The sequence below is a fragment of the Pongo abelii genome, chromosome 13 (genome assembly GCF_028885655.2).
Source record: "Pongo abelii isolate AG06213 chromosome 13, NHGRI_mPonAbe1-v2.0_pri, whole genome shotgun sequence".
Taxonomy (NCBI): Eukaryota; Metazoa; Chordata; class Mammalia; order Primates; family Hominidae; genus Pongo; species Pongo abelii.
The window spans coordinates 19724272-20259631 of record NC_071998.2 but is presented as its reverse complement, the minus strand read 5'-3'; the positions used below and the strand labels follow the sequence as shown (position 1 = coordinate 20259631).

The 535360-nt window shown below is 45.1% G+C and overlaps 7 protein-coding genes, 1 long non-coding RNA gene, 1 other non-coding gene and 2 pseudogenes across 18 annotated transcripts; 4 read left to right on the top strand and 7 right to left on the bottom strand.

The window, feature by feature from the left end:
• Positions 1-11750: 11750 nt before the first annotated feature.
• Positions 11751-15926, bottom strand: TOMM5 (translocase of outer mitochondrial membrane 5). Its single transcript, NM_001134825.1, has 2 exons — positions 15760-15926; positions 11751-12276 (listed from the first exon to the last, which is right to left on the bottom strand). The coding sequence occupies exons 1-2, from the start codon at positions 15878-15880 to the stop codon at positions 12242-12244; spliced, it is 156 nt and encodes a 51-aa protein (NP_001128297.1). The 5' UTR covers positions 15881-15926; the 3' UTR covers positions 11751-12241.
• Positions 15927-61038: 45112 nt separating this feature from the next.
• Positions 61039-62067, bottom strand: LOC100456620 (ras-related protein Rab-1B-like; annotated as a pseudogene).
• A 13502-nt stretch (positions 62068-75569) lies between these two features.
• On the top strand, positions 75570-175814 carry FRMPD1 (FERM and PDZ domain containing 1). Its single transcript, XM_002819604.4, has 16 exons — positions 75570-75710; positions 121792-121896; positions 136524-136681; positions 137508-137610; positions 140445-140490; positions 148247-148354; positions 153262-153357; positions 158673-158798; positions 159928-160047; positions 161247-161383; positions 162422-162548; positions 162678-162773; positions 164498-164680; positions 166037-166184; positions 169017-169823; positions 173308-175814. Exons 2-16 carry the CDS (start codon positions 121796-121798, stop codon positions 175677-175679), a joined length of 4728 nt encoding a protein of 1575 aa, XP_002819650.4. The 5' UTR covers positions 75570-75710; positions 121792-121795; the 3' UTR covers positions 175680-175814.
• A 6726-nt stretch (positions 175815-182540) lies between these two features.
• TRMT10B (tRNA methyltransferase 10B) lies at positions 182541-207645 on the top strand. Of its 2 annotated transcripts, XM_024251850.3 has the most exons (9): positions 182541-182637; positions 190578-190792; positions 191256-191364; positions 192293-192417; positions 196745-196897; positions 198598-198676; positions 199327-199394; positions 204946-205069; positions 206271-207347. In XM_024251850.3, the coding sequence occupies exons 2-9, from the start codon at positions 190607-190609 to the stop codon at positions 206375-206377; spliced, it is 951 nt and encodes a 316-aa protein (XP_024107618.3). In that variant the 5' UTR covers positions 182541-182637; positions 190578-190606; the 3' UTR covers positions 206378-207347. The 2 variants fall into 2 exon arrangements, with proteins under 2 accessions (XP_024107618.3, XP_009242528.3); XM_009244253.4 differs by lacking the exons at positions 191256-191364; positions 192293-192417 and having other exon boundaries at positions 206271-207645.
• Positions 207646-209159: 1514 nt separating this feature from the next.
• Positions 209160-214896, bottom strand: EXOSC3 (exosome component 3). 2 transcript variants are annotated; one of them, XM_024251851.3, is made up of 4 exons: positions 213696-214896; positions 212885-213034; positions 210956-211107; positions 209160-209594 (listed from the first exon to the last, which is right to left on the bottom strand). In XM_024251851.3, the coding sequence occupies exons 1-4, from the start codon at positions 214017-214019 to the stop codon at positions 209393-209395; spliced, it is 828 nt and encodes a 275-aa protein (XP_024107619.2). In that variant the 5' UTR covers positions 214020-214896; the 3' UTR covers positions 209160-209392. The 2 variants fall into 2 exon arrangements, with proteins under 2 accessions (XP_024107619.2, XP_009242527.2); XM_009244252.4 differs by lacking the exon at positions 210956-211107 and having other exon boundaries at positions 213696-214675.
• A 3152-nt stretch (positions 214897-218048) lies between these two features.
• Positions 218049-229005, bottom strand: LOC112134873 (uncharacterized). Of its 2 annotated transcripts, none has more exons than XR_010136490.1 (3): positions 228025-229005; positions 227397-227524; positions 218049-220250 (listed from the first exon to the last, which is right to left on the bottom strand). It is a non-coding gene; the product is annotated as an uncharacterized LOC112134873 (long non-coding RNA). The 2 variants fall into 2 exon arrangements; XR_010136489.1 differs by having other exon boundaries at positions 228655-229005.
• Positions 229006-229413: 408 nt separating this feature from the next.
• On the top strand, positions 229414-291651 carry DCAF10 (DDB1 and CUL4 associated factor 10). Of its 4 annotated transcripts, XM_002819600.6 has the most exons (7): positions 229414-230067; positions 247247-247360; positions 270353-270550; positions 284401-284603; positions 286876-286986; positions 289690-289835; positions 290783-291651. In XM_002819600.6, the coding sequence occupies exons 1-7, from the start codon at positions 229529-229531 to the stop codon at positions 291149-291151; spliced, it is 1680 nt and encodes a 559-aa protein (XP_002819646.5). In that variant the 5' UTR covers positions 229414-229528; the 3' UTR covers positions 291152-291651. The 4 variants fall into 4 exon arrangements, with proteins under 4 accessions (XP_002819646.5, XP_054375661.2, XP_024107617.3 ...); XM_054519686.2 differs by lacking the exon at positions 270353-270550 and having other exon boundaries at positions 229422-230067; XM_024251849.3 differs by lacking the exon at positions 286876-286986 and having other exon boundaries at positions 229440-230067.
• SLC25A51 (solute carrier family 25 member 51) lies at positions 287386-330941 on the bottom strand. Of its 4 annotated transcripts, XM_024251847.3 has the most exons (4): positions 330640-330939; positions 330103-330129; positions 326415-326539; positions 311708-316324 (listed from the first exon to the last, which is right to left on the bottom strand). In XM_024251847.3, the coding sequence occupies exon 4, from the start codon at positions 316280-316282 to the stop codon at positions 315389-315391; it is 894 nt and encodes a 297-aa protein (XP_024107615.1). In that variant the 5' UTR covers positions 316283-316324; positions 326415-326539; positions 330103-330129; positions 330640-330939; the 3' UTR covers positions 311708-315388. The 4 variants fall into 4 exon arrangements, with proteins under 4 accessions (XP_063570211.1, XP_024107615.1, XP_002819644.1 ...); XM_063714141.1 differs by lacking the exons at positions 311708-316324; positions 330640-330939 and adding an exon at positions 287386-290133 and having other exon boundaries at positions 330103-330631; XM_002819598.5 differs by lacking the exon at positions 330103-330129 and having other exon boundaries at positions 330640-330941.
• Positions 307253-309677, top strand: LOC100451735 (bifunctional phosphoribosylaminoimidazole carboxylase/phosphoribosylaminoimidazole succinocarboxamide synthetase-like; annotated as a pseudogene).
• An 11448-nt stretch (positions 330942-342389) lies between the features above and the next one.
• SHB (SH2 domain containing adaptor protein B) lies at positions 342390-495825 on the bottom strand. Its single transcript, XM_002819599.6, has 6 exons — positions 495109-495825; positions 443424-443544; positions 401924-402139; positions 382845-383016; positions 375495-375614; positions 342390-346889 (listed from the first exon to the last, which is right to left on the bottom strand). The coding sequence occupies exons 1-6, from the start codon at positions 495823-495825 to the stop codon at positions 346706-346708; spliced, it is 1530 nt and encodes a 509-aa protein (XP_002819645.4). The 3' UTR covers positions 342390-346705.
• On the bottom strand, positions 363560-363621 carry LOC112135022 (U7 small nuclear RNA). Its single transcript, XR_002916342.1, has one exon. It is a non-coding gene; the product is annotated as a U7 small nuclear RNA (small nuclear RNA).
• Positions 495826-535360: the final 39535 nt, after the last annotated feature.

The following is a 535360-nucleotide window of genomic DNA, read 5'->3' as shown; positions in this document are numbered from 1 at the left end:
GTTTGTTGCTGCTGGTGCCGTTACTATTATGGGCACAAAAGTGAACAAAGCAGATATGGTTCCTAGTCTCCTGAAGTTAATTCTGTAGTGGAGAAGGTAGACGGTAATCAAGTGTCATTTAAACCAGTATGTGTTTAAAATTGTAGAAAATACACGGAAGGAGCTGTAATTTAAAAATAGGGGCCAGGTGTGGTGGTTCATGCCTGTAATCCCCAGCGCTTTTGGAGGCCGAGGCTGGAGGAAAGATCACTTGAGCTCAGGAGTTCGAGGTTAACAGTGAGCCATGATTGTGCCACTGCACTCCAGCCTGGGTGACAGGGCGAGACTCTTGTTTCAAAAATAAAACTAAATAAATTAGGGACCAAGGAAGGGTAGTCAAGGAAGACCTCTCAGAGTAAGATAAAGAGTTAGCCAAATGGAAGAGAGGCAGGGTAAGCCCTGTGAAAACTCTTGGGCCGGGTGGGTTGGGTTGGAGGAGAAAAAATTGCTGTTTGTGGAAATGGAAAACGTCTAGCTTGTCTAAGCTTTTTAACGGAAAGAACAGTATAAGTGAGGTCAGAAAGGTAGGTAGGGGCCAGATCATGCAGCGCTTAGTAGGCCAGGACAAGGATTTTAAAATTGTATGTAACAGGAAGCCATTGAGGGGATGGAGGATTTGATACCTTTTAAAACAGTATGTCAGCTACTATGTGAAGACAGGAGTTAAGAGTGGAAGCAGAGATTGGTAGCTGAACCTATTAACTGGGCCCAGGGAGGTGCTATTTATTGAAATGGGAACTATTGTAAGGGGAATATATTTGGACGTGGGGGGAGATCAAGAACTCCCATTTGAACTTGTTAAATTTGACACTGCCAGTTAGAATGGCTATTAACAAAAAGACAAAAAAATAACAAATGCTGGTGAGGACATGGAGAAAAGGGAAATCTCAACACTGAATTATACAGCCAGTATAGAAAAATGCATGGAGGTTTCTCAAAAAAGTAAAACTAGAACTGCCATATGATCCAGCAGTCCCACTGCTGGCTATTTATCCAGGAATGGAAATTAGTATATATCAAAGGTATGCCTGGATCCCCATGTTTATTGCAGCATTATTCACAATAGCCAAGATATGGAAGCAACCTAAGTCTTCATCAACAGATGAATGGATAAAAAGAATGTGGCATATATACACAACAGAATACTATTCAGCCTGTCATTTGCAGCAACACAGATGGAACTGGAGGTCATTATGTAAAGTGAAATAAGCCACGCATAGAAAGACAAATATTGCATGTTCTCACTCATACGTGGAAGCTAAAAAGTTGATCTCATGGAGTTGGCAAGTAGAATGACAGTTACCAGAGGCTGGGAGGGGAAGGGGATAGAGAGAGGTTGGTTAATGGGTACAAACATGGATAGAAGGAATAAATTTTAGTGTTCGATAGCACACTATAGTTAACAATAATTTATTATATATTTCAAAATAGCTAGAAGATTTAAATGCTCCCAATACAAATAAATGATAAATTTTTGAGATGGATATCCTAAATACCCTGATTTGATCATTACGCATTGTATGCATAAGTCAAATATCACCTGTACCCCATAAATATGTACAATTATCTATCAATTAAAAATAATTAATTTTGAGATGCCTGTGTGTCATCCAAGTGGAGTGATTAAAAAAGCAGTTCACGGCTGGGCGTGGTGGCTCACCCCTGTAATCCCAGCACTTTGGGAGGTCGAACCGACGAATCACGAGGTCAGGAGTTTGAGACCAGACTGACCAACATGGTGAAACCCTGTCTCTATTAAAAACACAAAAATTAGCTGGGTGTGGTGGCGCGCACCTGTAATTCCAGCTATCAGGAGGCTGAGGCAGGAGAATCGCTTGAACCTAGGAGGTGGTGGTTGCAGTGAGCAGAGATCGTGCGCCACTGCACTCCAGCCTAGGCAGCAGAGTGAGACTCTGTCTCAAAAAAAAAAAAAAGCAGTTCACTTGTAATCCCAGCTACTCAGGAGGCTGAGGCAGGAGGATCGCTTGAACCCAGGAGTTTGAGACCAACCTGGGCAATGAACCAAGACCCTGTCTCTAAAAAAAAAAAAGGAGTTGGATACAGACCTCCGGAATTTACGAGAGAATATCATCTATAGAAACATAATTTACCAAGAATACTGTGAAAAAGAAATTATTACATGAAACTGTGGCCTGAAATAATTGACCCCGTGGTCCTACTGACCTTTTTCAGTCCCTGGTTCTATAGAATATGTTCCATAAAAATGTATTCCATCTATTATTACCATATGATGAATGTGGTATGATTCTGGGTGAGGTCTAAGTTACCATGTAGCTGGTCTCTTTTATAAACAGGAAAACCAAACACTAAAACCTAAAGCCAACAATTTATTTTAAGACACAAAGTTGTACAGTAGCTAGGTATAGTAGAAAGACCACAGGGGTAGTCTCACACTGCAATGAGCCTGATGATTTACCTTGCTGACTGACAAAACTATGCCATATTTAATCCTTTGAAAAGTATCCTACTCCATGAAACTGGCAGTCCAGATATGACTGTCAATAAACAATCAAAAGCTTGAGTTTCTGGATTTGTGCCAGCTAACATTATCATGTTGGTGTTTCTATAAAACAGCTGACTTTCAAAGTGCTACAGCAGTGTCCTACAAGAGCAAGCTGTCTTCCCTATTAGTGGTGCAAGCATCACATGCCACATGGGAATTTTTGTTTGTTTGTTTTGAGATGGGGTTTTGCTCTTGTCACCCAGACTGGAGTGCAATGGCACGATCTTGGCTCACCGCAACCTCCACCTCCCGGGTTCAAGTGATTCTCCTGCTTCAGCCTCCCCAGTAGCTGGTATTACAAGTACCAGCCACTAGGCCCAGCTAATTTTTGTATTTTAGTAGAGACGGAGTTTCACCATGTTGGCCAGGCTGGTCTCGAACTCCTGACCTCAGGTGATTCACCCGCCTCAGCCTCCCAAAGCTCTGGGATTACAGGCGTGAGCCACCACACCTGGCCAGGGATTTTTTTTTTTTTTTTTTTTTGAGACAGAGTCTCGCTCTGTTGCCCAGGCTGGAGTGCAGTGACTCAGTCTCAGCTCACTGCAACCTCCACCTCCTGGGTTCAAGCGATTCTTCTGTCTCAGCCTCCCGAGTAGCTGGGACTATAGGCTTTCGCATTTTTAGTAGAGACAGGGTTTCACCATATTGATTAGGCTGGTCTCAAACTCCTGACCTCAGGTAATCCACCTGCCTCGGCCTCCCAAAGTGCTGGGATTACAGGTGTAAGCCAATGCACCCGGCCAAAAATATAACTATTTAAATATAAGAACATCATTCACAAACTACAGTTGAGCCCTCTCTTCTTTCTGCCCTCATCTCAGTTCTGCATGCCTCTCTCCTACCATTAGACTCGAGAGGAAACTTACTCATCTTTATACCCTGGCACCTGGTTGGTGTTTACTGGCAAATGTGTAAGTGAACACACACAATCTCCTCAGCCATGGGAGCTTTATTTACTTTGCTTTCCAGAAAAAGTAGGCTCACACAGAGTGGTGTCCCAGGTCAACATAGTGGACATGCCATGCTTTTTGGCTGCCCGGGATCTGAGGTCCCTTCCTACATTTGGGAATTCCTTTTTTATGAGTTTGCTGGGAAGCAGAACATGCCTTTCACTATAGAAGTGGAAATTCCGGGTATTGTCTCTGCTTCTCCTTGTGATTCTATAATGCTACAAATTACTCTTGATTTTGAATTAAGAACCAGAGACACAATAAAGTCTCTGGAATAATTTTCTCTGGGACCATGGCAAGTGTGGCAAGTTCTTAGAGCAACACTGGCTGCCATGATCCAGGGTTCTGTGCCTGTGGCTTTGGCAAAGTAAGTGGTGGCACCTAATATTCAGCAGAAATGGTGTCCTCACTGCCCCAGCTCTGTGGAGTATGACCAAGGAACAAAGGGTGATGTTCCAGTTGCCTACTCTCCAAGCCTAATTCTCTAGGCCTCCTGGTGATACTGAACTCCCTATTATCCTTTTAATAAAATACTTTTCTTTTTCTGTCAAAATTGGATTTTGGTGTTTGCAACTAAAAAATCTGACTCACATAGTCACATGATAAATAGCAGAGCTGAAACTATAATCTAGGACATTGAAATCCTAATTCTAGTGTTCTTTCCATGTAGACAGATCTCTACTTTCCAACAACCCACAATTTTTACATTACATATTGCTGCCCCTAAATCATTTTGTTCACCGAATTTATACTTGAATATGTAAGCTGATTAGTGAACATTTCAAGTGACTGTATTTCAAATGCAGTAGTATCTTTGTACATCTGTTTATGTAATAGTTTCTTTCTTTTTTGCATTTTTGGCCTCTATAGACTTAAGTGGAAATGAAAATACCCCGCACTTGAGCAAACGTGGGAGTTAGGGGCCCCAACACCTGCACAGTCACAAATCTGCATGTAACTTTGACTCCCCAAAAACTTAACTACTAATAGCCTACTGTTGCACAGAAACCTTACTGATAACATAAAAAATAGATTAATACATATTTTGTATCATTATCTATTATATACTGTATTCTTACAACACAGTAAGCTAGAGAAAATGTTAAGAAAATCACAGAGAGAAAAAGCATTGACAATACTACACTGTATTTATTTAGATTCTAAGTTTAGGTTGTCTGTTTACAAGATTAGTCATGTCTGAAATCAGCAACTACAGCTGCAGACCTCAATCGATAGTACATATCAAGAATTCAACTTTTTCCTTTAATGTCATGACTTTTCTCTGCTTCCTGGGAGCACTTCCAGCATCACTAGTGGCACTCTGTATAGATCCCATGGAGTTATTCAAAGTTTTGTGGTATGGCATTAAACACAAAAAATACTTGAGACAGAGAGGGATCGCTTTTACTTTGATTCGCAATTTACTGGAGAGAGGAACTGCTCATGCAGAGATGAGTGTCACATGGCATTTTAAGTGGATACCTATAACACTTGAGCTCCCTGCAGTGGCAACAAGAGGTGGCTATGGACTTACTGTATTACACTATTACAAAAGATAATTTTATGCAGTTATGATTTAATACTGCATCTTTCTCTTGACCTCAAATTATGCTATCTATGGTCTGTTTGTGTACATAAGTTTTGATAAATCTTAATTTTTTATAATAGATGTGTGCATTTTATGGCACTAATAGATTACAATCTACATATATTTTATGCATTCATGACATCCTTTTTCTTAAATTTTTTCAACATTTCTAGACTACATATGTGTCCTTTTTTCAAATTGTTGCAAATCTCCAATTTTTCAATGCATTTTTTGAAAAAAATCTGCACGTAAGTGGACCTGTGCACTTCAAATCTGTGTTGTTCAAGGGTCAACTCTACTATTGCTAATGTGACTGAGAAAAAGATGAAAAACTATTAGACATGCTTAAAATAGATCTTTTTAGCCTTATAATGACTGTTGGACTAAAACCAGCTGTGTTTTATTTCTGAAGGAAAGAAACAATTTAAGAACATATTTCATAACTCTGAAAATATTTCGTATGTTTAAAAGACAAAGTGCATAAATGATTTTGTAATGTTTTACATCTCAGTAACAAGTATATTCAACTTTTATATATGTGATATCTATGTTTTGTGTACTTATGCTAAAGTAGGCAACCGACACCACATATGCATATCTGTAATACTGAGTATACACAAGTAGCATGTAAGTAGCAACTGTTCACTGTCTCCTGGGTGATGTCCATAACACAGAGTAAGGAAAAGGTCTTGTGTTTTATCTCAAATTTATTTTGACAAATTTCAAAAAATACGTTATTAAAGGTTGTTCTTGTGTAGTGGAATTTGGAACTGCAGTATACACAATAGCCAGCAGATGTCAGAATGGAATCTCTTAAGACTCAAGTATGAAAACAATAAATAACAGGAGTTTCTGGAAGGACTGAGGCTTTCTTGCTCTTCTGTGCACAACACACTTCAGTCACACTGGTCTTTCTTCCTCAAATACATCTGCTTTCACACTTTTTCAAAGATGCCCCGCTCTATCTGGCCAATTCCTATTCACCCAAACCTTACTTTGTGTGTCTCCTCCTAAGGGAGTCCTCCCTAATGCCTCCCAGGCTCAAAATCGAACCCATTCTTTTCCCCTTGAAACTTGTTCCTTACTTCAGCAAATGGCACCGTCAACCCTGCACTTAAACCAGAAATCAGGGAGTCTTCTTTGATGCCTTTCTTTCCTCATTACACATATCTAAACAAATGCTGAGCTGCTCATATACCCCTCTGACCTCTCCTTCAAATGCAGTACCCATATTGCATCCAATATTGTTTTAAGTGGACAATTCTGAACTCCCCACCTTGATCAACACAATCTTTGCCTGACCCTCCCTTTACCTATTCCCCGTAGATAACCTGGACCTAACCCTTCAGGTTCCTTTAAATGTCATGTTTTTCAGGTAAGTTTTCTCTGAGCCTCCAGCAAGGTTTTCAGGTCTTTGAGACATTTACTCACATGGCATCTTATGGCAGATTATAGACCTCAAAAAGGCAGTCCCCCTGCCCATCCATATCCTCAACTCCTAGCACAGTGCCTGGCACATAGCAGGAACTCAGTAATGCTGATGAATGAATTTGTAATCTCAGGGCTTTGATCTATGATAGAATGAACATCTTTAAAGTAATAAAAGTGATTTGGTGACCATTTCACACTTAGCCAAATTTTGCTCTTTACTTTAGAAGGTGTCCTGTAGGACAAATCCGGCCAGCCATCTTTTCTGTAAATAAAGTTTTATTGGGACACAGCCACACCCACTCATTTACATACTGTCCCTGGCTGCTTTCATACTACCAACTGCAGTTGGCAGAGTTGAGAGATCGTAAGAGCCCACAAAGCCTAAAATATTTACCATTTGCCCCAACAGAAAGCTTGCCAACCCCTGCTTTAGTGGCTTGACGACTGAGCTACATGCAGAATTTATGACATGATCAAGCTATAAAAGCAAAATCGAGTACAAAGACTGGTGCCTGGATATTATAAGAGACATGCTTAGCTCAAACAAAGAGGGGGAAGAGAACAAGAAGTCCTGATTCCTGTACTTATTCTTCATTCCAAATGTAGGCCCAAATTTTCCAGCCTGTGAACTGCTGAACACGTTGTTAACTGTAATACTAACTTACTCCACAGAAGAACTATAAAGAGCAATGATAAAGCAGTTTTTTTTTTTTTTTAATGTTGCACTGACAGCAGGAAGAACACTACCTTAATTTAGGAGCAACATTCCTACTCAACTGGTAACCTGTTTGTGGAGAATAAACATTTTTCACTATCCCCATTTCTTTCAACGTACCCCTTTCAAGAGTTTACCAAACTCAAATTTGCTATGGTTCTTTCTTATTTCACGTTACATATTCAAACAAACTGTATATATCTCTCCAACTGTTTCTTAATGTACTATTTCACAACTGCTTATTCCAAGTATTGAACCCCTCTGTGGCGTTTATGGCCTGAAAGTTAAAAAGCTGGTCACAAAAACCGAACCATCACATTTTCTCTTACTCCAGCCTGAACATACACTAGAATCAAGGGTAACAATTACACTATTTTCCTCCAAGAAAAGCATGTAAGGATGGGGTACAAGGAATAAATAAACACTAAAAGTCCCCTGGATAAGCACAGACTGACTAGAAATAATGTTTTTAAATGAAAAAAAAAAAGGTCCCCTAGGCCTTGGCCAGCTGCTATTCATTGGCCGCTGAAACTTGCAGTCTCAACCTCTCCACCTGTAAAATGGCATTATTATTGATTGGTTAAGGCTATTTTTAGATAATGAACTTAAGTGTTTGGTAAGTTTGAAGTTTGTACACAATTAGAGGATGAGTATGCTATCTCAGAGCATCTGGAAATAGGAATGAGATCTATCTATGCCGTGAATGCCAGCACAAATCACTTCTAAATGCCTTATACCAAAGACTAGCCATTAATAACATTTACCAAATGTCAAGCAATTGTGCCAACTGCTCTACTTGCATTTTTTCACTTAATCCTTACGACACTTTGAAGTAGAGAGATGTTTCTATTATCCTAATTTTATAGTTAAAGAAAATGAGATTCAGAGCTCACTTGCTGAAAATCACCATCTCGTAAGTATTGGAGCCAACACTCAAAATCAAGTCTGCCTGTCTTTAGAGCCAGTATTCATATGACCACAGTGCCATACACTACACTTTCTTAATTTAAGAAATAAATACAAAACCACAGAATTAAAATACATGCTTTCCAGGTAAAGATGGTAGACGAAGCATGTATATCCACCTCCACTCCCTCCCACAAATCCCATTAAATGACAGTAAAGGTTTTTGTTCTAAGATATAAACCTAAAAGGATGGAAGAAAAGAGGAAACAGGAATAAAATGTTAGAAGCTGGAAAATAGGTAGATCAACAGTAAATTAGTAGACTGAAAAACTGAATTTTGAGCCAGCAGTAGGAAAAGAAAAAAACCCACAAGAACCCCCAAACAACAACAAAAACTCACAACCTAATTTATATCATGGAATCCCTAAAAGGCTCAGAAACTAGTGGCTTCAGGTGCCTCTAGCAATAAGGGGTAGAAGGGTAGACATTAAAATAAGAATTGGTGCAAGGTTTAAGTAATCAGATGCTCTCTGCAACTCTATGCAGCAAAACACCCTCCATTACACAGTACCCTCTCAAAATGATAAGTTTTTTTTTCTAGGCCAGGTGCAGTGGCTCACACCTGTAATCTCAGCACTTTGGGAAGCTGAGATGGGCGGATCACCTGAGGCCAGCAGTTCGAGACCAGCCTGGCCAACATGATGAAACACCATCTCTACTAAAACTACGAAAATTAGCCAGGCATGGTGGTGTGCGCCTCTAATCCCAGCTACTCAGGTGGCTAAGGCACAAGAATCGTTTGAGTCAGGGAGGCAGAGGTTGCAGTGAGCCAAGATCGTGCACTACACTCCAGCCTGGAGCAAAACGCTGTCTCCAAAAAATAAAAAGTTTATTTTCTGAAAAGGGTAAAATAGAAGGTCTCTAGATTATGGAATGCCAGGCAGTTTGGGCAGAGGTACTATACTCAAAACAGAGACACAGTGAGCAAATGCGTACTGGATATTGAAACACACACACACACACACACACACACAACACACACACACACACACACACACACACACACACACACACACACACACACACACACACACACACACACACACACACACACACACACACACACACACACACACACACACACACACACACACACACACACACACACACACACACACACACACACACACACCTCTCTGTCCTGAGCCTCACCACAGCCCTATTCCTTTGAATCCCAGAACGTTGGCAGGGCCTCATTCAGCACTTGGGAGATTGGAAGAGTCTTTGTTCTCTGAGGAATGACCAGCTCAATAGGGAATAACTAAAGATACAGACACAAAAAGTTTTCTCAACAAAAATGGCCCGATAGATGGCCCTTTGGCAAAGTTCAACATCAACAAGCTCCACTCCAGGACTTTAATCCATGTTAGTTCTCAATTTTTAAGTGTGAGCAGACAACCAAGGAAAGCATCTAACATGAAACAAAAAAAGAGAAAAGCAATTATAGATAAAATAGACTATAAAGGAAAAAGAAAACATTAAAAGTACCATCGTTCTAAAAAGAGAACAGAAGGAAAAAGAAGGGGAGGAAATCAATAAAAACCTATAAGCATTCATTGGTGGGAGCTACAAATTAATACGACTGAACTCATGGAGACAGAGTAGAATGATGGTTACCAGAGGCTAGGAAAGGTTAGGGGAGGAATGCAGGGATGGCTAATGGGTACAAAAACATAGTTAGATGTAATGAATAAGTTCTAGTATTTGATAGCATAATGGGTGATTACAGTCAATAATAATTTACTGTACATCTAAAAATAACTAAAAGTATAACTGGAATGTTTGTAACATAAAGAAATTATAAATGAGGTGACAGATAATCCCGTTATCCTGATGTGATTATTAGGCACTGTATGCCTGTATCAAAATATCTCATGCACCCCATAAATATATACACTTACATACCAATAAAAAATAATAAAATTATTTTAAAACCTACAAAATTTGAGAAATAAAGTTAAAAGTTTCAAGTTTAAATAGGTTCACCAAGTGCCCACCACAGTGTATTAAAATAAACACACACTAAATGATGTCATCATGGAATATAAGCATACTAGGAACAAAGATCCTTGTTTCTCAGGAAGAAATATTTAGTCCCACAAAAAAATCAGGAATCAGAATGATTTCAGATTTCTCAGCAGCAACACTGAAAGCTAGAGGCTTTGCTTTAAAATTCTGAAGGAAAATGATTGCTAATCTAGAACCCTATATTCAGCAAACTATAGAATAAAGACATTTTTAAGGCCAGGCATGGTGGCTCACGCCTATAATCCCAGCACTTTGGGAGGCTGAGGTGGGCAGATTACCTGAGGTCAGGAGTTCGAGACCAGCCTGGCCAACATGGCAAAACCCTGTCTCTACTAAAAATACAAAAATTAGCCAGGCGTGGTGGCGTGTGCCTGTAATCCCAGCTACTTGGGAGGCTAAGGCAGGAAAATCACTTGAACTGGGAGGTGGAGGTTGCAGTGAGCCAAGATCATGCCACTGCACCCTAGCCTGGTTGACAGAGCAAGACTCCATGTAAAAAAAAAAAAAAAAAAGACATTTTTAGACCAGCAAGGTCATTCACCTCCTATGCTACCTTTCTCAGGAGGACACTGCTGGAGAAAATAGGCTCCATCAAATGAGGGAGTAAACCAAGACACTAGGTAACAAAAAACAAGAGATATAATAAGAGAGAAGAAAAGGAATTCCCAGACAATAGTGAAGGGAGTTCCCAGAATATAGCCACACATCCAGCATAGAGAAGGGAGTTCCCAGAATATAGCCACCCATCAGGCATAGAGAAGGCAGTTCCCAGAATATAGCCACACATCAGGCATAGAAGGCTATCAGTCCAGTCAGGGGCAGGTCAGAAGACTCCAGGAAAGGCTTACTCAGGAAAATGAAACAGAGTACCTAATAAAGCTGATTGCTGTGAATGATTTAGATAAATGGCAAAAAGTTTAGTTGATTTAGTGGAAATTCCATAGAAAAACCAAGCCTAGAAAAAAACAAAAAGATATACAGCAAAAGAAAACCAGGTACTATACTCAGAATCTTAATGATACTAACTTACTCAAGATCACACTACGTTCTCCTTTGGAAGGAAGAGATGACAAGATACGTGTGAGTGATGGCACTAAGGAGAGGACAGAGACCTAAATCCCAATCACGACCATCACATTATTTAGAGACAAAAAGGTAAATACCAATAAAATCAGCTAAAAAGAGGTGTATGTAGTTGCTCCTGGGGAGAAGGTTAAGGACTATCCCCCCTCCACTCAACAAACTTGGAGAACTATTTGGCTTAAAAATATAGTACTTTTTTCCTTTGGTAGTATTAATATTTCATATACTCAGCATCAAGCAGTAATGCTACCTTTCATTAAGACTGCCTGGCAATAAAACACAATGACACTTCATCAGGATTGGCAAATTCTCTAGTCCAAAACAAGATGAACTTACTGAAGCTTGCAATAATCTCAATATAATACAAGTCTCACTAGTGATTGTTGGTTTGCAGCAAAAAGCAGGATAAGAAAAATAGAAACCCAATTTTTCTTAATTGATATGTTTATTAAAAACATAGACTAATAATGATCCTGTGCTTAAATGTCATTGTGACTGTGTGCTGATTTCCACAAAACATAACAAATTATAAGAGACTCTTCACAAATACACTCTGGGCAGAAGAAAAAGGTAAACAGAAATGACTGACAAGACAGTGCCATTTCAGACACAGCTCCCTTAATACTTGCTAGAAAACGGAGTTTGACATTATTTACAATTATACCAGTATTGTCAGAGGCCAAACGTCACAGGGATAAGGGTACACCAGATCACGAGACATCGTTTCATACTTCCCAAATAGTTTTATATTTTAGCTTTGAAGGTCAGTTACCAGAGCCAAACTTGTTCTTAACAAGCAGAATTTTATGTCCATTCAAAGAGTCTCTTACACCTTTCTGGGCCTATTCACTTGCAGAGAGGGGTCGAAACTGTAACCAGGCTCTTCATATCATGCATTCATATGTGATGTCCTGTCTTCATATGCTGTCCAATTTCTTTAAGATAAATGGAGCTGAAAGAAAAACAAATCTAAAATTAGTTTTCAAATCTATTAGCCCATAGGCTACATTATAGAATTATCAGGTTTATTCAACATGTTTTTGAAAATAACTCCAAGTGATGGTCAAGCATGTGCCTGTACAGCTCAGCAAAATGGACTAGTTGCCTTCCAAAGCAGCCCATTCCACTGTCATTCAGCTATTATTGTCAATTTCATTCTTATACTACATAAAACCTTTTCTCCACATAGTTTGCCCCTTAGGGCCATAAAGTATAAATCCAATTCTCTTTCAAATGACAATCCTTTACTCTGGCGATTTATTTTAACTGTAAAAGGAATAAAACTCTAGAGGAAACAAATGGGCATTTTTCACCTTTAAAAACTCATTTGAAAGGCAGAGGATATGGGAAAACACTGAACTAGAGAACCGGAAGAGCTGGACACCTATTTTGGGTCTCTTACTGATTAGCTATATATCACTTAACATACTCTAGATCACATCTGATACGGTCCTACCTCAGTCATTAAGAGGGTCTAGTAAGATCATGTACATAGAAATGTCTAGAAAACTAAGTGTCGACATATAGATCTAAAGAAGTGATACTACTGTCCTGTGTAAAAGTGTTGTGACCAAAAAAAAGCTACCCAAATCACCTTCTTTCTCAATACTCATACTAATAGAATTTTGTTAACATTATTTTATTTATTTTTTTCAGCCTCCTGAATAGTTGGGACTATAGGCACATGCCACCATGCCTGGCTAATTTTTGTATTTTTTTAAAAGATGAGGTATCGCTATGTTGCCAAGGCTGGTCTTGAACTCCTGAGCTCGAGCAATCTGCCCGCCTCAGCCCCGCAAAGTGCTGGAATTACAGGCATGAGCCACTGCGCCCAGCTCAATTTGTTAATATTAAACTGAAGACACTGAGATCTGTCAGAAGCTGATAAAGTCAGCAGTATATCCAATTTTTCCTACTAATTCTTAACGACAGAAAAAAATCCATGAAATGATCAATGGATAAGCAAAATGTGATACATCCTTCCAATGGAAACTTATTTAGCCATCAAAATGAAGTTCTGACACATGCTACAACATGGATGAATCTTGAAAATGTTATGCTAAGTGAAATAAGCCAGACACAAAAGGCCATGCATTTGATGATTTCATTTAAATGAAATACCCAGGGCCAAGTGTGGTGGACCACAGCTGTAATCCCAACACGTTGGGAGGAGGAAATGAGAAGGATTGATCGAGCCCAGTAGTTTGAGACCAACCTGGGCAGCATAATGAAACCTCATGTCTACAAAAACTAAAAAATTAGCAGGGCGTGGTGGTGTGTGCCTGCAGTCTCAATTACTCAGGAGGCTGAAGTAGGAGGATCACTTGAGCCTGGGAGGTCGAGGTTGCTGTGAGCCATGATCACCGCAGCCTCCACCTCTGCACACTAGCTTGGGCAACAGAGCAAGACCCTGTCTCAAAAAAAAAAAAAAAAAAAAAAAAATCCAGACTAGACAAATCCATAGAGAAAAAGTAGATTAGTCGTTGTGAAAGGCTGGAGAAAAGGGGAAATGGGGTAACAATGAATTCGTATGGTGTTTCTTCTAGGGGGAAAGAAAATATTGTCAAATTGTGATGGCTGCACAACTGACTGCTAAAAACCACTGAATTGTACACCTTAAATGGGTATATTGTATAATATACAAATTATATTTCAACTTAAAAGTGAAAATAAACAATTCATATCAAATACAAAGGTCACTAAGAAGCAGCAAATATTTCACTGGCAGCTAGATCAATGAAAAAGGCAGAAGGCAGGAAATAAGTAAATTTGGAAGTTGCAAGAAGCTGTTGAATTAGGATGATATGGGTGTTTCTGTTCCCCAAGACTCGCTCTTCTGTGAAAGCAGAGTAATACCATAGACAGTGAAAGAGACACAGAATAAGGGAGATCTCGGTATCAGTGAGCTCTGGCCTAAGCCCAACATGAGCCTTCAATAGGATGACTTTGGTATGGCCTTCATTTATTTGAACCATCGCTGCCGCTCCATCCAGACTGGCTGGCCAATAATATACAGCAAGGAACAATGGAAAGGATACTGAATTGAGAACGAGAAGGCAGGGCATTTGAGAACTGATCATAAAGCTGCTTCCAGTTCTTATATTCAGTGTTCCTATAACTCTGATACCTTTCTTCCTTGCTAAGTCCCCTGTGAAAATCAAGTTCTCATTTGTAAAATGATATAAAGAATCTTAGGCCCTGCCTCCCTCAAAGGTCCACTGTCAAGACTATATAATGGGAGTAACTTCCTGTCAATTGTAAAATATAGAAAAAAAAAAACCTCAAATATTTGCATTAATCCTATAGACCCATATTCTTTTTTCCCATTTTTTCCAAAAAAGTAATGACTCACTTCACCTTCTATACAAAGAAACAGAAATGAAGCAAAACTTTCTGGATTTCAAAGGTCAGTACTTTTGAAAGGGAAGGAACCCGGCCGCTGGTTCACGCCTGTAATCCCAGCACTTTGGGAGGCTGAGGCAGGTGGATCACCTGAGGTCAGGAGTTCGAGACCGGCCTGGCCAACATGGTTAAACATCCATCTCTACTAAAAATACAAAAATTAGCCGGGCGTGGTGGCGTGCGCCTGTAATCTCAGCTACTCGGGAGGCTGAGGTGGGAGAATGGCTTGAACTCGGGAGGCAGACGTTGCAGTGAGCCAAGACTGCGCCACTGCACTCCAGCCTGGGCAACAGGGCGTGACTCTGACTCGAGGAAAAAAAAAAAAAAGAAAAGAAAAGAAAGGGAAGGAACCTGGTACTGAGTTAAGAGTTCTGGATTTTAGGTCAAGATCATTCACTGAATCGCTGAGTGACCTTGGGCCAGCCTTCCCAAGAAGGCTGTTTCTTCCCAAGAAACAGAACTCTGGTTCTCTTCCTCTGTTTCTCTGTCTGCAAAAACGAGGAGGTTCCTCTAGGGATCATTACTTGAGCTCTTTCAGCTAAAACATTCTTTTTTTTGAGACAGAGTCTTGCTCTGTCACTCAAGCTGGACTGCAGTGTCGCGATCTGGGCTCACTGCAACCTCCGCCTCCTGGATTCAAGCAATCCTCCCACCTTAGCCTCCCGAGGAGCTGGGATTATAGGCGCCCGCCACCACGAACTCCTGACCCCAAATGATCCGCCCGCCGCGGCTTCACAAAGTGCTGGGTGGGATTACAGGCGTGAGCCAACGCGCCCGGCAGCTCAAACATTCTTAAAGCTGGGAGAACCAGGATGATTAACCACGCGCGCCGGCCACCACGTGCACTTCAGTGCCCGGACCCTGACCCGCAGACCTCAAACCGCGCATATGCCCGTCGCCTTCAACGCGCACCCTCCTTGCTCCCCGCTACCGTTCAGCTCAGTTCAAAGGCCCCGATGACCCCTTAGAGTTAAAGGGTGCCCGTCGGTGAGCTCCCCGCTGGTCTCACAGCCACAGCCCGGGAGACACTCACTGACTCGCAGCAGGGCCACGTAGATGAGAAAGTTCCGTATGGAGGAGATCACATCCTCGCGCATCTTCCGTTTCATCTCCTCCGGGTCCAGCTTCGGCGCGAGGCCCTCAATCCGGAACATCGCGGGTCTGTCTTAGCTGCTTCCAGCCGCCGCGCTCCGCTCTCCACAGTGGCAGCCTCGCGCCCGGAACTCGGCCTGTCCTCATTTCCTGTTCCCGCCCCCTCGTTACCACACTCGACGATGGATGCCCGCAAGGGACAATCCACGTCCTGAGCCGGCGGATCTGAAGTGCGGTGTGAAGTGGGCGGCCGCAATCTCAGCAACGCAGGCTCTGGTTTCTCCACGCTGTCTTTAATAACATCTGTCATACAAAAATCAGCCCGGCTCGGTGGCGCGTGCTTATAATCCCAGCTACTTGAAAGGCTGAGGCAGGAAAATCGCTTGAACCCAGGAGGCGGATGTTGCAGTTAGCCGAGATCGCGCCAGTGCGCTCCAGCCTGGGCGACAGAGCGAGCGAGACTCCGTCTCAAAATAATAATAATAATAATAACAACAACAACAACAATAACATCTGTCTTGAGCCTGGAGCGCTGCGCTGTAAAGTGCTTTTACGCGCTGGAGGGGGCTGTGCACATAGGTACCACTGTAAACAGTGATAACTAACATCTATTGAATATTCAATATAATTGTCCCCCGTGAATTCGATATTATAATCATCATTTCCTAGATTAGAAAATTGAAGCACAGAGATCTTTAAAACATCTGGCCCAAATGTGCTTTAATTTTTATTTATTTTTTATTGCTAATTGTGGTTGAGACTGTTCTGGAACTCCTGGGTTCCAGGATCCAAGCGATCCTCCCGCCTCAGCCTCCCAAAGTGCTGGGATTACAGGCGTGAGCTATCGCGCCTGGCCCCTAAATGTGCTTAAAAATACCTCAGAGCGGAAAAAAGTATTGAGAGTGATAAGTGATGTAAGCAAAATATTAAAAACTGCTGGTGACTAGTACTTCATTTTAGTTAATTATTCTAGTCTTTCTTGAGTATGTTTGAAACTTTACGTAAGTTAAAACAAAGAGACAAAGATGAAACTTTTTTTTTTTTTTTTGAGACAGAGTCTCGCTCTGCCGCCCAGGCTGGAGTGCAGTGGCGTGATTTCAGCTCACTGCAACCTCTGCTTCCCAGGTTCAAGTGATTCTCCTGCCTCAGCCTCCTGAGTAGCTGGGATTACAGGTGCGCAGCACCACGCCTGGCTAAATTTTGTATTTTTTGTAGAGACTGGGTTTCACCATGTTGGCCAGGCTGGTCTTAAACTCCTGACTTCAGGTGATCTGCCCACCTCGGCCCCCAAAAGTGCTGTGATTACAGGCATGAGCCACCGCACCTGGCCTTTTTACAGATTATTGAAGCACAGAGGTCTTTAAAATACTGTTAGCCAAGTAACACAATATGTATAAAGCAAGTTCAAATCTGATCAGCATTTTACAGACGAATAGAAGGAGGCTCAGAAACCAAGTCCAGCTTTGGTGTGAGGCCCTTTATCTGGAACATCGCGGCTGAAGTCTAAAGTGCACTAAAGTCTAAAGTCATTCTGCTGGTGATGCACGGGCAGGGTTCTAATGCAGATAATTATCATGTCAAGTTGAATTATCTTTCCCCTGCACCCTACTGCTCATCTGTTAGTCTTTAACAGTTAGTGCCCACATGGATGGACATCGCTAGAGTCAGGAGTTTGATGCAACCAGATTTCCTGTCACAGAAGCATCCAAACAGAGTTAGTAGGCTGCTGCCCCAAGTTACGCGTGCCAACTAGCCATATCTACTTCTTACACACAAGCCAGATGACTGAATTGCTCACATAATTCAAAACCAGAATGTTCCTTCTTGACTGCATATTGCATAGCAACAATGGACTTTGGATAAATTAGGACAATAATTTACTATGAGAGCAACTAATAACTATAAGCGCGGTCAACTTTCTGGTTGACAGAATGTAAGACACTGGGGCAAGAAAGGGAACTCATCTGCTTATTCTAGCTTTAGCAACCTTTTGCATCTGTAATTCATGCAATGGAATAGCAGAGGCAGCTCTGGAATGGGAGGGACTGACTCCCAAGGAATAGCCTCCAGCCAACCCTTTGTGAGTGTTTAGAAAGCCTGCAGTGATGTTGAAAGCAGCAAGAACTGCGGAAAGAACATGAACAGGAACACTGGAGACATGGACTCTAGATCTGGCACTGCTGCCAACTAGTGGTGTGATGAGGGACGAGTATCTGATTTCACTGCAACTCCATTTCTTTCTTATTTATTTATTTATTTATTTATTTTAGACTGAGTCTTGCTCTGTCGCCCAGGCTGGAGTGCAGTGGCGTGATCTTGGCTCACTGCAACCTCTGCCTCCCGGGTTCAAGCGATTCTCCTGCCTCAGCCTCCCAAGTAGTTGGGACTACAGGCGTGTACCACCACACTCGGCTAATTTTCTTTTTTATTTTTTAAGAGATGAAGTTTTGCTCTGTCGCCCAGGTTGGAGTGCAGTGGTGTGATCATAGCGCACTGCAGCCTCACACTCCTGGGCTCAAGCAGTCCTCCTCCTGCCTTAGCTTCCTGAGTAGCTGGGACTACGGGCACGTGCCACTACACCTGGTTATTTTTTTCTATTTTGTTAGAAATAGAATATTGCTGTGTTGTCCAGGCTGGTCTCAAACTCCTGGGCTCAAGTAATCCTCTTGCCTCAGTCTCCTGACTGAGGCATGAGCCACTGTACCCAGTTCTTCCATTTGTTTAGTTGGAAAGGGAAGGCATATACTGAGATGCTTTTGAAAGTTTCTTCCAGTTCTAACAGTCTATGCATTTTTTAAAACAACTTATGCATCTTGAATTTTAATTGTGTCATCTAGAACTTTCTGGTATGGAGCGTATGACTGAAAATATCATCAAATATGATCAGACATCAAAATGGTCAGTGTGTGTGTGTTCCACGATAGGATAGATGTAAAAATAAGGCAAATCTCATCCATCCGAATAGTGAGGCAAAGTGATTGGGAAGGGGTGAGTTCTTGTTACGTGGTTCCAGTAACTTCAAACCCTAATGCTGATCAAGTTTAGAAAAACAGCTCACATATGAAACTATCAATTAATTTATTTTCTCTGCAGAGATGCTTTTGAGTAACTTTCATAGGAAATGAAAGCTGGGATAAATTAGCCAAAAATCATGTTTCTTGGTGAAAAGAACAGATTTTAAGCATTTGAATTTTATTCCCTAAATTAAAGCAGTACTTTCTTAAGTTAATTTTTTGAGACAGGGTCTCGCTATGTTGCCCAGGCTAGTCTCAAACTCCTGGGCTCGAGGGATCCTCCTGCCTCAGCCTCCCAAGTAGCTGGGATACAGGCAAGCGCCACCATGCCCAGCTAAAGCAGCACCTTTACACCTGGTAGGTGATATGGTAGCAAATGGCTAGCCTGTTAAAGGGCAATATTATTTTCATAACAATTTTCTTAGGTCTGGTGCTTGCGTACCTGTAGACAGAAGTAGGTAGTGGATAGAAATATGGGGTAGCTAGATCTTGGAGTGAAGAATTGTGTTGGATACAGGCTAGGAGGATGACCCATTCCTGTCTCAGATACGTTCCTCCTGGTGAATTCAGTTTTCCCCTTGCATGGTTCATCTAGTTGTAATGAAGGAAACTCATGAAAAGAGATTCGCTTCTCTTTTTTGGCTTTTTCAAAAAGTGCTTATTTATTTGGCACGTGGGTGGCGGTGTTGTCCAATGACAGTGGGTTTAGGTGAGGCAAATTGAGAAAATACGCTTCAGGAAGTCAACACTGGATAGAGCTATTTCACGTCTTGGACCCCTCATTCTTCCTCAATGATGGGATGATTAGAGGTTGGGTCTAATCTTTAAAGTTGCCGGCATTTCTAAAAATGCCGTAATTCTGTGTTCATCTTTCCTGTTCTTCCTACGTAACCTTGAACTAAAAGCTAAGAGCAAAGGATTCACTGTGATTTGCCGTGGAAGGCAAAAATAAAAAGTGTGCACGCATAATTTAATATTGATATTTGTATTATTTAGTCTGATCACAGAGGAAATGGGAGCTGATGTCACAGCCTGTCTTGTTTTCCATTTAGATCCCAGGAGGGATTAAAGAGCCATTTCCTTTGCCTCGACTTCCCAGACAGTACAGTACACATCATTCAGAGTGTACAACCTACTCATAAGAGAATTAAGTGCTTTAATTTCCATCACTGGTGAGGAATTTGTATTTGCAAGGTCAGAGATTGACTGATGACTCATGATTGGGGAATAAATCCAACATAAAATCACAGGAAGTTTGTGATTCCTAATTTATAGGTATCTATATAGGCTTTGAGTATTGAACAGTTCCACCCCTTCATTTGGCAGATGGGGAAACTGAGGCCCAAAGGGAAGCTAGTTAGAACTGGCTTGGACTAGGATAGATCTCTGGGCTCCCAGTTTAGCACCTTTCCCCATCGTACCTTGTTGGTTTCGATACTTTAACTGTGAATATTCTCCTTGACAATCCTCCCCTCAGAGGTAAAGATGAAAAGAATGGAGTGTTATTAAACCCCAGCTTGGGAGGGACAGGATAAGGGGTGGCTGTTACTCATCAACAGACTAAAGGCAGCCCTTCTTTCCACATTGCCTCGCCCATCACCAGTTGTTAATCTGGACTGTGTTATTATCCAGCCCCACACCTCTCCTTCCTCATTCCTTCAGGAGGTGAACATGGCCTGGAATTCCTAAAATAAACTTGACTTTAAAGTCCACTCAGGACCCAAGATGAATGAAATAAGGGTCAGGACAAAGAAAGGACCCTTGGGCTCTCAGTAAGGATTGTTCCATGATAGATGCTAACCAGAGTCCTCAGCTAGCAGAGAGGATAATTTACTTCTGAAAAATTACTGCTCACTAAGGGACAGATGCCTCTTTAGGAAGAGGGGACCTTTGAACCTTAAAGGAGACGTAGAATGTTGATAACCTTCACCTCACTGGCATTTGCTTTCTATGACACCCTGTTCTCAGTTCTAACCTTTAGGGCTTTGTTGTCTGGATAATTCATGAATATTTGATCTCTTGCCATGTAGACTGCAAGCACCTCAAGGACAAGGAACATGTCATCGCTCATTCTTTCATCCTCCAAGCAACTGAGGACAGGTATTTACATGGTAGAAACTCAGTAAGTACCCCCAAGTGAATGAGTGAATGAATTCATTCCATATCTACCAGTGTTTAGAATTTAAAAATTGGTGGCTTTGTATATTAGATTGAAAGGAAATTATCCCCAAAAGAAATTTCCCCCAAATCCTACATAGTATTATTATTATTATTATTTTGACACAGAGTCTTGTTCTGTTGCCCAGGTTGGAGTGCAGTGGCATAATCTCGGCTCACTGCAACCTCTGCCTTCTGAGTTCAAGCAATTCTCCTGCCTCAGCCTCCTGAGTAGCTGGGATTACAAATGTGCACCACCACGCCTGGCTAATTTTTGTATTTTTAGGAGAGATGGGGTTTCACCATGTTGGCCAGGCTGGTCTCGAACACCTGACCTCAAGTGATCCACCTACCTTGGCCTCCCAAAGTGCTGGGATTACAGGCATGAGCCTCCACACCCGACCCTACATATTATTCTTATATAGTTACTTATTGCTCACTCTTTTAGAACAGGTTGTTTTTTGTTTGGCTAAATAAAAATCAATTAAGTAATTTTAGTCTATCATAGGCAGAGTTATAGAATGAACTTTAAAATGTATTTGCTTGTATTTATTTACAGCAATATAATTATATAAAACCCATGTCATACTTTAAATAACTTTCTTTTATAAGAAAGTATGTTTACTATAATAAAATTTAGACAATACAAAAGTAAAGAAAAAAAAGTAATTCCCCATAATACTACAACCACTCATATTGATGGTAATTCTTTTGGCCTTTCTTCTATCATATACATGTACAGCTCTTGCTCTTTCTTGTGTGTGTGTGTGTGTGTGTGTGTGTGTGTGTGTGGGCATATATATATATATATATATATCTCCACACGCATTTATATCTGTGTATTTTTACAAAAATAGAACATTTAGTATATGCTGTTTTTACTTGCATTTTTCATTAAGTGATATTGACTGTCTTCCTATATCTTTAAATATTCCTCTAAACATCATTAATGATGGCTGTATGGCATTCCAGTATATGGATTTACCATAATTTATTTACTAAATCTCTTCCTTTGGGTATTCAGTTGCTTCCATATTTTCTCTATAAATAATACTTCAGTGAACATCCTTGTAGCACTAATTTTGTGCACACTTAAAAATTTCCCTGATCATTAGAATTACTACCTTAAATTCAGAGTTCTCAGTTTTTCCTAGTGACCCTCTTTTTTCTGAGAAATAGAGCACACTCTGGCCAAGGGTGTAGATGTCAGGTCTCCAGGCCTTTAGAACTATAAACAAGGAAATGGGAGATTCTGTTTTTAGAAGAGGTTTGCTTTCTTGTGCTAGAAGTGATTTTGCAGCAGGAAAAGTAAAATATACTGAGGGCTTAGTTTGCATTGACATCATTTAGAGCACATACTAACTTCTAGCCATCTCCCTGCAGAGGTTAGAGCTGATTTTGCCATCATTCCCATCCCATCCCCATTACACAAAAGATACATGCATATGTTATGAAAATGTGCTTAGGCCAGGTGCGGTGGCTCACGCCTGTAATCCCAGCACCTTGGGAGGCCGAGGCAGGCGGATCACGAGGTCAGGAGATCGAGACCATCCTGGCTAACACGATGAAACCCCATCTCTACTAAAAATACAAAAAATTAGCCGGGCATGGTGGCGGGCGCCTGTAGTCCCAGCTCCTGGGGAGGCTGAGGCAGGAGAATGGCATGAACCCAGGAAAAGGAGCTTGCAGTGAGCTGAGATTGTGCCACTGCACTCCAGCCTGTGCGACAGAGTAAGACTCCATCTCAAAAAAAAAAAAAAAAAAAAAGAAAATGTGCTTATACAGCTGGGTATAGTTTCTTGCCTTTCAACAAAAATGTAGTGCCTGTAATATAGTGGGTACTCACTTAATATTTATCAAGTGAAAGAAAAGAAAGAATCTTTTATTGATTTAGTGATTATAGATCTTTCTCTTATTCTGTTGGGCTTGCTGTAACCCCCTGTCAAGAGCCCTTTGAGAAAGTGGGAAATGAACTCCTTATTTCTAATCTCCACGAGAAACAAGGGTAAGGCTACCAGTATCCATTCTCCACACTCTGTCCTTGACATTATCAGGATGACAAGGTCATCTACCAGCTAAAAATACCAGTAGATAACCACTCGTCTCATCTTAGAAAAGACACAGAGCTTCCTAAAGGTAGGAAGACATTTTTTCTTTCTTATCAAAGTTAAATTGCTATACATTGTTTGTACAGATTGTGAATAAAGGAACATGCCAATCTTCCCATTACATAATATTTAGAATTCATTTGGGGAGAATAAAGGCCAGGCCTTCATATGCGAAACCTTGTCTTAACCATTTTCTTCAGAGGGTGTCTCAAAATCTCAGACCCAGGATAGTCTAAAATGCCATCCAAGCCTCCTTTAATGCTTGGCCTCTAACTTCCACACCCCTGCTTCGATTTGACGTCTCTAGTCACAGGAAACATCGCTTTGTGGCGCAGTTCTGTCCATCCTTGGATGGACAACTCTTCTTATTAGATGGGCAACTCCTTATTAGAGTCAAACCTGCCTTTCCATACCACGTCCCCACTGGCCCCAGTTATGTCCTCCAGAGTTTCAAATGCAAGGCTTATCATTCTTCCTCATGGCAGCTTGGGTCTTCCTTGACACTTGTTTTTTTCAGGTGAAAAACAATTTTTGCAAAATTCTCATAAAATTTTGCAATTTTCCCATACTCACAACCTCCACTTTTCTAGTTAACAATGATTGATTTACTCTGATCTCTTTGTCCCTACCTCCTCTCATGTACATGCGCAAGCACACACACACACACACACACACACACACACACACACACACACACACACACACCCCAAAGGGACATATTGGGTCTTCCACAAGGAGCTCTGGGATTCAAAGCCAGAGACTGTTTATTCCTTACTCAGAGATTGTCCTTGAACAAGAAATGTGTGTCTGGGTTATCCATCTCTTCCCTCAGGTCTCTCGCAGTGGTGGGTGGAATTCCCTGGCCACTGCTTTAGTGCTTGTCTTTTGCACTGTGAAAGGAAGGCCAGCCGTAGGAAGTATTTAGGAGAGGTAATGCAGTTGCAGTAGAAAAAGCATGGGCTTTGGAGTGAAGGTTAGGTTTAAGTTCCACCTCCTCTATGAGGTTGTTTTGAGACCTTGTGCTAGACGCTTAACTTTTCCGGGCTTTAGTTTCTTCAACTGCAACAGAAGGATATAGTAGCTACTTCAAAGTGTTATTTAAAGAGTGAAATAAAATAATGTGCATAATGTGCCTGGCTTATGATAGACACTTTATAAATGGTAGCTACTACTAATAACAAGACATATTTTTTCAGTAGAAAAATTATGAATTGAGCATACTCCAAATGGAGCAAGTAATTTTATTTATTTATTTATTTATTTTTAATTTTCATTTATTTATTTATTTTTACCACAACAGTATCTAAAAGGCCGGGCATGGTGGCTCATGCCTGTAATCCCAGCACTTTGGGAGGCTGAGGCGGGAGGATCACTTGAGCTCAGGAGTTTGAGACCAGCCTGAGCAACAAAGTGAGACCCCATCTCTAAAAATTAGTCATGGTGGTGGCGCACACCTGTGGTTCCAGCTACTCCAGAGGCTGAGGTGGGAGGATCGTTTGAGCCTGGGAGATACAGGCTGCAGTCAGCCGTGGTCATGCCACCACATGCCAGCCTGAGTGACAAAGCAAGACCCTGTCAAACCCAAACCAAAAAACTCCCAGTACCTACTATCATTTGTCAGTCCCATTTGAATTATCCCTGGCCTCTGATTCACAGTAAATCTTTTTTAAAAAGTGGCAGAGCACGCACAGTGCTCTTTTCTTCACCTCTTATTTATTCTTTTTTTTTCTTTGAAATGGGGACTCTCTCTGTTGCCCAGGCTGGAGTGCAGTGGCGCGATCTCAGCTCACTGCAGCCTCCACCTCCTGGGTTCAGGCAATTCTCCTGCCTCAGCCTCCTGAGTAGCTAGGACTACAGGTGTGTGCCACCATGCCTGGCTAATTTTTGTTTTTGTTTTTTTGTTTTTGTTTCTGTTTTTGTTTTTAGTAGAGATGGGGTTTCATCATGTTGGCTAGGCTGGTTTCAAACTCCTGACCTCAAGTAATCCACCCACCTCGGCCTCTCAAAGTGCTGGGATTACAGACGTGAGCCACTATGCCTGGTCACCTCCTATTTATTCTGCAGCCTAAGGACAGGTTGGGCTTTTGGCCCCATCTGTTCTCTGAAACTCCTCCTTTGAGAGAAGTCCTTATTGCCAAATCCAGGAGATTCCTGTGGGCCTCAAACCCTCTGCAGCATTTGACACTATTCACCACATGGCCTTTTCAGGAAAGCTCTCCCCTCTTAGCCTCAGGGATACCACATTCTCTAGCTTTCTTTTCACCTCACTAGATGCTCCATAGCCTCCTTCCACACTCTTCCTTGGGTCACACTTAAATGGCAGCATTCTTTAAGGACCTCTCCTGGATCCCCTTCTCTTCTGTACCCATGGGTAATCTTGCCTGGCCTCAAATGCCATCTTTAGGCTAGTGATTTACCACATATGTCTCCAGCTCATTTCTCTCCAGAAACACAGAGGTGTATATCCAACCGACCTCCTAACTTCACTGTCTTCTCAGATGTCCCATGGGTACACACTTCACCTGTTCAAGGCAGAACCAATCCTCTTCCCATCTGTCTTAATCCATTTGGGGCTGCTATTACAGAATATCTGAGATTGGGTAATTTATGAAGAATGGAAGTTTATTTTCTCTCAGTTATAGAGACTGGGAAATCCAGGATCAAGGTGCTGGCATCTGGTCCAGTGAGGGCCTTCTTGCTGTATCCTCACATGACAGAAGGTGGGAGGGCAAGAGAATGCCCACTCCTGAAAGCCCTTTCATAAGAGCATTAATCCATTCAAGAGAGTGGAGCCCTCATGACCTAAATCTCCCATTAGACTCCACCTCCTAATACTGTTGCATTGGGGATTAAATTTTCAGCACATGAATTTTTGGTCACACATTCAAACCATAGCACTCTTCTAATCGATCTTAACTCTTATGCTGACTAGCCCAATGACTGGTACTACCATCCAGTCATCCCTCTGGTTGTTAAAGCCAGAAATCTGGGAGTCAACTTGACTCTTGCCCCACCCATAGGCCCTACCTTGAATTAACCACTAAGTTTTGTTGATTCTATCTCCTTAATATCTCCAAAAGTCATAATATTCTTTCTGTTCCCACTACTACCACTTTTGCTCAGGCCACCCATTAATTGTTCTTCTTTATTCTGTCTTATCCTCGCTAGTGCATTTTCTACCTTGCAGCCTGAGTGATCTTTCTAAATATACATTTTATAGTGCAAAGACCCAAAGCAAAGAGTTTGGTGAGTTCAGGGAACATCCAGCAGATCAGTATATGGAGATAGAGGTGGGAGATTGAGTGGGAAAAGAGAAGAACAGAGTAAGAGTGAAGAAGAGGCAACAGGTTGAGGAAGAGAGTAAAAAGGGATGATGTTGGTGAGAAGATTGGTCTTTGCACATGAATTCTTTCTGATTAAAATTCCTTTTCCTGGCCAGGTGTGGTGGCTCACGCCTGTGATCCCGGCACTTTGGGAGGCCAAAGCGGGTGGATCACGAGGTCAGGAGATTGAGATCATCCTGGCTAACACGGTGAAACCCCATCTCTACTAAAAACACACACACACACACAAAATCCCTTTTTCTATCTCTTCATCTGGCTAATTCCTAATGTCATTCAGAGATAGCTGGGTGCAGTGGCTTATGCCTGTAATCCCAGCACTTTGGGAAGCCAAGGCAGGCGGATCACCTGAGGTCAGGAGTTCAACACCAGCCTGGCCAACAGTGAAACCCTGTCTCTACTAGAAATAGAAAAAATTAGCCTGGAGTCATAGCAGAAGCCTGTAATCCCAGCTATTGGGAGGCTGAGGCAGGAGAATTGCTTGAATCCGGGAGGCGGAAGTTGCAGTGAGCCAAGATTTCGCCACTGCACTCCAGCCTGGGCAACAAGAGCGAAACTCCGTCTCAAAAATAAATAAATAAATAAAAGAAATTACCTTAGATATCACCTTTTCCAAAAAGTCTTTACTAGTTTAGTTGATGGTTACTTGCCAGTGCTGGTTCCTTAGTTGTAACCGTGGTACCACTGTAATACAAGATGTTAATACTGGGGAGACCAGGGTGAGAAGTATGTGGAATTCTCTGCACTATCTTTGCAACTTTGCTATAAATCTTAAACTATTCTAAATAAAAAGGTCATGAAAAAAATTCCACTAGCCCTCCTGTGCTGGCTCAGCTGCTGCTTCTGTGTGCCTATGAGACCTGTGCCTACTCTTGTCCAAGCATCAAAACACTAAGCATAATATCATACCATTGTCTATGTGTTTTTCTCTTCCACCAAAATAAGGGTGGGAATCACATCTTGTCATTTTTGTATCTCTCATGCCAACACAGTGCCTAGCAAATGAGAACTGTTTGGTTATCTGCTAAGTAAATGTTTATTGTAAATAAATTTTAGGGGGCACTACCAAAGCTCTTATTACAGAGTAACCTGAAATTATAGGAAAAAAGAACCTAACAGTCTCAGATATTAGAAATGACTTGTAAGCTCTGTTTGCTTCTCAGCATGGAGGACTTGGCAGACCTGTAGTGATGGATATACTTGAACATCCTGTGCATCCCCACACACGATGTTTATGTTTCCGGGAGAGCCACGTGATCCGTGTTCCTCTGCAGGTAAAGAGTCCCTGGCCAGCTGAGCTGGGTTAGTTCACTCCAGGTGAGCCTCACAGGCTGCTGCCAAATCCCAGGAGGGTGTGGACTGTGTGCGAGTGCAGGAAAGCCAACTAGGGCAGAGGGCAAAAGAACCAGTTGGAAGAAGAATGACACCACAGGGAGATGAATCTCCAGTTAAGCAATTCTAGTCCCAGCTCTTGCATTAATGAGCTGCATGACCCTGGCCAAGTGTCTATCTCTTAGTAGGCTCCAGAGTCCATATCTGTAAAATGAGGGCTTGGATTGGCTGGTCTCTACAGTCTCTTCCAGGATTGATGCTGGGATTTGGTGATCAGTGTGAAGACTGTGGACACTGGTGGAAGGAAGGAGGTAAGTGTGTGTTAGGAGCATACGGCAACTGAACCATTGGTTCAGGTTAGCAGGCATCGTGAGCAAAAAAACAAACAAAACCAAAAAAACGAGTTAGGTCAGAGATGTGTTTAAGTCATCCTGGAAGCAGAGACTTCTGGGACACAATAGTTCGACCGCTGTGTCTTAAGGATTTAACTCAGATCCATCAGAAGGAACCATTCCTAAGTATTGGAGTAGGGGAGGTGGGTGGCAGAGCAGTGGTGATTTATACTTAATAGAATGATCACATTTGGGGAGGTTTTCGTGTTTATTGGCTAATAGGTTTTTCGTTTTGTTTTGTTTTTGAGATGGAGTTTTGCTCTTGTTGTCCAGGCTGGAGTGCAATGGTGCAATCTCAGCTCACTGCAACCTCTGCCTCCTGGGTTCGAATGTCTCTCCTGCCTCAGCCTCCCAAGTAGCTGGGCTTACAGGTGTGTGCCACCACGCCCGGCTAATTTTTTGTATTTTTAGTAGAGATGGGGTTTCTCCATTTTGGCCAGGTTGGTCTTGAACTCCTGACCTCAGGTGATCCACCCACCTCAGCCTCCCAAAGTGCTGGGATTACAGGAGTGAGCCACTGCACCTGGCCTGATAGTTTTGATTATTTGCTTTTCACTGAAATTATCTGTAATTTAAGTGTTGGAGATCATGCAAAGAGTACCACCTGGAACTTGGCTGGGGCAGGCATGGCAGCAATGCAGTGTTTTTGAATGCAACTGTTAAGTGTGTGAATTAAAATTATTTGGAGTTTGAGGCTATATACTATAAAATCATAAAAATTCAGAATTTTCTTAATCTAAGTGAAAAAAATCCAGTTTATTTCAAAGTTTACCTTTCTTGACTAGGTAGTACTGGCTTTGGTGATTATATTAAAGAAAAGTGTCTATTTGCCTAATTGAATAAATATATTGTAACCAATCATTACCAGTTAAGAAGATCTAGTACCTGGTAGAGAACTTAGGGTGAGTAGAGAAGAAAATAACAGCGTGATTGTTAAAAATCCTAAGAAGATTCTTTTTGTTCACTGGTATCAGAATTTCTGAGAGGTGGGTGGAAACACCCACTTTTGTCCCTGAAAGAACTGGAAATATGTAGTCACAAGGTATGCTTAGAAACAGGGGCTTCTGGCTCAGAGCAACTCCTTCCAAATCTGGTCCTCCTTCTGTGTGGACCAAGTTTTCTTTCCTTCTTAGAAAAATAGTTATGTAATGATTCACTTGTGTTCAGTGATGGTAGAAAATTGCTTAGCCTCATAAAGATTTTGGATTTAAATCCTGATGGACAAGGCACCAGCCAAATGTTAGCGTGAAGATGTGTGTCCTTGGTCCTCAGCATTGAAGTGGGCCAAGAGCAAAGAAAAGACCCTCCTGAAAAATGAGGCAGCCAGCCAGAACCAGGGAGAATGAAGGGAAGTAGGCCAAGCATTAGGGCTGCAGGAAGAGGAGCCAAAACCCCAAAACAGTAATAGTTAGCATTATTGAGCATTTCTGCTGTGCCAAGCATGGTTCTAAATCATTGAATGTAATTCTCACATCAACCCTCTGAGGCAGGCTCTATTATTTCCACTTTACAAATGGAAAAGTCAGGCATAGAGAGGTTAAATATTCACCCAAGGATAATCAGATAGTACATTGTGGAGCTGGAATACAAACCCAGGCAGTTCCATTGTGGAGTTGTTGCTGTTAGTCACCGTGCTTCGGTGCATATATAACCTTTCGATGTTGTATATGACTTTCAGTCTGTGCTTCCAGTACCCAGCGTGGGGCTGGGAAGGTAATGGACTTTGCTGGATGTTCCTGAACTGAATGGAACCCAGCAGACTCAGCCTGTGCCCAAACCTGGTACCTGGAGTCTGTGGGAGGCTCTGTTTGGCTCAGCCCAATCCTTGGGAGAAGCAGAATGCTAGCCAGTCCCTGAGGGCTGGCAACAAAGCCCAACCCAGCCAGCTGACAGATCATGGCAGGACTCTCCGTTACTGCATTGAAAGGGGTAGGAAAAGCATGGGCACTCAAGAACCCAGAGCTGACAGAGATGAGAAAGCAGCCTGGTCATTCCATAGCACATACTGAGAACTCACTCTACACCAGCCCCTGCTCTGGGCACTAGCCACTGTCAATATAGAATTAGATTGTGCGTATTCTGTGCCCTAGAGGAGCCCTCTGCTAATGGTGAGAAAGGCCACCTATCTGATAGGACTTTGGAAATTGCCTTAGGACCTCTGTCCTGGTTTGTACAGCAGATAAGACTAATTCTAAATCATATTGTCATTCTGGTAGAATTTTATTTATTTATTTATTTATTTATTTATTTACTGACTGAGACAAGGTCTCACTCTGTCACCCAGGCTGGAGTGCAGTGGCATGATCATAGCTCATCACAACCTCAAATTCTTGGGCTGAAGGGATCCTCCCACCTCAGCCTCCTGAGTAGCTGGGACTACAGGTGCATGCCTGGCTAGTTTTTAAATTTTATGTAGAAGCAGGGTCTCACTTTGTTGCCCAGGCTGGTCTTGAACTCCTGGGCTCAAATGATCCTTCCACCTCAGCCTCCCACATAGCTGGGATTACAGGCATGAAGCGCTACACTCAGCCTTACAGAATTTTAAATATTCAGCTCACTGCCCACTAACCGAAATCAGGAGATGGGTTGTATAATCTGTAGACCCCTGGATGAACTTTTTGGAGCAAAGATGTAGGGCTAAGTTTATGGCAGGTCTAGGTAGACAGAATCTGCAACAGGACTCTGTAATTAAAATGGCAGTAGAGATGGTTGGATAAGAGAGGGGAGAAGGAAAGAAACCTGCTCTCGTATTCATAAAACAGTAGGGCATATTTATCCCGGTGGAAGAGGGCATTTATTCGGTGTGCTACCCATGGAACCATCTATTGGATCAAGCCTCTTGAGTGACGAAAAAATTGTTGTAGACTAGGGACTTATTTGGTGATGAAAGTGATGTCTGATTTGCTTGTTGTACTGGTGGCATTCTTTGTATTGCCTTGTTTCACTCTCAGAAGTATTCTGGGTTGGATGACAAACTTTATGGTCACACTGCCCGTGGACAAAAAGACATCTGTATTTTTCTGGTGGCCCTGAGTTCTAAATTTTAAAGCCAAAGAGAGGTTGGTGTATAAAGCACCTCTTGCTAAATAGCATTTTCTTCTGTCACCACCATGCTGTATATGCACAAAACTCTTTCCTTTTCCCTCTTAGCTTGGCTGGAAATATAAAACTAAAATTTACTTTAAAATTAATAGAAAACAAAAATGATTCCCTTTAAACCAGAAAAGCAGATACAGGATAGAAATTTCTTAAGTTCTTGCCACAGATCAGCTTGACTGGCTCAGTTCAGAATGATCAGTTCCTGGATTGTTTAGCTCTCCTCCACCTGGAGTTCTGGGACACACAGCCAGAGAGAGGCTGGAGTAGGGGTGTCCGCGGGGAACCATAGATGTAAGGGAGTCCTTGGCCCTTCACATGTCCTTCTGGGCTATGAGACCCTGAGGGGTTAGTCCTTGACTCCTGGGAGAAGGGAGAAGGGTTTTGCTTTTATTATTTTTTCACACGAAGCCACCGCTTGAAGCGTAGTGACAGTGAATGTAGAAATCATTAGAAACATGGTTGAGCACAGTGGCTCACACCTATAATCCCAGCACTTTGGGAGGCCGAGGCAGGTGGATCACTTGAGGTCAGGATTTCGAGACCAGCCTGGCCAACATGGAGAAATGCCGTCTCTAATAATAATACAAAAATTAGCCAAGCATGGTGGCTCATGCCTGTAATCCCAGCTACTTGGGAGGCTGAAGCAGGGAGAATCACTTGAACCCGAGAGGTGGAGGTTGCAGGGAGCCGGGATCACACCATTGCACTCAGGCCTGGGTGACAAACTGAGACTCCATCTCAAAAAAAAAAAAAAAAAAAAAAAAATCATTAGAAACAAAAGAATCCGGGGAAAGGAATGAAAGTGGTGTTTCATGAAGTTTAATTGAGCAATGACCTCCTCATTAGCAGCAGTCAGTTCAGTTTATGGGACCTCATTTAAGGAGAAAAAACAAGGATTAGGGGAAAAAGCACCTCCTTTGTGTTACTGTTCCTTCTCTCTCTCACTGGTACATCCATCTGTATCCTTGTGGTTGTGCTGCCATTGCTAAATTCATCAAACAAGGTCTGTGATTGTATGTGACCTTAGTCATCTATTTGTTACACAAGCATTTTTGGATTGTTTGAACCATTCAACACCTCTTTCCTTTGCATATAAATGGAGATTAGGAGGATTCTTCATAGGTAGTTATTGAGCATCAAGCCTGTCATAGGTATTAAGGAGAATTACAGGTTCAGGGATTTATAGTCAAAATTCAAAGAGATGTGAAAATAACGAGAAACCTCATGGTTTAGGTTTTGATGTTAGAAGCTCGCTGCTTCAAAGATCTAGAAATGTGTAATAAAACCATACCAGCTCTCGTTTCTACTTCCCCAACATAAAACAGCTAAAGATCACTGAATAAATTAATAGATGATAGCAAGAGTGTGTTTCTTCAAGGGAAGTTCCTCTGAGAAGCTTGCTATTTCAGGAAGACATGGGTCGTGGCTTTTGTGAATCAGTTTTAAAAGGAGCCAGATAAACTTGTGGCCAGCGATAACATCTATAGCTATTGAAGGCGAGACGGGGTAGTCAGTTCTCATGCTTCATTCCATTTAAACCCTGTGTCACGAAGGCTACGTGAACAGGCTGGGAATGTCTTCCCCACAGAGTCCTTGCTGGTATTCAATTTCTCCTGATAAACTGCCTCATTCTCCATGTCAAACCCTTTTCAAAGCTTGACATAAATTCTGGGTTGATGAAGTAACATACTGATTATTTAAGAAACATGGCATAACTTATAAGGACTAGGATGCATGCCCAACTCTTCAAAGTTTTGAACTCTGGGGCCTAGAAACCAATTCCAAAGGCACTGCCTACTTTCTTTCTTTCTCTTCTTTCTCTCTCTCTCTTTCTTTTTTTTTCTTTCTTTCTCTCTTTCTTTCTTTCCTTCCTTTACATTCTTCCTTCTTTTCTTTTCCTTCCTTCCTTCCTTCCTTCCACTTTCTTCCTTCCTGAGATGGGGGGAGGGTAGTTGGTCTCACTATGTTGCCCAGGCTGGACTTGAACTCCTGGGCTCAAGTGATCCTCCTATCTCAGCCTCCCAAGTAGCTGGAACTATAGGCACTTGCCACTGTGCCTGGCAAGACTTAGTTTTCTTTCGCAAATCATTCCTGGGAATTGACACAGAAACAACTTATTAATCTTAAAAGCAACCATATTCATAACTTCATAGTAATGATAAAAATACTGAGAGTATTTAAATTTCAATAAGAATAATAGCTGAAATGTATTGGGGGCATATTATGTGCTAGGCCCTGTGTACACTGAAAGTTTTACATGGATTGTCTTGTTTAATCCTCCCAATAATAAGCATTATTATGTAGGTGTTATTATATTATCCCAGTTTTATAGATGAATATTATTACAGTCCAACCGTGCTCCTGAATTCCTGACCAAACATCCAACTGTCCACTCAACATCTCTGTTTGGATGTTTAATAGGCATCTCAGGCCGGGCATGGTGGCTCACGCCTGTAATCCCAGCACTTTGGGAGGCCGAGGCGGGCGGATCACCTGAGATCAGGAATTCGAGACCAGCCTGACCAACATGGAGAAACCCCGTCTCTACTAAAAATCCAAAAAATTAGCTGGGCATGGTGGCACATGCCTGTAATCCCAGCTACTTGGGAGGCTGAGGCAGGAGAATCACTTGAACCTGGGAGGCAGAGTTTGCGGTGAACCCAGATCACGCCATTGCACTCCAGCCTGGGCAACAAGAGTGAAACTGTGTCTAAAAAAAAAAAAAAAAAGCATCTCAAGTTTAAAACGTCTAAAACTTGGCTCCTAATATTCCCTTCTCATTTCTCTGCCCCCAAGAAACTTCCTCCCCTTCAGTTTTCCTCATCTCAGGTAGTGGCAAGTCCAGCCTTCAGGTTGCTGAGGCCCAAAACCTTGGAGTCATCTTTGACTCATCTCTTTCTCTCAAACCCTGCGTCCAATCTGGTCAGCAAATCCTGTTGCTGCACCTTCATAAAGCATATCCAGAATCAGAGTACTTCTCACTCCTCCACTGTTACTTCCCTGCTTCAAACCACCATCCTCTTTCACCCGGATGATTGCAGTAACCTTCCGCCCTCACCCCCTTCAATTCTGTTCTCATCATGGTAGCTAAAGTGCTCTTATTAAAATGCAAGTTCAAAACCTTTCAGCGGCTTCCCATCTGACTCAGAGTGGAAATCAAAGGCCTTACAATGGCTACAAAGGCTCCACAGGGGCCCGTGTCTTCTCTCACTGGCTGTCCTTCCGTCAGCCTTCCTCACTAGCTTCCACGGCTCCGGCCTCCTCGCTCTTCCTCAGGAAAGCCAAGCCCATGCAGGGCCCCAAAGTCTTGGCCCTGATTCTTCCCTCTGCCTCGACTGCTTTCCCCAACACCCTATCCACAGGCTTTGGAGCTGCCTCTCTTTCAAGTCCAATGTCACTTTCCCAGAAAGCCCTGCCCTGAAGCCCCATTTAGTTTTTACAACTCCCCCCAGCCAGCAGTCCTCATGTTTCTTCCCAACTTTAGTTTCTTCCCAGCACTTGCCACCATTGAACATACTACATAGTTTTCTTAATTTGTTGTCTCTTTCCCCACGATAGAATGTCAGCTCCATGAATGTGGAGATTTTTTTGAATTTTGAATCATTATGGATACATAATAGTTGTACATAGTTACGGGATGCATGTGATATTTTGATGCAAGCATACAGTATATAATGATCAAATCAGAGTCATTGGGATATCCATCACCTCAAGCAAGGGCAGAGATTTTTGTCTCTTTTTTTTACTGCAGTATCCTTAGTGGCCAGAACAGTGTCTAGCACATAAGAGACACTCCATTTGTTGAATAACTGAAAATGAGGAAAGTGAGGTTTAGGACTTGCTTGACTTTATTTTATTTTATTTTTTTAGAGATGGAGTCTCGCTCTGTCAAAGAAACAACAACAACAAAAAACAAATGGTATACTGTTTACACTGTCCTATATCTCTCTTTTTTCATTTATCATATCATATAGGTTAGAGATTATGTTATATCAGTACAAGAATAACTTTCACATTCTTTTTTTTTTTAAGACAGCATTTCTCTCTTGTTGCCCAGGCTGGAGTGCAATGGTGTGATCTCGGCTCACTGCAACCTCCGCCTCCTGGGTTCAAGAGATTCTCCTGCCTCAGCCTCCTGAGTAGCTGGGATTACAGGCATGCGCCATCACACCAGGCTAATTTTGTGGATTTTTTTTTTTTTAGCAGAGTTGGGGTGTCTCCATGTTGGTCAGACTGGTCTCGAACTCCCAACCTCAGGTGATCTGCCCGCCTCAGTTTCCTAAAGTGCTGGGATTACAGGCGTGAGCCACCAATCCTGGCCTCACATTCTTTTTTTAAACAAAGATACATTGTATTTTATGTATGGACATACTAAAATTTATTTAACCAGTCCCCTATTGATGGACATTTAGGTTGTTTCCAATCTTTTTCTGTAACAAATAATGCTGCAGTTAATACCTTTGTGCAAGCATCATTTCACCCATGTAAAAATACGTTTGTAGGATAACTTCCTAGAAGAGGAGATACTAGGCCAAAGGGTATGTGCATTTGTAATTTTTTTTTTTAACAAAGTCCAGCCCTCCAATCTAGCATTTGTAATTTTGATAGATATTGCCAAATTTCCCTTCTTGACCTTTGTACAAATTTGCATTCTCATCAGCAATGTATGTGAGAAGTTAGAAGCTCTTAACCTTGAGTTCACAGACCTTGAAATTGTATAAGCAATTTTTTTTGTGCTTATGCAAATCTACGTGTGCTTCTGGGGACAGCTACGGGGCTGTCACCAGATTCTCAAAGGACTAGAAATCTCCCAACAGGTTAAGAATCATTGCTTGCAGGAAGCCTTACTCTTGAAGATCTAATATAAAGAAGGGATTTCTTCAAATTACAAAATGATTTTGAAAGGATTCTGATTTTCAAAGGGAATCACTAAAAATGTTTTGTGCATTTACAATACAATGAAATTGATGAAATTAAATACATGCACTTATTTTATTTGGTAGACTCTTTTTTTGCCCAAGTGTATATTGGTTCTAAGAGGATTTGGAGCAAGTCCCACTACAATAAAAGCTATGTGTAACAAAAAGATATTTGAGCCTCCAGGTAATACACCCTTTATTTCAAATAATATTAAACCTGTATGCATAGCTTTGGGTTTATATGTTTAAGATGCTGTATTTGGAAACATTTTTGACATACCTTAGTGCACAGAGCTTAATGCAGAGCTTGGCACACGGTAAGCCTTCAATGTCTATTTTCTGTATTCTTTTTTCCCTTTACTCTTTATCTTAGAATGTGCAGCATTTCACAGATCTGGTTATAATGACATTGGACCTAAAGTGATTCTCTCAGCCTAGGAGAGAGGCCAGTGGCGATTCCCAATGGATCAGCCTGGATATAGGCTCTTGATTTCCTGAGCCCTCAGCTCAGTGGTTCTTTCCTCCACTCAGGCCCCAGCACATATGCAAAATACACTTAAGCCCTTGTCTTCTGCTTCATTTCCTCGACCATTTATAGGCCTAGAAACCCTGACCTATATCCCAGGGGTGTGATGTGGATTGACCAGTAAACCATTATTAATTGTGAAGTAAACATTCATTATTGTTAGCAGTGTTTCCGGTCTGGGTTCCTGACCTGGAGAGAGAACCTGCTTGCACAGTGGCTCTCTGTGGGAGTTCATAACACCCACAAACCTATGAGGGGTGTGTCCTCCTTTGAAGTATGCTAGGAGTACTTCAAAGTTTTTTTGTTTTTGTTTTTGAGACGGAGTCTCGCTCTATCGCCCAGGCTGGAGTGCAGTGGTGTGATCTCAGCTCACTGCAACCTCCGCTTCTCGGGTTCCAGCGATTCTCCTGCCTCAGCCTCCCAAGTAACTGGGATTACAGGCATGCACCACCATGCCCAGCTAATTTTTTTTTTTTTTTTTGAGACGGAGTCTTGCTCTGTTGCCAGGCTGGAGTGCAAGGGCACAATCTCAGCTCACTGCAACCTCTGCCTCCCGGGCTCAAGCGATTCCCCTGCCTCAGCCTCCCAAGTAGCTGGGATAATTTTTGTATTTTTGGTAGAGACAAGGTTTCACCACATTGGCCAGGCTGGTCTCGAACTCCTGACCTCAGGTGATCTGACCGCCTTGGCCTCCCAAAGTGTTGGGATTACAGGCATGAGCCACCGTGTCCAGCCTACTTCAAAGTATTTTAAAGGATTTGAGTTCACACTGGAGAGATATCCTGTTTTTAAGTGACTACGAGAACCTGGTCACTGTTCCCAATATCAGAAGGACTGCCATGGGGCAGAGGATGAGGAGTTGTCCTTCATGGGTCCAGAGGGCAGAACTAGGACCAGTTAGGGAGGTAGATGTTAACCTGAGAATGGGAAGAACTTTAATAGCTAGAGCAGTTCAACTACCACCAACTGCCTGAAAAAGCAAGAAGTTTTTTCCAGTTATGAAAACATTCAAGCAAAGGCAAGGTGATTTTTCATTTTCAAAAATAATTTATTGATTAATTACCTACCATGTGCAGGACATTGTCCTAAGTGCTAGAGGAGCCCAAATGTGAACTAGGCAAGTAATGTGCTCCTAGAGAGCTCCTGGTGTAAGAGGGAAGATAAAATTCATCTATCCATGCATCCATTCACTCAGTGAATATATACTGAGCACCTACTATGTATGTGACAGGCATCATAGCACTGCAGATAAACAGATAACGAAACAAAGATTTTTGTACCTTACAGGTGGTAGATGAGATTGACAGTAAGATTCCCTAAAGCAAGAAGTTAATGTTACCCTTTGAGAATGAAATTAGGAAAAGTTAATGTGAAATAAACCAACAAAATCAATTGGCTAACGGGAATGTAATTATAACTAAGAGAGCTTAAATACAACAAATCATATGATACTTTGCTGGCTCTTAGTGTAAAGGGGTTAGTCTGCCTGGAGCTCGAAAACAGAGAGGCAGCGGAAAAATATTTTAAAATTTGTTCCTAGCGTTATGTGAAGACAGGATAGTCAACCATGGACTGAAAACATCAGGCTGCCACAGCTCAGTGACACTGGCCACTGAGATCATTCAACTCACACTCTTTCAAGCACCTTTTCTTCTTCTCTTGGCTCCTATGTACCTTCAGGTTTAACTTAAATATAACTTTTCTGGAAAGCCTCTTCTGTACTCTCAGAGTACTATGTACCATGTACTGCTTCATGGCACTTATTACAGCCATAATTTATTAACTGTTTATTTATTTAGTGTCTGTCATCTCTCACTAGACTGGAAGCTGCATGAGGGCAGAAGCCCTGTCAGTCTTATCCACCCTTGCCTCCTACTGCCTGGCACATAGAGGCACTCAGGAAATATTTGTCAAATGACTGAATAAATAAATGAAAGACTGAATGAATCTGACTTCCCAGGAAGATTTTCTTATAAGGGAAGAATGCTGCCAGCAGAGAGGGGACTTTATTTCTGAGATTCTTGGAGACCTCTCTTATGACATCACTCTAACATAGGTAGAAAATGAACAAGAATGATCTATGGGACTTCAGAGATGGGGTAGCAATTATGGAAGTGGTTGTTGAAGAGTGGACACCTAGCCCAAGTCTTGAATCAAAAATGGGATTAGGCATGTGGGACTAAGGGGTAGAGGGAAAAGATTATTCTAGGCAGAAATGGACAACACAGGCAAAGATACCAAGTCTGGAATGCAGAGTGCATATAGGGAAGAAATGGGAAATAACATGGGGAAGGCAGGCTGGGATCCCAATGAGACAGGCAGGATGAAGAATATGGATTTATTCATATTCATCTGTTGGTAGGCTTTGCCATAGAGGGAATCCCTGCATTGCACGGGGGAGTCAGTTCCTTCTGTAGTGTTTCAAAAGGCATGGTGTGGACAATGAAATTGACTGAATGACTCCAGGGAAAGGCCAGCTGAAATGTTTCCCAAAAAACCTTCACAGTGGGGCATTACCTTAATGAAGTTACAGGGTCCAGGTTCTGGCCCTTTGCCCCTGAGGTTCAGAAGTCTAATTTGTCAGCAGTCAAGGGTGTCTAGGCTCACAAGGCTAATGTACATAACCAGGATGCTAGCTTATTTACAAGGAAAACTAGAATTGCTGAAGGTTTCAAATGTTCAAGGCCTATGACTAGAGCATTCTAGCCCAGTAAGTAGGCCACATGAGAAGTCATATAATCAGGTGTCAGTTTATTAACTCATGGTAAGAAATACAATTGCCAAAGGATGCCTAAGGCCAATGGCTAATGGATTTATTTCTTGTAGGTGGAGCTACATGAAGCTAAACTATAATTAGATTGCTTAATAAGTGTGGAATTAAAACAAGGAGAAGAAATTAAAAGAATGTTTAGAGGCATCTGGCCTAGACCTCTATAATAGGGAGATACCTGTCATCAGAATTACCCAAATCTCCTTCTTAACCAGAGCCCCTTTGCCAAGACTTGCTTGTCTGACCTTGCAGGGTTGCTACCTTTTCTAGTCTTTTCTTTCTTTTTTTTTTTTTGGTGACACAGGGGTCTCACTCTGTCACCCAGGTTGGAATGCAGTGGCGTGATCTCAGCTCTCTGCAACCTCCGCTTCCCAGGCTCAAGTGATCCTCCTATCTCAGCCTCCTGAGTAGCTGGGACCACAGGCATACCATGCCTGGCTAATTTTTTTGTATTTTTTGGTAGAGATGGGGTTTAGCTGTGTTGCCTAGGCTGGTCTCGAACTCCTGAGCTCAGGTGATCTACCCACCTCGGCCTCTCAAAGTGCTGGGATTACAGGCATGAGCCACTGCACCGGTCTCTAGCATTTTCTTAGCTCGTCAACCTCGCTTCTGATTGAGCTTTTCTTCTTTACCTGTATTAATATTTTCAATGAGATTTCATCAAGTTTTCCTGGTCTGAGAACCATTCTGTTTCTTTAAGGTGACTCAGCAAATCTCTACTCTAATACATTATGTGTTGATGTCCTATTTTAACTCTCAAGGACAATCTCATTTCTAATTCTTTCGGGATCACTCACTGTTGCCCTTAGTACTGACAACACTTTACAGCCTCAAGATTTTAGGGCACCCCAAGCCCAGATGGCTTAGAGCAATCTTATTTAACATTGTCGGGATTTCCCAAACTAGATAAAACCTCAGTGATAATAACTCCTTCCATTCCATTCATGTGTTTCTTTGTAATCAAAACACATGATCACATCTGTTCTTTTTTTTTTTTTTTTTTTTTTTTGAGACAGAGTCTACCTCTGTCACCCAGGCTGGAGTGCAATGGCACGATCTCAGCTCACTGCAACCTCCGTCTCCTGGATTCAAGCGATTCTTATGCCTCAGCCTCCCAAGTAGCTGAGATTACAGGCACCCACCATCATGCCCAGCTAGTTTTTTAGTGTATTTTTAGTAGAGACAGGGTTTCATCATGTTGGTCAGGCTGGTCTCGAACTCCTGACCTCAAGTGATCCACCCGCCTCGGCCTCCCAAAGTGCTGGGATTACAGGCATAAGCCACTGTGCCCAGCCCTTTTTTTTTTTTTTTTTGACAGAGTCTTACTCTGTCGCCCAGGCTGGAGTACAGTGATATAATCTCGGCTCACTGCAACCTCTGCCTCTGAGTTCTAGCTATTCTCCTGCTTCACCCTCTCGCGTAACTGGGATTTCAGGTGTGCACCACCACACCTGGCTAATTTTGTATTTTTAGTAAAGACGGGGTTTCACCATGTTGGCCAGGCTGGTCTCAAACTCCTAACCTCAAGTGATCCATCCACCTTGGCCTCCCAAAGTGCTGGGATTACAGGCATGAGCCACTGCTCCCGGCCCATGTCTGTTGTTTTATTCCATCATCCTAAGAACTCTTGAGGGAAAGGGCAGGGATTGGAGTCGCTCATGGTCACACAGTTAATAAGAGGTAGAGACAGAGCTCAGAGCCCAGGGCACTTTCTGTTGCATCGTGCTGTTGCACCATGAAAAAGAACAGAGTTTTCTTGTAAATTCCACCTGCACTGAGAAGAAATATCACATAATACTATTGTTAGATTTACCTACTTGAAGGTCAAGCACAGAAGTTAGATGTTGAGGCTTAGCACGAAACCATGATTGAAAAATCTAGTATCAGAAGTAGGGCTTGATTTGCAGTACTGTAGATGGGTCTAGTCCCTCTGTATCTCTAGGAGATAGAACAACAGGATTAGACAGACCCCTCAGGGCAGAGTTGGCAGGAGCAAAGACCAAATCATAGATTGGAAAGCACAACAGTGATCCCAGAGTTAGAATAAAGGGGGCTGGTGTTCCTGGGGTATATTACCACCAAGCTACAGGAAACATAGGGTTGAACGACCCCTCTTAGACTCAGAAGTCTTTTCCTCTGAACACTGCTGGATGTACAAGGACCCATTCTTATGCACTGCTTGCTTTCCGCAGACTGCACACAGACCATGATAAGAGTCATTATTGAGCACCCACACCATTCCAGGCTCTGGCCTAGGTATGTGATTTTGCTCTTAATCTCTATCCTACGCCCAAGAAACTGTAACCTTTAGAGGCTAAGTAACTTGCCCAAGATCACTAATATGATGGAATTGGGTTTCTAAGCAGGTCTGTTAGGCTGCAGAACTAAGCTTTTCCCTTTACACCATGACGACAAACCTTCATATCTCAGAATGAGATGTTACAATTCAGGCCTCTTCTGTCCTCCAGTTCTGCTGGCTGGAGTGATGAGAACAAGAGACACTCTGACCTCAGAAAGGTGGGAGAGTGTTGCATTCAGTACATGCCAGAGCCAGACTGCCTGGTTTCAAATTCAGGCTCTACCACTCGCCCACTGGGATAAGTCTTACTGGCTCTGTGCCTGTTTCCTAACATGTAAAATGGAGAAATGATAGCACTCACTTTATAGAATTATTGTGAGGATTAAATATGCCAATGTAGGTACAGTGCTTAGAAAAGTATCTGGCACATAGTAAATGCTCAGTAAAATTAGCCATTATTATCTTTTGATTAAATTGAGATCATGATCCCAATCCAATCTGACCACTTGACCGGATTCGGGAGACACTGTGTCCTCATTAATTCCCTAATTCTAAGCCATCTCTTGAGGTGAATTACTTTCTAAATGGATCATCTTAACCATTTTTAAAGATCCCTACTGATGTAATTATCAAACCTCATCTGGAATTCTTGTGTCACACTCTGGGTGGTCCCTACAGTTTGCCCCTGTTGTACTTTCCTTCCTACTTTCCTAAAAACGCCTGCCTAAAGTGACTCTGAGTTCACTGGACAGCTGCCCTTTTGTGGGTCCCAGCAGCCCTCTGGTCTTTAGAACTCTCCATGTGAGCCCATTCTTTGCATGCTTTGGAGCTCAGCAGCCTTCCTGAGTCTTCTCAGCTAGTGATGTTCAGATGACTGAGCTTGTAGAAAAGGGTGGGGCAGCCCCAGCTGACTCCAGAAAGGAAATGAAGTCTGTCCACACAGACAATCACAGACCAATTAAAATGGTGCATGAGGTAATTAAGGACTGCAAATCAGGTGCCACTGTTCTGAGGTGCCACATAACTGCCAGATAATGATAGCCTTCGGCAGGGACAATACTGTGACTTGGAATCGAATGACTTTTATGACAGGATTAAAACAAAAAGGACAAGACATCTGCAAGACATAAATTCATACTTTCAAATTGAATCTTTAATACAGTTCAATCTCACAAATATTTATGAAACGGGGGGAACAGTGCTGGCTGTTACAGGGGACAAATGAATAGGTGACACTCAGCCCCTGACCCAAGAGTGGCAGTTCTCCCTCTCCACTGCTACTTCTCATCAGCCACAACAGCCTCTTTTACCTGGAATACTACGCTCATCCCGAATTGGTCTCCTTGTCTCTTTTCTCATCCACAATCCATACAAAACAACTTTGGGCACATAAATTTCCCAGCCAAAAATGCTTCCCCAAAATGAGAAGCATTTTTGAGTGGGAAATAGCCTACATATTGTCAATATCTTACAAGTACTGAAAGCCCCCACAGATTGGTCCAAATTAACCTTTCCAGGTTTTTTTCTTCCAATCATACACCTCTCCCTGACCATATACCCTATATGCCAGCCTCATTGGTTTACTGCAGTTCCCTCAAACACACTGTCTCATTCTTTCCCCCTCTTCTTGCCTTCTCTGAATCTGTTACAAAGCATCGTCTCTCTTTCGGTCTCTGACTAGAGAAATCTTGCTCACCTTTCAAAGCTCCTCTCAAATGCCACTTCTTCCCTAAAGCACTCCATGGCATTTGCCTCCTTTAGTGGGAGGAGGCAAATCTGTGTCCATGTCATCCTCTGTTGCACTTGGTTTATCCTTCTGTTGCGTAGCTTTCCTCCTGTGAGCTCCCTGCTGAGCCAGTCCTGGGACTGACTTTATCATTTTCCTCACCCACAGCACAGCCTAGCACAGGATTTATGTGGAGTGAATTATACTGAATGGAATGGCGGAGATAAACCCAGCCCCAGGTGACTAATGTAAACCGACATGCCATAAGGTTCTATGACAGAGCTCTAAAGTGGAATAGAATTCTGGTTGGAGTGGGGATGAAATTTTTTCCAAACAGGGAAAACTTGGGAATGTTTCCTTTTTTTTTTTCCATGTAAACCTTTCCTGACATCTCCTCTGTGACATGCGTCCCACCTGTAACTGTCCCCCTTTGTGATATTCACAACCCAGGACTATAACTGGAAAATCCTTGAGGTCAGAGATCTTTGTTATTTCCTTATAATTACTTCAGGGCTTGGCACATAGCAAGGGCCCAACAAATGTTTGTGGGAGAAGGGTAAAGAGGGTAAGAGGAAGAAAAGAGAGCTGTATTAATGTAGAAATGGAGGAGGGCAAAAGCTGCAGAGAAATTGAATCAAGGCCAGTGCAGTGGCTCACGCCTGAAATCCCAGCACTTTGGGAGGCCAAGGTGGGTGGATCACCTGAGGTCAGGAGTTGGAGACCCGCCTGGCCAACATAGCAAAACCCCATCTCTACTAAAAGTACAAAAATTAGACAGGTGTGGTGGTAGGTGCCTATAATCCCAGCTACTTGGGAGGCTGCGGCAGGAGAATCAGTTGAACCCGGGAATTGGAGGTTGTGGGGAGCCAAGATTGTGCCACTGCACTCTAGCCTGGGCGACACAGCAAGACTCCATCTCAGAAAAAAAAAAAAAGAAATTGAATCGAAAAAGGTTTAGTCACATATTATGTGGGGACCCCGCCGTATAGTCTTGGTGGATTAGCTTGATATAGTGAAGGTACTTACTAGCTATATACTGCTTTTTGTAGGTGCCAATTGACACTGAGTAGACAGGGGGGAAAAAAAAACCTGTATTCCCAGCTTCATTTGTCCCCATCCTCCCCCACATCCTGGAGTTGGTGCTGTGATATATTCCCCAGTAGGAGATTACTGGGAGGCAGTTGGCAGCTGCGTTCCATCCTTACCCTGTAACAGAGGTTCACTGTGATCGCTAGAAGTTTCACTAACACAAAGACCAGTCCGATGCCCACTTAAGTCAAGGTGTCTCTTAAAAACACAAAAACCAAAGGCTTCCAGATGAGAACAGAATTCCATTTTACCCTTCACTTCTACACAAATAGGCAAAATTAGAAGTGGAACACTAGTGCTCATCTGCCTCCAGGTCAGAGCATCATAGCAGAGTAGAAGGAGCAGTGGCTTGGCATTGCTGAGAACCAAAAATAATGAGCAGTTTCGCCACTGACAAGGCACACAACTTGAGGCAGGTGCCTTAATTACCAGGACTCATTTTCCTCATCTATAAAATAGGAATAAATAGCATATTCTTCACAGGGCTGCTGTGAGAATTAAATAACATGTACCATAAATCACTTAGTCCAGCACCGGGCATAGAGAAGGCCCTAAGTAAATGGTTGCTATTGATCATCATGATTTTTTTTTTTTAAAATACTATCTGGGGTAATGTTCGAGGGCTTAGCATAGCAGACAGCTGTTATATTGATATTTCAGAAAGCCTGTTTGATGTTCCAGCTGTCTGGTGGAGCAGTCTTAGAGCACTGGGTTTTCCTTTCAACTCCTGTTTTTATTGTATCCTTTTCATGTGTCTGTATTTATATGCTATAGAAAGTATGGCACAGTTTTTTTTAAGCAATAATGAAATATCTTCTGGCCCTTGTTTATTTTCATCTTGTTTCCTGCTATTCCAGGCACTGTGTACTAGGAAGAGATGATAAAGCACCTTCTTTACTATAATATTTTAGTGGTGTGTATTTGCAATAGCATTTTGAAGAACCTAATTCCCAAGAGTCAGCCTTCAATGCTTTCTGTTAAAAAAAGTGCTAGGCTCATAAGATGATGTGACATCCAATATTTTCATTATTTATTGTAGTTTTAATTCTTTTCAGTTTGCATGTTACCTATTTTTGTATAGAAAATAAAAACATTTTCTCACATGTATCCAAAATGATAGCCAGAAATTGATGGAGAGGCAAGAAGGAAATAAGACAGAAGTAGTGACTGACTGATTCTTCATCACAATATTTCATATCAGGAAGGCAAAGAATGAGTAACTGTGGAGGATAAAGGAGGCAGGGGACAGGAAAGGCCTACACTAGGGTAGACCTTCATTAATTGTTTACTGAATAGATGAGTGAATTGTAACAGGGTGTTAGATTAGAAGTTTCCACAGAGAATTCAGACACAATAGCTATCAGATACCCAAAGTAATGGGACAGACCACCCAGAGGAACTTAAAACAGGATTTAGCAGAAAGTGGTTACGTGACTCTTGCACCGTCATCCTCAGCAAGGGTGGAAGGATAGAATGACTGGAAGCTTTTGAAGAGGATTTCTTTGGAGGAAGCAGCTGGTGTGCTAAGTGCCGCTGGTGGCCCCAGGGGATAAGGAAGGGGTGTGTGGGTGCCTATCTCACCTCACTTCAGCAGGACCACTCAGAGCTTGAGCTGTGTCTCCTGCAGTTGGGGCCCCAGGGGACTGGGTCTGACTCCCGCCCTGGAAATTTACAGGAAAAGAGCAGGGCTGGCTAATGCTTTGGCTGTGGAACAAGGAGGAGTAGCTGCTGCTTCGGGATTGGCCAACACTCCCAGAATTTGTTCAGGCAAAGAATGCTTCAGGGAGCAGATATGGGCCCCTATAGGGGAGAGCCAGTGTGGGAAGCACCTTAGATGCATTTACGTGGGAGTGAATAGGCCCCAGCAGATGAGAAGCTGGGTGAGGGCTGCTGGGATTTCTAGGGCCTGGGGAGAAACCTCCTGCCTGAACAGGATGCTTTTGCTCAGGTTAAGGGGTCCTCAAGCGAGGGCTCACAATAGTACCACGTAAGAGGAAGTCAGTTTGACACAACTGCTCAAATTCTCAGTCAGCTGTTCTGCTGAGAATGCATTCACACTCAGGTGTAAATCAGTTGCAGAGTTGGCTATACGATTGCTTCTGGGGACGTTTTTGCTTTAACAGTAAAAGTGCCTGAGTTCAAAGAAGTAATACTTTCATAGTGGATTATGGGCATCTGAAGCAGGCAAATGCCATGGGAGATTTCCTTAGAAGGAGCTCCCCAGCTCTCTGGGAGCCATATTGGATATGCCCCTGAGCTCTGGGCACATGGGTGGTGGCTGCTTATTTTGCCTGAGACGGTGAATGTGAATGCATGTTATAAACTATAAGGTGCTGTGCAAATGTAAGCCAGCATTGTTATCATTTTGCTTTAATAGCCGCAAAGAATTACCAATAGACATGTAAACTCTTAAAATGTTCGTTACACACACAGATGCTTCTGCCATCCTTATCAAATTATCTCATTAGAATTGGAATTTCTTGAGCATCCCAGAGGGTCAGAAGCAACCCTCACACATCAGAGAGACAAAGTTCTAAAAATCAAATATTTAGTCCCTCACAGGGCATTTCTTCTTTTTCCCTGTCTACTGCCACCTGTCCAGAAGCATTTCTGCTTTAGATCCTATCAGTCCCACCTTGCAACTGAGGCAGAAACTCCAGCCTGGCCTGAGCTTTTTTTATGTTAGAAATGATAAGAAACAGCTGTCCTCGGATTAATGCCATCATCTCTGTTATGATTCAGCCATTCAGCTTGTGGCAGCAATTGCGTGTTAGATGAATGTCTTTCTAAATTCAATCACCCCAAAATAAATACATTGCAGTAGTCTCATTAAACAAAATTGGATGTAAGGAGAGGATGGGACTGACTGATAGGAAATGAGAAAAAAGTAGGATATTTCAAAGCTGCATGCAGCCAATTGCCCTTCAGAAACCTCTTCTAGGCCCTTGTTCAGCTTTAGCACATTTAGTTAGAAAAGAAAAAAAAAAAAAGAGAGATGCTTATTTTTGTGGTAATACTTTCTCCAAAGAGGGATCTTTTTAAAAATGACATATGATAAAATAATATATATTCATATGAAGGGATGATCATACAAAATAGGCAAATATGCAGATCTCATATGTGACATTTAGTATAGATTATCCTGCTGTTCAGTAGATCATTGGAATGTTTTAAAGTCTGACCACATGGTAGACACTGTGTTAGGTGCTGAGGGGATGCTACATTCATTGATGCATTCATTCGTGGAAGCTGTGTGTGCTGAGACCACTCTATGCTATGTCCTGTTCTCATTGTTAGGGGTACCACCATGAACGAGACAGCCTTGGGTTGGGAAAGGTGCCTGGAATGGGATATGGAAGAGGACGGACAAAGATAACTGTATGTACTGAGAAGTTCAATGTGCCAAGTACCATAAGAAAGAAACACAAAGAGACTCATGAGACTGTAGAAGAAAAAGCAGTTGTTTATCTCTTAAGGAAACAGACAGTCTTCAGGCAGGGGGCAGCCTTTTCGCTGAACCTTGAAGTCTGTGAAGAGTTTCAAAGTAAAGGCCCCTCTAGGCTAAGGAAACTGTGTGAACAAAAATGAAGATTATACATTTTGGCAAGGGGCTGGGGACTAGAGATTACAGAAGACATAGGAGAGTCGTAGATATGGCTGGACACACTGGTGAGAGCCCTGCATGCCGGGCCAAGGAGTTTGAACCCTATCCCTTACACACTCGAGAGTCATTGCAGAAATGATATGATTAGAATTGTGCACCAAGAAGCTTAATCCTGTAGCAGGCTATAGATAGAATTGATTGAAGGTAGGAGGCTTTAGAGACGGGAGTCTACTAAGACCATCACAAAAGTTCAGGCCAGGGATAAACAAGGGCCCAAGGTAGGATTATGACAGATAAGCACTGGAGAAACAAACATTAATTATTAAAAGGGAAAAAAATCAATGAATTTATGACTGTGGACATTTTAGGCTCACTATGTTCCTCAGAGTATTAGATTTATTTTTGCAGATTAGGGTGATGTGGGAGACGTGCATATGGTTTGGGGCCCCAGCGGGAAGACAGGATCTAGCTGAGGTGGTTCAAGAGACAGTAATGAGGGCACTACTTGCAGAGGTGTGGGCCAGGTCAAGGGAACCAAGAGTAGGAAGCTGTTAACATCGGTAAGGGGAAAGGCAAGGAAGGAGTAGTACCAGTTTCTAGTGAGAGCTGGATCCATAGAGCAAGGGCCACCCAGCAGGTGCTATAGTCTAGGGAGGACAAATAAGGGAGCAGGAAAATAACTAGCCCTATGTCTCTTAGTTACTGTCCTTTATTCTCCTGCTGGTTCCTTTCACTGGTCAAACTCACCTGAAACGTGACTGCATAATGCAATTACAGAGGTGGACCTCTCAGGGCACACGGCAGGAGACAGGAGACAATGGGCAGAAATACACATGAGGGAAAGGGGAACGGGAAGCAAATGGAGACTAACCAACATAGAGTGCTACATTCTGCCATATTCTTGCTTTTATATTTCATGTCTTGGAGCTTCTTAAATCCTAAGGATTTCAAACAAAGGGGTTTCCCTCAAAACCTTATTCCAATTCACATTCTTGATAATAAAAGCTAGTAATAAAATCTAAATAATGAAGGGTGAGGGGACATAATTTAACTTTAGAATCTCAGTTTATCTGTAGAATGATGATATTAATTCCTGCTATGCCTACTCTCTATGATTATTATGAAAAGAAAATGAGATACAGGAATAAAACTTTTTAAAATTAATTTTTGGTGTGAATCACTGAAAGGATGTGAGGGATTGTTATCATCATCTGGGATCATTCCATATTTTGCTTTGGTACTTTCCACCCTACCAGCACAGTGCCTACCCAGAGGGCTGCTCAATCAATGGTTATGGCATTGAATTAACTTGAAATGAATTCTGAACACATACACCCTTTCTCTTATAATCCAGGCATGATGTCTTTCAATTGGTTTTCTTACTGTGAGATTTTTACCTCCCTTAACATACTATACCCTCTAACAATATGTCAGAAAAAATTAAGACCACTCAGGGTTAAAGTAGTTGAGAAATATTTAACTTCTTTCATCAAAGAAAAATGTCTTCAGATATTCTTGGAGTGAGACATCATTAGTAGCTTTGACTAAGTATCCCAAGTCTGAACATGGGATTTCTCATCTGAATGCACTAGTTTCCTTTCACAGCTTCCAACAGCTGCACACACTGTGATTTGGAGGAGGTAGCAGTTTGAAAGATAAAAAACCCTTCAAAGCTGTTTGAAATAGCTAAATCCCATGTGTGAAAAGACTCAGTTCTTGCACTGTAATTGCTTTTCTTGGTCTGATCCTCAGGGATAGGCCCTAAATGAGATATTAGGGTTGTTCCATCTCTAATACTGATGATTTTGCCTCAGAATTCAGGTCCTTGATTTTCTGAAGTCCGTTAGATGAAATGCAGGCAGAGAGCTCCCTGCCAGGAAGTCATCTGAGGGAAGTCTTCTGTGTTGCTTACTTCCTCAAGCATAGGTGGACGCGCAGGAGTGTTCCCCGTTTGCTGGTCCCAGACATCAGCACAAACAAATGAAGCCAACCAAATGACTCTGGGACCCTGGACAGTTCCTCAGTGCTTAGAGGGTCATCTGGTCATGGACCTGTCCCAGGGTCCTGTTGATATAATTGCTTTAAATTGCTTCCAAAGCCAAAGGACCTGGAAAAAATAGGTAAGGAGCTGAAGGAACTACAGGTGAAGAGCATGGAGAAGAGAGAACTGGGGTGGATGTGGGGCAGGATGCAGTTTTCACCCTGCAGCTATTTCAGGGGCTGGAGTGGTGCATCTCCTCCAAAGAGGAGCCCTCCTCGTGTCCACAGCTTTGCCCCTCCAGGCTCAGAGCGCTCCTTCCAACCTGGGTGGCTGTCTGCAGTGCCTCTCAAGGAGAGGTTTGCAGATCAGCAGCAGCTATATTACCAGGAAGCTTGTTAAAAATGTAAATGAGGGCCGGGAGCGGTGGCTCACGCCTGTAATCCCAGCACTTTGGGAGGCCATGAGACTAACCTGGCCAACGTGGTGAAACCCCGTATCTATTAAAAATACAAAAATGGCTGGGCGCAGTGGCTCATGCCTGTAATCCCAGCACTTTAAAAGCCCGAGGCAGGCGAATCACCTGAGGTTAGGAGTTCAAGATCAGCCTGGCCAACATGGTGAAACCCCGTCTCTACTAAAAAATACAAAAATTAGCTAGGCATGGTGGCACGTGCCTGTAATCCCAGCTACTTGGGAGGCTGAGGCAGTGAGAATTGCTTGAACCCCAGAGGCGGAGGTTGCAGTGAGCCAAGATTGTGCCACTGCACTCCAGCCTGTGTGACAGAGCGAGACTCTGTCTCAAAAAAATAAAAATAAAAATACAAAAATTAGCTGGGCATGGTGGCACGCATCTGTAGTCCCAGCTACTTGGGAGGCTGAGGCATGAGAATTGCTTTAACCTGGGAAGCAGAGGTTGCAGTGAGCTGAGATTGTGCCACTGCACTCCAGCCTGGATGACAGAGACTTAGTCTCAAAAAAAAAAAAAAAAAATTAAATGAAGGGCTGGGCAGTTTGAGAGGCCAAGGCAGGCAGATCGCTTGAGCTCAGGAGTTTGAGACCAGCCTGGGCAACACAGCCAGACCCAGTACCTGAAAAAAAAAAAAAAAAGCTGGAGGTGGTGGCTTTCATCTGTAGTCGTAGCTACTTGGGATGCTGAGGTGAGAGGATCACCTGAGCCCGGGTGATAGAGGTTGCACTGAGCTGTGATCGGGCCACTGCATTCCAGTCTGGGCAACAGAGCGAGCCCTGTCTCAGAGAGAGAGAGAGAGAGAGAAAAAAGTAAATTATGGGCTTTACCACATACCTACTGAATCAGAATCTTTGGGGTGTGGGGCCATGAAATATCTTTTTTAGCAGGCCCCTAGGGGATTTGTGAGCACTTTGAAGTTCGAGCAGCACTGGTTTAGAGTACACCTGCTTTGCAAATGATTGTAAGTGTGTCTTCATTCCCTTTAATGTAACAGAGCTCCACACATAATTGGGCTTTTGTAGTCATTGCCAGTTACTCCACCTTCCAGGCGATCTTTGCTGACTCAGGTTTTCCTGCATTTCCCCACAGCCGTTTCTTTCGGCTCCCATGGTCCTGCAGAGGCATAATCTTTTCATGCTCCACTCTTTCAGCTCCAGTTTAAAGTCCTCTGCCTTCCATCTTTAGCCCCTAACCTCAGTTTCCCAAGTTGCAGAATTTCCCTCATCTTCCATGTTAAATCCCCAAGGCACCTACCTCTTTGCTTCCCCGTAAGTTTCATGTTTACTTTTTAATCCTCTACCTTCTTCAATTTCTGAAATAATAGCTCTCCTGACAAAATGTTATTTCTTGCTCTTTATATCTCTGGCACCTTCCTGCATCACTGTGCAAGTGAGTCTTAAGAGTTAGAGTCCTCTCCTTTCATCTCCAGTCATTGTTGGGATTATTTTATTATTTTACTTTATTTATTTTTGAGACAGGTTCTTGCTCTGTCACCCAGGCTAGAGTGTAGTGGCACAATCAGCTCACTGTAACCTCCAACTACTGGGCTCAAGGGATCCTCCTGCCACAGCCTGCTGAGTAGCTGGGCTACAGGCCCATGCCACACCATGCCCAGCTAATTTTTATTTTATTTTTTTATAGAGACAAGGTCTCACTTTGTTGCCCAGGCTATAGTTTTCATTTTAAACAGCTCAATTTTATTTTATTATGCCTTCCCCCAAGTGGGTTACACTTAATCCCTTTAGTTTTGGGATACTTGGTGGTGGAGGGTTCTTACTTAGGTGCTGTGATAAAGTTGCCAGACTTTGGTTGGGAAAATATATAGCCTATTCAGGCTACCAAGTAATGGGGAAAATGGGAGGTCCTTAATAATTGTCAGCGGGGCCTACCCAGGTTTAAATTCAACTCAATTCAACAAACATTTATTGAGCTCCTAAACAATGCAAAGGACATGTATTAGGTGCTCAGGAATAGGACCGTGACTTAAAATGGCACATTTAAAAGCAGAATAAGGCTCAGACAAAAAGGAAAACCTAGTACTGGCAGACCCCAGTTACTAGTGAGGCATGCTGTTTTGCACGTAATAGACATTTAAGAAAATCTGTGTTAAATGATAAAATTAATTTTCAGACTAACAAGTCTTTACTTGGGTATGCCTTTTCACCTAATTGCTGTGAATTTGGAATTCTGCAGAAGGCTTTCTGTAGTGCTTTATGTTGTAAGGCTGTGTGCACCAATACTTCCAGCCCTAGGTGTCTTTCTTCTGCTCCTGTGATAATGGATGAGGCAGTAGCAGGATGGAGTTTTACCGGAAAATGTGAAGGAAACACTTGGACTCAGGACAAAAGAGAACTTGTAAACATATTAGTCTTTGGGGAAATCTTACTGCAAATAGCTCTGAAGAATGTAGACAGAGAGAAAAAAGAAAAACAGAGAAAAAGAAAGGAGGAGGAGGAGGAAAGAGAAGTCAAGTTTTAAAAGCAAACAGAAATAATAGTTTTGATGGGATGGATTTGTTTTCTTAATAAGCCTAATGATCCCAGGAGTCTCATTTGATTATTAGCAACTGTATGTAAAATTTAAATATAAAACAAATTTTGTAGCTGCAAAGTGCTTATCAGACCCTAACCATGCCTCTCTGGGTTGGCAGCTAAGGGAATCTGCCTACCTGAGAGATGGCCACTTGATGTAGCATAATGAGGAGAAGGGACTTAGGCCTGACTTTACCAAAATCTTAGCGTGTGATCTTTCTCAAGCTCCTTCCTCCTTCCCTTCCTGGTGCTCCAGCGTCTTCCCTATAAAATGAATAAAGGAGATCAGGTCAGTGATTCTAAGTGTGTGGTCCCTGAAGCAGCAACATCAGCATTATCTAGGAACTTGTTAGAAATTCTACTATATCAGGCCAGGCGTGGTGGCTCACGCCTGTAATCCCAGCACTTTGGGAGGCCAAGGCAGATGGATCACCTCAGGTCAGGAGTTCAAGACCAGCCTGGTCAGTATGGTGAAACCCTGTCTCTACTAAAAATACAAAAATTAGCTGGGCGTGGTGGCACATGCCTGTGGTCCCAACTACTCAGGAGGCTGAGGCAGGAGAATAGCTTGAACTCGGGAGGTGAAGGTTGCAGTGAGCCAAGGTTGTGTCATTGCACTCCAGCCTGGGCGATAGAGTGAGACTCTGTCTCCAAAAAAAAAAAAAAAAAATTTCTACTACATCAGAAACTCTGGGGTAGGGCCCAGCAATCTGACTTTTAACAAACTCTGCTGATAATTCTGATGCACACTCAAGTTTGAGACCCACTGGACAAGTCAGTCTATGTTTCTATAAATGAAGTAATTGAAGCTCACACAAAGCAGATGTAGGCAATTGAGGCAGATGTTGGTGCTGGAGGCCACTCATTCACAGCTGCTTGGTCATGGAGTGGAGTGGGGGCTGCTCTATATGGAGTGGACTGAGTTGCAGCCCCCAACCTTCCCTTCCTCCAGTACTAGATGACCCATTGTAGGCACACCGATTGCATGCTCAAGGCAGTAGCAACGCAGGGCCACCCACTAACATCATTTTGTCTGGAAAACTTTTGATACCTGACACTTTCCTAAAAACATTTGATACCTGATGCTTTCCTAAAAACATTAAAGTAATCCTCACAGGAAATATCAGAACTTTATTGGACCTCTTTATACTTAGTTTATAGTTCAGTGCTTTTTAAAAAAATGTTGAAATTCTCTGGGAAGGAATGGGGACCTGGTGGGCCTGTATAACCTTTTCAGAGTTTAGAGTATTTAGAATTCCCTAGCCTGCTCTGCCTTCCTCCTGGCTTCTCTTTGAGGCATGCATTAAGCAACTTACTGTCTTAGTTTTTTGGGGCTGCTATAACAAAACACTGTAGACTGAGTGGCTTATCAACAATGGAAATATATTCCTGACAGCTCGGGAAGCTGGAAGTTCAATATCAGGGTGTCATCATGGTTGGGTTCTGGTGAGGACCTTTTTCTGGGATGCAGACTGCTGACATCTTGCTGTATCCTCATGGAGTGGAAGGTGCTAACTCCAGTCTCCTCAGCCCCTTCGTAAGGGCACTAAGCCTATTTGTGAGGGCTTCACCCTCATTACCTAATCATCTGTCCTTCTAAATCCCCATCACATTGGAGTTTAGATTTCAACATGTGAATTTTGGGGGGACACCATCGTTTGGTCCATAGCACTTGCCATACCTTATTGACTCTCTAAGAAGCACACCTTTTTAACCACTGAGATTGGAATATGTCTTACAATTGATAGCGCCTTAGGTCCAGTGAAATGTTGGCACTGTTGATGTTCCCTAGAAGCTATTCTATGTCAGGCTTTCTTTCTTTTTTTCTTTTTCTTTTCCTTTCTTGTTTGTTTGTTTATTTATTTATTTATTTATTTATTTATTTATGAGACAGGGTTTCGCTCTGTCACCCAAGTTGGAGTGCAGTGGCCTAATCTCAGCTCACTGCAACCTCCGCCTACTGGTTCAATTGATTCTCCTGCCTCAGCCTCCAGAGTAGCTGGGATTACAGGCATGGGCCACCAGTCCTGGCTATTTTTTGTTATTTTTAGTAGAGACAGAGTTTCACCATGTTGATTAGGCTTGTCTTCAACTCCTGACCTCAAGTGATCCACCCACCTCGGCCTCCCAATGTGCTGAGGTGGTCAGATTACTTGAGGCCAGACTTTCACCCATAGCTTTTTCAGAAGTCTAAAACTTTCTTATGACCCCTGTGTCTGGAATTAGAGTTCACCATGGACAGTGTGCATCCTGGTTTAGGCATTCTGACAAACTCATCCGGAAGGTATTTAGTTGGTTCTTTGTAGAGCTCCCATGATTTTGGTGTTCCCTGTTATTCAGTGCAGGGATGAATAGCTTCCTTTAGATAACTTGACTTTTTCTGGGCAATGATTAATATTCTGGACAGTGTCGTGGATAGAAAAGGCCTTAGACTCATACCTTGACCTCAAGGAGCTCACATTCTAGTGACACAAATGTCAACAATTATAATGTAATGTGCTAAGTGCTGTAATAGAGGTAAATAGAAAGTCCTACAGAGGAAGGGAAAAATGAAGTCTGTCTGCACTTGTTGGGTGTCACTTCACAGAGGAGGTGATGTCGCCTGGGTCTTGAAGAACAGGAGATCACTGCATGGAAAAGGAAGGGAAGAACAGCATGTTAAAAAGCACTTTGATGTTGAAAAAATGGTTAAAAGCAAGAAAATTAAAAACAAAATAACAAACTAAAAAATAATAAAGAAGCAAAAAAGCACTTACAGTATCCCTACAATGGGTGAATGGCATGGTACATAAATACAGATCTGGAAACCAGCAGGATAGGCTGTGAAGCCATGGGATTTGTTGTTATCAGTGAAACACTTGCCATCACTTAGCATTAAAAGTAACTCTGATTTTCTTGGCAGCCTGGGCAAAAAGAAATGTGTGATGAGTTAGATAGCTTTTATTAACTGATTAAGGGAAGCATGGAGGTTTGTCGAAAGAGACAAATACTTTTCTTAGCAGTAAACTCTAAAGCATTTCCAAAGTGCATCTTGATACTGGAGTCACTGAACAATACAGTTTAGAATAATAAATTCACAAATTCTATATTTCTTTCTTCTTTTCTTTTTTCAGAGATAAGGCCTTGCTCTGTCACCCAGACTAGTGTGCAGTGGCATGATCATAGCTCACTGCAGCCTCGACCTCCTGGGCTCAAGCAATCCTCCTGCCTTAGCCTCCTGAGCAGCTGGGACTGCAGGTGCATGCCACCACACCCAACTAATATTTAAATTATTTGCAGAAATAGGGTCTTGCTATGTTGCCCAGGCTGGTCTCAAATTCCTGGCCTCAAGTGATCGTTCCACCTTAACCTCTCAAAAGTGTTGGGATTATAGACATGAGCCACTGTGCCTGGCCTCCTTGTTTCATTACACTAACTTGAGTAAAAGTTAAGATAATAATTTTAATGATTTTTTTCCTGATAATAGAAGTAATACATGTTCATTACAATACATATACTGGTCATAAAAAGAAGAAAAATTACTGGTCCTGCCAGTATCTAATGTTTTTATATACATAGATGGGCTATACGGCATGTACAATAATGGGATTATTTAACACATCTATTTAAACCTACATTTTTTTACTCAAAAATATATTGGGGATGTTTTTCCATGTCATTAGTTATTCTTCTACAATAAGGCATTTATTGTGCCACTTAATGGATATACCATAATTTAACAGTATCCTATTGTTGAACCTGTATTCAATTTCCTAATATTCTGTTCAATATGTTGATGAACATTCTTGTTAACAAATCACTAGGCCTATTCATGGTGTTTTCTGTATTAGCGCTCTTTAGGCTGTTAGTATCAGAAAACCAAGTCAAACTATTTTAAACAAAAATGGAATTTACTGTGGTAATACCTGAAAAATTCAGGAATACATTGGCTTCAGACATGGCTGGATTCAAGTGCTCAAGCAATGCCATCAAGTGCTATAGCTTTCTCTTTCTCTATCTCAGTTTTCCTCTCTTCTGTGTAGGCTTTATTCGCAGGCAGGCTCTCTCTCCACAAAGTGGTAAAGGTCGTCACTGGCAGCTGCAAGCTTATGTAGTCTTCATAACTCACGATTCTAGAGAAAAAACACTTTTTGTGACAGCTCCTGCGAAAGTCTGGGGGAAACACTGATTGGCCCAGCCTGGGTCACATGCCATCCTTGAACCAATCATTATAGCCACGGCTGCAGTACTCTGATTAGCCAAGACTGAGTCCTTAGTGCACCTTGTGGGTGGGGTCAGTTGCCCTCAAATCACATAGATAAACAAGATTAGTATTGAATAAGAAAGGGATGAGTTCTCAAAGGGATGGATGCTAGACAGGTTAAAAAAATCTCCACAAATTTCCTGAAGATAAATTTCTGTATATATATAATTTTTTTTTCTTTTATATATATATAAATATATACATATATTTCTTTCTACATATATTATATATAAATATATACATATATTTCTTTCTACTTTTTTTTATATATATATATATTTTTTTCTTTTCTTTTTTTCTTAGATGGAGTTCTCGCTCTGTCACCCAGGCAGGAGTGCAGTGGCATGATTATGATCTTTGCCCACTGCAACCTGTGCTCCCGGGTTCAAGCGATTCTCCTGCCTCAGCCTCCCAAGTAGCTGGGATTACAGGCACCTGCCACCACGCCTGGCTAATTTTCATATTTTTAGTAGAGACAGTGGTTTCACCATGTTGGTCAGGCTGGTCTGGAATTCTTGACCTCAAGTGATCCACCCGCCTCGGCCTTCCAAAGTGCTGGGATTACAAGCATGAGCCACTGCTCCTGGCCTATTTTTAAAATGCTTCTAATGCCTGTAGTTAAATTTCTTTCTAGAAATGTGTAACAATTTTCACTTTCACTTGCAGTGTATGAGAAAGTTCTTTTTCTTAAGCCCTCATAAAAACTGGGCAATACCATCCTATTTTTTAAGTAGTTTTATTTGTATCAAAGTAATACTTCTATAAAAGAAACCAGTGAGAACCAGTGGTGTGCTGTAAACTAGGTCTCTGGGAAAGAAAAAAAGCAGCCTGGTGCAGTGGCTCACACCTAGTATTCCCAGCACTGTGGGAGGCCAAGGCAAGAGGATTGCTTGAGCCCAGGAGTTCAAGACCAGCCTGGGTAACATAGCAGGACCTTGTCTCTACAAACAAACAAACAAACAAACAAAAAAATTAGCTGGGCATGGTGGCATGCACCTGTAGTCCCAGCTGCTTGGGAGGCTGAGGTGGAAGGATCATTTGAGCTTGGGAGGTTGAGGCTGCAGTGAGTCATAATCACATCACTGTACTCCAGCCTGAGTGACAGAGTGAGACCCTGTCTCTAAATACAGAAATAAATAAAAGAAAAAGCCCTGATTTGGAGTTTATTTCTGTGGTATAAATGTTCCCACCATAATAGAGGTGTTTAACAACAGTGTTTAAAAAGAAACAGCAGTCTCCTGCCCCATCTCTCTCTAACACTTTGTTCTTCTCCCCGGAGGGAACCACACTTAATTATTCTCTTTTCTATTTTATTTGCCTCCACATTTCTAAATCATATGTTTATACTATTATATATTAATTTATCAATTTTAAACATTACCTATAGAAATAATAGAAATATATTTCCTGCTATGGTAGGATGAGGTCTTAGTTCTTATACTGTCTCCCCACTCTCCACCTTCATCAATCGCCAGATTTAACTGCTTTTGTTGTTGTTGTTGTTCAGTTGATAGCCAGTGTTTACTTATTATGACTTTGCAAATTTCCTTCACTGCTATGCCAAGAAGTACATATCTTATACAACCCTTAGCTTTTCTTTTACAATCCTTAGCTTTTCTTGGTGTAATTTCTCTAGCGTTTTTTTCTCATTTGTTTAATTTTCTCTGTATTTATTACTAGTTTTCCTGAAGTGTTCCAAAATATATGTGATGTACCTATCAACATTTGGATTTCCGCTTAAACACACCAGTGGTTCTTTTCTCCCATGCAAACTTCCTTCTCATAATCCTTGTCCTTCCTCTGCTAATCTGGAATGGTTGTTTTCCAGCCCTGCTGCCATGCACAGCTCTTGTCCTGCCGCTTCCCACTTCCCTTCAACTCTCCTCTATTTTGCACTTCTGTTTTCTGAAACCCATATCTTTTTTCCTTCTTGGTTTACTCTCAATTTTTTACAGAAGCTCTTGCAGTTGTTTCCTAAGACAAGATACATGGAATGTAAAATTTTGGAGATTTTTCTTCTTCTTTTTTTTTTTTTTTTTAAAAAAAGTGATCCATGTGCAGAACATGCAGGTGTGTTACACAGGTATACGTGTGCCATGGTGGTTTGCTGCACCTATTAACCCACCCTCTAAGTTCCCTCCCCTCACCCCCAAGCCCCCAACAGACCGTGGTGTGTGTTGTTCCCCTCTCTGTGTCCATGTGTTCTTATTGTTCTGGAGATTTTTAAAGTATGAAAATATCTTGATTATGTCCTCCACTTGACCAATTGTTTGGCTGGCTATGAAATTTTAGGTGGAAAACAATTCCCTCAGAATTTTGAAGACATTGATCCATTGTCTTTTGACTCATTCTTACTCTTCAGATACTATTGAAATTGCCATTATGGCAGTGGAGAAATGAGAATTCATTTTAATTTGCATTTAAAATGAACTGCATTGTCCATGTATTGGCTGTCCTCTATGGGTAGCCTCTCTTTTAACCTTGCACCAACCTTGAAGAAAGCACTCAAAATTTCTTTATAAGTCCTCTCTAAAGAGAGCCATTTTATATACCATTAATGTTCAATCGAATTTATTTGATATTTTCCAGCGGAAACAGAGGTGGAGATTAGTATTGCCCAGAAGTTGGCATTCAATTTAATTCCTCATTAGACTTCTGACTCCCCCTTTTTTGAACTGGTTTGATGTTTTTTCTTTTTTTTTTGTTTTCCTTGCAAAAACCCTCAGCTCACCCGAGGGCCAATGGAAATTTATTAATTTTTTTTCCTTTTCCATCTTTCCTCAAGTGGCTTTTCCTTGAAAATTCCTGACATGACACCAGAGGGGAACCTGGGAGCGGGGGGCACCCCAAGGGGCAGCCCAGGGACTTAAATACAAGCTGGAGGGCAGGGCACAGGTGGGACAGGCAAGAGACAGCACGAGGGACATGGCTTCTCAGGGAGACCAAAGACTTGCTTTCCTGCAGGAAGCAGCTGTGCCAGAGGGCAGGGGACTAGGATCCTGGGTGCAGAGTGGGTGGGCAGAGAGGCCTCCAACCCTGGATGGAACCCACATTCCCCAGAGAAGTAGCGGCAGGGGATGAGGGCCTTCCCTGGTGGGCTCCAGAGACCGAGGGGAGAGTGAGCCAAGTGTGCTGCCTCGGGTAAAGGGAGGAGGTGTTAGCAGAACGAGGGTTAAGGCTGGTGCCCAGCCTCTGGCACGGTGGGCCTTCCGCCTCCGCCTGACATGGGGACTGAGGGGCACGGTGGGCAGGCAGCGCATGGGTCTGTCTCTGGCAGGGCAGAGGGCGGCAGCAGCAGACTCCCTCCAGGCTCAAGACACAGGCCCAGGGCCGATATCCGCCCACCGGCCCTCCTGCCCTAGATAGACTCAGACCCCACTGCAGCTGGACGGCTGGAGCTGGGAGTGTGTGAGGGGAGAGGAGGCGGTGGGGAGAGGAAAGGGTGGGCTGCTGGGCCCCTGTGGCCTCCATGGCTGTCCTGAGGTCCAGCTCAGGGCCCTGGATCCCCTGGTCACACTCCTGGCCCTGGGCACTGACTGCAGCCAGGGCAGTAGAGGCTGGGGAGACCCTCAGCTCTTGGACAGAAGGACAGCAGGAAGAAGGGGAAGGAGAGAAACCCAGTGCAGCATACATGGGGGCGGGAGGGAGACAGACAGAAGAGTCCTTGTTCCAAAGAAAGGTGTGTAGGGGGGCATCTTGGAAAGTCACCTAGAGGCCTCAGCAGAGCAGGCCCCCGCCCTGCCTGGCCACAGGGCCTGAGTGTCCTCCCTTAGGGACCCTGACAGAATAGCAGCTCAGGGCAGCAGGCAGATGGGCCAGAGGGAGATGGGGAGCCCAGGACACCCCAAAGCCACAGACTCATATGCCCCAGGAGAGGAAGAGGGAGGCACCTCCTGCCCCCTCCAGGGACATCATCTGGAGAAGGTGCCCCCTCCTGTCCCACTCCATGTGCCCCTCCTAGCAACAACCACCTCCAGCCGGCTTTACAGGGGTGCTGTCGATCTTGAGATTGGGCCGCTGGCCCCAGAGGCTGCTCCGGGCCCCATCTGCTTTTTGATCTCAGCGGCCATGGTCACGAACGCCTGCTCGACATTGGTGGCGTTCTTGGCACTCGTCTCCAAGAAGGGGATGCCCAAAAAGTCTGCAAACTCCTTGGCTGTGGTGTTGTCCACCACCTTCTTGGTGGTGAGGTCGCTCTTCTTGCCCACCAGGAGCTTATTGACGTTCTCGCTGGCATAGCGGTCAATCTCCTGCAGCCACTGCTTCACGCTGGCCTAGGATTCCTGGTCACTGACGTCACATACCACGAGGATGCCATGAGCCCCCCGGTAGTAGCTGGAAGTGATGGTCCAGAACCGTTCCTGGCCCGCCGTGTCCCAGATCTGAAGTTTGATAGTTTTGCCATCCAGCTCGATGGTTTGGATCTTGAAGTCCACCCCGATGGTGCCGATGTAGCTCTCTGTGTACGTGTCATCAGCAAACCGCAGGAGCAGGCGTGACTTGCCCACGCCTGAGTCGCCAATCAAAAGCAGCTTAAACAGGTAGTCATATCCGGGGTTCGTGGCGGCGGCGGAGGCCCGCTCCGTCGCTCCCAGTCGGCTCTGCTCCGCCTCCCGTTCCGAGATGGTGGCCGCCGATGTTTTTTCAATTTTAGAAATTGAAGTAAAATTGCATTTAATAAAATTCACCCTTTTTAGTATACAGTTCTGTGAGTTTTGATAAACATATACAGTTGTGTAACTACCACCACCACAGAGATACGGAATAGTTCCATCAGTCCCCCAAATTCCCCCTTGCTTCTTCGTGGTCAACCCTTCCCCTAACCTCTACACTCTGGCAAGCAAGCACTAATCTGTTTTCTGTCCCTATTGTTTTGCCTTTGTTAAATAAATGGCATCATAGAGTATGTAGCTTTTGAGTCTGGCTTCTTTCGCTTAGCATAAGCATAGACTAGAAAAGTTCCAGGGCCATCACTTAATCGCTCCAGTCCCAGGACTGCTCTTCTGTAAGACAGGAGCTATATCATCTGTCCTCTCTGCCTTTCAGAATGATTGTGAGGGTAAAAGGACATGCTAGGTGGGAAGGTGCATTGAGAAGTGTAAAGTGTTACACAAGGACAAATGGTTGCATGGATAGTGAGTGAAAAAAGTGTGCAAGAGAGAAAAGAGATCACTGAGTATTAGCTTTTGAATAACACACAACAACGGTGGGATTTTAATTCTGATTTCAAAGGAAAATGGTGTATGCTTTTCTTTCTTTCTTTTTTTTGAGATGGAGTCTTGCCCTGTCGCCCAGCCTGGAGTGCACTGGCGCTATCTCGGCTCGCTGCAACCTCTGCCTCCTAGGTTCAAGTGATTCTTCTGCCTCAGCCTCCCAAGTAGCTGGGATTACAGGCATGCACCACCACGCCTGGATAATTTTTGTATTTTTAGTAGAGACAGGTTTCACCATGTTGGCCAGGCTGGTCTCGAACTCCTGACCTCAGGTGATCTGCCCGCTTCGGCCTCCCAAAGTGCTGGGAATACAGGTGTGAGCCACTGCGTCCAGCCTGGTTTATGGTTTTTAATGAAAGGACTTGCGTTATGGGTAGTCCATGTCTCTGTGGCCCGGAGAGCAGCCTGATAATGCCAGGGAGGTGGCTGCCCACCTGTCTGATTATAAAACTCTGCCCACAGATTTTCAGGAACTGATCCCATTTTAGTAAATCTTTGATGTATTAAACAACTTTTGTTTATGTATCATCCCAGAGAGAGGGGATCTTATCTTGGGACCATGGTGCAGAAAGTCGAGGATGTCTCCTGCTTGCAACCTCATGGGAGATATTTTCTAAATTCTTTACTCTTCAAAGTTGATAAGAAAAGGAGGCCTTTTCAACTGGTGGGCTTACTAAAAATTCTGCAAGCTCCCCACTTAGTAAGATCTTGGGTGCTCCCAGGGAAGAGCCATTACAAACTGTTATAATGTGTTCTAGCACCCCTACTTTGGTAAAGCACCTGCTTCAAATGTTGGCTTTACTTCCTCCTCAGAGTGTATCCTGATCTTTACAGTTCCAGCTCTCTCCTCTCGAAGTGACTTCCTGTTATGAAATCCCTGAGAGCAGAGGTTCCCCAACTTTCTCATTTCATGGTACCCACAGTAATTTTTCGTAGCACCCCCAGGTAAAAATAAATGTGTAACAGTTCCATAGATTAAGTAGTTAGAGCCAAACAACTTAATAAGCATTGAAGTCCTAATAATTTAGTAGTTGTTTGAAAAAAGTGCACATACATTTTAAATATTATATTTTTATTTAATTTTAAAATAACCACGGTAAGTTACTAATGGGATGTGTGTGCCTCTTGGATGCTGTACAACTTCTCAAACCTTGGATCAGGTTGGACACATTTCCTGTTCCGTGTTGGGTTTTGTGCAAAAGAAGTGCTTGCTTTTTATCACAGCAACTAACAAAAACTCAGCTTTGCAAAGGTATGATGTCATAGGAATGCAACATGATCTGAGAACTGCGTGGAGCTAGCAGTTTGCACATGTCCAGTCGATTCTGGGTGTCGCCACGTTTCCCTTGAAAAATTAAATATCCCATTGTAACCCTGTGAATTTGCTGTGGCTCTGCAGGACACCTCAACCCATAGTTTGGCCCTAAAAGTTTTCTGTACCTCTGATGATAAAAAGCACATTCTACTTTCTATCACAGTTATTTGAAGACATACATTATGTCTCCTAGTAGAGCTTTTGGAAGGTCAGGACCATGTCTGATTCATCTCTGTATCCTCTGTAACACCTCTCAGTAAAAGTAACTAGCATTTTATGAGCACTTACTAAGGCCAGGATGGCCATACATCCATGGGCTGGGTGACTCCAGTGTCTATGCACTTCCCAGGACACTATTCCACCTCACTTAGCACAGTGCCTTACCCATAAGCTGGGAGCTTATGGGCTCAAGCCATCCTCCCGCCTCAGCCACCCAAGTAACTGGGACTGCGGGCATGCACCACCAGGCCTAGCTTGCTTTTGTATTTTTTGTAGGGACTGTGTTTTGCCATGTTACCCAGGCTGGTCCTGGACTCCTGAGCTCAAGTAAAAAATAAAATTTTACTTGAATGAGTGAATAGAATTGCATATACTTAATCTAGGCCACACCTTGCAAAACAATTCATAGAACTCAGTCAGGCCAAGCAGATGCCTCTATACAGCCAGCATGAGTTTGGGGCATAGCACTGGGACTAAGCATAGCTCTGTCACTTACCTCTGGCCTCAAGCAAATGGTTTAACTGCTGGGTGTTCCTGTTTTCCTCAACTGTGAAATTGGATAACGATACCTCACTCAGGAGTATTATTATGAAGGTCAAATGAGATATTGTCTGCATAAGGGCTCCAAAGGACATCAAGGTGGTGAGTGTTAAGGGATTATGGTTCAGTGTAGGTAACACAGATACCACTAATGGCATACCCCTATTCTATGCCTGTTCCTGGTAGGGCTGAAGGAGGAGGGGGTGGCTGAACCGAGGACAGAGTTATGGGGGAAGAAGGGGTTATAAGTAGCTATTTCTGTTCCCGAAGTGACCATTCTCTAGGCACAGACTGAAATTCCCTCTGGAGCTGCACTAATGGACACATTAGTATCAATTGACAAAGTACCATATGCTCTGAAATGTTCTCCCATTAGGCTTCATAGGAGGTGGCAGGAATTCATGATCCATTGTAGGAAATCTGCCATGATTTTAGTCTTCAGTAAAGTATACTCCTAGGCTTCCTACACTCTGGAAGGTCGGGCTAGGCCTCCAACTACATAATGATGCACAAGACATTACTTATTTTAAGACAGGAAGTCTGTGAAGTAAGGTTATCTTTGTCTGTCAATAGTAGACTCATAAAATCATCCTTTATTTTTGAAAAAAAATTATGTTTTAACAATGAATTATTTTGTGAGTATTTGCTCTTTGGTTTCAGGTTAATCAGCATGTGTACTGGTCATTAATAAGGATCCAGATTATGAAAATAACACATAATGTCTTCAGTGGCATTAATAAGTACATGGTTTTTCATAAGTCACCATGTTATTTATTTATTTATTTATTTAGAGACAGGGTCTCGCTCTGTTACCCGGGGTGGAGTGCAGTGGAGCCCAGTAAAATCTAGGCTCACTGCAGCCTTGACCTCCTGGGCTCAAGCCATCCTCCTGCCTCAGCTACCCAAGTAACTGGGACTGCAGACATGCACCACCAGGCCTAGCTTGCTTTTGTATTTTTTGTAGAGACTGCATTTTGCCATGTTACCCAGGCAGGTCCTGGACTCCTGAGCTCAAGTGATCTGCCCACCGCAGCCTCCCAAAGTGCTAGGATTACAGACCATGTTATTTTTATGGAAACTTCCTTTGCAAGAAGTATCATCTTTCTTAATACCAGTCAATTTGCCTAAAAAAGAATGAAGGGAAAAAAGGAAGCAAGAAAGACCCAAACTCCACCAATTTCAAAAGAAAAGGCAGACTTAAAGTGTCAAGATCTGGGAGTTTCAAAATGTATAACAATAGCTGCCATTTATTGAATGCCTGCAACACCCCAGAGCCTGTGCTAGGTGCTTTATCCTTACTAGTCAATTTAATTCTCACAACACCCTTCAAGGTCAGTATTATCTGTGTGTTAAGATGAGAAAACTGAGGGGTTACATTAGTTGTCCAAGGTCAGAAAGCTAACGAGAGCTGGCATTCAAGCTACCTCTAGCTCCACAGCCCAGATCCTTTCCAGAACATCCCCCTCTGATTCAAAGAACAGGCTGAAACAGTGTTGCAGTACACAGTACCTAGTAACAAAACATGAATAAAGCCTTGTTTTTAAGAAAATCTAGATCATCCCTCCCTCTCCTTATCCTACACTGAAGATACAAGAGAAACCTTCCAAGACTTTCCCCTGCGTCTGGAGATTGTCCATGCACTGTTTCCAGAATTTAGGGAATGTTTTAGCTGGAGGGAGTCCAGGCTAGTCTAGTGCCTCCCCGACATCCCCCAGTTACTTTCATTCAGATTTACTCTGCTTATACCTGTCCTCTACAAGGGGCTTCTGTTTAGTAGGATTTGAGTTGAATATAGATTCCTACCAAAGTTGGAAAAACACTGATACAGTCCAATTCTATGTTTTATAGGTGAAGATCTCTCAGACCCAGATCAGTCTTGACCAAAATAACCTAGAAAGGTAGGACAGGCCCTTTGCTCTTTAAAATTTTAATTTCTGGATAACTACAGCAAAACTATTGAGGTAAGAAAGACAATCACCATGGGAAATATGCTCCAAAAGCTGTTTTCACCTGTTGACAGAACAGAGGAGGGTAGCAGAACTCCCAGATTTAAATTCTGGTTCCATCACCAACACCAGCTATCTGGATGATCTTGAGCAGGTTACTTAACCATGCAGAGTCTCTTCATCTGCAAAAAAGACACATGATACTTGCTTGTTGGAGTTTTTGTATTAGTATATTAAAAATACATAGCATCTAATAGGTGTTCCTTTCCATCCTTAGAGCCTTCCCATAGGCTGTTCTCTCTGCCTGGAAGCTCTATCATCCCTCTCCCCTTCAGTAGCTGACTTGGACTTATTATTTAGTTTCTTTCACTAGATTTCTTGGATTTGAATCCAAGCTCTTACTAGTTGAGTGACCAGGGGAACATTTGGCCTTGGTTTTCTCATTTATAAAGTGGGGATATTAATATATAATTCATAGGGTTATTAAAATGAGATAAACCACTTAGAACAGTGCCTAACAAATATTAGGTCTCAATAAAATTTGGCAAGGACGATTTGTGGGATCCGTAATTCCAGAGGGTTCTTTTTCCTCCTTCGGTAAGCTATTCACATTGCCTGGAAGCTCATGACATTTACTCTTTATTCTTGGAGTTCAGAAATTTCACCAGGATATATTTTTAAATATCCATTCTGCCAATCTTTGTCTTTTAATTGGTGTATTTAGATTATTTACATTTAATATAATTATTAAAATGTTAGCACTTAACTCTGCTATGTTGTTATTTCTTTTCTTTCTGCACAGGGGAAAGTCTTGGAAGCTTTCTCTCCCATCTGTTTGTTCCCCATTTCTCACTCCTCTTTTTTCTTTTTCCTGCCTCCCTGTGGAGTACTTGGGCTTTTTAAAGAATTCTACTTTGATTTATCTAAAGTATTTTTGAGTGTATCTCTCTGTATAGTTTTTAAAGTTGTTGCTCAAGTATTAAATCATACATAAATAACTTATTACAATCTACTGCTCCTGACATTTTACCCTTTTCAGTGAAATGCCCAGGACTGGAAGTTCTAGGTGTGTGTTTTAAAATTAATACAGTGTAGAAATTAGAGTCTTTTTTACTTGATAACTCAAGTCCATACATTTTAATGTATAGGTAATTCCAGTGCATAAATTTTATCTGATAATTCAAGACTATGAGCTTAGTCATTTTTTCTATTATTTTTTGGTTATTGCTTTGCTCCTTTGTTATTTTTTTGCTCCATTTGGTACTATTATTTGCATATCTTCTAGATATTTCATCAATGTTTTAAAATCCTCTGACTCATAATTTCTATTTCTTTTTATTTTTGGCTTGGTACTGTGGGGTAGTTCTCCTTTTTCATCTTTCAGATCATTAAATCAGTTTTCAGTGGTGTTCATTATATTTTTCATTTCCACAATTGCAAATTTAAAAAATTGTGTATTTAACTTTCAAAAACAATTTTTCCTCATTTTGATCGTTTCTTTCTAGTCTCTGCTTGAATCTCCTTACATTTTTGATTTTAAAAAGTTAGTTTTTCTTCTATTAAATTGATCTCAATGTGATTCCTCTCTTTTAGTTATTTGTCTTGATTGTGCTCCTTCAAACTATTGACTCCCTTTAAATAATCTCTGATCTGCTTTGGCTTCTTATATCCACAAGTGGGCAAGTTGGGCTTTTGTGGCCTCTTGGGTACAATAGCTCAGCGATCATGAAAGGAAGGAAGGATGCTTCTCCAGTGGCCTGGTGGTGAACAAAGCTACCTGGCTGGGTCCACCAGGCTGAGGTGAGGTGGAAGAGGCTTTTAGGATCTTTGGACACTCCCAGAATTAATAGGGTGGGGTTGGGCTGCTGTGTGCCATTGTGTAGTTTGTTTATTGCAAGGGCATCTGGTAGAGAGGATTAATAGGAGCTAACATCCACTTGCTGAGCTGTGTACCCTGGTGTGGAGCTACATCGGCCCAAAGGAAGGAAGCATATTTTCTCATTTTCACAAAGGTATCTGAGAGGGTAAGCTTTTTTCTAACCCACATAAAGATGCTGTGTGGGCTAGGTGTGACCCTCAAGGGATAGTTTGGCCCACCTGTGACATTCCGTTCTATAGAGGCAGGTCGTGACAGAGTCAGGGGTCTTCCCACAGAGCTATGTGCAGGAAGTGGGCAGGGACAGTTCTTCCTCACCTGTTGAGGGGTCCTGCTCAGTTGGGGTCAGCTGGGCCCCTCAGGTAGCCCAGGATTGAAAGCCTTCATTGCAGACTCACTAGAGAGGCTGACTACTTCTCAGGCTCCTGGGCCTTTGTCCTTCTTGCAATTGTGGACGGTGTGGCAGCAACACCGCCCTTTGCCAATCCTGCACTGGGATTGTCTGTGTGGGATTGGGCTCCAGCTATAGGCAACAGTGTCCTATGCCCCATTCACTGTATGGCTCACATTTTGGGTCCCCTCAGCAGGGAGCTGGGTAAGAGAAGGGCTTGGAAGGCGGCCCCCCATCTTCAGAGAAGCCTCCTGGGTAGGCACGCTAAGGTGATTTAGGAAGTTTCTCTATAACACAGTTCTAATACAGCCATCTTTGCTCCCCCACAATAGAGCTCTGTTTCCCAAATAAACCTGAATCTGAATCCCATTTACCAGCTCTGTGATCTCATACCAGTCGCTTGAATTCTCTGAGCTTGCCTCAGTTTCATCTGTAAAGTAGGGATTGTCATGTGTGTCTTGCGGAACTCAAGCAGCTGTTGAGAGAATAAGATGAGATGATTTCTCTGTTTGGTGTTTTACAAACTGAAAAGTCTACGCAAAAGTAAAGAGATGAAGAAAATAGTGCTAGAGAGGGTGGCATCTGCCCCCGGGGGCTGTGGGGAGCACGGTGGTGGTGGGGAGTTGCAGTCACCCAGCAGATGCAAAGCAGAATGAAGCCTATGGGAAGTGGCCAGATGTAGTTGTCAAGACCAGGGTAGGGCCACACTTGATGCTGGCCACAACCTCAAAACATGCCTTCTTCTGGGGAGCTGGTCTCCCGGGAGCTGAGCCAGCAGGAAAAAAAATAAATAAATAAGAGAGAGAGAGTTTTAAAAGGAGATAAAAAGGCAAGAGTAATAGATGCTGAACCCAGTCCTATCTTTTCAAAGCTGCCTCTCAAAACACTGAAAGATTTATCACTTAAGGAATGAGATAAAAATTCATCTGACAAGAGACATAAAGAGCTTGAATATTTTTTAAAACTTGTGATAATCATTCCCAGTTCTATACAAATATCTTATTGCCTTCCTCTGTTTCTAACTGAGTCATTATGTCTGTTACATTAGCAATAGATTCGAACACCAGTTTTATCAAGGAGCAGAGAATGCGATTACGAACAGGAAAAGAAATATAAGCAGACAAGGTTTAGATGAGAGCTAAGGAAGCAATCCAGAAATGAGACATGTTTTCCATCCTCCTGCCCTACCACTAAAGAAAAAGGTAAAAATAGATCATCTTTGGGAGAACGACTATGATAAGCAGTCAAGCAAGGTTTGGAGGGTGTTGGGAGACTGATCTCTCTTCACCAGTACACAGATAATGAACTTTCTAGCTCAACTCCCTATTCTTAGTATTACACAGTGAGTTGGACAATTCATTTTTAAGAAGTGAGCAGTGAATGTCTGCTTCTGTGTCCTAGAATCTTGGGAGTAAGAACATATTGTTTTTCTGTCAAATTTTCTCTCTGTAGAGCAACAATCTAATTGTCCCTAAGAGGTAATATAATCCTCATGATAGTCACCCAATTTCTTTTGCCAACAGCAGTACTTCTCTTCATGACTGATAACATTTTATCTTCCTTAATCTCAAAGAATCATTTGGTTTAGAGCTCAGGGAACATTGGTTGTCATCAGGTAACATTGCCTCTTCTTATAGAGGAGTAAAGTGTAGCTCAGAGAGGTGATGCGACTTTCCCATAGCCACATAGCAAGAGAGGGACAGAACTAGGGTCTAGAACTCTAGGGCACTGCTTTTCTACAAGTAGCTCAGCAGAAGTGCTGACATAGATATCAGATAGGGCTATTTTTAATAACCCTCTTGCAGTACTCCAGTAGTCCCTGAGTCTTGGCTCACCGAAGCCTTGATGTAACTGTCTCATTATATTTCTGCATAAGACCTTGAATATTAAGAACATACAATCAGTTTATGTGGTGTAATAACACTCTCTTAACCAAACCATTTCATCCCCTATCCAATGTGGATTCACTTCAGAAGGCTTAAGTCTGTAGTAGGCACTCAACAATGTTGACTGAATGAATGAATAACCACTTAGAGGCCCATTAAGGAATCATGTCGTTTTAGATCTGAAAGAGACCTGGAAGGTCATTCTGGTCCCATTCTTCCATTCTGCTGAGACTTGAAGAGTGAGGGGACTTGGTGGCAGAGCACTCCTAGAGCTCCTTTCCCCTCTGCTTCCCCTACAGTGTTCTTTCTTTCACCCATACTGCTTCTCATTAATTTGATCTGGAGGCATTAAAATTGCCAATTTACTTGTGTTCAGGTAAACAAAATAAATATTTCTAACATCGAAAACACTTAAAAACATTTAAAAACACTACTCCATAGAAAATGACAGGGTCGAGGTTTTTTTAACCATAAGGAATTTGATCATTCTGAAGAAGAACAGAAACTTGTCCTAAATCACTGCAGACAGTAAAGCTGAAATTTGAAGCAGTAAATGATTCTATTTTGGGAACAATAGATATGAAGTCAGGAAGAGTTAGGCATTCTAAGAAGGAAATTGTATAGAAAAGCTAACTATTAAGTCAGCTCTCAGAAGTATTTGAGTGCAAAGGAGATTAATACAGGTAAGGGGAAGGTATGGGCACTTAGCAGATGACAAATGGCATACTCATTGCCATAGAGAAAGCAAACTTTTAGCTGAAATGGTACTTATGGGAAATAAATTCGAATCTCAGATGTTTGAGTCAGGAAGTCTCATTAGGATGCAACACAGCTTGTCATTATGGGCTATTACATAGTGTCACTAAAAAAAGGAGAGACTCAGAGAGGGACAAGACACAACCACATAGCAATATGAGAAATTTCATTCTTGCTATATCTTGTTCTATATTAATATTAGATCACTTGATGCTACCCTCTCACCAAAAATGACTCTTCATAGTGACAAAAACAGAGATTAAAAGTAATCTAGGCCGGGCGCGGTGGCTCACGCCTGTAATCCCAGCACTTTGGGAGGTCGAGACGGGCGGATCACAAGGTCAGGAGATCAAGACCATCCTGGCTAACATGGTGAAACCCCGTCTCTACTAAAAATACAAAAAAAATTAGCCGGGCATGGTGGCGGGCGCCTGTAGTCCCAGCTACTCTGGAGGCTGAGGCAGGAGAATGGAGTGAACCCAGGAGGAAGAGCTTGCAGTGAGCCGAGATCGCACCACTGCACTCCAGCCTGGGCAAAGAGCGAGACTCCGTTTCAAAAAAAAAAAAAAAAAAAAAAAAAGTAATCTATATCCAAATGACAGCTGTTAGGGTAAAACTTGAAAAACATATATATTTTATTTGTTGATTTATTCATTCATTCAATAAATATTTATGGGATTATAGGAAGGCAAAAATAAATAAGACATTGTCTTTCTCAAGAAGGTCTCAAGAAGACAGACGTGTAAACAAATCATTGTAATGGGTGTGCTGGGTGCTTTATTTGCTGTATGCTGTACATAAGTATAGCAGAGGCTCAAAGCAAGGACTGGGAAGAGTTCATGGAGGACAAGATATTTTTGACCAGGATTTAAAGGAAGAAGAAAAGTTTGTCCAACAGGTTGGGTTAAAGGTTAGAAAAACAAGGAAGCAATAATAACTTCTGTAAAGTATTTAGCAGTATAGGATTTAGAATTTCATATGAATCCCAGTGCAGCTATTTTAAAGCTGTGGAATCTTGGGTAAGCGACTTTACTTCTTGGAGCCTCAGTTTCCTTCTCTGTAAAATAAGTAGGGTAATCCTCACTGCATATAATGATTAGAACCATTCCTAATAGTGCTGGCTAGCAAGTAATGAATGCTGTTTCATCTCCGGGAACTCTTATTTTTTAGAACACTCCTAGGTTGTGGGTATTCTTATTATGCTTCCTTTGCAAAGGAAAAAAACCGAGAACTGAGAGGTTATGGAACTTTTCCAAAATTACATAGGTTAAAAAGCAGCAGCATTGGGATTTGAACCTAGGCAGTTTGGCTCAAGAGTACATTTTTTTTTAACACTATGTTATGTGTCTCTTACTACATAAGGTACCCTGAGAACATAAGGTGTTTGGTGTGCAGGTGTGGGGTGAGGTAGAGATGGGGCCTCAGGGGTGATAGGATAACTGTGGATTCACGTGATGCTAAGGAGTTAAGACTTTGCTGCACGATCAAGAAGGAACAATGGAGGTGTCTTCAGCAGGAGAGTCACTGGTCAGGTCTGTGGTTGAAAAAGATCACTGGCAGTATGTGAAGGATGAAAATAGGAAAGACTGGAGGCGGTTACTACAGCCTTGGCAAGAAATGGTGACGCTCCAACGAAAGCAACGGCAGCAGGATGAGGGGGAGGAGACATGTGTAAGAGAAGTTAAGGAGACAGAGTTGATTGGACTTAGTGGCCAGTAAAGTATGAAGGCCAGGAAGAAGGAAGAGTCTAGACTGTCCCTTTGGTTTCTAGTTTAGGTGCCCAGAGGAAGGAGGTGCCACTACCAGTTGAGATAGGGAAGCAATGCAAAAGGGGTAATTTGGGGGTAAGATGTGGGTTTGGTTTTGGCTGTGTTTAGACTGGGGCACCTGAGGGACATTTAGGCAATGTCCAGCAGGCAGTCGTGTCTCTGGGTTTGGAAGACAGAAGGTTTGGCTGAAACCATGCAGCTGATAGAATTGCGCGGTGAGAGTGAAGGGAGAAAAGAGGCCGAGGAGGGACATGAAGGCAATGGCAAAGGAGGCTGAGGGGCAAGAGGGACCAGAATGAGAATCTGAGGAGAGCGGGGTCAGGGGCTGGGTCCGGCACCTAGAGAGGCTGACACTGACGCAGGTAGCTAGGCAATGGAGGGGGACAGGGCAAAATTCCATGGGGAACATTTGTACTCACTGGACAAGAGAATAGTTCTTATCTTACTTTCTGACAAGTGCTATGCTTTTTGGTGTTTAACTGCCTTGGAGAGAGTAATTTGATGATTAATCTTTATCTACAAAATAATTTTTAAAAGTAAACTTTATTTTGAGAAAATTGTAGATTCACATGCAATTGTAAGAAATAATTCAGAGAAACAGAATACTTGATTTTTAAAAAGCTTTCATTATTTCCACTATGGCTTCAGAATCTTCCACCCTTACGGTGCTTCTGTCTCCTGGGGCAGAACTTTGTATACTACAAAGACGGGTGAGGAAAGCAAAAGGCTCACTCAGCCCGTGGATCTGGGTGGCAGAGGGCTGGGGCACTGAGAGAAAAGGGAGCTTTGGGTGCAATTACGTAGGAGGTCTTTCAGCGATGGAGCCACTCAGGAGTTTCTGGACGGACTCCTGGATTTGGAAATGAAGGTCACAAAGGAGGAGCACCTGCCTTCATCCAGACGATGTTGGCTCCAAAGTGCTGCTAGTCTCCCCCCACCGCCCTTGGATGAAGGATGCACTTGTTAACATCTGCCTGTGCACCATCCCAGAATGATCTAACATCCCAATCTGATGGTGCCTCATCCCTACTCAGAACTCCTCCCATGAACCTGCCAGTGCACTGGGAACACGGTGCAAACTCCTTGACCAGGAATTGGCCCCTGCTGACTCCCCTGCTTTATGTCTCAACTCCTGCCACTCCCTCTGTGGGATCTCTCTCATCTTGGGGTCTTTGTTCCTGTGGTCTCAACCTGAAAGGCTCTCTCCACACTCCTCCCTTTCACTGGCCAATTCCACTGGCCTTTCAGGTTTCCATTTAGAGCATGCCCTCTCCAGGAGGCCTTCACTCAGTCAGTGCAGGCCTGAGTGGTGCCCTCGGCCCCGTGGGATTGGGTTATCGTTACAGGAACTGGACTGTATTTTAATAGTCCTAGACTGTACATTCCATGAGGACAGGGACTGCTTTATTAAAGGTGTATTGTATCTCCAGTGTCTAATGCACGATATGGACCTCGTAGGTGTTCAGTAGAGTTCGGCACGGAAAATAGTGCATAGACACATGCATTTGGGTATCATGGTCAGAGACGCGGTAGGACCAGAACCAGCGGAGTGGGTGAGACGGCTCAGGGGGTTAGAAAACGGCTGACTGCAGAGTCCCAGGGCGCTCCAGCATTTTAGAGTTTCTGGTTTGAGGAACCCTCAAGGAGACCGAGGGAGTAGCTGGAGAGGGCCGAGGAAAGCTAGGAGAACACAGTTTCCCAGTGCGGAAGGAGTTTGCAGAGACAGGGGAGGTGGTCCACAGGGCCTAATGTGGGCCCACGCTTTCCCTCTCCCTTCAGCCGAACACCTGCGGGGCGTGGGGGTCAGGGGGCGAGTCCCCCAGGGCTCCCCATAGCTGGGGCTCTTCCTGGGGAAAAGGAGGCGTGAGAAGGGGGTCGTTTTGGGAACTCTTCTGGGTTCCAGTTTTGGCCCAACCACCGCCGGTCTGGGTGACCTTGGGGAGTCCCTTTCCTCTCCCAGCCTCAGTCTCCCCCCTGGGTACTCAGCGGACGCTGCGTGCCCCGGCGGTGAGCTGAGGCAGGCGGCGGAGGCAGGGCCCGGGTGGGAGCGGGACCGCCCACTGCGGCGGGCCGGGACCTCGGAGCCAGCGGAGGCGGCGCGCGGGGCTCCTCCCCCGGGGCGGGGGTCGCGGCGCCGGCAGCTGGCGGCCGCGCAGCTGCAGCCTCAGCACCTGCCGCCGCCAGACGGCGCGGGCGCGGCCCGGCCCGGCCACCCCCTCCGGCTGCAGCCTCGGCGCGGGAGGCGGAGCCCGAGCCGAGCCGGAGCAGCGCTGCTTCCCCAGCCTTGGCCGCGACCGTGCCCGCCGCTGGGCGGGGCCGCCCCTCTCCGAGAGCGTCAGCCCGCTAGGTCCTTGTCCGCGCGGGCGGCACCTCCTCTGCAGGTAAGGGAGGGGTCCCGGCACCGCAAAGTTTTGGGGAGACTGCCCGTCCCCACATCCCGGGCCTGCGCCTCGGCTTCCTCCGCGCCGCCCTCCGCCTGCACCACCAGTCCCGGGTGACCCGCGCCCGCCTCCGGTCCTCGTGTCCCCAAGCCCGGCTCGGGGGCGCGTCCGTGGGCTAGCTCAGGACCTGCCATCGTGAACTGTTTGCACAGTAGCGATGTGTGCTTAAGTTTCCGAGATCTGCATGGTGTAGTGAGTGGAAAGAGCGGTAACGCGGGAGGGGGAGAGACCTGGGTTCAGGTGCGGCCGCGGCCGGCGCCAACTTTCTGAGTGACCTCAGACCAACCCTCTCTGTCGGTCCTCGATGGCCACACCTGAACCAGAAGGGGTTCGCCAGGGACGATCAGCTGCAGCGCCAATGCCTGTGTTGTCATCTTTTGAGTAGAGGGGCATCCCTGAGTGTCTCAGCTCCAGAACTCATTGCGGGTGGAGAGGAATGAGCCGCAGAAGTCAGTCTCCGGGGTCGCGTCGCTAACTTGCAGCAGCTTTGGCTGAGCTTTAGGAGGGGCGTTGAGTCAGCCTCGGGGAGCAGGGGATGCCCCTAGGGTTAGGAGTCAGGACTCTGGCTTCTGGTGGCTCCTCTGCCATACACCCACTGTCTGTGTGACCTTGGGCAAGTGCCCCCTGCTTTTGCCAGCACCTATAAAATAGGGTGGAAGTCGTGTTCACTAGTTGTTCGCTGTCTCTTTCAGCTGTAAACTCTGGAGAAGCGGAACCTCCGGATCTCTGCATTTAGTCAGTTTGGGTGGAGGCAATATTTCACCAAGAATCCATCTAGCACTTGCAAATGAGCGTTTAGAAAATAAAGGAGGCATTTGCAGTTTGCTTTGGAAATCCCAAAATAGACACGGGGAGGACTGGTGAACGCTCAGCTCGCCTTCTTCAGTGCTTTGGACCGTCATGAAATATTCAACGACATAATGATTTGTTTTCAAAGTGGCTTATAGATCAGGAAGCGTTTCTGTTTGTGAGTCGGTTATTTTTGTAAAAACCTCAGAATGGTTGTTTGGGAAAAAAAAATAATGCACTGTTCTAGGGGTCCTGACCTAGAGGCCAGCATCTACTTGTTTCTAGTCTAAGATGATGGTTGAGATGATTTCCAATCAAGGCAATTTCGGGCATCCTTTGGTCGGTGTTGAGTATGGTTACGGTTAAGGAACCAAGTTCATCTTTTCCAGGACTGGTGCATTCTCGCGCAGTCACAGCAAAACAAGCGCGAGGTAGTTAACTGTGACATGCTAGAAAGCGAACTTTATTTTTTTGCCCAATATCTTGTTCCCCTTGTGCTGCAATTAGTGGCTCCCCAGTGTGTGGGTGAAACGCATTACCATGAAAGGATTCTCACAGAAGTGATTTTATGATTTTATTTCCTTCCTCGACATCCTGGTTTTAAGTTTCAAGCATTATGAAATCAGAGAGCTGGTGAGGGTGTGCTTGGTGACCAGAGCAGAGTTGTGGTACCTAAGTTTGTCTTTCCTGAATGAGACCCCATCCTTGAAGCTAATTTGTCCAGAGCCTTTTATCTCTCTGATGCATTCAAATGCCACCAGTCTTTTCCCTCTTCATTTTCTATTGGTTCATCAAGCACTTTCTCACTACTCATTTGGGAGGACACAAACATGAAAATTACCAACAGGCCCTACCCTCAAGGAGCTTAGGTTCTGATGGGGAATAAAGAGGCTTCTGCCACAGGATCTTCATTGTGGGCTTTATCGCCTGGGATTCCTGTGAACACTAAGGAGGGTGAATTCCAAGTGGAGATACTGGAGAAGGCTTTACAATGGAAGGTGGAGGAAGAAGAGGATTTCAACAGGTGGTGAGGAATAGAAAGGCCATGTGTAGGTCAAGAAGCTGGTACGAGCAAGGAACTGGTGAGAACTGGGAGAGCATGAGACAGATGAGAACAGTGAGCCTGGTGGAAGCACAGAGAAGGCAGAGCACACAGAGAAAGGGCAGCGGGAAGAGGCTCTGGAGGCTCTGAACCTGGGCTGGAATCCTTGCTGGCTGTGGAGTATTGGGCCTCCGAGCCTCACTTTTTTTATTCGTAAAACGGGAATAATAACAATTCCAAACTCACAAGATTAAATGAGATCATGTATAACAGTGTCTAATAGGATGTTTGCGTGTAATAGGTGTTGGATAAAAGTCAATTCTTTTTATCAGAGGGTTCATGGGCAAGCTGAATAAGTGTTTGAAGGCACCATTGGAGTAAATAGTGCTTTTGGTTTAAGCATGTGCATTGATTTAGAACCTCACCACCAGCATAGAGTTCTTGTGACAATGTGATGTGTACTCGAGGTGCCTCTTGATTCAAGGGGCAGGGGCTTTTTGTTATTTGGAGGGTGTTCAGATCAGATACTAACATCAACAACAGGCAATGCCCTGTAAATACTGTTAGGTGGTGGGAGGTCACAGAAGACTAATCAGAAGGCTCAATCCCTGCATCACACAAGCTTATCACTATGTACTCAAGGACCCAGATTGGTGGGGGAGGGGGGCAGATTTGACAGTCAGACACAGCTCTAAATGTATCAGCTTTGTCCATATAGCTGGGAGCGGGGTACTGGCTCCCTTCTGTCTTAGATTTGCAGTGGTCAAAGAATAGGACACAACCTGGGTAGCATAGTGAGACCCCATCTCTACAAAAAATTTACAGATTAGCTGGGTGTAGTAGGTGTGCACCTGTGGTCCCAGCTACTTGGGAGGCAGAGGTGCTGAGGTGGGAGGATCACTTGGGTCTCACTCGAGACTGCAGTGAGCTATGATCATGCCACTGCACTCCAGCCTGGTCAAAAGAGTGAGACTTCATCTCTAAAAAAAAGAATACGGAGGGTGAAGAATAACATTGCAATACCTTATGACCCTGTGTAGCACTATGTAGCATCTATGGTACTGTCCTTCATTTTTTCAATCAATGGTTATTCATAGAACACCTGCTCTCTGCCAGAAAATTGTTCTAGGTGCCTCGAGAATACATCGGAACAAAAGGCAAGGTCTCTACCTTCCTGGAGTTTATATTCTAGTTGGAGAAAACAATGAACGAGTCATTACATAAATAAGGTAATTACAAGTTGTGCCAAAGGCTGGGAAGAAAATAAGTGGGGAAATGTGAGAGAAAGTAGTAGGAGTGGGACTCCATTGGAGGGTGGTCAGGGCAGGCCTGTCTGAGCCAGTGAGAGCCAGAGGAGAGAGGGAGTCAGTCTTGCCTGGAGCTGGGTGAGGGTCAGTGCAGCAGCTCTGTATCTGTAAGAGGTAGGGTAGTTTTGTGTATGAGATGCAGACTCTGGGGCCACACCACCTGGATTTGAATACTTGCCCCTTGGCTAACTAAATATACTCCACTATCAGGTTATTTAATCTTCTGAGCTTCAGTTTTTTCATCTGTAAACTAGGGATAATAACAGTACCTCCTTGAGAGGGTTGTTGGAGAACTGAATGAGTCGATACATGTAAAGTACTTAGAATAGTGCCAGTTATATAGTAAGCACCAAATAAAAGTTCAATTGAGGGTGAGAGAAGGAGGAAACTGTTCTAGGCAGAAGGAACAGCAAATGCTAAGGCCTGGAGGCCTGAAGGGGCTTGGTGCATGTACGACTAGACAGTCTGTGTGCACAGGTATTATCCTCACAGTTATCGGGGAGACTTCTGAGCAGGCTATCTGCCCCTTCAATACAGAATTATATATTTTAGGAATTTTGAAGAAATGACCACCCACAGCACTTTTCACTTGCAGGATCAGGCCGAGTGGTGTGGTGAGCTGCTGCTGCTGCTGCTGCTGCTGCTACTGTTTCGGGGACATTGCACAGTAGACCCTTTTTTAGGATCTCTTTCCCTCCCTCCTTCCCTGCCCCCAGAGGTGCTCATTGATGCATAAAGGGAAAGCAGGAGTGGAGCTGAGCCCCTGGTGCCACCAGCCCTGGTACCAAAGTACTGGCTGTGCCCGCTTGCTGTGGGGTACCCTTCAGCCATCATCCCCTCCTCCTCCCAAGCTGGAAACTACAGCAGGGGAGGCTAATTGTCTGTGCCTTCTCCCTTGTTCCCTCCTTACTGAAATCTACTCAGTAAGGACCAAGTGACCTTGCCCTGTAAAGTAACAGTGACCAAGCCCTATTATTTTTACTTCCAAAATCTCTCTAATATGCCCCCATCTTTCCATTCTCTCTGAGCATCAGGCTTCGGTGCTCTGTACTGTAAAGTGTGGCTCTGATCTCATCATGCTCCTCCTCAGAGCCTTTCAGTGGGTCTTCCCTGTATGGATACCGAAGTCCCGAGTCCTCAGCCCAGCAGGCATGATGGGCTACCTCCATCCTTTCTCTCACATCCCCTCCTCTGCACCATGTCCCCACTCTTTTTTTTTTTTTTTTTTTTGAGATGGAGTCTTGCTCTGTTACCCAGGCTGGAGTGCAGTGGTGCGATCTCGGCTCACTGCAACCTCCGCCTCCCGGGTTCAAGCAATTGCCCTGCCTCAGCCTCATGAGTAGCTGGGACTACAGGCACCTGCCACCATGCCCAGCTAATTTTTGTATTTTTTCGTAGAGACGGGGTTTCACCATATTGACCAGGCTGGTCTCGAACTCTTGACCTTGTGATCCACCCACCTCGGCCTCCCAAAGTGCTGAGATTACAGGCATGAGTCCCCGTGCCCAGCCTCCCAACTCTTAATCCCCCTAGCCTCAGGTCTCTAGGCCTTTGCTCCCCCGTCTAGCCCCTCTGTCTAGCATGTGCTTTAGCCTTCGTGGTCCTGCCTATGCCTGAAGGCTAAGCTCAAATCCTGCCACCCCTAGGAAGCTGTCTTCCAGATCCCCTCATCCCAGGGATTTCACTATTCCCTGATACTTGGTACCTCTCATGGAGAAGTCATTACTGTCAGCCTTGAAGGATTTTGTGTGCGGTCACTTGTGTATGTGGCCACAGCTCACAGAAAGCCCTTGGGAGGGCCGGCACAATGTCCTTCTTCTTTCTACCCCACAGCGCTTTTCACAGAGCCTAGCCCTAATGCAGGCTTGATAATGGTCTGTATTGGATTGACAAAAGCCTGTGATTTTCCTGATATCTGAAATGATTTGAGTCAAGCCAGAAATATGAGGCTGACGCTTAGGGGTTGCATATGGTTCTCAGCTGAACTCACTCGTGGCATTCTGATCCCTCAAGATGTAGCTCCTTCATTTGATGATGGGTTGATGCAACCTCTAAGATGAGTCTGAGTTTTGAATTTAGCTTTTCAGTGTGCCTATTTTAAAGGAATATACTATGTAAAATTTGAACCTTGAAGCTTTTGACATTGTTTATATTATAAAAGTGTTCCTTACTGTAAAAAAGATCAGTATAGAAAACTTTCAAATGCCAAATATACCTACGCACTGAACACCAATCAATGTATAAAATTTTGGTTTATCCACAGCTATTGTAGTTGTACTTTTACTGTATCCTGAGATATACACTAAACTTAATATATGTTCATGGAAGCAGTACTAACAGTGGCTTAAATTTGTTTTGGTAATTACAGATTACATTATACAGGTTTGCAAATCTGAGACTTTTTTTTTAGTTAACTATCTGCCTGAAGGACAGTGGGAAGCCGGACTTGGTGCTTGGCAGATTGATATGAGGGCAGAAGCCATTATTTTCATTAAGTGACACAGTGTTTTCAGGAACTCACCTGATGTTTAGAGACCTTTTTTCCAGCAGTTAGAAGTGGTTTGGGCCACCAATCATTTCCCAAGCTGGCTGCTAAATGGTATGTGGCCTTAATATTAGTTGTTTTGGTGAAAAAGAAGAAAAAAACACTAATTACAAGTTGGAAAAGGTAAGATGGTAAATTTAAAAGTTCTTTTGACCTCTTTCAAGGAATGATCTGAGAATCTCAGCTGCTTCAGTAAAAGGGTGATATGGCAAAATTTCAAAATCCTGAATGGAAAGAGCTTCAGAGGAATTCATCTGGATGCAACAGTGCATCATTCTCTGAGATTTTTCACTTACGAGAAGACAGATGTGCAGGCAGCTGAGAAATGCTGTGCTTCCTGTTCTTTGAGTATCTAGAATATAGGGTGTAGGCTACAGCTTGTATTAAAACCAATGATAACAATCCCACCTCCCCTGCCAATTGAAACCCCTGTCTGATGCTGACTTGTAACTATTCACATGTGAAGCTTCTGAGTTACTGCTTTGTTGTTTTCTTTGCTCCAGTGTAGAATTCGGAAGGATGCAAAAGGAAAAACAATTATTAAAGACGAGGATGGCATTTATTTGTTCTTATAAAAATAATTTATTTGGTAGCTGCAGTCTCTGTTCTCTCTGGCTTTCCCTGGAAAAAGACACCAGTCCAGACTGTCCAGGGCTCCCCTGGTACCTGTGAATGTGCTGTTAGTTCCTGGTCTGGTTAGAAGATGATGTCTTTGTGGAGATACATACTTGGCCTCTTTCTTTCTCCCTGAGGTGAGGGACATTTTGTGTATAGGCGATGGAAGAATAGATGGTCTCTTTCTCAAGCTCATTCCTGGTTATTTTCAGTACTTAGCTCTTTGCAAAAGCTGCGTAATAAGTGTCTTAGTGAGAGTGTGCCTTGTTTATGTGCTGAAAACCTAGATTCACACATGTGTTTCCAGATATTTTAGCTACCAGTCATAGACCCTCAAACAAGACTGCCAGCTCCGGAGATGATCAAGTACAGCCTTTGTGTGGTGCAGGAATTCCCCTAGCATACCCAGCCTCCCTCTGCTTGGACCTGCCAACCCCCACCACCTTCCTATTCCATCCTCAGTTGGCTCTGGATATTACAAAGTTCTTCATTATTCCAAGCCAAAAATCTTCCTCTCGGCAATGGTTGCCCCATTGGCCCGATCCTGCCCTTTGAAGCCCCACACACAAAAAAATCCATTTCTTCTTCCCTATGACAGCTAGTTAGGCCACTTGGACCTTCAAAGACAGGGATCAGGCCCCCACATCTTCACTTCTTCAGGCAGAATGCCCACTTTATCTGGCCCCCTGAAAAGCTAAGAATGGGACACTGCTGTGCAGGTGGGGGTCTGATCAGCCCAGACAGGAGCAAGCCCACTGCAGCCTCACTTCAGAATCTATATTTGCGTTAGCACGGCCTGAGGCCAGTTAGCTCCCAGTGGGTCCCCCTTCTGGGCTGTGCACTGGGCCGTGCACTGGGCCACTATGGAACTGCATGCACTTTGGCGTCAGAGAGACCCGAGTGTCCTGGCCCAGTGGTTGATGTGGGGTGGCCCCGGGTGAGTTAGCCCCCTCTCTGGGACTCATATCCCTCATCTGTCTGACTACTTCTTAGGTGCTGTGTTTTTTCCTGTCAATGTAATGAATCAGCACAATCTTGGCTTAAAACAGCAGAGCTGTGTCCTTTAACAGTTCTGGAGGCCAGAAGTACAAAATCGAGATGGTAGTGCCGCTGTCCCACTGGAGTCTCCAAGGGGAATCCTTCCTTTGTCACTTCCAGCTTCTGGTGGCCGCTGGCATTTCTTGACTTGTGGCGGCATCACTCCAGTCTCTGCCTCCCTGGTCACATTGCCTCCTCCTGTCTGTTTCAAATCTTTGTTTCACTCTTATAAGGACACTTGTCATGAGACTTAGGGTCCACCTGGATAATCCAAGGATAAGCACCTCATCTAAAGATCATTAATTTAATTATATGTGTAAAAATCCTTTTTCCAAATAAGATCACATTTACAGGTTCCTGGGATTGGGACTTGGAATTTTTTATTTATTTATTTATTTATTTATTGAGACTGGGTTTGGCTGTGTCACCCAGGCTGGAGTGCAGTGGCATGATCAAGCTCACTGCAGTGCTGATCTCCTGGGCTCAAGTGATCCTCCCACCTCAGCCTTCTAAATTGCTGGGACTATAGGCGCACACCAGCTGGCTAATTTTTAAATTTTATTTTTAGTAGAGATGAGGCCTTGCTATGTTGCTCAGACTGATCTGGAACTCCTGAGCGTAAGCAATCCTCCTGCCCCAGCCTCCCAAAGTGCTGGGCTGACAGGTGTGAGCTACTACATCCAGCCAAGACTTGGATATCTTTTTAGGGTGGCCGCCATTCAGCCATTGGCTCTCTACTTTCTCTACTTTTGCAACTCCCTTTTGTTTCGATTGTATTTGAACCCAGCTCTCTAGGGTCACTGGCCTCAGATCCTCAGGCCGCATGTCTTCTGTCTCCTCCTTCCTTCAGCATCCTGGCTGCTGCTCTGAAGGGTGCCGGGGCTGTTCTGATCACTCCTGTTGTACAGATGTGGGTGGGGCCCTCAGGGATTAGGCTGCCTAGGAGAAAGCTCAGGTCTTTCTGGTGTATACCCTCATTTCCACCAGCATGCTGTGGCGAGTCAGTGGAGGTTTTATCAGTGGGAAGGAGAAGCTGTGGCTATTAAAATATTCATTTCCGGTTCTCAGACGTAGGGAAGATCCCACAGTGAAGGTGCTCTGGACAAAGAAGGGACACATAGTGGAAGACTTATGTCCTGACATTTTCCCCCTAATTTAGACTGAGATTGGCTCACTGAATTTCAGGGAAATTATATTCTTAGTGCCCAAATACTCTGTAAAAAATCATGAAATGCTCCTTGGCAACCCTGTAAGAGCATAGTAATATCATCTTCTTGCCCTACAACTAGCCTGTTTCAGAAGTTCCATGGTCCTTTAAGTGTGATCTCCAGTCTGATGCTGGCTTCTGGGCTCTCCAAATGCAACTCCCACTAAAATGTGCTTTTCTCCACAAAGAGAGTGCGCTGCTTTGTTTGTAGTTGACTTTTCAAGCACTGAAAAAAAAAAAAAAAAGCTGAGGGGCAAGCAGAAGAGCTGCATCTGGTGAAGCTGGTAGTGGAGCTGAGAGAAAGCAGGGGGAGGGTAGTGGCCTGGGAGGGTCTGGACACTGAGCAGCTCCAGACTCTCCGCTCGTTGCTGCCCCCAGGATTCCTGTCCGACAGCATCCTCTTAGATGGCTGCTCCACTCATTTCAATGTGCTTTGCTAAGAAAGGCCTGTGTGGGGATGGGGGCTGGGGAAGAGAGGCGGGGAGGGAGGAGAGAGATGGATCAGACAGTCCCTGCCCCGCCTGTGGCTGGAAGTAAGTCAGTGCTGGGCAGGGTGCTTCACTTTGCAGAGACCCTTGGGAGCCTAGCAAGGGCTGGCCATGCCTTGCAGGGAGATCTAGGAGGGCTTCTGGGAGGGACTGGCATTTGAACTGAGCCCTAATGGGTGACTAGGAGATAAAGAAGAGAAAGATGGATAGAACAGTATATCCAAAGTTGACCTCAGGTGGCCCCCTTCCTGGTCATCATCCGATGGAGCTGCACTGGAAGAAGCTCAGGTCTTACAGGGACGTTAAGGACCATCTAGTAAGGAAGATATTCAGACTGCACTGCTTAGAGATCTCCACTTCTCATTTCTCTTAAAGAACAATGATTTTAAAGTGGGTTTAAATAGTGGGTTTAAAGAACAGTGATTTTCCATTTTGACAAGGCTTGTTTGGTGTAGCCACTTCAAAATATCCCCACATCAAAATATGATGCTTTATCTGGGATATCTTTTCCAGACTTCGGGAGCCTTCCCTCCTGCCCCCTCATTTCTGCAAGGCAATACTCCCCAGACTGTGTGGTCATGGGATGTTGCTGTGTAACCTTCCCCACTTGACTGTGAGCTTCCTGGGCAGGGACTGAGCCTTGCTGCTCATTCAGTACAGAGCCCAGAAGGAGGCCTGGGGGGTACAGTGTTGACCGATGAATGAATGCATGACTGTGACTACTTCCTTAGCTGCATCTGGCTCCCAGCTGCCTTCATTGGTCTCTACAGTCATCAGTAGTATCCTGGCTAAGTCAAGAACATATGTGGGCCTCTGTGTTTCTCCATCTTATATTCTCTCCCGGAGTTGGTTTGCTATATCACCCAAGTTAGTAGGGACTTGAAGGGTGGTGCCCCCTCTCTACACTTTCAGAGGATGGGGAGGCGGTGGACCTAATGTCCAGCCCCTGGAACTGCTGCCTGTTGTTCTGCGACATGGCCAGACTGACCTGGGAACTTGCTTACTCGGTCCAACTGGCTCTTCTTGGTGCCTTGTAGTCTTACTACTACAGTCACAGAGGCAGGAGGGTGCAGGGGGTAGTGCCCAGGCCTTTGACTCCATCAGGCCTGAGTTTACCAGTTGCATGATCTGAGACCCATTGTTTACTTGCTCTCTTAATTGATTATCTGTGCATGTTAAGCTTACAGAAAGAAGATACAGGGAGGATATAATGACCCCTGTTTTCTACCTACACATGGTAAATATTCAATAAATGTTAATATTCTTTTTATATTATCTGAAGGGCTGTCATGGAGAAGAGAGATAAGATTGGTTCTGTGTGTTAGAGGCTATCCAGAACAAAGTTTAGTTTTGCCTCAAGTTCTCATCCTTTCCAAATTTCATAAAGCCCCTCAGTGTCCTAATTCCTCAAGCTTACGGCATTCCTGACATCTTTGTTTCTCATTCTCTTCCACCTGCAAACTACCACCACCTCTCTGTGTGAATTTGAAGGTTGCTTCCCCTTGTCTGAGCCTCATTTTCCTATCTGTGGGCTAGGTTATAGCCAAGGTCCTCTACAGCTTTGACACTACATTTAATTTCACAACATAGATAGATAATCCATGTCTTAGACTATTTTGTGTTGCCCTAACAGCTTGTTTGGAGGTTCCAGCAGGGGAGCACAGCTACTCGTATACCCTTGACCAAAGACCAGTCCTCCTCTGTCGGGGATGGCTGTCCTCTTTGACCAAGCAGGCAGCTTTGGGAGGGATGCACATGGAGTGGTGAGGGAGGAAGGGGACACCTGCCTAGCCAGCCAGATCAGCTGAATCAACCCTGGTGACCAGTGGGGTGACAGATGTCACAGCCAGATCGCCCTCACATCCATGTTGCTATAACAGAATACCACAGACTGGGTATTTATAATAAGTAAAGTTGTATTGGTTGTGGCTCTGGAGGCAGGGAAGTCCAAATCAAGAGGCTGGTATCTTTCGTGAGCCTTCTTGCTGTGTCATCCCATGACACAAGGGCAAAGAGAGGGCAAGAGGAGTGAACCCAATCCCGCAATAATAAACCCACTCCTGCAATAACAGCATTAGTCTGTTCGTGAGGGTGGTGCTCCCATGTTCCAAACATCCCCTATTAGGCCCCACCTCCCATCACTGCCATATTGGGGATCACAGTTTCAGCACATGAACTTTGGGGGATACATTCAAACCATGGCCATTCATTATTTGGAAAGTGATGTTCTAGGCCCCAGAGCAAATACAGTTGGAGTTACAGTCCTTGGCCTTACAGAGGTCACAGCCTAGCATGGGGACAAATAAGAAGTCAGCATCATGAATGCTGTGGTAGGGAATACAGGGCTGAGGGATCCGAACCAGAACAGGGAGAGACTAGCCACTTGGTCAATGTATGGGCCCATTGCCCTCCGGGAGGAGCCATCTAGAAATGTTTGTTACTACATAAAAACATGAATGATGGAGACCAGGTCTTCCCGGGTGGCACTAGGATTTTTTGCTTTGAATTGGAATTATCAGTATGGAAAATCCCAGCAGAGATGACCTATGTGAGGGACCTTCTTTCCTCTCTTATTCTCCTGCCTTCTTGGAAAGAAAAAAAAAAAATCCAAGTCTTCAGAATAGATTGACCTTTATGTACAGAAGCTCTTGGGACACACAGCTCAGTTTAACAAGTACTGTTTGTGTGCCTGAGAAATGTCTGGGAAGATGCAGAATTACATGCATAAAGAGAATTAATCTACCTTTTGCCATGATTGTGTTCAGAAGCTGATTTTCAAAGACAGTTTCAATTTTCCTAGCTATCTGGGTGACAGTTAGATGCATACAACCTGTGCACACTCATCCCTCTCTTGTATTTCGTCTGCCCAATTTAATTTGTTTAGATTCCGTAGGCTTTTATTGATTGCCCCTTAGAAGTTTAGCCTAGTGTTGACAGCCTAGGGGTATGAGAGACATCAATAGCCAGAAATTTCTTTTGTAGCTGGACTAGTAAGTCTTATACCCAAGAGTCAGTGAACAGAATGATCTGTTCACTGGGGATTGCTGAGTAAATTGGTGTGAGTGCCAGGATTTCTGCCCCAGGCTGAGAGATCTGGATAGATGGATGCTGAAGATGGTTCTTCAGGAAGTCTTTTGGAGGAGTCTGCATTGGAGATGGGCCAGGTGGGGATTGCATGCCAGAGTGGAGATGCAGGGGGAGGGGGCCGATCAGCAGGTGGACTCAGGATGGGAATTAGGCTTGAGCTAACTTTTCAGTCTCATCCTCAGCCCGTTGTTCTCATGCCTTGATAATGAAAACATTTCTTCAATGCACAAGACTAGCAGGCCTCTGGATTTTTGTTCGTGCTATTTCCTTTGCTTACCCTCTCCACTGCCCCACTCCATCTACCAGTAAAACTAGTTATCTTTCAATTCTAGTGTTCTTCTGCTGTTCTAACCTCATGACTTTGCCTCTCCTGGTTTCTCGTAGTGTTTTGTCTATGTAGTCATCCTGCAGTATCCCATAGGGGATTGGTTCCAGGACCCCACTGCAAATAACAAAATCCATGGGTGCTCAAGTCCTTTATATAAAATGGTGTAATGTTTGCATATAACCTATGCATATCCTCTTGTATACTTCAAATTATCTCCAGGTTACTTATAATACCTAATAGAGTGTAAATGCTATGTAAATAGTTGTTATACTGTATTGTTTAGGGAATAATGACAAGAAAAAGTCTGTACATGTTCAGTATAGACACAACCATACATCTTTTCCCCAAATATTTTCAGTTCAAGGTTCATTGAATCCACGGATGCGGAAGCCACAGATATGAAGGGCTGATTGTACTTCTGTTTCAGTGTGGTACCTGGAGCATGACAGACGCCCAAGAGCTATCACCTGAATAAATGAATAACTGAATAAATGACTGATTATTAGGTTCTGTGTCTGACTCACCTGCTGGAACTGTGAAATGTTTCCTGAGAGATGAGTGGAGGGCACCGAGATAAAAATGTGGGTGACAGATTCAGAGCAGGGAGACCACTGGGCTGCCCTTGGTGGTGGGGTGGGGGAGATACCCTTTGGAGGGGATGTAGGACATTGACATTTATGTATGTATGTATGTATGTATGTATGTATTTTTACTTTAAGTTCCAGGATACATGTGGAGAATGTGCGAGTTTGTTACATAGGTATACGTGTGCCTAGTGGTTTGCTGCACCTATCAACCCATCACCTAGGTTTTAAGCCCCACATGCATTAGCTATTTGTCCTGATGCTCTCCCTCCCCTCACCCCACCCCCACAGGCCCCGGTGTGTGTTGTTCCTCTCTCCGTGTCCATGTGTTCTCATTGTTCAACTCCCACTTATGAGTGAGAACATGCGGTGTTTGGTTTTCTGTTCCTGTGTTAGTTTGCTGAGGATGGCTTCCAGCTTCATCCAAGGACATCGACTTTTTGATGAATAGAAGCACACAGTAAAAATAGTCTCTAAGATATGCTATGGACACTAAACATTCGGGGAAAATCCTGACTCTGGAATAATCAAAGAACTACAAATAAAATCAGCAACAAAAGCAAAGAAAAGAACTGCAAACATAAGCCCCCTTATAAATCTAATAAATTAGGGGTGACTGAGTAATTGGGGGAAGTAGTTTTCCTACTGACTGAGGGAGCATAATTGGGATAGCCTTTGTGGGGGGCAATTTGGCTATATCAAAAGCATTAAAAACTTGTATAGTCTTTCACCCAGCAGTGCCATTCCTAGGAATTTATCCTAAGAGAATAATTACAGATGTATTTTCAGAGATGTTTATCTCAACATATTTGTAATACAGACATCAAAAATAAACCAAATATCCAGCAATAGGGGCTTACCTTTAAAAATGGCACTCTTATCTATAGCAAATAAACAATAATGTTGTAGAATAATAAAGACACAGGGAAATGTTTACAGTGTATTTTTCAGTTTAGAAACCACCATATACGGTAAGTTCCCAATTATGTTGAAAATGTGTCTTTTCACACAAAAAGACTGGAAGAGTAATTAGCAACTTACAGCTTTTAGTGAACAATTTTTATTATCTTCTCTCTAAAAAAAAAAACTTTCAAAATTTTCTACCAGCCACATGTATTACTTTTATAAGAGGGGGGAAATAAGTGACAATTAAGAAAAAGAGATAAGCTTTTGGGGAGCATTGTTTGAGCGTCACTAGGTGGAAAACTAAATGGGTACATCATTTATCTTGCAAATTCCAGACAGGTAGTGTTTTCAGAAGGAAGAGCGGTCTTAGGTTCATTTGTGTGAGTATATTTATAGAAGTGAAAGCTTTGGGGGAAGGAAATAGATTGATTTTTTTTCCCCTTGAACTTTTGAAATTATTTTTTCCACTCCATTTGTAATTGAGCCCAGGGAGCTATTCTTATTTCTTCCTTTCTTGGGCACTGCGTTAGACCTAAAAATGTTAACTGGCTTAGGATGTGGGTTTTGCTAAAATGATTCCCCTTGAAGTCTTCACTGGGCTTTCTCATGCTTAAAAGTGGGGTCCCGCAGAAGATCACTTTCTACCTAATGCACTTTGCTCCTGAATTCTTTGGCAACGTTGGGGTGGTCAGAAACCACTCCTGCCTTATGGTTCTGGACCCTATCAGCCACATGTGAGGGCTCAGCAGTATGCACCTGCGTTGGCACTGTCTGTTGGAGAGGTTTATTTAGGGGCCAATCTGGCATCACCTTATCCTGTGGACGTAACATTAGTCTGCAGAAAAAGAGATCAGAGCTGGGTAGAATCTCTTTAAATATTAAAGATAGTGATGCCTTTTGCCACACATCTCCAAAGAGCTCTGAGCATTTCAGACATTACCTCATCGTTAATTTTCACAGTGTTCTTGGGTGAGAAGCTGATGGCAAGTGTTCCCTGGTCTCCGTGTGGAGCAGAACATAGCAAATTTCAGGTAGGTAGTAGGAGTTCTCCTGACTAGATATCAATTGGTAAAAGAAAATGGGGGCGTTTTTTGGGTGTCTTCTTCACAGTTGTTCTGCATTACTCAGAAATTAAATTGCCTTCCTGCATTTTGCCCCACTAACACTTATTGAGTGTCTACTGTGAGCAAGGCACAATGCTGAGTACTGTGGCTAGGAGTGAAATGTAAATGTCCTTAGTCCCACACTTAAGGCCTTTGGTGATCTGGCTTCTTCCACCTGCCACTCCTACCCCGATACCTCCACTCTACTTCACATACCTTTTATGCCTCATCGTCCTCATGCTAAGCTGCACCTTTGGTCTTCAGGGTAGCCCAGTGCCATCTCCCTTCTGTGCACTTTATGCCCTTCCCCAGGTGTGCCCCCATTGCCTTTCTCCCTACCCCTACAGGTCTTACTCTCCTGTCCTTCATGCTCTGCTCACCTCCCGCACAAAGCCTTCCCTGATAGCTCGCTCTACTTTATCCACAGCTGGATGGGATCTCCCACCACCAAACTCCCAGGCGTTCTACTAGCCTCTCTGCACTGGTCCTTACTCTTTTTTCCTTTGTATTTCAGTGATTTATGTGCACTCTTTGATGACTTTTCAAGCTTCTTGACTGAAGAGATGTGCAAGTACTCAATGCATAAAGGAATGAAATGGGCATAATTTCAGGCTAGCAGTCACCAGTTTGTGCCTAGCTTTCTGAGGTACAGAGTCACTGATAGAACCCTACTTGGCCTCGCCTCTCCTTTGATCCTTCCTCACTGAGGCCCTTTGCTGCCTCCCAGTCGGTTCTGTCCTCGCCTTGCATCAGTGCCCATACCATCTTTCAGTTCATAGCTGTGTATTAAAAAGTATTCCTCTCTTATGGTGTTCTGGGGAGACATGGGAAAAAAGAGACAATTGAAGCATGCTTTTTTTTTTTTTTTTTTCCTCAGACAGGGTCTTGCTGTGTCACCCAGGCTGGAGTGCAGTGGAGTGACCTTGGCTTACTGCAACTGCTGCTCCCACAGGCTCAAGCAATCCTGCCACCTCAGCTTCCCAAGCAGCTGGGACCACAGGTGTGCACCACCAAGCCCAGCTATTTTCTTGTATTTTTAGTAGAGACAGGGTCTCACCATGTTGGCCAGGCTGGTCTAGAACTCCTGACCTTAAGCGATCTGCCCACCTCAGCCTCCCAAAATGCTGGGGTTACAGGCATGAGCCACTGTGCCAGGCCTGAAGCAGTTTTAAGGTTACCCCTGCGCTGGCCACAATGGCTCACTGAGGCACAAGAATTGCTTGAACCCGGGAGGCAGAGGCAGAGGTTGCAATGAGACGAGATCGCGCCACTGCACTCCAGCTTGGGTGACAGAGGGAGACTCTGTCTCAAAAAAAGAAAAAAAAAAAAAAAAAAAGAAGGTTACCCCTGTGCTTATTTCTTTTTCAACCTCTGTAATGCAAACCACCCACATTTCATGGGATCCTAAAATTGCAAAGGGCTTTATCCAGAGTATTCTTTGTCCATGAGCTGGCACGAGGGCTGAGATCATCTCGTGCTCTACCTGTGGCAGGCTGTGTGAGGCTGGGCAAGTTATTTAATCTTCCTGTAGCGTCATTTCCCCATCTGTTAAGGGGGGATAATGTGCTTAGGGGTGACCTACCTCCCTGGGATGCTGCGAGGCTTAGTGAGCTAATGCCATTGCTATTAACTTTAACTGAACACAACTGGGCAGAACTAGCAGGAGACCAAGTATTATGTGGCACAGAATAAACTCTACGACTATAAAATGGATGCATCATGAGACCTTGGGTGTCATCTTCTGTGTTGCCCTTGGCACAGAGTAAGCCAGTTTTGCCAATCAAGGACCTCTAGGGTTTCCTTTCTCGACTGGCTCAAGTGGTTGAGGTCTTGAGGATGAGAATGCCATCTGCAGGACTCCTGTGCCTGTCGTACTGAGAGGAGAGAAGCCAGACATGTTGAGAGGCATAGCCGCAGCTGCCCAGTATCCGCAGATGAGGAGGGTCATGGTCCTGTGAGGAGGGGGCCCGTGCCACAGAGATACCACCCAACTTTGCCCACATGGCCTGGCAGTCAGTTTTACTTGGGCTTATCGATGAGCTATGGGAAGGTCATTTGATATTCACATTCTTGTGGCCGCAATGTTGGGAATGTGGCGTTTTATCTTTAAAAATAGCTGTGTGCCGGGAGGCCCGGGAGCAGTGTCCTGGGATGGAGGGGAGGTGCCAGCAGGGGGAAAAGGTGTGGATTTCTTTCCGTGGAAGAGTCCCTTCAGCTCTGTGCCACTGGTGAGTTGGTGTTTGCTCATTCTGTAACGTGTGCTGCTTTCTCTAGACTGTTCTTGGAAAGGGGGCTGTTTTGGTTCTTCTCAATTGTGATATCTTCTCCATACCTTAAAAAACCCTGTTTCCATGGTATATTTGTTCTTGAGCACTTATCCTTTATGAAACCTGTTTGATTAAGATTCTTTCAGTGTTCATAATCGCAATTTATTTATTATGGGTCCTTCTCAAATTTAACTGGTAATTATTTCTCACATTTGTGTTTTCAAAAGGCAGCATCCTTAATCATTTTATATATAAATAGGATAATCATTAAATACTTTTGGAACTAACTTGCCAACAGGTTTTCAAAATTGGGGGATCATAGGATGTGAGACCCCAGGCTAGAGACTTTCACATTGAATAAATCCCTGTTTCAGATGGTGCAGTGATGTCCTGAGAGGATAATGAGCGATCTTTGGTTACACAGCTAACTAGTGACAGAATCGGGACTTGGATCCAGGTCCCCTAACTTCCTTGTCCATGCCTCTCTGGTTAGCTCTGTAGAATTTAGCCTCTGAATTACAAGTGAGTGAGAAGGGGAAAAAAAAATCACTACCTAATTTAACTTTTCCGTATGTCTTAATTAAAATGAATCTTCTAGTTTTAGAAATGCCTATGCCATATACCACAGCTGATCCCTTGACCTTGACTCGCTTGATTCCTTTGATGGTCTGCATTGAGGATTCTTCAAGTGTGGTCCCCACCTGTATTCTCTGAGAGCTTATGAGAAATACGAACTCTCAGCCCCTCCCCAGACCTAGAGAAACTCTGCGGGTGGGGCCCAGCAGCCTGTGTTTTAACAAGTCCTCCAGGTGATCTGATAGGCAGTGAAGTTACAGAACCATTGCCTGCCATGGCTTAAGTCATCCTCTCCATGTGTTTGACACCCAGGGCAGTGACTCACTTTGTTTCTTTTGTGGATTCTGAGTTTTCTTTACCGAAGAGAAAATTCTCTGTTGCTGCTGCTAGCTTTGAATAATGATTCCCTTTCTCTGCTTCTCTGCATTACTACTATACGCACACACCTAGCAGGAGTGAAAGATAGGTGGGCCAAAAATGAAAGTAAATAGGCTGGGCGCGCGGTGGCTCACTCTTGTAATCCCAGCACTTTGGGAGGCCGAGGCGGGTGGATCACCTGGGGTCGGGAGTTCGAGACCAGCCTGACCAACATGGAAAAACCCCAACTCTACTAAAAATACAAAATTAGCTGGGCGTGGTGGCGCATGCCTGTAATCCCAGCTACTCAGGAGGCTGAAGCAGGAGGATCGCTTGAACCCAGGAGGCGGAGGTTGTGGTGAGCTGAGATCACGCCATTGCACTCCAGCCTGGGCAACAAGAGCAAAACTCCGTCTCGAAAAAAAAAAAAAAAAAAAGAAAGAAAAGAAAAGAAAAAAGAAAGTAAATAGGGGATTTCAACAGAAACAGGTTTGCAGGTAGAAAAAAACATCTCAACCACTGAGGTATGTTTTCTGCGTTTAAAACTTGCTACTTCTCTAAGCACACTGATAAATTAGACTGTGTCTAACTGTATTATACTGGGTTTTCTATCATTTATTTGTTATTTTATTCATTCATTCTGCAGATTTTTTGTACGTTGTATTTGCATGGCTCATGTTAAGTGCTGGGGGAGATGTATTCGAGTTTATCAGGAGGTAGAGAACATGTTCAAAAATAACTATAATCCAAGCTAGCCAGTGATAAATACAGGAGACTCATCTTTAGTAAAAGGGTTGTGGAAGCCTAGAGATGGTAGAAAGCATGTGTGAGGGAGGAGGACAGCAGGGAGGACTTCATGAAGATAGCAGCATTTAGACGAAGCTTAAAAGGAGGTGGAATTTGACATTGAGAGTTTGGGCGTGGGTAAATAACATTCTAGGCAAAGGTGCAAAAATATCAAAGCATGGCGGGAGGCTCAGTGCAATTTGTTAGGATGGGGGATATGTGAAGCTGATTAGAAAGAAATGAGGCCATGTAACTAGGTCAGTGTCAAAAGGAGAAGGATCTTCAAATACTCACTTAGGAGTTTGTTCTTTATCCTGAAGGCAATGGGGAATCATTGAAGGGTTTTGAATAAGGGGGAGGTATGACCAAGCTGTGCTTTCAGTAAAGTTAATCTGTCATCAGCATGTGAAGTGGATTGAAGTACGTGAGAGGGAGACTTTCGTTGTTTTTATTTTGTAACTGCTTTGCAGCAGTTTGTTGATAGATTGAAAAATTGTCTTAATGTTTAATTGGGAGGTAATTGCCTTTCTTCTGGTGATGATTGGATTTTGAAATAAGCATCCAGGGCATAGTTTATTATCTGGGGAATGCAGCTGTAACATTATAATGGGGAATCTGCAGGAAAATAAGAATCACTTATCAGAATGGCTTTATAGGAAACTTCCAAAACTAACTTCTTCCTTCCTTCTTTTCTTTTGAACATTCTCCTTTAAACACAATGTGTTCATATTCATTTTATCCAGTAATGACCTGGTAATGCTAGATCACATAAAATCTACAAGTATTGAACAGCTAAATGCTATTGAACACCTAAAGGCTCTTTCTTGCCTTTTCCTACTCAGCCTCCAGAGCTGTTTTCCCTCTCACTCAAGGACTTACTTTGTTAAAGTGCCTAAATCAAACGCATTTTGCAAGGATCTGCCTTATTTCAGTGGTGGCTCTAATGGGAATAGTTGTAGGTAACTTGAATGTCATGAATATTTAAATATGTTATGACTTCTAGTATTTGTAGTATAGAGAAGACTCTGTTACTATTGATTTTTTCAGTAGGGCTGTCTTTATAGGGCCTTGGCTTTGGCTAGTTAGCACCATTGATTTTAGTCATTCAACCAGTATTTAGTGAACATCTATTAGGCACTGAAAAATCATGGTGAATCAGACAACCACGGCCCTGCTCAATGTGGAACTTATATTCTAGCAGGGGATATATACAAGTAAATAGTCAAATATAGTCTGAGAGAGGGAAAATACTGGGTACTGTGAAAGCACCAACCCAGAGTAGAGGTCAGAGAAAACTTAACAAGTGAGATATAAACTGAGACCTGAAAACTAATTGGGTGCTGGCACGGTGACTCACTCCTGTAATCTTAGCAATTTGGGAGGCCGAGACGGGTGGAACACCTGAGGTCAGGAGTTTGAGACCAACTTGGTCAACATGATGAAACCCCATCTCTACTAAAAATACAAAAGTTAGCTGGGCATGGTGGTGGGCATCTGTAATCCCATCTACTCGGGAGGCTGAGGAAGGAGAATCACGTGAACATGGGAGGCAGAGGTTGCAGTGATCCGAGATTGCGCCACTGCACTCCAGCCTGGGTGACAGAGCAAGACTCCATCTCAAAACAACAACAGCAAAAAACAACAAGCAAGCAAACAAACAAAACGATTGGGGTAGGTTAGTTAGCCTAAGCTTGCGGGGAGACAACTAGGGGGAAATGGACTGCTAATGAGTATGAGGTTTCTTTCTTTTTGGAGTGATGAAAATGCTTCAAAATGGATTGTGGTGATGGTTGCACAACTCCATGAATATACTAAAAACCATTGACTTGTGTACTTTAAGTTGGTGAATTGTATGCTATGTGAATCATATCTCAATAAACCTATTTACAAAGTCAGTTGGAGAAGCCAGCAGCAGGAAGGGTGTACCTGGCAATGAAACAGCACATGCAAAGGCTCCATGCCGTGAACAAAAAAGGAAGGGATTCACTAGGTCTGGAACCTCCTGGGAAGTGGAGAGCAGTAAGACAGAGGAAAGTGAAGAGGCTCGAGAGGGGAGTGGGGCCTGCACAGGTAGGTCCTTGAAGTCCTGTAAATAATAACAGCAGCTACCACTTACGAAGAGCTTATCAAATGCCTGGTACTGTTGTAAGCTGTTTACATGCATTACCTCATTAATTCTCACAACAACCTTATGAGGTAGGTACTATTGTTATTGGCATCTTATAAGTGGGGAAACCAAAGCACAAAATTGTGAAGTAACCTGCCCATAGTCACAGATCTAGCAAGTGGCATGGCTGAGATATGAGCCTGTATTAGTCTGTTTTCACCCTGTTGATAAAGACATACCCGGGACTGGGAAGAAAAAGAGGTTTAATTGTACTTACAGTTCCACAGGCTGGGGAGGCCTCAGAATCATGGCAGGAGGCGAGAGGCAAGAGAAAATAAGGAGGAAACAAAAGCGGAAGCTCCCAATAAACCCATCAGATCTCATGAGACTTATTCACTATCATGAGACTAGCATGGGAAAGACCAGCCCCCGTGATTCAGTTACCTCCCCCTAGGTCCCTCCCAGAACATGTGGGAATTCTGGGAGATACAATTCAAGTTGAGATTTGAATGGGGACACAGGCAAACCATATCATTCCGCCCTTGGCCCCTCCAAATCTCACATCCTCACATTTCAAAACCAATCATGCCTTCCCAACAGTTCCCCAAAGTCTTAATTCATTTCAACATTAACCCAAAAGTCCACAATCCAAAGTCTCATCTGAGACAAGGCAAGTCCCTTCTGCCTATGAGCCTTTAAAATCAAAAGCAAGCTAGTTACTTCCTAGATACAATGGGGGTACACGTATTGGGTAAACACAGCCATTCCAAATGGAAGAAATTGGCCAAAACAAAGGTGTTACAGGGCCCATGCAAGTCCAAAATCCAGCAGAGTAGTCAAATTTTAAAGCTCCAAAATGATCTCCTTTGACTCCAGGTCTCACATGCAGGTCAAGCTGATGCAAGAGGTGGGTTCCCATGGTCTTGGGCAGCTCCGCCCCTGTGGCTTTGCAGGGTACAGCCTCCCTCCCGGCTGCTTTCATGGGCTGGCGTTGAGTGTCTGCGGCTTTTCTAGGCTCCTGGTGCAAGCTTTTGGTGGATCTACTATTCTGGGGTCTGGAGGATGGTGGCCCTCTTCTCACAGCTCCAGTAGGCAGTGCCCCAGTAGGGACTCTGTATGGGGGCTCCCACCCCACATTTCCCTTCCGCACTACCCTAGCAGAAGTTCTCCATGAGGGCCCCACCCCTGCAGCAAACTTTGCCTGGACATCCAGGCATTTCCACACATCTTCTGAAATCTAGGTGAAGGTTCCCAAACCTCAATTCTTGACTTCTGTGCACCTGCAGTCTCAACACCACGTGGAAGCTGGCAAGGTTTGGGGTTTCCACCCTCTGAAGCCACAGCCCAAGCTGTACATTGGCCCCTTTCAGCCATGGCTGGAGCAGCTGGGACACAGGGCACCAAGACCCTAGGCTGCGCACAGCAGGGGGACCCTGTGCCTGGCCTATGAAACCACTTTTTCCTCCTGAGCCTCTGTGCCTGTGATGGAAGGTGCTGCCATGAAGGTCTCTGACATGGCCTGGAGACATTTTCCCCATTGTCTTGGGGATTCACATTAGGCTCCTTGCTACTTATGCAGATTTCTGAAGCTGGCTTGAATTTCTCCCAGAAAATGGGTTTTTCTTTTCTATTGCATCATCAGGCAGCAAATTTTCTGAACTTTAATACTCTGTTTCCCTTTTAAAATGGAATGCCTTTAACAGCACCCAAGTCACATTTTGAATGCTTTGCTGCTTAAAAATTTCTTCTAGAAATTTTTCTAGAAGAAAAATTTTTTTCTTCTAGATCATCCCTCTCAAGTTCAGAGTTCCACAAATCTCTAGGGCGGGGGCAAAATGCTGCCAGTCTCTTTGCTAAAACATAACAAGAGTCACCTTTGTTCCAGTTCCCAATAAGTTCCTCATCTCCATCTGAGACCACCTCAGCCTGGACCTTATTGTTTATACTGCTATCAGCATTTCAGTCAAAGCCATTCAACAAGTCTCTAGGAGGTTCCAAACTTTCCCACATTTTCCTGCCTTCTTCTGAGCCCTCCAAACTGTTTCAACTTCTGTTACCCAGTTCTAAAGTCGCTTCCACATTTGGGGGTATCTTTTCAGCAGCACCCCACTCTACGGGTACCAGTTTACTGTATTAGTCTGTTTTCACACTGCTGATAAAGACATACCTGAGACCGGGAAGAAAAAGAGGTTTAATTGGACTTACAGTTCCACATGGCTAGTGAGGCCTCAGAATCACGGTAGGAGGCGAAAGGCACTTCTTACCTGGTGGCGGCAAGAGCAAATGAGGAAGAAGCAAAAGTGGAAACCCCTGATAAACCCATCAGATCTTGTGAGACTTATTCACTATCACAGGAATAGCACAGGAAAGACTGGCCCCTATGATTCAGTTGCCTCTGCCTGGGTCCCTCCCAGAACATGTGGGAGTTCTGGGAGATACATTCAAGTTGAGATTTAAATGAGGACCCAGCCAAACCAAACCGTATCAGAGCCCAAGAGGTCTGGCTTTAGAATTCACACCATGGGCCCTAAAAAATGATCCTAAAAGTTATGGGGTGACACTATAGAGTTGTACACAGGAAAGTGACAAGGTCAAACTTTCATCTCTGAGAAAGATCACTCTGTGGTGTGTGGAATAGATTGGAAGAGGAGCAAGACTGAAGGTAGGGAGACCGGGTGCCACAATGATCCACATAAGAAAGAGATCATGGTGGGGTATGGTGACTCATGCCTGTAATCTCAGCACTTTGGGAGGCTGAGGTGGTTGGATCACTCTAAGTCAGGAGTTTGAGATCAGCTTGGCCAACATGGTGAAACTCCATCTCCACTAAAAATATAAAAATGAATCGGGGTGGTGGCACACACCAGTAATCCAGCTACTCAGGTGGCAGAGGCACAAGAATCAGTTGAAACTGGGAGATGGGGGTTGCAGAGAGGGGAGATCGTGCCACTGCACTCCAGCCTGGGTGACAGAGTGAGACTGTTTAAAAAAAAAAAAATACAAATCATGCCGGCCTGAATGTGTGTGATGGCGGTGGGGATAGAAAGAAGTGGAAACTTGAGAGATGTTAAGGAGGTCACATTTACAGGAGTTGGAAAGTGGTTGGATATGGGGGGAGGGTACGAAGACTCTCAGGTGGATGCCTGGGTTCTGGGCTTGGGAAGTGGGGAGAGTAGGGTGTTTAATGCTGCTCATGATGTAGGTGCCACAGGTGTGTCCCAGCATGGGCTGGTCAGTGCCTGCAGATGAGAGAATAGATTAGACCTCTGATCTGACCTCTCCACCAGTCAGAATTATGAACTTGGAGGTGGCAGGGGCCTTAGAATCCTTCTAGATCTAGAGATGGAAATGGAGGTATTAGAAGAAGAGACTTGCTGAGAGCCACACAGGGTGCAGTGCCAGGGCAAAACGAGGTGTGCACCTGCTGCTGCTCGAACTGGTGTGTGTTCACCTGTCCTGTTGCCACTCCCTGGAGAACCTTTGCTTCAACCTGTAAAGCTTTGATTCTCTTCTGAGAGATCATCTCTCTGATCCTTAAAAGAGGTATCATTGCTGTACAAACAGTAACAATGGGAATTAAAATAGAAACAAAAAGAATTGGCTGCCTAAACCCAGCATCCATCAGATCAAGCTTGTTGTTTTGTGTTCTTGCCTGTCTGTGCTCCGCATCACTTTTACAGTTGTACCCAGAGCATAGATACAGCTTTATGGCCTGTGGTTTATACTCTACATTAAATCCAGAAAAGGCTTTTTCTGGAATGTTACATGGTTTCCGGTTCTCATTTTTTGGAAATTCAAGGAAGAAGACATGCTGTAACTTACCTAAGCATGCTTCTGTGTCCAGTTCTGTTTTTCATTCCTGGAGCTCGTGTCTCGGGGAGCATCTTGCTGCATAGTGTTTTCCTGTTTTCCTTAGGCAGAACTCCCAGCCCTGATCATCTCTATGTACTTTTAAAGTGGGGTGACTCAAACTGGACACTTTTCTCTACTGAGGTTAGGGACAGAGGGCAGAGTGCTTAATTAGGACTGAATTTCTGAGTTCCTGGGTCCTGCGGTTTTCGGCGATCTCTGAATCGAGTTGGCGTTCATTCACAGCTGTTGGTGCCACTCCTACTGGCTGCCACCTCCTAACAGCTGACCCGGCTCCCTGAATTGTTTGCTGTAAACTGGGCAGCTCTACAGGAGGGAGAAGAGGTTTCCGGATAGAATGCTTAATTAGGGCTTAATTAAGACAGCCAGAGTGGCCTGTTGGCCTGAACCTTTGCATAGGGTCCTGATTGGCAGGCGGCACCTGGCATTTTTGGCTGCCTGACAGCAATCAGCCGTTCCTAAGTCCCATGCAGAGATGAGCAAGACACACACTGCCCTGCTGTTGGCAGGACTCATCCTAGACTCCTTATAGCATTTTAGACAGCCCATTCTTATGGGCTCCACTCTCTGCCTTATATTGGTTAGGAGTTTTCCATGTGGCTTGTCTGCTCTATAACACCATGAACACCCGAAGGGCAAGGGCTGTGTCTGCTTAATCTTCATCTTCTCTACCACACTCAGCACAGATCCCAGAGGAAAGAGGATCTAATGCAACGAATTGCATTTACTTTTGGACCAAATCCCTTGATTTGAGATGGCTGCAGACCTGTAAAGTGGAGTCTAGAGTCCAGGGACTAGAATTGAAAAATGCAGAGTCTAGGGGCCCGCAAACCCATGGCCAGCAACAAGTCTATGAAAAGGGTGAGGATTTTCAGGGAAGGAACCTCAAAGTCAGGACAGAGTCTTGATGTCATAGTCGTGGGCAAGAGCTCTGCGGGGCATGTCCCGGGCCCAGCCCTGCAAGCCATTCTTGGTTGCTTGTGCTGTGGTGGTGGTTGTTACTGTTTATTAGTGTGATAGGTTTGTAATCCTGCCTTCCTTCCCCAGACACAGAAATGTGGAGTCAAATCTCAGCCCACCAGGGTGGCAAGCAGCTTCATATGGGCTAGAACTCTGGGAGTCCAACCTTCTGAAATGAAGAATAACATCATAGCTGCTGTCATTGAGGACTTTCTTTGTGCCATGCATTCTGGTAGAACTTCACAAATATTATCTAATTTACTGTGGGGCAGGTGAAGTCAGCCCCATTTCACACATGACAGTACAGGCTCAGGGAGGCTAAGGTAACTTGTCCAAGGATGCAAGGTTAGTGAGAGTCGGGGTTGGAACCAGGACATGACGAGGCCTGTGCTGTTGACATGAAAGGTCACTGGGGAAGAACTGTGAGTCCAGTAGTGCACTGTGAAAGCTTGGAAGGAGGAATACCATGATGTGACCACCAAACAAGATCATCTGCCCATGAGAGTGCTTTGAAAACTATAGACCACGGTTCAAAAACCTTGCAACTTAGTCTGAATTTCCCAAGTACTGTAGTTGCTGTGGGTTTTGTTTTTGGTGTGTGTGGTATCAAACATGCCCAGAGGCTGTTGAAAATTAGTTGGTGTGTAATGACATTAGATGAATCATTTGATAGTAAAAAAAACAAATCTAGACTTTGAATTCACATTCTACAATTTTGTTGAATTATGCCCAGATGGTTGTCGAGAGAATTTTAACAGATTCAGGGCATTTGTAACAACCAAAAAGCCTATGGAGAGGAAAAGAACGTCACACTGAATGGCAAAGGAGCACTAAAGACCACCAGATTTTATAACCTCTGAGCTGGAAAGGCCCTAGCAGGCTTCTAGCCCAGCTCCCAGCTACTTTGTGCGGCTGTACAGTAACAGGAGGCACCAAGGAGAATGTGTTATCTGAAGGTCCTAATTGCCAAGTCTGTGGACCCTTTTCCGATGGATCTTTTGGCCGTCTTGGCTGTATTTGACATGGTTGGTTATGTACTTTTTTATGGTAAAATACGTATAACGTTAAATTTACCATTTTTAAACCATGTGAAAGCGTACAGATCAGTGGCATAAAGTACATTCACAATGTTGTACAACTATTACCACTACCTAGTTCTGAAATTTTTCATCACCCCAAAAAGTAATCCCATATCTATTCATCATTCTCCATTTCCTTCTCCTCCAATCCTTGGCAACCATGAAGCTGCTTTCTGTCTTTATATAGACTTGTCTCTTCTTGATATTTCATATAAATGGAATCATATAACATGTGACCTTTTGTGTCTGGCTTCTGTCACTCAGCATGGATGTTTTCGAGGTTCGTCTATATTGTAACATGTATCAGTATTTCATTGCACTTTATGGCTGAATAATATCCCATTGTATGGATATATCACAAGGAGTTTATCCTTTCATCTGTTGATGGATGTTTGGTTTGTTGCCACCTTTTGGCTATTGTGAATAGTGTTGCTATGAACATTAGTGTACAAGTTTTTGTTTGAACATCTGTTTTCAGTTCTTTTGGGTAGGTACCAAGAAGTGGAAAAGCTGGGTCAAAGTTATTCTACGTGTAACTTATTGAGGAGCCACCAAATGTCTACATAGTCTTCTGAACCTTTTTTTCTCCCCAGGCTTCTTTGGTTGTTCTCAGGCCTCTCTAATCATTCATTCTCAGTTTCCTTTCATGGCTTCCTAGGTTCTTCAGCCCCTAAAATCATGGTGTCACCGTCATTCCTTCCTCAGCTCTGCTCATCCTACCCTAATGGTTCTCAATGCTAGCTACACATTACAATTACCAAGAGCTCCTGTAAGAAACCCTGCCCAGGCCCCTGCCCAGGCCCCACCCCAGTTGAGTTGAATCAGTATCTGGGGGTGGGTGGGTGGAACCTGGGCATTGGTCTTATGTAAAGGGCCCCAGTTTTGATATGCAGCATCTCATAGGATAATTATTCATTCTCACAGTTACAACCTGATGACTGTCAGATTTTTATTTTTAGCTCCAACTATCTACTAGACATGATGACTGTCCTTCAGTACTGCAAATTCAGCATTTCCCAAGCAAACTCTTCAACTTACTTCTCGAACCCACTCTTCTCCTAATGTTTTCTTTCATGGTGAAAGGGACCACCATCCCCAGCCACCCAAACCAGAAACCTGAGAGTCGTCCATGCCTTTTCTCTCTCCCTCATTCCAATTTCCAGTTGGTTGGTTGATTGATTCATTCATTCAGTAATTCATTACCCAGTGGTTAGGACTGAGGGCAGCTGGAGAGAAATGCGGTTTAGGAATTGAGTTAGGAAGACAAAAAAGACAGATGAAACAGTTAAGCTTCAAGAGGATAACCTTCTGAAATGAAGAGTAACATCATAGCTACTGTCATTGAGGACTTTCTTTGTGCCATGCATTCTGGTAGAACTTCACATATTTTATCTAATTTACTGTGGGGCAGGTGAAGTCAGCCCCATTTCACAGATGACAGTACAGGCTCAGGGAGGCTAAGGTAACTTGTCCAAGGATGCAAGGTTAGCACAAGGTTAGTGAGAGTCGGGGTTGGAACTAGGACATGACAAGGCCTGTGCTGTTGGCATGAAAGGTCACTGGGGAAGAACTGTGAGTCCAGTAGTGCACTGTGAAAGCTTGGAAGGAGGAATACCATGATGTGACCACCAAACAAGATCACCTACCCATGAGAGTGCTTTGAAAACTATAGACCATGGTTCAAAAACCTTGCAACCTTTGCTCACACTGCTAGCAGATCACTTCCTTTCTTTTGCTTTGAATTCTGATTAGGTGTGTATGTGTCTGACTTCTCTGGTGAAATGCAGGCTCCTTGAGGGTGAGAATTGTGCCTGCTTATCTGTGTCCCCCACAGCCCCCGTACTTGGCATATTGTTGATGATCATTGAGTGTTTCTTGAATCTGTGGATATTAGCATTGATTCAGAGAGGAAGAAATGGAAATAGGACCCATGGTGACATTTGTCCAGATGTGTCGTGGCTAAGCCCTTGGCTAGAGATTTGACTCAGAGAATTGGAAAGAAAGGGCAGAACCCTAGAGTTCTCTGGAGATATGTGTGGGAGATCTCAGAGTGATTAAAATTCTGCCTACCCGTGACCTCCAGCTTCAAGGCATTGATGCTGATTCTCTCTCTTTTCCCCTCTAGTACTTACCACTTTCTTTTTTTTTTTTTTTTATATGGAGTCTCAATCTGTTGCCCAGGCTGGAGTACAGTGGTGCAATCTCGGCTCACTGCAACCTCCACCTCCCAGGTTCAAGTGATTCTCCTTCCTCAGCCTCCCAAGTAGCTGGGATTACAGGCATGTGCCATCACGTCTGGCTAATTTCTGTATTTTTAGTAGAGACGGGGTTTCACCCTGTTGGCCAAGCTGGTCTCAAACTCCTGACCTCAAGTGATCCACCTACCTCAGCCTCTCAAAGTGCTGGGATTACAGGCACGAACCACCACACCCGGCGTACTTACCACTTTCCAACAGTCTTAATTTCCTTTTTTGTTCATTGTTTCTTGTCTAGTGAGAACCTGTATTAGAATGTAAGCTCCACAAGAGTAGTGATTTTTGTCTTTTTTGCTCCTAATGACTCCCAAGACCTAGAACAGTGCCAGGCACATAGAGGATACTGAATAAATACCTATAGAATAAATGAAGGAAGTGAAGGTATCGCAAGACCTGGAGTCACTGCAGAGTCAGCTGCACCTCTGCCATCAAAACACTTTCCAGGAACCTAATGTTCTGTGTGAGCCTCCCAAGTCAGGGCAGGGCCCAGAATAGCCCCAGATAGACCGCACTTGGCCTGGGCCCTTAGCTTTTCCAAGTAGGCTACACAGGCCCCATGGTCCTCATCAGCCTTTTAGGGCCCAGCACAGGTGCTTCTGGCATGGAGAAGCCTCTAATCTCGGTGCTCCCCTGACCTAGAGGTGATCTCCCTTCTTCTGAGCCCTTCCCCTCCATGCAGCCCTCTCTCACGGTCTTGCCATCTACCGTGTGTTGGAGCCCCTGGTGGGCAGACACTGTGGTTGCATCTTCCTGCTCCCCACAGACATTGGCATAGGGCCAGATGTTTGTTGGGTGAAAAACATCTTTTGAGAGAGCAGCAGTCTGCCCAAAACTGATGAGAAGTCTGGTGGCCAGAAGCATTTGGGGAACTGTAGTTTGTTTAAAGAAAGTCAGAAACTTCTGGTTTGAAAGGGCTTTGAGGTCATGTTTCTAACCCCATCACTTTTCTTTTTCTCCTTTTATGGCATTTGTTTTTGTAAAACACCTTTATTGTGATATAATTCATATACCATGCAATTTACTCATTCAAAGCATACAATTCAGAGGTTTTGGTATATTCGCAGATATGTACTAACATCAGCATAGTCAACTTGAGAACATTTTCATCTCCCCTAAAAGAAGTCTTTTACTCTTTCACTATCACTCCTCCATGCCCTGATTCCCCAACCCTAAGCAACCACTAATCTCTTTTCTGTCTCTACAGAGTTCCCTACTGGACTTTCATATGAATGGGATCATAGAATATGTGGTCTTTTGTGATTGGCTCCTTTCAGGAAGCACAGTATTTTCAAATTTTATCCATGTGTAACTCTTACCTTTACAGGTAGGAAAACAGACACGGAGGGAAGGGATGTGACTTGGGTCACATGTCCAGTTGGGAGCAGAGCAGGAACCTGATTGCTGTTCTCCTGTCTCCCTGCACAGTGCTCTTTCTCTGCACCAGGGTGGAGACAAGGGGTTCAGCAGCCACAGCTGACTCAGCAATGTCATTTGCCATCCATCACTGAGGCTGCTTGAGGGTAAGCAGTAAGACAAACATGGTGATGTGAGGCCTTACAGGTCACATCAACAACACCAGTGTTGGCATTGGTGTTCGTTTCAGCCCTTTCCCACATCCTTTCTAGGGATACTGTCTATCTGGTAAAGTGGATGACTTGTGTGACCAACTTCCAGTCTTCCACTAGGAGTGGCCTGGGTCCCCATCCCCTCAGATCCCTAGCAAGAGAAAGGCACAGCCTGGATCCCCATTAGATCTGCCTGTTCCTGTTGCCACCCTGTAGCTCTCAAAGGGCCATGCAGAGACCATCTGTACTGAGCTTGATAAGAGGCTAAGCCCTTTCTAAGAGATGTCTAATCCTGTTAGGCAGATGGGAAATCTGAGGGGCATGACGATGCCCTGAACTAGTGTTCCCAAAGGCTTGTCTTTGTACCACACGACACTCAAGACTATTTTAGTGGATATGTGAATGAGTGCTTTTTGTTTAAATTGCTATATATTTATTTTAATGTGCACCAAGAAAAAAACATATCCAGCATGATCAAACCTGTGGTTGAATGAATACTATTGTCTAGGATGAAGCTAAAACGGGAGGCACTGTATTATAGAATCTGTTTTATGCAGACCATGTTTTGCAGGTGTGGTGGTCTGGCAGTTTGTTGACATGGCAAAAGTCAGGAGGGCAGTTTGAGGTCAACTGTCTTTGGGGAATGCCACCCTGGGGTGATGGGGGTCCAGGATGCTTTCCCACCTCCTGCATCTCCTTTTCATCTGGTGTGCAAGGCAAGGTGAGATGGCAGAGGATACAGGCAGCCAGAACTTCTTGACATGAATGAAAGGCTCAGAAAACCTAGAGAACCAGCTGTGAGCATTGTTTTTTCTCTGGTCCATGATAAACCGCCTTTCAGGTATTCAATGCACTTTTCTATAATAAAAAGAGGGGAGGGGTTCCTGTTGGAGAGAGAGACTTAAAGGAGGGAAGGGAAGATGGAGGAGGAAGAAGAATGATATGTAGTGCCATCCCAAAATAAGAAATGAAAAGAAACAATTTGAGCTAGGCATAGTGGCTCATGCCTGTAATCCCAGCACTTTGGGAAGCCAAGGCAGGTAGATCACTGGAGGCCAGGAGTTCGAGACCAGCTGGGGCAACATAACAAGACCCCTGTCTCTACTAAAAATATAAGAAAACTAGCCGGGCGTGGTGGCACGTGCCTGTAATCCCCGCTACCCTGGAGGCTGAGGTGAGAGAATCACTTGAACCCAGGAGGCAGAGGCTTCAGTGAGCCAAGATGGGGCCACTGCACTCCAGCCTGGGAGACAAAGCCAGACTCTGTCTCAAAAAAAAAAAAAAAAAAAAGAAAGAAAAGAAAAAAGAAAATAAACAATTGGCTTTACCTCAGCTTCTTATGGCCACAGGTGAAATGACGTGTGAGGTTAAAATATCAGGGCCTGTGTTGCTGTGAAAGACTTGACTGAGATCCCTGAGTAGGGAAGAGAGGTTTGAAACTCCTTCCTGGGGTCCTGGTTGTAACTGCACTTTGAGGAATAATCATGTGGTCTAATAGATAAGTCCCCCTTCCTTCCTTTCTAAGAATGTCATTTTTCTGATAAAGTGTCATAGCAATCTGAATTCTTTTTAAGAAATTCATGCAGATGTGTGAGCCCGTTATCACTCACTAAGCTATGATCACGGTAATGAACCAAGGCAACATCAAATGATTGACATTAGAAATGTAATGTGAACTTCCCTAAAATATCTGCCAGTAGCTTTTCCTTTGGGCTTAGAAGGTTCCATAGTTATAGCTGCTTATTGTTCTGGGGTTCTCATCTTAGCATAGCATTTCAGACATCTGTAACTCGCTGTTATTAATTCAACAAATCTCGATTGAGCTGAAGGCATTCTGCTAGGCTCTGCAGGGATTGTAAAGAAACAGGGTACTTTTCTCCCCTACCCTCAAGGAGTTTACAATCTGAGGGACAGAAAACAAGACCTGAATCCATATGAAGTTAGAAAACACAAGACAAGAGCATAAAGGAGATGATCACAGGCTGTATGGAAGAGCAAGACTACACAGCAGCTCTGTGATTGGGGAACCTGGTGAAACATGGTAGGCGGGTGGCCAGGAACTCATCCTAAATGTGGTGGGTTTGAGCTAAGTGTTGACAGTTACATAGGATTTGAATAAGTCCCAGAAAGTGGAAGAGATCAGAACAAAGACACAAGAAGAGCTACCTCGGGGCTTTTTTTTGAGAGGCAGAGAAGCTTCAGAACAGAGAATTACTTGACAGGAGAAGGATGGGCCTTGGGTTCCCTTTGGCCACTTTGAGGAAGTTTTTTAACCTCTCCAAGCCTCAATGTCTTGTCTTCCAAATGGAGTTACGGATTCCCACTATGTGGGGTTGTTATGAGGAGTGAATGAAATCTACAGGTGAAAATGTTAGTTTCCCTCCTTCCCCAAATTGGCCAAGAGAGCAGTCTTTTGGGGGCAATAGTGGGAGACAGAGTTGGACATCCAGGAAGATGTTGGATTTTAGGGATGGGGATCCCTGGAAGACTTAAGCGACAAGATAATACAATTTTACAATTGGCAGATACTTAGAAAAATGCAATGTTAAGATAAAGGGATAACCAGAGGCTTGACAACTTGTGCAATTCTAGGATTAATTAAAGGCAAAGCCAGGAAGGAAACCAGGTCTCCTGATATCTAGTTCAGTGCTCTTTTCAGCATTCCCTAGGTTTTATCTGGAGGGAGGTTAGAAATGCAAATTCTTGGGCCCTACCCTAGACCTCCTGAAGCAGAAACTCTGTGGCTCAGACATCTATGCTTTAACCAGTCTTCCAGGTGCTTCTAATGCTTATAGGGTTTTACTAAGAAAAAATGGTGGAAAGATGAGAAAAACAGATTCCTTACAGAGTTGGGGTTATTACTTACTGGCAAGCAAAGGAGGACAGAAGGGTGAAGCTGGGCACCAGAAATAAACATTTTTTCTTTTCATTTTAAAATTAAGATACAATTCACATACCATCAAATTGACCCTTTAAATTATACAATTAGTGGTTTTTAGAATATTCACAAAATTGTGCAGCTATCACCACTGTCTAATTTTAGGACATTTTTATCGCCTTAAAAAGACATCTCTCACCCATTAGCAGTCAGTTCCCATTTCCCTTCCCACTGCCTTCACAACCACTAATCAGTTTTCTATCTCTATACATTTACCTGTTCTAGACATTTCATATAAATGGAATCTGACATTTATATGAAATCATGTAGCCTTTTGTGTCTGGCTTCTTTCACTTAGCGTAATGCTTTCAAGGTTCATCCATGCCGTACCGTGCATCAAGACCTCATTCCTTTTTGTGGCAGAAATAGACTTCTTCTACTTCAAACTTTTGCCACACACAAATTTGGTCACACAACTGAGCTCACACTGCCTCAGAAAAAGAGATGTTTCTTGGGCATATTTCCGTAGAACTTTATAGTTTTCAAAGCATTGTCACAGCATAATGGAATGTAAGCCTTACACCAACCCTGATTGATAGGCTGGGCAGGGGTCGTTATCATTGTTTTTGCAGATGAGAAAACAAACTGGAGAGGGGAGTGTTCTGTGCGAATCCAGTACACTACTGTGCCTGTTCATTGAAGTGCGAGTAGGAATTTGATGGGTGTGCAGGCAGGGAGTATGGACTAGGCAAAGGAACAGTATCTGCAGAGACACGAGGGCATGAGAAACCAAAGTCTTTGTGGGGAACAACAGGTAATACAGTTCTGCAGAGTGTTGTGTGAGGGAGATGAAGTTGGCGGGTAGGCAGGGCCAGATCACAAAAGGCTTTGGCTGCCATCCCAAGGCCGGGGGGAGGCAGTGGGATGGAATGGCTGAGTCCAGCTTCAGAGACAAGCAAGCTAATCTGATTTTTAATTCCAGTTCTGCCACTTCTTTTTTTTTTTTTTTTTTTTATGGTGAAAATATTTTTAATACAAAGGTTTTATCTATGTGATTTTTTGTTTGTTTGTTTTAGTCTGTGTATGTGAAGCCAAAAATTGGGCTAGCCCTGAGGGAAGAAGGGCTAGGGCGCGCAATGAGCCACCAAGGAATTCTGCCAGGGTTGGAGTTGGAAGGACAATTCGTTGGGGGCCTGAGATGAGAAGGAGGAGGAGGAGGTGATTGCCGCCAGTCTTCTGCAGTTGCTCTTTTTTTTTTTTTTTTTTTAAATTTATGAAGTATTTATTGATGATTCTTGGGTGTTTCTCGGAGAGGGGGATATGGGAGGGTCATAGGATAATAGTGGAGAGAAGGTCAGGAGATAAACACATGAACAAAGGTCTCTGGTTTTCCTAGGCAGAGGACCCTGCGGCCTTCTGCAGTGTTTGTGCCCCTGGGTACTTGAGATTAGGGAGTGGTGATGACTCTTAAAGAGCATGCTGCCTTCAAGCATCTGTTTAACAAAGCACATCTTGCACCGCCCTTAATCCATTTAACCCTGAGTTGACACAGCACATGTTTCAGAGAGCACGGGGCTGGGGGAAAGGCCATAGATCAACAGCATCCCAAGGCAGAAGAATTTCTCCTAGTCAGAACAAAATGGAGTCTCCTATGCCCACCTCTTTCTACACAGACACAGCAACAATCTGATCTCTCCTTCCTTTCCCCACACTTCCTCCTCTTCTCTTCAACAAAACCGCCATCGTCCTCATGGCCCGCTCCCAATGGTCGCTGTCTCTTCGGAGCTGTTGGGTACACCTCCCAGACAGGGCAGCCGGGCAGAGGCGCTCCTCACCTCCCAGACGGGGCGGCTGGGCAGAGGCGCTCCTCACCTCCCAGAAGGGGCGGCTGGGCAGAGGCGCTCCTCACTTCCCATATGGGGTGGCAGCCGGGAAGAGGCGCTCCTCACTTCCCAGATGGGGCAGCCGGGCAGAGGCGCTCCTCACCTCCCAGATGGGGCAGCCGGGCATAGGCGCTCCTCACCTCCCAGATGGGGCAGCCGGGAAGAGGCGCTCCTCACTTCCCAGATGGGGCAGCCGGGCAGAGGTGCTCCTCACTTCCTCCCAGACGGGGTGGCGGCCGGGCAGAGGCGCTCCTCACTTCCCAGACGGGGCGGCCGGGCAGAGGTGCTCCTCACTTCCTCCCAGACGGGGTGGCGGCTGGGCAGAGGCGCTCCTCACCTCCCAGACGGGGTGGCCGGGCAGAGGCGCTCCTCCCTTCCCAGACGGAGTGGCCAGGCAGAGGCGCTCCTCACCTCCCAGAGTGGGCGGCCAGGCAGAGGCGCTCCTCACTTCCCAGAGTGGGCGGCCGGGCAGAGGCGCTCCTCACTTCCCATACGGGGTGGCAGTCGGGTAGAGGCGCTCCTCACTTCCTCCCAGACGGGGTGGCGGCCAGGCAGAGGCGCTCCTCACTTCCCAGACGGGGTGGCGGCCAGGCAGAGGCGCTCCTCACTTCCCAGATGGGGCAACCGGGCAGAGGCGCTCCTCACTTCCCAGATGGGGCAACCGGGCAGAGGCGCTCCTCACTTCCTCCCAGACGGGGTGGCGGCCAGGCAGAGGCGCTCCTCACTTCCCAGACGGGGTGGCGGCCAGGCAGAGGCGCTCCTCACTTCCCAGATGGGGCAACCGGGCAGAGGCGCTCCTCACTTCCCAGATGGGGCAACCGGGCAGAGGCGCTCCTCACTTCCTCCCAGACGGGGTGGCGGCCAGGCAGAGGCGCTCCTCACCTCCCAGACGGGGCGGCCGGGCAGAGGCACTCCTCACCTCCCAGACGGGGCGGCTGGGCAGAGGCGCTCCTCACCTCCCAGAAGGGGCGGCTGGGCAGAGGCGCTCCTCACTTCCCATATGGGGTGGCAGCCGGGCAGAGGCGCTCCTCACTTCCCAGACGGGGTGGCGGCGAGGCAGAGGCGCTCCTCGCTTCCCAGACGGGGTGGCGGCGAGGCAGAGGCGCTCCTCACTTCCCATATGGGGTGGCGGCCGGGCAGAGGCGCTCCTCACTTCCCAGACGGGGTGGCGGCCGGGCAGAGGCGCTCCTCACTTCCCAGATGGGGCGGCCGGGCAGAGGCGCTCCTCACTTCCTCCCAGACGGGGTGGCGGCCAGGCAGAGGCGCTCCTCACCTCCCAGACGGGGTGGCCGGGCAGAGGTGCTCCTCATCTCCCAGACGGGGCGGCCGGGCAGAGGTGCTCCTCACTTCCTCCCAGACGGGGTAGCAGCCGGGCAGAGGGGCTCCTCACCTCCCAGATGATGGGCGGCCGGGCAGAGGCGCTCCTCACTTCCCAGATAGGGCGGCCGGGCAGAGGGGCTCCTCACATCCCAGACGATGGGCGGCCAGGCAGAGATGCTCCTCACTTCCTAGACGGGGTGGCGGCGGGGCAGAGGCTGTAATCTTAGCACTTTAAGAGGCCAAGGCAGGAGGCTGGTAGGTGGAGGTTGCAGCGAGCCGAGATCACACCACTGCACTCCAGCCTGAGCACCATTGAGCATTGAGTTAGCGAGACTCCGTCTGCAATCCCAGCACCTCGGGAGGCCGAGGCAGGCAGATCACTCGAGGCCAGGAGCTGGAGACCAGCCCGGTCAACACGGTGAAACCCCATCTCCACCAAAAATACAAAAACCATTCAGGCGTGGCGGCGCGCGCCTGCAATCCCAGGCACTCGGCAGGCCGAGGCAGGAGAGTCACAGGAGCCCGAGGCAGGGAGGTTGCAGCGAGCCGAGATCGTGGCAGTACAATCCAGCTTCGATAACAGCGGGAGACCGAAAAAAGAAGGAGAGGGAGACCGAAGAAAGGGGAGGGAGAGGGAGGGGGAGGGGGAGGGGGAGGGGGAGAGGGAGAGGGAGTTCTGCCACTTCTTTGCTGTATGCTCTTAGCCAGGTTACTTAACTTCTTCATGCCTCAGTTTCCTTTTTTTGTAAATGAGAATTGTTATAAGCATTAAATAAGATAACCTGTGTACATTGATTAGCTAGTGCATGGCACATAGTAAGTGGTAATATTGTTAGCATAGTTATGTTATTGATATTACTATAATTCTTGAGCTCAGACTTTATCCTAAAGATGAAGGGGAACCACTGGGGGATTTTTGAAAATAAAAGTGATGTGATTAGAATTACATTTTATATCACTCTGTCAGTCACATGGAGGACAGATTGACGAAGAGTAAGGAGACTGGCTGGGGGTTATTGTAGCACTTCAGATAGAAAGTTTGAACTCAGGCAGTAGCACTGAGAAAGGAGAGGAGATGAGAGATTAAGACAATTGGGACCAAGGTCAACAGAATTTGGTGACTGAATCAATGTGGGGCACAAAACAGGGAAAGAGTCAGTCATGATTCCCCAATTTTTTTTATTTTTGAGACAGGGTCTTACTCTGTCACCCAGGCTACAGTGCAGTGGCACAATCATGGCTCACTGCAACCTCAACCTCCTGGGCTCAGGTGATCCTCCTACCTTAGCCTCCTGATTAGCTGGGATTACAGGTGTGCACTACCATGTTCAGCGAACTTTTTTTATTTTCAGTACAGACAGGATTTCACTATGTTGCCCAGGCTGGTCTCAACTCCTGGGCTTAAGCAGTCCTCCCTGCTCAGCCTCCCAAAGTGCTTGGATTACAGGCATGAGCCACTGCACCCAGCCGAGATGTCTTTCAAGAACAGTGTCTCAAGTAGCACTTGTAAAACTTTTACATCTCCCAGAGAGAAAGATAATGAACTTGAGTCAATACCTGAATAATATGCTGCAAAATACGTGAACATAATCTTTCTTTTTCAAATGATCATTCTCTTTTCCTTTTTTAAAACAAGTTTTAAGGATGATTCTTTAATCTTTGCAGTTTAAAAATTTGAGTTGATATGTGAAGAGTCTTCCTTGTGGCATACCTGAGAGTTGTATTTTGTGTTCTTTATTTTTGAAACATATTTTTCAGCTTAATAAATTTGCCTTTCGGCTGGGCGCGGTGTGGCTCACACCTGTAATCCCAGCACTTTGGGAGGCCAAGGCGGGTGGATCACAAGGTCAGGAGATCGAGACTATCCTGGCTAACACGGTGAAACCCTGTCTCTACTAAAAATACCAAAAAAAAAAAAAAAAAATTTAGCCAGGCATGGTGGCGGGCGCCTGTAGTCCCGGCTACTCGGGAGGCTGAGGCAGGAGAATGGCGTGAACCCGTGAGGCGGAGATTGCAGTGAGCCGAGATCGCGCCACTGCACTCCAGCCTAGGCGAGAAAGCAAGACTCTGTCTCAAAATAAATAAATTAATAAATAAATTTGCCTTTCATTATTTCTTTGATTACAGTTTTGTGTGCTCCTTTTCCATTTTCTCCGCTAGCCCTATTATTTGTAAGTTGAAATCTTCAATCTGATTCTGTGCCTGACAGTTTTTCTTGAAGCGCTCTCTAGTTTTATTTACAATTTCAATTTAGCGCGAGTGATTTTGGGCACTTCAGTTTCCTTTTTATCCTTTGCTGCCTCCACTGATGTTTTCATTTCTCAATAGATTGTGCTAGTTTCCTGAAGTCTTTTATTATCACATTTTGTATCCGTTTTGAAGGGTTTATAACCTTAATTGTCTGTTTGCATTTAAAATAGCTATCACCTTGACATATTTAGTCTTCTTCTCCATTTACAAAATATTTTGAGAGAGTTTGCGTTTTTATATTCACATTGTTGCAGGCAACCAGAGTTGTGTTCAATTTGAGGGTCCATGCCTTTTAAGATATTTTTCCAAGTTGATGTGTGCTCTAAAAAGATCTTACTACAAGGAACTGTTGAAGGAGCTGAGGATGTTTAATTTGGGGCAAAGGAGACTGAAAGGCTGAAATATTTCTATGTTTGAATCCAGAAAGGGAGCTGATTTATTCTGGGTGGTGGCGGTAGGAGTGGCCAGAGGGCAGCACTGGTGTGGAGGACTGAAGCTGCAGACGAGTGGAATTCAGCTTTATGTAAAGAAACTTTCTAACAATAAGATGGGTCCAACAGGGAATGACAGAACATAAGAGGCCAGATGACTTCTTGGCAGTGGGACTGTAGAGAAGATTCAAATGTTTTGGATGATGTGGACATTTACTTCCTTCCATTAGCCCAGCAATGCAGAGGCTAACATTAAAACCATTAGCAGGTCATTCGCTTGACTTTAAACTCTCCTGCTCAGACCTTGCTGAGTCAGGGAGCACTTTTAATGGCTTGGTTGATGTAGGCATTTGTTTAGTCTTTGGGGATCCCTGGATGAAGGTACCTGCCTACCCACAGTCCAGATATATAACACAAATTAATTCTCTTAATTAGAACCATGTATGTTTATAGAAACCAATTAGCTAAATTATATTTGGCAGCAGTTTCTTAAAAAGTAACCACTGTAGTTTGAAGACCTTCAAAAGGCGTGGAAAGGCTCGATGGCCTTCAGTCCTGTGGATATGTTCGAGATCCCTGACAACTCTGCAATCATGTGGAAACTATAAGAATGTAGAGATCAGACATTGTGCCTCTTCCAGTGCTGTACTTACTTCAGGATTTCCAACTACTCTCGGTAATGTGGGGCTTTGAAGTTTGAGACAGACTGCAACAGATACCATCTTGCCTGGCTCTGAGATCTAGTGGAGACCTCAGATTGCATGAATGGAAGGAACTGTAGAAGTCATCTGTTCCATGTATTCCATGGATGTGTCCCTCTACGCCATCCTCGTGTCCCTTCTGCTATATTCATGCAGTTTATGCAGTATCCCCTGGAATACCTTCAGTGTCCAAGATCTTAACAATTCTTGAGGAAACCCATTCCATGCTTGGATCTACCAGGAACATGAATTTCTTGCCTTAGTCTGAGCTGGAGTCCCCCACACTGTGGCATTTCCCCATTAATCCTGTCTCTAAATTCCAGAATCATGTGGAATATGTGTCTTCCACTTGGTGGCCCTTAGGCTCTTTGTGAACCATGATCGTGTGGGCCACCCCCAAGTTTTTATTTAATAAACATTCTTTGATTTTTCAATGTGTTTTCATATGACTTGCTTTTAAATCTCCTTTCCTAGACCCCATAGGAAAGCGTGATGCTCAGACATAAGACAGACCAAGTTAATATCAATATCCTAGAATTTCCAATGGACTTGATCCCAGAGGGGGCCCGACTGGGGCAGTTGATATTTCAAAACAATATCCCATGGGTTTTGCTAGATATTTATTCTGCTGTCTTCTGTGTTTTGTCTCTGTTTTGTCAGGACACTATAACCTACATTCTTGATCCTCCATGGTAAGTCTCAAAGAAATATGATGTTATTTTGTGTTCTTGGCAAAGGAACATCAAATAATCCTTATTATAAAAGAGCTTTTACAAATTGGCGACAAGAAGGCAAACATTCCAGCAGAAAAATAAGGAAAAATCAGACAGTAAAGTAATAAGAAATAAATATAAATGGCCAAGAGCACATGAAAAATGTTGAGCTGTGCTAGTAATCAAATAACTTCCAATCACAGCTGTAATGAGTTCTGATCTGGAAAGATATACAGGATACATTTGCAGGTTAAAAAATACAAAGTGCAGACTGCTGAGTATAACATTCTATTTTTGTAGAAAAGATGTGTTAATATACATGATATAGGTCTCTATTAATTCAGGACAAAGATAGTATGAATACATACCAAATTGTTAACTGTGTTAACCTCTAGGGGAATGGGTTGGATGCTTGAAGTAGGATGCTTATTTTATATAATTTTCAATGTGATGGATTTATGTGTGATATTTAATTTTTAAAATATTTTCCTATATGTACAAGAAATATATTTTTATATGGGAAACATATATACAAGTATATACATTTCCTATTTATAAATATATATTTAATTATATATAAATATATATTTAAGCCAATAACTGAATGCTGCTTTCAATCCCATTAGCAGATATTTTAAAAAATGACAATGTCTTGTTTTTATAAGAATATGGAGGATAATTTACTTTTGTCTTCTGTGTTTTTCAAAATATGAATCTTTAAGTCAATAATTTCCATCCTATTGGCAAAGTTTTTTTAAGTGATAATATTCAAAAGGTCTGTCCTGGCAGGAGTGCAAACTGGTAACTTCTTGGAGGCAATTTGACAATATACATCCAAATTCTTAAAAGTGAACATATGTTTATGTCCAATAATTTCACTTCTAGGAATTTATCCCCCCAAAAATATCTGGGAAGTAGCCATTTGCCATGAATAAAGATTTTTATTGTAAAGCTTCCATAATAGTGAAAAATTGGAAACAACCCAAATGTCCAATGATAGATTTATTAAATAAATTACGATATGATCAGAGAAAATAATACCATATAACCATTTTAAATGATGGTGTAGATGCTTAAATATTAATATGGAATGATGTTTATGAAATCGTAAGTGGGAAGGTATAATTTTAATTAAGAAACATATATACATGTGTAAGCATGAAAAATGATGAAAAATTAACTTGCTAATTGGGAGGTAGTGATTGTAGCTAATTGTAAGTGATTTTATTTTCATTATTTTTTCTGTGTATGCTATTAGAAGAATATATTACTTCGGTTTTTAAAACTAAGTTAAAAATTATTAAAAATCATTTAATAAAATAGTATTAAGGGTTTATAATAGAAATCAGCATTTTCTGCCCCACTCCTCCTCACCCTTGAATTTCTCTTCTTAGAAGCTCTTTCAACTCTTCTAGCCATTTCCTCTGGTATTTTCCTGCATATTTCTTAGAAATATGCTTGCATTCTTATTTTCTAATGTATTAATTTTGGACATTATCTAATTATTATGATAAACGAGGATTTAGCTCTTAGGCTACTACACCTGCTTCCCTTCACCATATCATTCCAATATCATTACATCACTGTTCTTGAGAAACCATTTTTCAGTGTTTACATTATCATGATAATGTAAATATTGTTCATTGTTGAGCCAAGCAGTGAACTATAATTTTATTTTCTTATACAACTTTTTATTTTCCTTGGATTTCATAATTCCCTCTGTTTTTGATCTGCTTAGTTTTTCATGTACTTATTGCTAATTCTCCCATACCCTCCAACAGCCTCTCAGTGAAATTTTCTACACAAACACATCAGACAACTTATCTATTTCTATTTCTTTTCCCTAAGACCTCTGTCTTCATGCATCTCAACAGTTGCTCTCTAGGTCTTTTATACAGGTGTTACCTTAATGCATCCCTTCACAGTCATCTGGGATGCTTATTTTGCCTCTTATCTATATTCCATCCCTAACATCCTGAATCTAATTTCTTTTTTCCTTACTTCCTTGTTTTGGAGGAGCACATCGTCTGTCAGCATCCTGAGAAAGGATGTGTGAAAGGTAAATTTTTAGAGACCTGAACATCTAAAAATGTCTTTTGTACTTGATTGGTAGTTTGATAGGGTATCGAATTCTAGACTGAGAATGCTTTTCCCTCAAAAATTTGAGAACTTCAATGGCTCCCAGCTTCCATTGTTATTACTGAGAAGTTTAGTGCCATTTTTAATTTCATTTGTTTGTATGTAATCTTTTTTTTTTCCTCTCTGGAAGTTTAGAAGATATTTTCTGTTTCTAGTTTCTGAAATTTTACAATGTTGTTACTTGATGTGGGTCTTTTTTCATTCACTAGGGTGGGCAATCAGTATATATTCTTAATTTGAAAATTTAAGTTCTTCAGGAAATTTTTATTGAATTATTTGGCAGTTTCCTTACCTCCATTTCCTTTATTTTCTACTTCTGGAACTTCTATTAGATGAATATTACACTTCCTGGACAGATACTATACATTTATTGTCTTTTATGTTTTCTCTGTCTTTGGCTTTGGTTACTCTTCCTACAGTCTTTCATTGACTTTATTTTTCTGTTTTTATTAATAATTGAATTTTTTATTCTAGCTGCCTTATTTTTAATTTCCAAGTGTTCATTCTTATTCTCTGATAGTTTATTTTTAAAAAATCCTCTTCTTGTTTCATGAATATAATACTTTATCTTTTTGAAGATTTAAGTTATAGATTGAAATTTTTTTCTTCTGTTTTCTACATTGTCTCTGTTTCTTCTGAATTTTTCTATTTGTTTTGGTCTGTTTTTTATAATGCATGCTTTCCTTAAATATTTATTCATAAGTAAGAGTAAAGCAGTAAAACAAATAATTGGAAACTTTGTATGATGGGTTATGATGGGTCTGGCTCATTGATTAATACATTTCAATGCATGGTGATCTGGCAGCAAGTTACCTTTTCACTGCAGGGATCCTGAAAATGTCAATATCTGAAGGTCTTTTCTCTGGTGCTATTCAGTTCTCCAGAGAAGGATTCTCTAATCTTTTGCTTGGGACATGTCTCAGTCTGTTTTGTGTTGCTATATAATATCACAGACTGGGTAATTTATGAGGAAAAGAAATTTATTTCTCACAGTTCTGGAGGCTGGAAAGTCTAATATTGAGGTGCTGGCATCTGGTAAGGGCCTTCTTACTGTATCATCCCATGGAAGAAGGTGGAAGGGCAAAAGAGCACACAAGAGAGTGTGGAAAGAGGCCAAAGTTATCCTTTTATCAGGAACTCACTCCCACAGTAATGGCATTAATCCATTCATGAAGACACAGCCTTCATGACCTAATCACCTCTTATAAGTTTCACCTCTCAACCCTGTTGCAATGGAAATTAAGTTTTCAACACATGAACTTCAGGAACACATTCAAACCATAGCAGGATATAAAGTACTCACTGACAGTATTCAGAGAACTGGGCACAGGAAGAGGTCTTGTCATTCAGTTAGAAGAGTTTTACTTACTTCTTCTATTTTAATTCCTGTACCGTCTATTGTGCCAAGTCTCCCCAAGCTTCTCTTGTTCGTTTTCTCCAGAAAATAAGCCTCTTGTCTTCAGTAGGATGGGAAAGAGATAGTTGTCTAGGTGGGTATTTCCATATTTTCAACCTTATGCTCATCCTTGCTTTCTCCTGTACTTTACTGCCCCTAATTCCTGAGCCACTGGGCAAATCAGCACCCCTAGATTGGATCATGGTACAGAAAAAGCACATTAGTGAAAAACTGGTAAAATTTGAACATAGTCTATAGTTCAGTTAATAATATTATACCAATGTTAATTTCTTAATTTTTACAAAGGTAAAATTATTATGTAAGATGTTACTATTAGGGAAAGCTGAATGAAGGGATATGGGAACCCTATATTATCTTTGCAAGCTTTTTATACATCTAAAAGTGTTCCAAGATAATTTTTTTAAAAGAATAAGACAGTCTGGGTGTGGTGGCTCATGCCTATAATCCCAGCACTTTGGGAGGCCAAGGCGGGCAGATCACTTGAGGTCAGGAGTTCAAGACCAGCCTGGCCAACATGGTGAAACCCCATCTCTACTAAAATACAAAAATTAGCCAGGTGCAGAGGCATGTGCCTGTAGTCCCAGCTACTCGGGAGGCTGAGGCAGGAGAATAATTTGAACCCGGGAAGTGGAGGTTGCTGTGAGCCAAGATCGTGCCACTGCACTCCAGCCTGGGTGACAGAGCGAGACTCCATCTCAAAAAAAGAAAAGAAAAGAAAAGAAAGTCTGTAAGGACAAATGGAAAACAAGAGCAGTGATTACGTATGGGCATGGGAACTGGGTGGGTAGGAGCAAGGAAGGGTATAAGACAGACTTTTCACCGTCTACATATTTTTTATTATGATAAGAACACTTGAGATCTACCCTCTTAAATTTTTAAGCACACAATACAGTAACTGTCTATCTTTTTTATAAGCTAGTGTTGAATTATGTAAGTGAAATACTTATTCAAAAATTAAATAGAAAAGATTGAACAAAAGCAGCAGCGCTCAGAGGAATCTGCACCATGTGATGAAGAATGCTTCCATGTTCATGGGGTTTCTGATGCAGGCCAAACTGAACCGCATTGTCCAGGGTTGCACACATAGTTGGGAGAGGGAAGGACGGTGTCACATGGTAAGGTGTATCTCTTCCTATGGGGCACAGTCACAAAGTTTGAGAAACGTTATCTATTTTACTCTCTCATCCTTATGTTTAACTGTTTAAGATACAAACCCAGTCTGTTTGCTGCAAGATTGAGGGTTGCTAAAGTTGTTCACTCTGTGAACATTGAGCACCTGTTTATGTTGATTTTAGACAAAAGGAGAACACTAGTTATTTGATCAGCATGTCTTACAATGGGCAAATAAAGGAAGCATCATCCTGATTTATCAAAATCCTCTTTAGAATATTTTGGTTAGCATCTTAAGAACACTCTTCTTCCTTTTAGGTAAATGGAAGAGCTGGAGACCAGTTTATTCCAGACACGGAAAGCACATAGAATAGAACAAATGGTGGCAAGATGGCTTCGGCGCTCTCGGGACAGCTCGGCCCGGTAAGCCTCCTGGGTTTGCTGAGATTTCTATCTATAAAGGTCTGGTGTCCCAGGGGGAGGAGCTTGTGCTGGTCCTGGCCACACCTTGGGATTGCTGTCTCCGGCTTGCTTTGTTCCTACACCATATGGTGGGAGCAGTGTGAACAGGTCAGCAATTTTGCTGGAGTGCTTTTCCCTGTACCCTACCCCCAACATGTACCTACACACACACAGACACACCCCAACTCACACACACTTACAACATTTACAAACACACTGACAGACATACACACAGAAATACACTCATACATACTCGTACACACATGCATATACACTCTCTGGAGCACACATACATACACTCTTTTGATCTCTCTCTCTCTGACACACACACAGACACACACACACACACACACACACACACACATACACACCTCTTGTCTTAGTACTTGACATGAAAGTCTGGTAATCTGCTGTTTATATTCTTTCTGTGTCTTCGTTTCCAGCAGCTGTTCCTTCCTTGCAGTCCCTATGTCATTCTAAACAAAATAAAATGAAATCAAATACAGATCTGATTTGACTGCTACAGGAGAACTTTCAAATATGTTCTGTTTTGAAGCTTTCATTTTTGCTTGGATTTCCCATCTGGCCCTGCCACAGAGATGAAATATCACGTGTCAGGTGTTTCTGAGACACACATTCTTCCAAAGGAACTGGAAACAGCTGTTCTGCTGCCGAGTAATAAACTTTGCTCAGGGCTCCACTGCCCTGTGGCCAAGTTCTCTGATCCTCACACACCGAGGTCAGATAAAATGGGGCTCCCTTTTACAGATGAAACACCTAAGGCTCACAGAGTGACTTGTTTAGGACCACTCTTACCCCATGCTCAGAAAGCTTGGATGGGTCCCCATTTATTGTAGGAGCAAGCTTAAACATTTTTGGTCTGACGTTTCAAGCTGCAATCCTTTCCAGCTATTTGTCTTACTACTCTGCTTCCTTCACAATGTGCTCCAGCTAAAGGCAACACTTATTGTTCTACCACAAGCACCCTCTCTTCTCTTTCACCCCTTGGACCTGGGCTCCTGGGCCAGATCCCTTCCTGCCATCTCCATGTGGCCAGAACCCCCCGCAGCTTAAGGCTTGGCTGAAGTGCTGGGTCTTCCATGAAGCGTTCCTCTGTCTAGAGTCAGGATGAATTTCTCCATAGCACCCCATAGTATTTTATTTGTAGCATTGGCACTGTGCTCCCCCTGGTGCGTTCAACTTTTCGAGCCCATTAATTTCCTTTCTCCTAGACCTGCCTTCTGTGAGGTCAGGGAAAGTATTGGCCTCATCTCTATGGCCCAAAAGTGATTGTCTTGCATGAGTGTTGTAGGTGGTCAGGTAGTGCCTGATGAATGAATGGAAAAACTGCTAAGCACATTGTTTCCCACAGTGGGGTGTGCAAAACCTAGTCCTGTGTGATGCTGCTCCATTAAAAGAGATTCTGTGGCCATACATATTTGGGAAATGATGCATCCTGTATCCTACTGCCTCCCCCGACTTGGTGATTTATTATACACATTATGCATGTAATACAGATTAAAGGCTCTGAGAAGTCCCGCAGAAAAAGAGACCTGTTTAACTTGATGTTACCTAGATATTTGACCTTGGAACCCTCTTAACATCTTGCCTTCTCACAGACTGTAAATGAAAGGTGACAACTATCACTACTATCTAATTTTAGAATATTTTCAATACTATAAAAAGAAACCCTGTGCCCCTTAGCAGTCACTTCCTATTCTGCCCTCTGCCAGTCCCAGGTAACCACTAATTTACTTTCTTTTATTCTGTTTTGAGACAGAGTCTCACTCTGTTGCCCAGGATGGAGTGCAGTGGTGCGATCTCAGCTCACTGCAGCCTCTGCCTCCTGCCTCGTGTCTCAGCCTCCCGTGTAGCTGGGACTGCAGGCACGTGCCACCATGCTACTGTCTATCTCTATAGATTTGCCTATCCTGGATATTTCACATAAATGGAATTATACAGTATGTGTTCTTTTGTGACTGGCTTCTTTCGCTTAGCATAATATATTATTTTACTTACCATAATGTGTTCTTCTTTTGCTTATCTTCTTTTGCTTGTCATACTGACATGGATCAGTATGACATGTCATAGTGTGGATTGGTATTTCATTCTTTTTTATTGTCAAATAACATTCCATTATGGAATATTTTCTTTGTTCATTCATCAGTTGATTTAACATAAACATTTGGGTTGATATATAAAGCCAAATAAGAATGGATAGATAGATAGATATGTCTGTGATATGAACATTTGAGTTGTTTCTACTTTTGGGCCATTATGAATAATGCTGCTATGAACAATTGTGTAAAAGTTTTTGTTTGAACATATATTTTCAGTTCTCCTGAGTGTATACTTAGGAGTGGAATAGTTGGGCCACATAACAACTCTGTGTTTAGTCTTTTGAGGAACTGTCAGACTGTTTCCCAGAGTGGCCATACCATTCTACATTTCCACCAGCAGTCTATGAGAGTTCCAGTGCCTCTACATCTTTGCCAACACTTGCTGTTATCTCTTTTATTGTAGCCATCCTAGTGGGTGTGGAATGGTGTCTCATTGTGGTTTTTATCTGCATTTCCTTGGTGGTTAATGATGTTAAACATCTTCCCATGTGTCTAGGGAGTTTTGCTTTCCAAGTGCTTGAGAAAGAGAAAAACAAAGAGAGAAAGTTTCCTGTCTCTGCCCATGGAAGACGTAATTTCCATGTTTCTAGGATAAATCATTTGTAGCCTTATGTGAATTTCTTCTCATCTCTAATCCTTGGTGTCCTCAGATTACTAGAAAATGATCAATAACTGAAAAAGCTGAGTGTGGGGTAAATAATTTCATTTCCTAGGAATAGACTAAATGGTACCACCTACCACCTTGTTGCCTGGTCAAGAAACCTGAGCATCATCCTGACTCCTTGAATCCCCTGCATCCACCCCATCAGCAGCTCCTATCAGTTTGCCTTCAGAACTGTCCACCTCTCTCTCCCTGGGACCCCTGCAAGGATCACTCACTTGCTTTTTCCCTGTTCCAGCTGATTCTCTACTCTGCAGCTATAGTGGACTTTTCAAAATGTAAAATGTTCCTGTCCCATGCTAGCTCCCAGCTCTACCCCACCCCAAACCATTTCAGTGGCTCACCTGCCATTTTGCCCTGACCTGCAAGTCTCTTCACAATCTCTCACCCCAACTGTCCAGCCTCACCTTGTTCCTCTTCTTTCCTTGCTCACCGTTCTCCATTGTTTTGCCTTTTTTTTTTTTTTTAATATCTAGAAGTCATCGAGCTCTTTCCTATCTCAGGGATTTTGCACTTGCTGTTCAGTTGGCCTGGAAAGTTCTTTTACTTCCTCTTTTTATGACAGGTCCTTCTTCATCAGGTTAAATTTAAACATCACCTTCTTTAAGAGGCCTTTCCTGACCACCCAAGGCACAGGGAGTCCATTCTCTTGCTTGTTTCCTCCAGGGTACTTACATGCTCATCACGCTTTATAATTATGTATATATTTATTTACCTGTTCATTATCACCTCTGCCATCATATGGCTTTTCTCCCCCAACCTTCCTCTCATATATGAGACCAGGGACCCTGACTGTTTTGTTTCACAAAGTATCCTCAGCCCTAACAGAGTCCATAGTATGTAACGGACATTCAATAAATTTTTACTGATTAAGGGCTTTTATAGTAGGGGACCGTACTATTCATTGAAATATATTTAAAATGCCCATCCCTCCTTCTTCCAAAAGGAATTTTTAATGATTACAGTTTTAAAACATGTGGGAAAATTAAAATAAGAAGTGTTAGAAATCGATTGCGAACCAATGAGACTTGCAAACCAATAAAATAGATTGCAAACCAATAAAATAAGGATTTAGCATTTGAATACTAACATTAGCCCTGAATTTCCTGGTAGCTGGGGCAAGAAATCAAGGAAGTGTATTGAAATGTCCTCTATAGTGCAGAAAGAAGAAACACAGATATGCATCTGTAGTCACATAATTTTACATGCATATTTTAGCAGTTCTGTTTTTTTCTGACTTTTAAAAACTCAGTCGTTTCAGCCAGTTGTACTTGCTTTACTTGTCTTTGGCATTTTTTTCCCATAAAATTTGAACTCTATCTGTGGCTCTAAGTGAGCTGTCTAGGAGTAAATTAGTCAAAAATAACCATTTCCATTTCCAGGCATTACTAAACAAATTGATAACTTTTATACACACAGGGTAATGTTAGAGCTTTATAGAGAATCTTAAACAGGTATTTTACTGAGGAATAGTGTCAACTTTCAAAGTTCCTGTGATTTCTTAAATTTTAGATTAATTTTCAGTAGGTGGTTATTGTTACAATCATTAGTCAAATTCAGTTGGTAGCCCTTAGTTTGAATGAGTGTCCCCGTTTGGGTAGGAGTAAACTGGTGAGACCTATAATTACAGGAATGGGAAATTGTACAGATATGATAAGGATGACTCCTCTGTTACCACTCGATTTCATATTCCAACAGAAAAATAACATTTACAGTATCAATGTTCTTTTAGAAATAGCTAACCTCGGCCAGGCGCAGTGGTTCACGCCTGTAATCCCAGCACTTTGGGAGACCATCCTGGCTAACATGGTGAAATCCCGTCTCTGCTATAAAAAAACAAAAAAATTATCCGGGCGTGGTGGCGGGCGCCTGTAGTCCCAGCTACTCAGGAGGCTGAGGCAGGAGAATGGCGTGAACCAGGGAGGCGGAGCTTGCAGTGAGCCGAGATCGCGCCACTGCACTCCAGCCTGAGTGACAGAGCAAGACTCTGTCTCAGAAAGAGAGAGAGAAAAAAAAAAAGAAATAGCTAACCTCCCAAAAGGTCTCTGTGACATGTTTTGAATTTCTGTGTAAATAACGCAATGCAAACTGCTTAATAAAAGCTACAACACAGTGACATTACATCATAAACTAATTAATTTTTAACCTTTTGTTTTCAATCAAATTGTCGTCTTCTTTATAGCTTCGTATGACTACAGAAGTGATAAAATGACAAAGACTTGATGGTAGTATATTTTTCCACTTAATATTACCAATTTTTCGGCTGGGGGTGGTGGCTCACGCCTGTAATCCCAGCACTTTGAGAAGCCAAGGTGGGCAGATCACAAGGTCAGGAGTTCGAGACCAGCCTGGCCAACATAGTGAAACCTCGTCTCTACTAAAAATACAAAAATTAGCTGGGCATTGTGGCGTGTGCCTCTAGTCCCAGCTACTCGGAAGGCTGAGGCAGGAGAATCTCTTGAACCTGGGAGGCAGAGGTTGTGTGAGCCAAGATCATGCCACTGCACTCCAGCCTGGGCAACGGAGTGAGACTCTGTCTTAAAAAAAATAATAATACCAATTTCTTGTTTCCAGAAGTTTCCATTTTTACATAGTTAAATGGGATTCTTTTCCTTCGCAATTTCTTTCATTGCTTCTAAGCTTACAAAAATCTTCATCCAATACAAGTTTTTCAATTCAATAGTTTAAAATGTTTACATTTAATTCGTTAAGTTGGAGTTTATTTTAGTATATGCTAGGAGATGACGATATAATTGGATTTTTTTTTCCAAATTAGTAAGTAGTCATTCATATCACCATTAACTGTGAGTGATCTTTGCCTTCTTGATTCATTCTTTACTGACCCCTCCTTAATTGTATGTGAAATTCTGGCGTCTGTGAGTGGGAGATTGGACCTGTTTCTGGGCTGGCTATTCTGTTCCATTGATCTGACTGCCTACTTTTACACAGCTGTATTAAAATTACTTACGTTACAATAGTATTATGCATCTCATTATCTTTTTTTTTTTTTTTTTTGAGATATAGTTTCCCTCTGTTGCCCAGGCTGGAGTGCAGTGGTGCGATCTTGGCTCACTGAAACCTCCGCCTCCTGGGTTCAAGCGATTCTCCTGCCTCAGCCGCCCGTGTAGCTGGGATTACAGGCATGCACCACCACACCTGGCTAATTTTTGTATTTTTATTTATTTATTTTTGAGATGGAGTTTCACTCTTGTTGCCCAGGCTGGGGTGCAGTGGTGCAACCTCGGCTCACCACATCCTCTGCCTTATAGGTTCAAGTGATTCTCCTGCCTCAGTCTCCCGAGTAGCTGGGGTTGCAGGCATGCACCACCACGCCCGGCTAATTTTTGTATTTTTAGTAGAGACGGGGTTTCTCCATGTTGGTCAGGCTGGTCTCGAACTCCCGACCTCAGGTGATCCACCCTCCTCGGCCTCCCAAAGTGCTGGGATTACAGGTGTGAGCCACCACACCCGGCCTAATTTTTGTATTTTTAGTAGAGGCAGTGTTTCATGTTGGCCAGGCTGGTCTCGAACTCCTGACCTCAAGTGATCCACTGGCCTCAGCCTCCCAAAATGCTGAGATTACAGGCGTGAGCCACCGTGACCAGCCTCATTACCTATTAAACTAAGCTTTTATTACTCTTCATTTTCAATGCTTTTAGTCTTACCCACCTATTCTGTCATATGAACTTTAGAATCATTTTATTATACTATTAAAACAAATAAGCATGAGATTTACTGAATTCTCTCTGTCTCTCTCTCTCTTTTTTTTTTTTTTTTTGAGATAAGGTCTTGCTCTGTTGCCCAGGCTGGAGTACAGTGTTGTGATCTTGGCTCACTGCAGCTGGCACCTCCCGGGTTCAAGTGATTCTTGTGCCTCAGCCTCCTGAGTAGCTGGAATTACAGGCATGCGCCACCACGCCTGGCTAATTTTTGTATTTTTGGAAGAGATGGGGTTTCACCATGTTGCCCAGGCTGGTCTTGAACTCCTGATCTGAAGTGATCTGCCTGCCTCAGCCTCCCAAAGTGTTAGGATTACAGGCATGAGCCACCACACCCCACCAAGATTTACTAAATTCTCTTATGCTTAATCTAGAAATGTTAGTTTTATAGAGCAAGATCTAAAGAAGCATAAAGAACTTAATGCGACATCGTGCTTTCTTCACTGCTTGGTTGTATCCTCAGGGCTTGAAAAGATGATTTCTTTTAACTTATCTTGAATGTTAATACTAATGAACATACATGCTTGTCTACACACACAATGACACAAGGCACATACATGCATACATGTGTACACACCCACGCATGTGTGCACACAGGCACACACATGCACATGTATGCACGTGCATACACACACACATACACACACACATATACACACATTTTGGCATCTTAGTGTCAGAAGCCCTTGCTGCTGGTTTTACACACTTTCCAAACGTACTTGGTTATTACAACTATAAGCAGTCTATGTACTAATTTTAAGAATGGTTTTGTTAAAACCTTTCTAATACTGTTGACCTTTCTAATACTATTAATGGTGTAGAAAGACCCTTTCAGGCACCAATTTTCTTTTATTGTGTCTTGACCCATAGGCAAAAGTAGAGAGATTTGAGGGTAGTCTGGAAGGCTCCTGGACTACATCTGCAGAGGTGCCATTATTTCCTGAATCCTGTTTTTAAAGTAATAATGGAAAAATTTCTCCTTTCAACTGTAGGAGCGCTACCCTCACAATCTCCACAGTGAATGGCCCGCTAGAAATTGTTACAACCACAAGCACATTCCTATGATTGTGATTACATGCTACATTTCCTTCTGGTACAGACTGATGCCTCTATTTCTGGTTTCTCTGAATCGTCTTTACACATTATGAAATCCAGTTTCTACCAGATTTAGCTTTTAAAATCACTCAAGTTGAACATAATAAAGTGTTTAAACATAGATTCAAAATTGTTTCTCCACATCCTGCTGGAACTCGGAGGTGAATTCTTTGTTGTTATAGGATAGAGGTAGAATATATTTTCCAACATATCAGAGAACAGATAAAAAGCCAGAGAATATGTGAAGTGCAATCAGTATCCATCTGGTAGTTTTCCTTTTCAGTGTTATTAACCAGCTCAATATAAACTTATGAGCTATGAAAAGTAGAATTCGTCTATGTGAGACTGTTTTCATGATAAATGTAACATGTTTGTTCTGGTTCTACCTTAGGGGAGATCCAGTTATCTGGAAGGAATTTCATTAGTGTAACTATAGGGCTTCTGTTCTTCCAGTGTTAAGATCACAGAAATGACCTCACATTTATGGTTTGAAACGATTACAAAGGCAGCAGAAACATGTTTTGAGATCAGTGCTTAGTTTGATATTTATAAGATGCTTCAGAGGAGGAAATGTTGTTACAGAGATCATTTCCTTTAGCTTACTGTCAATATTAAATGTTCTCTATGAGGAGAGGCCACGGTTTGGTCATGTACTTAGGTTAATCCCTTTCCAAACAAAAGCTAGAACATGGCCTTTGGGGAAAATGTCAAATCCAGACTTTGGGCCAAAGCCGCTGACACTGTCCAGGGATTAGTCAATACAGTGCAATGTCATTTGTCCACCATTGTGGAGGACCGCACTCTGCCAAATGGAAGATAACGGAGCCTACCCATTTGAAAAGCATCAAAATGGATTCTGTTGAAACCTGGTAGTAAGGTTTGTTCTTTCTTTTGTTCTTCAAACAATTATTAAGCCCTACTCTATGGCTGGTACTGAGTTCAGCACATGGGACAAGAAATACGTGGTTCTTGCTACACAAACTAGTCCAGAGAGGACAAGAGACTTTGCACTGGTCTGTAGGTGCATTTTGTAGGAGATATTTCCGCCAAAATCAGAAGACTGAGTAGGAGTTGGGCAGGTAGACAGCATGATTGGATATGTTGGGGAAATTGTGTGTGTGTGTGTGTGTGTGCATGTGTGCGCATGTACGTGTGTGTGTGTGTGTTTTGGAAGCAGGTGAGTTATTCTAGACAGAGGGAAGAGCTTGTCCAAAGGCCAATGTGTTTGAGGAACTTAGAGTAGGCTAGTTTGACTGGAACAAAAATATCAAAGAGAATGAATGACTTGGTCCTAGAGGCTGGAGTGATGGGCAGGAGCTGTATTAAGCCATATTCAGGATTTTGGATTATGCCATTCAGTCAGGGGAGACACATGAACAGAATTGTGTTTATAAAATCAGTCTGGCTGCTAGATGGAGAATCATTCAGGAAAGACGAGAATGGAAAGTGGGGAGACCAGTTAGCAGCCTAGTAGAAACCTGTCAGTAGGGCTGGTGATGGGGGCCTGAAACAGAATGGTGGCTGTGGAGATGGAAAGAAATGGACCCTTTTTGAGATCTTCTCGTGTTGTGAGTGATCTGAAGGATAAGAGTGGGGGAAAGTCAAGGATGACTCTGGGATTCTGGCTTGAGCAATTGTCATTATCCTTATGATACCATTTACTGAGCTCTGAGACACGGAGAAGAGAAGTTCTGATTAGGGCAATAGTCATAGGGTTGAGCTATATATCGAGTTAAGCAAACATAAAGGAAAATGACAAAGTTTCATCTCTGTTACTTATATTCAAATTGCTGTTTATTACTGGTTGTATATGCATTTTCACTTTTTGCTAATTATATTAGAGGTACAACTACATTAGCAGTAACATATTAGATATGTACAGTATTTTGCTTATTTATTTGCCCAATAAGCACTGATGCTTCCTGTGAGCAAAGATCTTCACTAGACAATGTGAGGAATACAGAGGTGGATAAAATGTGGTTCCTGTTTCCAAGGAATAAATAGTCTGTTAAGGGTAACAATATATGGAGTCAGATAACTTTAAATAAAGGTTTGGATGCTCGGGGCCATAAGAGAGGGTCAGAGCTCCAAGATGAGACAACTTACGTCTGGCTAGGAAATCAGAGAAAGAAGATGTGACCTTTGAGCTGGACCTTGACTTGGCCTCACACTTTCTGCAGAGGCAGTTGTGTGAGCTGAGGCCCAGGGGTAAAACTGTTAGAGGTAAGATCAGTCTGGAGTGAAGGCCTGGGAAGGGGAGTGGTGGGTGGATGCTGGCTAGGGACTGAAGCCTCAGGACACAGGTCCACGAAGGCAAGGTTGAGGAGTTTGGCTTTTGTTCTGTGGGTAGTGGGGAATTATTAGGAGGAGAATAATTCCAGTTCTCACTTAGGAAGGGTAAACCATAGCTTACACAGTGCTCTGGAAGGGTATTTTCTAGGTTGTGTTTCTTTGTATGTCTGAAGCTTATAGGCCCATAATACTTTTTGATGTAGAGTCTTCGAGGTCATTCTTTGTTGTGTTTGGTTTATCTATTCCCTATCGGGTTGTTTTGAGTTTTCCCACTATTCTAAATAAAGCTGAGATTGATATTTTTGAATATTTAAGAGCCAGGGTTTATTGAACTCATCCTCTGTTCTAGAACTTTACTAGGCATGGGAGACACGGAGATGAATGGGGCCCACCCTTGTCTTCTAGGAACTCATGGTCCAGGATAAATAATGTGATATTTTTTCCTTTGTGGTCATCACTTCAAGGAATACCAGTCAAAATGGTAACAGAAGATCAAATTTAAAATTTAAATTCATGTTACAGTTTCACCAATGATTTCCTAGAGAGACTGCATTGCCAGTTTGTATTGTCATTCTTTAATCTCAGGACTAGTACATGTTGGGCCTTATTATTTTTATTCATATTTGGTATGACACATAATAGTACTCCATAGCCCTTTCAGTTGTGCTTCTTTAATAAGGTTGTACATTTTCTGTGTTAATTTCCAGCTTGCTTTCTTCATGTGAGAGTTGTCAATTCACATGCTTTGAGCATGTGAAATGTGGGTATCTACTATGTGTGTTTATGCCCATTCTTCATTATTTGTATTATAAGCTTTCCCCACTTCAGGATTTTTTTTTATTTACTTATTTTCAGCTGCTTTATTGATAGATAATTTACATACCATACAATTCACCCATTTGAAGTGTACAATTCAATGGTTCTTAGTGTATTCACAGATCTGCAACTGTCACAAGTCCATTTTGGAAGGTTTTCATCCCCCACAAAAGAAACCTATACCTATTAGCAGTGACTCCCAAACCTCCTAAACCTCCCTCCCTGAAGCCTTGGGCAACCACTAATCTGCTTTCTGTCTCTATAGATTAGTCTGTTCTAGATATTTCATGTTAATGGAATCATACAATACGTGGTCATTTGTGACTGGCTTTCACTTAGCCAGCTTCATCCATGTTTCATTCCTTTTTATTGCCAAATATTCTGTTGTGGAATACGGTATTTTATTTATCCATATCATTAGTTGATGGACATTCAAGTTGTTTCCACTTTTGGACATTTACAGAAAATGCCGCCATAAATATTCATGTACAAGTTTTTGTGTAGACATTTATTTTCATTTCTCTCTGGTACATACCCAGGAGTGGAATTGCTGGATCATGTTGTACACCATGTTTAGTCTTTTAAGAAACTTCCAGACACTTAAAGGACTTTCTAGAATTTCTATTCAGTTTCATTGGTGAAAGCCACACTATGCAGTTTTGATTATTGCCTTTGTCTGAAAGGAGTGCTTACTTTTCAACTGTAACTTTTCTGAAATCTAAGTATTTCTGATAGAAATTTAGAGTTCAAATTGATATGTGCTGTAAGTGTAAAATAGACACTGGATTTCAAAGAAGAATGCAAAATCTCTCATCAATAATTTTTTGTATTAATTACAAGTTGAAATGATATTATTTTGGATATATTGAGTTAAATAAAATATATGTTATTAAAATTTATTCCACTTATTTTTTTCCTGTTTTTATGTAGCTATTAGAAAACTTAAATTTACGTATGCGGTGTGTATATTTCATTTGGACCGCACTGCTCTAGAAGCAGCGCTAGTGTGCCTATTGAAGAAAGTAGCCCCAATTTGAAACCTGCTTCCCAGCTTATGACTTTAAGCAAGTTAAAATCTCTCAGAGCAAGATTTAGTCTTTTCACCTATAAAACAGGAATAATAATTGTACCCACCTCACAAGTTTGAGGGTTGAGTGATATATATATATATATATATAATGTTAAATCACTCCCTAAAATATAGTTAGTATTCATAAATGTTATTATTATTGTCATTATTGCTGTGATTACCATCAATTTGTGAAGTTGTTTTTTAATCTGGAAGAATTTTTTATTTATATTACATTAAATCTCTATTTAATTTAGAACTTTTTTTTTTTTGATACTTAGTGTTTCCATCCAGGAACCCAGCATAACTTTAACCCAGTTATTGTGTTTTCCTTTATTGCTTTAAGGAAAGTTATATTATTTTCTTTAAATAAATCCTTCTTCCCCTGAATTACATTAATACACATCACTAGTTTTGTTACTTGAATCCTTTCTTGGCATTTTCTAGATATTTAGCATTCACTCATTAAGAATGCTTAACACCGAATGTACATTCAGCTAATCTGCTTTTAATGAGTTGTTTAATGCTTTTTGTGGCTGTGTTTTGTGTTTTTATCCTGCATCTCCAGTAAACTTATCTTTTGGCACTAGAAATTTTCTTTGTTCATCATTTTCTGTGTGAATGTCATCTGCTACAAAACAAAAAATAATAAGGTGGTACTTTTCCATTCCTGTGCTCATTATTCCTCTTGTAATTTTTCCTTCCCTGATAACTATGATTAGCATTTATCCTACTACATTAAATAAAACACCAAATTGTTTGTTTGTTTGTTTTTGAGATGGTCTCGCTCTGTCACCCAGGCTGGAGAGCAGTGGCGTGATCTCAGCTCACTGCAACCTCAGCCTCTTGAGTAGCTGGGACCACAGGTGTACATCACCAAGTCCTGCTATTTTTTTGTATTTTTAATAGAGACAGGGTATTGCCATGTTGCCCAGGCTGGTCTTGAGCTCTGGGACTCAAGTGATTAGCTAGCCCCAGTCTCCCAAAGTGCTGGGATTACAGGCATGAGGCACTGCACCTGTAATGTCAAATGTTGATTTTTGACTTTTAGTATAGAGTGTTATTTATTGCATTTAGAAAAACCTTTTTATAGCTTTAAATGTTTTTTTAAAAATCAGGAATAGGCTGGGTGCGGTGGCTCATGCCTGTAATTCCAGCACTTTGGGTGGCTGAGGGGCAGATCACCTGAGCTCAGAAGATTGAGAACAGCCTGGACAACATGGTGAAATCCCGTCCCTACTAAAAATACAAAAAATTAACCGGGTGTGGTAGCGCGAGCCTGTAGTCCCAGCTACTTGGGAGGCTGAGGCATGAGAACCACTTAGAACCAGTGAGCTGAGATCATGCCACTGCACTCTAGCCTGAGTGACAGAGTAAGACCCTCTCTCAAAAAAATAAATAAATAAATAAAAGAATGAAAAAAAATCAGGAAGAGCTACGGGCTTTATTTAGTGTGAATTTTCAGTTTTCTGTTTCTTCCCTCTCATTAGGTCTCTCTGCGGCTCCAGCTCGGTATTACCTGCATGCTGTCCTAGAAGAAAGACTCCCTCTGCTTCTAGGTTGTGTGGGCTGGGTCATCTATTCATACAGAGCCTAAATTTGCTCTAAGTCAGGGCCTGGGGGGGATCCTTGGTGGATAGTGTACACGAGACTTTGGACTTGTGCTTATCACTTACATTTTGGCTCTGTGAGACAGTTTTTCATATTTCTGGATCCTTGTTGAAACTGGAGATGATTATAAATGAGAGAGAGATGATTTTCAGATAAGTGAGAGCCATTGCATTAGGCAGGGCTCCTGAAAGTGTTTGGTAAATGGATGAGAATAAATGATAGACCTTAACCGCAGAGCCCCAAGACAGCTGTTACTCCTTCACATTTCTGTTGTTTATAATGACAATAAACACCTCATCCCATCACTATTTGACCTTCCTCAGAAAGAACCACTGACTGTTAGAGGGAAAAATCATTTGCCACAGACAAATGAAGAATAGCTTGTGACTCGCTTTGTGGTTTCTCTCTTTGAGAGACAGAAAATATTACTTTCCTGCTTTTAAGGAACATACATGTTTTAAAAGTTGATATAGAGGGAGACCTTGCTATCCGAGATTTTATATTGGAAACCTTGCAGTTACAAAGCTTAAAGGGAAGCAAAATTCATCATAAAGAAACAAAGAAAAAAATCACCAAAGACAAAATCTTGCTATAAAATTATCCGTCATCAAACATCTGAACCTGACAACTCCTTGTTTCTGCTCACCGTCCATGTTTTTCCTCTCCTATACCTCTGACTCCAGCAGTACGTCCTGCCTGGGATGCCCGTCTGCCTGTTCTTCTGTCAGTCCATCCATCCATCCATCCATCCATCCATCCATCCATCCATCCATCCACTGATTCACTCAGCAGCAGTTATTGAATATCTTCTGTGTGCCAGGATCTGGGCTGTATAGTTATATCCTAGACATGTCTCAGAGTGCAGCTCAAATACCACCTCTTCCAAGTACCAGATGCGTCCCTGATTCCCTATTCCCTGCCCTACAAAGGTGAAACTGCTCTCCCCCTTCTGTGTGTCCATAGCACTTCATGGGCGCTTTCTAGATATTTAGCATTAGCTCACTAAGAATGCCTGGCAATATGACTTTTCTTTTAGAGGACAGTCCTAAGTTCTGCTAGTGGCGTTTGTGTCTTATTTGTCTCAAGAGTAGAGTTGGTGTCTGCTCAGCTCTGTGTCTTTCTCCATGATGCTTAGGGCTGACCCAGTTCATGACCAACAACTAGAGTCTTCTCTTTCTCTTTTTTACATACTCCTTCTCTTTCAGGGCTAAAGTTGCTGCAGCTGATGGGCCCACCAGGAACCCAACTCAGACCCTCATCCCTGTGCGACACACAGTAAAGATAGACAAAGACACCCTCCTCCAGGACTACGGATTTCACATTTCTGAGAGCCTTCCCCTTACAGTGGTGACCGTCACAGCAGGTAGGAGGTGACTGGGAAATGAGAAAGTTGTTTAGTTTCTCAAGGGGAAATAGCCCCGAATCGCCCCAATCTCTCTATCCTATAACAAAATGCAGAAAATCCTACCTGGGAAGTTAGAAAAGGCACACCTAATTCTGTCTTGGGCTTTGCACCTTACTTTGATGCTGGGAGGGAGGAAGCCTCAAGTGCACTTGCCGCTCCAAACCCCAGGCTGCCACTGGCCTTGGCTAGGGCTTTGCCCACCCATGGCTCCCGGGGTGGTCTCAGGGGCAGTGAAAGTATTTGGCTAAGCTAGCCCTCCTCTTTGAACCCCACATGCTCCTAGCTGGGGATACTTCCTGGTCAGACAGTAATAGAAACCATTGATTTGTTTTCACTTGAACCTTGTGAAATAGAGGCTGTACCAGGGTGGAGAGGAGTAGGTGGGGAAAGTCCAGTGCTTGTTTTCATAATTGAGGTGTGTTAATCTGGGATTCATTAAAATGTATTGATTTCTATTTACATACACATACACACCAGAGTTTTTTAGAGATGAATGGAGTAGATTTACTGGCCAACTCTGTTGATTTAGAAGGTTTCTGCTAGTTTTCTTTCTCAGGACAGTCTTCTAACATCCCTGGAAGTTGGTGATACATGATAGGTACATTAGCCATGGTTTATAAACAGGATAATTAAGATCCACATGAGCCCAAGCCTGATTGAAGGCGGGGGAGTGAGCCAGTGCCGCTGGGGACTGGATCAGGTTGCCATTTAACTGTGCCGCTATTACACATAGAGTCTGGGTCCTCCCGGCATGAGCACCAATTACTTATTTTCTGTCCAACAGGAGGCTCTGCTCACGGCAAGCTTTTCCCTGGTGATCAGATCCTCCAAATGAACAACGAGCCTGCTGAAGACCTTTCCTGGGAACGAGCAGTCGATATTCTCAGGTACTAAGTGGTCTTCCATCATCTGCAGAATTGCACAGATTATCAAAGAACAAAGATGGGCAACAGGAATGGCATAACTGATCCCCTGATTTTAATAAGGCTAAGTCTCCTTTAAAGCAGCAAAAATAGCCTCGTTTTAGAGTTCCATCTATTAAAACGGCTTCTTGTTAGTGGCTGTTACAGTCCACTCTCTCTCACTTGCCTACAAAAGAGCTTGGGAGGCACAGAGTGCTGTATTTGTCAAAGCCCTGCTATGCCCAAGACACCATGCTAAGCATGCAGGGAATGTAATGATCATAAATAACCCATAGGCCCTACCCTCTAAGGATTTATAGGCACATCGTAACATATGCCAAAGATTGAACTAAATTGTTACCAAATATGTTCTTCTTTATCCCTCTTGATATATCTTCTTAAATATAATTGCAGGTGCATCTTGGTTGGCATATATGTAGTTTCATTGATGTAGCACCTCCAAACCTTCTGTCTGGTGTCATTGTGACTTATGAAAATGCCTCGCTTTTTACCTAGACAATGATTTCCTGAGACCAGGGCTCAGTGGGTGCTCAGTTAAATGAGTGAATATGGTTAGCACTGGGAACTGGCAACCCAGACTTTAAGATGGAGGAGTGCCATTGATAGGAGTGAAGAAGACAAGCAGACATTTTAAGGGCACATGAAGCTTTGGCTTTTAAATTTTTCACTCAACATTGTTCTAATGACTAGTATAAAGACAGATGAGAAGCAGAGGTAGGTGAAAGCTAACTTGAAGATACATACATAATTCAGTTTGTGCTTTTTCATGAATGGCTGATCTGGCTTTGGGGTGGTATTAATTGTTTTTTTTTCCCTTTTTTTTGAGATGGGGTCTTGCTATGTTGTCCAGGCTGGTCTCAAACTCTTGGGCTCAAGTGGTCTTCCCATCCCAGCTACTCGGGTGGCTGAGGCAGGACAATCGCTTGAACCCGGGAGGCAGAGGTTGCAATGGGCCACGATCGTACTACTGCACTCCAGCCTGGGTGACAGAGCGAGACTCCATCTCAAAAAAAAAAGAAAAAGAAAAAAAAGAAAAGCCGAGGAAATACACTGTAAATGCTGGAGAGTCCTCCAACTTGGGCAGAAGTTGTAGGCTGACAAAACAGAGAAGGGCCCAGAAATATTTCAGTTGTGTCTTTAATGCTGGGTAAAATTTGGTCCAAAAGATGGAGGTGAAGGGTGATTCAGGCAAAGAGGCAAACAGAAGCAACCGGGTGGGAAGTAGGGGCTGCTGAGCAGTTCAGTTTGCCTGGAGAAAAGTTCTAGGAAGTGAAGTCCAGATGATAGAGGGTCTTGAATGCCAGCACAGCATGTTTCAGAGTGATTCTCCCCCTGGAAGGGCAAGCAGTTGAAGGCTTCTGAGCAGGGATGCATGACTTGAGGTGTGCTGTGCATCTGTGCCCTCTGCTGTGTTCGCATGTGAGAATCCCAGGACGCCTTACTTTTTTTAAGCTTAGTTCCCAGTGTCTAAAACCAATATGTATTATTCAGTGTCACGTGTAAAAGGTAAAACACAAAGCAAAACAAAAAGATACAACAACAATGCCAAGAAAACATCTCAGATTCCTCCAAATAGCTGTGAGGCCAGTATGTCCTTTTAGAGCACTTGCATTTGGGTTTATTGTGATTTATCTCAGAAAAGGCCTGTTCTCATTTAAGATGGAAAAGAGGAAGTCCCTAGACACTTACACATCTTGGGTTGAGTTTATCCATTTGAGGAAATAACACACCAGCAGCAATTGGCCTAAATGTTCATATTGCAAGAAGTCAAATGAAATTATTTTGCAAACTGCTTCTCCATGGTAGCAGTGGCAAAGAGAAAGGAAAATATGATCGATTTTCTCTGTTCTGCCCGCTAATACAAAGTAGAGGTTAAGCAGTTATCTGCTTGATTTGATCACTTTTGAAATCTAAGAGATAATGCAAGACAAAGATGTCTACTATCTTGATTATATGATTGGGCTCATTACACTGACTTTGTGTGCCCAAACACCATAAACTCTTTGGCTTTTATCTGATAAACGTTATCCACAGACATTCATTCTATTTAGTGAAATGTTTAGCCTGAGTTTTCTGAAATAGCAACCTGAGTTATCTGTGTTATTGCCATATTTTCTCCTAAAAAATTTTTTTGGGTTGGGCACGGTGGCTCACACCTGTAATCCCAGCACTTTGGGAGGCCGAGGTGGGCAGATCACGAGGTCAGGAGTTTGAGACCAGCCTGACCAACATGGTGAAATCCCATCTCTACTAAAAAATTAGCTGGGTGTGATGGCAGGTGCCTGTAGTCCCAGCTACTCGGGAGGCTGAGGCAGGAGAATTCTTTGAATCCGGGAGGCGGAGGTTGCAGTGAGCCAAGATTGCGCCATTGCATTCCAGCCTGGGCAACAGGGCAAGACTCCGTCTCAAAAAAAAAAAAAAAAAAAAAATTGGGAGACATAAATCTAACTAGTAGTCACTGGATGAGTTCTTCATTGTATAGGACTAAATTAAGGCTAAGTGCCTCAATTAATGTTGTGGCTGTAGATATAAACTAGATGGTGGAGGTGGACATATGAAGATTCCCTCCAGGTGGGAGGAGCTCTCTGGGTCAGCTTAAGTTCCTTTGCAGGTTGCTGCATTTCCCAATATCTTTCTCAGTTTTGCTGAGCCAAAAAAGCTAAGGCAAAGGTGGCTGCTTTATACTCATTCTGCCAGTCTTTTTGACCCTAACACACATGCTCACACACGTATGCATGCACGTGCATCCATCACACAGAATGACTAAATGTTTTTGTCTTTATTCTTTGTTTTTTCAGGGAAGCAGAAGATTCTCTTTCAATCACAGTTGTTCGCTGCACATCGGTAAATCTCTTTCTATGTCCTGTGTGTTAGTTTCACCATTCTTGGCCCTAAGACCCTGTTCCCCCAGAGGATATCCCTCATAAAGTAAGCGGGGAAGGCAAAGGGTGGAGGGTGACAGCTGCCTGGCAGTGGGTGGCCAGTCAGTCCATGTTATCTGAAGACCTCCTCCATGCAAGTACTGTGGAGGAAACAGATATGGTGCAGGCCTCAAGAATTTATGGTCCAGCTGAGGAGATAGACCTATGGCTATGCACAGTAGGATGATGGTAAGGGCACCAAACTGGAGTTTCAAGACAGGTTTGAGTGGTATGACTTTGGGAAAATCATTTAGTTTCAGTTTTCACTTTTGTAAAATAGTGGTCATGACAATAACTGCCTTGTCTGTTTAATGGGTTGTTAGAAGGACCAAATGAGATGTTGGATATGAAAATATTTTATCAGCTCTGAGGCTCACCACATGGCAAAGTGTGGCATAGATGATGCACAGGGAGGAAGCGGCAATCCTAAACCACCACAGGCTGAGGAGCTCCTTATGTATTATTTAGGGAAAGTATATAACCAAATTTTCAAAGGAAAAACTACTAAGGAGATAGTTTTTCAAAAGTTGATAGAAAATTTTCATTGTGAGAAACTTTAATATGTACTTCTTAGCCTTGGCCACAAATAGACCAAAATAAAAAAAGAGGGGCATAGAGAATTTTAATAATGCATTTAATAATCTAATTTAATTGACCACATACCAGGCTACCAAGAAAACTCAATAAATTCCCCAAATGAAAAACCGTCCAGGTCCCTTTTTCCGAATATAATAAAATAGAAGCTAATAACTATTAAAAATTCAATTAAAAACCATACAGCCATTTGGAAATAAAAATGTAATTTCCTAAGTAAAGATTGGGTCAAATAGAAAAAGCAAAACTATCATTATAGACTATTTAGAAAATAATTGAAAATTAAAACTGTACTTCTTTTATTTTTTCTTGAGATGGAGTCTCGCTCCCGTCGTGCAGACTGGAGTGCAATGGTGTGATCTCGGTTCACTGCAACCGCCACCTCCTGGGTTCAAGTGATTCTCCTGCCTCAACTTCCCAAGTAGCTGGGATTACAAGCACCCACCACCATGCTGAGCTAATTTTTGTATTTTTAGTAGAAACAGGGTTTCGCCACATTGGCTAGGCTGGTCTTGAACTCCTGACCTCAGGTGATCCACCTGCCTCGGCTTCCCAAAGTGCTGGGATTACAGGCATGATCCACCATGCCCGGCCAGAACTGTACTTCTTAAAACTAATTATGTGCAGTTGAAGCTATACTCAGAGTAAAATTTATAGCCTTGAGTGTTTTTAGCATTTAATACAGAAGTAAGTCAATTAAATATTCAGTGCAAGAAGTTAGAAGAAAAGATTAATAAAACAAACGTAAAGCAAAATAAAGTAATAAAAATTAAAATAAAAATGATCCTCTGGAAAACAGATTGTAATGCTGTTAAGTCCAAAAGCTATTTCTTTAAAGACAAAAGTTATGTAAAATACAGAAACCTTAAGGGAAAGAGATATGGGAGTCTCATGTGGAGGAAACTAGAATATTACTGACATATATTAAAAAATAACATAAAAGGAGATACATACTATGCTCCTTGATGGGAAGACTAAGTATTATTAATATATCAGTTATTATATTAGTATATATACTTAATACAAATTCAAGCAAACTCTTATGGGACTTTCATTTGGATTTAACAAAGTATATCAAAGTGAGACTTATCAAGAAAACCTTTTTTAAAAAGGATAATGAGGATGGCCTTGATAGGCAGATTTAAAAACAAACAAAGCTACAATTATTAAAACAGTATGATATTGGTGAAATGTTGAACATGTCAATGTAATCAGATAAAAAGTTCAAGAGTAGATGCTGTATAGGAACATAGTATGTGAGGCTGGGTGCAGTGGCTCATGCCAGTAATCCCAGCATTTTGGGAGGCTGAGGGTGGCGGATAGCTTGAGCTGAGGAGTTCAAGACCAGCCTGGGCAACATGGCAAAATCCCATCTCTACAAACACAAAAACAAAAACAAAATGATTATAGCTGGCAGGGGCTTAGGTGAGAGAATTGCTTGAGCCCAGGAAGTCGAGGCTGCAGTGAGCTGAGATCGCACCACTGCACTCCAGCCTGGGTGACAAGGTGAGACCATATATATATATATGTAGAGAGAGAGAGAGAGAGAGACCATATATATAGAGAGACCATATATATATGACCATATATATATAACTATATATAGTGTGTGTGTATATATATATATATATATATATATATATAGTTTGTGAAAAACAGCATTCAAAATCTGTGGGAGAAAAGGCAATTATTCAAGAAATCAAACTTGGACATTTGTTTAAGTATTTGGAAAAAATACAGTCTCAACTCTAAAAATGCAAACAATATGGATGGATGTCTGTCTGGTCATAGGCTGTAGAAAGGTTGCCTACGCATTTAGGGTGTGGAAGGAAGCACAGTGGAACAAAGGTGATTTGATTACATGAAAATATAAACCTTCTGTGGTCCAAACACTTCATAAACTAGAAAGCAGAGAAATTGTTGTCTCTTCTCTGTATTTGACAAGTGTTATCTTTTGTTTTTATTTCTTGGAAATAGAGTAGGAAAAAACCTACCTAATGAAGATGAAGATGTTTGCCATAAATATATCAGACCAAGTATTTTATGTATCGATAAATGGAAGTTCTTCTATTCTTAACAGAATTTGTCTATTAAATAATATGAAACCAATATGGAAACAGGGAAATCTAATCAGTATAAATGGTAGTGAAGGTGTTAGGATGTCCTTTTTATTTAGCTGGTTATCATCTCATTGGAGAGTATCTTAATCTTAATCAGGCAGGTTTTTTCCTGATCTGTTTCCAAGAAATGAGCAAAAGAAAATACTTAATGTAGGGAGCAAGGGCAACAGCATAGAGCTGAATCCTTTAAATAATAAAAAGTATGTGAAGGTGAAAATTGGTATGTGTCCAGTACCACTCCTGAGATTCCTACAAGATTTCCAGGAAGAGAGGAACGTGCTCTGAAGATCTCTCAGGGAGAACTGGCATTAGCCCAGTCTGTGGCCACCAGTGCCTCTGAGAAATGCCCTAAATATTGGCTAGCCTGCTCCTGGGCCTCTCACCAGAACTGCTCCGAAGAATTCTATTTATTTTATTTATTTTATTTTATTTTATTTTATTTATTTTATTTTATTTTATTTTATATTTTATTTATTTTATTTTATTTTATTATTTTATTTTATATTTTTTATTTTATTTTATTTTATTTATTTTTGAGATGAAGTCTTGCTCTGTCACCCAGGCTGGAGTGCAGTGGCGTGATCTTGGCTCACTGCAACCTCCGCCTCCTGGGTTCAAGCAGTTCTCCCACCTCAGTCCCCTGAGTAACTGGCATTACAGGCATGCACCACCATGCCTGGCTAAGTTTTATATTTTTTGGTAGAGGCAGGGTTTCACCATATTGGCCAGGCTGGTCTTGAATCCCTGACCTCAAGTGATCCGTCTGCCTCGGCCTCCCAAAGTGCTGGGATTACAGGTGTGAGTCACTGCGCCTGGCCCTGAAGAATTTTAAAAACATTGCAAAATGATCATATATGTCTTGCTTTAGCAATGAGCCTCATTGTTGTCGTGGTAGATTCTTGGAGTCCTCAGATTACTTGAAATTGATTAGGAATGATAAAATCCACAGTTGCAACATTAATTACTGCTTCCCTAGAACACAGAATTTTATGAAAAAAGTTCTGGTTTAAATTTGTAGATCTGTATTGTCTATATTCATTGTCTATAATACGTTAATTATTTGTAATAATATTAATACCAGTATTTAATGTCTTATTTAATTTGCACCAAAAGGAAATGCTAGGAGGAAGATACACTCATTATTCCCCTTTTACAGATGAGGATGCCATGGGCCTCACACGCCCATGGTCTCACATGCAGAAATCAGTGAAGCTGGGTTGTTTTCCAGGTAGACTCCGGAACCGACATTCCTTAGTGTTATGCTGTTGTACCTCTGTAAACCCTGCTGCTTTCGTGAGTGACATTGTGTAGCCCAGGGCAGAGGGTATTGCCAAAAGATACAGGAATGTTTTCCAACGTGTCCCTTTCAGTGCCCTTTTAAACATTAACTCTTAGTTCAGCGAAAAACATGCACAAAGAGATTTTATCAGCTGAGGTCTGCTGCTTTCTGATGAATTAATTTAGAAGCCAGGGAGAGCTTAGAAGTTCTAGAATAATGAGTAGCTCATAGCCTTTGAATTGTCTCTTTAAAATATTAGATGGCTGAAGTGGATGTAAGTAGGTGGTTTATAATATGCTCTAGATGCCAAGATATTCAGGCTAGCAGAGCTGATGTTCAGGTATAAAAGTACAGGAGCCACAGTGGGGCCTGTGTGTTGGGCATTTTCATGTCAGCATGTTTTTTTCTCAAAGCAGCCAGTTTCATGGTTGGGTGGTTCCAAATGTAAGAATGGCCCTTCTTCCCTGTGATTCCCACCAAGAAGTTCAGAGCAAGTCCACTTTGTATGAAATGGCAAAGATTTGGAAGAGTGACCTTCTCTAGGCTAAACAACTGTGCCGTTGACCATTCCTCATAGATGGGTTTTTCTGAATTCTCACTTCTCTGAGAGCTTTCGGGACAAGAGTCCAATTTCATGTTGACCCTCCCAAATAGTGGCACCCAGAAAGGAACCCAGTTCCACCAGTGACCAACCAATGCTGAGTACCATGGGGAGTGGACATGCACCAAGAACGCTAGTAAAACCCAAGCTTGGGTTAACATTTTCGCAGGCTCAGTCACACTGTCGGCTTGGATGAAACTGGTGACCAACTAAATATTGAGCTGGTTTTCAAAGGAACAGCTTCCAAGCCACGTCCCTTCAATTCCATGCTTGTGCAATTGAATTGAATTCTGTGCAATTGATTTTTTGGATGCTCAACACCACACTTCACATTAATCTCTGTCATGTTGCTTTTGCCCAGTGTTCTGGCATGCTGAGATTTTACAGTCAGGGAATTGTGGGGCTGAAAGGCTTATTTGTACAGTTGACAGCTGTAGTCATTCTCCAATGACTTCCTGTCAGGGAACCTCCTCTTCCTAAGTCTACTCCAGTTCCTTCAGTTTCCTGCCAGTTGATTTTCTTGAGCATGATCCAGCTCTGGGCCTAATTCTTTCAGGATTTATCTCCCGAAGGTGAGAGACAACAGTGTTTTCTTCCTGCAGATTCCTTTTCTCTCTGCATCTCTCCTCTGTTCTTCCCCTGATTTTTTATTCCTTTGAGTCTTTGGGGGGGTGGTGGTTGTACCTGTTGCTTTGACCACTCACTTTATCTTGTTCCCTGCAGCTCTTGACAGCCCAGCTCCTTATACCCTCTTATATTTGTTTTTAGTGATTTCCTGGCCTTTGATCCATAGCTATCTCTGGTCCTTAAGTTTCTCATGTACCCTCTTTTAGATTCCCAGTTCCTTGACCTTGCCCCCCAAATTCTTGCTGCCTGATATCTGATGACACCTTGCAGCTCTGTCCTTCACAGGTTTGGCAAGTTCACTGTCTCTGGCTTCAACCAAGGCACTGCTAAATATCACTGTTGAGGATTGAGACTAAGTTACTTAGTTAGAAATCAGGACTATTTTGAGTATATATATCAACTAGTTTATGAATCCACCTAATGGCACTGCATCTGGCCTTTTCCACAGGGGAATTATAGGAGACCTTATCAAATGCTTTGCAAGAATGAAGGAATACTACTATATCCATAGAACCCTGGTATACCAATATGGACTTCTATCTTCAAAGGAAAAATGAATTTGATTGGCTCTGACTTGTTCTTGGTAACTCCATATTGGCTGTTAGTGATCACTGTCTAAAAGCTCTCTGACCATCTCTTATCTTGGATTTTGCCAAGAATATATATATATATGTGTGTGTGTGTGTGTGTGTATGTATGTATATATATATGTGTGTGTGTGTATGTGTGTATATATATGTGTGTGTGTGTGTGTGTGTGTGTATATATATATATATTTTTTTTTTTTAAGATGTAGTCTTGCTCTGTCATCCAGGCTGGAGTGCAGTGGTGCAATCTCAGCTCACTGCAACCTCCACCTCCTGGATTCAAGCAATTCTCCTGCCTCAGCCCCCCGAGTAGCTAGGACTAAAGGCATGCACTACCATGCTTGGCTAATTTTTGTATTTTTAATAGAGACGGGGTTTCGCCATGTCGGCCAGGCTAGTCTCGAACTCCTGGCCTCAGGTGATCTGCCTGCCTCAGCCTCCCAAAGTGCTGGGATTACAGGCAGGAGCCACTGCACCCAGCCTGATTTTGCCAAGAATTAACAGCAAACTTACCACTATGTGTTTTGCTAAATCCTCCATGTTCATTTTCCTGAAAACTTGATATTTGACCATCTTTAGTCTCCTAACATTTCTTCCATTCTCTGTTCCGTGGATGATACCAATTGTTACATATTATAGGTCCACAAGCCCCCTAGATTCAAGTGGTATGGGAGTCTTCAGCTCATTCGAAGCAATCTGATAGTCTTATCACTAATTCTGGGTTGGAACTTTTTCTTTCTCTTATTCCTCCTATCCCTTCTGTAATTTCTACAGGTGTACTTCTTCTCTGCAAACATTATTATTTCCCTGCTTTTCTACTAATTTTTTTTTGTTTTAAAGCAAATTATATATTTGAGATGTTGACTCATAGTCATGAATCCTGTCATGCCAAGGTTCTAGTTACCCATGAGAATCACATTTATCTTTTTGCATTAAAATTTCAGGGCAACTTGTTCACTTCATGTACTTCATGGCTTTGGTCTGTTGGTATTTGAGTCTACGAACACTGTTTCCAACAGTTTCCCTGATTGTTGTTATGTATCACTTCTCCCATCTTCACAGAACGTGGCCCAGAGTTTCATCTTGGTACTCTTACATGTGGAAACATTCTAGAGGCTGGCCTAAAGGACTCTCCACACCAAGGGAACATAGGATGTTAGGCTGGAAAATAGTGTATCAGGATTTCATCCAGGAAGGTCACAGCCTCTTGCTCTAGAAGATCATGTAAGATGCTATTCAGCAAGTGTCACAAGTTGGCCTGATACAATCTAGTCCAAAGGCTTCACCATATACTCATACCAACCTGGGATGACTCTCTTTACTTCCTTGGGAAAAGAGGGTACCTCCCAAAAGATAAGAGCAAAGTGGGGCCAAGGGCAAGTCGTAAGGGTCAGAGTTTCAGGGAACCCCGTCTAACTCCTATATTGTGTAGATGGGAAGACTCTGAAGGCCAGAGAGGGGCAAGGACTGGACCAAAGTCACACAGTTATTTTGTTGTGCTTTACACACGTACCTGGTTTTCTTTCATAAGAATTTGAGTTTGAGATAGTTCTCACAACTATTGAGCAGTAAAACATGAGTTGGAATTCAGATAGTCCCATTCACAGGCCGGAACTCTTTGTCTTCATCGTATCACAGCTATTTTGCTACCATGTTGAGTGTCCAACTATTCTCAGGTACATGAGAACATTATCTGGCTTGGATCCCTAGATTTTATGAAAATACCTATAATGGGATATCATCCTTTCCTGTGGGTTTAAATTGAATCTGCAATAGCTATCAAAGTTTCTGTTTTTAAGAAATGAGAAGATAGATATACTTGGCTTTTATGAAAGCACTGTTCCAAAATGCATCATGTTAATGTTTTTCAGGGAGTCCCTAAATCGTCCTTCCTGACTGAGGAGAAGAGAGCCAGACTGAAGACCAACCCCGTGAAGGTGCACTTTGCTGAAGAGGTGCTCATCAGTGGACACAGCCAGGTGTGTCACTAGTCAAGGGACTGAAATTACTCTTTATGAAGCTGGTGAGCTGCCTTCTGGCACATAACTCCCTGAACCTCTGGAATTCCACAGCACAGAGAGGGTGCAGAGGAAGTGCAGTGTGTTTGCAAGAGGCTTTGTGCACCCTCCCAGTCAGATGCCTGCAGACCCTGGACTGGGATTGCTGGTGGGAGCTCTGGGCCATGGGTGGGGACTGGGAAGAAGAGCACCGGGTTTGGCCCTCTATAGTTCTGTGACTCCATTCTTCTGCCCATGAAATTTCGACAGATTCCAATAGTTAATTTCTCATTATGCATCTTCAAATTTATTATCCTCTCTGAAGGTGATCTATTGATAATCGTGCTGGTGGCGATGGGATTGCTTTTTATTTTTAAGAGTCCATCATCTATTGAACCTCTATTATGTGACCTAAACTTTGTGTGTACAGTCCTTAGACATCACAATACCCTGCAAGGGAGGTGTTTTAACAAAAGAGGAAGCAGAGGCCTAGAGAGATTAAGAGACTTAACCTCTAAGATCACATGGCGAGAAAATGCAGGAGCCCAGGTCCACGTGACTTTGGTTCTTTGGTTTTTCACTATGATGTGCTGTCTAGTCCTTTTTGATATGGAGAGACCCAGGGTTGGGGGTTCAGAAGACAAATTTGTAAAGGGAAAATGTTGGCTAGAGTTTGATTTTAATGTGGAGTGTTGGATAAAAGGCTCATTTATTCATAATTTATACATTTTCCCCCAGTAGTCTATAACTATTGCCATTCTGAATTTCTTAATATTAGACTTTGAAACTTTAAAGTCGAAACTTGTCCTTTTCTGGTCTTCTCACCATAGAGACCAGCAAAGGCCGGGGGAGTCAGAGGGGGTGGGGGCTAAGGCCATTTTAACAAAGGATCCAGGTGACCTGGTCCACATCTACAGAGCCCTTATTTTCTACCTGCCCTGCTACTTAATAGAGCACACCTTTAGATAGATTTGAGTGAGAAAGGTGGACTTGTTCAGGAAGGGGCCAGTGGGAGGCCTAATGCATGACTTAGAAAACACCTGTCAGTTGGCAATATTTGAGTCATGTTTGTGAAATTGGATTGAGTCTCTTTAGAAAATTAAGTTTAGATTCTTCTGGGCACGGTGGCTCACGCCTGTAATCCCAGCATTTTGGGAGGCTGAGGCAGGCAGATCTCGAGGTCAAGAGATCAAGACCGGCCGGGGGCGGTGGCTCACGCCTGTAACCCCAGCACTCTGGGAGACCGAGGCAGGCAGATCACAAGGTCAGAAGATCGAGACCATCCTGGCTAACATGGCGAAACCCCGTCTCTACTAAAAAATACAAAAAATTAGCCGGGCGTGGTGGTGGGCACCTGTAGTCCCAGCTACTTGGGAGGCTGAGGCAGGAGAATGGCGTGAACCCAGGAGGTGGAGCTTACAGTGAGCCGAGATTGCGCCAGTGCACTCGAGCCTGGGCGACAGAGCGAGACTCCATCTCAAAAAAAAAAAAAAAAAAAAAGAGAGATCGAGACTATCCTGGCCAACATGGTGAAACCACATCTCTACTAAAAATACAAAAATTAGCTGGGCATGGTGGTGCGTGCCTGTAGTCCCAGCTACTTGGGAGGCTGAGGCAGGAGAATCACTTGAACCCGGGAGGCGGAGGTTGCAGTGAGCCGAGATTGCGCCACTGCACTTCAGCCTGGCGACAGAGTGAGACTCCGTCTCAAAAAAAAAAAAAATTAAGTTTCGATTCAACACATGACTCTTCATTTCAAGAGTCATGTACAGTGATGAGTCGTGAGGGTGAGAACCAGCTAGCAGGACAGGGACAGAATAAAGGCACGACAGGTGTGGACAGGGTCACCTGGTTGATTTGTTAAAATGGCCATGACCTCCCATTCACTGCTGTCTATGCTGAGGGGACCAGATAAGGACAACCTTCACCTGAACTGACTACAAAACTGGCTCAGAGTTTTGGTGGGGTTGGGGAGTTTAAAGGAACAGGGTTCTAAAAAGGTGCCTCCAGGAAGACTTGGAAGGTTGGGGCACCTCGGGGAATCTTTGGGAGTCTGCATCAGCCACATAAGGCAGAGATAGCAAAAGAAGTAAGAGTTCATCCCTGTGACCTGTCTATTCATCCTTTCAAGTGTTTAAAAGATGATAAAATTGCCTGTTAAACTTTTCCCCTTGGAACATGATAAGACTGCCTTAGATACACAATCACTGTATTAAGAAGGATCTGAGATAGTAAACCAACATTTGAAATATGTTTGACTTTGCTCACAGTTAAACAAATACAAAGAAAAAATATTAAAAAGTAAAATTTTATACTTAGCAAATGAGCACAAATAGAGAAAAAATGTAAGCCCTGATGCTGAGAAAGTAATTACAGTCATGCACTACTGATGGCTTTATAAATTGGCTTAAACTTTTTTGAGTGGAAAAAAACAAAATTTAATGACTGCTATAAAAAATGACCCAGAGATTGCATTCCTGTTAGTCTATACAATAATTTAAATGTGAAAATCCATATATTTAAAGATATCTATAGTATCAACATTTTAAATAGCTCCCAAAATGGAAAAACATGCTCAATTGTCTAGGGCAGAGGAATTGTGAAATCAGTTCTGATATTTCAACTCAATAGAATATTATAAATCCATTAAAATTATGAACATTAAGCCCACCTAAAAATTGTATATGAAATGCATATTGGGTAGAAAATGAACATAGAATCACGCATATTAAATTATGGCAGCTCTCTAAAAACTATTTGCAGATATAGACAAAAATTGGAAAAAGCCTTAGGGAAAAGTAAGTGGTGGTAGTTATGTAATGTTGCTATGAATATATTCTTTGCAAACCTTTTAAATCACAAAGAAAGTACTAAGGAAAAAATTTCCCACTTGGGAAACCCCAAAATTAAGATTTCTAAACACTCAGAGCCAGAAAAGTAAGACGGCAGCAGAGTAAGCGGTCTGAAATCCCTCATCCTGACGTAGTGTGAAGTGGCACTGGAATATGAACATCTTCCTTTTTCCTCCATAAAAATACTGTGGTTTTTTAAAACAAGTTATAGACCCAGGAGACAGAGGCTGCAGTGAACCGAGATTGTGCCTTTGCACTCCAGCCTGAGCAACAGGGTGAGACTCTGTCAAAAAAAAAAAGATGATTGTGAGTCTTGCTTAGAAGATACAAACACCCTTATATTTAGAAGATTCAATATTCTCATCTGAAAAAAGTGGAAGTTTTTTGTTTGTTTGTTTAAGATGGAGTTTTGCTCTTGTCGCCCTGGCTGGAGTGCAGTGGTGTGATCTCGGCTCACTGCAACCTCCGCCTTCCAGGTTTAAGCAATTCTTCTGTCTCAGCCTCCAGTGTAGCTGAGACTATGGGTGTGTGCCACCACGCCCGGCTAATTTTTGCATTTTTAGTAGAGACAAGGTTTCACCATGTGTAGGCTTTATACCCAAACTCTTGATAGAGATGAGTGCGTGGGGGCAATTCTAGCTCAAATCTTGGGAACTCTAAAACCTCTCTGTGCTTCTGGAGGACACCAGCCCCAAGGGCCCTTTGTATTTGCAACCAAACACTCAGAATCACTTCTTACAAGAGCTGGGAGATTCTCCAAAACCCTCTCCTGCTCCATCCCAGGAGTTCTAGCTGGCATGGGGCCACCCAACACAGACCAGTCCTGTGCCTTTTCCCCAAATAGCCCTACGAGAGTGGCAGAGTCCCTTAGGGGACCTCATGCATCTAGGGTGATAATTGGGGTGAATGTAGTGGAGAGCATCCCTCTGCCCTTTGGTGATATTTCATTACAGGGAATGCAGCAATAAAATGAGGGTAGGAGAGGCTTCCCTACCCTCTCCATCCCACCCCAATCCTACAAGTTAGAGTCTAAGAATCTCTGAAAGGCCCATGTTGAACAGTGTGCATGCTGGTCATCTGGCTTGCCAAATTGCATCCCATAAGGGTACAGCCAGCAGTAAAATGTGAACTGATGGTCATGAGACATTGCACAGGCTCGCGCAGTGCTATCAGTATGCTCGTGGAAGGGCTCACTCTTCTCCACCATTTGTCATATCTAACAGTCCTCATGGGTATCCCTTGACAAAGCATGCCTGTGCATTGGAGAAATTCCCAAGTGCCAAGAAGGAACCCCTGACATGGTGAGGAGGTTATGGGAGGATCCTACTCTCCAAACCAGGCAGGTCCAGACAGCCAAGGATTTGTCATACCCAGGGGCAGGAAAGCTGTGACTGGGATACAACAGGCCAGGCATGGTGGCTCATGCCTATAATCCCAGTATTTTGGGAGGCCAAGTCAAGCGGATCACTTGAGGCCAGGGCTTCGAGACCAGCTGGCCAACATGGTGAAACCCTGTCTCTACTAAAAATACAAAAATTAGGCTGGGCACAGTGGCTTAAGCCTGTAATCCCAGCACTTTGGGAGGCTGAGGCGGGTGGATCACCTGAGGTCAGGAGTTCAAGACCAGTCTGGCCAACATGGTGAAACCCCATCTCTACTAAAAAAAAAAATACAAAAATTAGCTGGGCGTGGTGGTGTGCGCCTGTAGTCTCAGCTACTCGGGAGGCTGAGACAGGAGAATTTGCTTGAACCAGGAGGTGGAAGTTGCAGTGAGCCGAGATTGCACCACTGCACTCCAGCCTGGGTGACAGAGTGAGACGCTGTCCAAAAAAAAAAAAAAAAAAAATTAGCCAGTCGTGGTGGCAGGTGCCTGTAATCCCAGCTATTTGGCAGGCTGAGGTGGGAGAAACCTGGGAGTCAGAGGTTGAGTGAGCCGAGATCGTACCACTGTTCTCCAGCCTGGGTGACAGAGTGAGACCCTGTCTCCAGAAGGAATAAAAAAAGACAGGGATACAACAATACTCTTGTGTTTTCCAGGGTAATTCTCTGCTGTGTATGCCCAACGTGCTCAAGCTATACCTGGAGAATGGACAGACCAAAGCTTTCAAGTTTGAGGCAAACACAACCGTGAAGGTATTAAGAATAAACTTGAACTTCTTTTCCCAAGAGAATGTTCTGGCTGCTAGGACCCCCCCCCCCCCCACCCCGCAGGCATCTTGCCCTGCATCTGCCTTGGTGGTCTCACAAACACCATGGTCTGAGCCCCTGTAATAATAAGCCAAGTACCATGTTATCTCATTTAGTTGCACGACCACCCAGAAAGATGGTCTTTTTACCACCATCTTAACTGGGTGGGGGTTAAGGGGTGGGAATCAGGACTTAGAGAGATGAAGTGACTTGCCCAAAGGTCAGATTAGAACTCCTAAGCCTTCACCCATAACCACCAGGCTTCCCTGCCATTTGTCTGTGACTCTACCTGCTACGCCAAACACTAGAGCAGCCGAAAACCCAGGTGAGATGTCAGGAAAGGCCCAGGCGCTACCTATTCTGTTCTTTCTTAAAGTCAATTGAACTTATACTTCACAGGTTTCCCCATATGAGATGATCTGAGAGGGGTTACTGAGCTTAGTCAGGGGTGGTCTCTATCTTCAGGAGCTTGCAGTCTAGTTGAGGGAGGGTGGACATTCAGGGAATGCTCGATTGTCCAAGGCAGGATGAAATAAGGGCCAAGTGCAAGGGGAAGAGTACCATCTCTTCCAGCCTGTCCAGACATCAGACAAGGCATGGGAAAGAAGCTGGACCTGTGCTGAGCTTTGGAGGACAACTAAGATTTCAACAAGGGCCGGTAGGGACCGGGCAGTTGAGGGTAGGGTACATATCAATCAGAGAGTCACGTGAACTAATGCAGAGAGCCAGAAAAATGGCAATTGCCCAGGAAATAGCAAACCATCCAGCAGGACTGGGGCACAGGCTGTTTTGTTGTGGAAGGAGTGGCTGTGGAGGGCCTCAAATGCCAGGCAACAATAGAGCCTGAGTTTTATCCATAGATAATAGCTTATGGTGCTAGCAGTTCTTGAACAAGGGAGTAAATAGTGTTAGAGTGAGGCTGCAGTGAAGCAGCAAAGTTGTTCAAACATTAAAAACCATGTAAGAGGAAACACTGAGCCCAGCTCTTCTCGTACAAGGGGAGAGCAGGTTCAGGAGGGCCAATGCAGCTATAGGGGACAAACAGTAGCCAAGACACACATGCACACACTCATCTGCACAGTACATTCACACACATGCATATACACCTGAACGCACACATCTAGTGTTTCTCTCTGGCACCTTCATTTGGCAATTCCTACAGCTGCTCCAAATGCTCTATTCTATTTCTTCCTAAATGTGAGTTAGAAGAAGCTGGAGAAGGGCTTTCTGAACCTGGGGAACTCCAAGCCCAGAGGAGGAAGGCAAGGGAGGAATAGATTTTAAGTGTTTACTACATGCCAGGCACTCTTCCTGGGCACTTTCTTGTATACGATCTCATTTAATGCCCTAGCAACCTTGTGAAGTAACTAGTGTTATCCCCACTTTGCAGATGAGAAAACAGGCCCAAGAGGCCCAAAAGCTGTCAAGGTCAGCTAGCTCATAACTGGCTTCAAACTTGGTCTGTTTTTGAACCCTGTGCTGGATCTTGTCACTCTGCCATTCTGCAGAAAAAGGAAGCTTTGCAAATGGATTAGACAAGAGTTCAACTTTCCTCATCTTTGATCAAAGTGGATTGGAATAGAAGGGTTGATTTTTTTAAAGCAAGTCCCCCTTTGGTGGCCAAAAGGACTTTGAGGTAGTTTACAATAAAGGCCCACATTACAGGGGAATTAAACTCAAGATGATAGAGAGAGTTGGGGAAATGAACAAGGACTTAGCCAGTATAATACTGGTTAATCTTATTTATCTATAATAGCCAAATTTTTTAAAGCAAAGTCTTTAGCTGTTTACGACACAGGGAAAGGTGGATATAAATAAATCTTATGAGTGAAAAAAGGAAAAATTACTGTCAACTCATCAGTGACTTCTCTTCCCCTTTCCCTTACTAAGGGAAGAAAAGTTCTTGTATTAGAAAACCCTCTTTCTGTAAATCAAGAAAAAGAATATGTCATTTGACCCAGTAAACATTTGTTGACACTTTTTGTGTGCCAGGCATTTCTGTATCACCAACAACTTGGCAATAAATTACCCAGGGGTGGGTGCAGTGGCTCATGCCTGTAATCCCGGCAGTTTAGGAGGCCGAGGTGGGTGGATCAACTGAGGTCAGGAGTTTGAGACCAGCCTGGCCAACATGGTAAAACCCCGTCTCTACTAATAATACAAACATTAGCCAGGCATGGTGGTGCAAGCCTGTAGTCCCAGCTACTTGGGAGGCTGAGGCAGGAGAATTGCTTGAACCTGGGAGGCAGAGGTTGCAGTGAGCCAAGACCATGCCACTGCACTCCAGCCTGGGCGATGAGAGCGAAACTCCATCTCAAAAAAATAAATATAAATAAATAAATAAATAAATAAATAAATCACCCAGGGTTATACTCTTAGGAAGCCTGAAGTCTCGGGGTGGGGCTAGGGTGAGGAGATGAGACCTGGGGACCACTCACAATGAAACGAGGTACCAGTGTGCCTAAGACCATGAAAGCGGGACAGAAGCCGTGTGGTACAGGCTCAGGGGAGAGCAAACTTCCAGCTGGGTGCCAAATAAAGGCCTCTGGGGGAGTGGAGTGGTAGCCTGTATGGTGGACTTAGAAAGATAGATTGGCTTTTGACTGGATTGGGCAAGAGTGATGTGTGAAGGCAACATCTGGGCATGGCGAACAACACCAACAAAGATCCAGAAATGGGCAAGTTTGACAAGTGTGTGGGGCTTGTGGGCAGAGTGCATTGGGATAAGCAGCAGAAGATAAAGTGGGAGAAGTGGGTTGGCACCTGATACCTTGAGAGTCTTGAATATTAAGCTAAGGAGTTTGGATTTTGGCCAGTCAGCCATCAAGAGCCACTGAATGCTCTTGAGCAAGGGAGAGCATGCCCAGTACAAGGCTTAGACAAATTCCTCTAGATCAAGAGTCAGCAAACCTTCTGTAAAGGGCCAGATAGTGAATATTTTAGGTTTTGCAGGCCACAGGGTCTCTGTCATAGTTATTCAACTCTGCCATTGTAGCAAATACGCATGGCTACATTCCCATAAAACCTTAATTACAAAAACAGGCAATGGGCTGGATTTGCTCCACAGGCTACGGTTTGCCAACCTTAGCTCCACGTGCAAGTTGGAGAACAGATGGGCGGCAGGAGGGTTCACAGGACATCCCTCTACAAAGCCAAGAAATGCATGAGCCCAAGCTGAGGTAGACATGGGAGAATGGAGAAGAAGGGACAGAGTCAAGAGACAGGCTTTCCATTGGGGCCAGCACAATGCCAGGCACACAGGCAGCACTCAATTAATGGTGTGGAGCTGCAGAAGCAAATGGACCCTTCAGGACTAGTCACTGGGTAGTTATGGGGGGTGATGAACAAGTGGAGAGAGGGTTCCAAATCAGGAGTCATGAGGAGGGAGTAGCACCTGATGGTGCAAGACTTACTACGTTTGAGGTTCTGGCAGGACATTTATGATTTTTGTTTACTAACCAAGTGAAAGTTTGTGTGCATCTATTTTGTGCCAAGCACTGGATATACTGCATAACAGAGCACAGCGCAGGCAAGGCCCACATCCTCAGAGAGTTTAACATCTAGTGGGGTGAAAGATAATAAGCAAGAAAACAGAGATTAGCAGTTGGCATGCATTGAATACTTAACCATCTGCTAGGTGCTGTTCTAAGTGCCTTCTATGGGGAAATCAATTCAATGTATGCAACAACCCTATGAGATAGGTGCTAATATTATTCCCATTCTACAGATGAAAACACTGAGGCATAGAGAGAAGAAGCAATTATAGCTAGGAATTGGGAGTGGAGGTCTAGAACCCATTCCCTTAACTTTACGATGGCTGTTAATTGAAGAAAATAATATTAAATAATGGTGAGGGAAATAAACAGGACACTGGGACAGAGAATAACAGGGATGATTATATTTATGTATGCTGGCCAGAGAAAGCCTCTCTAAGAGGCGACATTTGGACTGAAACTCGAAGGAAGAGAAAGAAACAGACCTGGAAAGAGTAATGGGGAAAGTATACTGGGCAGAGGGAACAGCATGTGCGAATGCTTCGAGGCAGCAAAGACCTCACAGAGGGCTGCTCTAGTGAGCAAGAAGAGTGTGGCGTGGCAACCAGAATGCCTCAGCGCAGCATTCACGACCATTCCGTCCTGTCAGCCACACTCAGAATTAGGCATTATTGTCCTCTATTTGGAGAGGAAGTGACTGGGGTTCAAAAGTGTCCCTCAGTTGTGGCTGGACGTGGTGGCTCATTCCTGTAATCCCAGCACTTTGGGAGGCTGAGACTGGCAGATCACCTGAGGTCGGGAGTTCGAGACCAGTCTGGCCAACATGGTGAAACCCCATCTCTACTAAAAATACAAAAATTAGCTGGGCGTGGTGGCACACACCTGTAATCCCAGCTACTTGGGTGGCTGAGGCATGAGAACCGCTTGAACCCAGGAGGCGGCGGTTGCAGTGAGCCGAGATCGCAGCATTGCACTCCAGCCTGGGCGACAGAGCGAGATTCCGTCTCAAAAAAAAAAAAAAAAGTTTCACTCAGTTGCATAGTGAGTGGGTGGTAGGATTCTGTCTAGTAAGCAGTCAAAGATACAGACTGGGAGCCTGGCCAACGTGGCAAAACCCCATCTGTACTAAAAATACAAAAAAACTAGCTGGGTGTGGTGGCACACGCCTATAATTCCAGCTCTTTTGGAGGCCAAGGCAGGCAGATCACTTGAGGTCAGGAGTTCAAGACAAGCCTGGCCAACATTCCAAAACCCCATCTCTACTAAAAATACAAAAATTAGCCAGGCATGGTGGCATGTGCCCATAATCCCAGCTACTCGAGAGGCTGAAGCAGGAGAATTGCTTGAACCCAGGAGGCAAGGGTTGTAGTGAGCCAAGATCACGCCACTGCACTCCAGCCTGGGTGACAGCCTGGGAGACCCTCTCAAAAAAAAAAAAAAAAAAAAAAAAGATAGAGACTGGGAACTCTAGAGAAAGAATAAGTCTAGGGACACAGGAGAGAGGCAGAAACCTCCACTGGATGGCTTCAGCCTTCCAAGTAAAGCAAGACAGGGTGGCTGTATGGATGGCGATGGAGCTTGAGGAGAGGGCAGCTGGGCTGCAGGGCCATAAGGGGCCTGATGAGTGGGACCAGACTCTGGGCTAAGTCAGCAGTGGGCCTGTCAGTGCAGGCTGTTCTCTCCTTGGCTGCACTGAGGAATGGCAGGAAGGCCAGGGAAGTCCTCCCTGTTCCTTGAGTAACCCCTGCACCTCTCTGTGCCTGCTAGGACATCATTCTCACTGTGAAGGAGAAGCTGTCCATCCGAAGTATCGAGTACTTTGCACTGGCCCTGGAAGAGCAGTACAGCATCTCCCGTCTGCACCTGCTGCACGAAGAGGAACTCATCCAGCAGGTAGGGAGAACTGACGGCCTGTTCCTGGGAGGCATGGGCTGGGCTGGCTGCACGCCTCAGCCAGAACCTCTGGGGACAGGGCTCAGCACATCTGCAGGTTTGATGCACTTTCTCTTGCCCCAGAAGGCACAGAGCTCACTCAGCCTGGCGGTTATGGGACAAGAATCAGCCTGATTTTCATCGCTAGTATGAGGTAGGCAGGACACAGATTTAAGGTCCCCATTTTGCAGATGTGGAGACAAAGGCTTAGAGACGTAAGGTGACTTTCTCAAGGTAACACAGCTGATAGAACCCTGATTTTTGCTTCTAGCTCTCATGATCTTCCCTTGCACCTGCTGCATTTGAGCCATTAGGGAAGCATTTGTTGCTGTGTCTAAGCCCTTCTTGTGGGACTTACCCCCTGATATGGTTCCTGATGGCAGAATAGGGTAAACACAGCCAAACAGTCTATACCACTCAATCTCCCAACCATTCAATAATATGTTGTACCAACTTTTTAAAGCTAAACACAGGTTAGTTCAACAAATCTTTGTGAGTCTGTTACAAAGATGAGGAGGATTTTAACAGTTGGAAATGAGTAAGACATAACCTCATAAAAGCCACCCTGAACATTCCTCTTTGCAGATGAATTCTTACCCAATGCACTCACTGATTAGAAGGTTTACTGCTTGCAGACTTTTTAATTACTTCTATTCCATTTGCATTGGGAAAGAAAATCAAATTAAATCCCTAAGATAGTTTAAGTGAAATAAAGTAAGTTGTAGAATGGTATGTATACTATATTATTATTTGTGGAAGATAAAAGAATAGACTTATACTGAAGCATGAATATACATAAACTGTCTCTGGAAGGGGCACACAAGAAACTGAAAACAGGAGTTTCCTCTGGAAAGGGAAACTGGAAGATAGGTGAGTGGGAAATGCTGCCCTTTTGAACCTTTTACATTTTGTACCCAGGAAAAAGAAAGTCAAATTAGGAGTAAAGGTCTATGGCTGTCTTGGGAAGCACCGGAATTGAAATCTCTGGGAGCTGTCTTTCGCTGTCTGTGTTTTATAGAGTAGTTTTGTGGAATGACTGCAAGGACAAAGGCAGTTAGGAGATTAATAGTATCTCCCTTACCCATCGCAGGTGGTAGAAAGGGAGGAGTCACATGACTACCGCTGCCTCTTCAGGGTCTGTTTTGTTCCCAAGGACCCCCTGGACCTCCTGAAAGAAGACCCCGTGGCCTTTGAATACCTCTATCTGCAGGTGACTGGGTCTGTGCTTCCTAAAATAACAGTGGTTGTTCTCAAAGATGGCACACTGGGTGATTTTGAACGTGAGCTTGAGGTCATTAAACAACTCCCTGGTAGGGATTCTCTTTATCTGAAGGATAATGGGCCTGATCATCGCTCAGAATTCCCTTTTCCGTCACTGAGTTGCTGTTTTAGCAGATGTGTGATATCAGAATGAAATTCAGGCTCAGTCCTCAATGTAGATGATACATTTTCTAATACCATTTTAGGATCTTTAGAATTACAGTTTTTATTGCCAAAAGGGGCCTTAGTGCTTTAAAACCTCATTTTAGAATGATGACACTGAGTCTTGGAAAGGTCATGTGATTTGCCTGGGTCACTCACTTAGTGGCAGAGCCAAAACCTGGTTCTTGATCTGTGGCCTGGTGCTCCCCCTATTCTACCTCCTTAGATGAGAGTGATTATGTCATTTTTATTCTGATGAAAAATAATCATTTGGAGCCGGGTGCGGTAGCTCACGCCTGTAATGTCAGCACTTTAGGAGGCCGAGGCAGGTGGACCACTTGAGGTCAGGAGTTTGAGAACAGCTTGGCCAACATGGTGAAACCCCGTCTCTACCAACAAAAAATTAGCCGGGCGTGGTGGCACATACCTACAGTTCCAGCTGCTTGAGAGGCTGTGGCGGGAGAATCACTTGAACCTGGGAGGTGGTGGTTGCAGTGAGCCAAGATCATGCCACTGCACTCCAGCCTGAGTGACAGAGCGAGATTCTGTCTCCAGAAAAGAAAAAAAAAAAAAAAGAAAAAGAATCATTTGGCAGATACCACCATTTTACAGATGAGATAACTCAGACTAGGTGGATTGCACTGTCCCAAGTCTTACAGAAATGGTGGCGGAAAATAATAATAATAGCAATAACAGTGCCATCAATACTTTATATTTGTATAACACTGTGTGCCTTATACCTGCTTCCATATGCATTATCTAATTTAAGTCTCACAGAAACCACGTAAGGTAGATTTTACTATCCTCATTTACCAGACACCAAATGCTCAGAGAGTCTTGGTAATTTAACCAAGGTCACACAGCCAAGAACTGTGACAGCCAGCTCTCAAAACGGAGCTCCTGGTCCTGCTGCCTTTCACCCGAAAGAACGAGGGGACACAGTATGTCTGCTTTTGTTTCCCATCTGCTCTATTTAATCTCTTCTAGAGCTGCAGCGATGTGCTCCAGGAGCGCTTTGCTGTAGAAATGAAATGTAGCTCTGCACTCCGACTCGCGGCTCTGCACATCCAGGAACGGATCTACGCCTGTGCCCAGCCACAGAAGATCTCTTTAAAGTATATAGAGTGAGTGGCAGGGGATGGCAGCTGCATTGCATTTATAACTTGCTGGCCCCTGGCCAGGAGGGCCAGATACCACAGAAAGCTGATAGTCACCCACGTACCCATCTATCTGTCTGTTGTCTTTCCATCCATTTCCCTCTGCACCCTCTCTAATCTGACCTGGCTCCCCCAGATGTCTGAACCTGGCTGCTCTCTCTGGGACAGAAGCCAACTCCAGATGGAACGACACAGGATCCCCTTGTAAATTCCCTGTTCCTGGGAAGATGTCTTGGGAAATCAGTTGCCAGCATCAGTGTTAAGCTTTTCTAGGGGTGGGAATGCCTTGGAAATTAATTTTTCCCATGGATATGAGCCAGTTCCTATTGCATTATGTCTCCACTAGGGCAGTTTCAAATCCTACGATTCTGGCACCTTCTGATTCTTAGCTTAGAATTGTTCTGGACAGCATCACTCAGGTTTGCTAAGCCCCTCCCCAGATCTCAGCTCTGTCCTGCCTGAGCATCAGAATCAGATGGGGAATCATATTTTTAAAAATACAGCATATCCTTGGCCCTGCCCCTGATGTACTGAGTCCAATCTCTAGCAGCAGGGCCTGAGAATCTGTAGTTTTAGCAATTTTCTGGGGGATTTTGAAGCTGCTAGGCTGGCACCATGCTGAAGCTTAGCCTAGGGGATTCACAGGAGCTCTGCATTGCCCCATGAGAATGTCTTGTACTCTCTTGTGTGCTGTCATTATTTGCCATGTATTTTGTAGTGAAAAAGATTCAGAACTCCTGCTCTGATTGATAGATTGTCACACCACACCAAGAGTAATGAGCTCCCAGAATGATCAATGGGGTTTAGTTCCTGAATGCCTGTGGGGATTTTTGTGGAGAGTATGTGTGTATGTGTGTGTGAGAGAGAAAAAGAGAGGAGGAGAAAGTGGCTCGTAATTGCTGTATTATGGGAATACTAAGTACTGAATCAAACGTAATTATGCTCTTCATTAGAGCCAAGTACCCTGTAGAAATGGGCCTCCTTGTCTCCAATGTCTCATGGCAGGAAAGACTGGGGAATAGAGAACTTTATATCTCCAACTCTACTCCGAAACATGAAAGGCAAAGACATCAAGAAAGCCATTAGCTTCCACATGAAGAGGAACCAGAATTTGCTGGAACCCCGACAGAAGGTAATGAAGGTGCCTCTGCCGACCCACTCAGCTGTCGTCTGTGAAACCTTAGGAAAAACATTTTCAACATTGCCTGGATTTTAGACCAATGAATAACTCTGACTTCAAGTTTTTTTTTTCTCTATTAAGCAACTTATTTCTGCTGCCCAGCTACGTTTAAATTATCTACAGATCCTCGGAGAACTCAAGACATATGGTGGAAGAATCTTTAATGCTACTTTAATGGTATGTATTAGAGAACTGTGAAATCCTACTCACGTAAGGGACCTTAGAGATCCTCTGAAAATCAATGTGTCTTTTAGCCTAAAATTCCTGAGGACTCTGTCATGTACTAGAATTTGTTTGGTAAACTAAATAGTACACCACTGGAAAATATTTATCACGCCCTTGCTTGGTGCTACCCCTGTGATAGATGCTAGGGGAAGCAGGGCTGAATAAGATGTGATTTCCATCCTCGAAGGATGAAACAAGCTACCCAACAAAATGAAGCAAAGCCGTGAGAGGTTCAGGCCTATTGCTGTGGAGTTTGGAGACAGAAGGTAGCACTGCTTGCTTCAGGGTAAGTATAGGAAGGAGAAGGGGTTAAGGAAAGAGGCAAGAGGAAGCCTGAATTTGGCCAGACTTCAGTAGAGAGGAAAAGGCATTCTGGGTCAGAAGGGGATGGTAAGCAGTTCACTCTGGAGCTTTGGGTATGTGAAGGTGAAGAGGAAAATTGGAAATCATGAAAGAAAAATAAGAGTGTTTGACTGCCAAGCTGAGTCTCTGATTGTTCAGAAGGGAGGAATGAGGGGTGGGCCTGAGAAGAGAAAGGAGAAGCAGAAAAGCCCTCTGCTCTCTTCCCATTTTCCTGCCTGCTTCTTTTTTGGAGCCTAGGCCTAGAGCTTGTGCCTTTCAGCAGTCAGTGTCTCGGGGGGTGTGGTTTCAGAGAGCTTTCCTCCAGCACTGTCAGCCCCAGGACTCTGCAGCACAAAACCAATTTACCAATTAGAGTGGGGTTTTAAAAAAATATTAACCAAAGTCCTTTCAAAAGATTTGGCATACATCTCAGTCATTTACAGTGATGGGCCAATGTAATCAGATTGCTAACCTAACAATGTAGATGGAAGAAGAGAATCAGTGTTTTGAAAGAAAGGAAGAGCATCAGATAGTTAGGGGAAGGGGAAACACAGATGGATTCTTTAAGTAGAAGACCCAAAAGGTGGGAAAGAGACTAGATCACAGAAAGGAAAGTTTTGAAGGTACAAGAAAAACTTCCCAATTTTTCTAAGGGCTAATTCTAGCCTCTCCCAGCTGTCCAGTTCCAGTCCCCAGTCTCCCTTTACCTTTCTTGTCTAAGGAAAGAACTGGTAGTGGGAGAAGCAACCAGCTACATGGAACAGGTTTAGGGTGCTTGCTGGGCACCGTGGGTTACAAATAGAGATAAATGCAGACTCTGTTGTCAAGAAACTTAACGTGGAAAATGAGACTTAATACAAATAATTAAAATAAAAAGTCATAAGTGTTCAGTGCTAGTAGAGAAGTAAGAGGAAGTGGTACAGGAACAACAGAGAGGAAAGGGAGATTTCTGGCTTAAGGAGGCTGAGATCAGGCAGATGCTTTCCATAGGCAGTAGGTTTTGATGTATGCTTTTAAAGAAGGATCGGGATTTAAATGGGAAATGATGGCAGGGAAGGGATTCAAAGAGCAGGAAGATAGGTACATAGATGTGAAAATACAGATATGTTTATGGCTGTGGCTTAGGGCTGTACTGGAAAGAGTTTTGGGGAGATAAATTTACACTTTGATTTAGCTGTTGATGGGGTCCAAGTTAGGCAATAGTCTGGAGGAGTGGTGGTTAGGATCTAAAGTAGGAATCAAGGAGTTTGCAGGGAGAGGTATTATTGCTTACATGTGAAATGTATTTTCACTCGCTTGCGAATGGAGACTAATTCCCCTTCCACCCTCTGCAGTTACAGGATAGAGAATCCTACATTGCCCTTCTAGTTGGAGCCAAGTATGGGATTAGCCAGGTTATCAATAGCAAACTCAACATCATGTCCACATTGGCAGAGTTTGCAAACATCAGCCGTGTAGAGCTAACAGAAGAGTCTGAGAAAGTGAGCGTGGTCAAAGTGTATCTTCAGGACGTCAAGGTAACACAACGGGGAGATATTCTGAATTCAACTGCTGGAATTTGGGGCCAAATAGGGGCCAGGCTAGTTTATATGAATTTTAAATAATAATAAAGTCTAATGTCCAATATCTGTTTAAGAGGACGAATTGTCCATCCTGTTCTATCAAAGGGAAAGTGGTAAATGGTACATTTTCCTGAAGAGGTCCGAAAAGGTTTTTTTGCACAAACTGAGATGGACCATGTGCTTTCCTGTTGGGTTTAGAAACATAGATGGAGAACACCAGAGGATTTTTTTTTTTTTTTTGAGACAGAGTCTCACTCTGTTGCCCAGGCTGGGGTGCAGTGAATGATCTTGGCTCACTGTAAGCTCTGCCTCGCGGGTTCACACCATTCTTCTGCCTCAGCCTCCCAATTAGCTGGGACTACAGGCGCCCACCACCACGACCGGCTAATGTTTTGTATTTTTTCGTAGAGGTGGGGTTTCACCGCATTAGCCAGGATGGTCTCGATCTCCTGACCTCGTGATCCACCCGCCTTGGCCTCCCAAAGTGCTGGAATTACAGGCGTGAGCCACTGCGTCTGGCCTACCAGAAGATTTTATCACATGAATGGGACCAGATTGCTGCTCAAAAGCTTTGAGTGGTGGGCATTAAAATGGGTAAATAGTGGGCCAGGTGTGGTGGCTCACACTTGTAATCCCAACTACTTGGGAGGCTGAGGCAGGAGAATCACTTAAACCCAGGAGGCAGAGGTTGCAGTGAGCAAAGATTGCACCATTGCACTCCAGCCTGGTAACAAGAGCAAAACTCTGTCTCAAAAAAAAAAAAAAAAAAGGTAACTAGTGCAGGGTATCTCCTGAGCCTCTCTCGAAGGTCTTACTTTTATTCTGCCCTCCTTTGATTTAATCCCAACATACTCAATATTGGTGCTTTATTCTTCTTATCACCCTCTCCCTCATTCTCCATATGTTCTTGCTCCTTTTTCTTTTTTAAGTTCAGTCTTGCAAGTCCCTCTTGCAGGAATGAACAGGGTGGGATGGGGCAGTTTGGATATGGCGCTAGGGTAGAGGATGAGGAGCCAGAAGACACTGTATAGATTAGGTGGGAAGAACCCACTGTGTGTGTGTGAGTGTGTGTGTGTGTGTGAGTGTGTGTGTGTGTATGTGCACACACGTGCACGCGATGGTGTCTGTATGAGTACATGCATATCCTCATTTAAAGCCTTGCAAGTGAGGATATGGGGCACCAGGAGACCTACCTGTGGACCATGGCCGGATTTACCTGGAATCTCTCGTTGGTCCCACATGGCTTTGTTGTCAGTCTTTAGACTGTCCTTTGGTCCTTGATAAACATGAGATTTCTATTTGCTTTCAAAGGTTCTGACTTTGCTGCTGGAATCCAACAGTGCAAAAGACCTAGCCTGCCTGATTGCTGGGTACTACAGGCTGTTGGTTGACCCAGTTACCTCTATTTTCCTCTGGCCTGGAAACAAACAACAAGCACACCGGGTATCTGCAGAAGAAGGTGAGGCGCTGAGTCTTGCCCCAATAAGGACAGGCCCCTTTCGCTGGCCTTGTAGGTAAGGGCAGCCTAAAGGGAGGTGGTGAATTGAACTGAGCCGAGGCTTCAGCTCAAGTGGATGAGAGCTATTGCTCTGTTTATTTCCTAGTAAACAATTGATCTTTCATAAATACTAAACAAAGAAGCTTTCTTTGTATCTGAAATTTTCCTGAAACCAAGGAATGCTGTGGAAGAGCTCTAGTTCCCTGCAGTATTTCCTAAGATTGTCTCTCAGATCCACTGCATTTTATCATTATTTCTCAGCCAGCCATGGTGGCTTATGCCTGTAATCCCAGCACTTTGTGAAGCTGAGGCAGGTGGATCACCTGAGGCCGGGAGTTTGAGACCAGCCTGGCCAACATGGTGAAACCCCATCTCTACTAAAAATACAAAATTAGCCGAGCATGGTGGCACATGCCTGTAATCCTAGCTACTTGGGAGGCTGAGGCAAGAGAATCGCTTGAACCCAGGAGGTGGAGGTTGCAGTGAGCCGAGATTGTGCCATTGCACGCCAGCCTGGGCAACAAGAGCGAAACTCCATCTAAAAAAAAAAAAAAAAAGATTATCATTATTTCTTATCAAAAAGAGATGTCACTTTGTCACTTATTTGTTCAGGAAGTAGATGACCTGGCTTCTCTTCCTTACCTATGCACTCTTTTGCAATCTCTTGAAGTATAAAAGAACTTCTCTGCAAGGCAGGTAAGACAGTTTCCTAGGCCAGCTCCCAGTTTCTGCCAGGCTTTTGCTTCAGCACCGTTGATGCAGCATGTCCCCAGGCTATGCTGATAAATGCTTAACAACTCCCTGCAGGGGGACAAAAAACAATTTGAAGGAATTGCCCAATTCCATGGTGTCAACATTCTCACGATGGCTAATTTCAGGCTACCACGATATGATGTCACTGAATGTGGAGATGGGAAGAGGTGATCAGTAGCACACCATTGTAGAGTGTTTCCTCTATATGGATAAAGTAGAAATCAGCTCAAGAGAATAGGTACTAATACAATAAGTAAAGCAGTTAGAAAGTGATGAGTTTGGAGTATCTGTTACCTTTGTTTTTATTTTTATTTTTTTTAGAGGCAGCCTCTCTCTGTCACCCAGGCTGGAGTGCAGTGGTGCAATCTTGGCTCACTGCAGCCTCCACCTCCTGGGTTCAAGTGATTCTCCTGCCTCAGCCTCCCGAGTACCTGAGATTACAGACACCTGCCACCACGCCCGGCTAATTTTTGTACGTTAGTAGAGATGGGGTTTCGCCATGTTGGTCAGACTGGTCTCGAGCCCCTGACCTCAAATGATCTGCTCACCTTAGCCTCCCAAAGTGCTGAGATTACAGGCATGAGCCATGGCGCCCGGCCTGTTACCTTTGTTGTTACACAATGTATTTATGAACGAGGGATGACTCCTCAGAGTCTGCTCAGGGAGACAACACAGAGTGGCAACAGGGCTGTTGTGGAGGGGTTGTCGGGGGGGACTGCTGCTGCCTGTCAGAGAAAGTTCTCTAGAGGAAGAGGTATTGGAAATAGATCTTGAAGAACATGCTGGAGTTAACCAGGCACGGAAAAGGAAGACAGATCATTCAAGGCTGAGGGGGCCTGGAGGAATGACCCGAGGAAAAGGCCATGACCTGAAAGAAGCTCTCCCTATGGGTGGCTGGAACGTGGCAGGGAAGGCTGCCATTGGGGGACTGGGTGCCTGAGGAGGGGCTGGACCATATTGCGAGAGGGGAAAAGGGAGATGGTGAAAAGAGATAGGAGCCCCACCATGAGAAGGGCAGCTAGACTACAGAGGAGACCTCAGCGCCATTCTATGAGGGAGACACTAGACTGAAGGGGAGGTGTCAAGACCATCCCGTTGTGGGGACTAGACTGCGGAGGAGGGTTCAGGGCCATCCTGGGAGAGGGGGAAGAGCCTGCAGAGGAGGCCTTAGGGCCGTGCTTTGAGGGAAGGGAGGACTAGACTGTGCATGAGGCGCCATGGCCATCCTGTGAGAAGGGCAACAAGGCCATACCGTGAGAGTCTGTAACTGTTGTGGGGGAGGCCAGGCTCTTCCCCATAGGCAGGGCAGCCATCAGAGGGTTTAAGCAGGGTGTGTTGAGGTCAGAGAGAAGTTTGAGAAAGATCACTCTGGAGGCTTACAGGAATAAAGAGATTGCAACCTGGCTCAGTGCTCCCCACCCTCCTACCATTAATCCTTCCTGAGAACCTGCCGCTGGATGAGTTTTCACTGTCCTACAAAGCCCATAGCACCCATGGATCCAGAAGGCCAGGCTTTAGAATGGTGCCAGCCTAGCAGCCTTGTACTCTTCATAAAATTGCTAAAAATACAGATTCTCAGGCCCCACTTCTAGCGATCTGACTCAGTACATCAGGAGTAGGGCCAAGGATCTGTTGTATTTTTAAAATATGATTCCCCATCTGACTTTGATGCCCAGACAGGATAGAACTGAGGTCTGGGGAGGGGCTTAGCAAACCTGGGCAGTGCTGCCCACACAAAGAGGAATCAAAGTAAATACCACATTTCCATGAACAGACAGTTCTCCTTGGAGGTGGGGATGGAGTTAATCCAGCCTCCTTTAGCTCAGAGAGATGTGGGACAGGCGGTCTGATAGCATGGGGAGAACATGGAAGTTGGAGTCCCTCGGATCCCGTGTTCATCAGTATAGGACGGTCTTAGGCTGGCCACCCTCTGGCCCTCAGTTTTCTCGTCTGGCAGGCTTGGGTGGGGGTCAGGGGGCTAGAAGGACACACAGGCAGGAGAATTCTGTTGTGTAACTGTTGCTGTACCCTGTGTTGCAGGCTATGAATCCAGGGCCTGCAGTGACTCAGAGGAGTCCTCTGAGGTGGACTGCGTACTCGAACCTCTCTCTGACAGGCGCCTGGTGAAGCTGGCACCCTGCAGGTCACTCATAAAGGAGGAGCAGCCTCCTGGGAACAGCCCCACACCTGAGGTGGCTAGGAGGGGCCCCAGCACCTGCGGGGCCAGCAGCACCACAGACAGTGCCGAGTCTGAGGCGTCCGACTCAGCCAACACTGAGAGCCGCGGCTACAGGACCAGTGGCTCGAGTGAGTCCATGGACGCTCTGGAAGAGGATGACTTAGACACCTGCTCCTCCAGCAGGTCCACCTTCTTCCACTTCGGCTCGCCAGGCCTCCCAGAGAGCATTGACTCTGACAGCCAGGAGGAGAGAAGCGGGATTGAAACCAGTGGCTTCCTCTGTCTCCTGGACCTGGCCCAGAGAGCCAACCCCCAGTGCCGGAAGACAGAGTTTTCCGATAGTGCTGCTTTGGAGACATTTGACTGGGCACCAGAACTGAGCACAGTCAGGCTGGACCCCAGGCTGTATGAAGGCAGCCACACTGACTACTACAGCCTGTGTTCCAGTGTCTCCCCGGCCAGCTACCTGAGTGACAGTTCCGAGAGCACAGCTTCCCGGCAAGGGGGAGCCCCGCCAGCCTGGGGTCAGCAAGGCTGGACTGAGGTCCAGCCCAGTTCCATGCTGGAACCCCTGGCCCTGCACCCACCACTGGTCTTTGAGGATGGCAGCTCAGATGAGGAATACTATGATGCGGCTGATAAGCTCACTCCCCCAGGCCCCCCCTCAGGTGAGCCGTCCCTTGCAGGTCTGCAGACACAGCAGGCAGCTCCTGAGTGCCTCCTAGGGGCCAAGGCCTGGGGCCAAGCTTGAGAGGAAGGCACATGAGTGAAACAGGGTCCCTGTCTACTTCTGAGGAGGTAGATACGGATTCCATGGACCAAATTTTAAGCATTGTGGCCGGCCTGCAAGGGAGGTTTAGAGAACTGTGGCAAGCAGATGGGAGGGACTCGTCCAACAGTGGGCATCAGGGAAGGCTTCCCAGAAGAGGGGGCAAATGGGCTGGGCCTTGTGGGAGGGACAGAATTTACAAAAAAGAAAAGGGCTTGACAGGAGTGCCCGGCAGAGCGAAGTGGCTATGTCATCACTGATCCTGAGGCTGCATTAAAGGAGGCCTTGAAGCAAGAAGAACCAGACGGACAGGCCGTCTGTGGCCCTGCAAGGCCTTCTGGGGTCCAAGGGACCCTGACATCAGAAGGTAGGGGATCTGGTGGCTGTGTTTCTATCAGGTTCCTTATACATTCCTCCACCGAGAGTGTGGAGGGTCTTTCCAAGCAGAACTGAGATCCTGGCAGGACACACACACACACACACACACACACACACAGCATTCTGAAGGAAACATATTGGAAAAGAGCACATGGATGTTGGAGGTGACCTGCCAGGAGCTGGGAGAGCTGCAGCCCTTGTTCCTGTCTTGGCAGTTTCCTGCTGCTCTCTGATCCTCTATTCCCAGACCTCCTGTGCTCTCCCACTGTTCTGGAGAGAAAGGCCAGCTCCTCTGGGAGCCCTGTCAGGCCCTTTGAGGCCCTCTGTGACATGGCCTCTGCCTGTCTCTCTCCCTCCTCCTGCATTCCTGCCATACAGACCTCCTTGCCACTTTCTACAAGTGCCTGCTGTTTCCCCCTCCTCCAGCCTTTGCACATGCTGCTCTTTCTGACCAAAACACTCCTCCCTCGATCGTGGCTGATGGTGCCCATCCATCTATCAGATTCCAGTTGGAATTCACTTCCTCAGAGAACATTTCCCAGGCTTCCCAGGCCAGGGCAGGTCTCCGCATCTCTGTCACATGTTCTTGCATTACCTGGGGCTCTCCCTGTCTGGCACCTTGCACAGCCTGTAAATTACATATTTACTTGTATGATTCTGTGTTGATGTTTCTCTCCATCACTAGACCGAGAACTCCTTTGAGCGTTAGAACTGTGTGTTTCTCACTATGTCCCCCGCACACAGTGTCTAGCAATTGTTGCTAAATGAATGAATGAAGTCTCCACCATCTACACTGAGTTCAATTGACTGTGCCTCTAAGGATAGGAGAAACCATGGCCAGACTGCTTATTGCTCCCCAAAGTACCCAGACAACCACTTTCCATGCCCCCAGCCTTGCCCTGCAGGGCCAGCCATTGTGCCGGGGGCAGGACGGAAGTGTGGCAGAAACCATCAGTCAGGGCCCTTTTATGGGAGTCTAGTCAGGAACATATGGGGTTCATACCAGACACTGTTTCTTTTTTTTTTTTTTAGAAGGAGCCAGTGTGGTGCTGAGAAAAGAGCCAGAACTAGGATTCCTCAGCCTGGGTTCTGATTTGGCCCCTGACTGACTATTGGAGCCTCTTCGTCTTTGGGACTTAGAAACTCCTTAGTCGGTGGCTGTCAGTAGCCTAGGGCAGTCAAATGTGACTGGGCATCAGAATCACCTGAGGGACCTTGTTTAAAAACTACAGATTCAGCCGGGCACAGTGGTTCACACCTGTAATCCCAGCACTTTGGGAGGCCAAAGCAGGCAGATCACCTGAGGTTGGGAGTTTGAGACTAGCCTGGCCAACATGGCAAAACCATATCTTTACTAAAAATACAAAAATTAGCCAGGCATGGTGGCATGCACCTGTAATCCCAGCTACCCAGGAGGCTGAGGTAGGAGAATCACTGGAACCTGGGAGGCAGAGGCTGCAGTGAGCAGCTGAGATTGCACCACTGAACTCTAGCCTGGCCAACAGAGCAAGATTCTGTCTCAAAAAAAAACAAAAAACAAAAAAAACTAAACCTTATAGATTCCTAGGCCCTAGCCTCAGAGATTCTGACTCCTCAGAGATTCTGGGGAGCAGCCTAGGACTTGATAAGGTTTCTAATAGCATACAGCCAGGTTAGAAATGACTGGTCTGACTACACAAGCTCTCTGATTCTCAAGTGCTAGGCTCTGATCCTAATTCCTTCTGGCTGATTCCCAAGGGTTCTTTACAATAGTGCCTCTCCTCCCAGAAGGATCCATCCTGGGATGCACAAAACTCAATGCCTGTGACAGAGTTGTGGCCCCTTTACATTCAGACATGAAATGGCAATAACAAGAGCAGCTTCCTTTTAGTGAATACGTAATGAGGCAGAGGCCTTGTGCTGGGTGCTTTATAAAAATGCACTAATTCATTTAACCTGCACGGCAGCACTGATTGGCACCACTGGCACTAAAAGACTTGGGTTAACATCAGCACAAAGAAAAAGTGTTAGGAAGTAAGATTGTTTATAGAATTGCTGGCAAGCCTGAAGACCTGCGTTCAGAAATAGACAGCAACCAGGCTAAGAGTCTAGTTACAGGATTCCCTACCTGTATTATCAAGCTATTGTGGTTGGAAAGAATGGCTCTGCTTTTTTTTTTTTTTTTTTTTTAATGTCCTTGGGTTTGGAATTCTGGGGAATTTGTAGCTGATTGGCTGGCGTGGACAGAGCATCTTCGTGAACAGTTCCAGCAGACTCTAACCATTGGGGAGATGTCATTCCCTAAACAGAAGTTGAGGTGCTGTGACCAAAAGACAATTAAATGGATCTTAGGCATCCAAAAATTTAATAATGTCTATCACAGCTGGGTGTGGTGGCTCAATCCTATAATCCAAGCACCTTGGGAGGCTGAGGTGGGAGGATTGCTTGAACTCGGGAGTTCAAGGCTGCCGTGAGCCGTGATCGCACCACTGCACTATAGCCTGGGGGACAGAGTGAGACCCTGTCTCAAAAAAAAAAAAAAAAAAAAAAGTCGGCCAGGCGCGGTGGCTCATGCCTGTAATCCCACGCCTAGGTAGGCGGATCATTTGAGGTCAGGAGTTCGAGACCACCCTGACCAATATGGTGAAACCCCATCTCTACTAAAAATACAAAAATTAGCCAGGCATGGTGGCAGATGCCTGTAATCTCAGCTACTCCGGGGGGATGAGGCAGGAGAATTGCTTGAACCTGGGAGGCAGAGGTTGCAGTGAGCCGAGATCACGCCACTGCACTCCAGCCTGGGTGACAAAACGAGACTCCGTCTCAAAAAAATAAAAAAAAAAATCTGTCACAATTATTATCCCCATCTTTCAGATGAGGAAGTTGAGGAGATCAGGATTGAACTTGCTCAAGGTTACACAGCTTAGCCAGAATTTAAACCCAGGCAAGCCCAAAGCCTGAGCCCAAGCTCTATTAACCTCTTTTTTTTCTGCTTTTTAATGTATTTTTTCTTTCCTAACTCCCAGGGCCCAGAGATGTTTCTACTGCAGAACCCAGTGCCACAAGCTTGCAGAATAAGGCCAGCACTTCTAGCCCTGAGAACAGCCTGCCTTGTGGAAGACAGCCAAGCAGGAGGGGAGGGGTGAAGAAATATGCCAAGACCCTGAGGAAAAGAAGGTCTTTCCTACAGACCGACTACACGTCTCAGGTCTCATTTCCCCTGGTGCCATCAGCCTCCCTGGAGAGTGTAGACGACGTGTGCTACTATGACAGGGAGCCCTACCTGGCCCTTGGTGCACCCTCCCCAACTGTGTCCTCTCTGCAGGACGTGCAGGGTGAGCCTGGCCTTCTGGAGACTAAGGCCTTGGGGCTGCTAGCTCCTCTGAGGGAGACCAAGAGCACAAACCCAGCCTCCAGAGTCATGGAGATGGAGCCCGAGACCATGGAAACCAAATCAGTCATCGACTCTCGAGTGTCTTCTATTTCTGCCATTCGCTTCCGGATTGACCCCAACAATAAAGAGAATTCTGGTGTTGTCCCTGTTGCCAGCTCCTTAGCAAGCACTCCTCACTGTTCTAACCCAGGTTCATCTGGCCCAGATACTGCTCAGGCAAGGCCTTCCCAAATCTTATCTCTATCTCAAGACCTGGATGGGATTGCCCCCAAAGAACCGACCATAGAGCATGGAGACAGCTCCTTCTCCCTCTCCAGTAGTGACCCTAACCCAGACAGAGGCTGCCTGGCCAGCAACCCAGGACTAAATAATGTCTCTCAAGGAGACACACTAGAGCTCCAGTTGGAGCCCCATGTCCAGTCGGAAATGGGATTGGAATCTTTTTGTACAAATCATATACAAGAAACTGCCCGCAAATACACAGAGCCTTTGTTGTCTCCTAGAGATGAGCCTAGAAGTGATGAATGTGGAATAAATCCAGGAGAGAAGATAGCTTCTATCCCTACAAAGGAAGAGCAACAAGGACAACTATCTCTGGAAAAAGACAGAGAAGTTACAAACAAAAATGGCACCAACATATTTCAGGAGGAATCTAGGAAGGATTCAGGTGACTCCCCGGGTGATGTGTCAAATAATGTTTCACAGACTCTTGATATTAGCTCTCCAGCTGGTAAAATAGTAACCTCCCTTTCTTTAGATGCTCCTGTAACAGAGACTGAGCAGATCCCACCACATCCCCCTAGAGACCCTCAAGGACAGAGCAGAGAACCCCCAGGGCAAGCCTGCCAGGCTCAAGAACAAAAACTATTCGTAGAGTTGGATTTAGACCCTGATTTATTTCTTGGGAAGCAGACAATTTCATCAGCCGTCCCTCCAGAGGGGATCAAGGCAGAGGCACCTAACCATGTGACAGGGGAAGCTATAGCCCCTAGGGACAGCCCTGAGTGGGTCTGTTTTAATCCTGAGCCTTCCCTGCCAGAACCACTACCATGTCCACAAGAGGATCCTCACTTAGAAACTTCAAACCATTGCTTATTCTCAGAAGGCAAAAGTGACAGCTCTAGCATCTGCCTTTCTGCTGAGAAGCCTTTTCTGTGCTTTGCCCCAGAAAGCCATCCTGAAGTCTCTGCCAGTCTCAGGGTGGCCACATCTTTGGGTTTTGCAGGCATGAATGAGATGGTGGCTCCCAGGATAGGGATGGACCAGTGCAGCTGTCAGTTCTCCTATGCCACATGCTTCCGTGGCCCGCAGCCTGAGACAGAGGAAGAAGACAGGGACTTGGAAGCACACCCCACGGCCCCCCTCACCTCACCGCCCTCTGCGGGAAGCCCGGTGGTTCTGCCCTGGAGGCCCGCCCGAGCCCACAGCTGCAGCACCGCGGCCCTGTCGAGGAAAAGCCACATCTGGCCAGAGTACTGCTCCAGGGCACTGAGACAGCTGAAAGCCACCCCAGCCAGCACCCCTGAGGGCTTCATCCAACTCATGGAGAGCTTGCTGGAGCTACAAGACATTTTAGAAACTTCCTGGGGGGTTGGAAACAAACATCCCCCAGAGAAGTGCACCTGGCACTTTACCGAAAGCCGGAGCCGCCTCTGCATGGGCTCCCAGAAGCTCCTGTCGAGCTGTCAGCATGTGATCAGAGTGGACCAGTCCCCCGAAGAGATGCAGGGGGCCGTGCGTGACACCTTCCAGCACCTGGTCCAGCTGGCCGGCCTGTGCTTTCAGTTCACAGACTGTAGCCACTGCTCCGCCCGGCACAGAGAGGCAGCAGGGAACCTGAGGGATGTGGTGTACACCTACCATCAGTTTGTAGAGGCTGCTAAATCGACCTGTGAGAGAGGCTACCACGACCCAAATGTGAAACTCCTGGCCCGTCAGTGCACGGCCCTCACGGCCGCCGTGTTCTGTTTGACCCAGAAGTTCCGGGCATCCACGGCCCTGTAAACAGGTCAACGGCCCAAGGGCCTCCTGCCCTGTCCTGCCTTGGACACTTCCCTGAGAAGCCCCTTCCACTCTCCCACCCACCCTCTTCAAATGTTTACTATATAGAGTATTCAAATAAACTGCTGCTTAATCTTGGCCTGAGTCATAGAGTTTGGGTTAAAAGCATTCACTTATATTCCTTCAACAGACATTCACTGGATACTTCCTTTGTGCCAGGCCTTGGGATTTACAGATGAGTAAGACAAGTCTCTACCCCTGGTCAGGATGCTTATAGACTCTCTAGGGCACAGATTAGTTAGATCACTATCAGCAAAGTGTTTATCATAAAAGGAGCGTACCCAAGGAGTGTAGAAGCAAAAGGAATACTCAAGAAGGCAGCGGTGAGGGAGAAAGGTGGGGGTCACTGAAAAACAGTCTTGACTTCTCATATAACACTTATTTGGCAATAACCTTTGCAAATAGGAGTGAATACCGGTGATATTTGATAGATTCGACCTTCACAAGTTATAGTTTGCAGCGCCTGCACCAGGAGGCCTGGGATTCTTGGCTGCCCCACTGCAGCAAGCATAGGTTGCCACTAGGTGGCAGGAAGTTCTTTTGTTGCAAGGCCACACATGTGCTTTATCTGAAATTGATTGCATCCCTGAATCTTGCACCTTATTCCTGTTTTAAGTATATAAAAAGTCGAACATTAAAGACTTGAATTAGATTTGCTTTTTTAAGAATATTAAAGCAAAAGAAATATATTGGATACCTTTCTTACCCCAGTTGAGCCAGTTAATCCCAGTTCATCCTGGTGGACCTTAGACAAGCCACTTAACCTCTCAGTGCTTTGGTTTTCTTTTCTGCAAATTGGGATACTAATAGTGCCCATTTTATGGGATAGAAATCCAGCAAGTACTCAATCTAGTAAGTGATAAATGCTAGTAATAACCCTCAGCTCTTATGGACGTCTCTTCTAGTCTGAAACCATCCCCTGTATTTTGTTTTTAGACCCCAGGGAAACTGATTTTAAGCCTCCCTTGGGGTGCCTCTTTGCCTGTCTTCTCTGTCCAGGCCAAAGGTGGTTTAGTCACTCACCTTAGGCTATTAGAGTTCGTTAAAGGAGTCCCTTGTCCCTCTGGTGCGCCTGACCAGTTGTGAGCTCAGTGCTGCCCCTGTGGCCCTTCTCTAGGGCTCCTTTCCTCCACCCAGCAAAAGCAGGAACAGAGAGGAAAGTGTGAAGTCACACACCTCAGTTCTCTCCAAACAGAAGGAAAACAATACCTGAGAGAAGACATGAAAAGGCATCCTTCCCATCTCCTGTTACCAATAACTTATTAATAACTAAAAACCAGTTAACCAGTACTTGTGCCAGGAAAAGACATATTTTCTCAGAGGCCTGTTTCTTTTCATAGGATACTTTGAATAAAATTTAAATGAGGCTCTTGAACACAGATTGGAAGCAATTTCATGGCAATGAAAAATAGGAACTACAGGGCACCAAAATAATAAAAATTGCCTAATGTTAAACAAGACTTGAAACTTTTGCCAGCAGAAAGCTATGAAGAGGTAAATCACTCATTTATGTGAACACAACCTATGTGTTCACAAGTTTAGGGGAGGAGCTCAACAAGAATTTTTTTTTTTTTTTTAGATGGAGTTTCACTCTTGTTGCCCAGGCTGGAGTGCAATGGTGCGAACTTGGCTCACTGCAACCTCTGCCTCCCAGGTTCAAGCGATTCTTCTGCCTCAGCCTCCTGAGTAGCTGGGATCACAGGCATCTGCTGCCATGCCCAGCTAATTTTTGTATTTTTTTAGTAGAGACGGGGTTCCACCATGTTGCCCAGGCTGGTCTCGAACCCCTGACCCCAGGTGATCTGCCCACCTTGGCCTCTCAAAGTGCTAGGATTACAGGGGTGAGCCACTGCACCTGGCCTCAATCAGGATTTGAATGCTGGCTTTGGCCTGTGTTATCAGGCATTTCTCTGGGCCTTGGTTTCCCCATATGGCAAAAGGAAATAATACTCCTTTTCATTTAATGAAGGCCTAATATGTGGCAGATGTCTTATTTAGATACCTTGAATGCATTTTTCTAATACAGCCAACACCCTAGAGATTGTTGAACAATATATATTCAGCATTATTGTGAAGAATAAATAATCATGGAAGGCACAAAGAAGACTGAAGCTTCCAGCTCAGAACTCAATAAATGTTTATTTCCTTTTTCTTTGCTTCTCCTCCCCTCAAATTCATTAAGTGTCTTGAGTTGCTACTGTATGGAGCTGCTGTTTTTCTCTACAGTTCCCATGAGGAGAACTAAGTCCCAGAAGTGCTGGGAAACCTTTCACTGTTTGTTGAAAAGCTAAAGAAGCAGGGGAAATTGCACTGTTTAGCACTTTCTTTGAGTCATGCAGCCTCCAGCATGAGATAGGCAGAATGGGGACTTGCTACCCTGAAATGCAAGAGTCAATTGTTCAGTGACTAAGAAACGATGGGACATTTACACCCTTCCTTCCTTTTCCCACCCACCATCACATTGGCTGATTCATTTCTTTCAACAAACACTCATGGGTTGCCCATGCCAGGTGATGCCTGATGCAGCATTATGAATGTAAATAATTGAGGAAGAATCTTACTATATTTTGAAAAGCTCCTGAGAGAGATTAGGTGACACGTGAAGATAGAGGCTTACAACATAAGGGGCGGTTCACTCAGGGCCTCCAAAGAGAACAGATAAGGTGCTGTGAGGGGTCTAAGGAGAGAGAGAAGTCACTTTGGAGTGAGGGGCAGAGCAGTAATCAGTGAAAGCTTCCTGCAGAAATCAGCATTAATTAAAACTAGCGTATCAAGAAGTATTTATTGAGTATCCACTGTGTGTCAGGTCCTGGATCTGATAGATAGAATTTGGATATGTCAAGAATGTAGAAAAAAATCATTCATTTATTCTGTCAACAAGTATATACTATGCAGTGGCACTGGGAATACAATCACGAACACGGCAGACATAGTCTCCTCAAGGAACTTATAATTGTAGGAAAGACACAGAAAAAAAAATCCATTACTGACTGAGAGGTGATACAAAGAAAAAAAAAGATGCCAAGACAGGGATAGAATGAACCAATCTTGCAAAAGTGGTCGTCAGGAAAGGCCTTTCTGAAGAGGGAATGCTGAAGCTGGGGCCTAAAGTAAAAGAAGACAGACATGGAAAAGTGAGAGGAAAGGGAATAGTGTTTGCAAAGGCTTACAGTGTGTTTGAAGCATTTCAGGATCAGCGCAGCTGGAACATAGCAAGCTGGAGGAAGAGTGATAGGAGATGAAGCTGGGAGGGGCATGCAGGAGCTGGGTTGTATAATACAAGACCTCAGGCAGGGGGTTAGCTTTTACATCAGGAGAGACACATAATCATATGGCAAACAGATGGAGTGGGGATTGGGGAAAGCAATGAGACCAGCTAGAAGGTCTTTTCCTCCCACTGGAAATGGCTATGAGCTTATTCAGAGGCAAAGGACACAAGAGCGGTGGCAGGGAGCGGGGGAAAGTGTTCAGTATGGCTCAGTGTGAGGCGCAGGGACTGGTAGGTGTGGTGTGAGCTAAAACCTGAAGGCGTCATTGAAGATCATTTAAGCCACGGTGCAAGCTCCACTGGGGCATTTCAGCAGACAGTTGGAAGCCAGGGCCATCTCCGAGCAAAGCAGAGATGTTAAAGCTGGGCTTTAGAAAAAGCCTTATGGGAGCCGGAGGGCCGGGCGCTGTGGCTCACGCCTGTAATCCCAACACTTTGGGAGGCCGAGGCGGGCGGATCACGAGGTCAGGAGATCCAGACCATCCTGGCTAACACGGTGAAACCCCGTCTAAAAAAAAAATACAAAAATTAGCCAGGCACGGTGGCGGCCTGTAGTCCCAGCTACTCGGGAGGCTGAGGCAGGAGAATGGCGTGAACCCGGGAGGCAGAGCTTGCAGTGAGCCGAGATCGCGCCACTGCACTCCAGCCTGGGCGACAGAGCAAAACTCCGTCTCAAAAAAAAAAAAAAGAAAAAGAAAAAGAAAAAAGAAAAAGCCGTATGGGGCGGAGAGAGAGTTGGGGGGGTGGGAATGAATTTTTAGTGTTAGTATTTTAAAATCGCAGCCGGGCACAGTGGCTCACACCTGTAATCCCAGCAATTTGAGAGGCCGAGGCAAGCGAATCCCTTGAGCCCAGGAGTTCAAGACCAGCCTGGGCAACATGGTGAAGCCCCGTCTCTATTTTTTTTTTTTTTAAGAAAAAGAAAAAAAATTGTAAAAACAAAACAAAACAAACAAACAAACAAAAAATCGTCCTGGAAGCTGATAAAGGATGGATTGGAGCATGGATTGGGGATGGCTCGTAGGTGCTGGAGGAGCTGTGGAAAGAAAAGTCCAGAGTGGGGAACTGTTGAGCCAAGGAGGAATCCAACCAAGCTGTAGTTTCTTGAACGGGAGATATTTCCGGCTCATTCAGGTTGGAGTCTCTCTGAATGGGTGAGACCCCTAGGACTGCAGGAGTAAAGGAAGAGTGGCTGATAAAGAGGCCAAGGCTTGGGCAAGCCGCTTCGTGTCTTTGATGGAGGAAGAAGAGTGCCCAGGGGCTAGAATCATCCTGGTCAAAGCCCTGATATCTCTGTTGTAGGCTGGGGCAGTGGAGAGGAAGGTTGTGTACTCAGGAAAGGGTTGTGTCAGCTCAAGGGCTCTGCTGGCTGTGGCAAAGCCTGGGGAAGGGCAAGGCTGTGGGATGATGGGCCGTCCAAATTTGGTTTCACCTGTTAACGAAGGGGAAAAAAGGTGCTAGACTCAGTTAATCTCTTCAGAATTGGAAGGGCCTGGGAGGGGAAAGATCTAGTTAGGTTAATAGAGGTTTTTTTCCAGATGCAAATCCCTCCTGCACCCTCAACACAAAACAGCTTTGCAGGGGCCATTTCAAATTATGGCAATGAAACATATTTTGGGGTAAAAAATTTTTCTTTCTTTTTCTGTCATATTGAGAGGTGACAGCGTGATGGCAGCCCTCGCTGGCTCTTGGCGCCCACTCTGGCCACGCTTGAGGAGCCCCTCAGTCTGCCACTGCACTGTGGGAGCCCCTTCCTGGGATGGCCGAGGCTAGAGCCGGCTCCCTCAGCCTGCCAGGAGGTGGGGAGGGAGAGGCACGGGGGGAACCGGGGCTGCTGGCAGGGCGCTTGCGGGCCAGCTAGAGTTCCGGGTGGGCGTGGGCTTGGCGGGCCCCGCACTCGGAGCAGCCGGCCGGCCCCGCCGGCCCCAGGCAGTGAGGGGCTTAGCACCCGGGCCAGAAGCTGCGGAGGGTGCATGGGGTCCCCCAGCAGTGCCAGCCCACCGGCGCTGCTCTTGATTTCTCGCCAGGCCTTAGCTGCCTTCCTGCGGGGCAGGGCTTGGGACCTGCAGCCTGCCATGCCTGAGCCTTCCCCCCACCCCCACCTCCACCCCCACCCCCATCCCCATCCCCATCCCCATCCCCACCCCCACCCCCACCCCCACCGTGGGCTCCTGAGAGGCCCGAGCCTCCCAGACGAGCACTGCCCCCTGCTCCACTGCGCCCGGTCCCATCGACTGCCCAAGGGCTGAGGAGTGTGGGCACACGGCAGGGGACTGGCAGGCAGCTTCACCTGCGGCCCCAGTGCGTGATCCACTGGGTGAAGCCAGCTGGGCTCCTGAGTCCAGTGGGGACTTGGAGAACCTTTATGTCTATCTAAGGGATTGTGAATGCACCAGTCGGCACTCTGTATCTAGCTCAAGGTTTGTAAATGCACCAATCAGCACTCTGTGTCTAGCTCAGGGTTTGTAAATATACCAATCAACACTCTGTGTCTAGCTAATCTAGTGGGGACTTGGAGAACTTTTGTGTCCAGCTCAGGGATTGTAAACGCACCAATCAGCACCCTGTCAAAACGGACCAATCAACTCTCTGTAAAACAGACCAATCAGCAGGATGTGGGTGGGGCCAGATAGGCGAATAAAAACAGACTGCCCCAGCAAGCAGCGGCAACCTGTTGGGGTTTGCTTTCTAGGTCATGGAAGCTTTGTTCTTTGGCTCTTTGCAATGACTCTTGCTGCTGTTCACGCTTTGGGTGCATACTGTATTTGTGAGCTATCACACTCATCGCGAAGATCTGCAGCTTTTTTCCTGAGGCCGGTGCGACCATGAACCCACCGGGAGCCAACAAACAATTCCACGCGTGCCGTCTTACAGAGCTGTAACACTCACCGCGGAGGTCTGTAGCTTCACTCCTGAAGTTAGTGAGACCACGAACCTACCAGAAGGAAGAAACTCCAGACACGCCGTCTTTAAGAATTGTGACGGTCCGCGGCTTCATTCTTGAAGTCAGTGAGACCAAGAACCCACCACTTCCTGACACAATGTGATATCAGGTTGGAATTCGACATCTTAGTTCTACAAAGGTTCTGTTGTGTCAGTCCCCGTTGGGCCTAAACTCCGAAAGCAATGGGATATGATATCAGTGCATGTCCAACCGCCGCGCCCCGGCTCTCCCCGCTCCACTCCCGCTTCCCGTGATGGCCATAACTAGTTTTTAAGGTTTCTTTAGAATTCCTTTGGCGGAGAGGGAGGTACATTCAGTCGGGTGCCGGGCTTAGAATTTTTTTGCTTCACACACCCCAGTTTCGCAATGTCCAGCCCTTGACAACCAACAGAGCACCTGCAGGAGCCCTGTGAAGTTGGTAAAGGGTTGGGGTTGTAATAGCTGTCCAGCAGATGGGGAGACCGGGGCTCAGAGAAGGTGGGCAACCACCACAGCAGGACGCAGTTCCCTACCTCCAGGGCTGGGAGTAGAAGCTGCAGCCTCCGCTCCGGCCCGGCCCCACCAGCAGCGTGCAGGTGAGAAACTACAATTTCCAGGATGCCATTCGCAGCGGGGTTAGGAAGCGGAAGCGAGACCGGAGGCGGAATCCGATGCGCGCCGCCTCCGCTGCGTGGGGGTGAGGGGATCAGGTACGCCGTCCGCTGGTTAAGGGGGCTGGCTGGGGGCTGCGGGGTCCGTCCTGGGACGACCGCCTCCCTCGCGGGTGGGGCGGACTTTGAGAAAGTAGCGTTTAGCAGTCATGTGGCCTGTGGTACTCCACCTTCCTGGTGCCTTCCCTTCCTGCTTCCACTCGCACGCTCAGCCTGTGGGCCGGGAGGGACCCGCAGGCGGGGTGCTCTCGGGCTGAATTCGATGTGCCATCACTTAGCGGCAGTGTAGGTGCCCATCAGGTGGGACTTGGGCTAGCAAAGGTCTGAGGCCTCTGCCAACCTAGGGTGGGGGTGCGGAGTGGAGGATTTATGAACTCAGCAGGTATTTATTGAGCATCTAAGCAAACAACACTTGCCTACATTGAAGGGATGGAGGAGGTTCCGACAAGAAGTAAAATAGGTTATGTTGGATAGTAATCTGAATGAGGGGAGGAAGGTAGTCTGTGACTGTCTTAGGGAAGAGCATTGAGAGTAAAGAGAACGGCGAATGCAAAGGCCCTTGAAGGGTATGTTTGAGGAACAGTAAATAGACCACGGAGTGCAGAGGAAACGAGAAGGTAGACCTTAATGCTCTGCATAGGTCATTGTATGGATTTGGGCTATTTACTGTCAGTGAAATGGAGAGTACTGCAAGGTTCTAAGCAGAAGAGCGGTGATTATTCAAACACTTAGGATGCTAACAGGGCTTGGTACTAAGTGTGTACAGGTGAATTCTTCCAATTCTTCCCTGGGTTTATAATCTAGTGGGGAAACAGGTAGACAGCTGTCATGCAAGGCTGGGTCAAATAATTGGAGCCCCATGAAAGCAGAACGAATGTCATCCCCAAGTCCCCAGGATGTACTATTATGTCAGGTGCTTAGTAACTTTGTTGAACGAAAGTAATGAATAGTCCCAATATTCAGCATCGGACCCATAATGGAGGCTCAGAAAAGATGTTGAATAAAGAAATGAAAAATAAATGAAATCTCACTTCTTGATACTGTTACAATGGCAATTAAGTTTCAACCTGAATGTGAGAGGGGGACAAACATTCAAACCAGAGCAGCACTCAAATTCATACAGATAGGAAATACAAAGGTGCTGCCAGGATTGGGGAATGGAGAGTTATATAAAGGTCACAGGGCCGGGTGTGGTGGCTCACACCTGTAATCCCAGCACTTTGGGAGGCCCAGACAGGTGGGTCATGAGGTCAGGAGATCGAGACCCATCCTGGCTAACATGGTGAAACTCCGTCTCTACTAAAAATACAAAAAAATTTAGCCAGGCATGGTGGCCGGCGCCTGTAGTCCCAGCTACTCGGGAGGCTAAGGCAGAGCTTGCAGTGAGTCGAGATCGCACCACTGCACTCCAGCCTGGGCGACAGAGTAAGACTCCGTCTTTTTTAAAAAAAAAAAAAAAAAAAAAAAAAAGTTAGTTTCACTTTACGAAGATAAACAAGCTCTGGAGATGGACAGTGGTGATGGTGGCAAACAATGTGGATGCCCTTAGGTGTGTTTTTAACTGCACGTTTAAAATGGTTAAAATGGTAGTTCCTATGTCCCCCCCCAAAAAAATGCTAAATCTGGGCATAGGTAATGTCCCACACAGATTGAGCAGATCTCTGCTTCTGTGATGTCCAACTTCACCTTTGCTTTCTGAGGAACCCTAGGTGGCAATCACCTAATCAGTATTTATTGAGCTTCCATTCTGTGCCAGGCCTTATGTCAGTCAACAGAGATACAAAGATACAAAAGAGGTGGGCCCCGCCTTCAGGAGTGTTAGCTTGTTCTATTACTCTTCTGGTGGTGGTTGGAGTTGTTTTTATTTGATTTTCAAGATTATTGCATCCCAAGTTCCTGGTTTAAGAAACATTCTCAGGGACTGTAGATATTTGGAGAAGCATGAGGTAAAAGGAGGGGAAAAGAAAGGAAGGGAGTGGGGTGGTGGTGGTAAACTTCAGTTCAATTAAACAAAAAATAAACACTGCTGTTTTCAAGGTTCTATACTGTGAACTCTTCAGTGTTTAGGTAAATGTAGGTATAAGCCCTCCTACAAAGGAATTCAGTTTGATAGAGAAAATACCAGCACAGACTTTCCAATTTTTGAAAACAGTGGAAGTCTGTAGCTCCTAGGATCTCCTATCCTAGATCTCTTTTCTCCTCTTTAGCCAGACTTCCTCCAAAGAGATCTCTAGATCCATTGCCTCCCAGTCATTCCCCAACAGGCCCCGGCATACAGTAGGAGCTCGGTGGAATGTTTATTAACTAATGAATAGTCAACACAGGTAAAAATACAAAATGCTATGAAGTTTAAAGGAGGAAGAGAACACATGACTATTAACTAGCATTTATTTAACAAATTGGTGTTGGTTTTCTCACCCTAATACAATGAAGTTGTCAGTTAAAGATTAGTTTATCTTAATGTTTTCATTTGTTGTTTTCTGAATGCCTATATGCAGGAAACTGCAGATGACTCTGATGGTATAACAAAGTCTGTTCATTCATCTAAAAGAATGTCATAACAGGGGTCTAGATATTTTTTGTTAAAAAATATATGGGCTGGGTGCGGTGGCTCACTCCTGTAATCCCAGCACTTTGGGAGGCTGAGGTGGGTGGATCACTTGGGTCAGGAGTTTGAGACCAGCCTGGCCAACTTGGCGAAACCTGATCTCTACTAAAAATACGAAAAAATTAGCGTGGTGTGGTGGTGCGTGCCTGTAGACCCAGCTACTCAGGAGGCTGAGGCATGAGAATCGCTTGAACCTGGGTGGTGGAGGTTGCAATGAGTGGAGATCATGCCACTGCACTCCAGCCTGGGTGACAGAGCAAGACTCTTATCTCAAAAAAAAAAAAAAAAAAAAAACAAACCATATATGTATATGTGTATGTGTGTGTGTGTGTGTATATATATATACATACACACACATATATACACACACACACATATACACACACACACATACATATACAGGTGTGAGGTGGCTCACATCTCTACCCAGTGACTGAGAAGCTGAGGTAGGAGGATGGCCTGAGGCCAGGAGTTCGATACTGGCCTGGGCAACATAGCAAGACCTATCTCTTAACTTTTTTTTTTTTTTTATGTGTAATCAACTTCACTGTTCATTCATGTGGAGTGCTTCTGAAATGTTTAAGAATAGCTTGGATTTTTTGTTTTGTTTTTGAAACAGGGTTTGCTGTGTCACCCAGGTTGAAGTGCAATGGCACAATCATAGCCCCACTGGAGACTTGATCTCCTGGGTTCAAGCGATCTTCTGGCTTCAGCTGTCCAAGTAGCTGGGACTACAGGTGTGCATCATCATGCTCATCTAATTTTTTGTGGAGGTGGGGTCTCACTTTGTTCCCCAGGCTGGTCTTGAATCCCTAGACTCAATTGATCCTTCCTCCTCAGCCTCCCAAAGTGCTGCAATTACAGGCATGAGCTTCTGTGCCCAGCCAGCTTGGTATTTTCCTCATTTCTCTGGAGATACACATTATGAAATTTTATGCATGCCACTAATTCTTTGTGATAGTCTGTATGTAAATACATTTAAAAATTTGTACTGGATTTTAAAGGATTTCTAAGCAGAAATAAACTTTAGCCTAGGCAGACAAATGGACACAAATTTCAAATCTATAATTTTGAAAATCTAGAAGGTAATTTACTTGGTCATCTTCAGGAATATGTCTGGTGGTCACATGTTCACATAAGTAATGAATAACCAAAACTGCTCAGAAGATTTACCTTCTAATAACAACTGTAAGAACAACACTGAAGGGGTTTTGAATAGTAGTTAACAACAGCAAGTATTTCATGAGTACTTGTTTTATATCAGTAAGTGAAAGGTATCTAATTCTTGCAACAATCCTGTGAGGTCGTTTTATCCCATTTCGTGGAGAGACTCTATGGCAGAGACTTAAATCCTCTAGCTATTGTCCCATTACTCACAAGTGGCAAGCTAGGAAGTGTGTCTGAATTCTAAGAATGCTATTTTCCCACTTAAACCTATTTAAGTGTGTCTAAACTGAAAACAAAGTTTGGCCCAATTTTGAGCATTTGATGGAGTACAAGAGAAAAGGCAATATGAACTCAACACTAGAAATGTTTCCCAAACACAGGAGTCAAAATGGAAAAGAAAACATAATTCTAGGACACTAGCCATCTCTACAGTGAATGATACTTATGGAGTTATAATAATATAAATGCAGTTTACAGCCAGGTGCAGTGGCTCACACTTGTAATCCCACCACTTTGGGAGGCTGAGGCAGGCGGATTGCTTGAGCCCAGGAATTCCAGACCAGCTTGGATAACATGGTGAAACCCTGTCTCCACTAAAAATACAAAAATCAGTTGGGCATGGTGGTGTGCACCTGTAGTCCCAGCTACTCATGAGGCTGAGGTGGGAGAATCACCCGAGCATGGGAGGTCAAGGCTGCAGTGAGCTGTGATTGCACCACTGCACCCCAGCCTGGGCAACAGAGTGAGACCCTGTCTCAAAAAATAATAGTTTACAAATTTGGTTTACACATTTTAGAAAATACCATGGGGATAGACAAAGCACTTAATTGTTTTGTCAGGGCAAAATGTAAAACCTACCTTGACCATATAAAATTAAAGGCTCAGTTGGAAAATTAAAGGGGGAACAGAGATAGAAATATAAGGGTGTTTATGTTCACAGCCTAAAGATATTGGGGAGTCAGAAATACTATAACCTGAACAAGAAATAGAAGTTTTAAAGTATTCTTAAAAGTAATAGACTCCTGGTAATTGTCATGACAGAAGGAGTGGGTATTGGACTTACCTTCCTACAATAAACTATAAAACTGGACAAAGGATATGAAGAAGTTGTTTTCAGGTATTGGGCAGTAGTCAGGACAAGACTGTAATCCTTGAGGGAAAAGAAACACACAAGCTAAGCCCCACAGTCACCCTGGCTTTCTACCTGAGGGTGCATAGTGACACGGAGCCCATACAGAGTACGTCTTTGTCACTGGGTGGAGGAAACAGTTGAGTTTAGGGCTGCTGAGATGGCTGGATACAGCAGGGAGGGAGTGGTGTAGCAAACATGTGTCCATAAAAACACATCTATGAAAATGTTCATAGCAGATTTATTCCCCAAGCTGGAAAAAATCTCAAATGCCCATCAACAGAATAAATTGTGATATATTCATACAATGGAATGCTACTCAGCAATAAAAAAGCAACTACTGATACATGCAGCAACATGTATAAGTCTCAAATATTTTGAGGGGAAAAAAAGTGCTAAAGAGTACATACTGTTTGCATCTATTTGTATGAAGTTGTGTAATAGATACAGCTAATCCATGGTTATAGCAAACAGAACAGTGGTTGCCTTTGGCAAGTTGTGGGAATGGGATGAAGACTGATTTGGAAAGTGGAGAAGAAAGTTAAACTTTCTGGGGGGTGAGGCTGGGTGTGGTGGCTCACGCCTGTAATCCTACCACTTTGGGAGGCCAAGGCGGGTGAATCACTTGAGGTCAGGAGTTCGAGACCAGCCTGGTCAACATGATGAAATTCATTTCTACTAAAAATACAAAAATTAGCTGGGCATGGTGGTGTGTGCCTGTAGTCCCAGCAACTTAAGAGGCTGAGGCGGGAGAATTGCTTGAACCCAGGAGGCGGAGGTTCCAGTGAGCCAAGATTATGCCACTGCATTCCAGCCTAGGCAACAGAGTGAGACTTCATCTCAAAAACAAAAACTTTCTGCAGTGATGGAAATGTTCCATATCTTGACAGGATTGTCAGTAACACAGGCCCTATACATTTGTTAAAACTCATTGAGTTAGTATATTTTACCACATAAATTCATTAAACTGTACCCTTAAAATGTTTGCCAAAAAAATGTAAAGATCAAGGTAACTTGATCTCAAATTTCAAAATCAAGGTAACTTGATCTCAAATTTCAAAATCAAGGTAACTAATGAAGAATTAAAAATAATAGGCCAGGTGCGGTGGCTCACACATGTAATCCCAGCACTTTGGGACGCCAAGGTGGGCAGATCACCTGAGGTCAGGAATTCAAGACCAGCCTAGCTAACATGGTGAAACCCCGTCTCTGCTAAAAATACAAAAATTAGCTGGGCCTGGTGGCTGGCGCCTATAATCCCACTGCTGGGGAGGCTGAAGCAGGAGAATTGCTTGAACCTGGGAGGTGGAGGTTGCAGTGAGCTGAGATTCCAACACTGCACTCCAGCCTGGGTGACAGTGTGAGACTCCATCTCAAAATAAGTAATTTAAATAGGGGTTGGGTGGGTGCGATGGCTCACGCCTGTAATTCCAACACTTTGGGAGGCCGAGGTGGGAGCCCAGGAGTTGGAGACTAGCCTGGGCAACATAGGGAGACCCCTATCTCTACAGAAAATTTAAAAATTAGCGAAGCATGGTGATACATGCCTGTAGTCCTAGCTACATGGGAGGCTGAGGCGGGAGGATTGCTTGAGCAGGTTGAGGCTGTAGTGAACCATGATTGTGCCACTGCACTCAAGCTTGGGTAACAGTGAGACCCTGTCTCAAAAATAGTAATAATATGGACTGATTTAAGCGATTTGAATTCTTATGTTTCATAGGGAGTCAGTACATTCAAAGCTTATGAATCATGAAATAATGATGTAAGCACATGATTTCAGTTTAAGGAGTTAATTACCAAAAGAACGAAAAACTGGTTAACAAGGGTTGCCACTAGAGGTGGAAGGGATAGGAGTGTGGATTGTTACTTTTCATTATAAATAGGTTTTTTTTTTTAACCATATACATGAATCATACTACATAGACTTAACAGTTTTTAAGATACATTTTTCATAAAAGTGGTTGTGTGACTACACCCAGAGGACCAGCCATAGGTAATGGTCACATCATTCGTGTTCTATGACACTTGACCATTGACTAAAGCATTTCTGACTCATATCGTTCTCAGATTTTGAACTCCACGTTGAAATTATGACATCATTTGTTAAGTGTTCTGTAAGAGTGCTTGTCTGTAGTTTTCAACCTCAGCATTTCTGAGGGATATTAAACATTTTCAGTGGTGACTGTGGCTTTCTACTGCAGTGGTACTCAACTGAGTTGGAGGCAATACATAGTTTAAAAAAAAGTCTGATACATACCAACAACATAAAAGAATTCTTGGTTTCGTGTCACTCTACTATATATTTTGGTTCATTCTCCCAGGATGTTCTAGTATAGTACCTTACTTATAGTAGGTATTCAATAAATATTTGCTAAAGGAACGATTTTGAAAATAAACTGGTTGAAACATAATGGGGGAGGTGAAGTGGCTTTTGCAATCTGTCTTACCCTCAAATCATATAATGCATTTTAAAGTACACAATAAATAACTTGGTTATCTGTGTCACTGCAGCAATGGATAATCATTGATTGCTTGGAGATGTCAGGTGTTGTGCGTGTCCTCTAAGAAGTGTATCTGGGGTCAGGTGCAGTGGCTCATCCCTGTAATCCCCACACTTTAGGGGGCCGAGATGGGTAGATCACTTGAGGTCAGGAGTCCAAGACCAGCCTGGCCAACATGGTGAAACCCCATCTCTACTAAAAATACAAAAATTAGCCGGGCTTGGTGGCAGATGCCTGTAATCCCAGCTACTCAGGAGGCTGAGGCAGAAGAATCACTGGAATTCAGGAGGCAGAGATTGCAGTGAGCCGAGATCACACCATTGCACTCCAGCCTGAGTAACAAGAGCAAAACTCTGTCTCAAACACACACAAAAAACTTCTTACTACTGAACTGTTTCTCTGCTGAATCATTTATCTGGAAGACACATGCTTTTCTCAGTCCAGTAAATCTGGTTCAGTATTTTACACACTTCTGATCTTTCAGTAACACAATAACACTTTGTCATTTGGATGTAGGGAGATACCTATGTTAGTGAAATAATGTAATAGCTCACATAATTGTGCCTTTTTCCAGTGTGGTTGAAAGGACAGAGGACTAAGTCCATGGACTGGAAATTGGAAGGGAGTACTCAGAAAGTAGAGTCACCTGTGCTGCAGGAGCAAGAAAGCATCCTAGAGGAGACAGGTGAAGATGGACTTCCTGAAGCCTTCCAGCTTCTGCAGATCGATGCGGAAGGCGAGTGCCAGGAGGGAGAGATCCTGGCCACAGGCAGTACGGCATGGTGCTCGGTGAGTGCGTGAATTGCCTGGCCATAGGCCTTGAATGATGGAATGTCTCAAGACACCCCTGTTTTAAAGATGGATACTGGTAGTGAAAAGAGAGATGGAATGAGTTTTGTGTATTCTGAGTGATGAATTTTCTGCTAACTGGTTTAAAGTTTTAGTTTCATTTGAGTCATAGGAAAAGTAAAGTTCAAAAGGAATTTTTGATATACCTCTGAAGGGTCAGGAAATCTAAACTCCAGGCCCTGTCACTAATGAATTTTCTGTGACCTTGACCAGGTCATGTCTCTTTCTCTGGGGCTCTGTTTTCTCTAAACACGATCCAGTCTAGGTTTGTTTTTAAGAGTAATTCCTTTTTCTCTCCAAACTTTATATATAAATGAGAAAAAAGCAAATGTTTCTAATGTTCATTTTCCTTTTTTGGTGCTTATGAAGTTCTCAAACAATTTTGTTTTCTGGATAATATAAGAAAAATGTCCAGAGAAAACAGAGACACTGGGAAAAGATAGTTGCAGCAAAGAAGAGCAAAAGAAAGCAAGAAAAAGAACGAAGAAAAGCCAATCGTGCAGAAAATCCAGGTGACAATAAATGAGACTGTTGGTATAATCATATTTATTTTTTAGCACACATGTCTGCATGTCCCAGTGAGAGTAGGAATTTTGTATAAGTAAAAAGCATCTGGGATGTGGGACCCACTGTCCTATTTTCTTGGAAATCAAAACATCAAAGAAAGCAAAATTTGTAGCTGGGCGCAGTGGCTCACACCTGTAATCCCAGCACTTTGGGAGGCCGAGGTGGGCGGATTTGCGAGGTCAGGAGATCGAGACCGTCCTGGCTAACACGGTGAAACCCCATCTCTACTAAATAATAAAAAAAAAAAACCGGGTATGGTGGCACGCACATGTAGTCCCAGCTATTTGGGAGACTGAGGCAGGAGAATCGCAAACCTGGGGGGTTAGAGGTTGCAATGAGCCGAGATTGAGCCACTGCACTCCAGAGCCTGGGTGACAAAGTGAGACTCCGTCTCAAAAAAAAGCAAAATTTAAGGCTGCTTTTCAAATATAAGCTATCTAACTAACATGTGTTTATAAGCTCAGAATAGAAGGAGTGATACCAGCAACAGCTAATATTTATTCAGTATTCTGTGTTAGGTTCAGTTCTAAGAATTTTACATGGAATACCTCAATAGAGAGGAGCTGTTACTATCATTCCCATTTTGTAGGTGAAGAGACTGAGGCTTAGAGAAATTAAGTAACATAATTATGCCCAAGATAATTTAGCTAATCAATGAACGTACTGAACTTGGATTTAAACCCTGCTGTGTGCTCCAGAGCCCATATTCCTCACCACTCTATGTGTAAATCTTCTAATGAACGAATACCTTACACCAGTATCAAGTTTCTCTTTATATGCAAAATAAATACTCACCTGGCTAAGAAGATTTGTTTCTTATATAATATTCCTCTGGTTTTCCACTTTTCTTTCTTTCTGATATTTCTGCTTTAGGCATTTGCCCCCAGCACAGCAAACGTTTCCTGAGAGCTCTAACCAAAGACAAACTTTTGGAAGCCAAACACTCAGGACCAAGACTGTGTATCGATTTGAGTATGACCCACCACATGTCAAAGAAGGTAGAACATCCACTAAGCCTGGAATTCCTGCTCGCATGAGGGAGGCCCAGAAGGGTACAGCTTTCATGAAGAATATGGCCAACTCCAGCTTCTGGGATTCCTTAGTAAACTAGTAAAGTGTTTGATTTTCTATACTGGGTTACTAAGTTCCAGGGTGGCTGTTGTAACGAACCTAGAAGAGAATATATATAGTTTGGTTTAGTTTGCAAATTTTTACCTTGTCTTCTGTTTTAAGCCCAACATCTTTGCCTCTCTGTTCATGATATCCTCAGTCTGGATGGAACCTTTCAGGTTCAGTTTTCCAGACACTAAATCTTTGGGAAGAGGAATATTTGCCTGGGAGCATGTTGCGGGAAGATTACCTGGTGGAAGAACTTTTTGCAATGTGTGTGTTTTTTGTTTTTGTTTTTTTGAGATGGAGTCTTGCTTTTGTCACCTAGGCTGGAGTACAGTGGCACAATCTCAGCTCACTGCAACCTCTGCTTCCTGGGTTCAAGCGATTCTTCTGCCTTAGCCTTCTGAGCAGCTGGGATTACAGGCGCCCGCCACCACACCCGACTAATTTTTTTTTTTTTTTTTTTTTTTGAGACAGAGTCTCACTCTTGCCGGGGCTGGAGTGCAGTGGCGCAATCTTGGCTCACTGCAAGCTCCGCCTCCCGGGTTCACGCCATTCTTGTGCCTCAGCCTCCCATGTAGCTGGGACTACAGGCTCCTGCCACCATGCCCAGCTAAGGTTTTGTATTTTTAGTAGAGATGGGGTTTCACCATGTTAGCCAGGATGGTCTCGATCTCCTGACCTTGTGACCTACCGCGCCTGGCACGCCCGGCTAATTTTTTTGTATTTTTAGTAGAGACGGGGTTTTGCCATGTTGGCCAGGCTGGTCTCAAACTCCTGACCTCAGGTGATCCACCTGCCTCGGCCTCCCAAAGTGCTGCAATTACAGACGTGAGCTACCGTGCCCAGCCTCAATGTATGTGTTTTAACTGATGCTCATTCACCCCATTGATGAGAGACGGATTCCCACACCTAGAGTTCTGGGAATGGCAGAATGCATGACACCTGACACTGGACAGATGAGATTCACAGCAGTTCATGAGTCTCATATACTTACAGCCCAGGAGAGGAAGATTCTGTATACCATACAGGGCCACGTGGGGATTGTAATCAAGAACAGAATTAACAGCAAGGGGCTGTGTGAAGTGGGCTTTGTAGTATCCAGGAGTTGAGGTGCCCCCTGGTTACTATAGGAGGATGTGATTGGCTTGTTTGGAAAATTCCATGGGCTGGCAGGGAACCAAAACTCCTTAGGGATAAACAGAGACTATGCCTTGGACCCTTGATAAAAAGGATTTTTTTATTTATTATTTTTTAGGGTACATGTGCACAACGTGCAGGTTTGTTACATATGTATATGTTCGTCATGTTGGTGCTGCACCCATTAACTCGTCATTTAGCATTAGGTATATCTCCTAATGCTATCCTTCCCCCCACCCCCCACCCCACAACAGTCCCTGGTGTGTGATGTTCCCCTTCCTGTGTCCATGTGTTCCCATTGTTCAATTCCCACCTATGAGTGAGAACATACGGTGTTTGGTTTTTTGTCCTTGCGATAGTTTGCTGAGAATGATAGTTTCCAGCTTCATCCATGTCCCTACAAAGGACATGAACTCATCATTTTTTATGGCTGCATAGTATTCCATGGTATATATGTGCCACATTTTCTTAATCCAGTCTATCATTGTTGGACATTTGGGTTGGTTCCAAGTCTTTGCTATTGTGAATAGTGCCGCAATAAACATACGTGTGCATGTGTGTTTATAGCAGCATGATTTATAATCCTTTGGTTATATACCCAGTAATGGGATGGCTGGGTCAAATGGTATTTCTGGTTCTAGATCCCTGAGGAATTGCCACGTCAACTTCCACAATGGTTGAACTAGTTTCCAGTCCCACCAACAGCGTAAAAATGTTCCTATTTCTCCACATCCTCTCCAGCACCTGTTGTTTCCTGACTTTTTAAATGATCATCATTCTAACTGGTGTGAAATGGTATCTCATTGTGGTTTTGATTTGCATTTCTCTGATGGCCAGTGATGATGAGCATTTTTTCATGTGTTTTTTGGCTGCATAAATGTCTTCTTTTGAGAAGTGTCTGTTCATATCCTTTGCCCACTTTTTGATGGGGTTGATTTTTTCTTGTAAATTTGAGTTCATTGTAGATTCTGGTTATTAGCCCTTTGTCAGATGAGTAGATTGCAAAAATTTTCTCCCATTCTATAGGTTGCCTGTTCACTCTGATGGTGGTTTCTTTTGCTGTGCAGAAGCTCTTTAGTTTAATTAGATCCCATTTGTCAATTTTGGCTTTCGTTGCCATTGCTTTTGGTGTTTTAGACATGAAGTCCTTGCCCATGCCTATGTCCTGAATGGTATTGCCTAGGTTTTCTTCTAGGGTTTTTATGGTTTTAGGTCTAACATTTAAGTCTTCAATCCATCTTGAATTAATTTTTGTATAAGGTCTAAGGAAGGGATCCAGTTTCAGCTTTCTACATATGGCTAGCCAGTTTTCCCAGCACCATTTATTAAATAGGGAATCCTTTCCCCATTTCTTGTTTTTGTCAGGTTTGTCAAAGATCAGATAGTTGTAGATATATGCAGCATTATTTCTGAGGGCTCTGTTCTGTTCCATTGGTCTGTATCTGTTTTGGTACCAGTACCATGCTGTTTTGGATACTGTAGCCTTGTAGTATAGTTTGAAGTCAGGTAGCATGATGTCTCCAGCTTTGTTCTTTTGGCTTAGGATTGACTTGGCAACGTGGGCTCTGTTTTGGTTCCATATGAACTTTAGTTTTTTCCAATTCTGTGAAGAAAGTCATTGGTAGCTTGATGGGGATGGCACTGAATCTATAAATTACCTTGGGTAGTATGGCCATTTTCATGATATTGATTCTTCCTACCCATGAGCATGGAATGTTCTTCCATTTGTTTGTATCCTCTTTTATTTCATTGAGCAGTGGTTTGTAGTTCTCCTTGAAGAGGTCCTTCACATCCCTTGTAAGTTGGGTTCCTAGGTATTTTATTCTCTTTGAAGCAATTGTGAATGAGAGTTCACTCATGATTTGGCTGTTTGTCTGTTATTGGTGTATAAGAATGCTTGTGATTTTTGTACATGGATTTTGTATAAAAAGAATTTTTTTTTTAAAGCTAGGAGACCTTATATACGGGAGCAGAGTTGGGAGTGGAGCTTACTATTAGGCTATTTGAAGTATTCCCAGTTTTGACAGACGTCAAGGCAGTGCATAATACTGGGCCTTAATTTTAGGCCTTATATCGCAGTATGTAAATTGTAAACTCTTTTCAGACATCTGTTGTATGTGCTAGTGTTTGCATATTTTTCAGATAAGTTAAGAAAACTGCAGATCTGAGGTTACTACCTGAAACTTCTAACTCTAGTCCTCTGAAAATGTTAACCAAGAATTCCCTACCATTAGGCTGGGCACAGTGGCGCCTGCCTATAATCCCAGCATCTTGGGAGGCCGAGGCAAGAGGATCACTTGAAGGCCAGGAGTTTGACTAGCCTAGGCAATATAGGAAGACCCTGCCTCTAAAAAATTAAAAATTAACCAGATACGGTGGCCTGTGCCTGTAGTCCCAGCTACTCAGGAGGCTGAGGTAGGAGGATCACTTGACCCCAGGAATTCTAGGCTGTAGTGAGCTATGATTGTACCACTGCACTCCAGCCTGGGTAACAGAGCCAGACCCTGTCTCCAAAAAAAAAAAAAAAAAAAAAATCCATATTGTTGAATTAAGATAGCAGATTAAATCAAACCCAGAGGCTTTTTCTCCTACCCAACAAATCAAGCCAAATTGTGAAATTGCTTTTATATAAGAGCATTGTCTGTGATTCAGGGTAAAAAGTTAAAACTTCCAACCCTATTGCATCTCCTGAAGTTAGGAAGAAGGTACCAAATTTATTTGATGTTCTATAAACATTTCTGTATATTAATGAAACCTCTTTAATAACTTAAATAGTATTACATAAGATTTTAGATAAAAGCTAAAATAAGAATTTCATATATTAAACATTTAACAGCAGGGCCAGCAGGAGGGCAAATTCTGTTTTATACTACCTCACTGTTTCCGGACTCGTATCATTATCTTTTGTCTGTAAGGTGTGATGCCATAAGGTATAATACACGCACACATGTACTCCTAGTACATGGGGTTTTCTGGAGTAGCGTTCAGTGAACTTATTGTAGCCATTTCTTGATAGCTAATTTAGAGTGAGTTGGCATGTTTTTGCCCTGAGTTGTTCTTATTTCTTTGAAGGAATTAAGTAGACTGGCTGGACAGATTAGAAGGTTGTATGGTTCAAACAAAAAAGCTGACAGGCCATTTTGGATCTGCCTCACTGGATTCACAACAGACAGTCCCCTTTATGAAGAGTGTGTGAGGATGAATGATGGATTTTCTAGTTACTTGGTAAGTCTCTTTTTACATATTATTTGAATTGTCATCTGAAAAGTTATTGTGGGTAATAGTAATTTTTTTTTACTTTTTCATATATATGTTACATTTTCAGTATTGAAGTCTAAAAAAATTCAGAACCTCTCATAAGTTCTTACATTTAAAATTTTTTCTCATCCTCCTACTGCATTAGCAAAGTACTGTTACCAGTGTCTAGGACTGTATTTTGTATCCTGTATATTTTATGCTAGACTGTATACTCCAGGAATATTTTTGGGAAATGCCATGACTCCTTTCTTGTTCTCATTAATGGTGAATTGGGAAACATGAGTTTTGGGAGAAGAGAGGGAATCCTTTATGAAGTAATGCAAATTTAAGATAAGTTTTAGGGAGTACTAAGGTACTTTTCACCTCTCTCTAGGATCTCATACATTTAGTGATACATATACATGCAAGAATCCAGATGAGTTTCTCAAATGTCACTGAAAATGCCCAGTGTGTTTGCATTGTGTAGCTGAGACTGAGCAGTTGTGGCCTTCCCCAGGAAGGTCCATAGAAGTGATGAATGTGAAGGGTGCATTGCGTGGGGCTGCACAGCCAGCTGTTTTGCTGTGACTGTCTTCACAGTCTCTCTGTAGTGCAGCTAGTTCCAGTTTTCTTCTGTGTAGTTGTTTTAATGATTCTTTTACATAAGCCAAACAGTCCTTTTTACAGGTCCACATAGTTCCCTTACTTTCCTGTCTTCATGCCTTTCTTAGTCCCTCAGCTTTGAGTTCTTCTCCTTTTGTCAATATTAATCTATTTTGAGGCTGGGCACGGTGGCTTATGCCTGTAATCCTAGCACTTTGGGAGGCCGAGGCAGGTGGATTGTTTGAGCTCAGGAGTTCAAGGACTAGCCTAGGCAATATGGTGAAACCCCATCTCTACTAAAAATACAAACATTAGCTGGGTGCAGTGGTGCATGCCTGTAGTCCCAGCTACTCAGGAGGCTGAGGCAGGAGGATCACTTGAGTTTGAGAGGCAGAGGTTGCAGTGAGCCTAGATTATGCCACAGCACTCCAGCCTGGGTGACAGAGCCAGACCCTGTCTTTAAAAAAAAAAAAAAAATCTCCTTTCAGAAACCCAGTTCCAGCATTTCCTTCCCCAGAAGGTCATCCTGATGTTACTCACTCATCTGTAGTCCTGGAGCATGCTCCCCGTACCTCTGTCAGAACCCCATATCGCTGTCTCATTTCATAGGTTTGAATGTCTGTGTCTACTTTCCCTCCTAACTAGGTACTTTCTGAGAAGCTCTCAAGCTGTCACACATGCAGTTCCTTGATAAACCTAGAGCCGTGCCTGATAGAAACCTGAAGCCCAGTAACCTAGTCATTGAATTTTGAGCTTTTTTTTTTTTTTTTTTTTTTTTTAAAGACAGGCTGGAGTGCAGTGGCATGATCTTGGCTCTCTGCAACCTCTGCCTCCTGGGCTCAAGCCATCCTCCCACCTCACTCCTAAGTATTATAGCTGGGACTACAGGCACATGCCACCACGCCTGGCTAATTTTTTTGTATTTTTAGTAGAGACTGGGTTTCACCATGTTGCCCAGGCTGGTCTCGAACTTGGGAGCTCAAGTGATCCTTCCACCTTAGCCTCCCAAAGTGCTGGGATTACAGATGTGAGCCACTCCACCCAGCCGTGAGCTGTTTTAACATTAGACTGTTTGCATTTTCCAGTTAGACATAACAGAAGAAGACTGCTTTAGTTTATTTCCTCTGGAAACCCTTGTGTACCTGACTCCTGACTCAGAACACGGTATGTAGTTGAATGCATGGATTCGTATAGCCCATTGTTCCTGTGTTTCATTATTCCCCGTGGCAGAATTTATTAAAGCCGCTCAAGAAGGACACCCCTCCCCTCAAAAAAAAGTAATGCACATGAGCTGTGCTCCTCTTAGTGGCAGGGGCCCCGCTGGATGCTTTGATGTGTCTTAACATGGCTCACAGCTGCACAGACTTAGGGTTTCCATCCTCATCTGGGCCTTGTGTAGTGCCTGCCAGTCTTTCCCAGTGTCCTTGGTCTGCTACCCAACTAGCCCTTCTTGGATCAATGTTAGATCTATTTTTTCCTAGAAAATCATTCATTTCACATACTTTTCAAATGTATTGGTATTCAGTTGATCATAGTATTCTCATCTAATTATTTCACATTCTCCTGCGGTTTTAATTGAGTTTCCTTTCTGAATCTAAATGTTGATTTGGGTCTGCTACCCTTTTTCGTGATTAGCTATGCCAAGTTTGTTTTATTGGCCATTTTAGAAAATTAGCTTTTGGTTTTATTGAGCAAGTTTCTTTTTGTTTTCTACTGAATTTCTACTTTTATTGTTAATAATTCTTTCATTTTGCTTTCTTTGGATTTAGAAATTATAAAACATTTGATCTCATTGACCTTCATTTTTTCATTAGCTCTTGAAGATGTTGATCTAAACAAAGTTTACATCCTCGGTGGGCTTGTGGATGAAAGCATTCAGAAGGTAAGTATACATTTCAGCCCCAACATCTGTGTTTTAAAAAGCAGTGCTTGCTTTTAGAGGCATGTGCCCTGTCATAATCTCATCTAGAGGGTCTAAGAACTTCAGGGAACAGGAAGAAAGAGCCATCCCCACCAGGTTGGCCCTCTGGCCGGTGAAGTTCCCTCTGTCCTCATGAGCAATGTCAGCGAAATCAGGAGTCAGGAACTTGACTGGGCACTGTTTGGTAATTACATAGCCATTGTTGAGTTTCTCCCTTCAGTTCTGCAAGGATAACTCTGATATTGACCAAGTGTAAGCATCAACTCAACATTCTTACTAGCTGTTTGTTCTTTGAGGGAGTAGTTTGCTCTTTCTAAGGCTGATCTCTGCTGAAACAGTCTTAGCCCAAAACCTCAAACTCCTAGGATTATCCAGATTTTTTTTACTGGAGTTTTAGAGGAATAATTGGGGTGTCACTGGAATTTTGAAATGTTATATAGCTATTTAAGATAATTGTTAATATTTACTAATATATTACATAGATAAGTTTAATAAAAGTTAAAGATTAACATATAAATATAAAAGAGTAGAGTGAAAAATAAGTCTTTCCTACCTTTGTCTCCCAATTCCCCTCCTCTGAGGCAACTGATGTCAAGTTTTCTTATGTATCCTTCTTGAGACATTATATGATCACAAAGTATGTGTTTGGGTATATTTTACATATAGGCAGATGTGTTCTATGTTCCTGTATGTATATTTAACACAGATGATAGGCTAATTTAATTGAATTTATTTAAAAAATATTAGTGTTCCATGACTCCATAGTGATCATCTAAAATATGAGCAGGGGCTATTTACAGAAGAATGCCAGCTAATAAGGAATGCATAATAGAATTAGAAAATCATCATTTTGTCACTCCTAATACAATTGTTGACTCAATTGAAAGAGAGGTTGTGGAGGAACCGGCTATTTACATGGTCTCAAAGTATCACCCTACAGATAACAAAGGCAAAGATTTACCATTATAGTAAAGCATTCTGGTGGTCACCATCTTATCCAAACTTGATCAAACTTAGTATCACCCATACAGGTACAATCTCTGCCTCCTGAGGTGTAGTATTCTTGACAGAAAATGTTTTTTTTTTTTTCTTTTGAAGCAGGGCCTTGCTCTGTTGATGCAACCTTGATCTCCTGGGCTCAAGCAATCCTCCCACCACCTCAGCCTTCTGAGTAGCTAGGACTACAGGCCCATGCCACCATACCTAGCTAGTTTTTAATTTTATTTTTTTTTGAGACATGTTCTCACTCTGTTGCCCAGGCTGGAGTGCAGTGGTGTGATCATGGCTCACTGCAGCTGCAATCTCATGGGCTCATTCGAACCGCCCGCCTCAGCCTCCTGGGTAGCTGAGACTACAGGTGTGTGCCACCATGCCCAGCTAATTTTTATATTTTTTTGTAGAGACAGGGTCTCACCATGTTTCCCAGGCTGGTCTTGAACTCCTGGACTCAAGCAATCTACTCACCTCAGCCTCCCAAAGTGCTGGGATTACAGGCATGAGTCACTGTGCCTGGCCTAGTTTTTAAATTTTTTTTTAATAGAGACAGGCTCTCACTTTGTTGCCCAGACTAGTCTCAAACTTCTGGACTCTAGCAATCCTCCTGCCTCAGCCTCCGAAATTGCTGGGATTACAGGTGTGAACCACTGTGCCCAGCCTCATTTTTAAAATTTTTTGTAGAGACAGGGTCTCACTGTGTCCAGCCTCGAATTCTTGGACTCAAGCAATCCTCCTACCTCAGCCTCCCAGAGTGCTGGGATTATAGGCGTGAGCCCTCTCATCTGGCCCAGAAAATGTTTAAGCTAAATTTAATTGTGAGGAAACAGACAAATCAGAATGTGGGACATTCTGCAAAACAACTGGACTGGACTTAACTGAGGCAGGAGGCTGTTATAGATTAAGAGGTTCGTCCAGGCACAGTGGCTCATGTCTGTAATCCCAGCACTTAGGGAGGCCAAGGCAGGAGGATCACTTGAGGCCAGGAGTTTGAGACCAGCCTGGGCAACACATTGAGAACCTATCTCTACAAAACAATTAGGAAAAGAAAAAAAGGTTAAAAAACCATAATAGCCAAATGTAGTATGTGAGCCTTGTTTGAATTCTATATTGAGAGGAACGCTTTATAAAAGACAGTTTGGGGAAAGTTGAGGAGATTTTAATGTAGATCGTGTATTAAGTGAAATTAAAGTTTCTTTGAAGTGAAAATGGTATTGTGGTAAGGTAGGAGAATGTCATTGTTCTTAGATGCATGCTTAAGTATTTAGTGAAGAAGTATTGTGATGTCTGTAGCTTACTTTGAAATGGTTTGGCAAATTATTTTTTATTGAGACAAGGTCTTGTTCTGTCATCCAGGCTGAGTGAGGTGGTGCGATCATAGCTCGCTGCAGCCTTGGACTTCTGGTCTCAAGCAATCCTTGCGCCTCAGCCTCCTGAGTACATAGGACTATAGGCACATGCTTCCATGGCCAGCTAATTTTTTTTTTTCTGTATTTTTGTTAGAGATGAAGTCTCTTGATGTTGCTCAGGCTGGTCTTGAACTCCAGGCCTCAAGCAATCCTTCTACCTCAGGCTCCCAAAACACTAGGATTACAGGCATGAACCACCTTGTCCAGCCCAAAATATGTATTTATATACAGAGAGAGAAAAAGCAAAATATTAACAACTGGTGAGTCTAGATTACAGGAATGAATATTGATTGTATTATTGTTTTGAACTTTTCTTAGGTTTAAAATATTTCAAAGTAAAAAGTTAGGGCTGGGCGTGGTGGCTCACACCTATAATCCCAGCCCTTTGGGAGGCCAAGTCAGGCAGATCACAAGGTCAAGAGATCGATACCATCCTGGCTAACATGGTGAAACCCTGTCTCTACTAAAAAAATAAGAATTAGCTGGGTGTGGTGGCGTGTGCCTGTAGTCCCAGCTACTCAGGAGGCTGAGGCAGGAGAATCTCTTGAACCAGGGAGGCGGAGGTTGCAGTGAGCCGAAATCACACCACTGTAGTCCAGCCTGGTGACAGAGCGAGACTCTGTCTCACACACACACACACACAAAGTCTGGAGGGCTGGAGGACTACTTCAACCCAGGAGTTAGAGGCTGCAGAGAACTGTGGTCATACCACTGCACTCCAGCCTGGGTGATGCAACACAGTGAGAACCTGTCTCTAAAAAATAATAATAATTAAAAGTTTATTAGTCTTACCTGCAGCAGGGTGACAGCCTGTCACCCCCCCACCCCCCCAAGACAGGGCCTTGCTCTGCTGCCCAGGCTGGAGGGCAGTGGCACAATCACAGCTCACTCCAGCCTCAACCTCCCAGGCTCAACTGATCCCCCTATCTCAGCTTCCCAAGTAGCTGGGACCACAGGTGAGCGCTACCACGCCCAGCTAATTTTTTGTTGAGTTGGGGTTTCACCATATGGCCCATGCTGGTGTCGAACTCCTGGGCTGAAGTTACCCACCTGCCTCAACCTCCCAAAGTGCTGAGATTGCAGGCATGAGCCATGGTGCCTGGCCAACAGTCCCTTTTTCGAGGCAGTTAAGTTCAGAGGGTCAGTGAGCAGTGCATGACTTACAGATGTGCAGTTTTAACATATTATCTGTCCACCAACATTTAAACTGAAAAATAACTGGAAGATTTGTGAGATGTTTAGAACTTTTTGGTTGTTATTGGAGCTTGGCTTCTTCACAGAAATAAGCTAAGAACAACATTTCTTCAAGGAGAGTCATTTTATTATGAATCATTGTGCAAAGAACATAAACTAAATTGTAAGCTCTTCTAGGGCAACACCCAAATATCCTACTAATCTTCAAAGTGATTATAAAGGAATAAGATTTTTTATAAAACAAACGTATCATATAGCTTATATATGCAAAGGAGTTTTATCCTTTCAAATAAGTCCTTGTATCGCTTAAAACATTTTTGGAAGTTCTATCTAAAATTTTGTTTCATGTGAGTGAGAGGCAGGTGTCAGCACCGAAAAAGGTACTAGGTCCACTTCACACTATTCCACCTGGTTAGACCATACTCATGATGGCCAGTCAGTTATGGGACTGTAAACAAAATGATACTGACTAGCTTAGAACAAGTTCAGAAGAACTTGTCCTGAATGATGAAGGGACTTGAAACTAACTCATAGTCAAAGAAGAGTTGACAGAACTGAGGCTACAATCTGGAGACCAGAGGATTCCTAGGGGGCATGATCACTGCCTTCAAGTTTCTGAATGGCCGTCTTTTGGAAGGGCCATCTTACTTGCATGGTCTGGCCTTGGGGGAATAGACCGAGGATGAATGAGTGGAAGTCTCAGAGAAAACAGAGAATTTTGCTCAAGATCAAGAAGAATTTCCTATCAGCTGGTACTATCAAAGTTGGAGTGGGTTGTCCCAGGATGCATGAACTCCCTGTCACAAGAGCTGTCCATTGAGTGGCCACATGGCCTCTTGGAGAAGTCATAGAGAACAGACAAACAATGAATGGGTGGTTAGAGTGATATAGTTAACACTATTGAGACCCCTTCCAAGCCTTGGCATGTTAATTATCCTAGTAATCTGAACCTTTCTCTTTAATCCCGAAGTCTTAGGTAGAAAATCTTTCCTGGGCTTCTTACAAGGCAGCAAATGTAATTTGACTGAGTCATGACTCAGTCTGAGGGACTTCATGACTGAGGAACATCTTATAAAGGGACATCAGTTTCTGTACTCCAATACTAAATGGCCTCAAGTTGATGGACTTCTTGTGACTCCTTTTTGCAGTTTTCAGAGCCCTTCCTTTTATTTTTATTTTTGAGACAAGGTCTCCTCTGTCACCCAGGCTGGAGTGCAGTGGTGCCGTCACAGCTCATTGCAGCCTTGATATATGTCCCAGGCTCAAGTGATCATCCAACTTCAGCCTCCAGAGTAGCTGGGACTACAGGCACACACCAGCACACCCTGTTAATTTTTTTTTGTTATTTGTAGAGACAGGGTCTCCCTATGTTGCTCAGGCTGGTCTTGAACTCCTGGGATCAAGCAGTCCTCTGGCCTTGGCCTCAAAGTGTTGTGTGAGGCACTTCACCTGGCCCCTTTCTTTTAATTGGGCTCTCTCTTCTCACACCTTAATGCCACTTGTTGCAGTGGTGCAGTTGTCTTGAATCTTGTCTACCTTTTCCTCTAATTTGATGCTGCCTTTTTGTAATGAGCTGGAAGTTCCAGATATCCAGAATTGGGTCTTACTGAGTTAGGGCTCAGAATGTGCTCTGATTGATTAGACTGCTTGGGCCTTCTGATGCCTACTGTAGCTGCAGATGTGCCTCTTTTGCTTATTTCCCTCTTGGTTCTAAGTGGTAGTGAGTGAAGGACTGTGGATAAGTGACCCCCCAAAAAGTAAGATATTGTCACATAAGCTCTTGAGACAGTTAACTCATTATTTGCAGTTTCTTCCATTCCACAATAGGCTACTTATTTTTAATGCTGTATGTATTACATTGAGAATATACTCATGTATAATTTTTATAAGAAAAATATTTAACTGTATATTTACAGAAGGTGACATTTCAAAAGGCCCGGGAATACTCTGTCAAGACCGCACGCTTGCCAATCCAGGAATACATGGTCAGAAACCAGAATGGGAAAAACTATCATTCAGAGATACTGGCCATCAATCAAGGTACGTCTTACACGGCCCCCATCCAGGGTGTGTGAGTTCTGGTGCTGCTGCTTTGCACTGTGTTTAAGTGGCCTTTGAGTCAGTCTCCTCTGTGACTAATGTGTGCGGACTTTATTGCATGTACGTCATGACATGTATTCTGGCCACTAAGAGGCATTTTTGTTTTCTTTGTCACCAACTATGTTAAAGATAGTTGAAATTGTCCCCTTGGCCAGGCACGGTGGCTCACGCCTGTAATCCTGTAATCCACTTTGGGAGGCCGAGGTGGGGCGGATCACCTGAGGTTAGGAGTTTGAAACCAGCCTGGCCAACATGGTGAAACCCCATCTCTACTAAAATACAAAAATCAGTCAGGCGTGGGTGGTGCACGCCTGTAATCCCAGTTACTCCAGAGGCTGAGGCATGGGAACTGCTTGAATCTAGGAGGTGGAGGTTGCAGTGAGCCAAGATCACACCACTGCACTCCAGCCTGGGTGACAGAGTGATACTCTGTCTCAAAAACAAAAAAAAAAAGCTGGGCACAGTGGCTCACACCTGTAATCCCAGCACTTTGGGAGGCTGAGGTGGGCAGATCACCTGAGGTCGGGAGGTCGAGACCAGCCTGACCAACATGGAGAAACCCCGTCTCCACTAAAAATACAAAAATTAGCAGGGCATGGTGGCGGGCGCCTGTAATCCCAGCTTATCTGGAGGCTGAGGCAAGAGAATTACTTGGACCTGGGAGGCGCAGGTTGCGGTGAGCTGAGATCGGGCCATTGCACTCCAGCCTGAGCAACAAGAGTGCAACTCTGCCTCAAAAAAAATAAAATAAAATAAAAAATAAAAAAATGTCCCCTTCATCTAGAATGCCCAGCTTTTAACCTCTCACTGACCACTGAATTCCTGTTTGATCTTCAGGGTTCAGTTCAGGAGCATCTTGGCCCTTCCCCATCCCAGGCCATGGCAGAGCCCTTCTGTGTTCCCATTTTACTGTGTTCCTTTCTGTTGCACCCTATCCATTCATAGGCCTGTATCTTTCAGGGTAGGCTGAGGTCCTTGAGAGCAAGCAGAGTCTGTGTCCTTGCCTCTCTCCCCCCAAGACCTTAGTACCACATATGGTGCAGAATAGGTTTGTTGAATGAAATATTATAGAACATCCTTTTCATTTACTCGTTCTTTTTTTCCTCTGTGGTCACTGTGTTTTCTGTTTACTCTCTAACAGTGTTTGATATCCTGTCCACTTACTTAGAGGCTCACAACTGGCCTGAAGCATTGAAGAAAGGAGTTTCTTCAGGAAAAGGCTATATTCTTCGGAACTCAGTGGAATGATGGGCCTAAGATTGCAGCTGCGTGGCCAGGTGCTCACGCCGTAATGCCAACACTTTGGCAGACCAAAGTGGGCAGATCACCTGAGGTCAGGAGTTCGCGACCAGCCTGGCCAACATGGTGAAACCCTTCTCTACTGAAAATACAAAAATCAGCCAGGTGTGGTGGCGTGCACCTGTAGTCCCAGCTACTTGAGAGGCTAAGGCAGGAGAATCACTTGAACTCGGGAGGGTGAAGGCTGCAGTGAACTGAGATTTCACTAGTGCACTCCAGCCTGGGTGACAGCAAGACTCCATCTCAAAAAAAAAAAAAAAAAACAGCTGCAGGCGTGAGGTGCTTAGAGGCATCTTGACCCAAAGAGCAGGGCAGAGGGTGGCAGTGGCACATAGGCACGTGTCTTTGCATGACATCTTCTCAGAGCTTCACAATAAGCTAATGTCAGGGACCACATTTAATGCTTTTTAATCTCCCATAGTGCCTGGCTCACAGGAAGTGCTCAGATATGTTAAGTAATAAAAAGTTAACATGGTGGATGCAGTGGCTCACGCCTGTAATCCCAGCACTTTGGGAGGCTGCGGTGAGTGGATCACAAGGTCAGGAGTTCCAGACCAGCCTGGCTAATATGGTGAAACCCCGTCTCTACTAAAAATACAAAAATTAGCTGGGCATAGTGGCGTGTGCCTGTAGTCTCAGCTACTCGGGAGGCTGAGGCAGGAGAATCGCTTGAACCCAGGCAGCAGAGGTTGCAGTGAGCCAAGATCGTGCCACTGTACTCTAGCCTGGGCGACAGAGCAAGACTCTTGTCTCAAGGAGAAAAAAAAAAATTATGTAACAAGGAATTAGCCTCAAAACCACATGGCTTTGGATGTGCTAATTCAACTTTTGTACATCTATTTGTGAGAGACCTCTTAAAATTGTTTAAATGGTTATATCAAGAGTTTAATATTCACTAAACTGGCATCATAAAATTGTATGACTTTCTCCAGCCTTGTCTGATCATGCTCGTCGTTGCCCAGCTTGGTAATAAACTTCGCAGGATCCAGCCTGTTCTGACCTATCCCTACTGAGTCCCCATAGCATTATGTTCCCTCCTGTGGCTCTTACCCTGTTGTCCCTTGCAGAGTATGGGCATGGAGGGCTTCTCTTCCTAATCCTTCCTAATGTAGGATCCTAACAGGACAAATCTGTGTACTTATCTTTCTATCCTCCCTGAGCCTGGTACTAACTAGATTCTTCATATGTATTTGTAACAGATTAAATTGTAAAGCAAACACAGTATTGATAAAAGTCTGTCTTGAAAATAGCTAGAAAGTGTTAGACACATGAACAGATTAGACAACCTACTTATTACACAAATCTCATGTTCCTTATGTTCCAGTTGGACATATTTGCTTCAGTTACTCTGACGGTTTGGGTTAACTTGCTAGTTAAGCAGCTAGCAAATTCGGGAAATGTATTCAGTATCTCAAAAGAACCAATAGATTACTTCTCTGCTCTGTCCCCTCCCCTTCACAATTTAATTCCTAAGGAACTGTGTTCACCTAATAAATTATATCAGTGCCTTTCTATTTGAAAACTGGCTAGACAGTTCATCATAAAAGAGATGGGACCAACCTAAGTACCCATCAACCAATGAATGGATAAAGTGTGGTATATGTATCCCATGGAATATTACTCAGCCATAAAAAATAACAATGTCTTTTGCAGCAACTTGGATAGCATTGGAAGCTGCTATTCTTAGTGAAGTAACTCAGGAATGGAAAACCAAATACCAAATGTTCCCACTTTTAAGTGGGAGCTAAGCTACAGGTAAGCACACAGAGTGGTATAACAGACACTGGAGACCCAGAACGGGGAAGGGGAAGAATAAAAAACTACATACTGGGCACAGTATATAGTACTCACGTGACTGGTACACCAAAATCTCAGACTTCACCTCTATACAATTCATCCATGTAATCCAAAACCACTTGTACCCCTAAAAGCTATTGAACTAAAAACTGTCCAGTCCTTAGAAAACATCATTAGAAACACACAAAGCTCCTTGATCTTTATCAATCAACAAACAATGAGTTCTATAATCTCTTTGATCCAAAAAGGACTTTCTATGGATAGGCTTCAGGGGATCTGTATCTCACGTATTCTCAGAGGTCTAGAAACCAAGGATCACTGATGCGGATCACCTGGCACACTCTTTACCTCTAAAGGTTTTGGTTAATATACTAAATAGCATAGAAGAGTTTTCTATGCTTAGCTCCTAGGAAATGATTTTAGCAAAAGAAGACTTGGCCAGATTCAGATTCAGAAATCCTCATAGTGTTATTTATATAATGATAAAACTATATCAAAAATATCCTGTAACATGAAATATGACTAAAGTTGTGAAATGTACCATGCTGTTTGAAGTAGACAAAAGCATATTACAAAGTAGCATATAAGCTATAATCTCAATTTGATGAACACAGAGAATGTAGGCCAAGTTAAATTCTGTGCCTCAGTTTCAATTAGGATAAGTGTCTTCTGCAGTTAGTAAGAATAAAGGAGTTAATCCATGCAAAACACAATACTTGGTAAATGAAAAACACAGTATTGTTATATACTCACCCGCTGAATAATGGGACTACAGGTGACATTTCTTTGCTGCTTTATACTTACGTATTCTACATTTCCTCTGGTGAACCTGGCTTACTGTTATAATCACAAAACTATTTTACTGCTGACCTCCAGTTAATTATGGAAGCTGTAGCAATTACTAAGGGAGTTAACTCCAAATAAACCCTAATACTGTTTTTTAGTAAACTTTATTGTACCAAACAAAAAAAATATGATTTTGCAATGATTTTTCTCTCCCACAAAAGCGCAGGTGAAAACCAGTAACTTATAAAAATACTTTAGGACTCTAATTAAGATAATACGTACATTCACACCTTATCTTCTGAGTATTTAAATGGGGGGTGTTCACCTGAAAAAAACCCATAGTTTTTTGCCTCAACTGACCTGTAAAAAAGTCCACCTATATCAACTTTCTGCCAATCTGGAGAAGATCTGTTTTCTTTGATCTGACGTCATGTGTTCACAAGCTTCTAAAATGTTTGCCAAAATTAAAGTCTGCTGGATGGTTTTTGCCTTAACCCATATTCTTCCATTCATTCCAAATACTATCTCCAGTGGATAGAGTTTTCCCACTTCCTGTATGATTTCACAATCTGGAGCCAATAGCCTGGTGGGAAGAGAAAAGAAAATGAAATTTAATGAAGTGGCAAAGGTGTGTCCAGAGTCTCCTTTAGAATGTGATTCCTTTTCTGAGCAGTTCTCCATAGCTGTTCAACAAGAACAAGGTGCATGATGACATTTGCTGCCTCCTTTTTTCCAAGAAGAAACTTTACACTGCTCAAAGGTATACTAGAAATCACAGGTGGGCTATGCCTTACAAAGAAATCAAACTCCCTAGGTTACCAACTTTGTAAAAGTCATTCCCCTAGATTGTCAGAGCACTTTAATTCTAGACTGGGAATCGTAACTTTTTTTATCTACTAATGAAGTGGCAAAGGTGTGTCCAGAGTCTCCTTTAGAATGTGATTCCTTTTCTGAGCAGTTCTCCATAGCTGTTCAACAAGAACAAGGTGCATGATGACATTTGCTGCCTCCTTTTTTCCAAGAAGAAACTTTACACTGCTCAAAGGTATACTAGAAATCACAGGTGGGCTATGCCTTACAAAGAAATCAAACTCCCTAGGTTACCAACTTTGTAAAAGTCATTCCCCTAGATTGTCAGAGCACTTTAATTCTAGACTGGGAATCGTAACTTTTTTTATCTACAGTGTTAAGACACTTTAAACTTATTTTCCTGGCCATATTATTCTCTTGTGTTAAATTCAGTACTTGGAGAGAAACATTGGCTCTTTCAAACCATAAGGGTGCTGCTTGGTTAATAACATGCTTCTCTGATGTCCAAACTTAATTCTTCAGATCTTTAGGATATGTAGCAAGGAGAGGCATACAAGATAGCTCTGAACTTCACTGGCTCTAGGAGTAAAGCCCCTGAATATGGCACAGCTTTGGGTGGGTAAAGTACTAAACAAAAAGAGAATCTGCCTCAGTATGAACTATTAAACTTACCAGGACCAAGTGTCAGATGCCTTCTGTGAATGTCTACATAACCTTGAACATCATAATCTAAGCTGCGTGTGACCCCCATAATTAGAAAAAATTGATAATTTTGTACAACTGCAGACTGCATCTGTATTCAAGTGACTCAGAATGGGAAAGGCCAGTTTTCACATTTGGGCTGAGTCAAATAAGCAACAGGTCTGGGAGGGAAGACATGAATACAGAGTAAGAGCTTAAAGCATGAAGTATTAGCCCACCAGAAACTACACAGCCAAACACATCTGAATTTGATATGTTTCCAAGAAGATAGGATTAAATTCATGAGTTTCCAAATGTGTTAAAATGGATACTGATTTCTAACTTTGAGGAGAAATTCAAATGTTACAAAGAATCTGAATCCTGAAGATTAACCAACTTTCCAAGAATGTATAATTATAAAACGCAGTCAAGCCAGCAGACATCAGGACTTACTTTCTAATTAAGCCCAGAGTCACTTTAAAAAGCAGACCATCCTGTCCAATGACACCCATTCCATTGGCTCGTCCACAGCTGTCAATACAGACCATCTCTGGTTCCATGTCTTTATTAGCAACCACAAATTGGCCATAGATGAGATCTCCAACCTACAATGATATTAAAAACTAGTTCATTTCCTCTCAGCAAACTACAGGTGCTACTATTGGTTCTTTCTCACAGGCATCAATGCCAGCCACCTACAGTTCTGTGGCTAAGGGACTGACTGCACTATAGGATTCCTACAGTCACTTTGGAGTTGAGTCTTGGGAAAAAAAGGAACACATGTATCATTCCCTTTCACCAACCAGGAAATCACAGACAAGGAGCCATCTCAAGGCCAGAGAACACCTCTAGGATTGCACTGTCCAATATGGTAGATAGCCAATTGTTTAAACTTACATTTAAATTAAAATTAGATATTTAATTTCCTGAGTTGCATTAGCCACATTTCAAGTGCTCAACAGCTAGTGGCTACCATACCAATCAGTGCAGATACAAAACAGCATCACTGTAGAAAGTTATATTAGGTGGCACTACCCTAGAGAACTACAGATTCACAGAGAAAAGAAGGAACTCCGGCATGCAAATTATTCAAAGCAAAACCAAACAATAATCCACTGACACTTCTCCCTGCAAGATTTACTTATTAACCTCACAGAGCTAAACTTCAACGGGATGAAACTGAGCAAATGGAGAGTGAACTCATTCTGTTCACTCAACAAAACGTATTAAGTACCTACTGTTTGTTGGTGACTATGTAAACTAGAAAGGAACAAAACATTCTCTGCTTTTCAGAAGCATTTGGTCTTGGAGGGCAGCGGGGAGGTACATATAAACAAACCTCAGTAGAGGCTAAATCCAGTAAGCGCTAGAGCAAAGATATGAGAAAAGTGACTAGAGATGGCTTTACAGAGGTGGTCATGTTTAGCCTAGGTCTCAAAGGATGAGAATGTGTTCCATAGGGTGCGAAGGGATAGTGCAATCAAGACGGAACAGCATGTGCAAATAAGGGCAGGAAATTGAGTTTAATGGTGTTTGGTGTGATTCGAGTATGGCTGTATGAAGGATATAATTAGGGATGAGGAAAGACACCTGGAGTGTAATGCCAAGGAATTCTGTAGATTTTGGAGAATCTTGTCTTTTCTTTTCGAGAAAGTGACCGTGTGAGGATGTCAGCTCTCAAAACCCTGGATGGTGAGGTAAAAGCATGGAGGCAGGGATTAATGAAGAAGTGACTGAGACCAGTCAAGAGGGAGCTGAAGCCTGAACTTGCGAAGTGGAGATAAAGGGACAGACATGCCAAAGATCAGAGACAGAATCAAATAGGATCAAAATAGGATTAAGCAACTAAATTTGCATGAGAAGTGAATGAGAAGAGGTGAAAAAAATCACTAAATTTTGGGCTGGATAGACAAGAAGAGTGTGGCTATGCTACCTGAAAAGCTCAAATTGAAAACCTAAGGTAACAATATTACTCCTCTATCAGCTCCTAGGACCTACAGCCAGGATGGATGGATAGCTGATAATGTCAATTTGTACCACCTGTCCCTCCTCTAAGCCTACAGCGGACATCCTTGTCCAGAGGATATGGACATAACAAATAATGGCGATGACAGATACAACGTTTCAACTCAGTAGAAATGAAACATCCCAAGAACAAATATGGCCAATGTAAAATAAATTGTAAATGTAAAAAAAAAATAATAATAATTATGTGGCTCTGATCCTGGAGCATCTGAAGAAACTCTTGGAGCCTGGGGCAATTATATACATGCTCAGAGATCTAGGTCATGCTTTGGAGACAATTCAGATAGCCTTCTGGATATTTGAGTGTTCTAGGGAATAGATGTTTGTTTCTTTGAAACCAAAGGCTCCCATAATTACCTGCACATTTGGTCTGTTTCTTTTAGTTGCACCTTCAAATGACAAATAAGACAAAGAAGCTGGCTCACTCCCTCCAACATCAACTTTGAATATATCTCCAGATTTAGCTGTCACTATGCCAATCACATGGTCTCCTTTTACTGGAACATACTACAAAAGGAAATAGAATGAGAAAACAGCCATAAATGACAAGATACCATTGGAAGATACTTTCAGCAAGTCCTTTGTGGTTACTTTATTGTCATTAAAGAGAAAGAAATCTGATCAAATGCCACTTTTGGTAAAAGAAAATCACTTCATAAAGTGTCGGGTGTGCAGCTTCTGGTAGTCTGTTGAGTCCAAACCCCATTATCTCTTAGGCACCCCAACCAGTAAGTCTCTAGCTTTGTGGCATAAGTCCAGTGGCAAAGGAATCCTTACAACCAAGGAAGCCCATTCCACAGACAATTTTTTCTATATGAAATTCTTACCTGTTCTAGGATAAATTAACTCCCTATGACATCCACTCATTGAGCCTAGTCCTGCCCTCTGAGACTCCAAAGGGCAGGCCTGCTGTGGGGTTTTGAAGACTATAATCATGACTCACGTTCTCCAAACGTTTTTCTCTCCTGGTCGCCCTTCTCAGGCTATGTTCCTATTGTTCACGGTCCCTCTAAAAGATATGCAGAAGTGGGCACAAGACTACGGTGGCTCTAGGTTTGCCCGAACAAAAGAGGGCCTCAGGGTCCCATCTCTTCTTCTTTTGGGAGGTCTTCTCAAAGCAGGGCTACCACTCTCACTGCCGCACCACCCCTCCGGAGTCCCAGCTCACCCGCTTCTGCTGAGAGTCCACCCAGTAAACACCGCCGCCGCTGCCACTGCCGGGCTCCTTGTGACGGAGGCGGCCGCACTTGGTGACCAGCAGGCGGTCCCCACAGCGCCGAAGGCCGGGACCGCATACAACGCGCACCCGCGAGCGCGCTCCAGCATTCAGGCTCAACGGTCGCTCCACTGCACCCCCAGGGCCTTCCGCGTCCTCCTCTTCCGGCAGGAGCAGCTCCTCACCCGGGAGCACCACCTGACCTAGTACTGTGCGTGCAGCGCGCGCCCTGCTGCCCGCGAGAGATTCAGCCGCGACAGACGCAGCTTCGGCCATCGCGGGCGCCACCAAACACCGTTTCCGGTACCCGCCTTCCGCTTCCGCTCCGCTTCCAACACCCGCCCTTGAGGACTTTCCGTTTCCGGCAGTAGCGGTCCGTTGGATTCTGACCAGTTTATGAAGCTTGATGGCGGTCAGCTCACGGGTCCCTGTCCAAGGTGGCAGTGATTGTGTCTGTGGCCGGCCACCTATGTTACAGCCTGGCCGCGGGTCGGTATGAAAACTGCGCAGCTTTGTCCATCGAGAAGCCTCCACTTCCAGTGTCTTGGGTCGCGTGTTTTGTGACCGGTAGCATCGTGGGGATACGAGATACTCCCACTTAAGAGTTTCTTGGGATCTCTGGAAGCTGAGCAGAGGGGCTTTGAAAATTGGACGCCGGGGCCGGGCGCGGTGGCTCACGCCTGTAATCCCAGCAGTTTGGGAGGCCGAGGCGGGTGGATCATTTGAGGTCAGGAGTTCAAGACCAGCCTGTCCACCATGGTGAAACCCTGTCTCTACTAAAAATACAAAAATTAGCCGGGCGTGGTGGCACGCACGTGTAATCCCAGCTACTGGGGAGGCTGAGACAGGCGAATCACTTGAACCTAGGAGGCGGAGGTTGCAGTGAGCCGAGATGGTGCCACTGCACTCCAGTCTGGACGACAGAGTGAGACCCTATCAAAAAAAAAAAAAAAAAAAAGGTGGGGGGGGCGGGAAATTGGACGCTAGGTGGATTCATAGGACCTTCTTTCCGACTCTGCCCTCAGAAGAGTGGCTGACCTTTTAACAGGAAAAGTAGTTTTTTTCAAAATAAATAAAACCTTCTTGGTTGTTAGAGATCTAGTCACATTTAGAAAACACAGAGAAAAATAAAAGAAGAAAATAAACGATGTTTTAGTCTTGCCCGTTTTTCTCCCTTGCTACACTGTAGTTCTGATTCTTTAGAGCCCAAGGTGTGGCATGAAATAGGTAATACCTGATGAATGAACGAATGTATTCCTTTGGTGTGTATTTCTCCCTAGACTTTTTCCCCCTGCAAATATACATATTTCACATGCTTCTGATAGCTCTACATGGCCTGGAATATCAGTAACTCAAATTTCCCTGGAGCACACTTAGTTGCCCACGTGAGAAGCAGTTGGATTCCAAACCCAAAGAGATTCCAATCATCTGACTTTTGGGGTTCTTATTTTAAATCACCGTTTTCTCTGTCAACTCGAACCTTCAATTAGTGCTTGATCAGATTCTCCAGCAGTGGTAGAGTTCCTAGGGTCTGGGAGGCCGTGACTGACCGATGGCATTTAGCTGCCCTCCCTTTCTACTGCTCATCTCTTTGAAGCACCTGCTTCCAACGTAATTTTTAGATTCTTTTTTTTAGACTGAGTCTCGCTCTGTCGCCCAGGCTGGACTACAGTGGCACCATCTTGGCTCACTGCAACCTCCGCCTCCCAGGTTCAAGCAATTCTCCTGCCTCAGGCTCCCGAGTAGCTAGGACTACAGGAGTGGGCCACCACACCTGGCTAATTTTTGTATTTTTAGTAGAGATAGCGTTTCACCATGCTGGCCAGGCTGCTTTTGAACGCCTGACCTCAAGTGATAGGCCCACCTTGGCCTCCTAAAGTACTGGGATTACAGGCATGAACCACCGCGCCCGGCCGAATTTTTAGATTTTTTAGGATGATTAAGACAGATCATCTCTAACACACCCTCCAAATTTGGCAAGCCATTTTCCCCTGGGTATAAAAAAAGGCCAACAAATAAAAGGAGCTCCCACCTCCAGGTTAGTTTCCCTGGCAAGAGTGGGAGCTCCTGTGGCAGGGACAGCGTAAATTGTGCTCTCTTCCCCACTCCAGAACTATTCGGTGACCACGCCTGCCTCAATCTTGGCAGGCCCAAGGCCATGGCTCAAGGGCGCTCAAGGACCTCACATTCCGGCCAGGCAAACAGGCAGGTCGGGAAATGTTGTCTGGACCGTCCTTGATACACCCCATGTAGGTAGTGAAATCTCTGGAAGAAACTCGGCCCAGATCTAGCGGAGGAGCCCTATGAGGCCCACTACTCTGTGGGGGCCGCACGTGGCGAGCGGTGTAGGTCTCTCGCGGGTCAAGGCAGATGAAACAGGGAGGCCGGGAGGAGAGTCTTCTCACGACCCGAAGGTGGTGGCTGGGCGGGGCTCCACTCCTGAACACCTACCAACCTGACACGCCCAGAGCGGGTGGGGAGCGCGGGACCGCAGCCTGGCCACCATGCCGCGCGCAGCCGAGGAGGTGTTTCGCCACCTGGCGGTCTTGAGCCCTGGCGAGAGTGAGCACCCGGTCCTGGGCGGCGGGAGCCCTAGGCCGCGAACGAGTGTCTGGAACCCGGCTTCAAGCCGTCGAGGGCGCGCGGGTCGGTTCTAGCGTCCCATGGGTCGCGGTTCGCCTTTTCGGGCAGCGCGTGCCTCCTCTCCTGGTTATAAAAGTGGGAAAAGTGCAACGATTGGGGAATGCAGAGGAGACCAGAGCCCGCTGCAGGCGGCGTGCGCGCTTTGCCCTCTGCCGGTGCGTCTGTTTCCTTGCCAATCGCGAGGTGGATTATGCCCGTTCTCTTTAGAGGGTTTCGAGCCGAAGCAGTCGAGACTGCTCACCTTTCCAGTGCCTCTGGCCTACGTCTCCCCATTCGGAGTGTAACCAGGCCCCTTCAGATTTAAGCACTCTGGCGTTTTTAGTAACTGAACTACTGAAAATTCCGTTTGGTGTTTTTTTTTTTTCCTTCTGTTTTGCTTTGTTTTTTGTTTTTGAGGCAAAGTCTCGCTCTGCCGCCCAGACGGGAGTGCAGTGGTACGATCTCGGCTCACTGCAACCTCCACCTCCCAAGTTCAAGCGATTCTCTTGCCTCAGCCTCCCAAGTAGCTGGGATTACAGGCATGCACCACTATGACTGGCTAACTTTTGTATTTTTAGTAGAGACGGGGTTTCGCCATGTTGGCCAGGCTGGTCTCGAACTCCTGACCTCAAATGATCCGCCTGCCTCGGCCTCCCAAAGTGCTGGGATTCCGGACGTTAGCCACCGCGCCCGGCCATAGTGAAAATTCTGATCAGGCCCTTGCCTGCATGCACAGAGTGAGCGCTCCCGTTTTGCCCAATATCTCTTGTTCCCACAATATAATTATAAACTGCTGTGGTCCTGTTTCTTTGTCTAGCAGGAGAGATAACCTCAGGGTCATGAAAATATTTTGCAAAAGGAATGAATGCCATTAAGGACTTTTTGACTAGCTGCTGACACCCATAAGTCTGGTTGCTCAAAGTTTTATCTGAGACTGTAGAAGCACAGACTTTTCCCCTCTGTTCCCGGAAACTCTCCCTCCCCTCACACCCTACCCCATAAAAACGCCTGCTGTCATCTCTTTGTTAAGCAACATTTGAGAGATCTCGCTCTTCCACTTTCTCGCTTTGGCCCAATTGAACAAACCTTTCTCTATCTCCAAGCACCTGTGTCTTAGCATTCGGCTTCAGCTCTGCATCAGGTACATGAGCCTGAATTTGGGGTTACACAACGTTAGTATGACACTTGGGGAAATTGCCAAATTGACCTTTGGAAAGGTTGGACCAGAGTGTAGCTTTCTGGACTCCTCCCAGAACGTCCTCTTCATAACTAATCTTTGCTAGTTTAGAAGTTAGAAAGGTGGCTTCTCACGGTTGCTTTTCTTTACCGACTGGTGAGGTTGGGCATTTGTTCCTTTTAACCAACACTAGTTGAGCATTTGCTTTCAGCCCGGAATTGAGCTGGGGAGGCGGCTGAGTCCTGGTCCCTGCCCTTGGGGGAGTTCACTGTCTCCACATGAAGATAGCAAGTGTTAAGGTGGATGCAACAACCTGAATAGAGTGTCAGCCCTGAGGGTACAGAGGATGAAATAGTTATCTCTACATGGAAGGAAGGCAGGGGTCAGGATAGGTGTTACAAAGGAAGTGATAATTTGAGTGAACCTTTAATATTTTTTAGTTTACTAGTTTCTAAAATTATAAATGAACTGCATGCTAATTTACATACTGAAATTAACCATAAAAGTCCATGAAAAGTATTGTTAACATCTTTATTCAAATACAGGATTTAATCTAAAAACATAAATGCCCACAGTTATCACTGCACAAATGAGAGACTACTTGCTACAGATATTTTTACACAAGGATCATAACTTCTCAAACAGGATTTATTGTAAAAAGTAAAAGAATACTTTTTTTTTTTTTTGAGATGGAGTCTTGGTCTGTTGCCCAGGCTGGAGTGCAGTGACTTCATCTTGGCTCACTGCAACCTCCGCCTCCCAGGTTCAAGCGATTCTCCTGCCTCAGCCTCCCAAGTAGTTGGGACTACAGGCATGCACCACCACGCCCGGCTAATTTTTGTATTTTTAGTAGAGACGGGGTTTTGCCACATTGGCCAGGCTGGTCTCGAACTCCTGACCTCAGGTGATCCGCCCACCTCGGCCTCCCAAAGTACTGGGATTACAGGCGTGAGCCACCACACCTGGCCCAGAACATACTTTTTTCTTACCAACTACTGTTTTAAATGTATTAGCAATTCCATAAAATATAGTTTCCTCACCATCATTCCCCAAATCTGAACTACATTCTGTTGGCTAGATTCTTATGTGGAATAACATTCAAGTTTGGTCTTGGTGTATCACAATACAGGATTGATTTTAAATACTCAAAATTACATGGTTTTCTGGTTTCCAACAGCTTTGCCATTTATCTGCATTTCTCAAATAAGGAAACATCTTTCTAGTTCATGTTTATTTTCATTTTGTAGTGTGTGTGTGTGCCTGTGTCATGGCACCCTTTGTTAGAGAAGAGCCCCAACCTCCTAGAGAATAGCAAGAAATAACAAGACTCCAATGGAGATGACCAAGAAAGCAGGTTCACCAGCCACAACTCCATTGGTACCAATGTAGATGAGATTCGGTGGATCAGATGAAGAAATTTATTATTCAACACAGCATACAGTAGGAGTACCAGCATGGTAGCACTGGTTGGCCTGTCCTCAAGTCCTATGGAGTAAATGCAATGGGCCCGGACAGTGGTTGCACATGCAGTGGTTTGCACCATGACTGAGGGATCCAGGGCCAAGGGCCTAGCATCTTTTGTAGCAAGTGGCAAACAAACCAGCCTCCTTCCCTGAGGGAGTGAGCTGTGTATGGTAGTTATGCTGTGGTCATCTTAACCTAGTTAAATGCCGATGTGACTAGCTAGAAATGGTTCAGTATTGGGGAAAGTTAGGCCTTGTGTTTGGCATACTTAGCAAGCACATGCAGAGATGCTCAAGGCCACAGCAAACTGCCTTTCCCAATAGAAGTCAAGGCCTGTCACCATCTGACTCTAGTTTATCTTTGCAGTGTCATCTCATGCAATTTTTTTTTTAGCGATCTAAGTTTTTTATCATTCTGGACTATTCATCAAGGCCACTTCAGCTGTTGTATTCTTCCAGCTACTGATTCTCTCCTCTTATCTCCTGCCACACAGCAAGATTCCTGAGCACAGACAATAACTACTCAATAAATGTAAGGATGAAAGGGCCTGAAATTGTGACAACCACATAAGAAAACTGTGTGTCATGATGCTATTAAGGGACTGTATTCATTGAATTCCTTCTATATACAAGGTCCAGGCATAGATGGACCCATGGAAAAGCTTAAGATATCTTCATCAGTCAAGGTCTAATCAGGAGACAAACCATGCTCATTTGAATAAAGACAGTTTAATATATAAGGAATTATTAGCTATAACAGGGTATTGGAATAATGAAGCACTAGCTAATAAGAACTAGAGAGCTTTAAAGAGTATAGCAATAGCAGATATAAGGAACAGCTGCTACTCTAATGCTGTGATAGAGTTCCCAAGGAGGAGCCTCTCGCCTCCAGCCAGGGCCGATTGAGACCCTTTTGAAGAGAGTGTGGCTATGGCTCATTAAATGGCAAGAAGTCATTGGGAATCTTCCAGTGGAACTTTCCATAAATCCCCCTCTAGAATTTTCTGGCACTTTTAGGTTGCTGAGGAAACGTATTCATGGAGAGGGGTCTCCTGGAAGCCTCTGCTATAAAACTGCCCAGTAGGGTGCTAAGGAACACTGCTGGCTGCTGAGTGTTTCTGGCCACCAATCAAAGCAGGAACAGATGCTGGAGAAGCTGCTGTGCTGCAGAAGTGTGCCAGTGAGCACAACTGGACCAGGAAGCAAGACCCATTCCTCCTGAAATGCCTCTTCAGGGCCTTCTACCTATAAAGCATAGAATCACGAAAGAGAACAAAGGAAAAAAAATTTAAGGCTCAGATCCATTTTCTCAGAGCAGTCAGTGAAGGATGAATTTGGACCTGAGAGACAATACATTGATAACTGGCACAAGGTCTCATGAGGTGGTGTATTAGTCCATTTTCATGCTGTTGATAAAGACATACCCAAGACTGGGAAGAAAAAGAGGTTTAATGGACTTACAGTTCCACATGGCAGGGGAGGCCTCACAATCATGGCGGAAGGCAAGGAGGAGCAAGTCATGGATGGTAGCAGGCAAATAGAGAGCTTGTGCAGGGAAACTCCCATTTTTAAAACCATCCGATCTTGTGAGACTTATTCACTATTCTGAGAACAGCACAGGAAAGATCTACCCCACAATTCAATCACCTCCCACCAGGTTCCTCCCATGACACATGGGAATTGTGGGAGTTACAATTCAAGATGAGATTTGTGTGGGGACACGTGTGGGGACACAGCCAAACCATATCAGGTGGTAATATCAAACTCATCAGTAATAGCAATAAGGTAGAGTCTGCCCATTCCCAGATGGCTTCACTGGTGAATTATACCAAACATTTAAATAAGAATCAATACCAGTTATCACAAACTCTTACAAAAAACAGAAGAGGAGGGAACACATCCCAATTCATTTGATGAGGCCAGTATTACCCTGATATCAAAACTAAAGACATCACAGGAAAAGGAAACTATCCTTTTCCTTTATGAGTCAATATCCTTTATGAATACAGACACAGAAATCTTCAACAAAACACTAGCAAACTGAATCCAGCAACATATAGAAAGGACTGTATACTGTGACCAAGTGGAATTAATCCCAAGTATGCAAGGTCTTTTAACATCTGAAATCAACTAATGTATTATGCCATCTCAATAGATGCAGAAAAAGCATTCGAGAATGTCTAACACCCTGTCGTGATTTAAAAACAAAAACAAAACCAAACCTCAATAAATAGGATTAGAAAAGAACCTCCTCCATTTGATAAAAGGCATCTATGAAAAACCCACAGATAACACTTAATAGTGAAAGACTGAAAGCTTTGCACTTAAGATGGGGAATAAGACGAGGAAGTCTGCTCTTGCCATTTCCATTCAACATTGTACTGGGGGTTCTGTCCAGGGTAATTTGGTAAGTAAAAGCAATAAAAGATATCTAGATAGGAAAGGAAAAATTAAAACCATCTATATTTGCATGTGATGTGATCTGGTATATAGAAAATCCTAAGGCACCCACCCACCCACACAAACACACACACACACACACACATACACATACACAAAACCATTAGAACAAACTAACACTAACAAGTTCAGCAAGTTTGCAGGATATACAAAAATTAATTATATTTCTGTACCCTTGAAATGAACAACCCAAAAATAAAACTTGGAAAATAATTCCACTGTATAGCATCAAAGAAAAGAAAATATTTGGGAATTAATTCAACAAAAGAAATGTCAAACTTTTTTTTTTTTTAATTTGTAGAGATGGGAGTCTCACTATGTTGCTCAGTCTGATTTTGAACTTCTGGGCTCAAGCAACCCTCACATTCCGCCTCCCAAAGTGTTGGGATTACAGGCATGAGCCATTGTGCCTGGTCAGAAATGTCAAACTTAAACTCTGAAAAATCACAAAATATTGTGAAAGGAAATTAACAAAGATCTAAATAATTGAAAAGGCACCCCACCCCATTTTCATGGTTCAGATGATTTAATATTATTAATGGGAGGTCATGGGAGGACGACTGCTTGAACCCAGGAGTTCCTGACCACCCTAGGCAACAAAGTGAGACCACATCTCCACAAATAACAATAATTTAAAAAAATATTTCTAAGATAACACTATTCCCAAAATTGAAACACAGATTCAATCCAATTTTTCTCAAAATCCCAACTGCCTTCATTGCAAAAAATGACAAATTGCTCCTAAAGTTTGTATGGAAATTCAAGAGAGTCGGAATAGCCAAAACAATCTTGAAGAAGAACAAAGTTCTTCTTTTGTGAGAACAAAAGAACTTATATTTCTGATTGCAAAACTTACTACAAGGCTACAGTAATCAAGACAATGTTGTATAGGTATAAGGATATAGATTAATGGAATAGAATTAAGATACAGAAATAAACCGTCATCTTCAGCTAAAAGTTGAGAGATGGGAAAAAATATTTTTAAAAAACCCTTCATGCTTACAGTCAGCTGATTTTTTACACAGGTGCCAAGACAATTCAATGGGGAAAGATAATGTTTTCAATACATGGTGTAAGCACAACTGGATATACATATGCAAAAGAATGAAGTTGGATCCCTATCTTAAACTATATAAAAACATTAAATGATTGAAAGGGCTAAATCTCAGAACTAAAATTATAAAACTCTTAGAAGAAAATGCAGAGGCAAATCTTTGTGACCTTGGATTTGACAGTGGTTTCTTAGATATTATACCACCAGAAGCACATTCAGGAAAAAATTGAAAAATCTGACTTTATCAAAATTAGAACAGATAACTCACTGAATAGGAGAAAATATTTAAAAATTATATGTCTGATAAGGGACATGTATCTAGAATATATAAAGAACTTTACTACTCAATAATAAAAAGATAGATGACCCAATTTAAAGGTGGGCCAAGGATCCAAACAGACATTTATTCAAAGAAGATATATGAACAACCAATAAGCATATGAAAAGATACTCACTATCATTAGTCATCTGGGAAATTCAAATTAAATCACAATGAGATATCACTTCACCTCCACTAGGATGGCTACAATCAAAAAGACATTATAACCAGTGTTGTTGTGGATATAGAAATTTCGGAACACTCATCTTGCTGGTAGAATTGTAAAATGGTACAGCCGCTTTGAAAACTAAAAAACAGTTTTGCAGCTTCTTAAAAAGTTAAACATAAAGTTACCATATAACATAGCTATTCCAGCCAGGGGCGTGGTGGCTCATGCCTGTAATCCCAGCACTGTAGAAGGCTGGGCAGGATGATCACTTGAGCCCAAGAGTTTGAGATCAGCCTGAGTAACAGAGACCCCATCTCTGAAAAGAGAAGGGAAGGGAGGGGAAGGGAGGGGAAGAGAGGGGAATGGAGGGGGGAGAAGGAGGAGGGAAGAGAGGGGAGGGGAGGGAAGGGAAGGGAAGGGAGAAAGAAAGAAGGGCAGGCAGACAATTCTACTTCTAGGATATACCCAAGAAAATTGAAAGCTTATGTTTACACAAAAACTTAGACATGAATGTTCATAGCATAATGATTAATAATAGCCAAAAGTATAAATAATGCAAATGTCCAGCAACTGATAAATGAATAAACAAAGCATGTATATCATATAATAGAATATTATTTAAACCTAAAAGGGACTAAATGCTAATATGTGCTACAATGTAAAGTTAATCTAGGAAATATTACACTAAGTAAAAGGCCACATATTGTATTATTCCATTTATATGAAATGCCTTCAAACCATGGAGATAGAAAGTTGATATTTAGTTGCCAGTGGCTGGAGAGACGGGTCAATGAGAGTCATTGTTTCACGGGTACAGAGTTTCAGTTTGGGAAGATGAAAAAGTTCTGGATATGGATGGTGGTGATGGATGCACGACAATGTGAATGTACCTAATATCACTGAACTGTATACCTAAAAATGATTAAAATGGTAAATTTTATGTTTATGTATATTTTACCACAATAAAGAATTATTTTCACAGAAAAAGCAGAGAGAGAGAGAGATGAATTGAATGTGGCAAAATCCTAATAATGGAATCTGGATGATGGGCATATAGTTACTTTTTTAAATACTCTTCTAATTTTGTTTGAAAATTTTTTTATAACTAAAAACATAATATGGAGACAGGCAAAATAGATGTCTTCTTGATGACAATTCAGCCTGATGGAAAAACTTGTTGCAAAACAAATAACAAACACAGCTTTGACCATGCCTTTCTCTTGCCTGAAAGCCCTCTGAGAGCATCGTATCACCTACAGGGAAAAAAGACACTCTGTGACCCTCTCCTCTGCTCACCTTGCCACCTCATGCTGCTTATCCCTGACTTCCATTTTTTGAGCAACACCAAATCCCTTGTAAATTTCCCAAACATGCCCTGATCTGTGCCATTCTTCATGCCATGTATGCACCCTGCTTAACAATCCAGTCTCCCTCCCTCTGCTTAACCTCTCCTTAAAAACTGGCTTGATCACCAGCTCCTCCAGGGAGTATCTTCTGACCCTCTGTTGAACTGTCCCTCATCTGTGTTTCCATAGCTCACTGTCCATAATTTATCATAGCATCAAACACACCAGATTCAAACTACCAAATTTGTGCAAATGCACATACACACTCAGATCCCGAGAACCTAGAAACCGGTATATCAAAGGCATTGTGCGAACTCTGTGAAGGAGTTTCTGTACCAGGGAAAGCTCCACTAACTTTTAAACTTGCTAGGTATTTCTCCAGCTTTATGAACATTTAATGTCAGATATCCCTGCAGAGACCACTTAAAAGTTTACTTGTGCTCTAAGCTGAAAACAGTATACCTGAGGAAAACCAGTAACATGACTTACACCTTAGAAAATATCCACTTTTAGTTTTCACCTAAATAGTGCAGGTAATTTTGAGGCTACAAGGCTTCTGAAAAAGAGCAGTGGATGCCAGGTGCTTGGGAGTAGGGGTTAGAGGGTGGAAATGGGACTTCATGCCTAAGTATACGAAGTTTCAGTTTGAGAAGATGAAAAAATTCCTACCCATTGCCACCCTCCAGTTCCCATCTGAAAAGACAACCACTTTCATCTACAGCTCTTTTCTCTGCTATTTTACCTCAATGTTTAAATATTATTATATTTAACTACACTGATATTGCTTGATTTCTTAATTTTAAGAGAATGTGTTGACTTCCTGACAAGGTAGATGTGGTTTTGGCTCTTCCTATTTCCACACTCATCATCCCTCCCTCTCCACGCTTTGCTAACACACGGCATAGTTACAGCACAATTTCTGGTTAAATCAGAAGCCATTTTTTACAATATTACCAGTGCAAATATTGTTATCTGCCTTGACAGATTGTACGTTTTACGCAATCCTTTATTTTTCATGGAGTTGGTGATTGCCTCATTTCAGTCCATTGCTTGTTATTCTATATACTTTGTTAATTTCTTCCACTACTCTGGCATTGCAGTCTTTTGCCTCACCTTAATAGATTCCAACATTCCATTTCCATTTTTCCTCTGGAGACTTCCCACTCTGTGCTCCTCCCACTTTGGTGGGGGCTGCTCTTCAGGACTGCTGCACAGCTGTCTTTTCATTAATTGTGGTAAAATATGCATAACAAAATTTATCATCTTAACCATTTTTACATGTACATTCAGTACATACATAGTGTTAAGTATATTCATACTGTTGTGCAACCATCCATCTCCAGAACTCTTCTCATCTTGCAAAACTGAAATTCTGTACCCATGAAACAATACCTCCCCATCCCCACCTTACCCTAGTCCTCGGCATCCACCATTCTTCTTTCTGTCTCTGTGAATCTGACGACTCTAGGTACTGCATAGAAGTGGAAACATACAGTATATATATCCTTTTGTGACTGGCTGATTTCACTTGGCATAATGTTCTCAAGGTTCATACATGTTGTAGCATGCATCATATTTCCCTCCCTTTTTGTACACCTGTCTTTTATACCGTCCTGCACTGCTCTCCTTCTTAGATCCACTTAGATCACTTTTATTCCACTTTCTTGCTTTACCTGTCCATTTTGCTAGAGGTCCATAACCTCCGGTATCTTCTTAAATAAAGAGAATATGAGGCTGGGCACAGTGGCTCATGCCTGTAGAACAGAGTGACTGTCTTTTCTCAAAGATCTACTGATGGCCACACAAGGCATCTCCTTGCTGTGTTAGGTATATCGTCCTACGTCCTATTTCTTGTGGCATCATTGAGCCCACAGCAGGCCTCATTTTGAACTTCCACATGTGGCATTTTTTGAAAAATCTGTAGCTGTGGCAATACTGAGCTTGCATTTCCTCATAGTTGCCAAGTTATGGCTGCCCCCAGTAAAGGGAAATTTAGAGACAATGCTTGCAAAGCTCCTACCAATAAGCCTGGTGAAGCACTTACTCAACAAATGGAAGTTGTTCTTTTTCATGGGATTACAGTTATTCAAAGGTTCAGAATTTAAAAGTGTTCAGAATAAAAGGGGAGCCAGACCTGATATTTGTAGATTGGCTTGGATTTGGAGGTTTTTAAAAAATACTATTGAGTTGCCATCCTTGGCAAGGAGCTTGTATGTACAGCGATAGCTGTAGATCCAAGCCAATCTACAAATGTGTGTGTAGCACCTGGTTATGAGCATGGAACCTGGAGCTAGATTGCCTGGATTTGAATCCTGGCTTTACCACTCTCAGGCTGACTTTTCTTTTTTGTGTCTGTGTTTTCTCATCTCTAAAATGGGGATAATAATCGTGCCAACATACCTTGAGTTTTGAGTTAATATATATGAACCAGCTTAGCATAATATTAGGCACATACTAAACATTATATGAACGTTTGCTTATTATTTTTCAATAAGCTTACATGATAGGATCACTTTACTCAGCATAATACTAGGCATATACTAAACATTATATGAATGTTTGCTTTTTATTTTTCAATAAGCTTATATAATAGGATCACTTTACTCCTTGAGTACATTGTTTTCTTTGGGCTACAGAAGGCTCCCTGGTTGAAAGGACACATTTGTTTTCTTGGTTGTCATTCCAATTCTTTTTTTTTATTTTTGAGATGGGGTCTCACTCTGTTGCTCAGGCTGAAGTGCAGTGGGGTGATCATAGCTCATTGTAACCTTGAACTCCTGGGCTCAAGGGATCCTCCTGGCTCAGCCTTCCGAGCAGCTAGGACTACAAGCATGCATCACCACACCGGAATGATTTTGTTATTTTTTCATAGAGAGACAGAGTATCATGATGTTGCCCAGGCTGGTCTCAAACTCCTTGCCCTCAAAAGATCTTCCTGCCGCTTGAGCTTGGGAGGTTGAGGCTGCAGGGAGCCACAACTGTATTACTATACTCCATCCTGGTCAACAGAGTGAGACCCTGAAAAAAAAAAAGATCCTCCTACCTTGGCCTCCCGAAGCACTGAGATTACAGGTGTGAGCCACTGTGCCTGGCCCTTGATTCTTCTTGTCAGTGCATAAGTCCTGGTTCAGGTATTGTGAAATCAAGTGATCATCCCACAGGAAACTGAAACTGAAATTGAGCAACCATCATTCTGGTACCTCAGGGACTCTGCAGGAAGACCCTAGGGGGACTCTGCCAAGAACAAGTCTAACCTGTTCTGAGTCTGTCTCTTTTTATGTATCTGTATCTCCTCCTACCATCAACCTTCTTTCTCACCCTCTACCCCAAGTCTGTTCTCTCATGGCTGCTGCTTTCTCATGATTTCTCTTACTCCTTTGGTTTGCTCAGGACTCCAGTGGCCTCACTCTGCCTTATGACTTTTCAATCCCAACCACCATGGCCAACTGCCTCACTTCTGATTTCCCAATTCAAATTCCCAAGAGCATGAGTCTGTATGGGCAAAGACTTTTGGTCTGGCAGCCTCCTGGACCAGTGGCTAATCTATAGCCTGGTTACTCAAATAGTTGTCCTACCCTGGCTAGTAGGCAAGGAAAGCTAGGTAACAGCTACAAAATTTGACAGCCTAGGACTTCTAGGATGGGTTCAGTAGAATATACGTGCTGACATACACATGAAGAGTGTGAACGCCAGGCAAGTAGGCTGCTACAGTAGATTGGACCCATCCAGGGGGTCTCCAGAGAAGTAGAACCAATAGGAGATATAGATATAAGAGAACATTTAGTATGGGAATTGGTTCATATCATTGTAGAGGAGTCCCATGATCTGCAGTCTGCAAGCTGGAGAACCAGGAAATCTGGTGGTGTAATTCAGTCCAAGTCTGAAGGTGTGAGAATCAGAGGAGCTAATGGTATAACTCCCGGTCCAAGACTGAAGGCCTGAAAACTGACGATGAGTCCCCAAGACCAAAACCCGCAGAACCGAGTTTTGATGTCTAAGTACCAACTTAAGAGAAAGTAAAATCACCCTTCTGCCTTTTTGTTCCTTTTCAGTCTTTAATGAATAGGATGATGCCTGTCCACAATGGTGAGGGCAGATCTTCTATTGATTGAAATGCTAATCTGTCCTGGAAACACCCTCACAGGCACACACAGAAATAATGTCTTTCCAGGCTATCTGGGCATCTGTTAGTCCAGTCAAGTTGACCCAGAAAAGTAACTATCACCTATTTGCCATCTTTCATTTAAGCCCAGATACACAGACTGGCTATCTCAGCCATTCCTTGGGTAGCACATCCAAACCTGTTTCCTCTCAGTCTCTCCTTTGCCTTGTGACAAACAGGTTTTGGAAGAAGTTGCCTGTGGTCACCCCGAACTTGTTGCGCCTTTAACAGTTGGGCATGCTGGCCAGGCGCGGTGGCTCATGCCTGTAATCCCAGCACTTCGGGAGGCCGAGGAGGGTGGATCACGAGGTTCAAGACCAGCCAGGCCAAGATGGTGAAACCCTATCTCTACTAAAAAATACAAAAAATTAGCCGGGCGTGGTGGTGGGCGCCTGTAATCCCAGCTGCTCGGGAGGCTGGGGCAGAGAATTGCTTGAATCCGGGAGACGGAGGTTGCAGTGAGCCGAGATCGCGCCACTGCACTCCAGCCTGGGCAACAGAGCGAGACTCCATCTCAAAGAAAAAAAAAAAAAAAAAAAAAAGAGTGGCATGTCACCTATTCTGTGTGGCCTGCACGTAATGCACTAATTCTTAATCCCTCACTGATCCCAGTGTAAAGTGGAGACACCACACATACTCAGCCTCACAGGACTGACTGGTCAGGCCACTCATCCCCAGGCACGCGGCCACCGGTCACTGACAACTACAGACCGACTCTCTGCCACCCAGATCAGGTGCCCAGATGCTAACGCCCCATATAGCCCAGCCCCCGGCATCCTCAGTCGCTCATACGGGTAACTACTCCCTCCCTACCTCGGTTCCCGGGGCTGTGGCGCCCCAAGCCCGGCGGTGTCTCAGCTTTCCCGGTCCCCGGTGGACGGTGGCCGAGGGGCGGCGCGTGTTTCCAGCCGGTGGGGTTAGGCCGTTGCACGCCGGAAGTGGCAGCTGAACGGGGGCACTGAGGTGTCGGCCGGCGGGGCAGTGGCCCGGAGCGGGGGGCGGGGGCGTTGGTCATGTTTCCCTTTGGGCCCCATAGCCCTGGAGGGGACGGATCGGCCGGAGCCGGGGCTGAGGAGCCGGTGCCCCACGAGGGGCAGGCAGCAGCCACCAGGCCGCCCTCGCCGCTACATCCCGGGGCTGATGCGACCCATCCCCCTCCACCCTCCCGGAGCCCTCGCCGCCCCGGCGCCCCATCGCTGTCCCCGGCCCCGCGCTCCGGAGAGCTAGGGCTGCCCGGAGCTCCGGAGTCCTCAGCTGCCTCCGCCCCGGGAGAGCCGTCACCCCCCTCCCCTCCGCGCCGGCGGCCCGGGCCAGACTGCAAGGCCGACAGCCGGGGCCGACACGGCCTCGGCGCGGGCCTGGTCGGCCCTGGCGCCAGGCTGTTCGGGTGGCTGAAAGAGCGCAGCCTGGGCCGAGGGCTGTTCGTAGACCCGGCGCGGGACAATTTTCGCACCATGACTAGCCTCTACGGTTCCATCCACCCCGCGGACTCGGTGTACCTCAGCACCCGCACCCACGGCGCCGTCTTCAACCTCGAGTACTCGCCCGACGGGTAAGCGCGGCCCCTCGGAGGGCGGGCGCCCGCCTCCGCCCGGCTCAGCTGCCAGCGGACGGCCGTCCTGGGCTCGCTCCCCCTGCCCGGGCCGAGGTTAGCGAGGCCGTTTGGGGCCGCTGGCCTTCGTGCCTCCTGGCACTTTCTGAAGCGCATTCTCGCCCTTGGAACCCCCAGCCCAGCTTTTTGAGGCAGGCAGGCGGGGCCCCACTTGCTCGCCTTCAGGACTTGGGCTCTGTGAAAGAGAAATGCCCGAAGCCACACAGCGGACCTGTCAGAGCCAGCCCACAGCTAGGGCTTTCTGGTACACAGTAGGTGCTCAGTAAATACATTTTGAATAAATGCCCACTTTCTCCCCATCATCCTAGGCTCGCGTTTTCCTACCTAAACCTGTGTCGGGGTAGGAAGGCTGTAGATTCGTTGCACTCTATACCTGAACTTGCCATGATGGCGCAAATGCGTTCCTTTGCTCAAGGAAGATACAGTACTAAGACACTGTAGAGACGTGGCTCTCATGATTTGGGTCATTTGTGAAGTCCCCAGACTAGACTACAGCCTTTTTCTTGGCTGATTAAATATTTATTGTATGGCTTTGCTTTAAAGGGAACTTTCCAAAATCGTATCTATTTAAAACTTTGTCTTGTCAGTACACAAGTCCGCCATCAAAAGAAAAAATTTGCACAGTTCCACCATGAGGTGACATAGTTAATCTAATTCTTACCCCATCAAAACCTCTCGGTTGCTAGTTGTTTACTCAGTTGTTTATTCATTCATTTTCTCATTCGGCGTATATTTGTCGAGCACTTGCTATGTTCCAAATGCAGGAGTAACCGTGCTGAGCAAAACAGCTAATGGCACTGTGTTCACTGAGCCTGGGACTTAATGGTTCAACTAGATAGTAGATAGCCTTACTAAATAATGCATAAAATATATTTGTTAATTGAGATAAAGTCTTGAAGGAGCCTGTTATGGACACTGTGTTCACGGATTCCCTGAGGAAGTGGCACCTAAATGAAAATAAAAATGAGTAGGAAATAAATTAGTCAAGATAGGGTTGGGAAAGGGATAGAAGTATTTCAGATGGAGATGATTGGTATGTCAAAGGTCGTAGAAGGGCAGCATGTCATGTTACAGAAGGTGAAAAAAAATAGGTTTACAAAGCAAAAAATTTTACTGAAGAAAGACCTGAAGTTGCTAAGGAAGGAGCAAAGGAATAGAAGCAGGAGTTACTGTGAGCAAGTAGACTCTATTCTATTTCAGTGATGGAAGTGCTTCCTAATCACACGTGGTGCTGGGGTCTCTGGGGTCTCAACAGCAATTGGTTGGAGCATGTAGCAGTGGATGCACACCTGAATAAGGTGGAAAACTGATGAGAGGAGAAACTATTTTGCTGAAACTTATTCATGGAACCTCGCAGCCAAGCCCTATTCCTAAAGTTTCCCTCAAAACACGAACAGTCTGTCCTCAAATATTCAGTTTCTCTCTTCATATCCCGGCCCCTCTCCTCCCAACCTCCTACCGATACTTTCAGGAATTCAGAAGCAGCTATTTCTACTTTTTGGATGTGGGATTTTAGGTGGGAGTATAATGAGAAGAACAGATTTTAGAGCTGTTAGAATAAGGGATATATTGCTTAGTTTTTGTTTGAATCTAGAATGTATTTTCTCATAACAGTTTTGTAAAAGGTGGTTAGGAACTCTTGCACTTAATTCAATAATTTTAAATTACACAATTAACACATACGCTCATTGTGTAAAACCTAGGCAATAAATGAGCAAAAAAATACCTAAACATCGCTTATGATCCCAGAGATTAAATGGATATCTAAGGAAATTTTTACTTTGTGTATGTTTATTTTAATATAAACATGGAATCACTGTTTTGGAGCTTGTTTTTTTTCTTACAGTATATTGTGAACTGCTTATGTTAATAAATATATTTCTACAACATTAACATTTTTCATTAGTTTAAATAAAACCTCTTTGAACAAATCTTTTGTATTTATATCTTTAGGATAAATCCCTAGAATGAGTTATTGTTATGAAGATTTTTATACCTATTGTTAAATTGCCCTCTGCAAAGATCATACTAATTCTCATTACTATATTCTGATTCCTACATTCTAGACACATGCCTCTCTCCTCATACCCTTGGCAACACTGCATACTGCCATTCTTTTTCATGTTTATCAGGGTGATGAGTGAAAATACTTCAGTGTTTTAATTTTTCAGTCTTCTTACTTCATCTAGTATGCCCTACATTTGTGTAGGACTTAAAGTAATTTTACAGATAGATGACATATCTGTGTTAAATGAGATAATTTCTCATATCTTTCAGTTAAATATGAGTTAAATCAGCTTACCAGATAGCATAACCACTGTCACCCTCAAGGACTTCTCAATACAGAGACGGAGGGGGTGACACAGAATGTAAAAATTAAAATTATGAATTTAATAGAGACCAGAATATAAGGAATTTGGCAATAAAAAAAGATAAATGGATTAGGAGGTATTTTCTAAAGAATTCAAAAAATGTTTTAAGTGATAGAAACATTGTCAAAACAAGTGTATCACCTTCTAAAATGACATTTTGAAAAAGTAAAATTGATAATGTTAATAAATGATAGTATGTCAGACCCTGTCAGACTGTCCTCCGTGAGAACACATTAGGCACAGCTATAGAAATAATTCACATATTGGAAAATAGAAGCAAAGAAACTAACTAGAATACAGACCTGGAAAACACAGAGATTGAAAATATGAAAAGGAGATTTAGTAACACAGAGCAGAGAGAGAAAAAGCATACCATATAGTTAGCCAGAGTTCCTAAAGAAAATAGTCCCAGTTTCTTCAGGAACTCTGGCTAAGTATATGGTACGCTTATACCATATACGCATATCATATGGTATAAGGGGGACTATTTGAAGACATAATAGCTGAGAACTTTCCAGAATTGAAGAAAGGCACCAAGCCATGATTTAAGAAGCCCAACAAACCCAAGCAAGAATTCTTTCTAGACATATTGTAGTGAAACTGTGGGACAACAAATATAAAATCTTAAAAGATAGAGGAAAAAGGGGCCGGGTGCGGTGGCTCACGCCTGTAATCCCAGCACTTTGGGAGGCTGAGGTGGGTGGATCACCTGAGGTCGGGAGTTTGAGACCAGCCTGACCAACATGGAGAAACCCTGTCTCTACTAAAAATACAAAACTAGCTGAGCGTGGTGGTGCATGCCTGTAATCCTAGCTACTCAGGAGGCTGAGGCAGGAGAATCGCTTGAACCTGGGAGGTAGAGGTTGCAGTGAGCCAAGACCATACCACTGCACTCCAGCCTGGGCAACAAGAGCAAAACTCCGTTTAAAAAAAAAAAAGTAGAGAAAAAAGGCCTCAAAAGAGCAACTATGACAGTGATAGCCAATTAGTCTTCAACAATAATATAAATTTAGAGACAGTGGTAATTATTTTCAATATGCTAAGAAAAAAACCTCAGTTTAGATTTATACCCAACAAACATAGGTTCTTTGTCCTTGCCAAGAACAAAGATGAAATGAATACATATTCAGACAAGGAAAGCTGAGTAAGTTTGCCAGCAGACCTCCAATAAAGGAATTCTAAGTTCAGAGAGAAGGAAATTATTTTCAAACGGAAGGTCTGAGAAGCTAGAAGGAATGAAGAACAAAAAGTGTTAAATATGTATGTACCTGTTAATCTGATAATGTCTTTTGGGATTAATAGAGATGGAACAAAAATAGAAGACAATAATAGCATATAAATTATGGAGTGAGGCTGGGTGTGGTGGCTTATGCCTATAATCCCAGCACTTTGGGAGGCCGAGGCGGTCGGATCACTTGAGGTCAGGAGTGTGAGACCAGCCTGGCCAACCTGATGAAACCCTGTCTCTACTAAAAATACAAAAAAATTAGCCTGGTGTGGTGGCATACACTTGTAATCTCAGCTACTTGGGAGGCTGAGGCAGGAAAATCACTTGAACCTGGGAGGCAGAGGTTGCAGTGAGCGGAGATCACATCACTGCACTCCAGCCTGGGTGACAGAGTGAGACTCCATCTCAAAGTAAAATAAAAATAAATGATAAGGTGATATTCTAAGTTTTTATGTTTTTGGGGGGATAATTATGTATGTTAACTTTAGGCTTTAATAGGTATTTAAAATTTTCAAGGAGCCAAAAGACAAGAAAGATTATAATTTCCAGACTAGTACAAGAAAAAGTACAGAATGAGAAAAAAATTCCAAAAGAAGGCAAGAAAGGAAAAGAAAAAAAGACGATATAATAAATAAAAAGCACAAAGAATAGCTGAAAATAAATCCAAACATTACTAGTTGCAATAACTATAAGGTACTAAATATTCCAATTAAAAGACAAAGAGTAGCTTGGCGCAGTGGCTCATGCCTACAATCCCAGCATTTTGGGAAGCCAAGGCAGGTGGATCACTTGAGCCCAGGAGTTTGAGACCAGCCTGGGCAACATAGGGAGACCCTGTCTCTACAAAAAGTACAAAAATTAGCTGGTTGTGGTGACGTGCCCCTTTGTCCCAGCTACTGAGGTGGCTGAGGCAGGAGGACCATTTGAGCTCAGAAGGTGGAGGCTGCAGTGAGCCAGGATTGTGCCACTGCACTCCAGCCTGGGCAACAGAGACCCTGTCTTGCAAAAAATAAAATTAAATGAAAAAATAAATAAAAGAACAGTACCTCTGAAAATCTTACTCTTAATGGCATTTGTAGACTACATTCAGGCCTGCTATTCAGCTGATGCTGGTTCAGCCATACTAGTTGTTAAAATATTGATATATCCATAGTGGTTGGACAGTTACTGCCCCAAGCCTGTTAAGTGTCATCTTCATGCTTCATCACCTTCCTTGGGACTTCCTATAGTGACCAATTCTATAGCAACTAAAGAGTTAAGAACTAGGACAGCAAGAGACTGTCAGCAAACATCTCACTGGAGAACTACAGGGCAGCAGCCATTCTAATTACTCCTCACCCATGCCTGGCACCCTCCAACACACAAAAAAATCCATAGGCCCAGTGACTGTCTGGCTTCCCTAAGAGTAGGGCTGCCCGCCTTTCTCATGTCACTCTCACGTGGCCCCTCTGGGAACTGCAGCCCCGGGAGATCCAGAAAGAAGAGCAGTCAAATGAGAGTAATAGTATTGTACTACCGCAGGTACCATCAAAATATATTCATTCTCTTGGCACAGTATACACTCCCATGGCAGGATAGAATCTACAGCAGATGATCGAGGCCTGTGGGGACGGTTTATGGATGAATGACTTCTGGGATGCACATCCTTAGTTTTATCATTCTTGTTTAATTTCCCCATTATTTAGATAGGATAAGTGTGCCAACACCCAATGAATACCTGCCTACAGTAGGCATTAATGACACTCATGTTATAAATGAAAATGACTACCAAAATACATCTTTTTCTGTCTACCAGACACATATAGTTGGGGGAATTAAGAAGCAGAAAGTGTATTAAATGAAGGTTCTGTACCGTGGTGTATGCTGTTAACTGCTGTGTTACATTACCTCTCACCTGGACTGAGGGATTAGGTTTAATATAATTAAGTATATCAATAAATTATTTTTGTGACTTAGTTATTAATATATTTAAACAAATATTGAATATATGAAACTAACAGCAAGCACTTGAAGGGCTAAAAACACTTTTAAATATACTTATTGTTACTTCAGCAAAAGCCAAAAAGAGGATTCAGCTCCCATGAACGATTCTGTTGATGTTAAGAGTGATTTCTTTTTTTTAGGCCAGGTATGGCAGCTCATGCCTATAATCCTAGCACTTTAGGAGGTTGAAGGTGGAGGATTGCTTGAGCTCGAGTTCAAGACCAGCTGGGGCAACATAGGGAGACGTTGTCTCTATAAAAAATTTTAAAAAGAGTGATTTTTTTTTTAACGTATCATGACTACAAGTTACTTAATGACTATACATTTAATGTGGACATTCTTAGAAGGGCTTTATCTAGTTTCCTGTGTCAATTCATGGTTCAGACAAGGGCATCTGTGTCAAATAAAAGTTTGTGGCTACAATTTCCAAAAATTAATAAATGATTGAAAATTACTAGAATGTTTTAATGAACAATTTGAGCTACAATGGTTATCACCTAGTGAGCATTTTTATAATCTATATAGGTTAATTTATTTAGAAAATGTTTTTAAATTTTATGTTAATTTATATTACCACTGAATTTTCTTTTTTTTCTTTTTTTTTTTTTGAGACACAGTTTCATTCTTGTTGTCCAGGCTGGACTGCAATGGTGCGATCTTGCCTCACTGCAACCTCCAGCTCCTGGGTTCAAGCAATTCTCCTGCCTCAGCCTCCCAAGTAGCTGGGATTACAGGCATGCGCCACCACGCTCAGCTAATTTTGTATTTTTAGTAGAGATGGGGTTTCACCATGTTGGTCAGGCTGGTCTTGAACTCCTGACCTCAGGTGATCCACCCACCTCAGCCTCCCAAAGAGCTGGGATTATAAGTGTGAACCACTGTGCCTGGCCTGAATTTTTAACCTCTTTGAATATCACACTTAACTGTATGTAACAGCCGCTTCATCCTTATATTTTTCAAACACACGAGGAACATTTATAAAATTTTCACATATTATATATAATATATATATAATATATATTCACATAAAATATATATTATATTTATATTATATATTATATAAAATATATATTTATATAATATATATTTTATATTTTTATATTTAAAATATATAAATTTAAATTTTATATTTTATATATTTTATATTTTTGGAAGTCAAGAGACAAGTATAATTAAAAAGATAACCAGAGGCCTGGCAGAGTGGGTCACACTTGTAATCCCAGCACTTTGGAAGACTGAGGTGGGAGGATCTGGCAGGAGTTCAAGACCAGCCTGGGCAAGGAAGAGAGACTGTCTACAAAAATTTAAAAATTAGCCTGGTGTGGTGGCATGTGCCTGTGGTCCTAGCTACCCAGGAAGGTGAGGCAGGAGGACTGCTTGAGCTTCAGAGTTTGAGGTTGCCACTGCATTCTAGCCTGGGTGACAGAATGAGACTCTGTCTCAAAGAAAAAAAAAAGAGATAACTAGAAAAGTCTCATACATTTTCAAAAAGAATTGATAAATTCATGGGTCAAAGGGGAAATTATAATGGAAATTAGAAATGTTCAGAACTAAATGGTAATGAAATCATATGTCTCAAAACTTGTGGGATACAAGTAAAGCTGTACTTAGTAGGAAAATTATAGTCTTTAATAAACTGATAAGGAAAATTAATGAGCTAAGTACTCATCTCATGAAAGAGAATAGCAAAGTTATCTGCAAATAATAGGAAAATCAATCTAAAGAGAGCAGAAGGAAATATAGTAACAAAAAAAAAAAAGGTAGAAATTAGTGAAATTTTAAAAACCATCAGAAATACTGAATAGGGACAAAGTTTTGTCTTTGAAAACACTTATAAAAATGAAAAACATTCATGGTACTAAGAAAATGCACAGACAATTTTCAGAATAAAAAGGGGGACATAGGTTGGCACGGTGGCTCACACCTGTAATCCTAGCACTTTGGGAGGCTGAGGCGGGTGGATCACCTGAGGTCAGGAGTTCGAGACCAGCCTGGCTAACATGGCGAAGCCCTGATTCTACTCAAAATACAAAAATTAGCCAGGCGTGGTGGTGGGTGCCTATAATCCCAGCTACTCCGGAGGCTGAGGCAGGAGAATCGCTTGAACCCGAGGGGCGGAGGTTGCAGTGAGCCAAGACTGTGCCACTTCACTCCAGCCTGGGCAAAAGAGCGAAACTCTGTCTCAAATTAAAAAAATAAAAGGGTGGGGGGTGGTGGCGGGGCGGCCGTGCGCGATAGCTCAAGCCTGTAATCCCAGCACTTTGGGAGGCCAAGGCGGCTGGATCACCTGAGGTCAGGAGTTTGAGACCAGCCTGGCTAACATGGTGAAACCCCATCTCTACTAAAAATACAAAAAAGTAGCTGGGTGTGGTGGCAAACGCCTGTAATCCCAGCCACTCAGGAGGCTGAGGCAGGAGAATCGCTTGAACCTGGGAGGCGGAAGTTGCAGTGAGCGGAGATTGCACCACTGCACTCCAGCCTAGGCAACGAGAGCGAAACTCCGTCTTAAAAAAAAAAAAAAAAGTTGGGGGGGACAATTTTACATGCAAGAGGTAGATGGTTTGGACCAAACCTCCAACTGAGAATAATCAGAAAAGCTAGAGAAATATTAAATATTTAATGTAAGATATAGAAAGCTTATGTTTGAGGGGATTAGAGCATTATCAGGGCAATGAAGAAATTGCAGGGTCAAGTTCTAAAAAATAGGAAAGCCAGTGATGCGAGCCCGATTTGAACTCACTTCTCTGAGAGGCATCTGTCAATCTCAAAAGCAGCAGCAGCAATGAGGCTGAATGGTATTTCTTTCTTTCGTTTTTTTTTTTTTTTTTTTTGAGACGGAGTTTCATTCACTCTTGTTGCCCAGGCTGGAGTGCAATGGCGCGATCTTGGCTCATTGCAACCTCTGCCTCCCGGGTTCAAGCGATTCTCCTGCCTCAGCCTCCGGATTAGCTAGGATTATAGGCGCCCGCCAGAACGCCCGGCTAATTTTTGTATTTTTAGTAGAGACGGGCTTTCTCCATGTTGGTCAGGCTGGTCTCAACCTCCCGACCTCAGGTTATCTGTCCGCCTCGGCCTCCCAAAGTGCTGGGATTACAGGCATGAGCCACTGCGCCTGGCCTCTGAATGGTATTTCTAATGGACTCATGGGTGGGATAGATGAGATTACAAGAATTGCAATTTAGGATCCGCAATTTAGGTTTGGGATTGAAACTCCCCTCACCCAATATACCCTAGGACTAAAGATGAATCCAGAATAGACAATACTCATGGGGACTAAAGGTCAGCTTGAAATAATCTCATTCCCTACATAGATTAAGAAGACCTCAGATTGCCGGCACCTCTACTCTAGCTTACTTGCCATAATTAAATATGAATCTTCTATGGAAGAAGAAAATATGCAGCTGAGTGCCGTGGCTTACACCTTTAATCCGAGTTCTTTGGGAGGCTGAGGAGGGAAGACTGATTGAGGCTGGGAGTTGGAGACCAGTCTGAGCAACATAGCGAGACATCCCATATCTGCAAAAAATTTAAAAATTAGCTGGGCAAGGTGGTGTGTACCTGCCATCCTAGCTACTCTGGAGGCTGAGGTGGGAGGATTGTTTAAGCCCAGGCGTTTGAGGTTACAGTGAGCTATAATCACACCACTACACTTCAACCTGGGTGACCAAGCAAGACCCTGTCTCTAAAGTTTTTTAAAAAGATAATATATCATCCAGTGCTTTAAATTATCCCTATAATTTTTGTATACAGTGACGAGCACTAGTACAAAGAGATTCGTTGTCTGAAAAACCAAGAAAATCAGCAAACAATAGAAATAGACCCACAGGAGATCTGACATTAAAACTATTTAATATGTTCAAGGAATTATAAGATGGAGAAATTTAGCAGAGAACTAGAAGCTAAAAAAAGAAAACCTTAGAACTAAAAAGTACAGTAACTGATAAAAACTCACTGGATGATTTAACAGCAAATTGGACACAGCTGAAGGATTTGTGAGCTTGAGAATAGATGAGAAAAAAATATACAGAATAAAGCTCAGATTTACCAAAATGGGACATAGAGATTAAGATATGTCATAAGATACAGGGAAAAGATCTTATAAATATAAATGGAGTTTCAGAAAGATATTAAAGAGAATGAAGATAAATCAATATTTGAACAGATAATGGATGACAATTTTAAAAATTAACAAAAGATATTGTAGATTCAAGAAAGGCTATACATCTCAAGCAAGAGAAAGACAAAAAAAGCAGGCCAGGCATGGTGGCGCACCCCTGTAATCCCAGCACTTATGGAGGCTGAGGTAGTTGGGTCTCTTGAGCTTAGGAGTTTGAGACCAGCCCGGCCAACGTGGCAAGACCCTGACTCTACAAAAAAATACAAAAAAATTAGCCGGGTATGGTGGCATGCGCCTGTGGTCCCAGCTATTCAGGAGGCTGAAGAAGGAGGATCACTTGAATCTGGGAGGTCAAGGCTGCAGTGAGCTGAGATTGTGCCACTGCATTCCAGCGCCACCACACTCCAAACCTTCTGAAACAACTGCTTCAAAAACAAAAAAAAAACCTTCCAACTGCTTTAAAAACAAAAACAAAAATCCCTACCAACTGCTTCAAAAACAAACAACAAAAAAAAAAAAAAGAAAAAAGAAAGATAAAGCCACACTTAGCTACAAGAGTAAAGCTGCTAAAACTAAAATAAAACATACATGCACAAAGACAAAGAAAATCTTAAAAGCAGCTAGAGGAAAGAGATAGATTACTTTCAAAGGAGGCTCAAAAAGAGAGCTAAGTTCACTGCAGAAACAATGGAAGTCAAGAGACAAAGATATTTCCAGACAAATATTGAGAGAATTTGCCACTATCAGATCTACACAGAAACAGGTAACAAAATTATTCTTTAGGAGGAAGGAAAAAGATGGAAGTTCAGAGGTACAGGAAAGAATGAAAAGAACAAAAATAAATATGCGTGTAAATCAAAACGAATGTTAACTTTTTTTTTTCTTTTTTTTAGACAGAGTCTCTCTCTGTCATGCAAACTGGAGTGCAGTGGCATGAACACTGCTCACTGCAGCCTTGACTTCCTGGGCTCAAGTAATCCTCTTGCCTCTGCCTTTTGTGTAGCTGGGACCACAGGTGCATGCCAGCATGCCTGGCTAATTTTTTTATTTTTTGTAGAGACAAGGGTCTCAGTTTGTTGTCCAGGCTGGGAATGGTATAAAACATGAAAAATTTTAGTAGAGCATGATATTTATATACAGTTATATCTAAAAAATTAAATACTAGGATGGGATAAAGGAAGTTGAAGTGAGCTAAGGTTCTTGCATCATCCAGGAAGTAATAATTATGTACTTCACTTTAAAAAGTTGATGCATGATGTTAGCTCTTTAGGTATTGGCTAAAAGAATAGTAAAAATATATTTAACATACTAAATAGTGGATGGGGAGATATCAATAGCAAATATATATATATATTCTTAGAGATGGGGTCTTGCACTGTTGCCCAGGCTGGAGTTCATTGGTGCTGTCACAGCTCATGGCAACCTCCAACTCCTGGGCTCAAGCAATCCTCCCGCCTGTCTCCTGGGCAGCTAGGACTGCAGCCATAAGCCACTATGCCTGGCCATTTTATTTTTTTATAGAGATAGGGTCTCCACGTGTTGTCCAGGCTGATCTCCGACTCCTGGCCACAAGCTATCCTCCTGCCTTGGACTCCTAAAACACTAGGATTACAGGCATGGGCCAATGTGCCTGGCCAAAAAAATGTTTAAAGCAACTGAAAAGGGACATAGAACAGACAGGACAAATGGAAAGTAAATTCTAAGGTGACAGATTTCAACTCAAAGATGGCTAGTAGTTACATTAAATGTAATTTGACTGAGACAATGATTGTCAGATCAGATTTTTAAAAACTGCTTACAGAAGACATACCTGAAATGTAAGGATACACAAAGTTTTAAAGTAAAAGGATGTCAAGGCATACCATTGCTAGCATTAGCTAAATGAAAGTTGGTGTGTTATGTTAATATCAGACAACACAAAAAGCAAATTCATACAATTTCCAAGCATTGAGATTGAGCAGTTTGTTTTTCAATGAAAGCTCAGGAAATAAATAACTAGAAAATCTCTTTATTTTTGGAAATGCTCTTTTAAATAACTTGTGAGTCAAAGAAGAAATCACAGTATAAATATAAAATCTTTGAAACTGAATGATGAAAACATTATCAAAATTTGTGCAATTGCAGCTGAAACCATGTATAGAGGAAAATCTTAGATCCCTAAATGCAGATATTAGAAAAGAAGAAAGGCTGAATAGTCAATAAGCTAAGTAAGCATCCATCTCAAGAACTTTGAAACAGAACAACAAATTATACCCAAAGAAGGAATAGAGATCAGAGTGCAATTGAACCACTTTGAAACTATTTGTCACTATCTTTTTTTTTTTTTTTGAGATGGAGTCTCACTCTGTCACCCAGGCTGGAGTGCAATGGCACGATCTCGGGTTACTGCAACCTCTGCCTCAGCCTCCTGAGTAGCTGGAATTACAGGCATGTGCCACCGTGCCGGCTATTTTTTTTTTTTTTTGTATTTTTAGTAGAGATGGGTTTTACCGTGTTGGCAAGCCTGGTCTCAAACTCCTGACCTTGTGATCCGCCCGCCTCGGCCTCCTAAAGTGCTGGAGTTACAGGCGTGAGCCACCACGCCCGGCCTTCAATTTTTTTTTTAAGAGGCAGGGTCTTGCTGTGTTGCCAGGCTGGTCTCAAACTCCTGGGCTCAAGTGATCCTCCTGCCTCAGCCACCCAAAGTGCTGGAATTATAGGTGATAGCCACTGTGTCTGGCCTTTAAAGTTTAAAAATAGAAACAGAAGATATTGCGAACAACTTCATGCCAATAAAATTCTGAAGTTCAATGAAATAGGCTAATTCCTAGAAAAGTAGAAATTACCAAAACTGACATTAGTAAAAGATTAGAAAGTAGTATCATAACCAATAATACTGCATCAGTAGTTAGGTCTAGATGGTTTTATAGACTAGCACTACCAAATTTACAAGAAATAAATAATCCCAATTTACATAAACTATTCCAGTGTATAAAATAACAAGGGCCAGTCTTAACTCATTCTATGATGTTAGCATACACTTTATACCAAAATCTGACAGGAATAGCACAAGAAAGCAAAATTACCGTGCAATTTCATTGAAGAATAAAGATAGAAAAATCATAAACAAAATATTAGCCAACCGAATCTAGCAATAAGGTAAAAATAAAAGACTGATTTGAAATTAGAAAGTAAATTAATGTAAATAACTACATTAATATATTAAAGAAAAATATAGGAATATCTCAATAAATGCTGAAAAATCTCTTACACAGTTTGACATATATTCATGAAAAGAAAGCTTAGCAAAATTGAAACAGAACTTTCCTTAATCTAATAGTAGGAATCTGCCCAAAAAACCTACAGCAAACATTGTACTTAATGATGAAATGTTGAATATATTCTTGAAGATCAGGAACAAGATGAGTGCCTGCTATTAACACTTCTATTCAACATTGTTCTGAAAGTCCTAGTCAGTACAACAACCAAAAAGAGAAGGAAACAGGTTTTTAAAAAGAAGAACAGTCTGGGCATGGTGGCTCACGCCTATAATCCCAGCACTTTGGGAGGCTGAGGCAGGTGGATCACTTGAGGTCAGCAGTTCGAGACTAGCCTGGCCAACATGGTGAAACTGTGTCTCTACTAACAATCCAAAAATTAGCTGGGCATCATGGCACACGCCTGCAGTTCCAGCTACCCGGGAGGCTGCGGCAGGAGAACCACTTGAACCCGGGAGGCGGAGGTTGCAGTGAGCTGAGATCATGCCATTGCACCCCAGCCTGGGCAACAAGCGTGAAACTCTGTCTCCAATAAAAAAAAAAAAATAGAAAGAACAAAGCAATTATTTTTAGATGGTATTATTATCAACCAAAAACCCCAAAATAATAGAATAGTAAGATTGATTGATAAATAATCAATATTAAAAAATCAGTTACATTTCTGTATACCAGCAATAAGCAAAGCCAAAAAAATTTTTTTTGAGACAGGGTCTTGGTCAGCTAGGCTGGAGTGCAGTGGCATGATCATAGCTCACTACAGCCTCAACCTCCCTGACTCAGCTGATCCTCCCACCTCAGCCACCCAAATAGCTGGGACTACAGGTGTGCACCATCATACCTGGCTAATTTTTAAATTTTTTTTGTAGAGACAAGATCTCACTGTGTTGCACAGGCTGGTCTCAAACTCCTGAGCTCAAGTAATCTTTCCTCCTTGGTCTCCCAAAATTCTGGGATAACAGGAATAAGCCACTGTGTTCAGCACAAGCAAAAATTTTAAAAGAACATTTGTTCAAATATAAAAAAAAAATCAAGTGCCCAGGAATAAGTTCAACAGAAGGTAGGCACAGGCCATATGGAGGAAACTATACAATTTTATTGAGAGAATTACAGAAGATTTAAATAAATGGAGATAGATTAAGTTAATGGATTGGAAGATTCCATATTGTAAAGATAGCAGTTCCATTACAACTTTTTGGGCCAGGCACCATGGCTCACGCCTGTAATCCCAGCACTTTGGGAGGTCAAGGTGGGTGGATCACCTGAGGTAAGGAGTTAGAGACCAGCCTGGCTAACATGGTGAAACCCCGTTTCTACTAAAAATACAAAAAATTAGCTGGGCATGGTGGCACATGCCTGTAATCCCAGCTACTTGGGAGGCTGAGGCAGGAAAATCGTTTGAACCCAGGAGGCAGAGGTTGCAGTGAGCTGAGATCGTGCTATTGCACTCCAGCTTGGGCAACAAGAGCAAAACTCTGTCTCAAAAAAAACAACACAACCTTTTGGTATTAATAGATTTAATATAATCTCAATTAACATCTGCACCTGGGGTGTGTGTGTGTGTGTATGTGTGTGTGTGTGTATACATAAATTGATATGTTGATTCTAATTGTATAAGGATGGTCAAAGGTCCAAGATTTGCTCAGATACTCTAAGAAAATCTTTAATGTGTGGGAAAATGTGCATATTACTGTATGAGGTAAATCAATATTGTATCATGTAAATTCTACCTAAGTAATCTGTAAAGTCAGTGCATTTCAATAAAATTTCAACAGAAATTTTTAACAGAACCTGACATGGTATATATAAAATTTACTTGAAGAGAAAGCATAGTATTAGCCAAGAAAAAGTGTTTGTAAAGCAAATGAGGGAGTCTTGCTTTGCCACGTAGCAAATATACCATAAGCCTTCTAGAAATTAAGATAGTGTGGTGTTGCATAGAATACCAATATACAGTCAAAGAACAAAACTTGTATGTAGTGAAGATGGCATTATAAACCAATGTAAATTAGATCAGCCTTGATATTGGGACAAATTGTGTACCAGCAATAAACAAAGCAATATGTATCTTTTAAACAAATATGTATCTTTTAAAAGATACATATCATACCATGTACAAAAATATACTATAATTTGATTCAAACAAAACAATAACTAACAGTTTTATAGATCCCTTTTATACAATGTTCAAGATTAAGAATCTCCCAGAGGTTGGCTTTGTGTGGTGGCTCACACCTATAATCCCAGCAATTTGGGAGGCTGAGACAGGAGGCTCACTTGAGGTTTGTGACCAGCCAGGGCAACACGGTGAAACCCTGTCTCCATTAAAAATACAAAAATTAGTGGGGTGTGGTGGTGGGTGCCTGTAATCCCAGTTACTCTGGAGGCTGAGGCAGGAGAATCACTTGAACCAGGGAGGCGGAGGTTGTAATGAACTGAGGTCGCGCCACTGCACTTCAGCCTGGGTGACAGAGCGAGACTTCGTCTCAGAAAAAAAGAATCTCCCAGAGTCTGGGACTGGTGGTTCATGCCTGTAATCTCAGAGTTTTGGGAGGCTGATGTGGGAGGATCAGTTGAGGCCAGGAATTTGAGACCAACCTGAGCAACATAGTGTGATCCCATCTCCACCAAAAAAAAAAAGTCTCCCAGAATCATTGATTCACTACTTATGCACAAAAGGGAAAAAAGTTCATTTCAGCGTTCTTCTGACTTACAAAAAGAAATGGCTATTTATATGTCTTCAAAAATTACAAATATTAATTTGAATATTTTTACTCCCAATGACTAGCATAAAAAGTTTCAGATGTTATTAAACTTTGAAGTCCAAATGTCTTAAAAAAGGGTTTATGCAGACAAGTCCATGATTAGTAAATATAGAAAAGATTTCAACTTTTTTTTTTTTGAGACAGAGTCTTACTCTGTCACTCAGGCTGGAGTACAGTAGCGCAATCTTGGCTCACTGCAACCTCCGCCTCCTGGGTTCAAGCAATTCTCCTGCCTCAGCCTCCCAAGTAGCTGGGACTACAGGCCCCCACCACCACGCCTGGCTAACATTTTTTGAATTTTTAGTAGAGACAGGGTTTCACTATGTTGGCCAGGCTGGTCTCGAACTCCTGACCTTGTGATCCACCCACCTCGGTCTCCCAAAGTGCTGGGATCACAGGCGTGAGCCACCGCACCCGGCCAAGATTTCAACTTAATAGTTGTTTTTTAATCTCCCACTTTACCTAAAAAGTTTGTTCTGAATAGAAAAGTTTTTGGCTATTTATTCTATCTTATGTACGTTCATCTTAGTTGTATAAAATACTCAGGATTTCATTTGCTAGAAATGAAATGAATCTGAAAGAGCAGGGCCCACAAAAAACTTAATCAAAATAAATAAAATACAATAGATTTTCACAAATCAAAACAAGGTTTGTAAAAGGTTTATAAAAATATAACTTTGCAGTGGGGAAGGCCTGAAACAAGAGACAAACCTAAAAAACCATGAAGGAAAAGACTGATCTATGTTTAACTGCTCTGATAGGTTATATGCCAGATATTTTCCAGTATGTTTTATTGACAGTGATGAAGAAATATATAATTTGGTTGTATATGATTTTTCCCCTAAGTTGTCTCATCAATGTACATTTTTTTGGCAACCACCTTTTTTATTTAAAAATATGTTTTGGAGTTCTTTCATATTCATATAAAGCTACCCCTTTCTTTTTAACTTCTCTACAGTATTTCAAAGTATTGTGTACTATGGCTTGTATAATCAATCACTCCCTCTGTCATGTACATTTAAGACACTTTGAATTTCTCCTTTTTACAATGAAGCATATCTTATATGTCTCTTTGTATTTGTAAGTAATTAGTTCTCTAGATTAAATTCCCAGAAAAAATTGCTGAGTCAAAACATATGCCCATTTTAAATTCTGATACTTTAGAGGTGCTGTCCAAACATAAGTTGTACCAGATTATACTCCACCATAATGTATGAGAGTACCATTTCCTACTACTCTTGCCAACCACAGATAGTATCAATCTTTTAAACATTTGCTACTAACATGGGCAAAAAAAAAAAGTTATTTACCTATAGCTTGTGTAATTATAAATAAGTGAACATCAATAACCAGCGAATGCTAGAAAAACTAAACAAGATAAATGTGTCATTTGCTTTCAGGTCAGTGCTGACAGTTGCTTGTGAACAAACTGAAGTTCTGCTTTTTGACCCTATATCTTCAAAGCACATAAAAACACTTTCTGAAGCTCATGAAGACTGTGTAAATAATATCAGGTTAGTATTATAGTGAAAAAGTGAACTTTATCAGTGTGGCCCAAAATGTTCTGTTTTGGAAGTTAGTGAAAATGAAAATGTTTAATGCCTTATCCAGCACTGCTAGATGATCCACATTGTGAATTGTGAATCTAATCCCTTATAAAACTAATCCTTTAATTATAAAACTTACTCTTAGCTATGTTGGATTGGAATGTTTCTGAAATACATTTCTAACTTCTATATAATCTTACCTTTTCATATATTAGGGTCATGATTATGAACCTCAGCCATGTATTATGCTAGTCCTGTAATGCCTTTGTGCTAATGGTTTGTGTAGAATGATGGCAGTCCCATTGCTTAGCACCTCTCACTTCCACCCCACCACTCTCTGCAGAAATACAGACTGTTAAGAGGAAAAAGTACATGCACAGACAACTTCTTTGTAGCATCATTGGAAGCTCCTTAATTTTCAGTAATGTGGGAAGTGAATTATAATTGAGCAGTTTGGTGATTAAGATTCAGTCATTAAAATGATGGTCATAGAGACTACAAATGCTTCGCATAATATGGGGTAAAACTGTGATAAGAGTTATACAAATAGGAGATGATACAGAAGAAAAAGATTAAAAGGAAATATTTTAAAATTCTAACAGTAGTTAGAATGGATGGATTATGAGTAATTTTCTATTTTTTCTATGTAATGAGATTATATTACTTTTATAATTATTACTTTTAATTTTCTAAAAAAAGAAATAGGGAAATTACTAGTCAACGTAACATACTGGGTGTTTTGATGTAACTCCTATGCTCCAAACACACAGAACAATAAATTAAATAGCACAAAAATATAGCCAAGTTCTGAAACAACATAAACATCTTTGTGGGCCAGAAATGAAACATGGACACAACGTTTTAAACAGGGCTGAAACCACAGACCAGCTGGCTTTCAGTCTAGCACTGACAGCTAGTAGTTTTGCTCCTGTCAGGTAAAAGGATTAAGAAGTGCTTAAGTGTTTCATGCGAGGCAGGAACCAGAGCCAGAATCACTACATGAAGCCTGGGGTCTGGTTAAAATATCTGTCTTATTTATGAAAGGCTGAAAAGAGAAAAGAGCTATTCACTACCCGAGACTATAAGTTTTAGCTGATAAAAACACAGCCTCATCAATAGCTATTGAATGAAGCCACTTGCTGAGTCAGTAACTGAATGTGTATTTATGATATTTCCAATATCATGATTAAAATGGAGCCCCGAAATGTCATTATAAGGCCCAGTTGTGGACTGGGGGCCCAGATGGCCAAGTGCGAGCAACTCTGAAACCATTAAATAGGAGGAGAGAGAGAAATTAAAAACCTTTTCTACTCAAAAGAAACCTATAACCCAAATTCTAAAATTTATAAAGACATATAATATTAATATAATAAAATCAGCCACCAAAACATTCATTTCTCTGGATGAAATTAATTTTATGGAGCAGTTCGACAAAGACTTTATTTTAAAAAATAAATTATGTATTTATTTTTGACTAGTAATAGATGCACGTAGTACAAAATTCAAAGGTACAAAAAGGGTAAACAGTGAAAAGTAAGTCTATCTCCACCTCTTTCACCTAGCCACCCAGTTTCCCTCCCCAAAGGCAACCACTGTTACCCATTTCTTGCTATCCTTTCTAAGATAACTGTTGCACATACAAACATATATATATACACACTCACACATATGTACATTTTTATATAAATGGTAGCATTTACACCTATTATTATTTACCTTGCCTTTTTCACTCAATAACATGTTTAGAGATCATTTGATATTAATACCCATGGGATTACCTTATTCTTTTTAATAGCTGCATGGTATTCCAATGATTGGGAGAAACTTTTAAGCCTTTAACTTTTACTTTTAACTTTAACTTTTAAGGATGCTCAGAGAAATAAATTAAGGGATACGTTCCAATTAAAGAGAGCTTAAAAACTGAAACAAAAGAGATTGAACAAGAAGAAGTCAATGTAGTAAAGAACTAGCTAGAACTCTTAGAAATTAAAAATGTCAAGCTGCCCAGAAATAAATCCAAATACTTACAGCCAACTGATCTTGGACAAAGCAAACAAAAACATGAAGTGGGGAAAGGACACCTTTTCAACAAATGGTGCTAGGATAATTGGCTAGCCACATGTAGAAGAATGTAAGTGGATTCTCATCTCTCACTTTATACAAAAATCAGCTCAAGATGGATTAAGGACTTAAACCTAAGACCTGAAACTATAATGAAAAAACCCTTCTAGACATTGGCTTAGGCAAGGATTTCATGACCAAAACCCCAAAAGCAATTGCAATAAAGATAAAGATAAATAGCTGGGACCTAATTAAACTAAAGAGATTTGGCATGGCAAAAGGAACAGTTGGCAGAATAAACAGACAACCCACAGAGTGGGAGAAAATCTTCACAATCTATACATCTGACAAAGGACTCACATCCAGAATCTACAACAAACTCAAATCAGTAAAAAACAAAAACAAAAACAATCAATCCCATTAAAAAAGTGGGCTAAGGAAATGAATAGATAATTCTCAGAAGAATAATTCTTCATATGGCCAACAAACATAGGAAAAAATGCTCAGCATCACTAATGATCAGGGAAATGCAAGTCAAAACCACAATGCGATACCACCTTACTCCTGTAAGAATGGCCATAATCAAAGAATCAAAAAACAGTAGATGTTGGCGTGGATGCGGTGATCAGGGAACACTTCTACCACTGCTGGTGGGAATGTAAACTAGTACAGCCGCTATGGAAAACAGTGGCGAGATTCCTTAAAGAACTAAAAGTAGAACTACCATTTGATCCAGCAATTTCACTCCTAGGTATCTACCCAGAGAAAAAGAAGTCATTATTTGAAAAAGATACTTGTACCCACATGTTTATAGCAGCACAACTCACAATAGCCAAATCGTGGAACCAACCCAAATGCCCATTAATCAGTGAGTGGATAAAGAAACTGTGGTATATATATATATGTGTGTATATATATATATATATATGTGTATATATATATGTGTATATATATATGTGTATATATATATGTGTATATATATATATATGTGTATATATATATATATATATATGTGATGGAATACTACTCAGTCATAAAAAGGAATGAATTAACAGCATTTGCAATGAGCTGGATGAGATTGGAGACTATTATTTCAAGTGAAGTAACTCAGGAATGGAAAACCGAACATCATAGGTTCCCACTGATATGTGGGACCTAAGCTATGAGGACATAAAGGCATAAGAATGATACAATAGACTTTGGGGACTTGAGGGGAAGAGTGGGAGGCTGGGCGAGGGATAAAAGACAACAAATATGGTACAGTGTATACTGCTTGGGTGATGGGTGCACCAGGGTCTCACAAGTCCCCTGTGCTAAAGAACTTACTCATGTAACCAAATACCACCTGTATTCCAATAACTTATGGAAAAATAAAATTAAAAAAAAAAAAGTCAAGCTGGGCTTGGTGTCTTGCACCTGTAATCCCAGCAGCTTGAGAGGCTGAGGCAGGAGGATCACTTGAGCCCAGGAGTTCAAGGCTGCAGTGAGCTATGATTGCACCATTGCTCTCAGCCTAGGTGACAGAGCAAGACTCTATAAAAAGAAAGAAAAAGAGATTATGTAGTTGGTATATAAAAAACTCAATAGATGGGATAAACTTTACCTTTTACACTATTGAAAAATGAATTAATGAGTTAGAATATAGCACTTAAAATTCACACAGAACACATAAAAAAGGTTAAAATATGAAAAAGTAGTTGAAAGACAGGATTGAGAGATTACAGTGTATAGTTATAGAAAAATATTGGTAGAAAACTAATTTTTGAAGATAACAATGGCTGAGAATTTTTAGCGCTGAAGGGCCTGAGACATCAAATCAAAAGTGAACTTTATAGTGTTTGCAGTTTAAATAAAGATAAATCTGCATCTAGACAGGTTGTGGTGAAACTCTAGAATACCAAAAGTCAAGAGAAAATCTTAGAAGCCACCAAAGTTAGAAGCCAGATTACCTACAGAAGTACAGTAATTACAGAAACAGGTTTCTCATTAGCAATAGTTGATATCAGGAGAAAATGGAGTAATATTAATATCTTCAATATGAAGGCAAAATAACGTTCAATACCATGTTATGTCCAGGGAAACTGTTAATCCAGACTAAAGAATTGTAATTAGATAAAATGTTAACTGTTATTAAGAGAAAAGAATTTAGGAGTTTTTTTTGGGGGGGGTACATGTAAAACAAAATAAAAACTAAAACTCTAAATTAGCACTATCCAATAAAAATGTAATGCTAATCACATATGTAATTTTTAATTGTATAGTAGTCACATTAAAAAAGAAAAAAGGGGTAAAATTAATTTTTAATAATTTATTTAACCCAGTATGTCCAAAATATTATCATTTCAATATGTAATCAATATAAAAATTATTGAGATATTTTACTTTCATTTTTTTCACGCTAAGTCTTCAAAATCCAGTTTCTATTTTATACTTAGAGCACATCTTTTTTTTTTTTTTTTTTTTTTGAGACAGAGTCTCACTATGTTGCCCAGGTTGGAGTGCAGTGGCGTGATCTCGGCTCACTGCAACCTCTGTCTCCTGGACTGAAGCAATTCTCATGCCTCAGCCTCCTGAGTAGCTGGGATTACAGGCATGTGCCACCACACTCAGCTAATTTTTGTATTTTTAGTAGAGATGGGGTTTCACCACGCTGGCCAGGCTGGTCTCGAAATTCTGACCTCAAATGATCTACCTGCCTCAGCCTCCCATTGTGCTGGGATTACAGGCATCAGGCACCGTGCCCAGTCATTAGAGTACATTTTAATTCAGACTGCCTGCCTATCAAGGACTCAAAAGCAGATGTAGGTAATGGCTACATTACCAAATTGGACAGTGTGGTTCTAGATAGTAACAACAAATAGATTGTATGCATGGGGGAGTTTTGTTAAGTGGGAAGGTATAATATGTTAAGGCCCTCTTCATGTTCAAGAGGAAGATAAAAATATTAAGTAATTCAGACTCTTCTAGAAAAATGTATAATTAAATATATGTGATAAAAAAACAGAAAATATTTAACTAAAATAATGGAAATACAAACCATTATAGCTCTTAAAGCAGCAGAAGGGCAAAAGAGAATATTGAAAACTTAGTTCAGTAAAAGACAGGATAGTTTAAAAAAGTTAAAAAAAAAATTTAAATGAAGAAAAGGGATGATAAATAGAATATAGAAAATGAGAAGTAGAAAGAGTTCCAAATATATGAGTAGTTCAAAGTAAATATAGATTAATTTTCTTTGTTAAGAGTCAACAATTTGAATAAAAAGCCAAATTATTTATCCATTGCTCTATCGATAGATGTTTAGCAATATCAAAAATAAAACCACTGAGAAATGGGAAAAGAAAACTGATAGAAATTATCAATATCAGACAGATGAAAGACCAAGGGCTTTAATAAAGATAAAATGAAACAGTACACATTAATAAAAGGAAAAGTCTACCAAGAAGATATAATAATTATGAACCTGAATGCACCTTAAATATAGCCTTAAAATACACAAAGCAAAAACAGAATTATAAAGAATTAGAAGTCTACAATTATAGTGAGATATTTTAATACAGGTCTGTCCAAAACTGATAAATCAAGCAGATAAAAATTAGGCAGTAGAAGATTTTAAAATATCCTGAACAAATGGCTGTTATTAAAAAGTCAAAAAAATACAGATGCTGGTGAGGTTACGGAGAAAAAGGAACACTTACTGTTGGTGAGAGTGTAAATTAGTTCAACCATTGTGGAAAATAGTGTGTTGATTCCTCAAAGCCCTAAAAACAACTACCATTCGACCCAGCAGTCCCATTACAGGGTATATACCCAAAGGAGTAAAGACACATGCATGCATATGTTCATTGCAGCACTATTCACAATAGCAAAAACATGGAATCAACCTAAATGCCCATCAATGGCAGACTGGATAAGGAAAATGTAGTACATATACACCATGGAATACTATGCAGCCATAAAAAAGAATGAGATCATGTTCTTTGCAGGAACATGGGTAAAACTGGAGGCCATTATCTTTAGCAAACTAATGCAGGAACAGAAAACCAAATACTGCATGTTCTCACTTAGAAGTGGGAGCTAGATGATGATAACACATGGACACATAGAGGGGAGCAACAGATGCTGGGGCCTTCCAGAGAGTGGAGGGTGGGAGGAGGGAGAGGATCAGGTTAAATAACTAATGAGTACTAGGCTTAATACCTGAGTGACAAAATAATCTGTACAGCAAACCTCTATGACACAAGTTTAGCTATATAACAAACCTACACATGTACCCCTTAACTTAAAAATTTAAAAAAGTGGCTGGGCACAGTGGCTCACGCCTGTAATCCTAGCACTTTGGGAGGCCGAGGCAGGCGGATCACCTGAAGTCAGGAGTTTGAGACCAGCCTGGCCAACATAGTGAAACCCCATCTCTACTAAAAATACAAACAAACAAACAAAAAAATAGCCAGGCTTGGTGGCGTGTGCCTGTAATCCCAGCAACCCGGGAGGCTGAGGCAGGAGAATCGCTGGAACCCAGGAGGTGGTGGCTGTAGTAGAGCCGATATCGTGTCACTGCACACCAGCCTGAGTGACAGAGCGAGACTCCATCTTAAAAAAAAAAAAAAAGTTTAAAAAAGTGGTATATTTCTTTATTAAAAAAAAAGGCAATATGAACAGAGTTAATGCATAGCTGAACAAATGAGAAAAGGTATTTCAATGTTAAAAGCTGACAAGGGATTAATGCTCAGAATATACAAGGGACTCCTGCAAATAAAAATCAGGAGGGCAACCCCAGTAGAAAAATGGGCAAAGGATATGGACAAACAATTGATAGAAAGGAAGCCCCTACAGCTATTATGCATGTAAAGAGAAGCTTAAAGTTATTAGTAATCACACAAATGAGAATTAGAACAAAATGGCACTTTACATCTACTGGACTGCAAAAATTTAAAAGCTGGATAAGCCAAATGTTGGCATAGATGGGTTCTGTATCTTGATGGGCTGATGGGGTGTGGATGCTATAGCCTTTCTGGAAGGATCTAGGGCTACTAACGCTATGACCCAGCAGTTATGCTACTGAGTATATAGTCCAGAGACATTATCATAGGATCCACAAGAGCCCACAGGTTTGAGGTTGTTTGGTGTGGTGTATGTAGGTGGGAGAGCACTGGAGCCAGCTGAGTGCCCACCATCAGTGAGAGAATGCACAGGTGAAATGTGGCAGATGACGCCAGGGTGATGTTCGGCAATGGGAACCCAGATTAGATATGCCTGTGCCACATGTATGAGATTTCAGAACCTAGCAGTTTTTTAGAGAGAAAAAATAGTAAGAAGCAGAATATGTAATACACTATCATTTATGCAAATAAAACATACACCCAAATACCACAATACCTTTTTTTTTTTTTTGAGATGGAGTTTCGCTGTTGTTGCCCAGGCTGGAGTGCAATGGTGCGATCTCGGCTCACCACAACCTCTGCCTTCCCAGTTCAAGCAATTCTCCTGCCTCAGCCTCCCAAGTAGCTGGGATTACAGGCATGTGCCACCACGCCTGGCTAATTTTGTATTTTTTAGTAGAGACAGGGTTTGTCCATGTTAATCAGCGTGGTCTTGAACTCCCGACCTCAGGTGATCCACCTGCCTTGGTCTCCCAAAGTGCTGGGATTACAGAGGTGAGCCACTGCGCCTGGCCACTACAATACCTATTTTGTAAGAACACCAACATACAGAAACAACCACATGCGATCAGAACAAAATCCTGGCGTAAATGGGTAGGGGAGGAAATGAAAGTTGGAGGTGGGGATAAATGGAAACAAATGCTTAGACAACAAAGTGACCTTGGAACCTTGCACAGATTGGTGATGAAAATATGCTACAATAGGATAAAAGTATGATTAACTCCACCTTCTGCATCTGGGGTCTCAAAAACAAGCAAGCAAACAAGCAGGTAGAAAACAAAAACAAAAAGAAAAGATGCAAAACAGAGTTATCAAAATGGTGGTAGAGTTAATGTATTTACATTAAACAAATATGTTTTTAAGAACAAAAAATATCCTGAACAATGTTTCTAATTAAAAACAAATGCTGGATAAAATGTAATATATATATATTTTTCTAATATGTAGTTGAGCTTATAAGAAAGACAGGAATCCATGGGCCAAAAATGAAATGGAATCAGGAATGCAAAGAAGTAAACAGGTGTTCAGTTGGCTTTTACCCTGGAGGCTTCTGCCAAGAGCTGGTGACCTTGAGCTTCTGTTTTGACAAGTATGAGAAGGGAACAAGAGAGATAATTCTAGAACCAGTTTAAGGTGAGGAATTTAGTAGAAAGTGACTCTGCATAAGGCTGGGACCCCAAAAGTGCTTACTTTCAGCAAAAAGGTGATCTAGAGATAAACCACCCTGTTCATCTAGGCTGTGGCATTGGGGACAGAAGTAGCTGAATATCTTATTTTATTTTTATTTTAGAGAAAGTCTCTCTCTATTTTAGAGACAGAGTCCCACTCTGTTGCCCAGGCTGGAGTTCAGTGGCATAATCATAGCTCACTGCATAGTTCAAGGGATTTTCCCATTTCAACCTCCCGAGTAGCTGGGACTATAGGTGTGTGCCACCACCCCTGGCTATTTAAAAAAATTTCTTTTTGTAGAGACAGGGTCTTGCTATGTTGCCCAGGCTGGTCTGACACTGCTGACCGCAAGCGATCCTCCCACCTCGGCCTCCCTAAGTGCTGAAATTACAGACATGAGCCACTGTGCCTGGCCCTCCTCTGTGAATATCTAACCACAATCCAGCACTCATGCATGTGTGGGACCCAAATTCACACTACCATATAGTTCAAAATCTCCAGCCAACAATTTTCTATTGGATTCAGGTTGGAAGCACTGTCATGTATCTGTAAAAACAAATATAAGTCTGCCAGGTGCAGTGGCACACACCTGTAGTCCCAGGTACTTGGGAGGCCAAGGCTGAGCCCAGGAGTTCATGGCTAGCCTGAGCAAACTAGCAAGACCTGCTCTCAGAAAAAAGAAAAAAAAAAAGGAAAACAAATTCAAATCTTCTCTGGAGGCAAAAAGTCAGCATCATAAAGAAGTTGATTCTCCCCAAATTATTCCATAAATCCAGTGCAGTTTTAGTTAAAATACCAACAGAGTTTTTCATAAAACTTGATTTTAAAACTTATATAGAACAGCAAGAGCGAGGCGTGGTTCATGCCTATAGTATATAGTCTTAAAACAGGAGTAGATTAAGTGACAATGGAATATCCCAGAAACAGACCTGTGTATCTATAAAAATGTTGTATATGATAGCAGGGGCATTATGAATCAGTGGGGGGTGGAAATGGAAAAGAGAGGTTTGGCTATATATATGAAAAAATAGAATAAAATTAGATCTCTACTTCACACCATAAGTGAAAATAACTTCCAGTTAGATTAAAGATCTAATTATGAAAGCAAAGCTTTAAAGTTTTAGAAGAAAGTATAGAATATAGTTGTGTTCTAAGTGTAAGAAAGGATTTTTTTTAGATACAAAAAGCATAAATCATTAAGGATTGATCAGTTCAACTGCATAAAAATTTTAAACTTCATTGTAACCAAACGCATCATAATAATGTGAGAAGATAGGCTATAGTTGGTGGGAGAAGGTATTTTCAATGTACGTAACCAGAAAAGTATTAGTATATAAGATAATAACCCTTTAGCAAAAGAGGCAGAGAATCACATAAGATAAACTACAATGAAAAGGCCGGGCACGGTGGCTCATGCCTGTAATTCCCGCACTTTTGGGTGGATCACCTGAGGTAGGGAGTTCGAGACCAGCCTGACCAACATGGAGAAACCCCGTCTCTACTAAAAATACAAAAATTAGCCGGGCATGGTGGTGCATGCCTGTAATCCCAGCTACTTGGGAGGCTGAGGCAGGAGAATAACCTGAACCCAGGAGGCGGAGGTTGCGGTGAGCCAAGATTGTGCCATTGCACTCCAGCCTGGGCAACAAGAGCAAGACTCCATGTCAAAAAAATAAATAAATAAAATAAAATAAAACAAAAAACTACAATGAAGAATAACTACAGAAAGATGTTCAAGCTTATCATTTATTATGGAAGTGCAAATAAAAATAACAGTAAATACCAAGTATTGGCAGAAAAATACTTGGTATTTCTCTTGGCAGCGACATGTTGAGAAATAGGCACTCTTAGATATTACTGATGAAGTATAAATTTATAACATTCTTTTGAAGAGCAGTTTAGCAATATATGGTAAAGCTGAAGATTAATTTTTTTTAATAATTAATGCAGGCTGGGCATGGTGGCTCATACCTGTAATCCCAGCATTTTGGGAGGCTGAGGTGGGAGAATCACTGGAGGGCAGGAGTTCAAGACCAGCCTGGGCAACATAGTGAGACTCCGTCTCTACAAAAAATGTAAAAATTAGCCAGGTGTAGTTGCACGTGCCTATAGTCCCAGCTACTTAGAAAGCTTAGGAGGAATGCTTGAGCCCAGGAGTTTGAGGCTGCAGGGAGCCATGATTGCACCACTGCATTCCAGTCTGGGTGACAGAGCAAGACCCTGTCTCTTAAAAAAAGAATAAAGAAGAAGAAGAAAGAAATTAATGCATATGTGGACACGGAGGTATATGAGGAAGGTTCATTATAGCATTGTTTGTAATAGAGAGAAGTTGGAAACGAACGTCTATCAAGAGGAAATATTAATAGATAAATAAATTCTGGTGTACTCATACAATGAAATACTATACATCAGTTAAGATAAATGAACTAAAAGCATCAGCATCTGATACACATCTCAGAAATTTAAAGTTGAGGTAGAAAAGAAAAAAATGTAGAATGAGCTTTATAGTGTGATACCATTTACATAAAATTTGAAAACATTACAAACATAAGCTTGGTGAGGGCATGTATTTGTTCTGTGCTCTATCCCAGCATCTAGAATTGTGCCTAGCATATGGTAGGTTCTTATTAAACATTTACAGAGAAAAAGCTGAATGCAAAACAATACTATAAAGTGTTTATGGTTACATACATATGAATTCATGGTATTAAAAATTTACATGCGAATAACAAAACTTTTGGATAGTGGTTCCCTCTGGGGAGGAAGAGAAGGGAAGGGATTGGGGAGGGATACACAAGGCATTTCAACTGTGTTTGTAATGTTCAAAAATATGTGAAAGATAAAATGTTAAAATTGATAAAGCTGAGTGGTATCACAGATGTTTGTTATATTTTTCATAGTTTTCTCTATGTTGCTAATATTTTATAATTTAAAAATTTCTTATCTCAGAAAGATAAGACTTGTGCCAAGTTGTTTGCCTTTACTCAAAACAACCTTTGGCTAATCCGCTATTAGAATGTATTATTTATCAATGTTAGCCTTCATTTGCTGCTGCCAGTATGCCTGCCATAGCAACTCATGCCTACAAATTTGAATCTGCTTCTTCTGATCTGTTGATTAGAGAAATCGATTTTGAAGCTCGTTTAGAAGTATACATAACTTAAGAGTTATGGCTGGGCGCAGTGGCTCATGCCTGTAATCCCAGCACTTTGGGAGGCTGAGGTGGGCAGATTGCCTGAGGTCAGGAGTTCCAGACCAGCCTGGCTAACATGGTGAAACCCCATCTCTATTAAAAATACAAAAATTAGCTGGGCGTGGTGGCACACGCCTGCAGTCCCAGCTACTTGGGAGGCAGGAGACTCGCTTGAACCCAGGAGGTGGAGGTTGCAGTGAGCCGAGATTGTGCCACTGCACTCCAGCCTGGGCGACAGAGCGAGACTCTGTCTCAAAAAAAAAAAAAAAAAGAAAGTTTTGAGTGAGGATCTGAAGAGGCTTTGGTGCATGAGCTCAAGTGTGCTTTATTTATTAATAATACTAACTTCCATTTTTTGAATGCTTTCTATGTGCCAAACCTTCTGTGAAGCACTTTTTATACATTACTTAATCCTCACAGTATCCCTCTGTGAGACAGATATTGTAGCTATTTAAGGAATAAAAAACTATAACTCAAATAAAGAGATTTGCCCAAGTTCTTAGATATAGTAAGTGGTGGAGCTGGAATTCATACTCAGTTCAATTAGATCACCTCACTGTACTGTTCAGAGACAGGGGCATGCATTTTCTGGTTTGAATCTAGACAGTCATTGTGTACATACTTGGTAATGTCTTCTAGTTCATTTCTTAGTTTTGTAGTTTATTATCTTGTAAAATAAAAAAATAAAAAACATTGGTAGTTATGGAGAATATTTTCTGTTACTTCATATTTTGGGAAAGTAGTGGGAAAAGTCTGTAATTTAAATACTTACACCCATTATACAGGCTCACTTCTCATTCCTGAGGGATCTGTATGTGGATTTAGAGTTCATTTAATAATCATTAGCTGGGCGTGGTGGCCGGCACCTGTAATCCCAGCTACTCGGGAGGCTGAGGCAGAGAATTGCTTGAATCCGGGAGGCAGAGGTTGCAGTGACCCGAGATTGTGCCGCTGCACTCCAGCCTGGGTGACAGAGCAAGACTCCATCTCAAAAAACAAAAAAAAAGATCTAGGTCCCCCCAGTTATGAAGTTGCAGGGAGAAGCCCGGAGGTCATCATAAGAATATTTACTTAGTGATATTACATTTAAAAAATTAGTACCTATTTAGTCGGGCATGGTGGCGGGTGCCTGTAATCCCAGCTACTCAGGGGGCTGAGGCAGGAGAATCACTTGAACCATCTCAAAAAAATAATAATAATAATTAGTAGCCATTTAGGCTGTGCACGGTAGCTCATGTCTGTAATCCCAGTATCTTGGGAAGCCGAGGTGGGCGGACCACCTGAGGTCAGGAGTTCGAGACCATCCTGGCCAACATGGTGAAACCCCATCTCTACTAAAAATATAAAAATTAGTGGGGCATGGTGGCGGGTGCCTGTAATCCCAGCTACTCGGGAGGCTGAAGCAGGAGAATCGCTTGAACCCAGGAGGTGGAGGTTGCGGTGAGCCGCGATCACGCCATTGCATGCCAGCCTGGGCAACAAGAGCGAGACTCCGTCTCAAAAAAAAAAAAAAAATTAATACCCATTTAAATATATCCCAGGATCTATTTCTACCTCCCACTGTCTTTGTTGGCATGCTGCTGATTGTTAAATTTCAAACTATATAATGCAAATGTAGTGCTGTGTCAGTGGGAACATGAAATTTCTTATCTTACAAACGATGCAGAATTTTGCAAAACCCTGAAAATTATGTTAGAGAACTGGTCAAGTAATATAAAATCACTGGCAGATAATGATATCATAGAATTAAGAGTAGTGATCAATTAGATAAAAGAAAATGACACCAATTATGACATGATAGACACCTCAAAGCATTATGTGAATATCTCACAGGACTAAGGAAAAAGGCTCTTGGGAAAATTGATGAGGCCCTTGAATATTTATACAGAAATGACTCTCTGTTTTAGGTTTTGTTTTTTGTTTTTGTTTTTGTTTTTTGACAAGGTCTTGCTCTGTTACCCAGGCTAGGCTGGTGTGCAGTGGCACGATCATGGCTCACTGCAATTTCTGCCTCCTGGGCTCAAGCAGTTCTCCTGCCTCAGCCTCTCAATAGCTGGGACTACATGCTTGGCTAATCTTTTGTAGAGATAGGGTTTCTCTATGTTGCCGGGGCTGGTCTTGAACTCCTGACCTCAAGCAAGCCACCTGGCTCAGCCTCCCAAAGTGTTGGGACTACAGGCGTGAGCTGAAATGACCTTCTTTTTTATTATACTACAAATTCAAATATGAAGTAAGGATGTCATATTCTGCTATCATTATTTCATTGGGAAGATTATGTAAAAAATGCCAAGCAATTTATTCTTGTTCTGAGAATTTGCATATGCAGATGCTCTTCAACTTCTGATGGGATTATCTCCCAATAAACCCATTGTCAGTTGAAAATATTGTAAGTCAAAATAAATTTAATACCCAGATAAACATCATAAAGTCAAAAAATTGTTAGTTGAACAATTTTAAGTGGGGGATCGTCTGTAGTTAAATAAACAGGAAAATGTTATTTTCATGAGTTTTCATTTAATATTTTTTTTAAGATATAGACTCAACAACACTTTCATTTATACAATGAAATGTTAGTACCCATTTTAATAGAATTCACTTCAGTTTCTTTTATCCTTTACCATATCATCTGACAATGAAGACCTTGAATTTGTCCAGATGTCAGCTTACCCATAGCTGTTACAGTCATGTATGCTGGGGCTTGATGGGGACATTTGGAGAAGTTCTGTGATTCAGAGACATAGATTTCAGTGTGTTTGAAGGGTTGTCTCTTATTTATTGGGGTCTGTGGAGTTATAAATATTTTACAATTATTAACTTATTAAGCTAGACTGAGTTTTGAGAGGACTAGGCCCACATATCCAAGGATTTGTCTAACGCTACATTCTCTGCATCTGTTGATTTTGGGATAAAAATTGTTCTAGGTGCTTTATCTCCTAGTGTACATTCTTAATATTCTACAATTTTTTTCTCTTTATCAGTGATTTTCCAATACCAAAGTTTTTTTTGTTTGCTTTGCCGCCTAGGCTGGAGGGCAGTGGCGCGATCTCGGCTCACTATAGCCTCCGCCCTGCCAGCTCAAGTGATTCTCCTGCGTCAGCCTCCCGAGTAGCTGATATTACAGGCAGGCATCATCACACCTGGCTAATTTTTGTATTTTTAGTAGAGATGGGGTTACATCATGTTGCCCAGGCTGGTCTCAAACTCGAGCTCAAGTCTGCCCTTGTTGACCTCCCAAAGTGCTGGAATTACAGGAGTGAGCCACTGTGCCCAGCCATCTTTTTTTAAATTTATGTTTTACTAAACAGCAACTTCCAATATCAAAGTTTTTAATAAGTAATATTTTGAGGCAAAAATGAGCCAATTAAAGTCAAAGTATTGAATTTCTCATTAAACTTATTCAATTCAAAATTATTAGCTTTTATTCCAACTTTATATTTTTCTATATTTTTGGTATTAAAATATCCTTTCATGCAACAATTATAGTTTTTTAAATGACCTTATTAACAAAAATTAAAAAGCTAATCCCTCTTTTTATTTTTTATGAAAGTCCAACAGTCTGGAAACCTAGCCAGTTCAGAGATCTTTCTGAAGCTCTCATTCTAATAATCTCTCTTCCTTAAAACTCTCAGACCACTGTGGCCTACAGCAATATAACCCCATTGGGGTTTTATTTTTTATTTAGTTTTTTTATTTTTATTTTTTCATTATTATTATTATTATACTTTTAAGTTTGAGGGTACATGTGCACAATGTGCAGGTTAGTTACATATGTATACATGTGCCATGCTGGTGTGCTGCACCCATTAACTCGCCATTTAGCATTAGGTATATCTCCTAATGCTATCCCTCCCCCCTCCCCCCACCCCACAACAGTCCCCCATTGGGGTTTTAAATCCATCTGTGCATTAAGTATTTTCTGTAGACTGAATAAAATATCTTTGTTATTTTTTGAAAACTTTTCAAATGTATGAATATGCTCAATTTATTTTAAAACTTTAATTTTCCAGTAGCCTTTTAGAAAATATTTTTTGTATGTATTTTTCTCAATCACGTGCTTTTTTTTTTTTTTTTTTTTCGAGACAGAGTTTCACTCATTGTCGCCCAGGCTGGAGTGCAGTGGTGCTATCTCGACTCACTGCAACCTCCGCCTCCCTGGCTCAAGCGATTCTCTTGCCTCAGCCTCCTGAGTAGCTGGGACTACAGGCGCGAGCCACCACACCTGGCTAATTTTGGTATTTTTCGTAGAGACGAGGTCTCACCATGTTGCCCAGGCTGGTCTCAAACTCCTGAATTCAAGAGATCAGCTGGCCTCGGCCTCCCATAGTGCTGGGATTATGGGTGTGAGCCACTGTGCCCAGTCTCAGTCACATAATTTCTGTCAAATATAGAAGTCATTGAACTAGTTTTACTTTAGAAAGCATCATCAGGGCCAGGGCAGTGGCTCACACCTGTAATCCTAGCACTTTGGGAGGTCGAAGTAGGCAGATCAGTTGAGGTCAGGAGTTCAAAACCCGCTTGGCCAACATGTTGAAACCCTGTCTCTACTAAAAATGTAAAAAAAAAATTAGCTGGGGCCGGGTGTGGTGGCTCACGCCTGTAATCCCAGCACTTTGGGAGGCCGAGGCAGGCAGATCATTTGATGCCAGGAGTTTGAGACCAGCCTGGCCAAAATGGTGAAACCCTGTCTCTACTGAAAATACAAAAACTAGCCAGGCGTGATGGTGGGCGCCTGTAATCCCAGCTACTCCGGAGGCTGAGGCAGGAGAATGACTTGAGCCCGGAAGGTGGAGTTGCAGTGAGCCGAGATCGCGCCACTGCACTCCAGCCTGGGAGACAGTGAGACTCCGTCCAAAAAAAAAAAAAAAAAAAATTACCTGGGCATGGTGGCGGGCACCTGTAATCCCAGCTACTTAGGAGGCTTAAGCAGGAGAATCGCTTGAACCTGGGAGGCGGAGGTTGCAGTGAGCTGAGAATCACGCCATTGCACTCCAGCCTGGGCAACAAGAGTGAAACTCAGTCTCAAAACAACAACAACAACAAAAAACATTATCAGTAAAGGTAAACCTATAAGGGAAAAATGAATTTGACAATATAAGAATTAAAATTTTATATAATGTGTCTGGTTCATCAGAGATTGTTATCACAGGTTTGGTCAAATCCTTTGGAACATCGACGTGTAGGTTTGAAAACTGTACCCACTTCATATTGGTACTGAGAAGAAAGCCACCATTTTTGGCTGTATAGCCCTTAGAACTGTTTACAGAAAAATTCCCCAATCCCTGCCAGAGGCGCCGGCACACGGTCCCAAACGCCGTCCGCGCCGCCACGGTAAGGCTGTATTGGACAGTTAGGAATATTTTGCTGTGCTTGCTGCTAAAGAACTTGGTATCTCTATTAAAGTACACGAACCTCCAAAGAAAACAGAGCGATTTACTCTTCTCAAATCAGTGCATGTTTACAAGAAGCACAGAGTTGAGTATGAAATGAGAACACTTCACAGATGTTTAGAGTTAGAACCTCTGACTGGAGGCACAGCAGACGTCTACTTGGAATATATTCAGCAAAACTTACCTGAAGGGGTTGCCATGGAAGTGACAAAGACACAATTAGAACAGTTACCAGAACACGTCAAGGAGCCAGTCTGGGAAACACTATCAGAAGAAGAAGAAGAAAGCAAGTCCTAAAGCCTCAGGGAGGCCATTTTTGCCTGAATTTGAAATGAGGGTGGGCCAGATGAGTATGTTTAAGTGGAGAGTGCTTCCAGCTGAGATGATTTGAGTCTGCCCTAACTGCTCCAGAGTTCTCGTGCCCTCATCAGCTGAGAGCAGGGAATGGAACTTTAATGGAAGAACCACTTTTATCTATTCTTTTTATACATGTCATTGTTTCAGTTCTGATTTCAACAAACATGAGCAAACCACTTTGACTCAAAGCGGAAAGAGTGAAAATTCTATTTTGTTATGCTACTGGTGTTCCATTATTAGTTTGTACCATTTTTAATTTATGTCAGTTGATGCATCTGAAAATAAGTGCTTGAAGTGTTCACACCCTTATTTATTTATATATTTTTAAGATTCCTAGAAGGAATCTTTGGTTAATTCAGATTGAGCAGTTAAAGTTTTTGCTATTTACCTTTGTGCAGGCTGGCATATGCTAATTTGGGGGTGGTAACCAACCAATTTTATCTCATTTAAGCATTACATTTTGAAGACTGTGAATATACTTCACAGCAGATTAAACACATTTATGGCATGCACTGACTTCTTCTTGGAGCCCAGAACTTTATAGAGTTGCCTACCAGGGTTACTGTAATGGAATTTATGATCTTAAGAAATTACTAGTTGTATTATTTATCCTGTGATTCATTCATTCAATAAGCTTTTACTGCATAAACTTTGCATCCAGCACTGTAGTAAGTACCCAAAATTGAATAGAAATAGTGGCTTTTGAAAATTGCGCAAAGCAGACCGGGCATGGTGGCTCACGCCTGTAATCCCAGCACTTTGGGAGGCCGAGGCGGGCGGATCACGAGGTCAGGAGATCGAGACCATCCTGGCTAACACGGCGAAACCCCGTCTCTACTAAAAATACAAAAATTAGCTGAACGTGGTGGTGCACACCTGTAATCCCAGCTACTCAGGAGGCTGAGGCAGGAGAATCGCTTGAACCTGGGAGGTGGTGGCTGCAGTGAGACGAGATCGTGCCACTGCACTCCAGCCTGGCAACAGAGTGAGACTCCGTCTCAAAAAAAAAAAAAAGAAAAGAAAATTGTGCAAAGCATAGGTAAATATTTTTCTTTACTAAGCTTCTCACTGATAAGCCCTCTTTCTTTTGGTAAACGTCACTCTGTTAGGCGATGTCTGCTTTTACATGAAATGAAATAGTGGCTAAAGCCCTGAAAGAGGCAAGACTACAATGGGCTGAAACAGTTGGTATAGCAACCCCAGAGAAGTGCTTCATTTTCTTTTTATAGTAGAAGCAGGTCCATGTCTTTTGTGGTTTCCTTCACATCTTTGGAGTAGTTATGACTTCTCAGTTTTTCCCCCATTAAACTGCATTGCCTCTTCTCTTTTCCTGACATGCTGTCAGGTATCAGTGTGTTGAATACATACTGCTTGTGTGTCAAAAAAAAAAAAGAAGGAAAATTTTGATTAGCTGGGCATGGTGGCGTGTGCCCATAGTCCCAGCTACTCAGGAGGCTGAGACGAGGAGGGTTGCTTGAGCCTGGGAGGTCAAGGCTGCAGTGAGCCATAATCATCACTGCACTCTAGCCCAGGCAACAGAGCAAGACCCTGTCTCAAGAAAAAAAAAAATTAAAATTTCGATATGGTAAGAAAACATAAACCATATAAAAGATAGAAATATGTTGAAAATATATGCAATGCACAGTATTTGAAAAACTGATATATTACCTTTAAATTTTTTTTACAACTCAGTAACTAAAATAATACTGCAGTTATAAAATCAGCAAGGAACATGAACAGCAAAGAAATATATTTTTCTAATAAATGTGAAAATGTTTCAACTTTACTAAAAATAAAAGTTTCAACTTAAAGCAAGATGATTTTTTTCCTAGCACTTAGGAGAAAGTTTGTTTAAAGACCTATGTGGCAAGGATTTGGGAAAATGGACACTCTCCTAACTGCTGATGGAACTCCATATTGGTATTTTTTTTGGAGAACAATTTGGCTACATTAAAAAAAACTTACATTAAAAAAATCTCATTTTACTTTGCAATATGTTTTTCTGGGAATATACTTAGAGAAATACATAGGGATGTGATTAATATTTGGCTGTAAGTATGCTCATCTTAGTGTTTTTTAGTTGTAAAAAATTGTAAGCATTCCAAACACCCAAAAATTGCATATTCATTTTAAAAAGAAGCCGGGCACGGTGGCTCACTCCTGTAATCCCAGCACTTTGGGAGGCTGAGGCAGGCAGATCACCTGAGGGTCAGGAGTTTGTCACCAGCCTGGCCAACCTGACGAAACCTGTCTCTACTAAAAATACAAAAATTAGCTGGGCGTCGTGGTGGGCGCTTGTAATCCCAGCTACTCTGGAGGCTGAGGCATGAGAATCACTTGAATGTAGGAGGTAGAGGTTGCAGTGAGCACCTGGGGCATAAAGCGTGACTCTGTCTCCAAAAAAAAAAAAAATTAAAAAGAAAAAAGGTTTCAGTTTCTTCATACAGTGAACACTATTCATCCATTAAACATGATTTTGTCAATAAATCTTTAATAATGGCAATATGTTTTTGAGATAATATTAGGTTTAAAACATAGAAATTAAGCTAAACATCAATAAAGTGGTTATTTTTGGTGATGGATTTTTTTTCTCTTTTTTTCTTTTTTTTGTTTTTTTTGAGACAGAATCTTGCTCTGTGCCCCAGCTGGACTGCAGTGGCATGATCTCAGCTCACTGCAACATCCGCCTCCTGGGTTCAAGCAATTCTCTGCCTCAGCCTCCGAGTAGCTGGGATTACAGGCGCCCGCCACCACGCCCAGCTAATTTTTTTTGTATTTTTAGTAAAGACAGGGTTTCACCATCTTGGCCAGGCTGGTCTTGAACTCCTGACCTTGTGATCCACCCGCCTTGGCCTCCCAAAGTGCTGGGATTACAGGTGTAAGCCACTGCGCCCAGCCGATTTTTTTCATTAAAAATATTTTCAATAGAAATGTTTTTTGTTATTGTTATTTTTAAAATGAGCGATGGGGTTTCGTCATGTTGCCCAGGCTGGTCTCAAACTCCTGAGCTCAAGTGATCCATCCATCTTGGCCTTCCAAAATGTTGGGATTATAGGCATGAGCTACCACGCCTGGCCAGGAAATGTATTTTTATAATTAAAAAATAGTTACTGGGAATCACCATAGAATAAATCCATAATGTATTCCCTAGTCATATCTACTTTCCCACACACAGCACTCTTAACAGCACTCTTAACTGCTGCTTCTCAGAGGGCACCATCCGCTCACATGCCTGTGTATCTTTGCTTAGTAACCCTGACCACTTAGGGAGCTCCTGCTCATCTTTTATTCAGTTCGAATGATAACATCATGAAGTCTTTCCCAGCCACCCTCTTTGCTTATTCCACACAATTATTTTGTGTAATTATGTAGTTACAATGTCTTTTCTGCTAGGCAGTGAACTCCTCTTTCATTTATTTTGTAAGTATTTGTTGAGTGCATATGTGTCTGGCACCATGTGTATTGTATACTGCAGATCTAACCATGACCCTAGGCAGACAGGTTCCTTCTGTCTTCAAAGAGTTTATAGTAAAGTCGTTCCTTACAGTATAATATTAAGTATTATGATAGAAGCTCCCAGAATGCTTTGGGAGCTCAGAGAATTGGTAGGTCTACTAGGCTGGTTAAACAAGGAAGGCTTCCTGGAGGGGATAACAGCTGAATACAGTTATATGCCACATAACAACGTTTCAGTGAGTGACACCATATACAACAGTGGTTCCAGAAGATTATAATGGAGCTGAAAAATTCCTATTGCCTAATACTTACTATGTTATACTTTTATTGTTATTTTAGAATGTACTCCTACTTAAAAAAAAAAAAAAGTAAACTGTAAAACAGCCTCAGGGAGGTTCTTCAGGAGGTATTCCAGGAGAAGCCATTGTTATCAGGAGATGACAGCTCTGTTCCTGTTATTGCCCCTGGAGGCCTTCAAGTGGGGCAAGATGTGGAGGTGGAAGACAGTGATATTAATGATTTTTACCCTGTGTAGGACTAGGCTAATGTGTGTCTTTGTTTTTAACAAAAAAGTTTAAAAAGTAAACATTTTAATAGAAAAAAGTTAATAAAATAAGGATATAAAGAAAGAAAATATTTTTGTACAGTTGTACAATGTGTTTGTGTTTAAGCTGTTATTACAAAAGAGTCAAAAGTTTAAAAAATTAAAAACTCATGAAGTAAAAAAAGTTATAGTAATCTAAGATTAATTTATTATTGACGAAAAATTTTTAAACTAATTTAGTGTAGCCTAAGTGTGAAGTCTTTATAATGTCTACGGTAATGGACAGTAATGCCCTAGGCCTTCACACTGACTCACCCCTCACTCACTGACTCACCCAGAGCAACTCCCACTCCTGCAAGCTCCATCCATGGTAAGTGCCCTATACAGGTATAACATTTTAAATCTTTTATACAGTACTTTTACTGTTTTTTCTATCTTTCAATATACAAATACTTACAATTGTGTTACAGTTGCCTACAGTATTTAGTATGGTAACATGCTGTGCACATTTGTAGCCTATGAGTGATAGGCTATATACCATATATACCATATAACCTCAGTGCGTACCATCTAGGTTTGTGTAAGTTCATTCTATGATGTTTACACAACAACAAAATCACCTAAGGACACATTTCTCAGAATGTATTCCATCATTAAGTGACACATGATGGTATTAAAAAGAAAGCAAGAATTAGCCAGATCCAGGGGCAGGAGGAAGGTTGTTTCACCTAGCAGAAACAACCTGTGTAAACGCCTGGTATTTGAAAACCGTGATCAATTTTAGGAAGGTCGTTATGGTATTTGTGGATATTGAGGTTGATTTCTGACAATTATATGTAAATTTATCTTAGAAGAAGTACCAGAATTCATTTCTCCTGTAAGAGATTAGGATAACAGCATGTATTACAGAAAGCATCCTAATGTTAAACGAAAATTCAAGTGTGAATAGTAGTTTATTTTTTAAGTATTTGTATTAAATATATTCTCACTAAGGATTGAGAAGTTAGTGTAAAATAATAAAAAGTCTGAATTATAGAGTATTTTAAGTCTATTTTGTAATCTTGATTGGTCCTAATAAAATGTTGCTAAGAGATTATTTGGGAAATACCTTTGAGTTAAAAGATTTAAAATAATGGCAATTTTTACAGCAATGTTTGTATGTAACTGTGTTCTAAATAGAAAAAGATGTTCCTTGTAGCAGAGCAAATATTTCTTATGATTTTTATTATGTGTAATGTGTCCCTCTCAGCAATCAAGTCTTCAAAACTTCCTCTATCTCCTATTAAATTCTCTCTCATCATTTTTGTTTCCTATAGAGATTCTGAAGTTCTTTTTTTCCCTTCTGTCACTGTTTTCCAAACACTTACCCCATTTCCAATTTCAAATAAAAATCAGTAATTTAAAGCAAATGGATCCAATTGCAATGTGACTGTCATTAAATCATAGTATCCTGGCTCTGTGATTATGCAAAGTATACTTTTTGTAGTATATCAGTCATTGGGTTTACATAGTGAGTGTGTAGTCCTTTTTTTCTTTCTTTCTTGACTAGGTAATATAGTGACTGTTTCTCAAATCAATTTTCCTTTAAAAAGAGATTAAATGAACCAGGGTTTTGTTTTTCTGCTTTTATAGATTTCTTGATAACCGGCTGTTTGCTACCTGCTCTGATGACACTACAATAGCACTATGGGATCTGAGAAAATTGAACACCAAAGTATGCACTTTACATGGTCACACTAGCTGGGTGAAGAACATCGAATATGATACTAATACAAGACTCTTAGTAACATCAGGATTTGATGGAAATGTCATTATTTGGGACACTAACAGGTTTGTGAATAGGAGACCATGTTAGGGTTATGAACAAAAACATTTTTTTAAAGATGGTGAACAAAGTCAGTGCTCTGTCCTGGCCTCGAGAAGGAAACTGGCTTTAGGAAAAGCCACCAAAAACTGATGATATATTTTGTTAATCGTACCTAGTCATATACTGCAACTAAAAATTTTGGAGAAAATTACACCGGAAGGAGACCAAGTAGTATAGTCAATGATGAAAACTGGCTTATAAAAAAAGAGTTTCCTGAATTTAAGGAAAAATATTTTTGTTATTTCTCCCGTGAAACTAAACTGTTTCTCACTTTTTCTTCCCTCAATTCTACATATATTTATTTTGTAATTTTTGTTCTTTGTTTTCATGCATTAAAAGAGTAGTTCTCATTTGGAATGGTACTGATCTCAAAGGGAATGTTTAGAAATAAAGCGTGGGGCAGTTTTGATTGTCACTATGGGGGAAGAGAACTATCTACTAGCATGTAGTCGGCAAGGACCAGAGTTTCTAAACATCCTGCAGTGCACAGGTCAGTGTGCAGAGTGGACTAGTTGTCCCACCTAAAATGCCAGTTATGCCTCTGTTGTGCAACATTCCAACAAAATGTCTCCTTGTAAAGAAATTGATATTTAAAGAGTTGAAGTTTGAAAACAATTAAAATATGCCTGCTTTGCTAGCCATGGTGAAATGATAATATAGTAAACACACCATGATCATTTCTGTGTATATTTGTTTTTGTTGTTGTTTTTGAGACAGGGTCTCGCATTGTCACCCAGGCTGTAGTGCAATGGTAGTCACAGCTCACTGCAGACTGGATCTCCCAGGCTTAAGTGATCCTCCTGCCTCAGATTCCTGAGCAGCTAGGACTACAGGCATGTGCCACCATGCCCACCTAATTTTTTATTTTTTGTAGAGACAGGGTCTCGCTATGCTGCCCAGGCTGGTCTTGAACTCCTGGGCTCAAGTGATCCTCCTGCCTCAGCTCCCAAAATACAAGGATTACAGGCATGAGCCACTGTGTGTGGCCATCATTTTCGAAATATTCTTCTTAAAGGTCATATGTAAAAAGAGAGGGGCTATTCTTAGAGATTTCTAGCTACCCATACTCTTTGAGTGGAAGGCAAAAACTATTGGTTATCTTTAGACAAAGACAAGCATACCTACTAAATGAATTTGTTTACTAAAATTTAGAAATAAAATTTGAATAGAAATATAAATGATAACTTCCAAATTAGTAGAGGGTAAAAAACTAATAAAACATGATCAATCCCATAGAAGCAGAGAAGGGAAGGAAAAAGGATAATTATTTAAAAGAACAGGTAAATTAGGAAGCACAAAACTAGTCAAATACTGCAACTAAAAAGTTGGAGAAAATTATACAGGAAGGAGACCAAATCGTATAGTTCATGATGAAAACTGGCTTACAAAATAAATTTCCTTAATTTCAGGAAAAATATTTTTTGTTATTTCACAAAGCATAAAACTAGTAGGCAGATAACCTAAGCTTCAATCCAAATATTAATAACTATGATAAATGTATACGGACTAAACTGTCCAGTTAAAAATAGACAGTGTTAGATTAGATTAAAAATAAAACAGAACTGTATTTTCTTTGTAAGGGACACAGTTAAAACATACAAACCTAGAAAAGTTGAAAGTAAAAGGATGAGAAAAAACAAACAATTATACATCAAAGACAAAACAGTTGTAGCTACATTAATAGCAAACAAAATAAAGTTTAAGGCAAAAAGCATTACTGATAAAAAGGTACTATAACAAAAGATTAATTCCACTAAAATATAAAAGCTTGTATGCACCTAAAAACATGGCATAAAACTATAAAAAGTAAAAGTGGACAGAATTACAAGAAAGAAGTGAGAAATCTCCATCTCAGTGGAAAATATTAACAGCATTCTCTCATTTACTTATCTAGATAAGACAGACAAAAATGGGCCGGGCATGGTGGCTCACGCCTGTAATCCCAGCACTTTGGGAAGCTGAGGTGGGCAGATCACTTGAGGTCAGGAGACCAGCCTGGCCAATATGGTGAAACTCCGTCTCTACTAAAAATACAAAAATTAGGCCACGTGTGGTGGCTCACACCTGTAATCTCAGCACTTTGGAAGGCCAAGGTGGGTGGATCACCTGAGGTCAGGAGTTCGAGACCAGCCTGGCCAGCATGCGGAAACCCCATCTCTACTAAAAATACAAAACTTAGCCAGGCGTGGTGGCTGGCGCCTGTAATCCCAGCTACTTGGGAGGCTGAGGCAGGAGATCACTTGAACCCAGGAGGTAGAGGTTGCAGTGAGCCGAGGCTGTGCCACTATACTCCAGCCTGGGCCACAGAGTGAGACTCTGTCTCAAAACAATAACAACAACAACAACAAAAATAAATAAAACACAAAAATTAGCAGGGCCTAGTGGCACACGCCTGTAATCCCAGCTACTTGGGAGACTGAGGCAGGAGAATCGCTTGAACCTGGGAGGCGGAGGTTGCAGTGGGCCAGCCTGGGTGACAGAGTGAGATTCTGTCTCAAAAAAGAAAAATAAAAACAACAACAACAAACAAAAATGGATAAGGCTGTGGAAGATTTAAATGTTATTAATAAGCTTGATGTATGACACATATTTAGAATTCTGCTACCAACAACTAGTGAAAACATCCTCTGAAGCAAACTTAGAACCAGTACAAAAATTGAGCATGTACTGAACTACAAAGTAGGTTTCAGCTGGTACCAAAGGACTATTATCACACAAACCATTTTCCCTGTTCTTAGTATCATTTAGTTATTAATTAAAAATTCTCATGTTTAGAGACTTATAAACTCACTTTTAAATAATTTATGGATCAAAGAAGAAATCATACTGAAGACAGGTTGAAAATTGATGAACTAAGCATCTTACTCAAAAAACTGGAAAAAAGTTAAAGGATAAACCCAATGAAAGTAGATGTATGGAAATGATAAGTGTAAAAGCACAAAATTGATGATGTCAAAAATGAAAATATAATAGAGGATTTTTTAAAGCCTGCTCTTTGAAAAAAGCTAATTGAATAGGCAATTCTCTGGCAAGATTCATCAAGAGAAAAAGGACATAAATAATAGCAATAAAAAAGGAGACAACAATATAAGATGATAGATGAGCTTTATCCCTATATACTTGAAAACTTTGATGAAATAGGCAGTTTACTAAAAAATACACCTTAGCAAAACTGGCCAAGGAAGAAATAGAAAACCTGAAATAGACCTATTACTAGGACTAATATTTAGCCAATATGTACTGGTTCAGCTGAAGTACTGTTAAAAGACTGAACTTCTTCCATACGAATTCGTAAATAGGCACTGCCCTGAGTTACCCTCTGACACCGTCTGACTACCCAGGCCCCTCTTCTATAGATACCTCCCTCATTGCTACCTCCATGATTCAGTAGCAAAAGCCCCCCTTACACAATATTGCGATTCCAGGACCCTGTTCCAGCACAGCCATCTGCATCTATTCTGACTGGCAAGTGTTCATGCGGTGCTTGTTATTTAAATATTCTGAATATCACCTCTGCCACAGCCATTAAAGAAATGGAAAAAATGAATTAAAAACTACCTACAGTACTAATAGAAGAGCAGGTCTGTCAGTTTTACAGGTGACTTCTACCAAATATTGCAAATAAGAGAGAACATCCTAATTTTATTAAACTGATCAGATTACTGAAAAAGAGAATTCTTACATCATATATAAAACTAGTATGACCTTGATACCCGAACTTAACAAATATTAAAAAAAAGAAAGACCAATCTGTAATATGAATGTAAATACAAATATTCTAAATGCAAAGAAATTGAACCCTACATTATAGTAAATATCATGACCAAGTTGGGTTTACTCAAGGAATGAAAAGATGGTTTATCAATAGAAATTATATTAATATAATTACCCACATTAACAGAAAAAATGGGTAAATCTGTATGATTGTTTCAAATGAGGAATAAGATTCAACATTTAGTCATAATTAAAAACAAAAGAGAGGAGATATCATAACCAACCTTACAGAAATTAAAAGGATTAATAAGGAGTACTATGAGCAACTTTATGGCAACAAATTAGGCAACACAGATGAACAGATAGACACCTAGGGAGTCACAAATTACTGAAATTGACTTAAGATAAATAGAAAATCTATTGACTTATAGACCTACAGCAAGTAAAGAAATCGAATTGGTAATTTTTTTTTTTTTTAAGATGGAGTCATTGCAACCTCTGCTTCCCGGGTTCAAGTGATCCTCCTGCCTCAGCCTCCTAAGTAGCTGGGATTACAGGCATCCACCACCACCCCTGGCTAATTTTTGTATTTTTAGTAGAGACAGGGTTTCACCATGTTGGTCAGGCTGGTCTCAAACTCCTGACCTCAGTGATCTGCCCGCCTCGGCCTCCCAAAGTGGGGGGATTACAGGTGTGAGCCACTGTGACTGGCCTGAATTGGTAATTTAAAAATACTCCCACAGTGAAAAGCCCAGAATCACATGGCTTCACTGATTAATTCTATCAAATATTTACATAGTAAATAATAACAATCCTTCACAAACTCTTCCAGAATATAGAGGAGACAGGATATTTTCCAACTCATTCTTTGAGTCTACTATTATCCTGATACTAAAACCAGACAGACACCATAAGAATAGAAACTACAGGGCTGGGTGTGGTGGCTCATGCCTGTAATCCTAGCATTTTGAGAGGCCAAGGCGGGCGGATCACTTGAGGTCAGGGGTTCAAGACCAGCCTGGCCAACATGGTGAAACCTCATCTCTACTAAAAATACAAAAATTAGCTGGGCGTGGTGGCGCATGCCTGTAATCTCAGCTACTCGGGAGGCTGAGGCAGGAGAATCGTGTGAACCCAGAAGGTGGAAGTTGCAGTGAGCCAAGATCACACCATTGCACTCCAGCCTGGGGGACAAGAGTGAAACTCCATCTCAAAAAAAAAAAAAAAAAAAAAAAAAAAAGGATGGAAAAATCCTCAACAAAATATTAGCAAATCTAACAATATATATAAACATTTTTATGTCATCACCAAGTGGAATTTGTCCCAGGAATACAGGGTTGATTTAACTCCCAAAATCAGTTAATGTAATACATTATATTAATAAAGGTCAAAACCCATATGATAATCAAGACAGAAAAGCACTTGACAAAATCTCTTTGTGATAAAACTAGGCATAAAAGGGAATGTATTCAACAGCTAAGAATCTTGTTTAACATTAAAAGACTGAATGCATTCCCCCTAAGATCGGAAGCAAGGCTCTCACCACTTCTATTTGAAATTATACTGGAGGTGCAACATTGCACTGGAGGTGCAATCAGGTAAAAAAAAGAAAAGGCATTCAGATTGGAAAGGAAGAAGTAAACTGTCTTCATATGCAGGAGATATGTTTCTGTATATAGAAAATAGTAAGGAACCTACCAAGAAATCCACTAGACCTAATAAACAAGTTTACTAAATTCACAAGATATACAATCAATTGTATTTCTACTTATAAGCAATGAACAATCCAAAAATGAATGAAGAAAATAATTTAATTCACAATAGCATCAAAAAGGGTAAAATACATAGGAATAAATTTAACAAAAGAGGTATGAGATTTGTACACTGAAAACTATAAAACATTGCTAAAGGGAATATAAGAAGTTGTCAATAAATGGGGAGATAGTCCATGTTCATGGATTGGAAGACTCCATATTATTAATTAATAACAAGTATTGGCAAGAATGTGGAGAAACTGGAACCCTGATTGCTGAAACCCACATTGCTGGTGGGAATGTAAAATGGAATAGCCACTTTAGAAAACAATTCGGCAGTTTCATAAAATGTTAAACATGGAGTTACCATATGATCCACTAATTCCACTCCTAGATATCTATTCAAGAGAAATGAACATATATGGCCACACAAAGACTTGTACATGAATGTTTATAGTAGCACTCATAATAAGCAAAAATGGAACCAATCCAAATATCCAGCAAGTGGTAAATAGATAAACAAAATGTGATGTATGTGTGCAACAGAATACTATTTAGCAATGAAAATGAACAAATAATTGATACATGCTATGACATGGATGAACCTCAAAAAATTATGCTGGGAGAAAAAAGCCAACTTGCAAAAGACTACTTACTGTACGATTCTATTTATATAAAATATCTAGAATAGGTAAATCAATAGAGACAGAAAGTTGATTAGTGGTTGCCTGGAGCTGAGAGTGGGAACAGAAAATGATTGCTAATGGGCAGGAGGAATCTCTTAAGGTGATGAAAATGTTCTAAAACTGGATTGTGTTGATGATTGCACAACTCTGTAAATTTACTAAAAAATTATTTAATTGCGGCCTGGCGTGGTGGCTCACACCTGTAATCCCAGCACTTTGGGAGGCCGAGGGGGGTGGATCACCTGAGGTCAGGAGTTTGAGACCAGCCTGGCCAACATGGCGAAACTCCGTCTACTAAAAATACAAAAATTAGCAGGGCGTGGTGGTGGGCGCCTGTAATCCCAGCTACTCAGGAGGCTGAGGCAGGAGAATTGCTTGAATCCAGGAGGTGGAGGTTCCAGTGAGCCAAGATCACGCCACTGCTCTCCAGCCTGGGCGACAGAATGAGACTCCATCTCAGAAAAAAAAAAAAAACTTAATTTACACCTAAAATGAGTGAGTTTTATGGCATGTAAGTTAAACCTCAATGAAACTCCTGAATCATTAATTAACTAGAGATAGAAGGAAATTTATCAAAAGTATATACTAAAAAATTATAGCACATTTTAAAATGGTGAACCTTAAGAAGTTTTCTCCTTAAAATCTGGAAGGAGAGCTTGCTCACTGTTACCACCACTGTTCATCAGTGCCATGGGGTGGGTGAAGCGGGGGAGGGTACTAGTTGGTGCCATAAAAGAAGGAAGAAAACAATTACATATGGATTGGAAAGAAGAAAACAGTATTATTCACAGATGATATATCAGGGCTTGGCAAACTATTTCTGTAAAGGACCAGGTAGTACATATTTTAGGCTTTGTGTACTACACGGTCTCTGAGCCATCATAGATGATACATAAATGAATAGATGTGGCTGTGTTCATACAAACTTTCTTTATAGAACCAGGCAGTGGTCAGGCACAGTGGCTCATGCCTATAATCCCATCATTTTGGGAGGCCAAGGTGGGAGGACTGTGTAAGCCCAGGAGTTTGAGACAAACCTGGGCAACATAGTGAGACCTCATCTCTAAAAATATTTTAAAACATGGCCAGGCACGGTGGCTCATGCCTGTAATCCCAGCACTTTGGGAGGTTGAGGTGGGCAGATCATGAGGTCAGGAGTCCAAGACCAGCCTGGCCAATATAGTGAAACCCCGTCTCTACTAAAAATACAAACAAATTAGCCAGGTGTGGCGGGTGCCTGTAATCCCAGCTACTCAGGAGGCTGAGGCAGGAGAATCGAACCTGGGAGAATTGAACCTGGCAGGCGGAGGTTGCAGTGAGCCGAGATCGCACCACTGCATTCCAGCCTGGGCAACAGTGCAAGACTGTGTCTCAACAACAACAACAACAACAAAAAAAAATTTAAAACATTAGCCAGGTGTGGCCGTGTGCGCCTGTAGTCCCAGGTACTCAAGAGGGCGAGACAGGAGGACCCCTTGAGCCCAGGAGTTCAAGGTTTCAGTGAGCCATGATCGCACCACTGCACTCTAGCCTGGGCAACAGATTGACACCCTGTCTTTAAAACATAAAATAGATAAAAGTGGGCCAAATTTGGCCCATAGGCCAAAGTTTTCTAATCCCTGATCTATATAGAAAATCTTACAAATTCCTCAGAGAAATTATCAGAATTAGTAAGATTTAACAAAGGTCATTAGATATAAATTATGGAAGACAGTAGGGAGGTTCCTCAAAAACTTAAAAATAGAACTACCATATAAATCCAGCAATCCTTCTACTAGGTATATATCCAAAGGAAATTAAATCACTATGTCGAAAAGATATCTGCACTCTCATGTTCATTGCAGCACTATTCACAGTAGCCAAGATATGGAGTTAACCTAAACGTCCATCAATGAATGAATGGATTAAAAATGTTGTAATATACACAGCAAAATACTATTCAGCCTTAAGAAGGAAGGAAATTTTGTCATTTGCAACAACACGAATGAGCCTGGAGGACATTATCTTAAGCAAAATAAGCCAGGCTCAGAAAGACAAATATCACTTACATGTAGAATCTAAAAAAGTCAAAAACTCATAGAAGCAGATAGTAGAATGGTGGTTACCAGGGACTGGGGACAGGTAGGTGGAGTACAGTGGAGGGAAACTTTGGTCAAAAAATACAACATTTCAGTTAGGAGGAATAAAAGTTCAAGAGATTTATAATGTACAACATGATGACCACTGTTAATGACAATTTACTGTTGTTATTATATATAATTGAAATTTGTTAAAAGTAGATTTTAAGTGTTAGCATTTACGATGCTATATATTATATATATATTATGATGATGCTATATATTATGATGATGCTATATATTATGATGCATTATATTATGATGCTATATATTATATATTATATAATATATATACATACATATATGTATATATGTATATATGTATACATATATATGTATATATAATATATATACTTATATAATATATAATGTATATACAATATATATAATATAATATATATACATTATATATAATATATAATATATTATATATAATATAGAATATAATATATTGTATATAATATATTATATATTATATATAATATATTATATTCTATATTATATAATATATATAATATGTAATATATAATATATATTAGAATATATAATATATAATATATATTATATATATTATATAATATATAACATATATAATATATACACATTATATATGATATGATATATACACATTATATATGATATGATATATACACATTATATATGATATGATATATACACATTATATATGATATGATATATACACATTATATATGATATGATATATACACATTATATTATATATAATATTATATACACATTATATTATATATATTATATACACATTATATTATATATAATATATACACATTATATTATATATATTATATACACATTATATTATATATAATATTATATACACATTATATTATATATAATATTATATACACATTATATTATATATAATATTATATACACATTATATTATATATAATATTATATACACATTATATTATATATAATATTATATACACATTATATTATATATATTATATACACATTATATTATATATAATATATATTATATACACATTATATTATATATAATATATAATATATAATATATTAATTATATAATATATATAATGTATATATTATATATACATTATATATAATGTATTATATATAATGTATATTATATATTATATACATTATATATAATGTATATTATATATAATATACATTATATATAATGTATATTATATATTATATACATTATATATAATGTATATTATATATTATATATACATTATATATAATGTATATTATATATTATATTATACATTATATTATATAATATATATACATTATATAATATATAATATATTATGTATACATTATATATAATATATATAATATATTATGTATACATTATATATAATATATAGTATATTATATATACATTATATATTATATATTGTATATTATATATACATTATATATGTATATATGTATATATGTATATTATATATGTATATAATATATAATATGTATATAATGTATAATATATAGCGTCATAATATAATGCATCATAATATATAGCATCATCATAATATATAGCATCATAATATATAGCATATATAATATAATATATAATATATTATATATATTATATATATATAACCTCACATACTTAGCATTTTTATATATATATATTAATTAGCTTGATTTAGCCATTCCACAATATATACATATTTCAAATATCATGTACACCATTAAAAAATTTTATTTTTTTAGGCCTGGCGCGGTAGCTCACGCCTGTAATCCCAGCACTTTGGGAGGCCAAGGCGGGTGGATCATTTGCGATCAGGAGTTCAAGACCAGCCTGGCCAACACGGTGAAAGCTTGTCTGTACCGAAAATACAAAGATTAGCCGGGTGTGGTGCCACACACCTGTAATCCCAGCTACTCGGGAGGCTAAGGCAGCAGAATTGCTTGAACCTGGGAGGAGGAGGCTGCAGTGAACCGAGATAGTGCCATCGCACTCCAGCTTGGGTGACAGGGTGGAATATAGTGGCACAATCATAGTTTACGACCACCTTGTCCTCCTGGGTTCAAGCCATCTTCCTACCTCAGCCTCTCAAGTACCTGGGACCACAGGTGTGACACTCTGCCTGGCTACTTTTACATTTTTTCATAGAGACAGTGTCTCATTATGTTGCTCATGCTGGTCTCTAACTTCTGGCTCAAGTGATCCTCCCACCTCGGCCTCCCAAAGTGCTGGGATTACGGGCATGGTCCACTGCACCTAGCCAATAAGCAAATTTTAAAATAAAGGGCATAAACTGCCTGGGCACAGTGGCTCACGCCTGTAATCCCAGCACTTTGGGAGGCCGAGGTGGGTGGATCACTTGAGGTCAGGAGTTTGAGGAGTTGAGCCTGGTCAACATGGTAAAACCCCATCTTTACTAAAAATACAAAAATTAGCTGGGCGTGGTGGCAGGCGCTTGTAATCCCAGTTACTCGGGAGGCTGAGGCGGGAGAATCACTTGAACCTGGGAGGCGGAGGTTGCAGTGAGCCAAGATCACGCCACTGCATTGGGTGACAGAGTAAGACTCTGTCTCAAAAAAAAAAAAAAAAAAAATATATATATCTATATATATATATATATGAAAATAGATATTGAAAAGTTACCCAGAATATAATATGAAAAAGATATTGAAATGAAATGAAAAGATAGAAAATATAAAGAAGCAAGTTATAAGAAAAGGAGAGTCAAACATGAATGTTTCATACATATATTTGGAGCTCTAAAAGAATAGAGAAAATCAGTGAGAGGCAATATTGGAATAATGACTGAGAAACTTTCAGAATATATGAATAATATGAATCTTAAGACTTGGAAAGTCAAACGAATCCCAATAAAGATAAAAAAAAAGAGATCCAAATTTACATGTACCAGTGAAATTGCAGTACTCTAAAGACAGAGAAAAGATTAACCAGAGGGGGGAAAAAAGATAAATTACGCAAAGTAACAGTCAGACTAATAGCAGACTCACAAATAGTAACAATGGAAGATAGAACTCTGTGGAAAATTATCCTAAATATTCAGAAAGAAACAACGACCTAAAATTATATGCTCAGCTAAACCTTTATTCAATAAGATGAGTTGAGCTGGGCATAGTGGCTCATACTTATAATCTCAGCACTTTGAGAGGCTGAAGTGGGAGGATCACTTGAGACCAGGAGTTCAAGACTAGCCTGGGCAACACAGCAAGACCCCATCTCTACAGAAAATTTAAAAATTAGCCAGGAGTCGTGGTGCACACCTGTAGTTCCAGCTACTCGGAAGGCTGAAGTGGGAAGATCCCTTGAGCCTGGGAATTTGAGATTATAGTGAGCTATGATTATGCCACTGCACCCCAGCCTGGGCAACAGAGGGAGACCCAGTCTCTTAAAAGAGAGTGAAATAAAGATTTTCAGAACAGACTGGGCATGGTGGCTCACGCCTATAATCCCAGCACTTTGGGAGGCCAAGGCGGTGGATCACCAGAGGTCAGGATTTTGAGACCAGCCTGGCCAACATGGTGAAACCCCGTCTCTACTAAAAATGTGAAAAATTAGCTGGATGTGCTGGCAGGTGCCTGTAATCCCAGCTACTTGGGAGATTTATAATGTACAACATGATGACCACTGTTAATGACAATTTACTGTTGTTATTATATATAATTGAAATTTGTTAAAAGTAGATTTTAAGTGTTATCATCATAAATGTTAAGTATGTGAGGTTATATATATATATATATATATATATATAAGTTAGCTTGATTTAGCTATTCCACAATATATACATATTTGAAACATCATGTACACCATTAAAAAATTTTATTTTTTTTAAAGGCTGAGGCAGGAGAATCGCTTAAACCCAAGAGGTGGAGGTCACAGTGAGCCAAGATCGCGCCATTGCACTCTAGCCTGGGCAACAAGAGTGAGACTCCGTCTCAAAAAAAAAAAAAAGATTTTCAGAACAATAAAAAGCGAGAGCATTTACCTCAACCAAGTCTAACTTTTAAAAATTCTGGCCGGGCATGGTGGTTCATGCCTGTAATCCCAGGCATGGGTGTGGTGGCGAGTGCCTGTAATCCCAGCTACTTGGGAGGCTGAGGCAGGAGAATCGCTTGAACCCGGGAGGCAGAGGTTGCAGCGAGCTGAGACAGTACCATTGCACTCCAGCCTGGGTGACAAGAGCAAAACTCCATCTCAAAAAACAAAAAACAAACAAACAAACAAAAAATTCTGAGGGATATACTTCAGAAAGAAAGGATCAGAAAAGGAATGTTGGAGATGAACAAAGGAATGATGAGCAAAAAGACTGTTAAGTATGTATGTAAATCTCAATATACATTGACTGTAAATTCTATTTTTTTTTAACAGCTGGAGTTTTACAACTTTTTCTTCTGGTACTCATTTTCATTATATTCTCTCATAGGGTGGTGCAATCATAGCTCACTGCACCCTCCACATCCCAGGCTCAAACCATCCTCGCACCTCAGTCTCCAGCTAACTTTTTATTTTTTGTAGAGACAGGGTCTTGCTATGTTGCCCAGGTTGGTCTTGAACTCCTGGGCTCCATCTGTCCTCCCGCCTCAGCCTTCCAAAGTGTTGGGATTACAGGTGTGAGCCACCATCCCCAGCCTACTGATCATTCTTATTGGCATCAAAAATATGCACGTAAACTGACATTAATTTTAAAAATTGTTTTCTGTGACCACAGGGCTATTAGTGTTACATTTCTTCTGGATTTAATGATCATTACAATATTATTAGTCCACAATTGATTAAAACAACATGTGTTATTTTAAATAATAATTATTAACATAAAAAGTAAAATTTATTGGAAAGACATCTCATTTTTGAAGTTTCAATTTTTTTTTTGAATAGAGACAGGGTCTGTCTGTCTGTCACCCAGGCTGGAGTGCAGTCGTGTGATCATAGCTCACTGCAGCCTCAAACTCCCAGGCTCGTGTGATCCTCCCACCTCAGCCTCCTAAGTAGTTGGAACTATGAATGCACACCACCATACTCAGCTAATTTATTTTAATTTTTTAAATTTTTGTAGAGATGGGGTCACCCTCTTGCCCAGGATGGTCTTGAACTCCTAGGCTCAAGCAATCCTCCTGCCTTGGTCTCCCAAAGTGCTGGGGTTACAGGCATGAGCCACCATGCCTGGCCTCAAATATTTTTTAATTGACACATTGTAACTGTACATATTTATAGGGTACAATTTGATGTATTGATACATATATGTTGTATAATGAGCAAATCAGTATTAGCATGCACTTATCATTCCTTTGTGGTAAGGACACGTAACAGTCACTCTTCTAGCTATTTTATAATATACTGTATCTTACTATTAACCATCATCACCCTACTGTGCAATATTAATACCCTAGAACTTATTCCTCCTAATTGTAATTTTGAGCCCATTGACCAAGCTCTCCTCATCCTCCCTACATTTTATTTTGAAGGGCAAAAAATATGATTATTACTGAACTGTTATATTTATGATAACTCTAGATTTTGTTGGCTTGGTTTCTCCTGTAGGTATACAGAAGATGGGTGTCCACATAAGAAATTCTTTCACACACGTTTTCTCATGCGAATGAGGTTAACACCAGATTGTTCCAAAATGTTGATTTCAACATCCTCTGGATATCTCTTAATTTTGCATGATCTTGACTTAACTAAGTCTTTAGAAGTAGGCAGCTATCCCATTTTAAGAGCAAGAAGAACTACTTCAAGTTCAGGTAAGCTTTTCTTTTTTGGTCAAAAAGGTTTTTCTCAAGAATCTCAAACATAGAGATGATACAGGTTTCTTTTCTGAGAATGATAGCAGGAAAAGGGAAGACAATTTTTTAAAAGGCATTCTTTAGAAAGCTCAGTGATGGATTTTTATCTACGCAAGTATAATGATATAATGATTTGTATGTATCTCTGACATATCATTCATATGTACCTCTGAATCACAAATGGACTAGGAGGAATAACTGCTGACCCTAAAGTATTTTCTTTTAGCTTTATGCTAGCCACAGGATCTTTTCATCAGTAATTTTGAATCATCACTATCTCAAAAATTAGTGATGGCACAAGGTCTTAAGTCCTTCTGGAATCAAGCAGAGCTTTTATTAAATTATGGTCAATATAGAGTTTTAGTTTTATCTGTATCCTAGACTTACAGATGTCCAGATACAGGTAGCTGGTGCCATCTTATCTCATTACTCTCTAAACACTCTCTTGCTAAACTCTGTCTCTTCTCCCATTGCTGATTTTGTTAGACTTAAGCAAATTTAGGGTTCAGAAAAACGTACGTATTGTATTTTATCAACATTATGTGATTTTAAAAAGACTACATTTCATCTACCTTTGGGAAAGAGGGGACTGGTGTGGGGACATACCCATCATTTACATTATAAACAAAAATCCAGGGGAAAAAAGACAAGCATTTGGAACATAGAATGCTAATAAATTGCTATTAAAAGGCAGCTTTGAATGGTTGGGGCCAGGTGCGGGGGCTCACACCTGTAATCCCATCACTTTGGGAGGCCAAGGTGGGAGGATCGCTTGAGCCCAGGAGTTCAAGGGTAGCCTGGGCAACATAGGAAGACCTCATCTCTACAAATAACTTAAAAATTTAGCCAGGTGCAGTGGCTCACGTTTGTAATCCTAGCACTTTAAGAGACTGAGGTGGGCAGATCGCTTGAGCCCAGGAGTTTGTGACCAGCCTGGGCAACATGGTGAAACCCTGTCTCTATGAAAAATACAAAAATTAGCCAGATATGCTAGCATGCATCTGTAGTCCCATCTACTCAGGAAGCTGGGGCAGGAGGATCACCTGAGCCTGGCAGGTTGAGGCAGCAGTGAGCCATGATTCTGCCCCACTGCTCTCCACCCTGGGCAACAGAGAGAGACCCTGTGTCCAAAAAAAAAAGGAAATGAAAAAAAAGGTTGGAATCTTTCTCCTTGTGCACAGGACCACTTCTGAAGATTCCTTTGGGAAAGTACAGACATCATTGTACTGCAGTGCCTGGTATAATTGTTAAAAGTAGAAATTTTAAGTTTTACCAACTTACTTGCAAACAAGGGATTTCATAAATATACGAGTATAATCCTTTGAGATTCAAATTTGCCTTTTAAGTTAAACATGATAAGCAACTCTAACTTAGTGAGAAATAGTGATTTTGAATGTCTAGATGGCCTATTTCAACTCAAAAACCAACAAGGTTTTCAGTTTTCTAATGGTAATTCTGATACTAAATAACATTACAGGAAATTAGACTAGTAAGACTTCTTAACATAGGTATGGGACCACTAGCAAAATGTGGTGATGAAATAGACATTGCTATTTGGAGTAATAGATCAGACTCCACTACCTGATACTCATTTTATTTTTTTCAATGTAAACTTTGTGTCACATTTCACAGTATTCACATAAACTTGGCACAGTGGCGCATGCCTGTAGGCCCAGCTACTCAGGAGGCTGAGGCTGAGGCAGGAGGATCACTTGAACCCAGGAATTAGGAGTCCAGCCTGGGCAACATAGCAAGATCCTTGTCTCAAAAAAAAAAAAAAAAAAAAAAAAAGACTATTCACGTAATTTCCAGAATGATAATGGAAGTTTTTGGTATAAAGAAGAATCTCTTCATGTTTCTGGTAATGGGACTGTTGTTTGGACCCTATTTTAACATAAAACAATAGGCTTAAGAGCTTAGTTTTCATTTTCATGGAATTTTTGGGTTCCATTTTAGTACAGAAATGATGAGGATCCAAAGACACTCCTATGATTATTTGGTTTTTCATTTTTATTTCATATAGTCAAGTTTTTGATATAAAAGATTCAGAAAGGGACTAGATCTTAGAACACTTCAAAGAGCTGTCTTGCCTTCATCAGTCTTATAGGCCAGTGATATATGAGCATTTTTTTAAAATTTTAAAACTATGGTTCGAGTAGAAAATTAAAAAGTTAAGGGCCACTACCAGAGTTATGCTAGGTTTATTGTCAGAATTTTTTATATTTTTAAGATTTGACCACTTCATCAAGTTCATCTGGTCCTAGAGTTTCTGGCTCACCTTGTCATCATAGTGATTCTAATTCTTCTGAGAAACACATGTCACGAGCCTCTCAAAGAGAAGGTAGGTTAAAAGTTGGATTTTATAATCTTGTAACAACAGATTATGCCAATCTGATTAATTATTGATTAAAACCAGTTTTATGGTTTTAATCCATGAAAATAAAAGCAATGGAGATGAGGTGATTTTTCCCTCAGTCATCATCTTCAAAAAGCTAACCGAGAGTCCCTGGGGTTGAATATCTTGAGTTAAATCTTAATGGAACTTGAGCTTTGGTTTTATTAGCTGGACTTAGTTTGGTCTAGTTTGGAGAGGAAGTAGTTCAGAAATACAGATTTCAATCAAGATTGTTGTGAAAATTAAATGAGATTATGCATGTGAAAGCTCTGTATAAATATAAGGCATGAATTTTCAGGTAATTGTGAAAGTCACCTGGTTACCCTCAGACTTTTTGCCCTGCCATTTCCTTGTCTCTACAATGCCTGACAGCTTCAAAGGGTTTGTAGGATAAAGTGAGCTACCATCTGGCTCCACTCTGTATTTCCCAGGTTTTTCCTAGCCATTCTGGCAGAACTAGTTGCTCTGCCCTATACCTTCCACCACACGCCCCCCCAGTTGAAATGGTTTCTGCCTATACAAATTCCACATACTGTTCCTCTTCATACTAATTGACATATAAGCTCTTATACCATTCATTGTTTATTCTTCTCTTTGTGAACTGAGTATTAAGAGCCAGATATGGCTTTTTTTTTTTTTTTTTTTTGGTCACTTTTGGAGATAGACATTTCTCTACCTTGGTATTTTGGGCAGAGACTAAATCTTAGACTTCTAATTTGTGTTTTCACTGGGTGGCTTTGCCTAGTAGATGCTGGTTATCTTGCATGGCTACTTATGTCAGTAGAATGGTTTAAGAGCTCTTTCTAACCTAACCTATGGGCTATCCACTTGCCTCTGGATATTGAAGTCTGTGATATTTCACTTTAAGGTTAAAGGCTCCTCCTCTTAAAGATTTAGGCCCAGAAGTATAACATTTTTCCTTTGATTTGTAACACAAACATCTTTTGCAGATTCTTCCTGTTCTCCTTCTACTTGTGCTATGGGAAACAAGTCAAGGCTTCTAATAATCACTGAGAAAAATCTTTATTGGTTGACTATACCGTCCACAAGAAAAAGAAACTTAATTTAAGAAGAAAAGAATAGTTAACATGCTTGCTTGTTATTGACCAGTGGTAAACACACAAACATAAATATACAGCAGTTCTATGCCACAGAGAGTTGAGAATGAGGGAAGAGATGATATATGAGGAGGCTGGGAAGAAGAGGAAAATGAGAGGGTGAAAAGAGAGGGAAAACGTGGGAGAAGGTGGGGCTTATAGGTGAAGTTGCTCTAAATGTTGGAAATCCTGGATCTTCAGATGTCAGAGTATGTTAACACCATCCTTTGGCAGATATAATAGCTGTATAGAGCAGGCTTTCAAATGCATTTCAGCATTAGAACTCTATTTTTGACATGAAATCTGCTGTGGATTCTTAGAGATGTAGCACAAATAAAATCAAAGTAGCTCTGGTTCAAGAAAAATTAGGGAGGCTCTTGACCCTCCAGCCTTCCCCACTCCATCTACACCTCAGCTCACATGTGGTTCCCCACTTTTGCCATCTCCTGAGGAACCCCAAAGGAGCACAGTTAGCAAACCACCTACTTAGAATGCATTTCTCGTCTGGTTTTGTTATAGGTTTTCCAAATTAATTCTTAAAATAAGAGTATATTTTTCTCTAAAATTGTTAAAGTTCAATCACATGTGAAATAGTTATTTCAGTATAGTTTTGTTATAGCAGTGTAATTTACAGCTTCACATGTTTCTGTTAATAATGTAGTAATCTAAAAGGAATCTTTAAAAAGAAGGTAACACATCTGCTTGACAAGCAATTCACAAAGGATCTGACAGAGGGAGCTCAATACCTTCAAAGTAACTCCTTCCACAGTCAGAGAAGTGTTGAAATATTTCTCTTGCTATTAAATTTCTAAGTTGCTTCCTTACAGTGTCTATGAAAGTGGTTTTTCACGCACCTGAAGGATATAACATACTCCTATTATTAACAGTGCCTTACTCCAGCGGTCATTTTCATTGAGAGTTAGGTAGAAGGAAAGGATGAAGCATAGTAGAATCACCAGGAAGATGTATGATTGACAATGTCTCCCATCCCTTGTTTTGACATGCCTTTATGTGAGGTGTCCTTCCTTACCTCCAACATTTTATTTTTTGTTTATAGTGTTGTTTTTGCAGGTGCTTAAGTCCTGATCTTTTTATTTGCTTAAAAGGCAATCCTCATGGCTTCCAAGTATTTCCTTCTCTGGACCAGAAAGCACCAGGACCAATGAGAGGAGAATTGTTACCTTTTACCTTTCTAGAGTCCTTTCATGTCACATAACTTTGGTTCTTACTTAAATAAAGAGCTTTCTGAGATGTAAGATCCAAATAAAAGAACCCCTAGTCAGCTTCTATGCCTTAGCCTTAGGTCAGTGATGATTACTGCTGTGGGAATTTGGATCTTTTGTTCTATTTATACCCTTTCCCCACACCTTCATCCCGCCAAAACTCACACACCATACATCGGGGAGTACCACGCTCTTTAACATATGGTAGCATAAGGGGCAGACTAAGGAATGATGGCATGGGAGGTGGCTGCCAGAAATAAAAAGCTTTGATGAACTGCCTTAGTTTTTTGATAATACAAATCCCGCATCCTCATTTTCTTATATCTCAGGAGTTTCACCACGAAATAGTCTTGAAGTCGTAACCCCTGAAGTTCTTGGTGAGAGTGACCATGGAAACTGCATCACGTCCTTACAGCTGCACCCAAAAGGCTGGGCCACTCTTCTTCGGTGCTCAAGCAACAGTGATGATGAGGAGGTACAGGCAGCAGCACTCCACCTTCAACAGGGCTCATTGGACAAATTGCCATTGCCGTGTGTGCAGACCTTAGGCCGATCGCTGACTGCAGTCTCTGCCTTCAAGGGCATACTGCTAGAGATCCTGCTTCTCGACTCTCCTGTTTCTGTCCTCTCTTGTTTCATATGGTATCATTATCCCTTCCAAACTCTTCTTATTCCTCTCCTGCTGGGGTTGAGCAAGGTGGGAGGTACTTTAAAGGCCAGCATCAGCTCAGATTTTGCCCAGCTTCTTAAAATCCTGCCTCTTTCATCTCACCCTAAAAAAACAAACAAACAAACAAACAAAAACTCCTTGTATAATAAACATAGGTCTGAAATGTTTCAGCTAAGCTGGCTAAATGTGAGATTTTACTAAGCCAATTGAGTATCATAATTTTCTTTTTTTAAAAACCAGGGGAAACTCTGGGAAAGGAAGGGACTATACTGATGACTAGGGGGAAAGGTGTTAAATGACTTTATGATTCTCATCACTCTGGAAAGCAAGAGTCTTCCAAGGATCTCACTGGTCCTAGAGGCCACAACTGAAAGGAGAGAAGAGAAGAGCCTTTGAATTGTGTAGGGGAAGAGGTAAGATACTCTAGGGCTTGGATGTACTCCAGGAATTTTTAAAATATCAACATTGTTGTTGCCCTTAGAAAAGAGAATGTATTACTACAGAAGTCACAGGCAGCCTCAGGGAACAAAAGGCTTTAAAGCATCATAACACAGAATAACCTCAGCTTATGAAGATAAGAAAGTATGGGGCCTACAAGGTTTGTTAGTTGGGAGGGGGATAGCATTATTCTGAGTGATTTCTTGTAAAAATTCTGTGGCTTTGGCAATCTGTTGAGCTTTTTAAAAATAAGGAATATCTGTAGCACTATTTGGGCTCTGTAACCTTGGTTTGTCTCCCTTCTCTCCCCCTAGTGTACTTGTGTCTATGAATTTCAAGAAGGAGCTCCAGTACGACCTGTCTCACCTCGCTGTTCTCTACGACTGACTCATTACATTGAAGAAGCCAATGTAGGCAGGGGTTACATCAAAGAACTTTGCTTCAGCCCCGATGGACGAATGATTTCTTCCCCACATGGCTATGGGATTCGCTTGTTGGGATTTGACAAACAGTGCAGTGAACTTGTTGACTGCTTGCCCAAAGAAGCCAGTCCCCTGCGGGTGATCCGTTCTCTGTACTCTCATAATGATGTGGTACTGACAACAAAGTTCTCTCCAACACATTGTCAGATTGCCTCAGGGTGCCTTAGTGGACGGGTTTCTTTGTATCAGCCAAAGTTTTAGGCACAACTTACATCAAATAAGGAACTCTTCTGGTGTTTGACTTAGGAATTGCTTCAATTTAGATGAAGTATTTTCTTTTTAGAAGACCTTATAAGTTTGGGTCAAGATCCTGGTTCTTATGGGTCCATGAACACACTTGTGACCTTAGTACTTGGTCATCCAGCATCATACAGGCATCTCCAAGTTAGACTCTATGCAGCATCATCTTTTTCAGCATTCCTCTGCTCCTGCTGATCTGTGCCACTGAACTCCGGTTCTTCTGGTCATTTTGCATGGTAGCTCTTGTCAAGTTCCTTCCTTCCTCACTCTCTATTTCTCTTTCCCTCTCCCTGTCCCTCTCTTTCTTTGTGTTTTTTGATTTTGGTGTCAATTTTGTGGACATTTGGCAGGAGTTTTGACTGGGGTAGGAGAAACCCAGGACATTAGAATTGAATAAAACCTAGAAGTTGGATATTGGCATATTGGTTGTTGAAAATAAATTTCATCCTCACTTATGAGTATACTTGGCCTTTTAAAGTTACTCTTATGTTTATCTATATTGAGCACAGATAATGGCATTATTCTTATAATTGTAAAGATAGTCTTGCAACAAAATGTCTTTTAAGTTTCCTGTTAAAATTATAAAAAGATTTTCATGGTGAGAGGGATTTTATTGTGAAATTCTAGAAAAAAATATTACCACCTCTCTTTGTAATTTACTTTACTTGTATGAATTTAACATCTCTAGCATGTATCCTTACTTGATATTTTGTTCCTATCAACAGCATTAGAAAGGAAAGGAGACAGAATGAGCTTTGGTTATTTCTATTGCACAGAAAAGGATTTTTAAAATTAGATTAGTATAATATCTGGCCATAGAGTGATAAGAACAATATGACTTAGATTTTCTGTATTTCATTTGCCAGATTATTTGAATCACACAGGATGATGTGTTAACAGTATTAGGGTGGAAGAGGAATCAAGAGTAAAGGGGTAGGGGTTTACTCATTTTTCTTCCCTGAGCCAGGTGTCACAAGCCAACTCTGTCACCATTAGTGAGGGGAGAGTTGCAGTCCTCTTCAAGCTGTTATCATAAGTACAGTAGTCAGTGACTTGGATATCAAGACTAAGTGCTGATATGAAGACTTGCCTTTGTGTTTTGTTATGAAACATGCAAGCATAAAGCAGGACTCAAGCACAAGGCTGACTGTTCTACTTTGAATAACAGCATCCTTGCAGTCTCCTCCAAATGGGTGGCACTGTGTTTAGAAGGGATTACCAAAGGCTGGAGCAATTTAAGCTATGCACTAGCCTTGCCCTCTTAGGTTGCATTCTCTTTAGGCCACTAGTTCTCAAACATTAGGGTGCATTGTAACCATTACAGAGCTTGTGAAAAGTGCAGAAACCTGAGACTCACCTTATGAGATTCTGATTCAGCCAGGGGGAGGACAGCAATCTGCATTTTTCATAGCAACCTCAAGTAATCTTTATTCTGAGGGTCTCTGGATTGCAGGTTGAAAAACACAACGTTAATCAGCAGTAAATTCTTCTCTACTCGGCCAGGCGCAGTGGCTCACGCCTGTAATCCCAGCACTTTGGGAGGCCGAGGCGGCTGGATCACAAGGTCAGGAATTTGAGACCAGCCTGACCAACATGGTGAAACCCCATCTCTACTAAAAATACAAAAATTAGCCGGGCGTGGTGGTGCACGCCTGTAATCCCAGCTACCCAGGAGGCTGAGGCAGGAGAATCACTTGAACCCGGGAGGCGGAGGGTGCAGTGAGCTGAGATTGCGCCACTGCACTCCAGCCTGGGCGACAGAGCGAGACCCCGTCTCAAAAAAAAAAAAGAAAAAAATTCTTCTTTACCCATTTGGGCTTAAGACAATTCCCAGAAAGTGTTTTCATTATTTAAAAAACAATAATAGTAAATGAAAGCAATTTTAGAGGTGGAAAATACCTTAGAATGGAATCACTTGCATTATTTGACAAATGAGAGAAGTGACATGACTTGCCTAAGGTCATCCTGCAAAGTTAGTGGCAGAGTTGGGACTTGAATTCCAGTCTTCTAATTCCTTGGTCAGGGCAATTTCTACTGTGTTATGCTGTCTGTTAGACACAATGACTTATGGACAGTTTGTCTTTAAGTTGTATTATTGTGAATACCCTTAAACTGGCCAATAGATTTTAGAAAGGCAGGCATGGGAGTAGATGCGGAGAGTTCTAGCCATAAGAAAAGTATTTTAAATCTTACAGAAATGTTTAAACAACCCAAAATACATGAATAAAAATGACATTTCTTTGTAGGACCTGCCAACTAACTATTCACACACATTTATAGAGGTTATAAGGATCTTGCTCTAGAACAAATTTTTGAAATTAGATCATTTTACCATGGATGTTAACAAAATTGGAAATTTTTTGTCATTGAGAAAATTACCACAAAGCACAGTAAATACATATACTTGCCATACATTTTGTAAAAAACACATTTTTTAAAGAAAATAGGGATGGGCATGGTGGCTCATGCCTGTAATCCCAGCGCTTTGGGAGGCCGAGGTGGGAGGATCGCTTGAGTCCAGGAGTTCCAGACCAATCTGTGCAACATGGCGAAACCCCGCCTCTACCAAAAATACAAAAATTAGATAGGCATGTTGGTACACGCCTGTAGTCCTAGCTACTCAGGAGGCTGAGGTGGGAGGATGGTTTGAGCCTGGGAGGAGGAGGCTGCAGTGAGCCAAGATTGCACTATTGCACTCCACCCTGGGCGACAGAGCCAGATCCTGTCTCAAAAAATAAAAATAGGCTGGGCATGGTGGCTCATGCCTGTAATCCCAGCACTTTGGGAGGCTGAGGTGAGTGGATCACTTGAGGTCAGGAGTTTGAGAACAGCCTGGCCAACATGGTGAAACCCTGTCTCTACCAAAAATACAAAAATCATAGCCAAGCGTGGTGGCAGGTACCTGTAATCCCAGTTACTCAGGAGGCTGAGGCAGGAGACCCGCATGAACCTGGGAGGCAGAGGTTGCAGTGAGCCGAGATCGCACCACTGCACTCTAGCCTGGCCAGCAGAGCGAGACTCCGCCTCAAAAAAAAAAAATAAAATAAAATAAAATAAAATTAGTTTTGGAGGTGAAAACACCCAAACTATGTTATTATTTAAAAATACCTACCAAGTACTGTGGTCATATTGATATTCAAAAGAAGTTTCATAAATCGTATCAACTCTGGAAAGAGTTCCATGTCAGATGCTAGACCAGCAAGTTGCCCAACTCAAAATTCAGCCAATGATTCTTTACTATAGAGTACCTATCATGTGTCAAATAATATACAGACTTCACTACTAACCCTCACAAAAACTTGCAGGGTAGGTGGAATGAGCCCCAGTTTAATTTGGAGGTAATAGTGGGTCAGAAAGATTAAATGACTTGCCTTAAGTCATAGAGTTAGCAGTGAGTGGCAGCACTGGGATTCAAATCCAGGTTTGTGTCTTTTTGTCCAAAGCCTGTGCTTACTGCTTTACCATTGTGCTCTTTAGTTTGTAAAGTATGGTAAGCTGGCCTGTTATTTGTTTAGTATCTTCTGGAATTTTTTTTTTTAATTATAGAGCTAGCTTACCATGTGTATCATGTAAAAAAAATTTTATAAGATTAACAATTTCCATGAGAATATCATAAACTCAGGGCACACATTCTGGCCATTCCTAACTAAAAAACTTCAAGCAGAATAAGCAGCTATAAAATAGAAAAGAAAAATTAAGGATAAGTGGCATTGTGAAAAAAACAGAGCCACACAGATGAGAATTAAAAATTAACAGCCAGCAAACTCAAAAGAACCTTTGTCCTCCTTGAGGTATAGTGATGATCAAAAAGTTATCAAGGAATATTAATCAAGGAATTAAAGGGCATTAGGAATGCTATCGTATTAGAAGAAATTACATCTTAACATTTCAAAGCCCCATTTCACTTAAGAGTATAAACTCTAATCTGATGTTTTTTACTCTGAATTTTATTCAGTAATTTTTATTTATAATTCATGATAATTGGTAATGTAGTATAATTGTGAATAAATGCAGTACAAATTGTTCTGTTTTAAAAAGTTTTCTGCAGAACAGTGCATTTATGGCAATGCTATGTTTAATGAGTTAGGGACATCAAATATATAGTAGTTCCTTATTTTCAATTTTGAAAATGAAACGGCTAAAGCAGAAGAGACGTCTGTTTTAGTCTTTTAAAAATGTGTGTGGGTGGTCTTTTTTCCTCAGAAGCCCAAAGCACATGTATATTTTGTTATTTCTCCTTGCTATATTCCTGAGACTATACTAAAGACTTTAAGAAAAGGAACAAGAAAAAGGTAAATTCATGTGTTCCCCACTGCTGTGTCTAGAACCAAGATCACATTATATCATTGTTAAAATTGTGTTATCTAGAAAGTGCAATATAGGGAAAACACTCTGAGAATCTTTTAAAAGCCTAGTGTTTCCCTTATTTGTCAGAATATGTGGTACTGGCATCCATAAGTATCTTTTAACTTGCATTTAGCAGGACAAATAGTGTGATACTTATACTGATGACAATCATCCCCATTTAATGACCAGCAGTCACTGAGTGCTGTGAAAATTCACTCAGTGATACGCCGTGTTGGTCTTGAAGGAAACCGTACATATGAATTTTTGGATAGCTAATGTGTATCTCTTAAGTGCCAACATTTAAAACTTGTAATTATTTTTGATGTATTTCAGGTATGTTAGTATACCTTCCTGCCTTCTTCTTAAACATCATGCTCAGTATAATTCACATTTTCATGATGAAAAGTTAAAGTTATATTCATAATGTATTATTATAAGTATCCAGCTCTGATGTATGTAAAACACTTCATAAAATGTAAAGGGCTATAACAAATATGTTATAAAGTGATTCTCTCAGCCCTGAGGTATACACAATCATTTGCCTCAGACTGCTGTTGGATTTTAAAATTTTTTAAATATCTGCTAAGTAATTTGCTATGTCTTCTCTCACACTATCAATATGCCTGCTTCTGACAGGCTCCCCACTTTCTTCTAATGTGCTGTTAGGAGCTTTGGACATGAAACCGTGCCTGTTCAGAGTGTCTACAGTAAAGAGTTGGACAAACTCTGGGGGGACACAGTCTTTGAGACAGCTCTTTTGGTTGCTTTCCACTTTTCTGAAAGGTTCACAGTAACCTTCTAGATAATAGAAACTCCCAGTTAAAGCCTAGGCTAGCAATTTTTTTTAGTTGCAACTAAGTAAGATATACTACAAACTAAGGATGCTGCTAGATTAAGGAATAAACAGCAATGTACCAAAGTACAGCAAAGCAACAACAAAGGCTCTGTATTTGCAAAGGGGTCTATCATGCTTTTAAGAAAAAAGAAGAGTACAGGAAAAAAATTCAGATAGACATAAGAGTATTTTGGATGCCATTAAACTTTGTCAATAACCATTAAAACATAGGCTTAAATTATCATGTATTGTTACAAAGACACAGTTTTGTCTCATTATAAAATAAGATTATATGAAATTTATATTCTAGAAATGATTCTAAATCATGTCCTAAGAATTTCTCCCATTCAAATGATAATGGAAATTACTATCAAAAGGAAAATCTCAGAGTTACCATTATGCTGCTTTCTTTAGTTGTAAATGAACTAGGGATAAAGATATGGGTTTTATCAAAAGCCCCAAAGAATATATCTCACATACACCTCCTATATGTATGTGTATATAAATGCCACTATAAATGAAAATGTCACCCAGAGATAATAAAATAATTTTTAAAGTTTAAATCTGGTCCAAAGTCTTTAAAATAGGTAGAATTTTCAGCTTTCTTAAGTTTCTCCCTCATTTAGATTTCACGGTTTTTACATAAAGGGTGAATATTTGAATTTTCTTTTAAATTTCACTGCATCTTCAATTGCCCAACTGTGTTTTCTGATAAATTTTAGATTGACATTTTTAGGAAATCTGGAGTACTCCAGACAATATACTAGATACCCAGAAACTTTTCTCAGTAGGTTCTGAGGTGTTTTAAGTTCTTATGCTAGACTGTAAGCTCCCTGAGGGCAGAGACTGTTTTATTTATTCTTGTATCCTCAGTGCCTGGTACAGGACTTGACACAGAGTAGTTGTTCAATAAATATTTGTTGAATGAATCAAATGAACCTTCACCATATGTGGCCTCAAGCTCTCATGAAGCCAGCAGAATGCAGTGTGTAGATTATTACGTAATAGAGGAATCCATCATTTATTATTATAATTAACAGACCATATTCATCAGGGTAAGATTTGTTCTGACCATAAGCAAGCAAACATTTCTCATTGACTTGGAAAACTGCAAGTTAAGACTCAGTTTTTCATTCAATGAACATTTGAATCCCTATTATATGCCTAGTTTAGTACTGGGAACTCAAGGGACAAAGATAACTATCGTCTTGGTATTCCATAGCTGTAGTTGAAAGAGACTTAGATTCAGGGCTGGCTTTAAAGGGGTTGTACATGTGCAGTTACATAGCGTCCCACGCTTAGAAAGGTTCCAGGTAGGCTGGGTGCAGTAGCTCACGCCTGTAATCCCAGCACTTTGGGAAGCCGAGGCAGGAGGATCGCTTGAGCCCGGGAGTTTGAGACCAGTCTGGGGAACATAATGAGACCTCATTTCTACGAAAAATGAAAACACAATTAGCCAGGCATGGCAGCATGCACCTATAGTCCCAGCTACTCGGGAAACTGAGGTGGGAGGATCACCTGAGCCCAGGAAGTTGAGACTGCAGTAAGCTGAGAGCACACCACTGCACTCCAGCCTGGGCAACAGAGTGAGATTGCCTCAAAAAAAAAAAAAAAGTTGAAAGGCCTCATGCTTACTTTAATGCTTTGCTATAGCCATCCTGAAATTCTCTGCTTTTTGAACAAAGGCACTGCATCTTTATTTTCTACTGGGCTTGCAAGTTATGTAGCTGGTCCTACTTAGATGTAATCACTTTGACATGATGGGTACAAAGTAATAAAAGAGTTATAGTATCTTTCACTTACCTTCTAATAAAGATATTCACATTCATTGAGAATTAGCTATAAAATGTATAATTTAGTAAAATAACTTCTAAAATTAAAACCACCTCCTTCCCACAAATTTTTGGACAGATCAAATGTTCTTCATTTCAGAATTACAAAAGCTTTCTAAAACTATAATTGGCTTTTTACCTTTTTAATTGTTTTGAGTCTTTCAAATGGATGAATGTAGAGTTGTAGATGAGTTTATTTTATCTATATACACACTTACATAAAAATATAAGATTTTAATTAAAAAAACCTTTATATTATAAATGCACTGAATATGTGATATGTCTACCTCATAACATGCTTTTTTAAAAATAAATGCTACTTTGAAACATTTGACACACTTTTTGTGTGTGGTTAACCTGTTTAAAAGGTTGATGGCAAACTTGATTTAGTAATTGCTGGAGATTTTTTGTTTAAACTACCTATATGTGTATTTTTAGACCAAAATCAAGCACAAGGCTATGACAATGGCAGCGGCTTGGTAATTCTTATTAGTGACATTCTGGACTTTTTCAATCATGCACTCTCCATCAGAAAAAATTTAAGATCCAAATTTTGATTATCTATAAATGATGGGTATACTATTGTACTGATCTGTTGAGTACATTATAAAACATACGCAGAGGAAAATTGAAAGTTTAAAGGATACGATTTTTAAAAATTAAAGTTCTAAATTTCTTCCTGTACCTCCAGGGATAAACTGGGCCTCAGCTGGTATATGGACATTTCATCTTAGGAAGGCCACTATCTAAAATTAGAATTGGCATTTTACACTAGAAACACATTTACTAAGATTGCATTCTTTCACATATGTTCAGTAACGTTCTAGCCATTTACAAGTTTATTTGGTATGAATATGTTTGTAGAGTTTTTAAAATTAGTTCTTTATTCAGTGAAAATTGTATTATCAATAGGAAGCATCATTCATAGATTTTTACTTTTGTCAAGCTGTTTACAGTGACTGAATCTTATATAAGAACTTAGAACATGATATTTTTCAGTGTTCTCTACAATTTCATTTTCTTGTTGTATTATTTAACAGTGTGATTGATGGTTCATTTTACCAGATTATTTTCATTCACCAGAATATGATAATCATATTTGGGACACTCTTTTTGGTAAATCATTGGAGACTAAAAAAGGAGTGAATCCCTTTGAACTCAAATTATTTTGTGAAATTAATCATTCAGAAAAACTGATTTAACTAACCATAGCAGTAATTATCACTATTTCGCTCTCTCTATGACTGACATATTTTGGGCCGTTTAAAAATATATTTTTAATTGAAAGGGAAATAATTATTTGGCATGCATTAATAATGAGGAATCAACAATGTATATTTGTTTTCTATTGCAGCTGTAACAAATTACCATAAACTCAGTTATTTAAAACAACAAAAATTAATGTTCCAGTTCTGGAAGTCAGAAATGGATCTCACTGGGCTAAAATCAAGGTGTTGATGGGGCTGTGTTTCCTCTGGGAGCTTAAGGGGAGAATTCATTTCCTTGTCTTTTCCAGCATCTAGAGGCCACCTGCATTCCTGGGTTCATTGCCCCTTCTTCCTTCAAAACCAGCAGAAAAGCGTGTTCTTTTTTTTAAGAAAAGTACTTAATTTTTTTATTTTTGTAGAGGCAGGGTCTCACTATGTTGCCCAGGCTGGGCACAAACTCCTGGGCTCAAGTGATCCTCCTGCCTCAGCCTCCCAAAGTGCTGGGATTACAGGTGTGCGCCACCGTGCTTACACTGACTTTCGTGATTACACTGGGCCCACTGCATAATGCAGGATAATCTCTCCATTTTAAGGCCAGCTCATTAGCAAACTTAACTCCATTTACAACCTTAATTAACCCTTGCCCTGTAACATTACATACAAGTTCTGGGTATTAAGGATGTGGACATCTTTAGGGGCTACTGTTCTGTTTGCTTACTGTGTGCTAGTGTTGGGTACTAGCCTTAGCGCTTCACAGGCACTATTTAATCCTTAAGGCATTCTTATGAAGTGGGTACAGTTATTCCCATTTTACAGAGGAAGAAACTGAGGCTTAGATTCGTTTACCTAAAGTAATATACCTAGTGAGTTTCAGAGTTAGACTCCTACCTGGTTCTGTCTGACTTCACAGCCTAACTTCAGTTGCTATATACAGCTTTGATAATTCAGTGAAAAAATGTTTACTGCTTACAAACTATGTAGAACATTGTGAATACAGGTGTCACACTGTAACAGAAATGTATTGCAGCTTTATCCCATAATCAGGTAAAATTATTCTGATATCATTGTGAAAAAGTTGAAAAGCTTCCGCTTATGTGTATAGGGCCAGTAACATTTTCAGAGTTGTCCTGTAACACAGAAGTGCTTTTATTCCCTAGACCTTTATCTACTAGGCTTAGCTGTTTTAGTTTATAGCTGTCATATGCTACTTTTAAAACAAATAATGCTGGACGCAGGGGCTCATGCCTGTAATCCTAGCACTTTAGGAGGCCAAGGCGGGCAGACTGCTTGGGCCCAGGAGTTTGAGAACAGCCTGGGCAACGTGGTAAAACCCCATCTCTACAAAAAATACAAAAAATTAGCCGGGCATGGTGGCATGAGCCTGTAGTTCCAGCTATTGGGGTAGGTGGGGGGGAGGGGCAGGCAGTGAGGTGGGCGGATCACCTGAGCCCAGGAGGTTGAGGCAGCCTTGATCATGCCACCAGCCTGGGTGACACAGTGAGACCCTGTCTCAAAAATAAATAAATAAAAAAAACCTAATAACTATTTAGGATATCAACTTGAAACAGGTATTTAAAACATGACACGTACATTTATAGAACATTATGTACAGTTGGTTGCTGCATCTCAAAAACTACATACCAGGCTGAAAAAAAATCCACAATATTATTAAAGGGCAAAGATAAGCAAGCTTAAAACTTTTTAAGGTTTATTGCTTCCAGAGCCATATTCTTAAAGTTTTTCTCTTGATCTGTGTGGCTTCAACCACATATATTTTTTTCCACAATAATGGGATAATTATAGGATTGCCTGGTTCCTGATGGAGTAAAGGTGGATGTATTAACAGACACGTTATCAGTCATCAGTAGTTATCTGGTGTCTATGCATCATCTCTATTTGGCAGTGTGTCCCAGTGAGTATACTGGGCAGAAATAGACTGCCATTTTAGGCCTTAGAATCAGGTTCTTATCCCTGACTCCCCCTACAGGAGTACTCAAGACCACGGGCAAGCACTCTTGGGAGCTTTATCATTGTCCGCTCACCAAGCATTAGAAGCATCTGCTGTAATACCGCATTAATTGGCTCTGACTTTGTCCTAGTCAGGGAGTGTCATTCTCATTCTTTGGAAAGACTTCATGCTATCCCCTACCCCATGGCATTTCATCCCCTCTTGGGAAAGTCCAATTTTGGTATAACAACCACTGGGCCTGTCCACTGAGTTTTCCTCCAGGCTCCTCCCTTTTGGCAAAGGACAAAAAAAAGTGGTGCTCAAAGTTTACTGTGCATTAGAATCACCTGGAAAATGTGTTAAAATACAGATTGCTGGGTCCCCATCCAGAGTTTCTGATTCTGTAGGTCTGGAGTGGGAGCCCTAGTTTTGCATTTCTAATCAGTCCTCTACTGATGCTGTAGGTCTTAGGGACCACAGTTTGAGAACCACAGATGTAGAAAATGCAGTTAAGATTTAGATCTTCCATGGATGACAGATGCCATGGATCTCTGTGTAGATAACAGAAGTTCATTTAGAGAACCTCCTACCTTTTTGAGGCTGATATAGAACAACAATGTGTCCCTTCAGCTACATCATTTTCAGTACATTATCAGGTTTGCACTTCTTGAACTAGAGCTAAGAGTTCTCTGATTAAAACATGATATTGGCCGGGTGCAGTGGCCCATGCCTGTAACTGCAGTACTTTGAGAGGCCAAGGCAGGCGATCACCTGAGGTCAGGGGTTCAAGACCAGCCTGGCCGACATGGTGAAACCCCGTCTCTGCTAAAAGTACAAAAATTAGCCAGGTGTAGTGGCGCAGGCCTGTAATCCCAGCTACTCGGGAGGCTGGGGCAGGAGAATTGTTTGAACCTGGGGGGTGGAAGTTGCAGTGAGCTGAGATCGTGCCATTGCACTCCAGCCTGGGCAACAAGAGCGAAACTCTGTCTCAAAAAACAAAACAATAAAACAAAAACATGATATTTACACTACTGGGCAGTTAAGTAAGCTAAGATGATCTTACCTTCTCAGGAACAGACCTGGTGCTGTGTAGCTTATGTTTTAACTCAAAATGAGAGAGCAGCTACAGAAATATGCGCTCCCTGGTATGAGCTGTAAATAGCTGCCACTGTTGCTAACAATAGCAATAAATCCAGAAAAGGCACAACTGAAACTTTAACCAGGGCATACACAACTCAAAACACTTTTTAGCCTTAAAAAAAAGTTGTTTTTTTTTAAAAATAGTTGTTTCCGGGGAGCCGGGTGCGGTGGCTCACGCCTATAATCCCAGCACTTTGGGAGGCTGAGGTAGGCAGATCACCTGAGGTCAGGAGTTCGAGACCAGCCTGGCCAACATGGCAAAACCCTGTCTCTACTAAAGATACAAAAAATTAGCCGGGCGTGGTGGCGCATGCCTGTAGGCCCAGCTACTCAGGAGGCTGAGGCAAGAGAATCACTTGAACCTGGGAGGTAGAGGTTGCAGTGAGCCGAGATTGCACCACTGCAAGCCAGACCCTGTCTCAAAAAAAACAGTGGTCTCCTTACAAGTTGTTTAAATTATGAGTACTTTAGAATGCTTTATTGACATTACTTGTTAAAGTTCTTCTCTATAAAAGGTTAGTTTTTGTTGGGGTAAAATGAAGGATCCAAATTTAATTGTGATCCTTTTTTTAATTGTGGTTACTTTTTAAAAGTTAAAATACAAAGCATCAGATTTGTTCTAAACACATTGCGTTTATTCTTAAGCAGTTATTACCTAAATAGTTTTTTTTCTTGCGTACTTAATAAATGTATGTAATTAAAAGAAAGATTTCCTGGAGTTTATTGAAAGTTGCAGTGTATTTGCAGGAAAATCATAATTTTCCTGGTAGCCTGGTCCCTGCTAGTCAGGAGGTGGGTAGACCCCTTATTGCTGGGCAGTCTTAGGAAAGAATGTTTTTTTGTTGTTGTTTGTTTGTTTGTTTTGAGACGGAGTCTCGCTCTGTCGCCCAGGCTGGAGTGCAGTGGCGTGATCTCGGCTCACTGCAAGCTCCGCCTCCCAGGTTCAAGCCATTCTCCTGCCTCAGCCTCCCAAGTAGCTGGGACTACAGGCGCTCACCACCATGCCCGGCTAATTTTTTTGTATTTTTAGTAGAGACGGGGTTTCACCATGTTAGCCAGGATGGTCTTGATCTCCTGAACTCGTGATCCGCCCACCTTGGCCTCCCAAAGTGCTGGGATTACAGGCGTGAGGCACCGTGCCCAGCAGGAAAGAATGTTTGAAAGATTGGCCTCTGTTTTAGCCACCAGCCCTGTCACAATCAGGAGGGGATAGTGGGACCTCAGTGGGAGGGAACTGCCATATTATTATCATTAGTGGGGAAGACAAGTAAATTTCTAGGCCACAGGCTTGTGTTCCCTTCTAGCAAGTATTTCAGTGGTATCTTATAACTTCATAGCAATCTAAGAATAGCATACTAAAAGAGCTAAACTGAGTTTCTCAATTATTCAGCAATAATGATAAACCCCCAATACTTTTTCCCAACATTTTATTATGAAAATGTCCAAACAGCAAAGTTAAAAGAATTTTACAGTGAACACTGTTTACCAAGGTTTTACCATTAATATTTTATTTGTTTTATCCCTTAACTAACTCTGTCCATCAGTCCAACTTATTTTATTTATTTTTTTGAGACGGAGTCTCTCTGTGTCGCCCAGGCTGGAGTGCAGTGGTGCAATCTCGGCTTACTGCAACCTCCGTCTCCCAGGTTCAAGTGATTCTCCTGATTCAGCCTCCCAAGTAGCTGGGGTTACAGGCACCCACCATCATGCCTGGCTAATTTTTGTATTTTTAGTAGAGATGGGGGTTTCACCATGTTGACCAGGTTGGTCTTCAACTCCTGACCTCAGGTGATCCACCTGTCTCAGCCTCCCCAAGTGCTGGGATTTACAGGTGTGAGCCACCGCACCCAGCCTAATCCATCTTAATTTTTGATGCATTTTAAATTGCTGACATCTGTACCCATCCTTCTAAAAGTCCTCACATGACTAGAGTTTAACATTTTTTTCTTTTGTTGTAAAATTTACTAGAATTAGGTACACAGATTAACTCTACATTACTTAAATTTATATAAATGTATACACCTGTGTAACCCAAACTCCTGTCAACATATAGAGTACTACCACCATCCCAGCAAGTTCTCTCCTGCCTCTTCCAGGTGAACCTCTGCACCCATCCTCCCAGAGGGAAACACTGTTCTTTTTTTTTTTTTTCAGCTATAGATTTTCCTCTTCTAGAACTTCATATAAGTGAAATTATCCATTATGTATTCCTCTTGATGATTTCTAAAAGAAATTCTTAAGAAATTAAAAGTGTTTCCGAAACAAGGAGAATAATTGATAAAGAAAATATCAGAGATCAGATTGACTACTTCATTAAATGTATTTATTATGAGGACCTCTAATCTGTGGATACAGAAATCTGAAAGACAGACCCTGCCCTCAAGGAGATCACACTGTCCTGGCAGATAAAGTACAAACATGCAGTTAGAGACAGGCAAGAAACAGTTATCACTTGGCACAGAAGGGGCCTAATCCAGCCTGGGAGGCAATGGAGAAATCAAGACACATTTACATTTTTACTTTGGAATTTGTCTCAGGCAGCCAATGCTCTTTATTTTCCATTAAAGTCTAGAACCTCTTAACTCAAAATGATTTGTCCTGAAATGGCAGTTTTACAATACCGAGTAGGTGTAATACAAATTCGCTAAATAAAATAAATGAGGAAAAAACTGTAAAAGGCACAAATTGAAATTATTGGGGATTCTGTTTTCCTCTAGTTCGAGTTGAAATAGACTCAAATAGATGTGGTATTGCTCCCAAACACAAATAACATGCATTCCTGTTCTTGGATCACAAATGGCAGAAGCTTTCAAGAGCTCTAGCTAGCAACAGCAAAACTTTAATCTTCTTGGACTTCCCTTTAACTTTCTCAAGGTATATAAAACCTGTTGCTGGTTGGGCATGGTGGCTCACACCTATAATCCCAGCACTTTGGGAGGCTGAGGCGGGAGGATCACTTGCGGCCAGAAGTTTGAGACCAGCCTAGGCAACATAGCAAGACCCCATCTCTACCAAAAACCAAAACCAAATCAATTGTATATTCAAACTGAGGCCCTCATCTCCTAATTTTTTTTACTCTTTACTTCCATATTTTACACACAGATTTACAAATGAAAGATCCTCAGTTTCCATCTGTACCCACTTTTTCCTACTGGTGGTCCTTCTCAGAACTCTATCACTGTTATTTAGTGAGGAGGGGAAGCTCGATGAAACCTGGCAATTTGTTTAGCCACACTTTCCCCAGAAAACTGTGAGGGCTAAGGAAAATTCTGAAGCTTCTTTTGCCCAAGGAAATGAGAAAGCTACTTACTATAAACCACCCATTACGGATATGATGACCCTTGAAAGAGAAAGTTTATTTTTCTTCATATTATCTGAAACAGAGAGCATCTCAGTCTAACTAAATGCATTTTTTAGTGTACATCAGAAGGAATTGCTTAATAAAGAGTACCTGAACTGAGTTTATTTCTGTTGATCATGAAAGGTAGAGCAGCTATAGAGGTGAGCTGCCCTAAAACAATGTAAACAAGTCACTGCCTTAATGGTGCTTCTAACAGTAACAAAGCAGTGCTCCATGACAAACTATTCTAAAGAATACTTTCTTCTTGCTCTTCCTAGTCAATTTCATTCAATTGAGTTCCACAATTCAGAAACAGTGCCAGGAGGGATAAGAAAAATGGAGTGCCTGTACCTCTGAATCCTGACTCATGCGCAAGTGTTTTATCTCAAATTGGCTAGACATTTCTCAGAGTAAAGGATCGCTGGCAGTGTTTGGAAACTAAAGGAGAATAAAGAACAGTCTCATCAATCATGGAGCTTATGTTGTGGACTGAATTCATATATTGAAGCCCTAACTTCCAATGTGATAGTGTTTGGAGGTGAGGCCTTTTGGTACTAATTAGGGTTAGATGAGGTCATGAGAGAGGTGCCCATGATGGGATTAGTAATCTTATAAAGATAACTAATTTATAATTACTTATAAAGGGCTGAGATTAGAACTTTCGCTCCATTATGTGAGGATATGGCAAGAGGACAGCCCTCTGCAAACCAGACAGAGGGCCCTCACCAGGAACCAAATCTGCTGGCTCCTTAATCTTGGACTTTCCAACCTCCAGAACCATGAGAAATAAATGTTGTTTAAGCCAGTGGTCCCCAACCTTTTTGGCACCAGGGACTGGTTTTATGGAAGACAATTTTTCCACAGATAGTTGGAGCGAGGCAATGGTTTTGGGATGAAACTGTTCCACCTCAGATCATCAGGCATTAGATTTTCATAAGGAGTGCACAATCTAGATCCCTTGCATTTGCAGTTCACAATACGGTTTGCATTCCAATGAGAATCTAATGCTGCCACTGATCTTATAGGAGTCAGAGCTCAGGTGGTAATGCTCACTTACCCACTGCTCACCTCCTGCTGTGCAGCCTGGCTCCAAACAGATGGGTACCTGTCCATGGCCCAGGGGTTGGGGAACCCTGATTTAAGTCATCCAGTCTATGGTACTTTGCTATGGCAGCCCAAGCTAAAACAATTCAGTACTTTGAGATCAATGTAAAAATTACCTTTTCCTTAAATGACCTCTATGACCCATTAACAAATGAAGGCTGACCTTCATTTGGTCATTTCATAGGATATTCCAGAATGCTGTGATACTGAATATCCATGTGTCCCATCATTCTTGATTCTTTTTTTTTTTTTTTTTTTTTTTAAGACAAGGTCTTACTATATCGCCTAGGCTGGACTTGAACTCTCAAACTCCTGGGCTGAACAGATCCTCCTGCCTTGGCCACCCAAAATGCTGAGGCTGCAGGTGTGAGCCACTGTGCCCTGCCAGGACTGGCTTTCTAAAGAGGCAACAGGGCCAGGCACGGTGGCTCATGCCTGTAATTCCAGCACTTTGGAAGGCTGAGGTGGGTGGATCACTTGAGCTCAGAAGTTTGAGACCAGCCTAGGCAACATGGTGAAACTCTGTCTCTACAAGAAATACAAAATTTAGCTGGGTGTGGTGGCACACACCTGTGGTCCCAGCTACTGGCAAGGCTGAGATGGGAGGATCGCTTGAGCCTGGGAGGCTGAGGCTGCAGTGGGCCAAGACTGTGCCAGTGCACTCCAGCCTAGGTGACAGAGTGAGAATCTGTGTCAATAAATAAATTAAATAAATAAATAAATAAATAAAAATAAAGCAAGAGGTATCAAATAACCACAACAGAGATTTCTGCCTCTCAGCATGGGTGCAACTCTCATCCCACTCAGGATAATGGTGAGAGCTGAGGTACCGAACATTGCTAAAAAAACTATGTGAGGGTAAAACAAAGGAGGTCTATGAATTGCTTGTTAGACAGGCCAGGAAAAGTCCTCCTGCAATCTAAGGACCAGATTACAGCAGGAAATGCAGTCAGAATCACCTGGAAGGAAAAGCTACAATCTCAAATAAAATTACCAGTTGCATTTTTCTGTTGTTACAGGAAGCAGGTATTAAAACTGCTTTCACCAGAAATTGTGAGGAGACAGCTTTCATTGTGCCCCAGTGTGAAATAATTCCAACTGAATGGTTTGCAGAATAGCAATTGGTTCTTTACTCAAAAGAAATCCTGGTGTCAAGGAAGGATGTGAGTTTTACCCACCTAAAGTGGAGATATTTTTCAAGGATGATGCCAATCATGACCCACAGTGGTCTAGGGAACAGCTAATAAAGCAAAATTTGGCTTTGCTGCACTTGGTATAAAACTGAAGTGGATATCATGAGTCATGCCGCATAGGCTGTTTTTGAAATACCGGAGAAATCCCGGTTGCACCCCAGAACTGTACACTGGTTGATATGAAGATAGAATTTGGTGTTGATGTGACCGGCGAAGAAATTGTTCTCACTGATGTTATTGATAATCATTCCTAGAGACACTGACCATCAGGAGATCAAAGCCAATAGAAAGACAGTCTTTTAATCATACTTTTAAAAACGTTATTTTAAAAAAACAGCCAGTCTTGCCGTGTTGCCCAGGCTCAAGCAATCCTCCTGCCTTAGCCTCCCAAAGTGCTGGGATTACAGGTGTGAGCCACCACTCCTGGCTGAAAGTCTTATCAAGGCTTCAGTGTAACTCCTGAAGGGTTCCAAATGGTAAAGAAAAACTTTGTGTGGTTTGTAGAGAGTAGAGTCGCTTTTGAAATCAGAAAGTCAGTGCAGTGTTACAGTACTGATGGGTTCTACTTCTGATCTTAGTCACTGTGAAAAAAATCAAGGCCTGTGGAAATTTTGGCATTCCATGTAGACTCTGAGTAACATCTGCACAAAAAAGACCAGAAGAAACGCTGAGGATTAAAGCTGAGTATGAAGGGGTGGCAGTCGTACTGTATTTGTGGCAGTGGCAGGCAGAAGCAATGGTTTGGGATCAGTGATGTTTGGGAACACTACACATCCAGTTATCTGCTGTCCTCCCCTCCCACCAGACTGAGGAGTTCAGGATGTGTGGTCTTCTCTTCAACCACCCAGTGGTCTCGGCTATTCAACCATACTTTCTCCAGAAGGATCACCTCAGTTTGCTGCTCAGATATTTGGATTAAACAACCGTTTATTATGGGGCAAACTGCAAGCAAGCACTTTGAACACATGGATTTCCTGGAAGAAAGGTGACAAGAAAATCAGAGAAAGAACATCATTGCATTTTTAGGGGGAAAACTACAAATTTCTAATTTAGCTGCAGAAAAATTAAGCAAGATGAAAAAATAATTAGAGAACACAAATAAAATGTACTAGTGAATACATGCTTCTCTAGACCCAAACAAAAACATTTGCAACGTAATTAAAACAGGTAAATGCTGTGAAAAATAGAAACATGGTGACATAGGAAGAGCCTGATGGGGGAACCTAACCGAGTCCTGAGAGTGTAAGCCAGCTTCCCCAAGGAAGTGACATTTCAACCGAGATCTGAAGGACAGCAGTCTATAAATGAAGTAGAGAAAGGCAGTGCTGAGGGCAGAGGGCACCTGCATGGGCAGAGGCTGGGAGCAAGATGAGTACAGTGTGCCCCAAGTAATCAGGAAGTGCCGGTGGCTGGAGTGCAGAGACAGCAGCACAGTTTTAGCTAGAGATGAGAGTAAGGGAGGCAAGGGCTGGATCATCCTGTCTCCTGCAGGCCACAGCAAGGTGTTTGGTCTTTATGGCAGAGAAAAGGCATTTATTGAAGTGACATTTTAAAAAATTACTGATGGCCGGGGCGCGGTGGCTCACACCTGTAATCCCAGCACTTTGGGAGGCTGAGGCAGGTGGATCACTTGAGGTCAGGAGTTTGAGACCAGCCTGGCGCAAAACCCTGTCTCTACTGAAAAAATATAAAATTTAGCCGGATGTGATGGCGGATGCCTGCAATCCCAGCTACTCAGGAGGCTGAGGCAGGAGAATTGCTTGAACACAGGAGGCAGAGGGTGCAATGACCCAAGATTTCACCACTGCACTCCAGCCTGGGCGACAGAGACCATGTCTCAAAAAAAAAAATATTGACAATACGAAAAATAGATAGAAGGGAGATAAGAATGAGATAAATCCTATTTTACCTTCAATTTCTACTTTAAAATCAGATACACTCATTTGGAGAAAAAATTTCCTAGTTGGGAACGTCAGATAAATAGATTTAAGGCAGTTTTAGCTAGAGATGAGAGTAAGGGAGGCAAAGGCTGGATCATCCTGTCTCCTGTAGGCCACAACAAGGTGTCTGGTCTTTATGGCAGAGGAAAGGCATTTATTGAAGTGACATTTTTAAAAACTACTGATGGCCGGGCGCGGTGGCTCACGCCTGTAATCCCAGCACTTTGGGAGGCCGAGGCGGGTGGATCACCTGAGGTTGGGAGTTTGAGACCAGCCTGACCAACACGGAGAAACCCCATCTCTACTAAAAATACAAAATTAGCCAGGCGTGGTGGCGCATGCCTGTAATCCCAGCTACTCAGGAGGCTGAGGCAGGAGAATCGCTTGAACCTAGGGGCCGGAGGTTGCGGTGAGCCGAGATCATGCCATTGCACTCCAGCCTGGTCAACAAGAGCGAAACCCTGTCTCTAAATAAATAAGTAAATAAATAAAAAGATTTAAGATGGGAACCAGTCTCTTGGGGACTGGGAGTGCTCTGTAGCTATGCAGAGATCCCCCAGGGCCCTTCCTGGTCACACCTACTCCTCACTCTGGAGGTCTAGAACTCTACAGTGGCTGCTATGGGTGGGTTAAAAGATTTCATCAGATGATATGATGATTAAACACCCTTTTTATCAAATCTAAATTTACAAGTTCAGGATATTGCACTTTCTCTTTATGATGGATTTCAATCCAAAACAGGACTTTTAGAAGCAACTGCTCCTTTACCTTGCTGTCCTTATCAGGCAACCTCAATGATCTCTAAAGCCAGGAAACAACCTAAAACTTAACATGCAAATTCACAATGTGGCTAAAACTTCACACTCTCCTAACCAATGAGCTACAACAGAAAGGAGCAGCTCTGAAGGCAAAAGTAGATGTTAAAACAAAACTAAACAAAAAAACTGAAAAGCACAAACATCCAGACCATGTAACTTGGGAGTAAACATTACGTGAGGCTACTCTATTACAACAGAAAGTACTGATAAGCTAAACCAAGAAAGTTTAAACTCAGTAGGGAAGGTTATTAAACATGAGGAAGGCCTTTAAGAAATAAAATGTGGCAGGCACAGTGGCTCACGTTTGTAATCCCAGACCTTTGGGAGGCCAAAGTGGGCGGATTGCTTGAGCCCAGGAGTTCAAGACCAGCGTGGGCAATATGGTGAAACCCCATCTCTACAAAAATTAGCTGGGCTTGGTGGCACGTACCTGTAGTCCCAGCTACTTAGGAGGCTGAGGCGGAAGGATCGCTTGAGCCCAGGAAGTCAAGGCTATAGTGAGCCATGATCATGCTACTATACTCCAGCCCGGGCAATAGAAACCCTGTCAAACAAACAAACAAACAAACAAAAAGCTTTGCAGTTAAACTACCTGGAAAATAAAACTTATAAGAAACCCCTCTTGACCAAATAAGATGGATAGACAACGAATGTTTTACCTGCAACATCCCCAGGTTAAGTTGCTAAAAGTCAAGGTAGTGTGCTAAATGTTTTCTGAATAAAAAGACCAACAGATCGATCTATTAATACCACAAAAAAGGAACGTGCCAGTAACAAGGAACTACTCAACCATAAGAGAAGACCAAAAAGAGTGGGCTTAAAAAACAAACTTTATTCCAAATTATCAAAAAAAAAGTGTTAACTCTGAAACATTTAACAGATTTCATTTAAACTCATATGGTCATAAAACTCAAACTATCAAACAAAAATAGCATTGTGCGCTTAACCGCTTTCAATAATGAACCTTCAAGAGGAAACATTTAGAGACTCCCACACAATTTGGGAGCCAATAGGCAACACATATTTAATATTAAGCAAAGACAGCATAAAAAACTAAAAATCCTCAAATTTCAAGAGAATACCTGTTCAAGTCTTTGATATGCATTTGCACATGAGAAAAGAAATATTTTAATTTAAAAGAGACCAAGTCTGAGTGCTTATCCTTTCTTCAAATGTAATCTCCTGTCCACCCTTCATTTTATGGCCGCGTACGCCTCACTCTACTTCATCTACACTGAACCAGTGTTCGTTCAACATGATTGGCTTCACTCGAAGCCCTCTAGATCCCATTTCATATATCCCATCGACCACCATTATTCCCTTACATGTCTGCACAGCCTTATATTGAGTATTACATTGTAACCGAGCTTGGGAATTTCAGGTATCCAAAGGTAATTATATACACAAACGATTCTGTTTTATTGCACAGTTCACAATATAGCCGGTGATTACACAGCCAACCATGTTAAGATGAATATCGACTATTTAGACAAATACATCGATTTTGTCCCCAACCACGAATGAAACAAGAAAGACACACATATTCGCCACCATATCAAGGTTGTGTTTACTCTGTGGTGCAGTCCTGAGGGCTCATACCACTCTCAGTGTGTTCAATACGGAATCCATAACATTTCTGGTGGCATCACACATGAAGTATAGGACACAAGACCATAAGTGTCCTGCGCTCATGAGCCATTTGTGCCACATACGTAACAGAAAGGCCACTTTTAAAGCTTTTCAGATATTCAATCATGTTTGCCTTTTCAATTTTTTTTTTTTTTGAGACAGAATTTCACTCTGTTGCCCAGGCTGGAGTGCAATGGTGCGATCTCGGCTCACTACAACCTCCACCTCCCAGGTTCAAGCGATTCTCCTGCCTCAGCCTCCCGGGTAGCTGGAATCACAGGCATGTGCCACCATACCCGGCTAGTTTTTTGTATTTTTAGTAGAGATGGGGTTTCGCCGTGTTGGCCAGGCTGGTCTCAAACTTCTGACCTCAAGTGATCCACCCGCCTTGGCCTCCCAAAGTGCTGGGATTACAGGCGTGAGCCACCGCACCCGGCCTGCCTTTTCAAAGTTGTTACCACACTAGTTCACACTGAAGGTAAAAGCAATAGTTAGAATCTCTTATTAACAACACATTTTGACTTCAAGTTCAGACAAAGCTGTTGGTTACAAGTTCTGCTAAATTTTTTGTCAAATTTAAGAAGTCTATAGGACAACACAAAACCATCCCTGGTAATGTATTTGCAGTTTGGTCTTCAAAAGCTGTAAAGAGTGACAAAGAAATAAAAATTCTGAGTTAAAACCATTAAAAATATTTATTAATAATTGTTTTTAAACGCCACTTATTTGAGACAGCAGAAACCAAAGCATTTTCTTTAGAATTCTCACTTAGCTTGTATTTCACAGAAGTGCTTTAGAACTCAGATTTCTACCACCTGTATGGAGTGTAAAGACAAACGGAAGCCCAACAAAACCAAAGGCCCAGTGGTGTCTATTCCCAAGGCCAAGGTATAACCCCAGGCTAACCCACCTGCCCTGGGTTGAGTAGCTGGACACGCCTGTGAGTGCTCAGTCACACACATGATTGAGGGTGTCAGGCACCAAGGTGCCTTTATTTATTCATTTCTCAAACTCAATTCCCTTCAAATCCTGACTCTATTTAATAGGCCAAAGGATGCTACTCATATTTATTTGGTGCCAAATTATTATTTTTTTAAATCCTTACATCTGCACCTTGAAAGCAAATTGCAATATCCAGCACAACATTGTCAGAGCTGCTGTATGGCTATTTAGCTTTATTACTGCCTGGCTAATGCTTAATACGCTTCATCCTTTACAGCTGGAAGAAGGATGGTCACTGTATTTAATCAGCCATAGTGCATTTAGAGGTCAACAGCTTTTATGGACTATTTGCCCAGGAACTTTCAGTAAACTACCAAGTTGAGGCCTTTATTTTGGTCAGTATGTGTAAATATTCACAGGCAATTACCCAGAAAGAAGAAAAACTGGTTAACAAGAAACCTACTGTCATGCCAGATGCTAGAAATCAATCTTTAGCTATATAATATTTACAGAAAGGGTTTTAAGATGCATAATCCACTTTTTCAGTCTGTCTCTTGTATTTCATTAGTCAATTGGAAGTGGCATATGAGTTTCATCTGGAAAAAATATTTTCACATTTTCTAATTCTTTTGAGAAATAACTTTTTGTCTGTTAAGGGATGAGAATGCTATTTGGCTATTACCTACTTTTAGAATTCAAACTAACCCTTCAAATGTCTTTATTTAGATCGTATGCTCTCAAACTATCTTATTGTTTTACTGACACAATGGTAAAACTGGGTTCCCAAAATGTCAAAACCCTAATGGAGTCTCTATTTCCAAGAGTAAAATAAAAGGCAGTGAACACTGTGGGGTGAAAACCATCCTGAGCCTTTTTTCCCCTCTCTGTAACATTTAGAAACTAGGGGGAAAAAAGTGGGATTGCATTAATAGACTTCCAAAACAAAATGTTATGGAAGTGTTTATTTTTTAAAAGGAGAGTTTTAAGAGAACAGGATGCTTGAATATGACCAACTCCCACTCAAGGGGAAAAATAACCACAGACCTTTGCTGAGATGGCACCAGTAATTCAAAGAAACCAAGCTAACCAGAATTTGATCCATACAAGAAATGAAAACTTGTTAACAGGATGGAACAACTATAACAAGATTTAAGTCCCTTCATCTTTTGGCAATGAAATAAGTGAAATTATAACATAAGGACATTTTGGAAGGGTTGAAGGTCACAGTCAGAATCAGACAGAAAACTTTCAAACCTAGAAAGCAAAACGGGAACTTTCATAGCTCCTTGATCTACCATATCTAAATAGAAATAGTATAATGACTATCCAATAGGTACTTAGTTTCAAAACTAATACAAGCAATTTATCATGAAAAGCCTATACCTAATAAGCTGTTTTTCTTCTCTGTTCTGCCCCTTTGTCACATGCTTGAGCTTAATGAAGACTGTCCTCTGCAGCTGCTCCTGAGGGCAGAGAAGCAAGCAATGGAGTAACAAAGGAAGCCTGAGGAGCCCCTGGCCCCTGAGGACCTTCTCTCTGGCCGGTCACGGCCACTTATCTTTCAATGCAGGAGATTTCAAGACTGGTTTGAGAAAAAGAATGCTATCTTGGGGATTAGGTTCCCTGTCAAAGGCCAACAGATGGACAGCTATTTACCAGGCAATTAGCCTAAAGCTCTTAGGTAATGATAAAAAACAAAACAAAACAGAAAACAAAACAAAACAAAACAAAAACCTTGTATTTTCCTATTGGAACCTTTTATTCTATTTTGTTGATGCTTAAGGAAAAAAGCTTTGCCCATAACTCACTGTGGCCTGGAGTTATGACACCAACTTGTATTTGGCTAATTAAGAAAGAGGCCAAACTGCATTCTTCTTAGAAGGTCTATTCAGTTGATAAATGGCACTTAACTGATGGTTTTTTCATATAACCTTTAACAAGAACTCATAAGTTGCATTGATTATGCCCCAAGAGATAAGGGACCGATGGTAATTCAGATGGGCACCTCTGAAAAGATTTATCAGTTTTCTGTCCCGTTCCAGCCAGATTTTTTGGAAAACCTTGGGGAAAGACTGAAATTCCCCACCAATCTGAGACTGTATGCGAGTTTTTACAACATTAATTGGAAAAAACAAGAATCCCAACATGGCACCCAGTAGACCTCCACAGATAAAATCATTGACCAGATGAGCACTGTGAGTTGTTGCGGTAGGCAGATGCTCCTTAATGGGACCTCGAAGGCCGAAAAACAAGACATTGCTGAGTCCATTCCGGAAAAGAATGGGCACCAAGCCTCGATAATACTCTCCAATTCCATGACATTTCAATGCCTTGAATGCCTGGTAAGTGTTAGTAAATTTGTCATGATGCTTGTGGTCTTGAAGCAATGTCTGAACTCTTTCCAGTGGAGTGAAAATTGCTTCTGTTGTCCCTGCAAGCACTGCCGCCACGCCACTGGTTGCAAACTCTGGAGCACTGACATGCCTGCGGAGAAGGCAGGATAAATCCTCATACAGACCAAACATAAGTGCAAGCGTAGTTGTCTTCTGCATCAATGGGGGAAGGATTCCACGATACAAATTTCGAAATCCATCCCTTCTCAACTGAAGTACTGCATCCCGGGTTTTGATGCCATACAGCTGTTGTCGAAAGAGGACCTTCTGAATGGGAAATGTGATTGCGACGTTGTTGAAGGCTGCACAGCAGCCACACAAGTAATGCTTCATCTCACCAACATTTGTAATATGAGGTGATATATCTTGTTTTGAAGATGTTAGTATTGGTGGCCTCTTTTCATGAGCTTCTGAATCCATCATGTTGCTTAAGATCTTTCTTTTTCATGAAGGACTTTTTTTAACCTACAAATAATAAATGACAACGGGTAAACCCGTTTTATAGAGAGCTAAACACATGGGCTTTCTCCCTAATCCATCCTCTAATATCTGGACACCAAACTTTCCTTTTCAGACTAGATCAGTGATTCTTAAAGCGTTTTCAGAAGACCCCTGAAGTCCCTGAGATCCTTTTGGGAGTCCAGGAGGTTTTCCTTTTTCAAACTACATATCTATGTAAGGCTTGATTTTTTGCATATACTTTAATCAAAATGACTTATCACAACAGACTGAATGCACTAAACAGGAAACTCCATCTTAAGTCAGACATGCAAGAGGCTTAGAAAACTGTACAATATTTTCTAATGACTGTAAAATCATTAGAAAAAAATGGGAGGCATGAATGTTATTTTTCATGAAAATGTGTTAACATGTAATGTGTTTATCATTACCTTAAAATTCATATTTTAATTTTAAATTCCTAAAGACCCTGAATATCAGTCCGCATAAACAAAGGCTGTTTGGGGCCCACAATCATTTTTAAGACTGTAAAGGAGTCCTAACACCAAAAACTTTCAGAGCCACTAGACTAGTTCGTAATTACTGACTACACTATATAACGGTATCTATCTATTGTCCTGCTGAAATAGGCCCACATTCCTCTCATGAGAAATAAAATAGCAAGACATGCATTCATTCTATTAATATTTACACTTCTTTGGTACCTACTATGAACTAGGTCCTCTGCTAAGTTGCTAGAGATTCAAAGATAAGGAACTCACAAACTAATAGAATGTGCCAAGGTCAACAATTACACCAATGTGACAGCTTCTATGATAACCAACCATTGTGGGAATACAGGTAAGGGACACTGAACATGCACCTTGGAAGGTGGAGGTGTGGGATGATGGGGGCAAGGAAGGCCTACAGGTATGTACCATGCACTCTATTTTCATGTATGAATTCTCAAAACAACTCCATAATTATTTTTCCAGTTTTACAAATGAATAAAACCAGTATTCTCTTTTGTTCTGTTCAAGGCACAGCTAGTAATTGGTGGGGTCAGCATTCTGAAATGAAGTCTGACTGATTCCAGGGTTCATATCCCTGCTACCATATCACAGATGGCAATGACTTTGTGAGGCTGCCCTGGGATAAGAGGTAGCTATACTAGATACTGCTGAAAATGATTGGAACTAAGCCAAAGTTCCACCCCTATAATACACCTCCTTCTGTAAAATGCATGATCTTTCCTTGCCAGTCATCTAAATCTGATTCCTCCTCCCTGAAAAAATCCAGACCTAAATAGTTGGGTCATACAGAACAATTCCTACCTTCCAGTTCTGGTCTTGGAAATCACCTTTATTTGGGGGATAACATGACAACTGTATTATATCTTAGATATAATAGAAATATATAGAAACTTCTATATATTAGAAATATATACAAGTATATATACACATATGTGTATGTGTGTGTGTATATGAGGCTAAATATTTTTTAATTGGATTTTAATTCCTTAACAGTAAGAGACTGGCCAGGCATGGTGGCTTATGCCTGTCATCCCAGCACTTTGGAAGACCAAGGCGGGAGGATTGCATGAGGCCACAAATTTGTATCCAGCCTGGGCAACATGGTGAGACTCTGCCTCTACAAAAATCAAAATAAATTTGTTGGGCATGATGGCATGCACCAGCTACTGGGAAGGTGGAGGTAGAAGGACCTCTTGAGCCCAGGAAGTTCAGGCTGCAGTGAGCTGTGTTCATGTCACTGCATTCCAGCGTGGGTGACAGAGTAATACCCTGCTAAAAAAAAAAAAAAAATATGATCCAACAATCCTACTTCTGGGGATATAACCAAAATAATTGAAAGCGCAGTCTCAAAGACCTTGTACACCCACGTTCACAGAAGTACTATTCACAATAGCCAAGAGGTGGACACAATCCAAACCATATTTAAGGGTTTCAATGGGAAATAATAAAAACAACAAAAAACCATCTAGGTCTTTCACTTGGAACAAAAAATTGCCAAGTTCCTTACATTTATTTTCCCTCCTCATACTACACACATGCTGTGGTGAACTGCTCAACACTCAGGACAAAAGATGTTAAAGAGAACCATGATCACTCTCAAAGTAGAAAGCGTAGAGCTGAGGCACAGAAAGAATCAGAAAGCATTAGTTTCTAAGGGGCGTATATCTGCCAGAGCCACCGATGTGTAATGAATATGGAACACACACACAACCATAATTTTCCTTCTAAGACTATAGATTAAAAAATAATTCACACAACATGTACACAAAGATTCAGCCATAAGATAGTCACAGCCAGGCTTTTAACAGCAAATAATGAATACAAATGCTCAACAGTAAAGGACACAATGCGTAAGTGAAGATGTAACCACAGGATGAGACATACAGTTATTAAAAATAAAGAAATGTTTAACGTTCAGTGTAGGATTAATTTTGAATTTTTAATGGTATTTAGATGCAAAGTAAAAATTAAATAGCATATGTATGTCAGGTACCTATGTCAGGGGAGATAAGACATGCAAATAATTAGACAACAGGGAGATAAATGAAATCATGGAAGGTATCAAAACCCCGTACAGCAGGAGGTCATTAATCAGCTGTCTGGAGAGAATGACAGGCAGGATATGACCCGTGGGCTCGGCTCTGAAAGCTGAATAACTGTCACTATGCACATAAGGGTGAAGCACATTTTAGCCAATGGAGCAGCACAGGCTAAGGCATAGGTGTTGGGCTAAAGGAGCAGTGGCATCGCCTTCTTGGAGGTTACTTGTGTATGCCCTGCAGGGGCACAACGTAGGTGGAGAAGGATGGGTAGCTGATGAGGACAGAGAAGCAGGTTAGGACCCTCAGGAAAATCCCAAGACCCTCTGAACAATACTACATTATATATATACAATACTACATTATATATATATATATATTTTTTTTTTCTTTTTTTTGAGACAGTGTCTCACTGTTGCCCAGGCTGGAATGCAGTGGTGCAATCTTGGCTCACCTGCAGCCTCAACCTCCTGGGGTCAAGCAATCCTCCCACCTCAGCCCTCTGAGTACCTGGGACTACAGGCACGTGCCACCACACCTGGTTAATTTTTTTTTTTCTTTGAGATGGAGTCTCACTCTGTTGCCCAGGCTGCAGTGTAGTAGCACGATCTCAGCTCACTGCAATCTCTGCCTCCTGGGTTCAAGTGATTTTACTGCCTCAGCCTCCCAAGTAGCTGGGATTACAGGTGCACACCACCATGCCCAGCTAGTTTTTGTATTTTTAGTAGAGAGATTTTTGCTGTGTTGGCCAGGCTGGTCTTGAACTTCTGACCTCAGGTGATCCGCCCGCCTCGGCCTCCCAAAGTGCCAGGATTACAGGTGTGGGCCACAGCGCCTGGCCCAATTTTTGTATCTTTTTGAAGAGATGAGGTTTCACCATGTTGCCCAGGCTGGTCTTGAGCTTCTGGGCTGAAGTGATCCAACCGCCTCAGCCTCTCAAGGTGCCGGGATTACAGGTGTAAGCCACTGTGCCCGTCCAAATTTTTTTGCTTTCTCTTGTGAAGCAAATGAAAGAAACTATTTCACTCAAGTATGTTACACTAAGATCTGTATGTCCTTTTCTAAGAACATAGACTATTATTAAGAAAATGTAGACATCTGTACAATCTATGGCCTAACGCCTCTTTGGAGTTTGAGCTGCTTTGCTGTCGTGTTCCTATTAGAAAAGATGAACCCTTCTTAACTAAGAGCAAGTTAGGACTAATGTCACTGCAGGCCCAAAGTCTACCCTAAGGAAGGTAACACAAGGAGTCAGGAAACTTCTCCCCGCTCAAAGAAAGTCACTTGGTTGTATCCAGAGACCTGGGCAGTGTCAGAGCTCAAACCTTGCACTGTCCCTCCCTGATCAGGAGAGCCATACCACCTCTAAGGTCCAAAATATTTTGTTCAGTTGAAGAAACCTGCTCTGAAAATTTGTTTCACTGCCTTTTAAACAGAGACAAATTACTTCCAATTTTGGCGGTTACTAATGCAGTTAGATTATGAAGTCACCTGTATGCTCCATTGAGAGATGCCAGATTCCTTGGAGTTGGGCTGTTTATAGATCCAGTAACAACAACAACAAAATCATTTAAATAAAAATTCACAAAAGAAATGTGTATTACCTACATGAATAGAGAAAAAAAGCTGGAAATCAATTAAACACACAGAGAGCCTCTCCTCCAGGCTCACTGGCCTACTCGGGTCTCTTCTCACCTGAACTAATGCAAGGGACCCTGCACCAATCAGCCTGACTCTGTTCATGCTCACCCACCCCGATTCCCTGCCCTCTTCAACCTACTCATCATTTTAAAAAGAAGCACACACACTACTAAGTGAAAAGAGTGAGGTATGTAACAATGCATTTTGGAATCTAATATCAGCACGGAGATACCTCAGTGTTTAGAATGGTTGCACAGTACTCTATGAAATGACTGCACTGTATACAATTTATTCTATCTCCTATTTATGGTTGCTGTTTTTTTTATGGTTTTGTTTTGTATTAGTAAGGTTTGGAAAAGTCTGTGGACAATTCAGCTTGCCAAGTGTGTGAGTGGGTATACAAAAGATATACGTTTTTAATTCCAAGACCTTCCAGACAGTGTCTAGAGGAAAGGTCTAATTAAACCTGCCCCCACCCACCTTTTTTTTTTAACTTTTTTTTTTTTGAGGCAGTCTTGCTTTGTTGCCCAGGCTGGAATGCAGTGGTGCGATCTTGGCTCACTGCAACCTTCACCTCCTGGGTTCAAGTGATTCTCCTTGCCTCAGCCTCCCGAGTAGCTGGGATTACAGGTGCCCGCCACCGTGCCCGGCTAATTTTTGTATTTTTAGTAGAGACGGGGTATCAACATGTTGGCCAGACCGGTCTTGAACTCCTGGGCTCAAGCGATCCATGCACCTTGGCCTCCCAAAGTGCAGGGATTACAGGCATGAGCCACTGGCCTGGCCTTTTAAAAAAAAATTGTATTTTAAGTTCAGAGGTACATGTGCAGGTCTGTTATGTAAACTTGTGCCATGGGGTTTGTTGTACAGGTTATTTTGCCACCCAGGTATTAAGCCTAATACCCATTAGTTATTTTTCCTGATCCTCTCCTTCCTCCCACCCTCCACCCTCCTATAGGCCCCAGTGCGTGCTGTTCCCCTCTGTGTCCATGTGTTCTCATCATCTAGCTCCCACTTATAAGTGAGAACATGTGGTATTTGGTTTTCTGTTCCTGAGTTAGTATGCTAAGAATAATGGCTTCCAGCTCCATCCATGTTCCGGCAAAGGGCACGATCTTGTTCTTTTTATGCCTGCATAGTATTCCATGGAATATGTGTACCATGTCTTCTTTATCCCGTGTACTACTGATGGGTATTCAGGCTGATTCCATGTCTTTGCTACTGTGAATAGTGCTGCAGTGAACATGGCTGTGCATGTGTCCTTATAGTAGAACTATTCCTTTGGGTATAGTTTTTTTACTATTTCGCCTTTAAACAATGCAGCAATGGGCAACCTTGTACCTATACCATGTGAATTGTTTCGCCATTAAAAACTTTTTTTTTTGAGACAAGGTCTCATTCTGTTGCCCAGGCTACGATGCAGTGGCACAATCATGGTTTACTGTAACCTCGAACTCCTAGGTTCAAATGACCCTCCTGCCTCAGCCTCCTGAGTAGCTGGAACTACAGGCATCCACCACCACATTCGGCCTTTTTTTTTTTTTTTAATTTTTTCTTGTAGAGAAGGGGTCTTGTTATGTTAGCCAAGCTGGTCTCCAACCCCTAGCCTCAAGCGATCCTAATGCCTCAGCTTCCCAAAGTGCTGGGATTACAATTAAAATTAAAATTTTTGAATATGATTCCCCATCTTTCATTTCTATTGACCACTTCTTTACTATACATTTTCATATATGTTGCCCATTTTTCTGCTGGCACTTTGGTTGTCTTATTGATTTGTAAAATATCTTCTGGATATGAAGAAAATGAATCTATTTTAGTCAAATTGTGGCAAATAATTTTTCCATGTCTATATCATTTTTATACACTGAAGTTCTTAATTTGAATATTAAATATATCTCAACTTCTAGATTTCATGTTCTCCTAAGAAGATCTTTGTTACTCCAAAATTATAGACAAGTAATCCAGGCTTCCTTCCACAACTTTTTTTTTTTTTTTTTTTTTTTGAGAGAGTCTCACTCTATCACCTAGGATAGAGTACAGAGGCATGATCTTGGCTCACTGCAACCTCTGCCTTCCTGGTTCAAGTGATTCTCCTGCCTCAGCCTCCCAAGTAGCTGGGATGATAGGTGTGTGCCGCCATGCCCTGCTAATTTTTATATTTTTAGTAAAGACAAGGTTTTGCCACATTGGCCAGGCTGGTCTCAAACTCCTGGCCTCAAGTGACCTGCCTGCCTCGGCCTCCCAAAGTGCTCGGATTACAGGCCCTTCCATAATTTTTATGGTGAATTATCACATATACTGTAATATCTCTGGAATATCAGTATAAGAAGTGAGGCAAAGATAAGAGACTGCCAACATCACTGATGACTGAACTTTGTTTCCATCAGTTGCAGCATAATCTAAATACCCATGGGCATTTGCGTTTATTTCTGCACTCCATTCTTTTCCACAAAGAGCCTAGTATTTCTTCTCTAGTACTAACCTGTTTTAACCTATTGCAGCATCAAAATATAGTTCATCATCTAGTAGGGCTTCCACCTCCAAAGAGAATTCTTACAGTTTTTCTGGCCCTCTCACTTTTCTCAGGTAAATTTCGGTGTACTCTTCCCCAAAATCCTGTTGGTGTTTTATGGTAGAAGATGTATCCACAGAATGAGGCATATATATTTAAAATAGGCTGGGTGGCCGGGCACAGTGGCTCACGCCTGTAATCCCAGTACTGTGGGAGGCTGAGGTGGGTGGATCACTTGAAGTCAGGAGTTCGAGACCAGTCTGGCCAACATGGCGAAACCCCATCTCTACTAAAAATACAAAAATTAGCCAGGAGTGGTGGTGTGCACCTGTTGTCCCAGTTACTCTGAAGGCTGAGGCAGGAGAATCACTTGAACCCAGGAGGCAGAGGTTGCAGTGAGCCGAGATTGCACCACTGCACTCCAGCCTGGGCAACAAGTGCAAAGCTCTGTCTCAGTAAATAAGTATTTAAGGTTCAGAACAGTATTAACTTTGAATTTTTAGTGGTATTTAGATGGAAAGAGTGAAAATTAAAGAGCGTATGTATGTCAGGTACCTATGTCAGGGGAGATAAGACATGCAAATAATTAGACTATAGGGAGATAAGTGCAATCATAGAAGGTATCAAGGCCCCGTACAGCAGGAGGTCATTAACTAACTGTCCAGAGGGAATGACAGACAGGACATGACAAGTCTATCTTAATCTTAAATACTGATCATCTTTTCAAAATTGAATCTTAACTTTACAAGAACTTGGTATCTTCCTATTTACTTACAACTTTTTGCAAACCTTAAAGCATTAAAATTTTCTTCACATAGATATTATTTCTTACATCTATGTATTTTACCTTTTTGGTTACTATTGTATTTTGTTTTAAATTTTTTAATTTTTTTTCTTTTTGAGATGGGGTTTCACTATGTTGCCCAGGCTGGTCTTCAACTTCTGGGCTCAAGTGATCCTCCTGCCTCAGCCTCCCAAAGTGCTGAGATTACAGACATGAGCCACTTTGCCCTGCCTGATTATTATTATTCACAGGCTATTTACTTCCATCAGTTTTCTAACTAGTTTTTGTTTGCATAAGAAAAAAACTAACAATTCTTGGGTATTAAGGTTAGAACCAACTAACTTACTGAATTCTTACTATGTCTCAGTTTTTAGGTGAATGTTTTAGTTTCCACCATGTAAAAGATGACTTGCAAAAAATTTTGCCTTCTCTTTTATAATATGTGTAATTCTTTCTTCTTATTGAACTGACAAATACTTCCTGAACAAAATTAAATTATAACAAAGGATTATAATAAATTATAATTATAATCCCTATATATAATTACACATATATATAATTACAGTTCTTATATTTTTCTTGACACCTGTGGGAACTCTCCTAGGGATTATCATTAAGTTGGCTTTTGGTTTTAAACAGGAAGTTCTTGTCATCTGAGTGTTCATAATCCAGGTCCTAGCAGTTTTCAAGTTTACACAGGGAAACAAATCATCAAGACACAAAAACGTTCACTGATCAGCTGAGTCATATGAGATTTATTCCACTCAAGTATCCCTCCTCCCTGTTTATCGTCTACCCCTGCCCATCTGTAGGACTCTACTGTAAACATGAAGTGAAGGAGGCCTTCCTTCTGCTGTCACATAATTTCGTCTCACAAATCATGCCAAAAACCCCAAGACTTCAATCTATATTCATTCTAAGAATTAGTAGAGCTGCAATTATAACTTAAGCTCCTGCCCCCAACTATTAACTATGAAATTGTGCTTCCCATTAAAAATGGATTCCAGGCCAGGCGCAGCAGTTTACACCTGTAATCCCAGCACTCTGGGAGGCCGAAGCAGGCAGATCACTTGAGGTCAGAAGTTCCAGACCAACCTCGCCAACATGGCGAAACCCTATCTGTACTAAAAATACAAAAATTAGCCAGGGGTGGCCGGGCGCGGTGGCTCACGCCTGTAATCCCAGCACTTTGGGAGGCTGAGATGGGTGGATCACCTGAGGTCAGGAGTTCGAGACCAGCCTGACCAACATGGAGAAACCCCGTCTCTACTAAAAATACAAAATTAGCCAGGCGTGGTGACACATGCCTGTAATCCTAGCTATTCGGGAGGCTGAGGCAGGAGAATTGCTTGAACCTGGGAGGCGGAGGTTGCAGCGAGTTCAGATTATGCCATTGCACTCCAGCCTGGGCAACAAGAGTGAAACTCCATCTCAAAAAAAAAAAAAAAATTAGCCGGGCATGCACTCCAGCCTGGGTGACACAGCGAAACTCTGTCTCAAAAATAAATAAATAAATAAAATAAAAAAGTATTTCATTTTTCTAATCAACTGATAAGTCAAACTGAGAGAATTTTCAAACATGGGAAGCAAATATACATTTATTATTGTTGTACTGAAGTTCAATCACCTCCACATCTTCCCACCACCAATAACTCAAGAGTCTATCTTAAACTTTGGTCAAATGCTTTTAGAAAGCTCCTGCGATGATCATACAAACACTGGAGACAGCCAGTGTAATATTTAAGAGTACAGCCTCCAGAACCTAATAATTACCTACTTAAATCCTAGCTCCACCACACATGTACTGTGTGACCTTTGACAAGTCACTCTATAGCTTATTCTCTTTATAAAACATGGCTATTAACTACCTCATAGACTAGCTCAATTAACTGAGCTAATAACATGTAAAGTGCCCGGGACAGCAGTCTAGTGTACAGTAGGAACTCAACAAGGGCAAGCTATTTTATTATTCTTTTCTGTCTTTTCTGACTTATTCATTTGGTGTATTATGTTAGCATATTTCTTGGTGATTACTCACACTTGCAATATGTGGATAAATGCTACTTGGCTGTGGTGAAATATTCTTTTATCATACTGCTAACTTCCATTTACTAATTATTTTAAAATTTCATATTACTGTTCATAACAGATCATGTTGTCATTTTTTCTCTTCTTTTACAAGACAGGGTCTCACTCTGTCACCCAGGCTGGAGTGCAGTGGTACAATCATGGCTCACTGCAGCCTCAAGCTCCTAGACTCAAGCAATTCTCCCAGCTGGGACCACACACATGCGCCACCATGCCTGGCTAATTTTTCACTTTTTTTGTAGAGACGGGGTCACTCTGTGTTGCCCAGGCTGGTATGAAGCTCCTTGGCTCAAGCAATCCTCCTGCCTCAGCCTCCCAAACTGTTGGGATTATGGGCATAAGCCTTGGCACTCAGATAAGTTTTCAGTTTTAATACTATCTTCACATCAAGTGCCAGTGTCAATGTTCCACTGGCTTTGTAAAAAGAATATGTGATTCCCCGCCCCCCACCCCCATCATACTGTAGAACAATTTAAATCTTATCAAAATGATCTGTTCCTTGAAGTTTAATAGCATTCACCTGTGACATCATCTGAGCCTGGAGTTTGGCAGGATGATAGCTTTGTGATAATGTTCTCAATTTCTTCCATTGTTATTATTCTGTTAGGTTCTCTCCTCTTGAGTCGATTTTGATAACTGGATTTCCTTAAAAAAAAAAAAAATTCTGGTTTAATTTATATAGCCTTTTTTTTTTTTTTTGTAGAGACAGGGTCTCACTATGTTGTCCACGGTGGTCTCAAACTCCTGGGCTCAAGTGTCCCTCCCACCCTGGCCTCCCAAAGTGTTGGGATGATAGGCATGAGCCACTGCTCCCAGCCTATTTTTATTTTTAAAGACCGGGTCTTGGCCAGGTGTGGTGGCTCACACCTGTAATCCCACCACTTTGGGAGGCCGAGGCAGGCGAATCATGAATGAGGTCAGGAGATAGAGACCTGACCTCGTGTTAACCACCCTGGCTAACACGGTGAAACCCCATCTCTACGAAAAATCCAAAATTTAGCCGGGCGTCGTGGCACGCACCTGTAGTCCCAGCTACCTGGGAGGCTGAGGCAGGAGAATCGCTTGAACCTGGGAGGCAGAGGTTGCAGTAAACCAAGATCGCAGCACTGCACTCCAGCCTGGGCAACAGAGCAAGACTACATCCAGAAAAAAAAAAAATGATGACAGGGTCTTGTTCTGTCACCCAGACTGGAGTATGGTGGTACAATCATGGCTCACTGCAGCCCGGACCCCCAGGGCCTCAGTCTCCTGAGTAGCTAGGACCACAGGTGCATGCCACCATGCTTGGCTAACTTTTAAAAACACATTTTTTTAGTAGAGAGGGGGCCTCGCTATGTTGCCCAGGCTGGTCTTGAACTCCTGCCTTGGCCTCCCAAAGTGCTGGGATTTACAAGCCACTGCACCCATCCAACACTTGCTGTTTTAAAACATTATTTCTAACCTGTATACTTATGTTCCCTTTTTTCTTGAGCAGGGTTATCAGTTTATCTAATTTATAAGCTTCCCACTCCTAGCAAAGAAGCAGCTTGTGAATTACAAATTTTACTACTTCTCAGTTTTGTTTTGTTTTTTTGAGACAGAGTTTTGCTCTGTCGCCTGGGCTGAAGTGCAGAGGCTACCTCACAGCTCACTGCACTCACTGCAGCCTTGACCTCCTGGGCTCAAGCAATCCTTTCGCCTCAGCCATCTGAGTACCTGGGACCACAGGCCCGCATCACCAAGCCCAGCTAATTTTTGTATGTTTTGTAGAGGCAGGGTTTCTCTACGTTGCCCAGGCTGGTCTCAAACTCCTTGGGCTCACGCCATCTGCCAGCCTTGGCCTCCCAAAGGGGACTACAGGCATCAGCCACCGTGCTCACCTAGTTTAAAAAAAAATTTTTTTTTTTTTTGAGACAGAGTCTCACTCTGTTGCCCAGGCTGGAGTGCAGTGGCACAATCTTGGCTCACCGCAACCTCCACCTCCCGGGTTCAAGCGATTCTCCTGCCTCAGTCTCTCGAGTAGCTGGGATTACAGGCGCGCCACCATACCCGGCTAATTTCTGTATTTTTAGTGGAGACGGGGTTTCACTATGTTGGCCAGGCTGGTCTCGAACTCCTGAGCTCAAGTGATCCAGCCTGCCTTGGCCTCCCAAAGTGCTGGGATTACAGGCGTGAGCCACTTTGCCTGGCTTATTTTCTTGTAATTCTTAAGTGCGACAACTATTTTTATCCTTTGTTTCATAACTTGACTGTTTAAGGCTATGTACTTTTCTTTGAGCAAAACTCTTACTACTACTTAAGAGAGTTGGCATTTTGTCTTAACTCTGCTTATAGGTGTCCCAAAATCTTCAGTTAGTCAGTTTAGTGTTGTTATTCACAGTAAAAATAAGATTAACAGGAAAAAAAAGGTTCCAGAATTATCATCTGTTCCCTCTCTCCTCTCCCTTTCTTAATGTACAGAGTTTTGGGGCTTAATATGATTAACTTCAAGATATGTTCTAGACACTGAAGTTTGTCAGGGTATTGAGTTTGATAATTATTAGTCTACTACATCCTTGCTTTTTACTGATTCAGCTGATATAGGTATGAGTTAAAAACTCTTATTAGTACACTTACAAGCTAAGATTAATCAATATTTGAAGTCCTAAAACTTAGTCTAGAAATTCTTGATACCTACGTAATGCTTTGCACTTCTTCAGTTTCAGAATTAAACAATGTTAAAACAAGAATATTTAGATTAATGTACATTACATGATATTGTGACAATTTATGAATGTCAAAACCATTTTATTTTTACATACTGAGCACACAAAATATTTTAAATTCTAAAGTCACCACCTACAAGCTGTTTACATATGCTCCTTGACAGTACGAGCCAAGTTATTTGCATACTTGAACAACAATAAAAATTTTGTCCATGTTCACTTTTACTGGAATGTTACTTGTATTACTTTCTGAAATTTTGCAAGTAAAGGTTAGTTTATTTATGACTCTGTGTGAGAATGGGGACTGTTATTAAACAAGCAGAAAACTACAGCTAACAGAAGTTAACCATTTATTGACCACCATAGCAAACTATTTTAAGAACATTACTGTACATTGAGATTCTCAGATTTAAAAAATAGGCCTAGATGGGGGAAAAAATGTTATGAAATCCTCCTGGACTTTACAGATTTAAAGCTTCTTCTCTAGTTTAATCCTACACACCAGGATGGTGTGAACATGTTCCTAATTTAGCAATAGAAGGATAATGTGCAGTTTAGAATTTTGCATGTTTACCTATACTGTGAACATGGTTAAATTTCTTTGCTAAACTGATCTTTATATTTCTATTCATTAATGTGGATAATTCTTTGCAATTTATTGCAAAATTTATTTACCATAACTTTATGCTTGTTTGCTACGTAAAACTATCTCACCATAAGGGAGCAGTTAATGAACTTGATTTTCAAGCAACTACAAGTGTCAAGCTTCTGTGACTAAGGAAACAGTGTAAAGTCTAAAACCTTATTGTAATTTACATCCTACATGGATCAGCATGATACAGATATGATCCGAGCACAAAGGTCTCTGCAAAAACTGGGGAGAGGGTGACTCCAATTCTCAAAGGATGTGAATTTCCACTAGTCAGCAGGTCTGAGTCAGCATTCAGAACAAGATCAGCCTGGGTCTAGTCCTAGTTATGACACTATCTCGCCAATATAAAGACAAAGCAATATCTGATTTTAAAATCCACTAATCTGAGTTTGCTTTCATTTACCAAACGAGAGATCGGATGAGTCAACTCCTAGCTTATTTTCCCCTGAGATGCGCTAAGGGTGATTCCAGTTCCAAAGCGGTAACCTGTGCTCTAAACCACTATGGGACCTCAAGAGTCCTAGCACCTTTTGATCCTATGGAATCCTTTCAAAGCACGGGCAGAGGCGGCTCAAAATGGCAAGGTCACTATACATTTCAAGGGCTTCTGTTTCACAGATTACAAGTAGAGAGAAACAGAAGGTGGGAATTAAGATCAGCTAGGTAGAGCTGTGAGGTGCAAAACAAAGGTTATGCAAAAAGCTGAGGTGCTGACATACTCCATCTAGCTAAACTGAACACTAAATAATGGATGGAGACTACCACCACCACCACCATCGTCCCCGAAAATCCTTGTACAAGTGAGCTTCCTACAACGCGATGCAACATGGTGTCGCAGAACAAGCATTGCCAGGCTATGTAGCTGAACTTACCGTTCTCCAGGCGTCCATTTCCCCAACCTGTGAAAGGCGGGGAGGGGGTTGGACAAGATCACTAAGTCCTCTTCCGTCTCTGACACTCCACAGTCAGGGGTCCCGAGGTGAGGCCGAAATCCCAGTCTCCCGGGACGCAGGGGCCCTTGCGCGATGCCATCCCCGCTCTCCCTCGGGCGCAGGCAGCTCCTGGCTCCTCCCCGCCCCTGCGGTTCCTGTGCACCAGGGAGGTGCCTCCCCAGCCCAGGGCGCGCCCGAATGAAGGGACAGCGCCTTCGCGGGAAAGGTCGCCCAGCAGCCTGACGAACACCCGCGGCAGGCTGGGGAGCCGGGAGCCGAGGAGGCTCAGAACTGATTCCGCGCGCGCAGCCTGGGTGGGGCCCGCAGGGGCCGGGGCAGGGCAGCCGGTGCGCGCAGAAGACAGGGATGGGCCCCCAGGGCGGCAGGCTGCCCCAACGGGCCCTTCGGCGCGTTTCCCCTCCCTCCAACCTCATGCGAAGAGAGCCCGATGCTTCCCCACGCCCGTCCCACACTCACCCATCACCGCCGGCGTCCCGCAGGACGGCTAGCGAGCCGGGGCCCGCGCAGGCGCAGACCGTGACCGACCCCGGGGTTGGGGCGCAGCGCGACGCACTAGGCGCCGTTGGGGTCACGTGAGGGAGACACCGCCCCGCCTCCCTTCCCTCGGCCCGCAGCCCACCAGATGTCGCCAGCCTACTTCTCCTGGCTGCAGGCCGCCGCGGCGGGGCAGGTAGAGGGCCACGCCAGCACACCTGTCAGGCTGCGGGCTCAACTAGCCACCATGCTTCACCCTTGATGCCGTACGGTGGCCTCAGCGTGCCAGAAACAGCCAACGCGTTCTTTAGCGCGCTGCCTGGAGGGGGCGTCTGGGCATTGTCGGTCTTAGGGGCATTGTCGGTTTTGCCGGGCGAGCGCCTTCGCGGAAAACTCCAAAGTGCCCTCTGTGGTGCCTTGTTGGGTATCTTCAAACCTTCAGAGGGACCTTTTATCAGCGACCCATGCCGCAGTTCACAGAACACTTTGTGCGTGCTTTGGGACATATGGATCACTTTTAAACTTTTTCTTTTGAAGCTCAGACAGCTTGCGGGGGGCTTGGGAGGAGCGCTGCCCGGGGAGTTAGAAGGCCTGGGTCAAAGTCATAGCCCTCATACTTCTTGAGAGTGACCTTGGACGAGTCGCTGGACCCTGAGCCCCAAATCCCCGTTTGAAAAGTAACCCGTGCCTTGTATGCGTCCTCGGGCTGTTGCAGGAGTCTTTGGAAATGATGGTTCTGACTCTGAGTTGGAAACTGGAACGCACACAACAGATGGGAGGCGTTGAAGGAAACAGAAAGGTCGGCTTGAGGGGAGAGGCGTTTCAGGAGGCTTGTGGATGTGTGAAGTGTGTGCACTGAGCTTGGGGCGAGCCCAAGCAGTAACCCCACCCGAGTGAAGCGTTCTTGGGGGGATCGGCTCCGGGTGGGCGGCGTTCCCCGCGTGCCCCCTTCCCCCGAGAGCACTTTGTAGACACTGACTCCAAAAGCGGGTCTGGTCTCTGCCGAGCCCCGCTTTGGCTGGCGTGCTTAGGTGCCTCTCGGGAAGCTGGAGACCACCCTCGCCCATTCCAGCAAACGCTCCATTGAGGAACCTACTGCGTGCCAGGTCCCGGGGAGCTTAGCGTCTGATGAAGGATACAAAAACAAAAGACTGGAAATTCAGAAGCATGAGGGGACCTCCTGCTCGAGAAAGAACCAGAGATGGCTTCACAGAGTAGACGTTTGAACTGGGCCTTGGAGGATGGATGAGTGGAATTTGGCCCAGTGGAGAAAGTCATGGCAGCAGGAGATAAGATTGGAAGGGTCAGGTGGTGGGGCTGGATAGTGCGAATCTTGACTGTCAGACACAGACACCTGCCATCTAATTAGTATGCGAGGGATAAATTTTGGACTCCGCAGGATAAGGACAAGGCTACACAATGGCTTAGAACAATTAATCGGGCAACAGTTGGAAAGGGCCTTTGCCTCAAAATTATGTTTGCCCTGTCTTGTGTGAATGCCTATTCAGATGCATTATTCGAAAAATAAATAAACCAGGCAAGCATCCAGCGTGTTCATAAGCATAAATAATTAATTTCAGATTAGAATGGAGAGGTTATTCTCCTGTGGTAAAACCTGAACAAGAAGGAAAAGACTGAAATTAAACACACAATTGGGGCACACCAGACTCAGAAAATCCCAGGCTAACGGGAAAGCTCAGGTCTGGAGCTGAGCCCAGTCTGCTGCTTTTATGCTGCTGCAGGCCACAGCACAGGCCTCTGCCCCTCCAGCTCTTACTTCCTTGTCAGAAACCCCCAGGCCCTTCATTGGCTCTTCTTGGGCATATGAATGCTGGGGATGAAAACCCTCTATTTTTCGATTCCGGATCCATCTTAAAGTTACCCCTTCATTTCTGTCCTCATCCACCCATTCCTGCATTCCGTACCTCCAGCCACTAGGTCAGCTGCCAGATATCCTCCAACCCAGCTGTGATCATGTCATCCCCCAGCTTAAAAATCTCCAATGGTTCCCTCTTGCTTCCCCCAGTAAATCCAAACTCCTTAACTTGGTGCATGGGGCTGTCCTGTCCTGGCCCTTTTGCCAGTCTGTCCACCTCAACCCCAACTATATTCTGTGCTTTAGCCATATGCAGTCTCAGTGTTTTGCAAATCCTGTGTTCCTTCAGCCTGTTTCCCCCTTTCACCATTGATATATGTTAGCCCTTCACCAAACAGCCCTTCAAGGTCCTTTTGCCTCCTCTCCCTCCTAGAAGCCTTCCCTGATCATCTCAGGCAAAATTGACGGTTCTTGCCCCTGCCTTCCCATGGCCCAAAGTTTGGGGCGCTTCTGACATCCTGTCCTATGTTGTAGTCAGTCATGACAGTGTGATCTTTCCCACTGCCAGCTCATGAGGGCAGAGCTGTCTGGCTTTCTCCTGGCTCTCCAACTCAGTGCTTGGCAAAAAGGGCGCCTAGGAGATGTTTGCCGAAATGAAATGCGGGTGGAGAGCAGGGCATTTCACTTGCCTTGGAAGGCAGGGCCTGGGTTCTTGGGGGAAAGGGCCATAGGAAGGTTGCTGGTGGATCTTTGCTTAATCACCCTCCACTCCTCCCCTCAAAAAATGCTTTCTAGAAGGTTGTCTGGTGCCCTCAGACTTCATTGGCTCTTAGGTGCACGAAAACAGCCCTACGTAAGCTGTCAGTGGAGTCTCAGCTACTGTGACTATCTCTGCCACTCCCCTTCACACCCCCAGTACCAAATGGCCAAGGGCCAGCCAGCCCCTTGGTGTTCCCTTCCCTGAACTTGCTGCATTCTTTTCACGCCCCCCAATGCTTGCATATTTTTTGTCCTCTGTGCCTAAAAGGTCTTGCTTGCTTCATAACAATGTCCTGTTCCACCTGCATGGCTCAGTTGAGAGGCTTCTGGTCACTGCTGCCCCATCTGACCTCACTACGTCCTGCTGCAGAGCCCCTCAGTGCTGTCAGCCCCACCCTCCCTGGCCCCCACCTCAGGTCCTTGCAGTCTGTCCCCATGGCTGGTCTGTGAACTCCAGGACCTTCTCCCTTTCTGCTTCATTCATGTCCAAACCTGCTCTGATCCAGGAACTCACGTGCATCTATATTTATAACATATAACGGAGACCCAGGGTTTACCCTGCAAGCCTGGGAGATTGTTTATTCTCTTCAGTTTATTCATTCATTCATTTTAATGCTGGTGGGGACCCACTGAATCAGTGATTCTTAGCCCTGTTTCACATTAGAATCATCTGGGAAGCTTTGAAAACAAAACAATACCCAGCCCCCGCCCCACTCCCCAGCCCCACTTCCCCGCCCCAGAGGTTCTGATTTAATTGGTTTGCAGTGGGACCTGAACCTTACTATAGTCTAAAAGCTTCCCAGGTGTGCTGAGGTTGAGAACAACAGCGCTCAATTCTTGCTTCCCCATGTGCCTGAAGATAAGAATCTCTTGAATTTGGGCAAACTACCTATGGGCCATACACTTACAGCACCAGCACTGAGTCACCCAGAAGTGTGTTAGAAATGCAGAATTCTGGGCCCAGTAAACCAGGATTGGTATTTAACAAGTTCACCAGGTGTGCTGTGTGCACATTACAGATTGAAAAGCATTGACCTAGATTCTAGGTCCTAGATGTCTGGTTAAAAAATAGATCACCAGGCTGGGCATAGTGTCTCATGCCTGTAATCCCAGAACTTTGGGAGGCTGAGGCAGGAGGATCACTTGAGTTTGAGACCAGCCTGGGCAACACAGTGAGACCCTGTCTATAAACAATAAAATAATTAGCCAGGCGTGGTGGCACACATCTGTAGTCCCAGCTACCTGGGAGGCTGAGGTGGGAGGATTGCTTAAGTCTGGGAGGTTGAGGCTGCAGTGAACTGTGATCATACCACTGCACTCCAGCCTGGGAGACAGAGTTAGACCCTGTCTCAAAAAAACCATATATATATATATATATATATATGAGATATATATATATGAGATATATATATGAGAGATATATATGAGATATATATATGAGAGATATATGAGATATATATGAGATATATATGAGATATATATATGAGATATATATATGAGATATATATGAGATATATGAGACATATATGAGATATATATATGAGACATATATATGAGATATATATGAGATATATATGAGATATATACATCTGAGATATATATATGATATATATACATATGATATATGAGATATATATGATATATATGAGATATATATACACACACACGTATACATACACATATGATATATACACACACATATGATATATATACACATATGATATATATACACATATGATATATACACACATATATGATATATACACACACATATATATATGATATACATATATATAATCAGTTCCAAGACAGACTAAATTAGAATCCCCAGGAGAGAGGCCAGTTGGCCTGTGTATATTTAACGCTAGCCCTGGCTGATTCTTGTCAGGCAATTTTGGGAAATTATAGCTTTAAATTGACATCCTGACCCATAATAGTGACCTGTGGTTTGAAACACAGGGTCCTGCAGGGCTCAGGAATGTGTAAGTGAATGAGCCTGCAGCCCAGAGGGGAAACAGTCCTAAGGAAAAATGATCAGCATTGCTTGAGAGCCTCACATACAAAGTGCTATGAGTGTTGATAGGAGAGGGAAGTTGTACCAGCTGCAATCAAGGAAGGCTACTTGGGAAAGGTGATCTGTAAAGGAAAGCTAAGATTCAAACAAGGTGGGTTCCAGAAAAAGCATGGGATGAGAAAAAGTGTATAAGAAGGAAGACACCAGGTGGCTTTCTCCCTATCATTATTTTGGTACCCCAGCTTTTTCTCCCAGCACACCAACAGGCAAAGTTTATGCCCCCTGACAAGTCCCAGAGCTCAGAAAGATTGGTGACCTCTGGGTAAGATCAGGGACACCTTACTTGTTGTCTGAGTGACACATACTTGTGAAATACAAACATTTTTTTTTAAATGATGACAAATACTTTAATAGGCTAGAGTGGCAGTCCCCAGCCTTTTTTTTTTTTAAATACTTTTAAGTTTTAGGGTACATGTGCACAATGTGCAGGTTAGTTACATATGTATACATGTGCCATGCTGGTGTGCTGCACCTATTAACTCATCATTTAGCATTAGGTATATCTCCTAATGCTATCCCTCCCTCCACAAACACATTTTTACCTACCAAGGGCCAAGTCAATGAAACAAGCAGCAGTTGCACAATACTGTGTGTGTTTCCCAAGCAGCCACATAACATGTCATTTCCTCTGATTTTCACACACTTTGTGTCCTCAAAGAAGTCCCGTGACCTATCTGAGTTATGTACCTAGTGAGAGATGAGGCTGGGACTCTGCCACTCCTATTGTTTCGGGGGATGGAGCTAGCCACAGATGCGCAGTGTGATAGTTGATGCTTTCCTTTTTCCTGGCACTTGTTCAAAGGCCCAGGTGGATGGTGAGCTGCAGGGCAGTGGGCAGCCTGGCCTTGACCCCAGGGGAGTATCTCCTGAGCTCCCTCATCATAAGACACCCATGGGGAACCTGTGAAAAATATCGACTTCCAGGGCTGACCCAAGACCTCCTGAATAAAAATCTCCAAGCAGAGGTCCTAGGAATTTGTATTTTTATAAGAACCATGTGTAAACCTTAGGTGAGGCTAGTTGGGCAACACCGAACTTGATGTAGCATGCTGCAAGGTCAGAATACTTGGGTTTGCATCTTTCATCCACCACTTCCTAGTGATGTCACTGGATAGCCCCCTACCAGCCTCAATATCTCCATCTACAGGATGAGGGTCCTTCCTGGTGACCATGTTCCAAGACCCTGAGGGAGGTTCCCCATGATGGCAGATCCAGTGCGATGGAAGCTCATCCTCCTTCAGGTATGGAGGGGGCAGTGGTGCTCAGGGACGCAAAATGCCAACCTTCTCTCTTGTCCTTGGGGCAGAAGGGACCATGCAATTTCTCTCTAGATTCCATTCACCTCCAGGCTGTGACCTCCCTCTGAGCCTCCACCACTAAATCCAACTTCTGCTTTTCCTAGCATCACTTCACCTTTCTGAACCTCAGTTTTTCTTTTCTGATATATTTTGCTGACTTCTTTTATTTTTTATTTTTATTTTATTTTTTTGAGACGGAGTCTTGCTCTGTTGCCCAGGCTAGAGTGCAGTGGCAAAATCTCTGCCCACTGCAACCTCCACCTCCTGGGTTCAAGCATTTTTCCTGCCTCAGTCTCCCAAGTAGCTGGGACTATAGGCACCTGCCACCACGCCTGGCTAATTTTTGTATTTTTAGTTGTGGGGGGGTGGTGGTTTCACCACGTTGGCCAGGCTGGTCTTGAACTCCTGACCTCAAGTGAACCGCCTGCCTCGGCCTCCCAATATACTGGGATTACAGACGTGAGCCACCATGCCCGGCCTGTTTATTTTGAGACAGGGCCTCCCTGTGTTGCCCAGGCTGAAGTGCAGTGGCAAGATCTCAGTTCACTGCAGTCTCCACTTCCTGGGCTCAAGTGATCTTCCCACCTCAGCCTCCCAAGTAGCTGGAACTACAGGTGTGCAGTACCACGCCTGGCTAATTTTTGTATTTGTTTTGTAGAGATGGGCTTTCTCCATGTTGCCCAGGCTGGTCTTGAACTCCTGAACTCAAGTGCTCCTCCCTCCTCAGCCTCCCAAAATACTTGGATTACAGACATGAGCCACCACACCAGGCCTGAACTTCAGTTTCTCATCTGCACAGCACGGCTCCCATTGTAGGAGACCAATGCATGTACAACATGAAGCACACATAGAGTAAACCTGCCAAGATAGGATCTTTTATCATTGCTACTTCAGCTAACAAATACTTATTGAGCACCTACTGTATGCCAGGAGCTGTCCTAGATCCCTGCTTGTGTGGAGTCTGCATTCTGGTTCCGTTCTAGTGGGTGGAGACAGACAATAGATAATGAACACAATACATGTTTAATATTTAAAGAACAAAGCTGCTGCACAGATTTAACATTTAAACAATAAGACAATAATAGGTTTAACCTTGACATAAATAAATGTAATTATTTAAATTGTAAACACAACAGATGCTTTTTTTTTTTTTTTCTGTTGCCGAGGCTGGAGCGCAGTGGCACAATCCCGGCTCGCTGCAAGCTCCGCCTCCCAGGTATAAGCGATTCTCCTGCCTCAGCCTCCCAAGTAGCTGGGATTACAGGAATCTGCCACCACACCTGGCTAATTTTTCTATTTTTAGTAGAGACAGGGTTTCGCCATGTTGGCCAGGCTGGTCTCAAACTCCTGACCTCATGTGATCCACCTGCCTCGGCCTCCCAAAGTGTTGGGATTACAGGCATGAGCCGCCACTCCTGGCCAACAGATGCTTATTATTTAGATAATAACTATAGTGTGTTAGAATTAATTTAAATAACAGAGAAAGATGGGATGTTAGAGGATGCTGAGAGAGGGGATGGAGAGAACTCTGTGAGCACTACTCTGGGACGTCCAGCTGGAGAGGAAGAAGATCTTAAGAGCTGTGGTCCTAACTTCAGGAGATGTCCAGTGAGGCTGGAGCATTTTTTATTTGTAAAATAGACTCCACTTCTTGCCTCCCACAGGAAGCCTTTCTGGCATCCTAGACCCTCTTTGCTTTGAAATCCGGTGGCTACACTGGCCTCTGCCATCACACCTTGTTCTCATCCTAGCTGACCTCTGAAGGTTGATGACGCGAAGCCTTGCTAAGGGCAGTCATTCAACACTGCGTGTAATCTTTACAGCAACCCTGTGAGGCTGCTGGTTTTGTGTTACTTTGCAGCAGAGGAAGTGGAAGCTTTTGCAGTTTGCCCAGGTCACACAGCTGGAAAGGGATGGAATTAGACTGTGTTCCCCCTGCGTGATGGCTGTTTCTCTGCTCACCTGCGTCCTGGACCTGAGGAGGGCAGGGCTCCTTCTGAACTTCTCTGGGTTTCCCCAGCCCCAGCTCCAGCCCCGATCCTGGCTCTCTCACAGGGGCAGGGGGAGGGTCTACTGAATGGGAGGTAAGGGGCTTGCCCCTAGGGTAAAAGGACAACTGTTCCGGCTTGCTGGGACCATCCTGGTGTTAGCCCTCGAGTCCTGCACCCTGAAAAGCTTCTCTTATAGGGACAACTACTCACCCTACATGCAGAGCCCAGTCTCCTGTCCAACCCCATGAGTAGCCTGAACTCCTGCTGTCCCTGAAGAGAAAACCTACTTATAGTGTGCCTCATGTTTTAGGCAAGGTCCAAGTTGCTAAAAGTCTTTAAAGGTAACAGGACAGCTTTTCTGTGGGGGCACTCCTGGACACAGCAGTGGAAGAGGAACTGATGCATCTCTGGAGGACAGAAGTCTTGAAGATGTACCTACCCTTTGACCTCATAATGCCCCGTCTATTAATTTCTCCTTACAAAAAAACCAGAAATATGGATAAAGATTTCTGAACAATTCCCTGCAGAGCTGGTTATACAAAAATTCGAATAAGTTAAATTAAGGTAGAGGCCAGGTGTGGTGGCTCACGCCTGTAATCCCAGCACTTTGGGAGGCTGAGGCAGGAGGATTATTTGAGGTCAGGAGTTCCAGACCAGCCTGGCCAACACGGTGAAACCCCATCTCCACTAAAAATACAAAAAGTAGCTGGGCATGGTGGTAGGTGCCTGTAATCCCAGCTACTTGGGAGGCTGGGGCAGGAGAATCGCTTGAACCCAGGAGACAGAGGTTGCAGTGAGCTGAGATGGTACCACTGCACTCCAGCCTGGGCGACAAGAGCGAAACTCTGTCTAAAAAACAAAAACAAAAACAAAAAAAAACAGAAAATACCATACAGCTATAAAAAAAAAGATCATATTGTAGGAGATTTAATAACAGAGGAAAAGGGACACGACGCTATGTTAAGCAGAAGATGGAGGCTATGGAACTACGTAAACATGGCTTGAGCCCAATTTTAATTTAAAATAATTATATACATGCATAGAAAAAAAGACTGAGGTGATACTTCAGAACGTGAATGTACTTTCTTTGAGTTTAGGGTAATTTTTATTTTCTTCTTTATATTTTCCTGAAATACAAATTTCCATTACTAATACAAGTAAAAAAAAAAAATTTTTTTTTTTGAGACAGAGTCTTGCTCTGTCACCCAGGCTGGAGTGCAGTGGCCCGATCTTGGCTCCTCCGCCTCCTGGGTTCAAGCGATTCTCCTGCCTCAGCCTCCCAAGTAACTGGGACTACAGGTGCCCATCACCACACCTGGCTAATTTTTGTACTTTTAGTAGAGACGGGGTTTCACCATGTTGGCCAGGCTGGTCTTGAACTCCTGGCCTCAAGTGATCTGCCTGCCTCAGCCTCCCAAAGAGTTGGGATTACAGGTGTGAGCCACTGTGCCCGGCCACAAGCACAAACTTTGTGTTTTGTTTTTTGTTTTTTTTTTTTTGAGATGGAGTCTTGCTCTGTCGCTCAGGCTGGAGTGCAGTGGCAGGATCTCGGCTCACTGCAACTTCGCTTCCTGGGGTCAAGTGATTCTCCTGCCTCAGCCTCCTGAGTAGCTGGGATTACAGGCATCAGCCACCATGGCCGGCTAATTTTTGTATTTTTAGTAGAGACGGAGTTTCGCCATGTTGGCCAGGCTGGTCTTGAACTCCTGACCTCAAGTGATCCGCCTGCCTTGGCCTCCCAAAGTGCTGGGATTACATGTGTGAACCACTGCGCCAGGCCACAAAGTACATGTTAATTTTACAATCGGAAGTCAGTAACTTTGAAATAATATTGCATAAAATTGTTCTGTACTGAGCTCTTCTGATTTGGCCTGACCTCCCTTCCCAGTGGGCATGAATGGGCATGACTTTAGAGTACACTGCAGAGGGAAAAGCTTGGATTGGGAGTCAGAGGGAGCCTCTCAGCTCTTGCTGAAGTTGTTTCCTCTGCCTAGGATACCCCTACGCCCTGCATGTGAGGCCTGGCTCAGATGCCACTTCTACTGTCCCTTCTGCTGGAGCACCCATCATCCATTACTCTGCATTGCCTGCCATTTATCTGTTTACATGCCTGCCTCTTCCTTCTCTGGGCCTACAGAAGTTCTCCTTCTGTAACTGACAGGGTGACTTGGAGGTGGCGTTTCTGCTCCCTGGGACTGGCTGCAATACTAAAGAAAACCACACGAGGGCACTAGAGCCACACTGGTGACTTCCTGCCATCCTGGTCAGATCATGGCTTCTGAAACTGTCCCCTAAGCCAGAGATGACACCAGTCACTACAGGCCTGGGATGCTCCCACTTGGGGGAGCCAATGAGGAAAGAAATGGCTCATCAACTCTGAGAAGAATCCCCCAGCCCTACCCTCGTCTTCCCAGAGCTGCACTGGCCAAGGCGACCCTTGGAGCTGGTCGCCCTCAAGCACCCCAAGGCATGTGGAGAGGGACTTGCTGTGTAGCCTTGAGCATGCCTCTGTCCCTGTCTGGGCCTCCATTTCTGGCCCGCCTTGCTGGCTCTCTGTGCAGGGATGAAGGCATCTGGCGACCCACCGCTTCCTGTGGACTCTGATGAGGAAGGGGTTTCCTGTGCTCAGTCTCCTGCTCCTGGTCACCAGCTTGCCGCATCTGTTTCATGCTCAATGTGTGTTAAATTGAACCGAAAGAGAAATACCCGCCGCCACCACCACCCACCACCACGCAGAACACAGTCTAGAGGTGACCTTTCCTCCCTCCCATTCCTGGTGAAAGAGCACTGGCATTGCCTATGGCCCCTCGGTCCTGACCAAGCTCAGGAATGCTTTCTGTCACCAGGACCATGTGCCAGGGCTTTGCCCTCCCCGAGCACAGGCGTTCCCCGGGCGTGTGTGTGTGCGTGTGCGTGTGTATGCTGGGGCATGGGGGTGTTGGTGTCAATGCTCTGACGGAGCCTGACAGTTGGAGGTGTGGATTCTGGGACACTGGGATGTGTCGGGGAGGTGGGGGAGAGGGGGAGAAGAGGTGAACCAAAGCCCAGGAGTCCTGGGGAGTGGGGGAGGAAGGGGGCCAGCAGGGGAGACAGACAGCCACATTCTTGAAAAGGAGAAGGAAGGGAGGGAGGAGTGGCAACTAAGTTCCTGCGGGGGCGGGGGGGGCGGGGAGGGGGGGTCGAGGAATCACTCCAGAGCAGGCCCCCAACATGCTGGGGAATGCTGTGCCCCTTCAGGTGTAGGTGAGGAGGGGCTTGGGTGCAGACCTCCCAGGTGGACCTGGGCTGCCTAATGCTGTCATCATTGCGATGGTGGCAGGCAAACAATGGCAGATTTTGTGCCAAGACTCATGTCCTGCCCTTCTCTCCTTAAGAATTCAGCTCCTCTAGGAAACAAGTGGCCAGCATCTCCCCATCTTTGGGGAGACCCTCCCCCTGCCCTGCCTGCCCTGTTCATTTGCCTCTGCAGGATGAGGCCTCCGGAGTCCCAGGAGTCTGGCCACCTCCCACCAAGGCAGGCTGCACCACATCAGGCTCTGATGGACTCACCCTGATGATTCTACCACCTGTTATCTCTGCATAGACCATCCAGCCCGCCAGGATCTCTGCTGAACTCCTACCATCCCCCAAGGCCCAACTTTCCCTGACTGCTGCAAGCAGATTCAATTCTCTCATCGGGATCCCACAGCTCCTTGGGTTGTTTTTACACGCTGGAAACTTCTTGAGACCAGGGGCTGAGTCCCATTCACCACTGCATCCACCAGACCTGAGGACCAGTAGGTACTCAATGAATGTCTGCTGAACGAATTCATTTATTTCCATTGAGCTCATTAGGCCTCTCTCTTCCTCATAATTAGGAAGCAGAAAGGTTGCTTTTTCCTTTAACAATCCACCTTTGGAAGCTGATGGCAAGAGCTCAGCTTTTGCAAGCGAAGGAGGTCCAGCTAGATTCCTGGGGCACATGGCTGCATTAAAAAACAAACAAACAAAAATCATGCATGCTCAAGGAGGTGCATTTAAATGAGACACTGTGTGGCCAGGCACCCGCCTGGAATCCCAGGACTTTGGGAGGCCAAGGTGGGAGGATCCCTTAAGCCCAGGAGTTTGAGACCAGTATCCTGGCCAACATGGCAAAACCCCATCTCTACTAAAAATGGAAAAATCAGCTGGGCATGGTGGTGCATGCCTGTAGTCTCAGCTATGTGGGAGGCTGAGGTAGGAGGATCACCAGAGCCTGGGAGGCAAAGGTTGCAGTGAGTGGAGACTGTGCCACTGCACCCCAGCCTGGGTAACAGAGCAAGACCCTGTCTCAAAAAAAAAAAAAGACAAATGGTAAACAAGACACTTGTAGTATATTAAGAGCTTCACATTAAATATTCATCATTATACAGTGTGTCACATAGAATTGGAATGTTACAAGAGACTTCAGCAGTAGGTGGCTGGTTTGAGGCTCCTGGCAGGGATGCAAACAGCCCGAAGGAGGGAGGTGGAAAGGCCAAGGGGCACCTGTGTTCCAAGCGCGCCTGTGAACAAGTCCCCGTGGGGTTCTGGGAGGTGCGCCCACATCTAAGACTGCGGGCCCACATCTAAGACTGCACTCCCTCTGAATGGCTTGCCGAATTTGGTCTTCGCTGATCACCAATTCTGGAAGGGTGGTGAGACAGCTGGCTGGACAGCTGCCTGATTCAGCCAGGACCCTTCAAGGGTGTCTGTGGGCCAACACCAAATGCCAGCCTGCTCTGCTGGCAGGGCTTCTACCTGCACAATCCCCAGGGCTGCAAGAGCAAATGGGGACCCTGGCTGCCGGTCCTTGCCAGGCCCTTGGTCAATGACATCACCGCTTCTGAGAGAGCGTCTGGGGAGCTACTGGAACTTCATGTTCAGAATCTTACAAAGGGGGCCGCTGGTTCTGGGAATGGGCAGAGGGAGCCTGCAGGCTCCACCCTGTTACCCGGACGCCTTGCAGGAAGCTGCTTCAGGTTTCCCTCCTGCTCACACTCAGGCCACAGAGGGGCCCCGGCCCGCAGCCACCCTGTGAGAGCAGGGCCTGCCTCCTGAAGCCTCGGAGTCTTTGCACCCCTTTCCTGCGAACAGCTGCGCTGTGAGCCTCTCTCCAGGAGAGGGTGTCAGCCTGGGCCATTCTTCTGACTTCAGGACGGGACTGGCAGGCAGTGGGGCCCTCTTCCCCTACAAAGCCTCCTTTCTTTCTGTGGGCGCCATCCTGTTTGGGGGGCTGCCAGAAGGGCCCTTGACTCCTCAGTGCTCAAGGACAGAGCTGCTCAAGTGGTCAGGCATTATGGTCAATAATAAAGCCAGCAAAGAAGGGAGACACAAAAACAGCCGCTAGTGCTGGAGGTCTCAGACAAAATGCCGAGGGCGCGACGTTGTGTGGCAGGAGCTTTTCTTTTCTCTCAAAGAAATCCAGCTCAATTTTTTCCCCCATTAATTGGCAGCAGATGAAAAAAAAAAAAAAACCCCAAAACAAAAACCAAACCAACGCCAGTAACCTGAATGCGAGTGTTTCTGAAAGGGAAAAGCTGTTTCAATTGTTAGATGTCCAAGAAAACATGAATACAGGCTGACAGAGGAAACGGTCACAATTAGAGGAAGAAGAGGGAGAGGTTCATAAAATTAAGGGAAAAAAATTCTTTTCAGCAGCTCCCATCCTGTAAGCTGGCTCCTCTGCTGGCCTCTGTCCCTGAGCGGGGCAGGAGGTTGGGCCTCCCAGGGAAACTTCAGGAAGACGAAGGCCAGGGACAGAGGGAGGGTCCCAGGAATACCCTAAGAGGCCAAGTCAGGGCCAGAGGACACAGCTGCCAGCTTCCACTGAGACCCTCCCAGAGCCTTTTCTGAGGAGCGGTCTGCCCGGGAAGACTGTCTACAGATAAGGACCGTGAGGTGCGGCCCCACCCAGCAGCCTCAGGAAGTGGCAGGACCTGAACTTGCCAGTGTGAGGTCTCACCCTCCTCCCCCGCCGGAGGCTTGTTCCCCCTCTTCCTCAGCCTCCCATGGGCCTCCTCTGAGGATAAGCCTTGGGGTCCAGGCTCCTCTTTGGACAAGTGCCAACTCCTCACTCATCTTGTCATTTTCCACCTACCCTCCCACTCCCCCAAAGGAAAGCACGAATCGTTCCAGGGCGTCCCTGCCTTCCTCCCTCATTAAGGGATGTTTTAGGAAATGCCAAACAGAAAAGGAAAGGATTGGCTTCTTTAAGGGACTAAACCCAGGCCACAGCCAGCGTGGTCTCCGTGAGGGCTGGGCCACATGGACTGCCAGACAAGGCCCGGGAGGAAGACCCAAGAGGCGGACTGGTCACTAAAGGTGGGTCACCAAGGGCAGGGCTTTGCACAAACCGCTGAAGTCCATGCAGCTACCTAAAGGGGCAAGACTCTGTCCCAGCTCGACACCTGGCCTTGGCGAGTCCTCCTTCTCCGGGCCTGTGTCTCTGCATGTGAACAGTGAACTGGAACCACCTCCAAACAGTCTCTAAAGACATGAGCAGCGCTGATGTCTGAACCTGCTGATGACGTTCAAACTCGGCCCCTTGTGCTCTGCCCAGGTGGGCCAGGGATGACAGTCGTCAAACTTCCAGTTCATTCAGACCAGCTGGTGCCTGGCGAAGGCTCTGGAACCCTTGTATCTCATTCAGGAGAGGGCAGCCACATCTTCATGCTGCTGGGTGGGTGGAAAAAGCAGGAGAGCTGAGAAACAGCCTCATCGGGGCTGCCTGGCCTGTGTGGGAGGACCCTGCTACGGCAAGCAAGAGAAAGGTCGCGCGCGCGCGCGCGCGCGCGTGTGTGTGTAGATGTTCTTGTGTGTGGAAGCAGTGTGGACCACTGAGGGCTCAATGTCCCTGGGAGGTCAGGATTCTCTCTCCTCCATGGACAGTGTGGCAGCAAGGCCATGCAGAACCAATGAAAGAGCATTGGCTGCAGAACCGCTCTGCTGCTGGTGAGCTGTGTGGCTTTGGGCAAATGACGTTCCTTCTCTGTCTCCCTTTCCCTACATGTTAAATACCTCCCAGGTGGTGCTGACAGATAGTGGGGAGAGAGCCCTTTGTAGCCAGCTGGGTGCTGTGTCTAGGGGTTGGGGGGGGTGGTGTCAACACAGATGTCCCACTGCAGGAGGGAAAGACTGGTTGTTTGATCAACACTGGAGGCTCCTGACTATGTCCACTGCTGAAGCCTGAACTCTGAGCTCTGGGTTGACTCCCAGAGTGCTACCGACTGCCTCAGCCCAGTTGCCAGAGCAGACGGCTCTGGTGTCCAGAGCTGCTGAGGGCTGGAGCTGAGGCCTCGGCCTCCCTCCCCTCCCTGGGGCCTGCCACAGCAGCAAGCCCAGAGGAGACACACCTTGCTCTGGGAGTGAAACCAGCACTGCCCCCTCTGACACCCTCTGCAGTATATCAAAAAAGGATAAGGCTATATATTAAATGACTATTTTATTTACACACCCTATTCATAAATAATTGAATCCTCTTTTTGACTGCACAATGATTCCTTGAAGATCGCCTAATGATTACACTGAGTGACTACAAGTAGATCAGCGGGCTTACCCATCTGTGTGTGACCACCTTCTCACATCTGTACTCACACACTCACACAGACACACACATACACACCAGTGGGGGCGGGAACCCCGGGGCCTCCGGGACTCTCAAAGCACCAGCATTTGGCTCCCAGCATCAGTAGGGGGGCTCTTGTGAGAAAACTTTGCCCTGTACACAGGTGTGAATTTGAGACAGCTGGAGAACAAAGAGATGTCAGCCAGGGAGCTCCCACCCCACCCTACCCCGCCCCTCGGAGCTGGTCTGCCTTTGTTCATCCTGGAAGGCATCTCTTTGGATTTGCAAATATTTTAATTCACAGAAACTCAAGGAGAGGGTGGGGGTGGGGGCTGGGGTGGTGTGTTGCCGCCCTTCTGTCTTTATCCAGGCCTTCTCCAGCCCCCGTAAGTGGCAACAGCATTCTAGAGACATGCAGTGGTGTGCTAGTACCATACACACAACACAAACGACATAGCCAGCTACAGTGGCCGGGCTGGTTGGTGGGGGGCCTCTGGCACCTCCAAGTCTCAGGCTCTGTCACAGAGCAGGGCAGGTCTGGTCCGCTCACAGGGTCCTCACAGCCACGGGATAGAGGAGGGACAAGTGCTCGGCCCCTTTGATGGGTAGCTTTCTGGTGGTGTAGTAGTGGATGACTTCCGGGACACTGTCGAATGGAGGGCTGTTCTGACCCAGAATGTATTTCTCTTTGGTTTTGGCCAGTTTCATGTGCATAAAACCCTGGTTGCTCCTGTGAACAAAACACAGAGGTTATCAGAACTACCCCTCTGACACTCAGGCTGAGGCCAAGGGTCTCCTCAGCTGTCTGGGACAGAAGGGATCCCAGCCATGAAGTGGCTGCGAGCTGCACCTCTCCAAGCCAAGACCGAGGCCCAGGACCAGATGAAATGCAGCTGCACCCAAGCGCACCCCCAATTCCGGCATCTGACCCGGAACCAGCAGCAGCCGCCACTGCTACAGGAGAGCATTCCAACATTGAGCGCTTCTAGGGGCTTCTTCAGAAAAACCAAACCAAAACAAAACAAAACAAAACTTAGTCCCTATTTCTATTACCAGTGCATATCCCTGTTTAAGCCTTGCCTGACAGGTGCAAAGTGTGTTCATGTCCCCAGTGTCATGACAAGTGGGTAGGGCAGGGGTCATCACCCCCAGTTTCCAGAGGAGGAAACTGTGTGGCAGGGATGGCAAGTGATCTGTCCTTCCCTTTCAGTAGCAGGAAACTGTCACTGGGAAGGGGCCACCCAGCCAGGGACTACATTTCCCAGCCTCCCTTGCAGGCAGTTAGCCATGTGACTTGGCTTAGCCACTGGAAGGTGGGCAGAAAGTCTACCTGCCCTTCTTCATAAACCCTGTCTCCTGCAAGGTCCAGCCTGTGTTGCCTCTGCTGGGTAGTTTTCCAGGCTCCCACAGGCAGAGCTCCTTCCTTCATCTGGTGGCACTGAGGACACGCATGCCTTCCTGAACTGTAGGTACTTAGCCACCATCTTGGCTCCTCTGAGCATGCCACGAAGCAGGGCCCAGTCTATGTCCACCATGCTTGGCTTCAGACCTGCCTGGGAGGAGCCACCTGAAGTCTGCTCAAGGAAAAGCAGTGGGTGGGTTCCTCAGAGATCAGAGCAGAGCCTGTGTGCCCACATCCCTTGCAGCCCGCCTGCATCAGCTCACGAGGGCCAAGGCCTCGGTCCTCCCACCAGCATTTGCCTGGCCCCAGCAGACCTTTCCCAGCTCTCACCGGGGCTGCAGTCACACTGGATCCCTCACCCCTCCACCAGCCTGCCCTCTGCCTGCCCACTCAGTTCCACGCCTTTTATGATTCCACTATGATTCTGCCACCACACCTGTGGATGCTTTAGATTTTCCAAAGCACAGTCCACTTTATCGGGTGTCTGTCCCTTAGGTAGAAAGCTGGAGCTTCTGACAAATCACCTGCCCCCATCTCCACGGCCTCCAGGAGACTCCCCCAACCTGAGCTCCAAGCAGACTTGAAGGTTTGCATCCTTTCCGCTCCAGCTCCGCCCCTCGCCGCTGTCGCTCCCACAGGGGCTCTCAGGGCTTGAACACATCTCTTCCAGTCAGGACTGGGCTTCCCACGCTTACAAGTGCCCGCTCTATTAACACCTTAATTTGGGCTCCAGGACCATTTTCAAATGGGCAGAACAAATGCTTAATGAAGTGCGAGCACTAAGCAATATGTCTGCTCATAATAATGTATTTAGAGATGTCACCCTCAGCTTAAAGGAAATCGTTGGGAGAGCCAATTACATTTTGAGAGAGAATAATTCCTGTAAAGAACTGAAATTTAAATCAAGATTTTTTTAAGGCTGGCAATGTTCTAATTACAGAGCCTGTGGCAAGTTCTGCTCCTCAGTGAAGGGTCATTTCATCAGAGAATTACCTAGACACGTATGAGAAGCAGGCGGCGCACTCGCTTAGGCTGCAGAAAAGAAACGGCATGTGTATTACCAGAAGAATGTAAAACTCCATTCCAGTGAAGACTCATCTACCCACCACGCCGAAGAGACCACAGATCTGTGCCAGTTTGGAAAGGGCTGTGATTGCTTAAGTAACGCGCTGAAACTGTGTGGCTGAGAAAACAGCAGAAGAGTTAACAACCTGAGCTCTCAGAGCCACATGCCCAGCTTTGCCTGGAGAAGGGGTGTGGGTGGACAAGAGGGCAGGGCTGGTAAGGAGGGGCTGCAGGTGCCAGGGACACTCAGCAGGGAGGAGGGTGTGACCCTGGGCACATCATTCCCCTCTGCGTGCATGCACTGAGTGGCCTTACGTTTTTGGGGTGCTGGACCACCAGGCTTTGTGATTCTCACAGATCTATACCTGGAGGACAGAGTGGAGGAGGTGTCAGGCAGAGGGTCACAGCCACTGGTGGGAACTGAGTCTGCCAGTGTGCAGGTATGAAGCTGCAGGGGAGCGAGCCAGTTTCATTTTCAAGGTTAGGAGAGTAACTCACATGGGTGAAGGCGACATTTCACATGAATTTGCTCTACGGCATCTGGCAAGGGAAGTGGACAGTGATGGCAGCAATGGCTCTGACAGAGTCCGAAGCAGAAGCTAAGCTCTGTTCCCAGGTTAGGGGCTTAGAATGGCCACCAAGTATTAAAAGCCATGCAATGTCCTCTGTACCTTGGCTGCCGACAGATAGCGAGGTGGGGCAGCTGCCAGGCTGAGAAGAGTCTAGATGTCCCCTGGAAGTCCCTCCTGCCTGTCTGAGCCTGCTGTTTATCCCCCCCAACACACTCCTGTCTCGCCTGTGTAAGCACCCACGAGTTTACCACCCTGAGCCAGGCTGTGCCGATGGGGCAGGCTGGTCACAAAGCTCAGAGACCAAGGCAGAGCTGGGACCAGCACTTGGGCTCCATGAACCCCTAGTCTGTGGCCTGACCATTCTCAGGCAGAGGGAGAAAGGCACGTTCACATGCTGACCCTCCCGGGCTCAAGCACTGCACCCTGTGGATTCCCTGGCCCTCAGGCTGTCCTTGTGCCTTGCTGGGCTCTGTCCCTTCTCCCACTGCATCCACAGGGAGGCTGACTAGATGACCCTGGGGGGTGCTTCCAGCCCTAGGTCCTGGATTCCACATGTGTAAAACATAATCTGCAGCCTACCCGCTGAGGGCTTCCTGCAGGGAGGGGTCTGCAAGCAGCCTCACACCTTCCCTCCACCGCTGCCCTCACCTCCAGTCCTGCTTTCACTGGGGAATTGGCCAGGATTGCCTTCAGGAACAATCCTTCCCATAGGCCAGGCTCTATGTCCTGAAGCACCGAGGTGCAGAAAGGGGAGGTGTCTGGCCCAAGGTCACACAGTGATCATCAGCAGCAGATGCACAGAGTCAGTGCTCCTGACCTCACCACTCCCCAGACCTAAGAGAGGGCCTCATATAACCCTCAGTGCTCCATGTGAAGCCAGGCAGGGGGGTGGGTGAGAGGCGTCAGACCCTGAGCAAACATCCCTTCCACGCTGATTTTCCACCTCCACAGCGCCCATGGTGCAGGGCTGACGGCAGGTCAGAGACAGCAGAGGGGCTGGGAGTAAATGACAATGTGTGGCACCCACACAAGGGGCTGTGCCGAGGATTGGAAATGGCATGTTCTGATTGGTGGAGCCCCCCAGCCTGGGAGGCAGGGTGGTGACCACCCCCCAGGGGTCCGAGGTCCCGAGACTATCTGCCAATCCTCGACCAATGCAAGGGTCAGGTGACGCCTTGTCCACACACACCAGGAGATGTGCTGTGACAATACATTCTCATTGATTAAGGTCCCCATGAGGGAGATGCCACCTAACAGTTGAAGATTTAAAAGCAGCTGCCAGGAGTGGCTTCAGTGACTCCCACCTTCACACAAAAGGAGACGCGAACATGAGCAAAGGAAGCATGAGCATTTCTGTGGAGAACAGAGGGGTTCATCAGGCAAGGAGTATGGCTGCTCCGGGCAGCATGTATTCTGAGCTGCAAGCAGCCTGGGGGTCACCTCTCACTCCCCTGGGGTACTGTGGAGGAAACTGAGGCCAGAGAGTACACTACCCTGGCCCAAGGTGCGCAGCAAGGCAGGCTGCAGGTGAACCCAGAGCCCTGGCCCTGCATCCCGAGCCAGGTGAGCCGGGCTCCGGGCCACACCTCCTCCCACCCTTCTTCAAGGCAGCGTGGGCTTCCGCACCTTGGCACCATCATCAGCACCATCGTCGTTCAGGGAGGGCATTGCCTCCGGGGAGCTTCAACAGGCTGCTGTGCCTGCCAAGCTCCTGCATCAGCCCCGTCTCCTTTGACAGGACATCTTGCAAGGGCAAAGTCACAATGAGAGGAGTCTCTGGTGGATGACCTGTCTAATGAGTCTTGTAAGGCTGGCAGAGGCCGGGGTGCTGGAGCTGTCACAGGCGTTCAGATCGCTCATTATCATCACAAAAAGCACCTCCTCATCATCAGGATTATCAAACGTGCCGGGCACGCAGGGCTAATAACAGGCCCCACCTCGCAGCGCAATCACAGGCTTTAATAAAACATTACTCAGCCTGCAGCTGCCGGCCGCCGAGCAGGGTGCGAGGCCTCACCTCTCGCTTTTAGACCTAATTGCTTGATGCATATTTCATGAAGAATCCTGGGTAATAGTTATGTTAAATTGCTTCTTTTCATGATGAAATGACTTAAAAATACTTGCATATAATATTTATGCAAGAGAAGGATGGAAATTGGCCTTTGGGACTAACGTGTGGGACCCAGTTATAGGACTCCAGACACAGAGGGGATTTCTGGTTTACCTTAGCTTGAAAGGTACATGGGGAGCTGCTGTCCTGACCCAGATGTCCCCAGAACATTAGCCCTCAGGTCAAAACCATCTAAGGCTCCCCATGGCCAAAACAGATGTAACGACACCCAGTACTTCAAGAGCCCCTACTGGGTACTGGGCTCTGAGCTGAGCTGTTGCCACATATTATCTCATTTAAACTGTAGAGCAAACAACTGTAAGTTGTTAGAATGATCACTGTTTATAGATGGAGAAACTGAGGCTCAGGAAGGTTGTGTCTCATGGGACACGGTAGGGCTAGGATTTGAACCTGTGTTTGTTGAACTCCAAAGCCTGGCATTCAGGGCCCTGAAGCTCCCACCACAGCCTCATCTTCCTCTGCTCAGCTACCCGTTGGCCTCTTCCTGCCCCATGATCTGGCTTCCCTTCCCTGCAGCTTCGTGAGAACTGGAGGTTGAGAATCCTGTCAGCCCATTGTGATGTTTCTCAGCAGGCTGAGCCTTAGCCCCCTCTGGCCTCTGGGCACACATACGTGCCTGGCACACAGCTGGGGCACTGTGCCCATCACCCATCCACCCATCTATCCGTCCATCCATCCACCCACCCACCCACCCACCAGGGTCTGCCCAGAGCCGGGGCAATGAGGCCCCATGCGTCCTCCCCTCCAGATGTAAGCTCCCCAGGGCAGGCTGGTGGCTGGCCGACCTTGTCCCTGACTGCGGCCCAGCAAAGGGAGAAGCTGCCCACTCTGAGGCTGGACACAGTGGATGCTTTCTCCAGTCAGCAACAGTCCCAGGATGAGCCAGTGAGAACTGGCAGAGTGGGAAGGACTGGGGAGCTTCTGGAGGGTCATCCCTGCAAGGTGAGTACACAGGCACAAGCTTTTCACATCAGAAAGTCTCCCGCAGGGAGGCCGCAGGGAAGAATGCGCCAGAGCCCTCTTCCCTTAGGATTTGGAAAGGACTTATTCCTGAGGCCACTCAGCCGCCCAGTGCCCCCTGCCCAGGCCTAAATAAAACATGAATGTGAGACAAGTTCCCTTGCAAAATCATGGTCTTCTTGAAGGGGTAAGGTGAGCGCTGGCCCTGCCCCTCCCTACTCGGGCTCTAAGTGGCTGCGTCTTTTCTTCTTCTTGGGCTATTTTATTGGTATTTTTTACCCCCACTCTTTCTTATGATTTTATTTTCAATTACCCCAAAGAATGTGGCACAATGCCGTTGGGCCATTTTAAACATTTAAATCTTACATTGTGCGAAGATTCCTGGGCCAGATCAGTGGAAGGAGCGACAGAATGAGCTTGTGCATTTAAAGTGCACTCAACCATCAGTTGCCAGATAATTCTCAGGGGAGGGAGGTGTCGCAGGTCCCTTGGCCTTAGTGAGCAGGGCAGTGAGTGCTCACACTCTGAGCCCTGGGAGCACCGCCTCTATGCTTGGCATGGGGCAGGGCCCTTCCACCCCCAAAGACATGTACTTGCTTCCAACAGGGTGGAAGCAAACAGGGAAGTTTGTGCGGAATCGAAGGGAGTCAGGCCCAGCTCTAATGCTAACCTGCTGTGATGTGGGTGAGAGACCCAGCCTGGAGGGTGACCTGGCAAGCTACCTCCGTGGTCACCTTCAAGCCTGCAAAATGGGTAGTTCCTGCCATAACCCCACCCTGAGGATGGCAATTCTGCCTCTTGAAAGCAGTGCCTTTATGACTCACAACCTCTGCTCTCCTCCTGCCGCCTCTTTGACCTCCAGCGAAGTGGGACATTTTGCTAGGTCTATGCCTCTAAAGAAACTCTCCTCACACCTGCGAGAAGGATGCAGCCACTTCAGCAACACTAGTGCTAGAAGATTCGAGAAGCACAGCATTACCCATCTTACCGACTGTGGCCATGCTGCTGAGAGCTCTATGTACCTCCTCACAGCAACACCAAGAGATGGGCCTACAGATTCCAGGTAGGGAAACAGAGTCAGAGGGCTCAAGTGACTGGCTTGGGACTATGCAGCCACTGAGGTGGGAAGTGAGACTAAACACAAGTCCATTGAATCTTCACAGAGCCAGAGTGGGTGCCCACCTGCCAGGCAGACACGACTCCATTCTCCCTCAATGTGTGGTAGACAAAAGAGTGGGTGGAGATCTCACTGAAGAGAATTAGGCCACTGTTTCAGTACAGCATTCAGCAAAGAGAGAGCACTGCTATCTTAGCGGAAAGCCAAGAATCCCAAATGCATGGAGAGCTGTAGCGTGGACCTGGGCTACTCCCCTACAGACACTGCCCCAACACTGTGAGAGATATGGCTTCACCGCAGCAAATATTTCAACAGTCCACCTCTGTGGTCCAATTACTCACCCAGAGCCCAGGCAGATCCCACTCACGCAGGGCCTGGCCTACCTCTGGCATGGCTGAGAAGACCTTAAATGCTCCCTTGGTCCATGACTGGACTAACTTGTGGCCTCCCAAGGAAGCTGGGAGGGCTGGCATTATATGCAAGATACCCACTGCACAGATGAGAAGACTAAGGGCCTGAGGGAGAAGCAACTTGCCCAGTCACTGTGCAAGGCTATCAGGGCTTCCCGAGCCAGGGGACCAGGATGTAAGTGCATCTCACTGTGTGACTGGGTTCTCCAACTTTCTGAGGCATGGAGCAGAGGGCATGGAGGCTCCTTCTAGCTGAGATGTTCTAAGAGTCAAGGGAGCTGGGATAAAGGAGCTTTAGGAGGCCACGCGGCCAACACCTGTATCCCGCCCACAGCTTCCAAAGCAGCCTTCACAGTGACAAGCCAAAGACACACACACCAAGTTATTGTGAACAAACGTCTCGATGTAAACGCTGCTGAGTGAAATGATGTGATTCACAACCAAATAATTAGACTTTCAATAAACACATCAGCAGCAATTAGCCTACCCGAGACGCCCGGGCATTTCTCAAGCTCTAAGTTGGTGGCCCAGGGTGAAGGCCTTCAGTAAATCATGACAAAAAGCCATCTCTAGGCAGGAGAGCTGGCAGATGCCTCTCCTGGCGAACATGTAGAGGCATAAGGCTAGTTTTAGCAAACAAAGCAGTTTGCCCAAAAAACCCATTTTGGGCAATTTTCTCAGGATAAAACCAATACATTATCAGACAAGAGATTTTTAAATGATGAGCGCTCAGGCTGAGGGAGTGAGCCTCCCATTACCAGGGGTGTGTAAGTGGGAAGGCAATGACACTCGGTGGGTGGATCCCGCTGGATGCCTTTTGTAGTCCCCCCTCAGGGTTCCCACCAGCCTCAGCCAAGTGCACATGGAAACTGCAAGGAGGGCTGGACGCAGAAGCAGAGGGGGATGGTGAAATGCTGCCAAAGCTTCAGGAAGGGAAAACAGGGTCTAGGGCTTCTTTCTTTTCCTTTCTTTCTTTTTTTTTTTTCTACCTCTAATTGAGGACTTTTCTAGGAACATGAAGGCCTATGTGTGTCGGAATTATTTTTCTCCACTCTTCAGGCCTGGGTGCCCCACAAAGGGAGGAAGTTCAAAGTCTGATCCCCTCTGACTGATATCAGTGGCTGGGTAAGTCCCCTCTCCCTGGGCCTCAGCGTCTCCCTCTGGAAAGGCTGGAGGGGATCCCTTCAGTGCTGAGTTCTCAAGCCAGTGACGGACATGCCAGGGGGGGTGGGAGCACCCCAGCAGGAGGAACACGGCAGGGCAGAATGGCTCCCCTCATGGAGGGAGACAGGTGGGTACACTGGCCACACTGGATTCTAGGCTTGGGGACAGCAAAATGACAAAAGCAGGCTTCTCATGCCTGTGCCAACAGGATGGACAGAATCCAGGCCAAGGGTGATCTATTCCTACTGAGGACAAGGCTGTCGGAGCCCTTAGGCTCCTTAAAGCAGTGGCTCCTACCTGGGGCAATTTTGCACTCCCTCTTCCCTGGGGAATATTCAGCAATGTCTTGACACATGGGTGCTACTAGCATCTTGTAAGAGGAGGCCAGGGATGCTGCTAAATATCCTACAATGCACAGGACAGCCCCCACAACAAAGAATAATGTAGCCCAGCTTCCAACAGGGCCTAGGCTAAAGCCACACCACTCACTAGACGGCCAGTGCCTCAAATTCTTCATCCACAACATGGGAATAACCAGAGTCCACCCTCGCGGCTATGGTGAGGGGCAGATGAGAACCTCCACATGAAGTGTGAACGTCTGATGAATCCTGGCTCGCCCGGCCCCTTATGTAAAGGTTTAAGACACAGAGCAGAATCTGCCAAATGGCTTGGTTCCAGAGGGCTCCAGGCTGTTTCCAAGGACAGGACCCCCCAGTCCCACCTGAGCAGCACATGGTGGGGGATGTACCACATCTGAGGAGACTCCAGAGCAGGACCATGCAGAGGCTGGGCCAAGGCAGCCTCGGGGGAAGCCCCAGCTGCCGCGGGGAGGACTTGGAGCGCATAGTGGCTTTTATAGGCCAAGGGGGGCCAGCACCCTGGGGTTGACCCAGGCAGGGCTGGAGAAGGGGGTGGGCCTTGGGGTGCTTGAGGATGGTGCTGGACGCAGCCCAGGCTCAGGGCCACCCAGACCTGTATCTGAGTCCCTACCCTGAACTGTGCCTGGTCTGAGCTTCAGGTCCCTCATCTGGGAAGCAGAGCTTCCACTGTTCACCCACAAGGGTAGTCTGAGGTCTGGACAGCAGAGAAGCAAGGCTCACCAGGTGCGGAGGTGCCGCCGAGTGTGCAGGATGTCGCTGGAGCCTGGTCACCTGGGTACAAATCTGCACTCTTTGGCAGGTCCCTCAGATAAGTATAACGTGAAACAGGGGCTGGCACTAGATTCCAGCTTAATGCATTTTTAAATTTTTAAATGAAGAACAGTGCCTTTCAGAAAATACTGACGCCAGTGCAGGACTCAGGGTCCTGGCGTGGGTCTTGTTCTCACCTGCTGGGCAGGAGCCACTGCACCAGTGGCCACCTGTCTGGTGTGTCTGGTGCACCTGGCTGGCTCTGTGCTGTCTGGGCTGAGCACTGAGCTAGGCTCCCCGTCCATCTGCTCTGTCATTCATGGCTGCATTGGCAGCCCAGAAGCCATGGATGTGGCTGCAGGAGTATCTCCTCCAGTTGGGCAGCCTGCCTGGCTGGGGTGGGATACCTGGGTTCTGGCCCAGCTCTGTGGCTGGGTGACATGGGGCAAGGCGTTTACTGCCCTGAGATCGATTTCCTGAAACATCAAGTGTTCTTTCACCACAGTCTCTAAGGCACATTGTTGCACACAGGATCCACATGAAAACAGAAAAGGAAGCTGGGCATGGTGGCTCACACACTCCCAGCACTTTGGGAGGCCAAGGCGGGAGAATTTCTTGAGCCCAGTAGTTTCTGAGACCAGCCTGGGCAACATCGTGAGACCTCATCTCTGATTTTTAAATTTAATTTTAAAATTTAAAAATTTAAAAATTAGCTGGGCATGGTGGCACACGCTTGTAGTCCTGGCTACTTGGGAGGCTGAGGTGGGAGGATTGCTTGAGCCTGGCAGGCTAAGGCTGTAGTGAGTTGTGTTCACACCAATGCAGTCCAGCCTGGGCGACAGAGTGAGACCCTGTCTCAAAAAACAAAGCAGAAAAGGAACTAAACAGGAAACTGGTCACAGATGGTCAATGGCATTTATTAAGTGTCTACTGTGTGCACTGCTCTATATGCAACATTTCTGAGGGAGACAAGACACCAACCAGATACTCTGAGATCATTTGGTTCCCTGCCATCATTTTACAGATGACACTGAGGCTCAGAGAAGGGCAGAGGTTTGCTCTCTTTCTGCAATACAGCCCCTGCCCCAGGCCTCTACTGTGGAGGATTCTCTGGCAAGACCAGCAGACTGAGTCTGCAGTAATGGGGTGTGAGAAGCTGGGGTGGTGGATGTGGCAGGGGGAGGGGACATGCAGGGAGGGGAGACGGGAAGGAAGCAACAATGCCCCCTGCTCCTTATTTCTCATCCTGAGTCACCCCATGGCTCTTGCTAAAGCACGGTGCTCACCCTCACCAGTCTTCCTGGCCCACCCTGGTGGGGGCCTCCTAACCAACTGACCAAGGGTGTTCACCAGCACAGCAATGAAGCAGACTCACTATCCACAAAGCACCTTATCCAACTTACAGTTTTATTTAAGAAAAAAAGTAAAGATGAGAAACTCAACAATCCTTATCAAAACCCCAATGTCATTCCTCACAGCAAAAGAAGAAACAATCCTAAAATTCATGTGGAACCATAAAAGACCCTGAGTAACCAAAAAATGCTGAAGAAGAAAAAAAAAGTTGGAGGCATCACACTTCCTGATTTGAAATTGTATTACAAAGCTATAGTAATCAAAACAGTATGATACTGGCATAAAAACAGACACATAGACCAGTGGAACAGAATAGAGACCCCAGAAACAAATCCAAACACATATGGGTCAACTAATTTTTGATGAGGGTACCAAGAAGACACAATGGAGAAAAGATAATCCCTTCAATAAATGGTGCTAATAAACTAGATTTCCACATGCAAAAGAATGAAACTGGATCCATATCTTCTATTATACACAAAAATCAACTCAAAATGGATAAAAGACCTAAACATAAAAACAGAAACTATAAAACTCTTACAGCCTAGGGGAAAATCTCCTGGACACTGACCTTGGCAATGATTTTTTTGGATATCATATCAAAAGCTCAAAATAAATAAATGGGACTACATCCAAGCTCCTGTACAGTAAAGGAAACAATAAGATGAAATGGCAGCCTACAGACTGGGAAAAAATACTTGCAAACCATATATCTGATAAAGGGTTAACATCCAAAATTTATAAAGGACTCACATAACTCCATAGTGAAAAAACAAATAACCTGATTATAAAATGGGCAAAAGACCCGAATAGACATTTCTCCAAAGAAGACATAAAAAAATGGCTGACAGGTTATGAAAACGTGTTCAACATCAGCAATCATCAGGGACATGCAAGTCAAAACCACTATGAGGTATCACTTCATACCCAGTAGAATGGCTATTATCAAAAAGTCAAAAGATAACAAATGTTGGCGAGGATGTGGAAAAAAGGAAACTCATATACTGTTGGTGGGAATGTAGACTGGTACAGCCATTATGGAAAACAGTAAGGAGGTTTGTAAGGAAATTAGAAGTAGAACTACAGTATGACCTAGCGATCCCTTTTCTGGGCATATACCCAAAGGAAATAAAATCACCATCTTGTAAAGACATCTGCACTCCATGTTCACCGCAGCGCCATTCACAACAGTCAGCATATGAAAACAACTGAAGGTCTGTCAAGGGTGAATGGATAAAGAAACTGTGGCGTATGTATGATAGAATACTATTCCGCCCTAAAAAAGATCTTGTCATTCACCACACAGGAATAGGTCTGGAGGACATTAGGGGCAGTGAAATAAGCCAGATACAGAAAGAAAAATATTGTATATGGCCGGGTGTGGTGGCTCACGTCTGTAATCCCAGCACTTTGGGAGGCCAAGATGGGTGAATCACCTGAGGTCAGGAGTTCGAGACTAGCCTGGCCAACACGGTGAAACCCTGTCTCTACTAAAAATACAAAAATTATCCAGGCATGGTGGCGGGTGCCTGTAATCCCAGATACTCGGGAGGCTGAGGCTGGAGAATCACTTGAACCCAGGAGGCAGAGGTGGCAGTGAGCCAAGATCACGCCACTGCACTCCAGCCTAGGTAATAACAGTGAAACTCCATCTCAAAAAAAAAAAAAAAAAGAAAAAAGAAAAATACTGTATGATCCATCTCATTTACATGTGGAATCTAAAACAAATTCAAATATGTAGAGATAGAGAAAAAAGCAGTGGGTCCTTGGGGCAGGGTGGGGAGGTGTAGGTCAGAGGGTACATGCAGAGAGCAGACATGCAGGATGAACAAGTCTAGAGAGCTGATGCACAACACGAGGACCACAGGTAATAAACAAATTGTACTTCATATGGGATTCATGCTAAATGAGTAGATGTTAGCTGCTCTAGCCCGCCCACCCCCACCCCCTGCAAAAAAAAAAAAAGAAAAAAGTAACTATATAAGGTGAGGGATATGTTAATTTGTTTCACTATAGGAACCTTTTTTGTTTTGCTCTGTCGCCCAGGCTGGAGAGCAGTGGTGAAATCATAGCTCACTTTGTAACTCCAAATGCCTGGGCTCATGGAATCCTCCTGCCTCAGCCACCCAAGGAGCTAGGACAACAGGGGTGTGCCACCATGTCTGGCTAATTTTTAAAACTTTTTATAGGAACGAGGTCTCACTATGTTGCCCAGGCTAGCCTTGAACTCCCAGGCTCAAGCAATTCTCCTGCCTTGGCCTCCCAAAGCGCTGAGATTATAGGCATGAGGTACTGCATCTAGCTTATAGTAACCTTCTTACTATCTATCTGTATTCTATAACATCATGGTATATATCTTCATTATACACAATAAACTTTATTTGAAAAGAAGAAAAAAAACCCAGAGGGGCCTTTTAAAACTGCAAAGTAAGACAGATCTGCCTGCTCAAAGGCCACTGCGTCTGACCTGAGGGTGGTCTTTCCTCCCTGGAATTTCAAAGGCATCGGGTTGACTGGGAACCACCCAGAAACCCTGCCAAGGACCTTTTGCAAATTATATGAATGACCGTGGTTCCTGGTGGAAAAACTCCCAATAGTTCTTGGGAATCTAGGCCTCAGTTTCTTCATCTGTGAAATAGAGAATAGTTTACAATGTTCCCCGAAGTCCACTGAAAGCTAAGTAAAGAGCTCAGAACTGGGTGTTGGGGTCCTGGCTTCTGCCTTCTCAGGCCTTGTTTTTCCCCATCTACATGATGAAGAGACAACCTTTGAAGCTTGGCACATAGGAGATGCTCATACCACATGGGAAGGAAGGATATTAAACAAAAGGACTCGCCCTCATTACAGACACCCTGGAGCCCCAGGGCTGGAAGAGGAGTGGAGGTTTTTAAAAAATAGAGTTAATTCAAGTGTGTCCTAGAATGTCCACCAGTACCCAGAGACTTACTTGTTAAGCCTGTGGCCCCCCCCGGGTCTCTTTGCAACCAAAATCTGATTTAAACTCGCCCTCTAAGAGATTCTGATGCATGTTCAAGTTTGAGAACCATCATTCTAGTTCCATCTAATGATGGAAACTCCTCTGTAATATCTGCAATGTTTACTGTCCAGCTTTGCTACTTACCACCATCACCAGAGGGCTCATTCCCCACCAAGACAACCCCTTCCAAACAGACAGCTTTGCCCATGGTTAAGTTCTTCCATGTCCTGAGCTGAAATGTGGCTAACTACAGCTTGCTGAGGTTAGCCCAGCTCCGAGCTCTGGCTCCTGCTTCTGCCCTGCGAAGGTCCCTCAGAGACAGGAAGACCTGGGCTGCTCTTTTCCAGCTGTGCCCCTGGGGCAGAATTTCCTGTCCTTTCCCATCCTGGTTGCTTCTGCTGCCCGTTCCCCAGGCAGTCACCATCTCTCACACGGTGGGAGCCAGCAACTAAACAGGGTCCCGTGCAGTCTGTCCAGCTTGGCCATCAGCCCTTCTGGCTGGACACAACTCCGTCATTAACACAGATACTCCTGAGCTTCGGTTGAACTCCTTTTTGGGGTCTGCGGACCTCCTGAGTCCCCCCCCACCAGCCCCTCCCAAGTCCCGAGAGACAGGGTCTTATTGACATGCAAGTGTCATCAGGTATAGTAACACTCACCTCTTGACCACCCCAAAAGGGGCATGGGGCCGAGAGGTTTTCTGTGGTAGGAAAGGATGGGGGTCTTGCTTTGTTGTCCAGGCTGGAGTGCAGTGGCACATTCATAGCTCACTGTAACTTCTAACTCCTGGGCTTAAGTGATCCTCCTGCCTCAGCCTCCTGAGTAGTTTAGGATTACAGGTGTGAGCCACCATGCCCAGCTAATTAATTTTTTTTTTTTTCTGTAAAGACCGCGTCTCACTATGTTGCCCAGGCTGGTATTGAACTCCTAGGCTCAAGCGATCCTCCTGCCTTGGCCTCCCAAAGTGCTAGGATTACAGGCGTGAGCCACTGTGTACAGTTGGGTCCAAGAATTTAAAGAAGCAAAAGCCACTGGCTTTGGCCACACTTGGAAGGTTTGGAAATGGAACGTTGAAAGGTCACTGTCAGCTCTTTGTGGTCACGGTTCTGGGGGGCAAATCCTCTCGTGTTGGACATTCATTCTGGCAGCTTCTTGACAACCTCTTTCCACAGGGTGGAGAATTTTCTCAAAATTAAATCTCTGGCTCTTTGCTCCCTAATGAAATTGATTTCTGCCTTGACAGACAACAAAGCTTTCATTTTATTATTTGGCTTGGGTTTGACCACATTAATTATTGCTGTTTCTTTTTCCCCCTGCACGTCTGCAAGTAATTGAGTTCCACAAAGTTACTTACTATAGGAACTGACTGCTTCCTGAAAACACAGATCCCACAGAAGTAAAACAGGCAACCCTAGCTTCTTCAGAGATGACATTTTGGTTAGGGTTGGAGCAATTCAGAACAGGAAAATGTATTTTCCTAGCCTGAAAATCTGAACTCAACATGGAGTTATGCGAATATTTGGAGACTGTGAGTCTGAAATGTGGGTGTCTGGGTCACACCATCTCCTGCGTTTGCTGCCTCAGTCATCTTACCATCGATGTGTCAGAATCCTACACTGCCTCGAGCTTCTAATCACTGTTACTGGCATCATTCTTCCTGCCTCTGAGTACACTCTGCAGACGCCTGTTCAAGCTATACCAGGAGCTAAGAAAAGCCTGCCCGGCACCGTACAAATGCGTTTCTCCCTGCGAGGTTGTGTTCGGCCTCGGTGGGGCATACGCCTTTAGTGCCAGGAGGAAATGACAGGCACACGGCTTGCTCTCTGGCAGACTGGAAAGTGGTGGGGAGTTGTTGAAGGAATGGAGGGCTGGGATGTAGAGCACTGGTGTGGCCACAGGTGAGCCCCTCATCTCTCTAAGCCCGTCTCCTTCAGTGTAAAGTGAGTTGCTGCGGGGAGTGAGAGAGAGCTCACTAGGGCTTCAGAGTGTACAAAATCGTGGTCCTGGACCATGACTGCATTTATGCCTCACAACAATCCTGAGATGTAGGAACTATTACTCTCCCCATTGTACAGATGCAGAAATGGGAGGCCACACAGCTAGTAAGATGCAGAATCGAGATCTGAACCAGGGAGGGATTCCAGCTCCAGGTGGTCTACCTTCTTAGCCACGATACTCTATGCTCTTTCTCTACCGAGCCAATTAAAGTACCCCCAAATAACTGAGGCACAGAGAAGTTACAAAGAAAAGCTCAAGACAGAGCTGGAACCAGAAATGCGTTTCCTAACTCCATAGCCAATGAGCTTCCTGCTTTGCCTCATTAAAGAAAAAAAAAATCTCTATTATAGGCCGGGCGACTTTAGGAGGCCAAGGCAGGCAGATCACCTGATGTCAGGAGTTCGAGACCAGCCTGACCAACATGGTGAAACCCCGTCTCTACTAAAAAAAAAAAAAAAAAAAAAAAAAAAAAAACAACAATTAGCTGGGCGTGGTGGTGCACACCTGTAATCCCAGCTACTCTGGAGGCCGAGGCAGGAGAATTGCTTGAACTTGGGAGGCAGAGGTTGCAGTGAGCCGAGATAGCGCCATTGCACTCCAGCCCGGGCGACAGAGCGGGACTCTTGTCTCAAAAAACCAAACCAAACCAAACCAAACACCATTATAAAAGAGATTCACTGTGGAAAATCCAGAAAACACAAATCCAAAATAAAAAGAAGATAAAAACCTGCCATTTCATCACCACAGATAGTGGTTAATCACAATTTGGCATAGTGCCTTCCTGTATTTTTCCCACACACATGTGTACATGCATGTGATATACGGCTACCGACTGGGATGACCTTTGCAATCTGATTTTATTACAATCATGGCTCATTTTGAATGTTGTGATTATTTTTCTCTCAAATATAATCTCCAAATGTTTCCTGAGTACCTATCATGTGCCAGGCCCTCTGGGGTGTTGAGACCGAAAGACACATTCCCAAAGGAACGCTCAGCCAAGAAAGGTTCCTAGCAGATGACAAATTATTTCACACTACAACCCTGAGGGTCAAAATCAGATGTTAGATGGCAAATTTAGAAAGCAAGGTCCCAGGGTTTATGTACCTAGATTTTTTCCTGGGGGGTTTCTAGTAAAAACTGGAAAATCTGCTAGACAAATTCTAGAAGAGCTGTAACATTTTATGCACCTCAACCTCAAAACAAAAACTGGGTGACATTTTACAAAACAGAGAGAGGCTCTGTCACTTCCAAAGGAAAACTGAACAGCTGGCCACCCTAGCCAAGTTGGGACCTTAGGGAGGAAGGACACTGCATAGGGCCTTTCCTCTAATCTCCAACCTAAATGTCCTTGTACTTCGCTGTTGCTTCCCCATAACTTCCCCAGTTTTCTCCTCTCAAACATCTTAACATCTGAAGTCCTCCTTAACTGGCTCCTCCTCCAGGAAGACTTCCAAGATGCCCCTACTCAGACTACTTTCTTCCTCCCTCGCTTTGTCTTCTGCCACACCTCTGTCCATCACAGTACTTCCCTACTGTCCTATCTCCTTGTCTGGACTGTGAGCTTAGAGGCTGACATGTCTTTGTCTCCTCACCCAGCTGACAGCCCAGGGCACAATAAGAGCTCAGTGGTGAAAGCCATGCTGCTGACTTGTCTATAAGCCCCACCCTGAAAGCCTGTGCTTAAAACTTGGCAGGGTGATCTCCAAGCTGCCTGAGGCCAAAAGCAGAGTGTGGATTTTCCAAAGGAAATGGCAAAAATAAAATAAAATTAAAATTAAAAAATGGTTTTAATTAAAGCATTTGGAATAAGCTGGCTTTGCCAAACCCAATTGTTTCTGATATTCCTCTTGGGTGAAATAATCTTTAAAAAGATAAGAAAAAAAAAAAAAAGCAAAGCATTATTAAAAGTGGCAGAAAACACTCGTGCTGGAAGGAGGATGGAGACTGCTCACAGGGGAGCTTTCTAGAGAAGAGCAGGTGCAAGACATAGACCCGCGGATGGAACGGCCTCTGCTCCAACAGAGGGCAAGGGCGCGTGCGTGCGAGTGTGCCACACACACAACAAAACCTCATTTTATAGCCCTAGCATTTGAACTGCGGGAGTGAAGACGAGGGCTATAAAATTTGACATCTGATTTTATAAATCTGTCTCAAGTACTGACAATGTCTGTGGAGAAAATGAGAGAAGAAAATACCGTGCTTACGGGGCTCCAAAGGGTGATAATCCTGGGGTGGGAGCTGGGACTTCTGGGGGCTCTACCAGCAGCCTTCCACAGGACCTCAGGAAGGTCCTCTTGCCTTCCTGTGCCTCAGTTGACCCCACCAGGGTCTTGACCTGGATGATTCAACTCCCTTTGGGCTCTGACTCCCCAAAGGTCTGGGGAACAGTCAGGCCCTGTCTTAACACTGGGATTTTACCAAGTGAAGTTAGTTGCTTCAAGCCCCACCAAATGCCTCCAGGTAAGGGCCAATCATGTTTCCTGTGGGGCCTTTGCATCGCTTACCAAGCTATCAGTAAAATAAGCCCCTACAGCACAAAGGCTCTGCAAACGACCCTACCTGCATCTGTGCAGCCTCTCAGAGTTTACAAGAGCTTCCACTGCCATTGCAAATCTGGGCCTCAGGGCTGAGAGGCTGAGACGGGAAGTGACTCACTGGTGACCTCCTGGCTGGTAGGAATGGTGGGATTCAGGCTGTAATCCCCGGGCTCCTGATCACAGCCTTCCTCTCCATGCAGCCACCCTTTCACTGATGGCAGATGTGACGTCTGCAGCTGTCCTTGTGGCCTTCCCTGCAGCACCCTGTATGCCTTCTCCCAAGTCGCCAACCAACTCATTCCCAGATGGCTTTTGCAAAAATATTGTTAAATAATTCAAATTAACAAGATGTTAGAAATGTGATTGGAAGGAAATGTTTTTCTCATTTGGAGAGACCACCCAGTGCCTCAGAAGGCAACTGTCCCAGGGCACGAGAGGTTTCCTGGAGACGGACGGGCAGTTGGAATGGTTCCCTGGTGGCGGAGCCGCACAGGCAGATTTATGTAGGCTGATATGAGACAATTAAAAACCGGCTGGAAATGTAATCGGGGCTGCTCAGATGCTGGAGAAGACCAGGGAGCTCCGGTAAAACAAAGGGCACTGCTGCATCCCTGGCTCAGACGGGAGACGCAGCAGTCCAGGGAGGGAACCCCAGCCTGTTGACGGGCACGTCTGGCACTGCCAGGTTGGGGGGTGGTGCACTGGGCCGTGAACTGGCAGAGTGAGGCAGAATGAGTGCAGGCACCTCTTGCCTCTGCGTTTTGGGCAGCAGTGGGAAGGGGGAAGCTGAGCTGCAGGGAGTCTGTTTTCCTGGGTCTTTTCCAGGTCTACATTGCAGCCGGGAGCGCCACTATCCACCCAGCTGCTCCGAAATCTGGATGTGGTCCTTGACTCCTCACTCCTCCTCCCTCTCATCAATTCTACCTCCACACACCTCTCCTTTCTACTCCCACTGCCCTAGTAGTCCTTCACTCCTGATCTATCACACACCCAGGGCCAGATAGGGCTTCCTAAACTTCTCTCTCATCAGGTATGTAGGCCGCCTGCCACTGGCCCCTCTGAATTGGCCTTGGCCTCCTACTTTGCTACCAGATAGTCTCAGCATCATCAGCCTAGCACCTGAGTGCAAATGGAGAACTTCTAAGCTTAGCTGGAGCAAATGGCTGAGAAGGGTCAGGTAAGAACAGTGCTCCAGGAGCTGGGCAGGCTCAGCCTCTGCCCCTCCCTGACAACATGGCCTTAGACAGGTTCCTAAGCCTCTGTTTCCTCTTCTGTAAAGTAGGAGCAATGAGTTGCGCTTTCTTCACAGCTGCTTGAGGGCTGGACCCAGAGAAGAAACTAGACTCTTCCATTTGGGTCATGGATGCTGACACTGTTGGCTCAGAACCAGCCCCTCCGGTTTCAGGTCTCTGGGCTTTCTCCATGTCACCACTGCCTGGGGAAAGGTGTCTGAGAAATGCTGGGCACAGGGCTCATGGTCACAGGTCCTGTCAGAAAATCCAGCTTAGGTCCAGAGACCTGGTTGGCTATTGGCTGGGCTTCTCAGTGCCTGCTAGAGAGGAATGGGGGTGTTTCTATTCCGAGAGACCCCACAAGGTAGAAAGAGGCCTCGAGCTGTGTTGCAATCTCATCTCTTTACTCATTAACTGTGACGTAATGTGAACACCAGTTTCTTTATCTGTAAAAATGATGGCAATGGTTGCTACTCTTCTTGAACATACTATCACAGTGTGAAAGCTGGCTATTCCCAAATATCAGGCCCTGTGCTGGGCATGCTGACCCGTATCACCTCACTCATATGTTACAGCAGCCCAGAGCAGGTGGCGGGGCAGGATTTACACTTGCTGCGCTAGAGAGTAAACACAGGGCTCAGAGAACAGGCAGAACTCAAACTAGGGTCTGTCTGAACCCTTCAGAAAGGAAGGGTGCAAATCATGGTGACTAGTTTGGCATCCCGTAACTTGTCAGAGGCAGAGCTAGGATTTGAACCCAGGTCTCCTGGGCATAGGCCCAGGGCTGTTCCTACACTCTCCACCCCCACTGCACCAGAATCACCAAAGCACCAGGCTCGGAGTCCAGGAGAGGTGCCAGTCTAATGTTGAGGGTAGCATCCTTGGCAATGTTTTACCACCAGCAGGGCACATTTTCTCAGTAATTCTGAATAAAGGGAAATGTCATCTAATATTCCTCACAGTGTCCTCTCAATGGTGCCCTCTCTTATCCTGCAAGGCATCTGCACATTCTAAAGTTCACTGTTCTCATTTAGTCCTCTGCAAAAAGCGTTTGAGGAGTCTGTTTTGCCTACAGCAGCGGCTTCTAATTGTGGCATTTCTTTTAAACCTTTTAGAATGAGAAAACAGAAGCACGCTAATTGAGCAGAAAGTTCATTTTTCCTCCATCAGCCCTGAAAGGACATGAAATCCTCCATGTGATAAGAGCAAAGAGACAGACCCCCTCTTCCCCCACCACCCACCCCTGCTGCCCTGACTCAGGCTGGCTCAAACGCTGCTAGCAAACAGGGCCTGCTGGGAAAGCCAGAGGCAGGCAAGCTTCTTCCTCTTTCTGGGCCTCAGTATCTCCACTTGTTCAAGATATTGGACCAGAAAATCAAAAAAGTCTCCTTCTGTTCCCTAAACCCCAAGATTTCTGCTCAGGGTACTCCTGGAGCTGCTACCTTGACTGGCTGCCAACATGCTTCCCTATGAGATGAGGAGGCCAGACCACAAGTTCGGAAGATGAGCAGGAGAGCTGGAGGGGCAGCAGCATGGTGATGAAAAAGGATACCTGTTGAGTGGTCATTATCTCCAGCTCCTGATGAGCAACTAGGAGGTCAGAAAAGTTCACTCATTCATCCAAGGTCACACCAAAGCACAATGTACAGAGTGCAAGAGAGGTGAGAGGTTCAAGACAGGTTATCCAGGAAGAGGGGAGCCCGGATTGGACTCCAGCTCTGTGAGATTCTCTAGCATTCTTTCCAGCTGTAGCCAATAAAATCTAGAACCCATCATCATAAAGGACAGTGGATGTGGGCACAGACGGAGACTTCCAGGTTGAACCCAGACAATTTGCAATGCACTGGGCCACACCGAGCTCTTTCCCCAACAACCTGTGGCTCTCTGAGGTCCATAATAAAGATATTTGAGCTGCCACTGATAGAGCACTCATTATATGCTGGGGCATACGCTAAGCACTTCACATATATTGTCTCTGCATTAATACACCTGTGAAACCCATTTTATAGATGAGAAAACCAAGGCTCAGAGATGTTCAGTCCCTTTGCCCAACACTACGCTGTTAGTATGTGGCGGAGCTGGGTTTCAAGAGCCTAAGCCAAGATCCAGGGCCATTGTCTTCACCGCTGTGCAGAGCTCCCTCTGTTGGGGGGGGTCATGGGGCACATGGCCAGGAGCTCAGGGCCCCTGCAACCACAGCTGAGCAGTGTGGGGGTCCCGAGGCGAGCAGTACTGTACCCAAGCTGCACACACCTGCCTTCCCTGAAGTTTGCTCTTAAAAGGCTTCATCATCCCTGCAGGGGCCTGGCTGGGGAATACAGTGACCGACTAAGTCCACTGTCAGGTATTCAGGTATGCTGGGGCTGTGCGGGGAACTCAACAATGGCCAGGGAGGTCCCACTGTGGCCTTGCAGGGATCGTCCTGGTGGCTCACACATGGGAGCAAGCAATCACCACGGAGTTAGGTGTCTGGAGTCTCAGATGTTAACCCAACAAGGGGATGCTTAGACAGCAGAAGGAAGTGGAGACTTGCTCCCTGCTGATAGACGAGGGGAGAGCAGCCTTTCCTCATATCCTCACTCCCACCCGCCCCCAAACCTTTATTATTTCTTGCTCCTAGCTGTCAGCAGCAACAAACTAAGATTAATCACTTGCCTGCCTGGACCCAGACATGCCTACGGTTTGAAAACTCTCTCCTTTGCTATATTAATCAATGAAGGGACAGACAAAAGAAAAACAACCCTAACTGCCATGCACCCCCAGTGCCCCTCAGCTCTTCTTGGCCCTGTTACACCCACCCAACCTCCTCCGGAGCTATAGGAGGTATTTGCCGGCTGAAGACTGAGTACCCAGCAGTCAACACAAACCCGGCTGCTCTAAGCCGGATACAAATCGATGTCATCAAGCAATCTGAAGGACAGGAGGCAAGTTCTTGATAATGTCCTGCTCCTCCTCCCCTCCTTGGAGGAGATGGGACCTTCCTGCCATCCTTGGACTGAGAGGAAAGTGGTCTAGTCATGGAACCCTTAAACTGGAAACAAGTTTATTAATCAGACCCCAGACCCTCATTTTATCGATGCAAGTGGAGAAGATACCTGCCAGATACCTGCCCAAGTCATCCAGTGCAGCAGGGACAGCCTGGACTCACCCAGGGCTCTGTCCACTCTGCTGCTTCTGTGGTGATTTCTGAAGGCTCTGGAAAAGCTGGGAGAAGCAAAGACTGGTATATACTGAGCACCATCTATGTGTAGGACTTATCTGCCAAGCCTTACTTCTTGCTGAGGCAAGCATCCCGTGATGCTCAGGAAGGTACAGTACCTTGCCTAGCATCAGGTGCGGGAAAGAGACGGAAGCAGGACTTGGATTCAGGTATCTGACTGCAGAGCCTATGTTGTCCCTCTCCATCTTGAAAAGGGCTGCCTCGGTCTCCTGGGATGCCTGCCCACATGCTGTTCGCCTTCTGGACTCCTACATCAGGCCCCTCCCCAGCTCTTGGTCTGTGCCAGTTCACGTGGCATGTGTAGGGACATGGCGGGGAAGGGGGGGATCATTGGGGGGATGGGGAGGCAGAAGCTGCGTCCCTCCTCATCAGTACTCATGGGCCCCCTAGTTCACTCATGGTTCTAGAATACAGCCCTGACAATAGCACTGCATCCTGCTTCAAACCTTGAGGACTCCCTGCTGCCTCACAGGTAAAGCCCCGACCCCTCCACCTGGTGATCAGGGCTACAACTCTCTTGGGCTCAGATGAATGTGTCATTTGTCGTTCTTATGCAAGCTCCGCCCTGCCCTGTCTCTGGGCCCATTCTCTCTGCAGCCTGCCTTTTCTCCCCCGTCCGTGGGTCCAAGACCTGCCAATCCTTCACATTCCCCTTCCTGGTTCCTTCCCTCTTTCATAGCCTGGAAACTTTCACAGACAGAGTACTTTCTACTTCGGGCAGCCCTGAACACATTCTCCGTGAGTTACAGGTGTAAGTGTCTTCCTTTCCTTGTCAGGCTGTGAGCTCCTGCAGAGCTACAGCTCATTCAGTAACTGACACTGGACGGGGCAGAGCTCACGGGCTGGGCTGGAGAGGCTGTGAACAACCAAGTGCCACAGCATGATGGAAACAGGCCAGACCCCAGAGGTGTCTCCTTAGGTCACATTTGCAAGATGCCGAGCAATTTGCCTTCGGGGATTACAAAGCCAAAGGTCCCTCCGTAAGGACTCTATGCAGCCATTACCTCCACTGGCTTTGGGACTCTCACCACCTCAACCAAGCAGGGGCTGGGTCCTTGTCAAAGCTGCTGACTGCAGAGGCCTCAGAGGTGCCACTCAGTGCCCCTTCCCATGGGTCACACAGGATCCCTGCTCCATGAGGGCAGAGCCTGCCCAGCAGAACTGGAGGCCACAGCACTCACCCCGCCTCCCTGCTGTCTGCCCCCAGCTAGAAGTCCCCCAGTCTTTGAAGTCCTTCCCTCATCTTGTCCACATTCCTTTGCAAAAACTCACCAAACCAGAACTTGCGAAGACTCATTCACAGGCCAAAGTGCCTGAAGAGCCTTCTAATGAGATTTTTTTCAAGGCTTTTCATCCCTTTCCTCCACTGCCAGCCTTTCCAGAGACAGGAAACTGTGTTAAGAGTTTGACATTTTCTTGCCAATTTCTCAGCTCAACCCTTTGCTCCCTGAGGCTGGAGTGAGAGTATCCAGGGGCCAGTGGTGGGTGCCAGGTCAATGAGTTGGCGGGCAGCCAAGGGAGAGAGTTCTGCAGGCAGGAGGGGATAAGGAAAGTGTTCAAGAGCAATCAGGCAGAATCGCCGAAGATGATTCACAGGTGGGGGCCCCTGCCATGGAGGGGGCTCTGAGATGTGATGAGGTGTGCAGGCGCCACTGTGGGTCACTGCAAGTGCAGAAAGCTGGGGGGTGGGATGCAGACAGGTGGCAGCTTGGGCTGATCCAGGGACCCGTCTGGTCACCACAGTGGGAAGCTGTCACCATCTCTGTGGTCAGTGGTCATCTGCCAGCCGGGCAGCCTTACACCAACCCTAAATCCCTTCTGGGTGTCAGTTTCTCCACCCATGAAGCAAAGGGACTGGAGTAAATGGGTCTCAAACGCTTCTAGGTTTGACGTCAGAAGACCTTTCGACAGTGTAAGGAATGCCGGGGAGGAGATGGGAGGACATGGCTGGGACCCATGGCCTCCACTCCAGTCTTGGCTCTGCTGTGGACCCTGGCAGGCATTCAGCTTCCCCCAGCTTAAGATGAGGAAGAAAATGCCTCGCAGAAGGACCCTGGTGAGTGCAACCTGCACGTCAGTGGCCCCATCACTGAGAACTGCATCTCAACTCTTCTGGGAGCCCCCGAGACCCGCCAAGGCTCTCCTGCACCTCCATGGCTCTGCCTGGGCTGTCCCCTCTACTTGAGCTTCCCTGCTAGCTGTCCCTGTCCGGGGACCACCTGCCTTCTCTTGAAGGTTCAGGTGCAGCCTTCTCCCTGCAGCTTCTCCTGACTCTCTGTGGCAGGGACTGCCCGCCCACACGCCAGCTCTGGGCTCCCAAGACCCCTTGTGCAGACCTGTGTACAACAAGACACAGGCTGGCCTGGCCAGGCTGAGCCCCTGGAGGCTGGGCCTGACTGTTCTCACCTCTGGACTCTCTCTGATGCCCAGCCCAGTGGCTGGTACAGAGGGCTCTGAAAAATATCTGCTGAGGGAAGGGTGCACGGGGTGTCCTCTGAGGCTGAACTCCCCCAGATCCTTTCTTCACCCTAGAACACCCTCAGGGCAGGACAAACTCACATGAAAATGGCCAGAGGTGGATAACAAGCATAGCTGGAATTCCAATGTCAATTTGCACCAAGCTCCTGACAGTGTCAAGAATGCCATTCCCCACCCACCCCTGCCAGGCAGGCCGTGAGTATTTGAGAGATCAGGCCCCTCACTTGGTGGCTGGCAAAGATGGTGCTTGCTCCAGGCAGCCAGGACATGCAGTACCAGGACGGTTCCCCTTGCGGTTGAGGTGATTCATTCCAGGGCGTTGCTCCCCAACCAGCAGCTGGACTGGTCATCGGGAGCTGGGGCTCCTCTGGGAAACAAGTTCATCTCCCCTGAGTGGGCTGCCTGGCTCAGCCACAGGATGCCTAGCCCAGCCCACCTCCCCAATTCTGGCATTCTTCAGGGGAAAGCTGGGCAGGTGAGAACAACCCCAGCCTTTGGAGGTGGTGATCTAATGCCTCTAGATCTGCATGCAAAACTAGACCTTACCTCCAGCTCCTCTGGGCTCAGATGGGTCACCCAAATGACAGTTCCTGATAATGAGGTCCATGGGATGGGTGCAGGAAGGCAAACACAGAGTCTGATGGTAGAGGCTGCTGGGCTGCCTTCCCGGGCTGCCTTCCCAGTCTCCCTCCACCTCCTCCCCACACCTGGGAGGTGCAGGTGGTCCAGCCCACAGATGGGGACATGGGGAGAGTTAGAGAACCCCTGATGTCATTGGTGGAGGTGGCCTTAGAGCCCATTAAAGCCCAACTCCCAACTGGACAGATGTAGGCGAAGAAACTTGGTCACACAGGGAGCAGCAAGTGGCAGGACAGGACTCCTATCCAGAATTCTGGACAATGGGTCCTTCCTGTGGCTCTTAAAAATGGACTTCAATCAAACTGAAGGGCTGATCCCAGGAAACAGGGGCAGGGTTATGGGAATCACACTAGATAACACTGACACAGCACTGTCTGGGCTGGGAACACTGTCTGTCAGCAGCTCATTGCCATACGCAGTGCACAGATGAGGACACTGAGGCCCCTATGGCGTGACTGGCCAAGGCCACAAGGCCAGTGAGTGCAGGAGGCCAGGCATGAGGCCCGTCCCCTGCCTTCCCCACCAAACACAGCCGGGCCCTTGGGACTACATGTCTACGCTGTGAGGGCAGAATCAACGTGTCGTCGAGGGTGGTCCTACCCTCTAGGGAATGGCACACCCCAGCGAGGAGGGGAAATGACGCTCCTGGCCCTCTGAGCCCCACTGTGAGCTGGCATCTGGGCCTGCTTTTATAACTGAGGGTACACTGCATACGGGATTGAGAAACGTATTCTGCAGGAGACAGCTGGTGCTATTACTTCTGCCACTGGGTCTAGGTTCCTTGTGTGCTCCCTGGTTGGGACCTCAGCCCTGGCACATCCTGGGTACTCAATAGGCTGCTGTTCCCTCGAAGGCAGGTCTGCACTGGAGTCACCACAGGGCCCCAGTGCCAGCCAGGCAGGCCCTCAGTTCAAGGGCTCAGCACTTCCCCACCTCTGCCTGGATGAACAGGAAGCTAGAGCAGCTGATGGGGCTCTGACCCTCTAGGATGAATGGCCCGGCTTGGCATGGAGTGCTCTGTCTTGTCCTCCCTGATCCTTTCATGGAGGCCCCTCCAGGCCAGGCCCCCAGCCACAGGGATTCCAGGAGTAATGAGGTTCACTGAGGAACTCAGAGACAGATGCGGAGGGAGACACAGTGATAACCCCAAATGACCAGTGCCCCAGAGAGTCCCTGGCGCACTGAGGAAGCCCAGTATGCAGGGAAGGCTGGTGACACTGAGTCCTGTTGCTGATGCCACCTGCTTCCTTTACCTCTCACAGCCCAGAAGAGCGCCATTCACCTTGACGGCCCCATCAGCATGCCTGGTGGTGTGCAGGCCCCCCTGCCGCTGTCCTCTCCTCAGTCCAATTCCGCTCCTCTGGCTTTGGCCACCTTCTGCCCAGCCCCAGTTGCAGTTTAGCATATTGAACTTTCCTCGGCTGCTATAACTGACCCAATTCTTTCAGCCATCAGGTCTGATGGCAGACAACGAATTATGCAGGCGCCAGCAGCCTGGAGAAGAGCAAGGTACCTATTTCTTGTTTGTCTTCAGTGCCCTACCCACTGGGCTAGAAGTTCCCTCTGCAACCTCTCTGGTTAGGCAGTGGTCCAGCCTTTGGTCTTATTCCCCTAGTGATGACAGGCTCACTACCTTAAGGCAGCTTGGGTAGCTCTAATTCTTGATCTGCTCTGGCTGTTAGGAAACTTTTCCTCTTGCAGAGCTGGAATCTGTCTATGTATTGTCTGCCCACAAGTCCCGTGTCTGCACATCGCCTCCCTCTGCCCTGACAGTCCTTGAGAGATGCACAGTCCCCGCCCCGTGTCCACATGCTCTCTCTTCTCTAGGTGGACTCCCAGAGCCTGTGTGCCATGCCCTGCCTGCCTCTGCCCGTGCCTGCTGCCCTCCTGACTCTGAAGTTTGTCACTGTCCCTCTCAGGGCAAAGCCCAGAAGGTGTGGGGGGAGGGGTCAGTCGTGAGCAGAGAACACAGGCCAGTTTCACCTTCCTTTATTTTACTGAAGCCTCTCTCTACAGGGCCGGCATGTGTGTGGGCTCTCCTGACAGCCGTGTCCCTGCAGGCCTGCTCTTCCTCCTGTGGCCTCTAACAGCGGTAAGCGGGACAGAGAGGATGCCAGGCAGAGGGCTTCACTGCTTCTGGGTGTCTGTGCTGGCTGAAGAGCCTGGGTTTACACCCCAATTATGTCACCAGCTCTCTATGTGTCCTTGGCAAATCCCTCCTTTCTCTGGACCTCAGTTTTTCTGTAAAATGGGTTTCGGCATTCTTTTGCGTCCCGTCCAGCAATAGCACCCAACTAAAACACGCTTTTCTTATTTCTGGGCCTGCCCATCCTGACAGAAATGCCTCACGGGTCAGAAAGACCTGAGAGTTTCTAAAGCTGTGACAGGCAGTAACACCAGCTCTTCCCAGCGCTCCTCCTAGACTTTGTGCAACACCCAAACTCAGGCCCATCCAAACTGCAAGCCAGAGAGCTAGGAAAGGGTCATGCTCACAGTGGCAGAGAGTCACAGGCTGGTCACAAGTCCTGGCCCAGCCACTTGGGCCAGCCACACCCCGCTCCGTGAGCCTGTTTACTCATCTGCAAATTGGGGATGATATGTTCCTCAAAAAAATCAAAGAACTGTCATGGGCTTTGAGAGTGGGATGAGGCATGCTAGGAGCTTCGTACCACCCCAACTCACAGCAGATGTGAAAGCTATTCTCAGACAGTTAATATAAAATCCTAGGAAAAGGCCCCTCGTCTACTGGGAGGGCAGTAACAGCAAACACAAAAACTCCTCTGTATCCCAGGAGAATAGGATCAAACTGAAAAACCCAGGTTTGAAATAACGTGTGCTGGCAAGTTTCCCAGGGGACACTGGCGGGTCTTTCCACCACAGACACGGTGGCCGGCCACGCTTGCAGAGGCTGCCGAGGAGGGCTGGAGGTGCTCGGGGCAGCACTCACCTCAGGGAGAGGGAGTAGTCATGCTTGCTGGTCTGGCTGTTCCGGACAAGGTAGCTACACTCCTTGCAGAGTCGCAGCAGGTTCTCGGCGTCTCCTCTGCTGATGGCTCCGTGATACCATCTGTGGAGAGGGCAGAGAGCAGTCAGAGCCCAGCGTGATAGGATTCCCATGGCCCTGACCTGCCTTGGGAGGCTCAGCACCTGCAGAGAGCCTCCCTATACAAGCAGGCATGCACTGGTTCATTCCATGGGTACCCACTGTCCGCCTGCTGCTGCCGGGTCCTGGAGAGAGCACAGTGAACAAAACCCAGTCTCTTTTCACAGGAAGCTTATGCTCTGGTGCAGGCAGTTGGGCCACACACACTCAAGTCATCACAGAGCACACAGTGTGAGGACAGGCACCATGGAGATGAAGTAGCATAGGCTCATGCGGCTGGGGGCTGGTGAGGGACTATTTCAGGCAGGGTGGCCACGGAAGCCTTCTCAAGGTGCGGTGGCTCACGCCTGTAATCCCAGCACTTTGGGAGGCTGAGGCAGGTGGATCACCTGAGGTCAGGAGTTCAAAACCAGCCTGGCCAACATGGCGAAACCCCATCTCTATTAAAAATACAAAAATTAGCTGGGCATGGTGGTGGGCACCTGTAATCCCAGCTACTCAGGAGGCTGAGGCTGGAGAATCGCTTGAACCTGGGAGGCGGAGGTTGCAGTGAGTTGAGATCGCGCCACTGCATTCCAGCCTGGAAGACAGAGCGAGACTCCATCTCAAAAAAAAAAAAAAAAAAAAAAAAAGAAGAAAGAAAAAAAGTGACATTTCAGTGCAGACCTGCAGGAGGCAAGGAAGGAAGCCAGAGAGGCGCTTTCTTGGTAGACAAATCAGCAGCGAAGGCCAAGGCAGAAGGCTGCCTAGAGTGTTCTGGAAACGCTAGGGGCCAGCATGGACAGAGGCAGCAAGGGGAAGGGATGGGCAAGAGGTCCCGAAATGGGGCTGCGGCAGGGGCTTTTCTCTGTTTGAGCAACATGGAAACCATCAGAGGAAGCTGATGGGAGGGCCACGCTCTGACTCAGGGATGTGTGCAGACATGGATGGTGGGCAGTGAGGTAGCTGTCCATGCTCCTGCCAGATGGCTCTAGCACCGCTTGGGCATGTGGGAATCCCAGCATTACTGCTCCCAGACACCATGCATGTCAGAGGAGGGCAGGCGGCAGAATCTGAGGGGAGGAGTGCCGTGCAGAGGGCCCAACTCATCCCCCATCTCCCATCAGAGGAGGAAATGGAAGCAATGCTTTGCTTTTCTTTTTTTTTTTTTTTTGAGACAGGGTCTCATCCTGTCACCCAGGCTGGAGTGCCATGGCGCGATCATAGCTCACTGCTGCCTCAAACTCCAGGGCTCAAGCAATCCCCCCTCCCCGCCCCAGCCTCCAGAGTAGCTGGGACTACAGGTGCATGCCACCACGCCTGGCTATTTTAAAATCTTTTCTAGAGACAGGGTCTTACTATGTTGCCCAGGCTAATCTCGAATTCCTGAGCTCAAGTGATCCTCCCACCTCACCTCCCAAAGTGTCAGGATTACAGGCGTGAGCCATTGCATCTGGCCTGATCTTCCTTTTGTGTGTGTGTGCGTGTTTTTTTTTTTTTTTTTTTTGGTTTTTAGAGACAGGTTTTCACTCTGTTGCCCTGACTGTTGTGCAGTGGTGTGATCATGGCTCACTGCAGCCTTAAACTCCTGGGCTCAAGGGATCCTCCTGCCCCGGCCTCCCAAGTAGTGGGACTATAGGCACGCACCGCCATGTCTGGCTCACTGATTTTCATGACTGGAAGAGCTGACGGTAAAACTGCAGGGGAAGAATAAAGATCCTCACTGCCCATGAGTGGACACACTCAAAATACATTCCTGTTTACATGATGTTCTCTGCACGGTAGTGGAGGGGGTGAGACTCAGCCAGAAGAGGCAGAGGCACTGGGCGGTACCGTGGCTGGAGTGTGCTTTGTCCACAGAGACACGCATGCTGCTCCGAATGGTGGCTCTGCTGCCCAATGGCCAGGCAAGCCACTGACCAGGCAGCTCCTATTAAGCGAGGATCATGCCAACCTCTTTTGGGTTGTGGGAATGTAACAAGTGGCCCCACAGGAAGGGCCAACGTACAGCCTGATGTGGGGCGAGTCTTAACCGACGGCAGCTGCAGCATTAGCAGAAAGAGATTGCCCTCGCAGACTGTGTGGTGGCATCCCCACCCACAATGGTTGCAGGCCGCTGCCCATCCGGAGGCTGCATTTTACATTTCCAGGTGCAAGTGGGGATGCTGCCTCCTGGTGCCTGTCTCAGAGTGTCCTGCAAACCATGCCTCTGAGAGTTCCGGCACTGACATTCTCCTTAGAGAAAAACCCAAACCGCCCATCCCCATGCAATTCCCGCCACTCATGAGGCAGAGCTCAACAGTTAGTAGCAGTGGCCACAGCAAAATTAAAATCCTAAGAAAAAAAATCAACTTTAAAGTCAAGGACTGGAGAGTAAATGTGAGTGTCCTTGTCCAGTGGGAATGTGGCCAAGTGGTGGACGGTCCAGGCGGTGGCCACCAAGCTGGACATCCGGAGCGGAGACTTTCCAGAGGAGAAGGCAGGAAGAGCATGCAGACCACAGACCCCTTTCTTTCTAAAGGTACAGAGAAATATGTAAAGAGGAATGTGAAGTTGGGGTATACATGGGTTGCCACAATTAAAACATCACAAGTAAAACATTTCCTGAGACATGAAAGCCCATGTTATGCTTTAGAAAGGCTACATGGCTGTAATCAGGAGAAACAAAGCATTGACTTCGGAAGTAAGAGTCAAGAGGTTTGGGAAGGCTGTCCTCTGGGAGATTTCACTGTGTAACACACCCTCAGTGAGCTGACAAAAACGTTTTACTAGGAAAACAAGTCCCAGCCATTTGAAGCTGAGCGGTCCTCAGGGAAAGGCCTAGAAGTGGTCTCTGGGGAGGTGCTGCCTGCTGTCTACCCTCCCTGAGCTCAGGAGCAAGCCCTGCTCTGAGATGGGGGCATGGCCTCTGGATTCTTGTTAAGGGGAATCCCAGGTGGTTAACAGGATAAGCTACCAGTCCCTTCCCCAACTGCTCCACACAGAGGTAAGGGCAGGGGACAAGGGGCTGAGGAACAAAGGAGAGAAGGAGCAGAGGGTGCTGGATCTGGGGGCCGGGCCAGCACTGGCCAGCCTGTCAGCAGGAGGCTGGAGACCAGGAGTCAGGCTGGGCTGGGCGGTCCTGTAGGGGGCTACAGCCAACTGTTGGGCCCACATAGGCCTTGCTTCACCTGGAAAGAGAATCCAGGCAGGAGGTCATCTCAGGGATGGGCTGGACCTCATGGGGTTGGCCAGTCAGGTCAGAACCAGGGGGATTACGGAGACTCAACTATCATCCTTCACCCCAGCCAATACCCATGAGCTCATCCAGTATTTACTCACCACTCACTATATCCTTGATCTCACGGGGCTGATGAAGGGAGAGGAAGAGTCAACAGAGTGATACAGGAAACAATTCCAGATAGTGACAAGGGTTATGCAGGCATCCTGGGGTTACGATAAGGCAGTGACTGGGGTTGGATGAGATGCCTGCTTAGAAATGAATGGGCAGGGGAGGCCCCTGAGGAGATGACATGTGGCCTGAGAACATGAGGAGGAGATGACACGTGGCCTGAGAACATGAGAAGGAGCCAATCGTGAAGAGCCAAAGAAAACATCTCTGCAAAACAGGCAGCAAGTGCAAAGGTCCTGAGGTAGGAATGCGCTTGCGGTGCTCACAGAGCAGAAACGCAGCAAGAATGACCCAGGCACTGTGAGCAGCGGGCAGGAGGTAGGCCCAGTTCTTGTGCCCAGGAGGAGAAGTTTGATTTCATCCACAGCAATAAGAGTTTTAAGAGATGTTACTTGCCCTGGGAAATCTTACAGATAGTCAGTCAGGTTGGCGTGAGGAGGGGCCAGAGGAGACAAGTCAGGATACTAGTGAAGTAGGTCACATGGCAGGTGGCCGCGGAGATGGAGGAATGATGGATTCTGGTGGTACTCAGGAGGGAGCACTGGCAGAATTTGGTAAAGCAGCAGATGCCGGTGTCCAGCAAAAAAAGGAATCAAGATGATGATGGGTTTGTGGCTTGAGCCATAACTAGTTAGATGTGACACTGTTTATGGAGGTGTGGAAGCTGGGGCAGGGGCAAGTTTCGAGAAGATCAGGAGCCCAGTTTTGAACACATTAAGTTTGAGATGCCCACTTGTCAGCCAAATGGAGATGCCAGGAAGCAACCGGATGTAGGAGTCAGGAGCTCTGGGAGAGGTGTGGGCTGATGCTACATGTCTGTGAGTCACCACCAGGATCCTGGGAGAGACAACCCAGGGAGAGCACATAGTTGGAGACTGAGCCCTGGAAAGTCAGACCTTCAGGTCAAGGAGAGGCAAGGAGTCAGCAAAGGAGATGCCAGGGAGGCAGGAGGAGCACCAGGCCCAGAGGCCCAGAAGGACAGTGGTCAACTGTGGTGACTGCCACGGATGACAGAGGGGGTCGTCTGGGGACCAGGGCAGAAAAGGGAGGCTGGTTGTGGTGGGTGAGAGAGAAGGGGAGGTGACAGAGAGGGGGGAAGTGCTGGCAGCTCTTTGGAGACTGTTCGTTCATGCAACAGCTATTTATTCAGCACCTGTTACGTGCTGGGCACTGTTCTAGGCACAGGGGATGTAGTGGTGACCTAGACAAGTTCCTGCCCTCATGGAGTTTCTGTTCTCAGCAGGGGCAGTACCTAGAGAGGCATGTTGAGTCAAGGTTGTTTTTTTTTTGTTTTTTTGTTTTTTTACTTATGTTGGCAAAATTTGTCACTGGGACACGTTCATATACTGATGGTAATGATGGAGGAAGGAAGAGGGGTGCGGGTGGGGCTGCCTCCAGGAGGCACTGGGGACAGACCCTGAGCACTGGAGCAGCCTTTCTGCTGTCCCAGGAAGGGAGGCAGGTGGTATGGGCACCTAGGCAGACGTGTGCCTGCCCATCCATGGCCACCCCGTGTGACCTGGGGCATACCCCCAGTGCCTCGGTCTCCCCCTCCTACCTCCCGCTGTGCTAGGGTGGAGGAGAGGTTCAGACTGGAAGGCACCTCCTGAACTCCAGAGCAGCATCAGTCCAGGTGGGGGACTGGGTGATCCTCTTTACTGGGGTCATCAGGCTCTATCCGAAATGGGATTTTACCATAAGCACACCCCTTGGGTGATGAGTCAGGACTTCTGACTCATCTTGGGGAGTTAATCGTGGGGAGATGAGACGATGGGGGAGGAAAAGCCAGTCATGACTCTGGACTTGGCTGGGGGCCCCATCAAGTGGGAATGGGAAAGGAAAGAGAGCCCAACCCTCCCGCCTTGAGATGAAGGCTGAGTCCGGGGGTGGGAGAGGGCAGGCTGGGCCCAGACTGACCCAGGCAGACCTGGCCACTGCTGGTCAGGACGCACGCTGAACATCTGTGGGTCACAGTTTGTTGATTAAAAGTGCACAGTTTGATGAGAAATAAGCAAAACCTGCCAGAAGATCTGCACGGCTGTAAGAAATGATTCACAGCACCGGCTGCAAGCAGCCCCCGATGTGCTCTGTACCGCAGGAGTGGAGCACTCACAAAGGTGGCAGAAGCCTCCAGAGGTGACAGCACTTGCTTAAAAGGGCAGCATATGACGTCATTCGGAAAACCCTGCATCCTGCTCACCGAGTGAGAATTTCCTGTGAGGGGATGCCCTGCTGGCCATGCCAAGACCAGAATTCCCAGGCCAAGACAAATACAGTACATGACACACACCAGGGAGAGCTCACGAACCATGCGTGGTATCAGTGAGTCTTGTGGCCTTATGTGTGCCTACTCCGTACCAGGCAAAGGGTGGGAATGAGCAAAGAGTAAGTGGAGGAGAGGGGAGGGGAGAGGGTGGGGTCTGGGTCACAAGGTTGGGGGCACTCTGAGCCATGAGTCCTTGCCAAGGCTCTGCACCACTCTGGGCCCTGATGTTCTCATCTAGGCAATGGGCTGACAACCCTTTATTGCACATTTGCTTGTTTAAGCAGACAAGACACCTGAGGACACCAGCACAAGTCCCGCACCTGCTTTGTCAAGTTCCTGGAGAAGCTCATTCTAGTCCAGGTATGAGGCATGGTTAGAAACTGAAAACATAGTTTGGGGACAATTTACAGAATGAATGGCAGGCTAGGGAAGTGGGACTTTATCCTGGGGGTGAATAAAGTCCACCACTGGAGTGGAGCCACTGAAGGTTTCAGAGCAGAGCAGGAACCTGCACCCAGGGATGATGTGGCAGAGCAGGGAGACGATAACCACGGCCAAGGGGAGGGGCAATAAAGGGCCCGGCCCTGCACAGTGCTGGGGGCAGCAAGGACGGAAAGGGACGTGGGACCTTGGGGGCAGCATGGATGGGACTTGGCCACTGACTGGAGATGGGCAATCTCTGGGAAAAGGGGCTGAGAAAACCTGCATCAAGAGTGGAAAGGCCTTGCCCAACTCTAATAGTATCAAGCAGACATGGAGCAAGAACACAACTGTAGCTAGAAAATAAATCTAATTTACACATAGTTTCACACTTAGGGGAAAGGATTTAGTTTATATTTAGTTTTTCCAAGAACTTATTTGCCGCATGATGAAATGAGAAAGTAATTACTAGGAAGTAAAAAGGAGGAGTGCACCCTGTAGACTCTTTTGCAGTTCCTCCTGCCATTGAAGGTAAGGGTGGCAACACAGTGTGGAGACAACAAGTTCAGGGCTAGAAGCCAGGAGGTATGTGTTCTAATCCTGGGCCTACCACTGGCTGGGTGGGAGCCTCAACCTTCCAAGAGCCTTAACCTGCCCACGTATACACAGAGTGGGAGGTAGGGGCAGACTAGAAGGCCCCTGGAGTTCTAGCATGCCTCAGTCTGGGAATTTTTTTTTTTTTTTTTTTTTTTGAGACAGGGTCTCGCACTGTTGCCCAGGCTCGACTGCAGTAGTGTGATCACAGCTCAACACAGCCTCAACCTCCTGGCCTCAATTGAATCTCCTGCCTCAGCCTCCCAAGTAGCTGGAACTACAGGTGCATGCTATCATACCCGGCTAATTTTTGTATTTTTTTCTTTTTTTTGTAAAGACAGGCTCTCACTATGTTGTCCAGGCTGGTCTTGAACTCCTAGGCAAGTGATCCACCCACCTCGGCCTCCCAAAGTGCTGGGATTACAGGTGTGAGCCACCACGCCCGGCCCAGTCTGTGGATTTTTAAAAGAAGATGACACAAAAGAGAGGGCAAAAACTAGGTGAACTGGGAGGTGAGGTTGGGCTTTGCTCTCTCAGAACTTACATTTGCTTCTCCAGGGGGACGGCAGGATCCACCCTTTCTCCTAGGATCCCGCAGAACTCGGGGCTCCCATGTTTGATAGGCTTAAAGCCCCCTCCAGGGGCACGAAGCTGGCGCCGCCGGTCCCGCGAAGGCGAGGGGGATGACTGCCGCTTCTCGTTGCCATTAAACTGTGCTGCGGGGAGAGAGAGAAAGTGCAGGTTTAGCAGAGCTCAGCCCAGGGAGCTACTGTGATGCATAGAAGGGTAACGTTCAACTGCTCTAGTTGGCACTTTACAACTTGCAGGAGGAACGGTTTCAAGCAATGAAATAACATGGCACAAAAGATTTTCGCTTCCTAAGACAGGACACCCACGTGGTCACAGCCCATTGGTGCGTGTGAGGGGCTGGTTGAGCCTCCAGAGGCCACTGGGCTCAGCCTTACCCCCACAGGAACCTCTTTGCGGCCTCCAGCAGGGGGGCATGGCACTGTCTTGGGGGAGCTCTGTCCTCTGGACAGTTCTCAGGGGGAAAAGCTGTTTCTTGTATTGGGCCAAAAATCTGCCTCCAAGTGGCTCCTCTCCTCCTCTCATCCCACCTCAGGCCATACTGGCTACATCTGCCCCCTTCCCTGGGATACTCCTACAGAGTGCCACTTGGGGGTCATGCTACATCCCCTGTATTCAGATCCCCTGCACGGGCCCAGGACCCAGCGCCCAGGTGAGGCTAGAGCAGTGCCTATAGCACAGGAAGGGCCATTCTACATGCTCTTCTCCCTGCCCTGGGCCTGTGGGAGCATCGTTCAGCCCCACAGCCTGGGGGAGGATGCTCCTTGAGGGAGACCCTGGAGACACCACAAAGAGCAGAAAGCACTGAGCTAAAACTGGAGTTGCCAAAGGGTTCCCGGAGACCACCTTGCCAGTTATCCAGCTGGGCCTGTTTCCTTCTCTGAAAAACAGGGATAATGACAGCACCTATCTCATGGGGATTAAAGCAGGTGACACACCTAGAAATCTTAGCACTGTGCCTGGAACGTAGTCTGTGTGGTTATTATAAATCACACTTACCGTGTCTGCTCAATGCACACACAGTACTAGGCACCTCACAGAAGCAACTGAACCAACCTGAGTTCCTCTCCTAAGCCCGCCAGTGATTAGCTGCGAGCCTCGGCTATGCTATTGAACCTCTTTGAGTCCCCATTTCTTGTCTCCCCAGGCTGCTGTGAAGGTCAGATGAGAGGATACTCCAGCGCCTGACACACAGAGGGTACCTAAGAAACGAGGCCAGAGCCTGCAGAGGAAGGTTCCTGAAGCCGAGGCCAGCTGCAGGCCTACAAACATGTCCCTGGCTGTGCCACACAAAGGCATAAACCTCTCCTCTAAACAGCAAGCATGATTGTGGCAAGCTATCCTCCAAGCCCGGCCAGACACACAGCAATCAACCCCCACGCTCACAGAAAGTCCTGGAGAAACCTCAGCGCCGGCGGGGAAATGTGCTGTCTGCTGAAACCGAGGAGCGTGATGAACCTGTTCTACATCTCAGTCACTGAACCATCTTCCCTATCAGGGACTGTGGGGCATTTCTGTCCCTCTAAGACGCTCTTTCTCCATTAACCACTTCGGAAAACAGTGGGAAGGGAGGCTCTTGCCAACAGAAGGCTCCAGAGACACCGGACCCACCAGCTTTCCAGACTGTGCTGAGCGTGTGGCCAACCTGCTACCCAGCAGTGACACCGGCAGGTAGTCCACCCGCGATGATGCTCCTAACCACTCATCCACATGTACTAGGCACAGTTCAAGGCCGGGAAAATAGCGGTGGACTCAACAGACAGAGATCCCTGCTTATGGAGCGCAGGGGCCTCATGAGAAGAGACAGGCAATAAATCAATCTGCATATCAGTGGCTGGTGACAAGTGCCACTGAGAAAAATACAGCAGGGCAGGAAAGTCCTCTCCAAAGGTGACATCTGACTAAATACCTGAAGGGAGGGAGGAACATCTGTAGGAAGGACACTCCAGGCAGAAGGAAGAGCAAGTTCAAGGGCCCTGGGGTGGGACTATGCCTAGAGTGAGACACAAAATGACCCAGAGTGACTGGAAGGGAGTTGGGAAGGAAGCCAGGCTTCCTGGTCTTGGGAAGGACTCTGACTTTGTTCTGAGAGACATGGAGAGCCGTTCTGACCGGGCGCTTCCTTACAGGATTGCTATGCTGAAAAGAGATGGAGGCAAGGGGTGTATGGGAACACTCTGGACTCTGTCCGATTTTGCTGTGAACCTAAAACTGCTTTATAAAGTACAGCTGGCTAATTAGAGGGACAGAGAGCATGCATACACAGGCACACAGGAGGGCAGCGAGGCAGTGCCTGCCAGTGGTCAGATCCAGCCACATTCTGCAGGCAGAGATGGCAGGACTCGCCCGTGCATGCAAAGCGCAGCATGAGAGGAGGACGACTACGGGTGACCACAGGCTGAAGCGCAGTGTGAGAGGAGGAGGACTACGGGTGACCACAGGCTGTTGTCCTAAGTGCTGGAAGGATGCGCTGGCCTTACCCATGAGAGGAAGACTCACCAAAGGCCCTAATTAAGCTTCCAGAAAGCAGCATGGAGGCCATGCCTTAACCTAGAGACACCCACAGCTCTGTGATGCCAGGGCTGGTGGCGTGCAGAGGGGCAGAGCAAGGACTCGCTGGGGGTTCCTGCCCTTCCTTCAGGCCACAGTTCCGTCCTGTGTCCAACTACACACAGACAGCAATGACCTCAAGGCCTTCCCAGGGGACAGGTCCTGGGGCTGGAGAGTGAGAAGGCCCTTTCCCATCAGCTGATAAGGGGGCTTTTGTGGTAGTGGGCTAAAACCTGGAGCCGGGGCCCTAGCACACACATCACCACCAGCATCTACCCCTCGCTGGCCTTCCAGTAGCCTGGATCTCCCACTGGGGTTCCGGCTGAATGACGGCACCCTCATGGCAACCAATCATGGGACATATGGTCTTGGACAGGGGGTTGGGAGGAGAGAAAGAGGTGAAGCAGGTTCTTACCCAAGCCCCTACTTTGCAGAGCCCTCCCTAGGTGACCTTGGGCAGGGGAGAGCACTGGGGCTAGATAGACAAATTGGGGCCATGTCATCCTGGAGCTCCTTTCTAAACAGCTTAGACTTGAACTTATGGATGGGGATAATCAGAGAATGGGCTTTAGAGACCTCTCTGAGTGCTGGTGGAGGGTGGGTTTGGGGTCAATCCTGAAGACGGGAAGACCAGTCAGGGAAAGGTGATGGAGGCTGACCCCCTCAATGACGGGAGGGATGTAGAAGCTTGACTACTTGTGGGAGTGAGTCTGGGACGACTGCTGTGTGATACCCAGATTTCTGGCTTGGGGGAGGGTGATGCCCCCAATGGGATGGGCACAGGAGGGGATGTGGTCAGGGAGCATGGGACCAGCCTGCACTTCTCCATGATGCCTCCCTGCTGCTAATTTTCTGGTTGTCAGGAATAGAGAGGATACAACTCAGCAGGCATCCTGGCCCATAGGGCTGCCAGTGTTGAAGGGCAGCGGATTGGCTTGACATAGGAAGGGGACTAAGCTGGAAGTGAGGTTCTAGGCTTAGTTTTGCCACAGGCTCAGGAGACCAAGGGACCAGATGAATTATAAGTCACTTTCACTCCTGACATCCTGGGGCTCCACTGGCTAAAATCAGGATTGGGAGATTTCTGCCAATATAAATCTCTTCAATCGACGTCCCAACACAGGTGAGCAGAGAGGCATGGAGCACAGAACATGATTGTGGAGGGAGCCCAAGCTTTTCGGCACAACCCAAAAGGCTCTCTAGGACCCGGCTGCTTGTCCAGCCTCAGGTCCACCAATCTCTTCACCTCACTGATACCACTTACCCTCCAGAGGTCACCTATTTCAGGAAGCCTTCCTGGACCTCACCTCTCCCAAGACTCACCTTGATCTTAGCACCCTAATTGCGTGTCCTTCCTGGCTCCCGGTGAGCCCCCTGAGGGTATGGGCTGTATCATGTGCCCCTTCCCCCATACCTAGCCCATTACCGGCAACATAACAGGTGCTCAATAAGTGATTAAATGAAGAAACTTAATGAACTGCTGTTTTGCTTTATCGGGAAAAAAAAATCGGTTTCATACCAGATAAATTGGATAAAAACTAGTAACATCCTAGTCAACACTGTTATTCCCCACTGAAATAATTTATACATTTGCTGGCAAGCTTAATAATATAGCCATATATCTTAGAACAGGTGGTGATGAGTGACAGGCTTAATTAGGCAAATCATTTCACCTAAAATACAAATATACAAACTCCAAGTGCAGTGATTCGGCAGCCTAAGAAAAAAAATGTTAAGAACAAAAGCTCCAAACACAACTGCTCTCATTCCTTCTAATTACGTTTCTCCTTAACCTGCAATTTAACATGGCAATTCTTTTAATTTAGTGATTTTTCTGCAAAAGATAAAGACACACTCCCTCAAAAGAATATCTGCATTTAGAGAAAAAATATGCTACCCCCGTGAGTCATTAGAATGACAGAACCTAATTAATTTCACCTATGGGCAATTAAAAATGGAAGTCGGAATCTGAAGGAGGAAAGTAAGACTCAGAGCTGGGCAGGTTGAGGCTCTGGGAGCCCTTCTGACTTTGGTTCCAATGATGGGGACCAGACCTTGGTGGTTGATGGGACAGAGAGCCTGGTCAACGTCTTTCCAGAAGTTCTGCCATGGTGACAGGACTCATTCCTTGAGACCCAGCTCAAGTGCCCTGCTTCTAGGAAGCTTTCCTGGCCCTCCCATCTGGATTGGTCCCCTTTCTGCTTGTATTACAGATTTTATACCAATCAGTCCTGAAGTGTGGTCACTGCCAACAACAGAAGACAGCATCCAAGACACCTAGCTTAGCTCTGTCCCTCCTACTGGCCCTGCCACGTAGGTAATGGGTGAGGAACGGCGGTCCAGGAGGGGTAGGAGGAAATCCTCCACGGTCTTAAAGCCAAATAGCATGGCGAGGGTCAAGCCCAGGACTGCAGGACGGCAGGATCAGGCTCACCCCACCCTTGGGTCTTCCTTCCCCACAAGAATACCTAAGGGCTGCTGGTCTGGCAGGAGCTGGGCCTCGCTCATCTGGCCTCCCTGCTGTGCACTTCCTCCTTCTAGGCCTGGAATTACTGCCCTTCTGCTCCATCTGAATGATGTCTAGAAAAGGTCTGGCACAAATGCCACCTCCTCCACAAAGCTTACCCTGATCCCACCTGCAGAGAATTATTGTCTCCCTCTTGGTAGCTCCCAGCCCTCAGTCCATCTCCTGTAGCTCAGGGGGCATCCACACCACTCTTCTCAGTCAGCCTGGGTGCTATGGGTGCTGCGCCTGGGATTTATTTTTCTTTGCCCTCTCCAGTCTCTTGTCTGCCCCTAACTCACGGAAGTTTCACGTGCAGAAGGTGCTTGGATGAGATAAATGTGTTCCTTCAGGGTGGATCTCTTTCCACTGTCCTGTCCACTGTTCAGAGCTGGCCAGAGAGCAAACTCCAAAAAGCCGATGGACCTCTGAAGCATAGCTCTCCTGGGCTTGCAAACCCTCCCTGGCTCCCCAGTGCCCCAGGACAAAGGGCAAATTCATTCTGGCGCTCAAGTTCCTCTGAATTTGATGTAATGATGCATCTTCCCCTACAAAACCCCTGTGGGTTCCACACCCACCCTTAGGTTCCAATCACAAAGGACAGCCAGTCCTCAGATCTATCATCTGCCCTTTTGTCTTTAGGGCTTTGTTTGGCTAAGTCTACCCTCCAGAATCCCTTTACTTCACTATTTCTCTGCAAAAACCCAGCTATTCTTCAGAGCTCTTCAGAGCTCAGCTCCAACGTTACCTCCTGGGGTAGGTTTTGCTCTAGACCCCCAGGTAGAATTCCTTTCTCCTCCTCTGAGCTCCAAAGTCTGCACCACTGTCCTGGCACTGGCCTCTGTAACACTGAGGCATGTAGGTGTCTTCTCAGAATTGGACACTTTGCAGAGATGGGGCCTTGTGCCTCAGTCTCCTCAGAGTCTCCCCGTGGCCGACCTGCAGCTAGCTCCGATGAATGGCCCATGGCTGAAACCCACCCAGGGAATGGAGGAGCTGCAGTGGCTCTACTCACAGTTTAGGAGTCAGGAGAACCTGGGTTTGAATCCTGTCTCTGTCATTACTGAGTGACTTGGGGCATGTTTCTTAAACTTCTTTGAGCCTTAGCTGCCTCATCTGCAAACCAGGGCTGACAATACCTGTACTGTGAAGGTAAAAGATGATGTACCAAGGTCCAGGCAGGCCCCCTGTAAGCGGGAGACCCTGACCCATGGTCACATCTATGCTCTGATACAATGCCTGTATCAGAAACCACCTCTTTTTCTATGACTCCTGCTGAAATTCCTGAGTCAGAAGTTCCAAGAAGATAGGGCATTTCATTCCGTTTTGTTCAAGGCTAAATCCCCAATACCTAAAACAGTGTCTGATGTACAGTGGATGCTCAACATCTGTTGAAGGAATGAACCTGCACCCTGCTCAGCAGGACTATAAATTTTCCATTCATCAGCCAACAAAGGAAACTCAGGAGCTGGACTCACTCAAGTGATTTTGGAAACAGTTTTGAAAAATGGCTTCATCTTTCTTTTTTTTTTTTTTTAAGAGACAGGGTCTCACTCTGTCACTCAGGCTGGAGTGCAGTGGCACGATCATAGCTCAATGCAACCTTCAACTCCTGGGCTCAAGTCATCCTCCTGCCTCAGCCTCCCAAGCAGTTGGGACTACAGGTGCATGCTACCATGCTGGGCTAGGTTTTTTTTTTTAAGTTTGTAGAGGTGGCATCTCACTATCTTACCCAGGCTGGTCTTGAACTCCTGGCCTCAAGTGATCCTTCTACCTCAGTCTCCCCCAAATGCTGGGATTATAGGAAGGAGCCACCACGCCTGGCCCAGCTTACTCTTTATTTAGTGATTCCTGCTCATGGGCAGGCACCATGGAGGGCTTAAAGTCCATGTTCTCCTCTAGTCGTTGTGGCAAACCTATGAGGTCAGTGCTATTACTGCCCTCGTTTTTACAAGTGACGCCCGATATGGTTAGGTAACTTGCCCAGGGCAATAGGAACAGGTTGCTGTGACAGGCAGTGGGTCCCAGTGCTAGCCCTTGAGCCCTCTGCTTTGGGACTGCAGCCCTGGGCAGCCTCCCCCACCCAGGAGTGCCTTCCCCGGCGGAGGTGCAGTGACAGAAGAGTTGACAGTCTGCCACACATCCTCTTGTCCTCACCATTGACCAAGGGTGTGGGCAGTGGCCCCCGGGGATAGGGGGTCATTCAAAGAGAACTGGAATGGAGCAACAGGACCTAGAGGAGACTGGCATGGTTCTCCAGGTTCTGACTGTCTGGCTGCTTCTTTCTGGCCTGAAGTCTATGACCCTCTCAGTTCTCCAGTATAAGATGGAGTTTCCTTTAAGCAGAGGCAATAAAGGTTGGAACAACGAAAAACAAGGCACCGTGTGTAGACTGCTTGCAAGGAGCTCTCAACCGCCACAGGCTTCTTAGCCCCTCTGCGGATGAGCTGGAATGAACATGGGCCACATTTGTAAACCATATGTGGCTGACAGGAGGGGTTTGAAGGCTGTTGCGGCCTCGGGGTTGGTTCACGAATGTTCTAGTACTCTACAAAAACAAGGTACAAAGGCAGAGTCAAAGTGCCCAAGGCCTTGCACAGTCCCTGGCAGGGGTTGCTGCACAGCATCAACAGCTAGGCTGGGACTCTGGGGTGTTGGTGAGGGGGAAAGGTGGGTGAGAGTGGGGACAGCTGGGGTGGAGAGCACAGAAGGCGCTGCTGCCCAGGTAGTTGTGCGACCCCAGGAAGGGGCAAGGAGGGGAGATTATGCATTGGTTTGGGAGGTAGGGTGGACTACATGACCCCTGGAGTCTATGAAAATGCCATCAACTTTCGCAACAATGCACTAACACCTGTAGATGACTGAAACTCTGTTCGCATGACAATAGGCCTCTGCTGTTTCAGCTTTCCAAACAACATCCTGTATCATCTCATCTGACCCTCACCAACACACAGCAAAACAATTATTAGAATTCCCAAACAAGTATGAGAATTCCCATTTTATAGACGACACAACCGAGGCCCAGAGAGGTAAGGCCCCTTCTTCCCTCCAGTTCAAGAGTGAGTTTTGCTCACCCACCTACCCCACCTGCCCAGTGAGTGTAGGTTCCTTTCAGGTACCTGTAGGACAACTGGCCCAGCAAATGTTTGATTTGTATTTCCAGGATCACCAACAAGAGGCCTCTGTGTTCGCCTGGAAGACACACACAGGCCTCAGGGCATTGTGCTGCCACTCGTGATGGGAGGTGCCTGAGAACAGAGGTCCTCATTGTGAGGGGAGGCGGCCAGCGACTCACCACAAAGCAGGCAAGCGGGAAGGCTGTGAGGCAGGTGCCAGGACACTGCCTGGGTGCCAGGAACGCCGTACACACATGTCCAAGCCTGGGATGGGGACGGCGGGCCTGGCAGAAGGGGCGTGCCTTTCTTTTCTTATTTGTGACATCCCCAGAGGAAAAATGAATGCTATTACTGGGAGCAAAGACCCCACCCTAAGATCTGATGCTTGACTACAGGAAATCTAAAGATAAAGTCCAATGAAGATGATGAAATAACCCAAACGCAGAGGCCTCTACGGCTGCCAAAGAAAGCCATATTTATTGTCATAACTCATTATGCAGATGGGAAATGGAGGGCTGGAAAAAGGACTGACTCACCCAGAGTCAACAGTTAGACGTGAACTTGGACTTGAGTCCAGGTCTCCTGAATCCTGGAGGCCCCTAACAACTTCAGCATAAACCCTGTGAGTGCAATACAGTCTCAAAAACAACCACAGTAACCACAGTGATACATCTATGAGCACTCACTGTGCCCCCAACTCTCAGTGCATAGTACTGCCCCCACTGTATAGATGAGGAAACAGAGACAACTTGGCCCAGGTCATCCCGCCAGCAAGTGACAGCACAGGGCTTTAAATCCAGATACCCCTGGCCCCAGCATCTGAGCTCCTTCCTGAGTTCCGGGCCAGGCCCATCTGTAAAACATACCTGGGACCTACACACGTCTGATACAGTATGTCTCCCGACACTTTCACCTGCAGACACCCACGGACACTTATTTAGAATCCTAGAGCCTGGGAAAGTGACTTTTTCCCCAGCCACAAGCCCAAAGACCTGCAAGGAGCAGGCTGGGCATTTGTGGAAATGAGTCTCCCTGTCCATAAGACCCAAAGCCCCAGCCCCACTGTGTATGTTTCTCTGCTGCCCATTGTGGATGGCTGTGAGGGAGGCCAGCAGAGATGGAGAGTGGAGGTCGGGGGGACAAGCCAGGTACTGGCCACAAATATGGCTTGCCAGGGCTGCCTGCACCCGACCAACACACCAGTCTCCAGGCCTACAATGTGGCATCTGGATTCACAGCCAATCCTCAGACAGGCAGGGACATGCTGTCCACGTCTCCCTTGGAGTTGAGAACAGAGGTGGCAGCCACAGCAGCCAATGGCTACTCAGAAATGCCCTCCCACTGCCTCACCTAGTGAGGAAACAGGTATACAGCATGCAAGAAAGACATGAAAACACATCGTCTGTGTGTGGGCAGGCCATGAGATTTATTGGTATTCTACTGCTCCTAAGAGAACACAGGGTTGGTTTTCCTGAGACCTGATCTACTCAAATATCTCTTTTTTTTTCTCTCGAGACGGAGTCTCGCTCTGTTGCCCAGGCTGAAGTGAGTGGCACAACCTCGGCTCACCGCAACCTCCACCTCCAGGGTTCAAGTGATTCTCCTGCCTCAGCCTCCTGAGTAGCTGGAATTATAGGTGCCTGCCACCACGCCCGGCTAATTTTGTATTTTGGGGCCGGGGTATCCGGATTTAAAGTCCTGTGCTGTCACTTGCTAGTGGATGACCTGGGTCAAGTTGTCTGTTTCTTCATCTGTGCAGTGGGGGCAGTACTATGCACTGAGAGTTGGGGGCACAGTGAGTGCTCATAGATATATCACTGTGGTTACTGTGGTTGTTTTTGAGACTGTATTGCACTCAACAGGGTTTATGCTGAAGTTGTTAGGGGCCTCCAGGATTCAGGAGACCTGGATTCAAGTAGAGACCTGGATTCAAGTGGACACAGGGTTTCACCATATTGGCCAGGCTGGTCTCAAACTCCTGACCTCAGGTGATCCACCAGCCTCAGCCTCCCAAAGTGCTGGGATTACAGGCGTAAGCCACTGCGTCCGGCCTGATTTACTCAAATATCTGAGGGCTCACTGTGTGCCAGGCACAGATCACAGGTGTAAACAAGAGAGGCAGGGTCTCTGACCTCAGGGAACTTAAAAATCTCCACATGAAGATCTCTGAGCTGCCAAACAGAAGAGCAAAGGTATTCTATCAAATCTTTGTTTTTTTTCCACTGAGGAGACAAAGGCACTTGGAGGAATGTTTCTACCAATGTAATTAGCAGATGAAACAAAGCTATTAAACACTGGTGTTTTTCTTCTCTCCTTTTTTTAAGATTACTAAATGAATTTATTCATATGTCAAATAGAAAAACCAACTGGAAAAACCTGTCCCTCAGTAACACATTAGCCAAAGGAAGCAAGTGATCCCCGTTCTCTCACTGAAACCCCCCTTTCCTGGGCAGACCTGCTGTTCACACGTGTTAAACATTAATTACAACTGTTACTCATTACATAGCAAAAAGCATTTGGTACAAACACAATTGTTAATTTCCTCACAGGCTCAAGGCATTCTGGGAAGCTATACAGGCGACAGGAAGCATCATGGAAGCCTAAGTGGAGCCGGTTTGGAAGAGACAGCATTCTCCTGGCTAGGACAGGTGGTGGTGGCCGGGTTTAAGATTCTCCAAGGGACCCTCTGCAGATGCCGGGGCCCTGTTTATTCTGAGCACATGAAGATGAGTCACATAGCTTGGTGGGAATAGCAAGTGTGGAGCAGTGCCCTACACACACAATGTTAAACCAGCTACAGAGCGACTGTGTTTGAGGGGGACGGTGACAAGCCACGAGGGCAACATGGTATGGGTGCAACTGCTTCTGCCTTGTACCAGTGTGCAAGGGAATGTCTAGCCTGACCCCAGCCTAGACATTCACAGGATATCCACACACAGGATATCCACACACAGGAGTTTGAGACCAGCCTGGCCAATATGGTGAAACCCTGTCTCCACTTGAATCCAGGTCTCTACTTGAATCCAGGTCTCCTGAATCCTGGAGGCCCCTAACAACTTCAGCATAAACCCTGTGTGAGTGCAATACAGTCTCAAAAACAACCACAGTAACCACAGTGATATATCTATGAGTACTCACTGTGCCCCCAACTCGGAGTGCATAGTACCGCCCCCACTGCACAGATGAAGAAACAGACAACTTGGCCCAGGTCATCCGCCAGCAAGTGACAGCACAGGACTTTAAATCCGGATACCCCGGCCCCAAAATACAAAATTAGCCGGGCGTGGTGGCAGGATATCCACACACAGGATATCAAGGCAGCAGTGGAGAGAACAAGTGCTCTGCAGTCAGACTGGCCCAAGTTCACAGCTGTGTGACTGTAGGCAAGCTGCTCACCCTCTCTGAGCTTCAGTACTGTCATCTGAGCGACGACAATGAAGTGACCCCTGCCTTGCAAGACTCTGTAGGGTTAACCTATGCCAGGTTTATAATTATTGCTCAATAAATGTTAATTTCCTGTCCCTGGTTCCTCCCCATCCTTCCTTACCTTAATGGGATTATTTTAAATTAGCTAGTTGAGGTGGCTCTGAGATGATTCACAGTTTAGGAAATAGACATACTGGGGCCTTACTTTCCCTTTTAGCCTCACTTGATGAGGCTTTGAAGGTGTCAAAACTCAAGAGGGAGGCTGGCTAAGGGGTGATACCACAGCGTTAGCACCCACACACTGACAGTGTCTAATGTGTATCTAGCTATTTCAGAATAAACCAATGTACTCCAGTACAGGGTGTAGTAGGAGCACAGAGGGGAAGGAACTGATTGTGTCAGGGAAGGCTTCCTGGAGGAGGTGACTTTCCCTCCCTAACTCTACCCCAACCCCACACCTAATACAAAGCATGTACTCTGTATCCTCTATGTTCTCAAAGTGGGGTCCCCAGATGGCAGCATCAGCATCACTTGGGAACTTGTTGGAAATGAAAACTCCCATGCTTCACCCCAGATCTACCGAATCAGGAACCCTGGGGGTGGAACCCCAGCAATCTGTATAACACTTCCTCCAGGTGATTCTGATGCCTGCAAGTTTAAGACTTACCACTTCAGGCAAAAAAGAAATCCACAGACATGTCAGACCTAGAATAGGGAAGGTGCGGATCGGAGGAAGGCCCTGGGGACCCTCTCCTACCTGGGGGACCAGTGGCCCAATCCTCGGGAGGGACTGAGTAAAAGAATGGAAGAACCAGGAGACTCATTAGAACTGTTGCTGGAATTGAGATATGGGGTTTCCTGAAGAAGTGTTGCTTTCCACACCATCCGTGCTTCCCATTGCCAGGCATAACTGGGAATGAGCTTTGGAAACAGGTCCTCTGTGGCCACTAAGTACTTCCTTATGCAGCATGGTTTTTATGTTAAGTTGAATTTTGTGTAATATAGCAAGCCCTCTCTGAATACCAAAACCATTTCTTACATGCATGATCCTTTAGGGCTCACCATGTCTTTTCATTCAGATCTTTTGTTTTTATTTAATCAACACAGAGATCCAGTGTGAGAAGTTGTGACCATTCCCATTTTACAGATAAGTAAACTAAGGCTCAGGGAGACTGAACAGTCTGTCTCAGGTCCCAAAGCGGTGAAGGGTGGAGCCAGCATGTGAACTTGGGACTGTCTGACTCCTCCCATTGCCCCATGGGTCCCAACATGCAACACGCTGTTCTAAACTTCTAGGGCAGAGAAATCTGCCAAGGAGCTAGTGGGGAAGACAGATAAGTACCCAAAATAAGTATGCTGAGCAGTATTTGAGTCATGTGTCTTTTATCTTTGCTGTGAGGCAGACCTGGCTGAGCCAAGGACACTGCCTGAAGAGTAACTTTCATGGAGACAAAGCTTCAGATGGTGAATCAAAATTAGATGACTTAGTTTCTCAAGAAGGTCTGGGGGGTGCCCTTCACACACCCTCCTGTCATCTGGCTCCTCCATCAAGCTCAAGAGCTGCAGTTACTTACTTCTCAGATACAAGTGCAAATTATTAAAAACAGCTGTTTACTCACTGGGTTAAATGGAAATGCTGGTCATTCCTCTATGTATGGCCTGACTGGCTCTGCCATGAGGTCTCCAGCTGTTCCCTTCTCCACTCTGAGCCTTAGTTTCCCCAGAAGGATAGGGAGAGTGGGACTCTATGGTATGTGGGCCCCTCTCTGTGCTGAGTGGTGACAGAACATGACCAACCCATGGGATGACGCTGGTCCCCATCCACCCGCCTGAATGAAGGCATGAACCTCCAGAACCCAGTCCCCTACAGAAACCCCGGCTGGAACCATGTCAGGTGGGAAGCCACCACCCAGTTACATGTCCCGGTGTAGATGTGGCAGAAATTAGTGCAAGTGAGATGAAGGGCATGCGATACTTCTTGAGGGCTATGGGAGGATGAGAGCTCCAACCATATTTCCTGCAGCATCTTGGATAGCACCAGAGAGGCCAGACATTTGACTGGGTTAGGGCAGGGATATGGAGTTGGAGCCGACAGGTTCAAAGTCCGGCTCTGCTGCTGACCAGCCACAGGCTGGGACCCTGGCCAAGTTATTTCTTCTCATGGAACCTTAGCTTCCTTATCTGTAAAAGGAGGAAACTAACCTCCCAGAGGGTGATTGTGAGGATTGAATGAGACAATGCACACAGAAAGTGCTCAGTAAATGCTAGCAACGATGCCAGTACCTTCCTGATGTGATACCCATCAAGTCTCACTAAGACCCTTCTGAAGCGGGAACTACTGGTCTCACTTCCCAGGTGGAGAAACTGAGACTCCCAGGACACATTCATTCCCAGTCCTCACACTGGTCCTTCAGAGGTGTGAAGACACTGATTTGGTGTCTTTGCCACCTCCACCGGGGTCTGCTTCTACAGACTATCCACCCCAGCTCCTTGGTCCCTGCCTGTGGGCCCCTCCCTACGTGGCCACTTTCTGCTCGGGTTCCATTTGTCCATCTTGCAATCTGTGCCACAAAGACTGGCAACCAGGTAGACCTGCCACACCAACCTGCACCACCCCCAGACACCATGACATCATCCAAGGCTCCTTGTCCCCTTCCCGACATTGGGCAGGGGGTGCCACATAGGCCTCGTGTGGGCCCGAGCTGCATCTGACGGGGGTGGGTTGGGGACAGAGCAAGAAGGCCATTTCTAGACCCACCTGCTGGCCTTGCAATTTGTTGGTTGCTGTAAAGACTCCTGGGGCGATTCAAAATGGGCCAGGAACAGTCTAGCCTGCTCTGGAAGGCTGGGTCTCTGCCGGGTGGGAAGGGGGCTGACAGCTTGATGGAAGCCACATCACTTCTCTGTGGAGGCAGAGCTGCAGTCCACTCCCTGCAGCCAGTAGCCGGTAGTGGAACCTGACTGGGCATTGTCCTGGGGATTGGGATCTGACAAGTGGGAGCGGGGGTCTGGTGAGGCCACAGTCAGCTTCCTGGAGCAGAGCAGGCAACGAACACCCAGGGTTTGCTCTTTGGACAGCTCCAAGTATTTCTCACCAACAACTCTCCGAATCCTTAATTAAATTCCATGTCAGCCATTCTCAGAGAAGGGGAAACTTTCATTCCTAAGAAGTTGGGGCCACCTCACACGCTCTAAGAGCTGTTTTTGAGACAACTGGGAAGTGATAACTGAGCCTTCCGCGGTGGCAGCCCCAGCCTGATGAGATGGGAAGGAAGGCGCTGACTTCCAGAAGCACTGCCCAAAAAGGGCACTACAGTGGAGAATGCTGAGGCAGTGCCTGAGAGGTGCGTCTTTTCTTGAACGCAATTCAGGACAGTGCTTTGAAAGCTGGAAGGCACTTTTGCTTCACAGATGGATGAAGCTAATTCAGCCATCTTCCTCTTTCCCCATCTCTGACCAGCATGCTGGGGCTCTGATGGAATGAAGCCTGGATGTGTCCCCAGAGCTGGCTGCAGACTGACCTCCCAGGAGACGCCCTCTGTCAGAGCCCTGCCTCACTCAAGCTTCTGCTTGCAAACCCCCTATGATGGGAAGCTCATTACACACATTCAGGTCTAACCAAAAGTCTTACACTTCACCTGGGCCCTACATCCCTGTGACTCCCTCTTTGGGAGGCCCAGGTCTGTCCCTTAGGGGTCCCCCACACTCTCCACCCTTTGTTAATTTGAAAGCACTGACCCCATTCCCAGCCCAAGTTTCCCCATCTAGGCCAAATCTGCACAATCAGCGAATATAAGGGGTGAAAGGAGAGGGTGATGATTTTGGCCAGCCAACTCCATCCCACACAGCTCTTCTTCCAGCTATGGATCCTGCACCTCAGGCTCCAAAGACTCAGTGCAGAGAGCTCCCAAAAGCCGAGAAAAAACTGCACAGGGCATTTCCGACAGGTACTGTGCTAAGGATAGGGCCCAGCCAAGCTGCCTTACTCACTGACCACACCAACGACTCGCTCAAGTGTGAGTGCATACACTTGCATACACACCCACACACATGCAGATGGATGTACACTCTCACATGCACATACAACACTGACTCAGGTGGGGGGTCATCACCGTTATTCCTGGGCAGCTGCACTTCTGGTTTTACACATGGAGCTGTGGCAACACATCAGCAATCTAACCGAGCTGCTTCAACTCGTCCTCACCACCTGAGAGGTGGCCCACCCACCTGTCCACTTTCCCTCCAGCGACAGTAAACAGTGAGGATACTTCTCGCCTGCCAATGCTGCACCTAATGGACTCTGTCCACAGACATGGGGAGAGAAGTCTGGTGCCCACAGGACCCCTCCAGCCCCTGAGTGAGATGACCTCCTCCTCCTATGCCCCAGGAGGCAGAACTGAGCCAAAAGCTGCTTGGGAAAAGCACAGCCAGCACCTGCCCTGGAGCAGGATCCACAGAGGCCGGTGACCGGATGAGACACACACCTGGATGTGATTCTCTATCTTCTATCAATAGCCCAATAACTCAGACTGACCATGACACCTGTGATGGCAACTCTGCCACACAAAACCCAGGCCAAAACGGATGCTTGTGGGCTCAGAAACTCATTCTGAGACAGTTCCATCTGAGACCTTATGGTCCTTTGTGAACAACTAAATGTACAGGAGTTCTAAAACTGCCTTTGGGCAGAAGTGGGCAAGTTCTGGCCTGAGAGTTTTCTTCAAAGATGATGTCCAATAGGGGAATTGCTTTTCACTTTCACAAATCACCTGGGATCTTGTTAAAACAGATTCTGACTCGTAGGCCTGGGATGGGACCTGAGACCCTGCATTTCTAACCAGCTCCAGGTGAGGCCAATGCTGCTGGTTCAGGGACTACACTTTGAGTAACAAGATGCCAGACTAGACTAGACCATCAAAGGCAAGGGCAGCCCCTGAGAGGCCCACAGGTGGTCAGTCCAGGGGAGTCCCCACACCTGCCTGTGGTGCTATATTATCATGTGGGCCCTCGGTGTCTGGGAAAGTTGCCACATGAGCCTTTTTAGCCCTTTAATCAAACTCATGTTTGCAAAGAGTAAGCTCTCGGATGGCCCCAGTTCCTCCCATGCCCAGAGAAGCACAGCCCCTGATCAGCCACGCCCGGGAGACAGGCCTTGGATTCCTTTGGTTCAAGGGAATAGAGGAGGCTGTAAAATGCACAGGAGAGACCTGGGGCAACTAAGGACCTACAGCCACAGGATGACTCTTATCTTTGGCTCTCAGCCAGGGGCTGGGGCTCCAGAAAGGTGATGGGACAGGTTGTCCTTGAGGACCTCACAGCCTGGCAGGCGAGACCAACACCTACAGAACTAACCCTGATGTGGTGTGAGAAATCTTCCCCCAGTGATGCATGCAGGAAACTCGACAGACCTATAGGGGCAGCAGGAAGCCTGTGGGGTGCATGGCTGTGTACCAGGGAGGGCTTGGAGAGATGATAATGTTTAAGCTGGGCCTCAAAGGAGGCATAGAATTGTTCCAGATAAGACAGGCAGGGAAGGGCATTTTAGCTAGAAAAATGGGATTTGCTCAGCGCATGCTATATTCACGGAACTGTGAGTAATCTGTGTTGGAATGGCTAGAACAGCAATTAAGGGGCCTGGGATGACTGCAGGGTAGAGGCCTCACTGTTCGGGGTTAGAAAGGTAGAAAGGGTCTAGTTACATATGAAAAAAGGGGAGATTTAAGGCAAAATAAATTTTAAACAAATTAAAGATAAAAAGTTTCCCTTTATGACTGTCAGTGTGGTAGGAATTAAATGTCACTCACTGTCTCTCTTTTTACATACCTAAACTCTGAGATACCTAAACACTGTTTGGCATCTGGCTTTTCATCTCTTAACATTAGACATAAGCATTTCTCTAGGTTATTATGAACTCTTGCTAAACATCACCTTTTAGAGGCTGCACAATATTCCAATATTCCACCACACAGACACGCAGAAATCCAGTCCCCATTGCTGGACATTCGAGTTGCTCTCAATTTTCCATGATTATAAACAGTGCCTTTTCCGAATTTTTTTATTTTTAATTTTTATTTTTTGCTCTTGTTGCCCAGGCTGGAGTGCAATGGTGCAATCTAGGCTCACCGCAACCTCCACCTCCCAGGTTCAAGCGATTCTCCTGCCTCAGCCTCCCAAGTAGCTGAGATTACAGTCATGTGCCACCACGCCTAGCTAATTTTGTATTTTTAGTAGAGATAGGGTTTCTCCATGTTGGTCAGGCTGGTCTCGAACTCCCAACCTCAGGTGATCCACCCGCCTCGGCCTCCCAAAGTGCCAGGACTATAGGTGTCAGCCACCGCGCCCGGCCTTCTGAATTTTTTATCATAACTTTGGCATAGATTCTAAGGAGTGGGATTAGAATAAAAAGGTGTTAGCTTAGGTTTATGACTTATGATGCACATGCCCAAGATCACTTTTCAAAAGGGCTGCAGGAGAGGAGTTCTAGAATTGTGACAGATACTCAGATTCTAGAAAAACCAGCCTTTGAGTAGGAAAGGGACACCAAAGTCACTCAAGGGGCTCTTGGCCAGGGCAGGACCATCTGGGAGGGGCTGAGCTCTGTCCATCACCTGTGCTCCGTGAGCGGGTGCACGCTGAAGCTGGGATGGAAGACACAGTGGCCCTGTGAGCCCTGAAGGGCTAGCTCAGCTCGCAGCGCTGGGTGGGATCACTGGGCTTGCTCAGGGCCAACAGGAGCTGCTGTGCACACTGGTTTCCTCTTACTTTCTAAGAAAGTTCCTTCTGAAAACTGAAAGCAGGCTGGGTGCGGTGGCTCACGCCTGTTATCTCAGCACTCTGGGAGGCCGAGGTGGGCAGATCACCTGAGGTCAGGAGTTTGAGAGCAGCCTGGCCAACATAGTGAAATCCCGTCTCTACTAAAAATACAAAAAATTAGCTGGGCATTGTGGCAGGCACCTGTAATCCCAGCTACTTGAGAGGCTGAGGCGGAGAATCACTTGAACCTGGGAGGTGGAGGTTGCGGTGAGCCGAGATCGCGCCACTGCACTCCAGCCTGGGCAACAAGGGCGAAACTCTGTCTCAAAAATAAATAAATAAATAAACCAAAAACTAAACTCTTGGCTTCAGTGAGCTAGGGCATTATCAATAAATAGGACCAAGACAGAGCCAGACAATGAGAGCATCTGAGCCATATCTGAAAAGTGTGGAGGCTGGAACACTGAGACCCTGGAAGCCAGACCCAGAATTTCTCCTTGGCCTGGTTTCCCTACCCTCACCTCTCCCTTTCCTCTGCAGCCTACATCTTTGAGGGTACTGAGAAAAAAGACCACCCAACTGGATTATTAAACAGCCCTGGAGTTTGTCCTGAGCGCAAGTGGGGACTGAGGTGAGTGCTGAGCACAGCTCAGCAGCTGCCTCCTGAGCAGGGTCAGGGCTTCTTACCTGCCAGGGCTGGGATGGTGACCCGGTTCCACTCCCAAGGCTGGTCGTACTCATCGGCGGGCCTGTCGTCATCCTGGGGCAGCTTGCTCTCCCGCAGTCGGGGGCTGACTGTGCTCTCCGAGTCTGAGTCAACACTTTGGCCTTCAGGTTCGTAAGGGGTGTCATATAACTGGATACCTTTATGCTGGGACCGGACACTTTCCTGCCTCTGAAATTCTGCAGGCAAAAAGGAAGGAAGCAGAGATGAAATGGGAGTGCAGTATGCACTTCCTCACCTGGATTCCCACCCAGAAACACCACAAATTCAGAGCTGCCAGTGGGGAGGTGAGAACGACAGAGAGACAGACCCGTCTGGGTTTTACCCACCCCACCAACCCCCAGTGCCGCGTCTCTGCTCTTCCTGGGCCAGGCTTGCTCACAAGGCTCATATGCTCGCAGGCCTAATGACAGCCCTGCCTCCATCCACTCATGAATCTCAGGCTTAAGAGGCAGAGCCCAGATGTGAACATGATGCTCCAGGTGTGTCCTGATGCCCACCCAGAACACGCAGAGCTTCTGACCCCTTGCTTCATAGACAGGCTGGGGTCTTTCCCTCTAGGGCAGTTCCTTGCCCTCTTTGGACTTTCAGTCCTCATCTACACAAGGAAAAGACTGGGCCATGCAGTTCCCACCAGCTCCCAGTTCCCACCAGCTCACACATTCATTTAAAAGAACCAACAAGAGCCTCCCCAAGGAGACCAGAGGCCACTTTTCTCCCCTGCAAAGCCTGAATGACCCCTTCCCTTTATTTCTACCTCTCCCAGAGCATCTTTTAAATAGACTGAATTTATTTAGGGATTTGAGAGGGTGTCCAGCTTCACTTCTGAATAAAGAAAGCAAGCGCTTGATCTTCTAGAGAAGATGCTAAGGCCTGGCACTGGTGTGGGCTGAGGGATGACTGCCTGTCTAGATGAGGTCCCAGACAGGAGGTGTTCATTTTGGCTGCTGCTCAGTCCTGGGAGGCCAGTAGTGGCTGGAAGGATGGATGCTAGGATGCTAAAATCAGGCACTTCCTGGTCAAACAGGGAAATTTGACCTGCTGTTTGATCATGGATACTATGTGCATGGCCCAAGCGGGGAATGTGGGGAAGGTTTACCATGGAGGTTGGTTTCAGGAACCCCACTGTTCCCAGCAGACACAACAATGTGCCTAAATTACCATCATGCTTGGCGGCAAAGGGGGCTCAGTGTAGGGCCTGGGAGTGGCAGGGCAGGAGGGAAGGGAGATGGCATTTGAACTGTCAGCTCTGATAAGTGGAAACAGGAGAGGGGTGGCTTCCTGGTGGTAGGACCAGGGCAAGCCAATGCAATGAGGCTGGAAAGAACATGCTTGCTGCCTACTTTATTTTTTATTGTGGCAAAATACATATAATAACGTTGAGCACTTTATTTTATTTTTTGAGATGGAGTCTTACTCTGTTACCCAGGCTGGAGTGCAGTGGTACAATCTCGGCTCACTGCAAACTCTGCCTCCCGGGTTTACACGATTCTTGTGTCTCAGCCTCCCAAATAGCTAGGAGCACAAATGTGCACCACCACACCTGGCTAATTTTTGTATTTTTAGTGGAGACGGGGTTTTGCCATGTTGGCTAGGCGGGCCTCGAACTCCTGACCTCATGTGATCTCCCTGCCTCTGCCTCCCAAAGTGCTGGGATTACAGGTGTGAGCCACCGCACCCAGCCAACATTGACCATTTTAGCCATGATTAACGTACAGTTCAGTGGCATTAGGTACATTCACACTACTGGTAACCTTTGGCACCATCCATCTCTAGAACTTTTTCATCTTCCCAAACTGAAAGCCTGTACCCATTAAACACTAACTCCCCATTATCCCTCCCCAGCCCCCACAATTACCCTTCTGCTTTCCGTCTCTATGAATCTGATCGGTCTAGGCACATCCTGAACAATGTGGAATCATTCAGTTTCATAATGTTTTCAAGGTTCTTCCATGTTGTAGCCTGTGTATGACTTTCCTTTTTCAGGCTAATATTCCATCATTATGTATATTCACTGTCCATGATAGCTGGAGTACCAGGTTCAAGGAGGTGAGGGAGTAGAGGTGAGGCTTGATGCAAAAGGGGTGAGGACTGTAAGTGAGCTATTTCAATGCTCTCTTGAGGTCTTCCCGAAATCAGAATTCTGATGGCATAAAGATACAGCAGAAGCCACAGGAGTTATGCTCCTTGAAGAGCAGCTGATAAAACACACACAAATGACATCAGCCCTTCCGAGAAAGAGAGCTGCTTTCAGGCTGGGCTTTATGATCCAGGCCAGCTCATGTGGACACACGCCACAATGAAACAGAAGCCAAGGATACTGTGCCTGTGATCATTAGTGTTCACATGAATTAACTTTATGCTAGTATTTCCCAAACTTTATTTAGTCATGTGACTTCATGACTTGGGCCATTTCTGCCTACCAGTTGGGTGGTAGTAACCTGGGTGGTTACTTACCATTTTTATTTATCTCGCCTCACTTTTTAGATAAAATAAACTCATTTAAAAAAGGGACTTTGGATCACCATCCCATAAGCCATTATTCTTTGCCAAAAATAGATACTAAGCAGAATGAATAAAAACCAGCAAGGTAGGAGCTGATGCCTGCTGGGAAGCTGAGCGTGGGGCTTGCTTTCTCTGCTGAGGGGAGATTTGCAAGTGTTGGAGAGCCACTGGGAAATGCAATCAGCAAACAGACACTTTCTCTGGCAAATATGAATAATCTTCTCTCTCTGGAAAGAGAAAGAATAAGAAGGGAAAAACCTTCTCACTATGTAGTTCTCAGGGCACCTAATATCACATCTATGAGAAGGTGTCCCACACTTTGGCAAACACAGCTTTTATTGGGTCCCATGAGTAAACTGGGATCATTTATGAGTTTTGAGGATGATGCTTCCTTTTTTTACAGATGGAGGAACAGGAAAAGAGAAGGGAAAAGCTATAGAGTGGTAGGACTTTGTCACTTTAAGGTGAAGACCAACTGTTAAATACGGTGGACAACCTCGTAAATCACTAAATCTATCAAACTAATCTGCTACTTATTGCCTTGTAGGGTCCTCATCACCTGGATTCATCTTCCTCTGTTCTGAGGAGTGAAGTCTAGCCTCCTGTCTGCAGAATTCTGGGGGCTGAGGATACGACAGCTGAGAATACGACAGCTGAGAAGGCACTGACCTGGGAAAACCACCTTCCTCTTCACCCTCCTTCACAAAAGCAGGACCAGCAACCACTCCCATGTACACAGCTGATGAAGTACTTTTCATGCAATTTGCCATTTAATCTAAAGGAACCACAAACAATTCACAGATGTACTTCCCGTCGGGCCCCTGATGATCAGGAGTGCTTTTGCTCACTCTCATGCCAAAGAGATACTCAGTGAATGTGGTGGGATATATGAAAGAGAACTGACAGCCAGAAACCACTGTTTACCCCCAAATTCCAGATACTTTATGAAAGTCCCTGACAGCAGTGATAAAGGATCTGGGACAATATGCCAAATGCATACAGTTTAGTGTTAAACAATATGCATTAGAGACGGATATTCTCCATAAACATCAGCCTTAAAGGGAAACACGTGCAGTGAACAGATTAGCTATTAAATCAGAGGACTCGTGCATACACCTCTCATGCAGGATTTATTGTTCCAGAAGCATCTGCACCTTACCAAAGCTGGCCTAGTAATGGCATGCAGTTAGGGCAGGGGATGTTATAACGGTAATCATTAGAACAAGCCTCCCCCACTATATTACATGGCTAATTCAAATTTTCATTAAGGCCCCAACAACAGGGAACAGTTAAGTAAATTACGGCATGTTAACTGGATGGAATATTAAGCAGCCATTAAAATGATAAATCTGAAGATTATGCAGCAACATGGAAAACCGTGCAAGAAAATTATGCTAAGCTAAAAAGTAAAATGCAGATTGTTTATGTGTGGAGGGCAAAGCATAACGCAGGCTTTTTAAACAAGTCTCCATCAACATGAGCAGGGCCCCACAGGGAATTCTGCTCCTTGCCTGGGCATTGGTAAATACTGACCTCACAGATTTGGCCTATATCTACACTGTGATGACAGCAACGTTGTAAGTACAGACATCTACAACACCAAGAGCTGAAAACCCCAATACAGGAAGGTAAACAGCTACTGTGTAGAGGAGAAGGGATTATCGCATAATTATTTTTGAAAGTTGTTTTAAATAATGAATAAAGACACTAGAGCAGAAAAAATGTAATTAAGATGAGGAGCACATGAAAGTAAATAAGATTTTAAGCCCCATGAGAGTAAATATGATTTTAAGCAGGTTGGGCTTCCAGGAGCTGTGTGTATTTAGGAAGCAGCTGCCTTTCCCTGAGAAAATGCCCATTTGGGAGCATCTTCTCTCCTGGGAGAGGCTCACCAACAGCTCCAGGACATCGAAGGCCCGTGTGCCAGGCCAGCTCGCCAGATGTTGCTGCCTCCTGCCTAACTACCAGGCCTGTCTTCCTTATTAGCTGGGCCAATCCATGAGGGTCCAGAGACCGATCTCACAAGGGAGTCTGTGACCGTATGTTTTAAGTCACAAGTTATCTGGACATCAGCATCTACACATTCATGCAAAATGACCTTTAATATTAGGTGGCAGGCTGTAATTTCATGCCTCTTAGGCAGAAAGCAGAAACATTAACAGGATGGGGGTTTCTGTTGACCTCTGGAGCATAAAGGTTTGTAAGTAGAACTACATACATAGAAAGAAAAGAATAAAGCACTTTCTTTAGAATCAGAGAATGTTAGAACTGAAAGGGACCCTAAGAATTTGCCTGGGCCCATTCACCAGGAGAGCTAGGGGGGTGCGCTCCCCACAGACTGCGGCCATGGCAGGGTCTGCCCCTGAGAATGTGGAGAAGGTAAGGGCTGGGGAAAAGAGCAGGTGGTAATCCTGAGAGGATGTGATGGGGGTTTAAAAGATTGCCCAGTCCACAAGCAACAAGCTATACTTTGCTCCAGTATTCACCAACTTAGTGCCTCCCTGAAAAAAAACACACACACACACACACACAAAAAACAAGCCCCCCACCAAAGTTGGGTGCAGTGGTTCATGCCTGTAACCCCAGCACTTTGGGAGGCAGGCAGATCACTTGAGGTCAAGAGTCCGAGACCAGTCTGGCCAACTGGTGAAACCCCATCTCTACTAATAATACAAAAATTAGCCAGGCATGGTGGCAGGTACCTGTAAAATTTTTTGGTTTTCCAATGCATACAAAAGTTATATTTATATTATACTGTAGTTTATTAAATGTGCAATACCACTGCCTTAAAAAAATGTAGTACCTTAATTTTAAAAATATTTTATTGCCAAAAACTGCTTACAATCATCTAAGCCTTCAGTGAGTCATCTTTTTGCTGGTGGAGGGTCTTGCTTTGATGTTGACGGTTGCCGACTGATCAGGGTGGTAGTTCCTGAAGGCTGAGGTAGCTGAGGAAATTTTTTTTATGCCCCTCCCCCCAACTGTGGGAATTTCTTAAAATGAGACAATAAAATTTGCCACATAGATTGACTCTTCCTTTCACGAAAGATTTCTCTTAGCGAAATGCTGTTTTATAACATTTTACCCACAGTAGAACTTCTTTCAAAATTGGAGTCAATCTTTTCAAACTCTGCTGCTGCTTCATCAACTAAGTTTATGTACTATTCTAAATCCTATGTTGTCATTTTAACAATGTTCCCAGCATCTTCATCAGGAATAGATTCCATCTCAAGAAAACTGTCTTTGCTCATCCATAAGAAGCAACTCTTTTATTTGTTCAAGTTTGATCATAAGATTCCCGCAATTCAGTTGCATCTTCAGACTCCACTTCTAATGTTAGTTCTCTTGTTATTTTCATCATATTTGCAGTTACTTCCTCCATTGAAGTCTTGAAGGCCTCAAAGTCATCTGTGAGGACTGGACTCTTCTTCCAAACTCCTGTTAATGTGGCTATTTTGACCTCCTTTCATGAATCACAAATGTACTTAATGGCTTCTAGAATAGTAAATCTTCCCCAGAAGGTTTTCAATTTACTTTGCCCAGGTCCATCAGAGGAATCACTATCTCTGGCAGCTATAGCCTTATGAGATGTATTTCTTAAATAGTAAGACTTCAAAGTTGAGATTACTCCTTGATCCATGGGCCGCGGAATGGATGTTGTGTTAGCAGGCATGAAAACAACATTCATCTCCTTGTACATCCCCAGCAGAGCTCTTGGGTGACCAGGAACAGTGTCAATGAGAGTAGTATCTTTAAAGGAATCTTTTTTTCCTGAAAAGTTGGTCTCAAAAGTGGGCTTAAAATATTCAGTAAACCATGCTGTAAACAGAGGAACTGCCATCCAGGCTTTGTTGTTCCATTCACAGGGCATGAGCAGGGTAGATTTAGCATAATTCTTAAGGGCTCCAGGATTTTTCAGAATGGCAAATGAGCACTGGCTTCAACTTACAATCACCAGCTGCATTAGTCCCTAACAAGAGAGGCAGCCTGCCCTTTGAAGCTTTGAAGCCAGGCATTGACTTCTCCTCTATGGCTCTGAAAGTCCTAGATGGCATCTTCTTCCAATAGAAGGCTGCTTTGTCCACACTGAAAATCTGTTGTTTTGCATAGCCACCTTCATCAATGACCTTAGCTAGATCTTCTGGATAACCTGCTGCAGCTTCTACATCAGCACTTGCTGCTTCACCATGCACTTCCATGTTATGGAGATGGCTTCTTTCCTTAAACCTCAGGAATCAACCTCTGTTAGCTTTTCTGAAGCTTCCTCCACTCTCTCAGCCTTCACAGAATTGAAGAGTTAGGGCCTTTGATTTAAGGCTTTGATTTAAGGGAATTTGTGGCTGGTTTGAGCTTCTATCTAGACCAAACTCTCTCCCTAACAGCAATAAGGCTGTTTTGCTTTCTTTTCAATTGTGTATTTGCAGGAGTGACACTTTTAATTTTCTTCAACAACTTTTCTTTTGCACCCACAACCTGGCTAACTATTCGGTGCAAGAAGCCTACCTTTTGGCAGATCTCGGTTTTTGACATGTCTTCCCCACTAGGCCTATTTCCAAGGTTTTGGTTTAAAGTGAGAGATGTGTGACTCTTCATTTCCTTTGAACATGTAGAGGCCATTGCTGAATTATTAATAGGCCTGATTTCAACATTGTTGTGTTTTACAGAATAGAGAGGCCCAAGGAGAGGGGAAGAGATGGAGGAATGGTCAGTCAGTGGAGCAGTCAGAACACACATAACATTTATTAAGTTCGCCATCTTATGTGAGTGCAGTTTGTGGTGCCCCAAAACAATTACAATAGTAACATCAAAGATCACTGATCACAGGTCACCATAACAGCTATAATAATAAAAAGGTTTGAAATATGAGAATTACCAAAATGTGACACAGAGACACAAAGTGAGCACATCTGTTGGAAAAATGATGCTGATAGACTTACTTGACAGAAGGTTGCCACAAACCATTTTGTAAAAAAAAAATGCAATACCTGCAAACCACAATGAAGCAATGCACAATAAAATGAAGTATGCCTAAACATTTTATTATGGAGAGTCTCAAAATCTGTATTTTGAAAGAAGATGGGCCAGATGTGGTGGCTCACGCCTGTACTCCTAGTACTCTGGGAGGCCAAGGGGGGGTGGATCACCTGAGGACAGGAGTTCGAGACCAGCCTGGCCAACATGGTGAAACCCCGTCTCTACTAAAAATACAAAAATTAGAGGGGTGTGGTGGTGGGCACCTATAATCCCAGCTACTGGGAAGGCTGAGGCAGGAGAATTGCTTGTACCCAGGGGGCAGAGGTTGCAGTGAGCTGAGATTGCGCCGCTTTACTCCAGTCAGGGCAAAAGAGCAAAACTCCGTCTCAAAAAAAAATGGATAAGCAGGCTGGGTGCAGTGGCTCACACCTGTAATCCCACCACTTTGGGAGGCTGAGGCGGGCAGATCATGAGTTCAGGAGATTGAAACTATCCTGGCTAACACGGTGAAACCCCGTCTCTACTAAAAATAGAAAAAAAAAAAAAATTAGCCAGGTGTGGTGGCACACGCCTGTAGTCCTAGCTACTCGGGAGGCTGAGGCAGAAGAATCACTTGAACCTGGTAGGCGGAGGTTGCGGTGAGCCAAGATCACACTATTGCACTCTAGCCCACGCAACAAGAGTGAAACTCCACTTCAAAGAAAAAAAAAAAGAATAAGCATCTAATGAAATGATACATAACATGTCTTATGGTAAACATCAGAAGAAACCTGTTCTTTACCTCTTTACCTTCTCTTCAGGAACAGAAAAAAAAGGCTTGAGTTTGCTCGCTGGAAAACTGAGGCCAAGGAAATCAGCATGCCTCTCTGGTGCCCCCTCCCCCCATCTTTTCCAGCAGTGCTGGCATCCACCTGTCCTCGCAACCAACCAAATATCTCCTGAATGCCCAGTATGAGAGGAGACGGAGAGGAATGAGATGCAGTCCTGGCCTTCATGAAGCTCTTGGTAGGAGAGGGCAGAGCTCCCAACAGGGACAGACACAGCTCAGCCTCCTTAATGGGAGCAGACTTGATACCACAATCTGATAACTAAGAGACAAGTTTCCATTGGGGGAACCTGGGAGGGCCTTAAAGAATTTAGACAGGAGGTCATAGCACAGTGATGTGGTGGTGAAAATGGGTACCAGAGGAAGAACCAAGGCAGAGGCCCAGGGAATCAGAAGCTTAAGGTGTACATGAGGTTGCTCGAGAAGGCTGGGGACTGACAGGTACCTGGTGGGAGATGATGCTGGAGGCAGATGGAAGTGGGTTTCTGGATGGCCTTAAAAGTACTGCACGGCAGCACCCCCAGTAGTGGTAAAGGAGTGATGCCCAGGAACCTCTGGGCAGGGAGGAGCTGGGCAGGACACAGACTGGCACAGACGTGCAGGAGCCTTGCTGGAAATGATAGACACCGGCCTGCAGGCCCTTCACCTCTAATTTTCCCAGCTGGGCTTGTCTGGGAATCCATACCACTCCCTAATCATAGGGTAGCAAGCTAGGTAGAGTTGTATGGCTCTCCATTCCCAGGCCCTGCCACTACCTCTCGGCCCAGGAAACCTCTATTCTGCCAGTGGTAGGCATGTCATCTGATGTCTCTCACATGGCTTTGCAGCCACCGGGGATCTGTGCTCGAGACGCCAGGGTTGTAGGTAGATTAGGCTCACGGCCCCGGCGGTGTCAGGAAGGGCTGCATTACTGGAATGATGCACTTGCTACTTAGTGGGGCTGCCCCTTGCCAACCACCTGGAGGGAGGCAAAGCCCTAGGTCCAGGTGAACCGACAGTCATAGCAGCACTGTGTGCTGGGTGAAAACACCGATCCCACTGGACTGCTTTGTCTGAATTCTGGCTCCAACAGGTGATCTGGGGCAAGTTACCTCAGTTTCTTCATCTCTAGAGGGGAGAAAACGGCACCCACTGGAGGATGGATGTTACGAGGATTAAATGAATCCATATACGTCAAGTGTTTAGAACAGTGCCTGGTGCACAGAAGGCATTTCGTGAATATTGCCATTTCAATGGCCACTCCTGGGGGCTTCCTTGGAGCCCCATCTCCAAGACTCTTCCTCCTCCAAGGCTGTCTTTGCCCACAGAGCCACAGAAGGCCTGCTGACTGAAGCCTCACAGGCCAAAAATGCACTGGGAACGGGAGGGTCCCAATACCAACCTTTGAGCCTGTTCCCATTTCTGGGTCCACAACTCCCGAGGCCAGTGCCACTTTGATAATCTGACACCCCCACATAGGAGCCATACTCTAGGTCAGCTCTTGTATGTAACATGAAACACACAGGGAACGTCTCATGTATGTCTAGTCACCCCATTTTATAGATGGGGAAACTGAGGTCAGGGGAAGGGAAGAAAGTCACAGGGACTAGGCCCCAAGCTCCTTAACTCCTGGACCAGGGCTCTCCTGGCCTTTTCCAGACACTTTCTGACATTTTTTTTTTTAATCAGTCTGTCTTGTTTTTGGTCTTCTGGGGGCCAGGGCGTCTATTGCAGTCAGATCCCTGAGGTGTTAAAAGCACACCTGGTACCACGAGTGAGTGATGAGCTCCGCGGGAGTGGCAGGCGGTTCTTCCTAATTAGACACGCGGCAAAACCAGCCAAGTTCCAAGTGCTACATCAAAAGGGAGATGACTTTACCCCCATCTAAACCATTCAAACGTCTGCTGGAGAAGAATCCTCCCCCTAACCAGGATGCTTCAATGTCTGAATTCAGGGGTCCCTCAGAGGCTGAGGGTGAGTGGCACGGAACAGCAGGGCTGCAGGATGGCAAAGGCAGGGCAGGGCAGGGCAGCTCAGAGACAGAGCTGGAGCCACCCCAACCGTCACACGGCAGGAGGCCCCACCTCCTCCTCCTCTATCTAGTCTAGTTTCCGGAACTGTCTAGGAGCCAGGAGACTGACTAATTGGAGTTCTTCTGTCATCTCTTCCAGGCGTGCACAGAAACACCCAAGTAACAGAGGGCGGGCTCTGCGGAAGCAGGGCTGTGGGACAAGAACAATGGTCACCTCGGAAGCAAAGCAGGGCCTATGGCTGCCTGGCTGAACCTGTATTGCCTGATCTTTTATGCTCAGCCTGAGGGCAAGGGAAAGGCCCAAGTCTGGAGTCAGGGTGCCTGGGTTTGCTCCCTTTCCTTGGTCGTCTGTACAGGGACAGGGTCTTCTCGTGAGCCCCTCTGGCCTGAAGTACTAGAAGAGAGACAAAGCCTGCAAACCTGATGACGACCAATTGCTTTCATTGTGAGTAAAAAGGCCACGTGGACCTTGCCGTGCAGCTCTGCAATGATCCACAGTGTCCTTCAGCCCTGCCGTCACTCTGCATCTTCCAGTGACTGCCTTTGCGTGCGGAGGCCTCTAAGCCGCTGCAGGCCTGCGTTCTGGCGCCATCCCCTGTGGAGACTCACTGAGGCGAGCTTGCTGCTCTGGGGGCCAAAAGCAGGAGATGAGTGGGCCTCCCTTTAAAGAAGCCACATCTACTTAGGAGGCTGCTTTCTAAATCCTCGCCGACTGCAAGATCCAACTTCATAGGCAAGTGGGGTGCCTGCTTTTCTTCCTCGAATACCCACTGAGCCCCTACTATGTGCCACATTAGACCCGAGGCCAGATGCTGAGCACTAGATGCATTAGATGAGGCTCCTGCCTCCTAGGGAACTCGTGGCTTAGCAGGAGAATCGGGACACCACCGTCTGTAAGCACTGAGTTGGACAGCAGTGACGAGTAAGCGCCTGCCTGCGCCAGGCACTGTCCTGTGTCCTGGGCACTGGGAGTAAATTACTCCTCATCCTCAAAACAGAGAGGCAAGATTTATACTGCATTTTATAATTCAGAAACTGAGGTTCAGACAGGAGCAGACGCTAAGCCAGGACAAGCCTACCTCTGCCTGGCTCCCAGGGCCCTAGAGCTGGTACATGCAGCTCGGTGGAGGCAGAAAGGAAATCTAGCCCTAGGATTCAGTAAAACTTCAGGGAGGAGGTGGCATTTCACAGAATCTCAGGTCCTGATGCAAGGAGACACCTTGAGGGCCAGGGATGCCAACGGACCCTGCCTGGTGTCACAAACAGCGAGGAGTGGGCCCAGATGTAGAAGGCTCTCCAGGAGAGGAGGACGATGAGGCCATCAGGACAAAGGGCAACTGGGGCAGGACAAGCATAAACCAAGTTTGGGAGAGAGGAAAGCTGGGGGATGTTGAGGTGAAAATCAGACTTCTTGCTGCCTTAAGCCTAATGCTCATGAGGTAGAAGGAAACAGGGAATGGCCCCCACAGAAGGTGGGGCCAGCTATGGAGGATCTGGGATGCCAGGACTAGGGGTGCAGCCACTAAAGGCAGGAAACTGGGAAAGGTGGACCAGGAGCCTTCATTGGGTTTGTGCTTCACATACACAAAATCCTTTAAGAAGCTGGCAGGACACATGGGGATGTGGCAACTAGACACTGATAATCTGAAGGTCGGGCCTTCCAAACAACTAGGACTCCACCCTTTCAAGAAGTGGGCAGAAGATGCCCAGGGCTCCAGAAAGCAAAACACACTCCTGTGAACAGACCCCAGATGTGGAAATGCTGGCATATCCACTGGGATGAGGAGCGGGGGTTGGGCTAGCACGGGTGGCACCAGCATCCTCAGGCCAACCATGACAGGGCGGGCATCCCCAGGGCCCCTGTGCTACAGACAGAGCCAGGGCCCAGCAGGGACTTCACAGGGCTGCAGCACACACAGGCAGATGTGCGTCCCGGCTTGTTCCTTCTGAGTATCGACAGACCACAGTTGCACGAAGGGCCAGCGCCCCACACACGCGATCTTCCAGTCTGCTGGGCACGGTGAGGTCTCTGCCTCCAGAGAGGCCTGGGGCCACACTCTAATGAGGTAAAGCCATAGGGGACAGGCTTTCACGCCAGACCAGTCACGGCTATACCCCTTACCCTGTGGGGGCTTCCCTGCTCACCAAGCGGCTTCACCTGCAGCTCTCACAGAACCTCACAGAGCAAACCTCAGAGGGGCTGCGGTGCAGCCAGGCCCCTCCCCGCCTGACTGCTGCCAAGTCCATAGCTCAGACAAGCTCAGTGGTTGGGCCAACATCTCAAAAACTCAATTGTCAATAGTGCAGTAATCACCATTCTAGGAACACTGCGTGCTGGGGTCTGTGCTAAGTGCATGCCATCCAGCTTCTCATTTAACTCTCAAGACAACCCCACGAGGTGGTACCCCACAGACACTGCCATTTTATGGACAGCCACAGGGCAATCGAGGAAGGGATGGAGGCAGCCTGGCTCCAAAGCCCATGTCCTTAACTGTGCAGCTATCTACAGTGCCTTTCCAGCGCAAGTCAGTGTTCCCTCCACTCCACTAGGGACAAAAGAACACGAACACATTCAGGTCAGCAAGGGAGGCAGGCACTGGAAGAGCCCAGTCCCAGCTCCAGCTCTGTCCCAATGCCACCAGGTTGAGTGACACCAGGCAAGTCGCTTCTTCCCTCTGGCTGTCAGTTGGTCATCAGTCAGGGTCACTGGAGTAACCTCAGGCTCCCTGCCCTCTAGCCCTGAGGTTTATCTGACCACACACAAGTCCCTACAGGATTCATCAGGGTTGGGGGGGCCTGGGAGGAAAGCCTGGGGTGGTATCACGAGGAAGAGAGTGGCCCACCAAGGAGGTATTCAGCACATTCTAGATGCGTCAGAGGGGCGGCCAACACAGGCTGCTGGTGCCGGCCTGGCTGGTGCTTAGTGATTACAAACTGGCAGTGGGGGCAGGGTGCCAGCTGCCTAGAGTAGAGCCAGGGTCCTCTTCTGGGGAGGACCTTCCCCTCTACCTATATACCCTGGGAGCCCTGGTAACCTGGGCTGAGGTACCCCTCACCACATGCCAGCCTTCCCAACCAAAGTAGCCCCACCTGTATACCTGGGGCTAGTCACAGGGTCACTGCCTCAAGCTGAGGGGTGCTGTTGACAATGTGCCCAGAGCCCAGCACAGCTGCCCTGGCGGAAGCAACTTGCTGAGATCTTGGCACATGCTCTGCCCACCCTTCTTCACTTTGGAACTACTTCAAGAGGGGCACTAATCCCCCCAGGGACTGAGAGACAACCTTTGCCTTCTGGATAACAATGACGAGGCTGCCAGCCTGGGACCAGCCTGGCTCCCCGCTCACCAGCTGTGTGACCTTGGCCAGCTGCCTGATCTATCAGGGCTAATATTCCTCGCAGGTGAGGTGAGAGGGGTTGAACCAGATGATCTCAGAGGCCTTTCTGACTCCAGAATTTCTCAGTCTGCTTCTACAAAGAATGGATATTCACATCGGCTTCTTCTTGTTCTTGTAACTTGCTAATGCTGTAGCTGCATCTAGTTAAGGTGGAAGGGGACCTGTCAAGAGCACCCATCCTACTAGCATGTTGGACGCTGACCCGGCATCCTGACCACCTTCCAGCAAACGCCTCCAAAATCCGACCACCACATGCAACAAGAACTCTGACCACCGAGAAGCTTCTCTTCCATACACAAAGCTGTGCTTTCCTGCCTGGGATGGTTCTTTTTATGCGTCAACATGGTTGGCCTATGGGGTGCCCAGATATTTGGTCAAATATTATTCTGAACGTTTCTGGATGACATCAACATTTAAATTAGTACACTGAATAGTGCAGATTGCACACCCCTCGTTGTGGGTGGGCCTCATCCAATCAGTTGAAGGCCTGCATAGAACAAAAAGGTGGACCTTCTCCTGAGTCAGAGAGAACTCTACTGCCTGACTGCCTTTGAGTTGGGGCATTAGCCTTTTTCCTGCCTTCAGACTTGAACTACATCATTGACTCTCCTGGTTCCCAGGTCTTTAGTCTTGGACTGGTACTAAACCACTGGCTCTCCTGGGTCTCCAGCTTACTAACTTACCAACAAATTTTGGGACTTGGCAGTTTCCATAATCACATGATCCATTTTTTTTAATAAATCTCTTTGCACATGCACATACACACACACACTCTCTCTCTCACACACATTTTATTGGCTCTGTTTCTCTGGAGAACCCTAATACATGCCTCTACGGAGAGCCCTTTCCCCACATGTCCAGAACGTGGTCCTTAGACTAGCTGCTTGTCTGTTTCTCTTCTTAGGAAACAAAGTTCCTGCAAAGACTGGATCAATTCAAAGTCAAGTCTATGAGGAATTATCTTTATCACAATACAGAGGGATCCGTCTGCCCCTTCTCCTGACCCCAAAGAATAAGGCATGCAGCCAAATAGCAGTTCCCTAAGAGGACATGCAATTCTTCCTTCAGGAGACTTGACAGTAGCAAAGCCGCCATGAGCCCAAGGATCTCGGTGGGGCTTCCTACCTGGCCCAGGAGCGACCGCCTGCCAGGGGTCAACCAAAATTTAACGAAAAGGACTAACAGCAAGACTCCCTCCTTCCATATAGCACTTCAAGGTCCACAAAACCCTTTGCATTATTTGGTTCTTGTAACCACCTGATTGCAGACAGAGCCGGCAACTCCATTTAAGTAGGGAAACGGGAAACTCAAAATTGAAGGGCCTTGCCAAAGTCACAGAGTGGGCGGTCAGCACAGTTCCTGTGTCTCCACTTCCCACCCTAACGGCCTTTCCAACTCTAATGTCACTTCTTGTATTTATTGGTGTTACAGCACAAAAAACCCTATTAAAGTGTTGTTGTTGTTGTTGTTTTCGCTTTTGTTTTAAAGAGGAGTGGGGAAGGAAAAGGTGTGTGTGGGATGCCATGCACAAGAGCCAGGAACCTGAAAGCTGCCACTATTCAAAATTACTCTCAGGCGGCTCTTTCCTGTCAATAGCTATTATAGATGACACCATCCACACAACCATTCCAAGAATTATGTGGAAGGAAACATCTGGATAATGAACATTTTTGTGCTGGAAGAAACGAGAATAGCCCCTGCTCAGGGCCCTGAAAAGGCGTCCTGAAGAGGTTCCAGACTGTGTGAAAGCTGTCATCAACTTCCAGAACACGAGACTGGAGGCACCTTGATTGAATAGAGACGGCCTCATCTCCCCTGGTGGTCTGTTCCAATGGAGTCCCCTCCAGGTGCCCCGCCTGACATGCTGCTGCTCCAGCTTCAAGTCTCAGCCTCTGTTCAGTTTAGAGCACCAGGTACTCTAAACTGTCAAGGGTGTTGGAGGTGGTACAGGGGCTCAGAGATGAATCCAGTACTCCCACTGTCATCTCCACCCTGGGAGCCTTGAGGCTTCCACCATTTTCTAGCCCTTTGCGTGCTCAGGCTCACCCCACCCCACCTCTGGGGGTCAAGTTCCAGCCGAATCCACTTAACTCATCCCCTGTGATTCCCAGAGCAGAACCCAGCTCCACAGATGCTCAGTAAATACTGGTGAAAGAATAACATAAACAAACAGCCTTTTGCAAATTCAGAATTCAGCACAGAAAACAAATGTTTAAAAAAAATTTGTGTATTCTAAGAAGAGAACTGTACTCACAGACTGTTGGAGGAGTATAAACTGGAAATGCCCTTTTCAGAGGTAAATATCCTGTGGCCTAAAGTTCCACTTTTAGAAACCTACTCTACAGAAATATCCAGACCCACAGGCAGAAATAACTGCTCACAAATGTTTGCTACAGAATGTAAGGGACCCCAGAATGAAGGGACCAGAAACTAGGAATAACCTACAAGTCTATGAACAGGAAAACAACTGAACACATCACGCTACAGTTACACGGAATCGTTCAATAGAACAAATGACCTCAGACAAGATCTGTGACAAAGAACAATGTTTGGCAGGATAGCATTTATGTAGAAAACTGTGTTTGTAGATATGCACAGATGTGTATTTTTGTAAGCAAATGGGAAAAGGGCTATAAGAATACATAACAAATTATTAACAATCCTTGTCTCTGGAGGGAGATTTCACTTTTTACCTCCTATAAGCCTGTATGCTGAATCTTCTTACTCAGAGCACATATTACTTAATGTGATAATTAAAATTTTAAAAGGAAGTTGCAAATGTGGCACATGAAGACTCTCCTGTTTGATATTATCAGTATCTGTGACAGCACTTGTTGAGGGCCTATGTGGAACAAGGCACAGTGCCAGGAGTTCTACATTAACCCCTGGGACAGATGGGGACACCGAGGCTGAGACTGAGAGGGCACATACCTGAGCTGGTATGGCAGGGCTAGAATTTCCCACCTCCGCTTCTCTGATCAGAGTCTGTGCACGCTCTCCTCAGGGCTCTACGCTTCCGGGGACACTGTGTCATGGAATTCCATCAACTTCTACTTAATATTCCAGTGAAATGGGCTTCTGCATTCAAGAGTATTTCTAAACAATTTTCACTTCATGTAATGTTTATACATTTTGAAGTTTAGGAAATTAAGTTTGGAACAAATCATGTATTGGTTTTCAACTCCAAGATGTACATTTTAATTATAACATGCCCCCAAACATGACCCTGGTCATCCACAGAGGTACTCGATTATTAAAGAACCGTAGTTATGGTCTCAGCACAGGAAATGATGAAAGATTTCCCTAAAAACACAGCTACAAGGACAGGCCTAATGACTTTTTGGGACTCATGGTTTCACTGCAAAGGGCCCCCACTCTCCTGGAGGCTTGATACCCTCTAAGTCACAAGGCAAAGTGATGCCCATCACCCAATTTTGATCAGCAAAGCTCTGAACCAAAAACCAAACTGAGATGGATAACCCACAGGCTGTGCTCTGTGAAGGAAGGTGTGCTTGGGAGTGAAGGAGGTCAGACACCCTGTCAGAAGAGGCTACGCCTCACTGAGGGATCTGAAGGGGTTACAGGCAGCACCACGACAGATTCTTTCCCACAGATTAACAGGGGGTTCCAGGGTCCCACACCAGAAACATGCCTCTGGTGACTAGTGGCTACAGTAGGTGAAGGAGGAGGTCCAGATACGACACATCACTTCACTAGTTCATTTTTCCACTCCTCCCCTCCTGAGCACCTGTGTTGCTGTTTTACGGGAAAACACTGAACAATAAAAACTTGGTCCAGCCGGGCACAGTGGCTCACGCCTGTAATCCCAGCACTTTGGGAGGCCGAGGCGGGAGGGTCACCTGAGGTCAGGAGTTCGAGACCAGCCTGGCCAACATGGTGAAACCCCGTCTCTACTAAAAATACAAAAATTAGCCGGGCGTGGTGGTGGTCGCCTGTAGTCCCAGCTACTCAGGAGGCTGAGGCAGGAGAATCGCTTGAACCCAGGAGGTGGAGGTTGCAGTGAGCTGAGATCGCGCCATTGCATTCCAGCCTGGGCAACAAGAGTGAAACTCCATCTCAAAAAAATAAAAATAAAAAGTAAATAAAAACCTGGTCCATCTTTAGAGAAGCTCATGGCCTAAAAACGTGGTCTTCTTTGGGGCTAGGTAAGTGTGTCACCTGCTCAAGTACCACTAGGCTAAAGAGGCTTACACTTCAGTGGAGGGGCAACAGGGAGCCACTGAAGGATTGTGAGGAAGACTCGGGGTGAGCAGGGGCCTGGGGTCTGCCCCGTACTTTATCCCATGCAGGGGGCTGGGTAAGTCGTATTCCCCTGGCCTGTTTCCTAACATTTTAGACTGGATTCTTACCGGTGGCCTGCCACCATACAGCATGGTATAAATGAACTAGACAGCACCAACAAGGATCATCAATCACAGGACCACAGGCAAGTGCTCTCCATGGGGTGCCTGCCACCAGAATCAAATGCTACAGGTGTCAGAGATAGAAACAGGGTCTGGTGAGCACCATATACATATATGCACACACACACACACAAACACACACACACACAGTCTCACACTCTAGGCCCTCTAGGAGCCCGATACCCAAGCTCCTGAGAACATGCCCCCAACAGTAGTCAATAGGTTTCTCTGCAAGGGGGCTCCAAAGCATTTATCAGGTGTGCAGACGAGAGTGTCTCAGCCAGGAGTTAGCAGCAGGCGAGGTAAGTGACAGGTGAAGAGATTTTAATAAAATGACAAGCAGCAGCCTATGTTACAAGTAGATTCTTGAGGTTTGCTGAAGGCTCTTCCTCTTCCTTTTTTCCTGGAATGAGATGAGGCTTAACACTTGCCTTTTGGATGAAGTCTTGTGACCAAGTGAATGAGAACTGGCAGGGAGAGTGCGATGGGAACGGATGCCTACTTGAATGTGTGTGCGCGTGTGTGTGTTAAACAAGAAAAAGGAAGTCACACGAAGAAAAACGAACTGAGCTAAAAATAAGGCTGCTCCAACACTATTGCGAGACAGAAAATATAACCTCAGTTAGGCAGGGAAGCCAATGTGATATGAAACAGAAAATATAAAGTTCCCAGGGAGGGATAGCATTAGGAGATACACCTAATGTAAATGACGAGTTAATGCGTGCAGCACACCAACATGGCACATGTATACATATGTAACAAACCTGCACGTTGTGCACATGTATATTAGAACTTAAAGTATAATAATAATAATAAAAAGAAATTACAATAAAGAAATCCTATTCTTTATGTTAACATAAACATTGAGTTTGTGTTAATGTAAGTTAAACATATATTTGTTAATTTATTCTCCCTTAAAAAGAAAAAAAGAAAATATAAAGTTCCCACCTAAAAATAACTGGGAGTGTAAATGTGGACTCCACCGTTGAGAAATACGGAATTTTTGATATAAGCCTGAGCTTACAGTCTCACTTGGCGGGGAGGAGTTACCTGAACTTTGGAATTTTAAGGTTCTCTTCTAAATAGGAAGCTGACGATACAGAACTGAGATCAACTCCAAGAGCATTCGTGTCTATTGGCTCAAAGACTTACAAAAAACTTAGACTGTGAAGACTTGCCTGAAGCTGAGACCCAGGAGGGCAATGGGTGGAACATGGCTGGGGTCAGAAGCCTGGCCCCAGCTGCTGCCGGGAGACCCCAGACAGCACCCCCTCTCCTTTGCAGCTTCCTTGTCTGCAAAATGATGGAACCATAGGCGGCTGATTGACCTCAGTGGTTCATTTACTTACAGAAGCACCCTTTTTCATATTATCCCTTTGTTACTTTATATACAGTTATAGCAACACTGCAATGTGAGAGAGTAGAAAGTGACCATGAGATCTGGAATGGACTCTCAGCTGGCCACTCCAAGCTGTGTGGCCCCAGCAAATCCTCCAACTTCTCTGTGCTTCCAACTCCTCAAAAGCCAAATGACGTCAGTAGATATCAAAGAGTAACCAATGAAGAGCACCGTGCATATAAATATTATTCTCTTCTGTCCCATCCCTCATTCAAACTTGATCAGGTTAGAATAAATGCAAATATAACTCAAATGACTGATTACTTCTCATTTGATTCCACATATGAAATACATTGGCAATTCCAAATACCATAAGTTCATTTTGGAACTGGACTCAGGAGACTTAGGTTCAAACCCTGGCTGTGCCACCTACCAGCCTATGCCCTCTGGGGAGCGATTTGCCCCCGTAGAGACTTGGAAACTTCTGTTGTGGAGTGGGGAGAATATTAATATCAACTTCGTGGAGCTGTTTAAAATAAAACCAAACAAAGGGTATATAAAAGAGCCCTGTAACCATAAAACCCCATGCAGATGTTACATATCAGGAATATACATAGAGTGCGCAGACACACAACCTTCCTTCTAGCTGACATCTGGTATAAATGACTCATCAGTCAATCGGTTTATGTCCACATGGAGAAGACTTCTCATTTCATTTTTCTTTTGTAATATCAGTCATGTATGCTGCCCTTCAATAGCATAAACATCTACCTCACCGTGAAATATTTTTTACATTCACCCCTAAAAGGAAGAGCCCTGTACTCTGTGACAAGGCTGAGAAGGCATGATCTGATTCCAGGGCTCAGCAACATGACACACAAACCCTTAATATCTGGAACTGAAACGTTCTTCCTGAGTGTTTCATTAGTATATCATCTGCTTGCGTTTGGCACTCTTCCACTAGCTGGGAACCTACAAAAACTGATGTGGGATGACAGCTGAGTTGGCGCTGCCAGACAAGCTTCCTCACTCGAGAACAGGCTGGGGGAAGGGCGGGCGGGCGGCAGCTGTCACGTTACAGCTGCCACCACACAGACACGCACTTCAGATTTCACTCACGCCCCCTGACGGAGGGAGGCACCAGCCACAGGCCACATGACCGCTGAGGCTCCAGCTCATCCCGCTCATCCTTGTCCTGGTGAGAAAGAGGCAGACACTTTCCTGGGGAAGTCCCACCCCCCACCCTCCCAAGGAATCTTTAAACTCCTCTTAGCGCGAGCCCTCCTCTGCTGTGTATACCTGCTGGCCTCTGGGCCTGATATTCCAGCCACCTGCCCACTGCTGATGGGGAGAAGGCCCTGCTTTTCCCAGCTCTGGCAAAGGGGCTGGCCACTGTCAGTCAGTCTGGAAAAATGCTCCTCCACAGGCCAGCCTGGGTCACAGCGTGCTCCAAGCCTGGGGAGCACAGGACCTCAGAGGCCCTACTGAGTCTTGCATCACCCCAAAGGTCCTTACAACACTCTCATTCCTCCTCCACTAGTGGGGAGCCTCCTTCCTAGCTTGCTTTCCTCGCTGTCAATGTCATGTATATTAATATCAGAAGGAATATTAGGGGGCAGAGGGAGCAATGAGACGAAGGGCGCTCGACAAACTTATCCAGAAAGCCCCCAGCACCTGCAGGGGCCTCATTCCATGCTGGCTGATTCCCATCATTCTCATCTATTCTGCAGAGAAGGTCACTGTTCTGAGGACACTTGATGGCACTCCCTTACATCTGCCAGAGGGGTTTAAGATCAATTGCTCTGAGACCCAAATCACCGTCTTAGGCAGGTGTCTTTGAACATCCAGTTGGCTTACACCCAACAATTCTATACAATAGGTTAAATCATTGTTTCCTGGGGGTTTAATTTGCAACTAATTTCTCTCACAGGGTTCACCAGAAAGCTCCCACTGTTTAAAATGAAATGTACCACGGTGCTTTGTGGAGATTTTTCTATGTGGTGGATGACCTGAAATGGCGGTTTTGAATAATGTCCAAGCCGAAATGACTGCAGCCATTCTGTGTGCCCACAGTCAGCTAGGGTCTGCAGGTGGGAGTGGACACAGGGCAGCCCGCTGAGGAAGCCGCCAGGCCATCTGTCCACAGGCTGCATGAAGTGACTCCACTTTCAGGAGCATCTGAACCCCTCCTCTTCCCTCACACCCAGGAAGAACTTTCCTGTTTCTCGCCTGGATCATAAAGTCTGAGCTTAGCTGGTACTCATGGTTGAAGCCTGCTCAACAGGGAGAAATAGCACATAGCAGGGACAGCCTTGCGGCCTGTCCAGCCCTTGGGTGGAGGGTCCTTAACTCAGGCCTGAGGCCTGTACGTGTGCAGCATTCTGTGATCATGTACATAGGAGCCCAGAGCCTAAATAAAGCAGCAGTTCTTTAAAAAATCTGGTAATTCAATGAACACTTAGGTGAGAGTCTAAAGCCCTTATCTCTATAGCACCAGCTGGCTCCCCATCTCCTAATGTTGGACAGACACAGAGTGTCCACTGATGTGCTGGCTCTGGGCCAAGGTTGGAGCCTGCTGGTCCCCACCTCCCCAGCAATGGCCTTCCTTTCAGCTCCTCATTCAACACTCAACGGCATTCAAGGTTGGGCCTAGATCTCCGCTCTTTCTACTGTAGTCTCTTAACTACCCTGGAGAAGAATTCTGTCTCTTTGGTACCCCAATGTAGCGCTAATTATCTGTCTGATTCATACATCAATTAATCACCCAAGGCCTTAAGACATCGCCAGTGCTGGCTCTAACTGCCCTGTGACTCTCCGTATCTACCTTCTTATCCTGGACTAATTTTCCAGCTTGATCCAGGTTTGAGAGCAGAGGCTCTATGTGACAAATCTGTGTGTCTGCCTGGTGTCAGGAGGATTTCAATGAACTCAATAGTCTGAGTCAGGGAAATGGGAAGCTGACAGGCAGGAGGTGGGTGGGAGCAGGTGAAGGTGCAACAACTCCAGATAGTCCTGTGGATACAGCCCAAGCCCTGTAGGGGGCTCAGAAAGCCCTTTATGAACTAGTCATCGAACATCTTGGCAGCCACGTCTCCCCTCTGTAAGTTCTTGAAGCTGCAGCCATGCCAGCCACAGGCTGTATCTCCATTTGCAAGCCATCCTTTCCCTCTTCTCTACATGGCACCCACCTCTGAGTTAACTTCAGGACCCAACTCAGGTGTCAGCTCAGCACCTACGAAACCACTGGTGGGTCCCCAGAACCACTAGCTAGTCCTCTCCTCCAGGTCTGAGCTTGGGCTGCTGCCTAGACAGCCCCTTCCCTCCTGGCCTGCTCGTCTTTTAAGACTTAGGCCAAGCTCCAGTTCCTTGGAAGCCTTTCCTGCCTCCTTTTCCCCTGGAACCTGAGTGAGCAAAACATCTCTGTGGAGGTCCCCACAGCACAAAGTAAAGCCCAAGACATATCAGACCTGAGTCCACATCCACTGGGGCCTGGGTCTCATCTATGTCAATCTCTGGACGCCCAGTGTAGAAGCTGGCACGGGAGGGGACAAAATGACTGCAGAGTGGGCAAAACTCCTAAAGGACTGTTACCCCAAGTTATCTCATCTTTGTGGTTGGCCTTCTGGGCTGTCCAGATCCACCTCAGGACTGGAGCCCTGTACCTCTCACATCACAGAGACATGGAGACCGAGGCACTCTGCTCCATCACCCCGGGGCAGATGGCCAGCTTGTCAAACGACAGTTGTCCAGGGCGACAGCAGCTTCTCACTGTGTGACAAGGGCAACTGGGAGAAAGGACAACAAGGCCCTGGGGGCCTGAGGCCCAGGAGGAGACCCTGCTAAGGGGCAGAGGGCCCTGGGATGGGATGGGGATGAACAAGAGTGACGCTTCTTCCTGGCTTGTGGTACCCACTGTGTCCAACTGAGCAAGCAGAGGCAGCGGCAGGACAGCCCGTGTGACAGGTACTCGCTGCTTTCTCTTGTAAAGTGCCGCCGTGCCCAACTGCCTGCTTGTAAAGGGGAGCGCAACGGGGGTTTACAGCATTCCTGTTGCTCTGAGCTCTGAGTTACGATTCCAAGGCACCAGTGGCCGGGAGCAGGCAGCTTGGAGGGAGGAGGGAGGAGGGAGGGAAGCACTAGGGCCAGGGCCCCAACACAGTACTGAGCTGGACCGCTATCCTGCTGGCCTGGGCTTCCTGACCAGCAAGGACTCCATAAACGGTAAACTTCCCAGAACTGCAGGCGACCCAGAGACTCACAACCTCCCCCACCACCCTCAGGGCCAGATACATGGTCTCTGCATCGCCTGTTTTCAAATCCAGGAAGGCACGTGTTCTGATGGTCTCAAAATCCTATTTTGTTTATTTATTTAAAGACAGGGTCTGGCTCTGTCACCTAGGCTGGAGTGCTGTGGCACGGTCTCAGTTCACTGCAACCTCCACCTCCTGGGCTCAAGCAATCCTCCTGCCTCAGCCTCCCAAATAGCTGAGACTACAGGCACACGCCACCACGCCCAGCTAATTTTTGTATTTTTAGTAGAGACGGGGTTTCACCATGTTGCCTAGATTGGCCTCAAACTCTTGAGCTCAAGCTATGCACCCTCCTCGGCCTCCCAAAGTGCTAGGATTACAGGTGTGAGCTGACCCGCCTGTCCTCGAAATCCTATTTTGAATGCTTATTTTTCAGGGACAAACAGGAAATCCAACAGTAAAATGATTAATATGTTTGCAGCCATTAAACTGACTTCAAAGGCAAGGATGAGATGGAAGCAGAGGAAAGGCCCATTTTTCATCCAGTTTCAACCAGCTCTTCCCAAGAGCCAAGCTCTGTGCTAGGCTCTGGGGAACCCACTGTGAGTCACTCAGGCCCTGCCCAGGCTGCTGGAGGAACTCAAGAGAAAGGCAGAACAAGAGGGAGGAAGTCCCTGCGGGATCACAGAGACCTGGGGAGCCCCTCAGTGAAGAGGACAGTGAGTGTTTACACAGGAAAGCAAGTGGGTGCTGGGGTGCTGCCGGATCCTGGGAACCCTCTAGGGTGTGGGATTTGAGGAAGGCCTGGAAAGTCTGGGCTCAGATCTGTGGAACCCAGTGGAGATCTCTGAGCAGGAAAGTAACATGATCCAGCCAGGCCTGGGAAACTCATCAGGGGACAGTGAGGAGGGATCTGGGAAGGGCTGAGACCAGCAGGCGAGCTGATCTCACTCTGTTCTCAAACCTCCTAGCTTCTCTCCTCCCTGCAGTAGAGTAGTAGGTCTCTCTACTGCAAGGGGTGAAGAAAGCCTGCTGCAGACTCGGGGTGACCAGGAGCTCAAATGGCTGCTCCACTTTATTCAGGTGATGCACATGCAAAATGACAGCTGTTTAAAATACACTGAAAAAAATTATTTAAAGGTATATATGCTACAATTAGGCCCAATTCGGAAGTAGGCTTCTGTGGAAAGATATCCCCTAGGGAGGCTAGTGTGACTTTAGCTCACAAACAGGTTTCCGGACTGCAGAGTGGAAGCTGCTGACACCAAGCGCCACATACTGAGTGGAGGTCTGATGGAGACTGGGGACAAACAAAGGCAGCCGAGGCAGCAGCCCAACCACCAGCAGCAGGTGGGAGGCTTCTGTGTTCTGGGAGATTGTGTCCCTGTGTGCATCCAGCATGTCTTTGTGTGACTGCCGCCACTACCAGGACAGGTTAGCACTAAAGTCACCTTAGGATCTGGCTGAAGCCTTGACTTCAGAGATGGAGAAACTGAGGCAATGCCTTGTCCAAGCTCAAACCGGGTGTCGGAGGAGCTGCAATTCACTCCTGCAGCCTCCAGCTTATGACTCTCTCCACTAGTCACCCCACACCCTCTATCCCCAGCCCTGTTCTATTTGGCCATTCAGAGATTTACAAGATTCTGGTATGAATCACAGCTTTGTGAAGGCTGACAAGAAGAGCCACGAGGCTGGGGCACCACACCTGAGTGGGTGGTTTCCATTCCTTTCCATAGGCCCAGGGCTGGGTCCTCAGGACTTGCACAGGTAGCTTCAAGGAGACAACAGAATGGATGTCCATCCCTCCCGCAGGCAGTGGAGAGAGAAAAGAGAGGGAGGGAGAAGTCAGAGAGAATTGTTGCTTCTGGCAGACCAGGCCAGGCCAGACCACAGCTCGAACAACCGAAGGAGACCCCAGGCCTAAGCTCTTTGCTAAAGCAGGGACTCTAACCGTGGGACCATCTGTCCCAGAGCCATGGAGCCATGTATTACAGTGCAAGTTCTCGGGCTTCAGTGAGGGCCTCTACAGGATGGGGCCTAGGAATCTGCATTTTCACCACTGCCCACGACCTTGCCCTTGTTTCCCCATGTTGACCATGGTACCAACTGACCCTGGAAGGCCCTGCACGCATGGATCTTCAGGGCAGCCTGCCCTTCTGCATTTTCACCACTGCCCACGACCTTGCCCTTGTTTCCCCATGTTGACCATGGTACCAACTGACCCTGGAAGGCCCTGCACGCATGGATCTTCAGGGCAGCCTGCCCTTCACCTTGACACAATGTTGTGAGCAGAGCCAGGGGGCAGGGGCGTTCTACTGAGCCTCCCATCCTCTGCACTGTGTGCTGATTCCCCGGTGGCGCTGTTCTGAGGCCGGGTGGGCTGATTCTGTCTGCAACGCTGGGCTAACCTGTACAGTCCATTGGGGAATGTAGTGTGATTTGGCCTCCAAAGTCTTTGGGGGCTGCCCCTCAATTCAGTCCTATAAAGTGCATGGCATTTGGCCCTCAGAAGCCCCTCAAGGCTGAGGGGCTTTACTTGCCACATAGGAGCCCCAGAGTGAGTTGGGGTTGAGGGATCTCACAAAATGAACCAAAATACTGCCCTGCAGCTGCCAAAGCCTGGCTTTTAGTCAGGGTGCTGGCAGGGTGCTTTAGTCCTGGTTTCCTATGTGACTTCGGGAAAGTCCCTTAGCCTCTCTGAGACCTCATCTCACCATCTATACAATGGAGATAGCACCACGTGTCCTGCCTGCCTCACCAGGGTGGTGTGAGAATCAAATCAGCAGGGATGTGCTTGGTCTGTAAACGCATGGGGCACCGTTATATGGCTTTTTGCTCTTCCTTTTTTCTTTATTTTAAGCATCAGGGAAAAGTTTATTCTTTTTTTCAGTTTCAGAGATCAAGTCAACTCAGAGGTAAATGGACATTCTTTTTCAGCAGCAGGCAAGAAAGCACTTGCATGGCTGATACCTGGCTTGCCCCTTTCTCCTCTGAAAGGCAGGGGTCCTTAGGTAGGCAACTCTGAATGGCTCTTTGGTAATCCTGAAATCTCAAGTGAGCCTATGTGTTTACATCAGTACTTACAAAGGGAGACGGAACCACCCTTGTCAGGAGAGGAGATAATCGTCAAGCACACCTTCCTGGCAAAGGCACCATTGTGTAATTAAAGACGATAATTACAGCTCCATGGCTAGTGTCAAACCCAGGGCTCTTTCCAGACACAATTATGCCTTTCCTCACCCTGAATGGGAAGACATGCAAGGCTCTTTGTGGGCTGGGGGAGAGCCTGGCCAGTTCTGTCCTTCAGCCAAGGATGGCTTCTCCAGGCCAAGCCCTTTGGACGCTGTGACCTGGAAGCCATGTCCAGGTGGGTTGGGTTGTATACTCTCCAAGTTAGGTCTTCTGCAGTCCTGCCTCGCTGCATGGTGAGACCAGGTGCCAGGGACACTGAGGCACAAGCAGCCTCTTAGAGTGGGAGGAGACTGGCTGGCCACAGAGGGTTAGGGTTAGTTCCCTTGGAGGCCACATCCTTGCTGGCAGAAAGGCTCTCTCCCAGCGTCTACCATGGAGTTAGAACAATGACTTGAGCGCTTGGCAGTTCACCTACACTTACCCGCTGAGACCTCTGTAGATAACAGCCCAAAGGAGATGAACAGGAGAGAAGAGAAAAGGCCATTTGCATCCCCCAATGAGCTCCAGAGGGCACGAGTGGTGATGAGTGACTTTCATCCACCCTGATCCCACCTCACAGGACCTGGCTCTGAGCACAGACTCTTTTTAATGGAAGGGAGGGGAAGAGGACAGGGACTGATGTGATATAGCAAAGAGACCCTAGCTCAAGCCCTGGCACTACTGCTGGCTGACCCTGGGTGGGTCGCTTTGATTCTCTGGTTTTCCAGTTTGTCTATCTTAAAAAAAGGGTAGCAAGGACTGCCTCCAGGGTTGTTCTGAGGATGACATGAGATATGAGTAGTCAGCAAAAGGAGAAATAAATATAAATGGTGATAGCAATAACCCCACACATATAACTGAAGGCCACGGTCTTGGAAGAAATTAAAGAAATGCCAACAATCTGACAATATTAATTAGAAATTTCTACAAAGCCATAGATGTCCTGAAACAAAGAAGTTTTCCTCCTAAATGCTTAAACAGAGAGGTGGAAAAGCCATCACTCCCTGCAGAGGACCTAGATGCAGAGCAAATGACCGACCTGGACAGGGTTCCTACAGGGGAAGGCAGGGCAGGAGGCCTTGCTTTGCAAGAGCACTACCGAACCACGTGAACCACATAAGAAGGCATCCTAGTGACTGGAAGGGGCCCTGGGCTAGGACTTCAGATCAGGCCACCATTCAGGGGACAGTTGTGAGAACCCTCCTCCCACACCCTCCTCACCCTAGCCCCACTACTATCTGTCTAGTCCCCCATCCTAGCTTAGCTCTAAAATTCTCATTCTGTGAAGATTTCCAGAGATGGGAAAGGTTCTAATGCTCGAGTTCAAGCTTTTCCAACAGCATCACATACAGTTCAGTTAAAAAGTGAGCTAAAACCAGACTGTGAATTTTAACTGCAGTACTAGATCCTGCAGACTCCAGGACCCCGCATCAAGTTCCCTGGGGTGGAGACCGTGAGTTTTAAGATCCACCCTGTCTCACCCTAAGAAATCACACATTTCTGCAAATTTGGGAGCCAGGCCCAGGGCATAGGGCTGGGGCCCAAATGGCAGCCAGAAACTTTTTATTAGTATGGAGCCTTGGGAATTTACAACAAATCTTGGTCCAGATGAAAATTAGTTTCAAGTCTAGGGGTAAACAGGCTGAGGCTATTTATAAGGACCAAGCCCTTTCTCTTAATTTCTGGGTGTAAATTAGACAATAATTAAAAATATTGTCTAGTTTCCTCTGAGGATCAGCTGGAGGACAGCTCACTTTGCATGGCAGCCTGGGCTGTGCTGGGGATGAGAGTGAGACGGGGGCAGGGATGGGTGAGCCAAAGGCATAGGGACCTGCCCCAGGTGGGTGCTTTTCACAATTCTGAGTCCCCTTCAGCTAAACATGGGACCTCCTTGGGTTCTGTCCTAGGCTGGAGCCTCCACTTCCTTCCAACTCCACCCTTGAACCCTGGGGCTAGGCCATGCCACTCGCTGCACCTGCTTCCACCACCCTTCCCACCCAGTCCTAACCAACATCTACCCCTAACCAAGCAGAATGGGCCACACCCTCCCCACGGCCCCCTGTCCCACGAGGGCAGGGTTCTACACCCACACATGACAGCAGTCATAAGCCACATCCCAGTGGACAGCCCTCCAGAGGGGAGGGCCAAGGTGGGCTCCACCTCCCAGCCCCTGTGCTCATTGCAGTGCCCAGAACAGCAGGGCTTCCATGGATGCTCCACGAAGACCCTCCTGAGCTTCACCCTGAAGGGCAGGACAGGAGCATGGGGCCTGGCTGCCCCTCCTCTATCTTACACAGCTCTGACACCGTCTCAACTGTACTATGTCCCTCAGTGCCCACCGGAGCAGGCCACTCAGTGGCTCAGCACTAACCCTTCCCCCAGCAAAGACTCACTCAGCAGAAGCAGTTCTCCACAAGGTAAAGGGACACAGCACAGAAACGGAAGCAAATCCTACAAGAGGTCAAGGAAGGGAGGATGCTGTCGCCCACCGGCTGGTTCCCAATTGTGTGGGGTGGTGAGGCTGTTGCTGGGGGCCTCCTGGCTCCAGGCCTCTGCTTCCATTACTGGGGAGGGCAGGAGCTGGCCCGGGGGATCTATCTCAGGCCCATGTGCTTCCCTCAGCCCAGGGGCCATCCGGCCCATTGACTGCCTGCCCTGCTCCTGCCTGGGCTTTGGAACACAACTCCCAGGTTCCTGGAGGTGCTCCCAGGCCCCCAGCTGTTGCGGAAGCCTCTGCTCCAGTTTTCTCACTGGCAAATGGAAACAACCCAGGTGCTCCCTCCCTGGGCCTTAGGGAGGCTTAGGAGAGATGCTGTGAAGGGCATGAGGGCACAGGGATCAATAAACACCACCTGAGCAGAAAACTGAATGCCAACTGGCCTGGTTCTGCCTTGAACCACAGGCACCTGGGGAAAGCAGCAGGTCAGGGAGCCTGAAGCATGCAGAGACTTCTGGGGAAGGTGAACCTGAGCTGCCGGGGGCTGCGTGGGACTCGGAAGGGAAGGGCTGCGGTGGAGCCAAGTGAATAAAGATCTGCTGAGGAGGTGGGCGCCCCCCAGCCCACCCCCCAGGGCTGTGCTGGCAAAGGTGGGGGGACCAGGCCAGAGGTGTTCTGAATTGGGCAGCAAGAGGCTAGAGCTGAAGGCAGGCATGATGAAGGCCATTCACTTCAGGAAGTTGAGGACTCCAGAACCCAGCCTGAGGGGCAGAGGGTGGGGAAGGGGGACCCAGGGGCCAAGAGAGGCCCACTAGGGCAGCATGAAGACTTGGAAGGCCCCCGACCTGGTGAGGAGTTGCCAGAGAGGGTGGCTTCACGGAGGGCTGTGTGGCTGGGGACATGGGCACATGAGTGCCAGAGACTCGAGGCTTAGCAGATGGGAAGGAACAGGGCCACAGGCCAGCAAGTGAGAGACCAGCTGAGGTGCCAGGGACAGGATACATGCTGCCCCATTGGCCAGGGCAGAGGTGAGCCGGCCCAGCAGGCATGAGACCCAGTTCTGGGAGCTGAGAGCTTTGTGGGGGATGTTTACTCACCATGTGCACACATCACTCCACCAAAACCAGCAAGTTCTGGACGAGGGGACATTCTTCACCAGAAAGTTCCAGGCCAAAACCTCAAACACAGGGCACCGACAGTCTGAGCACAAGACACCCTGGCCCCGGCCTGTCCCGTCATCCTGCCCTCCAGGGGCTCCCAGTCTAGCAGATACATCACAGTGGACATGGTGAGGGCTGCATGTGGACAGAATGGGGTGACGGGGGCAGTAGGAGAAGAGAGGCCCAAAAGTTGAGGCTTGGGCTTGGGAGACGGCCCCTCTTTCGGTGCTTTTTTTTAAGGTGGCCAGGTACAATTACACGCCTATACCCTGAAAGGGAGGGTGAAGAGGCGGCATTTTATTTCCTTCTGCTCAGCTGCCTGTTTAGGAAAAGGACCACAGCCAGCCCTCACTAACCACAGGAACACAAACGTGCCAAGCTGGCTGAAAGGGAGAAGGCAGGACTCTCCCGGAGATGGGGAAGAGCACTGAACCTGAGGCACCGGCCACACCGCCGCCACCGAGGCAGGACTCAGACCTGCTGTTACTCAGCATCCCTCCCTTCCATAACCAGGCAGTGACCCCCGTAGGGAGAAGGGGCCAGAAGTCCTGTCAGCCACCAGGACTCAGCTTTCTCATCTGCAAAATGGAAATCATCTCACCTGCTTCCTTCCTCTCAGAGCCTTAGGGAGATTCCTGGTATCATCTATAAAAGGAACCCTTTAAACACAGACCTCTGTCATCTCTGTAAGTTTCCAGAAAGCCAGCCTGAGCCCTACTTAGAGGAGAGTACTAATTAATTAGTCAAATAATAGGGTGTGGGGAAAATCACGGAATCTCCTCCTTCAGGCTTCTGAAAGGCAGGAACTGTGGCCGGCTGTCTCCTTGGCCACTCCCTGCATACTACTCCTCTCCCCAGACCAGAAACACAGTCCAGGACTTCTCATGATGGCCCCCAGGTCCCTGGAATAGTTTGGGGCCCTCCTCTGATCTGACTCCAGCACCTTCCCTAACACATGAATGCATTCAATCTCTCCCAAGCACCTAGCTGGCTGCTCCACCTCAAAGGTGACCACATCTCAACTCTGACTCCTCCCCAGGAACCTCCCTTCCCTTCTCAGATAGGACAGGCCCCATCAGGTGACTGACTTTCCCATCCTCCCACTAACAGAGGACCCCACTGGTGGTGTCATCCCACCCTCTCCTCTCCCTTCCACACAGCAGCCCACTGGCTGGTGGGCCCTTCCACCACATCTACCCTGACCTGGCCTAGATGATTGCTATAGCCTCAGAACCATAGAACCTGTCTCCCTGCCTCTTGCTAGGCGCTGCAAGATTCCATCCCACACTCCCAGGCGGGCCTGTTTTCCTAAATGACTTCCTAATCGTGCCACACCCCTGCAGTGTGGGTTTCCACAAGGTTTCCACACCCTGCCCAGCACGCAGGGAGCTGGGCGGGTACAGGATGCAGGAGCTTTGCTGCAGATTAATCTGAGTCTCCCTGAGCCTATTTCAGGACAGGTATCTCCATCAGTTTCTGCACTTTCAGATCTTTTAATGTCTGTCTGGGATTCTGAAATGCAAGGCTGAGGCAGGCCTGCAGAGGTGAACTCCTCCATTTCACATTCCTATTCCTGTATTTCTACCTTGGGTAAAATGCACGTTTCTCTCACAGCTGCCAGGAAAGACAAGGAGTTAGGGATGTGTTCCGAGGGGCCTAAGCCCTCGCTGACAAACGCTCAGCAGGACTGCAATCTGTTTGCTGGGCCCTCACATCTATGAGGCTTAGTGCCAGCAGCACGGGGAAAACCAATGGCAACCCTCAGGGCCCGTGCTCCTCTACTGGGGCCAAGGACAGAGGAACACACCTGCCAGCCACTGGGCCACAGCTGTCCCCCTTATCCCCAGAAGTCAGCACTGAGACCGTCCTTCCTACTGAAGGTGGCCCTGGTCCTGGGGACAAGTCTCCACTCAGCTCCTGACTTTGAGAAAGCCCCTGAATTCCAGCCCTTGATAACCTGGAGCCACAGCATCTAGTAAATGAGTTTTGGAGAATCATGGGTAGGCAACTGCCACCTTGGTCCCTCAATCAACTGTTAACTCCGTGAGAACAATTTTGTTTTGTTCATGCATAGACCCGGGAGCATAGAACGGTGCCAGCACATGGCAGGTGCTCACAAATAGCCACCCAGCCAATGAATGAATGTACTGCATTTTTCCCTGACCCCAGGCCCTGTGACTTCAAGCTAGCAAGTCTCAGCAGAATGGGAGAGGCTGTTTATAGTGAGTATTTGTTTGTTTCCTTTTCTTTCTTCTCCATACAGACTTGCATTCCTATACTCATTCATTCAATCGGTGAATATTTACTGGGCCCAGAAGAGAAATGAAGATGGGTGAGGACCAGTCCCTTCCTTCACGGAGCTCTCGGCCCAGAGAGGGAAGGAGAAGAGGCAGAATCAGCTCTCCCTATGTAGTCCGCCAGCTGCGGAGACAGAACTGGTCAGAACGCGCACCCAACTCCCACCCTGACGCCAAGGCAGACTCCCTGCCCATCTAGCAAGTGGCTAAACTCAGACTTTCCAGATCTGGCATTCTTTGGAGGAGGATAGGAGGTCCCTGGGCTCCTGAGGGGCACCTAGCACTCTGTGGACCAGCCCGGGTCCCTGGAGTGAATTAATGCACTCATTCATTCAACCAGTGTTTACTGACAACCTATTTTGTACCAGGTACTTCAGGTTCCAACAGGGAACAAAACCTATATCTCTGCCCTTGTGAAGGCCACATCTCAGCGGTGAGACAGACAACAAACAAGGAAAATGTAAAAAACAGTATGTAATATGCTAAATAATGACAAGTGTTAAGGAACAACATCAGAGAGGTGGGGGAGGGGTGGAAATGTAAGATAAGTGGCCAGAAGGCCTCCCCGAGGTCATTTTGAGTCAGGACCTCAAGCGTGGCTTTGCTGGGATGCTGCCCTCTTTGTGTAGCACACTTTGGTCCCGGAGGCTGTACCGCTCCTTCTTCTGTGTTCTCCAAAACCAGATTTCTCTCTCCAGTGTAATTTTTCTTAGTTTGTTGTATACTACAGACATCGAGTGTTCTCTGGGCCCCTGTCCACCTTCCCCATGTGACAGGAGCACCTGGAGGGCAAGGACCCTCAGCCCACAGCGGGGGTGCTATCAATGACTGTCTGCTCTCCTTGGCCTGTTCCAGGCCTGCTGCAACTTTCCTGAAAACCTGAACGTGCTCAGTGTCAGGGGTCAAAGACAAGAGGGGAGCAGGGGTGAGAGAATAGGAAGCGGCTCCTAGAGTGGGCCCGCTGGTCGCCATGGAAACCCAGGCTTCCCACTTCTCTCCCCACCCACAGCTCTGCGGGTGAGCACCACTGGGCTGGGTGTGTGAGCCCTGCTGTTTCTGAAGAATAGGAAAGTCATCAGGTGACTAATACAAAATCTATTTACACTTGATGACCTCCTTCCTGTCCGGTAGGTAAGTCATTCTGGGAAATGACCGACCAGCCAGGGAACTCTGCACAGTCTATGACCAAGCCTGCTATCTGCCAGGCAGGAGGATGTGACAACAGATTTCACAACATTTCAAAATAAGGCCCAGGAGCTCCAGGATGGAAGTCAGCAGACTCGCCCTGTGGCTTGCTGCTGTGTAAACTTGGCTAGTGCACAACCCTCTCTGGGCCTCGGGCAGGAAGCCTATATGGGGCCAGAAGCACTGCTCCTCAAGGACAGTTCCATCCTGCCATCATCCAGCTGGGGGAGAGCTGTGACCAACCAGGACAGGCTGAAGCCTGTGGTGACTTGGTGGGGAGGGCAGGTCAGGGAGGAGCTTGAGGCCTGCAGAGGGTGAGAGGCACCAGGACAGAAGAAAGTGAGGGGGCTCAGGGTACAGGCTTTGGGGAGCAGAGCTGTGCAGGGAGGCAAGTGTGTGGACATCCTGGGAGCAGAGTCCACGGCACTGCAGAACTGGGGCTGGGAACTCAGGACCCAGACAGAAGGCCCTTTGCTTTCCCAGCTGTCAGGGGAACAGTGCTGCCTGGAACCAGGGGTCAGAGCTGACGGCAAATACGAGAGGAAGACTGAAGTCTCAGGCAGGGTGGCCAGAGACAGCTTCTCTGACACCCAAGCAAGACTCACAGACTCCTTTTTCTGAGAAGCATTTGCCGGTCTCCGGGAGAGTTCATCCCAGAATGAGAGAACAGGAGCCCTAGGAAGGGCCTCTAGAGCTGGCTGTCCAGAATGGTGTCCTGTCTATCCTGAGAGCACAGACAGCAGCATGCATGCTTTTGGGAGGGGCTGAGGCTGATGCCACATGGAGGCGGCTGGGGGTGGGGCAAGACCCTCAGGACTGTTAGAACCAGGCCTGACAAGGGCAGCTGGAGAAGCCCAGTGTGACCGCAGATGCGGGTAACCAAAGGGTTTATGAAGTCATTCCAGACCCATGACCTGTAAGAATCCTCTTGACACCCAGTGAAGGAGGCAGAATCTGATTTTAGAGATGAGGGAACTGAAGCCCAGAGAAGAGAAGCAACCTGCCCAAGGGCAGAGCCAGGGGCAGAGCCAAGGCTAGAACCTGTACTTCCTGCCTCCTTTCTCCTGAAACACAGAGGCCACAATTGGAACATCGTCTTTAACATGATAAACCCCATGACTCTCCCAGAGAGCATGTTGCCACTAGAAGAGGCCACGCCAGAGGATGAGAAAATACAAAAGAACATCCCCTCTTGCCTTTAAAATCAGTGACTGGCTTCATCTGGACCGTGCCTACTAGCACACAGTTAAAAAGGGCAGAAGGCCAGTTGTAAGCAAGGAAAACAGCCATGTCAAAGCAGGGGGGCTCTGTGTGAAATGACTTTAATTTCCTCTTATTAGGCTATAAAGTTGATTTAATAAAACATGCTAAGAACTTTTTAATGTGTAATTGCTTACATATTAAAAATTGTGTGAAAATGCTTTCAATTAATGCTTAAAGATTCATCCTGTGAGATGACACTTTGAACAGTTTTATAAAGGATGCCAGAGGAAGGGTTAGTCACATCTAAAAAGGCGGCCTAAGTAACTAAATTTTCCAATTATTCCTCAGACTCTCTGGAGAACACAGGACAGATGTGAGAGTATTTTAGTTGCAAGCAAGGGCTCCAGAAGGTGCTTCTTGGTTCTGTTTTTGCTGCTTATTTAATCTGAGGCTCAGTATTCTCCTCTGTAAAATGGGGATGATGAACATCCCTATACCTCATAGGTGAGGATTGAGTGAGCTAATCCATGGAAAGTACTTGGAGCAGTGCCTGGCACACAGGGAAGCCCTTTGCAAAAGCTAGTGACTGTCATCCATGCCACCATAACTCCTTGGGTACCTCTGAGAATTCCTAGGGCTGAAGGCCAGTGAAGAGACGATCTCAGGCACAAAAACACGCTGTGCATTTAGGTTAACTTGGGCTTCCAGATCCCAGTCAGTCTCTACATGCTCTTGCCCCATGAGATTTTCCTATTATTATCCTATCAAAAGCCTCATCTCCAGCCACTCCTCTCTAGCAACAAGGGCCCACCTCTATGCTTTTCTCAAGCTCTTCCCTCGGCCTGGGATGCCTGACTTAGTTCTCATCACCGCCACCTCCCACAACCCACTCTACTTGGATCACCCAAATTGGAAGCCCTTGTTCCCTCCTCTGAACCCCTGGAGAGCCACATGCTCATCTGAGTGCCCCCGCCACTGGCCACTCCAGGTCCATGCCTATCTGCTTTGTGGATGTTCCTGGAGGGCAGTGGTGGTATCTGCCCAGGTTATTCAGTCCAGTCTCCAACACAGCCCGGCCTGGAGCCCCTGTGATGACCGAGTGCACTGCAGAGGGCCCAGGGACCACCTGCTCCCTGGGCACCTTGCACTGGCAAGGGTGTAACCTACTTCCAGGTGGGTAGGTGATCCTACAGGGAATAACCAGAGAATTCAACAGCACAGCATACCACAGGAAGGACAAACTGGCCCTCTGTCCTCCAATAACAACAATCTTATGCACATGTGCAAAGTCTGTTTTCCACATGGGCATCAGGATCACAGGCCCTATTTTACCATGACACCACGGCCCTCAGTGGGCTAGGCACCCTGACCCATCCAGGCACCCAAGTCGGCCTGATCAGTGTCCAGCGCCCTTCCTGCTGCATCAGCAGGATTTCATGCATCTGGGGACTGTAAGCCTGGGATCAAGACCTGGGGAAGAGGGAAAGAAGGGGCTGTGAAGCTGCCTGATCACTGCCTCAACAGGAGGCTTGGCCTGGGGATTCCAAATACAGAGATGATGGGGCATAAAGGAAACCCAGAAATGCTCTGGTACTTTCTCTTTAAATTATACACAAGGAAACTGAGGCCCAGATGGGCAGCAGGGCATAGAAAAGGCCAAGACCAGAATTTGATCTTGAGAGACGAGTCAAGAAAGATGAAAAGGGGAAATAGGACTGAACAATTAGCCAGGCCAGCACTGAGTAAGGAAGCTGCCAGCCCTACCCAGATCCCTCCTAGTCAGTTGGTCTCTTTGTGGGGCTGGTCCTGGGTGACTAGTGAGTCACACTGCTTGAAAGGCAGTGAATCATGGCATCCTGGGAGCTCAGGGTTAATGCAGACCTCAGAAGTCGCTTGAGCCAGCCACCTATCTGAGACTCAACTCCCTTTCATGTCACTGCCCAATGCTGGCTGTCTTGCCTCTGCTCTGATACCTCTGGGGATAGGCAGTTCACTGGTTTACAAGACAGCTTCACATTTAATCAGTGGGTTTTTAAAAAAATCTCTAAAGGATTATAACTTTTTTGAGCCTCAGTTTCCCTATCTATAAAAAAGAAAGCTTGGACCAGGTCACTAGTTCTCCAACTAGGTTCCATAGAGCTGCAGGGTTTAAGGAGACACCCCCAGAGATGCTGCTGGGGTGAGAGAGGCGATGGGGATGGCAAGTGAGGCCCAGACAATTGGGCTCGGAGGTTTGTGAAGGGCTGAGCATCCATCTTGGAAGCAGAACATACTTCCTGCAGGTGATACAAACTGGAGCCTGTGGAGAGGATAAGCTGAGGCATTCAGAGGGCAGTGGTGAGAGGAGCCCCTGGGAGAAACAGGCACACTTCCTTATGCCTTCCATCCTAGCTGTAGTCCACAGGGCTGGGCCAATCTCCCCACCACCTGCTGCATGGAGCCAAGGGACACAGAGGACAAAGCCTCGTCAGTGAATCACTGCCCAAGACGGCTATGCTGGGGAATCTGAAAACCAAACTGCAGTGCACCAAGGCTGGAGAGGCCCTGGAAAGAATGCTCCACATGATGGTTCAAACAGGCTAGGAAGTCAGCCCCACAACTGACTTACCAGCTGGGATATCTTGGGCTAGTTTTTAACCTCTCTGTGCCTTGGTTTCTCCATTAGTGAAGTGGGGCAGCCTATACTCCAAAGGGTAATGGTGAGGACCCAGTTAAGAACTGACATCAAGTTCTGTAAGCAAGTACTAGAGAGCTTACCAGCTGCCTCCCCGTTGTTGTTATCACTGGCCCATCATTCCATACATAAGTAAATATGGGGGCACACAACGTGCTGCCCATCATCACACAGCCAGTTAGCAGCCCAAAGTGGCTAGAAGCACTAATGACTGCCTGCTCTTAGGCTACTGCTTTGCAGGGGAAAACCGAGGTCCCTGGGCCATTCAGGTGGCAAGTGACCGTCCCAGATCTGCTTGACTCCAGCCCAGGCTCCTCCTGCACAGGTACGCCACCTGCGGCATACGGAGGGCACAGCCTTCTTGTCAGCGTTATGCTTACTTATTCAAGATGATGCCTTGTAACTACAAGTTACACGCTCACATACACATAAAATGTAGTATCATCCAAAAAGGATCACTCTAAAAGGTTAAACTTTTTCCATGCCACTCCCACTCCACTGCCATCACCAGCACCTCTCTCTCTTCCCCCACCATCTCCCCTTCGAAGAGCTTCACGTCAGCTCTGCGAGCCTCCTGGAACGTGTACGCACTGATGGCTCATCCTAGCCCACATTCAGCCCTGCCATCAATCACTGGGGTGACGCCACAAAGAATTACACACAAATAATTTTGAGTCAAAGGGAGCTTCAGCAAGGATCGTTACAACCAGAAAACACCCCTTTTAATAACCTATATTCTTAAAAACAAGAATTGTGGGTAAACTAGGGCATAGCTGCCAAGCTAGAATGCAAACACAGAGCAGCATATGCTAGAATGCTTCTTTGGAGACAGAATGCATGAGGTCTTTAAGAGGTTCTAAATCAAACTGCCTCAATCAAATTGCCCTGCCTTGGACCTAACCCCATGGGGTGTACCCTCATTAAAAAGGCAAGGTCGGTGCAGTGGCTCGTGCCTGCAATCCCAGCACTTTAGGAGGCCATGGGGGAGGATTGCTTCAGTCCAGACCAGCCTAGATGACACAGTGAGACCCCGTCTCTACTAAAACTACAAGAAAATTAGCCTGGCACGGTGGCACGTGCCTATGGTCTCAACTACTCAGGAGGCTGAGGCAGGAGGACTGCTTGAGCCTGGGAGGCAAAGGTTGCAGTGAGCCAAGATTATGCCACTGTACTCCAGCCTGGGCAACAGAGGAAGACCCTGTCTCAAAAAAAGCTGAAGTTTCTCAGGTCATTTCTAGCCAGATGAACAACTACTCACCTTTGAGGTCTTCAGCAGCACCCAGTAGGGGACTCCGGCTCCATTCCTAAGGCACCAGGCAGGAGCAAACCCTCCATGAGACTGGGGCTACCAGCAGATGCCCTCTCCCATCCCCCTTCCATTCCCGAGTGTGGACTCCTATAGCAACATCCTGCCTGTGGCTGCATGGGACCTCAGCCCCTGTCCCATGTTCTGCACTCAGGGCAAGCCACGTACTTCTAGCGGTGCGACTCCAGGAAAGGAGCCAAACCTCTCAGTTTCCCTCGGCCTTATGATGAAGAAACATAATGAGGCTTAATGAGGGTATACGTCAAAGTGCCCAGCATGGAGTCTGGTCCCTGGCAGGGGCTCCTGCCATTTCCTCATGTCTAGGCGCCCCAGCATCTGATGCAAACACTACACTTCCTTCAGTACCCCACCCCAAAGTTGGCAAAGTGCAGGCCATACTTTGTACTCTGCCATCAATTCACTGTGCGTCCTCAAGCAAGTCTCTGTCCACCCCCCCAACCTCAGTTTCCCCATCTGTAAAATGAGGCTGTTAGGTTTAGATGACCTCAATGATCCCTCCCCCACCCTGACATTTTGAACATGACCCAAAGTCGCTCCTGTAACCACTGCTCCTTTAAACCGGAGCCAACGCCTGCTGAATGCAAGACTGACAGAGCTGCAGGGAGGTTCAGGCCACAGGCCACAGCCCAAGGGCTGGAGCTGGTCCTGGGGCTTCCACAGAGCTGGTGTCTCACCAAGCCTCATGGAGGTGAGGGCATGCGCTGGCTGTGGTTGTCGCAGGGCCCAGGCACGCATCACATCTGTGGTGAGGACTCCCCCAGCCAGCCTGCTTCCCTGAGCTACTGGAGGACAGCAGGCTGCCTTCCCTCAGGACTCCAGATCCAAACACAAGCTCAGCTCTTGGCCTCTTGTTGCCCACTGAGGCTGCTTTGCCAGAGGAGATTAGAAAGATGGGAGTGAGCGTGAGAGGGACCCTCCAGAAGTCTGGACCTAAGTCCCTCTGGTCCACTGCTCTCTGCCCTGGCCCTCACAAAGTGCTAAGTGTTCTGGAGGCCACACTGGTGGTCAGAGAATCTCCTTCCATGAACAGGAGGAGCAGGAGGCAGAGAACAGCAAAGGCAGAGCCCACAAGGTGCACCCAGATCCTTCAACGATCAACCTGCATGGGCTACACAGCCCTATAAGCTGACGCTGGACATGGACCCGGCACACGCTAAGTGCTCAGTAAACGCCGCTTCTTCTCCCTTCTTTCTCCTAATTCAAGAAGGAATCGGGAGAAGGTGCTCAAAGACAGGAATGCAAAAAACCAAACAAAAACCAGACAAACAATAAGAGGGCCACAGAAAGAGGTATCTGTATCCCAAGTGTCTGGATATACAGGGTACTAATTCGATAGGCCTCCAAAGCCAGGGCAGCCCCAAACTTGCTCCCAGCCACTCTCCTGTACCCTGCAGCACAATGTGCTGATGTGCCCCTGCTCATGGCCCTGCCTGTGTGGGGTCACAGGGGCAGCCTACACAGCTGCTCTTCAGTGTCTGGCCTGCCCTCTTGAACCAGGAGAAGCCACAACAGGGGTTTCCCTTTTGCTTGTGACCTTCCCCCAATCCTGCCTACAAGATGACTGATGTCTGATAACCCTTCACTTCTTAAAGATGCTCCAAGTGTTGTATTATCCTGGCTAAAATAGGCCCCCAGGATGCTGCATACCCAGCCACATTCTTCTTCACTCCACACAATTGCTTTGACAAGGTTTTGTCATCAAGGGCCAACAGGAAAACAGCCACTGGGGGAATGTCTCCATGCTTCCTGTAACCCTGTCATGTAGACCAGGGTTATTTATGCTGCTTCCAGCTCCAAAACAAAGATTTCTCGGTATGCGGCCAGAAATAATTTTGTCTTTACTAGTAATCTGGCCAGCTCTCTTCTACTAAGCAATGAAAGCCAGGGGACCCAGCCTGCTTCCATTTTTGCCCTGCCTACTAGGAAGCTCTAAGTAAAGTTTTATGTCTCAAATGCTATCTTTCTTCACTCAGAAATTTCTGATAGAACTACTTTTTCTCCCTCCTCTCTCCACTTACTTCTTGGCCCCTACCTTTGGTTAACTGTAGGTGATAACCTTGTATTTGGACTATCATGGTGCCCTGCCAGTTTTTTTCCTAATACAGGTGAAACATAAGCAGGTAAACTGTGGGGAAGATTTAATACAGCATTGCTCCCACCTACCAACTTGAAAGCACACACCATGCCCCCACTGAGGCTGGTTGGGGACCACCCAGCAGTGCCCTCACTCCCTTTCTACCCCCACAACCCCAGCTGTGAGCCCCTGTGCTTCAGCTCCACTTACCTGTCATGATCCTCTGTGCCTCATAGGGCTCCATGTAGCCAGCACTCTCCCCCTTTCCTGCTTTGCTCTTGAGATCATTCTTGGCATCAAAGGGATCTGAGTAGTCATCGGCTATGATCACCTGCAGGGAGGAAGATGGCAGGTGTGAGTCCACCTTTGGCTTTTTTGTTTCACATCTCTTCACAGCTACGCTTTGGGCCTCAGCTAGATGAGCAAGGAGCGGCAGGGGAGGCAGGAACCAAAGCCGGCGCCTGGACTCAGAGAGCTCCACATCTCACAGGGGTAATGAATGGGACCCACACTGGCAGGGCTCCACTGTGAGGAAGAGCCCTCTGAGCTCGTGCATGCCTGGCTGGCTCCAGGTACAGTGAGGTGAGAACAGAAGGGCATCTGGTGGAGGTAACAACGCACACTAAGCATGGAGGCGAGAACCTGGAGGGCATCCTCAGGAAATGTGAGTTGCTCGGTTTAATGGAATGGAAGTGGAGGAAAAGTTGGAAACAAGATCACAGAAAGCCTAGAAATGCTGACATGCCCCTGGTGCTGGCTGAGGCACAGAAGAGTTTGTCTAGAGATAATTAGCTCAGCGTTCCATTTCCCCAGACCTGGAACACAACCACGCCTTGGGTCATCAGACAACAATTTGGTGAGATCAACACACTACAAAGATCACTGTGGCCCCAGACAGGCCAAATAAAAACACAAAAGCAGCTCAAGGATCAACAGACAGCCAGGGCCAGTAAGGACCTGAAAGCAACGAACCCAAAGACCCCTCGACAACACATGGGTAAACTGAGGTCCAGTGTGAGCAGAGGCTTGGCCAGATCTTCCGCCTCCCAGGGCCCTGCCTGAGCTCCCCACTTGTCTGTAGTCCAGAACACAGTCCCTGCCTCTTCTCCCCAGAGAAAAATTCTCCAACTCACAGACAAAGAGTGAGGCACCTGGGGGTGGGGGGCACTCCCATGAGAACCTGAGTATCTGGTATTCTAACACTTCAGAGACCACCGTTCCACGTTTTCCCTGGAGAAGAGTAAAAATTCTCGATTGGAGGCTCCAATTAAACGTGGCAAGTGTTCCTCCCTCTTTTTACTTCCTAACCTTTAGGAGAGGCACAGAACCCACCAAATCCACGCCCCTCCTGCTTAGCCCTGCTTCATCATAAACTTGCCCTGGGACTTCCCTCTTGCCCTTTTTGGTCACATATCTGGCAAAGGCCAAGCCCTCAGCTCCTCAGCCAGTGCCACCCGGCTGCTTCTCTTGGGAGGGGGTAGGTTAGCGTTCCTCTCAACCCTTGGGGTTACATGAATTGTTATTTAAATTGTGGGTTTAATTAGAAACCACAGGAGCCTACTCTCTCTCCCAGCTCCTGGAATGTAAGGCATTTGAGGGGCCTGCAAACTCAGGGGAAGGGAAAATCCCCCTTTGTCTGCCTGGTAAATGGCAGCTTGTGGCAGCCGTCCTGGCAGGGTGAGCAAGTGACCTCCAGCTGCCAGGAATGTGATGTCCGGGAAGGGACAGCAGGCGGCAGCTCTGTCCCTGGCAAGTGGCTGGAGGCCAACGGGAGGTTTAGCACACAGCAGTCACTGCTCCCCAAACAAGAGAAGCTCATCAGTGAAGACCGAAGCCCAGAGTGCCCAGCACTGGAGCATCTATGGCTCCCGCTGCCGCTACTCCACTGCTTTCTCCGTGGCTGTGGTTCAGGCTCTGAGTCCCAGTGGGGACCCAGTAGGGGTGGCTTCCAGATGCTGACATTGTAATGGCAGCCTTTCTTGAGACTCACTGAGCTCAAATGACACCAGGCTGGGGAAAGAAGGGGTGGGAGAGAGCTAGGCCTTGCAATGTCTTTCATTTGCTATTTCTACTCTACCATTTGCAGAATACATTAGGGAGAAAATTATACATGTAAACTGCTGTCAAACAGAACAGTTCAGATGCTGGTCAGGTGCAGGGTTTTGTGTCTCAGAGTTCAAGGAGCCAGACATCCAAATGGAGAAAATGATGTTGCTGCTGTGGATGACATCTAATCTTATTTCTCTTGTCCCAGATTTCCTCACTGTCTCTCTTCAACATGAACACGCTCCATCTATTTTGCAATAAGGAAGGGAAAAAATGTCTCCCCTGGGAAACAAAATCACTTGGGGGGATTTGCTGGCAGGGTGGGAGAGGCAGTTGGGTTGCAGTCTCCATAGTAATCTAGAAATCGCCACTCCGGCTCTCAGAAGTGTTCTGTAATTTGCAAACACACAGGTTTGCAGGATATAAACCAAATCTTTGTTTGCCCTGGGACAAGAGTTCTGGAAGGCCTGTGATTCAGCAAGTGCTACCTATATTTTCTAATTAAAATGAGATCTGAGCTCAGGCTGTCATGGAGCCGGAGCTGCCTGCTCCACTTACTTCCATTTCAGTAAGAATGTACAAATCCTAAAACCAGGAAAAGCCCCTGGTCTCTGCTGACATATGGTTCCAGTTATACCTGCTGACAGTTGAAAATCCTTCCATTGAAAAAAAAAAAAAAAAGTCTAGAATTCTGTTAGTTTAAGAAGCAAATTGGAAAGTTCCTAAAATGTATATTTAATCAATTTGCTTTTGAACTTCAAAGTGAGGTTGGTGGAGGGAAAGAAATTTGAGGTTTGAGCAACCTGAAACTTGGCAAACACTACACTGAACTGTCTGATCTTTTGCAAAATGATGTCCTAGTTTTGGGAATAAAAATTCAACCAGGTGTTAGGAGAGTTGAGCAGGCAGTCAACCAGAGTGCGCTGTGAAGTACCATGGGCCCCAGCCATCAGAACTGGGCAGGGTGACCACTGTCCAAGCTGCCTGGGGCTCACCGCCAGTCCAGATGGCCAGGCAGAAGGTTTGTGTGAAGCGTGCTGCTTTTTTGAGCTAAAAGAAAGGGAATGAGTTTTCTCCAGATGTGGGATTGGAGTTCTGACGGGATTGCTTTTGCTTTGCTTTAAAACTTCCCAGTTAGTGGACGACAACTGTATATCTAATTGAACAATTCAACCAAAACGGAGCCAGCCGGGACTCCTCTGCAGGCCAGGCCACCTGGGTCCACAAGCAGCTTTCCTTTGATTTTAGTCTCAGATTGGCAGAGACCTGGCAGCCACAGAGGCAGAGCTGAGCAGTAGCAGAAAAAAAGGCTGTAGAGTGCGGCTGCTTAGCCAGTGAGCCACGTCATCTTTTGTTTGCTTGGCCTCTTGGGATGAGTGCTAAACCCCAGGCAAGCACCTTTCTTGCTTTCAGACAAAACTACAGACTCCAGGTCAGCCCAAAGCCCCTACAGGTTTGCCCTCCTGGAGACCTGCTCTGGCCTCCCCTTGTTTTCCACAGGGCCCACTGCAGCCCAGAGGGCAGGGCGTTGTCACAGTCACCTAGCAAACCAGCAGTGGCCTGGGGATGGCCTCTCCGTGCCTCCTCTCTGGAACACACACTGCTGGGGCCCCTGTGTTTTTATCTTAGGAACTTCACTTTGTGATAGGAAGCAGTCTGCAGCTGTTCATCCCAAAGGAAAGGACTAGAGGAAGGTGGGTGTTGCCCCTTGGCCACACTTCCCTATGGACTGGTGAGAGTTTTAGTTGCTTTTGTGGGACAGCTGCACTTGTGAGCAGAATTGGGTCCTCTCCACATGCTTTCAGTGGAAATGTACTTGGGTGGAGACACTTACAAGGGTAACTTTAGGCAGAATCCATTAAAATCCCCAAATGCACCAAGTTTGACCCAGCAATTTTACTTCTCAGTATTTATTTCCAAATGTGCATAACGGTCCATGAGCAAGGATGCTGCCTGAAGTAATCATGAGAAACCACCCGAAACGACTGCATCCATCAATAGAGGAATCGCTAAATAAACTGTGCTAGTTCCATACGACGTAACATTATGCAGCAGGCTGAAAAGAAAGAAAGAAAAAAAAAAGCAGTTGCTCTGTGTGAGCTGGCATAGCGCTCCATGACATAGCTCTGAATGGAAAGCAAGCAAGCTGTAGAATGATAACTACAACATGACACCTACTTATGAAAAACAAAACAGAAACCTGTATCTCTATTAAGTTAAAGAAAGGGTCTGGGAGATGCACACTCCAAACTGACCCCTCTTTGGGAAGGACTTGGAATGGGGTGCTTAGCGGAAGTCAAAAGAGACCTACTTCTCTGCAATGTTAAAACATTTTCAAACAAGGAGAACCTATTCATGTACTATGTGCAAAACTAAACTTGCTTAAAAGCACTCCTCTTCCACAGGCTATTTTTGGTACAGTAGACAGAATGTTTCCCAAACTTGCCTGAGGACAGGAATGGCTTGTTAAGGAAACAGATTCCCAGCCCCAATAATCTGTATTTTAACAAGCAAGCCAGGTGATCCTTATCAGGAAAGCTTGGGAAACAATAAGCTAGAGCCAGCACCCTTCCCCACCAGTCTAGAGACAAGCCTCCAGATATTACTCTGGAATTGCACTTTTCCCAGGTATTGCTCAGCCCTGTTCATTGAAGTGAAGCAAGAAGTTTGTGCTAACTGCAGCTCTTTTGCTTTCTTCCCTGGGGGTCAACTGGAGAAAAAGAGGACCCAACGTGCCATCTCCAGGATCTAAGACATGGAGGAAATGGTAACCTCTCTGCAATCATGTGGGCTGGCTCCAGATTGAGCAATTCGGCCTGTGCAGGGGGAGAGGGCTACCAAAATCTCACAAATCACCACTAAAGAACTTAGTCATGTAACCAAACACCACCTGTTCTCCAATAACCTATGGAAATAAAAATTTAAATAAATTTTAAACAAAGACTTCTGCCTTGCCACCACTCTGAAAGGGATAGGGTGGGGGATGGCCCAACAGGGGTCCTAGCCCTGAGGATCTTGCAAGGCAAGGCTCTCTGTTTGAAACCCACAGCAGCTTTCAGGCCAAGGCCAATTTACTCTCAGCAAACTCGTTCGAGGAAGATCACCCGGCTACAGGAAGGGCTGGTGGCACTTCAGAAGAGGAGCCGCTGCAGAAATGCAAAGGGAATCTCTGTTGAAACTGCTCAAATCTGCTAAAAAGAATGATGAGGCATGTCCGGGCTTGGTGGCTCACATCTAATCCCAGCATTTTGGGAGGCCGAGGCGGGCGGATCACCTGAGGTCAGGAGTTCGAGACCAGCCTGACCAACATGGAGAAACCCAGTCTCTCCTAAAATCACAAAAAAATTAGCTGGGCCTGGTGGTGCATGCCTGTAATCCCAGCTACTTGGGAGGCTGAGGCAGGAGAATCACTTGAACCCGGGAGCTGGAGGTTGTGGTGAGCCGAGATTGCGCCATTGCACTCCAGCCTGGGAAGTAAGAGCGAAACTCTGTCTCAAAAAATAAAAATAAAATAAAAAAGAATGATAAGGCTGGGCATGGTGGCTCACACCTGTAGTCCCAGCACTTTGGGAGGCCGAGGTGGGCAGATAACCTGAGGTCAGGAGTTCGAGATCAAGCCTGGCCAACATATAGTGAAACTCTGTCTCTATTAAAAAACACAAAAATTAGCTGGGCGTGGTGGTGCATGCCTGCAGTCCCAGCTACTTGGGAAACTGAGGCAGAAGAATTGCTTGAACCCGGGAGGCGGAGGGTGCAGTGAGCTGAGATTGTGCCACTGCACTCCAGCCTGGGTGACACAGCGAGACTCTGTCTCAAAAGAAAAAAAAAAAAGAATGATGAGAGAGGCAGACTGGCTGCTATCTTCCAGGATCGAGTGGCCCACACTGTCCCTATTGCCCCATGGTCACCCTCATGTGCCCTGCTGTCTGTGGGACAGCACAGGCCTGTGTCACACACCACACTGCATTTTTAGCCAGGTGAATAATGAGTGTTGAATTACGATGCAGTCAGTACGTCGCGTCTGCACATCCGCCACCTTGCTAAGGCAAAGGAGAGAGTGTCTTGCTGGCTGAAGGGTCTCTGTGCTGCTCTCTTCTCCCTGGAAAGTGAGGGGGCAGCACCCCACAAGGCCCCTGATTCCTGCCAGGCCCTTGACTTCTGCTCTACTCCAAAGCAAACTGCATATGAATGCACTTGAGAATGTTCTCAATGCTCCCAGTCAGACCATTTTCTCACTGATTCACCTTTAAGACTATACATTAATTTCCTTAACAGTTTGGGGGCCGCTAATCTCTTAGAGAATATGATCATTGATGAAGTTGTGCCTCCCCTCATCACATTACATACACCCACAGAGTGTTGTTGAGCACATCATAGGAAGGTCATGAAGCAAGCCCCGCCCCCATCTAGGCCCACAGTAATGAACAGTGAAAACAAGACACTCTCTCCTTTACCTTAGCAAGGCAGCAGGTGCGCAAATGCGATGTGTCGACTGCATCGTAATTCAACACTCATTATTCACCTGGCTAAAAATGCGGTTTGGTGTGTGACACAGGCCTGTCATTGGCTGTGAGAGGGTCACTCTGAGAGAATGATGGCCTGGGGCTCTTTGTCTTGGCTTGCCGGGAGCCCTGGCCCTTTCCCCAGCTCTGAGGGTCAGGAGGGCTCCTTGAAGGTGAGCAAATAGCATTTGGGGACGTGAGGCAGCAGCAGCAGCACAAGTGCCTCTGTCCCCGCTCTGAGGCCTGAAGTCCCAGTCCTCCTTTGGGACCCCCCCATAACACAGGCCCTAGCGGGCCTGATGTCCACAGGAAGGAGGCTCTGTTGCCATGCCAACAAAGATGACATTAAAGAAACAGAGATTTGGGGGTCTGGAGAGGGCTTCAAATAATGATGAGGCCGCTCAGAGAAGCGGTAGTGGACAGATGTTCTGTGCAGACCCAGAAGCCATACAGAGACAAGCCAGGTGATTCAGGAGGGACATCGACAGCCAGTAAAGGAACACGCTGCCTGGGAAAGGGAGCTCCTGCTGCTTGGGGTGTCCAAACAGAGGCTCTAAGATGGGCTTCTGCTTTGGGGGGAAGGTCAGCTGACTGGATGCCATGCTCAGTATCTTTCTAGTGCACATACAGTGCAGAGCCCAGACTCAACTTGGACGTAGAGGTCTGAGCTGCCCCAAGCAGAGCCCTGGCTTTAAGGACTGGCTAAGTGGGTGGCTGTTTGCAGAATCCCTGTCATGGCGGAGGCAGGCAGCATTTCCAAAGTCCCAAGGCTGACCAGTGGCAGCTGGGCTGCAGCAGCTGCCTGAGGCTATGTAAACATACAGAAAGGCAGGTGGCAGTGCAGAAAGGATGCAGCCAGGCAGGGACAGTCCAGGCAAGTGGAGCTCTGGAACTGGCTCTGCTACACCCTTGCTGGGTAACTCCGTGCAACCTGTTTTCTCTAAGTTTTGGCAGGTCACCTGTGAAGTGGAGCAGGGTGGTTTGCCTTCTCAGCTTCACATAAACGTTGTAAGGAGCAAATAATCAGATGATCCAAGGATGCGTCAGTAATTTATAAAGAAAAGGCCATGTCCTTGTTACAGAGCAGGTGGCACCTCCAGGATGAAGGTAAGTGCGGTGAGGGGCAAAAGCACTTTGAGGCAGGGTCTCTGCCCACGAGAAGATGAAAATCTGGTAGGGAAGACAAGACAAAGACGTGAAAAGAAACCCCCGCCAAGGCCCCAGTGATTACCAGGGAAAATGGCTACAATTATGCATGACAACAGCTGTCCTATTTCTCAACCACAAAAAGGAAAATGTTTGTGAATGCTCTTTTTCCCCCCTTTCATGCTTCAGGTAAGATTCATGCCCTAGTTGGGGCACCCGGCAAAGTGGTGGAGAAGCTCTCATAACTCTCAAGGCACTTCCACCTGTGTGCTGGGAGACAGAAGTGTGACTTGCCTATGGCCAGCATCCAGGGCCCTGAGGGGTCCACAGCACCAGGCTGTTACACCACTCACGGATATGGGACACCCATGCAGGTACACACACAAGCGCCCCCTACTCGCCTCTTCCTGTCCTCAGCTTTGACTATCATCATAGACCAACTAGCCCTATAGGCACAACAATAAATCACTGCTGACAAGGTAAGGAAATTAATTTAGGGAAGATTAATTAGCTACATTCATGCACTCAGCTGCAACTGCTGGAAATCAGACGGTGGGGAGGTTGCTTTTCCACTCCACTTAGGATTGGTTTGCTTTCTACCTTCTAAGATCTGGCTTGCCTCAAAGTTCTAAGCCCCCTCTTGCATCATGAAGGCCCCTGCCAAGTACTCTGCCCACATACCTTCAGGGGCAGGGAGCTCATGATGTGACAACACAGTCCTCTGGGACGGCCATCACCACTGAACTGTCTTCCCTACACTGAGCTGAAATCTGTCTCCCAGCAGCCACTATCCGTTTTTCTACTGACCTAAGGTGTTCTGTCCTAAATGCTCCTTTACAGACCTGACAGTGACCTGCCCCACATGTCAGGAGGCTGGGAGTGTGGGGGGTTAAAGTGGTCACCACTGGTCTTTCCAGTCCTGCCCCTCCCACGGCCACAGCTGCTTGCCTAGACACCTGCAGGCTCCAACTTGTTAGCAAAAACACATTCCAAATTCCAGCCTCTGTCAGCTCCTCTCAAGCCTGCTTGCTCGGCCTCTCTCTCTCCGTCATACACACACACAGCCCACTGTCTTCCAGCTTCACCCCCTCAGAGTGAGCTATGGGTCCTGGGTAGGAGGCTGCTGGGAACAGAGCCTGGCTCCACCCTCTGTTTACCCCAGAACCTCAAGTGGTAGAGACAGGCTTTTCAGCATCTCTCAAGTAGTGGGAGGTTCTATTTTGAACTGAGAAATACCTCAATCCTAGAATTTCTCAAGAGCTTTCAGCCAGGGACTATGGATAGAAAATCCAGCACATCCCTCCTGAGGACAAAAACACCCGGGGGAGGGGTCTGCAGCCATTACTGAAAGGATCCCTGGGGGATGGTCTATTCTGCTAGATCTCAAACTCTTGTGTGTGCATGATTTCTGCAAAGGGAATCTTACACAGAATCCCAACATGCACCACTGAAGACACTGACACCATGCATAGTCTGAAAACCATTTACCCACTGGGGACAGAAGGCCCTGAGTGGGGATGAACTTAGTAAAGTTAATGCCAGGACCAGGTAACCCAACCCATGTTTCCAAACTCCCAGGTCCACATGATTTCTTCAATGCCTATACCACTAACTTTCCTCTTAAAATCATCTTTAAAAATTTCAGAGTATAATCACCACAACTGCCTCACAGAAGAACCCCCTTACCTCCCCTTACAAGGACCAACCACCCATCGCTGTGGACAGCTCTCTGTGGGAGGTGGGCTCTGGGCCAGGCTGGGTCCCCATGGAGCCACTGACTTAGCCGCCCCTCATTCTCCCCTGAATTCCTACTTGGCTCTGCTCAGCTCTCCTGCAGACTCCATCAACCTCTGTACACCTTGCCAGACAGCCCTTCCTCTCAGGCTTCCTGCTCTAGAAGGTACGAGTGCTCCTCTAGGGGCCTGAGGCCTGAGGAGACACTTACCAGGGACAGGGAAAATGGGCCTGAGAAGGGTATCAGGAAAGCTGGGTTACTCAGCCAGCTCTCAGACCAGCCCTGGTCACGAAGAGTAAGAGGAAGATTTTCTTCTTTCTCCTTCAGAGCTGAAGGCTAGAAGGGTAAGGGGAAGGTACTAGTTAAGCTCAGGGTCACAGGTGCCGGGCGGTTCCACAAATCGTTTAGCCCTCTGCCCTCACCTTCCTCATGTGTGAAATGAGGATGGGGCAAGGCCTACCTGAGCCAATGCACGCGGTGTATTCGCAACAGGGTGGCGCATAGCAAGTGCTCAGTGTCAGGTGTGATCACCATCAGCTCAACACACCATCCAGCCTGCAGAGTCTAGGTCTTGCCCAGGGTCACCTGGACATCAGAAATCCAGACTATCCCCCTCCCCATGTTGATGAGGAGCCACCAGAGGCTCCAAGTAGGCAAGTGACACAGCAGAACACTCCTGAGCGGGTGACAGAACAAGATTCCCATCAAATCCCAACCATGAGAGGACCTATGTCATCTGTTGAACTACGTATTTACAGCGTGCCTCCCAAACTGGTTTTAGACAGCTTAATTCGAGGCATTTTTCTGCTTCTGATAGTGACAGCCTGTTGGTCCCCCACCCCCTTCCCAAGAAAGGATCAGGAATGCCCGTGAGGCTTTCTCACGGTAACGTTAAGGCTCTGTACAGTAAGAATAACTTCCAGTGTGCTCACAGGAAAAGTATGTAAAAGCAAAACAGCAGCGCCTGTGAGCCAAAGGTCTTTCCTGTGCAATGTGGTACCTTTCAAAGCCAGGCCTCCGTGCCCCAGCCAAGGCCCGGGAGTCACCAAGTGCACCCTCTCTCTCGAGTGCGCTTCCCGTGCTCAAAGCCGAGGTTAAAGGGGAGAAAGAGCTCAGGCCTGGAGGAGCACGAGATCCGGCCAGCACAGTGTGTTTTAATGATCAGCTGCAGAGGCGCAGGAACCCGCACTAAGTGAAGGATCATTTCTCCCCGAACGGGGCCCATTAGGATGACTCATGCACATTTCCCACAGGGGAGTTAAAAGGCTGGGCCAGGCCCCTTTAAGGCACAAGCAGCACTAAACAGCTGCTCTCCCCAAGAGTCACTCTCTCTTTGTTGAGGATACGCAGCATCAGCCACAATTACCAGCCCCGTGTTTGAGGGCTCCCAATTATATTCCGCTTAACACCAGGTGCTCCATAAATGCTGATTCACTTTTTAAAATAATGCTGTATCCTCCAGCAACCGAGCCTTGATGAACTCTTTCTCCTGTGCCGTCATCTAGGCTGGGAAACCCTGAACCTCACAGGCCTGTTTCTCACATGTACTCGGCGCTTTCTAATGTACAGGAAAGTTAGGGTGGCTAGGGCTTTGCGATGTCAAGCAGGTCTGTGATGATGTTTATCGCTGTTCAGTCCGATCACCTCGTGCCTCCACGTGCCAGGCAATGGGCTCTGTGCTGGGGATACAGAGGAGAGGAAAGGCAGGCCTCCTCCTCCTCCTGCTCTTGCATTGCTTCCGGGTCCCCAGGGGAGATGGGCATTATTCAGCTCACCTCCCCAAGGCAGGCTGGCATGTGCCAGGCAGGGTGAGTAAATGCCTGGGTGAAGGGCCCTTCCCACCCTGCCCTGAATTGCAGCTATGTGTAGGCCTGTCTGCTTCCACTCCACCAGGAAGGCAGGTTTTGGAGCTCTGTTTCCTTTTTATTACAATATAGCACCTGGTGCACAGCAGGGTCCCAGCAAGGTGTGCTGGGCCGAAACCAGGGGCAGGGCAGGACAGGGCAGGGCCTCCAGGGTGGTGGATTCCGGGCCCTGAGCTCCAACGCTTCCAGGTTTCTCACCAGCTATGGAGCTCTACTTTCTCTAAGCCTGAGCCTTCCCACTTTCACTGGGAAAACATCTTCCTTCTGCAGTGCAGGAGAAGCTGAGTCAATGAACCAAGGGATACACAGTGCCTGGCACATTATGCTGGCATAGGCAAGGGCACAAGGGCACTAGAGAACACAGAAAAGATGCTGCTCTTATCTTCTAGAGGCCACAGGCCATGCCTTTTAGTCTGGGGAACCCAGACACAGACCTTGAAGCAGGCACTCAAGTGCAAGTGGTTGATCTGGGAGGAGACACTTACCGGGGACAGGGAAAATGGGCCTGAGAAGGGTATCAGGAAAGCTGGGTTACAAAGCCAGCCACCCATGGTGGGCAACTAGATGGAGCATGATCTGATAGAGGAAACTCTGGGAAACCATGCACAACCCACCCCTCAGAATTACCTTACCAAGAGTGAGGGAGCTGGGGGTCAGGCACCAACTCCTGGGAGCTCCTGGTGTAGGCAGAGCAGCTGTTCCCATTCTTATGTTCTAGAAAAGCCCTCGGGCACAGAGATGTGGATGAGCCAGTTGAAGAAGGCCAGACTGGGGAGGCAGAAGGGACAGGGTGGGTCTTGACAGCATCTGCTGCCCAGGGCAGGGGGCGCCTCCTGGAGAGGGATGGAGCTGAGCCAAGAGGTCTCTTCTGGTGCGTTTACCCAGCTGAAGCAATGGTACTGTGCGGGGCTCCCATCTGCTTGGCTCCTACCCTGGATCTCACGCCCCATCTCCCACCTACGGTTTGAAGCAGATAATGGCTTTGCAAATGCATTGGAGACTGCGCAGAATCACAGGAGTCCCCAGAAGCCACCCTCCCTAGTGCAGGCTGCCTCCCCTCCCAAAGCCCAAGTATCATTTTCTCCTGGTCTAGGGCCCTGTCCCAGAGACTAAAAACCAAATGGGGACCCTATGGGCCTCTTTAGATCCTGCAACATCAATCAGCCTGGCAGCTTCAAGGAGGGCCCAGAGCTGTTGTGCCAATAATGGATGGGCTCATGCACCCTGTGATACCTATGAAGGCCTCAGGGGCAAGTCCATGTGGGCCAGGCCATAGTCCCTTATGACTGGCGAGTGGTAAATCAGAACACCACAGTGTGCCCATTTCATCACCCTGCAGCTGGGGTGCTGGAAACCCAGGCTTGCTCACAACCCCACACACAGAGAAGCAAGCCACCTTCAGTGATGCCCTTCCTGACTGCCTCTAAAACCAATCTCCTCCTTCGTGCAAACAACTACGGCTCAGGCCACACCAGAATTGCGGAAGAGGAACTCCAGCCAGAAGGCCTATGGCACCTCTAACCCGGCAAGGCCAGCTCCAGCGCAGGGTGAGTTAGCTGAGGAGACATACCAACAGCCGGTGAAAGAAGTTAAGGAGTCTATTTATCCATTAAAACAAAATCCTTTTTGGCATCTCAGCAATTGACAAAATCAGGTCTCAAAACAGTACTTATAAAAGGATTCCATTTTTCTAAAATATAACATCAAAGAAATGTGTTTATATCCATAGAAAAAGGACCAGAAAGAAATGAAGTGAAATACAGCACACACAGATGCACGCTCTCTGCCTCCCTAGTTACCTGTCATTGCACGGGGTGGTGGGGTGAGGGGGGGGACACCTTGCCCGCTGCTCCTCTGTGACCAAGCCCTCCAGGGCCAGGGCATGGACGAGTGGATACAGGACCACCGAGCTTCCCAGGCCCAGGGAACCCTCCTTGCTCCTGGAGCCTCCCTTTCATGGCCCTGGACCCCTTACTGCATCCTAGCCAGAAGCCTATTTGTAAACATGTAAATGATTCTAGTCCACCACAGCCTTTGCCTTGAAATCTCCACCAGGCCCAAAGCTTTCAACACCAAGTGGTCCAATCAACTCTGCCCAGCCCCACCCTGGCATAAAGGGGTGCGAGTAAATGCTGGGGGAGTCAATGAGCAAATTAATCTACAGAGGGTCTATGGGGCCAGTTCTCTCGAGGGAAAAGCCAGAAGTCCTTGCCAATAAGGGACAATTCATACAACAGTATAGACAAGCAAGGTTTTACTCAAGTGCTTGCCCATTTGCTGGCTGCATGGCTTTGGGCAACTTACATGACATACTTGACCTCTCTGTGCTTCCATTTCCTCATTTATAAAATGAGAATAATACCAAGACCTACCCTCATGGGGTTGCTATGAGATTTTTTTAAAATTTATTTCTATTTATTTATTTATTTTTGAGATGGAGTCTCGCTCTGTTGCCCAGGGTGAAGTGCAATGGCATGATCTAGGCTCACTGCAACCTCCATCCCCCAGTTCAAGCAATTCTCTCACCTCAGCCTCCCGAGCAGCTGGGATTACAGGCACGTGCCACCACGTCCAGCTAATCTTTGTATTTTTAGTAGAGACAGGGTTTCACCATGTTGGCCAGGCTGGTCTCAAACTCCTGACCTCAAGTGATACGCCTGCCTCAGCCTCCAAAAGTGCTGGGATTACAGGTGTGAGCCACCGCACCTGGCCTGCTATGAGATTTAAATGAGTTAGTATTTGTCAAATGCTTAGACCAATATGCATGGTAAGCACCATTTAAGTATTTGATAAATAAGTAAATGTGTACACATTTGCACAGCATCTGCCCCTGCACCTAGATGGACATGTGCACACGTGTACACAAGCAGGTATGCTCACACTCCCGTGTGCTTCAGCACAACAGCATGTATTGCAACTGGTTTTCTTCACATCACTGCGAGATGGATGTGGGTGTACTCTCACAGCCAGTGGGGAAAGGGAGAAGGGCTGCAGTCTGCCCTAAACCACAAAGTCCAGTGAGGGCATGACCAGCAGCTGTGGCCAATGGACCCAGCTATCTGGCTGGACCCAGCTATCACACCAGCTGCTGCTCCCAGTCAGAGAGCAACTGCCCGCCCAACCAAGCACACACAGGTCTGGCCTGGGGCAGGGGACCCCCAGATCCATTAGTCCTGGACCATGTACAACTTCCCCCCTCAGAGATGTTGAGCCCCCAGAGTGCACACTCTGTAGACGACACAGCAAAATGAGCCCAGATAAACACCACCTGCCCACCTCCTTCCTCCAGGTATATAAGAGGACTCACTGCTGCAATTCCTCCCACTTGCTGCTTTCTCTAACCTCAAGCTTCCTGATAGAGGGCTGCAGAGAGCAGAGGAAATGCTCTAAGTCAGGCATAATGGGGATTTTAAGAGGCCCGGCCCAATGCACTTTATTTCTGGGGTTAAGAACATTAGGTTCTTATTTGTAAATGGCAGTATATCAGGGACTGACGTTTATAGTTTCCAGGGCTAGCTTCACAGGTGAGTGGCCTATGCAGTCACAAAGGCCCCTGCACTTGGCTTAACAGCTGGCCATCACCATTTGGAAATTCTTAATAATTTTTAAATGAGGGGCCTCACATTCTTTTTTGTGGGATGGGCCCTGCAAATTATGTAGCTGATCTTGATGACCCCTCCCCAAACACCAACATCCAGAAGTTTCCATGAGGAGCTTGAGGCCCAGACTGTAATCCCCTCCTCTTGCCAGCAGGGCACCATTAGCTAAGTCATTCTATCAGTTCCTCAATTTCCCCATCTGTAGAATGGGTAGAGTGGTTCGTTAGGGCCAGAATCCTGGATTTCATGGACCACTATACAAAAAAATTATACAAAAAAAAAAAAAGGGGAAAGACAAGATCACGAACACTAAAAGAACCCAACTACCATCTGTCCTCACCCACATTTTATGAAGGAAAGGGCTGGGCGCGGTGGCTCATGCCTTTAACCCCAGCACTTTGGGAGGCCAAGGTGGGAGGATCACGAGGTCAGGAGATAGAGACCATCATGGCTAACCATGGTGAAACCCCGTCTCTACTAAAAATACAAAAATTAGCTGGGCGTGGTGGCGTGCGCTTGTAATCCCAGCTACTTGGGAGACTGAGGCAGGAGAATCGCTTGAACCCGGGAGGCGGAGGTTACAGTGAGCCAAGATCTCGCCACTGCACTCTAGCCTGGTGACAGAGCGAGACTATGTCTCAAAAAACAAAACAAAACAAAAACAAAATCAACTAAAAAAAGGTAAAGACAATAACAATCTAACAGTAAAAAGGTAAAAAGGAAATTGAGAATAAAGGATAGTCCTTTAAGGTGAGTAAGTTTAGCTTCATAAGAAACCCCTAACCGTCCATTTTTCTAATTTCACTGGAGATCACCATGCTTTCTGGGGGAAGCATTACCCCAGGTGAGTGTTTCAGTCCTTTTAGTATTACTTTAGAAACCAAGCCTTCCTATGGGTGTCAATGGTCTGGTGTGCATGTTATTGCTTAAGAGCACTGACTTTTCCAGACCCTCTTTCTACCCTGTGTCCCTTCCGCTTTAAGGGCACATCTGAGACCACCACGGGGGCTGGTTTCCATGAAACACCAACACAGCACTTGACAATGGCTGTATGAATCAGGCCCAGAATGGCCCTTATTTATTAATGCACATTGTAAAATCTCCTTCCAAATGGAAAGTCATAAATCACCTGCCACTGGAAACATTCTATCCTGAAAGGGAGGCAAAGGTATCTTGAACTGAATCCCAGACTTACCCATTTCAAAAGAGCAAACTTTGATCCACTGCTGATGAGTAAATCAAGGAGAGGCAGGCCCCTTGCTGATAACTTGGCTATCACAAGACACCTCAACCTACCACCCAGCTTTCTCTCTTCACCCACTTCTCTGTGAAGACCTGGGGCCGGACAGGACTCACGGGGGCTGAGTCCCGGAGCCTGGGATCCTCCAGTGCCAGGGCCCGAGAACCTCGGACCAGACCCTCCAAGCGCCTGAGTGTTCTAGAGGACTAGAACTGGCAGCAGGCTAAGGGACGATGCTTACAGAGGGGGCACCGCCTAGAGAGCACCTTCTCTACAAGCCAGGCTCTTGGCTCTGTGCTTTCACGTACATCATCGTATTTCACCCTTCCTAATCACCTCATTTTCAGATGAGAAAACCGAAGCTCAGAAATGTCTAGGAACCCTGCCAAGGCCTCAGAGCACAGAAGGCTACGCAGGTTTCAACCCAGGCCAGCATCACCCCAAAGCTCTGGCTCTCCTGGGCCACCGACAGCCTGTTGTATGAGTTTCTAAGTCCAGGCTCCTTCTGGACAACAGGAAGAGATCTCTGAAGGGAAGTTTGACAGGAAGCAGCAGCAGCTTTGCCAACTTGGCTCAGTTGCGCCAACCGTGAGCAAAGGCCACCTGACAACTCCCTTAAGTCAGCTGAGTGCTGGAAGTCTCCCTTCCCCTTCCTCAGCTGCCCTGTGACTCCGGCACACCTGCAACCTGCCCTGCCCGGGCCACACCTGGGGAAGCAGTGCTTCCGCCTGCAGCCTTTGAAGCCTGGCTTCCAGCTCTCCTCTCCCTCCACCCTATACCAGCTGTATCCTTCTTGCCTGGGGGATCCTACTTCCCCACATACCAAAACCAATGCAGCGTGGCATAGTCCTTGTCTTCAAGTTACACAGAATGAGCACCAGCGTTGTTTTGAAGCTGTCCCCATGGAGAGGCCCCGGACCCCAACACCAAACCTCTGCACATGGAAGCATACCCGTGCCAGGCAGAGGAGGGAATGAGAGCCAGAAGGAAAACCTGCTTCTCTAGGAAGAGTGAGCCCTGGTACTGGGCCCAGTATGCACTAAATACTAAGTGCTAAAATATGCTGGCTGTTGTTATTTTCAAAGATGGACCGTAAAGAAAACCTGATTTTTCTCATCAGAACTAGCAAGAAAATGGAATTTTACGGTAGAGGTGGTTCCATTTTCATCTGGTTAGGGTGAGATCAGCCGAATTAGAAAACCAAGCATCCACAATGCAGTGAGGACTGGACGATCTAAGGAGATGAGGCGGCCCTCAGGGTCAGCATGGTTAGCCTGCAATCACCCTCAGAGCAGGCGCTGGCTCCAATGGGGCATCTGGGAATAATTTAAAGCCATGCTTTCCTAAGATAAAAGTGAACACCCCATCACCTCTATAGGTGCCCCATCATCATGCCCATTTCTCAGGGATAACACCAGTGACTGGGGCCAGCCAATTCGGGGAGGGGGCCCTTCCAACCCACAGATCCCAGAAAAATGTACACCTTAGAGACATTTAAACCAATACCCCAGCTGGTGCGGTGGCTCACAGTGGTAGAAGATGGGAGGATTGCTTGAGCCCACGAGTTCGAGACCAGCCTGGACAATATAGGGAGACCTTGCCTCCACAAAAAATAAAACTTAAAATTAATCCAATGCCTCAGTTGACCAATCATTTCGGAAGGGCTTGGAGAGGGTCCACCTGAGTGGTCTCGTTACACTCCCCCCTCCCCATATTTTTTTTATGCCTATCCTCTGATCAGTGGGCAACAGGATAAAACAGGGTGTCCCGAGTTTCCCATCTATCCTGGGTCCCACAACCAGAGCCGTTGCAGCCCCAGCCTCTCCATAACTCTCAGTCTTACGGACTGGCTCACGCAGGCTTGCTTGGTGAATAAGGCAGGAAGGGCCCTCGAAGCTGTCCACAGCCTTTCCTACCCAGGAAAAAACTGCTGTAAAATCCTGACAGCCTCCCCAGCACCACCTCCTGGATTTAAGAAGGGGGAGGTGGCTTGGGTTTGAAAAAGAAAATTGGATTCCCATTCATGAATTACCCACACCGAGGGCACTTAACAGGTAAAACGGGTTCTGCCATTGATGAATGAGCTCGGGTAATAATGGGGCTCACCCTTCGCCATTAAAAATATTAACCTCATTCCTGGCCCAGCGATGTCATAAACTCAGGGCCCCTGAAGCTCTCTCTCATGGCCACACTTCCCATCTGCCTGGTGAGGGAGTTTAATGTGCACCTCTCATCCTGCGGGCAAGCCCTTTGGGAAGTGTGCTAATGCCCCTCATAAAACCAACTGCAGGTAGACAGGAGAAAGAAATAATGTAATAACTTGCCACCTGTATGCAAGAATTCAAAGGCCTCTACTGCCTGGGACCTTTACGAAAGTGATGCAGTGCTCATGTGGTCTAACACAGCTTCCCGCAGCCAACCTGACCACAGGCTGCGTGGACAGTGATAATGATGTTATGATCCACCGTGAGAGGGAGACTGTCTCCCTCTGCTCTGTACAACCAAAGGACCAATGGAGAATCACGTCCAGCTCTGGGCCCTATACTTTATGTTTTTTGTTTGTTCGTTTGTTTGTTTTATTGATACGCAGTCTCGCTCTGCCACCCAGGCTGGAGTGCAGTGGTGCGATCTCAGCTCACTGCAACCTCTGCCTCCTGGGTTCAAGTGATTCTCCTGCCTCAGCCTCCAGAGTAGCTGGGATTACAGGTGTGCACCACCATGCCTGGCTATTTTTTGTATTTTTAGCAGAGATGGGGTTTCGCCATGTTGGTCAGGCTGGTCTAGAACTCCTGGCCTCAGGTGATCTGCCCACCTCATCCTCCCAAAGTGCTGGGATTACAGGCATGAGCCACCCCATCCAGCCTGGGCCTTGTACTTTAATTAAGGAGTGGTCACCAGGATGATAAAGAGCTGAGACTCTCCCCCACATCTCGTGGGCATCATTGAAGGGACCGAGGGGTATCTACTAGAGAAGATTCAGGGGTATCTGTTGGGGGCATGCAAGACAGTGGTCAACCCCTGGCACAGGATGCAGGCGTGTTCTGTGGGATCAGAGGACAGAATGAGAACCAACCAGTAGAAGTTCTCAAAAAGATTTCAACTCAATTTCAGGAAGAATGATCAGACAAAGCTATTCAAAGTATAACAGGGTATTGTGGGAGGTAGTGAGCTCCCTGCCACAGGGGACCTCCAAGCAGAAGCGGGTTGAGCACTTGGCAAGGAGGACCTAGACTGAGATCCTTTGCCACTAGAAACTCTATAGTCCTCCTGAGATTTTTATGGTACCCTAAAGCATAGGACTGGGGATAGGGGAGCCAGTGTTGAAGGGGTTGCTCCGACCTTATAAAACTGCATCCCTCCCTCTCACTTTCACAGGCTGCTCAGTGGGAGAGGTTCTCCACCTCTTTCCCCAGTGGCATGTGAAAGGTTGGGTGCCGTGGGAGAAGCACAGAATCACATCCTGAACTTCAGCAATGCCCACGGTGGGGTAGGTCTTGGGGACAGAAGGACAAAGCTCAGTCAGTGTCTACCTTCAATGAGTGGATAGTCTAGGGAGAGATCAACAACCCTCTTCTGTAAATTACCATATAGAAAATATTTTAGGTTCCTGAGGGTCATACAGTACTCCTGGTTTAGTCCAGTGATTCTCAACATAGCTGCACATCAGAAAAAGCTCCTAGGGAGCTTTTACAATGCACCATGCCTAAGTTTGGCCCCCAGAAATTCTGATTTAAGTGGCCCAAGGTGGGGCCTGGGATTAGTATTTCTAAAAGCTCCCCTAGGAGCTTGGATACAATCCATCCAAGACTGAGAATCACTCACTGGTCTCCAGCAGAAACAGGTGTGTGCAAAACCTCAGCACAATCCCCAGTGATTTCCCAAACCCAGTGAGGGGAAGTGACTCGCTCAAGGTCATACAGTGAGTCAAGAGGCAAAGAATCTGAGCCCAAGATCTTCTCCCTGCAGCACCGAGGCACAGACAGGCCCGAACTCCTGTTCCAGAGCTTGGGATACCAGGCCTTCTTGCTCAAGCCCTGCTGCCCCATAAGGTGAAGACCTCAGAGAAACACCAGCCACATTTGCCCCGACCCACTCTAACGCAGGGGGCACTGCCCTCTCTCCAGACCAAACCTCAACGACGTAGAACTAACAGGGGAATGAATTTCCAAAACAGCCACATTTTAACCGAAATTGCTAACAGTTTATTAGCATCTGGGAGGAACAAAAGAGAGCTGTAAAAACTGTATTTCTTCAGTCCTAACAAGCGCAGCCACAGCAAACTCTTTACCAATGACACCACTAAAGACTTGCCAAAACGTGCCGCCTGCCCAGAGCTCTGCCCACGCAGGACTTGGGCACAAGGAACCCCCAGAGCCCTTGGGAATGTTGCAAGAGCTTGGCTGAGGCTGGGTGGCCACTGGCGGCGATGATCTCAACGTCTACAGAGCAAACGAGCTCCGACAGACAGGGCAGACCCAGGCATCCCCCGCCTAGCAGGGGCTCTGCTAGTGGAGATAACTGGAGAGTCTCTGAGCCCCGGACTCTCTGGGGTTCTCTCCATTGAGCCACAGGACAGTGAGGGACTTGAGAGAGCAAGGATGGGAGAAGCACAACGATAATACAAGAAATACTGAGAGCAGCTACCAGGGACTATGCTCAGTTCTTTTAATACAACATCCCTATGGATTTGATTCTCATATTGTCCCCATTTTACAGATGAAAAAAACCAAGGCATGGGGTGGCTGGATTACATGTCCAAGGTCACCAAAGCAGTAAGTTGCAGAGCCCTGATTCAAACTCGGGTGCTGTCTCTTAATGTTATGCGCAACAGACTTAGAAGTGACTCTACTGTGAAACTCCTCCCTGCAGAGATAGCAAAATAGACCCAGAGAGAGCAAGGGGCTGGTGCGGGACCACGCAGCACGGGAGCTGGGGTAAAAGCAGTTCTGTGTATTGCCCTGTAGACAGCCTGGCTTTGGGCCCTACTCGGCTGACACAACTCCCTCTTTTCCTGGAGAAGAATCCTGCCATCTCCTTATGACACAACAGTGGGCTCAAACAAGAGAACTGGAGAAAGAGATGGCACACAGGGCTCTTGTCTGCAGTCTGCGTAAAGTACCAATTGCTGGAGTACTCCGTGTCATTTGGAAACTTCCTATCTTACCTCCATATAGGCCCACGGTCAACAGGGCTGTGAGCTTGTTTCTGACACCTGCCCCCCCCCTCCCCCACTGCCCGCTCCAGTCACATGCAGAGTCACCAGCCCCCAACTTCCCCAGGGGGTCTTCACTCATACTGTGCCGTCCTTCTCTCTTCTCTGATCACTGCATGTTCAAATTCTATCTAACCTCCAATGCTCGGCACACCAGAAAATGAGCTCTAGAGTGAAATCTGGGTTCAAATCCACACTGTGTCACTTTGAGAAGCTTGCTCAACCTCTCTGGGCCTCAGTTTCTTCACTATAAAGTGGGGATAGTAACAGAACCCACCTCAGTGCTTGGCAACAGGAGGGGCTCAATTGTGTGTCATTATCATCGATTCAGCCCCCATGTACCATTCTGAGAACCCCACCTCCACTAGAAGTGAGCCTCTCTCCTCTGAAACCTGCATTTCTGTCTGCTCCTCCATTCAGCCTCCCTGGGCTGACCTTGGGGCAGGTCCCGTGCTGGGCTCTGGAACATAGAGCAGAAGAAGTGGTCCTTCCTGCAGGAGCCACAGGCTCATTGGGGGATAGCCACAGGCTCACAAATAGGCACCACACAAGGTGGCTGGGCTAGAAGAGGAGCTAAAAAGTGACATTTCACATTCTGTCACACTCTAACAAGATTTTTTTTTAAATCTGGCTCTCTTCCTACTGACTAAAAGTGGTTTAACTAACTCCTAACACATTGTCTAAGAGTTTTTAAAAGTCAGGCCAAACTCTATTTGGAGAACTCCAAACAGCACCCAGAATTTTCCCCTAACCCTGCTTTACAGCCTGGGTCTGGCTGTCCAGCTCTGCCCTCCCCACCCTACACCCCATGCACGTGTGCCCCAGCCCAGGCGTTCCATGCAGGCCAGAGCTCAGCAGCACACAACAGGCTGGGCGCACAGGCACCAGGCGTGGTCAGGTCAGGCGTGGGGGACCTCCAGACTTAAGAGCGCCACAAGGCAGGCCCTGTTCTATCACAAAAGCAATGGACCTGGGAGCCCCAGGAACCAACACTCTCCACGTGTGCACTGCACTTTACGGTTCATTAAACACATCTGTGTCTGTCACTTCTCCTTCCCAAACACCCAGGGAGTCATCTTACCATGATTACTAAGAACCCCCACCCCCACCCCAAACTGGAGACTCTGGAACAGGGCCTATGTTCACTTTATCTTTTTGGTCCCTGAGTCTAATGCAGGGCCTGGCACACAGTAAGGTATTGAGTAGATGAAAAAATGTATTTTACAAATGAGGAAACTGGCTCAGAGAGATTAAGAAATGTGCTCAATGTCACGCAGCAAAGGAAAGCGGCGGGTCTGCCTGACTCCCAGACTCCCTCTTGCCCCAGCCCAGTGCCTCCTTCCCCAGGACACAGGGATGCAGCCCACTCTGCTCCCTACTCGGGTCATGAGCCAGCCCAGCTTCCCAGGCCAACCGATGAGCTGCCTGGGCATCTAGGAGGCCCCGGGGGTGGGGGAGGGAAAAACTGGGTGTTGGGGAGTGACAGTGGGCACGGGCCACCCCCCCAGGGAGGTATCAAGGAGAAGTGGGGAAAGGCAGATGGAACCCCGGAGAGGGAGTGTCTGCCAAAGAGAACAAAGGCAGGAATGGAGAGGGCGGGATCGGGAGCCCGAGGAAGTGAGGAGATGGAAGTTTTTTGAGACAAACTGTCAGCCGTGAAGAAAAACATGTTTCTGAACTCCTGACGCTTATCAGGCAGGGCTGGCAGGCGGGCATGACAGCCCAGGACACTACACTACAAAAAAGGGGTCGCCAGAGAACATTTTCTTCCCCGGAAAAATGTGGATAATATGTAGCTGGAATGGTGAAAAGCATCCTTAAGATAAAGTGCCCTGTCAGATACTGCTGTCAGGCCGTTAAGCCTCCAATGTCATCTCCAAACCAGACAAAAAAACCTAAAAACAAAAAACCACTTTTCTGATTAATCATTACATCTAAACAAGAAGAAAACTGACAAAATGGGCTCTTTTGCAAAAAAGAGCATTTTGAATGATAAGCACAATTGAAAGCCTAAGGCAAGACTTTAAAGCTTAGTGGGAACTGCTTAGTCATTAGCCTATATGTGCTGCTGCGACTTCAAGTTTGCAAGATCCAAAGGGGGTCATGGCCCTGGGGCCAGGCACACCCATCCAATTTTGTGGCAAAGGAGTATGTGAATGAATGGACTCCAAGATTCTGGATTTTACTACCCTTGGCCCCTCCCTGTGGGCCCAGTCCCTGCCATCTACAGAGCAGAGGTTACGAAGCCACGACAAGGTCCCGTTGTAATCCTACTTCCTGAACAACCTTTTTAACTTGACCACACAACGGCAGTAAAACATGTAGCAAAGGGGTCATCCGGAAACAGCCCTGATATAAGAAGTACCTCAGGGAAGCTCAGCTCCCTCATGAGTCCAGGCCAGGCTGGCCAGGCCCACCATCCCCTCCCGCCTCAGCGAGGGCAGCGGCTGGTCCAGTAGGCCACAGGCCTCTGGGGCAACTTGCAGCTGGAGCTCGAGAGGCGAGGGGAGAGGAGGAGGAACGGGCCTCTTGACGGGAGTCTGGCGGCCCATGCCCTGCCCTCCATGAATCCCTGGGCCCCAGTCTTATTTTAAGCCAGAATCCAGGATTTGGGTTCTGAAACTATGTTCTAGAGTTGCGCCCCAGGCGTGTTTACAGCCGCCTAATTCTTGTGGTGATTGTTTGTGGAGGATAAGCCTGGGGGTTTTTCCTCCTCAGAAATTAGTACACTACCTCAGGTCAGCGGGTCTCTCCCCATAGCCGCTGTCTGCTGTGTGCAGGAAGGCGACTCCTTCCAAGGCTCAGAACTCACCGTCAATGGCAGCTGAACATTAGGTTCAGAGAAGCAGAGAGGGTACAGCTCGATGGGGCAAGGCTGGGCTGTGGCCTCGACTGCGCCACTGGCTGGCCATGTGTGTGACCTTGGGCAAGTCTTGGCTGCCTCAAGGGTAAGACAGAGATGATGGTCCGCTGAGGGCTGTCGTGAGAAGGAAACCAGACCAGGGTGGGAAGCTGTCGCATGAATGCCGGCCATTATCCCTAAAGGGGGGGTTGGGAAGGGAGGCCTCCCCAGACATGTGTCAGCACCCGTGCAGTGCAGTGGATGGACAGAGAGGGCACAGGGTCAGCCAGAGCTCCGCTGCTCTGCTCAAGTGAAGAGCTACCCCTGTCCCCAGCCACTGCATGCCATACCACCAACAGCAAGAGAGTGGGCGGGCAGGCAGACAGGCAGGTAGTGCTGGAGTGGCTGGGAGGGCTTCCTGGAGGAGGCAGCGGTCTCTCCTGGGCTCAGGCAGGGGTATCAGCAATAGGGCACACTGTGGCGGGGGCGCTGCAAGTGAGGAAAGGGGCAGTCAAGAGACCAGTTTACGACGTTGCAGAGTTTGTGGGGAGGTATAGAGCAAAATGAAGAAAAGGAGCTTGAGGATAGATTTTGAGGGCTCTAGATGCTAAAGTCTTTGGGGCTTTGCCATAAATGGAGGAAGCATGAAAGTATTGGAGCAGAGGTGTGATGTGTGCTCTGGAAGATGAGTGGCAAGGGAGGGTGCAGGGTGGGGTTAGGTGGGAACGAAGCCACACTGGGGACACGTGGCAGGGCTGGGGTGGAAGATACTGTCCCAGGGACGCTTAGAGTTAACTTCCACAGGACTGTGCACCTGGTGGGACTCGAGCAGAGAAGGTCTGAGGACATTTGTCCTCACCGAAGTCCTCTTCTCCAGGCTAACAAGCCACAGCTTAGTTTCTTCCGGGCAGGGATGGAGGGTCAAAAGTGGCCACCACCAAGTCCTTTGCTCTCTTTCTACACAAACTGAAACAAGCCCTTCCCCTTCATGCCTGATACCCAGAAAGCCCTCTTCCCTAATCAAGAGCCTGCATTTTACCTAAAGGTTCTACCCCAGCTCCCTTCCCATAACCATGCACACACACTGGTGAATCCACCAGCCAGGCGGGGGCTGTGTATGGGGAAGGGACTCAGACCTAACGTGACCTTACCACTATGACATGAGATGGGCCAGGTAGTCACAAGCAAGACCCAGGCATGACCCATGGGTATGGGGCAAGAGGGAAGACTGCGTTGGGACAGAGTTTTGCCAACTAGCAGGATCTGAGGCAAACCTGCATTTGCTAGGCTGGATGGGAGATGGGAAGGAGAGGGGCATGCCTGCTTCAGAAATGGGCACAGGCAAGTGCAGAGGTATAAAACTTCGGCGAGTTCAGGGAAGAAAAGGGAGGTGGAGAAAACCTCGCTGGGGGTGGTAGTGGGGTGGAGATTTGGATACCAGGTTAAAGCAACTCAAAGGCATTGAGTTATTCCCAAAGGCAGTGGGAAGCCACCGGTGGTTCTGAGAAGTCGAGGAACTGGTTCAGGCTTATGCTTTGACAGGAGGGATGTGATCAGCTGCCCTCCACAAACAGGTCGTGACAGGGGCCAGTACTGAATGCCCGAAGCACAGGCAGAGGAGAGGTACTCACAGTGCGAGCCTTCCGATTGCCAAAACGCAGCCGAAGTCAGCTCTCAAACATACTTTTTAAATAGTGCTTTGGGCCTTAGTGGAAACAACCTCATTCTCTACCTATTTCCTTTCTTGTTCTTCAATTTTCTGAATATTAATCTCATGAGGAAGTCATTAGCTGGCGCTGCAGTCTGTTCTAATTATAATGCACACTAGGAGCGCTGGGGCAGACGGGTGAAACGTGCCGACGTCTGGCTTCGCCGAGAAGGCATCAAGGTTTAGAGCGCAAGCCCTAGGGTGGGACTGCCACATCTGTCCTGTGCGGGATCACCAAGTATGTTACTTAAACCCTCTGTGCCCGTCTCCTCATCAGGGTAACAAAAATACCTACCCACGAGTGTTGCTGCAACAAAGCAAGGCAGAGTTTAGCATGGTGCCCGGGACACAGTAAGAGCTCACTATGTACTAGTAGATCCAGAAATCACCCATCATCTTCAGTTATCGTTTAATTGCTAACCTCACCTCCAAACTGCACACATGCTCTTTAATTACTGAGGAGCAGTGTTGTGTGTAACACACTGGGTCCAGAGTGGGGAGGCCCCAGACCCGCTCAGGTATTCACTGACTTCTGGGTGACCAAGCAGTTCACTTCTCCAACCCTAAAATGGGAAGGGGGAATCCCCAGTCTCTCTGCCTCCTGGGGCAGCTCAAAGAGAGCTGGAAAGTGCTGGTGCAGGGGTCAGCACTCTCTTGCCTCCACCTTCAGCTGGGTGTTTAAGAGGGGATCTACCTCCAAGGGAGTGACATTTCCACCATGCTCCTCTGTTGGCCTCCCTCGGAAATCACTTATGACAGGCTCTTGGAAGGCTGGGCCAAGAAAGCAGCAGCCACAGCCAGAATAGCAGGGGCCCAATTCCAGCCTGGCCAAGCATGGGCTTTCCTCGAGCGACCTGGCCCAGCCTCGAAGTCGAATTCCTGTTAATTCTCACTGTCTCCACCAAATGTCCGCCCCAGGCCAGGCCAGGCCAGGCCAGGCTCTGGGCTTTCCCAGACTCCCTGCAGTCACAGAGACTCCTCAGACCCATGACTACCCAGCTAAGTCTCTGGCCACGCTCTAGGAGCTGCTCAAACTCCCCCGGTCTGCCAGACCGCCCACAGCCCCACCTGTTCCCACTCTGAGCTCCAGTCCTCTACCTTTCTCACCAGACCCAACTTGTCCTTGCCAAACTCCGTGCTTTTGGCCAAGCTGTGCTCTCTGCCTAGAGTACATTTCACTCTTCCCCTACCCAGTGTTCAAGGCCAGACCAAAAGCACCTCCTCCAAGTAGCCTGCCTAGATTACTCTCCCAGAATCAATCCATCTGACACACTGCAACACCCTGTCTTGCTTTGCAGTGGAAGTCCTTGTGTCCAATGCTCTGCCCCCAGCTTCTCTCTGCCTATGCCACAGTGCCCTGTCCTGCATTCCCCACTGTGCCTATGCCTGGGGATATTACCTAGTAAACGCATAGGGAACTGAACCAAAAACAAAGACAAAACAACACCCTCCTTTGAACAGGATAACTGCTCCATGTACTTAGATTCTGGGGACTGACATCTTAACTGTGCATTTCCCCGTCTGAAAGCAGTGAGTTGCATCCTCCCTGAAAAAGTGATCACTGGAAGCACCGCTGTGAAGGCAGCCACCTTTAGATGGGAGAGAAACCCAAAGTGTCTGAGTCTGGGAACACGGAGCTGGAGGGGAGAGGTATCGAGGCTCAGTGGGGCTCCCCCTTACCCTGCCACAGCAATCATCCACCCTGGCCAGGCGCAGTGGCTCACACCTGTAATCCCAGCACTTTGGGAGGCCGAGGAGGGGGGTCACCTAAGGTCGGGAGTTCGAGACCAGCCTGACCAACATGGAGAAACCCCGTCTCTACTAAAAATACAAAACTAGCTGGGTGTGGTGGCGCATGCCTGTAATCCCAGCTACTTGGGAGGCTGAGGCAGGAGAACGGCTTGAAACCGGGAGGTGGAGGTTGAGGTGAACAGAGATTATGCCATTGCACTCCAGCCTGAGGAACAAGAGCAAAACTCCGTCTCAAAAAAAAAAAAAAATGAAGAAAAGAAACCATTCCCCCTGAACACACTGGTGGCAGAGAAAGCTCAGGGCCAGGCCTCAAGCCAGGGCCGTGGCCCCTATGCTGGAGCCAGCACACCAAGGTGGTGACCTGGAGAAGCGGGCATGCCCTGGTTCTGCCTGGCAGCCCACTCTAACCTGCCACTGCACATAAATGACAGGGAGGAGGCCGGTGGCCAACTGGCTTCAAGGCAGGCCCTGCCTCTCTCTAGCACAAGGAAGCGCTTTGTGCAGCCCAACACCTCATTATCTGGCAACTCAGTCACACCGGAAAGGGCAAATAATGGGGTAAGCGCGACACATGTTGTGCAGACGTCCCTCCCTGCACAAACCTGTCCTGGAGTCCCACTGCCTGTGGGCCAAAGGCTCAATTAACTCCTTAGTATGGTATTTGCAGCCCTTCAATCTGGCTGCAACAACTCTTTCCAGAAAAGTCTCTTTCTAATCTAATTCATTTATTCATCTATAAGATGTTTACTAAGCACCTACTATGTGCCAAGTATGATGCTGAAGGAGCTGAAGCACTCCTAAGGTCTCACGGGTCCTGAATCCTTTGCAGATCACACACAAGTCCCCAGCTAAAAGCTCTGCATAGAGGAGGTGCTCAGTAATTACTGTTTTTAATCATCACTCCCACCTGCCACTGAGGAGAATCAAAGCTGCTCTTCCCAATGCCCACCACCACACCAAAAGGCAGGCAGCAAAGGCCTGCATGAGGCCACTAGAAGCCTAAAATGTAGAGTCTTGGCTGCTCTGGAGGGCACTGGAGTTTGGAGGTTTTTTCCCATGTTGGAGTTACTGGCAATTTGGGGACTATTGGGGTTTTACAGCATACTGGCTCTTCAATCAACCTCTCTGAGATCACTTATCTGACAAGCACTCCTGCATCCACTCTGGGGTCAGGCTCTGTGCAAGGTGCAGGGCTCTCACTGTGGCTCTCCAGGAGCCATGACATGGTGTGACTGCTCCCGCCAGAGGTGTGGACATGTGTACCCAGAGGAGGGAGGGGTGGGAGGTCAGGAAGCCTCCCAAGTGGCAGAACAGCTGAGCTGAACTTAAGAGGACGAGGAGGATAAAGGTGTGACACACAAGTGAAGACACAGAGGCATACAGGTGAGCCTTGCATCCTGGCACAAGGCCAGAGGTTCCCAGCTGGCTGTCATGGAAGGGATGGAGTAACAAGAAGCCTTTCCAAGAGGTAAGGGTCAGCTGGAATGTCAAGCTATGAGTCTGGACATGATAGAAGCCATGGGTAGTGTCTAAATGATGACACGTCCAGACTCACTTTTGGAAGACAGAATATAAAAGACAAATCAAAAGGGTCAAGACTCCAGCAACATGGGATATCAGGTATGGAACTTTTCTTCTAATAACATTTGTAAAAGCCACAACAGGCCGGGTGCAGTGGCTCACACCTGTAATCCCAGCACTTTGGGAGGCTGAGGTGGGTGGATCACTTGAGGCCAGGAGTTCGAGACCAGCTTGGTCAACATGGTGAGACCCCCGTCTCTACTAAAAATATAAAAATTAGCCAATAGGTGGCGTGCGCCTGTAATCCCAGCTACTCGGGAGGCTAAGGCAGGAGAATCTCTTGAATCTGGGAGGCGGAGGTTGCAGTGAGCCGGGATTGTGCCACTGCGCTTCAGCCTGGACAACAGAGCGAGACCCTGTCTCCAAAAAAAAAAAAAAAAAAAGCCACAACAATAAACAATTTGACAACATATCAATTTCCTACCACTTTGTAATGAACCTGACTATACAACATGAGATCCTACACAGCACAACACAGGTACAGTAAAAACGGTGCATTTTAAAAAGAGGTATGTTTTTTGACATGAGAACATGGGCAACTTCTGTGCAATGTAAAGATTGATTAAAGATCTTGTAGCGTGTCTAGGCCAGAGACAGCTTGAAAGAAACTAAGAGGGAGTGGGGTCAAAACAATCAGGTCAAAATGGGTATGTATAAAACACAGAGATGACAAGTCAACATGGGTCACGATTATGAAAAGAGGCACCAGGCACAGGTGGCTCACGCCTGTAATCCTAGCACTTTGGGAGGCAGAGGAGGGCGGATCACCTGAGGTCAGGAGTTCAAGACCAGCCTGGCCAACATGACGAAACCCTGTCTCTACTAAAAATACGAAAATTAGCCTGGCGTGGTGGTGCGTGCCTGTAATCCCAGCTATTCAGGAGGCTGAGGTGGGAGAATCGCTCAAACCTGGGAGGCGGAAGTTGCAGTGAGCCGAGATAAGAAAAAAGAAGAAAAGAGGCACCTAATGCTTTCAGCCAGGGATGGGCAAAGCTTCACTTCTGTAAGTAAAGCATTGCTGAACGTGGCCAGGCCTGCTCGTTTATATAGTGTCTATGGCTCCCTGAAGAAGTGAACAGAGGCAACAGAAACCGTGTTGCTGCAAAGCCTGAAATACGATTTGGCCCTTTACAGAGAAAGTTTGCTGACCTCTGTGTTAGACACATAAGAATTGAATACAGGCAAACAAGAACAAGCAGTTGCCCTGAGGGCAATATACTGATGCTCGAAGCCCCCCGGGTCCTCCTTCTCCGAGTAGGGCCCTCAGGAGACACCACATTCCTCTGAACATCTTGGGTGGTCAATCTTCCATACTCTGGAGTGGATTTAATTTCTAGAAACTGCCCATGGCTTTTCCAAACCAATTTAGGTGAAAAGGTGGGTGATCACGCCAAGGAATGAAACATGCAAGCTTGCCAGGGGCAGGACGCATGCCTCTAACACGGAAGGAATTGAAATCGCAATGAGATGTGGCTTCATTGTAAAGTTGCACAACTTGGTTTCTTGTGTCTCATTAATTGGGGACAACAGTCATATAATGTTTGGGCCTCGGCCTGACAGGCCTGACAGTAAAAATCCCTTCGTCCCTTGTGGCTTATGACTACCTCTTACAAGACAAACCACATTCCACAGGAACCTGCGGTCTGGAGAGGGCTGTAAAGGGCTGTCCTGGGAAGTTTTTGGAAAAGATGGGGCCTGGTGAGAGAAAAGAACACCTGGCCTTTTTACAAATGCTGACATTGTGGCCCAGGGAGGGGAGGGGAGGGGCCTTGCCAACATCACCTAGCCATGGCACCTCAAGGTTCAACGCACCCAAAGTGGCCCGTGTTTCAGGTTCAGTGCCAGCTGTGGGGGTTGAGTGAAAAATGAGTTCGTGTTCTCCAAGAGCCCAGTCCCTGGTATCCAGATAACACAGAAATGTCAATAAAAACAGAGAAGTTTGGCAGGTCTTGGGTATGTCCCCTGACCTCTCCAAGTCTGCTTACTTGTATGAAAAATAGTATCTTCCTTACACAATTCCTGTGAGGACTCCAATGAGAGATGTACCTGAAGCACCCAGCAGAGTATAGCATATAGTAAGTGCTCAACCGAAAGCAGCTAATCACTTCAGGCACAAGGCTGAGCTATTTTCTAGTTGCAGCGGTCCAATCTTCTTACCCACAAGTGTGTACACACACCTCCCCTTCGGTGCAGAAAACTCCTGGAGACTGCAAGGCTTCACTGAGCACCTGTCCTGTGCGAGGACTGGCCCTGCCTGCCTCCAACAGGGAAGTTAACAGAGGTGAAAACTGCAATCTGGCTCTGGAACTGCAACATTCCTACCCCTCTTGGCTAATGCCTTCAGCAGGACCACAATTATAAACACAGAACTAACAGGAACTGAGAAACAGCAGCAGATCAAAAAGCAGGATTGCTTTTGGAGGATGTGAGACAGATTTCTTCCAAAGAGGCAAGGGAAAATCCCCCATCTTTACAGGTCAGGAATAGCGCCAGTAAATCCCTCCACTTTGTCCTTTCTCCTTTCATGGAATAGCCCAATGCGCCAGTGGGTGTTAAGCAAACAAGGGTGTGAGTTGCAGCTTCCTGTGCCTGACTATGCAGTTCCCGCACAGGTCCTTGCCCGAGCTAAGGCTGTGGCCCCGGACACAGACAGATAAAGTCCCGATCGAACACTAAGGGCCAAAGCTGGCACCAATGAGCAAGCCTGGTGAGCTTATATAACAAAGGGCTTGTCACCACTTCCTGCGATCCTCATCGCCAGCATTCCAACACAATGAGACACTCAGCGGCTTTGAAGTTCAACAACTCATTCAGATGGCCCCAGCAAAAATTCTGCTGGGAGGTGGAGAGCCTGTGCTCCCTTACCTTACCTTCTCATCCCCCTCCCCACATTGTGCTTGCAATGTTACCACTTCAAAAAAATTTCCAATAGTAATTAAATGATTTGCATTTGTTTTTAAAAACTGTAAAATATTCCAACCTTCCAGCAATAACCAGTGTATACATTTTGGTCGATTTCCTTCCAGTCTTTTTTCTACATATGTAGGTGGGAATGCAGTAATTGGAAAAGAATACAAATATTCATCATTTTTTATATCCTGCATTTAAAAAAGTATTATTTCTGGCAGTTGCAGCAGCTCATGCCAGTAATCCTAGCACTTTGGGAACTGAGGTGGGAGGATCACTTGAGTTTGAGATCAGCCCGGGCAGCACAGTGAGAGCCTGACTCTACATAAAATTTTTAAATTAGCTGGGCATGGTGGTGAGTGCCTGTAGTCCCAGCTACGTGGGAGGCTGAGTCTGGAGGATCCCTTCAGCCCTGGAGGTGGAGGCTGCTGTGAGCTATGATGGCACTGTTGCACTCTAGCCTGGGTGACATAACAAGGCCCTGCCTCAAAATAATAATGATAAATACATATATAAAAAATGAAAAAGTATTACATCGTTGAGTGTTTTCCATCTTAACGATTTTGCAGTGGAGTTACTCAACTCAGCTTTTGTTGGCTGTATTCCTTCTCACTTTAGGCCACACATTAGCCATTTCCCATGGCTGGATATTTAGGTAATTTCCAGTTTTTGCTTTTGCCAAATGTCACCACTGGGTTCCCAGGGTAACACCTTTTAAGCCTCTCCATGTTGCTCTCTCCCTGTTTCCAGTCACTCTTTTTGACCTAAAACCAAGTCTACAACATTTCTAGGGCAACAATACAGTCTATTCACAGGCACCTTCTCAGCTGATCTCAAGACAGGAACAAACATCCTTTTTGTTTTATTTTATTTATTTTTGAGACAGTCTCACTCTGTCACCTAGACTGGAGTGCAGTGGCGCCATCTCGGCTCACTGCAGCCGTAACCTCCCAGACTTAAGTGATCCTCCTACCTCAGCCTCCCAATTAACTGAGACCACAGATGCATGCCACCACACTTGGCTAATTTTTAAATTTATTTTGTAGAGATGCAGTCTCCCTATGTTGCCCAAGCTGGGCTCAAGCGATCCTCCTGCCTCAGCCTCCCAAAGTGCTGGGATTACAGGTATGAGAGCCCAGCCAACATCCTCACAGAAAACAGGCTCAGACGGGTGTGGTGGCTCATGCCTGTAATCCCAGCACTGTGGGAGGCTAAGGTGGGCAGATCCCCTGAGGTCAGGAGTTCGAAATCAGCCTAGCCAACATGGCAAAAGCCCATCTCTACTAAAAGAATGCAAAAATTGGCCGGGTGTGGTGAGGCCCACCTGTAATCCCAGCTACTTGGGAGGCTGAGACAGAAGAATCGCTTGAACCCAGGAGGCAGAGATTGCAGTGAGCTATCGCACCACTGCACTCCAGCCTGGGCAACACAGCAAGACTCAGTCTCAAAAAAACAAACAAAAAACAAAGCAAAAAAAAAAAAAGGGAAACAGGCTCAGAGAGGTCAAGTGACTTGCCCACAGTCACAGTCTGACCCTGAACCCAGACTAACCCTGGGCAGAGCTCCTTCACTGGCCCACACTGCTTCCCTCATAGGCCCCTAGGCAGGCCAGTATTTGAGCAGGTACCATGCGGGCTTTTTTTTTTTTTTTTTTTTGGAGACAGAGTCTCGCTCTTGTTGCCCAGGCTGGAGTGCAGTGGTGCAATCTTGGCTCACTGCAACCTCCGCCTCCCGGATTCAAGTGATTCTCCTGCCTCAGCCTACCAAGTAGCTGGGATTACAGGCATGTGCCACCACACCCGGCTAATTTTTGTAGAGACGAGGTTTCACTATGTTGGTCAGGTTGGTCTCGAACTCCTGACCTCAAGTGATCCTCCTGTCTTGGCCTACCCAAAGTGCTGGGATTATAGGCGTAAGCCACTGCGCCCAGCCAACATTTAAAAATTGAATGCATGATGATCTGAAACACAGTTTGCTATGGTCCCCAAGTCTCACCCTGTAATCTTAAATCCACCTGTCAATGTCTTGACCATCCAACCCCAGAACCGATGCAGGGAAATGTCAGTCCTTCAGCAAAAGGGCTCAAGTAGTCTTTCTTTTATTCAGCAATGGGAAAGGTTCCCTTTTACCACTAAAGAACTAGCGGCAGAAAATGCCATGCCCCAATTAAGTCTAAGGAATGGACTTAATAATGACAATCTAATTTGCTCACTCTGAATTTAGACTATGAATGCAAGGTTACCTTAGATTTCACATTCAAACAAACCTTTGAAACTCAAATATATGGATCTTTTAAGGCAGCCAGGCCTCTTTCTGCAAGGGAAGCCCTGATTTCCCTTTTTGGGATTTTTTTTTAAATAAAAGTCTGGGAAGACACAAGAACGTATGAACAAAATATATGTTTTGTTTCAGTACCCTTCACAGATCTAAAGTCCCTTCCCCATAACTATGAAGGTGGCCGTCAGAAATGTCCAAGCATAAAATGACTCTCTAAATGAATGAATGTATACAACTGAAATTTACTTTCAGAGTAAGAAATGCTTGAATATATATGGAACTAGAAGCCGCCGAATGTTAAGAAATCCAATACTCTTAAGTGTCTGCTAGTCTATAGAAAAAAGATGTAATCAGAAGAAACCATCAAAAGCAAAGGGTAAGATATTTTCTAGGATAACCATTCCCAAAAAGGGCAGGCAGATACAAAAAAAAAGAGAGATTTCTAATTTGGGGGTGATGGGAGGAAACTGAACAGTATAAAACACACAAAAAAGAACGTGCCTTCACACCTCAACCACTGACTACAATCTTTTACTACAAACTGCTTATCTAGCATCCTCTGAGTTGTCACAATTTTTGCTTCCACTGGAGGCTTCAAGTCTAATCATCTGTAAGGATTCCTCAAAACAAATAGTTTGCCTGGATAAAGAAAACTTTCTTTGCCTTTTCAAAACCAGGCCCACTTCTACCCTAGTTTGCAGGTGACAAAGAATCTGAGTCAAAGTTGCACATAAAATTAAAGGCAGGCCAGGCGGGGCGGCTCATGCCTGTAATCCCAGCACTTTGGGAGGCCGAGGCGGGCGGATCACAAGGTCAGGAGATCGAGACCATCCTGGCCAACATGGCAAAACCCTGTCTCTACTAAAAAATAACAAAAATTTAGCTGGGCATGGTGGTGCATGCCTGTAATCTCAGCTACTCAGGAGGCTGAGGCAGAAGAATCGCCTGAACCAGGGAGTCAGAGGTTGCAGTGAGCCAAGATCGCGACACTGCACTCCAACCTGGTGACAGAGACAGACTCCATCTAAAAAAAAAAAAAATTCAAGGCGGAGGGACAAAGGGCAAGTAGGCAAGACCTCAAAGCATGCCCGGGTTGAGTGTCTGCACTTTGACAACCTTCAGGCCCAAGGCCTGGGAATATCATCCAGGCTGTGACAGCGTTCTCAGCTGTCCTGTGGGTGATGAGGAAGTGATGACACCAACTCCCACCATCTCGTCACTTCACAATCACACCACAGATGGCTTTCAGATGATCCAGAGCCCCACAGAAGCCCGGCAAGCAGGAGCTGACTGATGGCAACATTATTCCTAGATCTTTACAAAGCGTTTCTTCTGAGCCTGTAAAGCAAGCTCTGCCGGCCAGAGTAGCCCTCTGATGGAGCGGTGAATGTGTAAGGAATTGTCCAGGGATCCTCAAGGGGCTCTTTGTCTGAGGCCAGCAAACATCTTCATCAAGGCTAACATTTCTTTCCCTCTGGGGACCTAAAGGAGGCTGAGCACTTACTGTTTTTCGAAGAGCTTCTCCCTGCGAGGACGTCCTCTGAAGGTCAGCATCCCGCATTGGCTCAGAGCCCTGGTTTTCCCTTTCCCTTCTTGCACTGCTGTCTTCTGAAGACTTCAACCACGACACCAGCAACTTTACATGGCTTCTTTCTAACTGCCATCGTTTGCCTGGACATCCTGGAATGCCTCTAGCTCCACGAGGTGCTGCCATCAGATGGGAGAGCTCCATCTCAAGGGCAGGTGACTAGCTCTGTCCACCCCCAGAACACAGACAGCCCCCTCCCCCATCTCCTTAGTCCCCCACGTCTTTCCTCATGGATGGGCTGCTCGGTAGCTCTGTCCTTTCCTGTTCCATGTTTCAGCAGAAACAAGCAGTCTGACTTGTACAAGGCCTCCTCCGCCCAACTCTCCGACCAGCAGGGCCATTCCTGGCTCAGACTCCATGACCCCAGCACATGTTCCGTCTGGCTCTGACAGAATGTGGACAAATGCTCTGATGGACTGAGTAACTCACAAACTCCCACAGAGGACATCTCGGCTATTGACAGAAAAATCCATCCTCCTGACAAGCGCTCGGTCAAATTCTCTCGATTGCCCAGTGTCATCTGAGAGCTGCCTAAGCAGTCAGTTGCAGTATTTCAGGCCCTTGGTGCCTCTGCCTAAAGCATTCCATGTCCTCCTAACTGGGTCCCCACCTCCATGCCCAGCTTAGAGCCCCCCCACCCCCACCCCTTTCTAACTATCCCCTCAGGCTACAGACATACAGGTGTCCCTAAAGCATGAGGCTGACCCTTTCACTCCCTCCCTCCACCACCTTTCTTTACCCACAGAATAAAGACCAAACTGTGGCCTGGCCCTGAAGGCCTTCCCACACCTGGCTTCTTCTCCATCATCTACTAGGGACCATTCAGAGGGCCCCTTTCCCAGGATGTCCTCCTCACATCCACCAATCTAAATATCCAGATCCTCCTTATGCATGAAGGCCCAGCTCCCATGCCGCCTCCTCCATGAAGCCTTCCTTGATGCCCCTTTGGCAGCATTGTCCTGAGAATGCCTATGGGGAGTACCTGGCCCAAACTAGACACTTTATCGACAGTAGAGACCTATGGTTTCTAAATGGCCATCAGCTGACACAGAGCTGACCCCTGTCACTGTCCCTTGCATCTGTGTAACATAGACTGACTGCCTGGCTGGAACCCCAGCTCCAGCTCTGCCCACTACTAGCAGTGTCATCTACGATAAGATACAAACTTGTTTGCCTCAGTTTCTCCATCTGCAAAATCAGACTCCTTTTTTTTTTTTTTTTTTTTTGAGATGCAGTCACTCTCTGTTACCCAGGCTGGAGTACAGTGGTGCGATCTCAGCTCACTGCAACCTCCACCTCCAGGGTTCAAGCAATTCTCCTGACTCAGCCTCCTGAGTAGCTCGGACTACAGGCGCTTGCCACCACGCCCAGCTAATGTTTTGTATTTTTAGTACAGATGGGGTTTCACCATGTTAGCCAGGATGGTCTACATCTCCCTGACCTCGTGATCCGCCCACCCCAGTCTCCCAAAGTGCTGGGATTACAGGTGTGAGCCACCACGCCCAGCCAAAATGGGACTCTTAATAGAACTTGCCTCCTATGGGGTGTTGTGGGAATCAGTGAGCTAACATACCTCAAGCTCTTAGAACAGAGTGGTGATCCCAGGTAAAGCTTAACCATAAGCAGACCCACCAAGATAAGGATAGGTTCACTTTTTGAGGACCACATCATCAGCCCAGAAAGGGCAACCCCACTGACTTTACTGTGGCTATAGAAAGCCCAAAGTTCAAAGCTGGACCGAGGCCCAAGACACACAGGCCAAAATAATATAAAATATTCATAAAGCTCTTTCTAAATGCTAGGCATTGTGCTCAGCCATTTCAACAAATGATTTTATTTAATCCTCACAATGACCCAATGTACTTCTCCAGAACCTCATCTCCCAAATGCCTTACCATCTGTAAAATGGGGATTCTCACAGCAACACCTCAAAGACACACAGTTAAGGATCAAGTACTGAAAGTGCTACCTACGGTGACACAGAGTGAACGGTCAGGAAACACCGTCTGTTACTATTTTACCTACATAGAAGATGGGGCATTCCAGGCCCAGAGAATTTAATCATTTGTCCCAAGTTACTAAGCTTCCAAGCATGAGGGCTAGGATTTGAGCTCTGGACTTCTGACCTTAAAGCCAGTGAGTGTTTCATGCCACCACAGTGAGACACACTTGGGTTCTGCTGTGTCTGGAGCAAGAGCCCTGGGCTCCTGTGGTGTATGACCTTGTCAGCTAGCCCCCACAAGGGGCCAAGAACCAGGACAGGGAATGCCCAAACCCGACATCACACTGCTTTCAGCCAGGCAACCTCTGCTCCGCTTGCTACCTACTCCTCTGGAATCCACTCCTGACAGCTCCTTTGCTAAGAGTCCCCAAATCCACCTGGGAATCTGACCTTGTTCCCCATCCAGTCACATGCCTGCACAGTTAACACCTCAGTGCCAACCTCAACTCACCCACTGGGAACCTGCTCTAGCCTATTACTTCGTGCCCACAGGAAGCTCCTAGACTTGGGCTCCATCAAGACCTCCACAGTTGTGACATCAAAGGGTCCTTGCCCTTAGCAGCTGGGGTCCTGGCTGGGAATCTGGCTCTGTGGGCAGTGTTATAGCCTGCAGCTTCTCTCTGCCTTTGAAGATACAATCGCACATCTGAGGGTCCTTATATGAGAGAAGCAAGGTTAGACTGGTTCTACTTGACCTCAGCGGTAGAATCTACAAAGAAAAAGAGTTCAACCAACAGAGTTCCTGTGAATACCAGGTGCTCAAAAAGCTAGAGTAAACATTAAAAAAAAAAAAAAAAAGTCAACCCCAGCTGTGCAAAGGTGGCCGGACAAAAGGTAACAAATCTCAACATTGGAAGTTTTCAGCATGGATGGAAGAGAGTTGGATGGGGTGATCCCCAGCTCTCTGGGACACCAAAGGTCAAGGACAGCAGCTTTCTACCTTGGCTGCAGATCACAATCATCTGGGAGCTTCAAAAAATACTGATGCCCTGGCTCTATCTCCAGAAATTAATTAATCTGGGATGGGAGCCTAGGAAACTGAAATGTGTAAAATGCTATGCAGGTAATTTTACTGTGCTGCCAGGGCTGGGCCTGGGTTCAGTGACGTGATGTGAGTTAGGCAGACACCCTCAGCCTCTTAGAACCACATTCATGTTCAGCAGTGTTCAGAAATCTGCATTTTTCCTGGATTTATTCCCCATGAACACTCCTGGACTTAATCTTTTCCTTTAATACCAATTTGTTAGTGTCATCAACCTCACAGCAAACACTGCAGGATGGATTTTCCTAACACCAGCATGAGCCAGAAAAAGAGAAACAGGCTATAGTGGTCTGGAAAAAAAAAATCTCTCACTGATTGAAGACACGGGACACCTGGGTTGATGGTGGGCGGAAAACGGTGGGGTGCCGAGGAAAAACTTGGTGAATTATCATCACCTGGACTTTTTGCAGGTGTTAAAAAATTTGAGTGACAAAAATCGTGTGGCCCACACAGGCCACACCTTCAAATCCTACCCATTCTGAACTCTCCCACCAGCCACACCCACCTCAGCCCAAATGCTTCTCTTGTCTGCTCAGGGAGTCATTTACCTGCCTGTCTACGCTGGCAATGAATTCCTCCCCCTCCAATACCCACCCTGGGCTCTCAGCTAGAACACCCAGGCTTAACTGTCTCTGATTGTTCCATAGGACTCAGCCCAGTGCTGGAATATGGTCGGATGACTGAACGCTACACCCACTCTGTGAAAACTGAAACACTCGCTTGGCTCAAGCCACGTGGGCAGGGCAGACCACCGTGATTGCCTCAAATACACCGAGCCTCCGGTATCAGAGGAGGATGCCGACTCCAACACAGGCAAGACAAGGCTGTCTTGGCCACATCCCACCCACCACAGCAGGTTTGGCATTCTGCTGTAGTGGGTAAAGATGAAGCCCTAGTTAATACCTAGTTACTTTCCTCAGATGTCAGGAGTTGAATGTGTAATAAGCGCATGGGTATCTGCAGAAGAAAGGTGTCATTTTATAAAGACAGGCCTTCATCATCATTATCATAATCACCGATGAGACCTAAACACTGTCAGGGCAAGATGGAGTCAAAATATTTAAGTCTCAAAAGGTACCTGAAGATCATGAGCAAGCAATACAGGGTGCCCAGAAACACACTAGCCATTTGGAAAATAAGATGACAACCATACCTCATACAATGAAATCAAACTCTAGGGGGATGGAAATTTTAACGTAAAAAAAAAAATCCATCAAAGTATTAGAAGAAAATATAAATACTAGAGTAGGGAAGACTTCGTTTTTTTGAGACAGAGTCTTGCTCTGTCTTCCAGGCTGGAGTACACTGGCGCAATCTCAGTTCACTGCAACCTCTGTCTCCTGGGTTCAAGCAATTCTTGTGCCTCAGCCTCTGAAGTAGCTGGGACTACAGGGGCATGCCACCACACCCAGATAATTTTCTGTATTTTCAGTAGAGACAGATTTTGCCATGCTGCCCAGGCTGGTCTCAAATCCTGAGCTCATGTGATCCACCCGCCTCAGTCTCCCGAAGTGCTGGGATTACAGGCATGAGCCACTGCGCCCAGACGGGAAGACTTTTCTCAGCAGCATGCTCAAGAAATCATGAAGGTGGAGACTGATTAAATAGAAAACAATTCATTGTAACCAACAACAATTGCCACATATAGAACCAAAAGGCAAATTACAAACGTTAAAAAATATTCTGCAACCCAAATGGCAGGCAAGGGGCTGCCATTGTTAATCCACAAAGAGTTCTTACAAATCAACAGAGAAAACCCTGCAGTAGAAAAGGATGAACAGATGATAAAGTAAACAGTTTTGGAAAAGCAACACAAATGGTCAACACACATTTGCACCAGGAATCCAGGAAACTGCAAATGCAACTAACTTGCATTAGAATTCCCAGGGTTGTGTGAGAAGGGTAAAACAGGTGTCAACTTGTAAGGTCTTTCTAGAACACAATTTGAAAGTATGTATCAAACTTTTTACTGTCTTATCCAACAATTCTCAGAATCAACCCCAAGGAAATAATCACAGACCTATGCAAAGAATTAAGTTACAAAGATGTTCATTACGGCACTGTTAAATTGGTGAAAACGAGGAAAAGCCTAACATGTGAACAGAATACAATGCAGCTATTAAATTACACTTATTAAATATTTAAGATATTGTAGACATCTTTCCATGTCTTTAGGTTTAAAAAAATATAGACGGTATCACTTAATTTTTGTGGAGGGAAAAATAAACATATATATATATATGCACTGAAAAATGGCTAGATGAAAAAGTAGTAAAATGTTAATGGTGGTTTCTTTGTATTACAGAATTAGGGTTGGTTTTTGAGTTTTGCTTACTTATTATTTTCTATACCAAACTTGTCTTAATTTTGTTATAAGGGGTAAAAGGTTAGTCAAAAGATAAATGTGAAACTACAGCTCAAAATGCAAGCTGGCCCCTTTCTGAGGAACCGGCTCAGAGCGCAGCCAACTTGCAAGGGCCCCACACAGGGCAGGTAGGCACCGCGCCATTCCACAAATGCCATGCAGTCCCCAATCACATGTGTGGCTTTGGAATGCACCAGAGGGATTACCAGGCTGTCTGGCTTTCTGGGAGTGCACATCCAACAAAATGGTAAAGTTTCACTGTTAAGAACTTTCTGATGATTTTCATTTTTAGAATTTAGCCATGGTCTGGAGAAACCTGCAGACTCTCATTCCTCCTAGTTCTGTCTGCATTCTCCCCATAGCCCATGTACCAGTGAACCCACAATACAAGGGACCACTTCCTATCAGAAGCAGCCAGCAATGAAATGCTCTGCAGAGCAAAACAGGACAGGGCTGCTCTAGCCTTGTCCCTAGGGACTTAATCACTGCACTGTCTCCACCCTCCTGTGGTGCCCAGCTCAGCCATGCAACATAGCAGGTGGCCTCTTTTGAATTAGGAGTATTGGGGCAATTTCAGACCAGTGGCAGGCAGGGCCTGGCCCTTTGCCACCTTCCTCTATCCCTGGCAAATATACCATGGCATGCCCCAAGCTCTGGCCACCCCTGACTGCACACAGCAGAGTTCCCCTTCCAATCTCAGCCACTGTAGATGGGATCCTCTCTGTCTTGGATGCCCCATCCACACCTTCCTCTGGACCCATCTCCCATGAGGCCTCCTGTTCCTGACGGTTTTCCCCATTTCCTCCCACAGACCCAGACAGAGAGCCATCCATTTCTTCCCTGGGATCTCAGGCACCTCCTGGCCCCAGAGGGCAGAGAGTGTCCCACTCTGGACCTCTAGGCCTCAGCTGCTGAATCTACTTCATCAGTGGCTGCTCGGGGCCAAAACCCTGCAGCCATCCTGGCTCTTCTCCCTCATCTCTGTCAGGAAATCCTGAGGCCCAATTTCACCACACGCCGGAATCTGCCCTCTTCTCATCACCTGCTGTCAGAGCCCTGCTTTCAGTGGTCTGCCTGCTGATGCCCTCTCTGCTCTAGAATCTCCAAAGCCACCCTTTAAAAACCCAAATCAGATGCGTGGTTGGCTCCTCTGCTCAGAACCCTCTGCTGCCCCCATCTCACGCAGGGTTAGCGAGGAAGGCCTCTTCAATGCTTGTGAGGCCTGACATCCTCTGCCCCACACCTCTCAGCCTTCAGCTGCCTTCACACCTCCTCCTCACCTGCTCCGCTCAGTCATGTAGATCTCTGCATTGCTCCCTGAACCACCCAGGCATGCTACTGCCTCAGGCTTCTGCACTGTTCCTCTTCCCTCTGCCTGGAATGCCCTCCTCGGAGAGCGGGGTGGTTCGTGCCATCACAACCTTTAGCAAGGCCCTCTCTGAGCACCCACATAAAAAGCATCCTACCCCAAATTCAGGTTTGCCGTCGCCTCTTTATTCCTCTTTACTTTCCTCCACAGTCCCTACCCCTGACGTAACTGTATTTACTTGACTTCTGTCATGAGAGAGCAAGCTCAGGGGAGCATAGACTCTTATCTGCTTTGTTCATGGCTCTATTCCCAGCACCTAAACAGAACAATCCCCAGCACACAGCAGGCTCTCAACAATGTCTACTGAATGAATGAATGAATGAATGAGAAGAAAGGACTTGGCATGGGCTCTCACAGCCCCCTGGGAACTCTGGGTCCAGCCTGTAAGTCAAGGCCCGGCAGTGGGCCAGGGGATCCGCTTCCCCCACCCACTCGCCCACCTGTCGAGTCACTCTCCCCTCCTCGGCTGTGGGAAGCCCCTTTCTGACCAGGAGTATTACATGTTGCTTGGAAAACACTGGGCCTGAGTCACTCGCTGGGGCTCTAATTCTCTCTCCATCCCCTGGACCCACCTCCAAGATCCTTCCTTTACAGCATAACGGGAAATCCAGAGACAGCTCCCCTTGGAGAAAATGGAAAGGAACTGAATGATTTAGAGGAAAATTCAGTTCTTCCTGCCTCGGGAGTTAGGAAAGCTCAAACTCTCAGGAAGTTAGTGCCGCTGAAAGTGAAACATTAATAGAAATATTACTGGAAAATACCAAACAGGAAGAGAAGGAAAATTCCATTGTGAAAGCAAGGTCCTCTGTCGATGCTCCTTAATGGTCTCAGCAACGCGTTTCAGAATCAAAACACGGGAAGAAGCGGAAATCAATCAGGCTGTCACCCTTCCTGTAGACTCCAGCTTCGGCCACGCCACCTCCACACCACCCCGGCACAAAGGGCACTGGCCTCAACACAAGGTCAACACACACAGCAGGTACTGGCCACCAGCTCAGCCTCTGCTGTGAGGCAGGGAAGAATGCACTCCTCCCCGTGAGCCTCTGTTTCTCCATCTGCAAAAGGGAGATTACAGCCCCTTCCTCGCAGAGTGGCTCTGAGAAGCAAACAAATTACCGGTGTGAAAGTGCCGTTTAAGCTGTGGAATACTTACATAAATGTTGGAATCAGTCACTTCTACCATGCCAACAGAGGGGATATTTTACAAAGAGTAAGTCTAGCCACAAATAAGGCAGAGACAATAGAGCAAATTCAGGCATGGGACTGTGCAGCTTGAGGTAGTATGGCACAGTGGTTACAAACAGATGCTGGATCTGGCTTCACATCTCATCTCTGCCACTTACTGGCTGTCTGACTTTATTTTTTTTTTTTTTTGAGATAGAGTCTCGCTCTGGTGCCCAGGCTGGAGTGCAGTGGCCCGATCTTGGCTCACTACAACCTCTGCCTCCCGGGTTCAAGCGATTCTCCCACCTCAGCCTCCCAAGTAGCTGGGATTACAGGCAGGTGCCACCACGCCGAGACGGTGTTTCACCATGTTGGCCCGGCTGGTCTCCAACTCCTGACCTTAGGTGATCCACCTTGGCCTCCCAAAGTGCTGCGATTACAGGAAGTGCTGGGATTACAGGCATGAACCACCACGCCCGGCCGACCTGACTTTAGACAAGTGACTTAACCTGTCTGTGCCTTGGTTTCCTCATATGTAAAAATGAGAATACAAGTAGCAGTAGTAGTAGCTACTTCAAAGGACTGTAGTGAGGAGTAAAGTTACATACAAAGCACACAGAACTGCACCTAGCTCAGAGTATATATAATGAAAGTATTAGCTAATGTTACTGTAGTGGAAAACTCCCTTAATTCAAGTGATTGTACTTTTTTTACTCAAATACCTCCTCCTTACCCTGCATCTCTGTGGCTGCATGAAATCAAGGCCCTGCCCAGAACAGTCTCTGTGCCAAGATGGCTTTTAACTCACCCACACCACTTTATTTACAGATAAATTCTGACATACAGATGTGGGTTTCAACCTTGGTTCCTGTGTCCTCAACCAAAAGATAAGCTTTTCAGGGGTGGGCACTATCCAGGCCCTGGTTCATCCCTGTATCCATACAGCTCCTGATGGTGGCCTGCATATAGCAATCCCTCAGTCAGCACAGGCCAAATGAAAGTTAGGAAGTTAGAGACGACCACCACCTTTGTCCTGTGGAAAATGCACAACCTTCTGGGCACAGTGGCTCACACCTGTAATCCCAGCACTTTGGGAGGCCAAGGCGGATGGATCACTTGAGCCCAGGAGTTTGAGATCAACCTGGGCAATAAAAAAATATAAACATCAGCTGGGTGTGCTGGCGTGTGCCTATAGTCCCAGCTACTTGAGAGGCTGAGGTGGGAGAATCGCCTGAGCCTGGGAAGTTAAGGCTGCAGTGAGCTGTAATCGTGCCACTCACTCCGGTATGGGGGACAAGAGTGAGATCCTGTCTCAAAGAAAAAAAAAAAAAAAAGAAATAGAAAATGCACCACCCCTACCGCCACCATCAACCAACCTCACAAAGCCACAGGGTGTGTTGCCGTCAGCCAGCCAGCATGCGAGCTCTGTTGGAAAGTCACACGTCCCAGTTTATTTTCTAGGGCCAAGCCTGGCCTACCCATTCCCCACAGGCCACCACTTCTGGGCTCTCCCAGCACAAGCTAAACTAATCAGGGGAAGGCTTGACCACAGGCAAGTTAGACCTTGCTGACCGATCAGAGGAAACCACAGCTGTTTCAGATTTGACTTTTAAAGCTAATTTTTATGGGTCAGAAATGCTCTGGGGGCAAAGAGAGGATAGGGTCAAGTCATGGGGGTTAAGCCCTGGGGTAATCAGTCATGTTCTGAGATTGTCAGATTAGAGAGGACAGTCACCTGATCTCCTTCAAGGAAACTTAAGTTCCTTGTTGATCAGGGCCAATGTACCGCCAGTCTCTTCCTCCAAACAGAGCACACACAGCCTGGCAAATCCTTGAAGGGAAGGAATGCTTGGTGTTAGAATGAGAAGACATGACAGTTACAAGACTCACGTTTTGTGCAGCTGTCCCTTGGGATGTGCCAACTCTGTGCTCAGAATTTCTCTATAAAATAACTCAAGTGCTGCATTAACATCTCATTTCTGGAACTCTGAGGCAGATGGGAGACAGAGAAACAGAAAAGCCAGCTCTAGGGCCTCTTCTAGGGACACCAAAGCAAAGGCTGAAAGCGGAGAAATTAGGGCAGAGGGATGCAAGAAGAGTAGCATTAAGTAAAGGGGAGGAGGAGACATGTAACACATATTCCAGTAAATATCCAAGCCTTATACTACTTATTTCCATTGAAACCACGGAAAATAGAGGAAGCATATAGGTTTTGAACTCAAGACTGCACTGGTGCGATCCTTGCTCTATCACTTTGCAGCTGTGTGACATTAGGCAAGTCATCAACTTCTCTAGGCCTCAGTTTCCTTATCTGGAATATGGGGATAAGGTAGATGATGGCATCAAAGGCCCTAATTAATGGCTTGCCTATATCCCTGCCCTTTGCCATGGGACACTGCAGCTCCTCCTCTCTCCTTGAATTGTGGCTGGCCTTATGTTTTGCTTTAGTGAACAGAATGCAACAGAAGGGTCAGCATGCCAGTTTCCAACCTCAAGAGACCTTATGCGCTCCTGCTTTTTCTTGGAACCCTGCTGCTGTCATATGAACATGTGCTGGAGGAGCAGAGACCACACAGAACAGAGCTGAATTGTTGCAGCCCAAGGCCATCCTAAACCAGCCCACCAAACACGTAAGAAAGCCTAGCCAGGATCAGCAGGGCTGCATACCCACCCCACCCCCAGTGACGGCAAAGGCATGAGTGAGCCCAACTGAGACCAGAAAAATGACTCAGATATGCAGGCTCGTGGCTATAATAAAACCTTATTGTTTAAAGCAGGGGTTGGAAGCTACAGCGCACAGGCTAGCTGCCTGTTTTTGTAAATAAAGTTTTATTGGGATACAGCTGTTCCCATTAATTTCCATATTGTCTATGGCTGCTTTCAAGCTACAGTGGCAGAGCTGAAGAGCTACAATAGAGACAGCACGGCCCACAATCAAACCACGGGCGTTTTGGGGTGATTTGTTATGTAGCAACAGCTAATACAGTACCCAAGCCTCTCCCAGTGGGACGGTGAGGATTAAATGACCGATTAAGTGGTTACTATGAAGCCTGGGGAATGTATTTCCATTCTGGGGAATCAACCAGGAAAAACTGGATTTGATATGCAGCATTTCTCTCACACTGCTTTCAGGGGATGGGACTTCAAAGAGGAAAGTGTCCCAAGCCAAACCACAGCTATCAAGTGCGACCCTGACCTTTTCCATTAGTGACATTTTAAGAACTGGAGAGTGTGACTGTTCATCAAATGGGAATGACTGACAATTCATGTTTGACCCCGGCTTCAATCAAGCCCTACATCAATGATTTGATGTGAAACAGGACAAATGATAATTCACAACTCCACAGCAAGGCACATGAGACTTTCTTCCCTTTGTGGGCTCCAATCTCCTTCTGCAGTCTCCCGCCACACCTGCCCTGCTGCCCCCAGCCATCTTCTCCAGCCTCCAGGCCATGGCACAGGCTGCTTTATTCCTTCTGCATGAAAAGCCCTCTTCTCCACTCCCCTGCCTTGGGAATTCCCACTCAGCCTTCTACACTCAGCTCAAGAGCGGCCTTCTCCTGAAGGCCCTCTTTGGCTTCCCAGCCAAGTTCAGGCCCTCCTAGCCCTCTGCACACACTTCTGGCATTCGTCAGGTTGTGATATTGTCTTTCTGGTTGTATCTGTCTCCCTGACTAGACCGGGAGAAGCTGGTATTCAACTGCAAACTGAGAAGCTTCCTTTTTGGAAAGTTAGCCACCACTTGCTTCTCTCTGAATTCCCTCTGCCTAGCAGGCAGTTTAGAAACTGTTTGCTGGATGTTTTAAAAAAAAAAAAGTTAGACATATTATTTATTCTGTAACTATGGAAAAAGTGTTATTTAACTCAACTCTGGATGCTGACAAAATATAAAGTGTTGGTACACATTAGTATGTATTTAAAACCTGGGAAAACTGATGTCATGATGCTCCTGACTTAGTTGTGGTGGAAACAACATTTATTTAATTATAATAAAAGAAACAAGACTTCAGCAGAAAATACAACTGGATGAGACCTGTTTGGCTGCACAAAAGGAGACCTACCAAAGTAACTGGCCTCTTTTGTCATCATTTTTTTTTTATAAAGCACAACTTGAAGGAATATTGTGTCTACCTATACCAGTTTCGTTTTCTCATCCCAGGAGCTCAGGCCCTCACCATCTCTCACCAGAACTACAACTGTCCCCTAACTTTGATCCAATTTTCCCCAGAGTTTGGCAGCTGTTTATAGCCTGGATGCCCCTCCACCATAGCTCTGAGTACATCCCTTCCCTGGCTCAACAACCTTCAAGGTCTCCCCTGTGGGGTCCAACTTCAAGCCCCTACCTCTCTCACATTGTCATCTCTCATTCCCCAAACAAGGTCCAGCTGCATGAAAGTGCTGCTTTCCAAGAACAGGCCCCACATTGAGATTTTATACACATACACACACGTCTATGTTCACACACACGTATACACTTACATATACACACCCCGACACATAAGCACTCCTGCAGCGTGCAGTCACCCTCTCCCCTGAGCTGAGATTCCACTTCCAACTCTAGATCCAGCTCAAAGCCACCTCCTAGGTGACGATCTTCCCAAATTCTTCAAGATAAAAACACTGGGAAACAAAGGATGAAATTCCTGTCAATCTCCTCCAGGGGCTCAGGCCAGAGATCATGGACAAGTCTCCTGCATCCTTCACTACCTCCCCTCCTCACTCACACTTATACCAAGACATCTCTGAGCACAAAGTAAATGCTGGAAAAAGTGGGCTGTGTTAGGGGAGAAACCAGTAGAGTAAGGCTAGTTTCTCTTCCAAATAATTCTAAATGGAAAAGTGGGCAGGGTGCTGTGGTTTTCACTTGTAATCCCAGCACTTTGGGAGGCCAAGGCGGGAGGATAGCTTGAGCCCAGGAGCCTGGGCAACACAGAGAGACCTCATCTCTACAAATAAAAAAATTAGCCAGGTGTGACAGTACATGGCCCCAGTTACTCAGGAGGCTAAAGCGGGAGGAGGATTGCTTGAGCCTGGGAGGTTGAGGCTGCAGTGAGCCATAACTGCACCACTGCACTCCAGCCTAGGTGACAGAGTGAGACCTCTAACAATGGATAAAGACTAAATGAGGTGCCAGAAGTGGGTTTTCCTGGATCCATGAGTGAGGGGCAGAAGGAAGGCTGGATCTACAGTGTGCCTGGCCTCCCAAAAGCTGTCTGGCTGGAAATAATGTGAAAACAACTGCTTCCTGACTGCCTGATGGGGTGGAGGTGGAGGGGTGCTGGCCCAGGATCAGGAGGTAGCCACACACAGATGGCAGAAACAAGGGCATCCAGAGTCTCTGCATCCCAAGGCTGCCCTGACCAGAAGACCCAGAGGGACAGTTAAGGAGAAGCCACTGTTGCATGAGTGGTTTTCAAAACATGGTCCCAGGACCCTCAGCCATTTCCCCTCAACCTGGGAAATGATGGAATGCAAACACTCAGGTCCCCCACCAGGCATGCTCAATCAGACGCTGCAGGATGGGCCCCAGCAATCTGTTGTAACCAGCCCTCTAGGTGCACTAAAGTTGGAGGATCGCTGCACTATAACGTCCTGCTGACCCTCCCTGGCTGCCTCCTCCCTCCTGGATAGAAAGAACATCTGGACAACTTCTCAAAAGATCAAAGGTCTCACAGTCACAACCTAGTAGGTGAAAAGTAGCCCAGAGAGATGTTCTAAAAAACCATATCTGAACACAACACTCTCGCAGCTAAATCCCTTCACAGGCCCCCTCTGTGCTTAGCCTACAAGGTCCTCCCTGATCCAGGCCCTGCCCAACTCTTAACCTCTCAATTTCAGCCACAAGGGACGTCACCTGCGGTTCCCTGAAGCACAGGGCTCTTCTCCAGCCAACCATGGTGACCACCCCTCCCTCACAATAACGGCCCTGCCTCCAAGGTGCACTCCTCGATGCCACACCCCCCAACCTCTCCCTTGCCCTTCATCCCTCCTGTAACCCTATAACACAAGGTCTCATCATAGCACTCATCACCATCACACCACTATGGCCTCTGTCATAGCATTCACTGCAGATGGTCCCTGCTCCAGCACCCAGCAGGGGAGGACACAGAGAAGACCCATAAGAAATAGCTGGTAATGAAAAGAAGTCAAGTCTTAAACATCTTGACATCCTGGCTATAAAACAAATCATTCCTCAGTGTTTGAAACAGTGTTAACTGTAACTGGGAAAAAATGTTTACTAAAGTTTTGAACCACTAGCAGTGGAAGAGAAAGGAGTTCTCCCCACCTGGGGTGTGGCTGCAGGGTAACAAGGAGGATGCATAAAGTCCAGTGCAGTTGGCCGTGACCCTCTCTTGCCTTTCATATCCAAGACCTCCAGGTTTCCCCAGTGCCTGCACCAAGCCGAGCTTCAGCCATGCATAAGACTGCACGGAGCCTGTCTGGTGTTTCCCTCACTGATCAAACACAAGCCCAGGGTCCTGGTGGCTCCCAGGGAAATCTGCCCCCTCTCCCAAAGCAGCTCCTAGGTAGCCACCTGGCTCCCAGCTAGTCGTCCTCTAGGTGTGGCATCCTAGGTGCTTTAGAAACCCAGAGTCCAAGCTTCCGCAGCGTGCCCCAAACTGCCTCCAGGGAGAGGTGGGATCCTCCACGGACTGCCCATGCAGATCAAACAGGGGAGGGGATATTCTGGGGACCTCGGGGAGAGGAGGCCAGGCAGAAAAACTAGAGGGATATTCCCTTCCTCCTCTCTCCTGGCAAACAAAAAAGATCCCTTTCCAAGCACCAGCTAGCAGGTAAGAGCCTGTCTCCCTCCTGTCTGGACATCCAGTCCTAAAAGGAACTCAGACTCTTAATCAGTCTCCCCCAGCCCAGACCTGGGCAAAGGTTTACCTTTGGGGGAAGAAGGTGGGGAGAACAACAGCCACGCACCAGGGCGCTGAGAAGGAAGGAGCTCTCCCACCGGGCCTCAGATTTAATCAAAACACTGCCTTCCACCAGAAGTAGACAGAACAAGTATTATTTTAGGGGAGAAGGGAGGGCTTCACAGGAGTGTGAAGGGGGAGGAGGGGGCCTAGTCTGGCTGTAATTAACTCGTCTGCTTCAAAGGGAGGGATCTAGATGGCCTAATGCGTTAGGAAGGAGGCTGTCACAAAGTCCCCCCGTGTTCCTGGGACCTTATGGGGTAGGGGTGAGGTCAGGAAGGAAGCAGGTGAGGATAGGAGGGGTGGGGTCTCCTTCCAGCAGGGCCAGATAGGCTGACCCCCTCCCGCGCGCAGCGGGAGGAACCGACTGGTTCGATGAGGAGCGCTCTTGCAGGCAGCGCATTTCAACCGGAAAAGCACGCGTGGAGGTTCCCGGAGCAGCTCCGGTACCAGGCAGCCGGGATTTGGAAACCTGGAGCTGGGAGTGGGGCGGGGCAGGGCCGGGCAGGGCAGCCGCGAGAGATTTACATATACACGCTGGAGACAGCCGGTCCGGATCTGCTACCAAGAAAGCTGGGTAATATTGGGCGAGTCCCTTCCTTGCTCTGGACCTCAGTTCCCCACCTACAGCGTGAGCGGAGGGTGGAGGCTGGGGTAAGGGGTGTCAGGAGTCAAAGCTCTTTGAAGTCCTTCCTAGACAGCTCTGACTCTGACTTTACTCCTTGGCAGCCGGAAGGGCTGGCTGGGTCCGTCTTCCTGGGGCAAGGCTGGGCCGGGCGCTCTCGCTAGGGCTGTGGGCTCAGAGAGGGGACGTTCTGGGAGCAGCGGCGAAAGAGGTGGGGTCAGGAGGCCGCGGGTCCCAGGAAAAGGGCGCGGGAGGGGGTAGAAGCGGGAAGCAGCACGCCAGCCCGGACCTAGAGTCCTAGGCCGAAGCTGAAGTAGAGACTCGACACCAGAGCGGTGGGTGCCTCGGTTTCCCCGTGCGCACCGTGGCTCTGGAACCTCGGGAAGAGGCCAAAGGGCACCTTACCTTGTCCTTCTTGCCGGCCCCGCTCTCTTCCGCGGCTGAGGCGGCGCACTTGTTGAGCAGTTTCTTGCCTCCGCAGGCCGTCGGGCTCCAGGTGCGGCCGCCCGCGCAGGCGCCCCCCAGGGGGTCCCCGGCCCCACCGGCCGCGGCGCTCTCCACTTTGATGAGGCGGTGCTTGGGGGAGATGTAGCGCACCTCGGCCGGCGTGGCAGGCCGCCGCTCGCTGCTGCTGCGGTAGAGGTGCGGAGAGCCGGAGGACGAGGACGAGGACGCGGCGGCCCCCGCGCCCGAGGAGGCGCAGCAACAGCCCGCGGCGCCCGACGCGGACGAGGCCGAGAAGGCGCGCTGGACCCCGCCTGGCTCCCCGCTGCCGCCGCAGTAGTCCAGGCGGCACATGGCGCGCAGTTTGCGCAGCGACGAGCCAGGCCCGTTGTAGGGGTCCTCGAAGTCTCGCTCCTTCTGCGCGCGGTAGGCGCGGATGAGGTCGCTGGTGCTGCCGCTGTCGTCGGGCAGCGAGCCCGAAGAGGCCGAGAAGCAGGAGGCGGTGGCCGGACCGCAGGACGCCGAGGCGGCGGAGGAGGCCTGCGGCACGGCCTGGGGGGGCTGCGAGGGCCGCTCGCCCCGGCGCCGCTGCTCGCGGTAGTCTGGCCGCGGCGGCTGTGGGGGGCTCTTGGTCTTGCTGTTGCCCAAGCTGAAGTACTTGTTTAGCCACTTGGCCATGGCGAGAGGCCGCCTAGGGCCGCGGCGCGGGAGCCCGGTCCGCCGCCGCGGCCATTCGGGGGGCAGCGCTGCGGCGCAGGTCCCTCGGCGCCCCGGCCCCGGCGGGGGGTGTCCGGGGCGCCCGCTCCCGACGCCAAGTTCAAGTTCTTGCCGCCGCCGCCTCCTGCCGGCAGCTCTCTAGCTCCGGCAGCTGCAGCACCGCCCTCCGCCTAGCGCCGCCCGAGCTAGGGATCTCGCGCCCCTCCTGGGCGCGTCTCATGGGGTCCCGGCCCACGGCCCGGGGGAGAGCCGAAGGTCCGAGCGCTCCACGCCGCGGACCCTGTGGCCGTACGCCCCCCGCCGTGGATCGCGCTCCTGCCCCGTCGGAACCGCAGCCTCCGCCTTGGCCGGGATCCGCGGCTGCCGCGGGAACTTCTCGGCGTCCTCGGCTCCCTTCTTCCTTCCTGCGAGCGCTGGGGCGAGCTCGGCCCCGCAGCAGAGGAGAATGCGGCCGGGAGAGATAGCGAGCGACGGAGGGAGGCAGCCGGCGCCCGCCCGAGCCCGCGCGCCCGTGCCCGTCCCGGCGGCGCCTGTCGCTGCCACTGCCGCCGCCTCCCGAGCCGCCGCGTGTGTGACACTCAGGCCGCCAGAGCCCGCCCCGCGCCGCCGCCCCGCCCTCCCGGAGCCCGCGCGCGCGCCCCGCCCCCCGCCCGCCCCCGCGAGCCTGGCCCCGGGCCGCGGCCCAAGCCCCGCCCCTCTCGCGCCCGGGGCCCGGGTGGGCGCACCTCCCCGCTCCTGCACTCGCCATCTCCCGCGGCCGCCCTGGCGCCAGCACCAGGGTCGTGCCCCAGGGCGCTGGGGTCCCGCCGCGCAGCCGGCTCCACCTAGCTTGCGGCTCGCCGCCGCCTCGGGCGAGAGGTTGCCTGGCGGAGCCTGCTACGCGCAAAGGCCAAACCTTTCTGCAGTCCCCCGGGACCCCGCGCGTTGTTCACTCCAGGGATCCCCCTGTCGGGGTTGAGGAGGGAGGGTGGATTAACACGGAACCTGTCTAGTTTACAGCGTGGCCCGTGTGGAGGAAATGCAGTGCCGAGTGCCCTTAGGGACAGAGTGGCTGTCCTTCTTTTCCTTAAAGGGACAGACTCCGGTTCAGCCCCGTGCGCCAGGTCTTCGGAGGAATCTTTATGCTAATGAGTGTATTAGCAGTCCAGATGACGGATGTGGCCGGGATAGGCGGTGGGAGCCGGACCCAGCACCAATCCGAGAGCAAGGCTAGGGGAGGTCGGAATGTTTGCTTACCTTTTCACCTCTGAGGAAGTCGAGGCTTTAGCCCTGTTCACAGCCAGCCCGGGGGAACAAGTTGTGGGAACATTTAATGCCTTATATTGTAGGAGCTGGCAAGGCTCCATTTAATACAGGACCTCCGCCGGGTGCGGTGGCTCACGCCTGTAATCCCAGCACTTTGGGAGGCCGAGGCGGGTGGATCACGAGGTCAGGAGTTTAATACCAGCCTGGCCAAGATGGTGAAACCCCGTCTCTACTAAAAATACAAAAATTAGCCGGGTGTGGTGGCGGGTACCCGTAATCCCAGCTACTCGGAAGGCTGAGGCAGAGAATTGCTTGAACCTGAGAGGCAGAGGTTGCAGTGAGTCGAGATCACATCACTTGACTCCAGCCTGGGCGACAGAGCGAGATTCCGTCTCAAAAAATAAATATAGGACCTCATTTTACAGATGAAGAAACTGAGGCCCAGAGGAAAGTCACACAGGTGGACTTGGATGCCAGTTTCTAAGTCGGGTGGCACCATAATTATGTCTTTTCCAAGAGTCTCTTCTTTGCGATTTCAGATCATCCTTTATTATTAACCAAAATTGAGGAAACAGGCCCAAGGAGTGGCCCGATTTGGTCAGTGTAACTTTTCCTGGGATCTGCACCCAGGGGAGGTGGCATGCTCCCTGTTGAGAGGGAAATGCTGCCTAAAGATGAAGTAGCTGCCACTAGGGCCTGGTGCTGCTTTGAATTTGCCTGGGCAACCCTCAAAATGTGACTTAACTCTAAGATGTGGGCACCTGAGAGCTGAGAAATTCTGAGAATGTTGGTTTACTAAAACAATAGCCCAAATCAATAATCTGCATTTGCTGTCTGTCTATTATAGATGCGCTTTGGGGGAGTCTGTTTTTCCTGTATCCTGTAGTAACAGTGGGAACTGTGAGGGCAGACAGCAAGGCCAAGGGCTCTTTTGATCACATCATAGTGCTGGCCACGCTGGAAGTGGAGGTCAAACTCTCAATCTGAGACATTTGGACAGGGGAGGCCTGAGAGCTGTTACTGCTTCCTCTCTGTAACCCACCCAGACTCATGCCTGAGGCCACAGCACAGAAGTGTTAGAAGCAGGACTTGAACTCGGTCTTATCCTGAAGGCGACCTCCGTCTGCTCAGCCATACACAGTGGTAAAGTGAAATTGACTTCAAATTTGTTATTCCAGAATCAAGCTATTTGCCTTTTCCCTCCTTGGTTAGACAAAACTGTCATCCTCTGTGGCCAATTGAATTTTCCAAACCCACTATGTGATGTCTCACAGTCACAGATACTATCACCAACTACAGAGCCTCTTCATTGCCTGAGATCTGTTTACTTAGCATTTCACAGGAAATAATCTAAGGTAGGGGTGTGTGTGTTTGTGTGTGTGTGTGTGTGTGTGTGTGATGTGATGTGTCTGGGGCATGCAGAGAGGACCCAGAAGTTGACCTGGCTAGGATGTTTATTTTGAATATACCTAGACTTAAGTATCTCCGTTACCCTTTTAAATTGCTCCTCTGTCGCATTGGCACTTAATTATCTTGCATATAAGGAGGCCCCAGTAGAAAACCTGAAAGGCAAGGACATCCTTGTTTTAAGCCCCACCTTTCATCCAACCACAAATCCTCCCCAGCTCCCTTCCTTCCCATTTCTACTTCTGGGCTCAGATCCTGGCAATAGGCCAGGCCACCTGAGACAAGAAAGTCCTCTCCGGAATCTGGAAGCTTGCTCCCTGCACGTATCTTGCACATGGAAGGGTTATCTCTGCCTTTTCCAAAGGTTCAGGAAGAGAAGTTATATTTCATAACTTATTTTTTCCATGTCACTTTCAGCAGGCCATAGAGACGGATCCACTTTTCCATGTGATACCTCTGCTGGGGTATAATTTGCAAGCCAGAATTATTGTAATGCTATAGTATTATGCCAAGAACTTCCAGAGCACTTGTGTATCTGCTCAACCCTTAGACACTCTGTATATAATTAACCCTCCTCAACATCCCTGCAATCTGGTGTTATTCCCAGTTTACAGATGGGGTAGCTGGCCTAAGGTGGTATTTACCTCAAGCAGGCAAAAACTACATGGGTGTTTTCCTCTGGGAGCTTGTAGAGACAACCATCCAAGACTCAGAGTCCGAAATAATCATTCTGAAGGGAAATAGAAAAAGCTTCCTAAGGACTTTGCCAAATGGTTTAGGAAGACAAACACTTGTAGAAGTATTAGAGCACTATAGGAAGTAAGAGTTGGACAGACTCTCTTTTCAGAGATCCAGCCACTCTATTTTACAGAGGGCAAACTGGGACCAGTGAAGGGAAGAGATTAAATCAAGAGGCACAGCTAGGATTGGTCCCCAGTCTCTTGACATCACAAACTCAATATTATGTGATGCTGTAAACTGTGCCCATCATTTTTGGAATTTTTGCTTTTCATGTCCTCCTCCAGTCCCATCCTAGTTTTCTTATTAGAAGGGTTGAGTATGGCCCTGTTTGTTTCTGTTCTATCTCAGCTTCTCACCTTAGACCAAGAGCTCCTCAAGCTGCCAGGGGCATGGTGTCTCCTTTGCTGCACCTCCTTCCAGTATCTGGAGGAAGGCTGTGCCACTTGTACAGGTCCAGAAAAATAGTGCCACCACCAACCCAACAGACTCATCTACTTCTTCTTCTTCTTCTTTTTTTTTTTTTTTGAGACAGAGTATGGCTCTGTCACCCAGGCTGGAGTGCAGTGGCGCGATCTCGGCTCACTGCAAACTCCGCCTCCTGGGTTCACGCCATTCTCCTGCTTCAGCCTCCCGAGTGGCTGGGACTTGTACAGGCCCCCGCCACCACGCCTGGCTAATTTTTTTGTATTTTTTTAGCAGAGACCGTGTTAGCCAGGATGGTCTTGATCTCCTGACCTCGTGACACACCTGCCTCAGCCTCCCAAAGTGCTGGGATTACAGGTGTGAGCCACCGTGCCTGGCCTTTTTTTTTTTTTTTTTTTTTTTTTTGAGACAGAGTTTCGCTCTTGTTGCCCAGGCTAGAGTGTAATGGGGTGATGTTGGCTCAACACAACCTCCGCCTCCTGGATTCAAGTGATTCCTCTGCCTCAGCCCCCAAGTAGCTGGGATTACAGGCATGTGCCACCATGCTGGGCTAATTTTGTATTTTTAGTAGAGATGGGGTTTCTCCATGTTGGTCAGGCTGGTCATGAACTCCCGGCCTCAGGTGATCCGCCCACCTTGGCCTCCCAACGTGCTGGGATTACATGTGTGAGCCACCGCACCCGGCCTCATCTACTTCTTTTAGATAACATTATTCAGTTCTGTCCATTGAATGTTAACGTCAGTCCCCTGTCTGTATACCAGGCCCTGTAGGATGCAGAGATGATCTGGACCACAGTCTCTCACCAATAATTATACAAGGCAAGATGAGAGAAGTGCAAGACAGAACAAAGGACAAAGAGCTATGGGGCTATGGGGAAGGGAGATTTTAATTATGGGGCGGGGAAGATCATAGTGGGTTCTTAGTAGAGGTGATATCTGGTCTGGGCCTTGAAGAGTGAGTAGCATTATGATATAGTAGAAGTAGACGAGAGAATTCCACGCAGAGAGAGAGAGAGCAACATCATGAAAGGCATAGAAGCAGGAACATGTGGTAAACCACTTGGGCCATAGTGGGTTGTCAAGTGGAGTGGGAGTAGCTGAGAATCTGTGAATGCATGGAATGGTGGGTAAGGGTAGAAAGGTAGGCTGTACCCTATCAGGAAGAGTATTGAATATCAAACTCAGGAGAATTTTTTATCTTGTAGGCAATAGGGAGCCATTGAAGGTATTTGAGCAAGGAAATTAATTACCTTATGTTTTCTGCATTTTATAAAGATTATTTGGGAAGTAGTGTGGAAGATGTATTTCTTGGGGAGAGACAGAAAGTAGGCAGAGCAGTTAAAGGAATGTTAAGGAACCAGAAAATGGTGCAGAGAACAGTAGCTAATGCACGGAAGGCACTCAGTACTTTTGTTGAATGAATAAATAACGTTGAAGTCGTGAAAGGGTGTTAAGTCATTTTGGAGGACAGACTCTGCCTGACTCTCAAGTCTTTGCCTTTGGGCCACTTAGTGAGTGGTGACCAACCACTTCCCAGTGAAAGGTGATACTGCAGGAAGGAGAAGGTGGTTGACTTGGCATTAGCTACCTGTGTAAACAGCTGTGAGGGTCAGGGCACAAGTCTGAGCTGGAGGTGTAGATTTGGGAGTTATTAGAACTCAGTAAAGATCTGAAGCAAAAACTTCTGTCATCCATGACCCCTTAGTTCATTCCTACTTTACCCGGCCCGTCGGCAAAGTATATGCAGAATCTGGCCACTACTCACCCCCTCCACTGCTACCACCCTGGACCAAGACTCCTTCATCTCTTGCCTGGATGATTGTGGGAGTCTCTTATCCATCTTCCCTGCTTCCATCTCACCCCAGCAGCCAGTGATCCTATTAAAAATGGGTGTGATTATGTCTTTCCTCTCTTCACATCCTCCCTGGAATCCTGATTTACCTAACAGGAAATGCCAAAATTCTTACAGTAGCCCATAAGGCCTTATATGACTTGGTCCCCTTAAACTCCTAACCTCCTGTTATACTGTCCTCTCTCTCCTGCTGCAGCCAGGCTGCCTCTTTGCTGTTCTTTGAAGCCTCTAGGCACACTTGTGCCTTCCTTCAGGACTTTATTTAAATGTCACATGCGCAGTGAGGCCTCCCCTGGGCACAGTGTCTAGAACTGCAGTCCCTGCTCAACACTTGCCATCCCTCTTCCTCGTTTTATTTTCCCGATAACTCTCTTCCTCATTTCACCTACTGTATATTTTACGTATGTTTCTTGTTTATTCTTTGTCTTGCCCCACAGCGGGAAAGAGATCTTTGCCCTTTTGTTCACTGCATACCTCCAGTGTCCAGAACAGTGTCTGTAGTCATACTAGGCACATGATAACTATTTGTTGAATGAATGATTGGATGGAAGCAATTGATATCATGGAGGGTGGAAGAGCAGAAAGTAACAGCTGGACATCTCCGTCCACTTCAGCTTGCTAGCCTTGGCCTGGAGGTAGGAGCATGTCAGACTTACTATGTTTTAAACTATATATATGTAAGATGTACAACATGATGTTTTGATATACATATGCATAGTGAAATAATTTCTACAGTCAAATTAAGCAAGTTAACCTATCATCTCACATAGTGACCTTTTTGTGTGTGTGGTAATGAGAGGTGACAGCGTGCTGGCAGTCCTCGCAGCCCTCGCCCGCTCTCGGTGCCTCCTCTGCCTGGGCTCCCACTTTGGCAGCACTTGAGGAGCCCTTCAGCCCGCCGCTGCACTGTGGGAGCCCCTCCCTGGGCTGGCTGAGGCCAGAGCCGGTTCCGGCTCCCTCAGCTTGCAGGGAGGTGTGGAAGGAGAGGCGCGGGCGGGAACCGGGGCTGCCCGTGGCGCTTGCGGGCCAGTGCGAGTTCCGGGTGGGCGTGGGCTCGGCGGGCCCCGCACTCGGAGCAGCCAGCCGGCCCCGCCGGCCTGGGCAGTGAGGGGCTTAGCACCTGGGCCAACAGCTGCTGTGCTTGACTTCTCGCCGGGCCTTAGCTGCCTCCCCGCGGGGCAGGGCTCCTGACCTGCAGCCCGCTATGGCTGAGCCTCCCCCTGCCGCCTTAGGCTCCTGCGCGGCAGGAGCCTCCCTGAAGAGCGCCCTCCCCTGCTCCACGGTGCCCAGTCCCATCGACCACCCAAGGGCTGAGGAGTGTGAGCCCACCGCGCGGGACTGGCAGGCAGTTCCACTTGTGGCCCAGGGACGGCATCCACTGTGTGAAGCCAACTGGGCTTCTGACTCTGGTGGGGAAACTTTATGTCTAGCTAAGGGATTGTAAATACACCAATCGGCACTCTGTATCTAGCTCAAGGTTTGTAAACACACCAATCAGCACCCTGTGTCTAGTGCAGGGTTTGTGAATGCACCAACTGACACTCTGTATCTAGCTACTCTGGTGGGGACTTGGAGAACCTTTATGTCTAGCTAAGGGATTGTAAATACACCAATTGGCACTCTGTATCTAGCTCAAGGTTTGTAAACACACCAATCAGCACCCTGTGTCTAGCTCAGGGTTTGTGAATGCACCAGTTGACACTGTATCTAGCTACTCTGGTGGGGACATGGAGAACCCTTGTGTCGAAACTCTGTATCTAGCTAATCTAGTGGGGAGGTGGATAACTTTTGTATCTAGCTCAGGGATTGTAAACACACCAGTCAGCACCCTGTCAAAACGGACCAATCAGCTCTCTGTAAAAGGGACCAATCAGCAGGATGTGGGTGGGGCCAGATAAAAGAATAAAAGCAGGCTGCCCGAGCTAGCAGTAGTAACCTGCTGGGGTCCCTTTTCTGGGTGTGGAAGTTTTGTTTTTTTGCTGTTTGCAATAAATCTTGCTGCTGCTCACTGTTTGGGTCCACACTGCCTTTATGAGCTGTAACACTCACTGTGAAGGTCTGCAGGTTCACTCCTGTAAACCAGTGAGACCACAAACCCACCGGGAGGAATGAACAACTCCAGAACTCTAGACGAGCCACCTTAAGACCTGTAACACTCCCCGCGAAGGTCTGCAGCTTCACTCCTGAGCCAGCGAGACCACGAACCCACCAGAAGGAAGAAACTCCGGACACACCACCTTTAAGAACTGTAACACTCACCACGAGAGTCCGCGGCTTCATTCTTGAAGTCAGTGAGACCGAGAACCCACCAGCAGGAAGAAACTCCGAACACATCTGAACATCAGAAGGAACAAACTCTGGACACACTGCCTTTAAGAACCGTAACATTCACCGCGAGGGTCCGCGGCTTCATTTTTGAAGTCAGTGAGACCAAGAACCCACCAATTCAGGACACAGTAAGAGCACCTAAGATCTAATCTCTTGGCAAGAGACCAAGAACCCACCAATTCAGGACACAGTAAGAGCACCTAAGATCTACTCTCTTGGCAAATATCCAGTATCCAATGCAATATTATTAACTTGAGTCCTCATGCTGTACATTACAGCTCTTGACTTATTTTTTCTACATATCTGTACCCTTTGACCTATATCTCCCCTTTCTCCCCCATCTTGTCCTCTCCCCTCTTCTGGTAACCACCATTCCCCTCTCTGTTTCTATGTATTCAACTTTCTAAAAACAGGTTCCACATACAAGCGAGGTCAAACCGTATTTGTCTTTCTGTATCTGACTTATTTCATTGAGTGGAACATCTTCCAGATTAATCCATGTCATCACAAATGGCAGTATCTCCTTTTCTAAAGCTGGATAGTGTCCCACTGTGTGTACATAATTTTTTTTTATTTATTTATTTTTGAGACAGGGTCTCACTCTGTCACCCGGGCTGGAGTACAGTGGCATGATCTTGGCTCACTGCAGCCACAACCTCCCAGCCTCAAGTGACCCTCTCACGTCAGCCTCCTGCGTAGCTGGGACTACAGTTGTGTGTCACCATGCCCAGCCAACTTCTAAGTTTTTGTAGAGACTTTTGTAAAGTTTTTGCCATGTTGTCCAGGCTGGTTTCAAACTCCTAGGCTCAAGTGATCTGCCCACCTTCGCCTCCCAAAGTGCTGGGATTATAGGCATGAGCCACTGCACTCAGCATATTTTTAATTTTAATGGGTACATAGTAAGTATATGTATTTATGGAGTATACAAGATATTTTAATACTGACATGCAATGTGTAATAATCACATCAGAGTAGATGGAGTATCCACCACAATTTTTTAACCCATTCATCCATTGAGTGAATGTTAGGTTAATTCTGTATCTTGGCTATTGTGAAAGCTGCTGCAATGGAAGTTCATCTCTATGAGGTGCTGATTTCATTTTCTTTGGATATATACCCAGAAGAGAGTTTACTGGGTCATATGGCAGTTCTAGTTTTAATTCTTTTGAGGAACCTCCATACTGTTTTCCATAATGCCTGCACTAATTTACATTCCCATCAATAGTGTGCAGAGGTTCCCTTTTCTCTACACCCTCACCCACACTTGTTATCTCTTGGCTCTTTGATAATAGCCCTCCTAAGAGGTGGGAGGTGGTATCTCATTATGGTTTTAATTTGCATTTCCCTGTTGATTAGTGATGTTGAGCACCTTTCCTATATATGTTGGCCATTTTTTATGTCTTTGTTGGGAGAAATGTCCATTTAGGTCCTTTGCCCATTTTAATTTAATTTATTATTTTTTTTTTTTTGGAGATGGAGTCATGCTTTGTCACCCAGGCTGGAGTGCAGTGGTGCGATCTCAGCTCACTGCAACTTCTGCCTCCCAGGTTCAAGCAATTATCCTGCCTCAGCCTCCCAAGTAGCTGGGATTACAGGCCCCTGCTACCACACCCAGCTAATTTTTGTATTTTTAGTAGAGACAGGGTTTCACCGTGTTGACCAGGCTGGTCTTGAATGCTGACCTCAAGTGATCCGCCTGCTTTGGCCTACCAAACTGCTGGGATTACAGGCATGAGCCACTGCGCCCGGCCCCTTTCCCATTTTTAAATTGAGTTATTTAATAACTAAAAGAAAAGCCGGGCGCGGTGGCTCACACCTGTAATCCCAGCACTTTGGGAGGCCAAAGCAGGTGGATCTCAATGTCAGGAGTTCGAGACCAGCCTGGCCAAGATGGTGAAACCCCATCTGTACTAAAAATACAAAAAAGTAGCCAGGCGTGGTGGGCGCCTGTAATCCCAGCTACTCAGGAGGCTGAGGCAGAGAATTGCTTGAATCCAGGAGGCGGAGGTTGTAGTGAGCCAAGATTGTGCCACTGCACTCCAGCCTGGGCGACAGAGCGAGACTCCATCTCAAAACAAAAAACAAAAAACAAAAAACCCTTTTGCTATTGAGTTGTGTGAGTTTCTTGCATCTTTTAAATATTAATCCCTTATCAGATATGTGGTTTGCAAATGTTTCCTCCCAATCTGTAGGCTGCTGATTCATTTTGTTGATTGTTTCCTTTGTTACGCAGAAGCTTTTTAACTTGATGTAGTTCCACTTGTTTATTTTTGTTTTCATTGCCTATGCTTTTGGTGTGATACCCCAAAAAAAATCATTGCCAAGGCCAGTGTCAAGGAGCTTTTCTTTCGTGTTCTTTTCTAGGAGTTTTACAGCTTTGGGTCTTTCATTTAGGTCTTTGATTCATATTGAGTTGATTTTTGTGTCTGATGTAAGGTCAGGGTCCAATTTTATTATTTTCCATGTGAAAATCCAATTTTCCCAACATCATTTATTGAAAAGACTGTCCTTTCCCCGTTGTGTGTTCTTGGTGCCCATGTCGAAAATTAGTTGACCATATATACTCGGGTTTATTTCTGGGCTCTATTCTTTCCGTTGGTCTATATGTCTGTTTTTATGCCAGAGCCATACTGTTTTGACTTGCTGTACTTTTGAAGCACATGCATTCTGGGGTTCTGTTCCCAGATCTCTTAAATGGAGGAAGTAGAACATGACTCATCCCTGCCTTCCTGGCATCTGGAGGGGGCTCCAGGAAAGTTGTGGCATCCAGTTAGCTGCTTCCACATGAGTCCCAGTCCTGCTGACATGCAAGCCTGTCCCCAGTGTCGCTGAGCCAGCTGTTGTTCTCTCCACATCAGGTACAACTAATCTTAGGAATCTCATTATGGGTCGAGAAATAATCCTCTATATCTAGATTAAAGTCTGTGTTTTGACCATTACCGTGCACTGAGCATTGAGCTGACAGTTTAATTGAGCTGTTTATGCCACTGCCTTGATCTCTTCCCAGAGAATTTACAGCTAATTCCAAGCGTCTCTGTGAATTAAGTGGGCCTCTCCCAACATGCTTTGCCCAGTGTTTGCCTGTTTCAAATCCCACTTGTCCTTGTGTTACCCAATTATGGGCTCTCACTCACAGCTGTCTCTGACCCTGCCACTTACAGCCCACTTCCTCCCTGAGGTAGCCATTAATGATATGGTCCCAGAATGGCCATAACCCAGGATAGCCTCTGTGATACCTACAGCAATAGAAAGGGGGGTGGAGGTGAGGATGGGGTGGAGCAGAGAGGTCATAAATTATGACCTCAGTGACCCCTTTGAAATCACCTCCAGGCAACTGACAGTCACCTCTAGCAAGAGGGTACATGCCTTTAGCAAAGTTAAGTGTAATGGAAGCAAAGAGTTCCAGTCTGGGGTCAAGAATCCTGAGTTCTTACCTGATATCCTCTGTGACCTCTGGGGCTACAGTTTCCCTGTTTGTAAAATGGGAGCTGGCAGATCATTGTTTTCCATTCAGGATAGTAGAGGTGTCTTAGGATAGGGCTGCCATATTTAGAAAAAACAAAACAGTCTGGGCGTGGTGGCTCATGCCTAGCACTTTGGAAAGCCAGGGCAGAGAGGATTGCTTGAGCCCAGGAATTGGAGACCACCCTGGGCAACATAGTGAGACCTGGTCTCTACAAAAAAATAAACAAAATTATGCTGGGTGCTCATGCCTGTAATCCCAGCACTTTGGGAATCTAAGGCAGGCAGATCGTTTGAGGTCAGGAGTTCAAGACCAGCCTGTCCAACATGGTGAAATCCCGTCTTTACTAAAAACACAAAAATTAGCCAGGCGTGGTGGTGGTGGGTATCTGTAACCCCAGCTACTCGGGAGGCTGAGGCAGGAGAATCGCTTGAACCCAGAGGTGGAGGTTGCAGTGAGCCAAGATCGCACCATGCACTCCATCCTGGGTGACGACAGAGCAAGACTCCTTCTAAAAAAAAAATTAAAAAAAAAAATTAGCTGGACATGGTTGTGCAAGCCTGTAGTCCCAGCTATTCAAGAGGCTGAGATGGGAGGATCACTTGAGCCTGGGAGGTTGAGGCTGCAGTGAGACATGATTGTGCCACTGCACTCCAGCTTGGGTGACAGAGGGAGACTCTGTCTCAAAAACAACAACAACAAAGGACATCCATGCAATAGTTGGGACATACTTATAGCTAATTCTTACTTATTTACCAGAAATCCAAGTATAACTGAATGCTCTATATTTTCTCTGGTGACCTTACTCAAGGGGCTGTGTACGCAGGGCCCTGATCTACAGGTGGGTGCTAAGAGAGCAAATGAGTTGAATTGCTTTGCAGCAATGCATCTTAATGGTCAAACTGCCTGCCATCTGGCAAGTGCAGCATAGATTATGGAGGCTGCAAATCCACTGAGTGCAGTGGCTTTTTCAGTCCCAAATGTCTGACTGATAGCCGTCTTGAAGGCCACCACTGGAACCTGGGGCTTACTGGCAATAGGTCAAGTTAAGCCAATAAGAGTCAGAAGTACACAGGGGCATGTAGGGGCAGAAAGGTCTGGGTCAGATAGCCTGAAGGTCTGGCAGAAGGATCTGTGGAGCTTGTAGGCAAGGAGGAAGTGAACGTGGGGAGAAAGGAAATCAGGCCTGGTCAGAGGACACAACAGGTCAGCCAGGTGCCAAGGAGTCCCCATGTTCTAAGGGTGCCAGCAGAGAGAGAATATCTGCGGATATCTGCAGGGCTGGGTGGGCGGTCAGACCTTGAGGCTGTGCTTGCTTTGCTTCAGAAGCAAGTGGTGATAAAGAACACAGTAGTGTTTTTCTGCAACTGAGGAGGACTTAAATACTACGTGCCCACCAACACCTTTAGGTTTTCTTCTATGGGGGTTAGCTTTGGGATTACCAGGTGCCCAGGATGTGTGATCCTCCTCTTCTTGAGAGAGGTCTGGAGAGCAGGCAGCAGGGGCTGTGCATTATTTACTTCTGCCCACCCCGGTGGGTGGCTGAGTGCCTGCCAAGTGTTAGCCCCAGTGACTGTGTATGGGATTGAATCCAACAGACATTCACCGAGTCACAGTTCTTAAATCTCAGTTATTACCTCCAGCCTTAAACCACACCACCACGTGCAAAAGGGCACCTTTACCTTTGTAGAATCATTGCAGACTCTCCTCCTGCTGGCTGTGTCCATCTCTCCCTCCCTCCCACGTCCTCCTGCAGAGCATCCTGTCTGTGCACAGCAGTCCAGATGTTAGACCCACCCAGCTCCTGGACCTGGGCTTTGTACACTGACTGTAACAATTGAAACATAAGACATACCAGGCGCTGTGGCTCATGCCTATAATCTTAGCACTTTGGGAGGCCAAGGTGGGTGGATTGCTTGAGTCCGGGAGTTCGAGACCAGCCTGGGCAACATGGGAAAACCCCATCTCTACAAAAAATACAAAATAAAATATTAGCCAGGCATGGTGGCGTGTGCCTGTGGTCCCAGCTACTTGGGAGGCTGAGATGGGAGGATTGCTTGAGCCCAGGAGGTCGAGGCTGCTGTGAGCCATGATTGTGCCACTGCACTCCAGCCTGGCCTGCAGAGTGAGACCCTGTCTCAAAAAAAAAAAAAAGGACATAAAGGCATTAAACATTGAAACCACCAAGATTAAACTTACCTGGGTTTACTTGTGAGTGAGTTCATGTGCTAGGGTGCCAGGAAAACACCCTAAATCTGAAGAGTTTAATCCAATTTTCCTCATTGTCAAACTAAACTTTGGTGTTCCTGAAAAGATGAAATATTACTTGAAGCCGTGCAGTTGGGAAAGTGGTTGATTTCTTCAGTGTTAAACCTCACCAAAAAATGTTCTGATGCAATTTTCGGCCTCTCACTTTGGCTGTAATATTTAAAGGCAATTTTTAAAAGTCACTTTCCATGCATAATTTTCTCCCACTACACTTTGTTATTTTTTTTTTCTCGAATTGAAATGGTTACCACGCTGCCATCTGAGGCTTTGCTAAGTGGGATGCATTGGTCTTTGCCAGAGCCAAGAAAGAGTTAAAGTTGCAAATGGCCGTCTGTCGTCTTTCTCAGTCTGGGGATGGGGGTGGATACCGCCCAATTGTCTGTCCTTTTCTTCCCCTCCCTAGGGCTGAGTGCGGGATATCAAGTCTCCTAAAATAGCTCAGACCCTATGGGGAGATGCCTGCCCTGAGCAAGAGCTAGCTTGGCATGGAGGATTCTCAGGGTTGGAAGGGAATGTTCCTGGCCAAATGGTCTGATCTCTTGGGCTGGAAGAGAGAGGAAGGAGCTCAGTAACCTTCTAAACCAAACATCCACTAACAAGCTCTTTCAGGGCCCTCAGGGAACCCAGATAACTGCTGTCATCTTCCTTCACCTAAGTGGCATCCGACAGAGCATCCACCCCCACAGAGTCCTCTGAGGCTGCTGGGCACAGTGCAGAGAGGCACTGGCAGATCTGGAGCAGAATCTAAGTGAGCATCTCCTCATTAGGATTTCTGGATCTCTTAGGGTTTACAAGATACTATAGAATCATTGCATATTGCAAATGTCCAAAGGAGAGAACTGTTGGTTTTTGTGGTTTTCCAGAGTCATGGTGAGTGGAGGGGCTTCTTCTGCCCAGGCCTTCGAGCCTACTCTGATCCTTTGTCTTAAGATGCAGACAATGATTGTTTGGGGGCTCTAGACTATGGACCTCCTCACTCGAAGGCTGGGCAGCGTCTCATTTGCACGCTTTGAGTCAGGAGCTGGCGCAGGCCAGAGAGAAGCACTGCTTTCTTCCTAAGCCTCCTGCTTTTATCTTTTTTTTTTTTTTTTTTTTTTTTTGAGATGGAGTTTCACTCTTGTTGCCCAGGCTGGAGTGCAATGGCACGATCTCGGCTCACTGCAACCCCTACCTCCTGGGTTCAAGTGATTCTCCTGCTGCAGCCTCCCGAGTAGCTTGGATTACAGGTGCCCACCACCACACCTGACTAATTTTTGTATATTTAGTAGAGATGGGGTTTCACCATGTTGGCCATGCTTGTCTTGAACTCCTGACCTCAGGTGATCCACCAGCCTTGGCCTTCCAAAGTGCTGGAATTACAGGTGTGAGCCACCGTGCCTGGCCCAGTTTTATCTTTATGTACAAGTCGATTTGTATTTCTGTTTGCTCCTATTGACAGACATTTTTGTGGTGGGTATAGACTTTGCATGTTATTATTGGGCACTCACCACAGGAATTTACTCCTCCAGTGGGCCAGTTTTGCAATAAGGTAGCACATCTCCCACAGCCACAGTGCAGGTCAGGGGCACTCAGACTCGACTGTGCCTCGGAGCCACATAGACATCAGTGTTAGCATGGACACTCCCATGGCCACTCCAGGGAAGCTGACTCAACAGAACTGAGTGGGGCTCAGGAATCTGAGCCACAGCCGATTCTGTTGCCGATGGGCTGAGGATCCCACTTTGAGAAACTGATTAGTGTCTGAGTTCTCATCTGTGATATTAACCAGCAAATTGTGGGTGACAAAATCTGGGATGGAGGCATTTCTGACTTTTGGCTGGTCGATGTCCGCAGCCAAAAGTCTGACATTCAGAGGATCAGCCAGCCTGCATCACAGGTAGGCAGGCAGGCAGGCTGCAGTCAGTGTCCCTGCAGGGGCGTCACGTCTCCATTGTGTGCCCTGCAGGATCCATAGTTTTTCTTATTTATCCCGAGCTAATCTCCCTCAGTGCCCAGTTTAATGGATTCTGCAGATGAAATGGGGATTAGGAAGGAGGAAGGGAAGAGAACAAATATGAACAGTGAGAACACTGTGCTAGATGCTGAGCTCCTGGCTTCACACCGATTGTGTCTGACATCACCCCCACAGAAGCACAGTGGGTTGGCATTACTGCACACTTCTCCAGCTGAGGGCTCAGAGGTCCCACGGCTAGGAAGTGGCAGATGCTTTGTTGCAAACTCAGGCATGTTCAACTTAAAGGCCTTCCTCTTTTTTTCTTTCTCTCTCTTGCAGGGGTGGGGCAATGGATACATTTAAGGTTTTTTCCCTCATTTTTATTTTGAAAAATTTCAGACTATGGAAAGATTGTATGGTAACCCCCCTGGACCCTTTAATTGTTGACATTCTGCCACATCTGCATTCTCTCTGTCTACCTTACCCAGCTACCTAACTAATTTTGCTAATCCATTTGAGAATTACTTGGGAACATTGTATTGATTTACTTCTAAATATTTCAGTTTATCTCCAAGGAACAAGGGCATTTTCCCACAGAACCATAATACAATGATTACACTTGGGAAATTTCACATTAATACATTACCATTTAACAGGTATCTGGCTTATTTTCCCAATTGTTTACAAAATGTTTCTTATAGTATTTTTTTTTTTTTTTTTTGATTCAGGATTCAATCCAGGATCACTTACTGCATTTACTTGTCAAGTCTCTTGAGTCTCTTTTCATCTCAAAGAGTATTTCAGTCTTTTTTGTTTTTTGGTCTTTTATAACACTGATGTTTTTTAAGGAGACCAGGCCAGTTGTTTTACAGAATATCTGTCAGTTTGGATTTGACTGGTCATTCCCTCTTAAGAGCTTCATGTCAGGGGGACAGAGGCTCTACTCTTTTGATTATCTGCCACTGCCTCTTACCAGGTGAGGATGGAGCGTGGCTGTTTATGTTGTTAAAAGGCCCGGAGTGGGAAAAAAAGCAGCCCAGTTTGGTGGGATGAATGTATGCTGTGAAGGGCAGCAGAGAGCTCAAGTTCTGGCTCATGTCCCTGGCTGATTGACCTTGAGCCTGTCAAAGAATATTCCTAGAACCTGGTTTTCTTCTTTGTAAATGTAGATGGTTTTGGCCTTGCAGGATTATAATAAATATAAGTAAAGAACCTAGCAGGTCAACTGATGCATAATTAATCATAACTTTATAAATGGCAGCCACTATTAAGTCCTTAATTACAATATACCAAAATATCCTACTTTTTCTTCCAACACACCTGTCAAATGCACCTTTTTCTGTACTTTCCCATTTCCCCATTCTAGGGCACTTCTATTGCTACTGCCTCCTTTCTGTTGCCCTCATCCTAATCTGTCCCATACATGCTACCATGGGTTGTCCTAAAATGTGGCCCTTGTCATCATATTCATCTGGCTTCCTTTTTCCCCAGCACATCGAGTCTGACTGTCTAGCACTCAGCACCCTTCATGGTCTCACCTCGTCCCCTACCTGAACATTTCTTTGACTATTTGCTCTTGATTTGGCTCCTAGGATTTTCTCCCTGACTTCCCTCATTCCCCATACTCCCACACAAGGTGCATGCATAAATCACCTGGGGTATGGTCACAAACAGAAACCACTCTAGGCTTTCCATGTGGAAAGGGATTTAATGAAGGCAATCAGGTGCTTGGAAAATCTGGACAAACAAAACTCAAAAGACAGACTGGACAAGCCAAGGTCAAGGAAGGCCACTGGTTTTGTCACTAGCTTTCACAGATAGGGAATTTGAAGGAACTCGGAAAACTACTAGGGATGATCTCAGCTGCCTCCAATCCCAAGATCTGAGATTTTCAGGAAAGTACCTAGAAGCTGCTGCAAAATGCCATGTCTGCCTAAGCCCAAATTTACCATTGCCAGAGGAGCAAAAATCTGGCTTCTGCCTTCTTTCTACCTTCTATATCTTGGCAAGTGCTTCTCATGGGTGTTTTTTGATGCAGGACTCTGAAGACAGGGATTCTGGGACATGTAGTCTCCAGGCTTCTAGCTCCTGTGATACAGGGGAGAGAAGAGAAGGGGGGTGCTGGTCAAGGAAAGGCTTTCCTTGGAGACAAGTGGAGAAGACATTTTCTTGCTATTTCTTAGGGTCACAGCTGGAAGGACGTGAAACTTGTTGCCTCAGAAGCCATTATCCCTGACACTTAGAGGAAGCCCCGCTGTGGTAGGAGAGAATGAAGCCCCCAAACAGTGAAAAGCAGAGCAAAAAACAGAGCTGAAAAAGGAGAGAGAGAGAGCACACTGATCATATTGTGCCAGCCCTGGATTTGAAGGCTTACCTTATGCAGTGTTATCCGTGTCCTTCTCAGTTATATCCATCCATACATTTCTTTTTCACTGTAGCTAACTTCAGTTAGATTTCTGTTACTTGCAGCCAAGAGGGTCTTAATGAATAGCAGAAGGGAGAGCATGTAAACATTGCAGAGTCAGAGTGTGGTGTGTGCTTTGCAAAAAGAACTAACAAAGGAATTTGAGCACCTAGAGAAGATAATAAGAAAGAGTTCAGTCGCGCGGTGGCTCATGCCTGTAGTCCCAGCACTTTGGGAGGCCAAGGCGGATAGATCACCTGGGGTCAGGAATTCGAGACCAGTCTGGCCGCCCATCTCTACTGAAAATACAAAAATCAGCTGGGCGTGGTGGTGCACACCTGCAATCCCAGCTACTTGGGAGGCTGAGGCAGGAGAATTGCTTGAACCTGGGAGGTGGAGGTTGCAGTGAGCCAAAATTGCACCACTGCACTCCAGCCTGCATGACAGGAGTGAGACTCCATCTCAAAAAAAAAAAAAAAAAAAAAAAAGAGTTCATCTTCGTTTTATCTTTTTCCTTGGAAATATTGTTTAAACCATAATTCTACCTTAGTTATTACTTATTTTTAATTTATTTTATTTTATTTTTTGAGGCAGGGTCTCACTTTGTTGCCCAGGCTGCAGTGCAGTGGTACGATCTTGCCTCACTGCAGCTTTGACTTCCCCAGGCTGAAGCGATCCTCCTGCCTCAGCCCCCAAAGTAGCTGGGACCACAGGTGCACGCCACCACGCCCGGCTAATTTTTTGTATCTTTGGTGTAGACAGGGTTTCCCCATGTTGCCCAGGCTGTTAGTTATTGCTTCTCATGGGTTTTGTTTTCTTCCAGAATTCTCTTCTTCCTTTCCTTCTGTTTTCAAAAGACTTCCTGTCTCCTGAAGACCAATTTGATTATTTTCTCTCTGGGACCTCCACAGCTACATTACCCCATTTCTTAATTCTTGAAATTCTTGGCACAGTCTAATTTGAACCACAAATTATTAAATTTTTGGTGAGTGCTTCAGCTGCCCTTTATTGGCTGTAACTTCCTGCCATGGACTACTGCATTCTCATCCACAGATTGATCGCCTTTGATTGGTGCTCAAGAATCCTTGGGAGTTGATGGACTGATGAATCAAACGGGGAGTCTGAGGCTGCCATGGGCAATTAAATGGGAGAGCAGGAGTGGAGAAGAGTAGTGCTGCCCAAGTAACAGTCATCCAGGAATAAGGAAGCCTTTCCAGAAAGAATAATCAAGCTGGCTCAAATGCACTTGGCACACATGGGGTGGACCCTGAGTCCCAGGTGGTGTACCTCTCCTAGTGGCCACAAGGGGGCGAGAGAGGGCATGGTCCAGGTGCCAAAATATTGCTGTGGCTGTGGGGTCAGCCAGCTGGCTGTTCCGCTAGTTGAGCCCTGGCTGGAAAGGGGATCTTGGCCTAGGTGATTTGCACAGGATAAAGTGGGCCTCCAACCAGAAGGCCTAGGAAGCAGCATGCCTGGACCAAGGTTAGGAAAGCCCAAGGATGAACAGACGGATGGCAAACATTGATAAACATCTAAGAATATGAGCTAGAATCTCCAAAATTAAACCAGCAAGTGAATGTCCACTGACCCACATATTCTGCTAAGGATGGGGGATGACTCAGTGTCCTGGAGAAGGAAGCAGGAAGCCCAGGCATAGTACAGTGGCAAGGACTGAGTCTGGGAGGCAGGGGTCTGGAGTCTGATCTCTAACCTTGTAGTCCCTCAATCCTGTGTATATGGCCCCTGATGAAAGCTTGTACCGTGTGTCCTTAGGTGATGGCCTCTCCCTCTCTGAGCCTCAGGTGTCTCATCTTACCAAATAAGTTTGATGTCTGGAGACTGAGAGACCAGCCCCACCCTTGCACTGGGCACCATGATGACCAGGGTTCCTTTCAGTTTCAGTGGTCTCTGAGTGACATGAACAAAACAGTAAGTTGGCTGCAAAGACCATGTCTTTCTCACTTCTGCCTGTGTACACCTGCTCTCTTTACAACTTTTGAGGAGGCCCTGGTCCTGTGGGACCAGGATTGTTCAAAGACCTTTGTAGAAGCTGAGCAGTCTAATTTCTAGATGCACTGACCCGTGACATAGCACACACCAAAATGCCCCCACATCCCACTGGAAATGCAATTCATTTTCTCTAAAATAGTTTTTGGGGGAATTTTAATAATTTTGCTTTGAGGATTATTTTGCTAATTTTATTTTCAATGGCTATGGTTTCTTAGAAATCATTGTGCATAGTTAGGAATTCCTGGAAGTGAAAGAATCGGCTAATTGCTTTCAAATATAAATTTACAGATACTAAGTATAACGATATATAGAGTTGATGTAACAGAATTTCAGGGCATTTCATTACATTTTGACTGTGGAAATTTCATTTTGTAACTTGGAGTCAATGAGAATTTTTGTAGTGCATGAAACATTTTTTGAGGCTCTTGAGAAGCTCATAGGTCCTCTGTCCTCTGTCTGTGGCACCTGATGGGAAAAATCCTCCTGCTTGAGGCAGCTGAGTTGAAGTGGGAGGTCATTTCTTACCATTATTAGTTTTTGTCTCATGTTTTCTGGCCTGAGAGCCTGTGCAAGCTTTGAGTGTATCAACAAGTAAAGAGCACCCCCTTTCACTTTCCTTTAATCTCAGAAACTTCATTTCAACATCTATCTTTCAGCTAAGCCGTCATATAGGCTGGCAGAGTCCCCCCAGCCCCAGGGATTTTTCTAAAGCCTGTCTCTCCCCAGTGCTCTCAGGCATACCGCAGCCAAGCCAGACATCATCCCCATTGTCAGGGTTCCACAGAAATAGATATCCCACAAAGGGCACTATCTCGCCTGAGAATTTGTTTTCTCTTGCTGATAATTCCTCTCCATAAACATTTTTGAGAAAGATGAATAGGTGTACCTTTCTGGAACAGTGAATGGATGCTGGGGCGTGAAATGACTCTGCATGGCATGTTTTATGGAAGAGGGGAGGGTCCTGAGGACTGCCTTTCATGTCCTCAGCCTCTGACTTGGTTGCAGATTGCCCGGCCTACTCTTCTGTAGGTGAAGGTTTAACAGCTGCTTCTCTCACTGCTGATAACCTCTGGAAGGCCCAGCCTGGGTGGAAGCCAAACACACCCCAAGAGTTGGCACAAAAATGCCACCAGCCTGTAGCAGCTCTGGGCCCACCCTGAAGACCTGGTTCTCTCATTGTACCTCACAGCCAGTGCTGTAGGCTTCAGACACTCCATTCTGCTGGATACCCCCCTGCCTGCCCCTCTTCCCAACAGCCATGAAGGGAATGAATTCCTTCCCATCGTGATGTTAATGAATCTCAAAGGGGAGAGAAAAAGAGATAAGATCTCAGAAATAAAGACGCCAACATAAAAACGGAAGACACAGTGACCTTCAACAGGATGAACAAATGTGAGATTTTTCCATTCATCTCTGCCTGGGGGATGGGAACGGTGACTGTTAATAACAAAGTGACACCAAGTGATTTGCTGACAGTTCATAAAGGTCCCTGTGAAGCCCAGAGTCAAGAATGCCAAATGACTCATGAAGGTAGCAAACCAGAAATGGGGTGAGGGGGGAACCCTGAACTGCGACCTAGGTCACAGGTTTCAAAGCAGGTTTATTCTCACCCCAGGGTAGGGCTGCCAGAGTTAGCAAATAAAAATGTAGGATGCACAGTTATATTATATTTGAGTTTTAGGTAAGCAATTTATATATATATATATATTTGGGACACATTTGTACTGAAAATGTGTTTATTTGAAATTTAAACTTGGCATCCTGTATTTTCTCTGGCAACCCTAACCCAGGGGCATAGCACTTCTCATTTCCCGAGTACGTACACATGTCCAGGCTCAACTTCCACCAGGAAGAGGCTCCCTCCAGCTCTTTATATCTTACAGTTTCTTGAATCTGACACTGACTTATAGGTCCAGCTTACAGGCCACGTTTTTGAGAAGACGTTCCCCCAACAAATCATTTCTTCCTTTCTCTCTGCCCTCTTGCCCACTGTGTTTTGCTTATTTTCCTATTTTGGTTTACATTTAGTTGCATGTAAGTCTGTTTCCCACACTAGATTGGGAGCAAATCAAGGGCAAAGACTGTATCTAGATTCTTTTTCTTCATTGCCCTCAATAAGGTTTCACCCATGCCTGACATGCATACTTTGTGAATGTTTGCTGATTGAGTGAGTGAATGATCAGAGCTAACATGCTTTGAGTGCTGACTATGTGCCAGGCATGGATTTAAGTCCTTTAATGTTCTAGTAACACTTTGAGGTAAGCGTCATTTTAATTTCCATTTTAGGGATGGAGAAATGGAGGCACAGAGAAGTAACTTGCTTAAGGTCAAGGGCAGAGCTGGGACTTGAACTCAGGCAGTGTGGCTGCAGAGTCTGTGCTCTTAACCTCTGTAATAGATCAAATGGATGAATGAATGAACAGAAGAATGAGTGGTCGAATAAATGAAAAAATTCATGAGCAGAGGTGGCAAATGGTAGTAAGATCAGGGAGACACAAGAGGTAGGAGCCCAGGTAAGCAATAGGACATCAGAGGCTGGAGGAATCAGAGTGAAACCAAGAAGACAAGCTGAGTGACCTGAACATGAGAGGCAGCCCAGCACCAGAAAGGGCTGATCTCTGGTTCCTCTTTCTGCTTTGGAAATCAATCCTTGGGCCCCAACTGATCTATGACTCTGCTGGGGCCTGACTGTAGCTCTCTTTCTAGCTTTCTGTCCCTCAGCCCTCCACTTCCCAGAGCGGACTCCAACCCCTCTTCTCTTAAAAGGCTCAGACCTGCTGAGCTCTGAGGCCAACCCTGTCTTTCCTTGGGGGTGCTCACTTAGGAGTTACAGGGCATCCACAGGAAGTCAGCTTGGTGTCAGGGCCCTCCCTGTTCTTGGGCCTTGGCCACTCCATGTCTAGTGGACCTCTGTCTGGCTCCTGCTGTAGGTGTCACATTGAAGGAAGCAATGGGATCTACAGAGGGTGACCACAGACTGCCTGCTAATCAGATCACTGCCAGGGTTATTATAGAAATGCATTTAAGCCCATGGAAACAGACAATGGCCTGCTTATGTCTTCAACCTATTCTTTTTATTTATAAAGTTGTGGTTTAAAAAACCCCACATAACATAAAATTGACCATCTTACCATTTTTCTTTCCTTTTTTTTTTTTTTTTTTGGAGAAGGGATCTCTCTGTCACTCAGGCTGGAGGGCAGTGGTGACCTCAGCTCATTGCTACCTCTGCCTCCCAGGCTCAAGCAGTCCTCCACCTCAGCCTCCTGAGTAGCTGGGACCAGAGGCCTGTGCCACCATGCCCAGCTAAATTCTTGTATTTTTGGTAGAGACAGGGTTTTGCCATATTGGCCAGGCTGGTCTCAAACACCTGGACTCAAGCAATCCACCTGCCTTGGCCTCCCAAAGTGCTGGGATTATAGGCGTGAGAAACCATGCCCGGCTGTTTTAACGTTTTTATGTGTACAGTTGAGTCATGTTAAATATATTCACGTTGTTGTGAAGCAGAGCTCCAGAAGGCTTTTGTCTTGCAAAACTGAAACCTATACCCATTAAACAATAACTACTCTCACTCCTCCCTCCAGCCCCTGGTAACTACCGCTCTGCTTTCTGTTTCTATGAATTCGATGACTTTAGATACCTCATATAAGTGGAATCATGCAGTATATGTATTTTTGTGACTGGCTTATTTCTTACTGTAATGTAGTCAAGGTTCATCCATGTGTAGCATGTATCAGAATTTCATTCCTCTTTAAGGGTGAATAATATTCTGTAATATGGATATGCATTGTCTTCATCCATTCCTCTGTCAATGTCGAGTTGTTCCCATCTCTTGGCTATCGTGAATAATGCTGCAGTAAACATGGGTGTGTGCAAATATCTCTTGAGACCCTTGCTTTCAATTCTTTTGGAAATATTCCCTGAGGAGAAATTGCTGGAGCATATGTTAGTTCTATTTTTAATTTTCTGAGGAGCTACCATGCTATCTTCCACAGCAGTTGTATACAATCATATGTTCCCTCCAACAGAGCACAAGGCTTCCAATTTCTTCCTATCTTCACCAACACTTGTTGTTTTCTGTTTTCTTGGTAGTATCTATTCTAATGGGTGTGCCTGTGTTTCTGTACTGCCTTAGAACATTTTTAAATTATTTATTAGAACTGAGCAATGGGAAAAGTATCACATCATTTTATGGGCAGATAACCTGATAACCTAGAGCCACAGAGAACAATCATAACTTTGCCAATGACCTCGTGACTGTGGGCAAGTTGTGCGATCTCTTGAGTTCTCATCTGCTCACTTTAAGGACAAGGCCTTCTCAATGATACAACCTTCTCCCTCCTTTCCCCTGACATTTTCACCAGGAAAAGGTGGGAAGTGAGAGATGGGAAATGACTTGTGAGACTGGGGTCTTAATCTCAGCAGCCATCACCCCGAGTATATATTTTTCTTTTCTCTATAAGAATAACTCATGCTTATTTTTGAACATGTAGAAAGCTCACAAAAGCATTAGAAGTGAGGAAATATGTATCTACCCTTCGATCACCCAGAGGCAACACCTGATAACATTTTGCTCTGTTTCTTGTAATCTTTTTCTAAGTGAGGCAAACTTCTTTAATCTTTGAGAGTCCCTCTTTTTCTAAAGAAGAGCTACTTCTTTTCACAGCAGTCTGTAGCAAAGTTAACTGAGCTCTCAATTTCTTAAATATATCTTTCTTTGTGCTAGTTCATTTCTTAGATGTGTCACTTTGAGTGAAAAGCAATTAATTACAGTGGAAACACTGCTAGGAGACATCTTATGAAATTCTGTTAATATGTATAGGGAGAGAAAGGAAGGGGAAAGGGAGCTGCCGGGCAAACCTAGTCTATTTAAATGGATAATTTCCTTTCCTTTCAAGTTTCAGGGTTGCAGATCTATATATTTATGAAAGGACTAGAAAGCTGTTACTGTATCTCCAATTTGTCAAACTCAGTAAAACCCAACTGAAAAGCAAAGTTGACAGAATGACTTTGATAAATGTCATTTTCAATTTTTTTTTGTTTTCCAAGGAACATTGCTATATAAGTTCAGAAAAAAAAGTCGAAATTACAATCCTAAAATTAAAAAAGGAGGCATGTGGGAGAGCACTGGGTTTCGAAGGCTTGCTCTCAGTAATGTCCAGCCTCAGGAAGCCATGCCTGGAGATCATTATTTAAAATATTTTTTGAGATGGAGTCACTCTATCACCCAGGCTGCAGTACAGTGGAGCAATGTTGGCTCACTGCAACTTCTGCCTCCTGAGTTCAAGTGATCCTCCTACCTCAGCCTCCTGAGTAGCTGGGATTACTACAGGTGCCTGCCACTATGCCCAGCTAATTTTTGTATTTTTAGTAGAGACAGGGTTTCACCATGTTGGCCAGGCTGGTCTCGAAGTCCTGACCTCAGGTAATCTGCCTGCCTCGGCCTCAAAGTGCTGGGATTACAGGTGTGAGCCACTGTGCCTGGCTGCTTGGGGATCTTTGGGGCTGGTGTTGCCTAAAGGGTTGGGCTTTGGGGCTGCAGGAGTCCCAGAAGGTTTTGTCTTGAAAACTCAGGCCTGGCTGGGACCCCTGAGGGTGGCCTGACCTGCCTCCTGGGGTTGGGGAATCCTGCACAAAAGGCATTCAGCACAGCTCCTGGCACAGGAGAACTGCTCAGTAACTATTGAATATAATTGCGATGTTCTGGGGTGTGGAGGGAGAGGGCTTCTGGGCCTTCTCTTGGCAGTGTGGTTGGGAGTCGGAGGAGGAGGTACATTTGGAAAGTGAGGTATGGTGGGGAGTGTATTGGTCCCTTTATCTGCTTTCTTTTTTCTTTTCTTTTCTTTCTTTTTTTTTCTTTTTAAGACAAGAGTCTCGCTCTGTCACCCAGGCTGGAGTTCAATGGTGTGATCTCGGCTCACTGCAACCTCTGCCTCCTGGGTTCAAGCAGTTCTTCTGCCTCAGCCTTCCGAGTGGCTGGGATTATAGACATGTGCCAGCATGCTCAGCTAATTTTTGTATTTTTAGTAGAGATGGGGTTTCTCCATATTTGCCAGGCTGGTCTTGAACACCTGACTTCCAGTGATCCACCCACCTCAGCCTCCTGAAGTGCTGGGATTTCAGGTGTGGGACACTGAGTCTGGCCCCTTTATCTACTTTCTAATTCCTCCATAATCTGGGCTTCCAGGGCCCTGGTTGGGAAAGGAGTATGTGTGTGTGTGTGTGTGTGTGTGTGTGTGTGTGTCAGTGTGTGTCAGAGCATCTAAAACAGGGAAGGTTTAGGGAGGAGGAAGAGTCAACTCACATTTATTAAGCCGTTACTGTACTGTATGTTTACCAGACACCATACAAAGCATGTGATACGGTTTGGATGTGTGTCCCCTCCAAAGCTCATGTTGAAATGTGAACCCCAGTGTTGGAGCTGGGGCCTAGTGGGAGGTGTTTGGGTCATGGGGGTGGATCCCTCATGAATGGCTTGGTGCTGTCCTCTTGGGAATGAGTAAATTCTCACTCTGTTCGTTCTTGCGAGATCTGATTGTTTAAAAGAACATGGTGCCCTCCCTCTCTCGCTTCCGTTCTCGCCATGTGACCGGCCTGCTCCTCCTTCACCTTCCTCCATGATTGTAAGCTTCCTAAGGTCTCCCCAGAAGCTGAGCAGATCCTGGTGCCTTGCTTGTACAGCCTGCAGAACCATGAGACAAACCTCTTTTCTTTGTAAATTACCCAGCCTCAGGTATTCCTTTATAGCAATGCAAAGGAATAACATAGCATATAAGAACTAAATCAAAGAAATAACACAGCATGTAAGAAAAAAAACTAATTCACAAAAGAGGTTAGGAGGTAACTGGACTAAGCATTTGGACCAGGCTTGTCTGCTTGACCCTGAAGCCTGAGCAGGAACATCTCCTCCATTTCCTGTGGACCTATAGAAAGATTTCCTCCACCATGTTCCTCAAGAGTTCAAGCCTAGCCTGGCCTCAGGTAAGATCTCAAGGGGCAGAATTTTCCTAATCCATGAAAACTCAGAGGTTTTCCCTTTTGGGGTGCAAAGAGGCTTCCTGCCAGTGGCAAGGAGCTACTTTATCACTGGCTGCCACTCGTCCTTTGAGAAGGACAGCCCAAAAGAGCTAGCTTAGGCTTGCCAGAAACTCTCCCAGGCCACATGGAAAGCCAGGCGACCCTGTAGTCCCTGCCCGGTGTGACTCAAGCCCTGAGTAGAAGAAAAGCAAGCTCCAACCTGCAGGCCAAGCCTGGCATGCAGTGGGGCTGTGGGCAGACTGCCATCCTTGGCACCAATGGTGCCAAATTTCTTGCCAAATGGGCTTGAGTTTCAACACGTTGGGAGAGCACAGGAGCCTGTGAGCATAACTTTGCTGTCAATCCTGAAGCAGGGCCAAGGAAGATCCTAGAGAGTCCAGCAGTACAGCAGATAGAAGGGACAGGCATGGATGTTGGGCTTCTGGGGACTCAGCCCTCTTTGGGGAAAGCAGAACACCATCTAACACCAGAGGACTGGACTGCAGCCGGAGCATCACCCGAGCCATCCCAGGGGATGGAGGTGAGTTTTTGTTTTACCTGTGAGATCTTAGAACTTAGGCTAGGTAGGTTTGTAAAAGTGGTCTTGTCTACGATGTGCATCTTCATTGTACAGATGGGGAAATGGAGGCTCAGAAAGAAAAGGAGACTTTCCTAAGGTCACATACTGGAGCTGGTGGTGCAGCTAGACTGCAACCTAATGCAGTGTTATTTTCATTTCCCATATTACTTGGTCCTCTCAAATGACTATAAAATTATAAAGGGTTTACAATTTTAAGGGATTAGTTTTCTAAGGGAACTCTTTTGTTTTCCATCAACTCTGTGAAGTCTTGGGGGTCCCTCACTAACCAGGGGACTATAGTATCCTTTTGATCCTAAGAATAGGAATTAGGTCAGATTTTTCTCTTTCTGGGCAAACCCCTTCCTACTTATTTGAAATCCCTTGAGACTCTAGTCAATAGTGAATGAGAGGCCAGCAGAACAGGACAACCCACTGTCTCCATCAACAGAACATTCTCCGCTCAAAACTTTGTTGTATATGCCTCAATATGTTGCCTATATCTATAATCTGTATCATCTGTCACTATCTCTCTTATATACATTGTATTTTTCCATGATATTACATCTTCTCTGATATGTGTGACAGAGTTTTCCATTGTATGATTATACCAAAGTTTGTTTAATTAATAATGTAGAGTTAAGTTCTTAGTTTTTTTTTCTTATTTTTTGTTGGTTGCATTAGCTAGTCCCTTCAAGACAATATTAGACACTGAAGTAATAAGTATCCTTCATTCTCCTTTCTTCTGATTTTCTAAGATCTGTGCTTAGAATTTTTCTCCTAAATGGGTGTGGATATAATTACATATCCTTAGTCTTCAGGATTTTTATTAAATTCCTTTTGGGTTTTTATCAAGATGATCATATTTTTCTTTCTTAATCTATTAAAACAATAAATTGTAATAACAGATTTTCTAATATTGAATCAGACTTGTAATCATGATGTATTATTCTTTTAATACATTGCATATATTAAATATATGCAATATTTAATGAATTATATGACTATAATTTAATATATATTGATTCAATTTGCAGTATTTGACTTGCTATTTTTGCAAATATGTTTATGTGATATTAATATTTAGCTTTTAGTGAGCTTGGTATATCATTGTGAATAAAAACTATCAGGTTTGATATGAATGACATGTTAGATTTGTAAAACAAATTAAGGAGTATTTCAACTTTTATCCTGTGGAACCACCTAAATAGCACAGAAGTTATCTATTGTGTGAGGCTTAAAATAATTCACCCGTAAAACTGTATGGACCTGGTGCCTATTTAAGGGCTTATTTTAAAAATAAGTTTTCTAGACCTTTCTATTTTTGTCTATCTTTTCTGTATCTTCTTCAGAATAATTTGGTAATTTATATTTTTTGAGGATTATTTATTTTAATTCAAATTTTAGCATTTCCTTAGAATCTCTGATTATATCACCTTTCTCACTTCCATCAGTTTGTGTTTCTATTTTTCATGATTAGAGATAATTGTTACTTTCCTCTATTGCTGGTCTTTTCAAGGAATTTGGTCTCGGAAGTATTTACTAATTTTACTTCCTGTGTATGTGTGTGTTTGTGTGGGTATTTAATTCCTTAATATCTGCTTTACTTCCTGTGTATGTGTGTGTTTGTGTGGGTATTTAATTCCTTAATATCTGCTTTTACCTTTACCATCTGCTAATTGGATTGATTGAATTAATTTCCTCTATCTTTTTTAGTTGAATGCTGAGTTTTTAAAAATGTTTTTCTTATTTAAAAGCTAAAAGTATTTAAACCAATATTTAAACCTAAAAATTGTTCTCAGAATGTGGCTTTACCTATACCCCAAAAGTTACTTGAGCGTTGCATTTGTACATAAATAACAACATGGTTGGATGTAGATTTTTAGTTTACAATCTTTTCCCTTCAAACTCTTGATGTTACATTATTTTCTTCTTGACTTCATTATTTCAGAGAACTGTGGCAATCTTATTTTTTTCATTTAAACATGACATTTTTCTCCTGCTCTGATTAGCCTATAGAAATTTTCTTCTATTTATGTGTAACACATAGCTGGAGCTTAGTAAATCTACATTGACAGACTAACTGAAGGAAAATTTCAGCAGTTTATATCAAATAGTATATCTCATTTATTTAATGAGTTGTCTGGTATTCTGTAATCCCTTTTCATCTGAAAGCTACAGTGTTTATTCAGTTCAGGGACATTTTCTTCTACTTTTTCTTTGATGATCACTTCTTCATTTGCTCTGTTCTTTTTCTTAGGAATTCCTACTAATAATCTGGATTCATCATTCAAGTCACTTTGATGTTCTCTGTTCTTTGAGCTACTGGAGAATGCCTTGTGTTTGTTTTTCCAATTCATAGAGACACAGACTTGATGGAGATTTGAAATTCAACAATTGTGGATTACATTTTAAAGCATTTTTTCCTAATTTAGTGGCTTATCCTTTTCTTAGATGCAACTGACATTTCTCTGTTCTCCTATCACTCAGGCTTTCTGAAGAATGTGACATGGACAACCACTCCCCGTCTTCCTGACATTCTTTTTTTTTCTGTATACTCTGACATCACACTTCTTGAGTTTCCTTCTACCTGATGACCAGTCCATTTCAGCCTTTTGTCCTGGCTCCTCCTCTGCTCAGCTTTGAAGTATTGAAACATTTCAACACTTGGGCCTGGGCCTTTTTTTCTTTTCTCTGTCTGCACAGTCTATCCAGAGCCATAGCTTTAAGTACCATCTTTCCTCTGAGCAGTACCAAATTTGTATCTCTGGCCCATACTTTTCCCTGATCTTAGACTTATGTCTCCACGTTTGTAGCTCCACTTGGAAATCTAAAAGGCATCTCAAACTTAGCAAGGATAAAGAAGGCCCTTGATTCTCCATCCCAAACCAATTTCTCATGTCCTCTCAATTTTCACCAAAGAGCTCAAACATTTAGTTGCTCAAGACAAAAGTATAGGCATTATTTCTATTTCCTGCTTTTCCCTATTATCACAGCTAATCCATCCTCAAGACCTGTTGATTCTCCCTCCAAAATGTGTCCTGAATTTGTCTACTTCTTTCAATCCACACTTCCATGGTCCTGGTTCCAACTATCATTGCAATAACTACCTGACAGGTCTCTTCACGTCTACTTTTGCCCTGCTGTAATCTGTTCTTTATATAGCAGCCAGAGTAATCTTTTAAAAACAAAAACTGATGCCAAAAAATTAGATAGCCTAAAATGGAAAATTTCCTAGAAAGACACAAACAATTGAAACTGACTCAAGAAGAATTAAAACACTTGAACAGAGTATAACAAGAAAAGATAGTGAATATTAAAAAAAACCTTCCCATTAAAAAAAGATGATTTCACTGGTGAATTCTTCCAGATGTTTAAAGAAGAACTAACACCACTCTTCCCTAAAATGAGAACACTTCTCAACTCATTCTGCGAAGCCAGTATTATCATGATACTGGCTGTATAACTTACTTAATACCCAAGTCAGACAAATATCACAAGAAAACAACAGACCAACATTCCTTATGAATATAGATGCAAAAATTCTCAACAAAATACTAGAAAAATCAATTTATTTAATAAACCATGCTAATAGAATAAAATATAAAAACCATATGATCATTTCAATAGATGCAAAAGAGCATTTGACAAAATTCAACACCCTTTTGTGATAAATACTCAAGAAACTAGAAATTGAAGGGAACTTCCTCTACCGGGTAAAGTATATGTATCAAAAACCCACAGCTAATGTAATATGTAATGGTGAAAGACTGAAAGTTTTTTTTCTAGCATCAGGAACACGATAAGAATGTCTGTTCTTGCTAGTTTTAGTCAACATTATGCTGCAGGTTCTAGCCAGAGAAATCAGGCAAGAAAAAGAAATAAAATACATCTAAATTGGAAAGGAATAAAAGTAAAACTAGCTGTTTTGCATGCAAATAGACATGAACTACTATACATATGCTGCTTGACTTATGATGGGGTTATGTCCCAATAAACCTATAGTAAAGTCAAAAAATCATAAGTTGAGCCATTGTAAGCTGGGGACTGTCTGTATAGAAAAACTTAAATTCATTAAAAAAAACTTAGAGATAATAAATGAGTTCAGCAAAATTTAGGATACAAGATCCATATACAAAATTCACTTGCAGTATTATACACTTGCAAAGAAGAATCCAGAACTGAAATTAAGAAAATATTCCTCTTGTGGTAACATGACAAAGAACAAACTTCTTAGAAATAAATTTAACAAAAAAGGTGCAAAACTAGTAAACTAAAACCTATAAAAAATCATGAAAGAAATTAAAGAAAACCTAAGTAAATGGAAAGACATCCCATGCTCATGGATTGGAAAACTTAATATTGCTAAGATGACAATACTACCCAAAGTGATCTATAGACTCAATGCAACTAATCTCAAAATCTCAGCTGGCTTTTTTTGAGAAATTGACAAACTAATCCTGAAATTCATATGGAAATGCAAGAAGCTCAAAATAGCCAACACAATCTTGAAAAAAAAAAAAGTTGGAGAAACCACATTTCTTAATTTTAAAACTTACCACAAAACTACAGTAATTAAGACTGTTCGGTACTGGCATAAGGATAGACATATAGATCAATGGACTAGAAGTGAGAGTCCAGAAATATCTATGCTCAATTGATTTTTAAAAATTAATTTACTTTTAATTAACAAAATTATATTTATGTTGTACATCATATTTTGATATAGATGCACATTGTGGGATGGCTAATCTAATAAACATATTTATTACATCACATACTTACCATTTTTGTGGTGAGAACATTTGAAATCTACCCTGTCAGTAGTTTTCCTTTTTTTTTTTAATTTCTTTTTTTTTTTTTTTTTTTTTTTTTTGAGATGGAGTCTCACTTCGTCACCCAGGCTGGAGTGCAGTGGCACGATCTCGGCTCACTGCAACCTCCGCCTCACTTCCCGAGTTCTAGCAATTCCCCTGCCTCAGCCTCCTGAGTAGCTGGGATTACAGGTGTGTGCCACCATGCCCAGCTAATTTTTGTATTTTTAGTAGAGACGGGGGTTTCACCATGTTGGCCAGGCTGGTCTTAAACTCCTGACCCCAGGTGACCCACCCATCTCTGCCTCCCAAAGTGCTGGGATTACAGGCATGAGCTATTGTGCCTGGCCTGTCAGCAATTTTCAAGTATAGAATACAGTGTAGTCACTGTGTTCTACAATAGATCTTCTGAACTTATTCCCACTGTCTACTGAAAGTTTGTATCCTTTGACCAATATTTCCTCAATCTCTTCCCCAACCCCTGAGCACCAGCCCTTGGTAGCCACTATTCTATTCTCTGCTTCTATGAGTTTGACTTTTTTGTTATTTTATTTTACTTTAATTAATTAATTAATTGAGACGGGGTCTCCCTATGTTGCCCAGGCTGCTCTTGAATTTGCAGTCTCAAGCAATCCTCCTACCTTGTCCCCGCAAAGTGCTGGGATTACAGGCTTGAACCACCATGATTAGTTGTTTGACTTTGTTAGATTCTACATATAAATGAGAACATGTGGTATTTGTGTCTGTGACTGGCTTATTTCACTTAGCATAATGTCCTCCAGGTTCATCTATGTTGTCACAAATGACAGAATTCTCTTCTTTTTAAAGGCTGAATAGTATCTCATTGTGTGTATGTACCACATTTTATTTACCTATTCATCTGTTGATGAACATTTAGATTGATTTCATACATTGGACTTCTCCCTGCACTACATACAAAAATTAAGTCAAAATGCATCAAAGGCAAGAGAAGAAACTATGAGACTCTTGGAAAAAAACATAGGTGTAAATCTTGTGGCCTTGGACTTTCTTAGTCAGTGCTTCCTTAGATACAACCCCAAAAGCACAAGCAAACCAAAGAAAAAAATAGATAAATTGGACTTCATCAAAATTAAAAACTTTTTGCTTTGAAGGACACTATCAAGAGAATGAAAAGCTGGGCTCAGTGGCTCATGCCTGTAATCCTAGCACTTTGGGAGGCTGAGGTGAGAGGATACTAGAGCCTAGGAGTTCAAGATCAGCCTGGACAGCATAGGGAGACCCCATCTCTACAAATTATAATAAAAATAATTAGGTGGGCTTGGTGGTGCTCACCTGTGGTCCCAGCTACTTGGGAGGCTGAAGTGGGAGGATCCTGAGCCTGGAAGGTCAAGGCTGCAGTGAGCTATGTAGGGCCATTGTGCTCCAGTCTGGGCAACAGAGTGAGACCCTGTCTCAAACAAGCCCCAAATCCCCACAAAAATTAAATAAATAATTGCAAAAAATATTGGCAAAGGGTTTGAATAGATATTTTTCCAAAGAAGATGTACAGATGATCAATACACATATGAAAAGGTGCTCAACATCATTAGCCATCAGGGAAATGCAAATTTAAAACCATAATGATAACACTTCATATCCTATGGGATGGTTATAATAAAAATATGGACAATAACAAGTGTTGGCAAATTGGAACCCTTATACATTTCTGGTAGGAATGTAAAGTGATGCAGCCACCTTGGAAAACAGTGGTGGTTCCTCAAAAAGTTAAACATAGAGTTATGTCTTAGCAATTCTCCTCCTAGGTATACACCCAAGATAATTAAAAACATGTTTAAACAAAAACTTGTACACAAATGTTGATAGCATTATTCATGATAGCCAAGTCAAAATAAAATGTCAATCAATAGATAAGTGGATAAAGAAAATGGAGTATACCCACACACTGGAGTATTATTCAGCCAAGAAAAGGAATAAAGTGCTGATACATACTACAATGTAGATGAGCCTTAAAAACATTATAAATGGAGTCAGACACAAAATGTTACTCATTGTATGATTCCATTAGTATGAAACAGTCTTAGCAAATGCATAGAGATAGAAAACAGGTTAGTGGTTACCAGGTGCTGGAGGGAGAGAAAAATGAGGAGTGAGAGCTAATGGGTGTGGGTTTCCTTTGGGGTGATGAAAATGTTCTAGGATGTGATAGTTGTGATGGTTGCACAGCTTTGTGAATATACTAAACCCCACAGAATTGTATACTTAGAAGGTGAATTTTTTGGTGTGTGAATTATATCTTAATTTTGAAGAAATGAAATGACCCACCCCAAAGCAGGGGTACTAATAAAGGTCTCATGGACTTGAATATGCTTGGCAAATCCACCAGACACAGATTCCTACTGCAAGGAGGGACCCTCACTTGCAGGCAGACAAGTACCCTTTGGGATGGGAGGGGACTCAGATCAGAAGTCAATGGGGCCAACCCTGAGCCCCAGCCCCCTGTTACGCCTCCCTGCCAAGTGCTCATCAGACCTCTGCCTGCTTGCTTGCCTGCCTCTTTTGACAGGGAGATCATTTCTGTTCAAGACAACCCCATTGGTCTTAAACAGCTTGATTTTTGAGAAGTTATTTACTAAGAAAAAAAAATTTCTTCTTCCTGTAGCATTCCTCTGGTTCTGTAGCAGAGCTGGTTCTGGCTCTGCCCTCTTAGACACAGAGAACAGGTCCATTTCCTCCCCTCCCTGACAGCCCTTCACAGACTGTCATACATGTATTCACTACAATCCTATGATCTGCTACTCTTTATCTTTAAGATCCTTGGCTCAGTGGGCACTAGAGGGCCTGAATTGCCTTCATCAAAGCAAGAGATAATTATGTATTGCCATAATGCATTTTAAAAAATAAAAACAACCATCTACTTATGAGAGCTTTCCTAACAAAACAAATCTGAACACCAAGAACTAAACTAGGAAGTTCTTTGAGCCTTTCAAAGTGGTGTCAGAGTGTGGGCACTTAAAAAATAGATTGTGCCTAGCCTTTATTTTTATTTTTATTTTTTGATGGAGTCTCACTCTTGTCGCCCAGGCTGGAATGCATTGGTGTGACCTCAGCTCACCACAACCTCTGCCTCCTGGGTTCAAGCAATTCTCCTGCCTCAGCCTCTGGAGTAGCTGGGATTACAGGTGCCTGCCACCATGCCCAGCTAATTTTTGTATTTTTAATAAGGACAGGGTTTCACCATGTTGGCCAGGCTGGTCTCAAACTCCTGACCTCAGGTGATCCACCTGCCTCAGCCTCCCAAAGTGCTGGGATTACAGGTGTGAGCCACCATGCCCAGCCCTGCCTAGCCTTTTTACTCTTTGTTTACATATAGTTCTAACACATTTAGTTACCAGATTACTAGGCCATGGTGAATCCAAAAGGAGATGGAAGCTTCTGGAGGCAGGCTCCTCATTCCACCCTTTAAGTGATCTTGACTCATCCCCCTATTGGTTATCCCATACAAAGCTGCTGTTGGTTCCTATGCCCCATCTGTGAAATTGTTCTAGGTCACCTCCAAATGGGCTGCCCTGTACTCCTCATCTTCCGTTTTCCTGATTCCTATCCACCCCACCACTGCCCAGCCTTGTGTCCTCACACCTGGCCACTTCAATTGGTGGCCAGGTTTTGAACAAGCTATTCAAGCTGTGATTTTATTTATTTATTTATTTTTTGAGACAGGGTCTCCCCTGTCACCCAGGAGTGCAGTGGCGGGATCATGACTCACTGCAGCCTCAAACTCCTGGGCTCAAAGGATCTTCCCATTCAGTCTCCCAAGTGACTGAGACTACAGGTGTGCAAGACCATGCCCTGCTAATTTTTGTATTTTTTGTGGAGACAGGATTTCGCCATGTTGCCCAGTCTGGTCTTGAAATTCTGAACTCAAGCGATCCGCCCGCCTCAGCCTCCCAAAGTGCTGGGATTACAGGCATGAGCCCCTGTGCCAGGCCAGGTGTGATTTTAGTATTCAACTTTTCCACTTACTGGTGGCATAGAAGTCACTTAACCACATTAAGCCTTGTTTTGTTTTAATCTGTAAAATGGGAATGTAATTATTTCAGTTGCACACATTTGTGTGTGAACAGTAGATGCCATAGTGTGTGTGAAGGAATAAGCAGTCACCAAGGGCAGCTGTTCTGATGATCTGGCTTCTGTTTGCCTGCACCATGGCAGTCCGGTTGTGGCAGTCCCCAAGGGGGGACCTTGCTCTAAGCAGGCCCAGGATTTCAAAGGCAGGATTTAGGAGGACAACTGCGGTCATAATGGTAGCTGGAGAGTAAAGACAGAGGTGAGAAAACTTTAAAACTCAGGCACTAAAGGACTCTTGTCTGGGTCCTTTAGCTCAATATCCCCTATCAACCTCCAAGAGTGTCATCTCCATAAAGCATCCTAGAGCCTAATGCCTGTGACTGTCCTCCCTTCATTTCCTAAGCAAAAGTGTATTGGTACTCATTTTGTGCCAGGCACTCTCCTGCCAACTGGAAAGGTAGCAGAGATAGAGACCTCTGCCTTCAGGGGGCTCCCATTCTTGTTGAGCCTAAGTCAGGGGAGGAGGAAAAGAATAATAATTTATAGATACTGTTTAGGCTGAGCGTGGTGGCTCATGCCTGTAATCCCAGCACTTTGGGAGGCTGAGGTGGGTGGATCACCTGAGGTCAGGAGTTTGAGACCAGCCTGGCCAACATGGCAAAACCCCGTCTCTAATAACAAATACAAAAATTAGCCAGGCATGCATCTGTAGTCCTAGCTACTTGGGAGGCTGAGGTAGGAGGATCGCTTGAACCTGGGAGGCAGAGGTTGTAGTGAGCCAAGATTGCACCACTGCACTCCAGCCTGGGCAACAGAGCCAGACGCTGTCTCAAAAAACAAAAGACATTTTATGGTGTGTTTTAGAAAGATTTACCTTCAAAATGATTATACTTCTTAATTTATATCTCAAATAATTATAGTTTTAAACAGTTTAGCCAAGGGAAATCTTCAGTTATCATTCAATTTCATTTAAGTGGAATGGAGAGTATCAGCTTTTGCTAGGTAATGATGAGTCACATTTAATGAGTGTTTACCATATGTCAGGCTCTATCCTAAGTGCTTTATAGTTCTCTTAAGTCCTTTGATCCATAACAGCCCCATGCAATGGTACAAATATTATTCTTGTATTGAGTGTAAGGAAACTGAAACACAGAGGGGTTTAGTAACTTGGCCAAGGTCACATAGCTAATAAGTGGCAAGCTTGGATTTGAACCCAGGGAGGCTGGCTCCTGTGAAGGAGCTCGTAAACACTATATTTTAGGGTGTCCCATAAAACAAAGACTTACTTTCTTTGGATTTTTTTACCAAGTGATCATTCATGTAATGTATGTATGGACACTTTCACAGAATGTGCAGGTCAGTCAGGACAAAGTGGGAAAATCGGGCACTTGGTATCTTGATTCTTTCCTTCCCCCTTGCGATTTTACAAAGAAGGAAATTAAAGCCCAAAGATGGGGCAGGGGACCGGCCACCACCAGGAGGGTGATGGGCTCCCTGCCTCCCCCACAGTTTTGGCCGGGCGCAGTGGCTCACACCTGTAATCCCAGCACTTTGGGAGGCCAAGGCAGGTGGATCACTTGAGGTCAGGAGTTCAAGACCAGCCTGGCCAACATGGAGAAATCCCGTCTCTACTAAAAATACAAAAATTAGCCGAGCATGGTCGTGCATGCCTATAATCTCACCTACTCAGAAGGCTGAGTGGGAGAATCACTTGAACCCGGAAGGCGGAGGTTGCAGTGAGCTGAGATTGTGCCCACTGTACTCTATCCTGGGCGACAGAGTGAGACTTTGTCTCAAAAGGAGAAAAAAAAAAAAAAAGGCCCAAAGACTTATAATGACTTCCTTAAGGTTACAGCATGAAAACCAGACTGGAGGTCAGAACTCAACCCCCAAGTTGGGCTTTTCCCAATATCATTCTTGGTTCTTAATGAGCCCTGTATCAGACTCTTAAGTGGTTCTGAACTCTCTTTCTCTGTCTTTGTTTCACAGTCCAAAGTCTTCTTAACCAGAAAGTGCATTTCCTCTTCAGTACCAGTAACCCCTGGTTCCGACTGCATCAAAGACACTCCCTAGGCTTTCTCACAGCTGTCTTACCTGCTTTGCTGGGGCTATTTATGGAGGAAGAGCACAGGATCTGTTTTGCCTTTCATCAGAGTCAGGATCAGAGCAGAGAGGCTAGGACACAAACATTGAACCCCGAGATCCGGACCACATGACAAGGGTGGTGGAAACTGGGGCCCAGCCACAGCCAAAGCCACAGGGAGGCCACGCCAGCACAGCCATCACCCTGTCATCTCCTCCCCTGGCTGTTCGTCTAATCCTCAACAGTGCTGAGATGCCACTGACTAGAAAGTGCTACAAGAAACCACACAGATTTGAGTGTCATGGTTGTGTGCGAAAAATACTGAACCAACTCTGGACTGGGAGTCAGGAGGCCTGGCTTCCGGGCTTGGCTCTTCCACTGACCAGCTGTGAAGGTCTGGGCAAGTTGACACGCCCCTCTGGGCCTCTGTTTTCTCATGCATGATAAGAGGTTAATCAGCTGCTTGTCTATCCTCACAGGATTACTGTGAGGCTGAAAAACAAAAGTGGCAATGCTTTGGAGATAACAAAGCAGTGTAAAGATGTAAGGAATATTGTCATTGCACTGAGCTGGACCCAAGGTAGCAGCAGCTCTGGATCTCCTGCCCTGGTGATAAAGGGTTGCAGAAAAGGCTTTATCCACTCCCCTCTGCCATACCAAGACCTGCTCCCTGGAAGAGATTTGGGCAGTGGGAAAACAGAGCCCAGCCTGGGATTGTTTCCAACACCACGTGTTGGCTTTTTGGAGCACTGAGCTAGGAGTCAGGAGCCTGGGCTTTGGGCCCTACTCTACTGCAAACAAGCTGTGTACCCCAGCTGGGCTACGGTGTGAAAACCTGACTCTGCTGGTGTGGCCTCCCCATGACTGTGCCCAGGTCACCCCAGTCA

Bases quoted from the DNA above. Each gene is read 5' to 3' on its own strand.
- SLC25A51 (XM_002819598.5), bottom strand. From the start codon at position 316,282: ATGATGGATTCAGAAGCTCATGAAAAGAGGCCACCAATACTAACATCT.
- EXOSC3 (XM_024251851.3), bottom strand. From the start codon at position 214,019: ATGGCCGAAGCTGCGTCTGTCGCGGCTGAATCTCTCGCGGGCAGCAGG. The intron at 213,035-213,695 runs GTGAGCTGGGAC...TTCCTTTTGTAG, and splicing joins TGGACTCTCAGCAGAAGCGG to TATGTTCCAGTAAAAGGAGA. The intron at 209,595-210,955 runs GTAAGTCCTGAT...TCTTCCCACCAG, and splicing joins ACTCTGGGCTTAATTAGAAA to GCTATTGGCTCCAGATTGTG.
- TRMT10B (XM_024251850.3), top strand. From the start codon at position 190,607: ATGGACTGGAAATTGGAAGGGAGTACTCAGAAAGTAGAGTCACCTGTG. The intron at 198,677-199,326 runs GTATGTAGTTGA...TTTTTTCATTAG, and splicing joins GACTCCTGACTCAGAACACG to CTCTTGAAGATGTTGATCTA. The intron at 199,395-204,945 runs GTAAGTATACAT...GTATATTTACAG, and splicing joins TGGATGAAAGCATTCAGAAG to AAGGTGACATTTCAAAAGGC.
- SHB (XM_002819599.6), bottom strand. From the start codon at position 495,825: ATGGCCAAGTGGCTAAACAAGTACTTCAGCTTGGGCAACAGCAAGACC. The intron at 402,140-443,423 runs GTAAGTGGAGCT...TTTTGCCTGCAG, and splicing joins GGCACAGAGGATCATGACAG to AATTTCAGAGGCAGGAAAGT. The intron at 383,017-401,923 runs GTAAGAAGCCCT...CTCTCCCCGCAG, and splicing joins CACCATCCCAGCCCTGGCAG to CACAGTTTAATGGCAACGAG.
- DCAF10 (XM_002819600.6), top strand. From the start codon at position 229,529: ATGTTTCCCTTTGGGCCCCATAGCCCTGGAGGGGACGGATCGGCCGGA. The intron at 270,551-284,400 runs GTTTGTGAATAG...TTTCTCCTGTAG, and splicing joins ATTATTTGGGACACTAACAG to GTATACAGAAGATGGGTGTC. The intron at 284,604-286,875 runs GTAAGCTTTTCT...TATATTTTTAAG, and splicing joins AAGAACTACTTCAAGTTCAG to ATTTGACCACTTCATCAAGT.
- FRMPD1 (XM_002819604.4), top strand. From the start codon at position 121,796: ATGGAAGAGCTGGAGACCAGTTTATTCCAGACACGGAAAGCACATAGA. The intron at 158,799-159,927 runs GTAGGGAGAACT...TACCCATCGCAG, and splicing joins AAGAGGAACTCATCCAGCAG to GTGGTAGAAAGGGAGGAGTC. The intron at 169,824-173,307 runs GTGAGCCGTCCC...CCTAACTCCCAG, and splicing joins TCCCCCAGGCCCCCCCTCAG to GGCCCAGAGATGTTTCTACT.
- TOMM5 (NM_001134825.1), bottom strand. From the start codon at position 15,880: ATGTTCCGGATTGAGGGCCTCGCGCCGAAGCTGGACCCGGAGGAGATG. The intron at 12,277-15,759 runs GTGAGTGTCTCC...TTTTTCTTTCAG, and splicing joins CGTGGCCCTGCTGCGAGTCA to CTCCATTTATCTTAAAGAAA.